The sequence below is a fragment of the Neofelis nebulosa genome, chromosome 11 (genome assembly GCF_028018385.1).
Source record: "Neofelis nebulosa isolate mNeoNeb1 chromosome 11, mNeoNeb1.pri, whole genome shotgun sequence".
NCBI lineage: Eukaryota > Metazoa > Chordata > Mammalia > Carnivora > Felidae > Neofelis > Neofelis nebulosa.
The window spans coordinates 56,422,212-56,998,927 of NC_080792.1; the positions used below are offsets into that span (position 1 = coordinate 56,422,212).

Sequence of the window (576,716 nt, forward strand, 5' to 3'; positions counted from 1 at the left end):
TGAGCCAGCCAGTTAGCATTATACAGAGAGACACCTCTGTGTGGAGGATTGTTCTAGGTCCCATGGGGGAGATGTGAGAATATCTCTGCAGTTTACAACAGCAGAGCAAGAACAAAGGTTTGGAAAGAATTGAAGCAACACCTGGGTCTGTGCAGGTACGTGTCATGTGAATCATACACGTAAATGCCAGGGGATTTCACCCAGTGATATACCTGCTCATATTGTTTGTAAGATCTGGGGGCCAGCAAGATCATATTTCCATTACACAAGACCCAGACTTTTCTCTCTTTATCCCCTCCTATTTATCTGCATATTTTTATGCTTGTGGTTGGTTGTCTGTCCCTTAAATTTCAGCTACACAAAAGCAGAGCTTTTTATTTATTTGTCCACAGATGCATTCCAAATGCTAACAGTGCCTGGGACATAGTGAGCTCTCGATAAATACGTGTTGAATGGATGAGTTTAATAATTTCCACAATGGACAGAGATGAGGACATCTGGTCATGTGAATTTGCTGATTCATTTGAAGACAATTTTTGAACCAATATGGAGGTATTATATCTGTGCAATTGTTTCTTATACTAGAGTTAACTTTTTAGCCCAAAAGGCAATGGGGTAAATCTCTGTGGAGGAAGGGCAATCTCAGGTTCCATTTTTTTAAAATATTAAATATAATTTATTGCCAAAGTGATTTCCATACAACACCCAGTGCTCAATCCCAACAGGAGCCCTCCTCAGATTTCAAACGAATACTAACAACAGCATGTGAAAAGCAAATATATTCTTTAAGAATAATAATAAAAAGGGGGGAAATTGTCAGCTGGCTCTTCTGGAGGCTAACTTTGCAATTTGGTTGAAAAATGAAAAAAAATTCAATCACCAACAGCAAGTAACCCATTGGAGTGAGTTTCCTTTTAATAAACTAATTTTTGACTGGTTTGACCCTTTTTGTTGGAGAGGCCAGGCCAAATGAGATTTGAATTGCTCCTTGTTGAAAAAACAAAACAATACAAAACAAATTCCCTACCACCTTCTGAAGCAAACTGTTAGAGCAGATCCTAACCCCAAATCATGGAACAATTTATAGAGAAACAGCCACCTCCATAGAAGTGGAAGACACGTACTCTCCATCCATCCACAACTAGTGATGAAGCAAGTCTTTTGGGAACGGATCCTGTTAACACACTATTATTTTGTAAAAATGCAACTGAGTTAATATCAACCAGTAGTTCTTGATGTTTTTTTTTTCCCTTCTAAAAGATCTTTGAGGCCCCAGTATCTCCCAGTAAAATACAGGCTCCTGTATTTCCAAAGAGTCCCTGTGTGTATTTAATACAATTGCTATCAGTCGTGGTTCAACATTTGTGACAAATCCATTGTGGGAACATCTGGGTTTACCTGGGATTCCCCAGCACCTTGTGTTCCTCAGGCATCAATTTGCCCTGATGTCTAGATTCCTCAATCGAAGGGAACACAATCTAATTTCAAATTGAAGCCAATGGGAAATTGATGGGTGTTGCTTTGTAGGCAAAACCTTACACAACTAGTCTGATCCCATGAAATAAAACCATTAGGAGAAAAACTCAATAGTTTAAAGTCTCATATTTCTCCTACCTTTTGCTTTTTGATTTCTTTTTAATGGTAGTTCTTACTTTTTTTTTTTCCCCTACAACCCTTTTCCCTGAACTTTTCTCCCCCTCTGAATCATTCCCATGGGCATGATTGGGATGTTACAGCTTTGCCCCTCAACGTTCTGGAGTCTCTAAGGGATGTGCCCTTATCCAATGTGCCCATGGTCCTCAGCTGACATCACTCAAGAATTGAGACTTGGACGCCTGGGCAGCTCAGTTGTTAAGCATCTGACTTCAGCTCAGGTCATGATCTCATGGTTCATGAGTTCGAGTCCCACATCAGGTGAGTTTAAGCCTCATTTCCGGTGAGCATGAGCCCCGCTTTGGGTGAGCCCCATTTCTCTCTCTCTCTCCCTCTCTCTCACTCTTTCTTTCTGCCCCTCATTGGATTCTCTCTATCTCTCCCTCTCTCTCTACCCCTTGCTCACTTGCGCCTTCTCTCTCAATAAAAGAAAGAAAGAAAGAAAGAAAGAAAGAAAGAAAGAAAGAAAAGAACTGAGTCTTCACAGCTGCCCTTCACCCTCCACACTTGCCTGTGCATCACAGCCCTGGCACTCGGGCACTGGGCGCTTGGGTCCTGGGCATTTGAGCACCAGGCACTTGATGGTGGCAGCTGAGCTGTGTTTTATTGATCACTGGATTCAAAATCCATCCTTTGCCTGAAAGGGATGTCTGGTGCAAAGTCTTGGGAGCAGGTGATCTCCCTGAGAAACCAAGTTGTGATCAGCAATTCACTGGAGCGCTCAGTGAGCACGTTCGCGTGTGTAACTCGGGAGTTTGAGCTGCTCAGTGTTCATGCGGTCTTCCCAGCTGCATTTTTAAGGACTTGGGCTGTTCCAGCCTTTGGCTACAGCTACAAACTGAAGGGTGGGGAGAAATGGGAGACTGGGAGAATATAACAAGTATATCGTTTTGAAGAAAGGTTTTTTTCTGAGTATATTATTCATTAATATATTTATTCATAGGAAGAATATATTTAAAAGGATTCTGAATATTCAAGAATCTATAAACAAATATATTTTTCATGAATATATTTATAAGGAGAATAAGAGGAACTTATAAGAAAAAATATTCATGAAGAATGTATTTTTGAATATTAAGGATATATTCATAGGAACACTTCATATTCAAGAATATATTTTTCAGCTCTGGGAGTTGCAGAGACAAACGGAATATTCTTTAAAATGATATGAAACAAAATGTAATGCAGTGAAAACTCAGTATTTCAAAAGGAATGTGCAAATGTGGCAAGTCGGTCATTTGCTGGATGGTTAAGAAACGTTTCTGGATCAGGAGTCAGACTTCAGGATTCAAGCCCAGATCTCACTCCAGAGCCCAAGTATTTCCCCCTATATTTCCCTGCCTCCAATGGCACTCAACAGGAGATCCACAAAGACAACTCGATCAGGAAATCCCAGGGATGTTCAAAAGTCGGCACGCAGCAAGGGTCAGAGGTCACAACTCAGAGCCCTGGGTTAACAGGAGTCAGTCTTCCATGCTGTCACTCTTGGAATCTGTTTAGGACTGGGGTTATCCAAGGTCAGGATCTAATCACAGTCTGGGAGAAAAGAGGTGTTCGGAGCTGATTAAGGAGAGATTTTTCTTGGGGGGAATGTGGGTTGTTGGAAGTTAACAGAAATTTATTTTGGTGAAAAAGTAGCCAAAATGAAAGGCATTCAAAGACTGTGGTCTCAGAAGTCCTAAGCTCCCTCAGCATACTTGCTAATGATCTAATTTCCAGCCCCACGATGTGTACTTATGGTGTGTTATACAAATGGTCCTTTAGGGGGACTCTTTCTAATAACCTAGAAGTTTGTATTTCTTGAAGCCCTATTGGCAATATTTTGCTTTGTCTTTGGCTCACTCGTATTGAAGGTGGGAATCAGAAAAGAGGAGAGTAAGAGGCTAAGAGTGGCATCTGGGGGCAGTGGAGGCTTTCAAACCATCTGGGACATTTCTGGATGTTTCCTGACTCCTGCGGGTGGTGGGATCCTCCTGGCGGAAAGATTTCAACTCTAAGGTTTCCAGCCCGTCTGGAGAGCATGGGAAGGAATTGATTGGAGTCAAAACTGGACATGGTAGGGCTGAGTCAGGGCAATCGAGGTCCCCCTGCGATCATCCTGGGGTCTGCCCCACATGCTTCTGGGCCCCCTCACACATACACACACCGTGAGCCTCTCGGGGTCCTCAGGACTGACGCAAACTTCAGGAGTTTGTGTGTGGGGATTCCTGGAAGAATGCTCAAGAATCAGATTGCTGTTGCTACCGTTTTCCTGACCCTTACTTAATGGCTACTGTCAGGTGTCAGGTGTTAGTTTCTTTTTACAGACAAATTACACCTACTTGGGATGTTGCGGAGGTGGGATTTTGAAGTCGAATTTGATGGACTCTCCTCATTCACTGGTGCAACAAATCACTTACTGTGGGCCAGTGAAGTGCCAGGGACCACATCAAGTGCTAGGAATAGTGACGAACAAGGCTGCCGCAGTCTCTGCCCTCACAGACCGTCTAGATTAGTGGGGAGAAACACGCAAATGGTAACGACAGCCAGCGAGGAGCGACATGATGGGGAGGTGCGCTGCGGTGGGGTCTTCCCAGGCGGAAGAGAGGCGGAGAGAACACCTCAGGCAGAGGGAGCAGCACAGGCAAAGCTGAGAGGCCCAGTAGGAGGGTGAGTTTGGAGAAGGAAAGGAGTTCAGGGTAGGTGCAGCCCGGGATCGCAGTGGGAGGGAAGTGCTGTGCCCGAGGAAGGTGGGGCGAGGTGTGAAAGCGGCAGCGTGTAGGACCAGCATGGACCAGCTCGGGAGCTGACCCGCACCCGGTCGGTCTCCACCTTCAGCGAGTTCGTGTTGGCAGGAGAATCTATAACACAGAAATGGACAGAGTTGGACGTTTGGGTTTCCTGGCTTGGGCAGCTACTCTGCTGATATGCTATTGTTCACTCGGGTGAGGATACTAGGGTGAGGCCATCTGAGTTCCTTTCGAGTATGACAGGGTGAAGGTATTGGGTGACAAGTCGGGTGTCCGGTAGGTGCCTGCGTACCTGGATAGAGCTCTGCCTGATCACACTGTCATTTAGGAACACAACTTTTCAACTCTCATTTGGCTTGGTGTTGTCTGTTCTGTTAGATCCTTCTGTTGAAATGACAAGTATTAAATATGTGAAACACATAGGGGCACCTGGGTATCTCAGTTGGTTGGGCATCCACTCCTCGTTTTGGCTCAGGTCATGATCTCCTCATCAGTGAGATTGAGCCCCGCCTCGGGCTCTGTGCCGACATTGTGGAGCCCGCTTGGGATTTTCTCTCTGACTCTACCCCGACCCCCCCCCCCCCACTCTCAAAAGAAATAAACAAACATTAAAAAAAATACATGAAACATGCATCTCGTATCTTCCATGGAGCCTATACAATGAGCAATTGTGAGGTTCTTTTTAATTTAAAAAACTCCACTTTAACTTCTTATTAGCAGCTGAGTTTGCTTCCCTAAGGAAACCTATCCCAAGTACTCAAAAAAGGCTGACTTCTTTGGTGGCTAATGCAAAGGTTGTGGCATGGGAACAGGTGATAGCAACATATTCATTAAGGCAGTGATGTGGGGGGTTTACTCTTTATCTGTTTATTCTCATTTAAAATATATTAAATTTTAGCACAGCAGAAGCAGGAATTGTACATGGCAGTCTAAAAATTAAAAAACACACACACACACACACACACACAAAGCAGAAAACAAACAGCAAACAAAACTCCATAGAAAACAAAAATTGACATGAACTAATAATATATTAAAATTCCATTTAGGTAAAGGTCTGAAAAATGTCACGTGTGCACACCTCTTACAGAAGATTTTTTTTTTCTTCAGTGTGCTAAAGTTTGAGAATCTCCAAGCTGAATCAACTTTCTTCAACCGTGAGATTCTTAAAGAGGCAAATGGGTGTGGTCTGTTTCTTGTCTCCTCCTCCCGCCCCCCAGGAAACAATGGACCTCCAGTTCCACGGGGGCATATGCAGCTGACTGTGGGTGTAGGAAAGTTGGTGACTGTCTTTCGAAGTTGCTGGAGTCTCAGATATAGTCACTTTACACAAAGCAAGTCAGGTCTGACCAGAAATCAGAATTGTTCAAACGACTCACAGCTACCAAGCTCCCTACTTTAGAGATGTTGCCTTTCAGTGCTGTGACTCTACAAAGATATAACCCAGCTGCACACCTGCTCAGAGAGAGCGCGGGGCCAACCCTCCTGAGGCCTCCTCAGAGCGGAAGCCAGGAGGGTTTGGGGCGGGAGGGTAGCTGGCCCACGAGCCTGTGTCAGGGGCAGGGTGGGTCTCCCTGTGCCCCCAAAGAGAGCCTGCCACGCACTGCTAGCAGGCGCGGGTCCTTGGGATGGTCCGATCAGCTTCCGCTAAATGCCCAGGCTGACTGTTCTGGTGCTCCTGGGCTCGTTGCGGGAGACACTGGGAGTGCCAACAAGAAACGATTCATGGGACAAAAAGGAGAATTAATGAATCGTGAAAACATGTGCTTATTATTATTATTTTTTTAAAGATTCACACTTTCCTGAGTAAAGTACACAAAAATCCCACATGAAGTCTTTTTAAAGCACCAGGCCTCTATCTCTTAGACTCACTGCACCCAGATGGCAAATCTGGGCCAAGCTCAGATGTTCTGGTGAGAATATTAACAGTGTATTGGGAATGCTGTTTCTCTTCATATTTTACCACTTGAGAATTTCATGCTTGAAAAATGGGAAATGGTGAAGGAGAAAGCTGAAATGTGTATGTGTGGGCTTCTTTGGTCTGTTCGTTGCACCGCATCGGAGCTGAAAGGACCCCGCAGATGATAAAGATGTTCCTAAACCACACGTGGGCCTCTGCGTCCTTGGCATCGGCTCAGCCATCAAAACCCTCTGAACATCTCAACCACGACCACTTTAAAAGGTCCAGACTAAATATGGATATGACCATGGGGATATTAAAATCAAATTAACGTAGGCCAATCTTATTGCTGGGAGAACAGGTCCTGGTGCCCTGGCCGGTTCAGGCGGTGTGTTTATCCTCTGGCTTCTTGGCCTGAGAGAGAATCTTCTTCAGTGAGGTCCTGGGAATTCCTGAACATGAGGATAGAATTATAAATTTTCAGTGCTGGACCCAGCTTGATCTTCATCACCTTGACGATGTCCGTCTGTGTCAGAAGCAGGAAGGCTTTGCCATCGATCTGCTGCAAGTAAAGAAACACCGTTTACCCTCTGGAAACTTTTGGGTGCTGAGCTGTGTGACACCGAATGGTTTTGTCCTCCCTGCAGAGCTCTCCAACGGCAGAGAAAGACGGCACCCTCTCCCACGGGGTCCCAACCTCTGCCCCGCTCTGTGCTGTCGCTCGAAACTCTGTTGAATATGAATTCAAGATACACTCACGGTTGCCAGGTTAAATTTCTACTCTTATGTTTCAAAAATCTTGTCCTGAATTTATATCAAGAACCTTAAAAATAGCCTGCTTTCATTCACCAAGTAAATCTCCAGGAATTTTTCCCAAGAGAACCGAGTTGCAATGTGTACATTCTAGTGGTATTTATTGGAAACAACCCAGTATTTCAAAAATGGCAGAAGTAAATAAATTCTGGTACCGCCTCGGCTGGGGGACCAGGCAGTCACCGAAATTCATGTCTCAATGAAACACTTAATGATTTTAGCAAAGTTTTCATCCGTGGTTAAGTGACAAAGCATGACATGATGATATAGAAAGATCTTAGCTTTAACCCATAAAATTAAACATGCACGACCACATGTATACATATACACAATGAAAATATCTGAAGTCTTTATGCCAAACGTTAAGCAAAGTTAGATTTTTCTGGGGGAATAGTGGTTTGATTTTTGCTTTCTCCTTTGAACTTTCCTGCATTAAATTTTTTTTATATAAAAAATGCTATAAGCAGAAATACATACAAAATAAATGTTTTATTTATTAACTTTTAAGACATCGTGGTCTGACATGTAATAGCTTTCCCAAGATTCATAGGATGGTGAGTGACCCCCATGAAGGCTTTTCCCACAGCAGACTGGGATCTGCTCTCAGAGTTTGAGTGGAAGGGACTGTGGGCGTGTCCGGCACCCACATCACCTGTTTACAGAAACTGGCGCAGAAAGATTGCTGGTTCTAGACCCAAGAAGACAGAATGAAAGGTTTTTCTATGGTAACACCCTTCCCTGAACCTAGCACTGTGGTTCTAACCCTTTTTAATTAACGGTACAAACTCGCAGTGTCAATGTCTCACTGAGGAAGTAGGGATTCCCCCAGGGACCCCAGTTTTGAAATCCAAGTTTAAAATGTAAGTGACAGGCTAAAGTTTTAAAGTTTTAAGGAAGTGTTAAAAGGCTTCCTGTGCATTTATGATAACGTCTGTTGAAGAATCATCCATTTAGAGAACAGAATACCTGGATCACTTTGCTAGGCACTGAAACACACTAATCCTAATCTTTAAAGGTCTCCTCGAGGAAGTCTGTGTTTTACAGAAGAGGGGTGAGACAGGTTAAGTGATCTGCCCATCGAGGGACTGCTGGTCATAAAAGCCAGGCGGGAGCAACTTGACCTGCAACTTGACCTGTGGACAAGGTGGGTCCTCGGCATTGCTTAATGTAGGGATCGACCCCTATGTGCAAGGCCAGGCCAACACACCCGAGACCTGCTGGTCGAACCTCATGTTTCCATTGGCAGCTACCCACACTGCTACCATACTGCCCTCTTCCATGATGCACAGTTACTGGGGAGGCCCGGCTCAGGGGGGTCCAGGACCGAGAGTATTTTCCCTGATCCATTCATGCCCTGACCTCTACAGAGGGGGAGGATGTGCTACACACTGGAGTCTCTAGAAGTGTAGTTTTCTTGGAGACTTCTGGAGCCATGATGGCGGCTCTGGAATCACCCAGATAGAGGCCGGGATCTGACTGCCCTTTTCTTGCTGTGCCTCAGCTTCTTCATAGGTTCTTGTGAGGACCCAAGAACAGCGGTTGTAAAGTGCTTAGCACAGGGTCCAGCATAGGGCAAGCCCACGATAAACAGTAACCACCATATCTGCACTATTATTCTGTAGCTGGTCTCTTCTGGGGTCCCTAGAGCTATGGCTACTAATTCCAGGAGAAACATTAAGCAGTTTGGTACATTCCCAACCAACAGGAGGGTAGGAAGCAGAAGCCCCATGGAAGGATTTTGTGGCCTCTGCATTCTTCTTGGAGCAGTTGCAGAGCGGGGATGTACAGGAAGGTCCCACTCTCACCTCGGAGTAGACAAATCCTCTCCCCTCCCTGGGAGGGGGTTCATGGCGGGAATCCTTCCTCCTCAGTGGGACCTAAAGTCATCATGGTAGGGCCTTCACAACACATGTAAGGATTAAGTAATTGACATGTTCATTTATTCTTCCAGCAAACAGTCTACTTCTTGAGCACACTGTACGGGCCAAGCACCACAGCATTCTGTGCCAAAGCCCAGCTGAATGTAAGCAGGTCAAAGGGCCTGGGTCTGATGGCACCACTGGGCTCCTCCCTGCCCGGACCCCTTTATCCTGCCTACCCAGCCTGTTCTTATTTACACATACGTAGATGAAAACAAAGCACTTCTGGGTCCAGAAGTATGGAAATACATACAATTTTTGCATTTCTTACCTCTTTCTTGAAGCACTTGGCGTGTTCTTCACAGCCCAGAAGAGACTGTACAAACTCAGCCACCTACAGTGCAAGATGAAAAGCCTGACTTAAAACATGCACCTGAAATAATTTCTTGGGTTGTAGTAATTCCATGTTTGAGTAAAATAGACTTCAAATCCCTCAAACGCTCAGGATTTAAATAGTAACTATCAAGTCACATTAGCATTTGCCAGCTCAGAAGTTAGACCAGCCCCCGCCAGTATCTCTTCTAGCCTCTTATTTCCAGGCTGACCTACATCAGGTTATAGTTACGATGACAATGACAGCCTCCTTTTGTGCAGCGCTGGCATTCTGGAACCTGCTCTCCTCTGATCCTCCTGTCCTGTCAGGGAAGGCAGGAGGGAGTGGCCTTGTGTGTAGCAGTCTTTACAGTGACTGTCAAGGATGAGGACCTGCCCATCTGGCCCTTGGGCAGCCCTGAGGCCCCATCTATCTGAGTCTTACCTGTGTCCAGCCAGCAACAGGGACTCAAGGGATCTATGCCGAGTGAGTTCCCTCATCAGGGACAATGAGGCTGAAGCCCGAGGAAGTTGAATGACTTACTGGAGGTCACACATGGCCGGGAAGTACCCCGGACGTTTTGGAAATCAGGTTTTTGGACTCCAGACCAAATCACTCTCTTCAACTTCATTTCCCACTCTTTTCCCCTCCCTCCCCAGCTACATATGCCCCCAGCTCCTTTTAATTAGAGAGACCCTACAATGACTTGGCTATAAGCACAGGAAGCTACTGAGTTTTCCCAGTTGGCGCTTTTAGGGAGCTGAGCCACCAAACATAATAAAGTGTAGACTCTCCACGACCAAAATGGCAAGAGGATTCTGGCCACCCTGGCAAGGTCTGGCATGGTTGCAGCACAGGGTGAAAGTCATGCCAGAAGGCAATAGTAATGAAACCTGGGAGGTAATGTGTATAAGAGGAATGGCCTTGCTTTCTGTTTTGAATTTTTGGCTGTCTCGTGCTGACTGAATTGTGTGCACTTGACATTTCTCTCCCCGTCTAACGGAAAAGACCCACAAGAAGACGGGAGCTCAGGGCCTTGTAACAACACAGTCTATAACCCACGAGCCCTAGGAGTCCCCAGCCCCCTGCAGGGAGATGACAGTGACACTGACCCTCCCCATACTTTGCAGAAGAGAACATCGTGGCGTTGGCGATTTCCGGCTTACAGGGCGGCCAGGAACCAGCACCCACAGGGCGAACCCAGGGCCTGACACCTGTATGCGCACCCTCGACTCACGGCTATATTTAATCTAATGCGTAGATTTCAGAACATCTTTTTCGGGCCAGTCAGCATCAATCAGTTGGTGTCTGCTTTACTCACCTCTGATGCTGCAAGTATGTTTTATCATGAGTCATTTACAGTCATCCTTCTAAAGTGCAGGATGATGAGAATTAAAACAACAACAAAAAAGATCTTCCCAAACCAGCCAGAACGCTGCCACACAATGGCATCCTCAAGCCCTAGAAGCACCCGGGAGGCATTCCGGTTCTGAGCTGCTTCACTGGAGCTCCCGGTGCTCCACTCAGCCAGGAAGCTGAGCTTCTCTGTTGAGTTAATATGATTTGCCCTTCTTAGGTGGATACAAAGCATGGAGCTGAGGAAAGCCCTGGAATGCTGCCGGTCCAGCTGCAGAGACACAGTCACTGGGGCAGGTGAGAGCAGGGGCTCAGAGAGTTTGTAGGGCCTGGGACGCTGCGAGGTGGGCGTAGGCCCCTTATTCCCTGGGCTGCTCTCTGGCCAAGTACGCCCTGACCTCAGCTACACGTGAGGCCTCTGCTGGGTGCTGGGAGGGCAGGACCAGTGAGCAGGTCCAGCGTGAACATCCAATGAGTTTATGGTTCGATCAGAGGTGGGAGGATAGATGGAAAGTGGCAAGTAAGGACGGCTTACTACTCACACTGATACATGCTCAAATGCGCTAAGTTCCAGAGGCGAGGTGGAAAGGCTATGGGTTCCTGGCAGGGACAGATGGCATCTCAGATGGAAACTCAGAAGAGGTGTGATGAGGGAGGTGGAAGCTGAGACAGGCACTGTTGGGTGGCAGTGTTTCTACCCCAGGTCGATTCGGGGTGGACAAGCAGAGAACACTTTCTCGGCACAGAGCCTCAGGGTCAAGGCCGAAAGCGAGAGGTATGGTGCACATGTTCTGAGCAGTGAGGAGTCCAGTGTGGCTAGAAATGCCGAGCAGAAGGGGAGACATGGGGACAGGGGTGGGTGGGGGTGAGGTGGTGGGCGTGTGGCTTCTGGTGTGGGTTTGCATTTCTACCTGCCAGCTGCAGGGAGCCCTGGAGTGGTGGTTCTCCATCGTGGCCACACCTCGGGATCATCCGGAGAGCTTCAAACACGAATGATGGCCAGCCTCAGGCCACACAGACTCCGAATTAGTCCAGCTGGGTGGGACCCAAGCGTGGGGCACACATTTTCAGATTCCCCGGTTGACTCTCATCTGCGGGTGGGGCTGAGGACCCCGGCACAAGAGAAGGCTTGAGAGAGGATCTGGCAGTGTTGGATGGACTGGGCAGGACATCAGCTGGGAGGCACTGAGGGCCTGGGGGCTCCACACGGGGCAGAGCACAGAGTTCAGGCAGGTGGCGCCGCAGAGGGAGAATCCAGAGATCTGCCTGCAGGCTGGGTCAAAAGGAGTCGGAGCCGGGTCCAGGCAAAGTGCTGAAGAGCGGGTTTCTCCAGGCCAGCGCTACTGACCGGTGGGGACCGATCATTCTTTGCTGTGGGGCCATCCTGTGTGTTGCAGGGTGTTTAGCAGCAAGCCTGGCCTCCACCTGCCGGGTGCCAGTTGCACCCCCACCCCCGCGCTGTGACAACCAGAAATGCGTCCAGACGTGGCCCACATCTACCTGTTAAAAGCCACAGCTCTAGGGGCGCCTGGGTGGCTCAGTCAGTTAAGCCTCTGACTCTTAGTTTTGGCTCGGGTCATGATCTCACGGTTTGTGAATTCAAGCCCCGTGTCGGGCTCTGCACCGACAGTGCAAAGCCTGCTTGGGATTCTCTCTCTCTCCCTCTCTCTGCCCCTCCCGTGCTCTCTCTCTCTCTACCCCGCAATGCAAAATAAATAAATAAATAAACTTAAAAAAAAAAACAAAGCCATGGCTCTAAAAGGAAGGTTTTCCTGAGATGGTTCTTCCACAGGGAAAGGGGCAGAACGTCAAGGCAGGAAAATTAAACATAAAGAAGCAGGAGTAGGAATTAGCGACAGATACACATTTTGTTGTATCTCAGTCACCAGCTCCTGTGGGAAAGCCCTGCCAGCAGTAGGGAGCCTGGGCTCTCCACAGTGAAGTGCTTTGAGAGAGGATCTTTTTAAAACACACGTTCCACAAACTTCTGTTCATGGCAGAAGTGTGTGTTGCTTTGATGGTTTGCATCCGTTAAAATGTCCTTTGCTGGGAAAATGGGAAAAGAAGCACATTCCCCCCTCCTCAGCATTGTTAGCCAAGCAACCACTGTCCGTGTCAAAGGTGGACTGGATTTTTTTTTAACTTTTTTTTTTTTAATGTTTATTTATTTTTGAGAGAGACAGAGTGTGAGCAGGGGAGGGGTAGAGAGAGAGGGAGATATAGAATCCAAAGCAGGCTCCAGGCTCTGAGCTGTCAGCACAGAGTCCGACGTGGGGCTCAAACTCACAGACCGCGAGACCATGACCTGAGCTGAAGACGGACGCTTAACTGACTGAGCCACCCAGGCGCCCCTAGACTGGATTTTTTTTAACAGGAATAAATAACTTGTCAGGGCAAAGAGGAGCAAAGGGGAAGCCGAGTGGCCCTCAGCTGGGCCCCGTCGCGACCCCTCCCTGTACTACCTCCCTAGGGCCTCAGGCGGCAGGGTGGCCACGGCCCCACTCCCTCACACGTGTCTGGAATCCTCTGCCTCTTTGGAAAGAGACTGTGATTCTATTCAATCTGTCCTTCTCCAAAGTCAAAAACCAGTTCCATGAAATCTACTGAGGCCGACTTCTCTGGGCAGAATTTAAAAATATCCAAAGGCCTTGATCATTATTCAGTGTCATTACTCAGTACTGTTAGTCAGTATTTATTCACTCTAAGAATAAATTATATTTTGAGCTTTAATAGAAAGCCCATTTTGCTACAAACTTTAAATGTAAAGTGGTGAGCTATCTAACAAACCATAGAGTACTCTCAGAAAGTTTCCCTCACGTGCTCCCCTTAAAAATGTGTTTACCTATTGGGCAAACATGAACTATTCAGATGAGTGTGAACTCCATGAAATAGGAAACTACCGTCTGTTTGCCTGCACCCAAGATGGCTGTGTGGACGCGGCTGCTTTTCTAAGGTGAATGCGCTCCTGTTGGAGCCTGGGGGCGGTCGCCCTCCGCCTTGGCCCCAAGAAGCCCACCTGGTGTGGAGGCTGACTGGCGCTTGGTTCCCCAAGGGACCTCCTTCTCATTCCTCAAGGAACCTCATTCCTTGTTCTCAGGAGCGAGGCGTCCCTCAGCGAAAGCCATGGCTTTGTTTTGGAAGGACAGGGAGTAGGTGAGTTCTGCGGATGACACAGCAGTTGGGAAAGACTAAGAAAGATGACCCTGTGCCAGCTCTCAGATGAGCCCATTACTTTCCCCAACTTACTTCCCCCGGCGACCTACTTTTCCTGGCATCCTCTTGGAGCTCAGCAGGCCTGTTTCCTTCAGTGGGGCTGCTGCTCCCTTAAATCTTTCCAAACGGTGGTGTTCTCTATCTTGCTGAGCCTGTAGCTGTGTGCCTGACTGCACTGGCTCCAAGTCCACTGGGGACCATGCTTCCAGCCCGGGTCTCATTTTTTAACAGTGGAATCCGTTATTTGCCCTTTTTTAAGGGCCCGATTGTATAAGGCTGCTATGCTTAGTTAGCAGTATCCTGAATTTTTCAAAACACTCCCTCCTGTTTAAAGATTGCTTTTAAAGCGACCGCCATCTTTTAAACTTAATGGACATTTAGGGAGCACTTGGTTGAGGCTATGGCGATTTATATGAGCTGCTTTAAAAAGCATTTTTGCACATAAGGAATAAAAGTGCCCATGTGTGCACCAAGCATACATGAACTGCACCTGTGGCTCTAAGGTGCACACGACCTCACCTCCTGCCCTCCCGTGCCCACGCACACCTGGTAGGAGGGTTCTTCACAAAACACACCTCCCCATTTGTTCACTCAGACACCTACTCTGCACAAGATACTTTACTACAATGACACAAAGAGACATAAAGATATTTTGGTTCCTACTCTTAAGCGCTTTTACTCTTTTACAGAATATTGCCATGGCCCACAGTCAGAAATACACATCACACTGACCATAACTCGAGTGTTTGCATAGACCCAGATGTTTCTAACAAAGGTTTCACAAAATAATAACCCTTGCTACAATATATGGTCTTTCATTCTAGAAGCACCACATTGACTTCATAGCCTACCCGTGTTTCTGTAAACACGGCTCTGGAAGAAACAGCCACAGTGACAAAGGAGTTAAAAGTCAGCTCCCTTGCTCTGGGCCACGTCACCAAGGCCCTGTGCTGGCTTCTCTTCACAAGTAACATGATGCAGCGAGGGGAAGGAAGGGAAGGGAAGGAAGACCTCCTTCTCAGGCCAGGACAGCAGACGAAAGGGAACGTTCTTGCTCTTCATCTTCTGCCACAGGCAGACTCCTGCCTTGAGTCTCCCTGAATGGTCCTTAACACAAGGACACAAGTCTGTTTTCAATGTATCCTGACTCAGGCTCCCGTGGTTCCTCTCCAATACTTTGCCTAACGAGAACAAAACACAAAAGGATAGCACCCCCCTTTGTCTCCTCTTGCCCTGTACTGACTTTTCAAATCTTCACTGCCCTATCCCATTTCTAATGTGGTGTCTAAAATAGTCACAACCTCTATTGTTGGAACTCACTGGAATGCCCCCGAAGCGAACCCCATCGGAGAGTTGCCTTATTTTCAAAGATACAAACAGAACCGTCACAAAGCCCACTGTCAATCCACCCAAGATTCTTCTTGAGACCCTATTTTGTTCTGGGAAACGTGCTACAAGAGCGTGAGAATACAGAAAGAAATTTAGGATGTGGTCCTTGTCCTCACGAGCATTTGGTTAGGGAGATTTCAAGATTATGATATATTATACATTAGGAGATAAGCCAAGTGGTTTCTCTGGAATGCATCCCCGAGGGAAGTCATGGGTACAGAAGCATCACGACAGAAGCACTTTATGAACACAGCCTTACGGATGGTTTTACTTTTAACGTAGAAAGTTCTAAGGCCTCTTTCAGCAACAGAAGGCTGGGGCTCCATGTATATCCATTACGAGAACTCGGGAACTGTGCCCTTGCCCTCCTAATAATCATTGATGGCACCCTCGGTCTCCCCCACAGCAAGACCCTCCCTTTTGAGGCTCCCCTATCCTGCTGAGACTTGCCCTGTGACCACTACTGCCTCTCATCACTCCACCCCCTCGCTTTCCTTCAGTGCCAGACTTGGGACTCGTCAGATCTGAGGTCCCATAAACTTCCCAGTCACTGCTTAATTTTCCTAGAACGGAGGTTCTGTTCTCTTTGGGTGATGGTCCCCTTGAGACGTTAATAAAAGCTCTGGCGCTCCTCTTAAGGACAAGAAATACACATATTGTACACATTTTTTCCAGATTCCCCAAAGCCCAATTCCACAGCCCCAGCCAGGAGCCCCGAGCTACATCTGCTGTCTGTGCCCTGCTGAATGGAACACTCACCACCTGCCGCCCCTGACACTTCTCTTCCGTGGACTTGCTCCACCACCGTCGTCCCCACTGACCTCCATCCTTGACGGCTCTCCTTGGATGATCACGCCCTCCGTGAGGGCTTCCTCAGCGGGCCCCACCCCCCCATCCATTACTGACACCTCATCCGGTATTTCTGCCCCCGGGAATGGTTGTCGCACATCCACTGCTGTAATGGAATCTGCAGGGACCTCTCACTCAAAAAAGACGGGGTCTCTCTCCCAAAGTTTCATTTCGTTTGATGGCACCACTGCTTTCCCCTTCATTCAGGTGAACTCTACGGACCGTGTAGCTCACATCCCGCCATCCCAAGTCCTAAACCGTGTGGTGCTGCGTCTACAAATGGAATCACATTTGGCTCATTTCACTTCTTCACCTTCAATAGCTGATCTATTTCACCGGGTTGTGTTACGGCTTTCGACTTTAAAACGTCTGCCGACTCTGGGTGGTTTTGCCCATGGCAGCTCCCGGCGCAGGCCCAGATGATTCTACACCAGGAGCGTGGCGGTGCCCGCTGGTTGGTCCCTCTCCTCCGCCCCTTCGCACGCTTCCTCCTTCCGCAGGTGAGTGTGATTCTCATGCCCCCGAAGCACCATCTTCACAGGTGATTTTCTGCATGAGACCCTCAGGCGGCTCGTACTGCCAGTGCCCGGCCTCACACCGGGTGCACCTTCCCCATCCCAGGGCTCTTCTGTCTGTGCCCCAGGTCCGCAGGGTGCTTGGTGGGTAAGACGTCAGCTTAGGACCTGGCTCTGCCTGTGGGGCCCTGAGAAGTGACTTAGTCTCTAGGTGCCTCAATTTCCCTGTCTGTAAAATGGGCAAAATAAGAGTCCTTGTCTCACTATCAGTACCTTCAGAGTGTTAATAGCATCATCAATGTTAGTAAAGGATGCGCTCGCTGTACATATGCTATCTGTGCACGCGTCATACTTCCATGCAACCTTCCGTCTTTCCTTGCGACTGGAATGGTCTCCCTTCTTTTCTCCCCTTGGATATGTTCCACTTCTGTTTCAAAATCCAGCCTATGGTGCCTTTGTCATTCAACATTCATTCAACAAACATTACTGGCTTATCTACTAACTGCCAGGTATAGTGAGACGTTCTCAAGATACATATCAAGTGAGTGGAATAAGGTCTCTACTCATCTGGTCAAGGGTCGGACAAGTGAGCATAGGTCAGTGACAGAAGATTCTCTGAGGAAAAGGGGGGTGCGGAGAGGCTCCTGCAGGAGGTGAGCACTGTGCCGCTGGCAGGCAGAGTAGGAGGGGCTACCTGGGGCAGGGGTATAAAGTGTGCCAGTGTGAGGACACCACGTGGGGGCTGCAGCCCAGCGTGGGAGAAGCACGAGGGGCGCGTGGGCAGGGAGGACGGCCCACGCAGGTTCTAAGGCCCGCGCAGCTGAGGACTCCGTTTGGGGAGCCGGGATCATGTCAAGGTAGGCACAGACACACCCAGAGCTCACACCCAAGGTGTCTCTTCCGTGTTCACCCACGGGCGGGTCTCGGCTGCTCTGTGAACGTGGGGCCGGGGGCTGGATGCGGGTGGCTGCCCTCCCCGGGACATCGGCCTCGGCACAACGGCGATGAGGCGAGGGAAGAGAAGCCACTGTCACTCTAATTTAAAACATGGTACAACCTAGTGAATGGCTTGAAAGTCAGGAAACAGGGATTGCCACCGAGCTGTCAGGGGAGCTCCCCATCACGTGCAGGGCTGTTACAAGGCCAAAGCCGCACACGACTGGATCACAGACACGATAGGTTTTGACTTAGTTGGCTTGGTCGTGAAGCTGCTGCACGCTTTGTAAACCAGTAAAAGTTCATCAGCAAGGGGCAGGGGGGCCGACCCCGCATACTCTTTAAGGAACGGGATCACGTTTAGTCGCCACTGGCTGGCATATTCGGTCAACTCTCCGTTACCAGTGCCACGGGGGCACTGGAGGGATCGGAAGGAGAAGTGGGACGGCGGGGTGTGCTGGGGAAAGCCCCCGCTGCTCCAGGTGGGTTTTGTGAGGTGCCTGGGAGGAGGCGGAGGGAGCAGCGTTGCCCCAAACCTCAGCCTCCGCACGGCCTTTGCCACCTGCGCCTCGTCCGAGGCTGCGAAGGAAGGCCGAAGCCAAGGTTAAGTCGAGCTGATTGCAGAAAGTGCTCAGTGAACATTCTGTGACTAACTTCACTCCAGCTCTACCGTTATCTTGTCCTCAGAGCGACCCACGGTTTTCCTTCATTTAAAAAAAATTAATTAAGGCCTGACTAGTGGAAATAATACCTTTATTAAGAGAAATGTCAGAGAGTGTATTCCTTAAAAGAAAACTGCTTTACGTATGAAGCATTTCTGCAGCATCACAGCAAGCAATGAGACTTACCTGATCCTTATTAAAAAGCAACATTGTAAGGAACATTTATATTAAAGTTGGATCAATTTTCCCATGTGTACCGCATCTTATGCAATGTTGTGATCTAATTCACTTTAAAAACCAACCTAAGGCTAACCGATCATCTGTGGCTTCAAGTAGACAAATGGGCAGCACACAACTGCTCAGTAATGAGAACAAGTGAATCCTCTGGGGCCCTCCAGGTGCCCCTCAGCACAGAACAGAACATCCCGGGGGCGGGGGCTCCCCAGACAGGATGCCAGGGTGCAAGCCTAAGATGCTTATACATGTGTGCTTCCGTAAAGTAAATCTGTGATGTGGGACTGGAGGCTTGGGCCGATGGTGGTGGAGAACAGAGGTGGTTCTGGGATACCTCGGGGGAGAGGCTCAAACCAACTGGGCTTTCCTCACTCTCTCCAAATCATGCCCGCCTTCTCCCTTAAGTGTGGATCTTAGATTTGCTGCAGCGGATTCAGCGCCTAGGAGAAACCCTCAGCGGCCTGGCACGCTCCCTCCAGGCCCCAGAGCAGCCCCGCTCACCTCGTCCACTGTCCACCGGGCCACCTCGCCTGCCTGGATGTTGGCCACGCCTGGAAGCAACTTGCAGTGCTGCTCCCTGCCGAGTGGAAGGTCCCGGAAGGGGTGGGCCGACATGGAGGACATGAAGACGGACTGGTGCAGCGCCTGCTGTGTCTGCTCAGCGGAATATTCTGAAAGAGAGGTGGGGAGTGAGCCGCACACAGAGCGCCGCCTGGGTCAGCCCCTCCGCCTGGGGGGCCCAGAGCCAGGATAGGACAAGCGCAGGCTCAGTGGGGACCCTGGCATTCCTGTCGCTTGGCATCATCGCCGGGAGGAGTCCCCAAGCTCGGCCCATGCCAGTTTCAACACAACTGTCGTGAGAAATGGACCTTATATAAGGCCCAGGTGACTCTGGCTATTTGCTAAGCAAGGTCAAATAATATCTACGAGACACTGCTTGATGCCAACCAAGAGTTAGCCTGTCACTGCCACTGGCCTCTCTCTCCCTATATCAGGAGTCAGAGGAAGCACAAAGCCTCAAGGAGTGTGGCTATTAACTGCATCTGCACACCGACCCCTCTGGGATGTGTGTGCACACAAACAGCAACTTCTTCCTGGCGGCCGCCTCCCATGGCTCCAAAGACACAACAAGCCCAGGTCCACATCTGGCTTCATAAGTCCCCTGGGGGACACTGAACATGGAATGCAGCTCAGGGTCCCCGTGAGAATCTGGGTGGCAGCTGCCGAGACAGCTCCCCGCAGGACACGACGATCTCTCGGGACTTGCGGAAAGCGGCCGCACTGCGATGTGCATACCCTGACCCAGGCGCTCTTAAATGGGCGCTCTCTCTTCAGAGAAAAAGCTCTGAATGAGCCGTGTTCCGGGACACGAAGGGTGGTGCTGCTTGCTTGCTCAAGACTATCAGTAACGGGTAAGACCTCACTTCTGCCTCTTACTTCTCCCCAGGCTTAAGGAACTGGTGTTCCACCTTCAGGAGTGACTTTACTCTTATGTTATATCCCAACATGTGGATAGAGGCAGAGATCTCAATCCTCTAATTATTTGCTTTGAATTTATAAATGGATGCGGAGCAAAATCATCCCAGAGATTTCGGAGAACACGCGTGCCTTTACGATGTCGTTTGAAAAGGCACTTTCAACACACATTGGCAAAATAAACCCGTTGATGTTGATATTTTTAAGATACTTTGAAAAGGAAGACCACACACACAAAATGCTGTAAGCCTTCTAAAAGTCTACCTTTCCCGATGCAAATGACAAGTTAAGTAAGCAGGAGCCACGCGATGTAAAGTCTATTATGATGGTTTGTCTTTTACTAACAGAGTCTGAAAAGCTATTATGCAAATACTTCTACCTCAAATGAATTACAGTTTTTAGTAGGTGAGGCTGACCTGTACCATGCATGGTCACACAGTCATACCCGTTAGTAGTCAAGAGGTTCCAGGCTAGAAGGAGCCCATCTGTCACTACCCTGACTGCTTGGCACAGACATCCTACACAGTTACCAACGCTTGCTGTCTACACAGATAAAGAGGCGGCGAAACTGCGGCCTTCTCCCAAATTCTTATGCTCCAGTTGCAAGAGGCAGCAAGTTCATCTCTAAATGCTGATTGTCCAACACTGACCTTTTTAGTATGTAAATAGGTTATCTCCCTCCATGTAGTTCAGCCAACAGTAAGTACGGCTGCCGGCTCTGAAGGGAAACTTCACACCTTCTTTGAAAAGCCAGTATGTTTACAAACGTGAATGTTCTTTAATGAAGGTGTCAGGTTGGACAAGGAGCATGGACCAAACCAGCCCTGAAAACCCATGGCAGAAACATCCCAGAACAAGTCTGCAGTCAAAGCCACACAGTCACTGAGGGCTTTCCTGGGAACCAAAGAGTTAAAGCTATGTGTTTAGAGGGATTAAGACCTGAGCCAAAGCTGGGCTTTATTCTGGAAAAGAATCACTGCATCAATCAATTGGTTGTTTTCGCTGAAATAGCGTGGACTTAAAAAAAAATAAAAAATCACATCTGTATCTCAAAACCCATGCCCTGGGTAAATCAATCATGTATAGTTTCCAAAATGTATAGGACTCTGAGAAGACACAATTAACGAGCCTTATATTTCGGAGGTGCAAAGATGTTGAGTGATGGTGATTAGATTCCTGTGATTCACAAATAAAAGCTGAAGGCATTAAAAATGTAAAAGAACCACTGTGCTCCCAAGCAAGAAAATTTTCCACACTGTAATTTTGGAAGCAAATTGCCTTGGGAGCCAAGGGGTCCCCTTGGAAATACATCTAATGTGTGGTTGCCAGCACTGACCAGCCCTGGGGCTCCTTGGTATGCTGCCTCTCATGGCTCTGGGCCCTGGGAGACAGGAGCCATCGGTCAGTTCAAGAAATAAGATGGTCCACAGGTTACAATGAAAGGGAGAGAGCTCCAGCTGTATCTTACGCACTTGAACTCAGGAGGCTTTATGCTGTCTATGGCTTTTGAATTCAGTTAACTGTGTCCGTATTAGATCAAACTATTTGATTGAAGGGAGGTGAAAGCCAAATTTCTCGAAGGATGAACAGAACTCAGTGGAGAATAGGTTGTGTGGCACAAAGTGAGTCGTGCCATGGCAGTGGGGACAGGTCTGCAACCATCTTGCTGGGGTGCCCACTCCCCCAACCGGCTTGGAGTTTCCATGGGTATAAGGGGCTCCTGTCTGTGTACCTACAACCTCACGTTTTGGGGAATGCTTGCCAGAACCAGTTACATGCTAAGCACAAATAATATTCTACTCTTATCAACTTTACAAAATGAAATGGGAAGACTGACAGTTGAGCCTTCCTGCTCAAAAAGACAAGAGTTAGGTTAGGGAGGGAGTCTGTGAGCAGGGAGTTTGGAAGAACCAGTCTGCCAACTCCAAGATACAACTGGAATTGGGAACGCGTACCACCCAGAGCTGGCAGGAGGGGAAAGGGAAATGTGCATAAGGCCATAGTGTGGTCCCCAGCATGCTGTAACTAGTTGTTAAGTGGTTGAGGGCTACTTTAAACTTGACTGTAAGCTCCTTGAGGTCAGGATTGAAGCTCTATGAAGGGATGATGCATTATCTCAAGTTAACACAATCCAAGACTAATTTTCCAGTAGTAACAGAAGACAGAGGATACATTTTGGAGAGTGTTTTATGGTGGTTGTTTTGCCTTCTTTTACCATTTTCCAGGTCCAATTTCTTCAAAGCTGATGATTTTGGGGTGAGATCTTCATGTCTAGCTGAGAGAATGCTAGGATGGGCTTGCCTCAGAGGACTGCGGCACGGTGGGGGGTGGGGGAAGGGAAGGGTCCACATCAGCTTGCTTAGTGGTGAAACCTGGTCCCCACACAGTTGCTGAGCGACCTTGGATGAGATACTCAGCTCCTATGTAGCAAGGTTTTTTAATTGGGGTAATGATAACACTGACATCCCACTGAGTTGTTGGAATTAGAACAGCTTCTGGAGTATAATGAATATTCAAATCATGTCAGATATTACATTACTGTTACAAGTGTGATAAAAGAGACAAGCTCAAATGGAGTTGCTTGCGGTCAGGCCCACATCAGCAAACCAAGAGTTCATACCGAACCTAATTTCCTAGTTTCCTAGTTTCCACCTCTCCCAGGAATATAATCTCAACCAGTCAGTCTGGAATCTCCTGGTGAGGTAATCTGCCTGACACATCCCTGCCATCCCCCAAACAAAGGTGACTTTACCTGAAACAGTCTGCCTTTGCTTGTCCCTGCCCCCTTCTGCCTATAAAAATTTCCCACTTTGTACAGCTCTTTGGAGCTCCTTTCTATCTGCTGGATGGGAAGCTGCCCAGTTCACAAATTGCTGAATAAAGCCAATAAGATCTTTAAAACTTAAAGTTGAATTTTGGATTTTCTGTTGTTTATTTATTTATTTAAAAAATTTTAATGTTTATTTTATTTTTGAGAGAGAGAGAGTGAGAGAGAGCAGGGGACAGGTAGAAAGAGAGGGAGACACAGAATCTGAAACAGGCTTCAGGCTCTGAACTGTCATCACAGAGCCTGACACAGGGCTCAAACTCACGAACTGGGAAATCATGACCTGACCTGAAGTTGGATGCAACTGACTGAGCCACCCAGGTGCCCATTTTTATTTTTAAAGTTTTTAATTAAAAACAAAATTTAAATGTTTAATTTGAGAGAGAGAGACAGAGAGAGGGAGGGAGTGTGTGCGTGTGTGTGCATGTGTGTGCACAAGTGGGGGAGGGGCAGAGAGAGAAGAGAGGGAGAGAGAATCCCAAGCAGGCTCTGTGCTGTCAGAATGGAGCCCAACTCGGGGCTCGATTTCACAAAGTGTGAGATCATGACTTGAGCCAAAATCAAGAATTGGATGCTTAACTGACCGAATTTTGTTTTTAAACATAAGATATAAAGATTTTTTAAGTTCTAACAATAGTGAATGTTCAGACATATAAAATTTCCAAAGCCCGCATGGCTGGATATGCCTAAAACCTATGAAAGCTGAAATTCAGCTGAAACCCAGGATCTCCAGGCCATGTTCTGATTTCACACCCAAGTGGTCCTGAAAGGACAGAGTAGTGGTCACCAAGATCACGTGCAGAATCCCCCTGGAAGGCGATGAGTGTGGGATCCCTGGCCACCGGTGATGCTGGGTAGGGCATCTGTTGCCCAGGCAGGCTGGTGCCAATGTGCAGCAACAGGGTAACATGGTTAAAATGCGTGCAGCCTGCCAGCTTTGAAATTATGTGGCTCTTGACAGACTTTTAAAATGTGGGGTGATTTGCATTATTTTAAATTCCGCGCATAAAATTAGACTTTTGAAAATATCCACTTAAAAATCTGCATACATTTTTATCAAATGTGAACATGCTGATTTTAACTTTTTACCAAGCCCAGCACAGCTCATGTCATATTAGATAGATACTCCCTGAATGGTTGCTAATAAATTAAAAAGCGTAAGCCTATGATGAAAGTATATGCTGTCTTCAGAAACCATTATCAAATGAAAAGGATCAGGTCATTCGGTCTTGGGGCTCTTGGAGTAAGCAGAGCCATCTAGATTCGAAGAGGGTGCCCGCCATGAACAGGGGACACAAAGGGTCTTTCTAACCGGGTAACTTACGGACTTCATCCCTCAGGCCCGACATCCAACCCACTGTCCACCTAACACAGCGGAGGGATATGGGCTGCTTCCCAGTTACACGGCCTCCCTGCAGCAGTGATTCCCAGCCAGCTCCCCTAAAGGTCAGCCAAGAAAACTCAGCCTGTGAAAGCAGCCCCCCTACTTACAGGTTTTAAGATTTTAATTAATCAGAATGCCTTTTGCATCAGAAAAGGAAATGCATGCGTAATCCTGGCTTTGCCTTTAACACCAATGAGTGAGTGACAATAGGGAAAGATATCCCTACATTTAAAATGTCTTTCTGGGGCGCCTGGGTGGCGCAGTCGGTTAAGCGTCCGACTTCAGCCAGGTCACGATCTCGCGGTCCGTGAGTTCGAGCCCCGCGTCAGGCTCTGGGCTGATGGCTCGGAGCCTGTTTCCGATTCTGTGTCTCCCTCTCTCTCTGCCCCTCCCCCGTTCATGCTCTGTCTCTCTCTGTCCCAAAAATAAATAAAAAACGTTGAAAAAAAAAATGAATACATTAAAATGTCTTTCCTTTTCCAGAAAACAGAGCACGTGATATCTGTCACCTCCGTGGTTTGCCATTTGTAGAATAGTTTGGAAGAGGTTTTTTTGCCTCTGTTTTTCTCTCGGTGTTTCTTTTGGGTGTTTTGAACTTAAAAAATTTGTAATGATGGGCTTAAGGATTCCAGTCAAGTCGCTTCAAGGTTTGGAGCATCGCCCGTTCCCACGGCCAGGGGGTTCAGCCGTGTGTGTCCAGCGCCAGGATACGGGACGCCCTAAGTAGCGTACCAGGGGACTTGGCCATGGATCGGCATCCACTCAGAGAGGAGAAAATAATCCCATCTCCAAAAACGTTAAGTCATTACTTTTCTTGCAGAGGCAGTAAATGGTTCGACTCCAATGGACTCCCCGAGGAGACCAGAGTCTCTCTGCTCTTGAATGGGAAAACCCTCGCTGGGCACAGGCCCTCTTCTCCCAGTCCACGGGGACAGCCAGCTCCGGCCGGTTGTGGATGCCGTGTGACTCAGGGGCTGCCTCTCGGGTGAAATGATCAAACAGATGCATGACTGTGGTGTACAAGCACGGTCTGCCTCCCCATTCCACGGACTTAAACAAAGTCTGGAGGATTTAGAGACAAAAGGTTTTTAATTCATCTGAAAAATAACGTGAAAGTAGGTCCCTGATTTCTTCTCTGCCCCTCTGGTTCTTCCAACTTCTGCTCTACCCCACAAAGGGAGAAAAATCCTTTATGGAAATGTTCTTTAAAAATATGGCTGTTTCTTCACAAAAGCGCACACAACAAAACTGTAGCAAGTGAGTCATAAATGGTAACCAGAGGCTGCATGGCTGGGTCTCAGGTTATTTTTAATCCCACTAAAAACAGAGACCCATTTCACAAGCAGCCTTCTCTTCAATGAAAGGGGTAGCAATTCTATTGTGTTCTCTGTTCCAAAAAGGAGGAAGCAAAAAAAAAAAAAAAAAAAAATTTGCCAAGGGTCCCCATATCTGATTACGTTTTCTCTGGCCTACTGCATAATCTGTGACAGTCCCGGACTGACTTTCCTCAGTGTACCCAGCACTCACTGAGAAGTTACTCCGCCTGCAGCACCGAGCTCCAGGAGTGGCTGTTCCTGGAGGAGCAAGGAAATGTTCAAAAGGGGCTTGACAGTTTGCAACATTTTTTCTTCCCGTGATCCCTTTGTTTCTAGGTCTCTGTTCTTAACATGCTTGGAGCCCTCATTTCTATGCTACCTCGTCTCCTCCTGATTTTAATGGGGTTTGACTCACTCAATCCTTTCTCATTTCTATTTTCTTACCTCCCAGTTTCCCCAAAATGAAAGTGAAAAGCAGAACAAGGGGATCCCGAACACCATTGGTGAGACAACCATGCCATCCCTGCTGTGTGGGAACACACCCGAACAGGCATTCAGTTCCCAGCGGGAACTTGGCCCACTGCTGGTTCCTAAATGTGCCTTACATTACTACTAAAACAAGAGGGGTGATTGGTCTGCTGACCCACGTTCTACTTCTTCATAGCCATGTTATTTGGAATCCATACATTTTTATCTGCAGAGTGCTTTAGGATTGTGGTTATTAGTCCTCCCTCATCACAAACCTGTTTCTTCTGTATTGGTTTTACATGAATGTGGGAGACAAAGCACAGAAATGTCAGAGATTGTTAGGGACTTCCCAGTGGCCTTATCGACAGAATCAGGAGAATGAAGAACCCTGCATGTTCTAGATCTGTGTACTGTCCGCAAAGCAGCCACTGGCCACATGTGGCCATGCAATACATAAAATGTGGACAGTGCAAATGTCCTGGATGTCCTGGATTTTGATGACTTAGTACCAAAAAAAAAGAATGTAAAATCCGTCCTTCATATTTTTTTTTTTTTTGTAATCTTGATTTACATGTTCAAATGACATTTTGGATATGGGTTAAATAAAATGGCATCCAAAATTAACTTTCCTTGTTCCTTTTGTTATTTTAAATGTGGCTACTAGAAAACTTGCAGCTCGCACGTGGCTAGTGTTGTATTTCTATTGGACGGTGCAGTCTAGAAGAGTGATGACTCATGGCGTCTCTCAAGATCCACACTTGGTGCAGGAAGGGCTGGGTGGCTGAATGGAGTTAACGTGACTCATGTTGACGCGATGATGATGAAGCTCCAGGCAGCCTGCATCCCACCCAGCCCCCGGCAACCGACAACCCTGAGAGAGGGGAAGACAGAAGACCTGAGATTAAACACAGCCCACTTGGGTGGGGGAGTGCTGCTGGAGACGGCTGCCCGGGCTCCGGTGTTGGCGTCATGGATTACTGGCCGTGACACTGGAGCTGTACGTTGGTCTGGCACACAGTGGAACGGGGGACGCTCAGTGGCTGCAGCGTTGGTGAATAAATGACTGAATGAATAAATGCATGTATCAGGGAAGTAGGAATTGTCTGCATTTACTACAAACACAAGGAATGGCTTTCAAAACTCGATCAGGAGCCACTCAGATTTAGAGCCACTTTGTCTAAAAGTGTCACTGCACACCCCTCCATCACTAAATTCTCAAGGAGCTTGTGGTAACTCGGCTGCTCTTTTCTCACTGGTGACTAGGTACCAGGGGGAGGACGGACACAAGAGCTTTCAAGTTTGTAGACTCCCTATGGAGTCTATTTTCTGAAGGTCCTCAATGCCCCACTTTTGGGCTTTACAGTTCATCACCTCTGCTCAGAGCCAACTGGCCTTCCCTCCTCAGCTCTGCTCCCTCACTCAGTGAAAAGTCAGTGACCCAGCCCACCGTCCCTGTGCACTCCAGGCCCGCCTTCCCTCTGGGCAGGTGCCTTCATACCGGCCTTTCCCCCTGGCACCCCTCCTGCATGTCCTCGCTGTCACGTCTCTGAAGACTGAGAAGCAGCGCTCCTTACAGGCGGGGATCCAGCCCCGCAGCCCACTGCTGGCCTTCTTCCCTACTGACGGAGCGTCTCCTCACAGCTCCTACTCAGCGGGCACCCAAACTGTATCCACCCTCTGCTAGACGCTGCAGTCTTCCCTTTCTCCCCCGCACATCTCTCTCTCTTCCCTGGCCCCTCTGCAGGAACTTGAGGCTGCTTCTTTCTCCTTCAGCGGCCTTCCCATCTCCTCTGGCCCTCAGGGCGCTTCTCCCGCCTGCCCTCGCCCGCTGGCCTATGGGGCACAGCCTTTCTGGCTTCTCTTGCCTCGCTGCCTTCACAGAGGCGCCTCCTGACGAGTTTACAGCCAAACACAACAGGATCCTGACGGGACAAGTCATTTAACAAGCAGGGAGAGTGGCAAATAAAACGAAGTCCCCACAGTGAGACTCAGTCCTCCAGTCTGGGAAGGGATTTAGCTGCTGGCTTTTATTCCTGAGGGCAGGGGTTTTTTTTGTAGCTCCTCCTTTTGGTCCTACTTCAGCAAACTCTCTTTTAAGGGGTCTCTGATGCCAGGAGTCTATCCGTCAGTTTCTGCACTCAGACGCTCAGGGCTCCTCACACAGAGGCCCTGAGGCCCTGTCACTGTCCCCAGCCCTCTCTTCAGTCTGCCAGGGGCGGGGGGGGGGGTGGTGGTGGTGGTGGTGCGGGTGGCGGGGGTGTGTGTCATGCCTCTTAAGGGTGGCTCCTCCAGGACAGCCCCCTCCCCTCACTTGCTACCCTGTATTGAAATTGTGTGTTTATTTGCAGGCTTTGATTAAGTGGGGTACAAACTCAAGGGCAGTCATTTCCAAGTCATCCTGCACCCCCGTGGCCGGCACAGTGGCGTACAGGTGCGTAAGACCCGAGCTGACTGTGGAGCCATCTGAGGAATTTCACTGCGGAGACAGATAACGCCGTGGCAAATGCCAAGCTGGTCTGTGCCAGTGAAAACAATGAGTTTCTATCCCGTGGGCTCTCGTTTGACAAATATACTCATTACTGAAAAAGCTGAGAATTGTTTGTGATATGGAATCTTACTAACATCTCAATTTGGTACTCAAGAAGCAGATACCCCCCCCCCCACTTTCATTTTAACAAACATGCAGGAAAACCCATATTAACTTGTGATATGTTAGTCATCCAATAAAAGATTTCAGGGCAGCATATCTTTTGATGGCTGAAGGGTGACCTTTTGGTTTAATATCTGCTTTGCGCAGCTTGAGACATCATTAATTAGCTTCTTTCGGTTGAATACTACAACCCAATCACTCAGCGTGTATTTTTTTTTATCCTCGGCAGGACCATTTTCCTTCACTTGCAAAAGTGAGACCATAATTGAACGTGGGTGCCAACTTGACCAAGACCTGGAGTCGCTCTTCTCAAAGCGGCATCCCCCACCTGTTCGCTTCCTATCCCCGCTCTCCACATGCAGTCTTAAGAAGACCGAACCCTACTTGAGCTGGCATTCACAAATCTGGAAGGCCCTGCCACGTTGATGCACATGTCAGTATGACCCAGAAGAAAACAGTACTGAGCATGATGAAGAAACAGTTTAATTGTATCTTAATTCCAGCCCTGGATGGTGGTACTGGATTGGGGCAAATGGATTTGGAGGCAAACCCTTTGAGCTGAGGGCATGGCGTGGGCACCTGCCCCCAGGGTGGCAGCATATGCGACTAGTGCCAAAGCCCAGGCAGGTGTGGGTGCCGGGCTCTGTACTCGGTCGGCTGCTTCTCAGCTTCTGTAACGTAGAGGCGGGGAGGGACGAGTGAACTAATATGTTACAAACCTTCAAATCTTACACGACCTGCCTCTAGGTGGGAAGACACGTGTATTATTTCTCTTTGCCCCCGCTGCTCCCCACCTAGCATACTGCTGTGGCACCCCGCACACAGGAGTCATTCAACGGCCGTCTGTTGACAAGTAGCCGGGCAGGTATACGTTGTGAGGAGGAAGAACACATATGTCCCTGTTGACTGATGGGGACCCGGAGGCTCCCTACTGTGCGCAGGCCATGAGGGAACACCTCACTGGATTTTGCCTCCTTTTTCTCTGCACTCACCTACTCCCAGCCACGGGACACGCAGTCCACGGGTGCCCAACTTCAGATAAGCCTCAGGTCAAAAGGTTCCCAAGGACTCCACGGATTCCCAGACCCACAGAGAGGCACAGCCAGCCCAGAGCACAGCACTGTGCTCCCAGCCAGGAGCACTCAATCAGAACAATGAGACGGCACCCAAGGAATGAACCTAAGGGCTGCCGGTACCCCGCCAGGGCTTCAGCGCCCTCTGCCAGCACCAGTGCCGACTTGGGGCCAGCTGGGGACCAAGGGGACAAATACTTGCTGGTTACCTCTTACTGCTGGTTTTATTTACTCCACGTGACTTCATGGGGACAGTGCTATTAAGTCTCTTTTGCAGATAATACAAGGGTCTCAGACACTCTAAGGAACTCGGCGAAAGATATTCATCAGGCAACGGAAGGGCTGGGATGCTGACCCCAGAGCTCACCACAGTAGGGGCATTCCTTTCCTCTGATCCTTCGAGAGTGGGTTCTTTCTGCCACTGCCTCTGCATTTGTCTAAAGGGTGAGAAGCAGGAGTGACACTTACAGGAGGCGGGGATCCTGGAGTCTGATCACTCCCAGGGAGACAGACTCGCCTCTTCTTTAATAAGGGAAGCCACCATGTTGCAACACTGAGACAACAGAGCTCCAGAGAGATCCCTGGGAAGTACTGTCGGATATTTATCTCAAAATAAACGTGTTTCCAGAGAGTCCACGCAGAAACTGTGCAGACCTAATCAAAAGAGCACTCTGAGCCTTGGAAAGGACAGGGATTGGGAGCTCAGCCTGGCAAGAGGGCCCTGAGCGAGTGAGACCCGGGGCCCACCCACCTCGGCCTGGGAATTCAGCTGCTGCTCAGGCCTTCCCGTCTCTGGCACGAAAACTGCCTCCTTCCTTGGCGAGGAGCACAGCGCAGACGCTCCCTCCAAAGCAGTGCCAAGGGCTCCCCTTCTGGAGGTGCTGACGTGTTCACAGAGAGAGTCAGAGAAATCAGCCCGCATCGTGGGGCGCGCCGAGGTCCAAGTGGCTGGTCTACGTGTCTTGGGAGCCAGCCTGTTTTCACAGGCTCCTGTGCTCCATTCTCCCCACAGATGAGCGGTTCTCTTTTGAAAGTGGTCCTGGGGGAACTCTTCCAGCCCAGGACAGGCCTGACGGCCCAGTAGTTTCCATTCTGAGGCACCTTCCCCCGCCTTCTCTCCCACTCTGGGAGAGGGAGCGACTTGGCAGAAGCTGGGCTGCCCCTTTTTGAATCAAAACTGACCTCCCCTTCTTAGGTGTTCATCCTATGCGTTACTTGTGATCCCTTCCTTTGTTGAGAACACACTGACACGTTAGTCTGTGGGCTTCTTTTCTCATTTCCCTTTTGGGCAAATTCAATGAGGAAGCAGCTTAGGGGATATTTTCTTTTTTTAGGAGCTGTACATATTTCCAGTGCAGCCTCTGCTTTCAGAGAAGCAAGACACAGCGGTGCACCCAGAAGAGGGGGGCTCTCTTGGTCCTTGTTCTGGTTCCCTCGTCAACACTGAGATGAGGGCCAGAGACGCAGAAATCCCTGGCAGCCGCGGTCTGGGAAGCGTGTCTTGTGTTTGTGCCCACACATTTCCCTACTATTTCTGGGGAGCCCCTCCTGCCCGCGTCCCTGGTTTTCTGTGTTTGCACAAAGCATGAGTATGTTCTCGTGCACTGTGGCACGAGTCCCCGGCCCCTTTGGGTCCTCACCCTCCTTGGCCTGCTCTCACCTGTCAATTACAGATGGCACAGTGGGTCGCAAAGAGTGGAAGATACACGGGCAAAAAACGGAAATTTATTTTAAGGCTAGCTGTCCTGGTTATAAGAAGAAATTAGTAATCTTGGTATTTTGTAGACTTCAGTCTTATTCTTAAAAATTATTAGAAATATAAAAAGAAACACTAAATTACACCAACATTGAAGAAAATCAACTTGTTCCGGAGAAGATGACACATGGGATAACTCTGTGCTCCTCATTATGGGACTCAAGTTTTGTCAGACCCTGGGTTCTAAGTCACACAAAAGCTGCTCTGGCCAATCATCTGTTTTCTGTCCCCAAACAAACATCACTTCACGCCAATATTCACGGATAATATATCCGACTGGTTCCAATGTATTAGCTTCAAGAAAACAGGAAGCTTTTACTGTTTGCAGGTTGTGTGCCTGCATGTGTACATGTGTGGGTGTGTTTTGGAAAGACAAGCAAAACGAAAAACACTCCAAACTTAGAGCTGGCAGGAACAAGTACCTGGCATAAGTTAACAGATAATGATGGAACCCGATCAGCCACTACAGTCTGTGTTTCAACTGTCTTTTGAAAATCGGGAGCCCAGCCCATGGAGACATCAGCTTCCACCTGAGCAACACCTGTGCCCCCCTCTTCCTACGCAGGCTGCCCACTCCCCCTGCACCTTGGTCCTGCACCTGCTGCCCTGCCCTTTTCCCATTTTCCTGACCACATGCCCCTTGCGTGCCTGCCTTGGGCAATCTGCTCTCTTCATTTAGTGTGGTGGTTTCTTTGCACCGTGCAGAACTGATTTCCCAGATCCACCGAGCTGTGGACACAGTCAGACGTGTTTTCTTGATGATGTGTTAGCACAGGAGCCAAGAACATACAGTTAGTCTGAAGCAGGGTCATTGCCACCTGAAATTGACAGCCTTCAGTAGCACACAGCCAACGGGCATGCTTCTAGAAAATACTGATAGAAAAATATGCTCTTTGCAGATTTAAAAACTAACCAGGATAAATTAAAGCTCAGAAGAATCATCATACATTTATGATCCTATTGTATTTACGGTATACATTTGAGGCATGCTAAGTTTACATGTTCATCATACCTCGCAAAATGACAGTGTAATTGTCATTTTAAAAACGTGCACAGGATTGGATCAAAGCGATCACATGTATTACATGCATGTCTAGTGAAATGGGAATGGGGTGGGATGAGAGATAGTATGATTTATCCTGGAACTGATTCATTGACTATTCTTTCCCATTTATGTGAATACATAAAATGATGCAGAATTTAAAAGTTATATTTTTTATGAGTATTCGTAAATGTAACTACTGAGCAACTATTTCTAGGTAACTTCTATGTAATTACTTCAAACCTGTCATCTCAGAAATTCAATTAACAACCAACGGGCAACTGAGGAAATGGGCTGAGGGCCCTATTACCTCAGCAGAAACGGCAATTTCCTTGGGTCTTTCCCTTCTGCACACGGACAGTAATATGAACGGATGGGACTTTGTAATGGGAGCCTCATAAGAAATGTTGCCCATATCACAAGGAAACACACGGTCTGTCATTAATTGAGGCCTGCATTTCCAACATGGAGGCAACGCCTCCCTTGTACTGATATCGGCAAACCTCTTTCTCAAGTAAATGACACTCGCCTACATAACCATGCTTTGAACCTCTGCTGAAAATGCAAATGCATTTGGAATCAGTAATTTTCTCTAAAAGGCTACTTTCCTCTTGAAGATCTTGTGAAAATGCTGTCATTCAAGTAAGGTGATGTCTGAAGGACCGAACGCTTCAGGATTACTCAGTCACAAGATACCCACATCTCTGCTAATGAGTTAAGAGAACAAGGTGGTAACACCAACACCCCAAACAATCACAAAATCCTGTTCTTAATTATCAACTACAAAAGGCAAGCTGCTAATATCTGCGTCTTTGTGTGGGTGAGTGGGGATTAAAAACAGCAGAAGAGAAGAGAATTGTAATACAGCCTGTGTTTGAAGAAGACTAACTCAGGTAAGCTGTCACCACACTCTCAAAGCCCTGTTTGTTGTAAGGGGTAATATTTACGAACATTTTGCAGACCTTCTAACAAACCATTTGAAAGGGAAAACATCGAGAACAAGACTGAATGGTGGCAGAACGCGACGGCGGCAATGGAAAATGTGTCTGAAATAAATAAGAAACAGCAAGTCTCTGAGGTCAGAAGATCCCTCCTGCCTCCCCAGTAACCTTGACCTTTCAGGGAACGAGGCTGCCCCTCCGAACTCCAGTCTTCCTTTTGAACTGATAGCCTCATACTCAATATTCCTCAATTACACAGTGAGGCTGCATTGTGTCAGATTTTATTCTCACTTGGGAACAGCAAGATCATCTGAAACTCTCTTCTAAGGCCACATAAATTTATGAGGCCATACCAGTGTAATCTGGGGGGAATGCCAGGATAAATCATTGTGGCTGCATTTCTGAAGGGTGACAGCACTGCCGAAGCCCATCTCTGGGCTACACTTTATTCTAGAATACTTCCCACTCAAATCTCTAGTTACAACTTCTATGTGCCACCTAAACATGGCTGCTGTTCAGTCATTTTTACAGCTTCCTCTTTTTAGTGGTTTCTGTATGGCATTCAAAACTGAAGATGTTGACGAGTGAATAGAACTCCAAAGGAAATGTTATACGTGCTTAATTATGTAACTGTAACAATGCAAGAAATCCTTGGTATAACTGAATATTTGGGTATAAAACTGAAAACACCTTTGCCAATACTTCAGAGGCTATTCCCTTTCCAATTTTGAATAGAAAAAGGGAGACCTCTGGAGGGCCCGGGTGGCGCAGTTGGTTCAGTGTCTGGCTCTTGATTTTGGTTCAGGTCATGGTCTCACGGTTCATGAGATCGAGTCTCACATCAGGCTCTGCACTGACGGTGCATAGCCTCTCTCTCTCTCTCTCTCTCTCTCTCTCTCTCTCTCTCTCTCTCAAAATAAATTAAACTTTAAAAAAATAAAAAGGAACACTGAAAAGGAGACATCTGGGTAGACCCCCAACCCTCACCTTCATTTATTATTCTATCAAAGGTAGCTTCTGCTGCTTGTGTTCCCATTTCTCTCTTGGTGAGGAAATTAATGGAGCTGCTAAAATAATTTGTGTGCAGAGTGACTCTGAGCCCTGTTTCTGAATTATTGTTGGACTTTGGTCCTGAATCATGGATAATGATCTAGGTGACTTCAGGAGAGCGTTCTGAGGGGGGAAAGCCTGATGGCTGTAGGTGATCCGTCAGAGTCATATTGGTCAAGTCTGGGTAGGGAAAAGGAAAACAGCTGCTTGGGCCTCAAACCGGGCTTCCTTAATGACTAGGAAAATAGCATTCTTAACTCTTCCCTTCTGAGAGCTCCACATAATAGCACTATGGGAAGGAGGAACAATTTAATGAAAGCTTTTACCTGCTGGCTGAAACTAAGCAACCTATTTATAAACGGCTCTGAAATTTAAGTAGAAAGCTCTTACCTACTCCAAGTTCAAATGAGAGCCCAAGGCAAACGAAGTGAAGACGGAAAGGCGAAGCACGCGCTGGGGCGGAAGTACATAACAGATTGAGGCAGAGGTGATCGTGTGACAGGCGATACTGGGAGAAGCAGCGGGAAACCAGAAGATGGGCCTTAGTTAAGGCTGACCTGAAATGGTTCTTGAGGGAAGCTACTGTTGCTGGTGGACAATAAATTATGAAACACTGAGTAAACGGTTTTGCTCGTTCTGTTCCCAGCACTGAAGCCTGGCCCTCCTTCCCTCTGCCTCCCCAAGCTGGCACCACCCCACGAGACCCCACGTGCAGGCAGGACTTGCTGTGTGCCAGGCACTGTTTTCAGCTTTTTAAGTGAGGAAAATGAGGCACAGACAGGGAACAGTATTTGCCTACAAAACCTTCTAGAAGGTTTCGCTGTCTGGCTTCCTGGTCTGTGCTCTCAAACGACTATATTACACAGCCTTCACGGAGGGACTTCAGGAGACTGAAATTACGAGGAATATTGTCAACACAGAGGTGACAATTGGTCTGGAGACGAGGGTGTAGGCGGACAGCACGCTGAGGGTGTTCTTCATCTGCCCGGGAGGTGGCAGTTAGAGCCTGACATCTGACGTCTGTGGGGCTGAGTTTACAGCACCCAGGACTGGGGTGGAATGTGTATGATAGAGACAGTAGAGTACTGAGTAAGGGGTGGTCGACACTGCAGGCGAACACCAGGAGACAGGCTAATTCAGTGGGCGGACTTTGTGGCTGGCACCGGGGGAGTGGATGCTGCTGAGGGTCAGAGAGGGACACGGTGTAACAGTGACTCTGGGCGCACTGACCTAGGACCAGCCAGCAATCCAAGGGGGCAATAATGTAGTCTTGATTTGGGTCTGCAATTAAGAGCGACCTGTTCAAAGAGAGTGACCAATTCACAAAACGTGTACTTCTGGAGCAGCTGATTCACCCGAGAATAAGAAGGTGCTGGAGACGCTGAAGGAGGTGGAAGGAGGTGCGTGCCTTTGATCTGTCCCACTCAGGCCACGGGCTGGGCATACACACGAATGAGAACACCTTTCCCCGGTGGAGTCTTTCACTGGGTCAGCAGCGCAGTTCACATGCTACGGTGTCTGAGCTGCGCCTCAGTCCTGTGGGACCCCGCGGTTCCCGGTACACAGGGTGCCCAGTGACCTGTCAACAGTCACAGAGCTGGCAAATGGCAGAGACAGGGCTCAAACTCAAGCATCTGACTCCCATATCTCTGCTCTTGCCGTTAACTTAATGCTGTTTTCTCATCTACACCAGGTTTACATGTCCATGTTCCCATGCAGTTGTCGTAAGATGAGGTAGCCTTTAAAAAACGGTCCCTGGAAGCCTCTGGAGGAAGGTTTCATCTCCCTTCCTTGCCTCTGGTGGCTAGGGTTTTTTTCTTTTCTTTTTTTTTTTTTACTTTCCTAAACATTAGAATGTGCCCTTAAGCAAAGATTTCAAAATAGGCACTCTTAAAATCTGCTAAAAACAAAACGAGAGTTCTGTTCCAGTGGGAGCCTGTCCTATTTGGGGAACTGCCTGAATGTGTGCATCTGGCTGTTGTGACTGGCATGGTGATGTGCAGGGTGCCATGGACTTGGGCCACAGACCTAGGTCCGAAATCAGGACCACTGTGCGTTCGCCATGTAAACCTCACTTAGATGTCCGGCTTCCCAGAGCCTCCGTGTTTTCAACTGGAAAATGGAGTTAGTGACACAGGATTGTTCAGGGAATTAAATCACTTGTAGGAGACAGCACTATGTAAATGTCAGGAATGACCCCTCTCTCGTTTTCTACCTTTTCTTCCAGGCCAGAGAGTGAGCAACCCCCAAATGAAAAGCAAGTAGGAATGTTCTCCTGTCAGCGGGAAGCCTGGCACCGTGTGTTTCGGGTGCCTCTGAGGTCCTGCTGCTTGGCTGGGGCCTGCAGTCTGGCTTGGGCTCCGGGTAACCTGGCCTCAAGGGGCCTTTGCACAATAGCTGCCACCGTGCTTCTGAAAAGGCTCAGGGCTGGGAAGGGTCTGAGGTGCTGTGCTCCTTATGTTCAGTGTATTTTGAGTGCCATGGGGGAGAGAGAAGGTGACAGGAAGTGAGAAGAGGGAGGAGAGAATAGAGAGCAGGAGGGCATTCTAAAATGGGTTTATTTCTTAAAAGTACAATGAGATTTAAGTCTTAACACATTCATATGAATCCTAACATGTATCCACCGCCCTCCCTTGCTCAAGCCCCGACTGTCTGCAAACCCAAGGACAGCACAAATGGAATCCGAACACTACGTCACTGCTTAGCTTCGAGGGGACGTGCGAAATGGGAACACACTATATTTTAGTTCTGCTCTTTATTCTGTCTTTACATCCACTCACCGTGGGCAGCATAGATAAATGACACCCCCAAACCAGCCCAGGGCATGAGTTTCGCCTCTGGGGGTCTCCCTCACCCCCTTTACTGGTGATCATAATAAATAACATTATTCTGCGTGTGTCTCCCCAAATCTCCCTCACCCAGACTGCCTGTTGATAAAAATTCATAAAACCAAACAGAAATTACTAAAAGTAGGTTAGTGGAAAGGTGGGAAATAGAACTTCTGAAATAATTCTAAAACAGTGTATGATTTGGGGATTTAGCCAAGCGAGCTGACAAACTGGGCCATTCAAATGTATTACGCCAATATTTTCTCTGGCAAGAGACTGCTTGTTGGATTTGCATTCAGTTTCACGTCAGGACTTAATTCCTTGTTTAAAAAAAGCTGGAGGAAAATTTTCCATTAGCTACATTTTACTAAGACCCAGTTCCCAAGCTTGGCCAGTGCATATTACAATGTATAATTAAGCGTAATTACATTAAAATATTAAACCATCAGAAGCCATTAGAAATCATGAAATTTCTTGCATAAAGTCATCTCATGAATTACTCTGGTGATTGTCAGACCTCTAATCAAGAGAATCTGCCCCAAAACAGCAGAGATTTATTGCCAGATGCTATCATGCAACAGCCAATCTGGGGCCTGGGAAGGGGGAATGGTTTCATTACAACAGGCACATTAGCAGAACTTTTCCTCTAATGACATTCTTGGATGAACACTTCTGTGCCCTAAATGGCCAAATTCTGACAGTAATAAACATTATTTTAAAGTAATTAAAGCACGAATAGAATTTTAGGCGAGGTGATAACAGACAACACAAGAAAGCAATTCTACAATTGTGGAAGGGGCTCTGTATGATACATTCACCACGCCTGCTGGTATCTTCCAAATTTTTGGTTTTGTAAGAGGGAATACAAATTATATTTAACTCCAGTCAGTGTTTGAATTCAAATCCTTCAAAAAAAAAAAAAATCTAGTTTCTATAAAGCAGTTTAAAGCAATCTTGCTTACAAGTGCTCATTTGCTTGGCCAACTCTCTTCTACGGATAAGAAAGGTAAATGATAGGCCGGCTCCTAGACAAAACTATCATACATGTTGAATTACCAATGTCCAGAGTGATGAGGCTTCAACATCATTCCTTTCAATTTATGCACGTGAGCATATGCGTATATATATTTTCCTGACTTTGGCCTGTTGTTGCAGTTTTATTTTGCAAGGACTGTAGATGGTCTAGATCAGTGGGTCTCCAGTCAGATTAGAATCACCTGTGGAGATTGTAAAATCTGGTGACGCCCATAGCAATGAAGTCGGGATTTCTGGGCAGTGCTGGCGGGAAGTGGGCACTGGTACTTTTACCAGCTCCTGTCACTTAGGGTTGAGAATCACTAGCCTAGAGTCATTTGTCTGTCCTCACCAATGGTAGGTTCCCTATTTTCCTCCCATGGGGGCTGCTTCTTTACAAAGACTCTGAAGGTAACTATAATGGGGCAAACACGAGGCAGGCTCACTCTGTGTACCCCTAGGTCCTAGCATAGGTTCTCAGACCCTATTGTCTATAGGGGCCAGGCAGGCCTAGGAGGAGTGACAGTGACGTGGGTGGAGCCATGGTGAACTGGAGAGCATGCCCCCACGTACAGGAGAAGACCCCCAGTGCCAGCCCACTGTGACATCAGGAAAGTGGGCCCAGGGCTGCCCAATTTTCAAGAGAAGCCAGAAGTCTGGCTTTCTATGTGAAAACCTGTTCATAATGAATCAAAAATTTATGAAAAATCCGTGTTGGCCACCCGAACATGTGTATGACCAAAAATGGCTTACAGATGCCAATTTATAATCTGTGAACTAGCACCACCATTCCCTGGATGTGAGCATACCTCCAATATGTGCAAAATGCAACATGAGCAATATCTGGGAAGTGCTCATGTTTTACACAATACAGACAGGTCTGTATTTGCTGCTTGTAATTTGGTTGTGCTCTGCAGCACCAAATGATGTAACTTATGTTAACAAGTCTGCTTGTTAAAAAGTCTGCTAAATGAGGGGGCGCCTGGGTGGCTCAGTCAGTTAGGTGTCTGACTTCGGCTCAGGTCACGATCTTGCGGTCCGTGAGTTCGAGCCCCGCGCCGGGCTCTGGGCTGACTGCTCAGAGCCTGGAGCCTGCTTCGGATTCTGTGTCTCCCTTTCTCTCTGCCCCTCCCCCGCTCATGCTCTGTCTCGTTCTGTCTCAAAAATAAATAAATGTTATTTACCAAATGAAGGACAATTTAAACCTATAAGTTTACTTATATATACTTATAATATATAATCGTCATAAAGCAAATAAAACATAAATGGAACCAACTCACCCACCCAACTTGACTGTCTTTTTTTTTAAGGTAGGCTTCAGGCCCAGTGCAGAGTCCAATGCAGGGCCCAAACTCATGACCCTGAGATCAAGACCTGAGCCAAGATTAAGAGTTGGACACTTAACCGACTGAGCCACCCACGCACCCCGACTCTGCGAGCCTTAATGCAGAGCTTCTCACGCTCTGCTGTGCAATGCGGTTCATGTGGGAATACTGTTAATACAGGATGGATGGTGGGGGAGCTGAGATTTGATCGTTAGTACAAGCTCTCAGGTCATGCCATCGTGATTGGTCTAAGGACCATAACTGAGAAGCAAAGCCTTAAGTCACAGAGGTGGGCCATGATCACACGGCCTATGAAACTATAAGACTGGTTGTCCCTGAGGGCACACCCGGTCTTTTGTCACTATGGCTGGCACATACTAGGAGCACAATAAATACTTGCTCAGTGACTGAGTGAAGAATCAGTTTGGGGAGTTCCCACCCCAGGCCAAGCAAAGTGCTTGGGTAGATGCTGCTGGAGGTGGGGGTGACCAGACCAGGAGCCAAGGCAAGTGGAGGGGGGGTGCCTCACAGTTCAGGTGGGTGAAAAAATCCAGCTATCTGGACAGGTGGCAGTGAGGTCAGCCTGCAGTTTCTAACCAGGAAGCCACCAGAGAATGCTATGAGCAATAAGCAGAGACTCAGTTGGAAGGGTCTGGGGTCTGTTTGGCCACAGAAGCAGGAATGGAGTTTAAGCAGGGAAATGAGATGACCAAAGTAGGATTTTAAGAAGATTATTTTGATAGGGGCACCTGGGTGATTCAGTCAGTTGAACGTCCGACTTCAGCTCAGGTCATGATCTTGGGGTTTGTGAGTTTGAGCCCCTCATCGGGCCCTGTGCTGACAGCTCAGAGCCTACTTTGTCTGGAGGGCTGCTAAGATGAGGTCCTCTGAGGGCTCTGGTTCAGAAACTAAGTTTCATAAAGTAGGAAGGTTACTTGTCCTGCTGAGTGCTGCGCTATCAATTTCCTATTTCTGCTGCACAAAATAAATCTTCTAAAATGGCAACTGCTTTACAACTCTGCTCCTGCTTAAGTGCCTAGTTATAGATTCCTGAGAATCTTTCACCCAAAGAAACCTATGTCTTCTTACAAGGAATAAACCTGCAGAAAACAAGAGAACAAAGGGAAGGCAATGTCTGGTTGCTATTAATTCACACGGGGATTCACTGAAACACAATACGCTGAAACCATTTTGTAGAAAAGAATGCACCCAGCTTTAGTGAAATCCAACCTCACTTCCCAACAAACTGAATTTAGTCACAAACTCAGAATTATGTTTCCCTATGGGGAAAAAAAAAAGGACTGTTGGTAAGAAAATGAACATACTCTTCTCCCTATATTTTGTCATTATCAGTCCTGTTTATGTGCATGGATCGTAACATATCACATGTATTAAATAAATGTGAGTTAAGGTAGAGAGCTATGAACAATACAAGCCAGAGCCTTTTCCTTTAACAAGATGACACCATTTATAAAGCCACAGCATTTTGGAGGTAGAAGGAGCTAAAACACCATTTAATTTGCCCCACTTGTTTCACTGTAATGAATGTTCTGAAACACTATCCCTGTTCCTTCCTTGCTGGAATAAAGTACCCTTCCTATTTTCCCACAACAACGCATACTTCTGCCATAGGAATTATTTTATTTTGCCTGAAGCCTACTGTTGTGGAAGGGTTTGGGGGTCAGAGAGATCCGGGTTCCAATTCCACTACTGCAGAGGGAAGCTGTGTGATCTGGGCATGTTACTTAACCTCTTTGAATCTCACATTTCATTTTCCATAACATTCCATTTCATCTGAGAGAGCAAAGACAGCCATCAGCTCCACCTAGAGCATTATTATACATCCTGAGTCCCTAAAGTCCAGTGGATGCCTTGAGAATTCCTTTCAGCCTGCAGTATATTTCTTTTTTCTTTCTTTCTTTCTTTCTTTCTTTCTTTCTTTTTTTTTCTTTTTTTTTTTTTTTTTTTGCAGTGAATGAAGATGGGCTACCCTTCTGTTCCAGGGCTCACCAATGGTCCCTTTCATGTGACAACAGCAGTTAAGGGTGCCATGAAGATGAAATGGGACATGCGTGTACAAATCGTGGTACCTGGGATTGAATAAATAGCATTTTCTTCCTCTCTAATGTATTCATCTCCCTCCCTCCCTCCTTCTCTGACCTCTCACACCTCTGTCCTCCCATTCCCATGGCCCAGACATAGTAGGTCCCCTGAATGTGTCTTGCTGTTCTTTCCTCCTTGAACGCCCTCCCCTCTTCTCTTTGCTTGGCTAACTCAGGACGTCAGGTGCAACAATACTTCCAGGGCATTTCTGTTACTATACACGCAGGGCTTTGCACAGTGCCTTGCACACAAAGGCCCTTAATAAGTACGTGTTAGCCAAGGGATTGGATAGATATTAAGTTTTTTTAGGGCAGAGTCTATCTCTCATTTGGTCACTGAGATGTACAGGGCTTGGTGGTTAATAGACCTTTAAAAGTTCTGTGGATTGACTTTAAATGACTCTCTGCAAGTCACACTGCCAGTTAGTCTCTTAACACTTATACCTTCTGTCTACACAAGAGTTGCCTATTCTATTTACCTGTTTACTTATGTTCACACTTACACTATTCTGTAACTAGAGAGGAGAAAGAAGAAAACAATAGAGGTAAAACAAAGAAAAAAAATCACAGCCAGCATGTGAAAACATTTTTTGAGGAGGAAGGAACTACCTCAGTCAACACTATATTAAATATTTACTTTTGAGGGAGGGAGACAGAGTGTGAGCGGGGGGAGGGACAGAGAGAGAGGGAGACACAGAGTCCAAAGCAGGCTCCAGGCTGTGAGCTGGCAGCACAGAGCCTGACACGGGGCTCGAACTCACAGATGGTGAGATCATGACCTGAGCTGAAGTCTGATGCTTAACCGACTGAGCCACCTAGGCACCCCAAAAACATTTTTAAGTAAGTTTAAAATAGCAAGGAGTGGGGTGCCTGTGTGGCTCAGTCAGCTAAGCGTCTGATTCTTTTTATTTTTTTTTTTAACATTTATTTATTTTTGAGACAGAGAGAGACAGAGTGTGAACAGGGGAGGGGCAGAGAGAGAGGGAGACACAGAATCTGAAACAGGCTCCAGGCTCTGAGCTGTCAGCACAGAGCCTGACGCGGGGCTCGAACTCACAGACCGTGAGATCATGACCTGAGCCGAAGTCGGCCGCTTAACCGACTGAGCCACCCAGGCGCCCCAAGCGTCTGATTCTTGATCTCAGCTTAGGTCATGATCTCACAGTTCATGAGTTTGAGCCCCATGTCCAGCTCTGTGCTGACAGTGTGGAGCCTGCTTGGGATTCTGTTTCTCCCTCTCTCCTTGCCCCTTCCCCACTTGTGAATGTGCACGTTCTCTCTCAAAATAGATAAATAAACTTTAATTAATTAATTAATTAATTAATTAAAATAGCAAGGAGTTACCAAAACATGCCCTTTACTTAGCTAGCCACCTTTAACTATCTCTGTAATAAAATTTTAATATATCAACTTTAGCCACATTAGAATTTTTGGGAATTACTTCTGCATAGCTGTAAAATATTAAGTCATCTGAGAAATTCACCACTGGCTGTCCCAGTCTGGGGCTGAATGGGCCACCCCTGGGAGACTGGGAGGCGGGCATCCTTGGCTTGGTTCCTCCCATGGACTGGTGGGCTCTGTCTCATACCTCCACTCCTCTTCCTCCCTCTTATCCAGGGGCATCTACTGCACCACTCTGAGCTCTAGACATGGCCAACAATATATTCATGCATCCAAAGCAGTGCCAGGTGCTTGGAAGGCAAAAATCAACAAGACTTATTTTTTGCCCTCACGGAATTCACGATCCAGGAGGAAAGGCAGAGGTGCAAAGGATTTGTTGTCGCGATGCAGTAACACAATGACAGAGTCATGTACCGAGTTTAAGGGTGCGCAAGGAGAAGATGATTGTGGATCATGGAAGGATCTGGGGCTGGGTCTTCCACTGTCAGTGGGAGGAGCTTGGGGCCTTCCAAGAAGAGGAATGACATGTGCTGTGCCGAGAAGACATGGACCCACCCTTGTTTTCTCCAAAGGGAAAGAATGTTCTAGGTAGATCTGGGGATAATCTCAGCGAGGAGGAAAGGGGCTCAGAGCACTTTATGTTCACATTTCACCAAGCCATACAGGTCTCCCCAAAGTGACCCAACAAGGGTTTAGATTCACTTCACTGAATCTGAAAGAGAATATGCCCACAGTTACATGTAGTGAAGCCACTTTTGATATCTCATCCTTTATTTCCAAACTAAAATACGATGGGCTTACCTGGATACCCGTTTCAGAGCATGTTAATGCTTGTGTAGGTTTGCTGTTTTTCCACTTTCTTAGGACAAGAAATCCTTAGAAATAATCAGAGCTGTTCATTTGAAACAGAAGGGCCTCACCAAAAAAAGAGCCCACTAAAAAATAATAATAATTCCACTGATAGATCCTTCAAACAAAAATTTTGTAAAATTATGCAGCTTAATAACAATGATACAACTCCTTTGGTTATTTCAACCTATGTAGAAAAAATAATTAAAAAGTGGCATTGTGATTAAAGCCGTTATTTTCTACAAGGACACAACATGAATAAATACTGTTTTTTTCCTAATCGTTTTTATTCAGATAGCACAAGAATGGAATTGGCAACAATCAAAAAATTTTCTATGTGCTTTTCCAGCTGATTAAAGTGCTTATTGGGTAACTAAAAAATATGTTTTGCACTAGAAAATTATAGACGCTCACCTATTAATAAAGTTAAGTGAATGAATGAATGAATGAATGAACGAGTTGGCGGCTGTAAAGAATCATGGCTCTAAAGCAAATCAGCAGAGCCTCAAAATGCCAGCAGCAGCTGAGGATACTGGTAGGAAGATCAGGCCCCAGCTGCCCCCGTTCATCCCTCTTCCTCTTCTAGGAACACAAGCCCAACATCTCCCTCACCTCCCTGGTCCTGGTCCCGCAGCCCTTTCCCTGGCTTCTAGGGACCACAGTAAGCCCCTGCTTCAGGCTTCTGTCATGGGAGCCCTCTCCAGGCTGTGGGCTGGGTACCTGACTTTCTCCAGCACAAGATGTGAGCTGTGTGGATTCTGGGCCTGTGTCCATCTTGTTTACTGCTTAGTACCAAGGGGGCATTCAGAAAAGATCTTCCTTGGTGTCTTTTGGACATCCTAGAAAATCTTTTCCTTAGTTACATTTAACAGTCATACGGCACTTACTATGTACCTGCAACTCATTGCTCTAACTTACAAGTTTTTTTTCTCTAAATATTAATTCCTCAAAGTTATCACCCCCATTATGGTGAGGAAACTGAGGCAGAGAGGGGTTAAGTAAGTTGCGTGAGGTTACAAAGTTAATGAGTAGGAGGAGCAGGATTTGGATCCTGGCAGTGTGGGCTCAGACTTGGCGCTGAGCTGGCCCCTTGGAGGGCAAGGGGTCTGGGTTTCTGGGTTTCTCCTGAGGCAGGAGCCCATCTCCTCCCCGCCACCTCCAGTAGCAGTGTCACCTGCCATGCGGTAAATCGCTCTGCCCCAGCACGGCCATGAATGCACGCTGGGCTTTCCTTAGGTTGAAGTAACAGTGCCTCCTTGAACCTCTATCCATTAGCCCCGGTTTTGCTCTTTGGAATTGCCTTGAAATAGTCAGTTTTCTCTTCCACAAAGAAAATCATGATCTTACTGTACATTTAGATGGCACACCTTTACAGGCCTTTACAAACAGCTCACATTCAGGTGTCTTCCCTCAACTAAGATACGCTTCTCTTTCATCATTCTGATTCAGTGAGACTTTGTTATTATGAGAAGAGGGTGCATCCAGAAATGTGGTTTTTCAAAAGCAGATTTAAGGCTAATTTAAAAATGGTTGGAAAATAGCTGAATTCCCAACACCAGCCAGAGAAAACAAATGCATCCAGGAGGGCTCTGAGTTTGATGCATGGCCTGACAGTCACCATCTGTGCTTTCTTCAGGGGTGACCACGCCATGCAGGGGTACTGCAAGGTAGAGATGCAATCAAGGGCTTCTAAAATAAAACAGCAGTAGGCTCATTGGATTTGATGAAGTCCCAACTTCTCACCCCTGTGCGTTCCACGAGGCTCCAGCTTTACGGTCCTGGGGAGTGAATGCTGAAGGCAGAATCCAGAACTTGTTTTTTAAAAAAATTCAACACATCACGGATAGGCTATTTTTGAAAAGCTACTTAGAAGATGGCCTTTCTTATTTATGAAAATAAGAAGAATAAGTACTCAGAATTCAGTCAAGGTGAAGAAGGTAAAGCAAATACGTTCTTAGGCAATCCAGCGAGTACGTAGCTTTGCGTTTTCGCTCAAGTCTGGACAATCGTCTCGCCCGTGTCACTAAGGCCTCACACTTCTGCAGACATAGAACTGAGCAGAGCGAGCAGGGGGGACTCAAAAGACACATCTGACACTGTGAGAACAAGCACAGTAAAACTGAAAGAGAGGTTGAGAAACAGGAAAATGTAAGCCTAAGGGGCCAAGGTTGGCGAGGAGCATGGAAAGGGAGGGGGCCGTGCAATGATTCCATTTATTCCAAGCAACGCTGTTTCAGTTATTTTGCATTTTCGATTTCCATTAAAGGGAGCAGGAGATTTTCATGTATGAAACAGGTCCGGGCTAAAATACCCGAGAAACACAGAGTTGGATGAAAGCCCAGGAAAGGCATCTGTGGGGCGCACACACCCATGCAGCTTTCTCAGGCGTGCTGGGGTCTGCGCCCCATGCACTGCTGTTTCATCACCTTGGCAATGGAGGCCAGAGGAGGCTTTTCCGTGGGCAAGAGCTGGGCCTGACGGTTCCATTAGCTGTGGATTAACCTAAGTGGAGATTATGAAGCACACTGAAGATGCCAGGAGCTATGCATTTTAAGACCAACGACTAAGAATCTGGAAAGTGGCAGAAAGCATGCTGGGGACGCCAAGCTGTTGAGGGGTGGGGACGATGGGTAGCAGGGATATCTTACAAGGAGTAGGGCTTAGGCATTATTGGATACTGAATTCATGGATCTTATAAATGAATAAAAGGAAGCAAAGCCAAAATCACCACTATTGAAAACAGCACTTAATAACTTTATTTTCCCTTCTGATTTCAACTCAGTTGAATGCTTGGCGTTGGGAGATTTAAAAGAGGGGGAGAAAAACTAACTTAGGTGAGATGCATTTTAGAAACATAAGGACCACAAAGATTTTTTTCTCCAAGTTGTATTTTTCTTTCCCAAGTTAACACAGAGAAATTTGCCCCTCCCCACAAGAGAAAAACAAACCCAGTTAAACCACAGATACAAAACAGCAGCTGAAAAGCCATGGTGGCCACTCTGGCCCCAAATCTCTGCCCTGCTTGACTTTTCCACCTCCTTCCAGCTCTAAACTCTTATCCAATCAGTGGCCAGGTTTGGTTGACCCTACATCCTAAATGATTTGGTACTCCCAAGTAATACTACTACTACTACTACTAATACTAATAAAAAACAGGTAAAGAAAGACTTTTTTCAAAAAGATTATTTATAAGGGGGGAAGGCATTGTCACAATAGGTGGCAACTCTGACCATAATATCAGCAAAGTCTCAAGAGTTAGGCAAAAATGGTTTTTCTTCCATAGAGGGGAGAAAACAAGGCTATAAAGACAGGGTGTGGGGAGGGGATGGAAGGGCAAAAAGCTCCGTCTGTGGCTCAGAGGGGCCTGTTTGCCAGGAGGGCCCTTAAGGAGGGGGGCTGTCTGCTGGCTGAGCTGAGGGTGGGCCAAATTTAGGGGCCTGGGGAAAGAAGAGAAACTTAACCAAAGGTTGGTTAAGAGGCATCTTGTTGCCAGTTTAGCCAGTCATTTATGGGGCAAAGAATGGGAATTTGCAGGGTCTCGGTCTGGCTTTGTTATAGGTAAGCAAGGGTCCACTCTGTTGGTGCCTGTCTCCCCATTCTGTCCTCACTTCCAGCACCCTACTCAGCCACCATTTGCACGCAATGGCCTTTTGTCTTCAGGCCCTTCTATTTCTGAATCTTCTCCAACTTGCCGTCAGCATTTTTCGCTGGCAAAAATCTATCCATTGCATTCTCTCCAAAATCATAACAAAACAAAAGCAACAAACAAGTAATGACTGAATTAAAACCATCCCCAAACTCTCCCATTAAGTCCAGGATGACACTCCTTAGCATGCTGCTCAAGACTGTGGGCTCTCAGTCTACCCACCCCTTCTCCGTGACTCTCTTTCTCGGAAGTGTCCTGTACTCCGGGGTAGCCAGTCTCCCGCCGTGTCCTGAAAATGCCTTCACTGTTCCAGTGCTGTGTTTTTTTATTACCTATTTCGCCCCCCGGAATCTCTTTCTCATACTTCTCTTTGTTGAAACATTACCCACTGTTTAGGTATCTGGCCCCAAAAACGTTTCTGATTCCCACAGAAAATGAATCTTTTGCTCTTTCCCAGACTTCTCTATTTGAACCCATAAGGTAGCACCTGTCCCATGTTACCTTGTGTCTATAACAGTTGTTTCCATTTCTAAACCCCCACTAAACAAGAACAACTTCTCTTGTGTACACCCTATGGTCCTAACAGAAGGTGTCAGGCTCAATAAAGATGTGTTGAATGGAAGAAAAGAAAAGAGAATGTGGTTTTATTATAGTCATTTGAAACATGATAATCAGTAAGAAACAGGGCTGTGAGCATGGAACCATACAAAACAACAAAGAAAATAAATACACAGAACAGCATAGATTCCATTTTCAGTGGAACTTATAGAGGTAAACATATTCCCCAGATTCCAATATATCTGTAAGAGGGGCTAGAAGTAACTGTGATTGCCAATTGTATAGAGGCAGGGAGGAAAAGAAGGGCCCAGGGGTGGACGATCTCCGTAAGCATCCAACCAAAGAATGTTCCTCGTTTCTGAAAAATAGGTCCTGGACCTGGAGTGAGCAGGGCTGGTGGAAGAAGCCCTCTGGGACTCAGTTCAGTTCAGAGTTAGAGAAACCAGAGCTACACCAAGAATAATTCAGACGGGCCATATCTGCAGTAAGCAATTTGTCTCTGTGTCAGGCAAGAAAAAGAAAATCTTTAGTTGTGAAGCCTGACCCTCAATTCCCATTACTGTAGAGGGGTGTGCAAATAGCTAGTCCAGGAAAATCCAACCTATTTAATAATGAATGATCTAAACAGAAAGAAAAGAAAAAGAATTAATACACTGTTGTGCAAAGATCCCATGAGGAAAATGTGGAAGAGAGCAACAGAAGCTATTATAGATTTAAAAATGCAAGCAGAAGGGGCTCCTGGGTGGCTCAGTCAGTTAAGCAAGTCCCACTTTGGCTCAGGTCATGATCTCACAGCAGCTTGTGAGTTCGAACCCCGCGCCGGGCTCTGTGCTGACAGCTCAGAGCCTGGAACCTGCACAGACACATTCTGTGTCTCCACTATCTCTGCCTCTCCCCCAGTTCATGCTCTGTCTCTCTCTTTTTCAAAAATAAATAAGCATTAAAAAAATTCAACAATGCAAGCAGGAAAAATGTTACCACTGAGGAGATGCAAAAAGTAATGAGACATGCTGACATGCATTTAGAAACACAAAACAAAGCTTAGTGAAGCAATTACCTCTATGATGAACACAAAGTAGAAATGCAACAATTCAAGGAAGAGATGGCAACAGACAAGAAGAAAGGCAGAACTCAAGAAAGAAGCAGAAGAAAACAACAAAACCATCATAGGAATGAAGATGAAACAGGAAGGAGCAGAAAGGAAGAGTAAATCTTTTATAATACTGAGCAAGTGACATAAAAGACAAACATAAGAAATGCAAGCAAAATGAAATTGAAGGAGATCTGGCAAATGCACAATCAGCATGTCTGAGGAAAAACTGAAATAATGAAACAAAACAAATATTTGAATAGTAATAAAAACAACTCTTTCCGGAACACTTGGAACCTATATGCTTGAACGTACTTGAAATGCTGAAAGGGCATACTATGTGCCAGTTTACAGGTAAACACTCACTTGGGCAGCCAGGTGAGCCTCAGCTATCTCCTCAAAACCTTCAAAAACAGAACACAGGAGTGACATCGGGGAAGATGGTGGGTAGGACGTGCTAGGAGTCCATTGCTTCATCCAGATGGCACTTGAACCAGCAGAACTCTGCCTGAAACAGTTTTAGAACTCTGGAATCGATTTGAAGACTTCTACCTTCCAGGGGAAGGCTTAGTCAGCAAATCACTGTGAGTTTGGGTCAGCTTCAGCTATTGGTGCGGCAGTAGCTACTCATTTCCCACCCTCCGGCCTGGTCCTGGGCAGCTGAGCCCACATTCCTGGAGTGGCTTGCATGTGACTTGAAGGAGTCAGGGTAGGCAGTAAGGACCTTGTCCACTAAATATCAAGGAGCCATGCGGTGATAACTGATTACTGCTTCTGACTGTGGAAGTACAGGCACCGAGGCAGATTCTGTTGTTGAAATCCCACGGGCTGAAGTGGCTTCCAGATATTTAAAGAAACCATGCCTTAAAATTTTATCCCCTTTCCCCTTTTGGAAGAAATTTGAGGATTAAGACATCCAAAAGCAATTGCATAGAAAAGAGAATTTATAACATGCCTGGGGTAAAATCCAGGCTCAGAAAAGACCTGAAAAGGCCTTAAGTTGACACTTCAGTCTGATCTCCAGTACAGAAACACCCTACAGCAATTAAACACAAAAACAGAACAGCAAACCTTAGGTAAGGGGGAAATTCTGATTAATAGAGATATCATGTTATAAGATTCGAATGTCCAGTGTTCAACAACAAAGTAATTACAAGGTATACAAAGAAATAGGAAAATATGACCCATCCAGAGAAAACAAATAGGAAATGTCCCTAAGGCCAGATGACAGACTTACTAGAAAAAGACATTGAAAAGATTTCTTAAAGATGCTCAAAGAGCTAAAGGAAGACAGGGATAAAGTCAAGAAAACAATGTATAAACAAAATGAAAATATCAATAACGAGACAGAAATCAAAAAGGAACTAAAAAGAAATCCTGAACCTGAAACGTACAATAACTAAAGTGAAAAAAAATTGCTGGAGGGATTAAAAAACAGATTTGAGCAGCCAGAAAAAATTGCAAACTTAAAAATAGGTCAATGGATGGGGCACCTGAGTGGCTCATTTGGTTAAGCTTCCGACTTTGGCTCAGGTCATGATCTCACAATTTGTGAGGTTGAGCCCCACGTTGGGCTCTGTGCTGACAGCTCAGAGCCTGGAGCCTGCTTCAGATTCTGTGTTCCCCCCCTTTCTCTGTCCCTCCCCTGTTCATGTTCTCTCTCTCTGTCTCTCAAAAGTAAATAAACATAAAAAAGAAAAGAAATAAGCCAATGGAAACTATCAAGTCTGAGAAACAGAAAGAAAAAAGATGGAAGAAAAGTGAACAGGATCTAAGGGACAGCATCAAAGGACCAACATACATATTGTGGGAGTCCCAAAGGGAAAGACGGAGACAGAGAGAGATTGGAGATGGGGCTGGAGTGGGGGGGAGATAGAGACAGAGATATTTTTTATTTATTTATTTTTTCAACATTTTTTACTTATTTTTGGGACAGAGAGAGACAGAGCATGAACGGGGGAGGGGCAGAGAGAGAGGGAGACACAGAATCGGAAACAGGCTCCAGGCTCCGAGCCATCAGCCCAGAGCCTGACGCGGGGCTCGAACTCACGGACCGTGAGATCGTGACCTGGCTGAAGTCGGACGCTTAACCGACTGCGCCACCCAGGCGCCCCGAGACAGAGATATAGATAGAGAAAAAGAGCAAGATAGAGAGAACGAGAGAGGAGAAGTAATGGATGAAAGCCTCCCAAAGTTGAGGAAAGATGTGGATCTACAAATCTAAGAATCTGAATGAAACCCAAATATGATAAATTCTTTTATTTTTATTATTTTTTTATGTTTATTTATTCTTGAGGGGGAGAGACAGAGTGAGAGACAGAGGGAGACAGAGTGTGAGTGGGGGAGGGGCAGAGAGAGAGGGAGACACAGAATCCAAAGCAGGCTCCCTGCTCTGGGCTGTCAGCACAGAGCCTGACCCGGGGCTCGAACTCACGAGCCAGGAGATCATGACCTGAGCTGAAGTTGGATGCTCAACTGACTGAGCTACCCAAGCGCCCCTCAAATATGATAAATTCAAAGAGACCCACACTGAGACACATTGTAATCAAACTGTTGAAAGACAAAGACAGAACCCTGGAAACCCAGAGAAAAGTAGCTCATCATGTACAAGGAGTCTTCAAGAGGATTATCAGAGGGTTTTTCAGCAGATACCTTGCAGACCAGAATACAGTGTGATAATATATTTAAAGTGCTGTGAGGAGAAAACAAAAACAAAAATAAAAAACTGTCATCTGAGAATTCTACATCTGACAAAACCGTCTTTCAAAAATTAGGAGATATTAAGACATTCCCAGACAAGGAAAAGCTGAGAGGATTAATTACCACTAGACTTGCCCTATAGGAAATGCTAAAAGGAGTCCCTCAAGTTGAAATGAAACGATGATAGACAGTAACTAAAAGGCATACAAAAATACAAAAGTCATCTGGTAAAGATAAACACATAGAGAAATAGAGAAATATATAATAACAAGTATTATTGTAATTTTTGTTTGTAATTATACTTATATATGATTTAAACAACTAATGAATCAAAATGATTAGTCCATGTTTTTGAACACACAATATAGAAAGATGTAATTTGTGATATCAATAACTCAAAGGTGGGGAAGATGGAGCTGTAAAGGAACAGAATGTTTGTTAAGTTGTTATAAATTCAAATTAGAGTGCTATAATATTAAGATGTTAAATGTAATCTTCATAGTAACCAAAAAGAAAGTAACTACAGAGTATATACAAAAGGAAATTAAAAGTGAATTAAAATCCTCACAACAAAAAATCAACTAAACACAAAAGAAGACAGTAATATAGGTAATGAGGGACAGACATCCTACATGGCATACAGCAAACAAACAGCAAATGGCAGAAGCAAGCCCCTCATTATCAATAATTACTTAAAGTGTAAATGGATCAAACCCTCCAATCGAGAGACAAGAGATTGGCAGAATTAAAAAATATGATACAATTATATGGTGTCTGCAAGAGACTCATTTTAGGCCCAAAGACAAAAATATGTTGAAAGTGAAAAGATGGGAAAAGATATTCCATATTAATGGTACCCTTTGAGCCAGGTGGCAATACTAATATAAGATGAAAAAGATTTTAAATTTAAAAAACAGGTCATAAGAGATAAAAAATGGCATTATATATTAACAAAACGTTGAATAATGCAAGAAGATATAACAATTATAAATAGTAATGCAATTAATGACACACTATCAAAATATATGAAGCAGAAACTGACAGAATTGAAGGGAGAAATAAGACAGTCCTCCAATAACAATTGAAGACTTCAATACTTCTCTCACATAATGGAGAGAACAACCAAACAGAAGATAAGCAAGGAAAGAAAGAGAAGCAAGCAAAAGAAAAATAAGCAAGGACTCGAACAACACAATAAACCAACCAGATCTAAAAGATATAAACAACATTCTACCCAATAACAGAAAACACATTCTTCTCAAATGTACCCGGAACAAGCTCCAAGACAGGCCACATATCAGACCACAAATAAAGTCTCAATAAATTTTATAAGATAGACATCATACAAAGTATTTTTGCTGACCACAACAGGATGGAATTAGAAGTCATTAATAGCAAGAAAACTGAAGAATTCGCAAATGTGTGGAAATGAACACACTCTTAAATGATCAATGAGTCAAAGAGGAAATCACAAAAGAAATCATAAAATACTTAGAGACAAATTTAAATGAAAATAAAATATCCCAAAAGTTATGGGATGCAGCAAAAACAGTGCTAAGAGGAAACTTTAGAGCTGTAAATGTTGACATAAGGAAAAAGAAAGACTTCAAATCATCAATCTGACTAAAATTTAAGGAACTAGAAAAAGAATAGCAAACTAAACTCAAAACTAACACAAGGAAGAAATAAATATTAGAATGCAGATAAATAAACAGAGAAGAAAAGATCAATGAACCCAAGACTTGATTTTCAAAAAGAGTGGCAGAATTGACAAACTTTTAAGACAAGATTCACATTACTAAAATCAGAAATGAAAGTGAGGACATTACCACTAATTCTACAGAAATAAAAAGGATTATAAGAGAGTACTATGAATAATTGTATGTCCACAAATTAGATAATATAGATGAAATGGAAAAATTCTTAGAAACACAAAACCTACCAAGATTCAATCAGGAATAAATAAAAAATCTGAATAGACCCATAACGAGTTAAGGAGATTAAATCAGTATTCAAAAACTCCTTGACAAAGAAAAGCCCTGGACCATGATGGGTTCACTGGTGAAGTCTACCAAATACTGACAGAAGTTACATCAGTTCTTCTCAAACTTAATCAACAAAATTAAGGAGGAGGGAATACTTCCTAACTCATAGGAAGACATCCAAATTAAAAAAGAAGAAGTAAACACATGATCTTATATGTAGAAAACCCTAAAGAAATCCTAGGGCACCTGGGTAGTTCAGTCAGTTAAGCATCCGACTCTTGATTTCAGCTCAGGTCATGATCTCAGTTCCTGGATGGAGCCCCGCATCAGGCTCTGTGCTAACAGCACTGAATCTGCTTGGGATTTTCTCTTCCTCTGTCTCTGTACCTCCCTGACTTGCACACAAATGCACACGCTGTCTTTCTCTCTAAGTAAATAAATAAACTCTTCTTCTTCTTTTCTTTTAAAGAAAACCTTATAGAACTGGAGAGTATTATGCTAAGTGAAATAAGCCAGGCAGAGAAAAACATACCATATGTTTTCACTCGTATGTGGATCTTGAGAAACGTAACAGAAGATCATGGGTGAGGGGAAGGGGAAAAAAAAAAAAAGTTACAGAGAGGGAGGGAGGCAAACCATAAGAGACTCTTAAGGGCTGAGAACAAACTAAAGGTAGATGGGGGTTGGGGGAGAGGGAAAAGTAGGTGATGGGCATTGAGGAGGGCACCTGTTGGGATGAGCACTGGGTGTTGTATGGAAACCAATTTAACAATAAATTATATTTAAAAAAAGGAAATCCTATAGTGTACATTGATGACTGAATGCACAAACCAAATGTGGTGTATACATACAGTGAAATATTATTTAACCATAAAAAGGAACGAAATTATGATACATACTACAACATGGATGAATCTTGAAGACATAATGCTAAGTGAAATAAGCTAGATACAAAAGTATACATACTATCCACTTATATGAGATATCTAGAATAGTCAAATAAATAGAGACAGAAAGTACAACAGTGGCAACCTGGGCTTTTGGGGGTTATTGTTTTAATGAGTGCAGAGTTTCAGTTTGGAATGATGAGAAAATTCTAGAGATGCATGGTGGTGATGATCACACAACAATGTGAATATACTTAATGCCACTGAACTGTGTGCTTAAAAATGGTTAAAATGGTAAATTTTGTGTCGTGTATATTTAACTGTAATAATTTTTAAAAATGAAAACTAGAAGACAGTGGAGCTACATCTATAACATACTCAAGGAAAGGAAGTGTCAAAAGGGTTTTATGTCTGGATGAATTGTCCTTCAAATATACAGGCTATAGACATGTGTTGAACATGCAAGAACTCAAAGAAATAGTCCTTCTTAATGATGTTAGTCCCTCTTAATGACATCCCAGAAGAAGAAAAGTCTAATAGGAGGACTGGTGCTGAGTTGTGGCTATGTTTAACTCTCGATTTTAAAACAAAAAGAAGAAGATAAGGGGGATGGAATGGTTTAACAATACCTGCTCTGACAATGGAGAACACAGGAAAAGGAAGGGGGATACGGTGAAAAGTAGAATAAGTTCCTTTACTGAATAGAAGTACACGCATGTTAACAGTACAGAGGTAAATATCGGTTAAGGTAGTATTGTTGATCAAAATCTGGTGCGAAGGGGAGAAGGAGAAAACATACTAATTTTTTCATTGTTTATAGTAGGAAATACGTAGAAAATGTCTTCTGAAAAGAAAGATAAAAGTCTTATATAAACTTATAATGATGACCATTTGAACAAAAGTAAATCTTGTTAAGTTCAGAAGAATCACACAAAAATGTCAGAACAATCAGATCATATATAAAAGTCATAAAAAGATAATGACAGAAAATAAGATATACTAGGGGAAAATACAGAAACAGAGAAAACTTTAAACTACTTATGCTTAGCTCTAGGTAAATACATTTGAAAAGCAGAATAAATGGATAGTTTTCTAGGAGAATACAATTTACCAAAACTCCTCTTAGAGGAAACAGAAAATATAAACAGATTTTTTTTTTCCATAGAAGAAACAGACAATAGTATAAAAAACTTCCCTCTTCACACCTGGCAAAGCTCCAGTTCACTTAACTGTGTACTTAAAAAGGTCTAGGTGGATTCCTAGGGGATTCCTACCAAATTGTTTGAGAACAAAACATTCCAGTGCAGAGAAAAGGGAAAACTTCCAAATTTGTTTTATGAAGCAAGCATAATATTGATATCCATATCTGACAGAGCATATGCATATACATATCAAGAAAAACTATTCTTATTGATTAATATCAAAACCAAAGTTTAAATAAATTATTGGCATGCAAATTATGTGTCATGACAATACCATGTTTATTCCAAAAATGCAAGGACAATTTAGTAACAGGAAATTTATTCATATCAAAAAGTCTAAGAAGAAGAAGAAGTTGTGATCATCTATCTCCATGGATTTTTAAGAGGCATTTATTGAAATTCAAGAAACATTATGGATAGAAACACCCACTAGAGGAACTAACTGGCATGATTCCTTAACAAAAGAAAATACCTGTATCTTGAAGCAAACTTTTATCGGGGAAGCACTGGAGTAATTTTAAACTAAACTCTCGACAAGAATGATGCCTGCCATCACCATTACTACTGATTATGCATACGTCGTCCTACTGGGGCCCAAGCCAACACAATGAGATCAGAAAAGATATAAGAGATGTAACAGTCACAAAGCAGAAGCTAAAACTATCATTACCAAAACTACCATTACAGATGGTATCACTGTAAACCCAGAAAATCATGAGACTCAATTGACAAACTCCAACAAAGAATAAGAGGTTAGTAAGCTGGCAAGTGTACACAATTAAAATGCTGACAGCAAAAGCCCTCATCTACACAGATTACCACCAGTTGGAAGATACAGTGGAAAGGCCATTTTACATTACCTAGAAAGACATTCAAGAAGAAATGTGTAAGACTTGTTGAAGAAAAACTAAAAAGACTTCTGAAGGACACCAAAGAAGACTCCAGTAAACAAAAAGACAGCATGTTCCTGTAGAAGAAGAATCAACATCATAAAGACCTCACATCTCTCTAAGTTACTCTCATACATTTACCATGACCTCAGTAAAACCACCGACAAGCTAATTCTGAGGTCTGTGTAGAAAACAAACCAAACAAGCAGGAACAGCGACGAAGTGTGACTGACCAACTGGATGTTAGAACATTTTGTGAGACTTCAGTAATTAAAAGGATGCAGACTGACTGATGAAAAAGAATAAGAAGTCCATAAATAGACCAAGTACTTATGGAAATTTAGAGCATGCGAAGGTGACATCCCAGATTAGGGAAGAAATGGAGCAGACTTGGCTGAATCAAGCGGGTAGCCTTCTGAATCAAAACCAAATAAAATAAAAATGGATTCACGGCTGACATGACACACAGGGATATATTCCAAATATTTATTTGTATGATTTAATGTAAAAAAATAACAGCCCATAAACGTAGTAGAATAAAATATAACAGGATCTTGTCATGACATGGGAAAGGCCTTTTTGCCTGTGTTATGTTATATAATCTGAAAGAAACTAAAACGATTGATAAATAAGGGCAAGGTGAACCTAAGTCAACCAACCAGACAAATAAACACAACACCCATAAGAAAATAAAAAACTGGAAAAAAACCTCCAAAAAACCAAAATGGGAACAAATACATGCAACTCCAGTCATGGAGACAGGGCTAATTTCCTAAAATCCATAAAGATAAAGAGCTCTTCGAAATTGGAAGGAAAAAGACTAAAATGGCAACAGAAAACCTGGCAAAGTTCACAGAAAGGGAAACACGAATGGTTCTTAAGCATAAGAAAAGAGGCTCAAACTAACTCACAGTAAAAACACAAATTAAAATTATACCGAGGTAGTTTTCAATTGCCACACTGGCACAAGAACTAAATGTTTGATAACAGACTTTGTTGGTATTGAGAAACAGGCATCCTCAACAATTCCTGGGAAGAGTGCAAATCAGTATATTTGTTTGTTGGGCAAGTTGACAGATGTATATTCCCTTTCATTCAGCCATTCCACTTTTGGCAATTTACCCTATAGACCCCCTAGCACATGTGCAGGACGACATACATACATAGCTATTTGCGCAGCACTGTTTGAAGCGATGAAAGACTGTAAATAGTCTGACTGTCCACGGCAGAGGGCTGGTTATATAGTGGTGCATCGTTCAGTGGAACACTACTGTCCAGACACGAAGAGGAGGCTTTATGTACAAATGGGGAAAATCCCCTGGCTATACTGTTGAGTGAAAAAAAAAAAATTCAAGTGCATACAGCATACTACTTACTGGGTTAAATATAAGGAAGTGGGATAAGAAAATATATTTATATTCACTTGTGTATGTATAAAGAAACTCTAGGAGGATGCACAAAAGACTAACCGTGGGGATCTGTCTGGAGGGGGAGTTTGTGTAGAGGGAGTGGGTGGGAGACTTCTCACTGTGTACCTTTTTATACATTTAAAAATTTTCATACCATGTGAATATGCTACCTATTAAAAATGACATTAAAAAGGCAAAAAAAAATGTGAAGATAGCTATGTGTTGTGTCTTGCTTTACCATAAGACTTGTAGAGTAAGGTCCTTTCTTTATCCCGTGATTTAGAAAAATCTGTATAGAAGCATGATTCTTTTTTTATCTCTGCGGACTGGTGGTCCTGGGGATCAATCCTCGTAGTCCTGGGGCACCGCTCCTACCTCCTCTCGGTTGACCACATGCCCACCTTCCCCATAGCAAGGCTGTGACCCTGCCTTAATTTTGGTTTCTGTTGTAATAGGGGCATGGATCCATCTGTGTCTAACAGAGAGATGTACGTGGGCGCCTCAACAATGAAAGGATACAAGATGGTGCAAATTTCCATCGAAGTGTTTGAATTCTGTATAAATTCCCAAACCAGGTGCTGTTTGTTACAATTTGGCCTTGCTCTTTTGCCAGTCCATTTACAAAATCTGAGGTTTATGAACTCTACTGATGAGGCACCAGTTAGTCTGTGTGTGTTCTCTGACTGACAGAAACCATTTCAGACAAATGAGAGCCTCTCCTATTTCTCAACGTTTTTTATTTATTTTTGGGACAGAGAGAGACAGAGCATGAACGGGGGAGGGGCAGAGAGAGAGGGAGACACAGAATCGGAAACAGGCTCCAGGCTCCGAGCCATCAGCCCAGAGCCTGACGCGGGGCTCGAACTCACGGACCGCGAGATCGTGACCTGGCTGAAGTCGGACGCTTAACCGACTGCGCCACCCAGGCGCCCCGAGCCTCTCCTATTTCTACAGAGCTCCCTGAGGAGCCTCTTTCAGGGTTTAGCAGCTCTCGGTGGGGCGGACAGGGAATTCTTTCTTGTGAGCCATAGACAGTAGTGACTGTCGGCACAAGTCCTAGGGCAGGGTGCCAAGTCAGGAGGCCTGTAGTTTGGGCAAGGACAGGGGTCTGGGCTAGCTGGACAGAGAGCCCCTGGTTGGACAGCTGGGCAGGCAAGGCCTGGACGTCTGTGGTGAGTTAAAGGGTGGTAGAGCGAGCCCCCATGGGGCCCCAGGCTGTCAGCCGCAGGCCGTGCCTTGGAAGAGCAACAACCAGCCCAGAATGAGGCTGGTCTCCAACCCCCACGTAGAACACCATGGACTGGGTGAGGACCTTAGGGTTAGAGCCAAGGAGAGTCCCCAGGAGCCTCCCAATTCCCGCCAGGCCTCTCTGACTCACCTTACTGTAACCTTGTGTTTCCAAAGCACGTGAACAAGTCAACGTTCTAGAAGTCAACTGAAGTGCAAGTACTCAAGAATGCTTAGTGCATGCTTCATTTTTGATGGCTAGATGGATTTAATTTACTGCTATTCTTAATTGAAACAAAGAACAAAGTTGTCCATCATCTCCTATGTGGGTCAGCCAGTGCCTAGGAACCATATTTTAGTTAGTTCCTTAGTCATTTCTCATCCAGAATTAAAACACACACACACACACACACACACACACACACACACACACACACACATTCCAGTCCTCCATTCCAGTCCTCATTTTTGGTTCTTCAGGATCGGTATTTGACTTCTCTACTCTCATCATGTTTTCTGTGACTCTTTTAAATTCTAGCTTGGACTAGCTATTCAATGAGGTTTGTTTGCTTGTTTGGGGCTTTTTTTTGGAAGATGGTAAATTGAAAGTAATACATTTCTGATTAAGAACGCTCTGCTCTCTCCTTCTTTTTAAGACAGGCATTAAAATTTAAAAGCTAGAACATGGAATAAGAAGTGCTAATGAAAATGTCACCAAGTGAGAGTTTAGATTTTAAAACGTTGCTAATCTAATAAGAAATACAGGATGAATGTAAGGGGTGAAATAGCTCTGATATGATCTGTTTTATGCCTTTGAAACGTCCTCCAGATGTCACATAAAAAATCATGTGTGACTCATTTTGATCAGTGATGACTCAATCATTAAAAAAAATCAAATCTGAACAAGTCCATTGGAAAGCAACCTCTCTGAAGCTGGTGTAAATGGTTTCTGTAGTCAAAGTCACTTACGTTTGGAGACTTAATACTGCACCATTTCTCTTGTAAGACAGATCTGGTTTCAATCTGTGTTTCTTCAATTTTTATCAGTTGGCCTAGATTTCCAAAGCTGAGCTAAAATGGAAATATTCTTTTCCCCCTTTAACCCATCTGTCTCCTTTTATTTACATAATATATTTTCCCTGAATAATTCTAAGTTTTTTAAAAAAGGCAAAATGGAAGTAAAATAAATGAAAAATTTTTCACCACAAAGGGAAACATGGGATCTTCTCTTTGGATTTATACCCAGCTGGATCTCATGACCAGTCCAACTTCAATAAAAATTCGTATGAGGTGAGGCTCTAAAGCAACAAGACTTTTCTCTAAGGCGCCATCACTTTAGAACCTCATTTGTCAAGTAGCTAGTAACTCTTCCCAAAAGAGAGAATGAAGGAATATTTCTGAAAACCTACTAATGTTGGCCTCCGTATTTTAAAATGAGGAAATCAGGCTGCATAATTACTCCTCTAAGTACCAGCATGGGAAGGGTTTATAATTATGCAGGCTCTGTTGTTACTGCTGCCAACAGAATAATTTATCAAGCTATGGTGTCTCATGGAGGGAACCGAAAAGCACATTACCAGTAAGAAATGATTTCTAAAGAAGACTTAATTACTACTACATGTGTTTTTAATGTTGGCTGCAAATACGCAGAAAGACAAGGTAAAGTGGCATGTGACGAGTCCTCATTTAGTCTGTCAGCCATAATAGCATATTTAGAAAGATGTAAAAAATATAAAGAGATCAAGAGGTAGAAACAGACTCCCTTGTCATCTCAAAATAATTGCAGCATTTGGGGGTGAGGTCAAAGTTTCTGCAGACTGATAACCTGATGAAGATAGTTCTACAGACTTCAAATGAAAATTAGGAGAGGGGACAGGTGACAAGTCAGTGTGCAAGGATGTTGATCCAGCTGTACTTTGACCCACATCTTAATGGTTACCTAATCTATTTCCATACTTCCTGGTCACCAAGACTCTTTAACTCCCTACTCAATCTGTTCAAAATGAACCACTCCTCCCTGCCCCTCTGGCCAGTATTTATTTAGCCTTGTGAAGGCAGCAGTGCACCCTCTGGGTGTCCTGCCACATCTTCACCATCTTCAATGAGCAGATGCTCATCAGCTACTGATAGACTCACTCAACGTAAACACAGTGGCTAACACGTAAGCACAGTGGTAAACACATTCTGATGAATGCTACTGACCTCTTCAAGAGGACAGAGGCCAGACTATTTCTCTATGTTCATAATATCTTATGATAACACAAATGCGTAGTACAAAATAACAGAAGTTTTGGCCAAAGAAGAATTGTTGAAGGGATTTTTTTATTTTTATTTGTTTTTAATTTATTTTTGAGAGAGAAAGAGAGAGAGAGAGAGAGAGAGCGCACGAGCGGGGGAGAGGCAGAGAGAGAGGGAGACATAGAATCCAAAGCAGGCTCCAGGCTCTTGAGCTGTCAGCACGGAGCCCGATGAGGGGCTCGAACTCATGAGCTGTGAGGTCATGACCGGAGCTGAAGTTGGAAGGTTAACTGAGTGAGCCAGCCAGGTTTCCCGAGTTGAAGTGATTTTTTTTAAGTCAAGGAAAAAACCATCACTCCCTCTTTAAACAATGGCGTGGGCTGCTTTTCTAATTCTCCTTAATAGTAAACTTGGCTTCTGGATAGAAACCCTTTCTTTTGTCCTCTGGCCTGAAGCATATTAAAATCAAGTTTCTCCTTAAAAGAGAATTTTTGGTCACTCCCCCATGCACAGGATGGGCATTTCAAGTCCTGGTTCTGGAAGCCACACTGCAGTGCTGCATAACCAGCATGGAGATAAACAGATTAGAGGGAAGGCAGACGGGGTGAGGAAAAGCTATCCTGAAGAGTTGTCAGGAAGGACACAGCAAGTGCACTGGGAAATTTAAAGTTACATTTATTTGCCTGTCAATGAAATAAAGATCAGGGAGGAGGAAACACCTCATGAAACAAGGCAAATTGTCACAAAGGTAATAAAGAAGAATTGCAGGTTTCAAGCCCCTGGCAGAGAAAATAAGTTCTGAAAACATACACAGGCATCTGATTTCGACATCAGTTTTGCCAGAAATCAATTGGATTAACCAGTTTCCTCTTTTGATTAGTGGTCACAAGGTGCAAATGTTTTGCAAACAGGAAAACACTAATAGCCTTGGCATTTTCACTTTAAACTCTATAAAAACCCGTGAGAACACATGTAGTTTCTCCTGGATCTATGCACTTCCATAGATACACAGCTTGTTACTCTCCATGCAAGCTTGGCCCTCTTGTTCCACCTCTAACCTGCTCTCCTGCACCTGATTCCTTTTCTCTTCTCTTCTTCCATCTTCCTCATCCATGGGGGGTTGGGGGGGGGTGTGGGGGGGCGGTGGCCAGAGTTCTTCACTGCTGCTCCTCAGGCCCGAGGAATCGTAGGGGCCAAGTGCATCACTCGTTCACACGCTGCCTCTTGTAAGGGGAACCAAACCGGCAAAAAGTCCACAGTCCCTACCTGCAGGGCTCCTGCAGGTTCAAGTCTGATGCCAGGGGAAATGTCCTGGCTCGGAATGACTTTCAATGAATACCTAGAGGCAGGCACTGCCAGGCAAACACCCCACCCTCCCGGCCGTGAGAGGAGAGAGCTTTTAAAAGGTGGAACATAATAGCGAAAGGGAAATTCATTTGCTCCTTTTCCATGCCAGCTTTCTCTCCTTCCAGCTTTTTGCATTATCTTTTCTTCCCCTAACTTTTCAGCTGTAATTGGCTAGAGCACCAGTCTTGTGCTAATTCAGAATGGAAGGTGGAAAAACCTTTAGTTAAATACTTTGTCTCCTTCACTGTTCTGTGACGGTGAGACTCTGTGCTCACAGTACGCTTTCTCAGCCATTTTCTCTTTTCCAAGACCTTCCTGTTTCCAGTGACCAGCCTGAGGGCAGGAGGCCTAGGGAATTGGTCTGTGGAGGCCGTGGCAGCCCACAGTGAGAGACTTCCTTCTGGTCCCAGTTGTAAACCCAGTGTGACTTTAAGTCACAGGCTCCATTATTCTGAGCCTCAATTTTGTCTTTGATAATAAAGTTTAATATTCTCTGCTCCTTCCTCCTCACATGGAACTACTCACCTGGGCGGCTAGTGTGATAAAATCGCTTTTTAATGGTGCTGTATAAAGAACGGTCACACAAATGTAATGCATTTTTAAAATAAAATACTTGGTATGGCACTTCTATCATCTCTGACAACTTCATATACCATACATGAATCCTTTGGATGTGGTCCTTCTTCTTAAAGATTTATTTCCACAGAAGCTACCTTTTCAGTAAACACATCATCCACCCATCCATCCATACTCCAGACAAAATGTTACAGAGCAATAAGTGACACAGCAGTGACAAGACAGTATGAAAAGATCTATTCCAGGGGAAGCAGAGGCGGCTAATGGTGGCAGGAAAGGGTGCCCCGGCCAGACCTTGAGGTCAGAGAGGGCTCTCAGGCATGTGAAGTCGAAACTGAGATCTAAATCTAGATCTATAGGAGTTAGCCAGGGAAGGGTGAGTGAGCATGCATGTGACAGGGAGGGTGTCAGTGGGTACCAGCAAGGGCAGAGGCCTAGAGGCCAGAGGACCAGGGAGAAATCTAGGCAGCAGAGGGGCCACTGTGGCCACCATGCAGTGGAGGGAAGGACAGCAGGAGATGGCAAGAGGGGAGATGGACAGGAAGGAGAGGCTAGAAGGGAATGGATGAGTAAGGGTTTTATAACAAAACTTGACTTTATGCTAAGAGCAATGGGGAAGCTTCGAAGAGCTCGAGCAGAAACATGACATGACTACAATTGACTTTTGGAGATATGGCTTTGGCTTGTAGTGTGAAGAATGGATAAGAGAGGGTCATGGTGGGCACAGGACAAACAAGAGGGGGTCCTTGAATCAGGTCAAAAATCCTGGTCGTTTAGATTGAGGTAGTCACAGTAGGAATGGAGGGAAGTGGGAGGTATAAAAATCAATGGGCAGAATCAGTAGAACTCAAAAAACAGTAGGATGATGTTGATAAAAGAGAGAAAAGCCACTGTTATTACTTGGTTTCTGGCTTCCACTTGGCGGAAAGGGATGCCATCCGCTGACACAGATGTGGAGGTGCTTGGGGACATGTAAGTGGGGTGTCCAGCAAGCAGCTGGATTTCTGGGTCTGGAGGTCAGGAGAGAGACGTGGGTTGGAGATACAGACAGATTGCAAAGAGTTCAGCTCCGTGGACAGATTACTAATGAAAGCCACGCAGTAAGTGCTATCCCTGGCAAGGAATGCGTAAAGAAAGAAGAGGTAAGTCCTGAGAAAGGAGGGGGCTCTGAAGAACCTGAACTTCAATGGTGGGCAGAAGAAGAAGAATCCGTAAGGAAGCCCAAGAAGGAGGGGCTGGTGATGTGGGAGGAGAGCCAGGAAAGCACGGTGCTGGTGACGCTCCTACGGAGGAAGGGCAGTCAACCACGTTTGTTGCTGCCTGGAGCTAAGACCTGAAGCAAGATGGGGCCCCTGGGTGGCTCAGTCGCTTAAGCATCCAACTCTTGATTTTGGCTCAAGTCATGATCTCACAGTTCGTGAGTTTGAGCCCCATATTGGACTCTGTGTTGACAGCACAGAGCCTGCCTGGGATTCTCTCTCTTCCTCTCTCTCTGCCCCTCCCCTGCTCACATGTGTGCACGCTTGTGCTCTCTCCCTCTCTCTCAAAATAAATAAACATTAAAAAAAAACCACACACCTGAAGCAAGATGCTTCTGTCAACACTGTGCCCATAAATGTCGAACTTGGATTTCTGTATCCCAGGAGCAGTGGAGCAGACCTGTCCTCAATGCTTTCCTTTACTTTGTGTCCTCTGGAATTTCTGTTGTCCTCTCCAGCCAGAAGGGATCCTCCTCACTTAATTTTTATTGAGACACTACTGTCTGCATTGGACATTGGTAATTTAAAAACACATAAAGTATGGTCCTCAATAAGGGAGAATATTTACATAAAAATAAATCACAACTATACCGAATATAATCTAGGTGAGTGTTACAGTATGTTACAGAAGATAAGTGCTCCTCTGGGGTAGTCAGGAAAGGCCCCACTTGGCAGAAGGATTGACACTGGGTCTTGAAGGGCATGGCTTAAAAAAACATGAATCAAGTGAACATTCTAGGTAGGGTTACACTGGATGCAAAGGTGGGGACGTGGGATTAAGCATAGTTTATCTGGAGAACAAGGAACAGATCATATGGTCAGAGAGGAGAACTCCTTTAGGGGAGCAGGAAGTGACATGGCAGCAGCATTTGGAAGGGGCCAGATGGGAGGTGGGGCTTGAAAGACAGCTGGGAGTTTGAACTGCATTCTGCAGATAATAGGAAGCCAACTATAATGGTCACTCCTTGGACATCATTCAGCTCTTATCTGTATAATCTCATCTGTGTGACCATGGCCCTAATTTCTTTGAAAGCACTTTGCAGGCAGGGGCCATGTCTTTTAATCTTTATTCACAGGGCCTAGGTCAGTGCCTCTAGCTCAAGTATTCTTCATCTGGATGAAACTGCAAAGATGATTTTGCAGCCTGTGAAGTCCAGGAATGGAGGCACATGGCTCAGCTGGAACCAGTGAGTCGACACTCACTGTCCTCTGGGAGAACAGCCCCAGCATTTGGTTTTCACACAGAGGCAGTGGGATGTGGTTCCGAGAGCTCCCCCTGTCTCAGGAGCAGCCACTCTTGTTCACGTCACCACTTTTGAACTGGGCTTCTTGTACTCTACCAAGAAGATCCTGCCCGCCCATTCTAGAAATCTGGCAAAAAGAAAGAACAATGACAGGCACTACGTGTCCTCAACAGAAGACTGCACATCCTCCCTCAGAGAGAGAGTTATTTCAAAAGCTGATGTTGAAAGAAATGTGTAAAATGGATTTAAACACCCTTTAAATGCTAATGGACAGTCTGGGCCTGCTGGTGATGAGACCCTTCTCAGGAAGTGATCGTGTGGGAGACGCTGGCACCGCAGTAGCTCTGGCGAGAGAAAAACAATCTACTCTCGATTCTGACACTGAGTCACGGAGCAGCAGCTGTGGAATTTTATTTACTTTTTCTAGATTTTACACTGTAATTTAAAACGATAAATATATGTTGTGTCACAAAACACTAGGGTCTATTCAATATACATTTTCTGAATTGTGCCAGGCACTGAATTAAGGGTTGAGACACACAAGTGAAGAAAACCCCGTCCCTGCTGACATAGACCCTCGGAGAGTAGCCCCTGATATTGCACAGAACAGGGACAAGAGTGGGTGAGCACGGCCTGTGGAACAGAGGAATAGATACGGAGTGTTGGAACAGGAAAAGGTGTGCAGAGAAAGCTTAAAGCACTGGCCTTCAAAGTGCCGCCATGTTTGTCTGGGAGTTGATTGGAGATCTTATAAATGATGTCCCACCTGGACCACATCCCAGCCCTGCTGCATCTGAATCTTTGGGTTGGGGGTGTTGGAAACTGGACTGTTTTCAGATGTTCCAGGGTTTTCCTCATGCACATTAAAGTTTACAAGCCACCGTTTTAGGAGATGAGTAGGTCAGTAGATCGGCAAAGGGAATTGCAGTGGAAGCCACACCATGAAAGAGATGTGGAAAGGACAGACATGGCTGGAGTCCTGGATGCGTAGAGGCAGAGCAAATGGGAAGTTGGACTGGAGGGTGGCCGTGAGGACCCTTGACTGCCACGCATAGGGTAGTGATTCCCAAACTTAGCTGCATTTCCAAATAGCCTGTGGAAGTAAAATCCAGAATTTCCAAATTATGATCCCTTTGATGGGGCCTGAGCATGTGCATTTAATAAAAGGTTACATGGGTGATTCTGACATACAGCAGGGGTTGGTACACTGCACAGGCTATGTAGAACCATGGAAGGTTCTGAAGTCAAGAATCAGACTCAGCTCCTTCTTTTATCCATGGACATCTTGATACAGAATACTGGTAGGTTCTTGAATGGCAATTACCACTTGGTAATTGTACATGTAATAACACATGGACTACTTACTAAAGACTTCATGGCATCAACTACATCTAAAAACAAGAGATCTCATGTGTTGTGAGCATGCAACGCGATTCTTGAAAAGTGCTAAAAGAGGAAAAGCCCTACCATTTCCTCTCCACTTTGAAGTCTGAGAGCAAATTGGAACTTTTTCTTCCTGTAAACAAACCACTTCTAAGAATCTAACCAGGAACGTTAATTCAGACACCTGGATAATTCTTTAGGGAACTTCAAACCAACGCCACAGTTGCACTCTGAAAGAGTTCAGGTTTAGAAAAACTCTGAGAGCAAAGATTTTGATTGGCAATGTTAGAGAGAAAGAACTACAAGGATCCCAACAAAGTCGCCCACAGCTATGCATGTTAATTAATTTCACCTTCTCTTGGGGACCCCAAACTAACTGAAACCAACTTGTTGACATTCTGAAAGTGGTGTGGAAGTGAGTGATAGAAAATTCATGATATTACCTCTAAGGGTTGAAGTACTCCGTTCAGACCACCAGCAACATGAAGAATCTGCTTAGAGGACACAACTCTTTTCCCAAGGAAATAAAACGTAGTAAAGGGATATTACCTATACCTTTTGATTAGAATTCCATTTCATGGCACATGTCTTCACATGCATTTCGGCTGTTGCACAGACAGCCATAGATTTTGTGTTTTAAATTAGAGCTCCCTAAGTGTACCAGGCTGGTAAGGTGGAGGCCCAGGGAGAGGAGACTATTACATAATATTATGCAGAATCAAAATTGTGGATGATAAAGATGATTCAGTACTAGGAAATTACTCTGTGCATGAAGGTAACAGAGCAAATAATTTCCTCAGGTTGTATTAAAAGGAGTTTTCTAGTACAACGGCTGCTCCTTTGGTTCTTAATAGTGTACCACAGTTGTAACAGAGACACATGATAAATTATATATCGGGCCATAGTTCGGAACCTTCTGAACCAGAAAAAAGAGGTCTTTTACGTAGACCAGGCCGAGGTTGTAATTTTAGTCACATTCAAGAAAGAGATTCTTTTTTCCTTGTTTGTCTTCAGGTGCACTTGTTGAAGCAGCATTGAACAAACACAACGTAAGTCCGTTCAAATTATAAAACAGCTACTACCGCTTGAGCACCTCCCAGGTGGCACCGTTTGTATAGGTCGTTTACACCCCTCCATTGAATCCTCCAGACAGTTTTGTGAAGGGAGGTATTATTCTCTTTGCTTTTCTAGAGAAGGAAATTAAGGTTCCCAGATGACAGGTAATTTCCCCAAGATAAAAAGGCTAATTAGGGGCAGAACCAAGTCCAAGGCTGGAGCCCCTTAGGTTGGCTCCTTCTACTTTTTAAAGATCAACTCAAGCCTTCCAGATGAAGTGAGCCATTCCCTTTGCTGTGCTAATTTGGATGGTGCATGTGTCTCTATTTCTGTGCCTATTGTGTGATACTTATTTACAAGCTTTGCTTCTTTACAAGATTATGAGTTCCTTGAAGGCAGGAGGCCGATTTTCTTGTCTATGTCTGCATTGCCAGGGAGCAGCATTTGTTCACTGAGTTTCCTGAACGCCTACTTTGTGCTACACTCTAAGTTAGGGCTGCAGGTAGAGGGGTGGATAAGGTGGACATAGTCCCTGCCCCATGGAGCTCACATTCTGAGGAGAATCATAAAATAAATAGTGAAGCATCATAAAATAAATGAAGCATAATAAATGCCATGCTAGGAGAGGTGTAGGAATTGTAGGGATGAAAGAGCAGGGCTGCCTATCCTACTGAGGGAAGGAGGCGGGGGAGGGAGCTTGTGGTGACAGGGGGAAAGAGGGAAGATGTGTAGGTTGAGGTGAGAGGGTTGATTTGGATTTAGCCGGATATTGGGTGTAAGTGAGAAGGGGAGGAGGTTCTGGGAAGAGGAAACAGTATGTGCAAAGGCAAAAGGTGAAGGAAAAAATGGGGGGAGGCTGGACATGTGAGCAAGGACCAGCTGATGAAGGTCCTTGAAAGCTTATTATGCTGAAGTCACTGGAGAGGCTGATAAAGGGACATTACTGGACTTGAAAGTCACTTTAACACCAAAGGAAAGAATGAAATGTGGAGCAGTAAACAGAGAGGCAGGAAGACCAGGTAAGAAGACAGTGTTGTAGGGGAGGTGAGAGGCTGGTGGCTGGACCAGGGTAGTGACAGTGTGCATGGTGAGAAGACTTTGGGGGCAGAATCAATAGGTCTGGATATAAGGTGATTAGGGGAAGAGAGGAGTCAGGGAAGATCCTAGGCTTATGGCTTGGGCAAGTGCACAGTGGGGCCATTTTCTGGTTTAGACTTAGAAGAGAGGATAATGAGTCTAGTTGTGGACTACTTTCCTTTGTCTGGAGTGGAAGTGCTCATTAAGCAGATGGAGGTCAAGAGTGGGATTGGAGCTGGAGACAGAACTTTGGAAGTTACCAACCATAAGACTGAATGAGATGACCCACGGGCTGGTAGAGAAGAGAGCTCCATGGAATAATATTTAAAGTCAGATAGGGGAAAAGGAGGCTGCAAAGGACCTGGAGAAAGAAGGAGAGGCCAGAGAGAAGAAAATCCAGGACAGTGTGATGTCTAGGAAGCCAGAATGGAAGTTTTCAAGAGGTGGGAGTGGTGTCACAGGGCCAAACACTTGTCCAAAGTCAAGTTAGTGAAGCCCTGAAAGCGTTTGATAAACTGTGCAATGAGGAGGCCAGTGTTCACCTTGAGGAGAGCAGTGCCTAGGCCCCCGAGGGCAGTGCAAGCCAGACTGCGGTGGGCTGAGGAGCTCCTTAGTGGCAAAGGCGCATCTCGAACCCAAGTCTCTCTGAAGTCCTGAACACGATAAAACTTTAGTTTCTTCTATTCAATCTATTTCCCTGTAGCTGTGGGAGATACTGCCAACAGGTCTATTCACAGATTAGAATGACGCTTGAACAAATAAGAAAGGGACAATGGAAAAATGGGCCAAGGGAGACAAAGAGCTAGGACCATGAGTCACTGTCTTCAAAGACAGAATCTGTCCTTACAGTGCTAGTTCCCTTTTGTTGCCTGGAGCAGGAGCCGCTCTCCAGTGGAGGAGACCCTGCCTTTCATGGCACTCCCTGCGCCGAAGTGACTAAATAGCAGTATTCAGAATACTCCAGACGCGTGAACAAAGGGCAAAACATCGATCTTTAGGGTATCTGTAAAATCTCATTCAATACAGACAAATGGTTCAGAAGGAGATCATGTTCCCAGTTCTCCTGTAAATTTTGTTTCTCAGCCTCCTCTGCTGGCTTTCCCTCCCTACCCCACCTCCCTCTGCTCATCTTGGCCCTTCCTCTGGGCACTACCCTCTCTCTTAAGCCACTCCCTTCCCACCTTCTAGCTACCTCCTACCTTCCTGCCAGGAGGATTTATAGAGCACCTCCCAAGAGCCCCATTGTGATGGTGATTTTGCTAATGATGAATCAATATAATCAAGCAAATGATTGTCATTTACTCCCAAGCTTACATCTGTCATCCCCTCTGTAAATCCCAACTGTTGATCCCTATCAGATGTACCTTGTGAGTTGTGAGCCCTTAAGCTAATTTCTAATAGGCATTTTCTCTCAGGATTTTTTCTTTGTAGGAAATCGAAAATTCAGCATGTCCCAAACTAGCCTTACTATTTTCCCCATAAAGTCTATTTTTGATTTACTATTCCCTATTTTTGGTGCATACCATCACAGAACATCCGGCTACTAAAGTCGTCAAGGTCACGTGTAATGACTCTGTTCCCTTACACCTGTATTAAACTGCATCTCAGCCCCTTCAAGTATCGAGGGATCTGCTTTCCCATTTCTACCACCCTATCCAACTTCAAACCTTCACTCTCTCTTACCTGCACCACAGGAAAGCCTCTGACCAATGTGTCCTGGTCCTGCTCCCACCCATTATCTTCCACAACGCTTTTAAACTTTTTGTTCAAAGACACAGGTCTGATCATGTGCCTCCTGGACAAGTTTATAAACTTTCAATGATGGCTACTGTCAACAGATTATAGCTGAGGCTCTTTAGCATGGCTCAAAAGCTCTTTAAAAATCTATCTCTACAACCACATCATCCACCCATGTGCCAGGCACTGTGCTGCTCACGTTGTGTACGTCTTTCCCGTGGAATCCCAACAATACCTCTGGAATATAGGTACTATAATCTTTGGTTGCTTGGCATAAATGGAGGACTAGAGAATGAAGTGATCTGGCTTAGGGTCAAGGGGTCAAATCCACTTTGTCTATCTCACAACATCTGACTGTTCTTCACTTCACCTAAGTCCACACGTATCACCGAACACACATACGTTGTGTCAGGAGAGCACAACTGTCACTCCCCGCAGGCAGCTGTGCGCAGCAGTGACTCCTGAGTCTTGCTGCTCCCTGCGACTCTTGCCACCCTCATTTCCAATCCAGTGACCGTGCCTAACATCTCCGGCCCCGCAGGCGTCTGGTTATTCCCTGACAAAAACCAGGGCACCCGGGATGCTGTGAGGATCCAGTAAGATTACAGATGCTAACCCTTTCGGTGCTGAGCCTGGGGGTTGGTCAGGGCTCCAGGCAGGTAGGGTCACTCCCTGGGCGCCGTCCTGTTCCTTCCCAGGTTCCTGGTAAAGGGACCGCTATACAAAGAGCTTAAAAGAAATCATTTCTGTGGCTAGACGTACTGACTTCTGTGGGAAAGAATGCACTGGAAGAGTTGCTCTGATTAGCTTCGGGGATGACAATAAAAACGAAAAAAATGAGAAAAGTGGAAAATGGTCTTTGCTTTCGAATGCACTGATTCAAGATTTGCAGAAAGATTAAAGAAAGCACTGTTTTTTTATAGTCCTTAAACCTCAAATGGAAAAGAAAGTAAAAATCTACAGAAAGTGTCAGCTTCATTTTCCTTTCGATGGAATACAGAAGATTCCAGTGGAAAATGTAGACCGATGGCATGGTAAGTGGCTGATTTCCTATGGAAAAATTTCACTTATACTTCACATGTACTTTAAAAATGAAAAAGTAAAATTAATTATATAATTCAACACGCTACAAGTATTTGTTAAGTACCACTTTTTGCCAAGCATCAGGTAAGATACTGTGGGAAATACTTAAAAATAAGGCAGGAGGCTGTAAGCTATTAAAAATGTTTGGAATAAGTCCTTAAAGTAATTGTTACTGAAAGTCATTTTCACATAAAAAGGACAATAACAATAAACTAGGTGCCAAGCACAGGGCTGTACCTTTTCCACATCATCTCACCTGGTCCTTAGTCACACTGGGAAGAATGATTATCTCTTAGTTCCCAGGTAAAAGCTAAGACTCAGAGAAGTGAAGAAACTTGCCCTAGTATGTGTAGTTTAACAGGGGCAGACTTATGATTTGAACCCAGTCTGCTTTCCATTCCTGCACAATGCCAGTGCTAATACATAATGACTACACTTTTAACAAGTCTGCTTGTCTCATTTTAAAAATCTACCAGTGTAGGGGCACCTGGGTGGCTCAGTCTGTTAAGCGTTCGACTTCAGCTCAGGTCATGATCGCACCATTTGTGGGTTTGAGCCCCGCGTCGGGCTCTGTGCTGACAGCTCAGAGCCTGGAGCTTCAGATTCTGTGTCTCCCTCTCTCTCTGCCCCTCCCCCCACTTGTGCTCTGTCTCTCTCTGTCTCTCTCTCAAAAATAGACAAACATTACATTTTTTTTTTAAAAAATCTACCAGTCTGGCTTATTTATACCATATTTCCCAATGGAAAAAGTCACACTGAGATTAAATATAAATGTACCCCCACTTTATGCAATAGACATATCCCTGAAAAGTTATCCATAAACCAACATTTTTGCAACAGTGTTCCATTTTTTGTCATTTGGTATTTTTGCATACCACAGATTTATAGAGACAAACTCTCAATTTCTCATTCATACAAAATTGATAATTGTCACAACTCTTGCAAATTCCTCCTTATTTCTTACCTGACAGTACTCTTTTGCAATGTTCACGACTACCCTAATTTATTTATTTTGAACTGGATGGTCATCTATAAGAATTCCATGAAATGGGGGCATCTGCATGCATTTTTTGTAAAGTTAATAATCCCGGTGCAATTGGGGCTCCTAATTTCCCCTCTCCTGCCATCTCTCACACACACTCAGGAGACGGCAATTTCCAGCCATTTTTATATTACAAATACAGCATTTACATTTACATAAATGTCTTTTCAGGGCACAAAATACAAAATGAATCTGTCATTGTTATTTGCTAATATATTCCAGGATATTGCCTTGCTAAAGCCCACAGAGACAGAATAACACAAACCACTTACCTTTTCCCCTCTAAGGTATGCTAGCTGAAAGATGCCATCACATAAATAGTGCCTCTGCTAATTAATTAGTGCTGGCCATTCTAAACTAAGAAATGTAACCAAATAGTGTAATTTACATCTTTTTTGCCCTACTCTAGTTAAAATTAAAAAGGCCAGCATAAACTCAGCTGAAGAATATTGCTTACAATGATTCCTTTTTTCTAATTACTCAAATCAATGGGTATTAAAAAAAACCCCTCATATTCAGTTTGGTTGTTGGTTTTACACAATAGGGTGGCTAATTAAAACTACTGAACATTCTGGCACATTCCAGAATGCAGTTTATGATTGTGAAAAGGTCACAAACTTGAAAATAAAGTTCAGTACACCTCCTGCATTTAGCTAAATAATCACAGAGGGTGTTTCTATTTCTCTCTTCCAAGCAGCTTCTTTTCTTTTCCCTGCTTATTCATAAATGCCCACAAGTAGCACCTCTCTTCTGCAGGGTGATCAAATTTACGGGGATCCCTCCAAGTGCCTCAGCAACGTGAAGGGCATTCATAAACAAGGATTCTGGTTTGGTTCTGATGAACACAAAATGAAACAAAGTCCTGAAAATAAAAAAAAGGACATTCCAGAACATTCCAGAATAATTAGCTGAACTGCCACTGGGTATCTACAGCATTGATCTTCCAGGTATGTCACAAGTATATACTTTAAAGCCACTGCTTGGGGTACCTGTGTGGCCCAGTAGGTTAAGTGTCCGTCTTTGGCTCAGGCCATGATCTCATGGTCTGTGAGTTCAAGCTCAGAGCCTGGAGCCTACTTCAGATTCTGTGTCTCCCTCTCTCCCTCTGTCCCTCCCCTGCCCATGTATGTATACATGTATGTATATATGTGTATATGTGTGTGTGTATATATATATATGTATATATATGTGTATGTATATATATGTATATATGTATGCATGTATGTATGTATACACATATATATACACACACACACATATATATGTATATATGTATATGTATATATATATATATATATATATATATATATATATATATATATATATTTATATAAATAAAGCCATTGCTCATTGGTTGAGGAGAGTGTACCTTTGCCCGTCCTTGATGGGCTCTCTTCAGGTAGGGCATCCACTCTCCCATCCCTCACCTCATAGTCCTCACTCATCCAATGAAACCCAAGCTTCATCTGGTCTTTTCAAAATGAATCATAACCTCAAGGTAAGTCTGGATCTTTCCATGCTGTCAGTGTTGGGTTATCCCGTTTGTGGGTACATACACTCCAGTTTTTGCCGTTTCTAAAATTCACTGTTTTACTCTCCCAAATCTTTACTATGTGTAGTTTCATGCTGCTCTTTAGTTCCAGGACTCCTACTTAAAGTGTTGGTGGATATTTTGCCTGTCATCTATCTGATGTCTGGTAGGATAACAACTGTTGGTTATACAGCATCACTTAAGTTATGTCAGCTGCAGATAAACAGGAATTTAGTTTAATCCGCAGATCCATCATGTTATTACCAACTTCTTTCATGTGGCTTTTCCTTTTGTCGACCCTTTCTGCAAGGGACTTTTTTTGAGCCTTAACACAGAGATGTAAAAACAGAACAAGAGTCAAATGCTACATCAGCAGAAAGAAAAAGACGTGGTATACATAATTTAAAGGAAATCATGGCCATTGTCCCCTTTGACTATTATTTCAAATAGAAAGGACTTTGCTCACTTAAAATATTTTATAAGCCTTTGCAGAGCTTTCTGATGCCAGTGTCTTATGCCTACGTCTACCTGACTTACATTAGTTAACACTTCCCACTTGCAACGACTTTTGCAAGAGGTGAGTGTTAATCTTTAACTGTCTGAGAAGGTGGTAGACAAACTGCAGGAGGCAGTCTGGTGGATATATGGTTTGCTAAAGGCAGCAGATGATTAAAAACCTAAGGTTGTGGGTTCTTATCTCAGCTGCTCCTTCAATCTGCCAGAGAAGCATGGGAGAGATCATGAAACTTACCCAGTTTCGTCAGCTAAAATACCATATTGGGATCAGAATAACCACAGTGAGGAATGATGTCGCTACAAAGGGCTATTTAGTGAAGACTCATAATAATGACCATAGAGTATGATTACAAACATAAGGAGCTGACTATCTAATATTAATAGTTTTATTAATATTACATGCTAGTTAATTATTTAATAATATTTACATTCAAAAATTTTTAATTTCTTTCTTTTTTTAATTTTTTTAAATGTTTGTTTAATTTTGAGAGAGACAGAGAGAGAGAGAGAGAGAGACAGACAGAGCATGAATGGGGGAGGGGCAGAGAGAGGGAGACACATAATCCAAAGCAGGCTCCACACTCTGCTGAGCTGTCAGCACAGAGCCCAATGTGGGGCTTGAACTCACGAACCGTGAGATCATGATCTGAGCTGAAGTTGGATGCTTAACCGACTGAGCCACCTAGGCAACCCATAAATTTAAAATTTCAAAATAGAGAAGTTAAACGTTTTGCCAAAGGCTGTACAACAAACCAGTTTCTAGAGCTAAGAGTCTATCCCTAACTTCTTACATTACTTTTCCTCACCCTGGGTTTGATTTAACTACAATAAAACTAAGATGATCAGTCCTCTCTCAAGCAGGAATCTTAACTGTTTTGCATGCCCACTAGTGAACAGCTAATGTCCATGCAGATGAGACCTAGGAAGATTTTGATAGCGGAGACTGCCCTACCCGAAGTTCTAGAGAAAGGGAACAATTTGGTTTCTCGCAAGATTGCCAATTTTCAGATAATGAGACCACAGCAGAACATGCTCAGTATTAAAATAACACTCCATATATTTTTAACTGGGTAATTTTAAATTTTGGCAACTTAAACATTTTTTTCTCTTCGCATGTTAAACAGAATCTGTAAGGACACCAATAAAAATCAAAGCTTAAATTACTGAAGCTGTGACCACCTCTTATTCCATGTTCTTTACTACTAAACAAAGATGAGAAATGAATTACTGTAATTTCTTTCAGTAAGTAAGGGACTAACCAAACAAAAATTACAATAAAAGCACAGGTAGAATTAATTAAGTGCAAGCAGGAGCAAGGTTCTTGTTGGTCCTACGGAAGACATGGCTCTGCCGTCTCAAAAAATCCCCTCCTACTTGCCAGAGAGAACGCTTGCATACGTTGTCCAAAAGTCGTGAAGCTACTTTGGTAAAGGGAAAATGAGAATAAAATAGCTTTCAGTAAGTAAAATGATCATAATTTGTAGACGACACGTTCATCTACCTGGAAAACACAAATCAATTACATGGAGAAATTACACATATGGAGAGAATTTGACCGAGTGGTAGGGTCGAAATTAATGTTCAGAAATTGACAGACTTTACACACAAACAATGCTAGCTGGAGGGCATAGAGGAAGAAATGATTCCATCTGTTGTAGCAACAGAAATAATAAAGTACTTAGGAATAAACTTCATAAGAAGGCTATGATTTCCACATAAAGAAAACTGAAAACACTACCAAGAAACAAGAAACATTTGAACATTTACACCTAGCTTCATAAAGGGGCAAATTCAAAGTTAAATCGTAAATTTAATACAATCTCGATAAGACTACCAACAGGATTTTGTATTTGTACCAGAAAAATTGATACTAAAGTTCATTTGGAAAAATGAATAAGCAAGAGTAGCTGGGGAAATTTTAAAAAGGAAGAGCATTAAGAGAGACAATGCTGCTATTTAGATTTTAAGATCTTATATAAAGCTACAGCAGTTAAAACAATGTGGCACTAACATATGAACAGATAGGCATATCGATGCAGATAAACCAAAATACCTAAGAGAATTTAACATATCATATAATATGATAAATGGGGATTTCGAGCCAGGGGGGAAAACATGGCCTATTTAACCAGTACAGTAGGAAAAAGGAAAGTTAAATTGCTACCTCACATGTCACATGGATATAAATTCCAAATGGAGCAATCCTTCTAACAACAACAAAAAAAAAGCAATAAAATGATAAGAAACCAATGTAAATTTCTTTTTAAGGAAACAAAATCCCCTTAACATGATACAAAATTAGAAGCCACAAAGAAGTCTGATATATTTGAATACAAAAAAAATATTAAAAGCCTAAAAAGTGCTGTTAGCAAATCCAAGACAAATGATAAACTGAAAAGCAGCACTTAACAATTTGCAATACAGAAAAATGGCTAATTTCCCTATATAGACACACAGAGCCACAATTAAATAGAAAAAAACGGAAATAAGATTTAAAGGAGGGTTCACAGAAAAATAAATACAAACGGCTCTTGTAATATGAAAAGGTGCTCACTCTCACTTTGAATACCACTTCTAAGCCTATTTGATTAGTGGGGATGAACAAATTCCCCAGTGCAATATGTGCAAACAGAGGCCCTCTCACACACTGTCAGTGGGCCTAAACTGGTGCAAGTTTATGGAGATAAGTGTGGCATTATCTAAAAGGCACATCCCATTGATCGGCAATTCCACTGCCAGAATCTATCCCATAGACTCTCAGAAATGTAAAATGATGAGCGTAGAACATTCTGTTAGGCATTCATTACATAGCAAACACTGAAAACCACTTAGACTGCTGTTGACAGGGAATGGTCAAATAAATTATAACCCACGTGGTAAAAAAGGGTGAGGGAGCTCCATATGTACTGATATGAACCATCTGTCAAGTTTTACTGCCAAATGAAGACAGAGAGGTGTTTAAGAGTATATACAGCATGCCATCACTTGCATAGATTCGCAACACACATATAAGTAAGGAGAGAGTTAAGTTTGGAGAGACACACAGAAAGAGGGTCAGCGTGATGTGATTACCGCTGGGGAGAGAAGATGGCTCTGGAGGACAGGAGCAGGGAGGGCCCTGGGTTTCCACTCTGTACCCCTTTAGACCTTTTGAATTTTGTACCTGCACATGTCATGCCTATTAAAAATCAGTAATATGCTTTTTAGCTTTCTCAAAATCTGAGTGATGGAGCCAGTGGCTAGCAAAAAGCCAAATCTGGGAGAATTACATCATTAGATGAAAGTAGGCAGACCACATGCGTATGTACATTTTCTGTTTCTCGTGTTAATTTTCATTGCTTTACTAAAAACAAATGACGGGGGCGCCTGGGTGGCTCAGTCGGTTAAGCCTCCGACTTCGGCTCAGGTCACGATCTCGTGGTATGCGAGTTCGAGCCCCGCGTCGGGCTCTGTGCTGACGGCTCAGAGCCTGGAGCCTGTTTCAGATTCTGTGTCTCCCTCTCTCTCTGACCCTCCCCCGTTCATGCTCTGTCTCTCTCTGTCTCAAAAATAAATAAACGTTAAAAAAAAAAATTTAAAAAAAAAAAAAAAGAATCACTTATTAAAAAAAAAAAAAACAACAAATGACGTATTCCATATCCGTTTGTCTTCAGAAAGAAGAGGCTTTTACGGGGGGCGGGGAGATAACACTAATTCATGTTTTATTTAGCTGGCTTCCCTTCTCAGACTTGCTTGTGCTTCTTCTAACATCAGTTGGAACACTGCAAGTTTATTGCAGAGAAGAGAGAAAAGGGAAAAAAGAAAAAAAAAATCTTTGATTCCTGAGTCTCAAGCGTGATGAAACTTAGTCAACTATCTTACTTGAGCAGGCCCAGTGCATTTGCTTTTTCCCCACTTCAAATTTCACCAAATAAAGTGTTTCAAAATTGTCATATTTACTGCTATCTCAATTTTCCTCTATTTCGTTAATTTTCTAAGAATTTTCTGGGTTGAAATTTCACTGCATTTAAAAATCTCCTATAATAATGATGTAAAACATTTAAAAATAGGCATATGAACACAGTATGGAAACTGACCTATATAAATCATAAATAGCCAGGCAGCTAAATCAAACCCAATGGTATTTTTCCCTTATAAATACAAAAAGCATATTGTAGTGTAATACTCAATGTGCTAACAGATGCATTATTTCTACCATCTCATGTTTTTCTTTACCTAGCTGGTTCCATGTGTTTCAATTTTATAGTTGTTCTTTCACTAGCCTGACCCATTAAAATACTCCAATTGTTACTTGCTAGGAAGCTGGAGTTTGTGATCACTGAGAAGCTTCATGTGACCCAAGTTTCAAGCCCAGCTGTTTTTCAGATTTATGTCCCCCAGCCCCACCTCCGTAGGAGTAGGGAGATCATGAAGCATTATTTTAGCGTCAATCTAAAGGGACTTTTGCAAGCTGATCCACCTGTTTCCAAGAACCATAACAGAACCAGGAACAGAGTGTTCTTGTGTTTTTGAGAAGATAAATCCCATCCTTCACCTACTTTCAGATCAGCAGAGAATATACAAGAAACACGACTTCTCTGTGCCCAACTTCTGAGCCATTTTCAAGTTGCTGGAAGGGACCATCCTTTGCGTCTTGTGTAATTCACAGACCCGAAGCATCTTATTCTTGTAGGATATAGTTACCATGCTCCACATGGAGACTCATGCAGGATGCTTCCCTTGGAGGTAAAATGCAAAACTGGAAACTTGATTTCTACAAATCCCAGGTTATATTGGCTTGATACATAGTAACAGGTTAAGTTATTTTGCTTGCAAAATGGAAATGAATAACTAGTAGAACACAGATCTGCAACTACAACCACCTACAACTGCGTAGCCAACTGTAACCTCTGTTAACATGGGCTTGAAGGATTATGGTTTGGAAAACTTTATTCTTTACCTCCGTGTAATGACATCTGAGATCGGACAAAGGAGGCTTCATGATAAATGTAAGGGAATACCTGGTTCTCCAAAGATCCAAGTTCGCGATTCACCCCTGCCCCGGCCCCCCTATTTCTCCCAGTCTGTCAGACAGTACGGTGCTTCAGTTAATGTATAAAAGAGCTGGTTTTAAAGAGGGAAATAAAAGTTGGCTCCAGCGGAGTAGATGGCACTGGGAGGAAAGGAGTTGATAGAAGAACTTGCAGAAAAACATAAGGAGTAAAATAACTCACATCCATAGGCAGGAGAAATAACACTTCGAACAAGTTAGGAGACGTGGAACATCTGTATACTGTTCCAGCTCAGGGATTAGAGAGAAGCACAAGGAACTGAATCTACTGACTGCAGCTATCTTGTGAGCCTGGCTAGCAGGCTTCGCTCTCCCCAGGTTGGAGACGGACAGAAACCACACCGCAACAATGTAAACCCCCTCAAAGACAATGTGTGACCTAGCTCCCGGGGCACTGCCCTGGTGACAGGCCTCCACAGTCCTGGTGACTCTACAAATAACACAACTCTGTCTGCGTGGAGTGGAGGTAAGTGCTGCCCAAGAAAACACTGCCACTGGAGAAGATGTGAACATGAACGCTTCCTAGACAGATGATCAAATATATATGTATGTCCATCCTGCCACATATTGATGTCAGTTTCGGCAGAATGGGCGTTTTCTGGGAAAAAAAAAATGGTGCTTCTGCAGTTGATTCAAACTTAGCTATTACTGGAAAGATCCTGCAAAGAGGAAGTGTTTATAACTGCACTCAGTTCAGGAGAGAGGACACAACTGGGGAAGCCAACTCTGACCTTTGTCTGAGACAGACTCCAAATATCTCCTTGGATTTGGGGGAAGGAAGGACTCCAGGATGGAGCAAGAAACTGTACTTCTCAGCTATCTGTGAACAATAAGGTTCTGTATAAAGAAAATGCAGTTGAGTCTCATATCCACAGGTGGCTTCTCCAGGTGAAGAGACCCTGCATGCTAAGGAAAAATAAGATTTTCCAAAGTAGAAAATGTATTTTTAAAATGATTCCAAATATCTCATTGTTGTTTTATCATCACCTCTTCCCCATTTCTCAATATTTAATATACGTTTATTTCACCTACATGCTCTAATCAATGTAAATTCTTCAGCGTTAACATACTGTTTTTCTAATCTCATTATGATGAGACCAAAGGCCTAACAAGTAACTTTCACTGTAATGAAATTTTGCTGTATGAAGTATTTACGTCTCAATGAGATTTAACCAATAGCAATGCAGATCAAAATAAGTTACTTAAACATTGTTTTAATAAAGACACTAGAAAATAATTCTAGGGGATACTAAAATCATTTTTCAACTGTTCTCCTGACTTGGTGATGAAGTAAGAGACAGTAACACTGAAGGGGGAGTGGGCACATTGGTATATAAAAGATGAGTGCTAGGATGTGTCAATGTTGAAGGAATATCTGATGGAAAGAAATCAAAAATACAAACGCCTACATTCCCTTGAACAAGCAAATATTTAAGAGAGAGCTTTGGGTCAAACAATCATTGCCTCATAAATAATAAACAATTCTATCACCCATTTCTGCATGTTATCATTGAGGAGATGTAATGGACTGAATATTTGTGTCCCCCCATTCCGCCCCCCCCAAAGCAATGCTACTTGGAGACGGGAACTTTGGGAGGTAATTAGAGTTGAATTAGGTCATGAAGGTGGGGCCCTCATGATGGGATTAGTGCCCAGATATGATGAGCTGCCAGAGAGGTTGCTCATGTTCTCCCTTCACCACCCCCCACACAAAGAAGTGAGCACACGACAAAATGGCAGCCATCTACAAGCCAAGAAAAGGCCTCAGAAAGAAATCCATCTTGCTGGCTGCTTGATCTGGGACTTCTAGCCTCCAGTATGTACTATTTTGTGATGGCAGCCCAAGTCAACTAAGATAGTAAGTTTCTAAGATCACTTGTGATGAAAATATGGAACAAAAAAGAAAAGGAGAAACTTCTCTTGCTTTTAAAAATACTCTGCTACATATCTGAATGCTGGAATCAGCTCTTTATCTTTATCTAATGACATTCCCCCCCCCCCCTTTTGAAGGTTTGTACTAAAAGAAAGCCTTCACTTTTTAGGTTTTCCCCTCATTTAAACTAAGGGGTGAGGGAAAGGGGCTCTAGATCCTTTCTTGTGAATCTTTTTTTTTTTTTTTTTTTTTTGATTTAGAGTTTTGCAAAATCTCTTAACTGGCTGATTTTTCAAAAATTAAGTTTAACTTGGAGTTTATTATTACTTACACACACACACACACACATTCACTCGCTCACACACACACCCTCTTCTTTCCAATGTTCTGGGCCCTCAGGCTCTAATAGTGACACTGGACAAGTGTGTTTATACCAAAGTCACTTGATACTGGATAAGCTCCTGCCTTTATAGAAAACGGTCAGGTGTCTCTGAGACTGAAATCCATTGCTTGGCTGACCAATAAATTTGTGTCAACATCTAGAACTTCAATTAGTAGCAGATTATGACATTGCTGATTAAAAATACTCCAAGCCATGATAATTAATGAACAAATTAGATAAACCAAATGCACAATAAAATAAATGTTCACTGGCTGAAATCAAAACGATTGTTAGGAATGTCTGGGTATTAGGAAGAAACGCATACTTTTAAAAGAATCATTTTCATATATTAAACGTTTTTCATTCTCTCCCTTTTAAATTGTAAGAGCAATACATGTATAGTGAAGAAACATGAGACATTTTCAAAAAGCCCAAGGACTACAGAAAGAAACTACAACACCTACAATTTCACTTCTCGGAAATAAACCATGCAAGATATTTGGGGTTATAGTTCAGGCTTTTTCCTCTGCAAACAATTCAATAAACTTAAAAAAATTCAACAAATAGACCACATTAAAGATTTCCTCTAAGCTAGTGGTTCTCAACCAAAGACCATTTTGTCTCCCTCCACCAGGAGATAATTAGAAATGTCCAGAGTCATTTTTTTTGGAGGTGGGGGGGGGGCGGAGTTGCTAATAGCATCTAGTGAGTATAAGCCAGGGATTCTGTTACACATGCCACAGTGCATGGAGCAGCCCCAAGAACAAAGAAGTATCTGGCCCCAGCTGTCAATAGTGCTGATGTGGGCAGAAACCCTGCCCTACCTATTACAGAGCTAAAAACATTGGTATTCAGAGTCTACTCCATGCAACAATTATTGAGCACCTGCCATGAGTGTGTACATTCAAAGATAAACAGGACCCCAGCCATCTTTGTTGAGTGTAGGTGACAGATAAGCAAATAAACCTAACTAAGTGAACTTTTTTCTCACATTGCTTTGGAAGGAAGGAGCCCCTTGAGTGGCCTAACTCCTCGATGCCCGACACGTGGAATTCATGGTTTATGAAAGGAACCTAAGTTAGTCTAGTCTGAACAAGACAGGCACTCAAGGATAGCAAGCACCTAAGACACCCTGTTTTAGGGTCAGCTTGTCCCTCATTCTGGCTCCCCTACAGCTGAGCTGCAACTCTCAACTCTCAGCCGTAGAGTCAGAAGAGAAAAGATTAAGTCAACATGATAATATCGCCATGTTACAAATCACACTGTTTCTCTGAAATCCAAAAATGTCTTTCTGCCTTGCTTCTTAAGGGTTAAAATAAAAGAATAACAACAATGAAACATGTGATCTGCCTAGAAAATGCCTGTGTCACAAGAAAAAAACAGCAGCTTCTGACACTTTTTATGAATTCCTGGCCAAGAGTCAGGTATTGTGCTGTTATACACCCATAACCTTACTCAATCCTCATAACCACAGAAAGCTAACACCAACTTCCAGAGGAGCATGGTAAGGTTTGGCAGTGAAGGAGCCTGCCTCCTACATGTGGTCTTGGTCTGTCCATGGCAGAACCTGGAGGCCTCGGCCATCAAGGCCATCCATCCCGTTGGTGTGGCCTGTGGAACCTGCATTTTGGGGTCTAGGGTCACACCCCAGGGGAGCAGCAGGGTCCTCTAGCCACCAGCCTCAGGCCTGTGCAGCATCAGAGACTTCCAAGACTACGCCCACCATGCCTGTTCCTCCTCTTTTCACCCATCAGTTTCCTACAGGTTGATGAGTGCTTGGACCTCATGGGGATCTACAAATGATTCATTCCCTTAATTGCTCCCAACCTCTTGGCCTTATTCTTTCTTCACTACCCTCTTCTTTCTGCTCAGATTCAGTGGAAATTTTTTTACGTCCCGCAAATACTTCACATTTCCTTATTTCTCTGTCTTTTCATTGCAACCATCTGGTCAAAATTGCAGTCTGAGAGCCTCGCTAACTGCTTTTTCTGTGCCTGCAGACGCATCCTAACAGGACAGATTGGTTCCACTAAAACTCCATAACCATCAAGGGCTGCCCAGCAGCCCCACGACCCTCGCTGGCTCACTTGCTTTTCCACTCTCGAGGCACGGTGTTTCAAACCTCCCTTCCCTCGGTCCTGCCATTTAGGCTCCCTCAGCTGCCACCTGTCTCTGAACCCCTCCAGCAGATGATCCGGCTGCCTACTTTATAGAAAAAAATAGAAGCCACAAACTGGAATGCCTGAATCTTCCTAAAACTGAGCTTATGGGAGCTGTCTCTCTGCCCACCTGAGGCAAATCTCATCTTCTTGAGCCTTCTCAGAAACTATGACCTCAGTAATCCCTTCTATCTTGTATAAATTCAACCTGCCTCACCAGGATCCCTCCACCGGTGCTGGAACACTCTTGAGTGCCTCTCATTTAACACACACACACATACACACACACACACACACACACACACACACACACACACACACAGCTCCTAGACGGCCCATGTACTGCCAGTCCTCACCCTATCTCCCTCCTGAGCCTCTCAGCTGACCTTGAATAAGTTGTCTTACTGGCTGTCTCCCTATCTATACCTCCCATTCTCTCCTCAGTCACTTGAATCTGACCATGACTCCACCAAGGCTTTCATTAGTGTCCTTGATAACCTTGGCATCATTCAATCCAACATAATTTATTTTCAGTCCCACGTAGAGTTTTCAGTACTCATCTTACTTGACCTCTCAGCACATCCAGTGCTGGAACCCTTCCTTCTTAACTTCCTTCTTAACATTCTTTTCTCTAGATGCTCATGACACAGCAGCCCTTGCCTCTCTTACTTTTTGAGCTGATGGTCCTCCCTGTCCCTACGACTCATTCCCTTGGAACCAGCCCTTAAGGGTTAGAGTGCCTCAAGATTTGGTTCTAGGCCTTCCTAGAACCCCCATCCCCTTCACACCCTCTCCCAAATTGATTGCACCCAGACCCCGGAGTTCAATTGCCACCTCTATGCACACTACCCCCAATAGTTAATCTCCAGTCCAAACTTCACTTCTGAACTCCAGCTATAGCCCCACATACTTGCTACCTGACATTTTCTTCTGGCTTTCTCAAATGCCTCTCAAAACCCTACATACTTGAACCTAACTCAGTATTCTCACTCCTGCCCCCACAGCCCTCAAATCCCAAACCTGGTCATTTTCAAGTTTCCTTACTGAAAGGCATTATACACTCTCGGTTGCCCAAGTCATTGTTAATAGACACCCGTCACTCATCCCCAGTATCCTCTTGGTGTTTACCTCTTGAATACATCTTGAATATGTTCACTTCTCTCCATCCTTTCCATATTACCATGCACCTCCGAGCCACCATCGCCTTTATCCTGGAAACTTCACTAGTTTTCCAACTGATCAGCCTGTATCTATTCTGTTCCTTATCATCCACTTCCCCTGCTTTAAACCCATCCACGCCTTGCCATTGTGTTCAGTACAAAGACCAGACTCTACTTCTCCAGGCTCTTCTTGAACTATGATATTTTCACAACCATCCATTCTCTCTTCTCAAGCTATACTGACTTTCTCTTAGTCCCTGATGCTTTACTGTCCCGCCCTCCACAAGGTTTTTGTACAACTACCCTCTGCTGCTCTGATCCTTCTTCCCTCCTCCTGCCTCATCACTTTCTGCCCATCCTTTAAGTCGTAGCTCAAATGTCCCCTTTCTCAGAAACCTTATGTTATTTCCTCAGTTACGTCAAGCCTTCTTATAATAAAAGTCTCACATAAATTCTTCTCTATATCACTTGCCACAGGTACAGGTTGATATTTTTAAAATAAGGTCATTTGATTAATCTGTCGTCCCAGCTAGAATGTAATATTTAGTGAAGGTAGGGACTGTTTTTTTTTTTCTTGACAAGTGATAGACCCAGTGTCTAATACAGTGCTTGTCAAGCAGTAGACTATAAATGGTTATTAAATAGATGACTGAACGAATTCCAACCCTATGCTCTTAACCACGATGTAAATAGAAATCGAAGGTTTTGAGTTAAATGACAGAATGATGAATTTTTAAATTTCACTTCCAATGACCAAGATTTTCCAGAGCTTGCTAAAACAAACTAAAACAAATTAAAAACAAAACAAAACAAAACTATTTGCTTCTGTGTTTCTTTACTTGGATGGGCTACCATTAGAATGTTTGTAACTCACAGTGTTGGTCACACAGTACTTGCTCCATAAAATGTTTGTTGAACAGCTGATCTTAGAGTGAAAGGATCCTTTGGTAGGTTCATTATTTTGTTTCATTGAATCAGCAGAAGTTAAATATGACTGTTTTCTCAAGAGCACCAGTAACTGACAACTGCTTCTGTTTTTCAGAGACGCTTGGACTAGGCAAGATTTTAAATTGTGTTTGGAATGTAAGTGTCCGGATGACTGCTTTAAGGAAAATCCCTGTAAGAATGCAGTAAAAGAACACTAATATTGACATATGGCACTAGTTCTCTGAAGCAGAGTGAGAACACTTCGCCAACTAATTACACTTTGAAGAAAATACACGTATCTTTCGAGTCTATGTTCATGCCATGACCACAGATGGATTTGGTGGGGGGTTGGCCAATCCCTCTCCCACATTCTCTCAAACTGGCGCTCAGGAAAGGTGTTTCTTATGCAGACGGAACACAGGTTGGCGACCCCGGCCTCTGCTGCAAAGCTACTCATCAGGACATTATTACCCCACCATACTGCCTTCGTGGTGACTGACCACAAATTGGTGCATGTGCCAGTCAGCCATTCATTAGCCATGTGGCCCTGGGAAGGGCCCATTATTTACACCCTATGTGCTGCTGTTTCTCCATATTAACAGAAAAGAAGAAGATAACACAATGCAACTTAGAGAGAAGCAACCTGCTGGGGCCTGGCACACAGTGAGCATCATTCACCTTCATCCAGTCTTCTCCCTATCCTTAAGTGGCTCAACAGAAGAGTAATTTTGCTCCCAAAGACCACAGAACTGGCTTTGCTTCTGGTTTACCTATTTTTTCAGTTTAAGTCTTGAAAATAGATTGGCCTGTGAGTTGAACTTACACCTCCCCAGACTTAACAAGGGTCTTAATAAGCCCCCAGGGTACTAGCTGGCCCATGAGAAATCCAGCTGGTAGCCGCCACTGCAGCTTCCTTTCTCCGTTATTCTGATTACTTCTTGGACAGAGTGAAAGTTCCTGGAAACAGGAAATTTTCAATTTGTTTTATTAAAGTGCTTTCAGAAAAGTAGTTTTGCACAATAAGCCCAATTTGTAATTGCACAGAACACCTATGCAATTCGACTACATTCTGTACTTGTTAATACAAATTTTTAACCAGTCAAGATGTGAGCTAGCAAAATGCCACAAAACATGGATGTGAAGTCAGTAAGGCAGCAAATACAGTCCTTTGAGTACTAAAAGCAGTTAGCACTGCACTTACGTTACTCAATTGGGTATAATAATTATCAAGAGACCAAAATTAAAAAAAAATCATTACAAAGTGCCTGACCAGGAGTTTATCAAGTGCTCTAAGAAGTGACACAATATTTGGAGGTCAAAAGAAGGACTCAATGTTAATTCTCTGTATTCTTTTCCTCTAGATAAAGTACTCCGTAAAATCGAACTTCTCACCAAATCCTATTTTCCCCATGTACTTCCCCATGTGTGTCAGAGACATTCTTCAGGACCATAGAAAATCCTGGTTAATCTAGTCTTAGCCTTTTCCTTTAGGTAGAAACTCTGCAAAAACTAGTCATCCTCACCATTTTGAAAAGCAATTAACCTTGTAGTCTTCAGAATAATAAAAATATTAATAATGTCCCTGCATAGTTTTTCCAATTTGAGAAAAGTTTCTTAGCCTTTATAAATGTTAATGCTCTCTATTATTAATACCTGTGCACATTAATTTCTGAAGTATTTCATTTAAGCAACTCAACAAAATCAATGCCTAATGTTTTCTAAAATGCAAATGCAGCCTGACTCCAGTGCGCACAGTGGCTCTAAGATTTGCTATTTGAAGATCTACTGTGTCCCCCAGTCGCCCCATGGGCTGTTGCTGTGAAGTGTGCAACTTCTGGTTTTTAATGGAGACTTTTTTTTTCTCTTAGGGCAATAACATGGGTCTGAAATGAGTCCTGGAGAGAAGGAGGGAAAATAGAAGATTTTTTTTTTCCCAGCAGGTGATCTGCTCATAATGGGAAAAAAAAATTTTAAGCAAATTTTGCTGCGGAACATGTACTGATTTGCTCTTACATCCTTAGCAGTTTTCTGAAGATGCTGTATATTAAAGAATAATGAACAGGTGATGTCAACAAGTTGGTAACCTATTTGGTCTTCTTCTGTTGCTCTGAAATTAGTTTTCCTTCCCGCTCCATGTGTCTGGGGGAAGCACACGCGAAAGGTAATGGTAGCAGCCGCTTGGAGGGTCAGGGTGCGGCTGTGAGGGCCCTCAGTGTGGATCCTGGGGCTCTTTCTCAGCCTCCCACACCGCACAGAGGTCCTCTGCGGGCTCCTCCTGCACTTGTTCCCGCTGCATCTTCATTGCGCAAACAAGTCAAGAATATGCAGTGCCCATCTAGTTTGGCTGCCCGGGTGGAAGCATTCTCCTTAAAACCCTGCGGGCCCTGGTGCAATGAGATGCCAGGAAGCCCATCACAGTCCGCATCTGTATCTTCATTCATTCAACAACTGGGTAGAAATCCTGTTGTATTTCCTTGGTAGGGCAGATTCGGTGGATGAATCTGGCCATTTCTTGAAAATTTCCTAAGTGGATGGAATTTACTCTGTGACTTTGATGGAGACTCTGACCTTTGCCCTGGGATGCCACCAGCTCCCCTGCGTTTTGTTGGGAGTCTATATACGCAGTACCCGTGCTGATGAAAGGTATCTTGAGGGGTACCGTGCTCTGTCAACGGACCCTGGCATCATAAATGCCCTATTTGCCAGCACTGGCTTTCAGTATATTGCATTAAAAATTCCTGGCTTTGCAGGATGCGCATCAATAGCAGGGACGACTGAAAGTAGCAGTTATGGCCATGGGAGCGGCCATGCCGGCACCAGTGGGGTCTTGCAACATTTCTAATCAGTTAGCTATTCTGTCTCATTAAGCACTGATGGCACATTTTTGGCCACTGAGCTCTGTGCTTGAATACTGACGGGCTTCCCTCGCCGGTTCTCTGTTATCGCATTGCTCAATTATAAAATGTCTCTTTTGGAGTTCTTTGCAAAGCAATTGGAGGTAGTTCCAAAGACTTACTAAGAACTTAGAGAAAACCCTTGGTAATGACTAAAATACTGCTTTTAACTCAATTTCATAAGCATTTTTTTCTTTAATTTGAAAATTACACATACAGACGGGTGCTGAAAGCATATTATCGATCGGAAATTTCTGTCAACTGGCACCATTGCATCAATCAATACAACTTCAAGTGATGTTAAAACAATGGCTCAGAAGTTTAGGAAATCTGTGGAGTGCTTTTTGAATCATAAAGCAATAAAATATGGTCAACGTATTTTCAATATGAAATTAATTGCAGTTTCCAGAAGATGGCAGTTGACATATATTGGATCAATATATTGTATTAACCAATATGCTGGATTACAATAAATATGAATCAGTGCCTGCTCCCTGCCAGATACTAGTCACAGTGAACAACAAGGCTTACTGTACTTTATATGCCTCTTGTGGTATAATAAATATCAGTTTCCAGACATTTAAGCAAATGGCAAAAAAAAGGTCAAATATCCTTGTTTGCAGCTGAAAGGGCAGTGAGTTACAAAATTCATATGTATTTTTTCCCATCTAACCGTCTGTGGTAACAGAGAGAGTCTCGATTTAAGTTTTGCAAATAGCTGGCTCTTGCTTTGCCAATGGTGAAGAATTTTCTGTTTCAAGATTCAGTGAGTAAGTAGGCTAATGGGCATAAAGAATTCTGACATTGTTAGTTTTTAGAGAAAGAACAAGTCAACAAACTGGAAAATGTACCGCAATGGCCTGAAATTGGGCTATGCAAATTGAATGCCACAGATCTCTAAACTACAGTGCGCACTAGATGGTCAGGCAGAATCCATTTACAACTCACAGAATTCCAATAGAATGTTCTGTCAACTTATTCTCTCCACAACAAATTGAATATCTGGAAGAACAAGTCCAGTGTTTGAACACGTGATTATTACCCTGCTCTTGTTTCTTATGTCTTCCTATTTTTAAGTGGTAGAGGGAGATGTCTCACAGATTTCCAGCCGGTGTTGGCTCTTTAAAATGTATTAGACTGAGGGGCGCCTGGGTGGTTCAGTTGGTTAAATGTCTGAATTTGGCTCAGGTCATCATCTCACAGTTTGTGGGTTCGAGCCCCACATTGAGGTGTCTGCGGTCAGTGCGGAGCCTGCTTTGGAACCTCGTGTCTCCTCCCTCTTTCACTGCCCTCCCCCCCTCAAAAATAAATAAATAAATAAATAAACAAACAAACAAACAAACAAACATTAAAACATATACATACAATCCTGAGATAATTAAGACATTTGTAATCTATGTGTATTAGTAAAACAACTGCTTGCATACTGAAATATAAATTCAATAAGGCAATAAATACTCTATAGAGAAAGGTGCAAGGGACTTGGCTCCAGAAACGCTACAAATTTCATTCAGTACTGAGTGTTCACTGCAGGACTGGCGTGAGGCCAGGCCCAGAAGATACAGAAATAAGCAAAGATTCCCGGCCTACGAGCTCACGGTCCAGAGGGCACACCTCAACGATGTCCACACGCTATGTACAATATGGGCAGATGAACTCACTGTTATCTGAGAGGTGACTGAAGGAGGAATCATGGCATGCAAATGCCATTGCAGAGTCCAACTCACCGGGCCCAGGGAAGCTCTGTACTCCTCACATGTCTTGCCAGTGTGACTGGGGCTGCTGGCAGGCACCGCGTCTGCTTCTTTCCCTTCCTTGCAGACAGGCTCTCAGTGCTCTCGTGAGCTTGCCTATTTAGTGACAACATCTTTCCCACAGAAGCCTCTCACAAACCCATCTTTACAGCATCACGCGTGTTAGTGTGGAGCAATGGGCTGAATGAATGACCCCTGAGCCGGCCTGAGTCTTCATGTTGATCTTTTTGGCGAACAGACTGATGCACACATCACCGTCGCTCTAGCCCCTGTAAGCGTCTGCTCGTGTTAGGAGGTGAACGGGGTGGTGGCCCAGGGTGTAGGCTCTACAGTAAGACCTGGGTTCAAACCCTGGCTCCATCATCTTTAACAGCGGGACCAAGGGTACACGATGTAATTCCTGTACCTTGGTTTCCTCTGGGTAAAACAGGGTGAAAAGCAGTACCCTCAACATCAGATTAAGACTATCATATCAGATCACTAAAATAAATAACACACACGGTACTCATACTGTCAGCTCATGGAAACACTCAGCAAATGTCCTTCTTTTCTCCCCTTGCCCTCTGCCTCTGCGCTTCCCTTGATGTCCACTCCATGTGTCCGTACCCTTCAGAAGTGGACCCCGTGTCACTCCCTCAGAGAAGCCTCTCTGACCCTCTGGCACCCCATGCTGCTCTTTCTGGGCACTTACTTCAGCTGTAACCTTCCCCGGCTTGGTGTCAGTCACTCTCACCAGACGGTGGGCTCCATGACAGCTGAGACCAGCTTTGCTCTTGTTCACTGTGGTCTCCGCCATGTCTAGAATAATGCTGGGTATGTAGAAAATATGTGTTGAATGGCCACATGAACACATGAAGGATTCTGCCACCACAAAAATGGTTCTGTGGAAGTGCCTCAGGGCCCTTGCATGGTTAGGGGGCAGCACCAAGTGGGTGGGCTTCCCTCTTTCCCCTCCTAGGAGTTCAGCTTTTATCTGTTTACTTCTAGATTACTCTATGACTCCACTGGAAGACACAAAATAGACTTTGAAACCTAGTTGTTTTTAAAACTCTTTCCAAGAACTTAATACCTTTTACCTGAGGAATCTGTGAGACATTATGATTAGATACTTCCGTGCTCTCTGGTGTTGAAGAAGCAACTCAAATTGCACATCTCTCTTATTTTTGGTGAATGGTTATACCACCCCAATATATATATAAAAGAGGAACCATTTTGCCTACTACAACCTCTCTAAGGAATTTTCTAGAAGTATTTAAGGAAGTTTTAACCTTAGGTGGAATGGAACCCCCAAAGAAGATTTATAACATTTTGTCATTCATTCCCGGATTAATTTGTACTGATTAATGGCATCTGGTATTAGCATATTCATTTCACTCATACACGTACTTCTCAAATCACAAGGCTTAAGAGTTATTAAGCACCGGATACAGGTGTAGGATTCTAAGCAGCTCAATCCAGATTGCCATGAGCACCAAGATCATTGCTTGAGTAGGTATATTTGAAAATAAGATTTCTTTGATAGTATGTTCAAGATGTAGAATTCCTTTTAGGGGAGTGATCTAGAAAGATTTTCGGGAACGGTCTTAATGTTAAGGTAAAACAGTAAAACAATCCAAACAAAGATTATCTGAAAAACTTATCCTCCAACCCCTGAGCTCAAAGAAGTGAAAAAAAATTAATCTTTTGATATAAACATAAGAAACACAAAGAAACATATAACCGCCACCCCCTGCAATTTAGCCAAATGCAACTCATCAAGTGACAGATGTCCCAAGAGGGTTGTCCAATGCCACAGAAAAAGTTAGTGACTGAACTCAGAGTCTCAGACCCTCAGGGAAGGATCTCTTCACTATACGTCAGGATATATGTGTGAAATCCAGATGACTAAACTTTTAATCTTAGTGTCTTCTCTGTATACAGTAGACTTGTGTTTCTTTTTTATTTTTTTTTAAATGTTTAATGTTTATTTATTTTTGAGACAGCAAGAGCGAGAGACAGAGTGTGAGCGAGGGAGGGGCAGAGAGAGAGAGAGAGAGAGGGAGGGAGACATAGAATCTGAATCAGGCTCTAGGCTCCAAGCTGTCAGCACGGAGCCCGATGCGGGGCTCGAACTCAAAAACCATGAGATCATGACCTGAGCCAAAGTCGGATGCTTAACCAACTGAGCCACCCAGCAGCCCCGTGTTTATGAACTGTGGAAGTAATTGCTTCTGCAAGTGGCCAGAAGGCGATTATCGAAAGGTGAGCTTACCAGCAAGGCTGAAAACACATCTGTGTTTCAGGAAAGCATTGCTTTCCACTATTGTGTGTGAAAGCATGGCTTTGGGTAGATTTGTTTGTATTTCTTTAAAATAAAAAGGATGTGGGCTACAACATTTATTAATGGTAAGACAGCAATTCTGTCATCTCCAAGGAGAAATTTCTGACCAAGCGGAAAGACGTTCTTGTGAGGAAACGACTGTCAACAAGCAGAGTAAGAATGTAAGAGTCACTCAAATGGCTTTTGACACAGACTTCAATGCCAATCTATTCCACACAAAACAAAATCTCCCACGTTTCTGTGGAAGAAGTTTGCTTTTACGTTTACGTGAGGACTTAGCAAGGGTCAGAGAGGAAGCAAAATCACAAGATTTTCCTGGGGGCCCAGCTGGGCATGAAGTGCCCGTCAGGATGTTCAGGTGAAGGTGTTATTTATCCACCTCTGATGAACATATAGAGAGATGTTTGACTATTGGTCATACTCTTACATATACAGTGCTTTGTTTTTAATGCCCTTTCATATTAATTCTCCTTTGATCTGGTCAGCTACCACTTTGAGAGGTAGAGAAATGCTTTCCATCTGACAAATGAGGAAGCCAGGGCTCCCAGTCTGAATGTTTTAGCCACATCATGCAGTGAGTTTGTGGCTGAGCTTAAAGTCAATTCTCCAGCGTTCCGTCTAATGACGCCTTCCACGGAGGCGCACAGCCCGGCAGCTCCAGGAGCGGTGCGCTACAGGGAAGAGCCTTGGACTCCCGAGGAAAACCGAACCTAACTCTGTCGTTTACCACCTGTGTGACCTTGGACAGGTCACGCATACGGACTCTCAACCGTGTGAACAGTAAGTAAAATGGTAACCACAATCCTTTAGAGCACAAAAGGGCCAATAAACACGCATCTGCTATAATATGGGAAGCGAGTGCCAGATGATCACCATCACAGGGAACATATTAAGGAGAGCTATTATTTGATGCCACTGCCAGAAATGTTTTTTTTTTTTAAAGAGTGTTCCTTTCAAAATTATAGAACAAAAACTAGGCAAAGTATTTGAATGAAAATCTATGACCACTGGGGAAATTTTTTTTTGAAAGCCTTATCTTTCTAAAGGGAAATTAAAGAAAATAAAAGTTCATCATGGTAGCTACATCTAGAATAACTCAGGAATCCTGCCTTCTGTATTTTTTTAGTTTAGTTTGCAGTTTCCTTAAATGCTTTCTATTTTATTATTTACTTTTTGTGGTTATTTTATAATCTGACCTTCTGCACATGAAAATCACTGATGTCTTAGCAGTCAAAATCTGAAGGAAAATGGCATCATCTGAAATTATTCAAGGCAAAGAAAACAAATCAATAAAGGAAAGCATTAGAAAACAGTGAATGAGGGAAAACCATGTAAATAGAAGAAGAAACTGTTGTCTTTGCTAATAAATAAAGTCTACGACATAAATGATACAGGATGTACCCCCACAGGGCAACGGTAACTATGGCAACAAGGAGAGAGGCAATGTACTCAGTGTGACTCAATCAAATACCTAATTGATATACTAAGCATATTCAGGTATATTTTCATATGGTACTGAAGTAATATATATGCCCCTCATTTATGTAGACTTATTCATTTTAACAGCTATTCCTTTAATTTATAAAGAGGTGAAAACCCCTTGTATTTCTCAACTTATATAATAGATCAGCATGACTTTTGAGAAAACAACCCGAGTATACTGGGGTCAGCAACAACACTCTCCTTTTCTACTGCTCAGTAATGATTTCTAGGTCCAAAGAATTTCAGTTCAGAAATCTAGCATGACGACTGTCCAAAGATACAGCCAAGGATCATTTACATTTATTCAAGATATTGAATCCTGATTCTCTGTTTAGACACAGGATGCTTGGCCTCACTGTTTATGTCTTCTCTCTCAGCAATCATGGGATGTCACAACAGCAGTAGAAGAAGCTTAGGTAGAGAAACCCAGGACAACATTTGAGTAAAGAGCTTTTAAGAAAAGGAATTCCCCTGCCTCGTTCCCTCAATCGTTCCAGCTTCGTGAACATTCTGTCCTCTCTAACCTTTCTGCTGTATCCTTTAGAACAAGCCCTGAGCTCTTATTGACTGTATCCTTATGGAGTATAAATCCCAAGGTTAGAAAACTTTTTCTTATAAAACAAGCATGTTCTCTCCAAGGAAGACTGTATATCAGGGCAGTTTTGTTTGGTTTTGTTTCAAACCCTTGGTACCTGTCATCAAGGCAAAAAAGTGTCTCACAACATCAACTGGTTGGAGAGATTTGGGGGCTTTCTTTCTTTGACCCCCAATATACTTGAAAGGTAAAGCTTCTTTGCTGCACCTGGGAATATTTCCCTTTGGCACTGAAATTACAGACAAGGGAGACAGGCCTATAAATGCCCTGGGACAACTGGCGAATAGAGGAGACAAATGGTTTTGTTTTGGGGCCATCCACTGCACCCAGAAACACCCACACGGTTCTTACACGTTCACAGAATATGAGACGTGAATGTCCATATCCCTCAAATCTGACACTGGGAAGAAGCTGAAGTTATTAGAATTCCCCATCACCTTGTCTGGGATGACAAGCCTAGAATCTAAGAACCTAGGAATCCCATTTTGGCCCTGGTGAAAGAATACCATGCAGCGTTGGGATGCAAGCTGTGATTCTATTCCAGAGAACAAGGCCTGTTTCTCTGTTTGTCTCTGGGTTGTCCACTCTTCCACAACTCTGGACAGTAAGCAAGGGGAGGCCCCTCAGCTTGACCACCGGGATCTGCTCACTCTCTCCTAACAAGGTTCCAGGGCCCAGCAGAGCAGGCAGGAGAGACTTGGGTAGGTAAAGCTGTGCTCTCCGATCACCGGGGACGGTGTGGTGTCAGCATGGGGAAGAGGATGTGTCAGAGAAGATTCCAGTTCGAGACGGTTATTTTTGGAATACTCTGAGGAAGCGTATGGGAGGGCTGCCCACATTGCACCAGACTTGGTGCTGCGGAATTGAGTTTTTAGAGTTGTCAGTCCCTCAAGCCTTATGACTAAAAATAAGTATCTACTTATTAAAGCAGATTTATTTTTACTCAGACTTTTTTTTTAATTTTTGCACTATAACTTTTCTCCACATTTGGATTTTCAAAATATTTTGTCAATAATGCTTATGTGTGCAAAACCCATAAGCTATAATCTATATCTAGAGTCCATCAAGAAAAAAAAAAACTGGCTTTCTCATTTTCATGTGTTTCGGGAATTTGACAGGAAGAGTGTTCTAGAAAAGAAGGGTGAAGGGAGTTTTTAGAAAGATAATATAGAACATATTAAAAAGACAAGCTAAAGAAAAAAACAAACAAACAAAAAGCTCAGGCTATCTTACAAAGAAGGCTAAGAGGCATCCAGACCCTTCCACTTACTTCCAAGGATTTTCTTCCTGCTTTGAGCCTCATTGGCGGCTATGCTGATGCTACCAGCAGGCCCAAGGGTGTAGGTGTTTCAGAGCATCTGGCAGAGAAACAAACTTGATCATTCAAATCTCAGCACCTCCAAAATCTCTAGCTCAACACCTCTAGTCTCAGCTGGTCTCTGAATTGGGACACAGTGCTCTGCTACTTTTTTTTTTAAGCAAAGTTAAGGCTAATAGTTCTCCTTTTAAATGAGAAACTTTTATTACATTCTATTCTACCTTGAAAGCTCTTATTATTAATATTTTAACTGACATCAAAAGTAGCAGACTGCCTGCATGAGAGTATTATCAAGAACAGATGCAGTATCAGGGCACCTGGGTGGTTCAGTCAGTTGAGCGTCAGACTCTTGATCTCCGCTCGGGTCATGATCTCACGGTTTGTGAGTTCGCGCCCTGTGTGGGGCTCTGCACTGATAGCGTGGAGCCTGCTTGGGATTCTCTCTCTGTGCCCCTCCCCTGCTCGCCAAATAAACTTAAAAAAAAAAAAAAAAAAAAGAACAGATGCAGTATCCACACTCCATAAGAACCGGTGCATAATGTACAGCACTACAGATGTTTGTGATGGCTGTAAACATTTTTCTAGACTGAAATTGAGAATACTCATTACATATATTTATTATACCTTCAGTTTCTTTTCACTTAATTCTCAGAATGTCCTCCTTTCACTTAATTGTGGGTACCAAGCTCCTGCCCTTAGAATCATCTTTCTGCCAACTGCAAAAAATCCCTACCTCTCCCCAGTAAATCCACCTTGCTCTATCCCTCTGTCTGCCCACATCACACAAAGTACTGCTGGGTCGTTACAAATATACTAAGTACTTACAATCACATTAAAAAAATTAGTGCTTTGTTTTTTAGAGCAGTTTTGGGTTTATAGAAAAGTTGAGCAGATAGTAAGGAGGGTTCCTGAAGTCCCCCTCTCTTCCCCAACTCCCCAGTTTCCTATTTGTAATATCGTGCATTAGTGTGGTACTTATCCTGCCAGTGAAAAACCAATATTGAAACATTATTATTAGGAACTGAAGTCTATAGTTTACATTAGGATCCAGTCTGTGTTACACAGTTTTATGGGTTCTGACAAATATGTAATGCCATGCATCTATCATGGTGGGTAGTTTCATACAGAATAGTTTCACCTCCCTGAAAATTCCAAGTTCTCCCTATTCATCTCTTTTTGCGTTTTCCCACCCCAAACTCCCCAAAACTGCCGATTGTTTTGCTGTTTCTATAGCTTTGCCTCTTATAGACTATTGTATAGCCGAAATCATAGAGTATGTAGTCTTTTCAGATTGGCTTCTTTCACTTAGCAATATGCATTTTTGGAACTCATTTCTTTTTAATGCTGAATAATATTCCACTGTATGGATGTACCACAGTTTGTTTATCCTTTCACTTACTGAAGGACATCTTTGTTGCTTTTAGATTTTAGTGATTAGGACTAAATCTTCTATAAACATTTGTGTGTAGGTTTTTTTTTTAAGTTTATTTATTTATGTTGAGAGAGAGAGAGAGAGAGCATGCATGTGAGCAGGGGAGGGGTGGGGGAGGAGAGAATCCCAAGCGGAATCAGTACAGAACCCAACGAGGGGCTCAATCTCACAAACCGTGGAATCATGACCTGAGACAAAATCAAGAGTCAAACACTTAAACAACTGAACCACTTATTTGGACGTGAGTTTCAAACTTATTTGAGTAAATACCTAGGAATAGGAATGCTGGATTACATGGGAATTCTGTGTTTCGTTTCAGAAAGCAGGTGCCAGACTCTTCCAAAGCAGCCATACTGTTTTGGGTTCTCGCCAGCGAAGAATGACAGTTCCTGTTGCACCACGTCCTCACCAGTTTGGGGGAATTTCAGCCGTTCTAATAGGCGTGGGGGGGGGGTATTGTATGGTTGTAATTTGCAGTTCCCTGATGACATAGGATGTTGAGCATCTTTTCATGTGTTTATTTGCCATCTAGGCCTGCTGATGTGTCTGTTGATGTCTTTGTCCTCTTAAAAAGTGGGTTGTCTTCTTATGGCTAGTTTTCAACAGTTGTTTGTATATTTTGGACACAAGTCTTTTATGAGATATACGTTTTCCAAATATTTTTTCCCCAGTCTGTGGCTTGTCTTTTCACTTGCTTGATAGTGTCTTTCACAGAAGTTTTTAGTTTTAATGGAGTCCAGCTTATCAAGTTTCTCTTTTATGGATTGTGCCTTTGGCGTCGTATTTAAGAACCCACTGTCAAACATGATGTCATCTATTTTGTCTTACATAATCTTCTAGAAGTTGTATAGTTTTGTGTCTTATATTTAGATCTATGATCCATTCCGAATTTGTTGCCCTTGTGACGTTTTTTTCTCTTTTAAAGTCTTCTCCCTCTCTTCCTCCCTTCTCTGATTTTAATCGAGCATTTTATATCATTTGGTTTTCTCTCCTTCCTTGGCATATTAAACTTTCTTTAAAATTTTATTCATTTCATTTATCCATAAGTTGGAGTCATCCAATACATTGCTGTTATGATTATTTTGAAAAGCACTTGAACAAACTGATTTATCAGATCAACTGAGAATATGAAAAATAGATTTTAATCTTACCTCCATTTGTTCCTTCTTTAATGCTCTTTCTTTTTTTTTTTTTTTTTTTTTTTTTAATTTTTTTTTTTTCAACATTTTTTATTTTTTTTTATTTTTGGGACAGAGAGAGACAGAGCATGAACGGGGGAGGGGCAGAGAGAGAGGGAGACACAGAATCGGAAACAGGCTCCAGGCTCCGAGCCATCGGCCCAGAGCCCGACGCGGGGCTCGAACTCACGGACCGCGAGATCGTGACCTGGCTGAAGTCGGACGCTTAACCGACTGCGCCACCCAGGCGCCCCTTAATGCTCTTTCTTAATGTAGGTCTGACTTTCTGACCCTTATCATTTTCTTTTTCTCTGAAGAACTTCTTTCAACATTTCTTTCAAGGCAGGTCTACTGTGACAAATCCCCTCAGTGTTTGCTCATCTGAGAAAGTATTTAGTCCTCCTTCACTTTTGAAGGATAACTTCACTGTGCACAAAACTGTTCATTGTGGGTTTTATTTTCTTTAAAAAAAGTTTAAATATTTTTAAATATTTCAGTCCACTCTCTTTTTGCTTAGATGGCTAGTCCAATCTAAAGAAAGTCCAGTGTAACTTTTCTCATTGCTCCTCTACAGGTTTTTTTTTTTAATCTGTCTTCTTTCAAGATTTTCTTTGTCTTTGATTTTTTTGTAACTGAAATATGATATAGCTAGGTGTAGAATTTTTCATATTCATCCTTAGTGGGTTGTGTGTGTGTGTGTGTGTGTGTGTGTGTGCTTCCTGGATCTGGGGTTTTGGTGTCTGTCATTGATTTTGGAAAATTCTCAGCCATTCTTATTTCAAATATTTCTTCTGCTCCTTTTTATCTTTCTTCAGATCTTCCGATTACATGTATTTTTCACTCTCTGTAATTGTTCCACAGTTTTGGATATTCTGTAGCATCTTTTTTTCATTTCTTTTTCACTTTGTTTTTCAGTTTGGCAAGTTCTACTGACAGCTTCAAATTCACTGACCCTTTCATTGGGCATATCCGAGCTAAAGATGAGCCTGTCAAAGGCATTCTTCATTTTTCTTATAGTATTTTTGATTTCTGGCATTTCTTGTTGATTCCTTTTTAGAGTTTCCATCTCTCTGCTTACAATACCCATCTATTCTCGCACGTCCTCTTTTTTTTCCATTAGAGTTCTCATCACAGTTACATAATTACATAGCTGTATCATGGTTAAATCCCCAGTCTGACAATTCCAAAATGCCTGCCATATCTGAGACTGGTTCTGATGCCTGCTTTATCGCTTCAGTCTGTAGTGGGTTTGCTTGTTTGTTTTGCCTCTCAGCATGCTTTGCAGTTTTTGCTGAAAGCCAGACATGATGTATCAGGTAATAGGAACTTAGGTGAAAGGTCTTTGGTGTGAGATTTTATGTTAAAACAGCTAGCAGTTAGGCTATTCATGCTTCCCTGTAGATGTTAGAGGCTTCAACTTCCTCTAGTTGTCCTCTTTCTTTCTCTTCGTCTTTGGATTTCCCTAGAAACTCCTTCAGCAGAGTCTGTGTCTCAGAGTTGTCGGTTATAAATCTACTGTTATTATATTGGAGCCTTATTGATGTGGTGGTCAATGTATTGGTGGGGAAAATGTTCTAGAGTCTTATGTTAAACCTGTTTTTTGTTTTTGATTTTTTGTTTTGTTTTGTTAGTGGGTTTGAGTCCCTGTGGCCTTAAGAAGAGTTTCTTAGCCTTTTTGATTTCCCTTCCAGTATGTATGACACATAGCTAGAGGGGATTGGAGCTGTCTAATTGCTTTTCCCACAGGACATATAAACCAGTGGCAAAACAGTTCCCCTTGAGGGCAGGACTTCCACTCTGACAGATCTGAAAGAGCTGTTGATTTTCAGTTTGTTCAGCTTCTTTCTTGTTGTGAGGACTAGAGTGATGACTTCCACATCAGAACTGAAGCCATCAATTTGCTTTTTGCCTGTGATGATTCCCATGGGCAAACAATGTCATCAAGAAGGTTGTGGTAGTCTCTTCTTTCTTCAGATCGCTGTGTGAGCAAACCCACAGGGCATGAACCCCAAGAAGGCCCTTAAAATTCAGGGTAAAATTCAGCTCACAGAATACACAAAGTGTAACCACTGATAGTTGTCTATGTTTCTGTCTCTTTTTTTTAAGTAGGTTTCACTCCCAGCATGGATGTAAATGCATGGGGGTCATGAGGGTCGAACTCGTGACCCTGAGATCAAGACCGTGAGATCAAGAATTGGATGCTTAACTAACTGAGCCACCCAGTTGATTTTCTATGTATCCTTTACCTAGGCTGACAATGACAAAATATATTTTCACCAAATTTAAAGAGCATGTTAATGATAGTCTCTAACCTAATGAAGAAATTATGCAGTAAACATGCAAATCATTGTTGGGGATCACAGGGCACTTCCAAACTCTGAGCAACCACTGTCTGTGGAGCTGCAACTTGGGTTATTGCTGGTCTGGAGGATCATGCCACACAGACTAAGACAGAAGCTTGGACAGACAGAACACTAATTTTGAACATGAGCTTCAAAGAACCAACCTCCCCAACCAAAAATCCAGAGCCTACATATATATCAATTTGCTATCAAGCTCCTTCTCTCACCGATACTCTATGTAGCATGCACCTGTGTAAGTAGAAACAACTTACTCATTCAGTGGTGGTTAAACATCTGTAGGTACATACAGGAACAACTACTTTTGTGATGTACTGCAAAACCGAGCCCTTCAGACAGACTTGCATTGTAATTCCATTAATTAAAAATTCCTGGGAAACTGACCCACAGAGGCTTTGCAGAGGCTTTTAATGGGTGTATAAAACTAGTGAGTTTTGTTAACTCTGAGTCACCTTCCATAGAGAGCTAGGTGAACTAAAAAGATGTCTAAGATCTGAATCTTTTAAACCCATGGGGAAGGTCCACAGGTTGTGGCTTTCTGGTACACTGCTTAAATCTCTGTTTTCATTCCTGGTTCTCTAGTTGTGGTTTTCCTTCTTCCTGTTAGGGTGATGATCTTTGTCTCCTTGCTCTTGTCTTCCTCATTCTCTCCAGACTTTGACTTCTAATGATATTTCAGCACTGGCTTTCTTCTAGTAGGTTCAGATTTCTCTGGAATGTGGTGGCACCGTCAGCTCTAGGTATGAAGGGAGTCTTGGACACACACATAGTATCAGTGATGGTAGAGCTTTTATTTTTATGTATTTTTTTAAGTTTATTTATTTACTTTGAGAGACACTGTGTGTGAATAAGTGGGGGAGGGGCAGAGAGAGAGGAAGAGAGAATCCCAAGTCCCAACATGGGGTTCAATCTCACAAACCATGAGATCATGACCTGAGGTGAAATCAAGAGTCAGAAGCTTAATGGACTGAGCCACCCAGGGCCCTGTCAGAGCTTTTAAGTTTCAAATATATGACAGAACTTCCTATATGAAGACTGTATTCACATTAGTATGAAAATAAGATGGGTTATTTTTTAAATGGTATTGAAATAATTCAGCAAAACAACAAGCTGGTATATTACATTAATCCTTACATAAAAATAAATTCCATATAGCATACAGATTTGCATGTTAAAAAGACAAGGCCACAGCTTTTTCTTTTCATACATAGTTGTATGACCTTAATTTGGAATAAGAATGAGATGAAGACTAGAAACCATGATAGAAAAAAAATGATAAATCAGACTGCATGAAAATTCACTTTTAGTTAGAAAACGAAAAAGTACACAAGGTGGGAGCACAAGATGGGAGTATATACAAAAATTATTAGTAAGGTCTATAACAGACAATGAATAATTGGTATCCACAATACATTAAGCTAGCTTCAAATCTGCAATAATGGCATAAGCAAGAATAAAATGCACAAAGGACAGGAACAAGCAACAGTCATTACTTGCAAGGGCAGAATGAAGTAATTACTCTTATATGTTATTAGGAGAGTATATGGCTACAGACACTTTAAAGGTTAGCTGATAGGAACACTTATAATTTATAATTGCACACTTTTGATCAAACAATTTCACTTTCAGATATTAATCCTATAAAAACATTCCTGAAAATGCCCACATATAACTGTATGAGTATTTACTGTGTCTTTGTTTGAAATGTAAAAGCTGCAAAGAATAAAAATGTGCATGAATGAGCATTTAATTAAATAAATGATGGTAGAATCACCCAGTGAGATTTTGTGGCTATTAAGTAAGAATATGGCAGGAATCCCACTCCCAGTTATGACGGAATAGCTGTAGTAGATCAACTCTCCTAGGAAGGACAGTAAGAAAGGCAGGCCCACAGATGATTCAGATTGGTATGAGAAGGCACAGAATTAATAATTGTGACTAAGGTGTTTAAGAAATTAGGTGGCAAAACAGAATTTTATTCAAGAATTATAATCCATGTAAAAATTATAATGTAAAAATTCCAGAACTGAAAAATGCAAAGAGTTAACTAAAAATTCATTGGATAGAGAGCTGTTTGGAGACTACTGAAGAAAGAGACCATTAGTGATCTTGAAGAAAGGCTAGTAGAAAAAGTTCAAACTGAAGCATATAGTTCAAAAAGGAAGGAAGATATAGAAAACAGATTATAAGACATATAGACAAGTAATGGTATAATATATTTGTAGATGGAGTCTCAGAAGAAGAGAAAGGAGAGAATGGAGCATAAGCAATATTTGAAGAGATAATGCTCAAGAAAAAACTCAAAGTAATGAAAGCCATATACTCACAGACTAAAGAAGCACTATGAATCCCCCAAAGACAGAGAGAATTACATCTGGGCATTTCATAATAAAACTTCTGAAAGTCAAAGACAACAACAACAAAAAACCCTCCAAGCAGTCAAAGATAAGATACACTCCAAACACATACTCTCTTGAAAGGAGACACAATAAAACCTCAAAGGACTTCTTGAGGAAAACCATGGAAGTCAGAAGACAATAGGTCATCATCTTTAAAACCTGAAAAAAAAATTAACTGCCAATCCAGAATTCTATAACCAGTAAAACTATTCTTCAAAAATTAAGGCAAAAAAAAAAAAGGCGTTTATGGACAAAGAAAACACATAGCTAGGAGACTCTAAAAGAAATAGAATAAGGAGTCTTTCAGATAGAGGGGAAATGATCTTGTAAAAAGGCTGATATTATACTTGCTATGATATCTACTAAAAGAACATTAAAAATGCACAACCAAAAAGCCAATATAGAGAAAATGGTATAATAAATTTTTGGTTAATAAAAAATATAGCAAGAAATATAAAAATAAAAACTATTAAGAAAAATAGAAAATAATTATTAAAATGATAGCTATGGTAATAACATTACATACAAATGTACTAAATATTCCAATTAAAAAACTACTACAATCATATGGATATCAAAGTAAATATCACATGCCACTTACAAGAGACATACTGAAATATAAACACTGAGATGAAGATATAAAAGGATGGAAAGACTAACACTAACCATCCAAACACCAGAAAAAACTGATGTGCTAACATTAATACCAGACAGAGTAGACTTTAGGGAATGAAGTACTAGGAGAAATACAGATATATTTCAAATGATGAAAGGGGAAATTTATTAAGAATATATAATAATTCTAAGTTTACATGAACCTAATAGTATAGTCTACATATATATATATATATACATATATATATATATATATATATATATATATATATATTATACATATATATATAGTAAAAGGAGAAACCATTAATTCCATAATCATAGAAGAGGGATTTAACATATTTCTCTCAGGAACCAACAGAACAAGCAGTAAACTCTTGTTAACAAGCAGTTAACTTTTCTTTTTTATAAAGATTTAATAACATGATTAACAAAGTCATTGTTCAGAATATGTTCTCTGACCACAGTAGAAAAAAGCTAGAAATCAATCAATAAAAGATAATAAAATCTCCATCTATCTGAAAATGAAGCATTATACATCAACTCATAGGCAAAATAATCCAAAGTGTAAATGAGAAAATAGTTTGAATTAAATGACTATGAAATTTAACAAATCAAACATTGTTTAATGCGGGAAAGTGATACTTAGATTAATACTAACAGCTCTAAGCACATACATTAATAATAAATGATCTAGGCAATCATTTAAGGAAGTCAGAGAAACAATAATAATAAACCACAAGAAACGTGGAAGCAGGAAGGCTAAAGTATAATAGCAGACATTAATAAAAGAGAAAACAAAGCACAGTAGAAAAAAAAACTGACATAGTCCCAAGTAAGAAATTTATAAAATCTAAAGTACTCAATCTTACTAAGGAAATTGAATCTATAATTAAAATTATTGTCATTAAAAAAGTCCAGGCTCAGACAGCTTTTCTGGTGAAGTTATCTAACCAGTTAAGAAAGAAATGTCATGGGGGGCCTGGGTGGCTCAGTCCGTTAAGAAAGAAATGTCACTACTTTTATATAAAGTCTTTGTGGGAATGGAAAAAGGGAACATACTTGCCAATTCATTTTATGAGGTCATCATACTCTTAATACCAAACATAATGAGGTCATTACAACTTCTTTTATGAACATATTTGAAAAAGTCCTTTATTAAATATAAGAAATTCTCACTTGGCATGGTAGTCGAACTATAAAAATGACTGTGTAAAGCTGAAAGTGAGCTAAATATAAGGCAAGCTTAATAATCAATGGAAGACTGATTTCTCCATGACCTTTACAGGTTTTGATCAAAGTATTAAAAATCTTTTATTGTCAATTATAATTGTATAGGGAAATTTAAAAAATAGTACTGGTAATATTTTTTAGTACATTGTGATTTAAAACATTAAAAACATTGAGCTCAAATGTTTTATTTCTTTGTAAAAATTTATCAAGAGTTGAACAATGTTGGCTTTCCTCTTGTCTTATATCTATGATACAGAGCAAGCATCTTTTCTCTGCTTTGGTAAACTGTCATACTATTTCCAAGTTTGGATCAGCTTCCAACGTTTTGTCTTTCACATCTGCAAGGGATTTTTTGTGTATGTGTGCCAGTGTCACTTCCTGTGGGACATATTCACCTAGTTTGTCCCTGCCATCTTCTCATTTATGTCAGAGAGTTTGTTTTCATTGACTTCCTCTGGCAGCACAGCTAGTGTCTCTCAAAATGGGAGCAGTGTCAGCATCTCCATGGTTGGCTATTTTTTCTATAAATCTGTTTACATTTGATTAGAATTTCACTTCCAGTGTTATCACTTTGTTTTTTTACTGTACTTTCTTATGTGTTGGCCAGTACTCTGGAGTATCTACTTTTGTAACATATCCCATGTGTTTATCACTGGGAGCAAGGAGGCAACACAACTAACTACATGCTTTGCTCTCAGTGTGTGAACTAACAGATGTGCTCAGAAAAAACATCGAAAGACTTTGAAAGAAGAGACATTATCAGTCACTGATCATTATGCAGATCTGTTAGGTAGTGATCTGTGGACTACAGGGCTAGCACCATGTGCAATGCCCCACAGTTAATGCACTGTGGTAACTGAAATCTGAATTGTGTTTTTAGGGGACTGGAGTTATTCACTTAAACCATGATAATGAAATTCATTGCTTATTCTGCAAAATGAGGTCTACCTGTATTGGCAAAGAAATATTGGTTCTATGTTTTGATCTGAGTGCTGGTACATAAATATTCATTGATTGAAATTCATTGAGCAATACTTATATAGTTTAATACTTTTCCAAGTATATGATTAACTTCAATAAGAAATTTCCTGAGGAATCATTATAACTCACCATATTAAGAAGAATAAAGAGAAAAATCATGTGATTATCCAAATAGATGCAGAAAAAGCATTTGATAAAATTCAATACCTATTCATAAAAATAAAAGCACAAACTAAAAAAAGGAGGCAATTTTCTCAACTTATTAAAGGGCACAAAACTACAGCAAACATTGTACTTTATAGTATACTTCTGAATGCTTTCCTCTTGAGGCTGGGAATGAAACAAAGATGCCTTGCTATCATGTATCTACTCCACATTATACTGGAGGTCCTGGCTCTGAGAAACTGCCTAACATTATTGAAAACTATCAAAAAATGCCTAATTAAATGGAAGGATATACCATACTCATGAATTATAGAATGCCAATTCACCGGAAATTGATCTATAGATTCACTGCAACTCCAGTCAAAATCAGAATATGTTGTTTGGCTTGTGTGTGTGTGTGTGTGTGTGTGTGTGTGTGTACAAAGACAAGCTCTTCAGATATGTGGAAGAACAAGAATAGCCAGGCAATCTCAAAGAAAAAGAATAAAATTGTAGAAGTGGCATTTTTAGCTATCAAGATCTATTATATAGATTTAAAAAGTTATAATAATTAAACTAGTATGGTATTGGCATGAGAATAGACAAGCCAATGGAACAGAACACAGTTCAGAAACAGACCCATACATACATGGTCACCTGATTTATGAAGGGCCATACGGGAAAGGAAGGTCTTTTTACTAAATGGTGCTGGGTCAACCGAATATTCATATAGAAAGTGAATACTGGCTCCCATGTCATGCCATGTATAAAAAAAAATCAGCTCCAGGTACATTTTTAGATATAAATACAGATCTGTAATCTGAAAGGTAAAACAATAAAGATTCTAGAATTAAAAAAAACAGCAGAATATCTTTATGAATATGTAATAGGCAAAATTCTTTGAACAGGACACTAGAAGTGCTAACCAAAATGGGAAGGATTAATGGACTCTATTACATTTCGGAACTTCTATTTATCACAAGGTGCCATTAGGAGAGCAAAATGGCAAATCACAGACTGGAGAAGACATTTGCAATATATCTATCCAAGGATGGACTTATTTGCAGACCTAAAGAATTCCTATATATTAATAAGAAAAAGGCAATCCAGAAGACAAATGGGAAAGATATTTCAAAAAGAGGATATTCAAATAGCCAATAAACATGAGAAAGTGTTCAAGTTCATCAGGCCTCAGGGAAATGAAAAGTTGAAAGCATAATTAAACACTACTGCACACCCAAATAAATGGCTAAAATTAGAGACACAGAAGTACTAACTGCTGGCAAGGACGTGGAGAACCTGCAGTTTCTAAACTGTGCTGGGAGAACGCGCTGGTACAGCGCTTTGCAAAACTATTCGACACTGGCTCCTAAACGCAAACCCATTCAGTTACCCGAAATTTCACTCTTTTTTATGTACGCTACAGAAACGCATGCACATATCCACCAGATCACATACGAGAATGTTCCGAGAAGCACCATTGCCGAGAGGGCAAAACTGAAAGCAACCAACGTTAACATGGACAGATGAATTGTGGCATCTTCATAAAACTGAATAATATCCAGTATTGGGAAGAAGCAAACAGGCAAACATGATTTGAATGGATCTCACAAACAGAATGTTAGCAAAAGGAGTCAGACAGACAAAAAAGAATGCATACTGTGTGATTTCAACTATACAGTGATCAAAACAGGGCCAAAGCAGCAACAGTGACAGAAATCAGAAGAGTGAGTCAGGACCCTGGCAGGAGGTGGTAATTGGACATCAAGAGGTGGGCTTCCATTCAGATTCTATTTCTTGACCCAAATGGTGATTGAGTGAATGTAATTTCTTGTATTTGTCTAAAATTATTACTTAAAAAATAAACAAAAAGAAGAACTTAGCAGGTGGACGTGCACTGATTTAGAAAGGTAGCCATGATATGTTAGCAACTGGGGGGGGAAAAAGTCAGTCATTGTTCACCAAAAATGATTCTGTATTGGTAACAAAGCGAGAAGGTGAAATTATTATATCCAAAATAAATATGTGAGGAATTTATTAACGATTAGCTTTCTTCATGCCTATCTCTTGTATTTTTTGCTTTACGAAATTTTTGGATTTTTTTTTTAAGTAAGCATTACTTACACATTTGAGACCAAAAATAGTAAATAGTTAAAATAAAACCTTTATAGCTGAACATTCCACAACAACAAAGATGTCCCCTGGAGTAGTGCAGCGTGGTGGCCCTGACAATGACATGCGTCTATGGTACCCAGTAGCTGAGTTTCAACAGCTCTGGTCCTGGGGCTCTCTCAACTGGCACAAGGGCAGATCACTTAGGTGAGCAGGTCCTTTATACTTAACGGAAATGTGCTTTGAGTAGCTTCACTCAATTTGTGTTCAAAGGAGCCCATTTTGTGCGGTTCTCTGTGGAACATTCACTAGCAAAGGTAAAAACCTAAAAGACACAGAGGCCCAACTCAATTCCAGAGAAGGGGTGTGGTGCAGCAGATAGGGCAACGGTATTTTCATGCATTATTTTACTTAACAAAAGGCAGAAAAGAGAACTACCATTTGACACGTCTTAGGTGTAACACCCAATAAGCTTACCTGTACACCTGCAGAGTAGTAAGACAAACTCTAACTTCTGTCAATTTTACTATCAGACATGCTTTTAGATCATCATGTTTTCCTCAACAAATTTATATAACTAATTAAAATGCTCTATCATCCAATTTTACTTTTACACATTATCATGGTAAAGGAAAGAATGTTGTATCTCTAAGCAGTATCCTCGAAAATTATGGTGAGATTTTTTATCTTATCTGCCAAGAATATCTATTGTGAATAAAATGATTTAGAAAACAAAGATGTTTCCAAGTAAAAATTAAAAACCTGCCCAAGATATGAAAAACACAAGTTGTATGTACACATGTACACACAATCTTTAAATATCAAAAGTATACTATTTCCCCTCATAGGAGAAATGGAGAACAAATTTTAACTCACTTTCCTTTTAAAAAAAAATACTCCTGATACATTAAGGGGTTTATTCAGATCTATACTCAGAACAACAACAAAATAACCCAAAAGAACTTGGAATTTATGCTGAGACTTACAGGCTGAAGAAAATTAAAAGGAAAATATTAAATGATCATTAATGTCACGGTCACACCCTGAACTCTCCCTTTCCTCCCTCCAATGACTTTCATTCAGAGCAACTTCCTCTTTTTTCTTTATAAAGTAACGTTCCTTTCCTTTTTTTCTCCAGATTTGCTTGTGGTTTTGCCACAGATTGCTTGTCCCTAATTGCAATTCTTTGCTTTTCCCAAATAAACTCATTTTGCTGGTAAAATAACTGGCTGTTTTATTTTTAAGGTCGACTAAACCTTTTAAAAGTGATGCAGAAAAGAATAAGTACATACTGAACAAGTTAGAAGAGATTTCATCCTTCACATTATGCAAATGCATTTTGCTAGTGATATTTTCTATTTTTATAAGGATGATCCTCATTACTACTTTTACTATGTGAATTACAAAATTGCCTGTGTATCTGTTTTAACAGGAACATATACATAATTACTCTGTGGAGATATTTTCAAAAGTGTCAAAATATGAATTAAAACACTGACACTTTTTTAGAGCTCTTTATACGGTTCCAAAACACATGTTGTTTACAGAATGGAGGCATGGTAAAGTGGATTAGAACATTTGTATGGAGCAGTTTCTAAATGCTCAGACCTGATTATATTACACAGAAATTCTCTGGTTAGGGAGAAATGTGTGGATGCACAAAGAAACCAAAGTAACTCAACTGCCCTCATTTTCTGAGGAAAAGATTCTTCCTCCCTCTTCGGCTGAGATGAAATCAAGAGTCATTATTCCAACCACAGCTGAGTGTGGTCCCTGCCTGAAGTGAATAGGTTAGCTTTGCTCACAGATGTCATAACTCTTTTGTTCAATGGCTGCCAAGTACAGCTTTTTTTTTCTCTTAAGAAAAGTCTAATGGGTAACTGTAGTGGAGATGAGCGCAGTGCTACCAAATTGTGCTAATTTGTTCCACTTTTGGCCAAGTCAGCAGAAAACTCACTAATTTTCTTTTCCTCTGGAAGAGGAACAGATTTCCCAAGGTGTTCTGGGAGATACAAACATACAGAAGAACTACTATGGCTGAAGACATAAGGATGCTGATTACAAATTACCAATGTTTTCATCTGATGAGATAAAAACTATTGCACTAAATTAACATAACTAAGGGGAAATTCATTCCTTAGCTTACTACAATAGAACCTCAAAATTATAGGTGAAACTCTGTCTAGAGCAAACCTTAATCAGAAAGAAAGAGAATTAAATGAAGACAGGCAGTTCTTTTTCCTACACTCTAATAATCCTTCAGCTTTTAGTGGTTAAACTTTTCCCCCAATGACCTTCTTGCTTGTCTTAAATAGGAGGTACATTTCCCAGTCCCCCAAAATATACAAATGCCATGAGATACTCCTGATTTCCCTCCCCCATGCCCTCTTGCAGATGGCGAGTGACTCCACCACAGAGACCTTTACTTGGATAGGTTCTGATTTGTGCCATCAGGAGTGAGGACCACAGAAATCACAGTCTAGCCCTTTCACTTTAAAAATGAGGCAGTCAAGGTCAGGCTGTAGAAGTAGTGGAACCTACTTGTCCGAAGGGTTGGGACTAGAGCACAAATCTTCCTCCCCTCTTCAAGTTCGTTCCACTGTTCTCTACTGGAGTGATAAAACCAACCCAGCAAACAAATGAGACATATTTCACACAAAAAAGCATAGTCTGTGTTTTTGCTAGTATTTTCGTTTTTACCTCTGAAGAGATTATCCAAGTCAATATCTTCTTTTCCTTTGATTTTCAAACACTTTGCCTGCTGTACAAGTCTGGGCAGAGAACAGAAATAAAATCTAGATTCATTATCCTGTGAGGTAGGAATAAATCACGACAGCAGCACAAATTTAAATAGAAACCACCGAGTAAACAATAGTGAATTAGCAGGTATCTTGCTGCACACAACCTTGTTAGAATTCTTCTTCCATAGAAGATTTTAAAAATATACTTACAGTCGGAAACCAACTTTGAAGCCTGTAACTTGAAAGCTCTCCCCTCTCCAACCCCCATTCATTCTGCTACAGTAAAAAGTTTCCAAAACTCTCTGGAGAATAATCTCTTCGGACTCTGAGGAGGAGCTAGCAGGGATGGTAGGGGACGGTGTGCTAATAGGTGGGTAAAGAATAATTGCTACTCATGGTTTTAGCTCTTATTTTGATCAGAAGATTATAGACATTGTACTAAAACAACTGTATGAAGTAATTTACGCAGTTGAATGTCAGTGAATTAATTAACTTTTAAAATGCTCTGGTATGCAGTAAGGACTAATTTTGTAACTTTTCCATCATACAACTTTATTAAAACTTGAAGCTCATGGTTTATAATGAACATGGAAGTTTCTAAAATGAAACTTTTTCCGGCATTGCTAATTACCTAGGAAATTAATTTTAAGTACAGAGACCCTGAGATAGTTGATTAATTTATCTGCATATATTTATGATTTTAATGAACATTATAATAGCTTGCTTTGCAAATGTATTTTCCTATTACTTGTATAGCAGCTCTCTCATTTTATCCTCACTGATAAGCTCCTGAGTATTTCTTCAATTTTTGTTTTACGTGAGGACACCGATTCAGTTCCCAAAACCTTACACAGAAACCTAAGCAACTTCTACATAACTCTAGGTAATTTTAGCCACATATCACTTAGATCATCCTTTTTACCACTAAGACCTTTTTTAAATCAAAAAATCAAGAAACTGAGAAAGAATTTCTTTTCAAATCCCATCTTTGGACCTTAAAAGGAGGTCTGGTACCCTCAGTGTAGAAAATCTGGGTCCAGGCTCGAGGTTTGTGAGCCAGAGCTCATTTTTATTTTTTTTTCAACTTTTTTTTTTTTCTATTTATTTTTGGGACAGAGAGAGACAGAGCATGAATGGGGGAGGGGCAGAGAGACAGGGAGACACAGAATCGGAAACAGGCTCCAGGCTCCGAGCCATCAGCCCAGAGCCTGACGCGGGGCTCGAACTCACGGACAGCGAGATCGTGACCTGGCTGAAGTCGGACACTTAACCGACTGCGCCACCCAGGCGCCCCAAGAGCTCATTTTTAAATCTAGTGGTCTCAGCTTCCCAATGTGCAAAATGGAGACTGGGCTTGCCTTAAGGTGTTGGTTCTGAACAATGAGTGAAACGATATATTACAAAATAGTCTACAAACTTTTAGGCAGCACAGACATGCATAAAAATGTGAGGAATATTTTCATTAATTCAACATGCTTAATTTTCATTACATTCTGGATATATACAGATCATCAGGATTTATTTACATCCTTGGGAGAAAGAATATTAACAATAGAAAGAGGGCTTAAATTGAAGCAGCGAGCATCTGGTGGAGAAAGCTGGTCAATGTGGAATGCCAGGGGCACAACATGTGCACTAAATAGCATGGTGCAGTCATTTTGCAAAGAGTAAGATGGAAAAAAGAATAATTTTAGCTCTGTTTATATATTTTGGCAAATATTTGTTTGGGTATATTCCCCCAAACTTGACAAATTTGATGAAACTGAGCTGATTTTCAAGCCATCTTAAAGCATCCCTCTACAATAGATACTGATGAAGATCTGGATTCTAACTTAAAATTTTTGAAAAACAGAAGCTGGTATTATGCCTTATATAATTTTGATGGGGATTTTAAAAAGCAATTTAAACATAAATCAAATAAATTTACTGAGTAGTTTAAAAAAAATTCCAGGCGCTGCCATTTACCACCCATATATTTCAGTACAGTCTCGCTTTCAAAATTATTACATCACTGGGGAGATAACACCAAGCGAAACCCTGTAATCGGTTCAGGCTCAGTAACATTTCCTGAGGGAGATAGATGCCTTCTAAGGACTCCTCCACTCTTCACTTTGTTCACCCTCACGTCATTCGTGCAAACTCTGTAAGGTGGGGATAGGACTCCTGGTATAAATAAAGGGTCCAAGGCTCAGAGATCTTAAGCTACTTGCCCATCTTGGGCACACAGTGAGTCAATGATGAAGCCAGAACACAAACTCAAGTCTGTAGACTCCATATCCAGGTTGGATTTGTACTCTGTACATCACTGTCCAATGTTTGCTGAGCATTTACAGAAGGCATCAAGGAGATGTCACAGACAAAGCAGAAGAAAGGGAGTGTCAATCATGCTCCTGGCAGCTGGAGGGAGAGATGGCCTGGCACTAGGCTGGTGGGGAGTTCTGCGGAGAATGCAGCTGGGTCGGGTCCTGACAGAAGGGAGATGTGCATGACCAATAGCCTTGTAAAATTCTAGAAAATTAGGGTGGGAGAAAAGCAGAAACTGCCGTAGACCGAGCATAAGCAAAATGGGAGGGAGGGTGTTTGCAGGACATGAAGAAACTAATCAACCTATTTGGCTAAAGCACCTGCCCTCTGCAAGGAGCACAAAGAACTAAAAGAACAAGCTAAAGCCAAGTTGTGGAGAGCCCTGCACACTGTTCTCAAGTGTCTGGACTTCACCTTGACGGCAGAGGGAAAAGCGATTGAAGGGCTGCATCTTAAAAGAATCTACTGCATACAGACAGTAGAAACGTTTGCAGATGATTAGGCCAGTAATATGCCAAAGAGTAATTGTTTGTATTTTAGCTAAAAAGGTATCACGATTAAAATCCCCAGGTATTACTATTTCACCGATAATTCTGCTTGAAGCCTAGCCTATACCTTTTATACAGCCTTCATAGTTCCAGGTACTCCAAGCAATCTTCAAAATCTTTTGTTAGTGATATTGCTGTTGGAGCAGTAAATGCCAGGCTACCTGTCTGTCCGTGTATCCCTATGCACTCTACAGAGGAGGGCACATGACTAAGAGGATTCCTGTTTCTGTTGGTGAGACCTGCCCCTGTTATCTGAAAGGCTCTGCTACCCACTGGTTTTCCATTTGCCTTGTCCTTAGGATTCTGCTACATCCACTTGGAAAAAGGGACCGCATACTCTCTGACCCTCTTTCTATGCTTCGGCTACATTTAATAAGGCAAGTTAGTGGCTACTGTTTCTGGGTTCAGTAAATGCTAGGCCCTGAACTAGATGCCTAACATGAAGGTAGGTAATATTAATCACATGTGTTGAAAAACACAGACAGGCTTAGTAGTTGGCCCAAAGTCACACAGTAAACAGAAGAGCCAAAGTGGAAAAATCAGAATTTGGATTTAAGTCAGGTTAGTCGTCTAAATGTAGTTAGATGCCTTCCAGAACAGGAGTTGCAAAAGATAGTCCAGGAGTCAAATCCTGCCCATTGTTTCTGTGAATGAAATTTTAGTAGAATACAGCCCTGCTCATTTGCTACTTACTGTCCACTGCTGCTTTCACACAACAGTGGTCAAGCTGAGAAACTGTAGCAGAGATCTTAAGGCTCCCAGAGCCTAACATATTTACTACTTGGCCCTTTAGACAAAAAGTTTGCTGACTCCTGTTCTAGCAGTAAAGGAAAGGCTCCTAAAGCCAAAAATATACATATAACATGTGATGGATTTACATTACTACTTTTCTCAAAATGGCCTTAATAACTGCAGTAGTTACAACTTAGAGTAGGGCATGAAAGGCAAATATTGAGCTCTGACTGCTTTTTATTTTTTAGACAAATTGCCCAAGTCCAACAAATATTTCTTTGAGCTTTTCCTAAATGCAGGTGTTGCATTCATCCGAAATGGGGTCTGCCACCAAGAGACTCATAATCTACCGGAGGATACAGATGTGAGCAGTGCCAATTTCCACACAAAGCAGACTGAGGAAAGGGCTACACGAAGAGAGGAAGAAATTGCTTTGGGATCACAAAGTGGGAGGGGATTTCCTGCCTAAAAGGTCAGTGAGATCAGAAAAAGCTTTCAGGAGATGAGTTTGCAGAGGGCTCAAACCAAGTTTTACTAAGGGAAGCGTCAAGAGAGACACCGCAAAGACATTGGCACGTGGAAAGCAGGCAGGGGAAGAAATCATAGTGGCTGTGGTGTGTGATGAGGTGAGATGTGCAGGCTGGGGACACATTATGAGGACTGCAAAGGCTTTCTACATACGTATTCTTATGTTTACGTGTGTGTATACATGTATGTATATGTTTGTATATGTGAATTTAGTTATAGTAAAGCAAAATAAATCAAGGACTCTGTAAGACTCTATAAACCTAAGAAAGGATTCATACAGTATGTTTAGTTTATAAGTAAAATGCAATTCAACTTTTAAAAGTACTGCATTATAAAGCATTAATAAATGATCTACATATGAAAATGTTTACTGCAGCACTATTTACAGAAGGAAAATACTGGAAACAACCTGAATACCTGTCAATAGGCGAATGAGCTACGGTACGTCCACATTACGGAATACGATCATTATTAAAAACAATGCAGTGAATCCACTTAATATGGCAAATTTTCCATGACACATTGTTAAATAAATAAAGCATGTTTTAAGCTAGTATCTTTTATTGTCAAACTTTCTCTGAGCCAACAAACAATGGTTTTACATGGCAGTGCATAAAGGATAGGGCAAATTTGTTTTCCTTTGTAGGCAGACTTAGTTGCTTAAGTCTTTACAACTTTTCCATATAAAAATAAAAGTCTAAGACCAGGTTATTTTTCTTCTGGCCATAAATGCTGACTTATTTACAGGTGCCTTATTCAGACCACCATTATAAACTTGGGATAAAAATACGTGTGTATTTTATAAAAGCTAAAGCTTTATTTATTTATTATATTTAATGTCAGGGTCCTTTAAAACTTCCCTTATGTGTTCATGTCAAGAATGCAGTCATGTTTCCCCAACATGATTATACCCTAAGCTACCCAGAGTGATACAAGCCAACCTCAAAAGAAACATTAACACAAAATTACTGTACTGTTTTTTAAAAGAGTGAATATCTTTTATTCATATCTGAATACCTGAATATCCATATGTATATAAACACAGAAAAAGTGTAAAAGAGAACATGACTCTTTACACAAGGAGCCTCAGGACACCCATCAGAGTTGAGAAGTGGGGAGTGAGAAATTTCTTTAAAAAATTTCTATATTATCTGAATTACTGTAGTGGGAATTTTGTCATATTTTTATAAGTCTATAAGTTATGCTATCTGACAAGGAAAGGTCTGAGTATTATTAATTTTTTAACTTTTATTATTTTATTTTTACTTATCTATGTTTTCTACTTTTCTTATAATACATAAGCCTTGTTTTAGTTATGAGAAAAAATCACGTCAGGTGTCCCAACTTTACTATTTACGATGAGTGGAAAATAATTATTTTAAAGCCAAATGAAGTATGTAGATGAGAAAAAATGCCTGCTGGTGCTTGGGCAACAAAGTCTTGTTTTTCTGGTGTGCAGGAACAGCAGTATTCCTTTTTGCAAGGAACCATGGACTTTTTATTAGCACACGCCGTTCTGCAGCATTTAATTACTGAGAGCCTGGGCCAAGGCAGGATTCCAGAAATCCAGAGATCCACAATAAATTATAAAATGCCTTGTAAGAACCAGCTCAGAGAAATAGTTTTAAAGATCTTTTTAAGGCATACATTGGGTATTTTGTAACATATCAGCAGATGTGTCAATTTGTTTACAAAACACGAGACTATAACAAAGTGCCAAAGGAAGCTAGGCAAGGGGGATCCAACGAGGGCCAAGTCCTTTCACCCCAGCACTGTTTCTGTCCACACCTCTGAGCTGATCTTGACACAACTCACTTCATTTTGAATTTGCAAACTATTCCACAGAACTACCCCCCCCCCCCCGCCTTGTTTTTCCTAATGGCACGGATCTGCTTGCGGTCTCTAGGACGTTAAGACAGGTAATCCTGGAGACACTTTTGAGTGTTGCCCATTCACTCCTTTGTTACTTCTTCTCTGGCACTTAATCATAGTCTGTGATTTTCTCCTCATTTACGGTTTACTTTTGTCTTTCCTCCTCCATCTCCTCTACCTGCAGGGACGGGACAGTTTTGTTCACCCCATGTCCTTAGCACCTGACACACCACTCAGCCAGCGGAGAAGCTCCACACGTATTTGCTGAATGAACAAATGTCGATGTAATGAGTGAATCAACATGCCTGCTGCCGAGTCCTCCTGCCTGAGTTCAAATCCTCGTCCTGCCACTTCACTAGCTTGGGTGATTTTCTTATCACCAAGTGAAAGCTTACTGAAGACAAGGATTTTAGTCTGTTTTGCATTAGATTTCAGAACAGTACTTTTCTAAGTATTTGTTAAATGGAAAATAATGAATGAATGAATGAATGAATGAATGAATGAATATGTTTGATTTCAGGACGTGGTTACAGTCAGGATCCCAATTCTTGTGGAGAAGGTGGTATGGAATAGTGAGCAGAGCAATAACTGGGAGAGAGCTCAAAGTTGCCATTCATGACATTGTCAATAAGGAAACTCAATTCTTTGGCTCTGATATCCTTCCATGCTCAGGAAGCAAGAGTAGGCAATATTTGAGCCCCTTCCCATTACACAGCCCCAGGATTGTCATACTTAGCTAGAGGTCCCTCAGAGTGCACCTGGAGGTGTGGAGAGGGAGGGAGCCTGTCCGGGTGGAGGTGCCTTTCCTGTCTAGCCACAACCTCTAGAGGTCCAACAGGATCCTGGTTGTCTTGATGGCTGATCACTGTTCACTTGATTAAGGGGTGTAATTAATTGAGTTCTGGATGCCAAGGAGTAACTCAGACTAAATAAATAAAGTTCTAAATTTCCATTTTTGGTGCAAACATGTGCTGCATATACACAACTAGGTCCAGTTGCAAGACTTTAAAATCAATGATTTTTATAAAAATTGGAAAAGATATGGAACTATTATTTAAATAGTCTCTACTACATGCCAGGCCCAGTCATAACATCTATATCTACCTACATCTATACACCTAGATGCAAGATCTAAGCTTCACACATTATATTCATTTTACAGGTGAAGAAATGGAGACTCTAAGAGGCAAAGTAAGGTATATACCTGAACCCACCAACTTAGATTTACTAAGAACCTATAATGTGACTGGAATGAGGAAGCAACAAAAGCATACTGAAAACTGGTTCTTCCTCTTTAGCAGCCTCCAGTCCTTTCGAGAAAATAAGGCACGAGTGCAAAGTAAGCATTAAAAAGGCACACACACAAGCTACTGAAGTGCGGTATGGACCAAAGCACAAAGCAGGGCTAAGATCAAGGAGCGGGACTATTTCTTATTAGGCCCATATGCCTGGGCCTAGCAAGTGTCTGGCACAGAGTGGCTGCTCCAAATCTATTTTATTTGTTGAGCGCCTACTGAGCGTCAGGCATTGTACTAGTTGTCAGAAATACAGAAATGTGTACAATGTGATCTCTAACCTCAAGAAGCTCATATGGGCTGGAACTGCTATAGAATGCTTTAAGACAAAAAAATGAGCCTTTGTGAAGGGAGAAGATATAGGCGGAAGTAGACAAGGTAGGAAGAATGAGAACAAAGGCACCACCAGCCCAGTAATTAAAGCAATATTGTGGATGATGACGGGGAGGGAGTGGGACACTGAGTTGACTTTATCTCCCACAGCAGGGAATTTATGTGGGAAGTCGTGAGAGAAGACACTGATGGATTAAGGAAAACCCTTGTAATAACCTGGAAGGTTAATACCTAATACCGGAAGCAACCAACTAACACTGTTTTAATTCTGAGAACGGACCCCACAGAAAGTATTTATGGTGCAGCTAATGCGAGTAGTGGAAATAAACTAGTTGCTTGTGGCAGAACAATTTGTTATAAGAAACATTAAGGAACTATTCCACTACGTTCCATTCTCTCTGATTACCATAGCTTTCCACAGCCATTTGTATTATCAATATAGGCCTTAGGGAAGTGTACAAAATTTATAATATGGAAGGCACTAGGACAAATAAAATGAGATTTATTAGGCATTTTCTTAGTTTTTCTTAATAGCAATGAGTGAACATGAATATGACTGGATATTAACAATGGTGGTTCTACCAATTGCATGAATTAGGATATATTAAGCACCGCTTTGGGGAGGCAAAAGAAAAAGTTATTAAAGAATACTCACGTGGGTGGGAAATGCCTGGAAAAAATGCCCCATTCGGGCCTAGGGAAGCCAGTTAAAAGATAATATGGGGGGAGAGAGCAGTTGCATTTCAAAGTAATTTCTTTATGATGACACTGTTTTAATGAGTATAATTGAATTCCCTTGCTGCAGAGTGAGGCCTTCAGTCTATTACAATGAAATGTGTTCAAGATGGAAAATTTTGTATTACATGTAGTGTAGGTGAGAGTAAATGGTTTTGGGGAAACATAGGAAGAGTCCTCCCCTCCAATAGTTCTATTTTCACAAAATAAGAAATAAATACATCACAAGATGACCCTTAGGATCCTAGATACGGTAGAAAGTAGTCCATACATAAATTCAGCCAGGCCCTTCAAAACATTAAACCAACATTCCTTTGTAGTCTAACGTAGTTGAAACATGTCCAAGATTTGGAGTCAGGCAATTCTAGACCCAAATCCTAACTTTCCTACTAATTGTCTGTGTGGTCCTGCACGCTCTGCTTAACCTCTCTGACCCTGCAGGTGTCTTGCGTTATAAACTCAGAATAAGAATACTTATCACACATAAGGTTGTTGTGAGGATAAAATGAAATTAACACAGTGATGTATATACACTGTTTAGCACCGTGCTTTGTGGCCCAAAGTAAGCATGTGACATGAATATTAGATAGTTATTATTACTAATACTTCTGGCGTCACTATTATTAGTTTACTGAAACAGGAATATGCTGGATCAAATGAGAACACCTATGTTTGGGTCCCAGATCAGTTACTTTTAAAGATCTCTCATTCCTCAACTGTAAATGGCAATATTATAATGACAATAATATCTGCTTTGCCTAAATCACAAGACTATGGGAAGTTCCAAAGGTAATGTACGTGCAGACTATAAAACTGTCAAACAATTTAAAACTATTCTCTCTCCCCAAGAGTCCATACTTAAATGACAGAAACTCAAGTATAATGTCATTTGCCTATACTTAATGCACCATGAATGTAATACGACTGACCCTATTAACACAAGGAAAAAAGAATATATGTTTTTTTAGTAATGGTGACCTATTGGGAATCTGACTCTTTAAAGCTGTATTAACATGTCATATTACTGCTATGAACGTGAATGTTGTAAACCACTGGTAGCATGTAATCCAGTCAACTTTAAAACTTGACCCTCTATTCAGAAACTGTGAACATAATTAGATGATTTACTAATCATAACTGCCTCTACCAAGATTAATATGAAAACAAACATACTTTTAAAAAGTAATCACAAAACCGATAAGGAGTTAGGGAAAAGACAAAATTCCCTAAATTGCTGGGCAGTATCTAATTGATTCTGGAAGAATGTTGAGAGTTAATTTTACATTTTGCACTTGAATTGTCAGCAGTCTGGAGATTCTAAGGTGACAAGTGTTGCTGGTATAAGAAATTACAAAAGGCCTGTCCTGAGCTCAATGATGGATGGATGGATAGATAGGTGGATGGATGGGTGGATGGGAGGCGTGTGGAAACTGTAACTCCAATTTTCAGTAATTTAACCCCCGCGTCTATCTGGGACATGAGCCAAGTAAAAATCATTCTCCTCAACATGTAGAAGAAAAGAGATGGAATTTAAATATTCTCCTCCACTTGTATCTGACATCTTGTGGTTTTAAGAGCAAAGATTTAGGTTATGGAAAAGTCAGCTTCAGGAAACTACTACAAGTAAACTGTGAGGAGAGTTAAAATATATGTTTTTTCTGCTCATAATTGGCCTACATATGATTCCTTGATGATTTCCTTGATCTGTTTTTCTTTTCCCCCCAGCCTGGAATTCTAGACCATGAACAGGATGTCACAGCGATGGGTGTAGAATCAAAGTGGGCATTAGGGCCAGTATCATACAAACATTGTCATGATGGCTGGTTAAAAAAAGGGGGGTGGGTACAGGGGTTGGAGTGCAATGTGGGCGCTGGTCTTGAGACTGGAAAATAAAAGAAGGCTTAAGAATTCAAGATGCGCACGACTCCCCTCCCCTCTCCCAGCTACTTCTACAGTGCTTGGCATCCGTGAATAGGATTTGACAGGATAGGATCATGTGTGATTTTTCTGCTTGGTTATCAACTGGCATTCTCTACTTCTTTCTACTGTAGTAATTACGCTTATCTGATGTATTTCAGCGCAAATCCTCTTCAAAATGGTAAAGCATATAATAATATATTGAAAAGAGTAAGTGCCTACGAGGAGTTCAAGACTGGGGAGGCCCTACGTCCGTGTTTGCTAAAAATGAAAGGCTTAGTTAGCCTTAAAGAATATGGCAGTTCTAACAGCTTTTTTAAAGCATTTCAAAGATCTGTTTTGTCTCTCCAACTCTTGACATGGAGGATGAATGTCTAAAATGTTTACAAGAGAAACTCAGTTTTTATTTGGAAAAAAAAAGATAACAGAACAAAAAGAGTACGAGCAAACGGATGTACTGGTCTCTATAATTCTGGGTGGGATAAATAAACACCATTCTTTGGAAAACAGTTTTAAGAAAAGGAAGGGAAAAAAATTCTCCCTCAACTAGGAAATAGAAAGGATGCTTGAGCTTTCAAACCACTTACAGTTGTAAACAGTGTGGGTGGGAAAAAGCAGTAAAGAACAACTAGACCCTGTGAAGTTTCAACAAGAGAAGTGGGTGTATAACAAATAACAAAAATGCAAGATACAGCTACAAAAATCGAGAGGCATGAGCATCCATAGGAAAGAAATTATACATTAAAGGAGAGCTAATCTGCACGATGGTGTGCAGAGAGAGTAAAACCAAAATCAGCTATTGGACAAGAATGAAAGGTCACCCAAATACCCTATACCAACATTTGCCTGAAAAAGAACAAAACCCACACTTTGCACCAAACTCTCCCAACGGATGGGTCTCCCCTTGGGAGTGAAGGAGCAGCCTTACTGGGACCCATGGCATAAATGGGCAGAAAGTTGTTGCAGTGGAAACGCAGCTCCCTTATGATGAAAGGCACGCACCTCTTCCTCTTCCTTTCTCACGTGCTGAATGAAAAGAGCAAAGCTCTGGAGGTTTCAGAGAAACAGCAGCCACTCAAATAGCCGCTCCTTCAAACCTCAAGGAAGGAGGATCTACTGTCTTTCAAGGGCTTGAAGGGGAGTGCTTTCTGTCTGAAGCAGAATCTGAAAAACACCCACTTCTCACTTCTCCGACAGGCGTTTCTTGGCTCCACCTGTCTGATCTCCCATTACTTACTGAGTGTCGGATTTTTCTGTTTACAATTCCTGACTTGGAGAAAGGGAGCTCTTTTTTTAAAAAAAATTTTTAGATTATTAACACATTTAGGTTAAAACATACCAAATAAGGTTGTGTTTGCAGCCCCTTAGAAAATGATAGCATGTAAATGAAAATCAAAAATTGATGCTTACTTAAAACAGAAGCTCACACTTAAGAACAAAAGGATAGAGCGTGATCAAGGAGTCAAAATAGAAACTGTTCCGAGTGAGAAGAAATCCTGTGTGAGGTGCATCTGGATTAACGATGACAAGACAGATCCCAGGTAGGAGACGCAGTCCTGGTGGGACTGCAAATACTCGGCCATGGCTCTGACACCATACGAAAGAGTAAAGAAGTTCAAGATAAAGGGGACTCTTACGGAATTTTATAGATGAGATGTGCTTTCTTATCCCTCACATGTGTATTTAGAAAGGGGTAAGTTCAAATTTTTGTGAGCGAAGAAATAAAAAATGTGTTTTAAATGAACATCAAGCCTTAGATGAATTCTAGGAGCCAGTGAACATAATCATACCCAAAACCGAACATAACCGCTTCAAAGAAACATAAGGAACTAGTACAGTTAAAATATTTGCTCTTATTCTGCATGCTTTACTTTCTGATTTACATTTTCAAAAAGTTCCTTACCTGGGCTGACTGTTCACCTTCTCGTGTTTTCCGTTGAAGTTCAAACTACAGAGGTTCTTTGATCTTGAATGTGAAGAGTCAGATTCCAAATTTGCCTGTGTCTGTTCTCGCAGACGGTCATGAAGAGTTGCCTCCTTTTTCAAGTTCATGTCGGAATACGGGCAGCCAAAAGCACTGGTTTGTATAAAAGTGAGAGCACAGTCGTCAGTTTATAGTGATACATCAGGAATCCACTGTCAACGGAACAGACTTACACCCAAACTTTAAGACCTGAATACAGACATTCTCCTCTCACTGAACACACCCTAATGTTTCTTTTCAGATCGCCCTTTGAGGAAATCTCAGGTGCCAGATCACAGACACTGGTCCGCAGAGTATCATAGGTAGAGTCATTAGCACATACAGTTTTACAATTTTGGAAACTTAAAAATCTAAGACTAACATAATAATGTGCTTCTGGTAGAGTGATGAAAATGTTATATAAACACTTGATTGAAAGTTTTTATTTTCTTATATTTATGCCCTGATTTGACCACGTGCATCACAAAATACTATGGGTAACTATTTACCAGTATCAGAGAATATTCTGTTCTTATTTCTTAACATTCATGTATCCAGAAATACTGTATTTCTGCTTAATCCTTCTGAAACCTCCTAGGAAGTGCCGTGTTTGAATGTGAAGAGACACCTCAGATGAAAACGGAGAGACCACAGTGAAGGCTGGATCCTGAATCTGAAATGTTGTTTGGAGCCTAACTAGCAAGGATCTGCCAGGACACAGGATCTGGTTCTTTCTATAGGCTGATCAGTAGTCTCTGTTAAATTTCTCTGCCCACATCCCTGTCTCTAAAGAAGCCCCAAAGTTCTGCCGCTGCTGAGGAATCAGAGAGCCACTGTCAGGGAAAGCACAGGTGTGACAGGAGGTCACCTGTGCACAACCCTGGGGAAGGTACTTCATGCTCAAGCTTCAGTTTCTCTCCAGTTAAATGGGAAAATCAGATCCAACCCTAAGGGTTGTTGGGACCATGAGAAATCTCACACTGACACACATGTACACACCCCCATTATATGATAGTGGCTACTATTATCCCAGTGCTATCCTCTCCATGTAGGGAAGCACATAGTCAAATGCATCAATATCTAAGCAGTTGGGTCTTTTTTATGAGTTTACTTCCAATTTACCGTATATTTGCCGATATATGATGCATTAGAAATTCTTTTATTATGAAAACATGAACGTTTTCTTTTGCTATTTTAATGGCATGATAAAATCAGGGACCAATGCAGTTTTTTCCTCTATTTTAAAATAGAGTTGAGTTTTCCAAGGAGAACGTACAAACAATCTAATCCCAAAAAGCCTTTAGTACCAACCTATATCTACAATTGATCTTCTGGACTTTGGGATGGCATGGTTAGGATGTCACCAGCCTGACCAAACAAGCCAGAGTGAATCTAAACTGGCAACAGGGATGATCATCAGCCTTTGCTGCAGACAGGAGGGTCCCCTTTACATTCATGTTCCGTAATGTGTAATACTTGGCATTGATTTATTAGTTTGTTTAGTTATTGATTCAATAATCCATTAACTGAACATCTGCTATAAATCTAGTGAAGATGTATACTAATAAATACAATTTATAATAAGACCAAAAAAGGTACCTCTGATGAGTGTGTACTATAGGTCCATTAAAATTCAAGTTTTTTACATAGATTATTTCTAATATTTATTACTAAATACCCAAAGATGGTATTGACATATTTATTTTACAGGTAAGAAAACAGTCGCACACAAGATAAGCAACTTTCCCTAAGTTGACTGGCACTTTCTTAAAAAGCCTCAAAATTGTTCACTTATTAGCACCAATAAGATGGGCAGAAGGGGGACAAGGTTCTTAACATCATCAAAAGAAGAAACATGAGGGGCACCTGGGTGGCTCAGTCCGACTTCAGCTCAGGTCATGATCCCACATTTCAAGAGTTCGAGCCCTGCATCCTGCACAGGGCTTGCTGCTGTCAGCACAGAGCCCATAGCCCACTTCAGATCCTCTGCCGGCCTCCCTCTATGCCCCTCCCCTGCTTGCACTCTCTCTCAAAAATGAAAATAAAACATTAAAAAAAAAGGAAGAAACTTGAGAGAACTGTGGTGTAATTCTTGTGCAGAGAGAAACCAAGGCAGGTATTTACAGGGTAGAGCAGTATTGTTTGCTGCGTCTCATGTCTGGGGGAAATATGTCAGCGTGTGCCAGAGTCCCACGTGAGGACCGAAGATGTGAGTAAGTACTGTTTCTAATAACAACGCAGTAGGAGTTAATTTGTTTAAGCTACAGCATATGAGATCTAATGGGGAGTTTTGAAAGAACTTCCTGCAGAAAAAAGTTGAGGCTAGCCTAAGGGAAACTGGGAAGTGTTTATTTCAAGTACAACTGAGTTTTCATTAAGATACTATTACTCTGAAGTTTTGCTATCCATCTAACCCATACACAATTTAAGACTTTTTTTCTTTTTAGAGAGAGAGAGAGACAGAGAGCACAAGTGGGGAAAAGGGACAGAGGGAGGAAGAGAGAGAGAATCTTAAGCAGGCTCCATGCTAAGTGCAGAGCCCAACGCAGGGTTCAAACCCACAACCCTGGGATCATGACCTGAGCCCAAATCAAGAGTCAGACGCTCAACCGACTGAGCCATCAAGGTGCCCTTCAATTTGAGACTTTTAAATGATTCGTTACAGTCATGAGTTTTCCTAATTCCACATCCTCACCTCAACATGTGCTGCGTGGCACTAACACTCTCTTCCTAAGGCTTATTTGTCCAGTTTGTCCAGCACTGTAGACGGCAGCCACAGACCTTCTTGCTCAGCACTTGCTTCAGTTTAGAGAAATTTTGTTTCCCTCAACCTTCACTCAGAAATCAGTCCCTCTAGTCATCTAATCACCTGCTTATTACTTCCCAATTCCATCCTAGCTCCTCTCTGTCTCTGCAGTAATGAGGGATGCAAAACGGAATGGAACACACCGAGCGTCACAAGAATGGAGCGCCTCCCGATTCCACGAGGCAAGCCCTGTGAGAACACGTCTCCAGAGCACACAGATCAGAATGAAGTGTGAAGTGCAAAAGAATATATCAAATGACAGGAACATATGTTGCATATTTTGGTGAAGAACTTGAAGGAAGATAACGATGGGAGACGAAAGCACGAAAGAAGCAAGGGATGAGGGACTCTCAGATACAGTTGTCTGCACCCTTTTTGACCTGTGTTGTGCTGGGAACAAGTTTCTGGATTGCAACGCTGTGCTTACTTGTTTTTTTTTAAATTATTTTTAATGTTTTTATTTATCTTTGAGACAGAGAGAGACAGAGCATGAGCAGGGGAGGGGCAGAGGGAGAGGGAGACACGGAATCCGAAGCAGGCTCCAGGCTCTGAGCTGGCAGCACAGAGCCCGACGCAGGCCTCGAACTCACGGACTGTGAGATCATGACCTGAGCTGAAGTCGGATGATTAACTGACTGAGCCACCCAGGCGCCCCTGTGCTTACTTGTGTTCTCTGCAGAGAAATACTTACGTTAAAGAGAGGGCATCCCAAACTTTGGCCTGCCTTTCTGAAAATGCAGAACCTTACTGAAGTGCATGTGCATGTGTGTGTATGTGTGTGTAACAGCATGCATGATTCCACATAAATCTATACCCATAGGAGAAAAACCCACCGAATTGGTTGTTCTAGGTGTGATAAAACTATTTAAAACTTACCTTTTTAAATGTTTATTTATTTTTGTGAGAGAGAGACAGAGTACAAGCTGGGGAGGGGCAGAGAGAAAGGGGGACACAGAATCTGAAGCAGGCTCCAGGCTCTGAGCTGTCAGCACAGAGCCCGATGCGGGGCTCGAACTCATAAGCTGTGAGATCGTGACCGGAGCCAAAGTCGGGCGCTTAACCAACTAAGCCACCAGGTGCCCCTAAAACTTACTTATGAGCTAGGTAAATATTGGGGAAAGGAGGTTCTGAGGACACAGTCTCTTTAGAAAATTGTTGACCTCAGCTGAAATTTTTATGGCTTAAAGTTCTGTTGGTCCAGGTAAGATGTCAGCTTCTGACTGACAGGAAAGCAGTGCATTCAAATTTCAGCTCATTCTGGCCAAGATAGGAAGTGTAAAAACTGCAGGCTGAGGGCAAGCACTGAGCAGCAGCATTGTGTGGAAGACGCGGTTCCTCTGACTGAGCAGCCTGGTTCTGGGTCCCTCCTTAATTAAGGGCATGTTTGCTGTTTGCAGGAAAAGAAGCAAGAGACAGCAGGTACTACCACATTGGCTCATAGGAAAGTGCAGTTTCTAAAACACAAAGACAGTCAAATATCCAAATTTCAAATGGTTCGACCGCATAACTGATTAAAAAACATGTCAGTCCCAAGCTCACCGACAGCAAGGCATATGAACGGAGGGTAAACGCTAAATAAGGAGGAAGGTGCCAGCCAGCTGCAGACAAGTTTTAAAAGAGATTTTCTAACAGATCAAAAATGGAGATCCTAGTAGTCCTCTTCATAAACAGCAAGAAACATAAAAACGATGGCAATTAGAAATATTACTTTTGCTTTTCCGAATCTTTTAGTATAACGTTAACATCGGAGGATGAACGAGAAAGTAAAAGTAAATTTTACTGGTATATATATTTTTTTTCTTTAGAAAATTGGCCTGTACTCCTTTGAGGAGCACTCCCGACTGTTGCTCTGTCTTCGACTCACAACGGGGCAAGGCCGGACGCAGCAGCGCCTGGCAGCTGAGGCTGAATCGGTGCCTTTTGTGTCGGGCCCAGGAGGACCCTCAGCCTTTGGATTGTCCTCCTTTTTGCTCATAGGTTGGTGCAGTTTCCCCATATTCCCAGGACCAGTCCTGATCCGAGGCCGAAGGTAATTTGCGAAACGCAGTCGTCCATTCTAGGATTCAAAGGTCCAAACCTGAACGGTGCCCGCGGCTGATACCAGTGCTCATGCCGTCGTTCAGGACTCTGGGCAGCCTCGTGGGCTCCGAGTCTACCAATGAGGCACATGCCTTGGTCCTTGTTCCTAAATGCCTGGTCTGCTGCTACAGCTGGAATTCGGAGGCCCTACTGGGACAGAAGCTCTATGTTCCTACTTTCTTCTTGGCCCCTTCGCAGGATAGGATTTCTGCCTCCCAGTCCCAACCCCAGAGCGAGGATCCACTTCCCAGATACTACCTGGCTGGTCTTCTGTGTGCTTGTCACCCTCAATTATTCTCTATTACCGTGCTTTGCCCTCTAATTGGATCCCTACGTTCATCATGGATTCCCCATCTGGTCCCAATTCTGAGTCTAGAGGGTGACTCCTGATTGCCCAACCTCTCGGACTCCAGTTTTGCTCATTCTACTACGTTATCATCTTGTATCAACACTCTGTTCATTTTCTCATACCTAAGCTGCAAATTTGGTTTCTGCTTCTCTTTGACTACCCTGGTCTGCTGAAAACAATGGGACATGTTCTGTCACATCCCAGGTAGTGGGCAGTTTTGGCCAGAAGGTTATAACTGAGTTGTCACAACTTTTCTAATGGTAGCTTCCCAACCAATGCACAGCTGCACTGGCCAGAGTCCCAGGCCAGTCCTCCCAGCCTGGAGCAGTCTCCTCCAGGCTCGAAATCCCCTCTTGTTCCCAAGTACTGGCGACCATTTTCTCTCTGTGACATGACATTAAAATGTTGGGAAGCATTACAAATTTCAGCAAGACAGCAAAGATGAAATAGCCCCTTCAGTGCTGTACTTCCAAAAATAAATAAACAACAACAACACAGAGGTCAGCAGTATTTCAGGAAGAATGTCAAGTCGTTGACAACCTTTCTCCTGATCTTGAAAAGTGAAGTTGCCAGAAATAGACAGTAGCTCCCAGGAGGAGTCCTGCACTAGCACTACGCCCTCATCTAGCCCACGAATTAGAAACAGAGTGAGACTTTAAAGAGTTCTTTTCTAATGTAACTAACCTACCCCCTCGATGAGGCTTACTGCGTTCTATATTTTAGCCTCGATTTTTTTTACAAGCCAACTATATGCTTTTCCTCCTATGACCCAGATAAGCAACCCAGAAGAATTATATCTCACCTGGGATATTAGACTCGAAGTCTTTTCATCTATCTTTGAAAGACAAAGAATACTTGTTGGAGTGGGAGGAGGCATCCTATTTGGAAGCATTCATGGAAGAGGTGGTCTGAGAGGTCTGCCTCTCCGAAACAAAAGGCAGCAGGGAAGTACTGAATGGCTCCCTCTGCCAGATCATGAGAGAGGTCACGGAGACTTAGCAGAAAAAGGGGGTCAGCGAGGAAATGGGAAGGAACTAGATAAATAAATGCCGCCCGCCCTGTGATTTGGCCCTGGGCCCTGAGGCGACAAGACCCCATTTTCTGGCAGGTGACTGGCATCCTACCGGTCATGTAAGAAGACCAGCAGCCCGCCCACCATACTCCACCCCACACTCTTTCCCAGTAGACTGAATACTGCTTGTTCTGTCATTTAACTTTCTGAAAATAAGCCATTCCTTTTCAATCTTTAATACGTGGGTAGTCTAAACTTAACATAGTATAAGAATGTTAACTGAACATTTTTTATTCTTAAGAAAATGCTGATTTTTTGGCCAAATGGCACTAAAAAACATGATACATACTCCAGTTCAGATTGCTGAAATTATGGAATACCTATATAGTTTCTACAGAAACTTTTTTTTTTTTTTTAATTTTTTTTTCAACGTTTTTTATTTTTGGGACAGAGAGAGACAGAGCATGAACGGGGGAGGGGCAGAGAGAGAGGGAGACACAGAATCGGAAACAGGCTCCAGGCTCCGAGCTGTCAGCACAGAGCCCGACGCGGGGCTCAAACTCACGGACCGCGAGATCGTGACCTGGCTGAAGTCGGCTGCCTAACCAACTGCGCCACCCAGGCGCCCCTCTACAGAAACTTTTAAGAGCTAACATGACTTAAATTATTGATGATTTTGCTTCTATGAGGATTAAGAGCACGTACAAATAATATGTTGGAAATATAGACCCAGGAAGAAAGAAACATCATAATTTTTAAAATATGTACTGAGGATGTAACACAATTTCTATTATGTTGTTCTCAAACACAGAGATGGGCGAAAGTCAACTGGCATAGATGTCAGATTCTAAGGTCTCAGGGCCAATTTTCCTCAAATTCAGGCGGCTTTAAAATAGTTGCTCAAGACAAGTTACAGGCAAATTTTCTCTGATTCTGACTAGCCTTGCCCATAACACAGCTGATACCTCACTTAATTGTCATTAAAAGCATTAGAAAATTGAATGCACACAGTAAAAAAAAAGTATGAATATTAAAAACAAAAGTTTCCTAAGTAGAGTTAAAATAAGTCGATAGCTATAGAACTCACAGTTCAAAGAGTTGGGTAAAATAAATTTCGTTCTAGAAACAATTTTTTGTGGGGGTAATGCAGCCCATGAAGTCACGCTAGATATTATGAACTTGCTGCAATGGTCAGGTAGGAAGTTAGAAGAGAATCACCGTGCAAATGGAGGCTATAATCAGGATAGTGCCAAAAAGCACAGGTTTAAGAATCAGAGGAAACTGGATTAAAGCTGTTAGCACCAGAACCTTGGGCAAGCTATTCCACTGTCTCCTACTCCCTCATCTATAAAATGGTGATGAACAGCTTTCTCATATGGACTTTTGTGAAAACCAAATGAGACAAATCAAGCAAGGTCCTGGTATTGTGATTACCATGAATCTTTAATTCGAAAAAGGCCTTCTATGGTACAAAATACAATACTAATGTTCCTATTTATTGTGGTTATTATTTTCCATTCTATAATGTTTATTTGGTTCTTTATTGCTTAAAGCAACTTTATTGAGGTATGACTGACATATTAAAAAGCTGTATATACTTAACGTATACAACACGATGAGTTTGAGATAAATATACACCTGTGAAACTATCATCACCATCAAGACCATAAATATACACATCACCTCCAAAGCTCTCCTCCTGCCACCTTAATTTTATTTTAGTTTTTTAGTGGTAGCACCTTATGGAGCATGTAAGTGGCTCAGTTGGTTGAGTATCCTAATTCTTTTTTTTTTTTTTAATTTTTTTTTCAACGTTTTTAATTTTATTTTTGGGACAGAGAGAGACAGAGCATGAACGGGGGAGGGCCAGAGAGAGAGGGAGACACAGAATCGGAAACAGGCTCCAGGCTCCGAGCCATCAGCCCAGAGCCTGACGCGGGGCTCGAACTCACGGACCTTGAGATCGCGACCTGGCTGAAGTCGGACGCTTAACCGACTGCGCCACCCAGGCGCCCCAAGTATCCTAATTCTTGATTAGGGCGCAGGCCATGATCTCATGGTTCCTGGGGTTGAGCCCTGAGTCATGGCGGAGACTGCCTGGGATTCTCTCTCACTCTGCCACCACTCCCCCATCCCCACTGGAGCACACACACCGGCACATGCATGCTTGCTCTCTCTCTCTCTCTCTCTCCCTCTCAAAGTAAATAAACATGCAAAAAAGAGAACATTTAATTTAAGATCTACTTTCTTAGCAAATTTTAAGTATACACTATTAGCTATACGCACTGTGCTTTATAATAGATCTGCAGAATTTATTGACCTTGCATAACTGAAACCTTGTACCTTTTAACCTGTCACCTCTCCATTTCCTCCCCCCCAACCTCTAGTATCCACCATTCTACTCTGTACGAGTCTATTTTACATTCCACATAAAAGTGGTATCATACAGTATTTTTCTGGCTTATTTCACTGTTGTAAATGGCAGGATTTCCTTCTTATTGAACAGCATTGTCTGTTGTATGTGGATGTCACATTTTTTCAATCTGTTCATCCACCAATGGGTATTTAGGTTGTTTCCATATCCTGGCTATTGCAAACAATGCTATAATAAACATAAGAGTGCAGGTATCTCTTCAAGAATCTTATTTCAGTTCCTTTGGATATACACCTGAAGCGGGGTTGTTGGGTGATATGGTAGTTCTATTCTTAATTTTTTGAGGAAACCCCATACCGTTTTCCACAGTGGCTGCACCATTTTGTATTTCCACAACAATGCACAAGGACTCCCATGTCTCATGCTCACCAACACTTGTTATCTTTTTATTTTTATTATAGTCATCCTTACAGGTGTGAAGTGATATCTCATTGTGGTTTTAATTTGCATTTCTCTGATGATTAGTGATGTTGAGCATGTTTTCATGTGCCTGTTGACCTTCTGTATGTCTTCTTTGGAGAAAGGTCTAGTTAGGTCCTTTGCCCATTTTTAAATCAGATTATTTGTAGGTTTTTTGTGATTAAGTTGTAGGAGTTCCTTACATATTTTGGGTATTAAACCCTTATCAAATATGTATGGTTTGCAAATATTTACTCCCATTCCGTAGGTTGTCTTTTCATTTGTTTGTGGTTTCCTTTGCTGTGTGGAAGCTTTTTATTTCAATGTAATCCCACTTGCTTATTTTTGCTTTTGTTGCTTGTGCTTGTGTTCTTAGTATCACATTCAAAAAGTCATTGCCAAGACAAATGTCAAGGAATTTTTTTACAAAGTAGGCTGCATGCCCAGCATGGAGTCCAATGTGGGGCTTGAAGTAATGACCCTGAGATCAAGACCTGAGCTGACGTCAGGATTTAGTTGCCTAACTGACTGAGTCACCCAGGTTCCCCAAGGAACTTTTTACCTATGCTTTAGGACTTTTAAAGTTTCAAGCCTGACGTTTCAGTTTTTAATTCATTTTGAATTGATTTAAAAAAAATTTAATGTTTTTATTTATTTTTGAGACAGAGAGAGACAGAGCATGAGCAGGGGAGGGGCAGAGAGGGAGGGAGACATAGAATCCAAAGCAGCTCCAGGCTCTGAGCTGTCAGCACAGAGCCTGATGCGGGGCTCGAACTCACGGACTGTGAGATCATGACCTGAGCTGAAGTCGGACACTTAACTGACTGAGCCACCCAGGCACCCCATTTTTTTGAATTGATTTTTATGTATGGAATAAGAGTCTAGTTTCATTCTGCATATGGATATCCAATTTTCCCTATGTCATTTATTGAAGACACTATCCTTTCTCCATTGTACATTCTTGGCACTCTTTCAAAGATCAGTTGACTATATATATGTGGGTTTATTTCTGTGCTCTATTTTGTTCCTTTATGTGACTACTTTTATGCTAGTGGCATCCTTTTTTGATTATTATGCTTTGACTGTATGATAGTATAATTTGAAGTCAGGGAAGAGTGTGATGCCTACAGCTTTGATATTTTTGCTTAAGACTGCTTTGGCAATTCAGGGTCTTTCTTGGTTCTGTATCAATTTAAGATTGTTTTTTCTCTTTCTTTGAAAAATCATGGAATTTTGATAGAGATTGCATTGAAGTTTTAGATAGCTTTGGGAAGTATGAATATTTTAACAATTTTAATTCTTTCAATCCATGAACATGGGATAACTTCCCATTTATTTGTGTCTTCTTTAATTTCTTAATCAGTGTTTTATCATTTTCATTGTATGTATCTTTCACCTCTGTGGTTAAATTTATCCCTAAGTATCTTATTCTTTTTGATGCTGTTATAAATTTTTTTCATGTTTATTTATTTTTGAGAGAGAGAGAGAGAGGGAGAGAGAGAGAGACAGAGCATGAGTTCAGGAGCGGCAGAGAGGGGTTGAGCTGTCAGCATAGTCTGACATGGTGCTCCAACTCATGAACTGCGAGATCATGACCTGAGCTGAAGTTGGACGCTTAACTGACTGAGTCACCCATGTGCCCCTTTTTTTGATGCTATTATAAATGAAATTTTCTTAATTTCTTTTCAGAAAGTTCATTGTTAGTATACAGAAACATAACTGACTTTAGTATATTGGTATTCTTTCTTGCAAATTTACTGAATTCATTCATTAGTTCTGATAGTTTTCCAGTGTAGTTTTTAGAGTTTTCCATATATAAGATCATGTCTTATTCATTTTACTTCTTCATTTCTGATCTAGAGTCCTTTTAATTTTTTTCTTGCCTTATTATCTGGGCAGCCCTTACAGAAATATGTTGAACAAAAGTGGCAAGAGTGGGCTTCCTTGTCTTTGTCTCTTCTTAGAGGAAAAGCTGTCAGCTTTTCGCCGCTGAGTATAATAGTTGTAGACTTGTCACGTATCACCTTTTATCATGTTGAGCTACATTCTTTCTATACCTAATTTGTTGACAGTTTTTATCATAAAAATGCCGCATTGTGTCAAATTTTTTTTGGCATATGTTATGATTATATGATTTTTATCCTTCAGTCTATTAATATGGTGTATCATGTTTATTGATTTGCATTTGTTGAACCATCCTTGCATTCCTGGGATAGATCCCCCTCAATCATGGTGTATGGTCATTTTGACGTGCTGTTAAATATGGTTTGCTAGTATTTTGTTGAGGGTTTCTGCATCTATGTTCATTAGGGATACTGGCATATAAATTTCTCTTTTTGTAGTGTCCTTGTCTGGTTTTGGTATTAGGGAATTGCTGACCTCATAAAATGAGTTTGGAAGTGCTCCCTCCTTTTTACTTTTTTGGAAGAGTTGAGGACTGGAATTAATTCTTTAAGTGTTTAGTATTATTCACCAGTAAAATCATCTGATCTAGGATTTCCCTTGGTTGTGAGGTTTTTGATGATTCATTCATTCTCCTTACTCATTACTGATCTGTTCAATTTTCTATTTCCTCATGATTCAATCTTGGAAGATTGTATGTTTCTAGGGATTTACTTTCTAGGTTCTACAATTTATTGGTATGTAATTGTTCATAGTAGTCTCTTGTGATCCTTTATATGGATTGCAGCTGTAATTTTTCCTCTAATTTTATTTATTTTAGTCTTTTCCCTCTTTTCTTAGACTAGCTAAAGGTGTTTTTAATCTTTTCAAAAAGATAACTTAGTTCCATTGATCTTTTTATTGTTTCTAATAACAATTTCATTTATCTCCACTCTAATCTTTATTAGATTACTGCCATGTGCTAATTTTGGTCTTATTTTATTCTTTTTCTCCTAGTTCCCTGAGTTATAATGTTAGGTTGTTTATTTGGCATTGTTCTTTTTTCTTTGTGTAGGCATTTATTGATACAGATTTTAATCTTAGACCTCCATTTGCTGCATCCCCTAATGTTGTGTCTCATTTTCCTTTGTTTCAAGGTTTTTTAAAAAGTTCCTTTTTGACTTCTTCTTTGAACTATTGGTTGTTTATGAGTGTGTTAACATTCATATATTTCTGAATTGTCTAATTTTCCTCATGTTACTGATTTCTAGTTTCATACCACCATGGTTGGAAAAGATACTTTATATGATTTCAATTTTCATAAATCTGTTAAGATTTATTTTGTTACCTAACATAGGATATATCCTGAACAATGTTCAAAGTGTGCTTGAGTGTGTATTTTGTTGTTTTTGGACAGAATGTTCTCTGTATGTCTATTATACACACATGTTCTGTCTGTACTGCTCAAATTCATTGTTTCCTATTGATTTTATGTCTGGATAATCTATCCATTGCTGAAAGTGAGGTGCTGAAGTCTTCTACTATTTTATTGCTACCTATTTGTCCCTTCACTTCTGTTAATTTTTGCTTTGTACATTTGCATTCTCCAATGCTGGCTACATATTTACAATTGTTATATCCTCTCGATAAATTGACTCCTTTCTCATTATATAATGACCTCCTTTATCTTATAAGATAATTTTTGACTTGAAGTATATTTTAATTTGACATAAATCTAGGCACCCCTGCTCTCTTTTGGTAACCATTTGCATGGATTATCTTTTTCCATTCCTTTATTTTAAGCCTATGTGAGTCCTTAAAGCTAAAGTGAGTCTCTCCAGGCAGCACATAGTTTGATCTTTTTAAAAATATGTTCAATCACTCTATGCTTTTTGATTGGAGAATTTAATCCATTTATATTTAAAGTGGTTATTTAAAGGCAAAGAATTACTAATGCCATCTTGTTAAGTGTTTTCTGAATGTTTTATAGTTTGTTCTCTTCTTCCTCTCTTGCTGTCTTCCTTTGTGATTTGATGGGTTTTTTTGTTACAATATACTTTGATTCCTATTTCTTTATAGTATGTGTATCTACTACAGGTTTGTTTTCTTTGTGATTACCATAAGGTTTATATAAAACATAGTTATAATAATCTATTTTAGGCAGCTAATAACTTAAATCCATTGTATTTAAACCACTATACTTCTCCCTCCCATTTTTTATGTTATTGATGTCACAATTTACATCTTTTTATATTGTTAATCTATAATGGATTACTATAGCTATAGCTATTTTTAAACTTTTTTCATTTACCTTTTTTTTTAGAGTTAAAGTGACTGATGTACCACCGTTACACTATTAAGACTATTCTGAATTTGAATGTATATTTACTTTTACTAGTGAGCTCTATAATTGTATTTGCATGCTGCTAATGCCAACATCAAGATGACACAAATGATAGAATTAGTTCACAAGAAAAGCAAAGCAGCCATAATAAAAACCATGCTTTAACAAGCAATTATCAATGCACTTAAAACAAGTGAATAAATGAAAACAATGAGTCTAGGATATGTGCGGAGAAAGAAAACACAGGGAATTTTGTCACTGTGCTATTACTCAGGTCTTAAGGTCTCTAACTGGTCTGCCTCCTCCTCTCCACTTTTCATAGCCTTCATGTTTCTTTTATATATAATGTCCACGTTTTAGTGGGAGTAATAGAGAAAAATATGTCTGCTCCATCTTTCTGGTTCCTAATGATGATTTTAATGTTAAGAAACTTTACTGAAGGCTCTTCCTTTCTTTACTTCTCTTTTTCAGGGTATAATTTATTCTACTCATCTAAAGCACCTGAGGGATCCTGCAGCAAAAGAGGCTTTAGCGACCAGGTTGAGTTTCAATCCTCCTTCTACCGCCAATCCTCATCCTCTACAGATCATGGTCTCCTCACATGTAACATGAAGAATCTCATTCTACTCACTGTGTCAATGTAAGGGTTATACTGGATGCAGAGTGCTTAATATAATAACTGGTGCACGTGCATTTGATGAAGGCTGTTCCAACCCTAGTTTATCCATCTATAATTCATAATGCTGTTAGTTATAAGGATTCAATTTTCATATTGTAGATGAAGTTCAGGAAAAGGGAGGCATTATTTCTTTCCTTCCTTCTACCTGTTATAAATGTGCACTCTTAGACTCAAATTGAAATTCTTTTGTGGGGCGCCTGAGTGGCTCAGTCAGTTGGGCATCTGACTTCGGCTCAGGTCAAGATCTTGCGCTCTGTGAGTTCAAGCCCTGCGTCAGGCTCTGTGCTGACAGCTCAGAGCCTGGAGCCTGCTTCAGATTTGTGTTTCCCTCTCTCTCTGATCCTCCCCCATTCATGCTCTGTCTGTCTCTCTCTGTCAAAAATAAACATTAAAAAAATTTTTTAAAAAAGAAAGAAATTATTTTGCATACATTCAAGGATCCCCTTGATCTGACTGCCTTGGAGAGCCCTCTACATTTTAACCATCCGTAAAACCTAAATTCTGGTCATATCAGAAAAATCAATGCTTCCTAGATTTAACACAAATTTCCAGTTTTTATGAATATTTATCTCATTATACTATTATTTGTATATATGCATCTTCTCTAAGTTCCTTAAAATAATATAAGAAAATAAATTATTCATATAAGTGTAAACTGAGTAAGATTGGGCTATTTTATGCCTTAGCATCTCAGGAGGATATCAGTTACTAAGGAAATAACAGATACATAGATATAAAATATACATACCTGTAATTTATCCATGTACGGATGTCACTCGAATTGATGCCATGCAGGATTTCAAACATAAAACCCAGAAAAAAAGACTTAACTATCTCAATCAGCACAGAACTTCACTCCTTTAATCAATATCCTCTAACTCAACCCATTTTGGCTCTTTTTCCAGTCCCCTTATTTAGCTAATTTAGGTTGAATCCTTCCTCCTAAAAGCTGCCTCTGTTCTTAGAGAAAAAATAATCTAAACTTTCTGGCATCTCTGCCCACTGCCCAGATGAAACAACAAAGGCCCAGCTGCAGAGGTGGAGAACCAGCCGCTTCCTGGAGAATATTTAGCCCTTATCACAACTTAGTCCCCTTGGCTCCTAATGTGGTTTTCAAAATACTCACAAATTTGAAACTGATAAGGCTAGACTCTATGCCAAGAATAGGAATTCCACTGGTGTACACAGAAATAGATAAAAATAAAATGCAATCTCCATTTATTTTTGTTTCATGTGAGATTTGAACTTGGTCGTTTCATTAATGTCTATTCTAATAGTAAAAAGTCAAATCTAACATATGACATTTACTTGATATTAATTAGGAGATACTCTTTAACTGAGTATACAAAAATGTTGTTTGAACTATTCTGTTGCAGGTAATGTTTTCACTAAACTAGACAGGGAAGGAAAGATGCATCAAGAATGAGAAGGGCGCCTCCTGGGTGGCTCAATCATTTAAGCGTCCAACTTCGGCTTAGATCATGATCTCACACGGTTCATGAGTTGGAGCCCCACGTCAGGCTCTGAGCTGGAGCCTGCTTCAGATTCTGTGTATAACTCTTTCTCTGTCCCTCCACCATTCACACTCTGTCTCTCTCTCTCTCTCTCTCTCTCAAAAAATAAATGAAACACTTAAAACAAATTCTTTTAAAGAATGAGAGTTAAAGTGTGTGTGTGTGTGTGTGTGTGTGTGTGTGTATACTCTTTCCTCTAAAATATTTTAGTAGACGGTTACCAAATTTTCTAAATTTCAAAAAATTCTAAATTATTCTAAAGGAATGTGATGGTGTACTAAATGGCACAGTAATGACATTTAAAATTTTATGCTGAAACCAGCTTAATGTACTAAGTAAGTAATTTGTATAATCTATGCACGGAGAAAATCTGATGAATAGAATCTGCCGTTTAAAAATTTCGAACAGAATACTATTTATATGGCTAAATTAAGCAGTAAATTAAACAGTTATTAAGATGCTACATTATTAATTCAATCAAAACAATTACAGTAATTATTTTGTGTTTCTGTTATTACAAAGGACATTTTTATTAGTATATACCAGTTGTTTTCACTTTTTTAATTTCAATATTTTGGTTAAGTGGTTCGAACATCTCAAGGTTACTTTTTATGGCTTAAATTCTCAAGTGCATTTTCAGTTGAAGTATTCTAATTTGAAATACATTTAATTTCTGCAAAGGTCTTTAAAGTATAGTTTTCTTCTTTCTATAAATATGCATTGTCTTAAAACAAAATTTCACTCAGAAGGGAAAGCTTTTTTCAGGACAGCTGTCCAAAGGGCATCTGAAGAAGAATTCAACTTAAAAATGTTCCAAGGACAATTTTTAAAAATTATCCATAAACTAAAGGCATGTAATTTGGCTATGGATCATAATGAAAAAATTCCATCTTTTGGATGGTTTTAAATTTAATATATTTAATTTAAATAAAATTGTCAAAAACTATTTGGATATGCATGAACATATGTTTACCTATGCATATATTTAGACACACTCACAAGCATCTAACCCTTGTTTAAATGCTAATATTGACCCAACGTTGAACAGGTCATTCAAATGCTGTCTTGGGATGTTTGTTCTCAAAATGATAAATTCACCGTCAATTTGACAAACCCATAAGCTAAGACTAGGAGTGCAGTCTGTGTGATGGAAAAAGCAAAACCAAACCAGCCCATGTCAGAGAACCAGGCAGCCTTCAACTGCCTGAGCTAAGAAGTTCCAAACACTAACAGATAAAGGAAAATTAACAGAAGTCTTGCTGCCCCATCATTCTCTGTAAGCAGTGCAGTAAAGAGTCTTTTGGAGTTTAGATCTCAATTTAGGAAGTGACCTTTTATCATTCCACAGTCTGCAAATAAAAACTCATCTGTAGGTTCAAATATGCACAGGCAGCCTCCATATTAAAGAATTTGATTGCCAATTCTCTTTCCTCTAAATTAGTTAACACACCAAAGGCAAATGTGTACTGTAATTTAGTGTGTGTAAAGCAGTATCATCCTAATTAGAAATAAGAACCAACATTAGAATTAGAGATCTTTCATTAAATCTTGAAGGGAGCTGTTTAAAAACAGGGTTTGTTTTATTTTTAAATAAAACAATCTTGAGATATTAAAGATTGGGGGCATCAATGTAATCAAGGTTAAAAATGAATGTCTCCTTCTTTCAAGAAAAGATGATCAATACTACTTTTCCTACCATAAACTATTCTAAAATATTGTTCAAGTAATTTAGCTATTGGGTATTGAGAATCAACGTGCAAAATATTTTCTAAAAGATGACCAGGCTAATCCAAAATACATACACGGATGTTTTTGTTTCTACCAAATTTAGGGAGGAGGATTCTTTAAATATTTAAAGAAAGATACCACCAAAACAGCCTCATTAGTCTAGTCTCATATTCATAACAGGTTATACTTCTAAAGTTTTCACCCTACGCTACACCATATCTTGATTTAAGCTCTCTTTGTATGTTAATCCATTCAATTCTCACAGTATCCCTATTATTATCTTCATTTTAGAGATGAAGGAACTGAGGCACAGAGATTTTCAGTCAGTCGTTCAAGGCCACATTGCTAAGAAGTTGTAGAGACAGGATCGAAACCCAGGTAGGCTGATGCCAAGGTTTAGACTTTCAGCTACTGTGCCAACCTGCCTCTGGCATTCGAGCTTTCTCTGAATGTTTTGGAAAAAATAAAAATTTTGGAACATCTGGCAAAATGCCTTGCATATACTAGGTGCTCTGTCAAATGGATATTGATGATATTAATATATTTATATAACATTTTTGGCATGGTTGATGACGTAGAGAGAGCAAGTGGGGAAATTAGAATATTTTAAGAATTTAAGCTGTTTGGTGTTTTTTAAATTTCATTCTGAAATCTACTGAGTTGCCACAAGAATAGTACATGTACTAAAGACGGGATTCTTTAGAAACAAAGGCACATTCCTTGCATGGAACGAAATGTAATGTGAAGAACTGGCCATCTGGATAATTTTTTATTGGGACAAGCTGTAATTTATAAAACTGTGAGAAAGGAGAAGAAAATAGAGAAGAGATAGCCTTGATTTTCTGCCAGAAAAAGACTTTAAAGCACTGTCCCTAGCATGTTTTTAAATGAGAATTTAAATACTTCATTATCTACATACATCTTCACTAAGGTTGCATCCACATGGCCAAATACAACATTCTACCTAACAGAGCTACACGAGCATCCAAACAGTATCATGTTTTAGTGGAGGCCGGTACGAGGCAAAAGCAGCTGCCATTTCATTTCATCCACAAAGATTTTCAGAATGCCACTGTGCGCACAGCACTGTACTAGGCATTATGGTAACCCAAGTATGGCAAAGATCCTACCCCAAGGGTCAGAAACCAAACAAAGATCTAAAAGATAAAAGAAGCTGTTTGTTGTGGTTTATTGTATTATGGATAGTACATGTTTAATAATGCATGATATAATTTAACAATAGGAATATGTACTTAATATTTAATATACAACCAGGCATTATGATAAGCGCATGCCTCATTATACACAGTATTGCATTAAATAAATAAAACCTAGGAAGGGAATGTTTTCATAAAATCGTTTTTGCTACTGCTGCTGCTGTTTGTTAAGTGAGGACTGAGGAGGGCACAGGGGCAGGTTCTTGAAATAGGACTGGTTTAAGTCAGTCCCAAGGGTGGAGACAGAGATGGAGGACCGGGAGAAGAGTCCCAGTGGGCCAGGGAGCAGGACTGTGGATGACACCTGCTCACCATAGGAGGGCCCCGAATGCCTGTCTAAGAGTTTCCAGTGGTTAGAGATGCAGTAGGTTTCAAGTTGGGAAAGCTGGTGTGCCAAGATCAGGAAGGTCATTCTAGTGGCTCTGGCCCACAGGACCAGCCTGAGGTGTGGCGGGGACAGGATCTGGACAATGGGCATGAGGGTCTTCATAAGAGCTACAGGAACAGAAGAAAAATTCTGATACATCTTGCAGAAAAATAATCAGTGGGGCTGGGAGACTTAGTAAATCTGGGAGTTGCTAAAGAGAACACTGAGATGTAATTTTGTGAGTGTGATGATCAAGGTGGGTGAGGCAACATCGCTGATTAAGGGGGTGAGATAGTGTCCTTTGTTTCTAACATTTTAAACCGCAGGACGGACAGGATAATTCTGGACTCCTGCAGGTGATCCCAGCAGACAACCACACAGAATGAGAAGTCGGACAGGGAGATGACACTTGGGGTGTGCCCCCCAAGTTCTAGCCTGAACACAGGCCGGCTGCTGCTCTCATGTGTTAGTGGACTCCTCGGTGCTTCCCCGAAAGCTCCAAAGGTTTTGCTTATTCTGCACACTTTACCTTATATACCTGGCTGGAGGTCAAATTCTTTTGCATCACTGGTTAACTACTGAGTCTCCCACATTATCTCATGACATGACAATGGGTGCGGCATGGTGTGACTAGGCTTCTGTCCCCTGCTTCAGTCCCCACACACAGGCTGACTCTCAGCCCTCTCGCATTGTCACTTTCCATGCTAGACACAACTGGGGCATCATGGGTGGCCTCTGGCATTCCAGCTATCACAGGTTGGGACCATAATTCATCACTGGTTAAAACGGAGCAAGGATGTGTGCTTTAGTGCTAAAGAGTCATCACTGCTGTGGCTGGTGCAGGTCCCCAGGGAGGAGGGTGACTTGGGTGTAGCACAGAGGGTAAGTGATATTTGAAAAGAAAGACAAAGTTTTCTTTTGTTTTTAATTTTGTCAATTACCATCTTTTAAAAACTCGCTTGCACAAATTAGTTTTAATAGAAGTGTTGCAGTTGCATGTTTTTGTTAGCATATCTGTCTAGATAAACTGGCATTTGAAGCTCTCTAAATATGTTAGTTTTGCAATCTGAGAAAGCTGAAATGAGCTCCAACTTGCAAGAGCATAGATGATTCAGGTCCATAAATTGCTCTCAGGGTGATTTCACAGAACTGGATTTCACAGCCAGTCACTGATTGGGAATCCATCCTTGAGGATTAATGGAAGCAGAGTCCGTCTCCCAGCAGACAGGCTTGTCAAGATCATGGGAGCACAGCACTGACTGTCTCACCTCCCTTCCTCCCAGCCTTCTGAGCACTGGCCCCTGCCCGTTTTGGTACATGGAAGCTGTGAGTCTGTGCAGATGGGTATGTTTGCAGAGACCTGAATGCAGGGATTTTCTGGAGGAGGGAACGGAGTGGAGGTAAAACAGCATTTCTTTTCATTGGAAACATGAAATCTTCTCAATAGTATTTATTATACGTTGACTTCTCTCTGATAAATGGTCAATTTCTTTTTAGAGCAGCAGTGGCGACTTTTTAAAACAATGCTTGATACAAACATGAAATTAACCTGTGACTCCATCCTGGAAGTCAGTGGTCCTTCCTTGTTTGTAAGTTTCTGTGGGGCTTCAAGTACTCTATGCTTGCTCACTTTGTTGGATTTACAAAATTGTTTAAATCTCAATTGACGCATTAAATTTCATCAGTGTGACAGAGAAATCCTTGTAAGTGTTCTGATTCCTTATAGACTTCAATTTTAGCTCCATGCTTTCTACCTACGCTTCTGCAAGGTTTCCATATCTGTTTAAGACCATGAAAATTACTGAGGAATTTTACTACTTTAGGACCTGAGCAGAGTTTTATTTGGTCTCATTTTTAGCTTTTAAACTCCATACTGAAGTTTACAATTTTTTAAAATTGTAAAAATTAGAATATATAATTTATAAATCATAAAATTTCTAATGTAGAACGTTAGTGGCAGAAAAAGTGCTCCTCTACGCCCACTGCAAACCATCAACATTTTTCTCTATTTCCTTCTGGTTTTACTTTTTATGCCATGCGTGCAGGCATCAGGCGTGTCCCCATATGCAGATGGGTTCACTCACTGTCATAATCACGGTCACGAGGTTGCATGTCCTGCTTCTACGATACTCAACTCCAAATTCTCTAGCAACAACCCCGTGGGTGACAGTCCCTACCTGTGGATGACCCTGCCTTCTGTTGTCTTGAGCACCCCTCTGCCAGGCCTCACTCCCTCAGGTGAGCTCTTCACTCTGTAGGACCTTTCTGAATGATTCATCAGTATTACTCTGGAGCATGTTTACGGTCAAAGTCCTTTTGAGATTCTGTTGAACATCATGGATTCCCTGGATGACAAGTGTGTGTGTGCAAATACACAGGGAATGTGGCACATACTCTCACTGACTTCACAGCCCTCCTGGAAGCCCCAGTGTACCACAGAAAATGCCTGGGCCCGCGAGGGTTTCAACACACAGAAGGTCTCCCGCAGTCTTTTTCTAATATTTTCTTTTTCTGCTAAAGAAAAGCAGAAGGCCGGTGTGCTTTCTGGCACTGAGTCTCCTGTCACCCCACAGGCACCACTGCTAACAGAATCTGTGTCCAGAATAAGGGCGGGCCTCGGGGGATGTGCACAGCGTGAAGGGAGGGGGTGCCCCTGTTGGGCAATGGAGCTGCAGAGCTAGGGGTGTGTCTTTTCATGAATATTTGCCACAAGTCAGAAGAGATTATTTGAAATTAATATGGTGAAGTGAAATTGCTCAATATTCACCAAGTGATTTGCAGGCCGGCATGTCTCTGTTTCCTCTGGGAAAACTCTCTCCTCCCATTTATGCCCAAGACCTCTGTCAAGTTTCAAAATTGAATCTTCTAGTAATAGAACAAATAAATGTTGCAGTTAAATGTTATTTCTGAAATGTCCCATCAACACATTTGTATGAGTCAGTTGTTGCACACACACTGTGGTCTGCTTTTGTGTCTCTTTCTCTCCCCTGTGTCTATGGAGTGTGTGTGAGAGAGAGAGAGAGAAAGGGGGAGAGCGAGCGAGTGAGCGAGCAAGCAGTCGGTGACAGCAGCCTGTCTGTATCAGCAGTCTGTCCAGGGTTACTATTCTGGAGAATAATGGAAGGACAGGACCAAGGTGAGTGCAGGGTTGTCACGGCAGGTGAGCTTGTAGGAAAGAACTTCGGAGGAATGGCGTGTCAGCAGGAGGAGAGGAGGAAAGCGCTGGAAGCTGAGTTCTTACTTTCTGTGTTTGCTCATGTTCACCTCCAGATGCTCTCAGACCTTCAGGCTAATGTCTCTCTCTTTCTTCTTTCTCTCCTGCCCTCTGCCCTTTGCCCTCATCACCTCTTCTCTCTCCCTCCATGGCAATGAACCATAGAGTAAGTGGTTGCCATCTGCGAGGAAAAGAAAGAGAACCGAAGCACAGAAGCACACAGGGAGAAGAGGACCAGGAGAGGAGCATGAGGAGGGGGAAGCACAAGAGAAGGAAGAGCTAAGAGCTAGGTAGCAGTGCACAGAGGAGTGAAAACAGGGCAGGGCAAAGTGGTAAAGGTCTCTTTCGGGGATCAGAAGTGTTCTAAGGTTGAGAGTGGAGATGTTGTACAACTCCGAATTCACCCACTGAACTGTACCCCTGAATGGGTGAATTACATGGCATGTGAATTGTGTCTTAATAAAGCCACTACAGTTACAAAAAGTGAGCTAGGATTTAAAAACTAAGGACACGTTAATGTTTCAAAGCACACTAGCCCCTGGCCAACTTCACGCAGAGCAAAGCTGCTCAGCCAAGGGCCCCACTTCAGGCCACAGGGTCACTTACACAACAAGGCTCCCCGGCAGGTGGCCTTTCCTTGTCCCTAGAAATCTGTAAGATGGAGCTGAAGTGCAGGAAAGATACAGAAGTCAAGAAGCAGCCTGCTGCCGGGTCGTGTGACTCTGTTTCTCTGGTGTTCAAAATAGCAAGGAGCATCAGTCCTTGTCCTTCCAGCACCCGAACACGTTTTTTTTTTTTTGTTTTTTGTTTTTTTTTTTTAATTTTTTTTAACCTTTATTTATTTTTGAGACAGAGAGAGACAGAGCATGAATGGGGGAGGGGCAGAGAGAGAGGGAGACACAGAATCGGAAGCAGGCTTCAGGCTCTGAGCCACCAGCCCAGAGCCCGACGCGAGGCTCGAGCTCACGGACCGAGAGATCCTGACCTGAGCCGAAGTCGGACGCCTAACCGACTGAGCCACCCAGGCGCCCCCCGAACACGTTTTTAAAGAGGGAACACTGACAGTTAACTAGTAAAGATGTCACCTGCTTACCAATGTTAGAACCCAAATTCTTTACCTCGTGTCACTGTAAAAACAATTCTGTTTTGTCTCTAAAACAATAATATAAACGTTTAAACCTCTTTTCTTTTTTTTTAAAAAGGGACTGGTTCTAATCCTAAATTCTTTGACAACTGAGGGTTCTCTCTCTTCTCTGTAGTTAGTGTACTTCCAATAAAATCCCTCTCCTTTTGCCTTGATGCTTCACATTTACGAGACCAGAAAAGTGAGTGACTGTGTCTTTAAAAGTATTCACACTGGGTGTAGCACATTCTAGAGCCTGTGAATAAAGTAAACAGACACTCTGCACATTCTTGGCCTGCTAAGATCCTGTGTCAGTCTTGGACCACAGAGACAGAGCTGTTGAATAACTCATTTCCCTACAAGCAAGGGGTACCCATCATTTTTTGGAATCTACTCCATATAGGTTTCTGAATCAAATTGATAAAAACAATTTTTTTATGAATCTTGAAACATACTTAAAATACAACAAGAATGTAAGTTACATTTAAAATATGGCAAGTATATACTTTCAATTATTTGGAAACTTAAGAATATAGTGTCTAGGATGTCAGAGATGTATTTATGGGGAAAAAAAGTTGATTTTTGGAAAGGAATTCTCTTCTCAATGGAATTCACATTTAAATTAATGAGAAGTAATCTTTAGGATGCATGATTGATAAAAATAGCTCCTTTCTGGATCTTAGAGTACATTTACGAATAATCAAGTTATGTAGCAAATTAGGGGCAGAAATTGCCTCTACAATGTCTGGGAGTGCACATGGTAAATGATGAATTTTTCCATTAGTGTTAATGAACTGTGCCTGGTTAACTCCCCAGCACATCAGAAGAACAGAGCCCAAATCATCCATCTTTTATATTTAATTCAATTTGTTTGTATAGTGCATCTTTCACTCAATGTTTCCCCAAAAGCAATTTCAGGAAAGATAAAATGATGAGAAAATGCTTTCCAGAACTGTATAGAGTGATACCAAAACAAAGGGAATGGACAAGAGTCTTTGGAGAACTAAAAGCTACTACCCTATTTTGTGTATGCCTGAGTGTTATCTGATTAGTATTGGCGGCTAACATATTTATACACTAAAAGGGGAATTGGTTTCTCTGTTTATAGAAACTGTGAGAGAAGAACAAAGACTCAAAAAAGGAAGCATATTAAAAATAGTTCAAAAAGCTATATTGTATAACCACAAAACTGATAAAGCTTTGTTGGCATTTAAAACAAAACTATGACACATATATAATTGGAGGGATGTGTGAAAAAAAAGCAAATGGAAAACAAGGAGTAGCAACTTGTATTTATATAACACCTCACTTCCAAAATGCTGAAAGAATTACAAATAAGTATATTTTATAGTAGGCTCCTTGCAATCCTGCAATTGTTATTGTTCCTTTTCCTTATTTGGTAAATACAGATAATAGGGACAGAAAAGGATTTCTCAAAGATACTCACTGATACACCTTTTCTTTCTTTTTTTTTTTTTTCAAGTTTATTTATTTATTTTGAGAGAGAGTTGGGAGGCGGGCCACAAAGCCAGGCATATAAAGAGAGAGAGGGAGAGAATCTCAAACAGGCTCTGCACTGTCAGTACAGAGCCCTACGGAGGACTTGAACTCATGAATCGTGAGATCATGACCTGAGCCGAGATCAACCGACTGAGCCGCCCAGATGCTCCCACTGGTGCACCTTTCCAAGGGAACTAAACCACTACCTTCCTCTGCTCCACTCCCGGGGCAGTTTCCTTTTCATGTCCTACGAATAAGGGACAATTCAAAGACAACTTGACCTCACTGTCATAACTGTTTTGTTTTTTGTTTTTTTTTCCCAAAAACTGGGCAATGAAAGCCCAGATACTAATAAAGTTGAAATCAAGTGTTTTAAATTGTTCCAGCATACACTTACACAAAGTATGGAGGATCGTGGAATTCACCGTCCTCACCTCTGTAATATCCATAGTGTACCTGCTCAGAGATTAAAACCAAATTCAAATGTGAATTCCTTCCTCCCTTTATTCTCTCCTCCTTTCTTCCAAAAATACTGAGCACCTACCATGTGCCAGAAAGTGTTCTAGATGGATGTACCACCACACACGCGTGCACCCATGTTCACACACACAGATAAACATGGATTTCTGGTGAAGGCAAATGAAGCACAGAAGTAATGGGAAGGAGGTGAAGAAACCAGCCAGCACCACCCCTGCCCCGTTAGGAAGCTTCCTGTCCCTCCCCTGTCCACACGCTGCACTCGTGACCACTAACGTTACAGTGTGAACATCACTTCCTCTGTGAAGCCCTCTCTGACTTCTCTGCTGTGAATTAATCTAACCTCCACTGAGACCATAAGGACTATCTGTTATTGTTCTGTGATATTCGCCATTTTCTCTTCTGTATTCAGTCATCTATATTCATGTATTTCACATCTTTTCACCCTTATTAGACAACACGCTCCTGTGAGTCTGTATATTCCCTTTATGACTTCTTGCAGCTTCCACCATACGGCCACGGACACAGCAGCACTTCAACCAATGTTTCTGGAATAAATAGTGCAACAGATTGACTCTGCCCCCGCCCCAATTCATATATTGGAATTTTAATGTCCAATGTGACGGTATTGGGGGGGGGGGCCTTTGGGAGGTGGCTTAGGTCATGAGGGTGGAGACGTTAGGAATGATATTAGTCTTCTCGTGAAAGAGACTCTACAGAGCTCTCTCGTCCCTTCTACCACGTGCGGACATATGAGAAGATACTGGCTATGAGCCAGAAGGAGAGCTCGCACCCGAACACGACCATGCTGACAGCCTGATCTGCACTTCCAGCCTTCAGAACTGTGAGAGATCAATCTCTGTTACATAGAAGACACCCAGCCTGTGGTATTTTGTTATAGCAGCCTGAACAGATGAAGACAGTCAAAAATATCACTGAAACGGATCACATTTTGAAAATCGCATCTCTCGTTGCTCAATAAATATGTGCCATTTGATTTCCCCAGAAAAATGTCTTCTATTTAATTCTTTATATTGTAAGTCTTCACTGTTTTTTAAAAAAAAATTACAAAAGCTATCTTACTACTTCCGTCACATGTGTGCCAGGCACTTGGTGAGGACCCTGAGTCCAGTGATGACAAGCACCCGGTGCCGCCTTCAGGAGCGCTGTCCAGTGCTGGAGACAACTCAACGGGCCTGCAAGAGTTCCACAGGCATGCTAGGGAGCGGGGTATGCTTTGGGGGCACACAGGAACTCCCACAACACGGACAGGGAAGCCATGGAGGTGTAAGAATGAGGTCTAAGTTGTGTCACAATGAGTGGGGGGTCTCCAAGGGAAGTGTATGCATGAACAGGGACAGTAAGAGGATTTCCAGAAGTAGGAAAAGCACATTCAGCTGCTGTGAGGCTGGAATCTTTGAATGGCTGCAGTACAGAAGGGCCTCATAAGTCATGTTAATGCTTTTGCGAGGAATGGGGAGCTACTGAGTGGTGTTTAAAGCAGAGTGGTGAGATGGTCTCCTTAACATTTGGGAAAGACCAGTCTGGTTGCAGCAGGGGAAACAGACAAGAGAGGGCTGAGTCACTGTGCGAGAATGGCATGAACTCAAGTGGCACAGTTGAGACCACGGAGGAAGCAGACCCCACTGGCAAGATCAGGTGACTGACTAAATGCCACCTGTAAGACAGGAGGACAGGTTAAGAATGATTTCTCAAGGCCCCTGAAATCTGGTTTTTGATCTCAGCTCAGATCATGATCTCCTGGTTCGTGAGATAGTGGTCTGTGTCGGGCTCTGCACAGACTCAGCCCGCTCTCTCTCAAAAATAAATAAACATTTTTTTTAAAAAGAATTATTTCTCATTTTGTAAGTCAGGATAAATGATCATACCACTCACTATTCGGCGGGGGCAACAAGGGCAGCTTTGAACACGACAAGAGTGAGGTGTCAAACCAGTGTCCCAAAGTTGGTGCTCATTGGGCAGTTAGTTGCATATACAGGTCCATGCTCAGGAGTGTCTTCGGCTAGAGGAGTGCCAGACGTCGCAAGCACTTAAAGGTCACTGAAACCACGGTAATGACCAAGCCGTGAGTTTGCAGAGTAAGCAGGAGAGGAGTGGCTTTCAGCCCCCGTCCACACCGGAGAGCTGTAAGGCCATCCTGCAAGCTGGGTCCCACCCCAAGTCAGTAAAGTCAGAATCTCTGGGAGGTGGGACCTGGGCATCAGTGCTTCTACAAAGCTTTCTGGGTGATTCCATCCACAGTTAGTGTGAAGAGTCCCTGAAGTGCAGTGAGGAGAGGCAGTCCTGGGAAGGACCCTGAGGAAGAGTATGGTAGGAGCAGGTCACGTAGGAAGCCAACAAGGGAGACTAAGGAGGAAGAGAAGGACATGAGACAGTAATGTCCTAGAAACCAGGCAAAGAGAGGTCAGTGACAACCAAAGTAGCAGTGAAATGGGAGATAGGGAGACCCTATCAATGCTGCAGGACCTATGGGGTTTAGAAATGACCACACGGTTCAGCAACAAGGGGGCAGCAGGTGACCTGGGAGCCACATGACAGGGCTGAAGGAGGGCTGGAGGGGCAGGTAGGGAGGGACACAGCACCCCTCAGGATATCTGGGGGTGAAGGCTGGAGGGGGGACGTGTAAAAAGTTATAGAGGGACTCGGGTTAAAAGAAGATTTTTTTTAATAAAAGATATTTAGGTATGTTTACATTTTTATTATTCTTTTTTATTGGATGTTTCCTATATACAAAATACCAAAAGACATATGTATTTTGTTTAAAACATAATTATAAAACAAATACTCGCGTATCTCCCATCATGGTCAAGAAATAGAACACTGTCAGCACTGCGACAGTCCCCAGCGTGCCCCGCACCAATTCCTTCTTCCCTGTGTCACTTCTTGGCTCTTACACAGTCTCACCAGCTCTGCATGTATCCCTATACAACAGTGCTTGGTTTTGCCTGTTGTAGGACTTTCTATAATTTGCATCCCGCTGAAGGTGTTGTTTTGGTGTTGCTTCTTCACATAACAGGACATTTGTGAGAGTCCTGCCCCTGTGTCTGGTTGTAGTTTGTATATTTTCTCTGCTGAGTAGTGTTCCTTCATATAGCTGTACTAAGAATGTGTTTAGCTCTTATGGGGAAGATGCCCCTAGAAAGAAAGGGATTGGTTCACAGGCAGATGGGTGACAAGGGGCAGGGTGGGTATCACACACTGGCACTCAGCAGGAAGACTCCTCTGTTCTGCCCATGGGGAAGGAGGCATGACCGGATGGTTATTTTTTCAGTGCAGTAGGGGCTGAGGTCAGTCTGGGGAAGGGAGCAGAAGAGGTGGGGAAGCAAGGAATGGCAGGGACAGAGAAGTTCTATGAAATAGCCACAGCAAGTTAAGTTCACAGACCTCTCAGAATGCTAAGCCCGAGCAGGGGCAGCAGGGCCTGAGCTGGCCAGACCAGGGGCCAGAGGTATAGAAACTTCCCCAGCAGTCATTGGCTGCCTCCTGGGTTCAAGAGTAGGGGAGGGAGACGGCACTTAGTGTAACGATGAGCTCAAATAAATGTATTCAAATGCTGGTTCTGCCATTTATTGATAACAAGATGGCCACCCCTCTGAAACCAGCCGCAGTTTCCTCATCTATGAAACGAGATCAGATCCACTGTAAAACTCTTGTTGTGACGATTAAATATGGCAACCTATGTCAAATCCTTGGTACACAACAGAAACCTAATCTTGAAGTATCATTAAAAAAATCTCAGTGGGGGGCGCCTGGGTGGCGCAGTCGGTTAAGCGTCCGACTTCAGCCAGGTCACGATCTTGTGGTCCGTGAGTTCGAGCCCCGCGTCAGGCTCTGGGCTGATGGCTCGGAGCCTGGAGCCTGTTTCCGATTCTGTGTCTCCCTCTCTCTCTGCCCCTCCCCCATTCATGCTCTGTCTCTCTCTGTCCCAAAAATAAATTAAAAACATTGAAAAAAAAATTAAAAAAAAAAATCTCAGTGGGTTATTGACAATGAAGCCACAATGGTGTTGTTAGAAAATAAATATTCTTTCTTTTTTTTTTTGAATTTGAGAAAGATACAGAAAGAAAGTGAGGGATGGGCAGGGAAAGGACACAGAATCCCAAGCAGGCTCCCTCCATGCTGTCAGCACAGAGCCCGATGTGGGGCTCAAACCCACAAACTGCGAGACCACAACCTGAGCCGAAATCAAGAGTCGGACGCTTAACTGATTGAGACACCCAGGCACCTCCAAAATAAGTATTCTTGATGCCCATATCCTGAACACTGGAGAACACTGAATAAACTCACAGCAAGAATGCCTAAGACTTTGTATTAGTAACACGAGAAGCAGCTGGCCCTTACTTTTACTGTATTGGCTGTGTTAGTAGTGGGCACGAGCCAGCCACCAGCATAGGCATCCAAGAAGAAGACCAAACAGGCTGAACACACTCAGACCTGAATGCAAGATGACATGTCGGCTCTCAACCTCTTATCTGAGAAGCTATGAAGGCCCAGGATCAGGAAAGGTTAGAATGTTTTAGGAGCACAGTGGGCATGGGCCCTGGTCACGTCATTAGCCTTATCTGTCATCCTTCATCCTCCACTATCACCACCCAAGTCCAAGCTCCAGATGTTTGAAATTACGTGCAAGCACGCACACACACACACACACACACACACACACGCACACACACGTACACACACACACACACACACGTTCTGTGTCTTAGTTACTCTTTCTTGCTGGAACATCCCTTCTTTCCCCTTTTGCTTAAATCTTACTCATCCTTTGGGACTTGGGGAAGCTACCAACTTTTCTGGGACACTTTTCTTGAAACTCTTCGATTAGTTCCAGGGACTCTCATGTGACCACCCACACATAACACCCCAAGCATACTGTTCTCACACCACTTAATTAACATTATAGGTATTATTCATCTCCTCTCCTGGACTGGAAGCTTCTAGAAACAGGGCCAGATCTATACCTAAAACAATGCTGGGCATATAAAGGACATTCTACAAAAGCTTGTTCAATGAAAGGCTGAAAACTGTATGAAAAAGAAACATAAGCCATTCTGGGTGATATATTTTTGTTAAAGACATAAATAATTATTTTTATTGAAGATGTAAATGCAAATTTTAACTATTTTTTAAGTCACAAATTTCTGCAGTGTTTTTCTCATTAGTACCCAGCTATTCCATTCAAAAGAAACCCTTAAGACACATAAAAATTTCATTGGCCACTTACATGGCCTTATTTTTAAATATCTTTAAGTAATAGCAAAATTGATTAAATGAACATCAAGTACATTGTTCTTCTCGAGCCTTGCCATTTGTTTTCCTGTATTAAAGAAGAGTGGGATTTCAGTCATTGGGCCCTAATGTTCTTCGCATCGCGGTGTGGCTGTATACTTAAATTTATCTGGTACTTCCTATTGATTCCAGCGCAGTTTGTTTTGTGACCAGAAAAGCATCCTTCTCTGCAAAGAGCTTCCCTTGCAAGCCCTACCCACACCTCCACCAGAGTGGCACATAGCCAGTCCATCTCTGAGTTTCCACTGGTCACTCCCAACACTAATTATGTGAAGTCGCAGATAACGAGGGAGAGCAATGGCTTCTTTTGCCACCAGCCACTAGCTCGATTTTTAGAAATATGATAGCTAGGGATATCATGCTGAAATCCTTAGCACTTATCCCTGTGAACAAAGATGAGAACCTGCTGGAAGCAACTGTCAAAAGGAGCCAAGATCTGCTGTGAGTGCGGGGACACGAAAGTGGCTGCCCACACACAGCTGGCCCGGAAATGCTGGGCACAGACTCAGAGGTTTTCCTCGTGCACAGGGTAGAACATCAGTTTGCAGTTTAATGGAACACGGTTCTTAGTTCCTTTTTTTAAAAGACTTTTTTGGTGTTTGTGAATTACCAGCAAAGAATTCTTAGATAAACGTGTGGGTGGCTGGGATGTGAGGAAGAGGCAGGGTGTCAGGCTTGTGTGCATGCGGATCCTTGTTCAGGAAATACTCCAAGTAGTGGTACATGCTATTTTGTTCTGAGATTTTGTCATCTACTTCACAGGCTAGTTTAAATAGCACAGAAACCTGGCCAATTACCCCTTGATGGAAGACTCAGCCTATTTCATGTGTGTGGAAGGCTTCATTCCAGGGTAAAACCATGGTTTTCCATGAAAAATACATTATACTAGAAGGAATTTAAGTCTGCTTTCATTATCCTGATATCTCTTCCTACAAGACCTGTTGTCTCATGGAGGGAAAAGTCATCTTTCTACCCCACTCAAAGTCTGGCATCAAGGAAGCAAAACACAGGCGAACAGCTGGGTAATAGATTCCAGAACACAAGGCTGAAGAGCAAGGTCTCCTAATCCCCAATGCAGTGAAGTGTCAACATTGTACTCTGTTCTATCTGTTTATTTCTCACCCATGATAGAGACGTGCAAAGCAGGTTAAAACCTAAGATGAGCAATGTGGACTATGAAGTTCAAATGAAGGCTGAAGCTGACACAGGGGCAGTTCCATCTCACTAGACAGACGGGGTGACACCCAGGCCTCAGTGACGGGACACCAGGGAAGCTGGCCACCGGCCTCCTGCATTGGCCGACAGCCCAGGGGCCTGGGTGACGTCATTAGCAGCCTTCACCCTGGATGTTTGCTCCCTCTGCCCTGACATTAGAGGTCTCTGGAGTGGCAGGAAAGGCCGGGCAGCTTCCTTCCAGCTTGGTGTAACTAACTGACACGTCAGACTGTCACGGGTCCACTTACAGAAACCTGTGAAATAATGTTGTTGGGAGAGCCGCTTCAATGAGGTAATCTTGCTTTGCAAACTTTTTACTGAAGTACACCTTACATTCAGAATGCGCAGGGGGCGCCTGGGTGGCGCAGTCGGTTAAGCGTCCGACTTCAGCCAGGTCACGATCTCGCGGTCCGTGAGTTCGAGCCCCGCGTCAGGCTCTGGGCTGATGGCTCAGAGCCTGGAGCCTGTTTCCGATTCTGTGTCTCCCTCTCTCTCTGCCCCTCCCCCATTCATGCTCTGTCTCTCTCTGTCCCAAAAATAAATAAAAAACGTTGAAAAAAAAAAAAAAAAAAAAAAGAATGCGCAGACTGTAAATTGTTTTCACCAACTGAACACTCCTGTCATAAGCACCAGCTCAGGAACCAGAACCTGGCCCCGGAAGCCCCTCTGTTCCCCCTCTTACCAGAGCCCTGAATTTTTATACAGTAGATAAGTGATGTCTGTTTTTGTATCTTATGTGAATGGAATCACCCAGCATTTACTGTTTTGAGTTTGGCTCAAACATGTCAGTCACCATTACATTTGTGAGCTTCACCCATGTTGTTGTGTGTACTTATGAGTCGGCTTGTTTCCACAGCTGTAGAGCATCCACTGTGTGAATGTGCCACAATTTATCCATTCACCGTTGGCGGGCAATGGAGTGAATTCACGTTTGGGCTTCTGTGAATGGTGAGTGCCACTACAAACACTCCCGTACATACCTTTCTCGTGAACTTAGGCACACATTTCTGTTGGGCATATAACCACAGAATCACCATAGCTTGTAAAACAATTTTTGGTATTTACCACATAACTGATGTTTACAACATTGTATAAATGGCTTCCAAGATCAAAGCTCTGTTTATTATATCAGAATTATCTGTTCTCCATTCATACTTGAGCCTTCTGCAGCATGCATTATTATAATTGAGGTCAATGGCATTGTGTCTATTTTAGTAATCAGCACGATCTTTTGGGATACATAGCACCACATTATTTACTTTGGATTATTGCTCTGGCATTTCTAATGCAGTCCTAAACCATCCTCAACTGCACCTACTGTTAGTCACTGAAGGAATTGGAAAATTCACTAATAGCAGCTAGTCTTATAAATAGGCAATGCACCTCTTCCATCTGGCTCCACATAAAGACGAGCAAATGAATATTAAATCTGACATATGTGGGCACAGAATTATAATAACAGAAATTAGAGTATGATGCTGTACTTATTATATCATCAAGATGAGAATAATTGAGACAAAGGAGTAATTAAAATCATCGTATCTAGCTTAATATTTTCACAACCTGAGTCCTTATTTCAGATTTCTGACTTGTACGTTTTTTATTAATAGTTCAGGTTTTACAAGGAGTATTTTAACAGCTCTACATACCAGAGAAGAGGCAAACATTCCGGTAGCTTATACTCTTCTTTATTTTCTATAGAAAATTATGAGTAACAACTGAAATTGTCTTTAAGATCCCCCTGCCCTGTGTGTGTGGGCGTGTGTGTGTATGTGTATTTTGAATTTTTTTTTTTTTCAACGTTTTCTATTTATTTTTGGGACAGAGAGAGACAGAGCATGAACGGGGGAGGGGCAGAGAGAGAGGGAGACACAGAATCGGAAACAGGCTCCAGGCTCCGAGCCATCGGCCCAGAGCCTGACGCGGGGCTCGAACTCACGGACCGCGAGATCGTGACCTGGCTGAAGTCGGACGCTTAACCGACTGCGCCACCCAGGCGCCCCTGTATTTTGGAGGTAGGAATAAAAAATGTATAGTTTGGAAGGAATCCTGGAGATCATTTTATATTGCTTTTCCCTCATGAGAAAACTTTTCTTAACAGTCTCCTTAACAGGTGATTATCCAGATGAAGTAAGTTTGTGTGTAGTTTAGTATTATCATTTCCCTTTCTGACCTAAATCTTCCTAATCTACAAATGAAAGACAAAACTTCAACTACCACCCCAGTTCCACATATGCATCTGGCAGTAGTTAGGAGACATTTAATTGAACATCAGCCACTTACCAGCTATGCCATGAGGAGAGGACACAACTTGTCCAAGACTCACTTTCTTCATTCATAAAATAGAGATAACAAAATTTACATCATACGGCTGCCTTGTGTATTAAATAAGATAATGCATGTGAAATCATTCTGTAAGTGGTTAAATGATATGTAAATATAACATGTTATTAATTGGTATTCTTATCTTGTACAAGAGGCTCTTTCCAAAGGAGAAACATCAACATTCAACTTCTGTATCAACCTTAGTCCATCTTATTGTCTACATTGCAAGTAATTTCCCAAAATAGTTGTACTATCAACATTATCCTCATACACAAAAGGCAGACAGGTTCTGCTATGCTACTTTTTAATAATGGTGTTTTATCTAAAAGTTAAAAGTCTCCAAAAGAAGACACATTGATATAGTGAATGACATATCTATAAGAAAGGAACCACAGTGAGTGACAAACTTCCTAGTCTTAGGGATGTTATTTCTTGGAGGAAAAATCCATTTTAAATTGGATTACAGACTTTCTTATGCATTCAGATTAGCTAGAACAAATTCTTTGACAATTTGAGTAACTCCAGGAAGTCAGAGAAAACTGATTGTGGAATCGTATTCTTTTCCCCTGTGCCCAGCAAATAATGGAAGGAATATTAATCTTGATTCTTGAGGTGTCTTTAGGAAACCAGATATTCCAACCCAGTTCTTTCTGCTAGCAATAGTTTTGTAGTTATGGGCCTTGCGTTTGGAATATAGATTCTGAACTCAAGATATTCACATTTAACAGTGAAATTCACATATGGGTAAGCTCCTTGCAATTGGAATAAGTTCTGTCCAGACAGTATGCTTTAGCTCTTAAGATGATTAATTTGATAAATGTCACTTAGGGTAAACAATATGGTAGGTAATGTAACTAACAAGGAAATGAGAAATCACAGTCCAGTCATCGTTTTGCAGATGGAAAAACTGAGGCCCAGAGATGATGTGAACTTACCCTTTGTCCAACCACTTGAAATTATAAGGAATCTTCTTAAGTTACATTTAATGAAGGGGAGCATGCACTTGAAACTTTTTATTTCGAAAAAATAAATGGAGAAATGAAACTCTCCAGTGAAGGGATGATTATGTGTCAGGATCAGCTAAGAATCTTGCATCTGAAATGTCTTCCCTAATGGCTGGTTAGAGGAGCCTCATGGTGATGGAGAGGAATGAAGAGGGGCTGGGAAAGCTGGCAGGGAGGTGCATACAACCCCCGCATGTAGGCACAAAAGATCAAATCAAACCAGCTGTGCCCCAGGATGCAGAGGGAAAGAATGAAGAACTGAAAACAATGAGAGAAAAAATGAGAGACACGAAGGGCAGAGGCAGAGGATCCAATGTCATTTAACATCAATTTTGGAGAGAAGAATACAGACAGCAAACAAACAAAACCTAATAAAATACTGGGAGAAATGCGATAGGAGATGAAAGAGGGCTCTGCTCTAAAAGCTGTGAAAGAACATATAGTAATATAGGTAAACTCAAAAAGAAGGAAACCATATCTAGACACATGCAGGGGGATTTTAAATTTCATATATATGTAAACATATAAAGACTTTCTACAGGAAACCTTCGACAAAAGGAGTGCAGACTACCTCCGCCACCATCAATGGGGCCAGCATTAGACTCTGCCCACATGGCACAAGAACCGGAAAGTGATATGAAGTAACGCTGATGGAGCTCTGAAGGAAAAGCTCTGGGCTTAAGACCTCTGTCTCCTCTCAGACTGATTTCATGGGTACGATGCACAAATATTTTAAGTATGATACAGAGGCGCCACAGACAAATGAAAACAAACCTTGAAAAGAACTGTGCCAGAACAAATAACAAAACATGTTCAATCAGGGGCGCCTGGGTGGCTCAGTGGGTTGGGCGTCTGACTTCGGCTCAGGTCATGATCTCACGGTTCGTGAGTTCAAGCCCCACGTCAGGCTCTGTGCTGACAACTCAAGAGCCTGGAGCCTGCTTCGGATTCTGTGTCTCCCTCTCTCTCTGCCCTTCCCCCATTAACGCTCCGTCTCTCAATAATGAATGAACGTTAAAAAAAATTGAAAAGAAAATGTTAAATCAATAAACACGTGATGGGGATTAAGGCGTGCCCTTGTTGTGAGGAGTACCGGGTGATGTACTGAAGTGCTGGATCACTATACTGTACACCTGAAACTAATATTACACTGTATACTAACACTGGAATTCAACTTAAAACTTTTAAAAATGCAAAAACTGCACTATAAAAAGGGCTGAGGATACCACCAGAACCAGTAAAATATATAGAAATAAGAGTACATGGTTGTTTTAAGTATGACTGTAAAATTGTTTGCCCATTTTTGCTCTTTCCAAGAATTGATCCTTATTGCTTAAAAACTGTAAAGAAAAAAGAGTATTGTAACGAATCACAAGTTCAATTAATATAAGTGGGTATGTTGGATTAGGGAAAAAAGAAAAGCATTTATTGTTTCAAGTTTCACCAAAAAGCTAGATTAATGTTCTATGACTTTGATAGTTACATAAATGTAGTTTTAGAAGCACACTGGAAAACTCAAGAATAACCATTAGAGAAACTAGAAGCCTTCCTTTTAAACTAGGGACCATCAACAAACAAAATGCTCTGGAAAAGAAGAATGAAGGAAGGTCCCTTCCCTTCCCCACCACCATCATTAAAAAAGAAAAAAAGAAGGCAAAAACTTAGGGCACAAAACAAGTTGGAATATACACAATTTATATAATAATTATAACAATGACCACAAATAGGTCAAACTCTGTTATCAACAGGAAAAGACTCTTAGTTAGGATTTTACTTTTAAGACAGTTACATGCTTTTTGCAAAAAGCGTATCTAAATAAAATGACGTGAAAGGTTAAAAATAAAGAACAGGCAAATATTTTCTCAAAATTAAAAAAAATTCTCTTTGGCACTATTAATACAAGACAATGCGGGGGTCAGGGAAAAATACAGATAAAGAGTCATTTCTAACTAATACAGAATCCATAACACAAAGAGGCAATAGTCATAAAGCCTTTGCACTAAATAATATCTGGTTAATGTATCTGAGAAATTTTTAACAAAAGGAGAAACTATTTGATCTTTTATTGAAAAAACAAGTAGCAATAAATTGTATATCCTGTCTGATTTTACTCATGGAAAATGTGTATGTGTATGTGTACACACACACACACACACACACACATGCACACACACACACATATACATACATACACATATGAAAAAGCCTGAAAAATGAAACACATTTAAGGCATATAAGTTTGTAGTGGGAATATGAGTGGTTTTTATTTATTCTTGAATGCTTCTGTATATTATCCAAAATTTTACTATTGACTGTGGATTAATTCTGTAATGAAATGGTATCCATTCAAAAATAACTTACATGGTATTATCTCTAAGAGAATGGATTTTTTCTGCATCTATTTTTACTTTGATTTTGTTTTTAAGGTGACTTAAAATTACCAGACATTATCATTTTGTCCTCCCATTAATTGCCATAAAGTGATCTCACAGAGAAATAAACTAAAGTCACATCTACTTTCCTCATAGTAAAGATACAGTTACTACAACCTTGGAAACTCATGGAATTGGAAACTTCATACTTGATAAAATCCACAGAGTATGTCAAAGAATATAGTATCTTTGGAAATAAATGCCTCAGTTGCTATAAATCTAAGCATTCCATATGCAATCCTCTTCCTTAAAGGAAGGAAAAAATCAGAATTCTTACATAATTTTTTCCCAATGAGTAAAATCAGACATATACATTAACCTTCAATAATTCCAAGTAATGGACAGAAGTGATTTAAAGACCCACGGCTGATCTTTCATTACTTTATCAATGCTTTTACTAAACTGGGTAATTAATCATGTCATTTTGAGAATTAAAAGTATTATCTAAAGTCAGATACTCTTTTTCTTTTTACTTATTAAAGTAAAAACACATCTACAAGTTTATTTTTAAACTTCTACCCAGTTCAATTTCACCATGTGGTTACATAAAGTCAAAGAAAATGACAGGCCAAGTGACAAAGGAGTCAGATAAAGGGAACACATGTCACAAAGGCACTGTCTTGGGAAGATAAAGTTTTAACTGTAGACGACAATAAATAAGAAGCACTGTGCATATGAAATTAAAACCATGCCTTTGAGAATTTTTTTAAGCATAGTATTCCAATCAGCCATTATAAATTCATAAAATTTACAGAGCCAAGCTAAATAAAAAGTCATTTTACACAATCTTTTATTTTCTATGTATACCAAGAAGAAGGTGCAATTATAATAAGGTGGAACAACAAAGAGTTAGAAATAAAGTTATATACTATTAGCTAAATTATTATTTGGGGAGTAAACCAAGTTTAGAAATACATTAGAGAAAAATGGCAGATTGGAAAATTGAATTTATCCTTTCTCCTTGATGATAAGTCCCTCCTCTCATTACTAAATAAAACAATGAGAAGGTATAAATGCATAAACACAAAGCATAAGAGAAAAAATGATAGCACATAAGTCAACACATTTTTTGAAGCTGGAAAATGGATCAGGTGAGAGCCAAGAGTCCGCAGGGAGAGGATGGCATAAAAGCACCTAGGAAATGTTTGGAAGCATCATGTCTGTTGGAAGGAACTTACTCAGAAGAGGAGGCTCACTGCTGGTGATGGTCTCCTCGACCTTGGCTCTGTCCCTGCCTGACCAGTGGATGGAGCTCACCAGCTGGCAGGCCCCAAGCATGCATACAAAGCTGTGTACCAGCTTTCTGGTGCCTCGCTCTCAAGAGTGAACACACAGGACTACTGGGATTAGGGAAATGTCATTCACGTAACAGAAAAAGGCCAACCAACCCCACCAAAACCCAAGTCAAAACACAAGTGCTGGGGCATCTGGGTGACTCAAGTCGGTTAAGCCTCCAACTCTTGATTTCCCTCAGGTTATGATCCCAGGGTCGTGGGTCGAGCCCCAGTCGGGCTCTGCACTGAGTGTGGAGCCTACTTAAGATTCTCCCCGCCCCCCCTCTGCCCCTCCTCCTGCTCACACTCGCTCATGCATGCACATTCTCTCTAAAACAAAAAACAAGTACCTGAAAAAAAAAAAAAAAGATGCAGGGGGCAAGAAAACAATAGTCTCATATACTGTCAGAGAGTAAAGAAAGGACACAACGTCCATCAAACAAGAACAGGATGCAATCAGGGCACCTGGGTAGCTCAATGGGTTAAGCATCCAACTCTTGATTTAGGCTCAGGTCATGATCTCACAGTTCGTGAGATGAAGTCCCAAGTTCGGTTCTGCACTGACAGTGTGAAGCCTGCTTGGAATTCTCTCTCTCTCTCTCTCTCTCTCTGCCCCTCCTCTGCTTGTTCGCTCTCCCTGTCTCTCTCTCCCTCAAAATAAATAAACTTAAAAATATTTTTAAAAAAGAACAGGACACAATTAAAAATGAATCAGAAAATAAGGATGCACTCTGAGAAACGGGAAAAAAGTCACAGTGCGTATAAAAACTTTAATCAAAGAGTTGCAAGTCAAAGTTGAGATATTCCATAGAAGAGAACAAAAGAAAGGGGATTTTAAGCTGGAGAACATCCAAGCACTTGTGCAGGAAAGCAAGCAGAGCACACAGAAAAGAGGGTATCACTCCAGAAGTATCATAGAAACATTTCCTAGAAACAAAAGAAATGAGTTTGCAGACTGAACCTCTGAACGAAAACTTAGTTCAGAACACCAGGGATACAGAGAAGGTTCTGAAAATGTCCAGGGCATGAGATTCGTGCAAAGGGCGGGATGAAGGAAGAGGGTGACCAATCCTTTCCTGATGTGAAATTTGAAGGACAGCTGACTTCTGGTAAATGGACGGAAAATGGAGCAATGCCTTCGATATTCTGAAGAAAAAGGTTTCCAACTGGAATTCTATCCACAAGTAAACAACTATGGTTAAGGAGAGATAACAGATATTTATAAAATATCTGTTATCAGATATATATATATCTGTTCTATAAATATCTAAATATCTGTTCTATAAATATCTGTTCTATAGATCTATTCTATATATATCTGTTATATATATATATGTGTGTGTGTGTATATATATATACATATATATATATATATATATGTATATGTATATGTATATATATATAAAACCCAACTACCTCCCACAAATCCTACCCCAAAAAGCTAGGAGAAAATAAATCAGGGAAAAGACTTGAAAGCCAGGAAAGAAAGTATGTGACAGAAAGAGCAAGGAAGCAAAGGGAATTCCAGGAGGCAGGTGAGCCCCAGGAACGTGGCTGTGTGGGTCACTCAGAAGGGCCGGGACAGAAGGTAGGGAAGGTGGCCAGTGTGGGGACGCGAGGGGTGGACCACCCGAGGGGCCCCACTGCAGCTGAGAGGAGCGCCAGAGGGGGAGGGCCCTAGCAGAGTCAGAGCATGCGCCGCAGGCTGCCAGGGCTCAGAGGCTAGAGGCAGGGGTTTGTGTGCAGAGGCCGCACTGCCCTGCAACCAGGGACCGTTGGCTCAAAACCCACCCACGAGACAGGACAGCACGGGAAATGCTACCCTTGAAGAGGAAGACCTACTTCTAAGAATGGCAGGAGATAGGTCTGTGAGATCCAGATCCAGTAGTTCCACAAGCCCCAATTAAAAGAGTGATCAAAGATTTGAAACAAACATTTTAATGTTTAGTTATTTTGAGAGAAAAAGACAGAGAGAGAGAATCCCGAGGCTCTGTGCTGCTAGCGCAGAGCCCGTCGCACGGCTCACTCATAAATTGTGAGATCAGGAGATCACCACCTGAGCCGAAATGAAGAGTCGGGCGCTTAACCGACTGAGCCACCCAGGCGCCCCAAAAGGGTGATCAGAGATTTAAAACAAGCCAGTACCTACGCAGTCAGAGCAATGGTACATGAAGCCCAGGAGCGTGCCCCTGGGCCCTTTCTTAGGGCACCCTGGTTCTCAGATCCTTCTCCTCCAGGCCCCACCTCAGGTCCCTGGCAGACAGAAAGCACCACCACGCCCCTCCTCTATAAAAGTGGGGGTGTAAGGTCCAGACTTGGTAGAGAATAGGGGCGGGGATCAGCTGTCGGGCGCCTGGACGCAAGCAGGGACACAGGGCCCCCTCAGTAAGGTACTGAACAGAACTCTATAAGTGGAATGATGGAGTGGCCTGCCTCGTTTTTAGGTCTCAAAGTGCCTTCTCAGTGTGGGGAATACTTTCCTGTCCCTCCTCCTTCTAACAGCCGGGTATAATTTGCCTCTGAGCATAGGTACAGCGATATCCTAAAAGTTTGTATCCTTAGTGTTCTCATTACGCAAAATCCAGATTTTCTGAGATTCAGGTTTGGGTTGTCCTTTGATCCTATGATTTGCTTCTGATTTGTGATTTTTTTTTTTTTTTTTGCATGTCTTCTGAGTTGACTGGAGTTTTTCTCAACAGCGTCTTTTACTGCATTTGATCAGAGAATGGGTCTGAACTGTTTTGCTTTTCAGAATTTATTGTTTGTGGCCTAATAGTTGAGTTTTTAAAAGTGCTTTTAAGTAGTTTATTCTGCTTTCAGTTTGATATATATCTTTCAGTCAATCTTCTTCCTTTTCAAAATCGTGTTATTCAGATTCTGTAGATTTGTATTACTGTTTGGCTAAGTAATCTATCGTAGTCTGAAATGGAGGAGTTCAAGTCTCCTATCATACTGTTTCTCCTTGTATTTCCTGTAGTTCTGCTTTCAATAGTATGATTCTGTACCAGACCGTGAATAAAGGCTTCTGCCTGCTTTAACCTCATTGCGAACTCAACCTCTTTTTTTGCAGAGCCCCCCATTTACAGATTAGAAAACTGAGGTGGAGAACAGTACTGTCATTTGCTCTAAAGTTCATACTAAGTGGTAGGTCTGGAAGTCCAACTCAGGCTTGCCTGAAGCCTTAAACATAAATACACACCACACACATAATACACCATACACATATGCACACAACATACCACACATACATGCACACCCTTAGCACACCCCCGCATACACATACACACACATATACACCACATATATATATATACACACACCACACATACACATATACCCTAGCACACTTCCCACAAACACACACACACACACCCAGATACCACACACACCCCACACCACACACTGTATCACACACACATACCCACTGCACCCACCCCCCCAACACACACACACCACACATACATATGCACATACCATATAAACACACATTCACACACATACCACACATTAATACATTCCTGGTACACATGTGCGTGCGCGCACACACACACACACACACACACACACTACTGGCAAAACGATTCTAGATAAATCTTGAATAGAGGCGTTGTGCCATAAGTTTCCATGAAAATCACCAAAAACATCTTAGATTTTACCAGACACTCTCACTTCTGAGCAGCAGATGCCCCTTTTCTAGTATGTTCTTCATGGTGTGACATGAGCAGTGTATGTCCTGGACCCACACAGGAACATCAGGGCCAGAGGTCCTTACATTGTAACAATACCCGGCTCTTTGTATAAAGAATGTAATTATTAGCTCCTAAATAAACTACTTTTGTACATTTTACGACCCAGAGGTAGACCAGTCTTCCCAAGTCTACATCCTACTCATTTAGAAAAAAAACAACTGCCTGTTGAATCCTGGACCCTGGCTTAAAGTAAGTTTACATCTTGTAGTCCCAATATTGTAATCTTTAAATATTTCTATGGTAACAAACACACCTACTTCATTTTATTCACTATGTAAATTCATTCAAATCACATGTAAATTGTGTGATAATTGTGTGCCCAGTCTCATTTTCACACTGATAAGAACTGATGCAATTTCTCTCAAAGAATGGTTTATGCAGATTTTACATGAACTCCAAAGAGCTTTGAATATTACTGTTAATATTAACCCCTTGACTATTTTAATGAAAACTAAAGTAAACCTGTCTGAAATCCATCTACAAAGGACACCAAGAGGCCCACCTGATCTCTTAAAGTGCTGTATTGTTTTCAGTGTCTTCGGTGATGTCCTGATGTCACGGCTCTCCTTGTCAGTTGCACGAAACAAGACGCTGACAACTTCTTTTAAGAACATTGTTTACTTCCTTTCAAAACACTGAAACTTCAGTATCAGAATCAAAACTTCTGACATAAAATGGTAAAAACAAGATTCACTCCTTGCAAGCACTTTGCTGCCTGGGAGTATCTTCGAGAAGAGCAGCTGAAATCGCTGTCTTCCATAACACGGCTCTCCACTTGCAAGCATTCCCCAAGGCTTTGGAAGCAGAAGTCAATTGAGCTGTTGCATACAGGCCTTAGTGAAGCTGGAGGGGTTTCTGGTTGTATGATTTTCTTCTTTTTTTAAATGTAAAAATATTTGCCTAAAACTCTTCTGGACTAGAGACTGTAGAAAGCATTTTGTAGAATGGTGACTACTTGGTAAAGGTATGTATGTTTATGACAAGAGGAAAAATGATTTCATTTTAGAGCATGTAAGCCTAACTTACATGCTTCAGGAAACTCAAGCTAGAGATGAGTATAACAGCACATTTAGAGTCCTGGGAGAATGCAGCATTTTAAAATTCTCATCTCCTGCTTACCATCTCATTGACATATAAGAAGCAAAATGTACAATGACAACTTTGGGGTATGTTATGGCAAATTCCCAGCAGGTGAAGTTAGGTGTGTGTGTGTATGTAATATCCTCAACAAATACCACCAAAGATACATACTGAAGAGGGATATTCTTCATCTTGTAGAACTATGTAAAATTAAGACTACAATAATTGAAATACAGGAAGATAAACCCCAGAGAATATGATTTATCAAAACAGCTCTTGCCCAACTAGTTTAAGAGAATTGAAGCAAATTAAGTTATACTTATAGTTATGTCAGTACATTGACTAACTTAGTCAATGATATTTAGAATGGGATGACCTATAGATATTTGAAAATAAGAGTTGGTGTTTTAAAAATAAATCAATGTATTAACTGAAAATGGATGTAGTCAGTCAATGAGTGACTCTAGCATCTCAAAACTAAACTTAATCAAGACAAGACCTGTCACTGAAAATGATCTTTCTATCTGCTCTTTTCATAAGTCAGGATTTATTTAATTGATAGTGTAAATGCCTTATAAGTTCTAAATGCAAGCTCAAGAATCATCCAGTTGTCTAATTTTTGTCTTTTCCATTCTAGAGAGACACTCATCACAGGTACTCATTGTTTGTTATTTTCCTTTTATGAGATAATGGAATCATTAAGCTTTTGAAGACTTTCACTTACAGGAGTCCTGGCACTATCACAAGGTCTATCGTAGGAGAAGAGCCAAGACCCAATCATGTAGGTGTTTCCTGAATAGCCCTGTGAATCGTAAGCTCTCAAGAAAGAATGCCTTGTGCCTTCTAGTTCCCTAAAAAATGTCCCATTCTTCGACCACAGATTGCAGTATTTCATTTTTCTCCTAAGGTTCATAGAATGCCTTTCTTTAAACTCTACTTCCATATTCTTTTAGTTTCTTCAAAAGTTCTGAGGCCTAGCTTTAAAAGCTACTTGGTGGATGGAGGAAATCATGTCGTACATTGTCAATATTATTCATAATTAGACACTAGAAACAACAGCAACAGTTGGACCTCTTTGTGTCATTCTGAATGAGAAAACTTCTGGGAAGTTGCTGGAACAAAGTGGAGCACATCCACTGTGACTTTGTTCACAGTGTTTTCAGGATCCATGCAAGCAGGGAGAGGCAAGAGAGGCACACATGGGAACAGCGTGGGAGGCAACTCAGCTGTGACGAAGTAGAACAAGAGACCTTGGCTGAGGTACACAGCAATCTTAAGGAGCTGTCCAGGGTGGTATTTGTTATTTCAGCCCCAGTGACTCAGGAGGGTGCACTCCAGAAAGAACCAAGGGACAGACCAACTGCAATGTTATGGTCTCGCTGACTTTCAGGATAATGACTCAAGTTTTGAAGGCAGCACTAAGTGACCAGTTATTTCATCAGGAAATACCTTCCATTCAAAAATCTACTATGAGAAAGCAGAACATGGTAAGCTCTCTCAGGCCCATTCCACGGAACTTCCTGTGCCGTCTAGTAAGGGCACATGTGGCTATGTGTGACTGAGGAACTAAAGTTTTAATTTTGTCTTATTTTAGTTAATTTTAATTTACACAGACACATATGCCTAGTGACTAACCATATTGGAGTTTGCAGCTCTAGATTTAAACAAACAAACAAATAAACAGCAAGCACACAAGAAAAGCCTGAGGAAGATTCTTCATAGCCATATACCCCTGGGGATGTCTGAAAAGTGCCTCTCTCTGCCCCAACAGGGTCCTCACACACTAGAGAGCCCTCTCCCAATGATGTAACTGCCCCCCTTCCCTCCCGTATGTCCTTTACTCTCTTTTCTTCCTTCCCCCACACAATACCACAAGGTCTCCAGCAGGTTCAACTCTACTCTCCTGGTCCGCAAGTCCTACACCTTTGTCCACGTACCCAAGACGTTTGTGTGTCTTTATGTCTTTTTTACGGATACTATGTGATACACTTTTAAGTGTTAATATTGTACTTACACACATAATATGTTCATTTAGACTATTTGGGAGTATTTACCATCATTTATTATAGAAATATTTGCTTTGATTAATTTAGAACTGTTTTCAGCACTTGTTTCCAGGATTGCAACCACCTGATAAAGCCAGGACTTCCATTTGGATCTCTTTTATTCAAACAAATATATATATATATTTTTTGCTTCACGCATTATATAACGTATTCCTTTCTCTTTATACTTTTCTATGATATTTGTTTTATTTACTTGTGTATTTGAGCAAACTTTTTTTAGTTGACATATTCTGTAACTAGATCACCAATATGAATAATTCATCCATGCATTATTTTACTAACTGATGGAAACAGAAAAAGCAGTACGGACTTCTACGGATTTATCTGTACTTACTTTTCTTTACATGCATATTCTCCATATACTATTATGAAATATTAAAAACATGGGTATATGCTACAGTATAACTTCACACTCATTATTTTATATTCTATCACAGAATCATCTCATCTCCAAAGGATTAAGACATAGAGAAAAAAATAGGGGAAGGATAAAAACAAAAGGGGAAAAGGGCAAGAGGTTCCGGAAGTGCTCTAGAAGACAGCAGGACTCAGTACTTGTGTGGAGCAAATTCAGGCCTGGGGTGGGACACAGAATGGTGAGCATATCTGATGGAATGGGCACTGGCTTAGAAAAGTGTCAGCAGAGGCTGGGGGAAGTGATGTGGCTCTGGGCAAGGCCTCAGGGGTCCAACAAGTCTCCAAGAAGGGCAGAGGTGGGCGGGCAGCAGGAAATGTCAAGGAGGGACTTTAGGAACACAGAGAAGGGAGTATAATGGGAGGGCATCTGGCTCTAAGAGAGTCATTTATGATGCTACCTACAGCTGCTAATCTGCATAATGTTCCAATTCAGCCTTGAAATAATTTAAACAAGAAAAAATTTTACCTGTGATGTCCTGAATACCGTGGACCACGGATATGGCCTATTCCTCGGCACCCTGGAGTAGGACAAACAGCTTGACCTGGAAGGATTTTCACATCATTTGCTCCTTCAGGAAGTAAAAGAACATACCTTGAAAACACCCTCAGTAAAGAACTAAAAAGACTAAAATATGTAAATGATATTCATTGAGACTTTGCAAATTAAACACAAACCATCACTAAAACACTTACTGGATACCTGTGAGGTTTTATAACATGATTTAGCAGAAAATATCAGTGCTGTAATAGATAACACTAATGCAACTAATATCTGAGGCAGACCAAAACATAAAGGCACTGAAATATTTTAAAAATATGAGAACATTCGCTCATTTCTTTCAGAGGGTAACACTGGTAAAGGCAATATAACCATGAGCTAAGATAAGAGTGTGAAAGGGTGAGGTCTGGTTTGTGGTTCCCTTGAAACTCCCACTCAACCACAGCAAGGGGCTCCCCCAAATGATGGACAGAAACTCAGCTAATAAATGAGGCTCACCAAAGAGAGCAAACAGGGCCCCACCCATGCTTACTCAAGTAGCTGTCAAAGCTAGCTGAAAAAAAGAACCCATACTACACTATGCTAACACTATGCTAATACTAATACTATGTTTGGTATACTATAGGCCGGAGATAAATTCTGTCAAGCCCAAGAGGCAATCTCTCTCTAAAGACTATCAGGAATTAAACCCTCTTTCTCTGATCTGTGATTCTCCTCAGTCTGCTCTCCCTCCAGAAAAAACCCTCTGGATCTTGTCATCACCCGAAATGACACTGCTTCCAAAAGCACTGAGCCAACAGCCCATCTGATGACATCCTCCCAGATTGCTCGCTCAGGTAGCCCGCATCCTCCCAGATTGCTCGCTCAGGTAGCCCAGCTGCTGCTGCTGCTGCTTCAACCAACATCAGGGGAGTTTCCAGGCCACGAATTCCCTTCTCTCCCCATCCTCAGTCTCTCCCATCACAACTCCCTTCCCTTGTCTTAGATTGTGCCAACCAGTATTTACCCTCTGTTGCAAATAACTTAAACCCCCTGCCTCGCTGACCTTTTGTGACAAGTGGCTGTGAAAAGAAAACAAAGAGCCAACCCTGGGTCAGTGGTACTATCCTGCTGGTCTGTGTTTTGCATGACTAAGTTCTGGAAAAAATTACAGAGCTTTGCAGATTCACCATTACCCAAACCACTGTCTCCAATGTCACCCTAGCCCCTCCCCACCCTCCCAAGCCTCTGTTAACCCCCACCCTTTGGCAGGCTGAGCTTGCCTGCCCTCCACTGAGAAAGCAGGAGCTTCTCCTCAGCATACAGCATTCCCCTCCTTCCTTGCCATCATGGCGCAGGGAGCACTCTCTCCTCTCCAGGGTAAGTCTCTCACTCTCAGGGTTATGTTTGGGTCTTATCTACCTCATCCTCCAGGGTCTTTAGGTTATCATTCACTCTAATCACTCCTGAACTACCAGATCCTTTGTACCAGTATTTAAACAAACTCCAGTTTCTTCTCTATACAAAGAAACAAACAAAGGCAAAACAAAACAGAAAAGAAAAGTGTAAAACTCTACTGGGACCCCACATTCCCCTTCAGGAGCTGTTTTTACTCTTTTCCCCTTCCTAGCCAAACTTCTCAAAGAAGTGACTTCTGCTTCCTCACATCTCACTTCTTAAACAAGATCCATCTTCTGAGGTCACTAATGAGCTCTCCGCATTAAGCCCCACATGCGCTGCTGAGTAGGTATCACACTCCCTGCCTTGGACTATTAATCACTCGCCCTTCTTGAGTTGTTATTGTCTACAAGCTTTGGTGACATCACACCCTGACTGCATATGGGCATCCTCTCATTATATCCTTTGCCAGATCTCCCTCCTCTAGTTAACCTTAAAATGTCAGAGAACCTCACGATATGTTCCTGGGCCATCCACTTCTATAGCCTCATTTACCAACTATACGCCATAGATGCTCACTGGCTATATACAAACTCACGGGATATACACAACAAATGTTACAGGCTGTTACAATAAATATTTATACCTCAAATACATTTTCATTAAGTTTACTGAGCAACAAGCAAGTCTTTCCTAGATACTTATTTTGCTCTCAAAATTTTGCAAAAACACCTTGAGGGATAAACAGAAGTAAGAGTTGCCCTATCCAAGGGTAGCTTTATGGAAATAACCTTAAAAAAGAAACAATTTTTAAACAAACCTAAGGAATCTATGTTTAAAAACTGTAAACAAATCTCTAATTAAGAAGTATGTTTGTGTCAGTCAGTAAATTTTAAAAGTCTATAAAAAAGAAACACAGACTATAGGTAGACTTTTCTCCAAACTTCGCTTCACAATACACTTCCAAGGCCACCATCACAAAGTCCTGAAATATTAAACCTATAAACAAACAAATGCTCTCCATCAGTCAGCCCAGGTGTTGCTCTGTGTGGACAACATTCTGATAAACTGTCAGTGAAGACTCCTCAGTATTTTTTTCAGGACTATCATTTGATTAGACTAAGACTTAGAGTGATCTTTTACATCTTTATCAATGCATATTTATCTCCAGAGCCCTGACGGGGGTCACATTTCTCTCCTTGTTACATATTTAAGGAGGGGTATCACCTTAATTATCATGAGAAGAGTTATTACATTAAGAACCACAGCAAGGGTCAAAACAAAGAAGGAGTCAAGAAGAACATGCAATAAAAATGCATGGGATCTAAAAATTTCCTTGGTACATTTTGTATGATGAGGTTTAATGGGTTGACTCAACGGTGAATTAGACAGCCATCTGTTGGGGAAAAGAAACCTGTAAATTCAACAATTTTTCATATTATCGCCTCTAGGATAAGGGAACCCGTGATAAAATTAATATTTTTTTCCCTAGAAAATAATTTCATTTTCACCAAGAATATCTTCCTTGTAACTTGGATATTTAGAGAATTAGGTCTCAAGAAGAAAATGTTCTCAACTTGAAATCATTTTTTTCAGAGAGACCATTCTGAACATTTTACCATTTCTTGCCTTCTTTTTGCCACTTTAACTGAAATTAATTTCCTAGTGTATCTGTTGATCTCCTGTCTCCCTTCACTAGAGTGAGGACATTGACCGTACCTAATGTGTCTACCACTGTATCCCCAGAACCCACTACAACAGCGACTGGCACACAATAGATACCGAATAAGTATGCTTTACAAATGAGGAAGGATCATAAAGACAACGGTTAACACCCACTAAGCATTATTTGGTATATACTGACCACAATGCTGTGGGCTAGTCTCTGTAATAAATAAGAATAAATTAATGCAGAGCTTAGTGTGTCTAAAATCAATCTCTAGATTTCTATTCCTGTATAATATGAGCTACTATAAAGCAGCATGAATAAGTCCTAATTTATTCCAAGTCTTCTATGAAAATTTTACTCAGGCAGGAGTAAATCTAATGGCAGAGATCCTCCTGCAAAGACAAAGCGAAATGGAAAATATCCTCGTAGACTGTAAATTATCTGAGTAGGGAACTGTGTCACACTCACATGATACAGGAAGTAAAATGTCCTTGCGGAGCCCATTCACATGGAACTATGTGGTTGCCATCAACAGACACTGTAATTTCCCACCCAACATCCATCCCCTTCTTTCTTGCCGACTGAACCCTGATTTGGTTCAGGATGGCAACGTGCCCAGCTAGACAGGTTGGCTTTCCCAGCCTCTCACATCCAGATGTGGTCATCTGACACTGTCTAGGACGGTCAGACCTAAGGGAAAGGCAACATAAGGATGTCTATAAATGTTTTTCTTTCTAAGCAGAAGGGTAAAGCTGATGCCAGTGATGCTTTGCTCCCTCAAGTCCTCCTTCTTTGACCTTCGTGGGACACAGAGGTAGGAACTGATGAGGTGACAAGCACAAAGGCAAAAGCAAAAGCTAAAGGAAGCAGAGAACAAAGGAAGACAAACCTGGACCCGGGACGTGCCCGGGTGGACCCACCACATCAGAGTCTGTCACGCAGGACAAATAACCCTCTCTTGGATTAAACCATTGTAAACAGACTTTTGTGTTACCTGCAGCTGAAAAGTCCACACGATGAAACGGCAATTTTATTTTGTTTTTGCTTTTGTGAAATTAAGTAATTTTTCTAAAACAAAAACTAGAATTGCATGTGGGCATTAGACCTATTTGTCATGTAAAGAAGATATAAGATTTCAAGGGAAAAATCAATAAACTAAAGATTGCACCCATCTCTAGAAAATGAGAAGGGGAACTGTCCTTTATTTCAAAATGGCCCAAACTGGTGACCCTGAGTGATGTGAGTGAAAACATCACAGGGAGGTTCATTATCCCACTCCATGTGGGTTAGAGGCTGAGCTCATCGCCCTCTTTCTGAGTAGGAAGCTGTTCTCTCTCCAAATTGTTATTTTATCTGGTGTAGAGCTGACCGGGAGCAGAATGACAATTCTGACACTGATGATTCGTTCCTTTAAGTGCACATGTGAGCTCCACGCTGGTGTTGGCCCGCATCAGAACACGAGGATCGAGCAGCAGCGTTCCTAGCCTCATTTCAACACTAATTACCCACCGCTGAAAAAGTTTTCCGTTCAACCTGATTCATTTAACAAGCGTTTCATAGACAAATGACTTTAGCATGGGGTAGTAATATCCACTAAAGGACACACAGAAAAGTGGGAGAGATGTAAATGTCACTAATAACAGACAAGTTAAGATACCTTATTTCTTCTTATTTTCCTAGTATTATTTTTTAAGTTATTTTTTTGAGTAGCCACTGAGGGTTATTCACACATTTAAAGAGATACTGAGTGCCTGTTATGTGCTAGACAGGATTTGGGTACCAAGGACATGGCAGCAGACCAAAGGGAGAGACCTGTCCCCCTGGAGCCCTGGTGCTTGTGCCAAAGAATAAACACTCAAATGAGAAACACGATGGACCGTCACACAGTGATGGTGCTAGCAAGTCATGAACAGTGATGGGGCAGAAGTGGGGATGCTCCTAAGGCCGGCAGTCTGGAAAGAAGTCCCGACACGTGAGCAGGACCCTACATGGAGTAAAGGCACAACGCAACCTGGGGCAACAGCAGGGAGGCCAGTGTGGTGGGAGCCACACAAAGGAAGGGGGGCAAGAGATGAGGTCCCATGGGCCAAAGTGACATTCTAGGTTAGGCGGGGGAACTGGAGAGCAGAGAGGGCTGATGAATGAGTGAGAACACACTCACTGGGCCCGTTCTTTCAGAAGTGCACGAGAAGAGGGCCTGGGGCAGGCTGTGCCCTGTGGCTGGGACTAGAGGTATTGGTGCAGCCAAGGCATCTACACCTGGTGCTCAAGGCCACAGACTAGGTGAGATCCCACGGTGAGTTAGTGTCATTGCAGGACAAGAGGCCTGAGGACTGAGCTCTGGGAAACACCGCTCAAGGAGACTAAAAGGGCAGGAGGAAGGAGCTGTGAAGGTGCAGCCAGGCAGAGACAAGCATGCTCCACAGAGAAGGACGCACAGCCAGCGCGCCAGAAAGCGAGTCAGCGGCTGTGACCACGGTGCCATGAAAAGGGGACCTGGCTCCCCAGCTGCAGGTGTGCAGCATGGGGCTATGGGGACCGGAATGGAGACCATTTTCGGGAGCCGGGCACCAACAACCTGACTCAAGGTCAAAGGAGAGTGGAGGAGAAAAAAGACGAAAGTGATAGTTTAAACAGCTTTTTTGAGGAGTTTCAATATAAAAGGCAGTATAAAAGTGGGTTCGCGGTCGAAAACGTATTTCTCTTCTAATTTTTGAGTCATGATGAGGATGTTCCAGGAGAGAGAAATCTGACAGTGTAGGGAGAGAGGGTGTAACTGGTGGGAGAGACCCTTGAGTGGGCACACCATGTGTGCAGCGGCTGCCCCAGGCTCAAGAAACGGGGAGCCCAGGCAAGCGCCTGCACAGAGGAAGGGTGTGCCAGTGGCCACAGGAGAAGGATGGCCAAGTTCTCCACCCACCGCTCTAGTTTTCTCAGTAAAACCGGCCTCGAGAGCATCAGCAGAGATTAAGAATGGAGCAGGCAGAATTAAATCTGGACCTTAAAAGAAATAAATAAAGGAAACTATTCAAATATGCACACATTCCCATTTAAAACAATTAAGATTTCACTATCTTTATTTTGGATGGAAAACTTTTAGGTTAGGATCCTGGTTTTTTTTTTGCCCCACCCTGCCCCCAGGAAATTTATATTGTAGTCTGTTAAGATTTAATGTAATAATTACTGTTGAGTGCTAGAGAATGCAAATAATAAGCATACCTTTCAAACTGAAATTATAGACTAATCATCCTTATTCTTCATCTCCTAATGAAATTAAGGACCATAAATATCCACTGTGCTATAATAATGCATTTCTCAAACAGAAGAAGAAAATAATGTAACCACACACAATGGCTGCTTGTACTAGGTTGCAGACTGTCAGATTTCATGATACGTAAGTAAAATAGAACAATAATTTTGTGATAAGAAAATGCAACAAAAGAGTAAGAAAAGGTTCCTACAAAAGTGGCTGTTTTGCCTAACCTGATGATCAAGAAAAACCCTTAAAATACAGCAATGGCAATATCCACAGAGGAAGGCAAACTAACCATCCACCTGATGCAGGACAAGCACAGAAATGTGCCAGAGTCCCAGGGACCAGTGGCTGCAATAATGATACTTATTCCACCAGGGGGAGGAAAACAACCACGCACAGGTGAGACAGACAGGGGTAGCTGCAATGGACGACCTTCTGAAAGCCCTTTCATAGATCCCACAGTTTCCCAGGGAGCAGTTATGGTAAAAAGTGGAACATGTTCTATTGGGCTCTGCTCAGTATTCAAAAGGAGACAGCAGAACAGTGGGCAAAGATTTTCTTTGCAAATATAAAATGCATTATCACATTTTGAGCTTTAAGTAAGAGACAGGTTAATATGGTGGGTGACTGGTTGATAACACAAGGATCCCAGAAACACTAGATCTCATGTTGCAGTACGGGCACAGGATCAGGGAGACCTGGTGTTTGCTGTAACACGAGATGGTCCCATCCGACATATGTGCATGAAATATTTTAGATCTGGCATGTGCTGACATAAGCCCCCAGCAGGACTGGGGACAAGCAGTGAGGAAAGCGTGAATGGTGTTGCCTGACACATGGCTGTAATGATGAGTCATGATGAGGATGGCTGACATGACAGAGCAAAGGGGGAAACAGATTTGAGATAGCTCTCATTCAGATATGTCACCCTAGCATTTTAAAGTAAAAAAATCCGTGCCATCAATTTGTACCCAACTATTTAAATACACACAACTAGGCTCTTCATATTACTGAATAGCATAGGCCTTCATAAAATGCCAACCTGTTTTGTAACCCAGTTTTTAACCTTTCAAAAAATCTGGAAAACACTCTTGATTTGTGGAAGGGAAGAACTGGGAGAGCTCCTCATAGATAACACAGAAGCACAGAATTTTAAGAGTAGAAAAAATTTTAGGCATTACTGGCACACAAAAAACCATCTGGTTTGCAGGTAACTAAACTAAATTGAATTAAACTGATAACCTTATGGGGGAGTTGTAGAGAGGGAAATATGGTGTCTAACAGCAAGTAAGACAAAACCACTTCCCTAGACTGTCCTGTTTCATTGTTTTCTTTACTTTTAAAAAAGAAATAAAAATAGATGCACTTGTCTTCTAAATCTTAACTTTGCACGAATTCTCTCAAAGCTATTATAAAGACTAAAACTACTTTCTTTTGTCCTGAATCTCCCCTGGTTTGTCTTTTATATGAAATCAGCTTTTTAAAAAAATGACTAGTTTGGTACTTGCTTTATGTAAATGAATTACTCCCACCTATTAGACATGAAATGCTGGAACCCCTCCCAGCTTCTCCTCCTCCCTCTCTACTTTACCTCCTGCAACATGATACTAAATAGAATCCAAAAGGGCGGTAACTATGCCTTCCTTATTCCTAGGACTTTTCTTATTCATGTGAAGGGAGATAAGAAGTGTCAAAAACTGTATATCGTGATTTGTTTTTGAGCTTTCCAATCCTTGAGCTGCCTTCTCCCCTTTTACCAAGAGGAAAAAATATTGAGAAGAATTAAACATACTCTGTAACTCCAGATTCCAAAGTGGGGTGACGACAGCCTCGTTCCAATAACCTGCACCTTACATTGAAAGCAGAACTTTGGCATTCATAATCACTCCTCAAATTAGCCTTGACCTAGCTCGGCCACGTTAAGAATTTCCATTACCCATAAGCTTTTAACTGCTCTTAATAAAAAATGTTGAGAGTTCTTTGGAAAGCGTGTTTATATGTATATAATTAACAGGTACACTTCTCCCTGTGGCTTCTGCCCTAAACCTAATTCTACAATGAATGACATTCCCACACTGAGTAACTTGTGTACGGTCTTGGCAGGATTGCCACGTTTCTAGTGGGAAGGAAATTCTCAATGCTGATGGCTATAATAGATGCCTGCATGAAATGGAAGGAGGAGCTCACCTTCCCTCCAAGACCTGTGCACTAGTTTATCCACCGGTGGCTTTGAACTAGTTTGGATTATAGGCTTGAGGGAGAAGGATGAGCACTTGCTGCGTGTCAGCGCTTCCCAGAGGGAGCTCCGTGCAATAGGCTACATCTCCTGGGTGCTGCCTGAACAAAACAGCAAATAACAACGTCCACTTTCATCATAGAAATAAAAATGCTCCATTCAGAGAAGGACAGAAAGCTCCCATTATACGGCCCCACCATGAAATGCTAATTGGCTATGACTGCAAGTGTCCATGGTACCTGCCTCTTCAGTGCACTCCAAAGCAGCAGGACAGGAATATACCAGGTTCCACAAGTTCTGGTATATGGACCAGAGATGATGGACACAGCAGGATAAGGAAAGCTTGGGAGTCGTGAGGAGAGAGGTCCCATTAATGGCATTCGAAGCTGGAAAGGACTCAGAGATATTGGGATATATAAAGTTCCAGGTCCCACAGAATCTGAATTCCAGGGGTAAGCTTTTGAATCTTATTTAGGTGTTCCCCATTGGGTTGGGAACCCCTGACCTAGACCATTCTTATATTTGCAAATTAGGAAATGACGGTCTGGGAGGTCAAATCACTTGTGCCGGATCATAAATCATATTATGCCAGTTAGGACAAGAACTCAAGCTTCTTAACTTGCATACCTGTGCTCTATTCACTCTGCTATGCTAATAGGCAACTGCTGTACTCAAAACTTGTACAGGTTTATATATGTGAACTTTTAAAATCAACTACTCCTAGCTTTAAGAGACAGTTAGGGTAGCCATGCACATGTTAGTCAAATATCTGAAGTAAACAGAATGAAGTCTGGGTGATCCCGCCATGCTACTCAGCAATGGCCGTGGGAACGAGCATGCACAGGGAATCAAAGACCACCACTCCACCGGTCCTCATGTGCTCCTCACAGTGGGAGCACTTTCCTGAGCTGGCAGTGGTCCAGGTATTTTTAAATGCTGTTTGGTCTTCATACAGCATGACCCTGAACTCATGCCAATCATTTTGCCTTATGCTCAGTACATGCCAACTGTCTAGTTCAGAGATGCACTGTGCTGGGCTTAGCGAGACCCACTTCTCAGTAATTGTGACTAACTACACTGTTTGCCTTACTTGCTGAATTTAGAAGCTAACCCTAGAATCAGATGTGAGACTCCACTGTAGTGCTGAGTTTTCCCTGACTGCCTGGCATTGTATAAGATTTGTTTGGAGGTGTTACATAAAAAGAGTCGGCTCCTAATGACTTCCATTACAAAACAGATCCACTGATATGAAGAAGAGACTGATGACTTCAAAGAAAATGATGGAGGATGTTCTTGTCATTGTTAAGAAAACCCACAAACTCCACATTAAAGAATATAAACTTCCACAGCCATTTCTTTTACTCTCTTCTGCAATTCCTTAGGACATAAAGGCTTTAATGTTCAGAAAAATAGTCAAGTAGAGCAGCAATAAAAAGAGTGTAGCAGTATTCAAGGAGAATAATGTCTTGAAAGGAGAGAGGGTCAGTAACCCAGAAGCAAAGTGATACACTCTCAGCAGCCGTGTCCTCACCCTTATTGGCTTTCAACCATTTGGTGATTATAGAAATAACATTCCACATAGAAAATTTCTGTGAAGGAATGATGCAAGAAAAATTAGCAGCATTCTAAAGAATGCTCTAGGGCAGGTGAAATGTAGCAGAAGACAGGCCAGTGGTCATGTCAAATATGATAGGGATAGGCTACTGGCCAGTCAAAGCGGCTCTGACTTTGTGTCTGCAGTTCCTACAATGAGGGGCTCCTATGCACGTCAATCCTTCCATGAGCGGGTCATGCAAGGAAAGATCCAGGGTCAGCACTTCTGGATGCACTAGCGTAAAGAGTTTTTAGCCCAAAGATCCGTGGAGGGTATTCTGACATCTCTTATAATTACAGTATTCATATGCATTTAGTTAAAATGTATTTCTTTGCAACGAAAAAATATTCTGATTTTTACTCTCTGGTTTGAATGAGTACCAAAGCATATATGAAAAGTAAAATATAAGCTAAAGGCTCTTAGTTTCCAAATATGTTATGGAATTTTCAGTTCTTTACGTCTGTCATTTGCATTATGCACTGAAGTTTAGCTTTGTGTACATTTCCACTTTGTGATTCTTGGTTGCTTGGAATGCAGAGTGAAATCAAAAAACAAACCAGAATCTCTATGCAGCTTCTTTCATACTGCAAAACTATATTGTTTATTTTACATTTAAAAATATTTCATTCTATTTTAATTCCAATGGGTCATTTAAGGATATATCCAGTGGACAGATATATTTCAATCTTTCTTTCTTTTTAATGTTTATTTAATTTTGAAAGAGCGACAGAGCACAAGCAGGGGAGGTGCAGAGAGAGAGGGAGACACAGAATCCGAAGCAGGCTCCAGGCTCTGAGCTGTCAGCACAGAGCCCGACGCAGGGCTTGAACTCACAAATCCCGAAATCATGAGCCAAAGTAGGACGCTTAACCAACTGAGCCACCCAGGCGCCCCTTTTTTCAATCTTTCTAACACCATGAAAGACAAGTGAACAAAACATCTCCAAGATGCTAACACCACTAAGCTTGTCTGTAAAGCAACACCCGGAGTTGCCCTCACATACTCCCCATCCCCATTCTGATCCCCAAGTTTAAAAATGACCTTGGTGTGACTAGCATCTTGGGAGGCAGAATTCCACTCTTTTCACACTGAATCAGGTGCCTGTGGCAGCAGAGAGATCCTGTAACACCTCCTGTGTGACCTGCCCTGAGCCCCCCCAGGGTGCCTGTTCATGGGCCATCTCCCTTTCCCAGCTGCACCACCCACCGTGGTCACCAGTGCTAAACCATGTCCTACAGGACCTTCTGACTCTGGCACAGAGCTTAATACAGTCGAGAATGCCAAAAAAAAAAATTCTTTGTTCAGTGACAACTCCAACACTACCCTCTAAGATGGTAAGCCCTTCCTCAAGCAATATTCTTAGGCAATCTGTTGATCACTCAAGGTTTCCATTGTCTGGACCTGTAGGGCAATGTAGAGGTAGGGTTGCAACAACTGCATCTCGTCCCTTTCCCTCTCCTTGGAGGACATTGAAGTCTTCTGGATAGGGTTAAAACTCTTGCTGAGAAATCCTGAAAGGTCTGCTGCCCAACACAGGGTCTCCACTGGACATCTATGTGTTGACATCCACAGATCTATGGCCAGATAGGACCCAAACACTGGGACAGGGTGAGAATATGTTTTGCTTTATTGTCAAACCACCTGAGGTATGCCATGACTTTTAGAAGTTAGTATGCATTTGCATTAAGTGCCAGTAACTTGGAACAGAGCAGTGTCTTGATGAGATACAATCTCCCAGTGACTGTAATAGGATAACTAAGACCACCCTGTCACATTTCATTTCAGTAACTGTGAACAGTAGCAAATGAAGTCATTTAGCTATGATGAGAAAATAATCTGCAAAACTGTTCTGAGCTAGCGTCAGACACCCAAACATCGAATTTTAGAACAAAGTAAATGAATTCTGCCCTCACACCTCCAGAAGGTAGAGCACACAGGATAAGCACTTCAACAAGGAACATTTAAAACAGATAATATCATTAAGACTGTAAGTACATTTTGAAATGTATTATTTTTCCTTGATAAGTCTATCATGTAAATCTGTAATTAGGGACTTCTAAAATAGCTAACTTTTTTTAAACACAATATGCTGTAATTGTCTATTAAGTCAATGAGTACTTAGGGACTCTTAAAACTGCTGATTACTTGCTTGCTGGATTTTGGAAGAACAAGTACTAAAGACTCCTTATAAAATTATCTTTAGAAAAGAAGGAAATTGAAAATGTGCTGCTACCTGGCTAAATTAATCTTTTTTTTTTTTTTTCCTCAGAATGACATCTATCCATCATCAGATTGATTATTCCAGATCAGGACTAGAACCGCACTAAGTCTTATTTAATAATCTATGTGACTTTCCATCTCCAACAGAAAAAAAAAAAAAAAACTTTTCTAGTTCCACAGGGTCCCAAATGTTCATCAAAGGGGCTTCATTAATCATTCAGTTCTTACTGCAGATTTCATTATTTTTTTCTCACTTACCAGGATAAACCACGTGCCAGGACATTTGGTATATTTACAAGTCATTCTGTTATATTTATACATCAGCTGAGTAATGAACCAAATGGGAAAATGAGCTATATTCCTTCTCGAGTTATGTTCTATTATGCTTGTTTATGCTTAACAGTTAAATAAATTAGCAATGTTCACAAGGTCTTTAATACAAATAATAATAAAGGTTATAGATACTATTACTACTGTTTGTAATACTATGCTATTAATGTGCAATTTAACTTCATAATAATGCTATGTTTAATTTATTTGGTAATCAAGCATCATAATTACTTCCAAATATAAATCAAACAGAAGCTAAAGAAAGAACAATGACAAAATTATTCAGACATGGAAGCCAGCTAGGAAATCTTCTTTTTCTGCCTGTCAACTTCCTACTCGTGGAAGTTCTCTTTGTTAGCAGTGGGAGTGTTTCAGCCTATCTTTCTGCTACTAGGCCGGACTGGACTAATTCCACAGCTACTACTCAAGAATTCCCTCCATAAAGGTGGCAGGTGAGAGCCCAAGGTGGCCTCTAGAGATGCTTTGGCATAAGTGATTAACCAACTCTTAGAGAAATAAACAGATAAATAAGAAATACTGGCAGATACAACACTCTTCATCCTTCCACCTATAAGCTTACAGTGTCATGGGGACTACTGACAAAACACAAGGAAACAGATCCTTAAAATGACTGCATATTATGAAATGCACTATGGAGAAAAGGAAGTGGTGAAATGGAAGTGGTGGTTGTTCTTTAGGTTATGTGGCCAGGCAAGGCCTTTCTCAGAAGGGACTATTAGAGATGAATTCTAAAGAGTATGAAAGTGTCATCTATTAGAAGAGCAGATAGACCATTCTGGACAGAGACAAGAGCATATGCAAAGGTCCTGGGGTGTAAATAATTTGTGTTTAAGAAATTTAAAGAAATGGGGTGCCTGGGTGGCTAAATTGGTTAAGCGTCCAACTTCAGCTTAGGTCATCTTCTCACAGTTCGTGGGTTCAAGCCCCGCGTTTGGCTCTCTGCTGTCAGAGTACAACCCACTTCAGATCCTGTCCCCCTGGCTCTGCCCCTCCCCTCCTTGTACGCATGCATGCATGCTCTCTCTCTTTCTCAAAAATAAATAAACATTTAAAAAAAGAAATCGAAAGAAAGGAGTGCATGGAGGAGACGAGAGGTGAAAGGAAGACTAAGTCAGAGGTGTGTGTACTCACATTCCTTCTTCTTGCATTTCCTCTTCTGTTCACATTCCCCCCTCGTTAGACTAGCACTGGGGTGGGCATTTGTTTATGAATAGGGAGCTAGTCAGCTATTTGCTTCCTTTGGTACACTAGGGGGTAGCTGCACATCTTTAGGAAAAGATCCCACATGGCAGAAGGTAATGACATAGCAGTGGCCAGTGGCCAAGTTAATGAGCCCAAGGCCATACCTCTGCTTTTCTTTTTCATGGACGAATCTAAGTTATTTATTTAAGCCATCTCCTGCCATAAGCAAAGGGATGGAAATCAGTATACTGGTCATCATTTGATACGAGTAAGGAAGGTGAGCTTAAGGTCCTATATACTTTTCCGGTCCACGTGCAGAGTCATGATCCACACGAGTGCTGTGGACCCCAGTGGGTAGTGGTCCAGGTTCTCTTTATGCATCTTCATAGCCAGTTGGAAGTGGATTCACATGACAGTTAGGAATAGAGTATGATTACCATCTCCCCAGGGAAAGGACGTGGACTTGATGAGGAGATAGGGGTAGGGATGAACTCTGGTTTTTCGTGCTCTGCATGATGTGATTTCAGGAAGACATTCAGCACACACACTCCCACACTGGGGAGTGCTAGAAGGAGGTGAGGGCCTTCCACACATGAGGTGAGTCATCCTCACTGTGGGTGCCCCTTGACATGGACTGCCCCAGCTATGTGCCCGACTGCCCCAGCAGCCCAGACACCTGGGACAAAGCTGCCACTGCCATTTTCAACCTGGACCTTGATAAGCCCGAGGCCATACTTCTGTGTTGACACAACTTGTGTGGGACACACAAGAGACCCAGAAGTTCTCCTATGCCTCAGTAAGGAGGCACAGGGTCTAGGTGAGCAAGAGCCTGGCCTCAAGACAAAGCCACATAAAGAGAGATTTGGGGGGAAGGGGGCGCCTGGGTGTCTCAGTTGGTTAAGTGTCCCACTCGTGGTTTCAGCTCAGATCATGATCTCGCAGTTTGTGAGTCTGAGCCCCACATCCGGCTCCACGTTGACAGTGTAGAGGCTGCTTGGGATTCTCTCTCCCTCTACCTCTGCCCCTCCCCTGCTCATGCTCTCTCTCAAAAATAAATAAATAAAAACTTAAAAGAGAGAGAGAGAGAGAGAGAGAGAGAGAGAGAGAGAGAGATTTGGGACTGGAGCAAACAGTTGGGATCACATGACTTGGGGAAGTCTCTTGAGGCACTAACCTGGCAAATTCCTCCCAGGTCCAATCAGGATTGCTCCTTATGGACAAGTAGGGCTCATCCTCTTCCCTGGACGCAGCTGCACACCCTGTGGGCTGTCGATTACCACCAATGATGTGCAGTTACTGCAGACCCTCCATGTATGAGACTGCACTGCACGGCAGTGTAATCTAGTTTTACTTTTTGCCACCCTCTTCGAAGCCATCACGCTTCATGCAACACCGCTGATGCTGCAAAACAGAGGAGGTGCCCCTTTCTGGAAACCCAGACTCAGCAGCTCCACAGGCCCGTCCGAGGCTGGGGTGAACACCTTCCTGTCTAAGTGAGGGGGAGGGGGTGGGGAGACTGATACAATCATAAGGGAATATATTGTAGGGTTCAGGCAAGTCAGAAAGTGCATCGTGATTAGGACCAGACACCCACTTCTGTCTGGAACAGGTGCTGCAAACCACTGCATCCACACCTGCACGTGGTAGGCTGGGGCACGACGAGCGGTGAGTATTGTCAGGTTCATGTTGTACAGTCACATCTCTGGTAACTCCTAAGGATAAAGCACTTTTCTGAGGTTTGCTTGGGCTTCCTGAGCATATGGATCAAATCCTCTCTTGCATCTACTTATTTTTATATCCACCCTGAGAGAGCAGCTCTGTTCCCCTCAAGTTTGTGGGCACAAATGGTGAAGCCAACTGTGTCCGACAGGATGGCACCAGCATCGAGGGTCCTCACCCTGGGGGGCTGAGTGGCCGGCCCTGTCACTCCACACTCCCACCAGCACTTGTCTCTGCATGGCGGTTGTCATTTCAGAAAAAACAAACAAACAAACAACTTCATACGTACCCTGGCGAGAAAAGTCTATAGTTATCAGGTGGCACATCCAAATCTAATTTATTTAAAAAAAAGGTTCTCTGTTCTCCACTAGATCTACCGTATTAGAGGCATTGGAGCCAGTCATATTTTTATGTTATTATTTTTATTCCTCCTTTAAAACATTAGCAAAGCATTTCCACGCAATCAGATATTTTATTCTGTCGAGCTCCGATTTCTAAAACAGTGTTTACAACAAGGGCTGAAGGAGCAGGAAGGGGGAACTAAGTACAGGAGGATTACGTTTATAAAATGTACAAAGTGAGGCAAACACCAAGCAAATTGGACAAATATTCACCAAGGGCCCACCCTGCAGGGAGGACACAGGCTGAATCATCCCAGCCCATGGTAGGAAGGAGCACGTGGGGCGTGGGGCAGGAGACAGCGCCACCAACTGGCTCATCACATCCTGGACTCTTCTACAAGCATTTTCTGGCTTGCATTTACCACCTGCAAGAGTGCGCACATTCCAAGGAGCAAAGGTGAATAACACAAAAACCCTGCTCCACGGGATCTTGTAGGCTAAAAGGGAAGCCATCCATTCACTTGCTCATTCATTCATTCATTCATTCAGGCCTATGTCTTCAGCTCCAAGTCTGCATTACTCTTTGGAGGTGGTATAGACTGTGCAATGGAAGACCAACAGGGGCACGGGTCCCTGCCACCATGGAAGAGGTATTCTAGTAATGGAGAAGGGGTGACAACAGAAACAAATAAGCATATTGTATTACGCTGGCCTGTGACATGTGGCATCCAAAACACAAAGACATCTGAGGAGTTAGAGAATGGCAGAGTTGTTGTCCGTGGACAGCTTGGGCAGAGAAGTCATCTCTGGGAGGGGATACCTGAACAAGCCCAGGGAGCATGTGGCAGCACAAAGTTCCAATCCAAGGGGACAACAGAGGCAGCAGTGGCAGTAAGGCTGGTGTGCTGCAGATATGGTGAGGGCCAGAGCCCCTTGAGCAAAGACAAGAGTGGAAATCCCTGCTAGGGGCCCCTGGGGCATTCGAGGGGTAAGTAAAGATAGCGTAGGATGGCAGGGGTGGAGACGATTCATCTCCCTGGGGATGTCACATGAAATTTGGGAGAGAAGGTCACCCACCTTCTGCCCAAATGCTAGCAGATAAGCACTAGGCACAAGGAATATAGACCCTACCCAGAGGCAAGAAGCTGAGAGTGTAGACTAAGAAGAGAGGTAGAAGGAGATGTGAAAAAATACCATTGCTAAATCAGGGATAAAAGAAGGGAAAACTGTGTTTCACAGAGAAGGCTCAGGTGAGCGCCGGTTTATATCCATTTGGTTTGACAACGACAAAGCTAGTGAACAACTCAGTAAGAATACTTTCATTTCACTGTGGTATGTTTAGGACTGTGATATTGTGATTTACAATAAGAAATATATACCTAGTCTTCCTCCTAGTCTTGGCACAGAGCTCCTAAAACCCTTGCAATTGCCTGCCAAGAGAGCAATAGAGGTCTTTTGTTATGCTAATGATGCGAGTTTGGGAAAGCACCTAAGGCTGGAGGCTGACTGCCAGTGGAGCCAACCAGTGATTACAGGGCTGGAACTTTCCCTCCCACTCCTGGAGATGGGGAGGGCTGGAAAATTGAGTTCAACACCAATGGCCAATGATCTAATCAATTGTGCCTATGGAATGAAGCCTCTATTAAAAACCAAAGGATAAGGTTCCTCTGAACCTTACCAGCCACTGGGCTGGGAGACATATGGAGACTTGTGGAGAGTGTCTAGTCTGGAGAGAGCACGGAAGCTCTGTGTCCTTTGCCCTATGCATCTCTTCCATCTGGCTTCTATTCCTGAATTACATTCTTTTATAATAAACAGATCATCTAATAAGTAAAATGTTTTTCTGAGTTCTGGGAGACACTCTAGCAAATTAATTGAACCCAAGCAGTGGGTCATTGGAACCTCTGATCTATATATAGCTAGAAGCACAGGTGATGACCTGGACTTATGACTGGCATCTGAAGTTGGGGGTTGGAGCAATCTTGTAGGACTGAGCCCTTACCCTGTGGAGCCTGATGCTTTCTCTAGGTAAGCACTGTCAGAATGGAGTTGAATTGCAGGACACCCAGCCAGTGTTGAAAAATTGCCTGGTGTCAGGAAAAAAGTGACACATCAGAATTAGGTGCAGAATTGCAATGTATTCAAATTTTTATTTTAAGGAACAGCAAAGTTCTTTAGTTCAGTTTAATGGGGCTTATAGGGAGGGCTAATCTTAAATCTAAATCAGTAATTCTAAATGTTTCAAACTATCCTAAACATTAGTCAATATTCACTCAGAGATCAGCAACCCCTTTATGGATAGTATAATTATAACAATTACCTAGAAGAAAACCACACTGGTTGTTTAAGTTTTAGGAAATAAAGTCAACTTCCAATTTTCTAGATCAATGAAGAGAAATGGCATGGGAAGCAAATGTGCCTGCACTCTTCACCCCAGCCCTACTATTTTACTGAAAGGCCAGTATGAGCCAGACAACTGAAAGCAGCCATTAAGGTACTTAATCACAAGGTGGCTCAATCCTCAGTCGGTTAAGCATCCGACTTTTGGTTTCCGGTCAGGTCATGGTCTCACAGTTTCATGAGTTCAAGCCCCATGTTAGGGTCTGCACTGACAGCGCAGATTCTCCCCCTCTTCTCTCTGCTCCTTCCCTGCTCGCACTCTCTCTGCCTTTCTCAAAAATTAAAAATAAATAAATAAATAAATAAATAAATAAATAGGTATTTAAACACGCAAGCCTGCAAGTCTTTGCAGAGGCAAAGTAACTTGCTCGGAGACACAGAGTCAGCCAGAGTAGAATGAAAATTTAAATCCAAGATTTTTCTAGCTCCGAAGTCCATCATCTTACTTCTCAAATTTGGTGAATTTCCAAAGCAAGAACTATTGGAAATCCCATTGCCCAATGGGGTAGGTAGTCTAGGTAGCTAATTCACAATATAATAAAAGAAATGAGATCTATTAAAAGAAATTTAGCATCAAATGTGACTGGGATTACAGTTTCCAAATGATCTGACTGAAAAGATTGTCAAAAGGCAATTCTGTAGAAGACCGAGGTAGGCATGGTTTTTTGGTTCTGGTGTTTTTAAACCTTTTCAAAGACATTCAGGGAATGCAAAGCACAACAGAAAGCTCTTGACACCTTAGTGCTTTATCTTAGGTATTTAATTTTGATTCTAAGGGTAGAAAAAGTCCACCATGAAAGACTATGCATAAGATAAAACAGACAAATCATGCCTTAATGGCATGAGAAAAGGAGAGTTCCATCTGACGGTGGAACACTGGGTGAACTGCAGCTGAGCTGGGTGTGGTGGGTAGGAGGAAATCCGCACCCAGCCATACAAACTGGTGCTCTGAATGGGAACTCTGAACTTTTCATTCTCAAGTGGCTTTTCACAGTTAACCTTTTCAATAACTTACATTAGGCCTCAGAGACTGAATGCTATGAATTATTGAATATTATGGTCTTTGCAAAAATACACTGTACATTTTTGCAGAAGCTTGGGCTATATAACATGCATTATACCTTGGTTCAATGTCTGCAATGAGTATAAATATATGAATTAAATGGCATTAGAAAAATAGAAATGAACTAAAGTAACTAGAAAAAATGGAAACGAACTAAAGTAACTACCACTCACGTAGAAAAACAAAATTTTAATAAATCGAATAAAATTTGTACTAGAGCCAACAGATTCTAATTTTACTTATGCTTGTGCCATTTCCATCTCTAAAGGGGCCACCACTTTCCCTCCACTGGTCCAGATGCTCTGTGTTCTTCTGGGCCCAGGTCAACACCATTCTTAGAGGCCTGGCTGGACTAGCCCTGTGTCATTCTGCTCTCTCTTTAAAAACACATTTAGAAACATAGCAATGTACATTTAGTTTTCACTCATTCATCAGCAGCTATAAGATTTTATTCTATTTCATATATTTGCAAACTACAGCTCCCTCAAACATAAATGGGAAGCTCATGGAAGAAAAAATTCATTATATATATATATATATATTTATATATATATATATATTTTATATATATATATTTATATATATTTTATATATATATTTTATATATATATTATATATATATTTATGTATATATATTATATATATATTTTATATATATTTATATATATATTTTATATATATATTTATATATATTTTATATATATATTTATATATATATTTTATATATATATATATATTTATATATATATATATTTATATATATATATTTTTTTTCTTCCTCTGTTTCCAAAGCATTATAATACTGAGTCAAGGGAAAAAGAACCAAGGGAAAAATATTCATAACAAAATATAGATGAGAACATGGATTTAAAAGGTGTCTTCCTCATATTTTCTTTTAATTGTTCTTATTTTCACAGAATACCACTACCAGGCAACCTGTGTGATGCTTTTTGTAAAATTTCACTAGACTATATCAATAAAATAGATAAAGTTCAAGTTGGGTACTTCCTCCATAAAATGGTAGAATACATAAGATGACCTCTAAGATTTTTTTCCAAACCTTAAATTTTTAGTATTCTTTGCAATGTTTGATCTATAAATCTATTGTATCATATACAATAAAGTACTGAGGCAATTGTTGAGTCACATAAATATAACAAAAGTAAAACAAAAGAGTGTAAAAAATATATGAAAGTTAAAATATCTGAAAATACCTTAAAATACTTGCAAATTAATGTTGGTAAGGGACTTCATCTGCTCGTATATGAGAAAACGCTGTGTGTGGTTTTATAGATCTATGTAGACACAATTACTTTGATCTGATTTTCAAAGATCCTGGACATTAGAACTTTAGTTTGAATTATATGAGTAAATAAGATCAACTCTTCGACTTAATATAGCACTCAGCAATAAAAACTGATTTGATTTGGTTGATTATGCAAACACGATCCATAAAAGACATCAGAATAGGATGCTACACGTAATTCCTACTGTAGAGCAAGTGTTCCTACCCGCTCCTTACCACCCAGGAATTTGACACCAGCTGAGGGAGTGACTTTTCTGTAAAGAAAGTTAATATATGGAGGAATGTATAGAAAGGTGCTGTATTGGCTTCAAAATCTTATAAGGCCAATGGTCAAGGTGTTAGGAGTAATTCTGTTTGGGATAAATGAAATAATTCTGCTTTGGGAAGAGTAAGGTATGGCAGCGAGTAAAGCACAGATTGTGAAGCACCTTGTGTATGTGCAAAGAAAGGAGCCTGTCAGATACTGGATGCCAAGGGAGAGCTTTAAGAATGGAAACCCATGTCAACTATAGTTCAACAAAAAAAGAATGGAGATAATGAGGTCAGATTTGAGTTTTATACAGACAATCACAGGAAAGACATCAGCAAAGATAATCATGAAGCTGTTGCAACTGTCAACAGACCTTCACACTTTGTTTTGTTAGATATCTTGACCAAAACATTCGTTTCTACTTTCCAGTGGGGAAAAAATAATTCAGTGATTGATAAATAAATAAATAAAAGAATACATTTTGGAGTAGCATTGTGTGTATGTTGGGGGATGTTACAATTACAATTAATAATGATTTATCCAAACAATTTATAACAAAAAAGCAAGCACAGCAGTAAATGAATATCCTGGCCAACTGGAGGTAGCCAATTCTCCCAAATTATAGGGATTCCAATCACCTTAAAAATGAATACAGAAAACGGGAATCTTGTAATATTGCCAAAAAAACAGGGAAGTCAAACTTAAGAAATTTTGATAACTGAAGGTATTTTTTAAAAGCCACATCAAGAGAGGTGAGAGGAGCAACGAAGTGGTCCAGTCATGATCCACACTCCCAGCACAACAGCCCACAAGCAGGAAGAATATGAAAAACACAGAGATCCTCCCTGAGGAGCAAAAGGTTCAAGTCCCCATCAGGCACCCCCTGTCCTGAGGACCCACACCAGGACGAAGAGCCCCCATAATGTCTGGCTTTGCAAATCAACAAGGCTTAACTCTAGGAAAGCCAGAGAACTCTAGGAAACCAAGACTCTACTCTAAAGGGCAGGCGCACAAGCACACTCAGTCTGAGACACAGCATAGAGGCAGCCCTTTAAGAAGCACCTGAACCATAATCTCCATCATAATGGAGACTTACTGACTCAGTCTAGGACATTTGCCAGAGGGGCAGGGATCTGTAGGAACTTTCTGGAGGAAAAGAAGCACAGGGGGGCACCATTTTTCTTACCCTCCTTCTACCATGGTGACTGAGAGCTGGCAAGTGCCATTTCTGATGCTGTCCATCAACCCTGCCAACACTAGTCATCCTGTCCTGGTGATCCTCTGCAGGTCTGCTCTGCCCAACATGCCCCTCCAAACCAGCTCCCCCTCTGCCACATTGGCAGGCAGCCTCAACTGGGTTTGGCACTCCCCCACTCCCCCAAAGTGGTTCCTGCCCCCACTGCACCCAGCAGGTGGCCTTAGCTGGGACCAGCATCACCAAAAGAAACTCCCAGGGGGCTCCTGGGTGGCTCAGTCAGCTGGGTTTTTGACTCTTGATTTCAGCTCAGGTCATGATCTCACAGTTTATGGGATCGAACTACGTGTTGGGCTCTCCGCCAACAGCGTGAAGCCTGCTTGGGATTGTCTCTCTCTCTCTGCCCTTCCCCTACTAGCATGCTCTGGCTCTCTCTCTCTCAAAATAAATAAACTGAAAAGAAGTAACATTGATATAAAATTTTTAAAAATTTAAAAAATAAAAGCAACTCCCAGAAAAGGGTACACCAGAACCAGAATCAAACCAGGAAATGCAGAGGTGTCCCCCTACAGCAGCTCCAGCCTTGATGCACCTGGTGAGCAGTCACAGCCTGGACTGATGCACCTCAAAATGGCTCCCACCCTCACGGGATGGGGGTATGTATCTACAACAGTCACAGCCCAGACGCAAGAGAAGACACATGCAGCCCACAAAGGCGACACCCTGGGAACCTGGTTCTGGTGAGCAGAGAGGATTGTGCTTCTGAGCCCTACAGGACACCTTCTATATACAGCCACTTTTTTAAGACTGGGAGACATACTGACCTACCTAATATAGAGAAATGAACACAGATTGGCAGGCGAAATGAGGAGACAGACAGAGAGAGAGAGAGAGAGAGAGAGAGAGATGTTCCAAGTCAAAGAACAAGACAAAAATCTCAAAAAAAAAAAAAAAAAGAATTAAATGAAACAGGTATAAGCAATCTACCTGATAAAGAGTTCAAAGTCATGGACATAAAGATCCCACACTTGAAAACAGAGTAGATGAATACAATTAGAACTTCAAAAAAGAAATAGAAAATATAAAAACGAATCGATTAGAGCTGAAGAATACAATAACTAAAGTGAAAATTACATGAGATGGAATCAACATCGGATTAGAGGATACTGCCAAATGGATCAGCAATCTGGAAGACAGGGTAGTGGGAATCACCCAAGCAGAACAGCTAAAAGAAAAAAGAATTAAAAAAAATAAGAAGAGTTAAGGGATCTCTGTAACAACAAACTAATGTTCACATTATAGGGGTCCCAGAAGGAGAAGAGAGAGAAAAGGGGGTGGAAAACTTACTTGAGGAAATGAGAGCTGAGGGATGTCTGGGTGACTCGACTGGTTGAGCATCCGACTCTTGATTTCAGCTCAAGTCATGGTCTCATGGCTTGTGAGTTTAAGCCCCGTGTCAACAGCTCAGAGCCTGCTTGGGATTTTGTCTCCCTCTCTCTCTGCCCCTCCCCACTCGTGCTCATGCACTTTCTCTCTCCCTCTCTCTCTCTCTCTCTCTGTCTCAAAAATAAATAAATAAATGTTATAAAAAAAAGAAATAATAGCTGAAATCTTCCCTAACCTGGGGAAGGAAACAGACACCCAGGTCCAAGAAGCACAAAGGAACCCAAGGAGGCCCACACCAAGACACATAGTAACTACAGAGGCAAAAATTAAAATTAAAGAGATGATCAACTAATTACATAGAAGAGAACACCCATTAGACTATCAGCTGATTTTTCAGCAGAAACTTTTCAGGCCAGAGGGAATGGCAGGATATAGTTAAACTGAAAGGGAAAAACGAACAACCAAGAATACTCTACCTAGTGAGGTTACCATTCAGAATTGAGGACAGGGAAAGCATTTCCCAAACAAACAAAAGTTAAAGAAGTACATCCCCACTAAAGCTCCATACAAGAAATGTTTAAAAGGACTTATTCAAGCAGAAAATAAAAGGTCATAAATAGAAGAAAATTGTTAAAGAAAAATTTGCAGTGAGAAAAGAAAATATAGTAAAGGTAATGGATCAAACACTTATAAAGATACCATGGAGGTTAAAAGACGAAAGTAGTAAAATAAACTATATCTACAATAATTAGTTGAGGGATATACAAAATAAAAAGATATAAAATATGTCAAAAACAAAACATAACAGCGAGGAGTAAAAATGTAGAATGTGTTCAAATTTAAGTGATCATCAACTTAAAATAGACTTCTGTATACACAGGGTATTATAATATGAACCTCATGGTAACCACAAAACAAAAACCTATAATACATACACATGCAAAAGAGAGAGAGACAGAAAGAGAGAGAGAGAGTGAGAGAGAGAGAGAGAGAGAGAGAGAGAGAGAGAGAAGACGTTCCTGAGTGGCTCAGTTAGTTGAGCATTTGACTCTTGATTTTGGTTCAGGTCATGATCCCAGGGATGTGGGATCAAGCCCTTTGTCAGGCTCTGTGCTGAGCATGAAGCCTGCTTGAGATTCTCTCCCTCTCTCTCTCTCACTCTCACTCTCACTTTTTCTCTCTCTCTCCCCCTCTGTCCCTCTTCCCAACTCTCTCTGTCTCAAATAAAACTAACTAACTAAATAAATAAATATCCAAATATAACACTAATAAAAATCATCAAACCACAAGGGAAAAGAGCAAGAAAGGAACAGAGAAGAAATACAAAAACAACCAGAACACAATTACTGAAATAGCAGTAGGTACATACCTATCAATAATTACTTTAAATGGACTAAACGCCCAATCAGAAGGCAAAGGGTGGCTAAATGGACCAATAAAACTCACATGACCCATCTATATGCTGCCTATAAGAGACTTAGTTCAGACCTAAAAAACACAGACTGAAAGTGAAGGAATGGAAAAAGATAGTCCACGCAAATGGAAGTTAAAAGAAAGCAGGGGTAGCAATACCCCCTGTCATATAACAGAGAAAATACACTTTAAAATAAAGATCATGACAATAGACAAATAGCGCATCACATAGTAATAAAGGGATAAATCCAACAAAAGTCTAACAATTGTAAACATGTATGCACCCAACATAGAATTACCTAAATATATAAAGCAAATATTAACAGACATAAAGGGAGAAATTGACAATAATACAATAATAGTAGGAAATTTCCATACCCCATTTACATCAGTGAATATAGCATACAGACAGAAAATCAATATGGAAACAGTGGCCCTAAACAACACAGTAGATCACATAGACCTAATAGATATATTCAGAACATCCCATCCCCAAACAGCAGAATGTATGATCTTTTCAATTGCAGATGGAACATTCTCTAGAATAAACCACATGTGGGGCACCTGGGTGGTTCAGTCAGTTTGGCTTCTGACTTCAGCTCAGGTCATGATCTCACAGCTGGTGGGTTCGAACCCCACGTCAGGCTCTGTGCTGACAGCTTGGAGCTTGGGGCCTGCTTCGGATTCTGTGTCTCCCTCTCTCTCTCTGGCCCTCCCCTCTCATGCTCTGTCTGTCTCTCTCAAAAAATAAATAAATATTTTTAAAAACTTAAAAAAAAAGAATAAACCACATGTTAGGTCACAAAACAAGTCTCAATAAATTTAAGAAGATTGAAATCATATGAAGCATTTTTCCAAACACTAGAAATCAATTACAAGGGGGAAAAAAACTATACATGTAGACCTAAATATAAGACCCGAAATCATGAAAATTGTAGAAAACATGGGCAATAAACTGCTAAACATGGGTCTTAAGCAATAATTGTTTTGGATTTGTCTCCTCAGATAAGGGCAACCAAAACAAAAATAAACAAATGAAATTGTACCTACCTAAAAAGCTTCTGCATGGGGAGGGAAACCATCAACAAAATGAAGACAACCTACTGAATGGGAGAAGATATATGCCAACAGTACACCCAATAAGGGGTTAATATCCAAAATATATTTAACAAAATTCACACAACCTACACCAAAACCCCCAAACAAATCCAATTAAAAAATGGGCACAAAACCTCAATAGATATTTTCCCAAAGAAGACATCCAGATGGCCAACAGACACATGAAAAGATGTTTAATATCACTAGTCATCAGGGAAATGCAAATCGAAACCACAATGAGATAAATCTCACACTAGCCAAAATGGCCAGTATCAAGAATACATGAAATAGCCAGTGCCGGTGAGGTTGTAGAGAAAAGGGAGTCCTTGTGCACTCCTGGTGGGAACATAAACTGGTGCAGCCACTATGGAAAAAGTATGGAGGTTCCTCAAAAAACTAAAAATAGAACTACCATATCAGCCTGCATTTCCACTTCTAGGTATTTATGTGAAGAAAACAAAACGTTAACTCAAAAAGTGATACGTGCTCCTATGTTTATTGCAGCATTATGTACAGTAGTCAAGATATGGAAGCAGCCCAAGTGCCCATTTAACAGATGAATAAAGAAGATGTGGCACATATATATAAAGTGGAATATTGCTCACTCATAAAAAGATTGAAATCTTGCCATTTGCAACAACAGGGACCTAGAACATATTATGCTGAATTAAATAAGTCAGAGAAAAAATAAATACCACATAATTGCACTCACGTGTGGAATCTAAACAAACAAAACTAAACAGAAACAGACTCATAAATACAGAGAAAAAAACTGATGGTTGCTAAGGGGGAAGGGATTGGGGGGGTGGGTGAAATAAGTAAAGAGGATTAAGAGGTACAAATTTCTAGTTATAACACAGGTCATGAGGATATCAAGTACAGCATAGGGAATATAGTCAATAATACTTTAATAACTTTGTATGGTGACAGATGGTGACTACACTTACAATGATCACTCTGTAGTGTATATAAATGTCAAATCACTACAATGTATACATGTGTCAACTATAATTAATGTAAATAAATGTAAGTAAATAAATGAATAGAAAGAAAGTAAGAGAAAGTAGGGAGGGAGAGAGGGAGAGATAGAGGGAGGGAGGGAGAGAGGAAGGAAGGAAGGAAGGATGGAAGGAAGGAAGGAAGAAATGAAAACATTTGGAAAACTCTAATCACATTAATTTTAGCACAATCTCAGGTTTTGTAATCCTTAATAAATCACATAATGTCATGTAAAAATGATAATCTATAGACTGTGATATCATTTCCTGACAGCAGCCAGCACCAATTCAGGACATACTTTGGGGCTAGGTAGTTTTTAAAGTATTGTGTGCATTTATCTCATTTATCATTATACATTTTTGAGATAGACACATAATATTATTATCTCCATTTCCTAGATGAGGAAACAGGCATAGACAGTCAGTCACACAGCTATGTGAGCAGTAAAACTGAGATTCAAATCCAAGCACTCTGACTCCAGGTTCCACATTTCTAACTGATAGACTATATTGCCTCTAGAACCTGAATTTTGAGATCTTAGGCTTTTCAGGAGGATGTATGCAACTCACTAACTAGCAGTCTGCAAGTCACTGAACTTTGATGAGAGATCAAATGCAATGGACCTGGGAGGAAGCAGGCAGGGGTCAGAGATAGATTTTGGAGAAATTAAGTTAGAGGATCAATAAGACTTGGTGACTGATTGTACATGGGGTGTGGGGTGTTGGAAGGGTTGGGGGGGGCAAGTCCAGGATGACTCTGCTTAAGAAGTAGGAACTTTGAAAGCAAGTAGGAACTATAGTAGAAAAGCAAGATTTTTGGCTTGGGATGGAGTTCAGTTTGATCCATAGACTTTGGGATATTTATGAGACACTCAGTTTGAGAAGCTGGTTAAGCAGTTTGACAAGGGAGCAGGTAATGGATGAGATGGAGTGGAGTCAAGAGAGGGTGTCCCTGTCCCTGGAATGCTGACCCATTCCTACTTACACTGAGACCATTCCTACTTGAGAAAGTTACTGTGTGAGGGATAGATGTGTGCACGTCCATGTGGGAAAAAGGGGAGGTTAACATAAAATGAGAAACATCTCCCTGACATACTGGGATGTGAAATCATGGAGAGTTAAAAGTGGAATCAGAAAACACACACACACACACACACACACACACAGCACAAATCCTAACACTTTTCCCCCAACATAGAACTGACCATGGTCTCTGGGTTTTACATTCTGTATGTACAGACTCCACACTTCCTAACACACTCTAAGTTAAGTAAGGACCTGCACCTTCTTAACTTTGTAGTTTTTGAAGCACCCAGCACAATGTAAAGATGTCATGTTAGCAAGTCAGGAACGCTTCTCACTTCTATAAGTTCAGGAATTCTTATCACTCCTATAAGTTAAGGAACTACTTCAAAGATGCAATTAGTACGTGAGGTTCTAGCATCATGGGGCTGGCTCAATATAAGATAACCTCATTAACAGAATAATACGCTCGCCGTTATCCCAAGAAACCAACAGAAAAACACCAGAAGCAGTGAGGGAACAAAACAAACAAAAGAATGGAGAGCCTGCACATGTGTCTGGAACCAGCTATTAGTCATGTCAGCCTCATCTGGTAGAAAGAATCCTTCAGACAAAAGAATGAGATATTTTGGTTCAAGGTTCATTAAAATTTAGAGTGGTTAATTTCCTCTTTAACTTTAAGTAGCCAGAAAGAAAGAAATAATGAAAATACCAATATAACAGAGGACTTTTTTCAACTAATTTTTTAATTGCTGAAATTTAAAATACCTATTTTTTTCTAAAACTTTTTGAAATATAGTCTATAAAAGAAAATTAATTAAGATGGGATGTTTAAAAAAAAAAAAAACCAAAATGCACGTCAGCTAAAATCAATGGCCCAAGTTCAATGGATTTGGACTGGGTTAAGTTTCCCAAACTAAAATGGTAGAAATAAAGATTCTCCTAGACAACATTATCAAAATAATTCCTTAATTATTATTATAACTTTTTAAAAATATAAAGCACACTCTTTTGAGGCTTAATTATGAATAATTACAGCATAGCTGTAGCACTGATTAGTCAATTCACCTATCTGATATTTAGTTTTAAAATACTTATAATGACAGGAAAAAGAACAGCATTAAGGTAGGAATTCAGGCTAAGTATTTAAAAATCAACAACAAAGAATAAAATACTTACGATATGGTACTTCCAGGGGATGCCCTGTTATGTCACACCATCCAATTGGGTGGATGTCAGGGCTGTCTGCATCCATCCAGTAGTCATATTTGTGGTCCCAGCCATCAAAATGAACCTGTTGAGTAATTAGCATTTAGTAATTAGTATTTCACTACGTCTGCATCAAAATATTAGAAATCAGGCCTGTGAAATTGAGATTGAAATTGTAACAATTATACATTACAGCTGAAACAAAATTTAAAATGTGCCATCAAAGGGCATTCTAATCTAACCACTAAAGACTATTGTAGTACCAATTTTTCTGAGAAATTAAAGAAGTTGGTAAACAAAAAAATCTGTTAGAGATTGATCAGAATCTGAAGGGACAATACCAATCCATTTCCCCAGCTAAGTAATACTGTAATGCTGGCGGGAGGACACCTCTTCTACTGGATGCCTCTGAAAAATCATGTCAGACACAACAACTAGAGTCACCAATTTGACATAAGTACAAGGCTTACCCTATCGGGAAATGCATTGATTTTAGAGTGAAAGGAAGCAATAAGTTTCAAAATCCTGACAACCAAGGAGAGATGGAGCCATTGAAACAATGGAGGCACAGGAGCGGATGAAATATGCTACTAAGGTAGACAGATTAATGGCTATCTTGAGAGCTGTAAAGGACAGTGGAAACTTTCAGTAAACCTGAGGAAGAGATATGGCTCAGGTCCAGAAATCCAGCAAATGGTTACCACTGTTTTGCGTCTTATCTACAAAACACGCATACACATACACATAATTCACCTATACACATACATATAGGTCCAAGAATAAAAAATAAAACTCAGTTTCTGAAACAATAATCACATACTTATTTCTGAAACTTACAAAACACTATGTTTTAGAAGTTTCATATCAGAATGAACAAACCAAATTATTTGGGCACGCAAAAAGAATAAATTTCATAACCTTACTTACTCTCTTACATATTTTCTGTTTCTATTAATTAAGTGAGGAATCCCTTTGCAATGCAGAAAAAAACCCACAATTTTTTGAAAATCAAAATTTGAATAAAAACAGCAAGATTGCTGGCATTATAATAAACTAAATGAAACATCAGTCTGTTATGCAAGACATAGGACCACAAAAAAAGAAAAAAAGGTAAAACTGTATCTAGGAAAAAGTCCAATGCTTTTTTTTCAAGATCCGTCTTTCTTCTTTAGTGGTTCTCCAAGTTTGGTTCCCTGACCATCAGCATCACCATCACCTGGACACATGTTAGAAATGCAGATTGGCAGGCCCCAACTCAACCCACTGACTCAGACACTCTAAAGGACAGGGACTCACAATTTTTAAACAAGTCCTTTAGATGTATCTAATATATGCTGAAGTTTGAGAACCAACAATCTTAGGAATAACTTTCAAGAGAATATTTCTACCAAACTTAGGCTTCTGGCTGAGACAGAGTGCCCTTTCCCAGTAGTAACTATAAAACTGGACTGAATATATGAAGGGACTGTAGACACTGGACAATAGGCACCACAGATATGTAATCCCTAAGTACACCTAGACTAGCCCCAGATGTCAGCCTGTAGTCAATTTCCTGACAGCAGCACAGGGAGGAGAAACAGAGCAGTCATGCTGTGCTGAGGAGACACAGATGCAGTCCAGCACTGATGAAGCAGCTGGAAATCGGAGGACAGACACTAGAGAGAATAGAGCTACAGAGAAGGGGACGCCAGAAATCTCTGGGGGATTTTTGCACAACCTTGGTCAAGGGCTGGACTGTACATGTGCAAGGTGAGACAAGGTGAAATGAAGAAGAGAGCATCTGATAAGAGCTGGAAGTAAAATGAAGACAGCAGAGGTCACACACACCTGGAGAGTAGAGAGACCAGAGTGCAGACATCTTAAGAATTTGACCAAGACATGCAAAAAGGCCATAATTTTCTAATAAGAACCATGTCATAGAGTATTCTAGACCAGCCCTAAGAAAGGCCAAAATAAAACCTCAACAAGATTAAGAACAGCCATCAGTAATTAACTGACTGACAGAACAAACCCTACCCTTTTTAAAGGAAGACAAATGCTCCCAAATCTGAATGCTGTATCATTCTTAATGTCCAACATAACATCAAAATTTATTAGACATGCAAATAAGCAGGTGAATGTGAGCCCTGCTCATTTTTTTTAAAAAAGTAGTCAATAGAAAGAGACCCTGAGATGCCCCAGATGTTGTAATTAGTAGACATGAAGTTTTTAAGTACCTATTGAAATATGTTTAATAACTTAAAGGATAAATAGTCTTGATGAGGGAACAGATAGGGAGTCTCAGCAGGGAAATGGAAACCATAAGAGATAAACAAATGGAAATTCTAGACCTGAAAAGCAAACTATTTTAAATAAAAATTTTCTGAATAGGCTTAACAGATTAGGGATGGCAGAAAAATGGGTAAGTGAACATGAAAACAGATTCATAGAAATTATTAATCTAAAGCACACAATAAAAAAATTTCAAAAATGAACAGAGGCTCAGGTACTTGTAATACAGAATCACCTGGTCTAACACATGCAATTTGGAGTCCATAATGAGAGGAGAGACAATAAAGCAGGGATAATGGTCAAACCAGACAAAAGTTGAAGAAATAACATCAACAAAATCTATTTTGGTCAAAAAAAAGGCGCCAATTTACAAGCTTAACAAAAACAGCAAAACACAAGCATAATAAATACAAAGGAAATCAGAACTACACAAATCATAGGCAAACCGCCAAAAATGAAAGACAAAAGAAAAAGTCTTGAAAGCAGCCACAGAAGTACAACACATTACATACAGGGAACCATGACAGGAATGTTAGCCAACTTCTCATCAGAAACAGAATAGACAAGAAGATAATGAAATGAGATCTTTAAAGCAGTGAGAAATTAAAAAAATATCAACCTAAGATTTTGTTTTACAAAAAAATTTCCCTCAAAAAGGAGTAAAATTAACTTTCAGATTAAAAAAAACAAGAAAGTATTCACTTATAGATTTGCATTGCAAGAAATATTATAGAAAGTATTTCATAAGTATTATCAGATGGGACAACAGCAATTTTGAAAATAATGAACAAATTTGGAAGACCCACTCTGATTTCTATAATTACTATAAAGCCACAGTTATGATGACAGTGTTGTTTGGGCCTAAGCATAGGCAAATACATTATTAGAACAGAAAAGATTATGTCAATGGACTCACATCTATATAGTTAAATTGCTTTTCAATAGATGTAACAAGGCCATTCAATGGGGAAAGAGCAGTAATTTCAGCAAATGATACTGGATTAAGTGGATATCCACATATGAAAAAATCCAAACCAGTTGACTTCTATGTCACCTTCCACATACAAATTAATTCGAAATGGGCTATAAACCTAAACAACCTAATCAACTCAAGAATGAAACAAGATAAGATCTTCATGATATTGGGATACTCAAAGGTTTCTTAACACACAAGCAGCATTACCCATAAAGGAATAATTTTAGAAATTCATTTTTAATCATAATAAAAAACTTCTGCTCCTCAAAATCATCATTAATATAAAAGACAACCAAACCAAGAACATTTGTAATACATTTATCTGACAAAAGAATTGGCAATCCAGTAAGTAATAGGCAAAACACTTGAGATACTCTACAGGAAAAAAAAAAAGGTTCAATGAATGGTCAAAAACTAAATAAAAAATTGTTCAACTTCACTATTCATCAAAGAGATCACATTGAGACATACTACAAAGCCAACTGTATGACTTAAATGACAGACAACATCAATTACTGGTGAGGCTGTGGAGCTCCCAGAACATTCATACAATGTCACTGGGGCTGGAAAATAGGACAATTACTTTAGAAAATGTTTTGCTACTGTATTGTAGATTTCAGATGTTCCTACTCTGTGACTCCTGGCAATTCCATCCCAAAGAGATGAAAATATAAAGCTGTGTAAACAAGTGCTCCTTGCAGTTTCATTCAAAATGCCAAACCTGACAATGACCCAAATGCCCAACAACAGTTGAATATCTATTGGAAAGCAAGGGTAGCATAGGCATGAGATGAACAGTAGTCACCAATAAAAAGGATAGACTGTTTCTACATGTACAAACATACATCAACCAGACATCATGTAGAGAAAGAGGGAAGACACAAAACTACATGCAGTTGCTGTCAATGGGGGCTATTCTCATCTTTTACCATATTTATGTATTGCAATGTTTCAGCATTCTGGACACAGCCGAACTGCATAATACCGTCAGTACTCGAAGACTAAATATTCCAGTTGTGAAAGGCAAAAATAGCACTCTTTTTAAGACTGATGCCTGCTGCTCTGGATTTACCAACAGGAAGAAGTTTGTGTAAGTGTGTATAATGCTGTGAAGAAGAAATAGAAAATTTCCTCAAACTTTAATATTTCTTCCTAATTTCAATGTCCTTTCTCTTTTAAGTTTGCAGTGGTACTTTTTCTATTTCAAAAGCAAGGGAACCACCTCTAAGCACAAACAAGACAGGCCAAATGTTCCAGCAAGATCTTGTTACAAGGAGTTAGGTCTTTCTATTTCAGCTACTGTACCTGGACTTGGAAATCCTACTGTTGGAATTCAGGTTTATTACTAAAAAACTAAAATGACAGTATCTTTAAAATTTTTTTTCTGAAAGCAGATACAATGTTTTTATGTACTTTATTCAATGTTTTCCCTTATGTTCATTAATAAATATTAAATTACCCTTTCCGATGCTGCATATAATTACTTACAATGAAATCATGGGAATTAAAAAGAGCTCCTCCTAATCCAATGATGTGATGCTCCACTCCCCGACAAAGGCCATCTAAACATGAAAAATATAACCCAAATCTGACCCATATACATCTTTATGAAAGATATTTTCAAGTCTGTAGATCATCATATCTCTGAAGTTGAAAACCCAATTTTAAGAATTGCAACTAGATGGTCAAGTTAATAAAGGAGACTGGCATCTTAAGAATATTTACAGAGTCCTTTCATAAAGGAAAGAATTATTTTGGAAACCAAATCATCTCCATTTCATATTTACGATTTTTAAATATTTGGGTTTGTATAAAGCTGAATAGAAATATGGACACTTCTCACTCAGATTATGACAAACTGGAAAACAGAGGTCAGATAACTGAATCAAACACTGTCTCAAGCTCTTACCTTTAAATGGGTAGTGATACTTCCTGATGGTATTAACATCATCTGCATTAGTGATTAATGACTGGCAAAATAACTTGGACGCTTAAGAATTAGATCACCCTATTAAAAAACAAGGATACACTCCTGAGTGTAAATATAAAGCTGTTGATTGTCTGGACTGGCAAGGTCTTTCTTGCTTTGCCTTATGATTACTGTCCCTCAGCCCTGGAGCCTTGCCACTAGGCCTCAGCTGTCTTTGATGCCACCATGACTGTTAGCACCATGGCTTCCACCCTGTCAGACCTCAAAAGCCATCAGCGGAATGAGATGCATGGCAGTAATCATCACTCGTCGCTGTTCCTTAGGGCAGCTGGAAAATAAACTGTTATTTATCTAGGAACACTGGAGCTAAATTTAATGCTCAATCACAACAATTTTATTAGCCTAAGTGATATTATTATGCTTGTTTGCTTCTGCTATATGGTTTTTAAATTTGTAATTTCCACTTTAATGGGCTTACTGGATGTGTGTATTTTATTGTCAAAGGCCTCAAATCTATTTTAAAGGCTTATGGTGAACAAATTATAAGCATGTAGATGATGTTAATTTATTTAGAAAAAGGCTTCACTGTACCTGAACTCTTCTCCTTTAATTGAATACATTTTCAGATAACTAGACTTAACATTAAATTTCATTCTAGAAAAAAAAAAACTGGGTTTTCATATATTATTCCTGATATCTATTACTCATAACTACTGGTGCTAATAAGACTACAGTAAATCTCACTTCCTGTGATGCAGAGCTCTGTTGTTGGATGGTGTGGCGGATGAAGAAATAGTAATGAGACCAGACATATGTTCCACTGCAGGACAAGCATGCTCACATAATGCCTTCACAAAATACCACCATCATCTAAGAGCAAGAGCGCTGAGTATAGCAGGGGGCTCACTTTTACCGTATGTTTACATAGTCCAAACACAGCTATAAAATACATACATTTTCACTGAACGTCTACAATATACTGTTTTCACACATTCTGAAAAGGAACCTTTTAAGAGGTTTGCCGAGATCGTACCACCAGTAAATGGCAGAACCAGACTTCAGCTGAGAACAGTTTATTGAGAGAACCGTACAAGAATACAAATGGTGGGGATATTTGGGATTACTATAACTAAGAATCTACTGTAGCAGAGTTAAATTACATTTTTAAAGTATAAAAAGGCATTTTCATAATGAAAACAAATTAACATGGAATAATACAGGGTGCAGTCCAGAACTACCTACACTTTTGCACATTAAATATTAATTCCACACTGAGCCAATCTGCCTACAGGTCTTCTGGGCAAGAACAGGGAGGGAGGGAACATGAAGAAAAGGAATTATAACAGACAAGTGTATACACTCTGAAAATTAGTCTCACACATTATTATCTCCATGCTACATAAGAAGCTAGTGAGATACATAGGGATTAGGAAATGTGGCCAACATCTCCAAGTCATTGATTGTGATTTGAAACTCTCCCTCTCCCCCAAGGCCATGAGCCTGAACTGCCACTGAGTAGTGTTGGGACTGGCAGCCTCTGCATATTCCTTTCCAGGGCAATCACAGCCACTCTTGGTAAATTACCTCAATTCCCTTTCCCTGCTAATCTCTCCCTAAACCCTTCTGCTCTTTCACAAATACAATTGCTTCCACTTTCCTTCCAGTTCATTCCTATAATAAGCACTACAAAGACATGTAATCATTAAATTGAAAAATTAACAGCTTCACTATAGCAAGTCGAAAATACCTTTCATTTTTTTAAGGCCACTACCCAAATTCAGCATATTTCCTGGACAATGGTTTTCAAAATTTAGTAAGCAAAATACCAATTGTCTCCTGCTCTATTGGAACTCTAATTCAGGGGGCGGAGGATGTCAGGAACGATACCTGGAAATTGTATTTTTTTCATCACACATCATAGATTACCTGTTGAAGGTGGTTTTTGGATAAACTTTTTGAAATGCTTCCTTAGGGTATCCCCATGGCAACAAGGTTGTTAATCAACTGAACTTGCCATCAAACTCACAGTTACATCTAAAGCAATGAATAATAACTTATTTTTAAAAACAGTCACAAATCCCTTTTAATTCTGTAGAACAAGTCCAAGAGAGACCTGGTTGAAGGCCTAATGCAGAGAACATTCAACTCCAAATGTTTCCATTTGTGATAAATATGTCTGCATAAGTTTCCATTTCTCTATTTCTATGGTTACTGTTATAACAAATACAATTAGTTTTTCCCATAAGATATATTTTCCCCATAAGAGTCCTACAAGAAATAAAAACGCCAAATTTCCAACAGAATCCCTGGGGCTTTAATTCTTGTTAAGAAATCTAAATATTTCATCAGAGTTAGGCATAATAATAGCCACATTCAGGGTTCTGTGGCCACATGTCTGTGGGTAATATCTTAGGAAGAAAAACCTCCTTCATTAGCAGTGTGAGGACAAACAATCTCCAAATCAGTTTATGGTTATAACTAACATAAATGCCTTTATAAGTAAGCTCTGTCATCAGATTTAAAAGTGTTAAGCACTGAACTGACATACGCCACACATCCATTGTTAACACAAAGGCCATTTCCTTTCTGATATTCACCAGGCTGCTCCCTTCCCCTTCTGTTCAGGACACCAGCCCTCACAGTGGACGCTGTTTCAACACGTACTCTCCATTTGTCTTGAAATTCCAAATTTCTACTTTGGATATGGTATCAAACCATCAAGGTTTTTCTACTAAATCACAAATTATTCATACTCATTCTTCACAAACCACCAACTCAAGAAGGGCTTTAGCTGCTTATGTTAAAAGAAGACAGGATTTCTAAATATGAATAGTAAGACATAAGGCATGTGAAAGCCAAGAAAAGCTGGTTATATCTTGAGGGACCACATAATTTATTATACAAATGGGACATTTTTGAGAGTAAAAGGGAGCACTATTGATTACACAATTACAACAGGCATAATGTAGGACTATCCCAGGTAAGCCAAAATATATAATTACCCTTGGTAGTCAAAGGATGATTGCTATAAATAAATAGTTCCAAAATACCCCACCAATGGCGAAGAGATCTATTACACAATTATAATATGAAAAAAATTCACCAGGTAGTACAAAGGTGCAAAATTTTCACTGATAGGAATTTACTGTATAGACATTCATACAGGGAACACTGAATAACACAATGGACAGTATAATATAAGGCATAAATAATGATTTATATACCTACCTAATATCTACATGGGTACTATTAGCCAAATGGAAATTTATATATAAACACACACTTGCAGCTATGCTTATGAACTGAATGTATCGTGAGCACTATTTCTAAATTTTTGAAGCCATTGGTGGGCTACAGATTTTTTCTATCCATTCTTATAATTTGTTTATTAGTACAAGATCAATTTCACTGGTAGCAAGTTCTAAATTACTTTTATAAATGACAGAATTTTTATCACAAATGGGTGTTAGATTTTGTCAAATGCTTTTTCTGCATCTATTAACACAATTATGTGATTTTTTTAGGCTCTTGATACGATAGATTACATTAATTAATTTCTGAATATTGAACCAGCCTTGCCTATCTTGGATTAACCTACTTAAGTGGGCATGGTGTATAATTCATTTTATACGTTGCTGAATTCAATGTGCTAATATTTTGTTGAGAATATTTGCATCTATGTTCATGGCAGATACTGGTCTATGGTTTCCTTTTCTAGTAATGTTTTTGTGTGGTTTTGAATTTAGGTAATTGCTGGCCTCACACAGTAAGTTAGGAAGTATTTCCTCTCCTTCTATCCTATGAAAAAGATTATAGAGAATTGGTATAATTTCTTCCCTAAATGTCTGATAGAATTCACCAGTTATAAACCATGTGGGCCTGGTGCTTTTTCTTTGGGAGATTATTAATTATTGACTCAATTTTCTTAATAGAGGCCTATTCATAGTGTATATTTCTTTTTTTGTGAGTTTTGGCAGATTGCGTCTTTCAAAGAATTGGTCCACTTCATCTAGGTAATCAAATTTATGGGCAGAGTTGTTTACAATATTCCATCATTACCCTTTTAACATCCATAGGATCCATAGTGATGTCACCTCTTTTACTTCTGATATCAGTAATTTGTGTCCTCTCTATTTTTTCTTAGTTAGCCTGGTTAGAGGATTATAAATTTTATTTACCTCAGAGAACCATGTTTTGGTTTCCTGGATCTCTGCTGAATTCCTGTTTTTAATGTCACTGACTTTTGCTCTCATTCTTCTTATTTATTTTCTTCTGTTTACTTTGGATTTAACTTAACTCTTTCTCTAGTTTCCTAAGGTGGATATTTAGATTACTGATTGATTTAGATCTTTATTTTCGGATATATGCATTCAATGCTATCAATTTTCTTCTAAGCACTATTTTTGCTGCATCCCACAAATTTTGGTAAGTATGTTTTCATTTTTATTTAGTTCAAAATATTTTTTTTAATTTCTCTTGAGATCTCTTCTTTGAACCATGAATTACTTAGAAGAGTATTATTTCATCTCCATGTATTTTTGGATTTTCCAGTTATTTTTCTGTTTTTGATTTTTAGTTTAATTCCATGGTGGTCTGAAAGCAGACACTGTATGTTTTATACATTTTAAAAAATCTGTTAAGGTATGTTTTATGAGTCAGAATGTGGTCAGTGTTGGTGAATGTTCCATGTGAGTTTGAAAAAAATTTGTATTCTGCTGTTGTTGAATGAAAAGTGTATATAGCCAATTGATGGTTTTGTGGAGTTCGACTAGATCCTTACTGATTTTCTGCCTGCTGGATCTGTCCACTTCTTAGAGAGGGGTGCTGAGCTCTCCAACTGTGATGGTGATTCATCTATTTCTCCTTGCAATTCTATCAACTGTTGCCTCATGTAGCTTGAGGATCTGTTCTTAGGTAAATACACATTAAGAATTATTATGTTTTCTTGGAGAACTGACCACTTTATCATTATCTAATGCCCTTCTTTATCCCTGATAACTTCTCTTACTTTGAAGTCAGCTCTGCTTATAATTAATACAGCTACACTGTATTACTTTTATTTTTAACTAGTGTTAGGTATATTTTTCTCCATGCATTTTACTTTTAATCTATATGCATTCTTAAATTTAAAGTGGATTTCTTGGAGAGAACATATATTTGGGACATGTATTTTTATACACTCTGACAATCTTTGTCCTAATTGGTGATTTTAGACCATTGACATTCAAAATAATTATTGATATACTTGGATTAATATCTACCATATTCACTGTTTTATGTTGCTGTCTTTTTTTTTTTGTTTCTATTTTTTGTCTTCCACTTTTTTTCTGCTTTCATGGTTTTTTTTTTTTTTACTTTTTAAAAAATGTTTATTTATTTTCAGAGAGAGCACAAATAGGGGAGGGGCAGACAGAGAGGGAGACAGAGGATCCAAAGTGGGCTCTGTGCTGTAGCAGAGAGCCCAGTGCAGTGCTCGATCTCATGAACAGTGAGATCATGACCTGAGCTGAAGTCAGACGCTTAACCGACTGAGCCACCCAGGTGCCCCTCTCTGCTTTCACGCCTTTAAATGAGTATTTTATATGATTCCATTTTCTCCTTTCTTAGCACAAATTATACTCTTTTCTTTCAAATTTATTTTAATGGTTGACCTACAGTTTACAATATACATTTACAACTAACTGAAAGTCCACTTTCAAATAATACCATACCATTTCACGGTCATGTGAGTGCCTTATAATAACAAAATGATACTAATTCCTTTCTCCTGGCTCTGATATCACTGCTGTCATTCAGTGAACGTATATAAGCATACATAAACATATACATACATATAAATATATATGTAATATACATAAATAAATATAATGGAAAACATTGTTCCTCTTATTATTTTGAACTGTGATCTGTTAGATTGATTAAGAATAAAAATAAAAATTTTTACTTTCTCCTCATTTATTCCTTCAGTGCTCTTTCTTTCTTTATGTAAAGCCAAGTTTCTTCTCTGTAAAGAATTTTTTCTAACATTCTTGCAAAGCAGGTACACTAGCAGCAATTTCTTTCACTTATTGTTTGTCTGGGAAGTCTTTTTTTTCCTTCTCTTTTTTTTAGCTTAATTTCACAGGGTAGAGAATTCTAGGTTGGTGTTTTGTTTTGTTTTGTTTTCTCTCAACACTTTAAATATTACTCCATTCTCTTCTTGCTTGCATGGTTTCTGAGGATAAGTCAGAAGTAACTCTTATCTTGGTTCCTCTATCGGTAAGGTATCCCTCTTCCCTGGCTTCTTTCAGGAATTTATCTTCGAAGTTCTATCATTTTCAGTACGGTATGCCTATGTGCAGGGTTTTTTGGCATTTATTCTGCTTGGTGTTCTTGGTGCTTCTTCAATCAGTGGTTTGGTGTTCTACATTAATTTGGTAAAATTCTTAATCCTTATTGCTTCAAATATTTCTACTGTTCCTTTCTCTCTTTTTCCTCCTTCTGGTATTCTCATTACATAAATGTTACTCCTTCTGTAGTTGTCCCACAGTCCTTAGATGTTTTGTTGTTGTCGTTGTTGTTTTTTAATGTTTTTTAATTTATTTTGAGAGGGAAAGAGAGTGTGAGCAGAGGAGGGGCAAAGAGAGAGGGAAAGAGAATCCCAAGCAGCCTCTGTGCTGTCAGCATGAAGCCCCACACAGGGCATGCTCTCATGAACCATGAGACCATTACTCAAGCTGAAATCAAGAGTCAGATACTTAATCAACTGAGCTACCCGGGTGCCTCTCTGTTGTTTTTGGGTTTTTGTTGTTGTTGTTGTTTTTGTCTTCATTCTCTTCACTTTTCAATTTTAGAAATTTCTATTAAAACATCCTCTAGGGGCTCCTGGGTGGCTCAATCAGTTAAGTGTCCAGCTCTTGATTTCAGCTCAGGTCACGATCTCACAGTTTGTGGGTTCGAGTCCCACATCTGGCTCACTGGCAGCATGAAGCCTGCTTGGGATTCTCTCTTCTCTCTGCCTCTCCCCTGCTCATGCTCTCTCTCTCTCAAAATAAATAATTAAAACTTAAAAAAAAGACAATGACCAGTCTAAGAAGCCCATCAAAGGCATTCTACATTTTTGCTATGGTGTCTTTCATCTCTAGCATTTCTTTTTGGTTCTTTCTGAGGATTTCCATCTCTCTGCTTCTGTTTCCTTGTTGTTCTTGCACACTGTCTACTTTATCCATTAGAACCCTTAGCATATTAATAATAGTGGTTTTCAACTTCCAGTTTGATAAGCTCTGCCATGTCTGGTTCTAATGCTTGCTCTGTGTCTTCAATTTTTTTTTTTCCTTTTGGTATGCCTTACAATTTTTTCTTGATAGTCAGACATGCTATATCAAGTAGAAAGAAAAACTATAAACAGGCCTTTACTAATGTGGCAGTAAGGTGTTGGGGAAGGGTATGCAACCTAGAGAGCTGTGATTAGGTCTCAGTTTTTGAGTGAGCCTCTGGCCTGTGACCGTCACAAGTGTTTCTCAGTTTTGTTCTCCTCCCTCAGTGGGACTGATAGAGCAGGGTAGAGTTAGGTATTTCCCTTCCCCTCAAGTCAGTTAGGTTCTTGTAATACCTTAGCAGGTTAGGCTCTGGTTAACTGGTTTCCCTCACCTGAGAACAGGCCTTGCTAAGAACTGAGTGCTCTGGCATATTTCAAAAGGGTTTCTTTTCCCCTCACGCTGCTGGATGTATGAGAGGATTTTTATCCAGTATTTAGTGTAATTGAGCTCCTATTAGAACCTGGTCAACCTCCTAGAGGTAACTTTCACAATTTAACTCTGAGTTGTCCATACAGGTTTTCCTACTGTTCAGCAGGTCACGACTCCCTCTACTCCCATCATCTCTCCAATCTGGGGACAACAGTTTGCCCTGTGTCCTCTTCTCACTTTTGGATCCAAGAAGAGTTGTTGATTGTCCAGTCTGTTCAGCTTTCTACTTGTTGATAGGACAGAGTGTCAACTTTCAAGCTCCTCACCTACAGAACTGGAAGCCAGAGGCACCTTCTCATTTTTTTTGGTCACCAGTGCCAGATAATATCTGGAGCATATTTGTTGAAGTGTTGTAACACTGTTTGTTGGGCAAATGAATAAGCTAGCAAATGTGCAGACTCAAGTATGTCTCTTCAAGTTATGTAAACACTGCTGAAAAAATACATCTAAAGGATGTACTTAAGTTTAACCAAAACCTACTGATTTATCCATTTATTTTACAGATCTATCTTCTGAACTACCAACACTCTTTTCCTTTCAAGTAATATGACATTGAAACATGTGAAAGTGACTGACATGGTTTTAAGCCGTTTATTCTTTAGACAAAACTGGACAAACATTCCTCTCAGTAGAATGACTGATGTGTTGCAGGTAAACACAAATTTTGTTCTAAGTAAAATCATGGCCTGTCTACATGGAGAGGACGAATGGAGTGAAGAGTGTGCACGGCCAGGAGGTAGGGGTGGAGAGCGAGCCCACACAGCCCGAGGGGTGGAGAGTGAGGACCCCACACAGAGGTCAAGAAGTTGCAAAACAAGCCTATGCTTAGAGTCACAGGATAAACACCCTAACAAGTAGCTAAAATTAATACAATCAGTGGTCTCTGCAGTGGGGAAAATGCGGGAGAGGGTGGTCTTTGGACAACTATTTCATAATAAAACTTGTTAGAACTGCTTTTTGCATTTTGTGTGAGTGTAACTTGGATAAAAATAAAAACAATTTTTAATACTGGCAACCTAGTTAATGGCTGTGCCATTGCTGAATAAGGAATACAGGAAAAAGGGTTTTGATTTTTGATTTGTTTGATTTATTTTTGTTGAAGTGGGAATGTAATGAATTCCATTTCGATCATATTAAATTTGAGTGCCTGGCATATTCAAGTGCAAACATCTTGCAGACAAATGAAATTAGTTCCTAGATCTTGGCTGAGAGAGATGAGGCACAGACTGAGGAGTCATAAACACAGAGGTGGCAGGTGAAGCTATGGGATGTATATGCTGACAGAAAAAACAAAGTGAGAATGGATAGAGAAAGAAACAGTGCTGGATGGAATATTCTCTTGTCTTCCCTCTAGATCCACCTTGTGCAGAGGACATGGACCTTTGCCGGTGACATCAATGTCCCTTACCTTCAGGTTTCTGGTTAGGTTTTGGCGAATGGGAAGTGTCATTAGAGTGTAGGAAGACAGGCAGAGAGAAGGGGTGGGTGCTTATTCCTGGGCCTCCTTCCCCTGCTGGAGGGCAGTTTGGCAGTGGCTGCTCCCTCCTTAAGGCCATAACCCTGCCCTGGGGCCTCTCCTGCAGCTCCAGCTGTGCTCAGCCCCACACCTCACTGCTTTCTCTCAACCCTGGCCAAGGCGTCATAAATAGCCCTCTACTAAAGTGTACGAAATACAAATAAATAAATAAAGTGTATGAAGTGCCATCTATTTCCAGCAGAATCCTGACGGATACATGTCTACAAAGCAATCTTGAGGAATTCTATTTAAAAGTTGGCACAGTTAAAAAAAAAAAAGTTAGCAGAGCAACAAGAAGCAATAAAGAAGCCTCAGGGTAAGAAGGTAGAAAATCAAGCCAGAATGATGAGGAAGAAGTGGAGGGAAGGCTGTTTCACAAAGGCAGGTATGGTCAACTGTGCCACAGGCACAGAAAAGCACAAGGAGAATTTAAAATGCCTATGGTTAGCAATAGCAGGTGCGGCAAGGTGACAGAGTCTTGGCGGGCTCGATCTGAAGAGTGAACAGGTGAGAAGAAGGGAAAGGAACGTAACACACACTTGGAACAATTCTGGTAGCAATGGTAAGCACCATGGCAGAGTGTCCTCAGGAGAATGTGGTTAGGAACGCAGAGATTTGATTGTAGGCTAACAGGAAGACCCTGTAGAGAATGACAGTGGAAATGAAGAGATAGGGTGGAAATGGGGAAAAAAGAAACAGTATCAGAAAAGAGATTCTTTTTTTTCCCCAATGTTTATTTATTTTTGACAGAGAGAGACAGAGCATGAGCAGGGGAGGGGCGGAGAGAGAGGGAGACACAGAATCTGAAGGAAATTCCAAGCCCTAAGATGTCGACCCAAGGCCTGACGTGGGGCTCAAACCCACAAACCATGAGATCATGACCTGAGCCGAAGTCAGAAGCTCAACTGACTGAGCCCCAGGAACCCCAGAAAAGAGATTCTGAGGCACATGAGACAAATGAAGAATGGCGAAGGTGGAGGGATGAGAAGTTGAGGATTAACATGAGGTGGCCATTAGCTGCTCAGGCAAACCCAAGGTAAGGTCATCAGTTGAAGTGAAGGTGGTACAAGACTGGAAAGGCAAGTTGGGATGGCAAATGACAACTGACAAAGGCACTGTTCTTTCAGCGGATGCTTGCTCCCTAGGATGGATAAAGGTCTGAAGAAGGGCAGAGTACACACACACAGGGAGGAAGGCCAAAGCCCTCACGGCCGCATCCCTACGTGATGCACTTGCAGTCTGCTCCAGATGGGGGGGGTCTGGGGGCGGCTGGCAGACCTGGAAGGTGGGTGAGGGGAGTGGGGGGCGGGCATTGGGGTCTGGGTAGGGGAGCAGAGCAAGAAGCAAAGGGGAGCGAGAAAACTCCGCTCAGAAACTGATTCTGGAATTTAAAATCTTAAAAGAGGAAGCTGTTATGTGTGGTGCCATAGCCCAAATGTGTGGGGCGGGGACAGAAGCAGAAAAGACATGACACCTGAGATCCTGGCGTCAATAATCCTTGTTTCCTCTGCTCCAACCTGGGTTATGATGACGTGGGTGAGAACAGCATAACTGCCTATTCACACTCAGAATAAATGCTTGTAAGACCTACATGCTTATTTTTAGCAAATATACCTGAGGTCTCATTTTTAATGGTTTGTTTAGTCTCTTTTTACAGAAAAAGAATCTTGTATTTTACTCTAACATTACTCAATTCAAAGGATTTAATATAAAAAGTCAAATCATGATAGATGAAGATCCTGGCTCTATTTCAACAATAGTATCTATTTTCAGTAGGCTTTATTTACATACTGATTATATTCATGTCCTGTGAAGTACACCCGGTCATTAAAATAAATGTATATTGCTTCTAAACAACAAGGAGATAGAGCTCACAACAGTTATGAATTTAAAATTCTCTACAAATTGCTTGTATTTACACGTGCTGTACTCTCTGAAACAGGTAATTCATCCAGTTGACTGCAGGAGCCTTCTCTTTTCACGTATAACTGAGTAATTATCTCAACCAGAACAATGCATTCTGAAAATGGATTAAATTTCTGGAGAAAAAATGTTCAAGCCAGTGAATAACTTTAAAGCAACAGAGGAGAATGAATGTTTGTAATTAGCATGTTTGCTCATGTGTTCCCATATTTTTTTTCATAATTCAATATCAGAAGTCTAAATTATTTCCGTTGAAAATATATTTCTTGTCCAGAGGGCTCCTGCTACAGGAAAAACAAAAACAAAACTATTTACAACCTGGCTTCTGCCTCTAAAACTTTGCATGACAGCTAAACGGAGTGTAAATTATAAGTATCATGCAAAGATATAATCATCTAGGACTAGTTTTCTACTTCATTTTAAACAAAATTTAAAACATCATTATTGTTCAGCCAGAAACTATTTCTAATATTTTGTTTACATATGTTCCTGAATATTTATGCTTATCCATTTCTTCTCTGCCTTTCTTCCACTTTTCTACCCTGAAAGCCTAGAGCTTGGAATCCAGAATCAGTAACTATTAGCCCTCATGCAGATCGGACACCAGTCCTGCTAACTAACGTCCACACAGATTATACACAAAGGTATCAATAATTAACTAGTTATATTTTAAATTACATATATAACTATATACAAATGCATTTTTGACTAATTATATATACATTTATATGTGTCACATATTTAAATAATATATAATATGCTTAACATTGAATGTTTAGTAATTAATAATTTTAGGCTGCAATAGATATATTAGGGAATTCTACTGGTTGGGATGTTGAACATTAGACATCAGTACAAGATAATGAGAAGTACTACAACTAGAAAATACCTAGAAACTAACTACAAAATGTCTTTTTTTAATTTTTTAATGTTTACTTTTGAGAGAGAGCATGAGCAGGGGAGGGGCAGAGAGAGAGGGAGATACAGAATCCAGAAGCAGGCTCCAGGCTCCGAGCTGTCAGCACAGAGCCCGACGTGAGGCTGGAACCCATGAACTGTGAGATCATGACCTGAGCCGAAGTTGGGCCGCTCAACCAACTGAGCCACCCAGGCGCCCCTAATTACGAAACATTTTAAAACCACAGTTTTTTAATTGCTTGTGGATGCAAAAGAAGTCTAAATGCTCTAAATACCAGGTAGGGCAGGGCCCCTTCCTAAGTGAGCAGAGATCTTCAGACTGCTTCATGGAGACGCAGAGATCACACAGGCCAGAGGTGGTAGGACTCTGCTAGAAAAAGAAGCAGGCTCTGGAGCTGTGAGAAGCCCTCTCCACGCCAGCTAGATGCATCAGAGTCTGGAGGAAGCCCAAACCCGGAGCTGGTTCTCTCCCGCCTGAGTGTTGTTGAGTGCTCAGGGCACAGGAGGCTGTGAGGAGGGGCTGGACAGCAGAGAGATCTCCTGGTCCTGCATCACTAGAGGAGGGTCTCTAGTGCACACAAGAAAGTCCTTGTTCTCAGTACACTTGAACCCAGAGATGAACTACAATTAAGCCACCAGCCTACCCTAGACCCAGCTCAATTCCTAACCAGACCAATGTGACCTCTGAATTTGTTTCCAAGGGCTGCTGTAACAAATGACCTCAAACTTTGTAGCAAAAAAAAAAAAAAAAAAAAAAAAAGACATTAAGACATTATTTTCTCACAGTTATTCTCTCAGAATTGAGATTCCAGAAGTCTGGAATCAAAGCACTGGCACGGCTGCACTCTCTCTGAAAGCTCTAAGAGCAAATCAGCCTTTGCCTCTGGCAGCGACCTGCATCTGCAAGTACTCCTTGGCTTTGGGCTGCATCACCCCACTCTCCCCTGTCTCTTACAAGGACACTTGTCATTGGATTTAGGGCCCAACTGGATAATCCAAGATGATCTCATCTTAACATCTTGCACTTAATTCTATCTGCAAATAACCTTTTCCCAAATGAGGTGACCATCACGGGTTCGGGAGACAGAGGTGGGTGTATCTTTTGCAGGGCCACCATTCAACCCACAAGAGTCGTTCTCTCACAAGCTGCCTAATTGCACAAAAGGCATGGCCTCTCTGGGGGAAAGTAACCTCTATTTTAGTATCTTTGGTTCTTTAATGCACAACATCCAGCATGTTTGATCCAGATGTTCAAATCAGCTGTCAAGGATATTAAAATAGTGGTTTTAAATACGTTAAAGGAAACAGAAAAAAATGTAGGTCAAGTGGACAAGAAGATCAATTCACCAAGAAAAAAAAGTACTATCTAAAAAAGAATCAAATGGATATTCTGGAATTTACAATTCTATATCTGAAATTAAGAATTCATCAATGGAGCTCAACAGCAGACTGGAAACAGCAGAAGAAGGACAAGAGACACGAAAGACAGATAAATAGAAAATGCCTGAATTCAAGCACAAAAATATAAAAGGACGGATAAAAATAGAACAGATCATGAGCAATGCAGGATACTCTCAAGCAGTGTAACACATGGATAACTGATATCAGAAGAGCAGGAGACAGAAAATAGGCACAATCAATGTTTGAAGAGGTAACGGATGAGTATTTTCCAAAATGCATGATGCACACAAACCCACATGCACAAGAAACTGGCATCAATTCCAAACACGTGAAATACCAAAAAATCCCTGACCTAGGCACATCAATTCAAACTGCTAAAAATGAAAGATCTAGAGGTTATCACACTAAATGAAAAGCAAGACTCAACTGTATCTGTTTTTATATCTGTTTGAAATCTGACTAAATTCATAGATAGACTGAAAATAAAAATGCTAGAGAAGTCAGACACAGGAGCATGATCCCATTTGTGAGGAACAGTGTATGATTCCATTTCTAAGAAATGTAAGAATAGGAAACATTAATCTGTGGTAAAATACAAGTTGGAATAACAGCTGTGTCTGGAAGGTACAGAAGGAGACTGTGGTATTGATGAAGGAGGGCTCAAGAGACAATGTCTGAGTGATGGAAATGCTCTCTATTTGGACCTGGATGGTAGTCATAAGGATAGATACATATGTAATAATTTATTGAACTGTACACTTAAGATATATACATTTAACTCTACATAAGTAAAAAAGAAATAAAACAGGAATGGGCTCACAAATATTTCCTCCATTGTGACATGTGTCCTAGATGGAAAATAAGACAGATTCAGAATTGATAGAGCTCTCAACAGTCATTCATTTATTCATCCAATACACCAATACTACACACCTGGGACTAATTTAGACACTAGGAATATATCTATGGACAAAAGAAGGAAAAAAAAAACCTCTTTGCTTTTAAAACTTACACTGTAGTAGAGATAACCACATACAATCACACAAGCAAATTTTTTTGCAAGTTAAAGGGTAGTAAAAGATGGAAAAAATAGAGGAGAGTTAGGGGAAATAGGAGTGTGCCAGTTGAGAGTTGCTGCAATTTTAAATAAATTGGCAAAGGGAGGCTTAACAGAGTTGAGGGAGTTAGAAATTTTGATCCATAAGGGAGAATATTACAGACAAAGGGAACAGCCAGTGCAAAGACCCTGGGGCAATAGCCTGGCATGTCCAAGAAGAAAAGCAAGAAGTCCAGTTTTGCTAAAGCAGGGTGAGCAAGTGCAAAAGTAGTAAGGGTTAAAGTCAGAGAGGTGACATCGGTGCCAAGTTAGGTAGGGCTTTATGGACTTTGGCTTTTACTCTTGGGAGAAAGAGAAGAACACTGGAAGGCTTGATGCGGAAGAGTAACCTATCTGACCTGTGCTTTACAAGAATCAGTCTGGCTGCAGCACTGAGACCACAGAGAGCGGCAGAGACGTTGTGAGGTTGGAAGCTGGAAGAGCAGGTAGATGGCTACTGTAATGAGTTAGGTGAGAGATGGCGGTGGGCTGGACTACAGTGCTATCAGCAGAAGGAGTGGAGAGATGGCTGATTCTATGTGTTTCAAAGCTAGAGCCAAATAGTTCATTGTCAGATTTGAGTATCAGTTGTGATAGAAAGAAAGGACTCAAAGATAACACCGTGCTTCTGACTTGAGCAACAGGAAGGATGAAATGGCCATCACATGAGATGGAGAAAACAGGGGGTAGAAAAACTTTAGGAAAGAAGAATGGGTATTCAAATTTGGGACACGTCAGGTCTGATAATCTATTAGTTATCAAACGGACACACGGAGTAGGTGGTTTGATGTAAGAGTCTGGAGTCCACCAGCATGTAGATGATATTTAAAGCCATGACATTTGATGAAATTACAAACTAATTAAATACAGTTAAAGAAGAGAAGAGGTCCAATGAAAAGCCTTGGTGCTCACTGATATTAGAAGTTTGGGGACATAGGAGGAATCAAAGAAAAGGGGTCAGAGAAGGAACTGCGAATGAGTAAGGAGAAAAACTAAGAGAATGTGGTGCCCAGAAACCAGGTGAAGAAAGTGTTAACAAAAGTACAGACAACTCTTTCAAAGAGGCTTCCTTTCCATAGAAAAAGAAAAATGAATAGGGAACTGGAGTCAGGAAATTACATATTTTTTTAAAGTTTATTTATTTATTTTGAAGGGGGGAGGGCAGTGAGAGAGGAAGAGAGAGAATCTTAAGCAGGCTCTGCACTGTCAGCATGGAGCTGGACGCGGAGCTTGAACCCACAAACCATGAGATCACGACCTGAACCAAAACCAAGAGTCAGATGCTTAACCGACTGAGCCACCCAGGGACCCCTGGAAATTATATTTTTAAGCTAACAGAAATATCATATTTCCATGATAAATTATCTTGTGGGAATAAAGATAATAAAGGGAAGAGAGATAAGTGCCTGACATGTGGTTGAGGAGGCAGGAAGCACAGGATTATACACAAGCAGGGGTTGCCTTCAACAGAACATGGAAGGTTCATCTATAAAACAGGCAGGTGGAGGGGCGCCTGGGTGGCGCAGTCGGTTAAGCGTCCGACTTCAGCCAGGTCACGATCTCGCGGTCCGTGAGTTCGAGCCCCGCGTCAGGCTCTGGGCTGATGGCTCGGAGCCTGGAGCCTGTTTCCGATTCTGTGTCTCCCTCTCTCTCTGCCCCTCCCCCGTTCATGCTCTGTCTCTCTCTGTCCCAAAAATAAATAAAAAATGTTGAAAAAAAAAAAATTTAAAAAAAAAAAAAAAAAAAAACAGGCAGGTGGAACACATGGGGACAGAAGCAGGCAGGTGGGTACATATGGTGTCAGGAATGTGTGGAATTTCTGTTTCGGACTGCATCAATCTTCTAGGTGGGATAGGAAGTAATAAAAGCATCGTCATCTGAGGACAAGGATGAGGCAAGAGGAGTGGGAAATTTAGGAGAGGAAAGCAGGTATGAAACAGTTGTCTAGGACAATAGGAGACTCAATGGGTTAGGGAAACATAATGATTCCCAGTCATCATTAAGGTCCAGGTAACATGTGCATTTTGTGTTTGTGCAGGAAGACCAGTCAGCAGAGTGCATATGTTTTGTCTAGCCATGTTTAACTTCATGAGGAAGGCACAGTTAGATTTTGCCAACGTTGCAGTTTTGACAAGTAAGCAGGATCAACCGAAGAACAAGGAAGCTGAAAGTATATATTATGGTCTGATTCTGCCCTTTATCCACTGAATTCATGCTGTGGAAAATAGGGGAAAAAGAAAATGAGAAGGTGAACAACAGTGAATAAGAGGTAGAATCAATGGATCAGGAGCCCTGAGAGGGTTGAAGGATTGATGGAAATTGAGATATTCAAGGGAATCACCAAGAAAGAATATGGTGGTGGTCAGAGAGGAAGGCGCAAGAAACTGCAATTAGAAAAGAGTTACATTATTGACACTAATAATAACGGACTAATGTATTCACTAAAGTAGGATAATAGGGGCCAGTGGCAGAGGACAAGATAATCCAAAGACAGATGTTCAAGGAAGTAAAGAGACAGAGTGTCAGAAGGAATATCCATGTGTGTACTGAAACCAGCAAGAATGAAGACCGGGGTGTGTTGGCAACAGTGGCCATAAGCTAGCAGCTAAAATAACCAAGGAATGAGGGGGCACCGGTGGGCAACTGTAACTATGAGTAGTAGTGGTAAGCACGGTCTCCAGGCCGGAGGGCTTTAGGGAGGGAAAGGGAGAAGGTGTGGAAATAACGATGAGAAGTGAAGCACACAACTCTCCCATCTCCAGACCCTGGGGGCCCCTGCTGGATTGGGCTGAAGAAGAGGCAGTGTCCTCGGGGACCCAGGTTTTGTCTAGAGGAGAAGAGTAAAGAGAGTGCTCAGAGAAAAGACTCCAGAAGGCACAGGGCAAAGACTGGGGACTGCGGTGCTGGGACAGTTGAAGAGCTCAGGGGTCTGAGTTTCTTAATCAAACTGCCATAAACAGGGATAGAGAGAGAGCACAACTCCTGGTGGAATCAAAGAAGTGGGCGGTGGCATGGCTGTGAGTTAGGGGTGTTGCTGAGGAGCGGTACTGGGTCTGTGGAGGAAGGGGAGGCGGAGGGGGGAGATTGGGTCACACGCCCAACGTATGGGCCACTCCTGAATATGCTTAAATAAACTTTTATTGGCACAAATTCACTGTACAGCCTCTAATTCATGTTATTTGGCCAAAAGCACCTCAAGGAATAAAAAGGGCAAAGGAATCCTCTGATCTTGGAGAATATATACTAAACCTCCACTGGAGCCCACTGTGCCCACCGCAGCATGTTGTGGGATTGAGGAGAGAAGTCCGTCCTATTAAATGTCCTCCAGTCAAGCTCTCCAAAATTAAGTTAAGGAGAGGAAAAAAGATTTGAGCCTGTTTAAATCCTTCCCACTGGAAAATAAATCAAGATATTCTCCCATTTTAACTTTTGAGAATTTTAGGCATCCATGAGTGTTAAATTCCCAATATATCAGAATCTGTTCCATGCTTTACTGCAATTCGGTAGCGCCTCTGCCCACACTGCCCCTGAAAATAAGTAAACACCCCGTAATCCAGGTAGGAAAGTGGCTCAGCAAGGGAATCTGCATGAGCCTGCTCTCCTGAAGGGAGGTCAGGGTGCAGGTCACAGCAGCCCACCCACCTTTGAAAACTGGCTCAAATACCGTATCTGGAAGAAATGGCACACGTAGGCTGCTAAATGCCACCGCCATAGTCATCTCCACCATTTCTTTAAAAAAAAAAAAATGTTTTTTTTTCTGTGAAGTGACAAGTATGGCATCATAGTTATTACCAATTTAAAAGCAAGCACAGTGGGAAGTGGCCCATTTAATTAATTACAGCCCATGTGCTGCGCAGCCTAAACAGTGGTGTAATTCACAATGATTCCAGCAAAACCAGAGTACCTAACAGTAAGGTCTCTACTTCCTCACACTAGGCGCTGTGGTCCTTAACTTGGAACTGCCAAGTCAGTCACAAAGCACTGAAGGATCAGTAAGTGAGACAGAGGCTGCCAGCACCTCCTCCTTCTTGGGGTATGGACTAGAAATCTGCAATACAGATGTGGTGGGCACGGGTGATCAGGAGAGCTACAGAGGTAACCCCAGTCTCCATCTTGCACTAAGGAGCCTCTTCAGGACGGCGAGTCAGAGAACAGCTGTCACTGTCAAAGTAGAGAAGTTGCCTTCACACTAGAAACACACTGGACCTTTCCAAACACACAGACCACATGAATCCAGGTGCCACCTGTCGCTAGCTGAGTGATGTTAAGTGCGACAGCTGCACAGCCTGAACTTCAACGTCCTCGCCTGCAACATGGAGGTAATGATGTCAAATCATGGGATCGTGGATTATGGTATTAAGTAAAAATGAAAAAAGAAAAAAAATATTTGGAAGTGACAGTAGGTTGGAAACAACACATATCATCAAGAAACCATGGTCTGAGGTTCTAGTAGATTAACAAGCAATGTCTGTTCTAGCACTGAGCGCAAACCTGCCTGAATTGAACAAGGAGAGCCATGCCCTCTGTGGTAGGTCCACAGAAGGGAGCCAGGTTCTCATCTGGCTTCAGAAATCCCCGTCCCCTGGATCTTTGGAAGCCCCCCAGTACCCGTGCACTGGGAGATGTGGCACCTAATATCTCACCCTTTACTGGTTGCTAGATGGCTTGCAGAATTACTGGGTAAAGCTAAGAGCTTTGGGTCGGGGTTTTCTGTTCGGTGTTAAGTTACAAAGGGCTGCAAGCAGCAGCAGCAGTGCACCTTGTGACACAATTCCATTCAGGGCACAGACACTGGGATGAAGCAATGTCCTGTAAGCCTCCGACTATCTGAGGAACATATGTACAGATGTATGCAAACGGCAAACTCAGAGGAGACTTACCAAGATTTCTGGAGTTGAAACACGGCAGAAATTTATTTTTGTGATGAAAACATTACTTTAGGGATACAATATTTTGCTGCCCAGAAGAAAACGACGGTTTTAAAATTCCACACAATCCCTGTTTCTGCTCAGTTTAATGCCTGCAGATGCCTATTGCTTATCTGATGGGCCTTATTAGCTCTTCCATAAAGCCTGGTTTGCCTGAGCCAGAAAAACAAAATGGGAATTTTAAAGAGCTCTTGGCCAACCAACCCCAGAGCAGACAAGGTAATAATATCTTTTGGTGCCCACTGATGGTCAGCAGACAGAGAAGGGGGTTGGTGTGCTTCCACTCTGCGGTGCACTTCGGGGGGAGTGGCCCACTCCGTCCCTCACTCCCTCTCTCTGGCTCTCACATTTCGGCACCCCACTCACACAGTAACTGGCTACAGCACCCACGGCAAGCACAGGTGGACTAGAACTCACTAACGACTTTGCACTGTTCTACTACTCCCACAAGTGCAAGAAATACCCTGACCTAGAGCTCCTCTTAAATAGAACCTTGGAATATTAACTTTGAATACACTCTTAGGTTCAGAACAGATAATCACTAGAAAAGTTACATGATTTGTGAAAATTGTTTGGTCCTAGGAGCCTATCTATCCAAAAGAAAATATCCAAAGCCTTTTAAGTATAAAACTCTGACCCCTTCTCCGGGTGAAAAATGCTCGAAGAGGAGCTGAGAGACTTAAATACAAAGCCTGAATTTTCCAAGCATCTGACGGTCTGCTCCAGTGTCAAGCATGTCCCAGTGGGGATGGAGAAACGGCTCTGCCTTCAGACCTGTATCCTGAAGGCGTGGGGACTGGAGGAGATGAGCGCTAACTCTAACAAAGGCTGAGTGGTGCTGTAGCAACTCTATGGTAGTCCACCTGACCAGGGAGCTCCTTTCTTGGGGAATCGGCCTCATTCCAATGTCCATCAACCGGGCCGCAGACTCAGCCCCGTTCCAGTATCCAGCAGGGGAACAGCAGGCCAATTAGATGACCTAAGTCCTGGTCACAGTGATGGGTCTGGGGGTTGGTTCCTGACCCCATTGGAGTCTTTCCATGACTTTTCTGCTAGAGTAGTAGGGAAGCTATGGCCATCTCAGTGCTGGGATGACTCGAGTGTGGCACTGTTGGTGGCCGCATGCCTAAGTGGAAAAGGAAACATCAACACCCACAGAGGGAAGGAGAGTAGGGAGATAGTCAGGAAGGTCTAGAGAAAGAGATCTGGAGGGAAAGACTGACAGAGTTGCCTGAGACCCTGGATTCAGAGACCCTGGGCATCATCTGCACACATTGTCCATTTCCCATTTCAGTGAGACAAATGCTACTCCCACTCCCCCTTTTTCCCAGTCTATGCTGGGGAGGCCTTGGATTTCTCTCACTTGCACCAGAAGAGCCTTCACAAATATTCCTTAAGGAATCCGTTCAAAATCAGAAGTTCAACCCAAAAGGCAAGGCCAAGCAGGGGCCTGAATAACTTAGAGATAAATCTAGAAACCTGGGCCTAAGACAGCTGTTGACAGTTGCCTTGGTGCAGAGAGCCCCAGTACTTCAACCGTTCCTGACAGTGTTCACTACAACTCTTTCTTGGCCCCAAGTGGCTGACACTGGCTTTCACAGGTGGCCTTGCCCTGCACAGCTTCCGGCTGCAGGGGCTTGTGTCGTCCTCCGGCGCTGGTGACCTGGATGGAATTCCAAGCAGGGTTACTTTCAGACCCACATTCCCACAGGTGTCAATACATTCATGACCCCCCCCCCCCCCCCCCCGCACCGAGGCAGTTGAGAGAAGCAACAAAGCTCTGATGCAGAGGAGTACGTATCAGGAGCAGCGGATCCTGAGCGCAGGGCGCAGAGCGCAGGTCTGGGCCCACGTGGCCTTCCCCACTTCTCTGCCCACCTGCTTCCAGTGCCCTCTCCATTCATCAGGCTTCTTTGATCCCCCCCCACCCCCTCTCTCTGCCGCTGTGAACTCTCAAGCTAATCTAAAGGGTGCTTTCCTCTCTCTTCAGTCTCTCTTTGTGGGCATCATATTGCCGACGAAAAGGTCACATTACTCACAGAAGGCACATGCTCACAGTGGAAATGTGAGCGACGCATTCCCCACTCCCTGTGGCTGCAAGCGCTCATGCTCAACATTAATAAAGCCATTATTTCAGCTCCGTTTGTCATTTCGCCACCTGCTAATCGGATTTATTCCCGGTTTATGATAAAATGTCTGGTATTTATCAGGGGAAGATAAAACACTACCTCAAAACCCAGGAATTCTGCACTACTCCCAATATGCTTCACTTATTCTAATCTTTATTGAGACTTCAAGTCTAAAAGAGTCCTTTGCCTTATTTCTGCTTCTCGTGTCACACTCTGAGCACCGGTTGTATAATAAACGTTTTTAAAGAAATGAATACCATGGGCCTAAAAATGTTAGTTTCCATTGTGTTTCTCTTTTCTTGTGTGCTCCTTGGTCTGTTTTTCCCTTGAAGCCACCTGCTTTGAACTGCAGCAAATTCAGCGCCACTCCCAAAGTAAAGCCTAAATTCTAAAATTCTATAAATCAGTAGAAGTTGAAAAGAAACAACCGTGTGTTGTAAGGAGTATTAAATGAAGGTCCTTGGCCTTTTCAAAATCGACAGGGTACCCACTGTCCGACAAGGAATTTAAATTGTAACAATGATAGGCAGGTCACATCTAGTCCTGGGGCATAATTATTAAATTGCTGAACTGTAGACATATTCTATTAGGCTAGGAAGGAAGCATATATTTATTACGATGCTCACACTGCTGAAAACACATTTTAGGGCAGAGCAGAAAGGTCAATTTAAATATTTAGACAATTTTCAGTCTTGAGAATTAATCACTGAGTAATTATTGATTTTGCCTACTGTTTAACCAGTCTCTTTTCTCTCATCTGAATTATACTTTTGGTTTCCAAAAGGGGTAAAAAAATCTGTTCAACCTTGTAAGCTTGTGATATTCACTAGTAATGTTAAAAGAGACAGAAGAAGCCTGACCTTCAGACACAAGCTGACCAAAAAGATGCAGGGATAGAGCATGCATGATCCCAAATCCAATACAGGATCAGATTCCCGGGGGCAGCTAACTGACCCCTCATGCCCTACAAGGGACTTCTGCAGGTGGATGTGCACCAGCCACCACTTCCACTTGCACCGAATGTCCTACGGCTACACTATCCAATCCAAGAGTCACTGCTCACATGTGGCAATCCATTTAGTTAAACTTAACTGAAATTGAAAATTCAGTTCCTCAGCCACATTTTCCAGTCACATGTACCAAGTGGATACCATACTAGAGAAAGCAGAGATGGAATGTCCCCATGATTACTGTGCAGAGCCTATTGGTAGTCACTATGGATAACAATCTACCACCTGGACAAGTGGCAATATGGTCTCGAAAAAGTGACACTGAGCCCTATCGTCATGAGATGGTAGGAAAGGCAGAATTAGGGGGACGTTTTGGCTACAGCCAAAGCAGAAGGGGGAATCTGAAGGACTAGTGATGGGCACTTGGGGTTAGAAGGGGACCTCTATGATATTATTCTTGAATAAATGTAGCTTTTTGGGGGGGCAACTGAAATAGAAACATTAAGATGAGCTTCAACAGAAGGGAAGCACTGAATTGGCTCTTGGATAGTGACAGACAAATTATAATTAATAATCAGAGCAAAACACTGGGGTCTCACTGCAATGCCCAGGGCTCAAGGAGGTAAAGAGCTTCGGAGCATCTAGGAGGAAGGTGCCAGGCAGCAATGCCATGCAGGAGGAAGGTGCCAGAGTAATGAATCCCCCTGGCAAGAGGGAGCTGCATCAAAAGTCATGATGGAACATCACAGACAGCAAAGAGTGGTGAGCAGGGCTTCGGGGAGCATGTCTCAGAGGTCAAGGCAGCAAGTTTCCTGAAGGCAGCACAAAGCACTGTTGGTAAAACTGTTCATTCAGGAATCTCAGATGCAAATGGGAAATAATCAGTGTGGAGCATAGCAAGTGAGAAGATGTAATGATATTTCATATATTCCAGGTTCCTATTTATTAAGATATGCCATGCTAATTCACCAATGGAGATATCCTGTGGACACGGTGGGCATAGGCTGTCACAGGATATGCCTCATCAGCTGGGAAGCAAAGAAAGGTTTAAGCCAAGTGAAATGGGTCGCCCTCAAAAAGTAATGTGCACCCCTCAGGCGGCTGGCAGTTTTGACACTGAAGTCACAATTATTTTAAGAGAAGGTTATTATTACGAGCAAATCACTAGCAAGCATTACTGTTCAGAATTCCAACCATTTATTATCCATTATGCATCCATTACTATTCCACAGTGCCACTGTTTGTCATGTGTTATTAGTATAATGGCCCCATAATGGGATATGCTTCTTTGACACTGTTATAACTGCCATGATTCACAAAGCCAATATTACAAGGGAGAAAGGATCATATACAATGAAATAATGCATGACTGCAGTTATTCAAATATTATATCATTCTCGGCCATGCTTACCATTATCACGCTGCTTATTAAAGGTGTATTAGTAACAGCAAACTGCCAATTAATCCAATTTTCCATGTGATGTTATAAATAGCTACTCTTTTGTGAGGGAATATGTAGAGGGCACATAGCTAATGCCAAGAGTTAATGCTCATTTGTGCATTAAGGAATAACTAATCCTTAATAATCAGTAATTCATTACAGCAAACAATCTATCAGTACATTTTTATTTGCAACTCACATTCATTCATTCATTCATTCATTCAGCAAATATTTATTTGCCACTCCTGAAATGCCAGATACTTGTGCTATGGACACTGGGGATATCAAGAGTACCTGAGTAATCAAGAGAGAAAAGGGTTTCCTCTATTAGCTTACATTCTAGTGGCAAAATAGATGATAAAAGAAATAAGTGAACACATAATTTAATGTCAGATAACCACAAGTCTTATGATGAAAATTAAATTCATGTAAGAGGAGAGTAAATTGCTTTACAGAAGCAGGGATCATTAGACAGGAACATGGATAATTCTCCCACTGCAACAAGTAGGAATTTTGAGTATGTATATTTGGACAAGGATAGAAAGGTAGATTTGGCATGGGGATAGGAGCAATTTTACTCTGCATTTCTTCCATTTTCCCAGAGAATGAGAAGCCAAGGTTACAAAAGGGTAATGAGGAGAAGGACGTGAGGACAGAGGATGTGGGAAACGGTGTTCCTGGAGAATGGGGACATGAACTGATTTGGGAAATGGAGCGCAATCACAAGAATGAACTTATGGTTCCCTTGGACACTTGCAGAGATAAATTTAAAGTTAGACCTCTTGGAATGGCTCTTCATTTTTCTCCAGGCATAGGATTTTTCTGGCCTCGCTCAGAAATTTGCAAACAGGCAACCATTTGAGAATGGGTGAATATCACATTGTCAGTGAAGTGAGGGGCTACGGAGAGACACTCTGAGCAGAAAGAGAAGACAGTCCACTTGGAAAAGGACGCAAATGCCAGAGACATGGCACGTGGTAAACAAGACAACAACACCTGCTTCACTGAACGTTCTTTACGCAAAACCTCTGAGGTCAGCCCAGAACCTACTGATTTTGAATGGCCCTAAAAGCATCTACATGTAGCTCATACATAGAGATTTTATACATATTTTCTTTGGGCTTCACTGTCCATTTATAACTTTGGTACATTCACATAAAATTGAGGCCACTTTCACATATTAGAAAAAAAATGCATCTTCTAACCTCACAAAGCAAATCTTTACTGGAAAAAAAAAACCATGAAAAAAGAATTCTCCTATTTCCCTGATTCTATCATGCATCCCTCAACCCACCCTGTACTACAGTTCACTGATATTAAATCAAGATGCACCTTACAATAAATTGTGAAGAATTTTGCCAGTTGCCTGTTATAGAAGTTGGTCACGGAATAGCTGTCATTGCCCACACTGGTTTTGAATATAGCCAGTCCTTCAACAGATGATTTTGGCATTTTTCAAAAGCAGAAGAGAGGGTTATGTGTGATCCCTTCATGTGAAGTTAAGAGTGAAGTATCACTTTCAGCTGAAAAGATAATTTTTCAAACTGAATTCAAAAGTCACTAGCCAAATCCTAGTATTTTTCTATTTTCTTCCAAATTTTACAATGGTCTCTAAAGGTAATAAAATGTGGAATAAGATTGTAGAAGTAAGTCAAGATTACACAGGATTAGTGGGGCACATTAGAAGAGATGATTCTTTTTCATCTAAATATAATAATAGGAATGGGGCGCCTGGGTGGCTCGGGGCACCTGGGTGGCTCAGTCGGCTGGGCGACCGACTTCGGCTCAGGTCATGATCTCACAGTTTGTGAGTTCGAGCCCTGCGTGGGGCTCTGTGCTGACAGCTCAGAGCCTGGAGCCTGCTTCGGATTCTGTGTCTCCCCACTCTCTCTAACCCTCCCCTGCTCACGCTCTGTGTCTGTCTCTTAATAATAAATAAACATAAAAAAATAAAAATAAAATAAAATAAATAAATAAATAAATAAATAAAATAATAGGAAGATACCAAAGAGTGTGTGCAGGAGAGTCATGTGATCCAACCCATGTTTTCAAGTTCACTCTGGCGTCTTTATATAGTATGCACGGACAGGATCTCGAGTGGATCCAGAGAGCAGCTGGGAGGTAACTATAGTGGTCCAACTGATAGATGATGTCAGCTGTCAGTAGGGTGACTGTCATGAGATGGAGAGCAGCAATGGGACTAGGGATATAGTATTTGGAGTCAGAATCAATCGAATATGGTGGTTGACTGCATATGGTTGTTTCAAGATGGGTAAATTTTAGGAATGACTCCCAAGTGTCTGGTTTGAGCAATTTGATGGGTAAGTTGCCATTATTAAGTTGAAGATGCCTAAGGGAGAAACGGGTTGGGGCCTATATAGTGAGGAGTTCATGAAACATATAAAAGATGTCAAGTAACAGTTAAATATATGGCCCTGGGGCTCTGGAGATGAGGTCATGGAAACAGACAGATACAAATTTGGAAGTTATCAGTCAATAAAAGGTCCCGACAACCAGCGGAGTGGATGAGTTCTCTCAGGGAGATAGAACCCAGCAGAGGTGCTCAGCCCATGCAGTGCATTAGAATAACCTGAGGAGCTCCCAAACTGCTGGGCATTTTAAATATGTACTCAGGCTTCAGAGCTACCAGAGCAGAGAAGTAAAGACAAAGGGGACCAAGGCCTTGGGCAAAAGGTTAAGGACAGAAGCCAATGAGAAGATTCAAAAGGAGCAAAGAGGTAGAGGAGAACAAGGTAAATGTAACCGCATAGACCCTACAAGAATGACTACTGCTACCCAAAGGAAAAGGACAGGGAAATACTGATCATTACATTAGGAGTCCAAGGACTGAGTGCCAGCCTCTCAGCTCTCTGACATAAAGCCTCACTGTGCACACCAAATTAGGGAGCATACATTTGAAGGAGTTAATTAGATGACTTAATTTTCCTACAACAGTATCACAGGTCAGAGGGCTCCCCAGAGAACCACCCAGATCTTAATGTCTGCTGAATTTAGAATCCAAAAGCAGCCACTCATGCCTGGCTTACCGTGGAGGGCAGTGGACACGCACCACCCTCCTCAACCCATGTGGAGAAGAGAATTAAAAACGAGGGCAGAAGACACAGACTGCCTTTCTCTAAATGTGAATAAGTACTCCTTGTTCATATTTGAGAAGGGAGCACATTCCGACTCCAGCAGGTCTGGGGGAGGCCCTGATTCTCCATTTCTGTACTTTTCCAGGTAATGCTGGATCTGGATCCTGCTGCTGTGGAAAACCCTCCCCTGTACTACACCCTTGAAATGCAACACCCAGTTCCTGCCACACCCAGTTCTGCCAGGATGTGGAATATTGCCTAAACGTTTTCTTTTTTTTTTTTTTTAATTGTTTTTAATGTTTATTTTTGAGACAGAGAGAGACAGAGCGTGAACGGGGGAGGGTCAGAGAGAGGGAGACACAGAATCTGAAATAGGCTTCAGGCTCTGAGCTGTCAGCACAGAGCCCGACGCGGGGCTTGAACTCACGGACCGTGAGATCATGACCTGAGCCGAAGTCGGACCCTTAACCGACTGAGCCACCCAGGCGCCCCTTGCCTAAACATTTTCAACTGTGCCTGTTTCCAGTTTTTGCCCTGCCTGCCTACCAGATCATCAACCTGTTCACTGGGGCCGTCATCCTGCCCAGCCTGTATCTCTGAACCCCATCTTTGGTTCAACTTTGATTCATTCCCTACTGGTTCAATGGCCCTGGAACACAAATACATCCTCTGAGTTTACAGGATCTACACATCCCTTCTTTTTCTATCACCAGAACCCCTTGGGTCCCAGTGAATATGGCCCCGTCCCGTTGTTTCCATGACCCAGCCCTGTTTCTGCCAAGAAAGCAAGGACACACACACACCTGGGCGGAGTCCTGGAGTAGACAGTGCTGGGAACAAGCCCCTAAGAAGCAGTAGTAGAAAAAGAAGACCCATAGCAACCATTTGTGCTGCAGACCCCTGTGGCCCGTTTCCCACAGCTGAGCCCCAGTGGCTCCCACAGCTATGCAACTTCCTGCGATTCCTCTGCTCACTGGTCCAAACACAGATCGTGTACAGACCACTGGCTCAAGGGGCTTTCAATTAAAAAAAAAAGAAAAGAAGAAGAAGAAATGTGTATATAGATACAAACATGCATGCATACACACACATACACATTAAGACAGATTAAACTTGAAATCTCCTTTGTCTCTACATGATAGTAAATAAAGGCATTTGGTGTTTGGAAATGCAAATAAAACAAGGCATGTTCTATACTTTTTCTAAGAGAGGAAAAACTGTTCTCCTGGAGAAGCCATCTGCCCCTCGGCATCTTTGCTCACAAGGCTTGCTGCATTTGCAAATGGGCTTTTACAACATTCGATAGTTTGTGCCATGCCCCCCATATTGAACTGTGATTTAACCTACCTCCCCAACTAGCTTGTGAGGGCAGGTTCCAAGTCTCAACATCACCCCAGGGACCACTGCTCCTGGAATGGTCTCTTTAGTAAGTAAAATCTCTTGATTTTAGTAAGTAAAAGCCCCCTCTCCCTCTTTTTAATGAGCATCTTAATTTTGTCCAGTACTACTGCTTTGGGTAGTAGTACCCAAATAGTTATAATGGTTCCCAAAGTTGTCCACATCCTAAGCCCAGAAACCTGTGAAAGCGTTACCTGAGATGGCAAGAGGGAATTTGCAGGTGTCATCTTGAGATGGGGGAGATTATCCTGGGTTTCCGGTGGGCCCAAGGTAATCACAACTGCCCTGATTAGTAGGAGGCAGAAATATCAGAGAGAGGTTTGAAGATGCTATGCTGCTGGCTTCGAATGTGGAGAAAGGGAACATGAGCCAAGGAGCAGATGCAGGCCCTAGGAACTGGAAAAGGCAAGGGAAAGGGTTCTCCCCCAGAGCATCCAAAAGGAATCCCTGCTGAAATCTTGGTTGGAGCCTAGTGACACTGCCAACCTAAAGAAATATGCATTGTGCCACTGAGTTTGTGGTAATTTGTTACAGCAGCAGTGGGAAAATAATACAACTCCATTTTGGAAATAAATTAATCTAATGTAAGAATTCACTCGTTCTCTTCTCACAGAAGAAGCTGCTTTCCCTGAGTCTATCCATCATCTTTTCTTATTTCACAAGAAATGACACAGATTTCAGAACAAGATGGGAGATGTATTCACCCTCTTGCCTAGTCACTTTATTCTGGGGAGTTTTTTGCTCTTATTTATTTTTGATAGATATTCTTCCACTGGTAAAAATAGAGTGCCTATAAAGCAAGATGTGAGAAAAAGAGATGATATCCAGCCTAATTAGCTAAGTATCAGTATTAGTAAGGGCATGTGGAATGTCAAAACTGCAGCTGGTCAGAAATAGTACGCTTCTGTTCAAGAAAACCATGGAAAACATGCACATCTCCTCCAAAGCCAAGGCAAATCCAACAGACTCTCTTGTTTTCCCTGAAGGAAGAGAGCAGGTCCACACTGCACGTTCTGACTGAACATCTGAGAAACAAGAGGTTTCGTTATCACAGCAGGCAAGGGGTCTCATACTTCCTGAGTAAATATAAAGCACTGAATAAAGCAACAGACTACAGATAATGGAGGACCTTTTTTTTTAAGTTGAGAATTGTTAGCCTAAAATGAGATCCTTACTAAAAAGTCCAGTAACTCTTGAAACACAAATATAATCCAGCATCTGTACCCACAGGTATGTGCATTTTGCAGCCGAACAACATGTAGCATCCCTCAGACGCTCAAAGAAATGTATAATCCTAAAATAAGGGTTAAGAACAACTAGTGCTACAACATCATCATCTTTATTTAAGAAGTTTCTACACAGACAGTGTTCTGCACAGAAAACTGTGAAATGTTCTATTTCTATTCTATTCCGCTCATAACTAAGCTGATGCCTCCAGCCAAATAATCACATGTCAGGATCTCATTAGCTCTCACAGGTCAGGCTGGTGAGATGGGGGCTTGGTGAGGATTACTTAAGGAGTGCCAGCAATGGCTCCAGAGTGGGACATCCGAGTCATCGCCAGGGCAGTTCTTCCTGGAGGTGCTGTTGGGCATATGATTCTGTTCTGGATATAGAGACTTTAATAAAAACGTTCAAGGTAAGTATCTATTTACATTTCTTTGAGAGTATAATTCTAGTGGCAAGGAAGCTTGCCCAATGAAAGATTATACATCGTTTGGGGAGCTTGACTACATTCACACTGAAAATCAAATGAATGGATGGTTATCAATTGATACGAGGAGAAATATATTTAAGTCTAGAAGCTATTAATTATATGGTATAGCTCATCTCTTCTACCTCTTTCCACTGAATATCTAAAACTAGATTAGAAAATAAACATAGATGTGGTTTTGTTCAAAAATATTAAAAAAAAATAAGGCAAGAACACAAAACCGTTTATACTAAAAGTAACAACTTTGTAAGTTCATCTCTCATAGCCAAATCAGTCTGGTATATCTATTAAGACAGCAGTTGGCAAATTATAGTCCACAGGCCAAACAGGGCCCATCATCTGTTTTTGTGCATCCTGTGAGCTAAAAATTGATTGATTTTTATATTTTTTTAATGGCTGCAAAAATCAAAAGAAGAGTATTTCATAACATGTGAAAATTATAGAGAATTCAAATTTCAGTGTCTGCAGTTTTACAGGAACATAGCCACCCTCATCTGCTTGCATACTGTTAATGACTGTTTTTGTGCTAAACCACAGAACCAAGGAGTTGCGGCAGAGACCTCAAGGCCCATAAAGGCTGAAATAGTTCCTTGCTGTCCCTTTACAGGAAGAGATGCTGCCCTATGGGTTACAAGCTCCGGCTGTAGTTGGGTGGCCTTGGACAAGTGGCTTAAGCTACGTGTGACTGTCTTTTCACCTGCATCTACGTTATAGGCTTGCTGTCTGGTTTAAGAGAATATGAAAATGTAAAAGCACATAAACAGCAACATGTAGGCACCACAACTGAGTCAGCCATCACCGATATTATTGTTGCTGCTGTTTGCTGTTACTATAATTACACTAATGCACCTTTACCAGGGAGGGCATTCTACCTGCCGTAAACCTATCTGGAAATCATGGCTGACACTAATTTATAGTTTCACCTACTCTTAAAAAATATCTTTTCATTAATTGGTCATAATATTTTTGAAATTTGTCCCAGTCTCCTTCCCAAATGAAGACAGTCATCAATCATTGTGGCACTGTAATGGGCGTTAATTAGAAGTTTAGCTCAAAGGACAGTCATTTTTAATGTTAGTATCTTGTTCTGTCCTCATATTTCAAAACCATTTTCAAAAATGCATCCCAGCTAGAGACAGTGGCAAGAGAGGTGATATATTCCAATTCTGCTCCCTTTTTGACAGATAATTAAACAAGGACTCATAGGGGTCAAGCAACTTTCTCGAAGCACAGGAAACGCTTAATTAAAATGAACATTCACTGACTTGTATTTGGACTTTTGCTTTGCACTAATCCACCTGCAGGTTTTTCAAACAAAAGCTTTGAACTTATTGGTCTGCCCAAAAATTCAAAACAGTCTGGTCACACAAGTAGACAACTTACCATGACAATTGGACAATTTTTGTCGTGATGCTTTTATTTCATTTAGAAATGCCACAAATACATCCAGTTAATGCATTAAATATGAAAAGACTTGCTGAAGACACTCAATTTATTAATGATTCAAGAGAATTTCCTAAAGCATCTATTTGGAATTCATTTATAATTCATTTCACAGCTTAGCTGTGGTTCCCACAGGGCAAATATTTATCAAATATTTCTGTTTTAAGTCCCCCTTTTACATTTATTTGTAGAAAAATACACTCCTTTTTTCCTAAATAAAGGCTAACCTTCCTAAAAGCATCCATCCGTCTATTGTAGTTTAACGTGCATTTCCTGATAAGGTGACAGTAATGGGCCTTCAAATATAACAGAGTATACTGTGCAACCAAACAAAAGAATAATTATTAAACATAATAGATGGCTATAAACTGAACACGATACACACTGAGTATATCATAAATATTTATTAGAAAGTAACTATGGTAATTAATAAACACAGTAATCAACACAAGGGAAATAGCATCTTAAAACCTGCCATGGCAAGAAAAACTTCATAAGCCATGAACCACACATGAGCAAATTAATATTTTCAGTATGAAAATCAGAATATCTGACTTGACTAGTGCCAGTGGACTTAACAGAGCAAGAGTGGAGAATATCTTGAGTCAGGCTGCCACTGCCCTGTCCTGCCAACACTGACAATTTATAGTCTCTAGTTCCTATGGCTTATCACAGCTAGAGGGTAATATCTGAAATGAGAGAGCACTAGCTTTGGAATTAGAAACATCTGAGTTTACAGCCAGTTCTTCCACTACTGATTGGGAACTCTGGGTCAATACTTAAAGTCTCCACGCCAACTGTGAGGCAGAAATAACCCATACCTGTAAGAGCTTTGTGTAACCAGTCTTACTGTGGTGATCAAATATGGAATCACTATGTTGCACACCTGAACCCAATTCAGTGTCACATGTCAGTCCTCAATAAAAATAAAAGTTTTTTAAAAAGTGTTGTGAAGATAAAGGTACAGTACATAAGATACTTAGCTAAATGTCTGAAACAAGGTCCATATTCAATAACTGGGTCTTCTTACTCTACTGATAACACTTCTGTGACTTCTGAGCCTGACACCATATCTACTGCTGTTATCACTTCTACTACTGCAACCGCTAAGAAGTCACTGCATCCTACTCCTTTTGGCCAATGTACTATTGGCGGTAACATGTCAACTGTAATAATTCACATTCTTTGTATCTGCACACATAAGGCCCACTAGGCTAGGTAGTATTTAAAATACAAAATAAAAACACCATAACAAGTGTTGGTGAAGATGTAGAGAAACTAAAACCTTCATGTTCCATTGGTGGGAATGTAAAATGGTGCAACCACTATGGAAAACATTTTATGTTAAAAAAAGAGTTACCATATGATCCAGCAGTTCTACTCCTAGAGATATACCCAAGAGAAACAAAAACTTACATCCACTAAAAAACATACACAAATGTTCATAGCAGCATTACTCAAAACAACCAAAAAACGGAAATGACCCAAACATCTACAATGATGAATGGATACACGAAATGTGGTAGATCCATCTGTACAATGGAATACTATTTAGAAATAAAAAGTAATGAACTACTGATATATGCTACAAGATGGATGAACCTTCAAAACACTATGCTATGTGAAAGAAGCCAGGTACAAAAGATGACATACTTATTACATGATTCCATTTATATGGCATGTTCAGAATAGGCAAATCCACAGAGACAGAAAATGGAATTAGTGATTGCCAGGGACTGCGAGGAGATGTAGACCAAGGAGTCAATGCTAGGGCGTATGAGCTTTCTTTTGGGAGGAATGACAAGGTTCTAAACTTAGATAGTAGTGATGGGTGCACAGCTCTGGGAATATAGTCAAAACCAGTGAAGTTTATGGTGTGTGAGTTATATCTCAAAAAAGCTGCTTTAAAAATAGAATTAATCAAGCACATAAGGTCAACTACATATTTGAGGAGTGGCAGAAGGGAAAAAAGTTAGTCTTCTGGATCTACTGCGCTTTGCCAGGGAGTGCCAGTACCACCGCCCAAACCTCCAGGGAGGACAGGCAGTGTGGGCTCAGCACAAAGGACAAAGTAGGGTGGGTTAAGAGGGAATTCGGTCCCCACCCTAGACATCTGCTCTCCCATTATGAAGTGGGATATTTATGATAACGATTAAAACATAAGAATAGGAGGAGGAAGACTATAAGCTCTAGAGTTGAAAACTCTGTTTGAAAGCTGGGGTTTAAACCCAGTTCCCCTCGGGCACCCGGTGGCTCAGTTGGTTAAGCTTCTGACTCTCAACTTTGGCTAAAGTCATGGTCTCACGGTTCATGAGAGGGAGTGCCACGTCGGGCTCTGTGCTGACAGGGCAGATTGGGATTCTCTCCCTCATTCTCTGCCCCTCCTCTGCTTGTGCTTTCTCTCTCTCTCCTTCTTGTGACCTTGGACCAATTACTTAACCTCCCTGGCCTTCAGTTTCCTCATCCATAAAATGAGTATAATAATAGCACCTTTGTTCCCACGGTTGCTATGAGGATGCACTAATACATATAAGCCCTTACAAGAGTGTCGTCTGATAAAATTAAGTGCCATCGTCGTCATTATCATCATCATTAGTATAGTTTTTTTGGTTGACCTGCTGACTCTACTCTCAGCGGTCAGACTCAAGCATGCAGCACAATACCATATGAGCACAAGCACTCCCAGGGGAGTACCCCTCGAACTCACCAGGGACTGTGGGCTTGTTCCTCCTCTACCTACCGATGACAATTCCTTTCATGAGGCCTCTTTGTTAGCACAGAAAATAAAGGCACCCAGGGAGAGCAGCACAGGGCATTTGCACTGGCTAATAACAGCAGTTACCACTGACGGTGCTAGAGAGAGTCAGGCACATTTTTGGGTATTTTACATTTGTTACTTCACTGAATTATCACAACAAGCCTGCAAGGTAGGCATTATTAACCACATCACTTTACAGATAAGAAGAAGTTCAAATATACTGAGTAACCAAGCTAATAACACAGTTAAATAAGTCAGAGCTGACATTCAAACCCAGATCCGTTTATCCTATGTCACTTTAGTACATTATGTTGAACTGGATTTCCAATGGAAGAGTGAGTAATCAGGACAGGAGTTAGGAATGAGAGAAGAGTATTTTTTTGTTTCACACAATTACTCAAATAACAGGATGCCAGAATATATGCAGTGCCATCTGTTCTTTCACTCATTCATTCACACGTTTATTAAGCACCTATTATGTGCCAGTGTCAGTGATAAAAACAGTCTTGGAAAGATAGATGTTAAAAGAGAAAATTACAAAAAAATTTCTTTAATAAATAAAAGAGAAAATTACAGAAGAATATGGTCAGCATATTAATAAACAACTGGTGCTGGACAAACAGGAGATCAGGGAAGTGTCAACTGTGTTCTCTACTGCAGAGAGAGTCCCATCCACTGCTTTCAATTTCCTTAAACAAGAATTCAGAGGAAAACACTTGAGACTCATTTTCAATGCCTTTTTCTCCCTGGGAACACCGATGAATGGAATTTTAAGCCACACTTCTGAATCTTTTCTATAATTTGTGTCTATTCAGAAAACTGCCAGCCCACAATCTTTCTCCCTGTACCTCATGGGACAGGACAAGGATATACCCAACTGCAGGACTGGGGGTGGATGCAGCATGGAGAGTCCATGGCAAAATGGAGGTTCCATCACAGGAATGGGCTATAAGAGGGCAGAGGCTGTTGGTGAGGTCAAAAGTACTCTATAAGCCCTAAGACATTAATGTCCATTCCAGGACTGATAACATTCTGACAGATTGAATGGTATGTGCAAGCAATTCATTTCACATTTTATAAAGCACCATTTCACAGGGTAGAGAATGTCAGCAGCATAAACACATCTTAATTTAGTCCTAAAATCCTAACGGGATTTCCACTGCACTCACAACCACAGAGGTAACACTTAAGGTTCTAATCCTGTCAGAGAGACGAGGCATTTTTCAACTTTTTCCTTATAGTAAAAGACAAAGCAATTACCATGGAAGAGAAAGAATAAGGAGAAGATACATGAAATATTTCTTTGGAAGGACCAGCTAAATTCTCAGAGATTTAAAAGGATCAATGTTGAGATAGTAAATAAGAAATACACTAAATTCAATTTAGAAACTAAAGTTTTTCAAATATTTCAAGGTAATGTGTTAGCCCAATATGATCACATAAGTAAGCTGGCAAATACATTCAACTGGATACCACGATACATAGCTTATGAATCACAAGAAAGCAATCTGTCACTTAGAATTCTAAATAAGATTTTATGTACTATTGAGTTTTTCCTATAAATGCAATAATTGTATAATAAAAGTTAAAAGAGAATTCAGAGAAAAAAATCTGAGGTTCATTTTCAATAACAAAATATTCGTGAATTTATAAAGTAATTACGATATCCAAAAGTTATTCCCAGAGCAAGTGCTGTAAGAGTAAGCAATAAAGAGCCACAAATAATAATTTCAGCAATATGCTTAAAATTAAATTTAAAATAAAATATTAATAACAATATATGTAAGAGAAAACACCTATAATGTATTAGTTCTGAACAGCATTCAGCATAGTTGTTTCCATTTGTCAGAAGAATAAAACACTGCCAATTCTTGATAATCTATGGCCAAATACTCATCTCTAAATTTTACTAAAATATATGTACTGATTATTCTTTATGAGATAAATTATTCAGCATATAGCACATAAGATTTATTTTAAATTATAACTGTACATCACACATAAAAGCATCTTTCTTGATAGTGCCTATTTTCAAAGTGGTTGACTTGAATCTTTTTATTATTATGAAATAAACTGTGTTTGGGTGGAAAATAACTTTTGAATTGTCATGTTATATAATTATTGAATACCACAACTTTCAGCTCTGTACAAAAAAATGAAAAGCTTCTAAGAAAATTTAGTTTTGATGATGTGTGCTTTTAAAAATGTAGATTTCACAATAAGAACAGTAGAGAAATCTGTTCATCAAATATTTATATCAAAATTTAACTTTTTGTTTTAGCTACAGTGACTAAAGTCCTTTTATTCATTTTTCTTTGCTCTAACAAAGAACAGTAGAAAACAAAGACTTAATTGTTCTTGTTAAGGTGTTTAATGACTATTTCAAAGAAATAGCTGATAATAGTGACAAAAGGCAGCTATAAAAAGAAAGAAAGAAAGAGAGAGAGAAAGAACAAAAGAAAGAAAGAAAGAAAGAAAGAAAGAAAGAAAGAAAGAAAGAAAGAAAGAAAGAAAGAACACAGAAAGTCTAAACAGCAAATCCCAACGTGAATATGTTAGAATCCCACTCAAAATCAGTTGTGTGTCTAATCTACAGATTCCGTGTCAGGTACCAGCCAGCTGGAAATCTCTGTATCCAGGAACTGGGACTAGGAACAAAATCAGTGGAAGTTTTCTCCTCCAACGGAGCCAAGAAATTGGAGCCACAACAGCAGGGCACTTCTGGCAAGTTCCTACCTTTAACCGCTGCTCATCCACATCGATGACTGTAGCCACGCGAATTAGCCTGGGGTTCCGTCTGTCCACCGCTTCAAGCCTCATGCTGGGCAGAAAACCGTGGGGTGGCCGCTGAAACATCAAGAGAGCCAAAGTCAGCAAAATCCCACTGCTCAGATGCCACATCGCATGTTTTCTAAAGTGCAATTGATCTGACTTTGCATTTAGACCTTGAACACAACTGGAATTTAGTTTTAAGGGCACGTAACACTTCGTGCATATTATTTTATCCAGTTTCATAAAAACCTGTGAGAGGAGAAAGAATTTTTTGGTCATTTTCAAGATAGCTAAAAAGACAGATTAAATCATATATTCATTAACAATCACAAGATTCAAAATAGGTTCTAATTTATTAACAATTTATCAATTTGATTAATTTTTTCTGAAATTAACTTTATAAATCAAGAAACTGTTGACCACTCTCACTGTCCAGTTTCGTAGAGTATGACTCAGAAGACAAAATTATTTACTAAATAATTAGAAAAACATAAACATAATCCTTTATAAATCTAAATTTTAAAATAGATAAAAGCTGCATAACTCTTGACAGTTAAAACTATTTTAGAATCAAACCACAATGTAATTTATTTTTATTTTTATTTTTTTAAATTTTTTAAAAATTTTTTTTTATTTTTTAATATATGAAATTTACTGTCAAAGTAAACCACAATGTAATTTAAAGCTATAACCTGTGCTTTGTTACTTATCTGTAACATAAGCATGTTAAAAACTGTTTTAATTTAAGCTTCTTCCAAAAATCCTAGGAACCAGGAGTCTATAATGAGGACACTTAGGAAATCCTAAAGAAAATGGGGTGGGAAAAAGCACACTGGGACTTACCAAATCATTGACACCAATGAAATTTAAATACAAAAAATCAAAGTCAAAAGACAACTCCAGCAGTGTTCGTAGGTTGGTAAAAAGTCACTCTGAAAGCTATTACACATAAAATATTCAATCGACTTTATTGAAAATGAAACTGTACTGAATTTTGTAAGTCTAGAAATGGCAATAGGAAACCCTCATAATACATAATAAACAGTTAAATCTTTCTCCAATATCTGGTTTGCTTCTTTCCTGCTTTTATGGAAGTATATTTTCTTCTAAAATGCATTATTATGTCTACTAAATGGAATATACTGACTACAAGTAGGTCTTTGATGCTTGAAAATCTTTCTGTTCTCCCCAAGGTCACTGTCCTGATAACAAAGGTAATAGTTTCATATTGCAGATGCCAAAGATACACAGCTTGAGATGAATCCATGATAACTCCATGTCAGAGCCTGGAAGTTGCCTTTTTAACGAAATCATAATTTTATTTTCTTGTAATTTTCTTCTTGGAAAAATAAAATGAGTTTTGACAGAAAGCAAAAGAGAAAGAGGTTAACTACCAGCAGCTGGTACTTTGCTTATCGAGTTTTTTCAATTCCTGAAGTCCTTTCTAGCACTCCAGGACTTCTGGCTTTCTTAATTTGATTAAATTCATTTTCCAAATCCAGTCTATTATAACAGATTTATTTAAAAAAATGAAATAGCATTTTGTTTAAAATCCCTTTTGATCCCTAGAAAACTTTTTATAAATGAAATCGTATGTAGAAGCTCGCTATATAAAATTCTGACTAAAGATGAATCAGGAAGCCTGGAGCACACAATTAAGTTGAAAGGGAACAATCTGAAAACCACTTTACAACATAAATATCTCTAACTGTACTATCAGTGCACTGTCTTTTCCCCAATAATTTATGCTTGGTTCAACCCTGGAATAAAGGTATAAGTACAAATTTGAACTTTAAAAACTGGTATTCTAAATGTTAAAAGCAATGTTTCCCTCAAAATGGATAAAACTGTAACACACACCCACTACATACAGTTCACCTATTTTATTATGGCATCGTTGGCATTCAAACAGTTCCCAAGACTGAAAGTTCAGAGTTCCCGCCATGTGGACTAAGACAAGCAGAAATGAAGGACTCTGCCATTATTAGGGGTTGATGAGGGGCTTTCAACTGCACTAGGGTGGGCTACTGTGCTTTGTAAGAAGGGAAACCATCATTACTTTTGTGTAGAGGAACAACAGTAAATGAGTCACCTCCTTTGTAGTTTTAACCGAAAACCAGGCAAAGTGGTTATGAAAATAACACTTGCATTTAAAAAGAAAAAAACTAGAATAATTTGAGCTGCCAAATTAAGTCAACATGTACACCGTTTCAGGTTGAGAGTGTATTAGAGAGTATACAACTCACCATTTTAAAAACTTTGGCAGGAACAGCATTAGTTTGAGTAGCTTCCAGATATTCTGTCCAGGAAAAATTTTCCGGATCAGGATAACCTGAAAAATACATATACATATCAAAAAATTACTCACTATTATTTTGATTCCCATGTACTATAAGACATTTGACCTTCTGTGAACTGCTCACTATTTAACAGCCCCTATGCTAAGAACCTCACATACATTACCTAAGTCTATTTTAACCTCTGAATGGGCTGTTTCACCCCCACTAAGGCAAGCAAGCACTCATATATCGGTTCATTCATTCACTCAACAAGGTTAAACAGGTTGGCCAAGGTCAAATGGTGGGTATTTGGCAGAGCCTGGTTACACCCAAAAGGCCTCTTTAGAAAGTTTGAAAAAACGCTCACAATCCCTGTCTGACCTCAGACCATAAACTGAAAATCTTTCCAATTTCTCCAATACTTCTGCATCTATTAGGGTTTTGTTCTCTTAATTACATCTCTGTAATTGCAATTTCCCAGGTTTGCCATTTATAATTGCAACTTATATATTGGTATAACATGGTACAAAGCACTGTATGTTTAAAAAAATTCTAACTGGGGGCACCTGGGTGGCTCAGCCGGTTGAGCATCCAACTCTTGATTTGGGCTCAGGTCATGATCCCAGAGTCAAGGGATCAAGCCCCACATGGAGCTCTGCACTGAGTGTAGAGATTGCTTGAGATTCTCTCCCCCTCTCCCTCTCCCCCTCCCCTACTTGTGCTCACTATCACGTTCCTTCCTCCGTCTCTCTCTCTCTCTCTCTCTCTCTCTCCCTCTCTCTCTCTCTCTATATATATATGTGTGTGTGTGTGTGTGTGTGTGTGTGTGTGTGTGTGTGTATACGTACATATATATACACATACACATATATATATATACACACACACATATATATACATAGATGTATATATTTCTAACTGGGTTTCTCATTTCTCTTTATATTTGTGTTATTTTATTCCTAATTACATTTGCTGAGGTCTATATTATTGTGTCATTTTCTTTTTCCTTTAAAGGAATAAGCACCTAGATTTATTCATCAGCTTTCTTGTTTTTTCTCTTTTCTAATTATTTCATTTGCTGCTTTTACTCTTATTACTTCTTTACTCATATTTCCCTTAGGTTTGTTTTTACTCATCAAATTGAACTATAAGGATAATTGATTTATCTTCATTTTTTTAAATAACAGAAGCATTTAAAACCATGAAATTACCACTGTTCCCCCTGAATACAGCTTTAGACATCTGGATAAACTTTTATGAAATATTTGTGTATCTCACTTTTATTTTTCAAAAACAATTATAATTACAATCTGTAAGTGTCACCTTCATTTAGTCACTGGCCAAATAATTATTTAAGAGATATCTCAAATCATTAATTTTTGTAGTTATTTAAAATATTCATAATAATATCTACTTTACCACATGGTAGTTTCAGAATGTCACATGATATCTAGGATTTCTTTTTGGCATAATATAGGATCAACAGTTGAAATTTTTGTTTAAGTATATACATACACATACACACATGTTTTGAGGCATATTAGTATGCCTCAATTGAATGTAAGTAGCTATTATTATTAAAAAATCTGCTTTATTTTTTATTTAAGCAAAAAACCTGAAGCAATAAGCTAAAATTTCTAAAATACTTTTTCATACAGTTTTCTAGTATCTCTGATAATTTTTTCTTCATATTTAAACTTTTTACTAAAATAAAGAATATTTTAAGAAAAATATGCCAATGAAGGAAACAGCCTGAAAAACTGTTCACAAAATTAGCATAGCTGTACCACCAGGACCCAGGACAGCCCCTCCCCATTCTACACCCTTCCAGTCACTGCCCCCTCTCCGCAAAGGGAAACTCTCATCCTAGTTTCTAACCTCTAAGATTAGCTCTGCCTGTTCCATTTTTTCCTTTGTATAAATGGAATCATACAGCATGTACTCATTTGCAGTGGTCAGCTTTTGCTCAGCACTCTGTCAGGTTCGTGTAGACAGCTGCATGCAGAAAATCTGTTATCACTGCTTTGTAGCAGTCTATTGGGTGAGGATTTCACAATTTATCCATTTTACTGATGATGGTCCTTTGGACAGTCTCAATTTCGGGGGCTATTATGGAAAGTGCTGCTACAGACATTCTAGTATATTCTTGTTGGTCATCACACATATACACTTCTTTTGGAATGCATCCAGGAGTAAAACTGCTGGATCATGGGGTAGTTTGCTTTATATTTTGATGTTACATTATTTAGCACAGAAAAGCACATGTAATTTTTGCTACTGATTGTGCTTTTTATTTAACATTGAAAAAAATTTCCCTTAGACACCTTGATTGCTTTTACATCAAATTCTTCTTTGTCACTAAAAATTAAATTGTATGCCATCTTGTATTTTCTGTTTGTTTTCTTAATAAAATTTTGCCCATCCTTTTTACTTTTAAATTATTTTGTCTCAGGTATATCTATTTTAAACATCTTCTAAATGGATTTTGAAATCCATCTGCATTTACTTTCATAACTCATTTGCTTTATCTAACTTCCGTACACATGTTTTAGGCTGGAGTTGTTTTTTTTTTTTTTTTTAAACATTCTCTTAGGGTTTCCTTTGCTTTTTGTCCCTGTCTATATATGAGCTATGTTACATACCTTCTGTTTCAGGAATTATTTCTGCTACTTTTGTAGCTCATATACTTTTTAATGTTTATTTTATTTTTGAGACAGAGAGAGAGAGAGAAAGAGCACGAGCAGGTGAGGGGCAGAGAGAGAGGGAGACACAGAATCTGAAGCAGGCTCCAGGTTCCAAGCTGTCAGCACAAAGCCCAACGCGGGGCTCAAACCCATGAACCATGAGATCATGATCTGAGCTGAAGTCAGATGCTTAACCGACTGAGCCACCCAGGTGCCCCTGTAGCTCATATTTTTAACGACTGTCCAAACTCATTCCTTGTATTTTGGATTTCCACATTTCCGTGTGGGTTCTGATTATGCTCATATCGTGCCACGTCAGCACCGGGATCCCCTCCTCCCTGGCTCCAGGTCTCTCACCAGGGGCCTAAGCAGCAGATTCTGGGGAATGGTGACTAAAGAAAGCAGTGTGTGGTGGGCTGAGGAATGAATGTGCAGAGGCTGAGGGAGGAAGCAATTAGTGCTGCTCCAGTCCCGTAAAGAAATCTTGCATGCTGCTATGAAAGACATCATCTTTTTTCATGATCAATAAGTGAGAATAAAAGACTGTGACTGTTTTCAGTGTTTCTGAAGCAGTACTGCCTCTGTGACACTCTCCAGAAATGAGCTATGTATGTACTGTGTGTATATATATTCCCTGTTCAATGAGTCCAAGGAAGAAGAACGTCTCATTGCCTAGGGAGGCCTGCAAAAGCCACATACTCCCACTGTCTTCCTCCTAGCCCCACCCTGAGTCCTGCTACCTTTGGGGGGTATGGCAGGGGGCAGAATCAGGGCAACAGAGGAAGGGGCAAGAGCCAGGTCCACTGACACAGCTGTGTGGCAATATGACAGAAGCTTTTCAGGAGCTGAAATTCCTTCTTGTTTCAAGAAATATATGAGACCACCCCATGGAACAATAGCCTTCAGCATCTTCACTTGTCTCAAAGAAAGCAACATATAACTAGTTTCAGTTTATTAGTAACCACTCTTCAGAGTACTCCATTTACACTAAGTCATTCATTCCTCACATATGCTGCTCATTTTATAGGTGAGGCTCAGGGAACTTGAGCAGCTTTCCCAGTGCTATACACGTAGAAGTGGAAGGAATGGGTTTGGAACAATTATGTCTGACTCCATTACCCTCGTATTCAACCACTGCTTCCCCCTAGTATTATAACCCAGAGCTCCATGATCCACGGTGGTCCAAGGCCTCAGGACTGGGAGTATGAGCTCCCCCTGGAGGCCAAGGTGTCATATGGCAAGGGTGGGAACATTGCTAGATTGGAGGCAGGCTGTTGGTATAAATGTATTTATTCACGTCCCACCTCATTCCACTCTATTGAGAGATCAAACCATCAGAGATGGGCAAACACTGAGGCAAGATGAGGTTCAAGTTGTGGCTGTGGGCACAGGTGGCTGAACCAAACAAAGGAAACGTGTCAGCTATTGGGATCAAGCATAGCAAGGCTCCTGCCAGGCAGCCCCTGGATCTCCCCATGGTACTGGCACTTTCCTGGAGAAGAGGAAGACCCAGGTGACAAATATCTTTAATTAACGTCAGCAAATAACTAGAAGGCAAACAGATGACAGCCAGAGAGGACGGAGGGAGGAAGTGCAATGGAGGGGAAGAGCTTGCACCCTCATGGGAGAGGAGCCTCTCTAAAGGCTGAGAACTGTCCTAGGAGAAACAGTGGGACTATCTGGGATACGACAAAATGTGCTATCCCAAGAGGGTGACAGAGAAAGATCTGTGCGAAAAAGTCACTTAGATGAAGGTCAATTCCAGTGCTTTGAGTTGAAAAAATTGAGAGTCAAGAAAAAAGGGATACAAATATGGGACGGTGCAAAAACAGAGAAACTTAACGTCAAACCAAGTTAAATGCAAGTGAAAATATACTAAAATATATCATTCCAAGGACTACTTATACCATTCTGGAACATCAATTCCTTACGATGATCTACAGGCCCCTACCCACCAGGGACCCATTACCACTCCAACCTCATCTCCCTTCACTCTGCTCCTTCTCCAACTAGGACACAGCTGACTTCTTCTCCCTCAAGGTCTCAAACTTGCTGTTCCTTTACAGAGAAGTTTTCCCCATGTACCTTCCACACTCCTTACCTCACCTCCTTTAAGTTGTTGCTCAAATGTCCTTCCCTGAACTCCCTAAATATACAGAACCCTCTCACCAAATACATGTGCCCCTCCTAACCTCATGACCTGCCTTACTTTTCTCCATAGCACTTACCACTAATTAACTTATTAAATTAATATTTACATATTTGTTGTTTCTCTTGCTCTATAAGATCATAACTGCCTAATGACAGGAATTTGTTCACTTAAGTCCCATTTTCTCTGGGACTTTCTCCAGAACAGAGCCTAGTATGTAGTGATCAGTAGTTATCCCTTATTAAATATTTGGCAAATATCTGCTGAATGAAATGTATTTAAGAAGTTTGCATTTGATATTGTGGTGGCCAAGAATGTCAGATATGTGAGCCAAAATTGTACTGGTCTAGCCTCAATATAATGAATGGAACACTGATATAAAATTGTTTGCCTGTTGGTGTTGGCAGTATTCAGAGGTATCATTAGAACGAGCTGATGCTCCTGTACCAATTCTGGCTAAGGTTCCAAATAGCACCATAGACTGCACAGTACCAAGGGAAGGCCATCTGACTTGTGGCCTCTGTGTAAGGTAAATGTAATCCTCAACTGTTTGTTCCATGTAAGAAAGGCCTACTTATGTGTCATATTAGTTACAGACTCTTCTTATAACAACGTCCTCCATTAATTTACCACCTGGAACAATAGCCTAAATAGAAACATAATTTTGCCACTGGGACAGTCTAAAGAAGGGTAGTTAATAAGGAGTATAAACCCTTGAGGTCCTGGAATTCTGGTCTGATTAGCGTGTCCCATGCAACCTAGAGAAGCATGACAACCATAATTACATCAGTGGCCAGTCCAGGAACCAAAACGCATAGGCGTCCCAGGACAAACAGTTTTTAGGTAATGGACAACAGTCCAGCTTAATAATGATGTGCTAAGAGGCTTACTGAGAAGGTTCAATCAGAACACAGAGAATACTGATCATAAACACGCGTGCTAGATGGACTTACCAGGGCACTTCATCTAACTCTTTGTTGTACTGATAAGGAAAGTGAGACCTGGCATTTTAAGTGACTCGTCTAAGGCAAGACAACTAATAGCCAAGCCAAAGCTAGAACCCTGGCCTCCCGATCTGCAATTACAGAAAACAAAACTTGTGAATAGTTGCTTTGAGGCGTGGTGAGTACTCTGGATGCTGCCAGGCACTAAGGCCGAGAAGAAGCATCGACAGAAGAATGAGGGCCATGCAACTAGTACTGCTGAAGCCCTGACTGACCGGCTTTGCCATCATTTCAAGAGAGTGGATTTTCTAAGAATGCCCCCCAGGCATTACCTATTTACTTCTCTGTTTCAAGAAGCCCGGACAAGGCAGAGCAGTAACTCATCCAGGCCTCCGGATGGTAGAGACTGCAGGCAGTCCCCAATGACTGTGTGCTGCCACTCCACTCACGAGGTTCGGCACACATGGAGGGGCTCTTTATGAAAACGATCTTAACATCAAGGAATCACTAAATATCCCATGTTAGACAGCGCTACACTATTTAGTACAAGACAAAAGAAATGCAAGACATGAGGACAATCAGTTATCTCAATCATTGTTGAGCCTAATTCAGGTTCACTCGATTTTGTTTTCAAAAAATATGTTGAAACTAACCTCACAGTTATGGTACCTTAGATGCCAGAAGTCTTGGACTCATATTCAGCTCATCACAATCAGGGGTAAAATATCCTTTCTGACCAAAGAATACAGTTATGCTCCCTAATATTTTTAACAGTATGTCAGATTTGTTCCTTGATCACCAGACCATAAAGCATACACAGAACTTTCAATCTACACAATGAACTAGAAGTACTCAAGTACTTATCGAGGAGCTCATTTCATAATTGACTGTTTTGCCGAAAGTATGGCTGAGATGAAGTGTATTAGGAATAGACTAAGGAAACAGAGTCTCTGTTCTAACTAGTGAAATCACTTTCAGAAAACAGCCAATCTGTGCTACACTGGATGAGCTCCCAGCGGAACTGTCTCCAAAAGGACCATGGCTCCCACGGTACCTAATCCAGCCCAGTGTTTGGTAAATGGCAGGCACTCAAGATGGGGTAATTGCCTCTATTTCTCTCTGTCCCTCTGTCTCCCCCTCTCTCTCTGTCTCTGTCTGTCTATCTCTCTCAATAGCTAACATTATGGAGAACAGACTGGTTATTTTGCTTCTATTTTTCTCTCAATTTCACTAACTACACAATACTCCACTGAGTAATATTCTATGACTAATAATCCTTACATGTTATGCCTATATTGGTCTTTGCTGCATCTTTAGCTCCTAGCTGGGCCTCATGCTTAGCAGGTACTTAATATCTATTCAATTAATTAATTAATAATTTACATTTTTCTCTGAACTCTTCTTCCCTTCCTTATGTCAACAGAATCTATATTTGGAAAATACCAAAATGCCATTTAAATACAGTAATTCTGTGTGTAACTAAAAAAAGTCAATAGTTCATGTTCAATTAAATACAAGATTTATTTATGTTATACATTTTGCTAATGTAATTTTAGCTTGCCAAAGAAATTATGATGTTAAGTAGTTATTTGGTATCAAAATATAATTTGCTAAAATATTTCTATGTGCTCCTCAGACATTTAGAATATTTGCTAAGTATGTCCAGCAAACTGATAATTCTAGAGAATCTACAGAAATCAATTGCTGTTATAAACCACATTTCATCACCTCTCAAAATATGAATTATTATAGCTTTATTTCTGGAAATAATCTTGCATTTAACATACATTCACAACCAGTCTGAATACTAGACTCCCAATTTAAAAATGCAGAAATGAGCGTATACATTTAGCTCTGTTCCTTCTAAATGCCACCAAAATATCAATAAAGGCATTTTTAAATGAATACTTATCAACAGAGAAAATTCTGAATTAATTTTGATACAACACATTATGGAATACTATGTAGCCTTTATAAAGAATCAGAACTATACCAAATTAATTGAAAGAGATTTGCCATGAAACAGCTGAGCAAGATAAAAAGATAATGGACAAATATGTATATAATATAATTCCATTTATTTGCACAAGCAATTATTTGAAAAGGATATGGGTTCACAAATATATCTATGTATGAGTGTGTATGTGTGCATGTATTTGCAATCATATTGGAATTGGTAAAATATATATAGCATAGGATGGCTAATAGTTCAATCATTTTCATTCTCCTCTTGAGAAAATACATTTCCTGCACTCCCATGCTGTTAAATGTAGCTATGTAACTGCGTTCTGGCCCATGCATTTGGGTAGAAATGATGTAATAAGCCACTTCCAAGTTTGGCTCCTAAAACCATCTCATGTGCAAACAAACATCAGTTCTTTTCCCATTTTCAGGCTTTGCTGAAAGAGTCCGAAAGACCTGGAGGAGCCCCAGTTCTGAAATAACTGCATGGGGCAGAACTAACCATAACTGGACTGTGAGAAGAACAAGAAATCAATTCTTAATGTGTTAAGGTACAAAAATGTTGGAGTCATTTGTTCTGCTAGTTAGCTCATAGTAATTAATATGGAGGGATTAGCACCACTTGCTACTTCCTTGAGAGGAGTAACTAACCTGAGTAGAAAAAGAAATACAATGCTTTTAAAAAAACAGGATAAATTGGGGCGTCTGGGCGGCTCGGTCAGTTGAGCATCCAACTTCAGCTCAGGTCATGATCTCACAGTTCGTGAGTTCGAGCCACAAATCGGGCTCACTGCTGTCAGCACAGTAGCCGCTTCAGATCCTCCATACCCCTTTCTCTCTGCCTTTCTCCCACTCGTGCTGTCTTTCTCAAAAATAAAAAAACAATTTAAAAAAACAGGATAAATAAAATGTAGTTTATGAAAAAAATTAAAAATAAAAACAGTACCAGTACAAGGATATAAAGCCACAATGAGAACAAGTGAAAAAAAAAAAAAAGCCAAAAGCAGATGAGAAATGGAAACAAAACCCCTGGAAGCGTGAAAAAGAAATAAATGAATGAAAATTGGCTTCACATACTGAGAAAGCTAAAACAAATCTATTAAAGAAGCAGGTTAATTGATGTTATAGGACCCTGGAAAGCTTCAGTAGCTGCAGGCATCAGATCCTTCTGAAGGCAGAGTGTGGTGCTAACAACAGATGACTGTTTTGAAGTCCTAACAGAGACACTTAGACACACCAGGTCACCTACCTGACCCCACACAAGTAGGCAACTATCCCTCCCACATTAAGGCTAAAGGCTGGAGGGTTTAGTCTCTGGGCAGGTTGAAACAGAGAAGGAACAGACTTTGGGATCTTATGCAGTGATGCAGCCCACTCATAGAAGAATGGCCACTTGCAGTACCTGAATCTCAAACTGCGGGCAGCCCTTTGCCTCAGCTCTCAACAACTCCCACAACCCTGCCATAACACACACCCCAGTCAGAAGGAGGAAGAGGAGCCTTTCCTGTGGGAACCAACCCAAAAGTCCTCGTTATGACATTCTGAGGTATCCAATATCCAACTAAAACATCCTGGTTAACATCTCAGCACCCCACAGGGATGTTTACAATTTCACAAGCTCCATCAGGGCACCCAGAGATTTTATTCTGCTTCTCAGGACCTTATTCTTAAAGATGAAAGGAAACTGAGATTCACTAGAGATTTGAAGAACCCAATACCTGGATACAAAAACAAAAACAATTAACGTAAAAATGTAAATTTGAGAAAAGAGACAATATAGGGAACAGAAGATTTAAACCAACAAGTTTAAAAAATAAATGAACCTTGGGGTGCCTGGGTAGCTCAGTCAGTTAAGTGTCAAACTCTTGATTTCAGCTCAGGTCATGATTTCATGTTTTGTGAGATCAAGCCCCACATCAAGCTCTGCACTGACAATGCAGAACCTGCTTGGGATTCCCTCTCTCCCTCTGTCTCTGCCTCTCCCTGTCTCTCTCTCTCTCTCTCTCTCTCTCAAAATTAATTAATTAATTAAAACTAAATGAACCCTTAATTCATATCCTTAGAGAGCTAAGAGAAGACTCATAAAATATTGTTATTGGAAAATAAAGGAGAATTCCATTTCAATGTAGAATGTAGAAAGACAAAAAGATTGTTACCCACTCCCTAACAATGAGAAACAGTCAGATAATCTGAAAAATCATAAACTTCCGGGAGTCCATCAAAGAGCTGAAGTTCCAAGGAAACAAAGTAATGGAAATATAAGGGGGCACAAGTTCCTCTAGAGACAGCTGAGAAACTCAAAATATTTAACCTGTGGCAGAGAACTAGAGGAAAAGGTAATCACACCCAAGTAAGTAAAAAGAAATCAGCGAACATTTTAATAAATTCTTAAAAGTCAAGTGGGAGCTAGCATGTCAGTCTGGAATAGCTGACCCCAGACATAAGAGGAGTGTCCCCATACTCACTCACAAGGTGGTTTTAATGCGTCTTACCAAGTGCTCAGAGGAAAGACTAGGAGTGAGACAGAAGACTAGCAAGAGCTCCCTTTCAGAGCACTGAAGATAAAAATTTAAGGGGTAACCAGAAGGATGATAAAAATCACATTCAGGAGAACATAGGTAAAGAATCAGAGTAGACTTACAAACAAAGACTATACCAGCCAAAAGACAAGGAAGTGACATACTTAATGAAATGCAGAGGGAAAGATCCATCAGCTCACGATTCTATACCCAGCAAAAATATATTTAAAATATTAAGGCAAAATAAAGACTTTTTCAGGCAAACAACAGCTGAGATGATGCATTTCCAACAAACCTGTGCTAGAAGAAATTCTAAAAGAAGTTCTTTAGCAAGAAGGAACATGACAGAAATGAAAGAATAAATGCTACAGCCAATACCACAGAAACACACAGGATCATAAAAAACTACTATGAACAGTTATGCACCAACAAGTTGGACAAATTAGAAGACATGAATAAATTCCTAAAAACCTACAACCTATCAAAACCAAATCATGAAGAAATAGAAAATCTGAACAGACCAGTTACTAGTAAGGAGATTGAATCAGTAATCAAAAACCTGTGATGGCTTCACTGGTGAAAAGCACCAAACATTTAAAGAATTAATACCAGTCTTTCTCAAGCCCTCCCAAAAGACAGAAGAGGAAGGAACACTTCCAAAATCCCTTATGAAGCCAGCATTACCCTGAAACCAAAACCAGACAAGGATGCTGTAAGAAAAAATAATACATGCCAATATCTCTGACAAACTTAGATGCAAAAATCCTGAACAAAATATTAGCAAACTGAATTCCACAATATATTAAAAGAAATCATACATGGTGATGAAATGGGATTTATTCTAGGGATCAATTAATGTGATACATCACATTAACAAAACAAAGGATTAAAATCATACCATCATCTCAATAGATGCAGAAAAAGCATTTGACAAAATTCAACATCCATTTATCCATTCAACATCCACATCATTCATTTATGATAAAAACTGTCAACAGGGTGGGTATAGAGGGACATACCTCAACACAATAAAAGCCATATATGACAATCCCACAGCCAACATCACACACAGTGAAAAGCTGAAAACTTTTCCTCTAAGATCATGAACAAGGCAAGGATGACCACTATTGTCACTTTTATTCAACATAATGGAAGTCCTAGTCAAAACAATTAGGCAAGAGTAAGAAATAAAAGGTCTCCAAACTGGAAAGGAAAAAAGCAAACCTGTAACCATTTGCAGATAACATGATGTTTTATATATAGGTAATCCTAAGACTCTACCATAAAAAGAAACCTGTTAGAATAAATCAACAAATTTGGTAAAGTTGCAGGATACAAAATTAATACACAAAAATCTGTTGTATTTCTATACACTAATAATGAACTACTAGAAATAGAAATTGAGAAAACAATTCCAGTTACAATTGCTTTAAAAAGAATAAAATACATTAAGAATAAGTTTAACTCAAGAGGTAAAAGGCCTGTACTCTGAAAACTAGAAGACTTTCATGAAAGAAATTAAAGAAGACACAAATAAATGGAAAGCTATTCTGTGCTCATGGACTGGAAGAATTAATACTGTTAAAATGTCCATACTACCCAAATCAATCTACAAATTTAATGCAATCCCTAAAAATTAGAATGGCATTTTTCACAGAAATAGAACAAACAGTCCTAAAATTTGTTTGGACCCACAAAAGACTCTGGATGAAGGAATCTTGGGAAAAAGAACAAAGATGGCAGCATCATACTTCCTGATTTCAAATTACATTACAAAACTATTGTAATCAAAACAGTAAGGCATTGGCATTAAAACATAGGGATGTGATTACCTGGGTGGCTCAGTCGATGGGGCTTCAGACTTTGGCTCAGGTTATCATCTTACAGTTCATGAGTGCAAGCCCCACACCGGGCTTGCTGCTGTCAGCGCAGAGCCTGCTTGAGATCCTCTGTCCCCCTCTCTCTCTGCCCCTCCCCAGCTCATGCTTTCTCTCTCTCAAAAATAAATACTTAATTTTTTAAATAAGAAATAAATAAAACACAGGGACCAATGGAGCAGAACAGAGAGGCAGAAATAAATCCATGCATATATGGTAAATTAATTTACAACAAAGTAGGCAAGAGTATACAATGAGGAAAGGACAGTCTCCGCAATAAATGGTGTTGAGAAAATCACATAGCCACATGCAGAATAAAGCTGGACCACTATCTTCCAACATACACAAACACTAGCTCAAAATTAATTACAGACTTGAACAAAAGACCTGAAACATAAAAGTCCTAAAAGAAGAGGTAGGCAGTAATCTCCTTGATCTTGGTCCTCACAATGAATTTTTGGATTTGACACAAAAGCAAAAATAAACAAGTGGAACTGGATCAAGCTAAAAAGCTTTTGCACAGCAAAGGAAGCCATCAACAGAATGAGAAAACAACCTACTAAATGAGAGAAAATATTTGCAAGTCATGTATCTGATGAGGCGTTAATACCCAAAATATATAGAAAACTCATATAAGAAAAACAAACAATCCAATTAAAAAATAACAGAGGATCTGAACAGACATTTTTGCAAAGAAAGACATACAAATGGCCCACAAATACATGAAAAAAATGCTCAACATCACTAGTCATCAGGAAAACGCAAATCACAACCACAAGAAGATACCACCTGACACCTGTGAGAATGGCTATTATCAAAAGGACAAGAAATAACAAGTGTTAAGGAGGATGTGGAGAAAAGGGAATCCTTGTGCACTGTTGGTAGGAATGTAAATTGGTGAAGCCACAATGAAAAACAGTATGGCATTTCCTCAAAAAATGAAAACTAGAATTACCATATGAGCCAGAAATTCCACTTCCAGGTATTTATCTGAAAGAAACAAAAACACTAACTTTAAATGATACATGCATCCCCATCCTCCCTGTAGCATTATTTACAGTCGCCAAGGCACAGAAGCTACCCAGGTGTCCAGAAATGGATGAATGGATAAAGAAAATGGGCTATTATTCAGTCACAAAATGGACTATTATTCAGTCATAAAAAAGGGAAATGCTGTCATTTGCAACAACATAGATGAGCCTTGAAGGAATTACATGCTAAGTGAAATAAGTCAACAGAGAGTACCAATATAATATTATTTCACGTACATGTGGCATCTAACAACAAACAAATACAGACAAGCAAAGAAAAACAAGCTCACAAAGAGAACAGATAGGTGGTTACCAGAGGCAGGAGGTGGGTGATTGGCAAAATGGGACAAGGAGTTGAAAAGTATAAAGTTTCAGTTATAAAATACATAACTTATGAAGATATAAGGCACTGCATGACGAGTGTAGTTAACACTACACTATATTGTATACTTGAAAGTTGCTATGACAGTAGATCTTAAAAGTTCTCAGTACCAGGGAAAAAAACTTCATAACTATGTGCAGTGCTAGATGTTAACTAGATTTGTCACTGTAATCATTTTGCTGTATGTGCATGCAAATACTGAATCATTATCTTGTACACTTGAATGTAATATAATGTTATATATAAATTATATCTCAATTTAAAAGTAAGTTCTTCGGGGAGAAGGAGTATGCTGTCAGATGGAAATGAGCACTGGAAATAGTGAACAGCATTTATAAGGTACAGAACATATATAGAGGTCACACTGTTTTCACTTCTTATATTCCTTGCTTTTTTTATGAGAACAAAAAGTCATCTGTAAATAAAGAAAAGATGAGAAATAATGGGAGAAAGAAATGAAAGTAAACCACTCACTATTAGGCTCTTATATTATAAAAGTGGTACAGTAGACTGTGATGAGTTTAATAGGTACATTGTAAATCCTGTAAGAACTGAGAAATATTTTTAAAGAGGTAAATTAAAAATCCAATAGCAGGGGCACCTGGGGGGTTCGGTGAATTGAGTGTCTGACTCTTGATTTCGGCTCAGGTCATGATCTCACAGTTTGTGAGATCAAGCCCCACATCGGGCTCCACACTGACAGCAAGGAACCTGCCTGGAATTCCCTCTCTCCCTCTCTCTCTGCCCCTCTCCCATTCACGCTGTCTCTCAAAATAAATAAATAAACTTAAAAATAGAAAAATCCAATAGCAAAGATAAAACGGAAGCATTAAATAATTCTCAGTACAAACTTTTTAAAGGAGAAAAAAAGGACCAAAAACATAAATAGAAAGCCACTAGTAACATTAAATCCAATCATACAAAGAAATATGTTAAATGTAAAGTGCTTGAGTACAAGAGACAGTATCTAAAACTGAAAAATACAGAGGTAGGAAGCAAAAAACACATTCTTGAGGAAGAGGGAAGTAAACGTCAAGTGACAGATATGCCCCTTCACAGAAAATTCTGGGACAGGGAGAAGAATGCTGGTTTTCATTAGTCTTGCCTAGGACTTGTAGGGGCACCTGGGTGGCTCAGTCATTTGAGCGTCCGACTTCGGCTCAGATCATGATCTCACAGTTCATGAGTTTGAGCCCCGCGTTGGACTCTGCTGACAGCTCAGAGCCTGGAGCCTGCTTCTGCTTCTGTGTCTCCCTCTCTCTCTGCCCCTAATCCACTCGCATTCTGTCTCTGTCTCTCTCAAAAATAAAAATAAACATTAAACAAAATTTATAGGACTTGTAATATAACTACACATGGGAATTCTTTTCGAAATTTTTATTGTGGTAAAATACACACAAAATCTACCAACTTAATCATTTTTAAGTGTACAGTTCAGTGATACTAAGTACATTCATATTGCTGTACATCTATCACCATCATCCATCTCCAGATCTCCTTTCATCTGGTGGAGCTAAAACCCTGTATCCATTAAACGACAACTCCCTGTCCGCTCTCCCCATAACCCCTGGCAACCATATTTTTTTTCTCTCTGATTTTGACTACTCTAAGGATCTCACGTAAGTAGAATCATGCAGTATTTGTCTTTTGTGATTAATTTACTTCACTTAGCATAATGTCCTCAAGGTTCATGCATGTTGTGCCATATGTCAGAATTTCCTTCCTTTGTAAGGCTTACTAACACTCCATTGTGTTCATAGACCACATTTTCCTTATCCATTCATCTGTTCATGGACACTTGGGTTGCTTCCATGCTTTGGCTAATTGTAAATAATGCTGCTATGAACTAGGTGTGCAATGTCTCTTTGAGACCTTGCATTCAAATCTTCTGGGCGTATACCAAGAAGTGGAAATACTAGATCACATGGTAATTATGTTTTTAATTTTTTGAGGAACTATCATACTATTTTCCAAAGCAACTATACCATTTTACACTCCCACCAACAATGATCAAGGGCTCCAATTTCCAAACATCCTTGCCAACACTTCTTATTTTGTTTTTTTGTTTTTTTAATAGTAGATACCCTAGTGGATACGAGGTGGTATCTCATTGTAGTTTTAATTTGCATTTCCCTAATGATTAGTGATGATGTGCATCTTTTCATGTCCTTACTGACCATTCATGTATCTTCTTTAGAGAAATGTCTAATCAAGTCCTTTTCCATTTCTAATTTGGGTTGGTTTTTTTTATTATTGTTGCGTTTTAGGAGTTCTCCATATATTCTGGATAATAATACCTTATAAGATATATGATTTGCAAATATTTGTCCTATCATGAGTTTTGCTTTTCACTCTGTTGATAGCATGCTTTGATACACAGTTTTTAATTTTCGCAAGGCCCAATTTGTCCACTTTTTCTTTTTTTGTCTGGGCCTTTGGTGTCATATACAAGAAATGACGGCTAAACCCAATGTTGTGAAGCTTTTGCCTTATCTGTTAAGACTCTATAGTTTTAGCCCTTACATTTAGGCCATTGATCCATTTTTATTTGGTTTTTGTATATAAAGTGAGGTAGGGGTTCAGCTTCATTGTTTTCCATGTGGTTAAACAACTTTCCCAGCAATATTTATGGAAGAGACTATTCTTTCTCCTTTGAATAGTCTTGGCACCCTTGCTGAAAATCATTTGACCTTATATGTTAGGGTTTATATCTGGGCCTCTGTTCCAATGGTCTGTATGTCTACATTTAAGCCATTATCACACTGTTTGAATTACTGCAGCTTTGTAACATGTATACATATACGTAACATGTTGAAATAAATGGCAAGTCTTCCAACTCTGTTCCTTTTCAAGACTCTTTTAGCTACTCAAGAGTCCCTTCATATTTCACATAAGCCTTAGGACAGATTTTTCTGTTTCTTCAAAAAACATCTTTGGGATTTTGAGAGGGTCACCTTGGGTAATAGACATCTTAACAATATTAAGTTTTCCAATCTTTAAAGAAGGGATGTCTTTCCATTTGTTTACCTCTTCTTCAATTTCTTTCAGCAACGTTTTGTACTTTTCATTGTACAAGTCTTTTACCTCCTTGGTTAATTCCTAAGCATTTTATTCTTCTTGATGCCATTGTAAATGTAATTGTTTTTTCAATATACTTTTCAGATTGTTCATAATTAGTGCACAGAAACACAACTGATTTTTGAGTCTTGATTTTGTATCCTGTTACTTTGCTGAATTCATTTATTAGTTCTAAGGGGTGTATGTATGTGTAATCTTTAAGGTTTTCTACATATAAAATCATATCATCTATGAACAGAGATAATTTTACTTCTTTGCTTCCAATTCAGATGCCTTTTATTACTTTTTCTTGCTTAATTAATCTGGCTAGGATTTTCAGTATTATGTTGAAAAGAAGTGACAAAATTAGTCATCCTTGCTTTTTCCTGATCTTAGAAGATAAGCTTTCAGTCTTTCACTACTGAGTATGATGCTTCCTGTGGGTTTTTCATATATAGCTTTTATTACATTGAATTTGTTTCCTTCTGTTTCTAAACTGTTGAATGTTTGTGCTTGTTTGTTTTGTTTCATGAAAGGGTGTTGAATCTTGTTATAAGCTTTTCATCACTCGAGATGATTATGTTGGTTTTGTCTTTCATTCTGTTAATTTGGTGTACTGCACTGATTAATTTTAATATTGAATCATCCTTGCATTCCAGAAATAAATTCCACTTGGTCATGGCATATAATCCTTTCAATGTGATTCAGTTTCCTAGTGTTTTGTTGAGGATTTTTGCATCAGTGTTCATAAGGGATACTGGTCTACAGTTTTCTTTTCTTATAGTGACTTTTCCTGACTGTAGTAACAGGGTAGTACTGGGTCCATAAAATGAGTTAGGAAGACTTCTCTCCTCTTCAATTTTTTGGAAAAGTCTGAGAAGTGGTGGCATTAGTTATTCTTTAAATGTTTGGTAGAATTCACCAGTGAAGCCATCAAGTCCAAGGCTTTTTTCTTTGTTGGGAGTTTTCTGATCACTAATTCAATCTATATATGAGTTACTTTACTTAAAATATTTTTAAGTGTGATTTAAAACACACACAAACTGGGGCGCCTGGGTGGCTCAGTCGGTTGGGCGTCCGACTTCAGCTCAGGTCACGATGTCACAGTCCGTGAGTTCGAGCCCCGCGTCGGGCTCTGGGCTGATGGCTCAGAGCCCGGAGCCTGTTTCCGATTCTGTGTCTCCCTCTCTCTCTGCCCCTCCCCCGTTCATGCTCTGTCTCTCTCTGTCTCAAAAATAAAATAAAACGTTAAAAAAAAATTAAGAAAAACACACACACACACACACACAAATTGCCTATTTTTATGTACCAGAACTTGTGGATAAATTATGAACAAAACAATACAGTCCTTGCTAATACAATATTCATAGAAAACAGGTGCCTGTATTTTGAGAGATCTGGGATCTTGTTCCATTTTTTTCTTTTTCATGTCTGAATTTTCTAATGTTGTTGGAAGGAAGAAACTTTGTGGAGGGTAATCTGGAAGTATTTATCAAATGCTTAAAACTTGTTTCTATCCTCTGTAATCCATTAACTCCACTTAAAACAGCCACAAAGCAATAACCAACATCTATAACTATTTCTTTAAAAGGATGTCTTCTTGGGGCGCCTGGGCAGCTCAACTGGTTAAGCGTCTGACTTCAGCTCAGGTCATGATCTCATGGTTTGTGGGTTCGAGCCCACGTCGGGCTCTGTGCTGACAGCTCAGAGCCTGGAGCTGCTTCAGATCCTGTGTCTCCCTTTCTTTCAATGCCCCTCCCCAGTTCATGCTCTGTCTCTGTCTCTCAAAAATGAATACACATGAAAAAAAATTAAAAGGATGTCTGTTGTTATTTAAGAACTAGAAAAAGTTAATGTCCAATACAAAACAAAATAAGCCAAAATAAACTGTGGTGTACTCAGATAATTTTGCAGTCATTAATAACTAGGTTTTCAAAGACTATTTAAAGATAAGTAAATATATTCAAATTATGTTTTCAAGTAAAGGGGAGAAATGAACAATAAGATCATAATTCTAGTGTTTAATTCATGTGTATAAAATCAAATAAAAAGACAAGATGATTGAAAAAATAACAATTATAATGGCAAGCTCTATCTAGTCATGAGATCAATACTTCAATGTATACATTATTACATTTCAATTTTACAAATTTCCTGCACTTTTATGAAAATAAAATATAATTAACATTTATTCTAAATAAGTTTGACTTCTAGTAAGTCCGCAGCTTCACTTCATTGGTGATTATTTATCAGGATTCAATGATAAAAATAAGCTTGGATTCATAAAGAGAATTTAGCTGACTGAACACTCTTACAGAGACAGAGAACAGAATACCATCCTTTTATAGTGTCTCTGTAGAATTGTGTAGGGAATTCACTTTCTATGAAAAGCCTTGGGGAAATGATATGATTTCCAATTAAGTTAAAGAACAAGAGAGAGGATCATGATATATGCTGCAGTGGCATGATCACTTATTGGTGGAAGTATGGCAATGTCTTATGGGACCTCTGTTAGGAGAATGTCTACCTGAGGCACAGGCACAATAACATAACATAATATGACACACTATATCAGATGGCCACAGAAAATTGTCCCACAGTTAGCAAAATATTCAAGTGCAGTTTTTTTTCTGCTTTGAGTGGCTTTTTGCTATCACATTAACATGTATTTACTGTAGAACATGATATTTACAAGAATAAAAGGTCAGGAACCAGATTTATTTCCCTAGCCCATCAATTCCAAGCATTCCAGACCACAAGAAACTCCGAATAAAGAGCTAATATATGTCTTCTTATTCAGTCACTTGCCAAATCAGGTAAGTAGAAATCCCAAAGTATTTTAACATCTCCCTAGCCTCTACTCCTTATTTTCACATACAATCAATCTCCCTAATGGTCTTCCTGTAATCTGGCACATTATTGCCAAATAAATACTTAAACATATTTATATCAGAGATGGGACTACAAACTCCTCGTTCTAGCTTTTTTTTTTTTTAATTTATTTATTTATTTATTTATTTATTTTTTAATATATGAAATTTACTGTCAAATTGGTTTCTTCTTCAAAATTACTTTGGCTATTCGGGGCCTTTTGTGGTTCCATATGAATTTTAGGATTGCTTGTTCTAGTTTCGAGAAGAATGCTGGTGCAATTTTGATTGGGATTGCATTGAATGTGTAGATAGCTTTGGGTAGTATTGACATTTTGACAATATTTATTCTTCCAATCCATGAGCAGGGAATGTCTTTCCATTTCTTTATATCTTCTTCAATTACCTGCATAAGCTTTCTATAGTTTTCAGCATACAGATCTTTTACATCTTTGGTTAGATTTATTCCTAGGTATTTTATGCTTCTTGGTGCAATTGTGAATGGGATCAGTTTCTTTATTTGTCTTTCTGTTGCTTCATTGTTAGTGTATAAGAATGCAACGGATTTCTGTACATTGATTTTGTATCCGGCAACTTTGCTGAATTCATGTATCAGTTCTAGCAGACTTTTGGTGGAGTCTATCGGATTTTCCATGTATAATATCATGTCATCTGCAAAAAGCGAAAGCTTGACTTCATCTTTGCCAATTTGGATGCCTTTGATTTCCTTTTGTTGTCTGATTGCTGATGCTAGAACTTCCAGCACTATATTAAACAGCAGCGGTGAGAGTGGGCATCCCTGTCGTGTTCCTGATCTCAGGGAAAAAGCTCTCAGTTTTTCCCCATTGAGGATGATGTTAGCTGTGGGCTTTTCATAAATGGCTTTTATGATCTTTAAGTATGTTCCTTCTATCCCGACTTTCTCAAGGGTTTTTATTAAGAAAGGGTGCTGGATTTTGTCAAAGGCCTTTTCTGCATCGATTGACAGGATCATATGGTTCTTTTCTTTTTTTTTGTTAATGTGATGTATCACGTTGATCGATTTGCGAATGTTGAACCAGCCCTGCATCCCAGGAATGAATCCCACTTGATCATGGTGAATAATTCTTTTTATATGCTGTTGAATTCGATTTGCTAGTATCTTATTGAGAATTTTTGCATCCATATTCATCAGGGATATTGGCCTGTAGTTCTCTTTTTTTACTGGGTCTCTGTCTGGTTTAGGAATCAAAGTAATACTGGCTTCATAGAAGGAGTCTGGAAGTTTTCCTTCCCTCTCTATTTCTTGGAATAGCTTGAGAAGGATAGGTATTATCTCTGCTTTAAACGTCTGGTAGAACTCTCCTGGGAAGCCATCTGGTCCTGGACTCTTATTTGTTGGGAGATTTTTGATAACCGATTCAATTTCTTCGCTGGTTATGGGTCTGTTCAAGCTTTCTATTTCCTCCTGATTGAGTTTTGGAAGAGTGTGGGTGTTTAGGAATTTGTCCATTTCTTCCAGGTTGTCCAATTTGTTGGCATATAATTTTTCATAGTATTCCCTGATAATTGTTTGTATCTCTGAGGGATTGGTTGTAATAATTCCATTTTCATTCATGATTTTATCTATTTGGGTCATCTCCCTTTTCTTTTTGAGAAGCCTGGCTAGAGGTTTGTCAATTTTGTTTATTTTTTCAAAAAACCAACTCTTGGTTTCGTTGATCTGCTCTACAGTTTTTTTAGATTCTATATTGTTTATTTCTGCTCTGATCTTTATGATTTCTCTTCTTCTGCTGGGTTTAGGCTGCCTTTGCTGTTCTGCTTCTATTTCCTTTAGGTGTGCTGTTAGATTTTGTATTTGGGATTTTTCTTGTTTCTTGAGATAGGCCTGGATTGCAATGTATTTTCCTCTCAGGACTGCCTTCGCTGCATCCCAAAGCGTTTGGATTGTTGTATTTTCATTTTCGTTTGTTTCCATATATTTTTTAATTTCTTCTCTAATTGCCTGGTTGACCCACTCATTCGTGAGTAGGGTGTTCTTTAACCTCCATGCTTTTGGAGGTTTTCCAGACTTTTTCCTGTGGTTGATTTCAAGCTTCATAGCATTGTGGTCTGAAAGTATGCATGGTATAATTTCAATTCTTGTAAACTTATGAAGGGCTGTTTTGTGACCCAGTATATGATCTATCTTGGAGAATGTTCCATGTGCACTCGAGAAGAAAGTATATTCTGTTGCTTTGGGATGCAGAGTTCTAAATATATCTGTCAAGTCCATCTGATCCAATGTATCATTCAGGGCCCTTGTTTCTTTATTGACTGTGTGTCTAGATGATCTATCCATTTCTGTAAGTGGTGTGTTAAAGTCCCCTGCAATGACCACATTCTTATCAATAAGGTTGCTTATGTTTATGAGTAACTGTTTTATATATCTGGGGGCTCCGGTATTTGGCGCATAGACATTTATAATTGTTAGCTCTTCCTGATGGATAGACCCTGTAATTATTATATAATGCCCTTCTTCATCTCTTGTTACAGCCTTTAATTTAAAGTCTAGTTTGTCTGATATAAGTATGGCTACTCCAGCTTTCTTTTGGCTTCCAGTAGCATGATAAATAGTTCTCCATCCCCTCACTCTCAATCTAAAGGTGTCCTCAGACCTAAAATGAGTCTCTTGTAGACAGCAAATAGATGGGTCTTGTTTTTTTATCCATTCTGATACCCTATGTCTTTTGGTTGGCGCATTTAATCCATTTACATTCAGTGTTATTATAGAAAGATACGGGTTTAGAGTCATTGTGATGTCTGTATGTTTTATGCTTGTAGTGATGTCTCTGGTACTTTGTCTCACAGGATCCCCCTTAGGATCTCTTGTAGGGCTGGTTTCGTGGTGACAAATTCCTTCAGTTTTTGTTTGTTTGGGAAGACCTTTATCTCTCCTTCTATTCTAAATGACAGACTTGCTGGATAAAGGATTCTCGGCTGCATATTTTTTCTGTTTAGCACACTGAAGATATCGTGCCAAGCCTTTCTGGCCTGCCAAGTTTCAAAGGAGAGATCAGTCACGAGTCTTATAGGTCTCCCTTTATATGTGAGGGCATGTTTATCCCTTGCTGCTTTCAGAATTTTCTCTTTATCCTTGTATTTTGCCAGTTTCACTATGATATGTCGTGCAGAAGATCGATTCAAGTTACGTCTGAAGGGAGTTCTCTGTGCCTCTTGGATTTCAATGCCTTTTTCCTTCCCCAGTTCAGGGAAGTTCTCAGCTATAATTTCTTCAAGTACCCCTTCAGCACCTTTCCCTCTCTCTTCCTCCTCTGGAATACCAATTATGCGTATATTATTTCTTTTTAGTGTATCACTTAGTTCTCTAATTTTCCCCTCATACTCCTGGATTTTTTTATCTCTCTTTCTCTCAGCTTCCTCTTTCTCCATAACTTTATCTTCTAGTTCACCTATTCTCTCCTCTGCCTCTTCAATCCGAGCCGTCGTGGTTTCCATTTTGTTTTGCATTTCATTTAAAGCGTTTTTCAGCTCCTCGTGACTGTTCCTTAGTCCCTTGATCTCTGTGGCAAGAGATTCTCTGCTGTCCTGTATACTGTTTTCAAGCCCAGCGATTAATTTTATGACTATTATTCTAAATTCACTTTCTGTTATATTATTTAAATCCTTTTTGATCAGTTCATTAGCTGTTGTTATTTCCTGGAGATTCTTCTGAGGGGAATTCTTCCGTTTGGTCATTTTGGACAGTCCCTGGAGTGGTGAGGACCCGCAGGGCACTTCCCCCGTGCTGTGGTGTATAACTGGAGTTGGTGGGCGGGGCCGCAGTCCGACCTGATGTCTGCCCCCCGCCCACCGCTGGGGCCACAGTCAGACTGGTGTGTGCCTTCTCTTCCCCTCTCCTAGGGGCGGGATTCACTGTGGGGTGGTGTGGCCCGTCTGGTCTACTTGCACACTGCCAGGCTTGTGGTGCTGGGGAGCTGGCGTATTAGCTGGGGTGGGTAGGCAAGGTGCACGGGGGCGGGAGGGGCAGGCTTAGCTCGCTTCTCCTTAGGTGATCCACTTCAGGAGGGGCCCTGTGGCAGCGGGAGGGAGTCAGATCCGCTGCCGGAGGTTTGGCTCCGCAGAAGCACAGAGTTGGGTGTTTGCGCGGAGCGAGCAAGTTCCCTGGCAGGAACTGGTTCTCTTTGGGATTTTGGCGGGGGGATGGGCGGGGGAGATGGCGCTGGCGAGCGCCTTTGTTCCCCGCCAAGCTGAGCTCTGCCGTCCGGGGGCTCAGCAGCTCTCCCTCCCTTTGTCCTCCAGCCTTCCCGCTCTCTGAACAGAGCTGTTAACTTATGACCTCCCAGACGCTAAGTCGCACTTGCTGTCAGAACACAGTCCGTCCGGCCCCTCCGCTTTTGCCAGCCCGACTCGGGGGCTCTGCTTGGCCGGCGAGCCGCCCCTCCGCCCCGGCTCCCTCCCGCCAGTCCGTGGAGCGCGCACCGCCTCGCCGCCTTTCCTACCCTCTTCCGTGGGCCTCTCGTCTGCGCTTGGCTCCGGAGACTCCGTTCTGCTAATCCTCTGGTGGTTTTCTGGGTTCTTTAGGCAGGTGTAGGTGTAATCTAAGTGATCAGCAGGACGCGCGGTGAGCCCAGCGTCCTCCTACGCCGCCATCTTCCCCAAATTGGTTTCCATACAACACCCAGTGCTCATCCCAAAAGGTGCCCTCCTCAATACCCATCACCCACCCTGCCCTCCCTCCCACCCCCCCATCAACCCTCAGTTTGTTCTCAGTTTTTAACAGTCTCTTATGCTTTGGCTCTCTCCCACTCTAACCTCTTTTTTTTTTTTTTTTTCCCTTCCCCTCCCCCATGGGTTTCTGTTACGTTTCTCAGGATCCACATAAGAGTGAAACCTAAATGTCCATCAACTGATGAATGGATAAAGAAATTGTGGTTTATATACACAATGGAATACTACGTGGCAATGAGAAAAAATGAAATATGGCCTTTTGTAGCAACGTGGATGGAACTGGAGAGTGTGATGCTAAGTGAAATAAGTCGTTCTAGCTTTTTAAAGATCTTTTATAACATGGCTTCAACCTACCCATACTACTAATTCTCTATTAATTAGTAATTAACTAATCTATTAATATTTCAAAACTGAAGTGAAACCCATTTCAGAGTACTGACCTCCAGAACTATAAGATAATAATTTTGTGTTGTTTTATGCCACTAAGTGTGTGGTAATTTGCTATGGAGCAGCACACCATCATATAATTTTCTCCATGAGGCACTTCTTTCTTGTTCTGGCCAGGTATTATTTTTTTGACTAATTTCCTTGCTATCATCTATAACAGTTATTTATAAACTCACCAACAGTCTCTAGCAAACTGTCAGTTTCCTGGGTCTAGGAAGGCTGCTCACCGACCTTTCTACTCCACCTCCCCCACCAAGGTCCTGTATAACGATAGTAACATATTATAGCACAATGATAAGGCAGGAATCCACAACTATATGTTAAAAAATGAATAAATAAATAAGCTAATAAATGTAGAGGAAATAATGTAATTAGAAAATCGCCATTTGGCAAATATCATAACAGCTAATTCATCCAGTGAACATTAATAGATGCTAAAAACTAGTGAGTGATAGATGAGAAATAGTATAATTATGTAATCTCAATGTCAATTCCCACAAATATATATTAATTACAAAAGGAAAAAGCAAAGTTGCAGTGGAGAAGTGGCACACACCACTTCAATCAAGTGATCAAAGTTAACATTAGCAGGGGATTAGCATCCACCTGAGGGGATGCATTAATTCTGGAATATTCCTCCCCTGGTACATAATCCGTCCACTCCTGTGGAAACATCAGGCAAACCCAAAGTGAGAAGCACGTTACGAAAAACAACTGGCCTGTACTCTTCCAAAGTGTCAAGTTCATAAAAGTCAAGGAAAGATGAAGAACCGCTGCAGATGAAAGAACGCTAAAGAGATATGACAAGTAAACACATGTGATCCTGGATTAAATCTGCTTATTTGTGTTTCGTAGAGGATTGTTATTGGGTGACCTTTGCAAAACTTTCATCTTGGCAATTTAACCTCAAATGGTTTGCAAGGAGTTTATTTTTGCTATTGTGACTTCTGAATCTTTAAAATTATTTCCAATTTTAAATACAATAAAGACATTAACAAGGCCAATCACACAGCAGTCTGAGCCTAATGTTCTAAATCACCCATCACCTCCTGTCCCTCTCTCCCCCTTCCCTACCCTGCAGCCCAGCACATTACTCATAGGCCCATAATTTGAACTTTCCAGGAACTTCCTTTTTTAAGGAGGTGCATATCATTCCTTCTATCTAACTCTTCCATTCCATCTCTCAGGTGAAATTCTGCACATCCTTCAAAGACTGATGCAACATTGCTTCCAGTGTGAAGGTGTCCACACACAGAGCTGGAACTTACATCTCCTTCTCCTGTGTTCCCAGTGAGCAACTGAAATGTTTCCTTCCATTGTAGAGCCTGTGTGCAGGGAGACTATAAGCAGTGTGGGGAAGAAGAAAAGGCAGAGGAATTCCTGAAGTGAACTAACGAGGCCTGTCACCTAATCCCCTTCACATCACGTGAAAGGTCTAGGGCCAGTTATCTGATCTCTCTGGACCTTAGGCCTTCAACTATGAAATTGAAATTATTGACAAAATCTTCACAAAATTGCTATGAAAACAGATAGATGTGTGAAGTAATATTGGGCATTCAAGAAAAATGAGATCCAAAAATAAGATTCTACTTCACAGTCGGTATGATGGCTATGAACAAGAACACAGACAAGTGTTAGCAAGGATGTAGAGAAACTGGAGCCCTCACACGCTACCCAGGGGAATGTAAAATGGTGCAGCTCCTGTGGTAAAGATCCTGGCAATTACTCAGCAAGTTAAACGTAGAATTGCTACATGACCCAGCAACTCCACCCTAAGTATATGCCCAAGCGAACTGGAAACATGTTCACACAAAAACTCTTACACAAATGTTCATGGCAGTATTATTCAAAATAGCCAAAATGTGGGGGGAAAAAACCCAAATGCCCATGAACTGATAAACAGATACACAAATTGTGATTTATCTATGTAATGAAATAATATTTGGAATTAAAAAGAATTGATGTGCTGATCCACGGTACCACACGGATGAGCTCTAACATCATTATGCTAAGTGAATAAGCCAGACATGAAAGGCCACAGGTTACATAATTCTACTTACATGAACTATTCAGAATAGGCAAATCTATAGTGACAGAAGGTAGATTAATGGTTGCCAAGGGCTGAGGGGAAAGGAGGGTTGAGGGATAATAGCTAAATGATTCAGGGTTTCTTTCTGGGGTGATAAAGACATTCTAAAATTAAATTTGGTGATGGTTACCCAACTCTCTAAATAGGCTAAAAACCACCAACTGTATACTGTAAATGGACAGCGTATATCCGCTATAAATGGATAGGTGTACAGTGTGTGAATCACATCTCAATAGCGTTTTACAAAAACAGATCCCTTCCTTCAGCATGTTTCATGCTTACTTGGTTCTCTCCATTCTATAAAAGCACAGAAGTCACTACGGAGATGTTTGTGGAGATGTTTGAACTGAATGTGAGTTTGGTCGCAGAGTGTGCTTCAAATGTGAGCAGCGGTCTGCATTTGCAGAGGCGCTCCGTGCAGGACTGTCACCCTTCCTGGGGGACGTGGTCCCACTGCTGATCGGAGGAGCCCTCACAGCCATTCTGGTTCTGCAGGGCTTCCTGTCCCCCTGTCCAAATTGAGCAGGAGACAGGATGGCGTGGTGGCTCCCGTCATGGACTGCGCCAACAGATTTTCACACAAGTAATCACACTGTTGAGAAAAGTCTTCACAATAGCGTTTTGACTGGTAAAAGCCACACTGAGCAATGGAGAGCAGTAGGAATTTCACAAACATTACAAAAAAAGCAAACTCGGAGTCACTTTTAAATAGCAATACCATTCAAGATAACTTAAAAACGCAAAGAATATAACTTTCCACAGATAATCTATTTAATATTCTTTAATAGATCTAATTTTTAACCGTACAGACTTGACTATACCATGAACCATCTAAAACTATGCTACTGGGGATTTTACTTCAACGAAAGGATGAGATTTGCCTCTGTTGGTAAGGGGGTGATTCTTAACTAGACATTGCCTGCTCACCGCCAGATGAAGCTCAAAAGCTCACTATAAGACCCAAGAACCCTTCTGGAAAGGGTTCTCTCCTTCAAATGCTGAGGCGTCTACCTGACACCTTCTTGTCATTTTGTAACTTCAACTACAATTCCAGCAGATTGCTTCCTCTGAAGGAAAAGAAGCCCATACATTTTAGTCCTCTCCGGAAAGACACTGAAAAGAATATGTAACAACGCTTTGGATTAAATTTATATCAGTGAAAAGCACCTTTACATTTTATACTTCACTCATTTTAAAAACTGGCCTTTCCCTTCTCTTTCTCCCTCTGAAAAGGCTCTTTTATCCGGAATTTATGAGAATCTGAGTATACACCAGGGACAACTAGACAGATCAGTACACACTGTTCTACTTTCAAGCGCCCTAATCGTTCTCAGATGTGCAATTACAGACACACACACACACACACACACACACACACGCACATGCGCACGCACGCATAAAAAACTGTAACAAATACAGGCAATACATTTTCTTCTGACAACAATGTAATTACAACCATAAAATAAAACTTAATGTAAAAATCTATGGGCATAAATGATGCTTAAAATATCAATTCACTTAAAGTAAAATAACTACAGCTAACAAGTTGTGGCACTAAATTACTAACAGAAACAAATCATTCATATAGACCAGTGTTAATTTCTTTTTATCTTTTACTATGTTCAAACCCTAAAAGTACATATATAAGTACAAAATATATATGACATAAGTTATATTACATATGTGTGTATATGAATATAAATATTAATTATTAGCAGTCTTAGCCTCAGCCTTGTCACCAAATTCCCATTTGTGGATTACCTGAGTACACAGCATTATATTCTCATGTCTTAGGGCCCCTTCTACCATCCATGGTTTCAAACCTTTCCTCTCTTGTGCAGTTAATAGGGACCTAACATCTTCGGTCACTCGAGTTTTCACATAAACCTACAGGCCAGCATACTCATGATCCATCACAAGCTTTAAGCAATTTTGTTTACTTTCTAATTGCCGTCACCCAATTTTTTCTTACTTTTCCTCTGCATATATTTTCATTATACTCTACTCTCTTGTTCATACTTTGATTAAGAGGCTGATTTACTTATATTTTATCACCACACCAAATGGGAAGCTTTCTGTGGTCCAAGGTGGTCCTGTGACCATGAAGGGCCAATCCCCTGCAACACCACAAGAAGAATCCCCCTTATGACACAGTTGATTCCCTCCTAGAAACAAGTATTCATACTGTGGATGAACATTTTAAAAAATTAAACATTTGACTTGTTGTTTATCCTGGTTTTCCTTAGCACTCTTAGCAGCCTTAGGAATAAATACATTTTAAAAGAGTAAATGAGATTTATCCCAGGAACACAAGCATATAAAAAGCATATGCAGCATATAAAAAGAAGTAAATATAATAATATCATATTAATAGAATAAAGGACTACCCTTTTATGATAACACAAACCAGTAACAGAAAGGAACTTCCTTAATCTGATAAAGGGCATCTACAAAAACTCTCAGCAAACACCACACTTTATGTGGAGAGACTGAGTATTCCCCTAAGATCAGGAACAAGAAAAGGATGTCTGATCTTGCCACTACTACTCAACATGCACTAGAAGGTCTAGCCAGATAAAAAAGGAACCAATAAAAGGAATCCAAAATGGAAAAGAGGAAGTAAATGTTTCTCTACTTAGAGATGACACAATTTTGCATATAGAAAATTCTAAGGAATACACACACATGCGCGCATGCACACACACAGAAAATATTAGAGCTAATGAATTCAGCAAGCTTCAGAATATAAGATCATTGTACAAAAATAAATTATATTTCTACACAACAGCAATGAATAATCTAAAGATGAATTAAGAAAACAATTCCATTTATAATATTTTAAAAATGAAAAGACCAGAAAAAGACATAACAAGAAAACTAAATACCAATACTCCTTCTGAAATCAATACAAAAATCCTCAACAAAATAGTAGCAAACTAAACTCACCAGCACATTTAAAATGATTATATAGCATGAAACTATGGGGGGGGGGGGGGAACTCCCACACAATTATCTCAACAGATATAAAAAAAAGCATTAGACAAAATTCAACATCCTTTTGTGATAAAAACACTCAAAACTAAGAAAAGAGGGAGGGAACTTTCTTAACATGATATAGGACATGTAATAAATATCTACAGATAACATCATGCACAATGGTGACAGACTGAAATTTTTCTGCCCTAAATTAGGAAAAAGATAAGAATGCCTACTTTAACTTCTATATTCGACATTGTACTGCAAGTCCTAGCCAGAACAACGAGTCAAGAAGCAAAATTAAAGGCATTCAAATTGGAAATTTTAATATTTTGGAACTTCTGTTCTCTTGACAGACTACACAATTCTATGCAATAAAATCCCATAGAGTACACACGTACACACACACACACACACACACACACACACACACAAACTAGTAGAGCTAATAAACTCAGTAAAGTTTCAGGATATAAAATTAACTGTGTTTCTGCATTCCAGAAATAAACAATTCAAAGGGAAATAAATAAAATAATTATATTTCTAGTACATTCTAAAAGAATATAATACCTAGGAATAAATTTAACCAATGATATGAAAGACTTATATGATGAAAACTAAAACATACCACTGATAGAAATTAAAGACCTACAAAAGTGAAAAGACAGCTCATATTCATGGGTTGGAAAACTTAATACTGTTGAGATGGCACTACTCCCTAATATTCAGTGTAATCCTTCTCAAAATCCCAACAGTAATCTCTCTAGAAAAGAAAAATCCAATCTTCAAATTCATATAGAACTGCAAGGGGTAAAAGATCTGTATGCTGAGAACTATAGAAAGCTTATGAAGGAAATTGAAGAAGATATAAAGAAATGCTCATGGATTGGAAGAATAGATATTGTTAAAATGTCAATACTACCCAAAGCTATCTACACATTCAGTGCAATTCCAATCAAAACTGCACCACCATTCTTCTCGAAGCTAGAACAAGCAATCCTAAAATTTGTATGCAACCACAAAAGACCCCAAATCGCCCAAGTAATTTTGAAGAAGGAGACCAAAGCGGGAGGCATCACAATCCGAGACCTTAGCCTCTACTACAAAGCTGTAATCAAGACAGCATGGTATTGGCACAAAAGCAGACACATAGACCAATGGAATAGAATACAGACTCCAGAAATGGACCCACAAAAGTATGGCCAACTAATCTTTGACAAAGCAGGAAAGAATATCCAATGGAAAAAAAAAAAAAAGACAGTCTCTTTAACAAATAGTGCTGGGAGAGCTGGAAAGCAACATGCATAAGAATGAAACTAGACCGCTTTCTTACACCATTCTCAAAAATAAACTCAAAATGGATAAAGGACCTGAATGTGAGACAGGAAACCATCAAAACCCTAGAGGAGAAAGCAGGAGGAAAAATCCTCTCTGACCTCAGCCGCAGCAATTTCTTACTTGACACCTCCCCAAAGGCAAGGGAATTAAAAGCAAAAATGAACTATTGGGACCTCATCAAGATAAAAAGTTTCTGCACAGCAAAGGAAACAATCAACAAAACTAAAAGGCAACCAATGGAATGGGAAAAGATATTTGCAAATGACATATTAGACAAAGGGCTAGTATCCAAAATCTATAAAGAACTCACCAAACTCCACACCCGAAAAACAAATAATCCAGTGAAGAAATGGGCAGAAAACATGAATAGACACTTCTCTAAAGAAGACATCTAGATGGCCAATAGGCACATGAAAAGATGCTCAATGTTGCTCCTTATCAGGGAAATAGAAATCAAAACCACACTCAGATATCACCTCACGCCAGTCAGAGTGGCTAAAATGAACAAATCAAGAGACTATAGATGCTGATGAGGATGTGGAGAGACAGGAACCCTCTTGCACTGTTGGTGGGAGTGCAAACTGGTGCAGCCTCTCTGGAAAACAGTGTGGAGGTTCCTCAAAAAATGAAAAATAGATCTACCCTATGACCCAGCAATAGCACTGCTAGGAATTTACCCAAGGGATACAGGAGTGCTGATGCAGAGGGGCACTTGTACCCTAATGTTTATAGCAGCACTTTCAACAATAGCCAAATTATGGAAAGAGCCTAAATGGCCATCAACTAATGAATGGATACAGAAATTGTGGTTTATATACACAATGTAACACTATGTAGCAATGAGAAAGAATGAAATACGGCCTTCTGTAGCAATGTGGATGGAACTGGAGAGTGTTATGCTAAGTGAAATAAGTCATACAGAGAAAGACAGATAGCATATGTGGATCCTGAGAAACTTAACAGAAGACCATGGGGGAGGGGAAGGAAAAAAAAAAAGGTTAGAGAGGGAGGGAGCCAAAATATAAGAGACTCTTAAAAACTAAGAACAGGGGCGCCTGGGTGGCTCAGTTGGTTAAGCGTCCGACTTCGGCTCAGGTCACGATCTCGCGGTATGTGAGTTCGAGCCCCGCATCGGGCTCTGTGCTGACTGCTCAGAGCCTGGAGCCTGTTTCAGATTCTGTGTCTCCCTCTCTCTCTGACCCTCCCCCGTTCATGCTCTGTCTCTCTCTATCTCAAAGATAAATAAATGTTAAAAAAAAAATTAAAAAAAAAAAAAAAAAAAAAAAACTAAGAACAAACTGAAGGTTGATAGGGGGTGGGAGGGTGCTCCCTGATGGGTATTGAGGAGGGCACCTGTTGGGATGAGCACTGGGTGTTGTATGGAAACCAATTTGACAATAAATTTCATATTAAAAAAAAACTGCAAGGGGACACAGAGAGCCAAAATTATCTTGAAAAATAAAAACAAAGTTGAAGTATTCACACTTCCGAATTTCAAAACTGATTACAAAGCAATAGTGATCAGAATAGTGTGGTACATCCTAGCTAATGCAATAATACAAGAAAAAGAAACAAAATGTATACTGATTGGGAAGAAAAATATAAAACTTTGTTCACAGATGACATAATGTCTGTGCAGAATACCCAAAGACACTGGCAAAAAAACCTCTTGGAACCAACAAGTGATATAGCAAGGTTTCAGGATACAAGGTTAATATATAAACGTTTTTCTGAATATCAGCTTTTCTGTATATCAGCAATGATCAAGTGAAATTTGAAATAAAAATCATACCATTTACATTAGCACCCAAAATAATGAAATATGTATAAAATCTAACAAAATATGTACAAGGTCTAATGAGGAAATCTATAAAAATCTGTGAAATAAAACAAAAAACTAAATAAATGGAGAGATATTCCATGTTCATGAATAAGAAGACTCAATATTATCAAGATGACAGTTCTACTTAACATGATCTATAGATTCAATGCAAGCCCAAAGAAAATCTCAGCAAGTTATTTTGTGAATATTGTCAGGTATTTCAAAGTTTATATGGAGAGGCAACAGATCCAGAACATACATACAATATTTAAGAAGAACAATTTGAAGGACTGACATTATACAGCTAGTATGCTTGTATGTAACTGAGCTTGTTAGTAATCAAGACAGCATAGTGTTAGCAAAAGAACAGACAAATAGCTCAATGGAACAGAATGGAGAGCCCAGAAATAGACCCACAAAAGTATAGTCAACTGATCTTTGACAAGGAACAAAGGCAATAGAATGGAGCAAAGATGGCCTTTTGAACAAATGGTGCTGGAAAAACTGGATGCCTACGTACCAAAAAAAAAAAAAAAAAAAAAAAAAAAAAGAGGAGAGAGAATCTAGACGCAGACCTTGCATCCTTCACAAAAATTAACTCAAAATGGATCACAGATGTAAATATGAAATTCAAAATAATTAAACTCCTAAAAGATAACATAGGAGAAAACCTAAATGACCTTGGGTTGGTGATGATTTTTTAACATAACACCAAAGACACAATCCATGAAATAAATAATTAATAAGCTGGACTTCATTAAAATTAAAATTTTCTGCTCTGCTAAAGACACTGTCAAGGGAATGAAAAGACAATTTACAGAGTGGAGGAAAATATTTCAAAAGATAAATATGATAAAAGACTTGTTCAAAATACACAAAGAATTCTTAAAACTTGACAATAAGAAAACAAACAACCCAACTAAAAAATGGGATAAAGAGCTTAACAGACACCTCACCAAAGGAGACTTACAGATGGCAAATACACACATGAAAATATGTGCCACACCATATGTCAACAGAGAAATGCAAATTAAAACAACAAGACACTCACTATACACCTATTCAAATGGCTAAAATCCAAAACACTGACAACACCAAATGCTGGTGAGAATGTAGAGCAACAGGAATTCTCAGTGTTGCTGGTGGAAATGTAAAGTTTTACAGTCACTTTGGAAAATAGTTTAGCAGGCTGTTACAAAACTAAGCATCCTTTACCATACCATTCAACAGTATCATTCTTTGAAGTTATCCAAGGAGTTGAAAACATGTCCACACAAAAATCTGCACATGGATGTTTATAGCAACTCCATTCATAATTGCCCAAACATCAAAACAACCAAGATGTGTTTCAGTCGATAAATGAATACATAATCTGAGATACAACCAGACAGTGGAATATTATTCAACACTAAAAAGAAGTGAGCTATCAAGCCATGAGAAGATGTGGAGGAACCTCAAATGCATATTCCTAAGTGAAAGAAGCCAGTCTGAAAAGCCTACCTACTGTATGTTTCCAACTATATAACATTCTGGAAAAGGCGAAACTATAAAGACAGCAAAAAAAAGAAAAAAAAGTTACTGGCTGCCAAGAGTTCGGGGAGTGAGAAAGAAGACTAGGCAGAACACAGAGGATTTTTAGGGCAGTGAAAATATTCTGTGTGATACCAAAATGATGGTCTACATGTCTTTAGGCACTTGTACAAATCCACGGAATGCACAATACCAAGAGTAAACCATGAGTAAACTATCTACTTTTGGGTGATAATGATGTCAATGTAGGTTCATCAATTCCAACAAATGTATCACTGTGGTAGGGACTGTTGATACTGGCAGCTGGTTGTGCATACGTGAAGGAGGAGGTATAAAGGATATCTCTGTACCTTCCTCCCAATTTTTCTGTGAACTTAAAATTTTTCTAAAAACTAAAGTAAAAAAATAGGATGATACTGGCATAAGGATAGGTGTATAGACAGACCAATGGAATAGAATCGAGAATCCAGAAATGAACCTAAATATCTGTGGCCAACTTCTTTTCAACAATGGTACCAATACCATGTGATGGAGAAAGAATAGGCTTTTTTAATAAATGGCACTGGTTAAACTGGACCATATCCAAAAGAATGAAGCTGAACCCCTACCTTACTTCATATACAAAAATTAAATCAACGTGGATCAACAAGTCAAATATAAAAGCTAAAAGTATAAAATCCATAGAAAAAAACATAGTGGTAAATCCTCACAACCTCAAATTTGGCAGTGGATTCTTGTATTTAATACCAAAGCATGATGAATGAATGAAAAAAATAGATAAATTGGACTTCATCAAAACTAAAAACTATTTTATGGCAAAATACATTATCAAGAACGTGAAAATACAATCTATAGAATGTGGTAAGACATCTGTAAATCATTTATGCAATATAGGTTAGTAAGTGGAAACAATTTTTAAATAATATATAAATAACAAAAATATAACCCAATGTTTTAAAAAAAAAACAGCAAAAGATTTAAATATTTCTCAAAAGATATGCAAATGGCCCATAACCACATGAGCAGATGATCAACGTCACTGATCATTAGAGAAGTACACACCAAAACCACAATAAGATACCACTTCACACCCAGTAGGATGGGTTTAATTAAGAAAACAGAAAAGAACAAGTTTCTTTGAGAAGTAAGGATGTTGAGAAGTAAGAATTACCACATGTTGCTAGTGAGAATATTAAAATGGCACAGGTACTTCAAAAAACAGTTGTCGGTTCCTCAAAATGTTAAACATAGAATTATCATATGACCCAGCAATTCTACAATGGGTATACACCAAGGAGAAGTGAAGACACGTGTCCACACAGAAAACTGTACATGAATGCTTATAGTAGTACTAGTTAAAATAGCCAAAGGTACAAACCAAATGTCCAACAGATGAATGGACAGACAAATCATGGCGTGTGTACATACAATAGAATAGTATTCAATCGTAAAAAGGAATGAAATAGTGATACACGCTACAACTCGGATGAACACTGAAAACATTACACTAAGTACAAGAAGCCAAATACAAAGACGTATTATAGGATTCTTTTTTATATAATATGTATAATATATCAAGAATGGGCAAATTCACAGAAAGCAGAGTAGAGGTTACAAGGGGATGAGAGCAGGGAGTGGGGAGTATCTACTTAATAAGTACAGAACGTTTTTATTAAGTGATGGAAGTTTTGAAACTAGAGAGCTAGTGGTTGCATAACACTCTGAATATACTACCACTGAATTGTACACTTTATTCTTTTCAGTTTATTTATTTATTTTGAGAGAGAGCACAAGCTTGAGCAGGAGAAGGGCAGAGAGAGGGGGAGAGAAAGAATCTCAAGCAGGCTCCAGGTTGTCAGCATGGAGCCTGATGTGGGGCTTGAACCTACGAACCGTGAGATCATAACCTGAGCTGAAACCAAGAGTCAGATGCTTAACCAATGAGCCACCCAGATGCCCCTAAATTATACACTTTAAAATGGTTAATTGTGTGTCATGTAAATTTCACTTCAAATAAGAAAAAACAGAATACCTTGGAACAAATTTAATGAAGTATAAGACTTACAGACTGAAACCTACAAAATATCATTGAAAGAAAACTAAAGATCTATAGAAGTGGAAAGGTGTCCCAAGTTTATGGGTTGAAAATTTTAATATTTTCGAGATGGCTAATTCCTAAATTGATACAGATCAATCCCTATCAAAATTTGCATTGACTTTTTTTGGACAGAAATTGGCAAGCTAATTCTAAAATTCATAGGGGTATGTTTGCAAGTGACTCAGAACAGCCAAAACAATCTTGAGAAAGAAGAAAATAGATTAAAGGACTCACAATTCCTATTTTCAATACTTACTACAAAGTTACAGTAATCAAGATAGTCTGGTACTGGCCTAAGGGTAGACATATAAAGGAATGCAATAGAATTGAGAATCCAGAAATAAACTCATGTATCTATAGTCAACTGTTTTTTCAATAATTCTGCCAAGGCCAATCAATAGGAAAGTAGAGTCTTTAGTGACAAGTCTTTGTGACCAAAGATTAGGCAGTGCTTTCTTAGCAAAAGCACAACAAAGGAAAAAAAAAAAAAAACAGATAAATTGGACTTCATCAAAATTAAAAACTTCTGTGCTTTAAAAGAAGCCATCAAGAAAGTGAAAACAACTGCAGCATCTAATATCCAAAGAACACTTACAACTCAATAATAAAATGACAAATGACCCAATTTAAAAGTGGGCAAAAGATTTGGATGGATATTTTTTGAGCGAAGATACACAAATGGCCAATAACCACAGTAAAAGATGTTCAATATCATTAGTCATTATAGAAATGCAAATCCAAAGGACGAGATCTACCTTCTACCCACTAGGATGGCTGTAATCAAGAAGACAGTAACATACTGGTGAGGATGTGGAGGAAGTAGAATTCTCATTCGTTGCCAGTGGGAATGCACACTGTGTGGCCCCCTTTGGAAAACAGTTTGTCAATTCCTCAAACAGAGTTACCTTATGACCCAGCAATGCCATTCCTAGAATTATACCCAAAAGAAATTAAAACATATCACTCAAAAACTACCTAGAGGTAGGTTAACATGAAAGCTTATAGCAGCTTTATTCATAATAGTCATTAAGTGAAAACAAACCAAATGGCCAGCTAATGAATGCATGAACAAAATGTGGTATATCTACACACTAAAATATTATTTGTAAACAAAAGGAATGATGTACTGAGACATGCTACAACATGAACTCGGAAAACATTACACTAAATCAAAGAAGCTACGACACAAGCCACATACTCTATGATTCCACGGGTGGCCAAGTGTCTAGAACAGTCAAATCCATAGAGATAGGGAGTGGCGGTTGCCTAGGCCTGCGAGGGAGAAGAAAATGAGGATGACATTCTTTGGGAGGTGATAAAAATCTCTGGGTAATAGATAATGGTGATGGTTGTACCACCTTGTGAGTCTACTAAAAACCACTGAATTATACACTAAAAGGCAAAATTTATAATACGTGGATTATATCTCAGTAGGAAAAAGAAGTAGGTGAAGAATTTGCTACAGAGAAACAAAGGGTTGTATGAATTGGGGCTTAGAGGAGGGTAGTATTTTACTATACAAAAACACTCTGTAATGTGTAAAAGAAACACCAACAAGTATATAAGGTTTAGAGGTAGGTTAACTGAAAGATTCTAATTCAGACATTGTATAACAGGACAAAATCTCCTCAGAATTTTAAACCTAAGTCATAGGGAAGAAAATCTGACCCTAAAGCATAGACTATCACTAAATTCGTCTATGGGGACAACGCTTACTCAAATTTCAGAATGGTAATGGTATTTGTATATGCAATCAATTCCATGGGGAAAATGACAAACCTAGGTTGGTACTTTATTCACTTTATGAACTAAATAGTTTCTTACTCCCATCAAGCAGAACCTTCAAGCCTTGGCTTTATCTGGGGTATGGGAGCTTTGCCTCCTCAATTCTCAGTTCACGCTAATGATGGAAAGATTCTGGACAGGACAGGGGTGCCTGGGTGGCTCAGTCCGTTAAACATCTGACTTTGGCTCAGGCCATGATCTCACGGTCAGTGGGTTCAAGCCTCACGTCAGGCTCTGTGCTGACAGCTCAGAGGCTGGAGCCTGCTTCGGATTCTGTGTTTCCCTCTCTCTCTGCCCCTTTCCCGCTCGTTCTCTCCCTCTCCCTCTCCTTCTCCCTCTCCCTCCCTCTCTCTCTCAAAAACAAATAAACATCAAAAAATTTAAAACAAAGAAAGATTCTGGACATACAATTCTTAAAGTACTACACAGACTACTTCTCGACTGACACAGCACCAAGAGACGAGGTGATGAACTTAACCACAGTCTCTATCCATGAAGTCTAGTGAGAACAAGCTACAGGCAGCAGATTAGTGATTCCACTAAAGGAAATGGGAAACAGAGTGTGCTCTACCTCCAGACACACCAACTCAAACATGTTCTGAGATCTCGCAAACACTTCACCTCATCTTGAAGAACATTACTCTAAAGTTAACTTTAGCCAGTTTTACAGAAAAATAGGCCAAACAACTCTAAATCTGTCTGCGTATCAAAATCAGAATTTGGGAAGATGTTACACATTTTATAAAACTTTTCTAGCTAACTGGATAGTTTAAATAGGTTGTGTTTTTTAAAAATTTGGCTTGGTTTTGTTTGTTGATTAGTTTTTAGTTTTTGAGTTTTTTTCATGCCGTTTTGATGACAAATCCTTATTATTTTTCTGTATTAAGAAAAAAATATTAAAACACAGTAAAATTCTAGAATCATTCAAATAAAAACACTAAATATCTGCTCCATTCTAGAATGGCATGTTACATACTCTACATTTCTTCCTGCACATTTTTAATTGAAAGAAACTGTTTTCTCCTAGAATACTTATTGTGAAAATGCTAAGCTTATGCAGCCACTGTATCTAACTAATTTTCAAATTATAAAACAAAAATTTGATAAAGTCTCTAAATACTTAGTATTTCTGTAGTGAGAAAAAATACAAATAACTAGAAAAAATCCCTACTTTGGTGTTTAGCTGAACCATTAAGTTGGTGTGGTGAAGAGTTCTGGCAAGTCTGAAGACTCACGGCTAATTCTCACTCCTTAGATTTCGCCATTTGTCATTTAACCCCAAAGTCAAGTGTATTTAATAATCTTATGTCTCAATTAGTGAATTAACATAAGTTATAAGATAAAGTATGTAGGCGGAAATAGCTAGTTCAAAATACGGATCTGCAGCAATGGTACTCATTTCATTGGGTAAAACTTTTTAGCAACCTTTTTTTAAATGGCCACCTAATACATCTTTATAAACAGAGTCCATTTTCATTATGGGAAAGACAAGCAGATTTCAGACATGTGGGTTACTTAGTCAATAGAATCTTGCACAGTATTTTTATCACACACTTCGTGTTGAAATGTGGTTTGCATACACAAAAATAAAAACAGGCATTGCCACTCACACAGAGATGCTTCAAAGAAAACCAAGCCAGTCCACTCACCTTGGGGTGCTATCAGAGTTCTTCCATTCTCCTGACACCAACCAACTGGCTGGACATAAGGGCTATTTACATCACACCTGCAAAACAGGATTCTATTTCAGAGCCTATATGACGCCGTGCCAGAGAAAGAATCCAAGAGTAATGACCATTCATTACTCCATGGAAGATAGAACTACATAACTAAAATATTTTGTAGCTAAATAGAATCAGAAGTAATTTTTAGCACTGTATTTTATAAGCTAAGTGACCAAACCTCTCTTGAAATATAAAAGTATTTTCAAAAAGTGTTTGACTAGAACCCGAACTGCCAGTGATATCCCCAAGGAGTGCACATTTTAAGAAGCTTCCTCCACCACTTCTTGCTAGCAGCAAGGAAAAATATTAATAGGCCGGCCCAAAGTTTAATAAGACAGACCAATCAGACTCCATATGCCTACCATTTCCTCCCTCTCCGTTTCAAGGAACCCAGACCATTCTACCTAAGACACATAGAACAATTAATCAAGTTCTACTTCTTATCTTAGTTCAAAGAAGAAAAACAGGTCCCCTTCATGCACATGAAGAACCACAGCCTCAGGCAGAGACGTGTTGGTTATTCAGGATATACTGTGAAGAAACGCTACAAAAATTATTTTTGCCATTCCCTCTTCTATATTTCAGGTTTTTACCCAGAAAACCCTTTTAACTCATGCAATGTTAGTTTAATGGTATCGTAGCATACATTTTCTCTGCTCCCCACAGGCTTTCAAATAATTCACTCCTCCGTTCTCCCTGGGAATCTTCCCTTTAAAAAATATGACAGGCTGAGTTCAACATTTTTCAGGAAAAAAAAAAAAATACTGCAAGTTCTTAACTTCCTCTTCATAGAAATACTTCCCTCACAAACTAGACACACTATAGTGAAGGGCCCTGAACTGGTCATATTATTTCAGATGAAGCCTCATTAGGTAACCTCTCATAGAATGGAGAAGTTTCTCGGGTTCTTTAATTCGACAATTCATGTGGAAGAGAAGGTAGTGAGAAGTTGGTCACTAAATTCCTGATGTTCATTACTCTAAGAACAGAAAGAATGGTGACAGGACTGGAATGAAATTAAATTCTTAACACCAAACACGAACACACGAAAATAAAACGCACGTTGGTGTCTCACCAGTAATCGTAACTATCATCCCAATTGTCAAAATGCACTAGTAAGCGATCTTCAACAATATCTGCTATGGTTGCCACACACACCAAGGAAGGGTTCTTCCTGTCGACGGCCTCCAGCTTCATTCCAACCTGAAATTCTTTAGGCATTGGCCCATTCTAACACAGCACCAGACGGAAGAGGCACAAAGAGAAACAGGACACCAAAGAGGACTGAGCCACTGTCAAAACTTCTATGTTTAGCATCAGAACAGTCTAAGGGGTATCAACACTTACCCTCCGGAATGAAACCAGCAAATGCTAGTAATAATATTGCAGTAAACTGTTAACGAAGTTAACCTTCATAACAAAAGCCCAGGTAACCAGCTTTTACATTTGCATGCAGGAAACTTTTATTTCCCTCCTCATTATCATCTTCCCTTTTCAGTTCTTAGAAGAAATGGTATTAATTTTAAAATATGATGTTTACTGAATGCAGGAGTGTCAAATAATTTTCTCTGCTCCTTGTAGGCTTTTGAATAGTTTCCAAACATCAGAATTTGGAGTAGTAAAGACAGGCTCTTTAGCACCAAAATTATCATTTACTTTGATGAGATGTGAAAATAGTGGCTTTCTCAATATTTAAGAAATACATGCATTATTCCGCAAATAAACTTAAAAATAATCCAAACGCGTTTTTTGTAGCATCTGTACATATTTTTTCATATTAAAAAACCAGTAAGGGCTATGATTTATCATAACATTACAATAATAAAACTCCACTTCTTGTAGGGTGTAATTAGCCAGTCCTGGGACTTAGAGAGTATACATACAATATATTGGGACAAGAAGAGTTGTTTCTGTCTCTTCACTATCTATTCTGCACCCTTACTCTCATTCTCTCCTGAAGAGCTGGTAGGTTGCTGGGGACACAGGGCATAAGGAGTATGCTCTACCCGAATCTTCATATGCCCCTTGAATCTGTATGAAATGTCACCCTCTTTCTTGTTACACATAAATCCAACTAAGCTGGGTTTATTCAAAGTCCACCTGTGATAACTACCAGTCTCAAAACACTAAAGGTAAGTTGAAACAAGTAACTCATTGGAAGCAAAAAGAAAAAACATTTCTAAAAGGCATTTTAAATTTTAGCAGGATTTAAATATAAAATCTTCAACTCTCTGCCTCTGACTAAAGCATTTAATTGTAAATTTAAAGGAGGAAAAAAGATATGACCATAGGAAATTGACAAATTAAGTGAGAAAAGTCATAGGAAGCTAAGGATTCTGAAAAGATTAAAATACAACAGAATATATAGTGGATTTTAAGACATTTAAGCTCAAGTGGAAATCTGATTTATACTGAGGAAGAAAATACTTACAGAACTCCGGTTTCTGAATAATTTCTTGGGAGCATTTTGCAATTTGCAGGCCTTCAAGTAATCCATCCAAACAAATTTATCTTTTCTATAACCTAAAAAAAATATGGATTGCTCAAAATACCCACAGGATGTAACCATGTGCATATTAAATATATTAGCCTTCTCTAGTCTTCTGTCATAAATTCAATGTCCTTTAGCAGACCACAAAAGACTTAAATTAAAATCCCTAAATTGTTTCAATGTGTTTTAACGTATGAAATTCAAAACTGTTGTGACTTCCCATCAGGCGTGCCACTCCCTACAAATTTTTTAAACTCATTAAGATACGGAACTGGTACCCTGGTAGCCTGATGGGAGTCTCATCTCTTAGTAAGGCTTTCCAACATGGAAAAAGGGAAGAGACAAAGTTCCTGAGTTGGTCATCACCCTGAAGAAGTCATCTCACTGAGAATGTCAGAGATCCTACTGATGCAACAATCCAGGGAGCCAGCCCTTGGGGAAATTACAGAAACCCCTTCACAATCCAAAGACCGTCTGGCAGCCCCAGATTTCTGCCGTTTATCTTTATGGGGTTTCCATTTTTTACTTTTCCTCCTCTCCATGTGCCTTAAAGTGGCTCACACAGTGCTTGCCCAGATAAGAGGGGCTCAATAAATATTTTCTGATTAAGTGTTACACAGAATAGAAGTCAAACTCCTTGCATAGTCTCCAAGGCCAGGGTTAGATCCCTAACTCCATCTCCTACCTCTTGCCTTTGTTTTCTCTGCTCCAGCCACATTCATCGCCTCGAAATTTCTCAATGTGGCCAGAGGCTCCAGCCCCAGGGTGTTTACTCTTGCTTTTCTCTCTGACAGGCTTCTTAGCCAAGGAGCCTCACTGGTTTCCCTCATTTCATCCACCTGTGTATGGGAAGTGATGTTCTCACGCCCTTCCTCAGCAAGCTCTCCGTCCCCTAACCCAGTCACTGCTTGACACTATAGCTTATCTTTATTACTGCTCTCCCCTCTGGAATGAAAGCCTCATGAAGACGCAGATGGTTTACTGTCCCCAGTGCCTGCACACAGCAAGGGCTCCATAAATACCTACTGAATGAATGAGCCTGTGACCAGCTTTCATGAAATCCAGCAATCTTAGGGATTCTGCCATTAGTCTGAGGGACGGATCCCCCAAGGATACTCTGAGTTGGTTACGGAGAATGAAATGACTATATACTGACTCCAGAAGAGCCACGGCCATCAAATACTCTAACATCCAAGCAGGAGACTGTATACAGAAATCTGCTGTGCAAGGAAATGGGCCCACAGGCATCTCAACTGATTAAATCCTCATCTCACCAGCACACAGCAAATAAAAAAGGCATCAGTCACATCTACCAGCACCAGGTCCTCTAGCACATAACAAAAGACAAAGATGAGATTTTCAATTCCCAAAAAAAGAAAGCAGATTGTGAAACTGTCTTCTCTTTCATAGTTCCCTGTTTTCCAAGATTTGTTTGAAACAGATGACATACAGTGAATCAAATTTCCTCCCTGTATGACATCAGTGACTAAGTGAAATATTTCCTTTCAATCGTGATGAAAAATAAGTTTCTTCATTCCTTATAAGGTTTTAATAAACTTTATGTAACTCAAAAGATTTAATTTCTGCCTTAGGTACCTTATCAGAATATTTGACCTTAGTAATCAATGGTGTTTTTCTTTTAAAGACATTTATTCATTTATAAAAATGGTGTCCTTGTAGTCTTACTGCTTTTTGTGGGTTAAACTTTCATTTTGAAAATCAATTCACACCAGGCTCTCGTTAGTGTTTCATAAAATGTTGTTAAAATAAAACAAACTCTCTTTCCAACCTGGCTTACCCTTAGGGATGTGCAATTCATGTTTGGTCTTTTCACACCACCCTACTGGATGAATGTCAGGGGAACCAGCATTGGTCCAAAAATCGTAGCAGCTTAAATAACCATCAAAATGAAGTCTTAGGCGGTAACCACACACCTGTAAAATGGAATGTTTACAATCCTTCATTAAGTGTCACACATTTGAAGGGTACACAAAATTAACAAAATTGTCATATATTCTGTCAGTGCCATCAACATATTTGAACAAATCCTTCCATACAAATGTGTTTGTGTTAAAAAAACAAATTTAGAGGGGCGCCTGATTGGCTCAGTAGTTTGAGCATCCGACTTTGGCTCAGATCATGATCTCGCGGTTCATGGGTTTGAGCCCTGCGTTGGGCTCTGTGCTGACACCTTGGAGCCTGGAGCCTGTTTCAGATTCTTTCTCCCTCTCTCTCTGCCCCTCCCCCACTCTGTCTCTAGCTCTCTGTCTCTCTCTCAAAAATAAAATAAACATTAAAAAAAATTAAAAAAAAATTTAAAGAGGACATCTGAATAAAGCAAAATGCTGACAGACACTATCTTTAAGTATCTAGAATTTTTTCTATAAAAAAATATCCTTTTACTCATTCTAGAAATCTGAGGTCAATTTACATCTCCATCAATCAAAAAGTTTATTTGTTAATTCAATACCTGTTAAATATTGCTTTCAGAAACCCCACCTCCTGCTGTCTAGCTTGGATTCATATCCCAAGACAGTGTAAGCTAAAGTACAGAGCAAAACCAAAATGGACATGGCCTCATTTCAACTCTAACATATAGATCTAGCATACCTAATAAAGGAAATAATAAAACAATGTGGAATGCATCCTTAAGAGATGCTATACAAATTTTAATAGCTATAATCAATCAGTAAATTAAGTGAATAGTGTTTTTTATGTGGTTATTAAAAATGCAGAGTTTTCATCATTTTAATAATATAAAACATTTAGTAAATATTACATCTTATAAGCCATTTACTTTCATCAATGGCTCTTCATTCTATATAATTTTCATAAAATGCTTGCATTTATATAAATATATAATTCATGTGCATAGGCATTTTTCATATACATTTCTCATTAGTTCAGCTAAAACTTAAATAATTATGTTTCTTTTAACAGACAAAAGTAACACTGTGGGATTCACTGATTTTCATCAACCTCAGATGAAAACTTTACCAATGGAAACAAGGGTAACTGCTGGTGATAAAGGACTTATTAAAAGATTAATCTTCAGAGAAGGAAAAAAAATTCATTAAGAAATGTATTTCACCCATCACTGACTAAAATTAATCCATAACGTACTGGAACTTGTTTATAACAGAAGGCACTCAAATTCATTATTCTCTAGAAAATTCTCTTCTGTCACTGTCCACTCAGCCCAAGACAGTAACACCATCTCTTACCTCAGCTACAGACAGTACACAGAATACAGATGGATGTCGGGGGTCAATGCCTTCTAATCTCATTCCAACCTGAAAACCATTTTCGTGCTCCGGAAAGGATTGGTCCTATGAAATTTCATGATATAACATTAGCTACTGAAATATCTTCACAATTTGATATTAAAATACTTGGTGTGGCTATGCATACAATCAAGGACTTACTGTACTAGTTTGAAATCCCAGTGATATATATAGTTAAAGATAGATTCTAAAGATAGAAGGTTGCTTTTCTATATTTGGCCCACAAAAAGTGTTTGATCATTTGATCATTATGAAACAGTTCATATGACAAACTACATGGCCTATGAACTCCCCACTTATCCCTTTTGCCCGTTTTTCCTTAGTGATTTTAAGGAATTCTTGCCACACTCTGGAAACAATCCTTTGTTGATTATAATGATTACCTATTCCCAGTCTATGACTTGGCTCTTTGTTTTCTTTATGGTAACTTTGTTGTAGAGAATTTTTTTTAATTTTAATGTAGTAAAATATACCAATTATTCCCTGTACGGTGTGCACATCTAATCTATGAAATCCCTCACAACCCTGAAGTTACATGGACATTCTTCTGGTGTTCTTTTAAAACTTCTGTTCTTAATATTCAAATCTACAACACAACTGGAATTAATTTTGTTCTATGGTGTGAGGTAGGATCTATTTTTTCATATGGAAAATAGAGTATTCGGCAAAATTTTTGGTATAGTCTCCAGTTTTCATTATTCAGCAAAGTTATCACCATTATATCATGTTTCTACATATTTGTAGGTCTATTTATGGCCTTCCTATTCTGTTCATTGGTGTATTTGCCTATATCACATTGTCTCACTTGCTTATAATGACTGTCCAGAGAGCAATCTTTATCATATTGGGTTTTCTAATTCAGGAGCTTGCTCCCTCTCCATTTGATCTAATCACTTTTGTTTGTCCAAGATGTTTTTACAATTTTCAAACAGACTTCACATGTTATTAAAATTTTCAAACAGGCTTCAAAAATGCTTTCTTACATCTATTTCTGTATACCTTTCAATGTTTATTGTTACTGTGAATGGAATCTATTTTGTAATAGACTTTAATGTATTCCCATTCATATTATTTTCTTTAATACTAGCCTTGTTTCCCACAGCCTTGCTAAATTATTATTACTTTTGAGCAGTTTTGAGCAGATTCAGCATTACTAGTCAATTTATTCTTAATTGCCGATAAACTATAAGTATGCTAATAGAAAGTAATGATTGAAATCTAGTAGTTCTATTAGATCAAGAGCTGATTTTTAATCACTAATTTTATTACTGTTTATTACTAGTTACATATTAGTGTTTATTTTTAGGGTGAAATTTATTCTTTTGGAAAAAATATTTTCATGTGGATATAATGTCAAACTTACAAGTTGCAAGAACAAAATAATACAGAGAACATGCATAGCCTTTGCCTAGACCCAGTTATTCTTAACAATAGTAGAGGACCTCATTTGTTTTATCATTTCTCTTTGTTCCCTCTCTCATACATCTGTGTACACAGATATAGATATACACAGATACATACACATGTACTTATGATTTTTTCTAAATCATTCAAGAGCCCTTTACCCTTAAGTACTAAATGATTTTCCCAAAGAGCAGGTAGTGTACATTCCCCAAGAACAGGAACATTCTCTTACATAACAACAGTTCAGTTATCAACTTCTGTAAATTTAACATTTATATACTGTTAACTAATCTTCCATTCATATTCCAATGTTTCCAACTTATCCAACAATGCACTTTGTAACATTGTCCCCCTACAGAACAGGATTCAGTCTAGGGTCAGATATTAAATTTAGTTGATATGTCTTTTTACTCTCCCTTAATCTGGAACATTTTTCATACTATTTATCTTTTATAACATTGACATTTTTAAAGAACATAGTCTTTACCCTCCAACATTCTGTTAAATAGAAAGTTTCTCATTCTGGATGTGTCGGATGTTTCCTCATGATTACATTCGGGTTATGCATTTTCTGCCAGTATACTATATGGGTGATGATGTGTCCTCAGGAGATCACATCTGGAGCCACATGATGATATCCATGACTCCTCTTTCTGGTGATGTTAATTTTGATCACAAAATTACAGTGTTGTCAAAATTCCTTCATTATACAGTCACATAGAAAACACACATTCACATACATAATAAACATTTACACATATATGTACATATATGCATACTTATGTATATTTTATAAACGTCAAGTTCAGACAGATAAGTCTAATTCCAATCCATCCCTAATGGGCTTATTCTGCCTTTTTCCATCCACTTTTGTCTTTTTCCTCCAACAAGGTCCACACATGTATTCATATACTGAATTCTATAGTGTATCTGTTATAGTTTCAGGACTATATCATCTACATTCCTATAATAAACATATCTACAGAAAAATTTCAAGATTTGCTTGCAATTCTCCCTCCCTGCTCTGCCATCCAAGAATGGGGTATATAGTTAAAAACTGTGTTCATATACTACTTGGATTCATGTTTTTCTCTGCCTTTAGTGCAGTTATGGTATTCACTTGAAATATGGTCGAGTTCGTTGATTTAAATGTGCTTTCGGTTCTTAATAATTTATTTTTATCTCTTAATATGTAGAATGTTAACATGCTTCCAAAAGTTAAAGCTATACAAAAAAAGTTCTCAAAGAAGTGCCTCTCCCTCCCACATCCTATCCGCCACACTCCACCTCTTATAGGTAACCAACCTCACTGTTTTTTGGCCTGTCCTTCCTGGATTTCATTTTGTAAAAGTAAACACTTATGTTTATGTTTTGTCTTATTTTTCCCTTCCTTCTGACACAAAAGGTAGCATACTATACATACTATTTTGCACGTGTCTTTTTTCACTTCCTAATGTCCCCTGGAGATCACCCCATGTCAGGTCACAGTGACGTCCACATTCTTTTTCACAGCTGTGTGAAATATTTCACATACACTGTGTGTATGTATCATAGTTTACTCCACTATCCTCTACAGCTGGGTGAATGCCTTTTTTATATGAACATGAAATTGTTTTCATAGCTTTATAAATTGGCTTGTAAAATGTCGTTAAGAACATTCACAGATCATTTTAGAAGCTTCCAAGGAGAAACTTAAAGGATGACAAAACCCAAAACGAAATGGCAAGAATGAATGATTTCTCAAGAATATTTTATTTCTGCAAAAATAAATGTCATGTGTGTGTTTAATTCCCCCAGCCTTCTTCTCACATCTACTCTGTTTTCCCGCAGATTGTATGTAACAGGTTTTGTGTGACTGCCTCCTGTTCGCTGCTTTGAAATTTTCTTGGTTAACTTCAAAGGCACTGCACACACATACATGTGTGTACACACAACACTGATAAGAAAGCGAAGGGGAAGGCGAGACACGGGGAGTATACTAATAATGCTGAAAGGAAATTTAAGAAGCTGTTAAAAACTGGGAGAACATTTTTCATGTTTTAACAAAACTTCAAATACAAAACTGGAGACGGGGAGGAACCAGTATTCTATGGAATGGACTATACTTTCTTTTCACATGTGAATGACAAATTCAAGATACTGACAATAATTCACAGCCAGGAGTTAGGATGATCAACATTACTCTTGTTAGCTTTTTCAGAGGTTTTTTTGAGTGAAATTTGGGAGCTTTAGATAACATTGTAAGGGACGCTGCATGGCTAAAATGACTACAGCATTCTTTGGAGGGTTTCAAATAAAAAACCAAACATTCATTTTAACAATCTGAAAGGCAGCATTTAGTGAGAAATAGCATTGTCTTTCATCAATCTCTTTTGTTTAATGGTTTATTCATAGCACATTTAATTTTTTTATTCTCTAAATATCATATATTTTATGAACATAACTGATAGCCATGTTGTAAAGTTATATTTTATGATGACAAAAGGGAGCTGGAATCACACATAGAGCAAACAATAGTCTGTTAAACTCAGTCATGAAAAATCGTAAGGTCTGTGGACCTGAAAAAAACTTTTAGAGATAAATAAACTCAAACCCAGAGAGGTTAAGAGACATTCTCAAGGTCACACAACCTGCTTAGCAGCAGATTGTAACTAAGGACCCAAATCTTCTGCTAACTCTTTGCTCCACAGCTGCGGACAGATGTGGAAATGGAACAAGAGACACAAAACCTGGTGGAGGCCTCAAGGGCATTTCCAAGGGTGCACCGTGCACTCTGGGGTACAGAAGTTAAGTTGTTTTGTTTTGTCATTTTATTTTTCCAGACAATTGCAAAATAATGAATTTTGTCACTGATGATAGACAAGAAGAATTACTCACAGTTCTATACCACATAGCAAGAACAGGTACAAATTATACACTTTTTATTTAAAAGTAAGATGAGTCAGAGCATTAGGAAAAACAAAAACAAAATACCATGCCCAGAGCAAAGCAGACAGGCTAATAGCAAAACCCCATTATGAAGTTTGATGCATAAGGCACTCTTCATCACATGTGTGTGCCAGTAGATCTCTGTTCCCAAGTCATAAATGTATGGCATAAGCAGCTCTTGGGCACTTGGTGGGTATGCGTGAGAAATTCTGGACATTTTCCTCTGTTTATCACTGAGACGCTCATTACAAGAGAGATTATGCTCATAATGATTATTTTTGACCCACTCTACAGACTGCAGCAGGTTGGTGGCCATCAGCACCAGCAGACCATTAGCTGGATATATGTTACAGAACAGTGTCGATTATCTAAGTGGAAGATTCTACCTAAATGCCCACAGGCATTCTATTTTATTCACAGGCAAGAGTTGGAAATCAGTGGTATTTCCCTGATCTCAGTTCAGTGCCAAAAGAATTGGGAGAAATTAGGCATGTAAGGGAATCATAGCCACTGAAGCACACACTTTTAGCATGCCATGCAAAGGCCTGGTCCAGGACCACAGGCTGCTGGTTTCCAATCCTTCACATGATGGTTGTCAAAAGGAAAGATGTTTGTATGGATTTTATATGCAGATGATGTATCAAGATTTCTTATAACAACAAATACCACTGCCTATGAATCTAGTGGTCTTCTTCTTCGATGGTTTATCTCAGCAACATCTTCAAAATCTCAAACTATCTCAATGTGTATCTCCTAGGCTGAAATGTCACGATTTTAAATGCAACAGGTAAGATAGCAAGAAGTCTTATGCAGGCAAACTGTGATATAAACAACTTGACCACAGAGAATTTAACTCTTGGTCAACACTTGATGATTTTTTTTTACTGAATGGGGAAACAATCAGTCATGTAATTGGTAGCATAAAAAATCATTCAAATACCGCAGAAGGGAACATGAAGAAACATTCTCCTAAGACAAATACAATGAAAGAGAAGTTACGAGAAGTAGAGAGAATCAACCTGCCAGGTTTTGAGGGTGATATTCTTGTTAACTTAACATTTGATAAAACAAAAGGAGTCCAAATTTACAGTTGATCGAAATATCCAGGACAATACAGGTCTATCTGAAGGACCACCAAACACTTGCTATCATAGCCAACAACTTATAATAGGTACAATTATCTCACTAAACAAACTGAGGAATAAGGAACAAGAAGGGATGTGTATAGAGCTTGAACTGTCCTTTATCAGGCCATGTACAGATGGCTTTCATACAACAAGTACTTACGTAGCACTTAACTCTGGGCCAGATCCTGTTCTAAGCACTTTATAAATACCAATTCATTAAATCATCATAAAAACCATATGAAATAGGCATTATGTACATTTTACTGATAATGAAACTGGGGCACAAGAGGTTATGTAATGTGCCTCCTGAGACCACAATGTGTGTCTGGCTTTAGTGTATGAGTGAGTAATCAGTATACTAGATCAACATCATCACACTCACTAAAGACTTCAACAATTCTTAAACTTTTATTTTATAATTAAAATGCAGAATGAGTTTTCAAAATCTCTAAAATGTGTGGTCTGAATATGTACTATACGACAATTAAATGATCCGCAAATGCCATTTGAGAACTTAATACGGACTAAAGATGGCACTTTAAGTCAGGGGAGTAAACGGAACTATCATTAGGACACGTGAGTATCCATCTGGGAAGACTAACTCAATTATAAGCCTACCACAGCAATGTATGCAAAACTACCTTTAGAGGGAGAGAAAACAGACACAATACAATGGAATACAATGCCGCTATTAAAAAAGACCTGAATTTGCTGAGGTGTCATGATAGCCATGACATACTGATACATATAAAGCAAGCATCAGATGAGTAGAACACAACTATTTATATAAGCATTATTCACATATCTGCATAACTACATAATACAGACCTGGAAGTATATACATGAAATCATTTTGAGTGGCTCACCTAGAAAGGGAAGCCAGCAGAGAGAAAGCCTTTTTACACTCTTCTGTCTTATTAGAATTTTTAAATGGCATTATAATTAGTTTTAAAAAATCAGTGTGCGGCCCCCCCACACACACACACACAAAACTAAGTGATGACGATGCCAGGCAAGTAGATAGGACATAGGTCCCAAGAAGCCTTGTGTGTCTTGTTAAGGAACTTTCAGTTTATTCTTAGTCAATGAATTGCCAGAAAAAGCTTTTAAGCAGAGGGGAGGAAAAAAAAATTCTTGCATTCTGTAAAGATCTTATTAGTGACAGTATGGAGAATTAACTTAAAAAATAGCAAGACTAGAAATAGGAAAGATGCTTACGGAGGCTTTTAATATCTACTGATAATTGAGAATTTGCCATGTGCCATGTATAGTACCTAATTCCGCTCATTTAAGCCTTAAAACTCACTGTACTGGAACTATACAATCCCCATGTCACCTATGAGGCTCAGAGACGTTCACAGCTAGTCAGTAAAAACCTGGACTGCAAATTCAAACCCGGGTCCGTGTGCTGAACCACAATCCAGAACACTGCAGGAGGCTGGACAAGTGACAATGAGGACCACAACCAATGCAGAGCCGGAGCTGGGAACAGGCGGGAGGGGCAGGTTCACCACCCACGCAGGAGACAAGACAGGCAGTACCTGATGACCGGCTGGATGCAGAGGACAAAGATGGCAGGGAATTTTAAACTGACACCCAGGTTTCAGGCTTGGAAGAAATACCCAAATTTTCCATAGTGTGATAATTTTTACTTTTATAATGTTATCAATATCTCCTGATACCTTCAAGGACTTTACAGACAACTCGTGGACAATGACATTTTTGTACCTACTTTTCAATTCCAACTTTCTGGTGCATTACTAAAGCTTCAAAGCTTCCCCCCGCCCCCAACCCCCGGTACAGTATCTTGCAATGAATCTTTCATCTTTCAAGTCTATTCACTGCAAATACTGGCAGACTATGAGAGGTTATGAAACTCCTTTCTTGCTTTCTCCTCAGGGAGCTTTATGATTTTCACCTGAGCTAACACTAGAACCTATCAGGAATATTAGAATCCCTCCTGGCTTCCTCTGGTTTTAATCACAGAGAAAATGGAGATCTTGAATATACGTAAATCTATAGATAGACACAGATATACATCCATATATACATACACACACTCACACAGAGCATCCAATCATGTACATATGCATATTTGTTTTTCTATTCTTGCCTAAACTACACCTTAATGTAGCTGTTTTTAATAGTGGGGCAGGGGCGGGGTCCATGACTTTAATGGTGGACTAAGAGTGGCATCTATGATGTCTTCAGGGACTCTAGAAGCCTCCTTAAAATTTCGTGTGCAAATGGATCTAAGCACTTCTCTAAGGAGATTATCAATAGCTTTCATTAGATGTTCAAAAGGGTCTCAGACCTAAAAAAAGATTAAGAGCCACATGGCTGTCCTTTAAGGGAATCTGTCATTAATCAATCCACTGACTAAACAACATATTTAGGAGTCTTCGCTAAGCAGACAAAGCAGTTCACCGCAGCTGTTCATCACGGATATACAGGCCAGGCAACAAGGCATACTTCAAATCCTGCTTTTTCAACTGATGCCTATTTTTGCCATCTATTTGTTAGGCTAATGGGGAAAAATCATCACCTACATAATTAAACATAACTCGCTGCAAGGCTTCAGTTAAGATGGCAGTGAAGGATCGCTGATTGTGTATTTTTAAACTCTCATTTTAGAGACTACTTCCTTGTTATTTTGAACATTTTTCATAGATTAATTCTGTATCCCAAACTGCTGCCAAGATTATAACAAGAAGCATTCTACAAAAAGAGAACACAGAACTCATGATACAACAAAAGTATTCTTTAATAAATTAGTGGATATAATTCCTACTGCTTTTTTGTGAATCTATTTTACTATAATCTCAGATGCAAAAATTCTCATTTCTCCAGAACTACTGACCTTATTGGTAGTAAGAAATTTGGCTGGTGTGTGTGTGTGTGTGTGTGTGTGTGTAAATCCAGTTACCCTAACCTACCCACTGACTGAATTATAGTCTCAGAAACAAAAAGAAAACACTTAGCAGAGTGGGTGACATACTGTTGGATTTAGGAAGCTTTATACCAACAAAAATCTTTACGAACAAAGAGAAAGAACCCACACAGTATAAAATAAAATACTGCATAGAAACAACTTTTAAAAATAACTTCTGAAGTTGTCTGATAATTCACTGGCCATCACTGAGTAGATGCCACAAATATCTGAGTGTAGTGTCTACAACAATAAACCACATATTTTTTCCCCAAATGACTAAACCCTTCTGGGGAAAAAAGACAAAGATATTTCTAGTATAAATTTGCTTTCACTGAAAGAGAAGAGCTGTGAAAACTATCTACTCTTGATTCTGAATACCACTATTTTCTTCTTTTAATTTCTCTTCCTCTGAACATCTCTGAACACAACATTCAGCTTCCAGCTGGAACTGCAGATAAGCAGACTGTACAGGGGCTCCAAGCCCAAGAAGGAACCCCCCCCCAAGAAGGAACAGGCAATCCTGATCAGACTGTCCAGCCTCACTACTTCAGATGTGCTAAACCATTTCCCAGGCCTCTGGTATTTTGAATCCCACCATTACAGAGAAGTGGATTCTAAGAATAGGAAAAATACCTGAGCTACAAGTTCAGGATGGATCTTCAGTTTTGCCCCAGAACTTACAGCTTTAGAGAACATGAGAAATGAACATGAATGAGAATTCTCTCCGTTCTTCAGAGTACCAGCCATTAATCAGCTTAAATGACTTCACTTTGCAAGGAGTCTAGTTTTAAAATATACTTCTTTCTCTGCCCTCAATATGCCTTGTGATTTAAACCCCAACCAAAGGTGTGAATATAATACACACAGTGTTTTTTTCAAAACATGTTTTTCCCTAGAACTCTTTCTTTTAATTAATTTTTTAAAATTTAAATCCAAGTTAGTTGACATATAGTGTGATATGATTTCAGGAATAGAATTTAGTGATTCATCACTTATATATAACACCCAATGCTCATCACAAGCACCCTCCTTAATGCCCATCACCCATTTAGCCCATCCTCCCACCCAACACCATGCCAGCAACCCTGTTTGTTTTCTGTATTTAAGAGTCTCTTATGGTTTGCCTCCCTCTCTGTTTTTATCTTATTTTTCCTTCCCTTTCCCTAAGTTCATCTGTTTTGTTTCTTAAGTTCCACATGAGTGAAATCATATGATATTCTTCTTTCTGTAACTGACTTATTTCACTTAACATAATACACTCTAGTTCCATCCATGTGGTTGCAAATGGCAAGGTTTCATTCTTTTTGATTGCCAGGTAATATTCCATTGTGTGTGTGTGTGTATATATATATTCCATACATATATGGATGTATGTATGGATGTATCCATATATGTATGTATTCCATTGTGTGTGTGTGTGTGTGTGTGTGTATATATATATATCTCACATCTTCTTTATTCCTAGGAGAACTCTTAAGTATCAATGATGTTATCTTAAAATGGGGCAGCAAAATACATACAGAAGAGAAAAACAAACAGTAAAACAAACAAGCACACACTTTAAGTATTTGACAGAGCACCTAGACAGAGACTATAATCTGATTCTAAGCACATGAGAATTCATTGTATAATTAGGTATTTCATTTTTGTTTATACAACTACCAAAAAAGCCATGCATGGTCATCAATGTGGCTAATGATTAATATTTAAAGTATTATCTAAAAAGGATCTATATTAAAACTACAATAGGGTTCTCAGTGATTAGCAAGTAATTTGGAAGCACATTCAAAGCACAAAAACTTGACATTTGACTGAACTGTTTTGGTTGAGAAAGTCCTACTTGTCTGAAATTGTTCTACAGGGGGTTATAACAAATACGAATTTTCATGGCAGCATTTTTCTGCACCTGCAAAGCTAAACACACATCCAGACTTTATAAAAAACAAAACACAGACACAGGTTTTTCAGATTCTATTTAATGTACTGGCATATTTAAAAAATAGATTTTTAAAAATATAATTCAGGTCTGAGTACAGAAGTTAAATTTAGAGAGAGTGTGTAAGCTATTCTTTCACTTGGACTTCATAAGGAAAGTTGAGAGAGAACAACAGTGTGCTCAAATAAAGCTGTCATGTCTAGGGCCATTAGGAGGTTAAATTGGGAAGGTGTCTTTGTTCCCCAAATACCCCCAGCTCTTTCCAAAAGAACCCCCCACAGCACATCATCCTACAGATGGCTGAAATTTCCTTATCAGGACACAAAGTATTTCTTTCTAAAATCGTAACAGATTACTACAGATTTTAGAGATGTAGAGGGACAGGGTATAATACAAAAATGTCTTAAGGAGTGTCCAAGAAAAAGATGTTGCTAAAGGAAGCAGGGGGAGAAAAAGTAGAAACACCAAATCCACATGATGATTTTGCCTTGCTTTAGGAGACAAAGGAGAGCAAATGAGGAAATATATCTGTTTTCCTCATAAAGATGGAAGGAGCAGCATCACAACAAGAGTAGAAGATGTGGCATAGCAGTATCTACCAACACTAAGATTTCAGATGAAGCTCCAATGATGGGTGGTTTTCAGACTTGACACTCACCCTGAAGCACAGAAGATCAGGGAACTGAGATGGAACACCTCAGTTGATAGGCCATGCTTGATGGGGGCAGCCAAGAGCATTACTGTGGTCAAAGAGAGGCAAGTCCCAGTGAGGATGAAGTCTCGAGAGACTTGGTCCTGGCTAGTGTTCTGAATAAATACTGTCAAGAAGGGCAGAGAGAAAGTTCTGGGGAGAGCAAAGGACTAGAATCTGAGAAGTATAATTTTAAGAATTCTTACATTTGGGCACCTGGGTGGCTCAGTCAATTATGCCTCCAACTCTTGATTTTGCCTCAGACCATGATCTTGTGGTCTATGAGATCAAGCCCCACATCAGGCTCTTTGTTGACATTGCAGAGGCTGCTTGAGATTCTCTTTCTCCCTCTCTCACTGCCCTTCCTCCACTTTCTCTCTCAAAATAAATAAATAGATATTTAGAAAATGAATTCTTGCATTTAATAAAGTGAACTATATATCAGTCACTATATTGTGCTAAACACTTTATATACATTTTATGTAATTCCTCAAAGTCCCTAAGAAGTATCTTCCACTTTCAGTTAAAAAACTAAGAGTCAGGGGCGCCTGGGTGGCTCAGTCCGTTGAGCGTCCGACTTCAGCTTAGGTCATGATCTCACGGTCCGTGAGTTCGAGCCCCGCGTCGGGCTCTGGGCTGATGGCTCAGAGCCTGGAGCCTGCTTCCGATTCTGTGTCTCCCTCTCTCTCTGCCCCTCCCCCGTTCATGCTCTGTCTCTCTCTCTCTCAAAAATAAATAAACGTTAAAAAAAAAAAAACAACTAAGAGTCAGAGAAACACATCAGAGTCCTTCTTCTATTGAGGGGAGAAAAATTTAAAGGCCTTATTGAGGAAGCACATGTCCAAGCACCAAGCCAATTAAAGATGCTCAAAAGTGCACCTCTCCCAGAGAATCACAAAGCAGAGGGAATTTTTAAAAAAGAAAGAAACCCATCAGTCTTCAAAGAGATTACAGTTCTACCCAGACACAAAACACACTTGTGTGCAATCACACAGAACAACATAAAAAGCCATCAGACATGCTATGTACACAAATGACAGCCAGAACCACAATTTACAACAATCATTCCAGCAAAACAAATCTGTTACAGTTGCTATCAAAATGAAGTGGAGGGCTTACTCCCAAATGAAGGCAGTAATGGTAGGGGCCGAGAGAAGGAACTGAAGGGGCAAAACATGAGCAGACTAGATTGCCAGACATACTCAAGCAGAGAGAGGAGGAATGGCAGCTGGCCACAGGCCAATGAGAGTAGAGGGCCCTTCCCAGGGATGAGGAGCCCATGAAGCAGACTCACACAGGTAGACTGAGAAGAGGAATCGGTCTTCATGTACTGAGTGTAAGCCTGCTGAGGGCCACGCTGGGGAAGAGGCCAAAAGACCAAGAGAAAGGTCTGGGAGGTTATGGCCTCCATGAGGTCTAGGCAGAACTCGAGTTACGGGGATGGATGAGATGCCCCGGGAGCCATGCAGAATGGGGCCCTAGATGGAAGCCCAGGAGAAGAGGAGGACTTTTGGAAGCACCTGGTGAGGAGTGGCTGGGAACAAGCAAAAGCAGCAGCTGACCACGGACAGAGTCCTGGAGCAGAGGGGGTGTAAGTCAAGGATGTAAGTCAAGGTATAAGTCAAGTCAAGGATGAAATCATCTGCGGGCACAGTTTTGGCAGTGGTTGAAGTAAGGGCCAGGATGCAGTGCTTGGAGGGTGGGTAAAGTTTAGAAAATGAAGAAAAGAGAAAATTCAGGTGAACATTTCAAGAAGCTAGACCAGACTAAGGAGATGAGCTATTGAGAGGAGGGCAGGACCAAGGGACAGCATGCTTTCCTAAAGATGGGACAGACAGGCATACTTATGTTCTAGATATAAACATTCAGAAGGGAAGGCAACTTACAAGCAGGACATGAGATGACTGATGGGTAGTGGATGAATTCTCTCTGGAAAAGCAGAAACTGGAAAGCTCCAGAGCATAGGTAAAGGGACGAGGAGCAGGAAGATTTCTTCCAGTCCAACTCGGGAAAGACATATGAATACGTGTGAGTGACAGTTTGTGGCAGGAAGTGGAGGAAGGACATAGCACATCCATCAAGGGACTGACTCCTTCTGCTGGGAGGGAGGAAGGGAGGGCAGGTGCCTGAGAGAAGAGTTTTCCTAGGAAACAGGTGGCGCTCAGACTGATGACCCAGAGAGATGCCCAGGCACTGCCCTCTCAGCAGACTGTAGGTCTGCAGTGCCACCAATCTGCAAGGCTTTGTGGTTCTTCTCCAGCAGTGCCTGGTGGCTTAGTTAGGTGCAGAAGTTAGGCACACATGATTCATCCAGAGCCGGGGTTTGGGCGGTCACATATGGGGAGAGGATGACAGGGGGACAAGGCAGTTGAAGATCCTGGCAAGAGAGTGGCTGAAATGATGGACACAGGGGGCCTAGCCTGGCCAGGGGCAGGTGTGAAGCCAGAAGGAAGAAAAAGGACAAATTCAACAACCACAAGTGTCAATGAAAGGAAAAACTGGTATTGTGAAAATAAGGGGAAGAAAAGGCTGCACTGGCAGTGGACGGGACCACAAAGTGGGACTTAAAGGTCCACACTGCAGGGGCACCTGAGTGGCTCAGTCAGTTAAGCCTCCAACTCTTGATTTCGCTCAGGACATGATCTCACAGTTTGTGAGTTCGAGCCTCAAGTTGAGTTCTGTGCTGACAGCTCGGAACCTGCGTGGGATTCTGTCTGCCCCTCCCATGTGCGCTCTCTCTCTCTTTCTCTTCCTCAAAAGTAAATAAATAAACTTATAAAAATAAAGGTCCACACTGCAGAAGGTGTTTGGTTCTGATCTATGCAAGTGTGGCGTGCAGTGGTGGACTGTGCTGGAAAGGAGGGTCAGGCCCCGGGGGGAGGGACTCAAGGTACCAGGTGCTCATGTGGGCAAAGGATGTGCAAGGATGAGAACAAGACTGTGGCAGGAGAAGAGGAAGACTCAGGAGCGCAGCACGTGAGTGCACACACACACACACACACACACACACACACACACAAGCATGCACATGCACAATCCAATGAAGTAGTAAGGGTGGAAACGGTAGGGAGGAGAGGGCATAAACCTCAAGGGAGGAAGGCTGGGTACGTGACAAAATACTAATGAGCAGGCAGAAGGCAGGAGGAGGCTGGGCCCACTGACCCTGAGGGATGGAGAAGTGGGTCTGGCAGAGGAGAAAGTGCACTCTCAGGAAGCAGAGGTTACGGCCAAGCAGCTGTGTATGCTGGCTGGGGAAAGGAGGGACCCATATGTTGAGCTAAGGATGATGCATCCCTTGTTTTGCCACAGGGCGTGCTGCAGAGATCACAAGAGAATGACAGGAGGGGGCTGGCCATGAGAAGTCACTCTGGCCAGGGCCAGATCAGCCCAGCAGTGGAAAGGGGATGCACCTGTGGGCAGTGGCTTCCAAACACAGCCATGCCCTAATCCCTGAACGTGTGAATACAGTATGTTACAGGACAAAAGGGATTGTGCAGATGTGATTAAGTGGGGAATCTCAAGATGGAGAGGTTATCCTGGATTATCCAGGTGGGCCCAATGTCATCACAAAGGTCCTTGCAGGAGGGATGCCAAAGGACCAGGGAAGGAGATGTGGCCATGGAAACAGGTTGCAGTGATGTGGGTCCACAAGTTAAGAAATGCAGGTGGCCTCTAGAAGCTACAAAAGGCAAGGAAACAGATTCTCCCCTACAGCCTGCAGAAGGAACATAGCCCTGTTGACCCATTTTAGACTTTTGACTTCCTGAACTTAATAAATTTGTGTTGTTTTAAACCACTAAGTTTATTGTAATTTGTTACAATAGCAGAAAGAAAGAAAGAAAGAAAGAAAGAAAGAAAGAAAGAAAGAAAGAAAGAAAAAGAGAAACAATTCCCTTGCTATATAAAATTCAAACTACAACTATATACTACACTATAAAAAACACATTGAGAAGCCTAGGAGAGTTTTAGTTTTTCCAAGACAACTTTCATCTTGTCCTGAAATACCAATCATATTAAAATATGTAACTGTCTCTGACCTGCAGGGACCTAAAGCACGCATTTAGCCTATTTGCTTGGCTATCCAACACTGGCTGGGAGACAGGAACATCTGCTGGGCATAAAAATCAGAGCTTTCTGGGCCAGTGACTAAGGACAACGGGGAAGTGTGGTTTGTGGGACAAGGGCGGTTTAGCACAAGGACAGGAGCTGTACTCCTCCGGTCAGACTTGCCCCCAGAGTGCAGGGACAGGTACAGGTGGAGGTCCCACTTGCTCATGGGCAGATTACACTGGGAGTGGCACCTGTCTTCTTGCTAGTCCTACACTGTCCCCGACCTTCACTCCCACCAGCATGAGCTGGGCAGACAGAGGCTGCCAAGTCCACAGATCAGAGTGCAGGGTGGGACAGCTTCAGGAAAGGAAAGGGTTTGGGGGGGCATGGACCTACAAAGGAAGATCAGAGAACAAGAGACACAGAGGCCTCACACTTGGATAAAGACTCTGAATGGTCTATGCGTGGACCAGCCTGGCAGGCACGGAAGAAGCTCTGTGTGGATGTGCCTCTGCAGAGAGGGCTAGACGGTGGGGACTTTGATTCCTGGCTGGCATATTTGAATATGTGATAGGCAACAGGTCAGGAGGAATGCTTTGGGAAGATACAGCAGATGGTTAGATGACTGGCAGGGAGAGATATGAGAGAAAAGTTTTGGAACCAACTTCAAAACAAAAGAAAAATATTGTAGTGTGAATCAAATCAAGATAGGCGCATTTCACCAGTAATGAAGACAAAATGTTTTTACATTTTCTGACAACAGAAGGTGTTTACATCCTTGTAAACTCCCTACCCCAGATGGTAAAATAAATCATAAATTATAAAGAACTTCACTTTGTCTTATACAAAAATAAATTCAAAATAGACCTATAGACATGCAAAAACCTTGTGTGCAAATAAAATAAGCATATGTTTTTTAAAAAATATACACATTGGCCCCAAAACAGACACTCAAATCAATGGAACAGAATAGAGAACCCAGAAATGGACCCACAAACGTATGGCCAACTTATCTTTGACAAAGGAAAGAATATCCAATGGAATAAAGACAGTCTCTTCAGCAAATGGTGCTGGGGAAACTGGACAGCGACATGCAGAAAAATGAACCTGGACCACTTTTTTTACACCATACACAAAAATAAACTCAAAATGGATGAAAGACCTAAATGTAAGATAGGAAGTCATCAAAATCATAGAGGACAAAGCAGGAAAAACCTCTTTGATCTTGGCTGCAGCAACTTCTTACTCAACATGTCTCCGGAGGCAAGTGAAACAAAAGCAAAAATGAACTATTGGGACCTCATCAGAATAAAAAGCTTCTTCACACAGAAGGAAACAATCAACAAAAGTAAAAGGCAACTGATGGAATGGGAGAAGATAATTGCAAACAAAATATCAGATAAAGGCTTAGTATCCAAAATCAATAAAGAACTTACCAACACCCAAAAACTCAACACCCAATAATAACTCAACCAATAAAGAACCCAATAACCCAATAAAGAACTCAACTCAATAATAACCCAATAAAGAACTCAACACCCAAAAAACAAGTAATCCAGTGAAGAAATGGGCAAAAGACATGAATAGACACTTCTCCAAAGAAGACATCCAGATGGCCAACTGACATATGAAAAAATGCTCCACATCACTCATCATCAGGGAAATACAAATCAAAACCACAATGAGATACCACCTCACACCTGTCAGAATGGCTAAGAGATGCTGGCGACAAGAGATGCTGGCGAGGATGTGGAGAAAGAGGATCTCTTTTGCACTGCTGGTGGGAATGCAAGCTGGTGCAACCACTCTGGAAAACAGTATGGAGGTTCCTCAACAAGTTAAAAATAGAACTACCCTAGGACCCAGCAATTGGACTACTAGGCATTTATCCAAGGGATAAAGGTGTGCTGTTTCGAAAGGACACATGCACCCTCATGTTTATAGCAGCACTAGCAACAATAGCCAAAGTATGGAAAGTGCCGAAATGTCCATCGATGGATGAATGGATAAAGAAGATGTGGCATATATACAATGGAGTATTACTCGGCAATCAAAAAGAATGAAATCTTGCCATTTGCAACTACATGGATGGAACTAGAGGGTATTATGCTAAATGAACTTAGTCAGAGAAAGACAAATATCATATGACTTCACTCATACAAGGACTTATAGACACAGAACAGATGAACATAAGGGTAGAGAAGCAAAAATAATATAAAAGCAGGGAGGGGAACAAAACAGAAGAGACTCTTAAATATGGAGAACAAACAGGGTTACTGAAGGGGTTGTAGGAGGGGGGATGGGCTAAATGGGTAAGGGGCATTAAGGAATCTACTCCTGAAATCATTGTTGCACTATATGCTAACTAACTTGAATGTAAATTAATAAAAAAAAGTATAAAAGCCTCTGTCCTGCCAAATATATATATATATGCATATATATGTGTGTGTGTATATATATATATATGTGTGTGTGTCTGGTTTGCATGACGGAACTGATCACATATGTATGTCTCTGTGTCACTGGTACATCTTTTAAAACTTGAATATTAGGATGGAAATTATATATTAAAAGTAAAGTAATACTTAATATATTTTAATAGTTTTCTATTCAGGATATGCAAACTATTTCATTTTATTTTCAACTATTTCAGTTTTCAAAAGCTGAGAAGTTCCATCTCAGCTGGCTGACCTGAACACCATTATTATAATATTTACACAATAAAAATGGACAGGAACAGTCAAGAGCACAATGCCAATCCAAAACTGAGTTTAATCTGATCATCCTTCTTAGAATACTGGCCCTTTTTATTCTCTACTGAAACTTATTTTCAGTTATAAACCATGTTATTTCATCTTAGAATATAAATGTGCAGAGTAACACTGTATCTTGAGCGCAAAGATCTTCAGTCATCAGGACAAATCAGAAGTAATAACTGGTAAGCTTTCTCCTTGTTCAGGGATGGATGAGATCCCACCTCTGCATGGAACACCCAGGAAACTCACGACTTGTACATTCCACTGACAAGAATATTCTACCTCATATTGTTGTCACATTTTAGGGCATATCTTACATCCCAACTAGGATGGCAAGATTTTAAGCAACCATGTAATAAACTCCTTAGTGTTTCAGTCCAGATCTTACATGGTGCTTTTTACAGAAAGAGCCTCAAAAACATGAGTAGCTTGACTGTTAATTTATGAGTGAAGAGAGAGGCATGTCGACACATCAGACATGCCCACTTTCTCACATGCTAATACTTTACGGTCACTTTCAGAGTCAACAAAAATTAGAGTCCATAAGCTCAAGAAAGTCATATTTTGAGGTCACATTATTAGCCAAGGAATCCTCAAAGATTATCTCCTACTCACTGCTCATCTTTACTGAGTGGACAGACTCATGGATGTTATTTACACCCTCCAAAGGGAACACACACCTGTCTTTACACGCCACATGTTCCCTCCCTTAGGACTTGCCAGTACCTCTTTAATCAGATCTCTATAAAGTCAAGGGAGAAAGCTTTATGAACCATAACCTATTATTACACAGTTCCCAATATGACCATATGGATTTATTTCAGGAACAGAAATCTCACATTTGCCCCCTTAGAGGTTTTTTTAGTTAATGCTAGGTCACGAGGGAAAATCTGGGGGAGAAATTCTCTGTTCTGCAGGGGTTCTTGCACTAAGTGTTGTGTCCTAAAGGAGAAACTGAGCAATAGTGTTACTACACTCACTGGTGGAACTGATGGAAGAATGCAGGCACTGGCCAGAACCCAGCAGCTCTCTGTCACCAGCTCTGGAAATGAGAGCACACTCCAGCCTAACACCCGAACATGTGCTTCAATATGCAGTGGAAGGAAGAGAGAATCCTGGTCTGGAGACACACATACACGGGTCTGACTCAGACGCGGCGTCACTTATGGCCAGTTTTGCTACATGCAGGTTCTGACTTCAATCACTGACTGTTCTTACATTTTTGTGGCTTCTGGATACCTACAGTGATTCTCATCCATGCCCAGCCACTGGGTTACAAGCCTGGCCTGTGTCCTGTGGTTGAACCTTGCATACTGGACTCACAAGCTACATCTTCCCTTTGGGCTCATAGCACCTGATAGAACTTAGCTATTTCCAGAGCTGGCCCACTCCACCCTCCTGCCCTGCAGTGACCACACAGCAAGGACACAAGTTCGGCCCAGGGACAGAGGAAAAGAACAACTACAGTCTACACTGGATTTCCCCAAAGCAACTCTCTTTAAGAACCTATGCTCAGTGGCGCCTGGGTGGCTCAGTCGGTTAAGCGTCCGACTTCGGCTCAGGTCGTGATCTCACGGTCCGTTAGTTCAAGTCCCGCGTTGGGCTCTGTGCTGACAGCTCAGAGCCTGGAGCCTGCTTCGGATTCTGTGTCTCCCACTCTCTCTGCCCCTACCCTGCTCATGCTCTGTCTCTCTCTGTCTCAAAAATAAATACAACATTAAAAAAAATTTTTAAAAAGAACCTATGCTCAGAGGTGAAAAGAGGTTACCCAGAAGTTGTTCAACATTGATTGCTCATGAGCACATGTGGAACAGAAACTGTGAGGAAACATGAAAGAGAAGGAAGAAGAGACCCCCTACGTTAGGGACCTTACCTGCTTTTAGTGGAGCAAACACCTTAGGTCTCATCACATGACAGTCTTATCAGGAGTCAGCAGGTACTGGACTCCTGAGCTGGGCCTCTGCTTGGTTCTTACAAGATACTACCACACTGGACCTCTATCCTGCATCCAGAAGCCCGAGGAGGTTCTCAAGCTACAGTGTGCCAGGCCACACCCCCCTGAGGGCCTAATTCAGTAGGTCTCAGGAATACCCATGCATCTGGGTTCTCCAAAGATCCATAAAGGCATCTGATGTGAAGACTGGCTCAAGTACTAAATATTTAGTATTTTGCAAACGTGACCTGCCAGCACTTGGTTTCTCTTTCCCTATTTGCTTCACTTCTTCTTCTCCCCCATTCTATTGCTATAGTCAGGATTAAAACCCCTAGCCCTTTTTCATAATGAAAAGTACTAGATAACTCAAGGAATGTCATGAAAAGTAAAGCAAATAAAAAGTGTTAGCATCTCGCTGCAGGTTAAAATGCAATGTAATGATGCAAATCTGATGGAATTTTTTCTATAAATTCCCCTGAAATACTGAAAGCACACACCAAGAATAGAAAGGGTAGCAGAAGATTTGGCACCATGGGTAAAGACGATCGCCTGAAGCCACCAGCCTCCATGCCAACAGCTGCTTGGTCAAGCAAGCCCACGCAGGCTACTCTGGACATTGTCAGGGTCAGGTAGAACATGATTAAGGGGTTTCACCATCTCCTCCAACATGCTGCCTGATCCACCACTTTCATGCACCACATTAAAATTGATTCCTCAAGCCTGATCCTTGGGCAGGCATGTGCTAATACAAAGAAAGACTAGAACCTGCGATTTAGTACGTGCATGTGGCTTCCAATGCCCTTTAGGTGTACAACTGACTGAGTCTTCCAACAACCCAGGGAGGTAGGTATGGTAGTTTCCCCCACTTTACAAGTGAGGATCCTGAAGCACAGAGAAACTGAGTGACTTGCCCAAGGTCACAGAGCAGGGAGATGGTAGCACTGACTTTCAAACCCAGGTAGTCCAGCCCCAGAGCACACATTCTGAATTACAAAGGCTTCAATGGGTTTTATGTTATTTTCCAGCAAGACCTACAATCAAGTAAGTGGGTATTCTATCTGGGCAAATGATTTCCTTTTAATTAATTCTCTTAAGTGTCCACTCCTTGCAAAAATGTACAACAGTTAGTGGTTCACCTTGGAAAATAGTTCCACGGGTGCCGCTATAGCCTTCTGTTCCGTCAAGTACTGCTCCCAAGACCAAGCTTCCTGTGCAGCCACTGAGGGGACTGGAAAAGAAAACACAGTGACTTTTCTTGAAACAATTCAAGATAGAAGAATAATATTTAATTGAAGATAAACCCAACAAGCAGGCTGATTAGTTAAATAAACAAATAAATAAATAAAACCTGTATCTCTTACTTTCTGTGAGCATTTAGTAAAATCATCTAACAGTCCACCTACAGCTGCTCCTGTTTTTTTTTTTATTTTTTTTTTAAAGTTTATTTTATTTTTGAGACAGAGAGAGGCAGAGCATGAACAGGGGAGGGGCAGAGAGAGAGGGAGACACAGAATCTGAAACAGGGTCCAGGCTCCGAGCGGTCAGCACAGAGCCCAACGCGGGGCTTGAACTCACGGACCGTGAGATCGTGACCTGAGCCGAAGTCGGACGCTTAACCGACCGAGACACCCAGGCGCCCCAGCTTTTCCTGTTTTAGAGCAGGCCTGTGAATGTATCTCACCCTCAAGAAAACCACTGATAAGCACTTAAAATGGGTAGCCTATTACTCTTCTCAAAGAAGAGTCAACAGCTACAGGTTTTCTACAGCATGATTTGGTCCATTTTAAGGTGAATGCCCTGAAAATATCTTTATAATCTCCTTTCATTTTCACACCTTTTTGTGGGGTGAAGGTTGATAGGCACTACCTGTTGGAAGGCAAGGTGGAAATATATGCCAAACGCCTTAAAAATTATTTGTATATCTTGAACCAGCAATTCTGCTTCCAGGAATCTGTCTTAATACGATTACAGCAAATATGCCCAAGGGGCAAACACAAGATTTTTTTATACTAGGACTCCTCATAATAATGAAACATTGGAAACAAACCAAAGGTCCACCAAGAGAGGGCTAATTAAATGCATTGTGCAGACGTGTCATTTTAATAATAAGCTATAATATTATAGAAAATTAATGGCAGAGAAAGACTATGCTAATGATACACTACTAGTGGGGGGAAAATAAACAGCAGTTCAGAAAACGAAATGATCCTTTTTGGTAAAGTATGTAATGGAAATAAGACTAAAATTATGTAAATCAAAATCATAAATGAAGTCATCTTCAGCTGCCAGGATTACAGCTTCTTCCCAATTTATTCTGCACTTCGTTTCTCTGCTTTCCAAATTTTCTAGATCAATAGCTATCCAATGTAATTCAATAAAAATATATTTTTAAATAATAAAAATCTGCTGAAAAGGATTGATAATTGTTTTAAGTTTATATTCTATGTCCCAGTCGTTCTCCCTCTAGGATTAACAAGCTAAGGAAGGAGTCATGATAACAGTTGATAGTAAATATACATCACATTATTACAGCAAAAACACAAAATAGTATTAATATGGGAGAAGTGTCAAATAGATTAGAATACATATACATATATACATATGCACATGACCTACATATGATTATGAAGTTGTCAAAAACTATATTTTTTAAGTAACAAAATGTCTTTAGAATTCTCTAGGTTAAGTAAAAACCAAAGTCAGGCCATAAGCCATAAAACATATTAATTATATTATCCTAAATTTTAAAATATAAATAATGACATATATTAAGACATTCACTTATTCAACATATTTATAAAGCACCTTCTTTGTGCTAGGCACTATGCATAGATATTTGTACACACACACAAACACACATGCATAGGAAAGCAATTGAAAAGAAACAGCAAAATATTCATAGTGGCTATATGTGGGCAGTGAGATTAACGTAAATATTTTTCCTTGTTTGTTGCCTTCTACTGTTTTAAAATTCTCTGCAAATATTATTACCATACACATACACACACATGCACACCCGCACGCACAAACACACACTCATATGCACACATCCTGGAAAAGAGTGGCCAAAAATGCTATGTAAGCTTTAACATTTATCTTGCTGTAAAATGTTCCTGAAGAAGGTACAGATGGTAAAAGGTCAGAACTGCATGAGCACAGGTAGTGACAGGTGGTAAGATGCACCTCTAAGTCAAACATTTCAAACCTCTCAAGACAATAAAGCACCCTGATGGAATAACAAACATAAAAATCCATCAAGTTGCATAGGAAGAATTCATGTAGATTTTTAATCATTTAAAAAATATTTGATGAGCCTTCCTTTATGTAACAAGTGTGCTGTCTGCCAAAACAGAAATATAACCCAGTCCCTGGTCCAGTAGATGAAAAATAAATAATATATACTATTTATCCTTTGATATATACATATATATAATTGGCAAAAAGGGAATAATTTAAGCTCAGATTACAAGGAAAATATATCAATTCAGAATTTAAAAACAGACACAGAGTATGTATATACATTAGTATTTACTAGTTCTCAATCACAACACACTAATATGTTCTTGCTAAGAAATACACTTACTAAAGCATGAGAATTTTGAAAAGCATTTTAATCATCAAATAAGGCTAACAGAATCGTCATCAATGGATTTTCTTGCTTTGTTTGAAAATAATGGGACATTACAGTGTGATTTCCATCAAGGAGCTTACAGTCTGTTCAACCATTGTAGCACTTACAAGTTTACTGCCATCTCTACCACAATATGTGATATTTTATTTTTCTAAATAGAGAAAGCAATTTGACAAACCCTGAAGATTCCCTAGTAAGATTATTCAACATCTCTATTTTCACATAAGCACTTTACTACATTACAATTATATGCTTTACAAAAAAAATTACAGCAGTGTTGTCTCTAAAGCAAATATAGATACCTCATTTTCTACAACAGCTGTGTTCTTAAAAAGATTGTGTGTAATTTCTCAATTTAATCATATTTCCCATTGTTATATATCATCATTTCACCGGAAGTAAATCATATCTAAGATCTTCTTGTATGATCACATAAGTCTATAATAACCCTTTTAAATTTTATCAGAAAAAGAAAACATGATATCAAAAATAACAACTTTCAATGAATTAAATATTTTGTAAAGCAAGAGAACTACTCAGCAACACAGTGCCTGCCAGTGAGATGAAGAAATACCATGTTGGTCTGCTCCTGGGGGCCCACAGGCAGGCCTCGCATCATCACTGACTCTAGGCGACGCACACCAGCTGAAAGAAACGAGTTTGCTTGCTTAGAATTAGCAGGTAAGCTCCTCAAAAGAAAGAATCTCACTGATCCTATCTATCCTGTGTCCCTGGGCTATAACCATGCTTGACCATAAATATTTGCTTAATGAATTAAAGGCTGCTGACATGATGCTTTTGGCTTTAAAAATGAATTCAAAGGTATCTATTGTGACCAACTCATTTCCCAGTTTCCTGGAGAGAAGAAACCAGTTATGAAACAGCACTGCTGCAGGCACCAAATTTTCTTTATTTTTTATGTGACTTTCTTGAACATACTATAGACACGACATTCATTTTATAGAGTATTAGATATGCACACAGGTTAGTAAATCCTAAATTTTATTTTTCACTATACACAGTGGCTACAGCAAAATGTTCCAATTATTACTCTTCTGCCAAACATTACTAATGTACAATATATATTTGACTGTACATTACCTGTCACTTAATACACACCTATTATATGACAAATGCCAAATTAGGGTGTGTGTGTGCATGCACATGTACATGTACATAAGTGTGTATGTGCGAATGTATATGTTTAGATTTATTCCTTATAATATTGAATACCAGATTTATAACCTCATTTTATAATTATACGAAACAGGCTTACAGAGGTCACACATCTGGAAAAATCTGAATTTAAACAGAATTTCTAGCCCATACACTCCCATTATATAATATTGCTTCACTTTAGTATACACGGTGAAGACACAGCAGAAATGCCTATTAAATTAATAACTTTTGGGGGACTTAAGTGGCTCAGTCAGTTAAGTGTCTTACTCTTGATTTCAGCTCAGGTCATGATCTCACAGTGGTGAGATCTAGCCCCATGTTGGACTCTGCACTGAGGGTGGAGCCTGCTTAATATTCTCTTCCTCCCTCTCCCTCTGCCCCTACCATGCTTGCTCTCTCTCTCTCTCTCAACAAATAAATAAAAATTTATTAACAAGTAACTTTTAAATTTAAAAACACCATAAAATTAAGTCCACAGGGAAATTAATAAGCTCACCCATTCATGGTGGCTTTGTAAAATTGACTAAAACTTTTGAAAGTCATGTTGACAATACATACAAGCATACCTGGGAGATATTGTAGGTTCAGTTCCAGACCACCGTAATAAAGGAAATATTGCAATAAAGCAGTCAAATGAACGTTTTGGTTTACCAGTGTATACAACAGTTATGTTTATACTATACTGTAGTCTACTAGTGTGCAATAGCATTATGTCCTAAAAACAATATTGCATAATCTAATTTGAAAATACGTTATTGATTAAAAACTGCTGTCATCTGACCTTCCAGTGAGTCATAATCTTTTTGCTGGTGGAGGGTCTTGCCTCAATGTTGTGGCTACTGAGTGATCAGAGTGGTGGTTGCTGAAGGTTGGGGTTGCTGTGGCAGTTTCTTAAAATAAGACAATTAAGTTCACTACATTGATTGACTTCCTTTCATTTGAATGCTTAGGGGTGGCAGTAGGGTTATTAACTGGCCTGATTTTAATCCCTGTTGTGTCTCAGGGAATAGGAAGGCCCGAGGAGAGAAAGAGAGGGTAACAGCTGGTAAGTGGAGCAGTCAGAGCATACACAACATCTATCAATTAAGTTCACCATGTTGTACGGGTGCAGTTCACAGTGCCCCAAAACAGTTACAACAGTACAAATATAATAATAATGAAAAAGTGAAAATATTGTGAGAATTACCAAAATGTGACACAAAGACACGAAGTCAGCAAATGCTGTTGGAAAAATAGCACCAAAAGACTTGCTTGATACACGGTTGCCACAAACCTTCAATGTGTAAAAAAAAAAACAAAAAAAAACCAGTATCTGTAAAGCACAATACAGCAAGGTATACCTGTATTTATAACCAAAAATAAGGTGTTAATATTTGATGATCAACTCATCCCAACTTTAACATTATTCTAAAAAAATGCAAAAGGAATTTTTAAAAAGCCCTTACAACAGTACAAAGTTGGAAAAAATCTAAATATCCAACAACAGAAGTCAAATAAATTACAATTATGATGACCACACGACATAACTTTTGCAAATCTCAAATTAAGCACAGTTTCAGCACAGTTTATATGCACTTCAGCATGAGAATGTATGTTTTTACATATGAATAAAAAAAAACATAAGAAAACAAAGAAATGAAGATGGCTGGGTTAAGGCAGTGAGATTTTTTTTTTAATTTTTTTTTCAACGTTTTTTATTTATTTTTGGGACAGAGAGAGACAGAGCATGAACGGGGGAGGGGCAGAGAGAGAGGGAGACACAGAATCTGAAGCAGGCTCCAGGCTCTGAGCTGTCAGCACAGAGCCCGATGCGGGGCTCGAACTCACGGACCGTGAGATCGTGACCCGAGCGAAGTCGGACGCTCAACCGACTGAGCCACCCAGGCGCCCCACCAAGCACTTTTTAAATCTTCAGTTTATTACTTATATTGACAGCAAAAAGGAAAAGCAATTAAAGGACCCAGCTCCCATGTCCCTTGCACAGGGCGACACTGAGACAAAGGGTCCAGATACTGCAGCATGGGTGCTCACATACCCTGTTCCTGGAGAGCCCATTTCATGCTGCCCTTGTGCACTTGTACCATCGGCAGCTCTACCCTGGGGGGAGGTGACACAAAAGGACTCAAGCCTCATGGGAACCTGGGAGGAACAAGAAACTATCACTATGGCCTCCTGGGGGTGGCCTCCTCCAAGCAGTTCCTCGAGAGCCTCCTGTGTTCTCATGGGCCAGAAGGATCAGAGAGCACTCTCAGACTGAGATCACCTGCAGGTAAGCCTCGTCTACCTGGCCAACTGGGTATGTACAGGGTCACCGAGACACCATGGCAGAGCCATCCTCCAAACAAGGGGATGCATCTGGCTCTTAAAAATAAACACAACACTTTCCCTCTTGTGGAAATAAGCAGGGCCATCTCTCTTTCTCTGAGCAGTACTAGGCAGTGTGTGTGTGTGTGTGTGTGTGTGTGTGTGCGCGCGCGCGCGCGTGTGTGTGCGCACGCATGCGCGCACGTGCAGCACATATACTTTCTTATCAAGCAAAGGAGATTCCCTCTCCTTATCTGCATATCCATGCTGTTTGGTTTACATGGCCTCAGCCAAATTTGCAGAAAGCCAAAACCCACAGCACTTGCTTCATTAAAAGCAGTAATTTGTGCGTGCCAAGATGACACATTTATACTTTACCACCTCACTAAATTTTGCTTTGTTCTTCTACATACACCTTGAGGTTTGTTGGCTTCTTCATCAGATTAGCAAGAGCAAAGACTGGAAATTGAAGGCAAAGAATATAGAAAAAAAACCTGAAAAAACTTCACAGGGGTAGAAGTGACTGTGTTATTTGTCATACTTTGACAGCGTGCCCCCTCCCCTTTTTTTTAACCATAGCCATGAACCAGTGTCCTCCTCCACTGACCATAATCATTTTTCTTGCCTGCGACCGCAGGGCCAAGCCTATCGGAACCATCAGCAAGAATGGGTGGATGAGAATAACCACACTGGGTCCAGCCAGAGCTGCCAGCAGATGATTCACAGTGGGGGTCAGCTCCAGAAAGAATGGTCCAGGGAGGGCAGTGTTGGCAGAGGATTCAACTTGGGAAAGTGGAATAGGAGAGTCAACTGCTGAGAAAAACAAGTCTAGCGGGGTGACAAAGTAAAAGAGCTAAGCGGAACACAAGTCACAAGTCAAGGAAAGGCAGGGTCAGTGCATGGACAAGTTGAAGACTGGCACAATGACTCCTTTTCTTAATCATGAATGAATGCATGGGTACACTTCATTGAGCCAGGCCGTGTCCTTACAGAGAGCAGAAGACAGGGCCACTAGAGTTTTAGCTCTCGGAAGTACTCCTTTTATGAAGTGCTCACGACATCTAATAGGATCAGCAGCAATATCACCCTCATAAAAGGGGGTTGGTCATGCACTGAGTATCCTCTATCCCAGACCAGATACCTTAACCTTGAGATATATTTTCAATTCTGTAAACCACAGCTGTCTCCTACTTCATCACTTCAGATCTGGAGTTCTGAATAATTGAGTTTACTGAAATCAATAAAAAACCTTTACTTTGTATGGAAACTCTTCAGATGGGCATTCTTCCACCTGCATGTTAGCATTTTTGTCATCAACTCTTCTTATAAAAATCCATGATGTAAAAAGTGTAGCATGCTAGTGAAATATGGAAAGAAGCCCTAGTTGTCATCTGATGCTGTGATGCTTTCAAACTTTAAATTTCTCTTTAGCATGACCCCATTTTTTCCTTGCAAAAATATCCTATTAGGAGCCCTGATATTAGAAACTCCCCAAGTGCAACTGATCTGGATGCTCCACGCTCAAACCACTCAGGCTCCCATTTGTCCCGCTCAGAGGCCGCAGACTGAAAAATCCCCGATAGATGAACCCCTCACTTTGGCAATAGGAACTTCCAGTCTTAGGAAACTGCACAATATTTATTAGTAATTCTCTGAGCTAAAATTAAAAATGGTAAGGGGTAAAGAATGAATAAATTATCATTTTTAAGGATAGAACCACATAAATCCTAAGGCTCGTGTCACAGAACAATACCTTTTTAACTTCATTAGCCATAAACATAACACTTCACACCAATATTCCAACTTCGTTTCAAAAGGTAAGCTGCATACAGCTCCATCAGGCCACAATTTGGAATATGTGAGAAAAACAACTGTCAGTAGCAACCAACCCATCTTACTACACTTTGATGTAAGTAATGTCTTCTTTTGTGGTACCAACTGGAATGAGACAGTTTTCCTCATGTTAGCAGCTTGATCATTGCTGGGTAACAACCCTTGAAGTAGGAGCTTCCTGAATATACCCACACTTTCCAAGCGCCTGCAGTTTAATAATTCCACCATGCCACTTGCCCACGCTCGGCTAAAACATTTTTCACTTGTACACCCAGGCTGCATCTCATTTCAGTACGACTGAACTCAGGGGTCATTTCCTGCTCATTTCCCTAGACAAAGCAGGTCCCAAGTGCTGGGAGATATACTAGGAGCTTGACTCCTGTCCTCACATGGCATTTACTCGGGTTGAGGAGACATGCAAACAGACAAATGTCACCCCCAACCTGACATATGCAGGACTCCATGTTTTGGTGAACAAATAAGAAGACATGAGTACTGATAGGCACTAGTTAGGAAACCCAAACAACGTGTCTGGGGACAAGATGAAGAAGGATTAATTATGAACAGGGAAAGCTTCCTGGAGACCACTGCTTTCTGAGGCAAACAGAAATTCAGCAGGTGATCCAGGAAGGAGCAGCAGGACCAAAGCAAGAGAAGCTGGCAAGCGGGGAGCTGCTTCTACAAATGCCAGAGTCTGGTGTCCACTAACATAAAGCTCACAGGGGTCCACGGAACAGAAGGCTAGAATGCTGGATTGCAAGGAGGCAAAAATACGATCAGGAAAGTTCCTGAAAGTCTAAGGAGACTTATCTCTATTCTTATGGTTTACAGAAGCATCAGAGATGTCTGAATGGAAAATGGTATTATCAGAACTCACTAACCAGTGCTAGGTAAGGATGAAGCAGATGCGCGGGATGGAGACCACAGACTGACAACAGATTTGGCAAGAGAGAGTGTGGATGTTCCCTAAATAAAGGTGGAGATGAAACTGGGGACAATGGTGAAATAAAATTGACAGGCTACAGCAAGCAACTGCTTGAGGTGGGGTGGTATAGGGAGAAGGCTAAGATGATCGTGAGGTTCAGTCCTGGGTACCCAGAGAGTAGCAAACTGAGGGAGCATCACAAGATGTTGTAGAAAAAAAGGGATTATTTTCAGAGACGCTGAATTTTAGGTAACTGGAATAATCTGGGTGAACATATCCAAAAAAAGACAGGTCCAAATTTTTCAGAAAGAGGCAACAATGAAAGAAATCCTGAGAAAGAATCCAAGACAGACATGAATGTCCATGTCAGGAGCTGGGGAAGCACAACGAATAATCAGAGTTGCAAGAGGCTCCAGGGAGACATACAAGACCTGAGAGCCAGGGAGGGGAGGAGAAGGTTTCCCAGGGTCTGAAGGATTAGCACCATCAAATATTGAAGAGGTCGAGTAAGACTAACCAGGGAGAAGAAGCTACCGGGGTTGACAGCCACGGCATCACCGTGATGTCACAGGGAGAGATTTCAATGGAAGGATCAGATCAGAGGTCAGATTCAAGTGGCCAAAGAGTGAAAAGGAGGCATCATGAAAACAGCAAGTGTGGACTATACCTGGGAGAGGTTTGCAAAAGAAAAGGAAGAGACAGGTAACATGAGACCCAGAGGGGGAACAATATTCATGAGAAAGGAATTTTTTTTTTAACAAATGTAAGGAAAAGAGAGCATTTCAGCTCCGCAGCTGACGGAAATGAACCCAGACGGGGAAGCGAGGCTCTGAGAGGAGATGGGACAATCAGTGGGGGAGAGAATCAGACAGAGAAATGTTTCAACAAGGACCCTGATATGAAGAGGTGGGTGGTGAACAAGAGTAAAAAGAAAGCACTTGCAGTGTGCTAGGGAAGAAGGTGGAAGGACATCACTCCTCGCCTCCTTCATGAGGCTGGAGGACATCTGCTGGAAGGCAAGCTGTAATGGTTGTGTTGGGAGCACGGGGAAAGGTGGGAGCTGCAGAAATTCAACCAGGACCAGACTGAAGGAACACAGGTCTGCCCTGAGAGTCCCACTCAGTTAAGCTGGTGATTCTGCACAGGAGTGACTGGCACCATGGGACTTTCTCCTCAGCTCTTGGCAGCCTGGTAGTGGGAGCAGATGGGTAACTCTGAGGACAGCTGGGAGTGGATGAGGAAGGAGGCCGCCAAGTGGACTGAGGAACATGAGAACAGGAGATAAAATGTGTAAAGGGCCTAACTGGCCCGGGAGGCACTGGAAGGCTGAAAACCAGTGACACAGAACAGGAAGAAATAGAAAAGCTAAAATACAGGACATAAGCAATTTCAAAGCTTCCTCAGAGAGCAAAGAGGTGAGGAGAAGGAGGAGTTCTAAGGATGTGATATCAAAGAACATTCCAGAATTCAAGCTCTGGTGAATTAAGTTTATTCAGCACACATGTATGGCTGGCACTTGTGTTCAGATATTGCAACAAGTGGCCAGAAGCACAATGTAAGGTACTAACACAAAAAAATCTGAGTTCTGCACAGAAGAGAGGTGGTTAAGCAAGTTATTCTAATACCATGGTTTTTCCAAGTATGGGCATCCCCTTGAAACTTGTCAGAAATGCAAGTTTTGGAGGTCATAACCCAGACTTAATGATTCAGAAACTCTGGGAGTAAGACTATCAACCTGTGTTTTAATAGTCCCTCTAAGTGATTCTGATGAAGGCTGAAGTTTGAGAACCACGGTTCTAACATAACATGCAGAAACCTGAAACATAGAAAACTAATTCTTTTTTTTAATGTTTATTTATTTTTGAGAGAGAGAGAGAGAGAGAGAGAGAGAGAGAGAGAACAAGTGAGGGAGGGAACAGAGGATCCGAAGCAGGCTCCATGCTGTCAATGCAGAGCACAATGCGGGGCTCAAACTCACGAACTGTAAGATCATGACCTGAGCAGAAGCCGGACGCTTAACTGGATCATGACCTGAGCCGAAGTCAGACACCAAACTGACTGAGCCATCCAGGCACCTCGAGAGAAAACTAATTCTGACTGATATCATCAAATAAGACTTTCCAGATGATATGATATGTGCCTTAAAGGATAAAGGTTCTCAAAGTGTGGTACCCAGACCTGCAGCACCAATATTACCTGGGAAACTGTTAGAAATACAAATCCGGGGCATCAATTAAAATCTGGGCATCTACTGAATCAGATACTCTGGGGCTGGGGCCTAGAAATCTGCTTTAACAGGTGCTGGAGGTGACTCTGATGCAGCTAATGTTTGAGAACCACTGCCCTAGAAAGAGGGCCAGGTTCCTGCTGCAGATGGCCCTAAAGACAGGGGCGGGATGGGCACTCTCTGACCACAGTCTTGTTCTTCACTTTCCATGAGTCTCCATCCTCCCCCAGTATGTATTTGTTCAGTATAGCCCATTACTTGGGAAAGCCTGAGTGATCTCTCTTCCATATAAAAGGAAGAATCTAATTAAAACACCAGGCAAAGAATTTCAGTCTTAGCCTATATGTGCTAAGAAACCAGTGCATGTTTTAAGCAGAGAAATGCCACAATAAGTTTTGGTCTTATTTCTCCTCTGCCCTGTCCACAGTGTTTGGGTAGTTATTTAGATTTTTTTTAAAGATACTGCTGATGGCAGTTTTAGAGATGATGGAATTGAACACAGAGGGACAACTGGTATCAGAGATAACAGAAAGGAGGCTGTTTCAACAAGCAGGCATGAGCTAGTGACGTCTGGGCTTGAGACAGCTACTCTAGGATTGAGAGGAGCAGAAATAATTCAGAGGGACATTTAAAAGGGAACTGACAAAATTGGACAATCAAGGAGATGGGAAATTGAGGACGCTGACATTTCAAGCTTAGAAGACACAGTCTATGTGCCTGACATTGAGCAAGTCAAAACTAGAGGAGCAGGCTTAGAAAGCAACATGAACACGTTTTCAGAGATGCCAAATCTCTGAAATCTAAAGGGGTCTAAGTGATATTTAGGGTGAACTATCTGGAGACATTATAAACACAAATTTTTGAGAAAGATCAGGACTGGGAACTTCGATTTAGTGGCTATTAGTGACTGGGGGTAAAGCAGAGGAGATTCTCTGGGAATGTATACAGAGCACAAAGTAGGCAGGGCCAAGGATAGGATCCTAGGGAACTTCAGTATCTAAGATGTGTGCAAAAGAAAATCAGTAAACAATAGTGAGAAGGAGCAAGCTGAGAAACAAGATGAATGAGGAAGGAAATACTTTCAAGAAAACAATATTTTCTACAAGAAAACAAGTAGTGGGCACTGGTTCAAGGAAGTCTAGAGGTGACCAGGAGAAAGACCAGAAGCACAGTCTATGATGAAGACAAGGTTCATGGATATGCATATGAAATGCATACTGGAAAGGGTCATCTTCAGAAGTGGCAAGCTCAAAGAGCCATGTGGATTACAGTCATGAGGAGTCTTGTGGGACAACACAGAGAAAGCCAAGGTGAGCCAGGCACAATAACTGACCCAACAAACAAAATCTTCTATGACACAAACCCTGTGTTGTTAGGTCTTAATTATCCAAAGATGAATAAAATATAGTATTTGCCCTTATGGAGACTGCAGCTTAGTGGGGAACCAGATACCTATTATATAATAAGGAAAATTCCAACTGCAGAGACGTGAGCTAAGAGCCATGAGAATACAGTGGACAGAACAATTAACATTGTCTGGATGACACTATTCATTCTGTTTTAATTTTTCATTCAGGAAATATTAATCAAATGCTTACTATATGCTAGTTACTTATAATACAGCATGAAACAAACTAACAAAAATCCCTACCTTTATCTACCATCAATTCTAGTCTGTGAAAAGAGGTAAGATAAATTAGTAAAATATACAGTGTGTCAGATAGCAATAAGGGTTAAGGAGAAAATAAAACCAAGAAAAGGGTTAGGCAATATTAGCAGGTGGGGCTCTGTAATTTTAATATGATGACTTCTCATCAGAAATAATAGAGGTAAGAAGATAACAGATGACAAATTTAAAGCAATGAATGCCATAAAACTGTCAAGTAAGAATGATACATCCAACGACAACATCCTCCAAAAAGAGTGAAATAACAAAATTTTCAGATTAAATAAAAACTTATTTTGACATGTCTATCTAATTTCTTTCATTGAATATAGTTTCCACTCCTGATGAAGTTCCACCTCACTCCTAGAGAATTCATCTAGCCTCCTAAAAATATTCTTGTAAAACCTTTTAAAAAAAAAAAAAACATTTAGGGGAGCTTGGCTGGCTCAGTCAGTTAAGCATCCAACTTCAGCTCAGGTCATGATCTCACAGCCTGTGGGTTCGAGTCCCGCGTCGGGCTCTGTGCTGACAGCTCAGAGCCTGGAGCCTGCTTCAGATTCTGTGTCTCCCTTTCTCTCTGCCCCTCCCCTGCCCATGCTCTGTTTCTCTCTGTCTCAAAAATAAATAAAAACATTAAAAAAATTTTAAAAACATTTAAGTCTACACTCTATTTGTAATTCATTTTTATACAGATAGATGGCCAGTTTCACAACCATAACCTATAAAAAAATATCCATACTCTGTTCTCCTGAGCTGATTTACCTGTAGGTACTGTGTATGTTAGCCTATATGTAATATAGTACATACTCACACCTCTTCCTGGTTTCTCTATTCTGTGTCCCAGATTCTTGGTCTGTTAGTATGCAAGCAGAATATTGGGGACTTCAGTATAATTTTAATAAATTTAAATAAAAACCAGTTGGGATTCTACTTTGGAACTGAATCAAATATTAATTAGGGAGCTTCTGGGGAAGAAGGTGGAGTAGGAGGACCCTAAGCTCACCTTGTCCCATGGAAACAACCAGATAACACTCACATCAGTGTAAATAACCCAGAAATGACCCAAGACTGGCAGAACAGACTCTTCACAGCTACACGTAGAGAAGAGGCCATGTTGAAGAGACGTGGTCTGAAGCTAAACAAACGCAGGGATGTTCCTGGGAGGGAGGGATCCTGTGGGTGCAAAGAGGGGAGAGAAACAGACTCTCACACCAGGGAGCCCATGGGGAAGATGAATCCGCCTAACATTTGGCTTTGAAACCCAGAAAGGCCAAATCTCATGAGTTCTTACAGCCAGCAGGACTTAAAATCTGAAACACTAACAATCAGTGGGCTCAGGTCTGGGAGACCCAGGAGGGCAAGAGGAAACTGAGTCCCCACCCTTAAGAGACCAAACAACATTGGATGTTCTTTCCTGCTTTGTGAAAGATTAGTTGGCCATACTTTTGTGGGTCCAGTTCTGGAGTCTCTATTTTATTCCATTGGTCTATGTGTCTGTTTTTGTGCCAATACCCTGCTGTCATGATGATTACAGCTTTGTAGTAGAGGCTAAATCTGGGATTGTGATGCCTCCTGCTTTGGTCTTCTTCTTCAAACTTACTTTGGCTATTTGGGGTCTTTTGTGGTTGCATACAAATTTTAGGATTGCTTGTTCTAGTTTCGAGAAGAATGCTGGTGCAATTTTGATTGGGATTGCATTGAACGTGTAGATTGCTGTGGGTAGTATTGACATTTTAACAATGGGAACGAATGAAATATGGCCTTTTGTAGCAACATGGATGGAACTGGAGAGTGTTATGCTAAGTGAAATAAGTCATACAGAGAAAAACATATACCATATGTTTTCACTCTTATGTGGATCCTGAGAGACTTAACAGAAGACCATGGGGGAGGGGAAGGGAAAAAAAAGTTAGAGAGGGAGGGAGGCAAACCATAAGAGACTCTTTAAAACTGAGAATAGGGGCGCCTGGGTGGCGCAGTCGGTTAAGCGTCCGACTTCAGCCAGGTCACAATCTCGCGGTCCGTGAGTTCGAGCCCCGCGTCAGGCTCTGGGCTGATGGCTCGGAGCCTGGAGCCTGTTTCCGATTCTGTGTCTCCCTCTCTCTCTGCCCCTCCCCGTTCATGCTCTGTCTCTCTCTGTCCCAAAAATAAATAAAAAAATGTTGAAAAAAAAAATTTTTTTAAAAAAAATAAAAAAAAAAAAATAAATAAATAAAACTGAGAATAAACTGAGGGTTGATGCGGGGTGGAAGGGAGGGGAAAGTGGGTGATGGCCATTGAGGACCGCACCTATTGGGACGAGCACTGGGTGTTGTATGGAAACCAATTTGACAATAAATTTCATATTAAAAAAAAGAGAGAGAGAGACCAAACAACAAATGGCCCTGCAGAGAGAACAGATAGAAGCAGCAGTTTAAAAAATGCCTGGGGTGTACAGAAGAGAGATTTGCTTACTAATCTCAGAGCCTGTGCTGGAGGAACAGGGATTGTTAGGAGACTTCTCCTGGAACAAACGAAACGAGGCTGCCAATTCCCTCCCCTGCCCCCCAGCATTAAGCACACAGCCACCTGCAGGAACCAGCATAGTGCTGACACTCAATACCTAACTTGCTAACATCATGCATGCCCTCCCACACACTTCTGTAAATCTGCTCCCTCCAATTCAGCCTGCCTCAGTCCTGAGGACAAGTACAAACTTTACTAACACTGTGCCTCCAACCCCACACCCTTCTACAGTCCTGCTCCCTCCAATAAGCTCTCAATGAAGCCCGTCCAAACTGGGGCTACAAGTCTGGCAGTGCTCAGTCAGCCCCAACAGGGGCCAGCACCACTCCACGGTGACTCCTGCCCCAGGGAGGGGGAGAGATAACCACCTGTACCAGTCAAGACTGTGGACCCTGCAGTGGGCTGGGGACAGACAGCTGCTTTAACCGCAGGCCCTGTGTACCAATGAAAACTTATCAGGGGACAACACAGGGAAAGTGCCCTGCAGTTTGGTGCTACTGCATCTCTGGCAAATGCCTAGTCTGATTCAACTTCAGCTCAAGGCATTCTCAGACTAACCCACTAACACCACAGGGATGAATACTGCCCACAACAGGCAAAAGAGAGCCACTGCACACAACCAGACTAAAGGAAAAAGCAGCTCAGCCATAATAGTAAAGTGCATGCAACACACATAGGAGACACTCTTGAAGCACCAGATTCTGTTGAATAGCGGATACTGGACTGCAGGGTGCTACAGGATCTCTTCTTCATAAAGCCACTGCTTTCAAGAACAGGAGATGTAGCTAACTTTCCTAACACACACAAGCAGACACAAAGAGTCAGTCAAAATGAGGAGATAGAAGAATATGTCCAAAATGAAAGAGAAATGGGTATAAGTAATATGCTTGAGAGAGAATTTAAAGTAATGACCTTAAAGATACTCACTGGATATGAGAAAAGAGTGGAGGACGTTAGAGAGACCTTTAACCGAGATAAAAAAAGAACAAATCAGGCATGAAGAACACAATAAATGAAACTTAAAATACACAAGATGAAATAAATAGTAGACTAGAGGAAGCAAAAGAATGAATCAGCAACTTGGTGTACAGAGTAACGGAAAGTAATTTAGCTGACCAAGTGAGAAAAAAAAAAACTATGCAAAATGCAAATAGACTTATGGCACAGAGCAACACCACCAAGCATAATAACACTTACATTATAGGAACCTTAGAAGAGACAGAAAGGAAGGGCAGAAAATTTATGAGGAAATAATAGCTGAGAATTTCCTGAATCTGGGGAAGGAAACAGAAATCCAAATCCAGGAGTAACAGAGATCTGCCAACAAAATCAATGCAAGGAGGTCCACAGGAAGACACATAGGAATTAATATGGCAAAAAGTAATGATAAAAAGAGAATTTTAAAAAACAGCAAGGGGAGGCCAGGTGGCTCAGTCAGTTAAGTGTCCAACTCTTGATTTCAGCTCAGGTCATGATCTGACATTTCAAGGGATCAATCAAGCTCTGCCTCGGGCTCCGCATTGACAGCAAGGAGCCTGCTTGGGATTCTCTCTCACCCTTTCTCTCTGCCCCTCTCCCTCTCATGCAGACACTCTCTCTCTCCCTCCCAAAAATAGAGAAATAAAAAAATTTTTAAATTAAATAAAAGCAGCAAGAGAAAAGAAAACAGTTACACACCTGGGGAACCACATAAGGCTATCAGTGGATTTTTCAGCAGAAACTTTGCAGGCCAAAGAGAGTGGCATGATATATTCAAAGTGCTGAATGGAAAAAATCTGCAGTAAGAATACCCTACCCAGCAAGTCTCTCATTCATAATAGGAAAGACAAAGAGTTTTCCAGACAAACAAAAGGGAAAGAAATTCATGACCACTAACCATCCCTACAAGAAATGTTAAAGGAGCTCTCTGAGTGTAAAGGAAAGATCAAAGCAAGAGTAAGGAAAGTAGGAAGCAAGAGTAATAAAAATAAGTATATCTGTAAAAATCAGTCAAGGGACTCACAAAATAAAAGGATGCAAAGTATGACACTATAAACCTAAAACATATCAAGAAGAGGAGTAAGAATAGGCTCAAACTTATGTGACCATCAACTCAATATAGGTTGCTATATGCAGAAGATGTTATATATAAACTGAATGGTAACCACAAACTGCAAAGAAAAGCTGCAAAACAAACATCAACAAATTCTAAAAGTTCAAAGCCATAACATGCATCTATTCTGACCACAATGATATGAAACTAGAAATCATCCACAACAAAAAATCATGAAACAGCACAAATACATGGAGATTAAATAACATGCTACTAATGAGTGCATCAACCAAGAAATCAAAGAGGAAATCAAAAAATATATGGAGACGAATGAAAATGAAAACACAATGGTCCAACATCTGTGGGTTCCAACAAAAGCTGTTCTCAGAGGGAAGTTTACAGCAATACAGGCCTACTTCAGGAAGCAAGAAAAATCTCAAATAAGCAACCTAAGCTTACACTTAAAGGAGCTAGAAAAAGAAGAATAAACAAAACCCAAAACCACTAGAAAGAAATAATAAAGACTAGAGCATAAATAAATGAAATAGAAACTAAAAGAAAAGATCAACAAAATTGACAAATGTTTAGTCAGACTGATCAAGAAAAGGAGAGAGAACTCAAACAAAATCACAAATGAAGAGGAGAAATAACAGCTGACACTACAGAAATACAAACAATTGTAAAAGAATATTATGAAAAATTATAAGCCAACAAATTTAACAACCTAGAAGAAATGGATAAATTTCTAGAAACATATAACCTCCCAAAACTGAATCAGGAAGAAATAGAAAATCTGAACAAACCAATACCAGCAATGAGATTGAATCAGTAATCAAAAAACTCCCAACAAACAAAACTCCAGGACCAAATGGTTTCACAGGTGAATTCTATCAACTGTTTAAAGAGGGATTAATACTATTCTTCTCAAACTATTCCAAGTGATGGAAGAGGAAGGAAAACTTCCAAATTCGTTCTACAGGCCAGCATTACCCTTATCAAAACCAGATAAAGACACTACAATAAAAGAGAACTACAGGTCATTTCTGATGAATACAGATGAAAACATCCTCAACAAAGTATTAGCAAAGCAGATCCAATAGTACATTAAAAAATATTATTTACCACAATCAAGTGAGATTTATCCCAGACATGCAAGGGTGGTTCAATATTTGTAAATCAATAAACATGATACATTATATCAATAAGACAAAGGATAAAAACCATATTATCATTTCAATATATGCAGAGAAAGCATGTGACAAAGTATAGCATCCATTCATGATAAAAACCCTCAACGAAGTAAGTTCAGAGGGAACATACGTCAACATAATAAAGGCCATATAGGAAAAACTCACAGCTATCATACTCAATGGTGAAAAACTGAGGGCTTTCCTCCTAAGATTAGACGAGGATGTTCAATCTCATGACTTTTTTTTCAATACAGTATTGGAAGTCCTAACCACAGCAATTCGGTTTTTTTAAGGGAATAAAAGGCATCCAAATTGGTAAGAAAGAAGTAAAACTTTTATTATTTGCAGATGACATAGTACTACAGATAGAAAACCCTACAGACTTCACCAAAAATGAAATCAGTAAGATTTCAGCATGCAAAATGAATGTACAGAAATCAGTTGTATTTCCATACATTAATAATGAAGTAGCAGAAAGAGTAATTAAGAAAGCAGGTCCATTTACAACTGTACAAAAACTAATTAAATACCTAGGAATAAACTTAACCAAGGAGGTGAAAGACCTATACTCTGAAAAGTATAAAACACTGATAAAAGAAATTGAAGATGACACAAACAAATGGAAGGATATTCCATGCTCATGGATTGAAAGAACAAATATTATTCAAATGTCCATACTACCCAAAGCAATCTACACATTTAATGCAATCTCTATCAAAATACCAAGAGCATTTTTCACAGAACTAGAACAAATAATCCTAAAATTTTATGGAAGCACAAAGGCCCCTGAATAGCCAAAACAATTTTGAAAAAGACAAACAAAGGTGGAGGTATCACAATTCCAGATTTCAGGTTATACTACAAGGCTGTATTAATCAAAACAGTATGGTGGTACTGGCATAAAAACAGACACACAGATCAACAGAATAGAACAGAAAACCCAGAAACAAACCCACAATTCCATAGTCAATTAATCTTTGACAAAGCAGAAAAGAATATCCAGTGGGAAAAAGACAGTCTCTTCAACAAATGGTGTTGGGAAAACTTGTAGCTACAAGCAAAAGAATGAAATTGGACCACTTAACACCATACACAAAAATAAACTCAAAATGGATTAAGGATCTGAATACGAGACCTGAAACCATAAAAATCCTAGAAAAAACACAAGCAATAATTTCTCTGGCATTGGCTGTAGCAAAATGTTTCTAGATATGTCTCCTGAGACAAGGGGAATAAAAGCAAAAATAAAAAGCTTCTGCACAGCAAAGGAAACGATCAGCAAAACTGTGAGACACAAAACCTACTGAATGGGAGGAGATACTTGCAAATCACATATCCAATGAAGCATCAGTATCCAAAATTATATAAGAACTTACACAACTCAACACACACAAAAAACCAATAATCCAATCAAAATGGGCAGAAGACATGAACAAACATTTCTCCAAAGACATCCAGATGGCCAACAGACACATGAAAAGATGTTTGATATCACTCTTCATCAGGGAAATACAAATCAAAACCACAATGAGATATCACCTCACACCTATCAGGTGGGAATGCAAACTGGTGCAGTCACTGTGGAAAACAGTATGGATGTTCCTCAAGAAATTAAAAATAGAATTACCATATGATCCTGTAACTGGACATTTACCCAAAGAACATAAAAACACCAATTTGAAAGGATATATGCACCCCTATGTTTATTGCAGCATTATTTACCATAGCCAAATTATGGAAGCAACCCAAGTGTCCATTAATAGATGAAGACCATAAATGGATAAAGGAAATGTGGTATATAATGGAATATTATCCACCCATAAGAAAAGAATGAAATCTTCCATTTACAACATGGATGGATCTAGAGAGCATAATGCTAAGTGAACCAAATCAGACAAAGACAAATACCGTAAGATTTCACTATGGAATTTAAGAAACAAAACAAATGAACAAAGGGGAAAAAAGAGACAAACCAAAAAACAGACTCTTAACTATAGAGAACAAGCAGATGGCTACTGGAGGGGAGAGTGAAGGGGTGAGGGGTGAAATAGATAAAGAGGATTAAGAGTAATACTTACCTTGATGAGCACTGAGAAATGTATTGTTGAATCACTATATTGTACAACTGAAACTAATATAACACTGTATGTTAACTCTACTGGAATTAAAAATTTTTAAATAATAAAAAACAAACAAACAAACAAATATTAATTTGGGGGAATTGATACTTTTATGATCTGTCTCTCCATTTGTTCAGATATTAATTTATACGCATTAATAGAATTTTCTAGTTTTCTTCATATAAGGTCCTTCACATTTCTTGCTCAATTTATTCCAAATATTTTATACTTTATTGCTTTGGCGGGCACAGTATTTTTCCCTTTTTGATTGCTAAGAGTTAGTGGCTGACACACAGAAAAGCTAATGTGTTTTTATATTTATTCTCTACCCAACCACAACATCTTATATTAATTCTAATAGCTTATAATTATATTCTTCTGGGTTTTCTAGAAATAAAGACCATACCTCTGCAACTATCTATTTAGTTTTATCTCTTCTTTCCAGAATTTTTACCACTCACTAAAATTTGCTTTTTCTTTCATTCACTAAAATCCCCAAGAAAAGACTGAATATAAATGATGCTAGTGGACATCTCTATTTCCTAATTTTAATTGAAATGGTTTTGATATTTCGCTATTTGGCGTATTTACTACTACACTTTGGTAAATAATTTTTATTATATTTAATTCTATTTTACACATGAATTTTTGCTACAGATGACAGTTAAATGTATCAAAATCCTTTTCGCTGTTAAAGGTCATTATATGATTTTTCCCTTTTAGTTTGTTGATGTATGAATTGTGTTGACAGATATCAAACTGTCTCATTGTTGAATTTTGTATTCCACCCTTTTTGTTAATAGGATATCAATTTTCTAATATATCCCTGGATTAAATCGATATTTATTTAGAATATTGGTTACACATTTATAGTCTAAAGCTTAGGGTTTTGTACTACATCCTCAGGTATCATATGCTAGCGTAATAAAAAAAAAAAATCATCCTCTTCATATGGCCTGGAAGGGTTTGAATCTCACTGGAATTACCTGTTTTTCTTTTTCTTTTTTTTAAAGATGAAGAACAGTTCAGCTGTGATTATCACTGGACCTCACCTTCCCGTCTCTTCTACTGTATGACCTATTCAAATGTTCAGCATCTTCTTAGGTGCATTTTCATAATCAATAGTTTGCTAGGAAATCATGTTGTAAATATGTTGCTACAGAGACGCAGATATTATTCCCTCTCACTTTTACTTTTTTAAAACTTTTCCCACATCTTCATTTAGTTTTCCTTTCTTGTTTAGTAATTAAGGTTAAGGTGCAGCATGTACCATATATGTATGTATGCCATATGCCATATGCACATGCCGGTTTCAGACTCAGAACAGGTAAATGGTGACAGCATTAAAAGAGACCAAGAACAAAGAGAAAAGAAGATTAAGGAGGGTGTGAATGGATATGGTGAAGTTCACTTCAGGTGTGGAATGAGATATGAATCTGCAGCTAGGTAGAAACAAATGGGGTAACATCCATATAACGAAGTCACCAAAAGAAAAAATGCAATATGAGAAGAGAATCATAGGTGAAGCACATGGAAATCTCAGCACCTAATGGGAGGGAGTGTAAAGAGTTGTAAAAGAGAAAGCACTGAGATATAAAAAACAGAACAGACTGGTGTATCAGAATATAAGGAAAGAACAAGTAAAGAAGGAGGAGAAGAAAGGAAAAAAGGAAGAGAAGTTGGAGAGGAAGGGAGAAGGAGGTGGAGAAGAGAATGAAGGTCTTTAATCGAGAGATCAAATCAAACAGGTGGTTGGATGTGGAAAATAGGATGAAGACCAGAAGAAACTGCCGAAAAGATGAAGGGTCGCTTTAACAACAGGGTTGAATGAGATCAAGATCACTAACTGGGCCCAGTTCTCTCACTAGAGGAGAATAAAGAACTAAGGAATCTCAGAGTTCTTACTGGAAATGGCCAAGTGTATAATAACGAGCACACTTGTGTGCAGATGTCCTACTGTTAACTGATTTCTTCTTTGACATGTAGTAGATGTGGGGCAGGCAAGTCTATGAAATTAATTTCTATCACCAAGACTCCTTAAAGAAGCCCCTTATAATTATGGGTTGGTAGTAAAATACTCCCCTATGAATACCATGCTGTAAATCTTCAAAATAACATCCGTCTATATGAGATGGCAATATTCTCTTCATAAAGTGATTAACTGCATATTTCCCTTGACCTTTTTCTTCTACGTATCCTAGAAACATCTAATGAAATCTGTTAAATATAATATAGCTCCATTTGTTACTGCTATTTTCATTAATTTAATTAATTCTGTCGATCAAGAATTTAGACCTTCCTCTATTCAAGATATCCCCTGCTGGGCTTCAGTTAATGAACATACTTTAAATATTGTTCAAAATTGTTTTTTCTCATGATACTAAAAGTGTTTAAAATAAATTCCTTCCCAAATCATATCTTAACCTCACAGCTTGCTAACCTTTTAAAACACTAATCATTTTTGCTGAATGTAAGTTTAAAATCCATGAAGGAACATTAAATTTCGGTTCACTGGCAGACCATTTGGGGCAAAGAAGAGTACTGTTATTAGTTGAAAGATAATTAGCACTGTTGAAAGGAGAATTTTAATGTAAAAACATCTAAACCAGTTTCAAAAATTAAATTCCTAGAAAGTGCATTCAAAGGAGCAATGAAGACTCCATTAGTCCCCACTGGCCTCTTCTCCACTGAGCTCTTCAGGACTCTTTTGGAATTAGAGCCCCCTAGTCCTGACTTGAATTATAATGTTGTATAAATGCAACAAGAAAGTGCAGTAACTGTAGACCTAAGGAGTATGAGACCCTATGCTATGTGCTCAAGATGCTCAACAATGGCACTGTGCCTTTAACAGGTACAGGTACAGGTAACAGGTACAAAATAATTCCCATTTCTTACATGGAAGCCCAGAGTGATTCTGCAAATGAGAACTTACGGTAAGCAGAAAAATGGCCTCCCAATGACATGCACGTCCTAATCTCCCAAAGACACGCATGTCCTAATCCCAAGAAACTCTGAACACATTAGGTTACATGGCAAAAGGGATTTTGCAGGTGTGATTAAATTAAGATTCTTGAGGTGGGGAGATTATCTTGGATTATCCAGGTGGGCCCAATGTTATTACAGGTGTCCTTAAAAGTGGTAAAGTTTTCCCAGCTGTGGTCAGAGGAAGATGTCATGACACAGAAATAGGAAAGATTCTACCTTGCTAGTTTTAAAGATGGAGGGAAGGGGGATGCCTGGGTGGCTCAGTCGGTTAAGCATCTGATTTCAGCTCAGGTCATGATCTCGTGGCTGGTGGGTTCAAGACCCACATCCAGCTCTGTGCTAACAGCTCAGAGCCTGGAGCCTGCTTTAGATTCTGTGTCTCCCTCACTCTCTGCTCCTCCCCTGCCCATGCTCTGTCTCTCAAAAATGAGTAACATTAAAAAAAAATTTTTTTTAAAGATGGAGGAAGGGGCCACCAGCCAAGGAGTGCAGGTGGCTTCTAGAAGGTGAAAAAGGCAAGGAAACAGATCCTCCCCTGGAGCCTCCACAGGAATGCAGCCCTGCCCACACCTTCACTTTAGTTCAGGGGCACCCATTTCAGGTTTCTAATGTGCAAAAGTGTAATATAAATTTCTGTTGCTAAGTCATGGTTAAAAGAAACGAAATACAGAGCTGTATATCAGAAATAAGTACTGATATTTAATAAACTGTTCAAACTCGCCACTAAAAATTTTCTAAATGTTCAATAATTGTGAAAATAGACCAAATAATCATATTTAATTTGTTTGAAAAATAAGGAATGCATAAATGATAAATTAGCTTAGGAGTATAGTTATCACATGGTAAATACTATATTTTCTGATTTAAACTGAGGTTCACTGTATAAAATACAGATAAGAACTATAAAAACTAAGAGAGTGCATTCACAGCTAATATTTTTCTGTCTCTTTAAGCTGATGTTCAAGGAACTAATTTATAATAGCACATGGAGACAGCACCAAAAATCTTTCATGATCATAGCATTTTTTTATACAAAAAGCTTATGATGTTAACTCTCCAAAATAGTTTTAAATGCAGTCATAAAGCTTCAGAGATGGGAGGTAGCCAACAAATCAGCTAATCATCTTAAAGATGAAGGAAGTGATTTCCCCAAGGTTTAGTTTTGGCATGAATGTCTTATTTTGTGTACCCATTATTGTGATAAGCCTTACATGTGCATTGATTTAAATAACTAGTTTCAATTCTAAGGCATCCTGCCTATGATTTTAAAATCATCAATAAAATACAGCTTCCTCATCAAATTAAATCCTGAACTACCGAATTCAGATTTGCTATCATAAAAGATTAATTATAACAACAACTACCAGAGAAAAATAATTTCTCGTAAGATCCTAAGCACTGTGAAGACAACTACAGATAATTAAAAGTACAAAGAAAATGGCAACCCATAGGTTATCTTGGTAGAACACTTCTCAACATATAGCAAAACTAAAATAGCATTGTCATAAACTCTTAAAACCTGGCTTTATAGAAATTCCTGCTTAATTGGGAAATAAATGTTTCTATTTCAAAATCCCTATCACAGAGTCAGAATCATTCCAGGTAGCAACTACTCACACAGAGTGCTGTACAGTGGGTCCCAGGACACACAGAGAACAGTGCGTCATGCCCGCCCCAAGGGTGCCTGCCCATCCAATGCTCCTCCCGTGGTTCTGAGGGCTCCATCTTGGCTCCTCACTGGCTTCCCTTCCTCTCCACACCAAAGGGTTGTCCTCAGTCTTCTGCTCAACGTGCCCCCTGCCGCAGAGAGGTCTCCCTGTACTCACAGGTTCCCCTATTACCTATACACTTGATGTAGCTGCCGCTCGACCCCGCTCACCAGCTTCTGCTGTGCACCCTCTGAGTATTCCACGGGGCCCAGTCTCCACAGGAAAATCCAGCGCTGTCCCTCAAATGCAATCCCCACGTTCCCTAAGTCAGTGAATGGTCTCTACACACTAGTTCCGGTGCTGCCTCCTGCAGCCCCTGCAGTTGGTCATTTACCATTCCTGCAGCTCCACTTCCTAATACCTCTGAAGCCATCTCCTCCTCTCAGATACCCCTGGCTCTGTAGTAGCCAAGCAGCCCCATCTCACCAGCTCTTGCCAGTACACCGAGCTTTCCACTCCTCTTCAGCCCACAACCTCTCCCCAGAACTCTCCAGAGATTCTCCCTGCAACAGTCTCTCTACCAGAAACAATATCACTCTCCTGCCCAAAGCTTTAAGGTACCTTTATTAACCATGGGACAGCAAACAACCAGCTTCAGACAGCAAATAAGGAGCTTCTCCAATAGCCCACACTAACTTTCACTCTCTTCAACTGCTTTCTCTGGTCATTTATTCAACAAATACATATGGAGGATCTACTAAGTGCTAGGCTCTGTGGACACAACAGTGAGCAGAAATAGACAAGAAGCCTCACTCACAAGCTTTAAATCTAGTGGGTAAGAATCAAATATTCAAAAATATAATTATAAACTATGCTAAGTGCTTTCACAGAGTATAGGTCCTTGGGAGCACAGAACACACGGCTCTGTTTCACCTGGGAGATCAGGGAAAGCTTTCCTAAGGCGAAAATGTGAGGCTCTGTGGACATTAGCAACACACGTGTACTGTAAACAGGCAAAAGACAGACCCAGAAAGAGAGAGAAGGAACACTGGCAGGAAGCATAGCAGGTACTGGGGTCCTGTGGCCGGACCTGAAACAAGGGCAGCCATTACAGCATGAGGAGGCAGATGCCTGGCTGGGGATGAGGCTTAGGAGGCAAGAAAGGTCCTGATTCTCCAGGGTTAAGTTCTACTAAATCCTTAGTAAAATTTGCCCATATCCTATCCTACAGGCAATGGAAGGCATCTGACAAGTTTCAAGCAAGCAAAGGTAGGAATGTTGACAGGCCCAGTCTTGTGTTTTGAAAGACCGGATTAGATCATCTCAAGAACAGGTGGGGGAGATGAGCTGGGACATGCAGACGGGGGTGGCAGCTTAGATTTAAGTGGATTTCCCCTGTGCGACACAACTTTGGGCTTTATGTTGAAATGCAATGGGGAGAGGTCAGCACTAGGGTTGGGGAGAAGACCAAGGATTCACACTTAAGGAAAGATGAGAAGAGTAGACCGCCTAAAGAAATGTTCCAGAAGCAAATCCAACAACTCCTGACAGAGTTGCCTATGAAAAGTAAGAGAAAGAAGGTGTCAAGGTGGCTGTCCAGGTCTCAGCTTGAGCATCTGATGGGTGGGTCAGTTGCCACCTAGGGTGTGTCTTCCTTTCTCTAGAGCTGCTGGGCATGGGTTTTGCTAAGAATGACTTTAAGTCATGTATAAGATCCAGTTCATCCCCCAAAGAATGGACCCATTCAGCAAGTTTTCCAAATGTTTGCATATTTTTATAACCCTACATATCTTTTATATCTGTTCAACTTACTAAAGACCAGACCCGTGCCACTATCATTTTCCCATGCTCCTCATTTTTATCACAACAGTCACAAAATATTGGCAACAATCTTTCATTTCCACTTAAAGTGTTTTTCCAAAAAATTATTTTTCTACACATAGCTACCCGCCAAAGAGGCTTTTCAGGAAAGACTTGTGACAAACACACTGTGCTGCTTCCAGTTACATCATGGAAAAAAACCAAATGAGTTTTTAAAGGCTTCAGGGTGCTTGGACGGCTCAGTCAGAAGAGCATGTGACTCTACCTCGGGGTTGTGAGTTTGAGCCCCACACGGGGGGGGGGGGGGGGGGGGAGGGTAGAGAGAAAGAAAGAAAGAAAGAAAGAAAGAAAGAAAGAAAGAAAGGAAGGAAGGAAGGAAGGAAGGAAGGAAGGAAGGAAGGAAGGAAGGAAGGAAGGAAGAAAGAAAGAAAGAAAGAAAGAAAGAAAGAAAGAAAGAAAGAAAGAAAGAAAGAAAGAAAGAAAGAAAGAAAGAGAGAAAGAAAATAAACTTTAAAGGTTTAAACTTTGCATCGGTTTCTTCCTCAAAGAAAAATAAGTCCTTTCTTAAGTAGGATAAAAACACTTTTTAGGGACGCCTGGGTGGCGCAGTCGGTTAAGCGTCCGACTTCAGCCAGGTCACGATCTCGCGGTCCGTGAGTTCGAGCCCCGCGTCAGGCTCTGGGCTGATGGCTCGGAGCCTGGAGCCTGTTTCCGATTCTGTGTCTCCCTCTCTCTCTGCCCCTCCCCTGTTCATGCTCTGTCTCTCTCTGTCCCAAAAATAAATAAAAAACGTTGAAAAAAAAAATTAAAAAAAAAAAACCACTTTTTAAAAAATGCTTCAGCTAGTGCTAATTCTCCGGAGTAAATAATTTTAAAACTGTCCCTTAGAAATTTCCTAAGCAAAATACGAGAACTGATACCAAAAAGAACCTAAAAACTATTGAAAACTAATACATAAATTTTCTATTTAAGCTGTTCAAGAAAAATATCATTTGTTGAGTATCTACCAGGAGCCAAACACACTATAAATACTTTTTCATTCAATCCTGACAGTATTATAGGCTAAGAGAAATTACCTATTACTCTTAATTCACCAGCAAGTAAATTGGGAATCAGAGAAGTTAAACAATTCAATTGTTGGAAGTCACACAGCCAGTTAAGTGGCAAAACCAAAATTCAAATGAGGTGTCTTTGAGTCTAAGCATACACTATTTATTTCCTTTCACATATCAAAAGAGAAATTAAAATTTTGGACTTTTAAAGATAACATTTATCCTGGGCTTAAAACAAAACCGTGACAGGACATCCAGGGCCCAGGCATCTGTCTGGATCAACCTGCCTGCAGCCGCTGGCCTGAACCCTAGGGAAGTTTCTGTGTATTATACTATAACGCCTTCATTGTGAATTAGGTAAAAGAAAGCTTTTTTTCTTTTAAAAGAAAGAAAAGAAAGCTTTTTTTTTGGGAGGGGGACGTGGGGAGGTGTCTGGGTTCCTCAGTTGGTTCAGAGTCCAACCTTGGCTCAGGTCATGAACTCATGGTTCGAAGGTTCAAGCTGCGTCCAGCTCTGTGCTGATAGCTCAGAGCCTAGAGCCTGCTTTAGATTCTGTGTCTCCCTCTCTCTTTGCCCTTCCCTCGCTTGTGCTCTCTCTCTCTCAAAAATAAATAAATGTTAAAAAAAAGAAAGCTTTTTTTTAAAAAAAAATAGGATTAATTATGCTCATGGAAACAGTAGAATAATAGTAAGATTCTAGTCATGAACATTCCAAGTGAATTTCTAAGGGATTCACCTGTTCTACAAAAGGGAGCTATCATTGGGGCACCTGGGTGGCTCAGTCGGTTAAGCGTCCGACTTCGGCTCAGGTCATGATATCACAGTTCATGGGTTTGAGCCCTGTGTCGGGCTCTGTGCTGACAGCTCAGAGCCTGGAGCCTGCTTCAAATTCTGTGTCTCCCTTCCTCTCTGTCCCTCCCTGGCTCACTTTCGCACTCTCTCTCTCTCTCTCTCAAAAATAAATAAACATTAAAAAAAAGGGGGGGGGGAACTACCGTACAAATGCAGCTTTGCACTTAAACACTAAAACAGCTAACAACTTTAGCAAAGCAGCAAGAACACACTACCAATTCCTATCTCCTTCTGGCTTTTGAGGGAAATCCACAGGTGTTCTCTGGAAGCCCCAGGATCACATCCATATTGGTACCACATTGGTCCCAGGCATAGGGACTCAAAACACAACGGTTATACTTGACTCTCCCCTGTGCTTCACAAGTTTGGGAATTATATCCAAACACAATGAAGGAAGGTCAGCATTAGGGCTGGGAGAAGAATGAGGGCACAAGTGAACACAGATCTGAAGCGCACAGTGAGACCAGAGAGTACCACGCACACAAATGGTGGAACCCTTCAGATGATTGATCGTTAACAACTCAATTACTCTGATGTACAGGAGCCTCGACCGTTACCCGCCAACACGTGGCCCTCACCGGGAAGGGAGAGACAGGCAACCAGGAGACGTAAGCAGGACCCCACTTGAACTCCTCACCACCCAGTCTGTTTGCTTTTTTCTCCACTTCAGGTGCTTCTCATTTTCTCCGGATCCTCTCTTCAAGAATGGCACCATGTTCTTCTCATCCCCCTGGCCTTCTTCCCTTCTTTTTGCTTGCTGCCTGTCCCTTCCTTCCCCTACCGAACAATTCTGTTCTAAAGCTGTATGTGAGCAGAACAAGGTAGGCATCCACATGGGAGGATGGAGGTGAGGGGCTGTAAGGAAAACACCCCCATGTGGAGGAGCCCAGCACAGAGTACGGCAACCTGGCAGGGTGAGGGAGTGTCACCACAGAGGGGTGCAAATGGCATGGGGCAGGGAGTGGAGGAGTCCTAAACAAGGTGTTGAGGGCATCCATTTGGGAAGGTGACCCAGCGTTTAGAGTCAGAACCATTCCCTACAGAAGTTGTCTGTGTGATTTGTCACGCATTTCTGCCCACAGCCACACACACACGATCATGAGGGGCTTAGTTGGCTTGTGCTCCATATCTGGCCTTGGGATCAGAATTGGCCCTTTTATTCCTGACACCAAGAGGGATTAACTTGCCTCACCTCCCTGAGCCAGACCAGGCTGGCCCCTGGAATGGATCAGAGAGAGGGGGGGAAATATGCAGATGCCCAGGCTCCTAAGATTGTGAGAGAACAGAAACAGAAAGGAAAAAAAAAAAATCTCGCTCAGGGCTGCACTTAGGCACACTTAATGACTAACCATAAATCACAAATGGGTAACGCATATACTGCCCTGGTGGGAATAGTTTGTTGGAAGTGTCACCTGAGGGGAGGACGCTCTGCCCAGGACCCTCAATCAGGACTCCAACCAGGCTGGTCACCGCAGGGGCTTCCCCAGCCAGAAGGCTGGATGTTGTGAGTACCAGATTTGATGTCTTAACCCTTCTTTGTTCTTCTCTGTACTTCTCTTCCTCTTTATGTTTACTGTAATTGTTTAATCCATATGTTCCCTTTCCCTTATAATTAATAAAGCTTTCTTCCATGAAACCAAAAGTGAGGCTAACGTGAATCACTATGATAAGAACAAGAGCCCAAACGGGGCAAGGAGGACTCCCTCTGGATGGGCAGCCTGGTGCACAGCACTAAAGCCCAGTTAGGGTGAGAATGATGTCCTTCAAAGAGGCGGCATGGGAAAAGGAGGGAGCCCAGGATGGTGAAGCCTGAGTGGGACAAGGCGGTCACCCATTCCAGGGAGGGGTGGGTGGCAACAATGATTACATACAGGAGGATTTAGCAAATATACTAAAGATAACGAGAGCCACGTTTTTCACTGTCACAAACTGTGATTCAAATACATGAAGGGGAAAACCAGAATAAATCCTATAGGATCAGAATGAAAGTGGAGGTATCACTGTGAATGCATCAATTTCAGTATACAGAGAGACTGATATAAACAAAAAACTAACATGAAGTGTATGTGTGTCTGTGTGAGTGTAGACATATATTGTGTGTATAAATGTGTATGTATGTAGATGTGTGTGTATAAACATACAAAGAGACACTCCTTACCTCTGTCCACTGAGAGGGTAGGGGAGTAATGACAACCTGTTAGGAATGAACACACTTAACCCCAACCATGAAGAAGAACCAGAGGTCCTTGGAGATATTACTGATTCAAGGCCTGGGGCAGGGAGAATACAAGATGAGCCTAAAACAACTTGAATCACAAAATATGGAAGTGCTCAAAGAATAACACAGACATATCAGAAAGACACCAAAACCACTTGAAGAGGCTTCTACTGGCCAAACTTGAGTCAATTTGAGCACCAAAATAGTGACAGGAATTGATTAAAATCCAATGAATATAAGATAAGAAACTCTATGTCCATATTGAAATAAATAAATTAGGGAGGGGAGGGGAGGGGAGGGAAGGGAAAGGGAAGGGAAGGGGAAGGGAAGGGAGGGGAGGGGAGGGAAGGGGAGGGAAGGGGAGGAGTAAGTTAGGTGAAAAACAGAATATTTACAGCTTCTAATTCTCTCCCTATAAAACTTATTCCCTCTTATTCCCTCTAATAAGGGAAGGGGAGGGGAGGGGAAGGGGAGGGGAGGGGAGGGGAGGGGAGGGGAAGGGAGGGGAAGGGAGGGGAAGGGAAGGGGAGGGGAGGGGAGGGGAGGGGAGGGGAGGAGTAAGTTAGGTGAAAAACAGGATATTTACAGCTTCTAATTCTCTCCCTATAAAACTTACCAATTCCAAAGGAAAAACTGTAACTTTACAGTAGAGGAATCCGGCAGACACCAGGATAATCAAGGGGTCAAAGTGAGTTATCATCAGAAATGGGGCAAATCATAATTGTCTGCCATCTGACAGGAGGCCCAGGGAGAAAAAAAAAAAAAAAAAAAAAAAGCATCACTTCTGTGATGTACAACTTGAATCTAATCATAAGGAAATATCAGACAAACTCAAAATGGGGAACATTTACAAAATAACTGGCCTGTGATCTTCAAGAGTGTCAAGGTCAAGTCCAGGGAAAGCTGAGGAACTGGTCCAGACGTAGGAGACTGCAAAGATAACTAAATGCAATCTGCATTCAGAAATAGATCCCTTCACCATAAAGGGCATTGTCAGGATAACGGGTATAACCTCAATGGGGTCTGCAGCTTGCATGGCAGTAAGGTATCAACTTTAACTTCCTGCCCTGAATGGTTGCCCTGAATGGTTGTGCATGGCATGATCTTGTTTGTAGGACATTACATACTAAAGTATTTGGAGGTGATGGGGTACCAAGCTGGTAAGGTACTCTATAATTCAGAAAGAGAAAATGTCTCTGTGCTGTACTTGCAACTTTTCTGTAAATTTGAGATAGTTCCAAATATTTCAGAAATGTATTTAAGAAAAGAAGAATTTCACTCGGTAGTGCTGAGAGAGCACAGGGAGATGAAGTAGTCATTAAACACGGGCATGTCAGCAAATAAGCCCACAGTCCAAATTAAATATTTCACATGAAACAGTTTAGGTTCAAACGAATATTGAAATGCCCCCAAAGTAGCAGCTTTAATCTCAGTAGCGAAAGGTAATTATGCTGAACAAAAATCAAACATGCTTTAAAACAGCAAAGCACGTTAGTGGAAAGAGTCCTTTGGTTAAGCCAAAGTCTCCGGTTTTAGGAACAGAACAAGGAAGGAGGAGAATAGGTCCTGCAGGAGGAGATGATGGGGTGTTTTGCTTGGTGAATTGATGGTGGCCCGCCACCACCAGGCCCTCCCTATAAATACGAGGCCTGCACAGCTCGAAAGCTTCCCAGACACCCCCACTGGGACTAAGTACTGCTCTGTGACATTTTCTTTTGCTAAATCAATCTAAAAGTCAGGGCACTCAGTCCCCTTCCCAGAGTTCAATACTCTTATTATCCACCAGGGACCTCTAATAACAGAAGTAGTAGAGGCTCCTCTGTGGGGCAGCTTGAGAACATAAATAATCTGGAGGCTTCCTCAGGAAGTTCTTTAATGAGATAAAAATTTTAATATGATGTCTGCTTTCATATATTAAAGAATTCAACACGGCCCATAAAAACTGTCTTTATAAAACAGGTTTTATGAATGTAGGCCCTTGCCCTCTCTTTGTGCTTTATACAGTTCTAGTCACTGGTACCATCTACCGACACATGTGCTCCTTTCCTCTGTGACAGTGTATATTCACACTCCTGCTTCTTCACCCAGAGTGGCAGAATCTTACAGGGGACGTTTGGTAACTTAATTAGGTAAGTTCGAAGATGAGCTCACTAATAAACCACTATCAAGAGCAAATAAATTTTTTTACAGAGTAGTATTTTTGTTAAAGTGCATGTGGATGTGTTTTATTTATTAAAGTTTCCCCCCCAAAAAGTACTTTAGTTACAAAGAAATCCCCTGCTTATCTCTGAGTGATAGTTTCATGGCTCAGTGAAAATGTAATTCTGTAGGTTCAAAGCATTCAAATACCTAAACATTTAACTGTGCACTTAATGATAGTAAATGCCATCTATAAAAATAAGAACTGACTAAAGTAAAATCGATTTGGTTTTCCCTTTTCTGATGGAATGCTGTCCATTGTTAGGTAAGGAAGTACCTTGATGGGAATAAACAGACCTCTCATAAAGTTTAAAAATGTGGGCATTATTTCCATTGCAAGAAAGTACTTCCGTCATTACACCTAGGAAGTAAACTAGTTACTCTAACAACAGACTCTGGGGATAATGCTCAAAGGACCATCTTTGAATCTTTTAGAATCACATTTAATGAACCATATCTCCCAGCACCAAAACTACTCTCCGAAAGTAAGTTAAGCACTTTTGGAAGCTGTGTTAATTCTTCTTCAGGCCATTTAGCTAATTAATCCTTCAGAGCTCTAGTAAATTATTACTTCAGTATACTAAATAATAAATCCTCTGGCTGGATTACATGATTTTTTAAAAAACACCAAATTTAAGTGGGAGACATAGCATATTATATAACTTAATTTTTAAAAGCCAAATGCCCGAGGATATGCTGAGAGAAAACAGAATAGAGAGAAAAATACTAAATAAGCAAAGTAGAGAAGATAATGAGGTTTGAAAGGATCCAGCTACTTGGATTAGGCTAGAAAAAGAAGACTCCAGGCAGAAGAAACCGTTCTTCAGACAGCAAGGTCTATACTGCATGTTCTGTTAGGCTGAAGCCAAACGGAGAGAGGCAGAGTTCAGTGGCAGGTGCCTGGCAAGTTCCAGAAGCTCAGAGGCCTCTAATGATAATCTAGAGAAAGGATACAAGGCCCTCTACTAACAGAATTTCAGACACATTTTAGCCGGGTAAGAGAGGGTAAAAGCAGTACATTTCCTCTCACTTCAGAGAGGGTAAAAATGTGAAACCACTGAAAAGTGAGTAGGGTCATCTCAAGTTGAGAGATATTATTTAAAAGATATCAAGAGAGATGAGTAGAGAAATGTTGGTAATTATTTAGGAAACTTGTGGGTATGTGAGAAGGAGGGGTCAAGGATATCTCCAGGACTCTAGACTGAGTCCAGGTCAAAGATGGTGCTACACTGTTGGTGGGAATGCAAATTGGTGCAGCCACTCTGGAAAACAGTGTGGAGGTTCCTCAGAAAATTAAAAATAGACCTACCCTATGACCCAGCAATAGCACTGCTAGGAATTTACCCAAGGGATACAGGGGTACTGATGCATAGGGGCACTTGTACCCCAATGTTTATAGCAGCACTCTCAACAATAGCCAAATTGTGGAAAGAGCCTAAATGTCCATCAACTAATGAATGGATAAAGAAATTGTGGTTTATATACACAATGGAGTACTACGTGGCAATGAGAAAGAACGAAATATGGCCCTTTGTAGCAACGTGGATGGAACTGGAGAGTGTGATGCTAAGTGAAATAAGCCATACAGAGAAAGACAGATACCATATGGTTTCACTCTTATGTGGATCCTGAGAAACTTAACAGAAACCCATGGGGGAGGGGAAGGAAAAAAAAAAAAGAGGTTAGAGTGGGAGAGAGCCAAAGCATAAGAGACTGTTAAAAACTGAGAACAAACGGAGGGTTGATGGGGGGTGGGAGGGAGGGGAGGGTGGGGGATGGGTATTGAGGAGGGCACCTTTTGGGATGAGCACTGGGTGTTGTATGGAAACCAATTTGACAATAAATTTCATATACTGGGGGAAAAAAAAAGATGGTGCTACAGACTAAGGGGCTAGAGAGGAAGCACACTCAACACCTAGGAACAAAGAATTCAGCTGTAAAGGGGATGTGAAATCTAAAAAGTAAGAGAAGTAAGAGCAGGGAAGCTTCCGCCGCTTTGGGAGGTCCCTCGTTCCATTCAATCAACAAAATGTTGGCAACTATCTGTGGGGCACTGGTGTAGGAGGAAAGAATAGTGTGTGGGGGACAGCTGAGCATAGATGCCAGATGGTGAAGACAGGATGAGTTGAAAGCGAGTGAGAAAACAATGTCTCTCTCAAGAGACTGGAACTGTTGGTGGTGACTTCCAGTCACAGAGAACAAGACTCCGGAGTAAAGGAAATGTACACACAATGATCATGTAAAGTGGTATTCTGGACTGGATTTGGGAACAGAAAAGGGACATTAGTAGAAAAACTGGTGGAATTTGAATAAAGTACAAAGTTTAGTGATAGTGACGTACCATTGTTAATTTCTTAGTTCTGACAAATGTCCTGCAGTCATGTAAGATATTAATGTTTGCAGAAACTAGGCAAAGGACTGAGCTCTACTATTTCTGCAATCTTTCTCAAGTCTAAAGTTATTCCACAATGACAAGGTTAGTTACAAAAAAAAGGAAGAAATCCAAAAGCAGACATTCCAACCACATCCTTCTTTCCATAAATTGAAGCTTTGAGGAATTTATTTTTCAATATTTGCTTGACTGTACCATGATTACCTACTAATTGTGAAAAAAAAATACTTGCAAAATATAGGAAGCATTCTTTTATTTCACAACTTAGAAATAATAATCATTATAACACGTCGTTCCTTCTGTTCCATAGATAGGTACTTTTTTTCAATCATCACTGAGATTACTCTCCTGAGCTTTTCCCCCCCCTTAATATGTTATCATAAACTTTCACTCCCGTGTAATTTAATTTTTTCCAAAAGCACTGAAGTGACCACACAATTGCTTACACACAGTTGTACCACAATGTCTTACCTACTCCAAATTTGTTGGACATTTAGATCATTTCCAACTTTTCTCCACTTATAATTAGTACTATAGTGAATATCATATGCATAAATTCAATGCAGATGACTTATTTCATTAGGAGAAATTCCAAAAAATGGAGTTCCTGAGCTGAAGGAAATGTTTATTTAACACTTTTGATAAATGCCATCACTGTGTCCTCCAGAACAATGGAACAACTTATACTTCCAAGAGCAGTGTACTGGCAGCGCCCCCCACCCATCAGCAAACAGGATCAGCATTTTTGTAACTGTTGTCAATTGGAAGGCTAAGAAATGTTCATTATTACATTTAAATGTGTATTTCTTTGCCTTCTAGTAAGACTAAATGTATTTAACACATTTATATTTTAGCTACTTTTATTTCCTCTTCCATGAATTCCTGTTCGTGTCCTTTGTCTGTTTTTGCGCTGAGATCTTAGTGCATTACTTCTTCTGAATCTGTTGTGTGTATGAACCTTCTTGATTTCCACTTTAATTTTTATTATGACATTCTTTGATTTACAAAGTTTGATTTGGATGTGTATACATGTCATTTTCCTTCATAATTTCTTCTACTCTTTTTATGTTTATACAGACCTCACTGCCCCAACACTCAACTAAACAAATATTAGCAGTAGCTAAAAAGAGCACTTAAAATTCACAAGGGGAGGGGCGCCTGGGTAGCTCAGTCAGTTAACCGTCCAGCTCTTGGTTTCAGCTCAGGTCATGATCTCACAGTTGTGAGACTGAGCTCCACATCAGACTCAGCAAGGAGCACAGAGCTTGCTTGGGATTCTCTCTCTCTTTCTCTCTCTCCCTCTCTCTCTGCCCCTTTCCCGCTCTGTCTCTCTCTTTCTCTTTCTCTCTCTCTCTCTCTCTAAATAAATAAACTTTTTAAAAAAATTTAGAAGGGGAAAAGCCAGATCACTTGTCCAACTGAAGAAATGAGTTGTTTTTATTTTCAAGATTTCAAATGTACACATCTGGGATTACACAGTGATTGACGACACTACTTCTATACCTTTAATCATACATAATTATTAACAAATACCGAGACAAACCTTTTCTTAGTGGTATCCAATATAATTACTAAATTTTTTCAATCACCAGGAATAACATAGCTCAGAAAGTCTCCAAAAGAACCAAAAAAAGTTAATCTCAGGGCATGACTGTCAGGAAAAATCTAGTTCAGCTAGTTCCCATGGACACAAAGAGCTATACGAGACAGCATTAGTACTTTAATTATTAGCAGTTATTCTTCCCATCCCATTTCTAAGCACGATTCATTTTCTCTACCTTTGTGTTAGCAGCTACAAAGGGAGAATGTTAAAGTAACAGGTAAAGTAGAAAGCGCATGGGCTTTAGAACTTGCTAGCTGTGGGTTCAAATCCTGGATCCACCATTCACTAGTTATTTACCCTAAATAAGTCAAATGGCCTCTGGACCAACGCTCCATCATCTGTGTAACACTGCAGTCAGTATTCGTGGCACAGACTGGGCACTCTATAAATGATTTGGTAATGATTTCCAAGGAAATGCCTTCCTTGTTGTAAAAGCAGGACTAAGAATTAAGTGTTTATTTTTCAATACAATTTTCTGTTCACATATAAATGTGCATGTGTACATTTGTTTGCTTTCCTTGTGTTATTAAGAAACTGGTAAGTGACTAAATCTTTTTTGTTTTGTAAGTAGCCTACAGAAAAAATTAAACAATTTCCAGAAACTATGGGAGGAAAATCCCCACTTTAATATGAAGATGATAGGCCATTTAGGGAATGGTTTCCTTCATCCCACTAAAAGTGGTGCTTCAAAAGCCTCTCAAATAATTCAATTTGCATTTCAACTAGCAGTCTGTAGTATCTGTATGCACAAACCAAATCCCATCCTTCCTGTAAACATGGAGCTAACTTCAGTAGTTGGGGCAAACAGCAACAACCTCAGATTTGAGAAGAATAAACCACTGGGGAAACTTTTGAGAATGGATCACTACCCATAAAAACAACTCTGACAATGGAAGAACAACAGCAACAGACAACAGTCACTTTGTATTGAAACTGAAAAACTATTTATGATAAATATATATTCGGCTATAATGGAACTATAAATACTAAATTTTAAAAATCTTAGTTTTAAGGACTGAACATTCTTAAATTGTTGGCCTAACTCTGCGTCTTCTTCTTCTGGAATAAATGTTTTAGCCATGGAATAAGAGAATCTAAAACAATTTGCATTCGTGTGAAAATACAGCAGCAGAGGAGAACAACAACATAATAAATCACAACCTATTTCTGAGAAGAAAAAAAAAACACAATGTTTAAAAAAGCCCCGCTGTTAGGGCCAGGTAGAGTCCAAATTTATTTCTAGAATTCCAGTGTTGCATAACTGAAGTGTATTTCAATGGAGCTGAACATCAAGTTACATAATTACCAAATTACTGCATTCTATTTTGCTTTCTCAGCAAAGAACATGATGGGTCTGGCTGACGGCGACAGAAGAAAAGAATTAAAGCAGCATATTTTGCTTATAGCAGAAAACAACTTTTATTTTAAAAGCATTTAGATGGAAGATCACAAATTTTCAATTTTTTGTCCCTAAACTAAGCAATATAAAATGGTCTTTAAAAACCTCAATTTTTGAGGGGCGCCTGGATGGCGCAGTCGGTTAAGCGTCCGACTTCAGCCAGGTCACGATCTCGCGGTCCGTGAGTTCGAGCCCCGCGTCAGGCTCTGGGCTGATGGCTCGGAGCCTGGAGCCTGTTTCCAATTCTGTGTCTCCCTCTCTCTCTGCCCCTCCCCCGTTCATGCTCTGTCCCTCTCTGTCCCAAAAATAAAATAAAAAACATAAAAAAATTTAAAAACCTCAATTTTTGTTTGTCATTTTTCCAAGGTATTTTTAGTTGTCGCCATTGTTTATTTTAAAAAGCTCACTCAACAAATACTTAACATATGTTAAAAAGATCATTAGAAAAGATTTATCAAATTTATATGCTTCCTTCCCATGGAGAGTAGCACAAATGTTGGACATTCAGCTACATTTTACAGAAAATTTAATAATGGAAAATATATTCCAGAAAATATCATCTGCACTTGTTGATTTAAATTTAAAGCATCAGAGAATTAGCTGAATATTAAAAAGTTGTTATCTAAAACTTATTGATGTATTAATAACCATAATGAGCGATATTCATTTTAGAGCAAGTGTGCATCCTCCTCTAAAACATGACTTCAACGGAAGAACACAAATGCAATCATTAGAAGATTAAACTACTCCGGGAAGAGCTTAAACAAAGAATTATAATAAACTAAGTAGCATCTCCCATTGTCTTGTTCTCTGGGAAGGTTTACAAATCGGAAGTTATTTTACTTAAAGCATTTTTAAAAAGCAAATAAACGAGATCAGAGCATCAGACTTTTTCTTGATGTATATTATGTGAAAATCTCAGATGACTAGGATGGTCTACAGAGGGGTATGGAACACAATGTCAATAAATGATACTACGATTATACACTGAAATAAACAAACCTAAAACAATGAAAGCTACCTAACAAAAACTACACTTAAAAGTTGTTCATTGTTGTTCACAGACTAAAACTGTAAGGGATGGTCATGATTACCGTGACTCAATGGGGTGGCACCATCCCTGGGCTTCTTTTCTTCTTCAGCTTGCTCCTAGAACACAGAAAATGTGGTTTAGACCATATTTTTGGATACATATTGGACACACCGGAAAGACCTCTTCTGTGTGCAGGAAGCCAAACCATGAAAAGCACTGTAAAGGCAGCAACAATCCATGAGTAGCCAATGCCCTCAGCTGGGTGTGCGACCTCAGAGGGCACACCATGATCCATCTGGACATGGCAGGAATCCTCTATTACTGTCTTAACTCTTTTCTGGCTAAAGTATGACAGAGAGTAAGGTTCAATAATAGTTAACACAGAAGCTGATAAGGACGCCTCCCTACTGCCTGTGTGTGACACTGTGCCAGAGGCAGGCTGATGGAAGAGTCAAGTCCCACACCACAGCCAAGCCTCCTTCAGCCGACCGGCATCTATGACACTTTATTAAGGCTCAGTCAAGATAACGTTATCTAATTTTAGGCAAACTGACCTCCAGAGAAGAGACAAATGACTTCAAAGATTCCTTTGAAAAAACCCCAGACTGCATATGACAAACAATACAAGCGCCCAAAAAGACCATGGCAGAGCTTCTCTCCACCGAGCAAGCAATTCATCAGACATTCTCACAGCAACTCTCAAAGAAAGGCTGACCACCTAACAAAGACTAAGGGAACAACTTCTTTTTGAAAGATACTCACAGTAACAAAGAGCGTTTGTTAGTGGGTACTCAGAAATGTGTTTCATTTACACAATTTTGTAGTCATAAACACTGAATGCCCCCCATTCAAACTCATAATTATACACTTAAAAATTGAGGAGCAGAGTTTCCCAATTTTAAAATCCTCCAAATGAAGGGTTTCAGTGGGCTCTGAACTCACTTTTGGAAATATAAATATGCAATACCTCTGATTAGTTCCCAAGAAAAACTGTCATCAGGGAAGATGAAAAGTCAGCAGCTGAAATACACAAAAACCTTCACATAACTGACGGGGCTGCTGAGAAATGAGTGTCATGATTAGCAGGTTTGGCTAACAACCGTTTCTTCAGATTAGGCCTGTTTACTCTTGGGACATATCTTTTTAAGCTATGACAAGGGTGACTGACCACCCCAGTTTTCCCAGGACTGACATAGCCACAGCACTGAAGCCTGCATGTGGGGAAGCCCTAAGTTCTAGACAAACCAGGATACCCAGTGATCCCGGCCATGACAACCATTACAACCGAACCTAAAAAAACAGACTTCAGATAATGCCAACACAAAGCTTTGAATCAAGCTTTCAAAAAAGAATCATGCTTGCTAATATTTTAATGAGAGCAAACTTGTTTGTAACTGTTAAAATAAATAGCGTTGATTTCATTTTTCTATGACACTTTCTTAGTTTCTTTTTTGGTTTATGGCTTTGAGGTGCAAAATACAATTTGAGTAATAGTAAATCATACAATTCTCAAATAAACAAATAACCCACATGTATTGAGATATGTGATTAATGTTTCTTTATTGATGGGTAAGCACACCAGGCTGCCACTTGCTGATACAGCCAGATACAACTGATTGGGAAAGCTTGGTATCTTTCTATACATATAATTTGTTTTTTTAAGTTCATATGGCTTAAGGTAAAAATATACAGAGAAACAAATAGGGTGAAAACTTTCCCACCCATCTTCCCCACTCTGGCCAACTCATAACAACTCCACCTGGAAATCACAGTTACTAGAGTCTAATATGTCTTTGTAAAGTTTTCTTTATAAAAACACAAAGAAACATGGATATATGTTCTTATTGTTTTGCTTTTATGCACAAAGGTCGCACATCATAATACAGTTTTTTCCCTCTCTTTTCATTTAACAAAATACCTCAGAGATCTTTATCAGATTATGAAGAGCATTCTCATTTGTTCTTCACAGCCGCACAGCATTACACTGAATGGATATTTCATGATTTACTTAACTGATTCCATATTTATGGATATTTGGGCTATTTCCAATCTTTTTTTCCCCCAGTCATATAATGCTACAGTGAAAAAACAGCACGTATGTCATTTTGCATATGTGCAAGGGTATCTATGGAATGACTTCTCAGGAGTGAAACTGCCAGTCAAGAGACTCGTGCTTTCCTGCTGCCAATCCCCACACGAGCTTTCCCACTCAACAGTCTCACAAGCCTTGGATCAGTGCCTGCTTTCCCACAGCCTTGTCACCAGGGTGTGTTATCAAATTTTTGGATTTTTGCCAAGATGGCGAGTGACAAACATCTCACTACAGTTAAATGTGTGTTTGCTACATTATGAAGAAACTGAAGATCACTTTGTATATTTAAAGCCGCTTGTATTTCCTTCTCTGTGAAATATCTTTTTACATCCTTAGTCCGTTTTCTGTTGGAATGATTGCTCATCTTTGGGTCTTGATAAATGAGGAAGATTAGTCCTTTGTCTACATTATGAGATGCATTATTCTTTTTCCCCAGTTTGTCATTTGTCTTTTTCATTTTTCTTATGGTATTTTTTAATATGTAGGGATTTTTGTTGTGTAAGAAATGAAATTACAAACTTTTCTTTCGTGGCTTCTCAATTTGAATAATCATTAGAAAATCCTTCTCCACTCCCAAATTATAAAAACCTTCTACTTTGTTTATGTCTATTACATTTACGGTTTATTTTTTCACATCTGAATCTTTGATAAATCTGAATCTGAGCCAGGATATAGTGTGAAGTAAACATCCAGTATTTTCACCCAAGTGGCCCTTCACCTCTCCCAACATGTATGGACAATATACTGAACTCCCATGTGCATTTGCTCCTACTTCTGGCATGTCTCTTCTGTTTCTTTGTTTATCTGTCTTTTCAGTTAGCAGTACCACACTGTTTTAATTATGACAGCCTTGTGTTTTAATATGATTCCTAGACTGTTTAGCGTTTACCCACAATAAGTGAGTTCCCTTCTGTTCAAGTTTTAGAGTCAGGCATCTGAGGGTTCATCCCCAATCCACCTTACCGGTGGTATGACGCTGACCAAGTGACCTAATTTCTGTGAGCCTCAGTTTTCTAATCTGTGATCTGGAGACCATCTTAACTTCTTTACTGAATTACTCCAAGGAATAGAGATCCACAGGTAAAACCTGACTGCAGCCCGTAACACCTGGCAGACTCTCCATGGTAGCTGTCACAGTTATTCTGCCAGATTTCAAGCTGCAGACTTGAAATGGATCCAGACTTAATAAAAATTAAGTTAGCCTTCCTATTTGTGTTTACTGACTGAAGAAACGTATCTCAAATGAACAGAATCTCTGATGAAAGAAAAATTCTGAGAGAGAGTAGAGAAGAATCTTAAACCACTAACTGAATTAATTACCTATTTAACAAATTTATTGAGCAATTCTTATATGGCAGGAAATGCACTGGGGTTTAAGGCGCAAATGAAACACAACACCCAGTGTTTGTTCACTGACAACCCATCATCTGATAGGCGTTTACTACTGAATGGCTGACTGAGGAAAGAATGAAGCCTTACATTCACTCTTCTGTCCCCCCAGCTCCTTATGACATACATTCTCACCCCCACTGCGACAACCCTGCAGCTGCCCGTTCTCCATGCACCACTCTGGCCTCACCTCTGCCTTCCTGCCTTCATGCCTCTCATGTGCAAGCATCCCCACTGCTCTCCGGACTTTCTGTCCTGCCCACCCCCTGTTCTGTTCGCTCTGACACCTGCCAACCCACTCTCAGTCTCACAGACAAGATGACCAATGGATCCACATCTCCCTCCATCATGTTTCAAACCTGCAGATCCAAAGTCCCACTACACAGCTTCATCTGGATGCCTTACAAGCTCTTGAAACTCAGTAATTACCAAAGGGAATTCATCATTACACTCTGAACCTCTTCTTATCCCCTGCCCAAAGTTCCCCAAACTCACTCTGCACTTTGTTTCACCCACACTGCCTCCTCCACCAGCTACTCTCCTTGCGGATTCTCAGATGACCCTAATGAGCAATGCCCTTGTAGAATCCCCTCCCCTGAGCGGGGGTGAAATTTGTTACTTACTTCTAGACCATAGAATATGCCAAGGTGATGGGACAGTCAGTTTCTCAACTGCATTACAATATATGACTCCACACTAGCTGACTAAAGCAGGAGGATCTCCGGCCTTGAAATAGCAGGCTGCCATGCAGTGAGAGGACCCCATGACAAGGAACTGTGCAGGGCCTCTTGGAGCTTAGACTGGATCTTGCTTGAGAGCCAATGAGAAAACGGGACCCACATTCCTACAACCACAAAGAACAGAATTCTGTTGACAACCACATGAGCTTGAAAGAGGCCACTGAGCTCCAAAAAGATCTCAGCCAGACCAACACTTTGATTTTACCCTTTGATACCCCAAGCAGAAAATTCATTTAACTCATGCCTAGAAGACTGACCTATGGAAAGTGTGAGGTAATAATAAATGGCTGTTTTAAGCCACAAAGTTGGTGGCAATTTGTTAAGCAGCAATAGAAAACTAATACATGCCTATTTATCCTTTAGAAGTTAACACAAGGAGGTCTCTTTGCTCTTACTTCCTCCTCCCCTCTCCGCCCATGTTAAACTGGGTAACCTACTGAATCCTGGAAATTCCCTGTACAAATCTCTATTATTGGGCCTATCATCTGTCTTATTGGACTCACCTGCTTTGAGGAACTTACTGAAGGCACAGTCTCAACCATCTTTCATCCCCAAAAGGTAACTTGGCACCTAGTCTAGCTCAACAAATATTTGCTGAATGAAGGCATGAATGCAAGTACTTTTCCACCTGGTAGATTTCACATCCAAAGTTATCACGCAATTAATAAATAGCATCCTGATACAACATACTATAACCTAGAGCTTGTCAAAATTTAACATGCATATGAATCACCTGGGTATTTTGTTAAAATGCAGATCTTAACTCTATAGGTCTGGAATAGGGCCTGAGATTACCAGTGTCCACCAAGCCCCAGCTGATGACACTTCTGAAGGTCTGTGGACCACAGCATGAGCTGTACAGCCACCATCTTCCAGGCAGAGGGTGAGAGTAGAGAAGCCATCCCATCTACCTCTGTTCTACTGCATGTGAAATGATGAACTGAATCGGTCTAATTTTCTATGGCAGTTCTTTACCCCAATTTCATCCCTTTTTACCCACTCAATACACAGGAAATTTACATAATTTGAAACAACACCAGTCTCTTCTCATAAAGGTTTTACTGCAAAAACTGAAATGGTAACAAGAAATAGTATTCAAGAGTTGATTATGTGAGCACAACAGCTACTGAAGCATTTTTATAATCACTGTATCATTCAAATATAAAAAGAAATATATAATATGCTGTCTGTCACTCCGTTAGTGGATTAGGATGTTTGGTTCACACTTCTTTATTTGCTACTGAAATTCTGCCTAGATAGAAGAAACATATCCCTCCCAAAAATAACATTACCTCTCACTTCAGAGTTAAATTATCCAAGCTCCTTATGTACATATGGTTTTTTTTTGGATGGATCAGGTTATAGATATGTAGACATATATATGAAAGGTCACCGTTTTGTATTTAAGAATAAATTTATATTTCTCATAAGATACACCGACCTCATTTTTTTGGAAAATTTTGCAAATAAAAGAGGATTTAATATCCTAAAATAGATCAGAAAAATGCTGAATTTGGGGTCAGGTGACCCAAGGTCAAGCTCCAATCCCACCCACAAAGAGGTATGTAACCATGAACAAATGACATATGTTATCTGCACCTACTTTTTCTTGTCTATAAGAAAAGGGATTGGACCAAATGTTCTCCTGCAACAGGAACTCCTGCAAGTTTTAACATTCTGTGCTTCTGTCTGAGCTAATTAATTATTTCATCAAGGTAATAAATCCACACTGCTATTAATGACTAGAGAGTTAATTTTTTTAAAAAGGAAAGGAAAAATGAGCACTTTTCCTTATCTTCCCAGACAGAACACTTAAGGAAATCAGTATGAGTTGAGAAAAATAAAACCATTACTGTGATTTCTCAGGTTTCAAACTTTACTCTTGAAAACTGAAAATAAAGCTTCAGGGAAAAAAAAGTGCTCTGAAAAAGGGAAGAGAGTGGTTTAAGGAACATAAAATAAGTCTTGCTATGGTGCATTTCCATTCACCAATTTAAAATCCATCATTTAGGAAGAGAGGATGATGAGGTGAGATAATAACCAAAAGGCTTCATGTTCTGCTGCCTCCTGATGGACCCGGATGCATCATATACTTTTACTACAAGTTACAGTGACTTTTCTAATTAATAAGTGTCGACATTTCCCTGTCTATGAATTCCAATCAAGGAAGCAAAACAAAAGATTTTCACCTACTGATATGTGGTTTGCAATTTCAAGTCTTTGCCCTGGAACTTCCAGATACTACCCCTTCCTTTCTTTCACCCTCAGACCAGTCCCTGGAGCACTGGAGGATTTTCCAGCAACCACTATTCCTCTCCCATAAGAATACAGGATGACACCTATTGGTTTCATGGACAGTAGAAAACACTGAAATCCCCTTCGATGACTCCAGTAACAAACTACCATTTGAATTTCACTTGCTGTCTCAAGTCCACTTTTCAAATTCTCTTTTTCTCTGATTCAATGTGGGTGACAAATTGAAGACAAATGAAATTAACCTTTCAGATAAAATAAAAAAACAGAAAAGGATTATTTTTCGTTGCTCTACTGCAATTCAGATGGAGACAGAGAGAAGGAAATGATCTCATTTTATTCAAATTTTCAATATTCATTGTGAGCAAAAACTATTTTTCAATGGCAGTCATCTCTGGATCTGTTAGCATCACTCTACCTGAATAAAAACAAAATCCCATGTTAGAGGCCTAGACTCTGAGGAGGAAGGCTGTGATATAATTGTTACAAATGGTATGTGCCCTGTTCAGGGCCAGCTAGGAGCAGGGTGGGGCGGGGGGGAGGAAATCCCAGGCATATTTAAACCAGTATCTGCTAAGGTGTCTATAAAAAATCAAAGAGAAAAAATCTAAAATAGCTCTATAAATATCTCCTCTCTATGGTTCCCCCATACATATTTTTTGAGGTGGTGGAGGGGCACAGGGAGAGGGAGAGAAAATCTTAAGCAGGCTCCATGCCCAGTGCAGAGCCCGACATGGGGCTCAATCTCACAACTGTGAGATGGTGACCTGAGCAGAAATCAAGAGTCAGACGCTTAACCGACTGAGCCACCCAGGAGCCCCTAGTTCCCCCATATATAAATGCATTCTATTGGCTGATACAAACTAGTATATCAGTCATGTATAGGGCAACAAAATGATAAAAAATTAAGTACTACTGAAGATTAAGAAACGAATGTAACCTTACCCTAAACATTTTCTCACTAATTAAGGATATTACAAAATAATTTCATTACATTATGCCCAAGTAAAAGCCAACCACAGCTCCCTCCTGCCAATACGTATATCAAGTTCAGCAGATACAATATCAAGTACAACTTCCTCTGCTCTATCTTCAAGACTCTCTAAGCTTAACCACTCACGTCCATCCTAGTCATCTTGCTATTTCATTAGGTACCAAATCTTAGACTCACTGAAATGGAAAGACCCTTAAGATCTTTTAATCTAAGACTCTGGTTCTATAAATAAAAAAGCTGAGGCTCAGCCTGGTGAAGGGCTTAACCTTGGTCATAGAGCTAATAATTATCATCAGAGCCAAAAACTGAAATCCAAATATTCTGACCCCCAGCCCAACACTCATTCTGCAAAACTGCCAACAGCAACATCTGCTCAATGAGACAAGTAATTATAATCTTGTCATTTATCACATATGTCATATTTACTTCCAACCCCATACCTTTACTCATGCTGCTTCCTTGGCCCAGACAATCCCTCCTCTGACCTTTCAACTTCCTTATCTCTCAAGGTTAGTTGCCTAGATAGCACCCAGATGTTAAAACACAAATAAGTTATACTCTCGCATATTGCCTCTTACTAAATTGGATTTTTTTTTACCAGGTTGGACGTAAGAACCATTTGTTACAATAGCATTAAATATGCATTAAATTTTATTTGTTAAATAAATTAAGTAAAGCATTAAATATGGACATCTTAGGTATTCCTCACCCTTCAAAGTCTATACATGAGCCCCTAATGATTCTACCTGGCCCTGAAGGTTGAATGTACCTATAAACACTAATGTGTATAAGCAGTTAGTTGTCTCACATTACCCCCTATAAGTTCTTTTCTCTCTAATAATAATAAATTTATTTTTCAGATTTATTCAGATCCTTTAGAGAACAAATAATGTCTCATATTTCTATTTCTCAAACTTCCTACTTCAATAATCAGATATAGATTCATAGATTTTAAAAGGTTCAGAAGAAAAGAAAGAATGGGAACCAGTATTTATTCAGTATTTTACATACACAATTATTTTATTCTGATATACTCAAATAAAATTTCCTTTTTTATTTGGTAAACTTGCATTTTTATGTAGGAAATTTGAAATTTTACAGCTGATATATGGTTTGGGGTTTCATGCACACCAAATGCACACCAAACATCTATGAAATCTCCTTGAAAAAAAAAATGCTTAGTTTCCCCAATTATCGTGTGCCTACACTTTGCCAGTCAATTCTAATGGTGGTTGAGTGGAAAAGACTAACAAATAGCACTGAAAAGGGCACTTGTCTTTGTGTTAGATATATGGAAAAGCATGACATGTTAGGGAATATAACAGGGGCATGGAAACTCCTCTCTCCAAATCTGCGGCAGCACTATGGGGCATGGTAAACAAAGCTCATTCACATGACGGATTTCAGTAAACAAAGGCATAAGACATGCAATAAAACCTAAGTGAAAGAAGCACTCTTGCAGATACTGTTAGAGTATACACCGGGGTGACTGCTCTGGAAGATGACATAAAAGGCTTATCAAGATTTTACATGCACATAGCCTTTAGTATGACACGTCTACTAGTAAGATTTGATCTTTGAATCAACTGCAAAAGTATATCAAAATATATGAATGCAAACCTTTGGTTTTAATACAGAATTATAACAACAAAAACTAAAAATCATCTACATGTTTGGAGTAGAGTACTGCTTCAATAAATTATGGTACATTCACAGTATGGAATATTAAGCACCACTGAAAACAATGGAAATACCTGGATCTCTAAGACATATGTGTTTAACTGCAAGAAAAAGCAAGATACAGAACAAGAAATAAAGTATGAGCACATTTGGGTACATGTATGCATTCATGCCTGTATTATGTATGTATGTATGTATGTATGTATGTATGTATAAAGGGTTTGGGTTTTGTAGCTTCCTTTTTTTTTTTTTTTTTTTTTTTTGCTTTGATTCCTATATAGATTCACAAGAAAATGTAAACAGTGATCGTACCTTTAAAAAAAGATTTGGGAGTTAGCATGTGTGTGAGTGGGTATGATAGAGAATTTACTTCTTATTTTCATACTATTTATATTATTTTTTTAACTATGTGCCTATTCATAGAAAAATGTAAATAAATGCTTTTAAAATTCTACAAATACATAAAATAAATACTAGTATATCAAGACTCATTGACAGATATTATTATCAGCCTCTGAAAATTATAAGACACTGAAGATATGAAATTACTACCTCAAAAGCAGATGTTTAGAAAGTACCCAACTGTTCATTAGTTTTATCTTTAATGCGTTTAATCTATCAATGCTATTTTGCTTAATTAACTGGAAATTTGACTTGTAAACTCATAAAGGTAACAGAGAAAGTAAAGAATATTATTGATATTTCAAGCAAATTCCAAACATAATTTTAGTAGGTTAACTCAAACATAACTGAACCCCTTCCTCTACATAGTGAATGCAGCCACAGATGTAAATCAGCTTACTGTATTAAACTATTAAATTTAACTAATTACACTGGACATTGTAATTGGAAATGAGCCCCTAGCTGTCAGTATAATGTGGAATTCATCCTAAATGCATGTCTTTTCTATTATCCTGTGTGAATATTCTCTTTTTTAATGTTTTTATTTATTTATTTTGACAGAGAGTGATAGAGAATGAGTGGGGGAGGGGCAGAGAGAGAGGGTGACAGAGAATCCCTCTAGCATAAGAGCCTGACATGGGACTTGAACCCATGAACCATGAGATTATGACCTGAGCCAAAATCAAGAGCCAAACGCTCAACCAACTGAGCTACCCAGGTACCCCATGAACACTCTTTAAAATAATTATATGTTCCAAACACTTCAAAACTCAAATCAGTAGTATAGTCCTTTGAAATGTCATTATCTACTATTGATCAAAGAAGTCCATTTGACTGAGGTAGCCATTAAACACTAGGAACATCATTTAACAGATATTTTTGGAAATCCAGGCATGTAAGGTGCCACATTCAAACAGCACCTATGTAAGTGTTGAGCACTTCTGGGGTTCAAAAATGGGAAAATCCCCATACGGAATGGAAATAATGGTAAAATCACTGGCATCAACATAGGCCTTAAGAGAAAACTGGAATTTGTGCCAATACAGAAAAGACAGAAGGTTGAATATTCGTGTTGTAGGGCAAGATAACAGAAGTTCTGAGAAGGGACAGTAATAATTTTAGCAGCTTAAAAGGAAATGATACTGAGAAAAGGTAGCAAATATGTTTGGATGGGAGAGGTGATCTCAAATACTAAACTAAAAAATAAAAGAAATATTCAGCAGCCAATACTGATTAACTATAGGACTATTGGTACAGGCAGGATAGACCTAGCTATTTCCTTAGGACAACGGTTCTCAATCATGAGTGTGTACCACAATCACCAGGAGGCCCTGTAAAATATAGACTGCTCAGCCTCACTTCAGGGTATCTGATCCAGTAGGTCTGGAGTAAAGACCAAGAATTTTCATTTCTAACAAACCCTCAGGTTTGTTGATGCTGATGCTGTTGTTCTGGAGACCAGAGCTGAAGAACCACTATCCAAGAACAACTGAGAGCACATCAAATACCTTGTCTCTTCAGAGGGCATGACACAAAACACCAGAAATGCTGAGAAAAATGGCATCCTCACATAACTTGAGACAGGTTCAGGCCTTCCTAAGTCTGATCCAAGCAACCCTCACACTCAACTCTCATGGAACTGATCTATGAAATGCAACCAATGTGGACTTCTGGGGAAATGGTCCTTGGTCCCACGTTAACCACCCCACCTCCCAGTGAGTCTGACCAAAGGAAACAGTTCTGTAACTAGACACAGACCTACACTTATCATCTTAAAACCAACCATGGACAAGATCATCACTTGATATGTCTTATTTAATTCCCAGAGTTCAATAAACTGTACCTATTTGACAAAGATTGTGTGACACCATGTCACTTCACCAACTGCAGTGTGAAAATGCATAACAACCCACATTAAGACCCCAAAACCAATACATGATGAAAGCCCATGAGAGGGTCACTAATGAGAATGTTCTAATAGCCCACTATCCCCAAAACAGTCATTATGGAGGTTGCCTGGTCACTTCTTTCCCCTTGAAATTTGTAGGAATACAAATAGTTGCCATAGGGAAAGATCACAGGATGCATATTAAGAAGCAAGATGCATTATTAAACCCGCTGGCTGTCAAGATATCACTGTGAGGTATTTTTTAGATGTGATAAACATTCAAATAGAGGAAGTTAAGATGGTGAAGAAGTAGGGGGACTGGGATTTCCCTTGTCCCTCAAACACTGCTGTATTGAGGTCATAACACTTGAAATACTCAGGAATACAGTCTTCAGAGTGACAGAAAAATCTCCACAGGTGGATGGAGACAGCTTGGCGGGACAGAAGTGCATGTCTGTGAATTGGGGGAGATAAAATAGCATAGGCACAGCGGGAGGGAACCCCTTAAGTGGAGGGACAAAAGGGAGAGAAAGAGAGGCTGTCGAAGTGTGGTATTGTGTTACGACAAGAGAGAAACCTCTATGGACCATGGACTGGAGAATGAGAAATACAGAAAATACCAGTTTCTACTTTGCAAACAGCCTTAGGAGCTGAAGATCGGAGTTCTCAGGGTTGTGTGACTTTCTCCAGACCAAACCCCATACGGTGTGCATGCACCTGAGGGGTGGGAGCCAGCCCCGGGACACTGGGAGAGAACGGTCCCCTCCCTGGAGTACTGTACAAATAGGGTTTATTGCCACCCACCCCAAGGACAAAAGACCCTGCAGGCACCAGCCAGAGGCCCTTTGTCAGCAGGGAGGAGTGGGACTACCCCAGAACCAGGCCCAGGTGGAGGAGGGATCCTTTCACACATGTAGTTTTGAATCCCAGCCCAGGGTCTGGGAGGCACGGGACACTATGGAGCAGGACAAGCCAACTGCCCACCCCTACTCTGTGAATGTTGCCTGAACAGAGTGATTTGAGACACTTGGTCTGGTCTGGGGAGGAAAGATTCGGGTGTCACCATTTTTCTCCCCATCACCCACATGGCGGGGCTTCAGGGAACAGGACAGCAGGAGGTGGACCCGCTTACACCAAACCCTGCCACTCCGTGTCTGGTTACTGCTTATCTACTGGAGCAGGACAAACACTGAGTGAACCAGATGGCCTCTCCTCCAGACCAGCACAGCTACCAGTCCCAGAAACAAACAGACAACTGTCCTGCAGTTTTGTATGTTAGTCTGGTATTTTTTTTTCTCTCTTTGCTTTCCTTCTCTTTTCCGTTCTAAACCCTTTGGAATCAGGCTCATAGTTTCTGATTTTATTTTTGGCTAATTCTTATCTATATCTATATCCCTTTTTTTCTTTCTTTCTTTCTCTGTTATGTTGTTTGTTTAATCAGGTATTTTTACTCAATATTTCTTTGATTGTCTGCCTGGTCTTTTTTGCCCCTTTCATTTTTCTCTTTGTATGGAGTTAGGTCACCTGCCCTTTCCTTTTTTCCAGGCTTACTTCAAAGAACAAATCAAAGCATACCGGGAAGAAGGTCCAAACAATCCACCACTACAAGCAGTGGGATAGAGCAGCCAAATACGCAACAACAGAGTACATGCAAAACACTCCAAAAACACTTTATGAAGTGCCAGGCCCTAGACAATGTATGACCCCTTTTTAATATGGTGGTATCACAGGTTCAGGACACATAACAAGCTATTAAAACATGTAAAAGACAGAACCCTAACCAAAATGATGAAATGGAGGAATTCTCCTCAATGAAAATTCCAGGAAGAAATGACAGCCAGAGAATTGCTCAAAACAGATCCAAACAATATACGTGAACAACAATTTAGAATAACAGTCATAAGACTAATAGCTGGGCTTGAAAAAAAAAAAAGTATAGGAGACAGCAGAGAATCTACTGCTGTAGAGATTAAAGACCTAAGAAATAGTCACAAAGAATTACGAAATGTTGTAAATGAGATACAAAAAAACTAGCAGCAGTGACAATCAGGATGGAAGAAGCAGAGGAGCAAATAGGTGAAGTAGAAGATAAAATTATGGAAATGATGCAGATGAGAAAAAGAAGGAAAGGAAATTACTAGATCACGAGGGGAGAATTAGAGACCTAAGTGATTCAATGAAATGAAATAATAGCCATATCATAGGAGTTCCAAGTTAGAAAGACTGAGAGAAAGGGGTAGAAGGTTTATTTGAACAAATTATAGCTAAAAACTTCCCTAATTTGGGGAAGGAAACAGATATCCAAGTCCAAGAGGCACAGAGAACTCCCTTCAAAAACAACAAAAACAGGTCAACACCATGACATGATAGTGAAACTGGTAAAAATACAAAGATAAAAAGAGAATTCTGAAAGCAGTTAGGGACAAACAGGCCTGCACCTACAAGGGTAGACATAAGGGTTGTAGCAGATCTGTCCACAGGCCAGAAGGGAGTTGCAGGAAATATTTAATGTTCTGAAACAGGAAACATATGCAGCCAAGAATCCTTTATCCAGCAAAGCTGTCACTAAGAACAGGAGAGATAAAGGCTTTCCCAGACAAACAAAACTAAAGGAATTCATGACCAATAGACCAGCCATGCAGGGAACCCTAAAGGGGATTCTGTGAGTGGAAAGCAGCAAAGACTACAAAGGACCAGAGACATCACCACAAGCACAAAACCTACAGATAACACAATGCCACTGAATCCCTATCTTTCAATAATTACTCTGAATGTAAATAGACTAAATGCACCAATCAAAAAACAGGGTATCAGGATGGATAAAAAAATAAGATCCATCTATATGTTGCCTACAAGAGACTCATTTTAGACCTGAGGACATCTGCAGATTAAAAGTGTAAGGATGGAGATCTATCATGCTACTGGATGTCAAAAGAGAGCTGAAGCAGCCATACTTATATTAGAAAAACTAGATTTTAAAACAAACACTGAAACAAGAGATGAATAAGGTCATCATAATTAAGGGGTCTATACATCAATAAGAGATAACAATTGTAAATGTTTATGCCCCCAATGTGAAGAACCCAAATATATAAATCAATTAATCCCAAACACAAATGTATAGATAATACTGTGATTATACGAGACTTGAATACTCCACTTAAAGCAATGGACAGATCATCTAGGCAGAAAACCAATAAGGAAACAACAGCTCTGAATGACATATTGGACCAGATGGACATAACAGATATATTCAAAACTTTTCATCCAAAAGCAGCAGAATACACATTCTTCCCAAGTGCACATGGAACATTCTCCAAAATAGATCATATACTGGGTCACAAAAGAGCCCTCAGAAATACAAAAGAATGAAATCATACCATGTATATTTTGAGATTGCAAAACGAACTAACCACAAGAAAAAATTTGGAAAGCACACAAATAAATGGAGGTTAAAGAACATTCTACAAAAGAATGAATGAGTAAACTTAGGAAATTAAAGAAGAAATTTTAAAAATATATGGAAGCAACTGAAAAATGAAGACATGACAGTCCAAACCCTTTGGGATGCAGCAAAGGCAGTCCTAAGAGGAAAATACATTGCAATTCAGGCCTATCTCAAGAAGTAAGAAAGGTCCCAAATACATAACCTAACTTCACACCTAAAGTAACTACAAAGGCAGCAGCAAAGAAAGCCCAAAGCCAGCAGATGATGAGAAATAATAAATATTAGAGCAGAAATAAACAATATAGAATACAAAAAAAACTAGTATAAAAGATCAATGAATCTAAGAGCTGGTCTTTTGAAAGAATAAACAAGTCTGGCCAGACTTCCCAAAAAGAAAAGACAGAGGACCCAAATAGATAAAATCATGAATGAAAGAGGAGAGATCACAACCAACACCACATAAATACAAACAATTATTAGAGAATACTATGAAAAAGCATATGCCACCAAATTGGACAATCTGGAATAATGGAAACACCCACATACTACCAAAACTCAAAAGGGAGGAAATAGAAACTTTGAACAGACCCACAGCAAATGAAGAAACTGAATCAGTTATCACAAATCTTCCAACAGGGGCACCTAAGTGGTTCAGTCTGTTAAGCATCCAACTTTGGCTTAGGTCATGATCTCACAGTATATGGGTTCAAACCCCACAAAGGGCTCTGTGCTGACAGTGCAGAGCATGGAGCCTTCTATGAGTTCTGTGTCTCCCTCTCTCTCTGCCCTGCCCCCACTCATGCTCTGTCTCTCTCTTTCAAAAATAAATAAATATTTTTACAAAATCAAATGTTAAAGAAAATTTTTTTTAAAATCTCCCAACAAAAGTCCTTGGTCAGATGGCTTCCCAGGGGAATTCTACCAGACATTTAAAGCAGGGTTAATACTTATTTTTCTCAATCTGTTCCAAAAAACAGAAATTGATGGAAATCTTCCAGACTCATTCTATGAAGCCAGCACTACCTTGACTTCCAAACCAGACAGAGATCCCAATACAAAGGAGAATTACAGCCCAATATCCCTGATGAACATGCATGCAAAAACTCTCAACAAGATACTAGCAAACCAAATTTAACAGTATATTAAAAGAATTATTCACCGTGATCAAGTGAGATCCATTCCTGGGCTTCAGGGCTGGTTCAATATTTGCAAATCAATCAATGTGATACATCACATTAATAGAAGAAAGGATAAGAACCATATGATCCTGTCAATAGACACAGAAAAAGCATTTGACAAAATATAGCATCCTTCCTTAATAAAAATCCTCAAGAAAGCCCTGAAAGAAGGAATATACTTAAACACATTAAAGCCATATATCAAAAGCCTACAGCTAATATCATCCTCAATGGGGAAAAACTGAGAGCTTTCCCCTGAGATTAGGAACACAACAGGGATGTCCACTCTCACCACTGTTGTTTAACATAGTGTTGGAAGCCCTAGTCTCAGCAATCAGACAACAAAAAGAAATAAAAGGCATCCAAATTGGCAAAAAAGTCAAACTTTCACTTTCCACAGATGACATGATACTCTACATGGAAAACCCAAAGACTCCACCAAAATACTGCTACAAATGATATATGAATTCAGCAAAGTTGCAGGATATAAAATCAATGAACAGAAATCAGTTGCATTTCTATACACTAATAATGAAGCAACAGAAATAAATATCAAGGAATCAATTTCATCTACAATTGCATCAAGAACTATAAAATAAATACCTAGGAATAAACCCAAACAAAGAGATAAAAGATCTGTACACTAAAAACTATAGAATGCTTATGAAAAAAACTGAAGAAGACACAAAATAATGGAAAAACATTCCATGTTCATGGATTAGAAGAACAAATATTGTTAAAATATCAATACTACTCAAAGCAATCTACATATTCAATGCAATCCCAATCAAAATAGCACCAGCATTCTTCACAGAGCTAGAAGAAACAATCCTAAAATTTGTATGGAACCACAGAAGACCCCAAATAGACAAAGTAATGTTGAAAAAGAAAAACAAAGTTGGAGGCATCACAATCCTGGACTTTATCCTGAATTACAAACATGTAATCATCAAGACAGTATGGTACTGGCACAAAAACAGACACACAGACCAATGGAATAGAACAGAGAACCCAGAAATGAACCCACAAATACATAGCCAACTAATCTTTGCCAAAGCAAGAAAGAGTATCCAATGGAAAAAACACAATCTCTTTAGCAAATGGTGCTGGGAAACTGGACAGCAACATGCAGAAAAATGAAACTGGACCACTTTGTTATACCTTACACAAAAATAAATTTGAAATGGATGAAAGACCTAAATGTGAGACAGGATACCATCAAAATCCTACAGGAGAAAACAGGCAGCAACCTCTTTGACCTTGGCCGCATCAACTTCTTATTTGACATGTCTCTGAAGGCAAGAAAAATAAAAGCAAAAATGAACTATTGGGACCTCATCAAGATAAAAAAACTTCTGCACAGCAAAGGAAACAATCAACAAAACTAAAAGGCAACTGACAGAATAAGAGAAGATGTTTGCTAATGCCATATCAGGTAAAGGGTTAGTATCAAAACTCTATAAAGAATTTACCAAACTCAGGGGCGCCTGGGTGGCTCAGTCGGTTAAGCGGCTGACTTCGGCTCAGGTCATGATCTTGCAGTCCGTGAGTTCGAGCCCCGCGTCGGGCTCTGTGCTGACAGCTCAGAGCCTGGAGCCTGTTTCAGATTCTGTGTCTCCCTCTCTCTGACCCTCCCCCGTTCATGCTCTGTCTCTCTCTGTCCCAAAAATAAATAAAAAACGTTGAAAAAAAAATTTTTTTTTTAAAAATTAAAAAAAAAAAGAATTTACCAAACTCAACACCCCCCAAAAAAAAAAAATCCAGTGGGCAGAAGGCATGAATAGACAGTTTTTCTCTTTCTCTTTTTTTTAATGTTTCTTTTTGAGAGAGAGACAGATCATGAGTAGGGGAGGAGCAGAGAGAGAGGAAGACAGAATTCGAAGCAGGCTCCAGGCTCTGAGTTGTCAGCATGGAGCCTGAAGCAGGGCTCGAACTTACAAACTGCAAGATCATGACCTATGCCAAAGTCAGACGCTTAACTGACTGAGCCACCCAGGTGTCCTGACACTTTTCCAAAGAAGACATCCAGATGACAAACAGACACATGAAAAGATGTTCAACATCGCTCATCATCAAGGAAATACAAATCAAAACCACATTGAGACACCACCTCACACTGGTCAGAGCGGCTAACCTTAACAACTCAGGAAACAACAAATGTTGGTGAGGATGTGGAGAAAGGGGAAACTTCTTGCAGTGTTCATGGGAATGCAAACTGATGCAGCCACTCTAGAAAACAGTGTGGAGATTCCTCAAAAAATTAAAAATAGAATGAACCTATGACCCAGCAATTTCAGTACTAGGAATTTGTCCAAAGGATACAGGAGTGCTGATTCGAAGGGGCACATACACCCCAATGCTTATAGCAGCACTATCAACAATAGCCAAATTATGGAAAGTGCACAAATGTCCACCATGATGGGTGGATAAAGAAGATGTATACATACATACATACATACATACATACATACATACATACAAAATGGAATACTACCCAGCAATGAAAAGAATGAAATCTTGCCATTTTCAGCAACATGGATGGAACTGAAGGGTATTATGACAAGCGAAATAAGTCAGAGAAAGACAGATATCATATGATTTCACTCATATGTGGAATTTGAGAGTCTTAAAAGATGACAATAGAGGAAGGGAAGGAAAAATAAGATACAGAGTAGGAGGCAAACCATAAGAGACTCTTAAATACAGAGAACAAACTGAGGTTTGATGAGGGTGGGGGGGTGGAGTGGTGGTGAAAATGGGTATAGGGCACTTGTTGGGATGAGCACTGGGTGCTGTATGTAAGTGATGGATCATAGGAATCTACTCCTAAAGCCAAGACTACATTGTATGTTAGCTAACTTAACAATAAAAAACAAACAAACAAAAAAAACATTCAAATAATAGACTCTGAGTAAAGCAGATTAATCTCCATAATGTGGGTGGACCTCATCCAATCAGTTGAAGGTCTTACAAGATAAAAGACTGACCTCTCCGAAGAAGACGGAACTTTGCCTGCAGAATGCCTCCAGATTCAAGTCTGCAACATCAATTCTTTTGTGGGTCTGCAGTCTACAAACCTGCCCTATAGATTTCAGACCTGTCAGCCCCCACAATTGTATGAATCAATTTCTTTAAAATTTCTTTTAAATAAATCTTTCTATATACATGTACACACATATACATACACATACACATATACATATACATATACATATACATATACATATACATATACATACAATTCATCATTATCAAGTAGGGACAAAGATTGTGAACAGAGAGTGTGTGACAGGACTGTCAGCTACTCCCATTGGTTCTGTTTCTCTGCAAAACCCCAACAAACACAACGCCCTCCAGTTCACCATCTCTATCCCTCACTTGGTAATGATCAATTACCTTCATCTTTATAAAACAGAAGTCTCTAAAACCTAAGACATGCCAGGACTGATACTTGATGGATTTTCTTTCTGGAATTTCCCTGTACATACATAGGTATAGCTTTATCTCTAGCTCAAAAAGTAACACATGCTTACGGTAAACTAAGTAAATAGAAAAGACAATATAAAAGGCACCTCTAATCATCTAGTAATAACTACTCTTAACCTTTTAGTCTATGTCTCCACATCAAATTTAAGCTCCTCCTTAAATGACTATTAGATAACTGATTTTGTAAGGGGGGGGAAATATTTTTTTCTTCTTCATATTTTAGATTATTTTTTTTCAAACTATTCATCAAATAATTATCTTCAGTTGGAGAAATACCTCTTTCTAAGAAGACATAAACTATGTGTGGTATATTTGATGGGGTATTAAGATAAAAGGAGATTATTTTAGAAATTTTATTTGAGGGGCATCTGGGTCACTCAGTCAGTTAAGCATCCAACTTCAGCTCATGTCATGATCTCTCCGTCCATGAGTTCAAGCCCCACATTAGGCTCTGTGCCAACAGCTCAGAACCTGAAGCCTGCTTCATATTCTGTGTCTCCCTCTCTCTTGGTCCTTTCCCCACTTGTGCTCTGACTCTCTCTCTCAAAAATAAAATAAAAACATCAAAGGAAATTTTATTTGATAAAATCTTAAGTATGAAAACATTTATCAAGAAGATAAATCTTGTATTTTTCACAGAAGTAATGATCTTATTATAGCAATGCACCATATTTGTAAATACCAGCATAAAGTCTTGGACAACACTGGCCAGTCACAGAATATCAGTAGGTAGAATTGTTTTGATTCCCCTGTTGTGTGAGATATATGTAGTACAATAGCTGATTTACATGTATGCACTATGATATGTTTAAAATATATATGTACATATAAATGTGTTCAAAGAATATGCATTAAAATGTTTTTAAGATTAAAAAAAAGAAAAAGAAAAGGTCTCCTTTCACTTTCAAAATGAAGATTACCCTTTAAAATGTATCAGACTTAATAACATTTGTATTCAATAGCTCTATATATAAACCTCAACCAGAAGCAACCAGCTCCTAGCCATTGAGAAAACACCTCTGCTGTGGTTACACAAACTATACAATCACACTGAATTTCCACAGTGAGCACAAACTAGAAGGAAGGGCCCAGGAACTGACATCTTACCAAGCATCCATCCTGATTCAAATGCTCTTTGGAATCCATACTAAGCTTCCTCTTTCTGTTGGGCTGTTTCATTGCCACTTTAGCACTCCTTAGCAAAGTGTTTTTCTGCAAAATAGTGCCACATAAAAAATTTAGGAGTTTTGCCCCTTTAGAATAACAAAAACAATCCCCCCAAAATTTTCTTATTAAACTTCTTCTAATTTGTTTCCATAAATACCCTGAAACTGAGGTGACATAAAAATTTCACTGTTGCTTTTATAGACACTACTATAATAATAAGTTAACGGGAAAAGAGATGAGTTTTCCGCCTCATCTAGAATTTATATCACAAAGAAAATAGATACTTTTCTTTGGTCTTACCTATTACATCATTTTTGCTTTGTTTTGTTTTCTTTTGGTTTTTTTGTTTTGTTTGCTTAGCTGATTTAACCAATTTGGATTCACTGCAATCTGCCTATTCAGATAGGCTGTACTCACACAGTCTGACCGTCCACAGGTGTCAAGGCAAAAGTATTCTTGGTGAGAGGACTTTTGTCATACAAGGCATAGCACAGCAATCTGGAACAGAGAAAATAAAAAAAAGTTTACCAAACCAATTTATTATGACCATTCTTCAGTACACTAACAATTACAGTAGTAGATTAGTAGCAAAATTAAATCAGTAGTAAAAAACTCTCAGCAAACAAAAGTCCAGGACCTGAGGATTCACAGGTAAAGTCTACTAAACATGGAAAGTAGAGTTAATAACTATCCCTCTCAAAATTATCCCCAAAAAATATAAAAGGAAGGAATTCTTCCAAATTCATGCTATGAGGACAGAATTACCCTGATACAAAAACCAGACAAAGGCACTACAAAAAAGAAAATTACAGGCCAATATCCCTGATAAACACAGATGCAAAAATTCTTCAAAAAAATATTAGCAAACTTAATTCAACCATACATTAAAAGGATCATTCACCAGAAGTAAGTGAGATTTATTCCAGGGATGCAAGGATGGTTCAATATCTGAAAATCAATCACCATGACACACCACATTAACAACATGAAGAATAAAAATTATATGACCATCTCAAAGATGCAGAAAAGCATCTGACAAAATTCAACATCCATTTATGATAAAAACGCCAAACAAATTTGGTTTAGAAAGAACATACTTCAACATAATAAAAGCCACACATGACAAAACCAGATTACTCAATAATGAAAAGCTGAAAGATTTTTATCTAAGACTAGGAAAAAGACAAGGATGTCCACTCTCACCACTTTCATTCAACATAGTACTAGAAAGTCTAGCTGCAGCAATAAGACAAAAAATAATAATAAAAGGCACCCAAATTGATAAGGAAGAAGTAAAACTTTCATTATTTGCAGATGACATAATACTATATATAGTTGGCCCTCAAACAACATGGGTTTGAACTGCACATGTTCACTTATATGCAGATTTTTTGCAATAAACAAAGTACAGTACTGTAAATGTATTTTTCTTCTTTATGATTTTCTTAATAACATTTTCTTTCCTCTGGCTTACTTTATTGTAAAAACACAGGATATAATATATGTAATATATAAAACATGGATTAATTGACTATGTTATCAGTAAGTCTTCTGGTCAATAGTAGGCACCTAATAGTTAAGTTTTTTGGGGGGGGTCAAAAGTTACATGCAAATTTTCAACTACACTGGGATTGGTGCCCCTAACCCCCACATTGTTCAAGGGACAACTATACAGAATACCCTAAAGACTCCACCAAAAAACTGTTACAATTAATAAATGAATTCTGTAAAGTCACAGGATACAAAATTAATACCCAGATATTTCTATACACTATGAACAAAGTAACGGAAAGAAATTATAGAAACAATCCCATTTACAACTGCATCAAAAATAATAAAATACCTAGTAAAACATCTAACCAAGGAGTTGAAAGACCTGAACTCTGAAAAACATAAGACATTGATGAAAAAAAAAAAAGAAGATGAAACAAGTAAGTGTAAATATATACCATGTTTGTGGACTGAAAGAATTAAGATTGTTAAAATGTCCATACTATTCGAAGTAATCTACAGATTCAATTCAATCCCTATCAAAATGCCAATAGTATTTTTCACAGTATTAGGACAAACAATCTTAAATTTATTTTAAACTACAACAGACCCTGGAGCACCTGAGCGGCTCAGTAGGTTGAACATCCAACTTGGGCTCAGGTCATGATCTCACAGTTCATGAGTTTGAGCCCCGCATCGGGCTCTGTGCTGACAGCTCAGAGCCCGGATCCTGTTTTGGATTCTGTGTCTCCCTCTCTCCCTGCCACGCCCCTCCTCACACTGTCTCAAAATAAATAAACATTAAAAATTTTAAATAAAATTACAAAAGACCCTGAATACTTAAAGCAATTTTGAGAAAGAAGAACAAAGCTGGAAGTATCACAATCCCAGATTTCAAACTACATTACAAAGCTTTAGTAATCAAAACAGTATGAAACCGACACAAAAATAGATGCATAGATCCACAGAGCAGAATATCCCAAACTTACATAGTAAATAAATGTGTCACAAAGAAGGCAAGAATATAATACAATGATGAAAAAACAGTCTCTTCAATAAATTGTATTGGGGAAGGAGGACAGCTACATGTAAACGAATGAAAATGGACCACTTTCATTCACCATACACAAAAATCAACTTAAAATAGATTAGAGACCTAAATGTAAGACCTGAAACCATAAAATTCCTAAAAGGAAATGTAGGCAGTAATCTCTTGGACATCAGCCTTAGCAATATTTTTGCAAATCTGTATCCTCATGCAAAGGCAACAAAAGCAAAAATAAAAAAATAGCACTACATCAAACTCTTGCACAGCAAAGGAAACCATCAACAAAACAAAAAGGCTACTCACTGAATGGGAGAAGTTATTTTCAAATGATATATCTAATAAAGGGTTAAAATCTAAAATATGTAAAGAACACATACAACTCAACACCAAAAAAACAAATAATCCAATTAAAAACAGGGAGAGGTCTTGAACAGACATTTTCCCAAAGGAGACATCCAGATGGTCAACAGACACATGAAAAGATTCTGAACATCACTAGTCATCAGAAAAATGCAAATCAAAACCACAATAAGATATCACTTCACACCTGTCAAAATAGTATCAAAAAGTCAATAAAGTGTTGGCAAGGATACACAGAAAAGACAATCTTTGTGCACTGCTGGTGGGAATGTAAACTGGTATAGCCACTATGGAAAACAGTATGGAAATTCTTCAAAAAATTAAAAATAGAAATACCATACAACTCAGTAATTCCACTTCTGGGTATTCACCAAAAAAAGAAAAAGAAAAAGAAAAACATAAACAAAAACAAAAACAAAACAATAATTCAAAAGGATACATGCACCCCTGTGTTTATTGAAGCATTATTTAAAAAAAAAAGCCAAGGTATAGAAGCAACCTGGGCGTCCACCAATAGATGAATGGATAAAGAAGATGTTAAATAAATATATATATAAATGTGTGTGTGTGTGTGTGTGTGTGTGTGTGTGTGTGTACACAACAGAATAATACTCAGCCATAAAAAAGAATGAATTCTTGGCACTCATGACAATACGGATGGACATAGAGGTTACTATGCTAAGGGGAAAAAATCAGATAGAAGAAGACAAGTAGTATATGATTCACTTATATGTGAATCTAAAAAATAAAACAAATGAACAAATAAATTCATAGAGATAGAGAAAAAACTGGCAGTTTCCAGAAGGGAGAGAGCTAGAAGGATGGGTGAAATAGATGAAGGGGGTTAAGAGGTGAAAACTTCCAGTTATAAAATAAAAACATCATGGGGATGAAAAGTGCAGTATGGAAAATATAGTCAATAATATTAATAATAATGTTGCATGGTGATAGATGATAACTATACTTACTGTGGTGACCATTTCATAATGTATATATTTGTCAAATCTCTATGTTGTATTCCTGAAACTAATAAAATATTGTATGTCAAACATACTTCAACAAAAATAAAAATTAAAAAAAACAAAATGAATACATAAATAAGAGTAGACACTCTTTGAAAAATTATTTGGAATGTGTTTGATAAGCAGGTTAACCATTTTGGAGAACTTACCCATAGTATTAGATGAGTACCACTGGAGCTATAATTCTCTTTGAAAAACTTTAACTACAACTGACATATAATTTTTAAAAAGTTTAGGGGCACCTGGCTCAGTCAGTTAAGCATCCATCCGACTCTTGATTTCGGCTCAGGTTATGAAGCCCCATGTTGGGCTCTGCAATGAGCATGAAGCCTGCTTGGGATTCTCTCTGTCTCCTTCTCTCTCTGCCCCTCCCCAGCTCATGCTCTCTCTGTCACTCTCAAAATAAATAAACTTTAGGGAAAAAAAAGTTTAGTAGACCTAAATCATCTATAGTCCCCAGTGTTTTAGAATCATACATCCAACTTCTTCCTTGATATGTGCCCCTGAACAATGACCCCAGATACTATCAACTGAACATATTCACAACTGAGTTCATCATTTCCCCTCTCACTGCCTCCTCGTTCTGCTCTCTCTTCCTATTTGCAGTAATGATATGATTAATCACCCGTTTGCCCACCTCTGCCCCTCACAGTTCTTCAAACTAGACACTGCATATAAGAGTACCAAGCCAATGGCAAGTGAAAGCTGAAATGTACTCTGGGTTCTGCACACGTGCCATTCCCTCTGCCAGGGTTAACACTGGCCAGTCAGAAAATGCATCTTTTTCTGATTCAAGACTCCTTTTGGGCTAATGGTGGCCCTGACTTTGCCTGAGCCAGAGACCTAGGATCATTTACATCCTTTACATCACACCTCACACTCCATCACCAGGTTCTGCTCATTTTTAACCTACTCAACATTTCTTGAATTCATTTCTCCTACTCCTATTAACTATGACTACCTCCAATCTTAAGCTCCAGCCAAGTTGTTTGGAACACTGCTTCTCAGCCCCATACTTTTACTGGTCTCTCAACCTCAGAACACCTTCCCTACTATCTGCCTCTCCTTTTTCAATCTCTAATTCTTAATCATTCTTTATTACTCAACTCAAAGAGACTTCATATTCTTGAGAAAAGTCTTCCTTGCCTACCTCCTGCTCCCAGTGGACCAGGTGTGTCTTACTTAAAATCCATTGTCTTGTTCTTATCTTTGTCACATTCTTCAACACCTTATACTACATATTTTTTTAATTTATAGATATGTCTCCCCTTATGTGGCTCTAAGCTTCCTTATGACAAAGATTCTAAATTACTGATCCTTATTTTTCTATTGTCTAGATAGTACCTGGATCACAATGGACTTTCAGGATGGGTTTGGGGCCCTTAACTGCATTAAGTGCATCTCTGAATTACAGAGAAGCCTCAAACACCTTAAGTTAGTGTTATTAGTTCTTGATCCCTACACCACCCCTTTTATCGTGCTATATGCCTAGATAAGTGTAGTTCTCTAACTTAACAACTCCTTTCTCTTTTTCTTTCATATATTAAAAAAAATGTTTTTGCTCATATCCATTTCCTTCTAGCCATTTGATATTTATGTCCTTAAGATAGGCACTTACATAATAAATTCAATAATATTACATTCATTTTGTAGGATATAAATAAAATTTATCATGCCTAGCTCCCAGTAATACTCTGAACATCTATGCAAATGAACAGCTTAGACTTGATGCCTTTAGCAAAGTATTATTGCACAAGACATAAGCACTGCCAAGGCTAGCTTGCATTTCATAACTAATAACACCCCATGGCTTGTCAAACTGACATCATCTGGCCACTAAGGCTTTTCTCCTGCCATCAAAGTGATCTGTTTTGCTAATCCCTAGTAATTATCAATAACTCTGGTTTGTTAAAAAAAAAAAAAAAAAAAAAAAAACAAGAAAGCCTGAATTCATATTATGTGTTGGAGAAAAAAGATGAATTTTTTTCCACTGAAAAGTTTCAAAATACAATTTAGTAACAATTGGATTTCCTTTAGATAATGAAACAAAAATACAAAATATACCCAGCAGCCCATATAAGATTTTGCTGCCAGACAAAAAAGGAATTAAATATAATTCTTCATCAAATGCAACACAAAGGAGACGGATGATATGCAGATAGGTAGATGGACAGATAGAAGATAGCATGACACAGAAAGGGCGACAGGAAGGTTTTATATAACCCCTTCAAATGTCAAACCACAAGATATATTCTACCAACAAAATAGAACACTTCTTTTGATATAAACTTAACCTGACATCCTTGGCACAGTATCAAAATACACGGATTATTCTGATTGTCCTAATACATGGCCTACTCCCAGAAAGCCCCAAATGTCACATCAGTCACGTGGCTCCTTCCCGAGTTTTGAAGAAATTAAAAAAAGAAAAATTAGAGCCAAGGAAGAATAGCATCATATTCTAAAACACATTAAAGAAATATCATTCAGGGGAAATGAAGGTGAATAATGACTAGGTGGCACTGCACCCCAGGGTACTTTGGCTCTGTAACTATACCCAAGCACTAGCTATAATAGAAAACATTTTTAAGTGATTTTAATTAAAGACACTTCTAAATAGTATTTTAAAGCAGGACAGATAATAACGTAAATGATTTGTATTTCGATAGAAACTCTGGAAATAGTGCACTGATTTTCAAATTAATCCTCTGAATCAGTTTGATTTTCCTTCTCTGTTGTGGAATTTTCATCTTGCATACTGCCTAACACTTGTGTTACTGACCTCCTAATTAAGCAGACAAATTAAGATTATTATTTATAAAAAATGTAAACAATTTTAATACTTCAAATTTTAAGTCTGTAAATAACAAAAATAATGTACTGCCTGCTTATATCCACTTGCTATTTGGTAATTCTTACACAAAATACTTATTGATCACCTGTCATCATCAAGACAGTCATAGATACTTTGCAGAATATAAGGATGATTCCTAATACATTTCAGAAAGGAGATAATGAAGGTAGCCCTATTGTCCATAACCCAGGATAGTTCTGTCTCATGCCATCCTGGTATAATTATTAGCACCACCACCTTCCACTCCCAAAAATGTTTCAGTTTAGACAGTAAATCATATGGTCACTGTATGGATAAAAAATATACACAAAATAACAAAAAATAAGAGTCATAAATGGTTAATTCAGAGAGAGTATGTTTAACAATGATTAGAAAACGCACTGTGGAAGAACATTTCACCTGCTTCTACGATGCTGCATAGAATTCAAAGTGAATTTAGCACCAAAATATCGAATTCAAATATCTGATTATTGTATTGATTTGCCACTATTTCAAAGATATTACCAAGCTAAAATGTAACCATTGATACTCAGTGTCAATAATAATACATAGTAGTTGGTGTTTGAATAAATTAATAAATAACTACAACTAAGTGCATTTTGACAATTTCTGTGTGAATTTTTGCCCTCTCTTAATTGTATTAGCAGTTAACATTACCTGTGTACTCATATATTCTTGGCATAGCCACAACCCCTCTACATACAGACTTTCAATTAATACTTATGACAACCCAAGGACATATGTACCATTATCACTCATACTTTACAGATGAGGAAATGCTCCTTTGGTCTAAACCAAGAACAAAGCCATTAAAATATACACCAAATAACCCTCTCTGTCAACATACCACAAATCAGAAACAGAGTGGCAAGTCTTAAAGCTATCAGGCTTCAGAGCAAGAGAAAGGCAGAGGAAGTTAGGAAGCCAGTGGTCAATAAAAGATGGGTGCTATAGCCAGGTTTATCCTCAGAAGCCAAGAGGTGGAAGGAGGCTCCACCATTGGTGAATGGGAGCCAAATGGAACTTCCGAGACAAATGCCTGGAAGGATGGGCTGTAACTTTGAGTCTAAGAAGGCAGAAAGAACAAATGCTACTCCTGACCAGGAAGTGGGCTGCAGGGAGCCAGGCACAGGCAACCACAAACACTAAAAATCCAGGAGAAAGTAGGTATGTGTAGAATGAGAAAAAAAAAATCCTCCCACTCAAAGTGCATCTGAAAATCAAAATTCAAAAACACAAAAAGAAATCAAATACTAAGAAAGACCATAAAATCAGCCACTGGAGGGAAGAATTCATCCTGATAAAATTTAAATTATGGAAAATGTTGATAAATATTTTTAAATAAATCAGTTTAGGATACTCAAAATGATAAATGAAGTAAAAACAGGCCTAAGAAATGAACAAGAAATGATGAACAGTAACACAAGTAGGTAAAACTAAAAGATATGGATATGAAAAAAGCTTAAAACCTTGGCAATTTAAAGTATAGTCAACAAGATAACCAAACATGACATACTTTAAGCCAGACCAAGAAAAAAGAGAAGATTCAAATTACTAAAACCAGAATGAAAGAGGTTATATCAGTACTGACTTTACAAAAATCAAAAGGATTCTAAGGGAATACAATTGACCCTTGAACAAAATAGGGGTTAGGGACACTGACACCCTGTGCAATCAAAAATCTACTCATACTTTTGACTCCTTAAAAACTTAACTACTAATAGCCTACTGTTGACCAAAGCCTTACTGATAACATAAACAGTTGATTAATACACAGTTTGTATGTTACATGTATTATATACTGTATTCTCACAGCTAAAGAAAAAAATGCTGTTAAGAAAATCATAAGGAATAGAAAATAACATTAAGAGTACCATACTGTATTTATCAAGAAAATTCTTGTACAGTAGACCCACGCATTTCAAACCTATGTTGTTCAAGGGTCAACTGTTCCACAAAAACTGTGTGCAAATTAGATAACATGAAATTTCTAAAAATACATAAATTACTGAAAACGACTCAAGAAGAAATAGAAAGCGGAGTACATCTATAAGTAAAGAGATAAAAGTAGCAATTTTAAGACTTTCCAAAAGAAAAGCCCATGCCCAGATGATCTACATTGAATATTTGAAGAATAATACCAATCCTTTACAAACTTTTCTCCAAAAAGAAGAGATGAAGCATTACTTCCAACTCATCCTGTGAGACAAACCAGTACTGCCTCGATTTCAAAACCAGACAATGATAACACAAGAAAATAAACCTATAGACCAATATCCCTATGGACACAGATTCAATAGTCTTCAACAGAATACTAGCAAACTGAATCCGGCAACATATAAAAGAATTACGCAACATGACCAGTAATGGAAGGTTAATTTAATATTAGAAAATCAAGGGTCAACTGTATTCTCTTATAATCCTTTTGATTTTTGTAAAATCAGTACTGATATAAATCAGTATTATACCACATTAAGAGAATGAAGAACAAAAACCACAGGCATATCAATAAACACAGAAAAAGCTTTTGACAAAAGTTAGATTCTTTCATGTTTTAAAAAAATGCACTCATCAAGATAGGAATATGAGGAATTTCCTAAAGCTGATAAAGAGTTTATCAAACACCTACACCTGACATCACACTCAGTGGTGAAAGACTGAAAGCTTTCCTTCCAAGATCACAAACAAGACAAAAATATCTCATATCTCATTTCTATTTAACAATGTGCTAGAGATTCCAGTCAGGGCAACTAGGCAAGAAAAAGAAAAAAAAAGCACCCAATAGGAAAGGAAGAATGAAAACTGTCTCTGTTTACAATGACATGGTCTAGTATGTAAAAAAAAAAAAAAAAAAATCCTAAGCAATCAACTAAAAAACTATTAGGCTTAATACATATCATATGCAAATTATGAAACCAGTTCATATACAAATTATTTGCATTTATATACAAATGAAATTAATAAACCAAGAATAAATTAAAATAACTGCATTCACAATAAGATCAATAAAATAAGTATAAATTTAATAAAGAAGTGCAAGACTTACAGACTGAAAACTACAAAACACCATAAAAAGAAATAAATGAAAAAAAATAAATTGAAAGATATTCCTTGTTCATATATTCGAAGATTTACTAATTTTAAGATAGCAATATTATCTAAATTAATCCATAGATTCAATGCAATCTCTATCAAAATCCCAGGTGGGAGCCTAAAATTCAAATGTAAATGCAAAAAAAACAAAACGAAACAAACACATACACACACACACACACACACACACACAAACCCACACAGAACAGCCAAAACAATCATGAAAAAGAAGTAGCAAGTTGGAGAACTCGTACTTCCTGGTTTCAAAACTTATTACAAGTTGCAATAATCAAGACAGTGTGGCACTGGCATAAAGACAGACATACAGACCAATTAAATAGACCGACATTCTAGAAATAAACCCATACATCTATGTCTACTTAATTTTCAACAAAGGTGTCAAGACAATTTGCTAGGGAAAAAAAATAGTCTTTTCAACAAATGGTGTTGGGACAGGTAGACATTCACATGCAAAAGAATGAAGCTGGATCCCTCCCTCACACCATAATACAGATATTAATTCAAAGTGGGTCACAGACTTAAATGTAAGAACTAAAACTACAAAACTCTTGAAAGAAAATACAGGAAGGAAATACAGGAAAGAAAATACATGCCCTTGGATTAGGAAATGGTTCCTTAGATATGACACCAAAAAGTACAAGTGACAAAAGAAAAATAGGTAAGGTGGACTAAATCAAAAGTAAAACCTTTTGGGCTGCAAATGATACCATCAAGAAAGTGAAAGGACAGCACACAGAATGGGGTGGGGGTGGGGAGATAAGTGCAAATAACATATCTTAAAGACCTGTATTCAGAATATAAAAAGAAGTTTAACTATTAATAAGAACCCCTCCCCCAAACAGGCAAAGGATTTAAGCAAACATTTCTCTAAAAAAAAAAAAAAAAAAAAAAAAAGATGTACAAATAGACACTAAGGACGTGAAAAGAGGATATTCAACATCATTAATCATTAGGGAAACAGAAATAAAAAACACAAGATACCATTTCACACCCACTATAAGATAGCTATAATCAAAAAGTCAGACAGTAAGAAGGATATGGGAAAATCAGAGACGTCTCATATTGCTCGTAGAATGTAAAATGGTGCAGTCATTTTGGAAAACAGTTTGGTAGGATGGAAAATAGTTTGGTAGCTCCTCAAAATGTTAAACAGTGTGTACCAGCAATTCCACTCCTAGACATGCACCCAAGAGGAAAGAAAACACACATCCGTACAAAAACTTGTGCACAAATGTTCATAGCAGCATTATTCATTACAGCCAAAAAGTGGACACAACTCAAAGCCCATCAATTGATAAATGGATATAGTTACTAAGGCAGTATGATACTTGTGCAGAGATATGCAAACAGACCAACAAAAAAGATGAGAGAGCCTCCAAAAAGAAAGGTATATGTGAAAACTTGATTATCAGAGGAAATATAATGCCAGCTGTGAGCTTTTCATATATGACCTTTACTATGCTGAGGTACTTTCTTTCTATCCCTAGTTTACTGAGAGTTTTTGTCATGGAAGAGTTTTTGAATTCTATAAAATGTTTTTTCTGCATCTAATAAAATGATTATGTGATTTATTTCATTAATGTAGTAATTACATTAATTGATTTTGTATGTTGAGCCATCCTTTTATCCCAAAGATAAATCCCATTTGGTCATGGTTTATGCTCCTTTTAATGTGTTGTTTGATCCTGATTGCCTATATTTTGTTGAAGATTTTCTCCATCTATATTCGTCCAGGATGCTGGCCTACAGTTTTCCTTTCTTGTGGTATCTTTGTCTAGCTTTGGTACTGGGGTAATGCCAGCCTCATAAAATGAATTTAAAAGTATTCTCTTTTCAATTTTTTAGAAGAGTTGGAGAAGAAATGGCATCAATTATTTTCTTTTAATGTTTATTTTTGAGAGAGAGTGAGAGAGAGAGAGAGAGAGTGAGTGGGGGAGAGGCAGAGAAAGAGAGACACAGAATTGGAAGCAGGCTACAGGCTCTGAGCTGTCAGCACAGAGCCCCATGGGGGGCTCAAACTCACTGACCTCAAGATCGTGACCTGAGCCAAAGTTGGATGCTCAACCTACTGAGCTACCCAGGTGCCCCATTAATTCTTATTCAAATGTTTGGTAGAATTCACCAATGAAGACATCTGGTCCTCAGCTTTTCTATCTTGGAAGTTTTTTATTACTGATTCAACTTCCATAGAAGTTACAGATCTATTCAGAGTTTCTATTTATTCATGATTTAGTCTTGGTAGATTGTATGTATCTAAAAAATTATCCATTTCTTCTGGGTTATCCAGTTTGTTGGTATAGAATTGTTGATCCTTTTTACCACTGTAGCATCTGTTGTAATATCCCTTCTCTCATATATGATTTTGAGTTTTCTCCTTGTTTCCTAATTGGTTTAAAGATTTTTCAATTTTATGTTTTCAAAAACTCAATTCTTAGTTTCATTGCTTTTCTTTTATTTTCTATTTTCTATCTCATTTATTTCTGTCCTAAACTGTTATTGTCTTTATTCTGGTAATTGTGGGTTTAGTTTATTCTTCTTTTTCTAGCTTCTTACGGTGTAAAGTTAGCTTGCTTATTTGAGATCTTTTTTTTTTTAATGTATTCACTTATCACAATAAACTTTCATCTTAGTATTACTTTTGTTGTATGCCATAAGTTGCATTATGTTGTATTTTTGTTTTCATTTGTCTCAAAGTATTTTCTAATTTCCTTTTTGATTTCTTCTTTAACCCATTGGTTGTTCGAGTGTTTGTTTAATTTCACGTATTTGTGTGAATTTTCCAGTTTTCCTTCTGCTACTGATCTCTACCTTTACTCCACTGTGATCAGTAAAGATTCTTGGTATGATTTCAATCATTCTAAATTTGTTAAGACTTGTTTTGTGACCTAAAATATTACCTATCCTGGAGAAATTTCTGTGTGTGCTTGAGAAGAAAATGTATTCTGCTGATATTAAGTGGAATGCTCTGTATTTGTTTGGTCCATTTGCTCTACAATATTATTCAAGTCCTCTGTGTCATTATTGATCCTCTGTGGATCTTCTATCCATTACAGAAAGTGGGGTATTGAAGTCTTCTACTGTTAGAGTTACTGCTGTCTATTTCTCCTTCAGTTCTGTCAATGTTTCCTTGACATACTTAAGTGCTCTGATGTTAAGTACATATATGTTTATAACTGTGATACCTTCTTGGTGGACTGACCTTTTGATCATTATATAATGTTCTTCTTTGTCTCTTGTGACAGTTTTTTACTTAAATTATATTTTGTCTGATACAAGTATACCCACCTCTCTTAGCTATAGCTATAGCAGCTACGCTGATCTCTTTTGGTTTCCATTTATATAAAATGTATTTTTCCATACCTTCACTTTCCTCAGTTTAAATTCTTGACCTCCTCTACAGAATGAGACATCCTCACTCTTGCCATGGCTCCATCTGAACCAAATACACTCAATTTAGGCCTGCCTATGACTTGTTTGGCCAATGGGAGATGCAATGTTAGCTGGGACTTAAAATGTGCTGGTGCAATTTGTGTTGACTTTACTACATTGCAACTATACACCATTGAAAGGGTATGCCACAGTTAGCCTTTCATCCTTCAGAGTGAGCCCCACAATGAATAAAGGTAGCACACCTGAACCTTACCAACTTGTAGCCACACCCAGCATACCACTGGCCTGAAGTCTTTTATAAACTACCCAGAAGGGGTGCCTGAGTGGCTCAGTTGGTTAAGCATCTGACTTTGGTCCAGGTCATGATCTCATGGTTTGTGAATTCAAGCCCCACATCAGGCTTTCTGCTGTCAGCACAGAGCCTGCTTCAGATCTTCTCTCCCCTTCTCTCTTTGCCCCTTCCCCATTTGCACCCTCATATGTGTGCACTCTCTCTCTCTCAAAAAAAAAATATAAATAAATAAGTAAACACTAAAAAATAATAAAAAGTTAAGCTTCTCAGGCAAACCCAGTCACAAATCAGCCAAAGATCTATTAAGATCTTGAGATGCAGTAGCTTTGGTAGCAATAGCAGACAGATATAACAATCCATAGAGGGGAGAAAGGTGCAAAGCCATGAATAAGCACTTCATGAAGAAATTTTAGAAAAGTTGCTCAGCCTGGTTAGTAATCAGAAAAATTAAGAATAAAACCACAATGAGATACCAATTCATGGCCATTAGAGTGGCAAAAACTTAAAACTCGGATAATAACAGATGTTGGCAAGGTTGAGGAGCAATGGGAACTCTCATGCTCTGCTGGCAGAAGATTAACCACCAAAAAACAATTTAGCATCATAAACTTGAAAGCTGAAGAGGTTCCAGCAAATCCCATGACCCCAGGACTGTAGCAATTGTACTCCATTAGGAGACAAGTTTATATTAACGGAGGGGGGGTGGGGAGGGAGGAGAGACTGGAAACAATCCAAATATATATCGGTAAGAATCTGAAAAAAGTAGCTTGTGTTATATTCACACAATATAACATTACACAGTGAAAATGAATCAGCTGCAACTACATATGCAAGAACATAATTAGCAATAACGTTGGATAAACAAAGCAAACCAGAAGACTGCAGCATACATTTTTAAAACACAAACCAAGCAAAAGCACTCAATATGTGCCTTAGAGATACATTCTTATGTGGCAAATTATTTTGAAGAAGCAAGGAAATGATAAACATAAAATGCAGCAGAGTAGTTTGGAGAGGAAAATTAACAGTACTATAATCTTTTCATTCTTAAGCTGGATATTGGCTTCATAGGTCTACTTTTTTCTATTGTGCTTCATAACTGACAATTGAAATATATCGTTGTGTATATATAAAATGGCAAAGTATTTTTTAATCATTTGAAATGGTGTAATCTAGTGATCCAAGATAATAAAAGAAAAGCTTACAGAGGTAAAAGAATGGACATAGCATTTTCTTCTAACTGAACAGTCCATTTTTCTTGTTTTTAAATCCCTTTTTCACCAAGACTCACTACCTTTTGCTCTTATATTTGGAAACAAATATCTCACTAGACCTTTTCTAAGCATGTACTATGTGCAGACAGCAAGAGGCACATAGGCCAGGAGCATGTGTCACTCCTACCTGCCTTCATTAGACCATGCTATTCTCAAAGAAATAAGAGTCTGTAACTGAACCAAGGGCATTAGCTTCCTCTGTGCTGCTTGCCAGACCCAGGGCATAAACTGAACTCCAGAATTTCTAGTTCCACCAAGTGAATTCTCAGCAGGTCAAAAATGGGGGTGAAAAATCACAAGTCAGAGAAACTGAATCTGGTTCTCCTAAGCAAAAAGGTTATTTACTGGAAGAATATTCAGGACTCAGAGATTTAATGTCCCACAGCAGGATCAGATAGAAACAAAGAAATGCATATTAAAAATAAATATCCTCTTACACCCATGAATATGACTGGCAAGGACTTGGAGAGAAAGTGAAGCAGCAGGAACTTTCACATATTGCTTAAGTGTAAACTGGTATACTACCAACTAGATCCAGATGTTTCTAGAAACACAGAAAAACTCTAGCACAGGTGCAAAAGAACATGCTTTTATTGTGGCATTGTCTGAAATAAGAAAAATTTGGTAATACTCTAAATACCCCAAAACAGGGAAAAATGAATACATTGTAATATATTTAAAAGGGGGACACCTGGATGGCTCAGTTGGTTGAGAGTTTGACTCTTAATTTCGGCTTAGGTCATGGTCTCAGCATCGTGGGATCAAGTCTCATGCTGGGCTCCATGCTGAAGATTCTCTCTTTCTCCTCCTCTGCTCCTCTCCCCCACTCATGCTCTCTCTCTAAAATAATTTTTAAGGGAATACTATAGAGCATTTTAAAAATACATGAGCTAGAATGACATATATCCCATCACAGATAAATCTCTAAAATACATTTGAACAAAAAGATCAAGTTGAAGGATAATGTACATATCACAGACCATCTATGTAATGTCTGCTTATGGATACATAGATGTCCATTCAAAATATAAGAACATGACTGAGGATGATACAAAACTGCAGCTTAGTAGTCCCATCTCAGTAGGGGTGGAAATAAGTAGGTCTGGGGAAAGGAGACTGCAACTGTAATTACAATGGTTTCATTGTTTTTAAAAAATAGAAGTTAATAGGTCAAAATATTGAAATTTTTCAATCTAGATGGCCAGCACAGAGTTGTTCATTTTATTATTCTCTGTACTTCACTGCATATTTGGAATATTTATGAAGAAAATTCAACATTCAGGGTAGTTTTACAGGAGGAATGTTAGATCTTCATATTTATTTCTATAAGGTTTCACTTGCTCATGAATATTATCATCAAGTAATGAAGTTCTATCCTCGCTCAGTATCAAGTATTCGCTCAGAATCTTAAACTACAACCAGGACACATAACAAATCACAAATATAATCATCCCTGCAACCAGTAGTTATTAAGGAAGATTCTTCTATGTGCCAGGCATGCGGTGGCAGCCTCTCAACAGCCCTTTTGGCATTAACAAGCCCCAGCTGACAAGCCGGGCCGGGCAAAGCTTGAACTGGTCTAAGTGCAAAATGTCATACCTTAACTAATGACCCCATTTCTGAAAACATATTGTTGCTGCATTTAGCCACAACACGGAGACAACGCATGTGTTTGATGCATAGCTGTAATATTAGCATACATTTTTTATTGTGAGATAATGGCAAAATGTGTACATACATTACTTGCCTAAGCTCATGTGGCTACTGACAGCAGAGCTAGACAGACCACTTCATACCTTATTGAGGAGGACAGACTATACTCATTAAAACAGATTTTCCAACAAATGCCACTATGAAGCCTTGCCCAAATTAAATTTTCCTAATATCACACCACTAGGCACATTCAAATAAATCTCCTTCCAGGAGTATCTCTAATACAATGGCACTTGAATCATGATAACAGGTACTGCTGCCTAAAATGCCACATTAAATGACATGAGAATACATTATTTGCAGAAATAAAAATCGAACTGTGTTACAAGAGCATGTGTCTGATACAAGCTTTACAAGAATGCATTAGGTATCTGAATTCTATTCATCAGAATTTTCATCAGGCAAATCACAAACGAGTACTACAGAAACTTTCCCTTTCTCTATTTCTTTGATACAATGACTTGGAAGAAGTCAGACCAGGGTAGCAGAAAACTCATCCAATCACAAGTTCTCGACCTGACTGCTCAGCTCACTGGCAATGAGATGGATCCTCATCCACACTGAATAGAGTCATCCACACTCCCACTCTTATGGAAAATGACACAATGACCGGGACATGTTCTGTTCTTAATGGAAGTGTAACATACATACAGAAAAAAATGCATAAAAGGGGTGCCTGCCTGGCTCAGTTGGAGCATGTGAGTCTTGATCTTGGGGTTTTAAGTTTGAGCCCCATGTTGAGTGTAGAGATTACTTAAAAATAAAATCTTTAAAAGAGAAAAGAAAGTAAAAGTGAAGTATATATAAATGTATCTCCATCAAAGATAATCTTGATAGCTATCCCAACTTCTAACACAATAGATAACTTCTGTATCTTTTTATACACTATATAAAGGACTTACACAGTACACGCTGTTTTTGTGTCTGTTTCTTTTGCTGACACATGACTGTGATAATCATCCATACTGCTACATATACATGTAAATAGTTCACTCTTATTGTTATAGAGCCTTGCAGAGTGTGTCATAACATACTTATCTGCTTTGTGTCTGGTGAATGTTTGGGTCATTTCCAGGTGTGAGGTATTACAAATACTGCTATCTGACATTCTACTACATTTTTCCCGCTGCAATGTCCATTCAGCACATTTCTTCTAGGAGTGGAATTACTGGGTCACACAGAATGTGCATTACCTTCCTATTGATACTGTAACAAATTACCACTAACTTGATTGCTTAAAACTACTCAAATTTATTATACATATATATTATATATGGAGGTCAAAAGTCCTAAATGGGTCTCACTTGGCTAAAGTCATGGTGTCAATAAGGCCTACATTCCTTTCTGGAGGGGAGAATCCATTTTCTTGCCTTTTCCAACTTCTAGAGGCTACCCACATTCCCTGGCCTGAAACCACTTCTTCCACCTTTAAAGCCAAATGACCAGTCAAGTCATTCTCACAACACATCACCCTGACACTGATTCTTCTGGCTTCCCTCTTCCACATTTAAAGGACCCATGTAATCATATGGGTCACATTATAATAATCCAGGATAATTTCCCTATCTTAAGGTTGACTGATTACCAATCTTAATTTCACATACAACCTTGACTCCCCTGCTTGCCTTATACCATTCAGACCTATTTTAGGGATTAGGATATGGACATATTTGAGTGTCAGTATCCTGCCTTTCACAGTATGCATATATTTTGAACATGTTTTTAAAACTTGTACGTATTGCAAACATTTTATTATAACATTATGGCAAGTTTCTTCCTTTCTATGCAGCAGTTCTAGTTTTTTCTCAGCCTTGTAATTCTTCTAACTAGAAAAACCTTTTGCAGTTACTAAGTATAAACATAAATTTAAAAAAGTGTGTGTGTGTGTGTGTGTGTGTGTGTGTGTGTGTGTGATTTCCACTATGTGAAAGACAATACAGTAGGGGCTACAGAAATGACTTCTGGTCAAGATGGGAAATACAATAGGTGCGGGGGAAAGAATATATTGGAGAAATATAACAAAAATATTTGTATTACACAGCTGAGCTCTAGACTGCTTAAAAGACAGAAATCTTCAGATGCCAAAAACAAAGATAAAACTGAGGAAACTAAATCAGATATACAAATTAGGAGCTTTTATTTGTATTCCCACCTGGGGATAGGAAATGAAACCATAAGCTGCAAGCATGGTTTTAAGGAAAGGGTCACCTTCACTAACACATTGGTGGAAAAATAATCACCAAGAAATCAGAAACACAATCCTGTACCACACACATGTACAGGGCTCCAATTCTCCCTATCAAGAAAGCTCAGTGATAGTAAGACTGCCCCACAGCAACATCTCAACCACCCAGGACACTCTCAGAACTCATATGAAACTACCCCTGAAGATAAAACTCACAGACTAAAACCACAGAACACACAAGGAAACCCACCAGAGTCAGCAAAAGCAACAAAGAATTAACACTTTGGATGTCTTCATAATAGAAAAAGACTAGAAGGACTTAAATATAAGAACATATAGGCTCTTGAAGAAATAAATGATAATACTGACTCCTTAAGACAAGAACAGAACATTGTTCACAAATTTTTTTGAGAGAGTGAGAGCTGAGTGGCATGCTGCCTGCAATTCTCCTTTCTCTTGCCCTCTGCCCCTCCATTCCTCACGCTCTCAAAAGAAAAAAAAAAAAGCAGATTTCAAAAACAAATAGAAAATATAGAAATGAAATGCATAATGTGTATGAAAACTATGCCAAATAAGTACACTTTTTAGAACTGAAAACTGGTAAACTGGAATCCAAAGCTAAAAACAATTACCCAAAATAAAGCACAAGAAGAACAGGTATGAAAAATTATTAAAGAGAACAGATATAAGGAGAACTTAAGAGGCCCCAACATACATATAACAGATCTAGAAGGAGAGATTTATAGTATCTAGAAGAAAAATGTAAAGAGTCAAAATGTTCAAAAGGCAAAGTCAAGCACCATCTCTACCCTCCAGAGGTCACACGGCAGGAAAAAAACCCTGGCCCAAGTTCTCAGAGCTGAAAGTAGCACCTGCAACTCTGATTCCCAGGGAAGGACCCTTCCAACCTTGACATTCTGTCTCCCTAGTGTGTCATCATCTTCTCCCTCTTCAGACTTGATTGACATAATTTTGAAGTAGGGAAGTAATATTACCCTACAAGACTGAGAGTCAGAGCTGAGGTTGGGGATCTATTTCCCTGGATTTAGTTCCAGATTCACTAGCTTAGTTCTTACTTTCCCCTCTTGTTCAGAGAAGCCAAGTAGTTTACATGTGCTGTAGACCACTGGGCTTCTGCTCAATACTGCCAGTAAAGAGAATCCATTGGTTTGGCTAGTTCACCATCCTGTTTCTTTGTCCAGCTACTTGACTTTTACTTTGAGAAGCCTCATGCTGAGTCCACATAGTTCCAAAGTAGGCAGGTAACCCAGGAAGGTTAAAAAAAGGGCCAACTCAATAAAATTCATTCTCTGGGCCATAGTAAGTGCTTCAGAAATAGATACGTAAACTAAGAAAGACCAAAGAGATCTCATTCTAGGACTCCAATTGGAAATACTGGGCAAAAGAACCTTTCTTCTGAGATTATAAATTAGTATAAGCTAAGTCTGGAGCTGCAGAGGCCACCAAGTAAAAGACAGCTTCAATGAGAGCAACAAGGAGGGAGGCAGAACCAGATGTTGGGAGGGATAAATCCCCGGATCCAGCCATACCTGATCCAAAGACACACCAGGGCTTCTGAGTTTTATGAGCTAATAATTTCCCTTTTCTGCTTAAGCCAATTTGAATTGGATTTCTGTCATTTGCAACTGAAATAGTCCAGGCTAATAAAAATTTTAGAAGCAAAGAAGCAGCAGTGACTGCAGCAACACCGAGAGGACAGCTGCTCTCTAAATAGTTCCCCAATTTAAAACACTGAAAAAGATTTGGATTGTAATCCCAACATTACTCTAACTCATTAAGCATATCATACTCTGTGGATCCAATTTTCATTTTGCAATGTCTTGTGCTCTTCCAACCACCTCGAAAGACCTCACAAAATTATAAACAATAATTTCAAAACAAAATGGTTCTCAATTATCTAAAATTTAAAAACTATGACATTTACAATTTTAGGGAAATTAAGATATGGCACAAAATAAAAGCCTTAAAAGAGTAGAAATCAATAATGATAACGATTGGGTTCTGGAAGATGTAGAAGCAATAGTAGGTGAGATTCTGGTGCACCAAACCAACAAAGCACCTAACTGTTTATGAATAAGACAGTAGCATGTAAGGGAAGGACTAAGATGGAGTGGGGAGTGATGCTCACATGTGTTTATGTAACTTTGAGCATAACTCCAGTTATATGAGACTACAAAAATCTCCCAGGCAAATCAATCGAAACAACACATCTTTTTTCTGTCATCCACTTTCAGAGTCTCTTGTGCCTCTTTATGTTCCTAGTCGCTCAATAATGTTAAAATGATCCTCCCATAACCCCCAAATATCAAATATTAATGTCAAGCAGTGTTCTAAACTCATCATTTCTCTCCATACTGTCTGCATAAAGACATGTATATCTGTGGTCAGAAATAGAAAACACATCATGTATACAGTAGTCAGATATTAAGTGGCCATAACATATGCCAACATACACCATATTTGACTAATAACAAAACACAGCTTGTACATTTTAACAAATCTGAAATCAGGATGGTCTCACAGTGCTGCTAGCCAGGTAGCAGTTCTTACGTAAGTATCACTGCCTGACTCCCCTTCACAGACCTGGCTATGCCTCCTGGGGGCTGGAGAGAACAACTATAACCTTTTATGCTTTGGTCAACAAACCACTTGCAGATCATCTGAAGAAAGAATACAAGTCTTTGTTGTTGTCAGATAAACCATCTGATGATACCATCAAAATGCACAGAATGTATGCCAACAGCCTGAAAGAAATCCCAGAGATAATACTGAAACACTCTTTTAAGAAATGATTCAACATTAGCATTCCTGAGGGCACAGAGGATGATACTATGTGGGAAAACACCCTAGTGATGATGACTGAGTCGCAGTGATTCAGTAGACTTGGACTCTGAAGGTGATTAAGTTTAGAAAAGCCCAATCCAAGTTACTAAACTAATATTTTCCTTTTTGAACTGTACAAGAATAATAAATAATAAAAATACATGTTTAAGTACAGAAGATTCTTTCAATAAAATATAAATTCTTAGTGATATGAAAACATCATATAACTGTTTAATTGACATTGCTTTTTCATACTTCTGGCCCTTAAAATAATGAAGCAACTTACAATCAATAGTGTCTTATACTAGATGAAATGCAGTGGTTTCCATACAACAGTCACACACAGCAAATCTACTGTCCAGTTTGTGGAAGATATGGTTTGTTCTGGAGTAAGGAGATGTGTGATTACCAAGAAGATATGAGCTGATTTCCTTTTAATATTGCTCATGTAATTTAACTCTCTACTGACATACGTCTTCATATCTTTGCTCTACCAAATATGTGCTTGGGGTTAAATAAGATCATTTCATTTATTTCTGAAATGTCCCCTTTTTATATATGGTCAAAATCACTGACAGAAAAATATAACCTCAACAACACTAAAAAAGCTGGCACTAAAACCTCACCTAAACCATTAAGATTTTACTTTTGTCTCTCTAAAATCTGTCTTTCTAAGGTATCAAGGCTCTCAGAAATCAATTTCTGTCTTAGAGATAAAAATAATATGCTCTCACAGCACACTAATTATATGGTTATTGGAGTTTTGTGACTGCTCTAAAATCAATAGTTTACAAACTAAAAATAATGCATCTTCTTTACTTTAATGAAAAGACTTAACAATCCCCTATAAAGTTTGAATTATTCTTCCAAAGGCCATATGTAGTCATTCTTTAATTCCTAATACTTAGCACTCACTTATTAAGTCAAATTTGTAGTTAAAGGCTTAAATTAAAATCATAAGTCAGATCTGTGATGTCATGTGCTTCTAAAAGCCATTAATTTTTGCAAATAAATATTTATTGAGGACATCCAAGTAGAATTAAATGATTAATGGCAAACCAATACTTCCTTGAATAACATCAGGAAAATCTCAATAAAATACTAAACTGATAAAAGCATCAGAGAGGTATGAGAGTAATGAGAACTAGAAAGGCTAAGATAAAAGACAGAAGAAAGAAAGAAAGAAAGAAAGAAAAAAAGAAAGAAAGAAAGAAAGAAAGAAAGAAAGAAAGAAAGAAAGATCTCAGAAAGTTGAGGTGTTGAGCTTCATCAACACTTTCCTGGTTATATTTGCACATGTGAAGGACCGGGATGGAGCTTATGTGATCTTGTGAGGGATACAGGGTCAAAATCAGAGACGTGAAGGCCCTCAAATATATGGCCCATTTTACTCTGATATGTAACAAGATGAAAAGTGAAAACACTATGCCATAAGCATCTATAAGTAATGTAGAGTTTTCTAAAGTCTCACTGTACCTTGTAAACAAAGATTAGAATTGAAGACTCAACAAGGAGAAGAGGTAAATGCAAAAGAGTCTCAGTTAAAGTCCTTGAGGGTTGTCCTTAAGGAACAGGGATCATCCAGAGGCAGACTGATACTTATGGAAACTGAGACCCAACCTCAACTCAGCTAGATTAAGGTGATCAATCTCCAATTTTTCTGCCTTGCAGAGAAAAGCAAACCCTCTCTAGAATAAGATAATAGCAATTTGTAACATTTAGAGCCTCTATAACTTTTTACACACAATGCTTGGCATTCAATCAAAAATTACTATGCATAGTAAGAAATAATATGACTAAAAACCACAATAGACCCATTGACAATATAGATATTGAAGCTAACAGCCAAGAATTTTAAAATAACTATGATTACTATGTTCAAGAAAATTAAGGAAAAGATGTGAAAACATACAGAGCATGTCACCAGGTATTTGGAATACATAAAAAGAACCAAATGAAAATTCTAGAACTATATGAAGTATTCTGACAGATGGGTTTAATAGCAGATTCACACTGCAGTAATCTGAATGACAAATCAGTAGAATACATCCAAACTGGACAAAAGAAAGGAAGAATAGGAAACACATAAAAAAAAGCAGAAAAGATATGCTGGACACAGTGTAAAGATGTAAAATGTGGGACACCTGGGTGGCTCAGGTGTCAGTTAAGCAACCAACTCTTGATATTGGCTCAGGTTGTGATCTCAAGGTCATAAGATTGGGCCCCATGTGTGGCCCAATCCTCTACTTGGGATTCTCCCTCTCCCTCTTTTTCTAACTCTCTCCTGCTCATGCACGAGCATGCACGTGTGCACTCTCTCTCTTTCTCAAAATAAATAAACATTTTTTTTTAATATGTAAAATGTAATTGGGGTCCCCAAAAGAAAAAGAGTGAGAGAACTAATCAAAAAGCAATGTTTGAAGAGAAAACTGCCAAAAATGTTCCAAAACTGATGAAAGACATCAAGCTACAGATTCTACCCCAATTCTTCCAAGAAATCAAATCATTAAGTCTAAATTAGATCTAAATAATACAATTAACAAATCTGACCACACACAGAAACTGCACCAACAAAATAATATATACAAATTCATTTCAAATGCACATGGAACATTTACCAAAACTAACTATATGCTCAGGTATAAAGCAAACTTCAGTAATCATAATATTCAGAATATATGCTCTGGAATTAAGCACAGTGGAATTAAGCAATGAATAACACTCAATGAGAAAATGCTCAACTTCCTGGAATTGAATGGTACACTTCAAACAGTCCATTGACTAAAGAATATATCACAACAGAAATTTGAAAATATTTTTAATTGAATGATAATTAAGATATGATATATTAGAATTTGTGAGATACACGTAAAATGGGTGCTTAGAATGAAATTATAGCCTTAAACGAATTATTGAGAAACTAGAAAAGGGAAAGAAAATCAAACCCAAAAAAATCAGAAGGAAGGAAAAAAAGTTTTTATTATTTTTTTAGAGAGAGAGGGCAGGCACATGCTGGGGAGGAGCAGAGGGAGAAGAAGAGAGAATCTTAAGCAGGCTCCATGCTCAGTGCAGAGCCTAACACAAGGCTCAATCCCATGACTGAGAGATCATGACCTGAGCTGAAATCAAGAGCTTAACCTACTGAGCCAATCAGGCACCCTGGAAAATATTTTAAAGGAGAAAAACTCAGCAAAATATAAATCAAATGTACGACAGAAAAACTCAACAAAACCAAAAGTTTATTCTTTGGAAAGATTAATGAAAATGTTAACTGCATAGCAAGACCAACAAAGAAAAATAATAAAACCAGAAAATATAAATTGACAACATTAGGTGGGGATAAGGAGAAAATGGCTACAAAGCTTACAGGTGTTAATGATCTAATAAAACACTTCACAATTAACTTTTCACTAATAAATTTGGCAATTTAAATAAGAAGAACAAGTTGTTTAAAAAAAAACATGTTCAGCTAAATCAAAGAAAAATTTTAAATCTGAATACCATTTTATCTATAAAAGAAAATGAATCTCTTACAAAAACCTGCTTACAAAGGAAGCTCCAAGCACAGACAACTTCACTGGCAAATTCTTTTAATTATTTAAGAAAGAAATTAACACAAAGTTCACATAAACTCTTCCAAGAATAGAAAAGAATTAATCTTCTCAATCTGTTTTCTGAGGCAAAACAAACAAACAAACAATAACAAAAACCAAAACCAATAGTATCAAAGCCTAACAAAGACATTACAAGAAAAGAAAATTATAGACCAAGCATTTATGAATACAGATGCAAAAATCCTCTTTATAAAGGGAGAAAAAATTGTATGATTATCTCAAAACATAAAAAAAAGCAACTGACATATTCAACATCAATTCATGATTGAAAAAAAGAAACTTACCAAGTAGGAATATAAGGTATCTGTCTAATTCTGACAAACACTATCTATAATAAATCTTAAATATCATACACAGTGTCAACTACACTCCAATTACTTGAAAAAAAAAAGAAAGACACTGAATTAAAAAAAAAAAAAAAAGCATACTTAATGGTGAATTACTGAAAGCTTCTCTCCTAATAGAACAAAGAAGACTGATGGCCACTATCATTTCTGTCAGTATTACCCTAGATATCCTAATCAGTGTAATGATGCGAGAAAAAGAAATAAAAAGCATAAGGGCTGGAAAAGAAGAAAATAAAACTCTCATTATTTGCAGACAACATAATTACAAAGACAAAACATCTAAGAGAATCAACTAACTACTATAAGTGAGTGAATTTACCAAGATTACTGGATACAAGTCAAGGTAACAAACTGATTTTGTTTCTATAAATGTGTAATAAAAATTTTTAAAGAAAATGTTTAAATGTCACTTACAGTGGCATTAATTAATATTAACAATCTAATACTGAATCTAATAAAAGATGAATGAGATCTCTATACTGGAAACTATAAAACATCATTGAAAATAAATTTTTAAACACTCAAGTAAAGAAAAAATATACCACATACAGCTGACCTTCAAACAACACGTGTTTGAACTGTGTGGGTCTGCTTATACCTGGAATTTTTCTAGTAAATACAGTACAGTCCTATAAATGTGTTTTCTCTTCCTTATAATTATCTTTTTAATATAATTTATTGTCAAGTTAGCTAACATGCAGTGTATACCATGTGCTCTTGGTTTGGGGGTAGTTTCCTGTGATTCATCACTTACATACAGCACCCAGTGCTCATCCCAACAAGTGCCCTCCTCAATGCCCATTGCCCATTTTCCTTTCTCCTCACCCCCCCATCAACCCTCAGTTTGTTCTCTGTATTTAAGAGTCTCTTATGGTTTGCCTCCCTCCCTCTCTGTTTGTAACTATTTTTTCCCCTTCCTTTCCCCCATAATCTTCTGTTAAGTTTCTCAGGTTCCACATATGAGTGAAAACATATGATATCTGTCTTTCTCTGACTGACTTATTTCATTTAACATAATTCTTTCCAGTTCCATCCACATTGCTGCAAACGGCATGATTTCATTCTTTCTCATTGCCAACTAGCATTCCATTGTATTCCTTATTATTTTCTTAGTAACATTTCTTTTTGCTTGCTTTATTGTAAGAATACAGTATGTAATACGGATAACATACAAAATATGTTAATCAATTGTTTATTGGTAAGGCTTCTGGTCAACAGTAGGCTACTTGTAGTTATGTTTTTGAAGAGTCAAAAGTTCTTTGTGGATTTTCGACTACATGGGGGGCTGGTGAACCTATCCCTTGCATTGTTCAAGAGTCAACTGTACATGGACTGGAAAGTTATGTATTGAAAAGATAACAATTTTCCCTAAAACAATCTATACATTCAATACAATATAATGAAATCCCCATATGTGTGCAGCGTTTCTTAAAAAGAAATTGATGAGCTGATCCTAACATTTATGTAAAAGTACAGAGAGCTAAGAATAAGAACAAATCTAGACGGCTTATATCACCATATATCAAGACATTCTAAAGCTACAGTGTAAGATATGGCAGCTTACATCAATAGAAAGATAAACAGGCACCAGTGGAATAGATCAGGGAGTTTAGAAACAGACACAATTTATGACAAGGGTGACACAATTTGAAGTAAACAATTGCAATAGGATGTACAATAGGGAAAGAACGGCCTTGATCACTGGATATCCATATGGTATAAAAAGAATCTTGATCTCTACTTGACCCATACACGAGAAGGAATTCCAGATGTACTGTAGATCTAGGTAAGTAGCTAAAGTAAAATAATTAAGGTTTTAGGAAAAAAATAATGGGAAATATCTTCATGACTTTAGGCAAAGTTTCTTTAAAAAGTACATGAAAATGGACCAACCATAAAGGAAAGAGGTATATACACTAGACTACATTAAAATTAAAGATATCTGTTCATTAAAAGGCCTCGTTCAGAAAGTGAAAAGGCAATCCCAAGAGCAAGAAGAGGTATCTGAAAAATGTATGTCAAACTGAGCACTCATCCAAAAAATATCAAGAATTCCTACAAATCAGTAAGATAACAGCCAACAATCAGTAAAATGGCCAAAGGCTTTGAGCGAGCATTTCACAAAAGAAGACATACAAATGGCCAGTAAACATGTGAAAAGATGCTTAACTTCAGTAGTCATCAGGAAAATTCAAATTAAAATCACCAAGTGCTACCACTATACAGCCACCAAAATGGTTAAAATTAACAATAAAAGAACACCAAGTGGTAGATAAGATGTGGAGCAGTTAGAACTCTCATTCGCTACTAGCAGGCATGTAAATAAGTACAACCATTTAGGAAACCACCTGGAAGTAACTACTAAGACTGAACGCACACATCTCCTATGACCCAGCAATCTCACTCCTAGGTATAGATCCACCAGAAATGAACATATTCATCCAAGGACATGTACAAGAATGTTTATAGCAGCACTATTCCTAATATCCCAAACTAGAAATAATCAAAATGTCCATTTATAGAATTAACAAATAAATTGTGGTATATTCATACCATAGAGCATTACACCAATTTGCTTTAAAAACTACTGATATATAAAATAACATCATTGACTCTCACAGACAATATGCTAAGCAAAAGCAAACAGATACAAAAGAATACATACTGTCTGATCTGATTGCTATAAGCTCAAGAACAGGCAAAACAAACTGATGGAGAGCAATCATCATTGGTGAGCTGGAGCACGGTAGGGAGTGACTAGCAGGGGCCAAGAGTGGGGAGGCTTCTGGGGTCCTGGTAATGTAGCCGGCATGAGGTGCAAGAGCACCAGGCTCCAAGGTTCTAAACAGACCAGGTTCATCCACCCACCACTGACAGAATCCAAAGGGAGAGAAATGAGGGGTGGTAGAACAAGAAAATAATTTATTTCAGTGAGGCCAACACCAGGAAGGCAGCAGACTAGTGTCTCAAAGACTATCTCCAAAGTGCTGAAAATACTTCCAGGTTTATATAAGGAAAATGTGGAACAAAGGTGGGTGGGCACACGCAGGTAGGGAGTGAAGGTCAAAGGGATCAGACTATCTTGAAAGTCAATCACAGGCAGGGTCTTGCTGACTCAGGGCAGTCCTTGTTACTTGAGGGAGTAATTTAGTTTCCCATCAGGGGATGCTTTGCCCTCAGGGTCTTCTGTTTGAGTCAAGAGACAAGCTTGGGGGGGGGGGGGCACCTGGGTGGCTCAGTCAGTTAAGCATCCAACTTTGGCTCTGGTGATGATTTGCAGTTCATGAGTTCGAGCCCCACAATGGGCTCTGTGCTGACAGCTCAGAGCCTGGAGCCTGCTTCAGATTCCGTGTCTCCTTCTCTCTCCAACCCTCCTCTACTCATGCTCTGTCTCTCTATCTCTCAAATATAAATAATAAAACACTCGAAGAAAGAGAGAGAGAGAGAGAGAGAGAGAGAAGATAGAAAAAAGAACCCAACTAGAAAGTCTGAGGTCAAAATGGAGGCAGTAAAGTCCTTTTTTCACCCCCACCCCACCCCCATGAAGTCCTCCTTCAGTAATGTTCTGTTTCTTGATCTGGGTGCTAGTGCTCATAATGTGTCCACTTTATAAAAATCTATTTAGCTGTATTCTTATGCTACACCTAATTTTTAAATATTTTATAGTTCAATAAAAAGTTTACTTAATCGTAAAATGGTCCTGGGAAAACTAGATATCCACATGCAAAAGAATGAAGTTGTTCTCTTACCTTACACCATATATAAAAATTAGCTCAAAATGGATGAAAGACCTAAATGTAACCACTAAAACTATAAAACTCAACAGGTGGAAAGCTTCATGACACTGGATTTGGCAACAACTGATAGAAAATAAGATAAAACTACCTTTGTCAAATTAAAAACTTCTGTGCATCAGAAGATACTGGCAAGAGAGTGAAAAGACAACCTATGAATAGATGACATAATTATAACTCATACATCTAATAAGCGATAATATCCAGAATACATAAAGAACTCATAAAACTCAACTGACAAAAAATTTAAATGGGTAAAGGACCTGAATAGACATTTCTCCAAAGAATATATAATAACGGCCAACAGGCCTATCAAAACATGTTAAATATAACTTATCATTAGGTAAATACAAATCAAAATCACAATGAGATGCCATTCCATAGCCAGTAGGATGGCTATTATACAGAAATACAGAACATTAATAAGTGTTGGCAAGGATATGGAGAAATCGGAACCCTTGTGCATTACTGGTAGGAATATAAAATAGTGCAGCCACTATGGAAAAAAGTACAGAGGTGCCTCAAAAAATTAAACATAGAATTACCTTATGATCCAGCAATCCACTTCTAGGTACATACTCAGAAGAAATGAAAGCAGAGAAACAAACAGAAATTTGTGCACCAATGTTCACAGCAACATTATCCATCGTAGCTATAAGATGGAAACAACCCAAATGTCCACTGACATATGCATGAATAAACAAAATGTGGTAAAAACTATAATGGGGCATCTATCATTCAGTCTTAAAAAGAAGTGAAATTCTGGCACACATAACAACACAGTTGAACCTTAAAAACTACACTAAGTGAAATAAATCAAATAAATAAATATTGTATGACTCCACTTAGATAAGGTATCTATAACCATCAAATTTATGGAGATAGAAAATACAATGATGGTTACCAAGGGTGGGGGAAGGAAATAATGAGGAAGTAATATTTACCTAATGAGGAAGGAAGCAAGTACAAATGTACTTACCATTTGATGAGTATAATGCTTCAGTTTCGGATCATGAAAAAGTTCTAGAGATAATGGTGGCACAACAATGTGAATGCACTTAATGTCCCTGAATTATACACTTAAAATGGTTTAAATGATTAATTTCATGCTATGTATATTTTCACCAAAACTTTTTAAAGTTTATTGAGCATATATTATTTTTCCTGTCACCGTACTAATTGACAGAATTAAAAGGGAATTTTTTTAATGTTTATTTACTTTTGAGAGAGAGAGAGAGACACAGAGCGTGAGTTGAGGAGGGGCAGAGAGAGAAAGAGAGACACAGAATCCAAAGCAGGCTCCAGGCTCTGAGCTGTCAGCACAGAGCCCAATGTGGGGCTCGAACCCACAAACCATGAGATCAGGACCTGGGCTGAGGTCAGATGCTTAACCGACTGAGCCACCCAGGCACCCCAAAGGTGAATTTTCAAGTGTACTTAAAATACTCTACTTGTCTCCCTTCCCATTCATCATAATTACTCAAAACAGGGTCACTCTAAGCATTCGCTTCCAAATCTCTTAAAATCTGAAGCACCTATCCACTTACAGCTCAAAACCAAAGATCGCAACATACTACGATCATTCCCCTTCTAAGTAATTCTATCCTTTTATCCAAATCAAATATGTTCAACCTTATGGGTCAAATCTTTGGCTCAGTTTATATCAATTACTTAACGTATTCACATACAACAGTCCACTCCACAAGTAGGCACTCGATAAATTCTAAGTATTACTATTCATTCAAAATTTGGTAACAACCTATTATAAAAAAGAAGGGAAATGTTTTCACACTGGCTAAGAAAACGTCCATATCACATGTTCTATCTTCTGGTCTGGAAAAATAAAAGTGGTTGATAAGATTATATGAACTCTATTTTGACTACTTGTCATTTATCACTCCCTAACATCTAGATAATTTCCCACATTATGAATCTTGCCTTCCCCAAACCAGAGGCCAGAAAACATTGAGCCACAGAATGTCTTTAAGGTAGGATACAGGCAGTGACCTTGTTTCTCCCAGAGAAATGCAAAGGGAAGTTATATTATGGATGGTAACACTTCTGTTCACCTCTCTTACTATGTGCTGAAGACTTAAAGAAAAGAAGATACAGTTGCTAGCCTCAAAGCTGGAAGAAACTGAAAGCAGACTTCTTTCAGGTACTTCAAACTGTCACAAATACTTCCCTTCTAAGATTTCATTTTCTCCTAAATTATTCTTCATTATCTTCCTAAAGAATAGTTAAATACCACACAGAGTTTATATAAATTCTTATTTTAAAAGTCAAATACAGTTGACTTGTAAACAAGGCAGAGATTAGGGGTGTCCACCCCCTTGCAGTCGAAAATCCACAAAAGTTTCTGACTCCTCAAAAACTTAACCATTAATACCCTACAACTGCCTGGAGGTCTTATCAATAACATAAATATTTAACACATATTTCATATGCTATTCGTATTCTGTAGTGTATTCTTACAATCCAGTAAGCTAGAGAGAAGAAAATTTTAGGAGAAAGTCCATCTACAGTACTCTTCTGTATTTCTCCAAAATAATCCAGTGGGCCTGTGCAGTCCAAAGGTGTGTTGTCCAAGGGTCAACTGCACCTACTGTGAACTCCTGGAATAAATTAAATGAATATAATCATGGTTTATCAATAACCTGAACTGAAACATATGTAAATTATAAGTTACTACAAATACAACTTAATACAGTATCTTTTTAAACAGGCATATTCTGTTCCAGAGGCTTTCCACATATTTCACCTCTGATAGACATATACTTGAAAAAATAGGTTGGAAAATATCCTGGCTTGCTGCCATTGACATAGCTCATGGTAAGATACAAATTGACAAAACTGACTGTGAGGTAGCTCTAAAACCTCAGCTTTCAAAAGACCAAGATTAAAGCAAAAAAGCTATGCATATTTGTTTGCTACTAATCACATATGCATCTTACTCATTATTTTCAATAAGCATTCTTACTACAGAAGTTTTATATTATGCATGATGAAGCAAGAATTCTACGGATTTCAGTTAGGCAGATGTGATGAAATAAAAGGTACAAAAATGTGAGTGGCATGGGCTTTCTAAAATGAATTCTGTCAACACGCTAAGCACATTTCTCAAAAGATTTTAATAAATTAACTCTTCATTCACTCAAATGTTTTCAACAGCATTAGTACAACACAAGGATATTTGTGTGTATGTTTTTCTTTTAAGCCTGAAAGCCCAAGTGCTAGGTAATAGTAAACTCCTTCCATTTTGTCTACAGAGCACCTCAGAAGTCAAGTGAAACAGAGGGCTATTGCAAAGAAGCTTCCCAATAGGCACAATCTACCAACTAGAAACAACTAGCTGAATGTAAAAAGTCTAGATTATGGAACAGTTCTAAAGAATTATCATTTTATTACTTTTAAGGATACAGAGCTAGTTTTAATAAATTAATCTCAATGACTTGCAAATCTATCAACTGTATTCAAGTCAACCTCTTGGAATAGTAAAACTCCATTAACTTATATCATGCATGACTAAACACTGAGCTAGGTAAAGGTAAACTGCATTATCCACATGTTATCCTAACTTGAATTATTTTCCTTAATCCAAATTTATAAGTATCAAAGCAGTGAGAGCTTATGTTAGTACTATGTGCATGCACAGCGATTCGTCAGTATTTGTCCGACTCATCCCCAATGGGGCCAGCCACTCCCATTTCCATGGGACCACAGTCTAAGACCACATTTGTTAGCAGCAGGCCTGGGACTTCTAAGGGCTCCTCCACTGTTCTGTTGCTGGGTCACAGTCCTCAAAAATCCTTGAACTTCTGCTCTTTTAACCTCACCCTCATGCCATCTGCTTGAAGCTCTCTTTCCAGTTACTAATAAAAACCACATGAGTCATTGGACTTTCTGTGTCTATATATTTTAAATCCAAAATAGTTCTGTGTTTGCACAGGACCTGGTGCAAGATGACATTTACACTCCAAAGAATGCCTTGGGGAAGTGGACGATACTGCTCCTACTCATAAGGAAGCCAAAGGCCAATCTCAGATAGAGGATGGGAGTCAACATAACCATATACAACAGCATACATCCAAACCCTATACGTACTACAACTTAATTATCTGTGTACACATTCTCGTATAGGGATATTTTTTCTGATTTTCTAGATCAATCTAAACAGATTTGACTTTTGCTGTGCCTCATTCAAAGCACTATCTTATCAACTTAGTTCCCACCTGAAACTTCACTTTGGCCTGCTTAAGTCTATTCCAAAAAATGTAATTAAGAAACCTCATTTATCTTAAACAGAAATGGTGATGACAGGCTGCAGCCTTTGGCACTACCTTAAATGTTTATTTACTTTGAGAGAGAGCACGCACTTGCATGAGCCGGTGAGGGGCAGAGAGAGAGGGAAAGAGAGAACCCCAAGCAGGCTCCATGCTTTCACTGCAGAGCCTGACATGGGGCTTTATCTCATGAGATCTGAGATCATGTCCTGAACCAAAATCAAGAGTTGGACACTTAACCGACAAAGCCACCCAGGTACTCCAACACTACTTTATGGTTTGTTATTTTCTCATTAAACCTTGGAACATTATGTGAAATTCCTAAGTTTGTATCAAGTGAAACTTGGTAGGAAACAATTTAGTAATATGTAAAAGCACTAACCAAGAAATCCTGAACAGTGAGATAACTAATACCTTCTTTTCATTCCGCAGCTCACTTAACTTTGGTATCTTTTCTGTTAAACCATCCACACATCCCCACCCTCAACCAATGAACTATTCTAATTCCAGACAGTGAAGATTTGAAAGAAAAAAAAGAGAGAGAGAGAGAGAGATTGCTATTCTTTTTAATATGAATGCAGGAGTACTCCAAATGCTGATTGCCTGATCAAAATGCTATAAGCAATTGTGAAACTTCCTTTCAACTAGTGGGGCCCAATTACCACAATCTAGGTCTTTTGAAAAAAAAAATCATTAGAGAAAAGTCAAACCACATGCATAAAGGAAAGAGACAGGCAGGATTTTCTGGTCATTTGATGGCTAAATCAGTTGCCTAAACATTATGGATTATGTAAGATGCATAAACTGTGATACAACCATCAAAATGGAATTACTCAGGTCTCTCCCCATTAAAAGCTTTTCAGGCTGATTTCATTAGTGCTTTAAAGTTCAGAACCTAATCTCATTATCTCACTGTTCTCTTGGCAGTTCATATGAAATCACAAAACTGTAGCCACTAAACGTTTCCTCAAGTAAGCTATAGACAGACAAGGATAAAGCAGGGCAAACTTGACAGAAGATTGTGTCCTCTTTCACAGTCTCATCTACAAAAGCTCTCCCCTCCATCAAGAGGGAGAAACTGATCTCACTAGAAAGTATGCAGCTTTAAACCAGGATTTCATTGCTCTGGGAATTTATTACCTCATCTGTAGAATATATGGGTTAGACACCACCACCCCCCAGCAGCTTATCCCTAAGACCTTTCCTAGGTCTAATTTATACCTCTGAAACTCTACTTTGGACAATGTCTTTAACTTGGACCCCAGCCTGCTGAGTAAAACAATGTCTCCCTGCTGACAATACTGCAAAGGGAGAATCCTTCCTAAGCTGAGAAATGTTTGGCTTACTTCCATCTGTGTTATAGGAAACAGTCCTATGAGGCGAGCCCTGGATGGAGAATCAGAAGCCCCATTCAAGTGCTGCCTCTAACACTTATTAATATGATCACCTGCAGCAAGGCACTCACATGCTCTAGATTTTAACCTTGTTCTATACAAAATGGAAATGATTCTTTACCACCCCATCATACAAAAGTATACAAGTCAGGTGAGATATGTCAGTCACAGAATCGTAATCTGTTATTGCTAAGACTTACTAACATTTACTGAGCACTTACTAATTGAAAGAAATTTTTCAAAATGTTTTCCAGACATTATATAATCTTCAGGGTCCTATTCTACAGATTTGAAACTGAGTGTAAGTAACTTATCCAAAGTCATATGGCTAGCAAAGGGCACAACCAAGATTCCAACTGAACTATCTCCAAAAGCCCACACTCCTAACCCTTATTTATACTCTATGACCAAATAGAGTTGAGAAACCCTGAACACTAAATCTCTCCTCTTGACGAGTTTTTAACTTTTAAGTAAAAGTAGTGAGATCTGCAACTGAAAGAAAAGTTTTAGCTTTAATCCAATCCTTATCCCTAAACTTAGTTGAAAACAGATCTTTTTCCCCACAGAATACATGTTAAGTGAATTTGTGTTTAATGGAAAAATGGTTTATCAAATACCCATCCAAATCAATCCAACCTTCTCATTCTACAGAAAGAGAAACTGAAGCTCAGACAAATCAGAGACAGGGTCACAAGGCCAGGTGACGACAGGCTCAGGTCAGAACACTGGACTAGTCCTGAACCATGCCCCACTGCCTCCTTAAGAATACCCTCTATAAAGTTAAAACATTCATGTTACCCCAGTTCCAAAGCAGAGTCTTCCAAAACCAACAAAGTTTTAGAACACACTATCACAAAGTTTACTCACAATGGAAGAAAGCTGTAGCAAAAGTCAAGGCTTTGTGGATAAAAAAGTAACCACCAGCTGTATCAACCAGTTACCCTTGTTTCCCCACCCCTCTGCCTGTTTCTTTTCTTCAGTGCAAATCCAAGACTTTGTAAGATCTTAACTGGCTCACGCTTCAAAGCACCCGTGTATAGTATAAATTCACAATTTCTATACCTACCAAACTTGACTTTTCAAATACTCAGACTGACCTTTTCTCACAGAAAGCAATTGAGAGGACAGTCCCCAGGGAAGTCAGATGGCAAGAGGGGAGAGAGGGATGTGCCACAGTGCATCCTGGTGGTTTCCACTAGAAGAATCTTGCGCAAACATACAAGAAGCAGAATGAAATTGAATTGAACGGGTTAAATTGCAATTTTCATCCCTATGCTGTTAAATCTCCAATGTGACAGTCCTGGTAGGATTGCAGGTTATGAAAGTGCCTTGCAGAAGTCAAGCATTTTGGTCTTCTTGTATTTATTGATTAAAATCCAACATGTCTATTTTGTGCCACTTAGCTTCACAGCCTGGTCCCAACATGAGAAGTTTATTTCATCAGTCATATAAGACATTCTGAAATTGCTTTAACATATAAAATTGTGTAATTTCCTTAATTCTCATGTCAACATGTAAATGATACACCATAACCTCAAACAATTCCTTACCATAATCCTGAGAAAATGGCTGAAATGAATTTTCACTAAACTTTTTTTTTTCATTTGTACATATACTGCCCTTCAAGGAGAGGGATAGGCCGTGACACATTTTTTAAAAAGAAATTATTGGGGTGCCTGGGTGGCGCAGTCGGTTGAGCGTCCGACTTCAGCCAGGTCACGATCTCGCGGTCTGTGAGTTCGAGCCCCGCGTCAGGCTCTGGGCTGATGGCTCGGAGCCTGGAGCCTGTTTCCGATTCTGTGTCTCCCTCTCTCTCTGCCCCTCCCCCGTTCATGCTCTGTCTCTCTCTGTCCCAAAAATAAATAAAAAACGTTGAAAAAAAAAATTAAAAAAAAAAAAAAAGAAATTATTTTTACAAAGCACCCTAAGTAAATTGTCCGTTCTAAGGAATTTTGAGAGGAACTTTACAATGAATCAATCTTAATCTCAGAAAATACTCCCAGAGTGTAGGAGAGAATGAGACTCCAACGCTGTGTTGAAGTACTAGATGACCAAAACACATCCTTATTTAAAAAGAGAGACAGGGGGCTTGAGAATGTCCTACAGATTTATTTTTCAGCCACAGAGCCCGGGCCTTCTCTGCATCCCACTCTCCATGCCCGTCCACGTGTGTGGCAAGCAGAAGGCAGCAAACACAATGGCTTCCAGGGGAGTAGGCATGGGGACACCACGGTCTGCCCTTTTTTTCTCTCTTTTTGTTTCATAATTACTTAAGTATGAGTTGATAATTCTGAACCACCATATGACATGCTAATAACAAGTTGGCAAGTAAAAAGTAATTCTGTCTCATAAATACAACGCTTAATATAGAAATAGAACTTGCTAAGGAGGATGTTAAGAAAGCCAGATGAGACAAGAGATTGAATCAGTCACTCCTCTAGAGGTTTTCACTTTTCTAGGGTCTTATATAGCAACCATTCAAAAACTTTACAAAAGCGAATTAATTCTAAAGGGGGATTTATCATTTTAATGGTATAATGAGGTAAACTGAGTAATCCAAGGATGAAAGCATGACATTTGACTATGAGATAGTGATTAAGTAATAACACCTTCGTGTGTATGTGTGTGTGTGGTTAATCGTCATTCACATACATTAACGGATCTGCTTTAATCTCAAGAGTGACACTGGGTGGGCAGACTGGATAATGATGATAATTATAACAATACTAGTAGCAATAAACACAACAGCAACAGTAGCAGCAAGAGCCCTCATTCACTTTTCAACAATGTCCTGTAATATGTTAAGCGTATGACATCGAGGAGGACATGAGATGCACATCCCCATTAAGAGAAATGTTCAGGGTCACTGTGGGTCAAAAGAACAGAGACAGGACTCAAACACAAATCTTCTCACATTAAATTCAGTTCTCTTTCCTGTATAAATTGTAATGGCACAGGCTGCCAGCCTCTCCTGCCAACACTCCGTTTTCGGGAGTGCCCCGTCTCCACCACCTACCATCCATATTTTTACCCTGGGAGTAGCCCGGTGGTCACGTGTTCTTAGCCCCTGGCAAGAGCTGATGGTGGGTTCAGAGGTGGCTTCCAGACTCAAGCCAGACAAATCGGATTCCCTCCCAAGATATTTGTTAGTGGAACCAAGGCAGATCAGATTAATCTTTCTCTGGGTAGCTGGAATGTAACATGTAGACTGGGAATTGTTGCCAGACCCAATTTTCATCATGTGAAATGGACTAAAACAGATTATAGTGAAAAAGAATGAAGGAAATATGTAAGGAAACTTAGAAGAGTCCTCAACAGGGTACCAATCCCACATTCTGCTCCTCAGTCCAGCTGCAATCCTGTCCCTGGATTCCATGACCACCTCAGGAACTTTTCAGTATATGTGCCCTCCTACTAAGGCTACCTCTAGGTGGGCCTCTGTTTCAAGCAACCAAAGGGCCTATGTGATAGAAAAGAAATTGTATGAACTGGTGCCAAGCCCCATACCGAGAGACCTCACATACGCCGTCTCTGTGCTTTGTCTGCTCTGTACCCTTCTCTTCTTCTGGATCAGTATCCCTCTCTATCAGAAAAATGTTCCTTCCCACTCCACCAGCCATGTGGCTCAGTAGGAGATGCTACCCCAACTGTGGCTACATTTCACTAATATAATCTACAAACTCTGCAACATCCCTGTGAAGTATCATAGAAATCTATCATCTTACCCCAACTTCCAACACCAATAATGATACTGCCAGGATTCAAACACAAGTATCTCTGACTTCAAAATGTGTACTTTTTTCAAACACAACTTTCCCTTCCTTGTGTCCTATAACATCTTAGCATCAACTTATGAACAATAGTTATTGGGCCACTTTCTTATACATGGTATTGGAAAGTAATGGGAAAAGAAAAGCAATATAAAATATAGGGAAACAAATGAACATTTTCTAGAAATGTTAAATCACAATTTCCACGTTCTGTTGTTTTGTTTTTTTGTTTTTTTTTGCAGGGGTGGGGGGTAGCAGGTGTTTGTGTGTTTTACACACTGATGCCCAATGAAAGCACTCATCTGCTGTGAATTACAGCAAATAATCTCTGTTCTAAAGCACTCTTCCCTTGATTCCTGTGCAAATGAAGAGGTTGTTTTCTATGAAATCCTACAGAGATAATAGTCTAGAGCAGCTAAATGCTACATACAGATATTTTATCTCTAGTGGAAAAATAAATAAAAGAGAAAAATCACCAAATACATTCAAGTCTCTTTTTTTCAGCTGGTAAAACTGTGGCAGTTAACAGTAAGTGGATTTCATACTTTGTTTAACCTTGTGAGCCCTTCTTCAAACAAACTCTTTTATGGAAAATCAGGCACAAAGGGTCTAAAAGCAGACCCTGACCACTCAGCACCTACACCCCCCCTCCCCCACACACACACCCAGGCCTCACACTAGCCTCAGTGTGCTTCCAGAACCCCTGCATCTTCCCGGACTACCTCCAAACTGCAATGTTATGAAAGTTGACAATCAGGAAAAGTATAGCCAAGTACATTATTCCAAAGCAAACTGAAGCATGATGTGAAAAGTTACAAAGAAAATGGCGTTTACTACCTACAATAACCATTAAGCTACTTTTAAAAAGCCAGACATAACAATAAAAATAATAGTAGCTAACTTGCTGAGTACTTACTATATGCCAGACTTTCAAATATTTATAGGAGCTATCAAACTAAGTCCTCACCATAATTCTAGGAAGCCAGTATGCTCACTATTCCCATACTAGAGATGAACACATTAAGACTTACAGAGGGTACGAGACGGCCCAGGCATAGGAATCTAGCAAGTGAAGTCTAGTTTTGAATGCAGGTACCTCAATCTAGAGTTCCCAACCCTGCTTAACTTCTAGGCTATACTGAATCATACTGCAGAATACAGATACTGTGTTCCAAAAGCAGTACGTCTTACGTCTTTAATCCACATAACTAGTAACAGCAGTAACCCTTACTCCAGGAAGTTTCCATGACCTCTCATTATCACCAAACACCCTCAAGCACTAATACTGGAAGACAAAGGGAAGGAGGGAGGGAGGCAGGGAGGCAGAGAAGGAAAGACAGGAAAAATGAAATCTTTCACATGTTATAGCAACATCTTCACATAGCGGTTCTAAAAGTGTGGTCTGAGTGTCCTTGGGGGTCTCATGACACTTCCAGAGGGTCCTCCCTTCATCTTTGTCATCCATGCGATGCTGGATTTTTCCCATATGCTTCAGCCAGCAAAACACATCATAACAAAGTGAAGGCAGAGGCAGATATGAGAATCCAGCTGTCTTCTATGAAGCCAGGCATTTCAAGACATTTGCTAAAACATAAAACAGTTTATATAAAACACAAAACACTAAATATTTTTGTTTTAGAAAATAGTTACTTCTCATTAAAATATTATTTGTTAGCGACTTTCTTATTGTTAGTTTTAAGGAAACTAACAATTATTTATACTTTTTCTAATTTCTAATGCAATAAATATTGACATATAAATACATATAATAATTATAAAAGCACTTTGGGGGGTCTTTAGTAATTTCTTAGAGTATAACAGGCCTGGTCCCAAGACCAAAAAGTTTAAGAACTACCATCTTAAAATATACTAATTAAATTTTTATTTTTATAGAGGACAGAGAGCCCATAAAAGCTAAAAGCTTCAAGCTTCAAACCTAAAAGCTTCAGCGATACTTCCTAAATGGAAGATAAGACTCACTGGGAACTTTTTTTCCCCCAAATTCTTCGCGATTACATGAGCCTCTAAACTTCAAAACTGAAAAATTAGATCACCTCATAAATTTGCACTTAACATAAATTCACATAAAAGTGGAACCAAAAGGATATATTTCTCAAATATAATCAAAAGAACATATTTCTGTGGTTGACAAATCATATTTAAAATTAATTAGAATTGGGGCGCCTGGGTGGCTCAGTTGGTTAAGCATCCGACTCTTGGTGTTGGCTCAGGTCATGATCTCACAGTTCGTGAGTTTGAGCCCCACATTGGGCTCCGCGCTGACAGCAAGGAACCTGCTTGGGATTCTCTCTCTCCCTCTCTCTCTGCCCTGCCTGCATCCCTCTCTCTCTCTCTCAAAATAAATAAACTTTAAAAAATAAATTAATAAAATTAAATTAATTAGGATTAATTATAACACTAAAAAGTTTTATCTATCATATATACTTTCTTTACAACACCTAATAACTTCATAAGTATAATCTCAGACTTCAGTAGCTACGACTTTTAACATCTAAGCAATCCAGGTTGATGGCTTATATTTTTAAACAAAATTTAAGGCATGTGTCAAAAGCAGCTACACAAAAGGCACTATTAACTTCCATACCAATAAAAAAAGTCTAGTAACCAAGTGTGAGGACAGTTGTTTGGTTTTTTAAAATATATTATGGCAAGAAAAACTATAAGTACAATGTTAATTCTCAAATTAAAAGTTAATTCATGCTGCTGTTACTAAACTGTTTATGTATCTTTTAAAATTTAAGAGTGAATATCTATACTTACAATCAATGCAATTACAATCATCATTGCCAAAAACATCTATTAAAGGCAGAGATGATCCTATCAAGATGTGAAGTACGTATGAATATGTTTTATGCAACAGACATGCTTCCATCCAAAAAGTTTATAAAGATTACAGAATACATAAACCCAAATGTATAAACATGATGTTTTATACAGGCAGAAAAGAAAGAGAGGAAAAGAGACACACACAGACAAAAGACAAAGAGATCAAAGAAATACACTGTCCAACAAGATGTCTAAGGAGATATTTTCCTATTAGCTTTGTGAAATAAAGATACACAATATAAACTCAGAAAGAAATATAAGTAGGTTAATCATAAGTGCACATAATAACAACGATTTAGGCTAATTTAGACTGGCTCTAAATTACTCTAACTGCTTCTTCCTAAGAAGAAGAAATGTAGGATTTCTCCTACTGTCATGTTCCTATTTGAAAATAACATTTTTGCCATTTAAATGAAGAAAATTGTTCAGACTTCTCTTACAAAGATAAGGCAGCAACAATGGTTTGAATTATCAGATCCCACACACTTCAGATAAAGAAAACAAGGCCCACAGAGCAAGACAAGCTTGTAAAGTCAAGGAAAAAACAAAACCCTGACCACTATCCCCTCATATAAATTGGTTCCTCAGCCCTTTCTGCCTTCTGCAAAAAAATGCCAGTTTTAAAAAATGTTACTTGAGAGGCTGCATTGTTTGCAAATAAAAAGATCTTCAAATTATCATATCACTAGTTCTTCAAGGGACAGTAGATTTTGTACTTAGTTACTTGCTTTTTATAATTACTAAGCTAAATTGGCTTAATCAAGGTTACTCTCCTGTATTGAATAAAGAGGAGACTGGCAATGCATAAGCTTGGAAAAAGTCACACAGCGTTGACCAAAAGCACCTCACCAAGGCACAGCCAATGGGGACCATTCTGTTAGGAGGGCAGGTATGAAAAACAGAGAGGAAGCATACTTTTGTGAATTCAATCATACATGTGCATGAGCTATACTGAGGAGTGACTCTCAACCTTTTAATTCTAGTCTTTTCCTTCTCTAAATGTATAAGCTTAACAATTATGTATAATATAAACTCCATATAGTATTAACATATTTCCTGCCCACAGATGATCAGCACATTCCTCATTAGACAACTGTGAAATATCCCCCCTGCCAGAAGGTAGCCATACCAAGGATATAGAGAAGCACTCTCATATCAGAGAATGATCTGTGGCTACTTTGCCTACACAAAAGAATCATAATATGGTAAACGTCTATGTTAAGGTCATCTTCCAACATCTGAAAGTGTTCACAGTATCACTGAATTCTTAAGACAGAAAAGTTAATGTTTTTAAGTAATGACATCAGAAATAGCTCTTTCAGAATAAAAAAAAAAAAAAGAAGTGTATAAAATAGAGACTGGGTAAGACTTGAGTCTTCCTATGTAAAACATATAGCTATTAAGTTCATGACGCAAAAGAGTATTCAAAAGTTCTAAATATCTCCATTATGCTGCAAGGCGGTGAATACAACTTTAAATGGGTGTCTAAGTTCATTATACCCTCAAAAAGAACACTCACTGAAAGAAAATCTAGTTGAATAGATTATGTTGTAACATTAATATTCTGCTGAATACAGATGTTTGTTTTATGCCCCAAGATACTGGGAAGCCATCAAAATGCTAGATTTTCTAGAAGTTTGCCTGCCTTTTGCTACGAGATTCAAGAATGTAAATCACTGCCTTTAAAGGAAATTCATGAATTAATTGTATCCCTACAACCACAAGAAGATCTTATTTTATTCTAGCCAAAGAAACCACTCTCTGTGGATCAGATCTCTGCATAACCAAGAGAAGAAATAACAGTAACTAGCTGTGATGTGCCTAACCAAACCCCCCAAACAGGGCAGAGACACAATTTCCTAACAGAGCCCTCAGCTGCGGGCACTGGATGGCAAAGCCAGGAGGAAGGCTCACCCAGTAGGAGCTAAGATCTAGAACCTGAGAGCTTCACCCTGGAGTTAACCCTTTCTGTAAAGGTCCTACTGATGGCCTGAAATACCATCTTTTCTGAAGAATAAGAAAACGTATTCTCCATATATGTACAAAGAACACCCTCAACCTCCAGTAAAATATACAACAGAGTGTTCTCATTTCAAAACTTACTGAGAAATAATCACTAGGAAGGCCAAGAAAACGAGCACGCAGATACCCCACTGCCATTGCCAGTTTAGCTCAATTCAAATTAAACTGTCTTATGGAAGACCTGAGCTACTTGGCAAATGTGCCCTTCCTGGAAAATGAGAGGCTTCCTATTGAGAACAGGCTTCCCACCAAGTCCAGGAGGTTTAAGTACTAACCGTCATGGTGCAGACCCCCCCCTCCCCAGGCTTTCTTGGCCCTGGGCCTGCAGAGGATGGTCCTTAAATTGGCCTCTCCCCTCTGAATACAACATGCATGCTGAGCCTCCTCTTGAAAGCTAGAGTAGGGACAGGCAGCTAAGTCTCGTCACCACCTCACCCCTTTGCCAAGTAGCTGTAGCAGCTTGTGCATGTTCATCAGAAATCTCCAGGAGCTACCTGGCCTCAGTGCAGAATGTTCTTAAATGAAGCACTTTGAGGGCCGGGCTGTTGCCAGAATGCCACCTCACTTCCAGATTTCCCACCGTCACTGAGAAGGCACATCATAAACAATATTAACAGTCACAAAAGACTGTGATTTGCCTTTTAAGAAATGCCATGACCTTTATTCACAAAATATGGATGCAACTCATTAGTCCTCAGCACAACCCTTGGAGAAGATATTAATATCATATTCCCATTTTATAAAGAAATGGAAGCTCCACAGGTTAAAAAATGCCTGGCTCAGTTTCTCAAGAAGCTTATCAATATCACTATTCAGAAGTCCTTCTGAGTTCCATGAATCCTCCTCTTCTACTTTCCCTTCTACTTCAATGCAATTAACATAGGCCTAAAGCCATAAAGACAATACATTTTATAACAGATTGTTAGGTGAGACAGTCTTCCTGGGCCTTGTGCCCTCCTACACATCCTGTCAGATGTGCCACCGCTGCAAGGCCCTACCCTTTCACCTTTCACCCACACCACTTCTTAAGGTTGTTGATGCAGCTGGTAACACTAACAGATGAATCAACCTCTCTCCTCCTTTCACCTTTTCTCCCATCCTTAGAAAAAGACTAGATTTACTTACTACTTGTTATAAAAGTAGTGGAAATCCTTGGTGCGTAATTCAACTGTGATGTTAACACCCCGTGGGCACAGCCTCCAACTGGGCCTTATCAAGTCACCACTGTGGGGCTTGAGGAGCAAGGGAAACTGACATAACTATGCAGATGCTCATGATGCTTGTTCTGCCAAAAACTATAAACCCTTTTGTCTCTGACCCAGGAGTCTCCTGTCTTCTGCCCACATCAGTGAAACAGTAGCAAGCTAATTTATTCGTTTGTGAGCAGGGTAACATCAAATCTCAGAACCAACAATAATTGGGGCGCCTGGGTGGCTCAGTCGGTTAAGCATCCGACTTCAGCTCAGGTCATGATCTCGCGGTCCGTGAGTTCGAGCCCCGAGTCAGGCTCTGTGCTGACAGCTCAGAGCCTGGAGCCTGTTTCAGATTCTCTGTCTCCCTCTCTCTCTGACCCTCCCCCGTTCATGCTGTCTCTCCCTGTCTCAAAAATAAATAAATGTTAAAAATAAATAAATAAATAAATAAACCAATAATTCTTTTCAACATTAATAAAAATTTGCAACACTTGATTTTTCCTTTTTTTAATATTCACTTTTTAGCAAGCATTCTTATATGAAGCATGACTGAAGGTCCTGGTTGCACAAGATGGTCCAGTTCACACCTGCTAACCTACTAATTCTTGTCCAGTAAGCTCCTCCTTTCCCTCCCAAAGTGTCTTGGCCTGTATATTAAAATACATGATCACTCCAGTTATAATTTATACTTTTAGCAAATACATAAATTGCTTAAAATTTTTGTGATTTTTCTTAAAAACAAAATGGAAATACATGGTCTCACTTTAATACTTCCATTTAAAACACCTTTTCCCCCAAGAATTTGACCCATTATAATTACATTTTACAAATAGTGGGAAAAAAGTTTCATATTCAGTATCCTCCTGACATAAGATGACAGCGAATGCTTAAGAGCTTTACTGTTGCAAACTACATTTAGACGGACTTTATTTTTTAATTTTTTTCATGTTTATTTCTGAGACAGAGAGAGACAGAGCATGAGTGGGGGAGGGGCAGAGAGAGAGGGAGACACAGAATCAGAAGCAGGCTCCAGGCTCCGAGCTGTCAGCACAGAGCCCAACACAGGGCTCGAACTCACAAACCATGAGATCGTGACCTGAGCCAAAGTCAGTCGCTCAACCAACTGAGCCACCCAGGCACCCCAAGACAGGCTTTATTTTTTTCCTTTTAGGAAATAATCATCTAAAACTGGAAATGATGCAAAAATCATATACATTTGATTAAATGTTATGTTAATATTTAAACGTGGGTCCCTCCACCCACAGTAATCTGGGGGGGGCGGGGAATCCTCCAAAGAAAATAATAAGGCTGCACCATGAAGATGTGACTTTGCATATTCTGGGAAGCCATCCAGTTTCCACATCTTTGTCTCTGCAGCCCCATCCACACTACGAGTTGTACAGCTTGCCTCACACACAGCAAAGAAACAATCCAGAGGAGTCCTCTATCAAACCTTCCCAAAGGGCAGCCAAAGTGTTTCATGTCTCTGAACAACTTTCTGCATGCCCTCCAACAGGTTTAATGGAGCAAGATCCCTTTCATTTACTACAGTCTCTTAACCCAGTGTCCCTGATATTGGTTCCTCTTTGTCTGTATGCTTTGAGGTCAGCAGCCAAGCATAGCTCTCCAGCACACCCCACTCCTACCTGCCCTGTGCATACACAACCCCGTACATACACAACAAGACCTGGAAGATGTGATGAAAGGAAAAAGGAAGTCACTCTACCTCAAATTATGGTGATCCCTGTCATAAACAAGGAAACCGACCCAGTACCAGCAAAGCAAACACGTGGTTAAGCAGATTAGGGATTGTACAAAATATGCCTTCAAGTAAACCATAGGATAATTCTAGGGAAAGTAAAAGGGAATCATAGAGCAGGCCTTGGTTTACAAACCATTTCAGATGTGCCCAAATGTCAAGTGAATTAATAAAAAGAAATACACCCCACTTCCATCATTTCTATAGAGTAAAATATTTTAAAAATAAACTTGAAAGTGATAGACTAAGCAAAATAGAAACTGTGTTTGCTTTTTTCTAGGCAATAGACAAAGCTAAACTATTATTTTCTTTAAAGGACAGGTCTGAGAAACTCATAGCAGAAACAAAAGTATGTGTTTAAAAGAGGATTTTTAAAAACCGTTCCAATCTTCTATCTTCCCCATGTATCGGTGGTCCACTAAAAAGGGGAAGCAGAATAGAAGCCCTATGTGGTCACCCACATTTAAGCCCTGAGTACATTGCTGACCCCTGGCAGGAGAGTCACACCCTTCTGTTTCCTCTTGCCTGATGGCCAACTCTGGAACCACCACCACTGGGTGCAAGTCCAGCTGTGCCTCCCGAAAGCTGTGTGACTGAGGCAGGTCTTCTGCGCCTGTGCTCCCGAGTGTGTAAGTCCTACCACATGGAGCTGCCATGAGGATTAAAGGGGGGTAATATCAGTAAAGTGCTTAGAACAAAGCCTGGCACACAGGTGTTTGCTAAAAAGTTTTACAAAGAGAGCCACAAAATAAAATCCCTCAAAATATCTCCCCTTTCAGACAAAAGGCAGGTTTGACACCTACCTCATTTGAAAAATTCACATTTTTGTTAACGAGTGCCTAACACACATTTAATATCAGTAAATATGTGTGGGACAGATGGACACAAAAGGCTGTACGAATGAAGAAACCAGTCCCCTCTTCCATGATTATGCTTACAATTCCAAGCAGCTCCCTAAACTCAAATGGCCAGGATGGTAGACTGGGGACGGAGTGCTGTCCTCACCAGGAGTGGGACCTCCTTCCCTGGCACAGCCACTCTGGCCCCAGTGGAAACCATAAAACTGCTCATCTGCTGGCCTCCACATGCCACTCTGCCCGCGGTAAAGTGGAGAGTTTCCACTAGACCATCAGCCCCACTTCCCACTGCCACTGCTCTCAACACCGCCTCCTCTATTAGCAGTATTTATTGCCACTACTGAAACATGAGCCAGAATGAGGTTGCTAAAGGAGCGTGAAATCTATGGAAAAATATTCAGAAGTGAGGCTTTTAATTAATTCAATATTTAAATGAAATTCATTTCAGACCCAATTCAATAAAGTTTTTATATTCTGAAGACATTCCCAATAATATGAAAAAATGTTGGTGTCTAAAAAGACTCTGCTTTAGTGTAATTGGGAAATCTTGGCTGTTACTGTATCATAACTCAAATTTGATCTGATGAATTAATTTATAGGTCCACACAGGAAATTCAAATACTGACTCACTGGTGCTTTTCACTGTAGCCAGCTAGATTACCGCCTCAACCTCCACCATTGCTGTCATTCTGGTCTTTTTCCTTCTAAATCCACTGTCCACATGTGGCCCAAAAATGCCCTTATGACTTCAGCTCTGTCCTGCTGATCAGTGTTGTAAGGCAAAGTCCAGCCTCACCGGGCTCATAAGACACTTCCTGACCTAACTTTCACCCCCTGCTTGCCGACCTCTAATCCTATCCAGTCCATGCTGCAAACTCACCCTGCTCTCTTCCCACCTCAACCGCCCTTCTCACCTCCTAACCACCCTTCAGGTCTCAGTTTAAATGTCATTTCCTAGCATATCTCCCAGGTGAGGGACATTTGCTACAGGCTTCATCCGTACTTTCCCTACTGTGGCACTTAATCACATTTCATCACTATTTTATTATTTCTTAACAGACCGTAAACTCCAAGAGGACTTCTCTATTACTGTATCTCCAGCACCTGGAATAATGCCTGGGACATTGTTGTAATGCATGAGAGGATGATGGCTTAACCCAAACAGTGAAGATACAGAAATAGAGAAGAAAGCAAATAGAACACGGTGTTATCAAGTAGGACTTGATGACAGAACAGACTTGGCCAATAATAAAGAAAGAAGGGCCTGGGATGTCAAATCTCCACCTTGGGCAAGAACACAAACAGTGTCTTTCACCAAAAAGTGAGAGATGCAAATTCAGGGGACGAGGTAATGAGTTTAGCTTTAGACATGCTGAATTTGAGGTACCTCTTGAGGTCCAAGAGGTATTGGCTAAGAACACAATATTCTCCTGTTTGAGAGGCACATGCTTCCCAGTGCACTTAAATGAACTCCATGCTCATCACTGTGTCCTACAAGCACCGCATGGTCTAGCCCTCTCCAACCCTCCAGTATCGTTTTGATCATGTTTTCCCCTTGCCCACCTCATTCCGGCCACAGTGGGTCTCGCGGTCCCTTGGAGATGCCAAGCAAGACCCTCCCTGACATCCCTGCACCTACCGTGCCCTCTGCCTGGAGTACTTTGTCCAGATCTTCACATGGCTTCTGCCTCTCATCACACAGGTCACCTCCTCATGGAGACCCTGCCTGCCAATCAAAACAGTCATCAGAGCAGCCCCCCCGACTCACTATGGCTTCCAACTGCTAACTGTTTTCGCACACTTACTGTCTGCCTATCCTACATACGCTGTAAGCTCCACAAAGTCCAGCCCTTCATCCTTGTCCTTCACCAGCACTCTCCCAGGACTCAGAACAGAGTCTGGCCCCTACTCATGTTTCAACAAGTTCACTGAATGAATAGGTGAATGGATGAATAAAGCTATCAGAACAGGCTTTGCCCTCCTCCTGCCTTATCACTGAAATAGTTGTAAGAATATAAAAAGGGATGCAAAGTGTCAAGTATACAAGGAACCTAAAAATGCTGACTAGCCATCTCAGGAATTCCAGGAAGAAGTTCTAACAAAAGGCAAGTAAAGCTCTTGAGGGAGCTAGAACAGGGGAAAGGGGTTAGAGAGGTGAAGGATTTCTTCTACCACTCACACCCTCCTGTCTCAGGGTTCCTGGCTGACCATGGGAGCGCTGGCCTATATTTTGTTGTGCTTATTCACTTAGCCATGTATCCACTCATTCACTTCCTGAGTTAGCTCTGTATTCATCTGCTTCGAAGAGCAGAACATACACAGGTCCACATGGAGTAATCTCCCTTCCTCCCCTGGCCCTGCCCACCCCATTCTCCACCCCACACACACACACCTTACTAGAAGTTTTCTAAGGTTTGTGCTTTGATGAATTTCTTGTGCAATCTGTATACATATCATTTCATACACTGGCTGCTATAACTGTGGATAAAAAACTTTCAGTAAGACTTTAGGATCAGGTATAATTTTTAAAGATATTACTAAATTGCCTCCATAGAGGGTATGCCATTTTATCTTCAGAAATATTTAAAATTAAAATTCTCAGACCCCATTTCAAACTTACCAAATCAGAATCTCTAAGGGTGGGGGCCAAGAAACTGACTTTTTAAAAACAGTTCCCCTTGTAATTGTGATGACCTGCCATACTTGGGAACTGCTGTCCTCCCCCGAGAGGAGCCGTCTTCACCAATCAGAAGGAGGAAGCCACTGCTGCCCAAAGTGCAGGACCTGTTCGCTAGAGTGACCAGAGCCCTCCTCCCATGATCACCTTGTCAAGATTTCTCTTTTGAATATAAAGTCATACCTAAGGTGATTTTTTATCCCTACATACACGCACGTATGTTTACGCAAACATACACATGCATACACACCTTCCTATAGTCACACGAAACTGAAATTTCTCTGGAAAGAGATATACAAAGTGGTTACAATGGCTGTCTTCAGGAAGTGCAAGTGGGTAGCCAGAGGATGGGGTGGAAGGGAGGCTTCTATCCCCTTTGAACTGTGTGCCACTTGAGCACATCTATTGAAACACAATAAAGTTGTAAAATTCTCTCTTCTTGCACTGAGCATGGGACACCATTCCCAGAAATGCTATGGCTATTTTAAAATATGCCCACAAATGTTTTCAGAACTACTCACATCAAGAGATGCCCCTCAAATGCAGGCCAGTTATTGACTCGCTTCTCCTGAAAAGAATGTGCAGAAGTGATGCCATGTGCCTTCCAAGCCTGGGACAAAAAGAACAGCTCCCACCTGGCTCACTCCCTCTCTTCAGTGGTGACCCTGGGGGTGTCGGCAACGGTGTTGTGAGGACCCTCAAGCGGTCTGTGCAGTACATGAGGAAGCACATGGGACAAGACATAAAGGAGTATAATGTTTGAAAGACGGGGAACAGCCAGTAAAGGCATCTGAACAGGGACAGGAGGTGTTCAGAGCTGCAACAGGGCCTCAGCCTTGGGAAGGAGGAGGGAAAGGCTTCCTCTGAAGTCAAATGGAGAGGGAAGAAAGAAGAGACACAGAGACAGAGATCTGAATGCAGACGGGCAGGGGCAGTGAAAAGCTCAAAGCAAAACATCTCAGTATTTCTGTGGAGTTAAGAGTGAGATAAAAAGCTAAGTTACAGGTAGAGATTTCCAAGAGTCACCAAACTACAGGGAAGAGAAATGATGAGGTTAGCACCGTGTTCTACAAGTTTAGAAAACTCACCCCTTTAAACTTTTTACCACCTTCATTCAAAGCAACCAACTACTCCTCAAGATCTCCAAGAAAATATGTCAGTTTTAAAACTTAGTTCCACATGTTGTCTTAATTACTAGTCATTATGTAAGTCAACACTTTATCCTTTCAAAGGCAAGAATGATTGTCCAACTTTCCATTCAGAAAACTCTTCCTACTCCAAAATCTCCCTCCCAAAGGCCAAATGGACTCAATTCTCATATGGTCCATCTGCCAGTCCTTTTTCTAATATTATCTTTAGGAAATCAAAATCTCCAGTCTTCCTTGCATCAATTACAATTTGAACCTGTCTCTAAATGTGAGCCAATACCACGGGTTAAGTATCAGGTATAATTCATTTCAACAATCATTTCACAAGTACCTGGCATGCCAAACACCAGAACAAGCACTCAGGGAATACAAGGATTTCGTAATGGCTCCTTCCACCCAGGAGGAGAGATAAGTCATGTATATAAATAACTGTAATACAAGACAGACGGTAATAAATAGAACTACAAATAGCACACTGGGCACACAGAGGAGAAAGTGCTTAACTGCAACTTGGAGATTGAAGGTTTCATTGAAGAAATTGTATCTGAGTTGAACTTAAAGAATGGGAGAGATGTGAACAAGTAGAAAAAAAAGCACACACACAAAAAAAAATTTGAGAAAATGTGAACAGTGTGTGTGAAGGTATGACAAGGAGAGAAGCATAATGCTTGGCACAGATGACATATAATAAATGTTTGTGATTTAATCAATGACTGGATATAATTTTGTTTGACTAAAGTCAGATACTAAGGGCCACGAGCAATAATAGCAAGATCCATTCATGTATTGAACAAATACTTAACTGAGCACTTACTATGTGCTAGGCACAGTTCAGGCCAATGCACACATATGGTGATAAAAAATGAAAACAAAACTGTCCCTGTCTTCATGAAGCTTACATTCTAGTCAGGGGGTAGACCATAAATAAGTACATAAAATATACATCAGGTAGTGATAAGTGCTAGGATCAGAGATGTCTCTCTCGTAAGGTAGAATTTGACCATAAATCTGAAGGAATGAGGGAACAAAAAATTGACACATCTCTGTGAGGAGTGTTCCCAGAAAAGAGAAATGCAAAAGTCCTACAGGAGTTGCTTATTGACACACTCAAAAAACAGTAAAGAAGCCAATGTGATAAAACAGAGTAAGCAACGGGACCCAGGGTCAGGGAGGCAGAGTAGAGCCAGAACATGCAGTTCATGGGAAGGACTTTCATTTTACTGTTAATGAAATGTGAATGAGATTCAAGGATTCTGAACAGTAAAAGACCATAAAGGGCTCTGTGGAAGGCAGAAGGCCAATCAAGAACCCATACACAGCAGTGCTCTGAGTGAGATGACAATGGCTTGAATAGAGGTGGTGGCATTAGAGGTCACAAGAGGGGGCCAGAATCTGGGTATACTTTGAAAGTGGAGATGCCAACAACTGGTGACCAATGGGATTATGGAGAAAGAGAAATGGCTCCAAGGTTTGGGGCCTCAACACACTCAAGAGAAAACAAGGTTGAAAATACAGGTTGGCCCTAACCATAGATCATTTACCAAATTTAAGTCTTGGGAGCCATAGGAAACAGTGAAACATGACGTCCTCATCTAAAAGAATTTGGACAAATTGCATCATCTCCTTTGCTACCACACCCTTGTCCACACAATCAAGCAAAGGGTTAGGTCTGTATTTATCAAACTAGAGTACCCATATAAGTATTCAAGACATAATAAAATTTATACATCTCCCCAGAAAGCTAACTGTACTAACAGATCCAGGGAGTGATTTGTATTTACTATTTATACTTCTCAAAACATAAAACTGGAGTATTATGGAGTAGAAGACAAAATACTTTCTGAACATGTACATAAAAATTTTGAGTTTATGGGAGAAGAACTGTATTTTCTTCTCAACTGGCATTTGGCACACTTTGACGGAAGAGTTTGAGAAGTTCTGGTTTAAATGGTATCTCTGGACCCTTCTTCTTTAATATTCAGTGTTTTAAACACATTTTACTGGCCTTCCACTTTCAGTCTTCTAGTGGGCAAAACATAGAGAATGGGATTGTGATTACAGAATAAAATATAACTCTTAACATCTTTCACAATGTTCAAGCGCAACCAACAGATAGAAGTTAGAATGGAGAAATAGAGGAAGGGGGCAGAAAAAGGAAGCGAGCAAATATCCTAATCTTCAAAAGTGGAGAGCCATGAGATACTGTCAAAAGTTGATGGAATAAGAAATGATTATACTGAAATAAAGAGGGGCACCTGGGTGTCTCAGTCGGTTGAGTGTCTGACTCTTGATTTTGGCTCAAGTCACACTCTCATGGTCAGGAGATTGAGCCCCATGTTGAGTTCCATGCTGGAAGTGAAGCCTGCTTAAGATTCTCTCTTTCTCTCTCTCAAAAAGAGAGACAGAGAGAGAGAGAGAGAAAGAAGTGGTAGTAGTAGTAGTATAAATACAGTTAATTCTCATCCTTTCCATCTGAATGTCAACAGATAGTACGTGAAAATTGATAAAACAAGAGTAGGGGAATACACACATTATCTAGACTTATGAAAAAACAGCAAACCCAACAGCCAACAAATAGATTCAGAGATGCTCAGATTCATTAGACTTTAGGTAGTGCAATTAAAGTAATAATTAGATGTCCTTTTATGCCCATCAGAGTGACCAGAAATTAAATAGAACTCTGACAAGAGATGTGTGGAAGAGATACCTTCTTACTTGCTGCTGGATGTAAGATGTGATTTTTGACGTCATCAAGATGGCAGAGCAGGAGACACCAGCTCCATGCTCCCACAAGAGCAATTAGACAGCTATCCACAAATGAAAACAGCCCTGCAAATGTTCGCGAGTCCATGTAAGCTTCAGTAACACAATGGAGCAAAAAACCCGAGAATGACTGCACCAAAAGTTTAATAAAAAGCTTCACTGTGCATCATCCCACCTTCCCAGACCAGCACTGCTCAGCACCAAGAGGGAACACCTCAGCCAGGAAGCGCAGAGCAGGGCGAGTGACCCACTGGCCCAGTCTTCCAGGGAACTGCACAAAGGATTCATTTCAATTTCACTCCACCCAGAGACAGGCATAGTTGAGACACCTAGAAATGGCTAGAAACAAAGAAGAAGGGCAGGGGCTACCAGTATCAGCCATGCAGTAGGAGTGACTGCAGCCCCCACTGTCTTACTGTGCAGAGGACACTAACAGCCTTCACTGCTGAGGACCTCACCAGACCTTTAGATGCTATGAACCCCCACAGCCTTCATCACTGAGGACTTCATCATGGATCCCCCACAGACTACTCTGCAGAAGGCCCCAGCATGCTTGCACCAACAGCTAGCACCACTGCTGTGAACCCACTGCAGCTTCTGCTGCTGAGGATCTTCCACATTTTCATGTTCATAGACACCAGTTACTGAGTCCCTCTCAGATCCTCCCTCCCCCACCCACACCACCATGATAGCCCAGGCCTATCCAGCTCCTCATGCACCCGGATCCAGCCCAACTCCTGTCACCAGCTTTCACTGCTATGTATGGACCTAGAGCTAGACCCTGCAGCCATGCGCCTGAATGCCCCAAGCCCCAACTGCTATCACAGGCATCCACTATTGTGGCCCAATCACCGATGGCTAACCTGCAGCTGTATGAGTGCACACTGACAGCCAAGACCCCCACAGCTACTCATGGGCCCAGATGTGGGCCACACTCTTATCACTAGCCTGCACAGTCATGTGTGTCCATAGCTAGCCCTCACATCAGTGCACCTGCACTTACTGGCCCCAACTTCTGTCACCAGCACCCACTACCATGCACATGCCTATAACTAGCCCCTGTAGCTACATAAGTGCATGTCAACAGCCCAAACCCCTACAGCTGTCATGTGTCCATGACCACATGTGACTCCTGTCACTGGCCTACACTGTTGCATGTGCCCACAGCTAGTCCATGCAGCACGTTGCCAGCCCCAACTCCCTTCACTGGCCTCCACTGCCATGCACACACCTGCAGTAAGGAAAAGAAAGAAAGAGGCTGAAAGCTTATTTAAAGAAATGGAAGTCTGAATACCTCCCAAATATGAGAAAATATATGGATATCTGGATACATGAAGCTAAAAGGTTACCAATCAGGTTCAACCCAAAGAAGACTTCACTGAGATATAATATAACTGTCAAAGATAAAAGACAAACAGAGATTCCTGAAAGCAGCAAGGGAAAGGAAGATCACCACATACAGGCTATTAGCAGATTCTTCAGCAGAAATCTTATAAGCCATGATAGAGTGGGATGATATATTCAATGTGCTGAAAGTAAAAACCTTCCAACCAAGAATATTTTACCCAGTAAAGCAATCATGCAGAACTGAAGGAGAGATAGAATTTTCCAAACAAAAGCTGAAAGGAATTCATCACCATTAGATCAAACTTATAAAAAATGCTAAAGGGAGTTCTTCAAGTTAAAAAAAAAAAAAGGACACTAACTAGTACATTTAAATCATATGAAAATATAAACTCACTGGTAAAGGTAAATGTACACTCAAATTCAAATTACATTAATATTGTAAAAGGAGTATATAAATCATGTATAAATACAGTATAAAGATTATGAGACAAAAGAATTTAAAATAACTATTCCTAAAATAATTTGTTCATGAATACACAATATAAAAAATGTAAATTATAATGCCAAAAACATAAAATATGGGGGAGAGGAGTAAAAGGGTTGACTTTCTGTATATGAACAAAGTTAAGTTTTTATCAGCTTAAAACAGACTGTTAGAAACTACAGGATATTTTCCATAAGCCTCATGATAACCACACTGTAAAACCTACAGTAGATACACAAAAGATTAAAACAAAGGAATCAAAGCACATGCTGTAGAAAACCACTGAATCACAAAGGAAGATAGCAAGAGAGGAAGAAACAAAGGATTTATAAAACCACTAAGCAAAAAAAAAAAACCCACCAGAAAATAATTAACAAAATGTTAGTATTAACATTAACCTATCAATAATTATTCTAAACATAAATGGATAAAATTCCCCAATCAAAAGAGAATGGCTGAATGAATGGAAAAGCAATACCCAACTTATATGCAGAGAAAGAGGGGAGAGAGAGAATCCCAAGCAGGTTCTGCACTGTCAGCACAGAGCCTAACATGTGACTCAAACTCACCAACCGCCTATAAGAGATTCACTACAGCTTTAAGGACATATAGGCTGAAAGTGAAATGAAGAAAAACGTATTCTATGCAAATGGAAACCGAAAGAAAATGGGGTAGATATATAAAACAATGTAGACTTTAAGTCAAAACCTGTATTAAGAGAAAAAAATGTCATTATATAATGATAAATGGGTCAATTCATCATAAGAAAATAACAAGAGTAAATACACACACACATATACACATATATATACACACACCCAACATCAGAGCACCTAAACATATAAAGTAATTAACTTATCTGAAGTAAGAGGTAGAGAGCAATACAATAACAGTAGAGACTTTAATACCCCACTTTCAACAATAGATAGATCATCAAGAAAGAATGACGTGAACATTCACTGGACCTGAACTACATGTTACACAAATGGACCTAACAGACATATACAGAACATTCCATCCAACATTAGCCCACATATATTTTTTTTAAAGGCTCACAGATAATTCTCCAGGATAGATTATATGTTAGGCCACAAAACAAGTTTAAACAACTTAAAAAGACTGAAATAATATCAAGTATCTTTTCCAGACACCTGGGTGGTTCAGTCGGTTAAGTGTCCAACTCTTGATTTTGGCTCAAGTCATGATCTTGCAGTTGGTGAGTTTGAGCCCCACATCAGGCTCTGGGCTGACAGTGAGGACCCTGCTTGGGATTCTCTCTCTCCCCTCTCTTTCTGCCCCTACCCCACTCGTGTTCTCTCTCTCTCTCTCTCTCTCTCTCTCTCTCAAAACAAATAAACTTAAAAATTTTTTAAAGTATCTTTTCCATAGTATGAAACTAGAAACCAGTAAAAAAAGGAAATCTGGAAAATTCACATAACAGGTAGAAAGTGAACAGCACGCTCCTTAATAACCAAACATTCAAAGAAAAAATCAAAAGAGAAATCAAAATATATCTACATAAAGAAGATGTGGTATATATTTACAATGGAATATTATTCAGTCATAAAAAAGAATAAGATCTTGCCATTTGCAACAACATGGATGGAGATAGAGAGTATAACACTAAGCAAAATAAGTCAGAGAAAGACAAATACCATATGACTTCACTCATATGTGGAATTTAAGAAACTAAAGCAACGAGCAAAGATTTAAAAAAAAAATGCAAGAGAAAGCAAGAAACAGACTCTTGACTATAGAAAGCAAACTGATGGTTACCAGAGGGGAGATGAGTGCAGGGATGGTTGAATTAGGTGAAGGGTATTAAGAGTATATTTATCATGATGAGCACTGAGTAATGTATAGAATTGTTGAATCATTATACTGTACACTTAAAATGAATATAACACTGTATGTTTACTGAAATTGAAATTTTAAACTTAATTAAATATATATATATACAGATATGTGTCTGTATTTATATATGTACATATGTACATATTTATGTATATATACACAGATATGTGTATATATGTATACACACACACACACATATATGTATATATATAAAATCATGAGACAAAAGAAAATGGAAACATAACATACTAAAACTTATGGGATGCAGCAAAAGCAATTCTAAGAGGGAAACTTGAGCAAAATATCTCAAATAACCCAACTTTAAGCCTCAAGGAACTAGAACAGTAAGAACAAACTAAGCCCAAATTTAGCAAAAGGAAGGAAATAAAAAATATCAGAGTAGAAATAAATGAAATAGAGAAAAAAAGAAATAGAAAAGATCAATGAAACTAAGAACTGTTTTTTTTTGAAAAGATGAACAAAATTGACAAACTTTTAGTTAGACTAAGGAAAAAATAGAGACTCAAATAAATAAACTCAGAAATAACAGAGGAAGTGTTACAACTGATACCAAAGAAATAAAAAGGATCATAAGAGACTACTATGAGCAATTATATGCCAAAAAAATTCAATAACCTAGAATAAATGGATAAATCCTAGCAACATACAACCTACCAAGACTGAATAAAGGAATAGAAAATTTTAACAGAATGATAACAAGTAAGGACACTGAACAAGTAACCAAAATCTCCCAACAAAAAACAACCCAGGACCAGATGACCACTGGTGAATTCTACTAAATATTTAAAGAATTAATACCAGTCTGTTTTAAACTCTTCCAAAAAAATTGAAAAGAGGACAATACTTCCAAACTCATTTTACCAGGACAGCACTACTTTGATACCAAAGCCAGATAAGGGGATTACAAGAAAGAAAACTACAGGCCAATATCCCTGATGAACATAAAAGCAAAAATCCTCAACGAAATACTAGCAAGACAGATTCATCAGCACATTAAAAGAAATATATACCATGATCACGTAGGATTTGCTCCTGGGATGGAAGAAAGGTTCAACATACACATACCAATAAATGTGATACACCACATTGACAGAATGAAGGATAAAAATCATATGATCATCTCAGTAGATGTACTAAAAATATTTGACAGCATTCAACATCACTTCATGATAAAAATACTCACAAATTAGGTATAGAAGGAATGTACCTACCCATAATAAAACCCATGTATAACAAGCTCAGAGCTAACACTATACTCCATGGTCAAAAGCTGAACGATTGTTCTCTAAGATCAAGAACAAGAACAAGGGTGCCCATTCTTGCCACTTTTATTCAACATAGTATTAGCAGTACTACCCAGAGCAATTAGGAAGGAAGGAAGGAAGGAAGGAAGGAAGGAAGGAAGGAAGGAAGGAAGGAAAGAAAGAAGAAGAAGAGAAAGAAAGAAAGAAAGAAAGAAAGAAAGAAAGAAAGAAAGAAAGAGAAAGAAAGAAAGAAAGAAAGAAAGAAAGAAAGAAAGAAAGAAAGAAAGAAAGAAAGAAAGAAAAGGCATCCAAATCAGAAAGGAAGAAGTAGAATTTTTTCTGCTTGCAGATGATTTGATATTACATATAGAAAACCCTACAGACTACAAAACACACACACACACACACACACACACACACACACACACACACACACTTGAAACTAATAAATGAATTCAGTAAAGTTGCAGGATACAAATTCAACACATAAAAACCAGATGTTTCTATATATAAACAATTAACTATCCAAAAAAGATTAAGAAAACAATCCCATTTACAACAGCAGCAAAAAATAAAATAAAATACTTAACAATAAATTTAACAAAGAAGATAAATAACCTATACTTTTAAAACTATACGGGGCGCCTGGATGGCTCAGTTGGTTAAGCGTCCGACTTTGGCTCAGGTTATGATCTCGTGGTCCGTGAGTTCAAGCCCCGCGTCGGGCTGTGTGCTGACAGCTCAGAGCCTGGAGCCTGTTTCAGATTCTGTGTCTCCCTCTCTCTCTGCCCCTCCCCTATTCACGCTCTGTCTCTCTCTGTCTCAAAATAAATAAACGTTAAAAAGAACTATATATATATATATATATGAAATAAATTGATTAAGGCACAGATAAATGTAAAGATATTTCTTGTTCATGGATTAGAAGAATTAATATTCTTAAAATGTCCATTCTACCCAAAGCAATCTATAAATCAACACAATCTCTATCAAAATTCCAATGGCATTTTTCACAGACATCGAAAAAAAAAAAAAACACCTAAAATCTAGATGGAACCAAAGACTCCAAATAGCTAAATCAACCTTGAGCAAGAAGAACAGAGCAGGAGACATCACACTTCCAAACTTCAAACCATATATAAAGCTATAGTAATCAAAACAGTATGGTACTGGCATAAAAACAAATGCATAAACCAATGGAACAGAACTAAGAGCCCAGAAATAAAACCATGCATATATGGTCAACTAATATTTGACAAGGGAGCCAAGAATACTTAATGGAGAAAAGAAATTCTCTGCAATAAATAATACTGGAAAACTGGATATTCACATGTAAACAAACGAAACTAAACCCCTTACGCCACTCACAAAAATTAACTCAAAATGGATTAAAGATTTAAATGTAAGATCTAAAACTATAAATCTTCTGGAAGAAAACATAAGGAAAACGCTCCTTGACTTGGTACTTGGCAATGATATTCTGGATATAACACCTAAAGCACAAGAAAAAAAACTAAAAATAAGCGAGTGGGACTACATCAAACTAATAAGCTTCTGCACAGCCAAAGAAATGATCAGCAAAATGAAAAGACAACCTATGGAATGGGGAAAAATATCTGCAAACCATATATCTAATAAGGGATTTATATCTAAAATATATGAAGAACTCATAATACCCAACAGCCAAAAAAAATAAAAAATAAAAATAAAAATGGGCAAAGGACCTGAATGGACATGTTTCCAATGAAGATCTATGAATGGCCAACACATACCTGAAAAGATGTTCAACATCATTAATCATTATAGAAATGCAAATCAAAACCACAATGAGTTATCACCCGTTAGGATGGCTATTATCAAAAAGTCAAAAGACAGTAAGTGTTGGCAAGAATGTGGCATAACGGGAATCTTTGTGCATTACTGGGAATGTAAGCTGGTACAACCATTATGGAAAAGATTATAGAGGTTCCTCAAAAACTTAAAAATCGAAATACTATATGATTCAGTAATCCCACTTCTGAGTATATATCCGAAAGAAATAAAATCACTATCTTGAAGAGGTATTTCCATCCCCATGTTCATTGTAGCATTACCCACAGTAGCCAGGATATGTAAACAACCTAAGTATCCATCAACGGATGAAAGGATAAAGAATATGTGATACACACACACACACACACACACACACACACATACACACACAATCTGTATCTATACACAGACAGACACACACACAATGGAATATTTTTCAGCCTTAAAATCGAAGGAAATCTTGCCATTCGAGAGAGCATGGATGAACCTGGATGGCATTATGCTAAATGAAATAAGCCAAACACAAAAAGCAAATACCATATGATCGCACTTATATATAAAATCTAAAAAATATAAAGACAAAAAAAGCCAAATGTATAGTAACAGAGAATAGAATGGTGTTCACCAGAGGCTAGGAGGTAGAGAAAAAGAGCTATTGATCAAGGGGTATAAACTTTCAGTTATAAGATGAGTAAGTTCTGGAAACCTGATGTACAGTATGGTCACTGTAGTTAATAATAGCATATTATGTACCTGAAATTTGCTAAAAGAGTAAATATCAAGGATTCTAACCACTCACACAAAGGAAAGGTAACTATGAGAGGTAATGGATATGTTAATTGATTGTGGTAATCATTTCAGTATACGTCTATATAGAGAGAGGCATCACATTGTACACCTTAAATATATGTCAAAAATAGAATACTTTTTTAAAAACAAAAGTAAACTGAGGTTATGTGTGTGTGTGTGTGTGTGTGTGTGTGTGTGTGTATACATCCATCATCCCAAGAATCTACTCCTAATAATCTATGTCATAAAAATGAAAGCACCATGGGAATGCAAGCTGGTGCAGCCACTCTGGAAAAGAGTATGGAGGTTCCTCAAAAAAACTAAAAATAGAACTACACCACAACCCAGCAATTGCACTACTAGGCATTTATCCACGGGATACAGGTGTGCTGTTTCAAAGGGACACATGCACCCCCATGTTTATAGCAGCACTATTAACAACAGCCGAAGTATGGAAAGAGCCCAAATGTCCATCGATGGATGAACGGATAAAGAAGAGGTGGTGTGTGTGTGGAGTATTACCCAGCAATCAAAAAGAATGAAATCTTGCCATCTACAACTATGTGGATGGAACTAGAGGGTATTATGCTAAGCTAAATTAGTCAGAGAAAAACAAAAATCATATGACTTCACTCATATATGAGGACTTTAAGAGACAAAACAGATGAACATAAGGGAAGGGAAACAAAAATAATATAAAAACAGGGAGGGGGACGAAAATAAGAGATTCTTAAATATGGAGAACAAACAGAGGGTTACAGCAAGGGGTGTGGGAGGGGGGATTGGCTAAATGGGTAAGGGGCACTAAGGAATCTACTCCTGAAATCATTGTTGCACTATATGCTAACTAATTTGGAAGTAAATTTTAAAAAATAAAAATAAATAAAATAAATAAAATTAAATAAAATTAAAAAATGAAAGCACCTGTATATAAAACAAATGTATTTAAAATAGTTATTCCAGCATTAATAAGAAAAAATGAAAAAACTTAATGCTCAACAATATGGGAATGCTGAATAAATTATGTTCATGGATGTTTACTGCTGCATTATTTGAAGACAAATTTGGGGAGAAAAAAGTTGATGTCTAACAATATGGAAATTTCAGAATAAGGTAGGGGGCAGCATGACTATGGAATATTAAACAGCCTTTACAAAGAATGAGCTAGACTTATCCCACCTGACTTCCAAGAGCTGCTGTGTGAGATAAGCAGGACGTAGAAAGCAAGATCCAGTGGAGAGAGAAGACACTGGGATGGGCCAAAGGGAAGTAGGAGAACAAAGAAGAAACAAGCTAAAATGAAGAAAAAAATAAAAATGCAAGGAAAGGCACACATAATAAATACACTAGCCACGCAAAACTGTATGAGTTTATCTGTATAACTAGTAAGAGGTTTGGGGACTTTGTTGCGTTTTTCAGAACTAGATAATCCAATCAGAAGTAGAATTGAGGGTCTGGGCCTAGGACAGCTTGGACATGTCCCAGTATTCAGAGATATCCCGTGTCCTCTTTAACAGACCAGAGACCAGAGATGCAGCAAAGCAGTGAGGGCCAGGTGTCAGCTGCTCCTAACAGGGAAGGAGAGAGATGGAGAAGAGGGAAGAAGCAGGGAGCAAAGCAGAAAAAAGCATTTAAAACAGAAGAGAGGTTGCCTCTAAAGAATGGGAGAGCTGGGGATAGGGAGAGCTGGGCATGAAGCTATTGTTTATTATCACAATCTTTTCTAAATTCTTCCATGTGTCATATAGTATAAGTATCACTTTGCTAAAAATAAAAATGTTATAAGGAAAATAAAACCCCTTGAGAGCCTACCATGTATCATATTTATTTTTACTGAATCAAAGGACCAAATACAATCAATCATACATTATATGAATTACACACATTAACTTTTTAGACATGCAACCTATTTTTCTGTCTCCTCTCTCACGTAAGCCTTCCATACTACTGGTGGGGTAGAGGGGTAAATGACTTGCCCTAAACTGGAAATTAGCAATTGGGCAAAGATGAGCCCACTCACCTGAATCTGTCGAGTCCAGGCCCACTGAGTCTATTCTATACCACCTACTTCTCACAGGGAGCATTAAGAAGATATGCTGGGAGCAGATCAGGGGGGGGGGAAAAAAAAAAAAAAAAAAAAAAAACTTGAAAAAACACAAAGTATCATAAAAGCACTCAATTACAATTTACTGCCAATGCTAATGCCAGATGCTAACATTTATCGAGGACCCACCCTAAGCACACCTTGGTCTAAGGGGTTCATGCATGCTAGCCTGTGCTATTCTCAACAACCACCGGCCCACCCAAGACTTCTCCACCTCACGTGACAACTTTCTCATACCAGTTGCCAGGAGCCAAAATGGACTCCTTTCCATGCACATCCACACAGTCAGGAAATCCCCTTGGCTCTACTTTCATAAGCCATCCAGAACACAGCCACTTCTCACCATTTAAATTGTGACCACTGTAGTCAGAGCTACATGGTCTCCCACCCAGTTAACAACAGGTTCCCTAGCAGGTATCCTTGAGTGCTGTTCTCCACTCCAGAGTGATGGTCCTAAAGCACAAGTCCATCAGTGTCAATCCTCTGTCCAGTCCCTGCCAGGCTCCCCATGTCAGCATAAACACAAAGTGCTCACAGGGCTCACCTCTTCTCCCTCACCCCCATCCTCTCTTCTTTGACCTCATCACCGACTACTGCCTCATTCACAACAGTCTCCAAACTTTTCCTTGGGCCTTTGGACCATTCCTCTAACTGCTCCCTCTCTCTGGAACTCCTGCCCACGTATCATCCACTTTGCTGGAATCTCTCCTCATGGATGCTGATATCTGACTAGCCAGAACACCCAGTACTTCTTACTCTGCACAGTTTGTTCTTTTCCAAAACATTTATTATCTTCTAAAATTCTAAATAGTTTAGCCATTTTGTGTGTTCATCAGTTACTGACTGTCTTCCCCCTACATGGGTGTAAGCTCCACAAAAGATCTTGGCCTGTTTTGTTTACTGATGCACCCAAGCACCTACATCAGTGCCTGATGTCACTAAGCCCCCCAATAATTACTTGTGAAACAAAGAAACTAGGTACTATACTCCAGATGTTGAATGATCAATTTGAAATAATGCCACTACATAATCCATCAATTTTGTAAATCTAGTGAAAGAAAAAAAAAAAAGACAGAGGGAGAGGTACCACCTCATCAAGAAAAAACTAGCTTCGGGGTGCCTGGGTGGCTCAGTCAGTTGAGCGTCCGCTTCAGCTCAGGTCATGATCTCGCAGTCCGTGAGTTCGAGCCCCACGTCAGGCTCTGTGCTGACAGCTCAGAGCCTGGAGCCTGTTTCAGATTCTGTGTCTCCCTCTATGACCCTCCCCCGTTCATGCTCTGTCTCTCTGTCTCAAAAATAAATAAATGTTAAAAAAAAAAGAAAGAAAGAAAGAAAAAACTAGCTTCAATTCTCCTATATTTATGCCATTTTTAAGACTGTTTACTGCATGTGCATGGGATCATAGGAGATGCAAGGAAATGTTATTTGCAAATGTAATCACATGAAAATAAAGTTTATACTCCCTTCAGTACACAGAAGGAAGTAGCTCATTCTTTACACAACTTATTGTTCTCAAAACTTTGACACACGTGTAAATTTCTTCCCTTCCCCTCTGTTCCATTACTTTATATAAAATATATATAAACTGTTACTTCCAGGATCACCTTGGATAATAAAAAATGATCACTCACACACCAACAGCCTTGTTTTGCCCATCATATACTCTGTCTTAATCCTATTCATCATATCTGCTTTCCAATATTTCACCATATATATATTTCTGGTTTCTTTTGGCAAAGATGACCAAAATAGTTGTCCCACCCTTACTGACACATAAGGGAGAAGAAGAGCATGTGTGTGCAGTGTGAAGATATACATAATGCAAAAAGGTCAACTCAGCCCAGGGTCAGGGATATTTCTCTTAATTCTAAAAAGTGTAGTCTTAATAAAGTGATATGTCTGACACAAAACTTGTGACATGTGTGCCTAAATACCCAAGTTACTGTTCTCCGTGCTAAAAATACGCACTGCAATATGTTCGGTGCATTAATTTCAATCACAGATCTCAAAAAATGTGATTAGTAGTAGCAACACTTGAAAAGCTGAAGTAACTTTCACTTGGGGAGAAGTAAATCATAATTAAACACTGTAAAAAAATCGAGACGTGACTATCATTTTCTGCTCCACAACAGCTAAATACATTACCATATCACATGGGTATTCTATATTCAGTTTTCCTTTTGATTATTTTTATAATTTAACCCCCAGGGATATTATCTTCAATAAAGAAGCAGAAAAGGAAACAGCATTATAAAATTACTTCTTTCCCTAAGTCATATAATAAGTATTGTGCAAGACCAAGACCTGAATCCAAGTTCTTCTAGTACTAAAATTGGCATATTCACAATACATATTAATCAATGTTTCTTTCTCTGGGTTAAAACAAACAATCCAAGCCATATGAATTAAGAAAAAAGAATGCAATTTTGAACTTATTACAGTAAATAAAGATGGGTCACATTCTAAAACTGAGTTTTTGGTATTAAAGTGTTTAGTAATGAGAAAGTATCTCCCAAATGAAGATTCAAGCAGAGCCCCCGCTTTATAAGATTACAAAACTCTTTTTTTTTTTAATGTTTATTTATTATTGACACAGAGAGAGACAGAATGTGAGCAGGGGAGGGGCTGAGAGAGAGGGAGACACAGAATCTGAAGCAGGTTCCAGGCTCTGAGCTGTCAGCACAGAGCCCGACGCGGGGCTCGAACTCACAAACCGCGAGATCATGACCTGAGCCGAAGTTGGACGCTTAACCGACTGAGCCACCCAGGCGCCCCAACAAAATTCTTTTAATATCATTCACACAACTTGTAAACAATTACTATGCAGCCACAGACTATTACAAAGCCTCAGGGAGCCCATCATGCAAACCTGCGTGGCCTGCCACAAGCCTCCAGAGAAGTCCTTGACTGCACGAGGCTGGCCCTGGATGTCGGCAAGGGGAGCTGCACAGCAAGGGCGAGTGCAAGGTGTCACCAGGCAGGGGAATGGAGTGGCCCATCCTGCAGCCTGGACACTGGGAACCTCATCTGCCACCACCCACTCGCTTCATTGGTGCCTCTTGTCCCACCCGGAAGAGTCCACACTTCTCTCTACAAATGAGGTGCAGGAAGGTGTGGACTTCTTACCCATGCTGCAGCCAACGAACAAGGAAGCACCCACTTTTCAAGCAGAAAACTACTCCTGTGACTGACAAAGTTCAACAGTGACCTTCCCTGAGAAAGTAGTGCATTTCTCAGCATGCATTTACTCATTCTTTTTAGGAATAGCATAGAATTCTGCAGTGTGCACCTAAGTATTTTACCCATTTGGGGCAATATTAAAGTTAGTGTTTATAACAACTGACACTCAGTCACTGATAGTTACTGAACAATAGCTATCTGCTACTAGGTTCTAAATGGTTGATACTTAGAGAGTCCTTTGGTATTTACAACACTATTGTCATTCCCATTTTACAGCTGAGAAAACTGATACAATAAATAAGTTCACATGGCAAAAAATGGCTGAGCAAGGAGTCAAAGCGGGGGTATTTCTGAACATTTGTTTACTCAACCAAAGGCATCAACATTTTAAGTGTAAAAATGGATGATTAGGAATTCTGAAAAGTTAAACAAAAAATTCTGAATAAGCCTGAACAGCTAAACCAACCAGACTGAAGTGAAATTCAGATGAGCCCAGACAACAAACAAAGCGAGGACAGGAGTACATCAGGAGGCAGGACTGATGAGAGCCGGACTGAGGCCCATTGTCCACGGGCCTGGCCAACTCCAAAACAGTGCATTCCACATCTCTGAAAAACACAGTGCAAGACACTGGGGGACAAGCATTAAAAACAGCAAATGCAGGCGCCTTGGTGGCTCAGTCAGTTAGGCCTCCTACTCTTGGCTCTGGCTCAGGTCATGATCTCGCAATTCGTGAGACAGAGCCCCAAGTTGGCCTCTGTGCTCATAGCACTGATAGCACATGGTTTGCTTAGGATTCTTTCTCTCCCTCTCTCTCTGCCCCTCCCCTGCTCGCACACAGGAGCTCTCTGTCCCTCTCAAAATAAATAAACATTTAAAAAATAATAATAAAATAAAATAAAACAAAGCAAATACACAATATTTTACTTCAAAAACCATTAAAACCTCCTACATCCTACATTATGCCAACTACAGCAAGCTGAGCAAACTAGTGTTGATTCTTGCTCCTTTTTGTCAATAACTATGTGTAGTTGTTTTTTAAGTTGTTATAAAAAAAAATGAAAGTACCAGAACAAGTGAGCATCCTGTCTTTATTTCAAATATCGCCCAAAGAGCCCAAATTGAAAAATCCATATCAAAAAAAAATATTAACATGAAACAATATCATAGTGTGACATCATCAAAATCATTTTTACAGTTATATTGAAACTTTTCACATCTGAGAAGTTTCATAACTCTTTTTCTGCTACTGTGTCTGTTAGAACAAAAAATCCATTGTTCTGGGATGATTTTTCTCCTATATTTCTGTTGTTATGGTGACCTTCCTTAAAAGAGGTTATACACAAGGTGGCTGGTTTGGTTTTTGTCTGTCCATGAAAAAATAAAATATTGGCAACTCTCTTAAGCTAACATACAATTTTGTTGGTATATAAAACAGCCCCAAAGCTGGGAGCCTCTGCTCCAGACACCAAGTATTATGAGTTTGGAGGACAGAAAAGAGAGAGATGGTTCTACAATAGAATGGAAATCACATACACATTTAACATAACTGGATTTCTGACTCTGATTAGGGAAAAATAAACAAATAAAACATTAGGCATGGCAACAAGAACTCAAACTCCCAAAGGCACCAGGGCCCCACAAGCCCATGACTCCTTCCTGTCTTAAACCCAGGACCACTTCACCTACTTAAGTGACTTGCCTGGCCCTTGAAGCCACCTTGAGCAACTCTAGAGAGCACCTCAATGTTTGCTCAGCAGCCCTACACAACCAGTCACTTTCTGCCCATGGGTTGAAAGATATGTTTCAGTAACAGATGGGAGCTGGATCTTCACCTCAAACTGGTTTATAATTTACTTTTCCTATTTGTTTTTAATCTGGCTAGATCTACATAAGACCACATGAGACCTCTTTATATTTTAATTACACTTAGTCAAATCTTTGAAAAGGAAAAGGAAACAGTGCCACCTAACTGTATAACCAGCTTTGTTCTTAAGGGGTTTTTTACTGCATGTTAATTGTTCGCCATAACCATTTATTTCCAATTCATTTTTATCTCAACTGACTGGATATAATTCAGCAAAGAAAGCTCAGCAGTTGCCATCTTCTCAAAAGCTAGCAAAAATGTCAAGTTTCACAATACTTACATCTTAGAAAGTAACAAACCCTAACTCTCTTAGGTAAAAGAGCTAATGGGGAATTAACAGAGTAAATTTTATCCAACCAATCTTAAGACCTTTCATATGCATTTTCGTTATATGACACACTGAGATATTCAGAATGCTAATCACTTCAGTTTCCTCACAAAACCATTTCTTCTAGTATAGAAATTCTGAGTAGTCGATGGCCTACAAAACACCATGTTTTTATTCAACTAAAATTTTTTAAATAAAGACAAAGAGATTTCTGAAATACTCTGGCTAGGAGTGTACTGCCACTAATAACTAATAATAAAATAACTAATAATAACTAATAACCTTGAGAAATCACTATGTAGCAATATCAGCGCATGTTTAAAACAAGTAATAACTGAAATCCATATGGATATGTTCTAAGAGTATGAAGTACTATAGAAATACCAAACAAACTTTTACAAGACACCTTATATAGAGCTAAATAAATGTGGAAGTTAGCCTAAGTTAAGAGCTTCTGCATCACGACCTTACACATTCTTTCACATTATGTCTACCAAATTAAACTACCATAAACCTTCCAAAATTCAAAGAGTGAATCTTAAATAATTTAATATGCCAATTTTCTCTGCTTCCTTTACATCTGGTCCAGTTGTATATTTGTATTAATTAAAAAACCACTGGATGCATTCTGCCCAGGTGTTTCTACATTTGGGTTATAGATACAGCATAAAACAAGAGGCCAAAAAAAAAAAAAAAAAAAAAAGTGACAGAAAGCCCAGAGATCATATCAAATAAAAATGACTATAAAACCTGTGGGTCTGATTTTTGTAAACTACTTGGGAACTTACCAAAAGCTTTGCACATACAAGCAATAATCAAGAAAATGGCTTAATGCTCACCTCCAAAATCAATGCACATCTGCTAAAAAGACAGGTTCAGAGAGGCACCAGGGTTTGAATAGCATCCTCAAGGCAGACAGTGACAGAGGCCAAACCCACAACACACCCCTTCAGATTCCCATGCTGTCTGGCCCCATCCTCACTGTTGAGTGTCAAAAGCTAAGCCCCCCATTTGCATGGTCAGACCAGGACACAACTTTAATTTGTAGGTTACCAGATATGTTAGCCTATTCTCAACTCTGGTTTGCATCATGAGAAAAAGACTTCAAAAGACCACACGCCCTACCCTTTCAGCACAGTCTTTCACTATATCCGATTCTAAGTATACAGTGGCAAGCAAACTGAACTTCAGTGGAACAAGCCTTTATATCGCTCATGGACAGTAATGATTACCAATTTTTTTTTTAATTTTTTTTTAACGTTTATTTATTTTTGAGACAGAGAGAGACAGAGCATGAACAGGGGAAGAGCAGAGAGAGAGGGAGACACAGAATCTGAAACAGGCTCCAGGCTCTGAGCTGTCAGCACAGAGCCTGACGCGGGGCTCGAACTCCCGGACCGTGATCATGACCTGAGCTGAAGTCGGACGCTTAACCGACCGAGCCACCCAGGCTCCCCTAATGATTACCAATTTAACAACAAAGCCCAAATCATCCAATGTGAGTATGAGTGTGGAGATGTTTGGGTGCATATGAGTACACGGCACATGTTAACTTTCAGTCCTTGCAAGCACCATTCATAGACATCACTGTACTCTCTGAATTTTGACTGATGTCAAACCCCATTAAAATACTACTTTGTGGAAATTTAAGTCTTTGTTGTGGCTTCTTACAATCATATTCAAGCTGTGACAATGGACTGGATTCTAATCCTACCCTCCTCTCCCCCAAGTCTCAAAACATGCTCCAGAGCAGCAACCGCAAAGGCAAGAAGGCAGCTTATAAGATGTAGATAACGCACAAATGAGGGGGACATATAGTTTGTATACAGGACTCTTACTGCCAAACCATACATGGGTAAGCCCCATATGCTAACACTAATTTTCTTTCTCAATTCCAGAAAGAAAGAAAGAAAGAAAGAAAGAAAGAAAGAAAGAAAGAAAGAACAAAAAAGGAAAAGAAAAGAGAAAGAAAGAAAGAAATAGGGTACTGCAAAGGCTCCCACTTTTAAAAGGTGAGAGTCTCTCACTTGACATTCAAGTATGTGCAAAAACTTTATGTTTCTCTGAACTGGGAGCATAATTTCATTTTGTATTTTAATCAAAAAGTACTTTTTGCAATGGTTTTAATATTTCCTGTCTTTCCTAGGAATGCAACTCTGTAAATTGAGGAAAGGTTTTATGATGTTTCATGCAGAACTTTAGCAAATATTTTCACCATTTCAGAAGATGATGTTATTAAGCACAACAGTGCTCAAAGACTGCCCTTCCTTGATACAATCCCCCATCAGCACTTTTATCGGTGAATTTATATATAATACAAGCTATCCAACTACTTCACTTTATTTTCTACACTAATCATGTCCAAACGTTTGGAGTATCATTTAATCATGAATTACCTTCCACTTATTTCTCCCATTATATTATATATGGACATCATAATGACTTTTTTGAAAGTTTGTGCAGGTAAATTATTTACCTAATAACTTCATTTCAAGATACTAAGAGGGATGTTACAAATATATGTTGTCAAAGGGTTGGTACAGTTGGAACTCCTGACCTATAAACATTCGTAAACATTCTTCTACCTTGGTTCTTCCTGTGTCTACGTCAACAAACAAGTGAAAAAGGAATATGGGTGACAAATAAACCCTAAGCCATTTATTTAAGCTTTTATTTTATGCCTGGCCAGGGGTGGAAGTAAGTGTAAACTTTGGGTACAAAACAGAAATAAAGAAACTCCATTTGCTGTTCCTTCTTTAAAGGTTCTTTCACTTTTAGTCTCAGAAGAAAGACCCTCATTACCTGTAGGAAAGTGTGATCCTAAAGAGGGATATAAAAGGGGCCTGGGCCTTTATTTAGTCATAAGAATATTCATTATGGAAACTTTGAAGTGGATTAGGTAAAAATCAGAATAATTTAAAGAAGGTGAGTGGATTAAATCATCTCTCAAAGTAATTTATAAACTATTTCTTTTTTATTTTTGGCTTTGACTGACACGTTTAGTGACTTAGCCTGGGGAAAACTTGGAGAACATTTTTAATGCTCATGCAGAAGGGCATATATATTGGTGAATTTATTATTTTCACTTGTGATATAACACACAACAAGAACATTCAAAGATGAGAAAAGAGACTTTTCACCGTTTCCAAAAAATGAACTCTCTTCTTTTGTGCTGTATGCCAACAGTGTCCACACAAACAATACCAAAATAACACAACCCTGAGACATCAGTCATCCCTACAAGGGGCTGATTAACACCTTGAACGTCTTCTTCCTTCTGTAACACCTGGTCTCTGGAGGGAGTGCTATATGATCCAGCTGACAATTACTAGAACTGGCATGAAGGTAACTCAACCCTGCCACTGTGTGACCTTTCACAGTCAGCTTCTATCCACCATCTGTGGCACACAACAATGATGCTTGTCAGCTATGGACTTGACAAAGATATTCTCACTAACTTTTAGAAGCACAGTTACTCCCTTGTCAGCACAGGCACTGATATTTTTCATGTCTCTCTTGTAGAGTCTGAGGGCCCACTCATTAGCACACACTGTCCCCTCCCAGCTTCATTCTGGGTATTTTCTGGACTAAATGGACAGAGTATCCAGTGCCAATGCCTGGTATCCAGCAAGTACCCAAAAATGCAGTTAAATAAATAAATATATGAATAAATCAGTGCATCTTCTCTGATGTGACACAGAGAAGCCTCAAATTTGAATGTGTCTCTGGTTGTGAGTTTCCTGAGGGTAGACCTGCATCTCAACATCTAACAACATCCTTCCCGTATTCCTTACATTCCACAGCTTAGCACATCCTTGGTCAAAGCAGACACTGAATAAACATCTATGGAATGAATGAAGGTACTCTTACTTAGCAGATATTTGTGTTACTGGCTTCATAATTCCCAACTGTGCAAGCACACAAAAGATTAATTATTACTCTAGAATAAGATTTGCCACGCTACTGAATACAACTTTACTGCAAAGCCTGGCTATGAAAACAAAAGCTGACATGCAGTAATAGAAAACAGCCTGAGCTGGAGCTCAAGAAGGCCAAATGAAGGGTCCAACTCTGCCACTACTCAGGTGGATCAACCTGAGTACATCAGGTCTTTTGCTGGGCTTTCATTTTGGCCTCTCTGCAATAAGGGATTTAGATTAGAAATATATGTGACAATTTATCCTTGTTATTAGTAGGAATTCATGAATTGGGTAAAGAACATAAAGCCATAAGACTACAGAGCTCAAAACCAAGTAATTTTATAAACTACTTACCAATATAGTAAATTTTCAGTTACTTTACAACTTGTTTTAGCTTTTGAAGCACTATTAATTTAGGTCTTTGCCACAGTTTGATTAACAGCTGTGACAGCTGTATTTGGCTAGTCATGGCAAGACAGAATCAGGGACCATTTACTATGATAAGAACAATTTTTTACAAGAGAAAAATGAGTTTTGAACTGATAAGCTCCTTCAAGTTAGATCATTTGTTTTGTAATTCATATTCTCACATAATGACTTTTGACCTTGGGCACATTGCTTAATACAACCGGATCTCTGATCTGTTATCTATAAAACAGGCTGAATTAGATCAGACTCAACCAGGGGTGATTCTCCCTCTCTGTCCTCTCCCCAGGGGACATTTGGAAATGTCAGAAGACATTTTGGGTTGTCACAACTAAGTGGGAGGAGGTGCTACAGACGTCTGGTGGGTAGAGGCCGGGGATGCTCCTGCTAAACAGCCCACAGTGCCCAGGGCAGCCCCTTAGAACAAAAGCATTTCTGTTGATAACAGGGATTGAGAAAAGTCTGATTCAGATTACTCCCAAACCCTCTAAAATTAAAAAAAAAAAAAATGGTAAGTCTAAATTGTTAAATGTGGAACAGCAGGAGCTTATTCGTAAGCTACGGTTGGTCTACGATAGAAGTTACAGCTACATGAGCTGAAACTTCTAAAAACTTGAAAGACAACTTACTTGGACATAAGCCCAATTTAAAACCATGCCTCCCAGCTTTACACTTTGTGCATCACATGGGTAATTAATGTATAACTGTACCCTCCACAGCGCCCTTTCTTTTTCCTCACCATTTACTCCACAGCAATGGGCATTGTTTGTTTTAGACACAGATGCCAGACAGTTCTGAAAAGACTGACAGTGATATCTTCTTGTCCTCACCATAGAAGAATAAAGTGGCCCTAAAGATTACTGATAACTGACTGCAGTAAAATGGCTGCGCCTTGCCCTTCACACAAAACACAAAGATGGCAACAGCCGGCAGGGAGGACACGTCTGAACTGTATACAGGGTCTACACATAAGATGGATGCCAACTGACAGCTGCTAATTTACATGGGGTACAGAATCCAGCAACATGCCCTACCCTATTATCTTTCTAAAAATTACCAAATATCTGTGACATTCAATTAACAAAACCAATGAAGTATACTCATGGCCCTACACAGAAGTCTATCACCTTGAAAATCACCTATGAGCCTTGGTTTGTTCCAGGTGCACTTAGCAAAAAGATGTTCTCCTGTGCTGGTCAAGACTTCTCAAATTCTTGGTCTGTTAGCCCTAACAGTTCCTATTCTAAGCTCAGCTGTATGTGTTAAGCTGCCAGAGAAACATCCACATATCTTCTTGAAATAAAACCACAGCAAGCTCACAGTTTTAGAAGAGGAAGGGGAAAAATCTTTTTTCTAACTATCCTCAGAAATGGAGTGCATAAAATATAGATCTGGAAGTGCTATCATGGCATCTCTAATAATTCACCTTGATGATGTCTAAGACCAGAACTGAAGGGTATAATGACAGGGAATTAGAAGAATATCTTTTGCCATAAACCAAAAAGAGAAAAACCTTTACATTCCCTTTGATATGTGACCATAATAATAATAAAATGAGTGGATGAAAGGTCAGCTCTTACATTTTCCATCGAATTGAAAGTCTCAGCTAGATACGCAACAGAATCCCAAAATGCTAAGGATTTACTGGCACTCCTTTTCTATATGAACCTGTCACTAATTGACTCAAAATCAATTTTTATTTACTGCTCTCTGACATATGTCAGGAAATTCCTAGGCTTTACAAAGACATGGTGAACTGAATCCAAAAAGTTCCCTGGGACACAAAAAGTAAGGCTCCACCCTTCAGAGTGAAATAGCCTATGACAGCACATTGTGCAGGAAACTGGGGGTGGGGGTGATCCAGTTTTTGGGAGACTTGGAGGCTTCTTGGAGGAGTAAAATTCACAGCAACAAGAAAGGCAGATACAAATGTGCAAACTCCCAAAAGCAAGAGAAGACACTGTCCCCCCTCCAATCATAGGTGTCCATAGGTGATACAAACTCTTAGACATTTGATGAAAAACATATATATTAACAATGGAGACATAAAAAAATTCCATAGAAACATGATTGAAAGCTTTAAAAAGTCTAGGTTCAACCCAAATTTTGATAACCCCAGCCCCCTACACAAGCATATGCCTTACAGAGTCACAGGGCTGGGCCCAGATTCCCACTCCTAACTCCCAGATTTAATCAAGGCAGACTTAAATGGGGAGGAATTAGTGGAACAAGAAACTGGTATGTTTCTGATATTCCCCCACCATGATAAATAAGACCCCACAAGTCAGAGGTTGTAAAATGACAGCCCACAACTGCATCTAGTCTGCAAATATACTGTCTACCTTATTGGTGTCCTAAAAGGTTCGAGCCAGTATTTTTAAATAGGGTATTTCACATTTTTAAAAATGCACATATCTGGGGCACTTGGGTGGCTCAGTAAGTTATGTGTCAGACTTCCGCTCAGGTCATGATCTCATGGTTCACAAGCTCAAGCCTCACGTTGGGCTCTATGTGGACGGCTCAGAGCCTGGAGCAGGCTCTGCTTCCTGATTTGGTGTCTCCCTCTCTCTCTGCCCCTCTTCTCTCTCTCTTACTCTCTCTCTCTCTCACTCTCGCTCTCACTCTCTCTCAAGAATAAACGTTTAAACATTTTTTAATCATTTAAAATACAGATTTCCAATCTGAGGGTTTTGGGTGTTTTGCTTGTTTGTTTGTTTTAATATTAGCTACCCCTTTAAGCCATATAAGACTACTCCCTACTGTTTCCACTGCACTGAGGGGATTTTTCTCCCTTCCCACTGCCCTTGTTCTTACAGAGCTTCCTATGATAGGGGCATCTGGGTGGCTCAGTCAGCTGAGCGTTGGACTTCCATTCAGGTCGAAGACCTTCAATCTCATTGTTGGTGAGGTAGGGCCCCACATCGGGCTGGGCTCGCTGCTGTCAGCACACAGCCTGCTTCAGATAGCTGCCCCCTCTCTCTCTGCCCCTCCCCCACTCAGGCTCCCTCTCCCAAAAATGAATAAACATCTTAAAAAAAAAAAAAAAAAAAAAAAGGAAGAACTTTCTATGGTAGACAAGTATCTATGCCCAGTTTTCAAAGGTGAGAAAATAGAAATCAAGAGTGCTTTGTGAGTTTTCTTCTATCTGCCTATTTCACTCAGGCCCCTTACCTGCCTGGCCCCTTTACATACATCCAAATTGGTGACCCTGGATTTAGGCCTTAACTCCATTTGCCAAAGAGTGCCAACTCAGTGTACACATGTCATATAACACAACCACATCGAGTTGTCTCCCTAAAAATAGCCTATATCCAGCAGGTCCTTCAGGGGAAAAATGATCAAAGCAAAGTTACCAAGTCTGCTTCTCACCAGTCGTTCCCATCTACTGAAGTTCACCCAGTTTCTCATGCATGGCCAGACCTAGAAAACCAAAGGCAAAAGCAGAACATCTGCTCGACTATGAACTGGGCCTTGCACTGGCATCAGTGTTAACCTGGATCCATTTATACAGGCCTGGAATCATGTCTATCATCTGCTCCTTGGTTTTTATTTAGAAACAAATTTCATCAATAATGACCAAAAGCAATTTTTTAAATCCTGTCACTCAAGGAAGTCTCATCTCCAACTCTGGTGTACTCACAAGAGAAGGAACCATGAAGGTAAGCAATGGCTTACAGTCATAGGACCAAAGAACTTTGAAGGCCTGGCAGAGTCTCCCAGTGCTAGGATCAGTGTTGGGACACCGTGGCATAAGGAAACTGAGTAGTAAATGGTCCATGTGGTACATCCAGTAATTTTAGACCTCCTCATTCATGACTGAAAATGCTACCACCAAGGCAGCTTGACAGCAGGCTCTGAGATTACACGTATTTGGGTGCATGTGCCCATTTGCAGACAGACTGGATATTCAAGTTCAGGAGGTACATTGGGTCTGGTGTGAGGTGTGAGCCAGGCAGAATACAAAAATCCTACAGCCAAAGAAGAGGGAAAGACCACATCTGCTAAACTTCAAAACCCTGTGCCCAGCACAGTGCTGGATAAATAACACATATCACAGTGACGTTGAGTTATCTCCCTAAATATATTTTATATCCAATAGGTCTTTCACTGGAAAAATGGTTAAGGAAAAGTTACCAAGTCTTCGTCCCACCAGTTGTCCCCAGTTTCTCATGCTAAAGATCAGGGGAAAACACTGGATTCCTTTCCCCTATCCTTTAATCTATCAGCAATTTTATAAGATTCTACCATCAAAATACTCCCCAAATCCTTCCATTTCTACTCATCTCCACCCCTACCTCCCTGGTCCAAGCAGCAGGACTCCCACCTAGACGCCTGCAGTGGTGTCCTAATTGGTCTTGCCACCCGCACAATGTTCTGTAGAAGGCAGCCAGAGTGGTCTCAGGGGCCATAAAGCAGGCCATGTCACACCCTGTTCAGACTCTCCAAAGCCTTCCCATGGCAAGAAAAATAGAATGTATGATCCTCAGTATGGCCCCTACGGGCAGGGATCATGCTCTGGCACCTACAACTGTACCAGCTGCTCTCCCGGGTCGAGGGAGGGGGTGGTGGGAGTGGGGGGCTTCACATGTGTGCTTACCTCTGCCTAAACTTCTTTTTGTCCTGCTCCCTACCCAGCTTGCAGCAGCTACTTATCCTCAGAGAGGACTTTTATGACCCACAAACCCATATAAGGCACTCCTGTTGATCTTCCTCATAGTACACTTGAAAGTTTGTCCTTCTACATTTATTTGGAGTCTGTTTCATATCTGTTCCCTCACTTGACTATCGGCTCCAAGAAGGCAGGTGTTATGTCTGTAGTAGCCATCCCCATACACAGAGAAGGCAACTGACACCAAGTGGATACCCAGAAAAAATGCCTTGCACCCATTTGGGCTCCTTCATTCATCTCTCCCTCAAAAGGACAGGGAGTAGGGCAACAATGATTTAATCTAAAAGGCTGTCATAATCCTAAAAGCTAGCATAATAGCTTACACACCCAAAGCACAGTGCATAAAAAGTGTTGTGCTGTCCATCTGTCCCTCTAGTTAAATATGGTCTCTCTAGCTAGTCACGGTGACAAAGAAAGATGCGTGCACTTCTGCTCCATTGCCCACATCCCACACCTGATACTTTCCAAACAATTAATCAATTATTAATTGTGGCAGCGACCACACTTTCATCATTTAAGATCCACCTTCAGAAAGGATGCATAAACATTCTCCACAATGTCTAGCTTCATTAAGAGAACACTCTTCACATGAGCTGAAATCGATACAAAATGAAGAAAGTTTCAGCAGGTGACGCTGAGCTCTACTGCAATGACATCTTCCCCGAAAGGCACACACAGAGCAGGGGAGCAGAGCAGTGACAACTGATGGAATCAGAGTAAATGTTTCATTTTTCCACTGCTACTGTGTAAAGTTTGTTGTATTTGCAAAATTAAACAGGGATAGATTCTTCTCAGGCACTACTCTAAGAGAAAAAAAAAGTAATGCAAAATGTTTAAACAAAAGATAATATTACGTGTGTCAATGAAGATTTTCATTTTTCCCGAGTATGTTCTAATTCATTGTTTTTGCTTTATTTTGCTGAAGTACAAGATAGTATCTCTATTTACACTACTTACTGTAAGAGTGTGTGAACAGTCCATTGGGGGTTTTTTAATGAATCTAAATAGTTTTCTTCACTTGGAGGTATGTGCCTATAATAAACTATGCTCAAAATATGCTTACCAATACTGTAAGATGGAAATGCTTTGGAAACAAGGAAAGACTATTCATATTAAAGGGGACATCTACATCCCTGAAACGGACAGCAAATGCTACCAACAGCTCACGCTGAAGCCTTACCACTGAGATCACCTGGTGCCAGCCAAGTTCAACCACACCTTCTCAGTTGGGGTTTTTCATCTGCAACTGATGAGACTTAACTCAGAGTTTCCTGCAGAACCTCCTCCACTGGCATCCCTATTACTGTTGACGCCTGGTTTTCCTCCCCCTTCTGACCACTTCTTTGTTTCTCTCACTGACACTGTCACTGGGTGCAGCCCACAGTCCTGGACCTGCTCTCTCACCTCTGTGCTGATTTATTCACCCTGTCTCTTTTACTGTCACAGCCATTCCTGGCCCAACATCACAGTTGCTCTCTCCAAACTCACCGCCACTTCAGTGTCTCTTTCAATTGTGTACTTTATAAACTGATCTTATCTGCTCCACCACCACCACCACCCCCCCCCCCGACTCCTCAACCACCTACCTGGCTCTCCTGCTAATTTCCCCATTTTAACAGCAGCATTCCTTCTGAATTAAAATACTTGATGGAAACAATGAACACTTATCTGTAATTTTCAAACTCTCCTTCAGCTCTAGAGAAGAAGTAAAGACGTGTGAAGGAATGGAGTGGGAGCAGAGAGGCTGGGGCTCCTTTTGCTTCCTTGGTCAGACTGGGTGGCCTAGTGCTTCCCATACAGCCTTACCGCCCAGTGGCTTCAGGACTCCCCCTCCTTCAAGGTAAGAACTCCAGAGCTTTCCATCTGCAAATCTCCCTTCATAATCAGAATGATCCTCCTGACTGCTGCTTTTATCACCCCATGCCTCTGCTCAGCAGCTGCCTGCTCACACAGGGATGCACTTAACCACTTGTCAAGTACCATCCCAGGCCGCAAAGGGTTATTATCATTTAAGTTAAAAAGCTGTGACTACAGGGGCGCCTGGGTGGCTCAGTCAGTTAAGCGTCCAACTTCAACTCAGGTCACGATCTCGCGGTCCGTGAGTTCGAGCCCCGCGTCGGGCTCTGGGCTGATGGCTCAGAGCCTGGAGCCTGCTTCTGATTCTGTGTCTCCCTCTCTCTCTGCCCCTCCCCCGTTCATGCTCTGTCTCTGTCTCAAAAATAAATAAACATTAAAAAAAAATTTTTTTAAAAAGCTATGACTACAGTCCAAAAATATTCCAAATAAAAAGAGATCTAAGGACCTGTTCATACCCTTACTGAACACATGTTACTTAAAAGGCAGACACTAAATTGTGGAAAATATATAAAACTTTTTTGATGACCCTCATTAATGGCAATCATAGTTAATAACACTATATTTATTGTATATTTGAAAGTTGCTAAGATAATAGATCTTAAAAGTTCTCATCACAAGAAAAAAATGTGTAACTATGTGTGGTGATGGATGTTAACTCGAATTAATTGTGATAATTATTTCACAATATATCCATAAATCATCATGCTGTACACCTGAAACTAATATGTTAATTATATCTCAATTTTTAAAAATAAACAGGAAATGGTAAAATCTAAAGCCTGGACCATCAAAAAAAAATACCTGTTTTTACATATGCATTTATAGGTGAACTAGGGAACGTGGAAGCCAAAGGAAGGAAGTCTGGTGTGAAAATCAGGGATGCCTTCCCAGGAGAAGAATTACACTTGATCATGAAGAATAAATGGTTTCTAGTTTGGGACGGTAGGAGCTGATGGGAAGAGCATGTACAAACACAATTCCCAATGTGGGCACTGCAAATAATCTTTCTTAGTCCTAAACAAATCATAATCATTCCTTTTGAGGAGTGAAACCCCCTTCTCCCTCTTAGGCCCCCAATCTCTTCTTCCTTCACCCTGTCAATCTATGGAAGATCCACACACCTCAAGACTCAGCCCAAGACCCAACTCTGTGTTCTTTTCTGATCACTACAGATCCCAAAGACCCTCTCCTTGCCAGACTCCCTGACCACTATCTGTTTCAGACTGATGGCATTTGATTATACATTGTTTTAGTCTCAAATCCTCATGTTCCTATCACATTATTTTGTTTACAAACATTTGGTTTGCATGTTTTACCTACCCAACGCACTAAAAGCTCAAGCTTTTGGTGGTTTGTCATACAAATGTATGAACATACATAGTAAATGGCTTATTGTACAAATGACAATTGAAATTTTTATGATGAATTAGAAGTGTAATTTAAGATACAAATCACACAGTATCGCAATGAAACATATAGGTAGGTGGTAGCACTCACCTAAGATTCTTGTGATCAACTTAAAACCACACATCTCCTTAAGGTAAAAAGTAAAAGACATTTCCTTAGTTTTCTTTCATCTGTCTTCACCAGATCAGCGTCTCACCAATTCCTTTATTAGAAAACAGATTGAGAGCTCATAGTAGAGGTAAACCAATACTGCCCCGCAAAGCGCTGAATAAAGAATTCCACAGTCAAGAGCTACAGGAGATACAAACTCATCAATGTACCTTACAATATGAGAGCATAATCAATAGCATTTGTAAGCTCATCTCTCCTACTTAACAATCACACTCCATGTGAATATAGCAGAATCCGATCCACTTGGATGTTAGAGAAATCTCTCCTCTTTCAAACTCTTTCTCCTGATTCTAGGATACCATGAAAAGACATTTTTAGCATCTTGTGAAGAGCTAAATGCATTCAAAGTCTATATTATCAAGCATCAAGAACAAATTCCACCTGTTTCCCATTCTAACATTTTTGAGTAAAGGGTACTGGAAAACACCAGGAGACCTCACTACCCTTATTTCAGGAAAGGAGTGAAACTGGAGGCTGCCCCCACGCCTTCTAGAACAGCTCCAACAGTTCAACAGGGATCCCTCCAACAGGGATCCAAGAGACGGTGCCACTTTGGGCGTGGAGACCAAATAACCCTTAGTGTGAGTCTCCTGGGCATAGAACCGCCCCAGCAGGGCAGGTCACGGTGACCAGACTGAACTCCATGGGGCTTTCACATGCGGGAGTCTTAACTATGACAATGACCAGACCTTCCTTTTATTTAGTTTTCACCTCCAGGCAGGGACAGATTAAGAATGACCCTCTAAGTGGATAAAGGCATATACAAAATAAAGTACATCATATGGACTTTAATCAAAGACTGCAGGATTTAAAAGGCAGGCGACAAAAGCCACCAGAATTCTCCCACCTTGGGGAAAGGCTTCCACCAATCCCGCAGGTAACTGCGGCGCTGGCCCAGGTGTCCCCAGGTCCGCTTGCCTCGCCCTCGGCCCATCTCCGCGAAGAAAGCCCGGGAGGCTTGGGCAGCGCTCCCCGGGGCGCAGTTCTGGGCTTGTGGCTGGAGCTAGTTAAACCGCCACAGATTGGCGAGGCGTCCCCCAGCGCGCACTTCCTCCGCTCCGGCCCCGGGGCTGGGCAGAACTTGGGAGAGCACGACCAGGGAGGAAAAGGGGCTGGAGTGAGGAAGCGCCCGAGGGTGTCTCGGCCGCAGCCTTGTACCGCCACACACGACAGCTGTCGGCGGAGAAGGGGGGAGACCGGGGACGCCCGCCCCGAGAAAACAAAAGCCAAACGCCCACCGCCGGGCGCCCGGTGGCCTGAGGCCGGCTTGGGACCGCCTGGAATCCCGCCCCGGCCCTCGTCCCGCGGGCCGAGGCTGAACCGGCGCCTCCCCGCCCAGGTGGCCGCGCCGACACCCCCGGCCCAGGTGGCCGCGGCGGCCGGGAGCGGGACGGTACGGGGCCACGCCACGCCCGTCCGAAGTGGGTGACAAGTGGGGCAGCGCCTCGCGCGGGGAGCCCGGCGCGCGCCCGGCGGCGAAAGAGAAAGAGAAAGAGCCGGCGCCGGGAGGAGGCGACTCCTAACCGCCACCGCCCCCTGGCCCGGCCCGGCCTCGCCGCGGGCGACGCGCACGCCCCTCAGTCGGGCGCGGGGCCCGGGGCCAACCCCGGCGGCGGTGGCGGCCGTGGGCGCTCACGCGGTCCCCCGACCACACGGCTCGGGCTGCCGCGTCGTCCTTACCCCGAGCAGAGCCGGGCCGCCCGCAACGCCGACTCGGCGACAGGCCGGCGGGGCGCGAGCCGGAGCGGCGAAGCTCGGCCGGCCCAGGCTGCGGCGCCGCTGGCCCCGCGGTGCCCGGCGGGAGGGGCGCGAGGGTGCACGCGCGGGGTGGGGGCGCGGGAGCCTCCCCTGCCGGCCCCGCGCGCATGCTCCCGCCGCACCTGCCTCGCTCCGGGTTCCGCTCCCCGGGGAGCGGAGTGGACGCGGGGCGGCCGCTCGGGCTTTCACGTGGGAGGGAGGTGGCTGCGGCTGTATCTTTGAGTGCGTCTTTCCCCTTATATGCTCCCCGGCAAGGAGTCCCCCAAATCTTGGCTACTTCCTTCCTGACCCCTACCCACTCGTGCAGTGGTGTCCCGGGGCGCTCATCCCTGCTTCATCCCAGCTCTTCGGATTCACCTTCCAAATGTTCTCAGGCCTCTGGATTCCTCTCTGTTCTGCTGCTCCTTCGGATTTTGCAACCTCCTCTCAGATGCCCCTTTCCCGCTCTCGACTTCCCTACACACCGGTCTGCGGATACCATTTCAAAATAAAAGAATACTCTTTCTGAGCGGCTAGAACAAATGATTACTGACCCTGTTCTAGCTGCTTGAGATTGAGTAGGAAACAGGAGCAAAGGAGTTCCTGCCCTCAGGAAACTTACAGTCTTACAGGTTAGTGTTAGGCTTTCACAAAGCATCGTTGCAGGTTTGGAGAGAAACTTATTAAATCTTTTATGTTGGTTTATGTTTAAAAGTAGCTGGTAATCGAAGACTGTATTTTGTGACTTTTAGATGTAATTTTCTTTCATGGAGGTGTCTTGTGTAAAAATTCTAGTATGCAAATAATAGCTGTCAGGTACAAAACAAATATTAGCTTGCTTCCAGCAAGAAATTCAGTGATTTAACATGATTAAGAATAATAACTTCTAAATGATCTTTTTGGTTTGTTGTTGACTACCGTAAACCAACAACTAAAACTTTCATTTTTCAAGTGAGACTGGTCCGTTGGTACAAACACCATTTAGCGTTTTTACTGAAGAGAGAAATAGAAAACCCTTTGCTAATGCAGTTTTTCAATTAGGAACCATGATCACAGAAATTTATAAGTACACATACACACACGGCTGTGTTCTATGCTCTAATCAATTAAGAAAAACATTTCTGGCAAAGAAAACGAAAAGGAAGCAGAAGGTATCAGTATAGAAGAGAACATTTAAAACAGATCTAATGAAGTGGTATACTTTTTTCATCCATTTAACATGTTTATGCTAAAGACTTTATAGAGTTGTGTATTTCTGTGACAACAGGCACACTTCGGGATGCTGTCTTGCCACACTTGCTCACCTGACTGCATGAAATTAGAGTAGGACCCAGTGGTTGGATGAGAAGTTCCCCTCCCTGCTACTTAGGTGAGCATAGATGTGCTTTATGTGTCCTTTTAGCAAAGGACAAGTGTCTCGATTACTGCAATGTAACCCTAGTCTTTCCCAGTGGTGTTTATCATTAAAGACTCTAAGTCTTAATGACGGAAACATCAAAATGTTCCCAGCACAAAGAAGAGTTAACAGCAGTCTGGTTCCACCTTCCCCTTAGAAAAATCAATATTAAATACTATACAAAATAAAAGAAAGCTGGATTGAAATCCAAAAGAATGAATTTACATCACCTTGTCTTCGCTTTTTGGGGAAAACGATTATTGTAACATGCTTATTGAATATACATGGCTTGCATTGATGAAAACCAAAACACTGTTTTCATGGGCAAGGTTTAAATAAGGAAAAGAATGCACCAATAAAACAGGTGACACAGGCAGAGAACCTCATCCTGGGTTACTTAAGTGTAAATCTGTGGGTGCATAGTGCTGACAACAACATATGATTATATTCAAAGAAGCTGACATCTGTTTTAAATGATACAGTTATTCAAATTATATGGAAATATAAGCAGTGTAAGCACTGGTACACTTATTACAGAATTTTTGAAAAGCTGTTGTAGTAAATCCCTTTTATTTGAACAGCTGCAGATTAAAATGAAATAGCCACATTGTTGGGTATTGCAGTGTTACCAATGGTCGTTGTGAACAATGGGGTTTAGAAATCTGATGGTTACAGCATTTTGTATTTATAATTCAGTTGAATCTAACAAACTCTAAGTGGCAAAGTTAATGTTGGCCAGACAGGTAAGGATGGCTTATTATTAGATAGGCATCGCTGGGTAGAATGGTCAACACAGAAGAACCCCTTTCGGCACATCTTCAAAGCATAACAGAGTCATGGAAGTTCTATAATGTCTGTCTGTCTCCTGTGGGTGGAAATGAAACCCTCTCATTTGCTGAGATAGTGATCGGCTTTATTCAAGGAATACTCCATTTTTAAATTTGCTAAAATTATTTACTTTTTTCTAATTGGGTGGTTTTATTTTTCTATGTTGTATATATGTTGTTTTTATATGTATAAATGTTATTTTTAAGTAGAATTAGATTACATTGCTTTATTATTTGATCAGTAGCAGGATTGCCCATTGATACAGACATGTTCTTAGACTTCATGATTGTTTCCTAGCATATACTTAGGACTGTTTGTGAGTTAAACACAGCGTAAATTCCTTTATACACTTCAGTGTAATTGAAGAGAGGTTATCTAAACAGCGTTTTAATCTTATTCCACAAGTAAATTGTCCATTGCAGCTAAAATAATTTCACTGGTCACCATTTATCATCAATAATTATTACCCTCATGTTTATTTTCATGTCAGTGCCACTGTTAATAATTTTATTTATACCACGCTATATTTTCTCTGTTACCGTGATATTTTCTTAAGTAGACTGTCCAATATTAAACTTTATTAATGAGTTCAGATATAAATAATTACATAGAGTTATATGTAAGTGTAAATACTGGTTCAGAGAGAAGTGTAAATAACATTGAAGAATTAAAACTAACTTAAAAAATTTTTTAATGTTTATTTATTTTTGAGAGAGAGAGAGAGAGAGAATGCAAGTGGGGAAGGGACAGAGAGAGGGAGACACAGAATCCGAAGCAGGCTCCAGGCTCTGAGCTGTCAACACAGAGCCGGATGCAGGGCTCAAACACACGAGACGTGAGATCATGACCTGAGCCGAAGTCAGCTGCTTAACCAACTGAGCCACCCAAGCGCCCCAAAACTAACTTTAAATGATGCCAAAAAGCTTCATAAATAAGATAATATGCACATTATACTATTTTTAATTTATGACTTCATCAAAAATAGATTTATTTTTATATGTGTACTATTTATTTTTATACTTGTACTTTTTTTGATGGAACAAAGCTATCATAAAATAGCATAAAAACACTGTTTCCAGGTATATTCCAACTTATACCTGGAATTTTTAAAAATCCAACTTATACAAAATATCCCAAAGCAACAGAATATACTTTCTTCTCGAGTGCACATGGAACATTCTCCAAGATAGATCATATACTGGGTCACAAAACAGCCTTTCATAAGTTTACTAGAATTGAAATTTCTGATGATGTTTAAAGTCTGTATAAACTGACTGAATGAGATAAGGATCCTTATATCAATAGATAAACTTTAATTCCCACTACAACCATACTGAATGAACTAATAGGATTTGGACAAAGGCATGAAAACTGCAGAAGGAAAGCCAGCAATGCCTTTAATCTCATTTTCAAAGATATTGATGACGCAACATACCTTCTCCAAGGTGAGAGATCTGGAAAAAGAAAAATGGAAAATTCAGAGTAGGCAATTCATACTTTCTTGAGTAGATATATGCCCCCAAAACTGTAGCTAAACATACATTCTCTAAGAAATAACAGGTGTTATAAGACGTAGAACACATGCTAGGTGTCAGGAAAAATGGTTGTTATTCCTACCTCTGCCATTGATCCATCATGGAAGAAGCCAGCTGGCTATACAGGATGTGTCTCGTGGCATAGGACTTACTTTCGAAACCACCAAGTTCAGGGTCTAGGTCTAGTTCTTAGTATTTAAGGCCCAGAAACCTGAGTCTGTTAATGCTCCCAGAAGTGATCAGGCTAAGGGAACCAGCTAAAAACAAGAATATCACTTATGCTGATGGATATAAATGCCAATAAGATGGATATTTGGAGATCAGCACATTCCCGCCACTGTAGTCTACAAAGGAAGGCAAGCTATGCTAAAATATTGCCCAGTGGCCACGAAATCAGAACAAGGAGAGCTGGTGCTTCTTAATGGGTAGTGTCAGCAAATGACAAGTGTGTAATACAGCCATTCTCATAAAGGAAGGTCTTCAGCCAAGATGTTCAAAGGCTATGTCAGCTGGTTATGATGTTTTTCATTGAGGTCCAGTTTCTAATCCTTGGGATATTCCCTGGTCACCTTAACTGGATTTGAGTGCTTTAAAAAAACTCCATCAGCAATATATTTACAAATCATCTTCTGTGGGGGCTGCTTCTGCAGAATAATACGCTCATTTATTTTTTTTTCTTGAAGCCCTTTCAAAGGATGGATTTTTCTTAACTTTTTCTTAACCCAAAAGTAACTACAATCCCTTCCATACTATCTGCCTAAATGAAAATGTGTTTGAGTTATTTCCATTTTATATTTAATTTCTGTATTTTGTTAAACCTATAGCCAAAATTAAAAGGTCAGATTTTTTTTTTTGTTTAAGGCGTTATCTTAACGATTAATATTCCATTAAAAAGCATAGAGTCCACTTTTTCTGGACTCAATACGCATGTGTTCTCTTACATTATAATAGTTCCAACACAAATTCTTACAGAATTCATTTCCAGTTTTACAAATGTGAATTGACCTAAAACTACTAACGTGACATTTGCTTGAAAAAGTAAAAAGGCTTTGTCCATTCTCATAGGAAAAGAAGTTGCATGTTTCTTTAGACTTTTAGTTACCAAGTGTACAGTGAATACCTTGAACTTAAATATTGTGAATTTGTTTCTGGATTGAAGACAGTTGATTACTCTATATTACTGAGCTATTAATAGTACCCTGAAAATAAGATTATCTGTTTATATAAAGCCCTGAATGGAACAAAGCTCACCAACTTAGTCTAGTTGAGCCAACAACATAAAATATAAGAGTAAGAAAGTTGTTCCTAAGTAATTTTAAGCCTTCTATTTTAGTACTAAACTCCTCACCTATTCATGACCTCCTTGAAAAACCCCTCACTGACCTTCAGATACTTCTCTACTCCATCTAAAACCATGTCTGTGTAAGTATGGTAGATTAGTTAAATTGATGCCCTGAATTACAGATGGCCCATGACTTTGGTTTGATTTAGGATTTTTTTGACTCTACAATGGTGCAAAAGTGATACTCATCCATTATAAACTGTACTTCAAATTTGAAATTTTGATCTTTCCCCAGGCTGGTGATTTACTGGAAAATCCTCTCTAGTGATATGCTGGACAGCAGCTACAGCTCCCAGACAGCTGTGCCATCACAAGAGTAAACAACCCATACACTGACAACCATTCTGTTCCCATACAGCCATTGTTTTTGTTTTTAGTACAGTATTCAATAAATTACATGAGATATTCGATACTTGATTATAAAGGAGGCTTTGTGTTAGATGATTCTGCTCAACGGTAGACCAATGTAAGTGTTCTGAGCACATGTAAGGTAGGCTAGGCTGAGCTGTGATGTGTGGTAGGTGAGGTGTATTAAATTCATTTTTAACTTATAATATTTTCAACTTAGGATGGGACTTGATAAACCCCTTTACCAATACCCCCTTACAATGTAACTTTGTATTTGTTTCCATCATAAGGTGGGGACAATTTCCCATTGCTGGAACCAGGGATGCCCTGTGACTTACTTTGCTCGGTAGAATATGATGAAGTGACAATATGCCAGTCCCAAGCTTAGACCTCAAAGGCTTTGTGTGCTCTTGTTTCCGTCTTGCTTCTATGTGATCACCCTGAGAATTAAGCGCTCCTGCTGGAGAACGGGACAGAGCCCAAATGTTCCATTCAAAGCCCTAGATCCGTGGAAGAGCATGTAATGCCCAGCCAACCCATCACCTGACCATAGAAGCCTGAAGAAGTGATTCCAGCAAGGCCAGCTGAGCCAGGATCAGCAGAACCGTGCATCCAACCTATACACTCATGAGAAATGAGAAATGAGTCTCCAAGTGTTGGACTGTTCCTTTATGCAACAATAGCCATGTGATACAAAAGGTTTATTTATTACAGCATTAATGCAATTTTTTTCTCGTGGAGTAAACTCAGTACCTACCTAAGTGTTCTGTTCCCCTAAAACTTGGAAGTTGTATAAGTCAGCCTTGCTGATTACAGGGACGAAGTCAGAGGGTACAAATGCAGCTGTTTATGGTTTGCATGAATGTGGGTCAGTATATAGAATTCTTACTCTCCATTAAAGTTCTTCCTAGTGCAGCCATTCTGTCCTCCTTATTAATTCCCCCACCCCCCGCCCCAGTTTACACAAAGGCTCAAGTGTTTCATCCTGAGGGACAGCAACAGAAGACTTCATTTGACTTTGTTTCCCTCACAGGCAGCCCTACCTCCCTCTCCTCTTAGTTACCAAAGTCCTTGAAAAATCTATCTATGATTTATACTTTAACTGCTGCAGGTCTGGTGTTTGCTCCAGTGCTCTACTGAAACAGTTATCTCAAAGGTCATCAATGGCCCTAGAATTGTCCAAATTCATTTTACCATCTGGTCATTTACCTGCTGGACTCCTCTGTTCCTTGGAGGACACCGAGCCTGCTCACCTTCAAGTCCCATCCTTTAGCCATGGTCAGGGATAAAATCCCTTTGAGGTCACTTAGAAAAAAAGCAGATTTACCAGGCAGAAGCAGAGGTATTCCCAGAATCAAAGTTTGGAAGCACAGCCTGACGATCTCTCTAGGCACTGGGACCTGCCAATCCAGGCACTATGGCCTCTCAAGCCATTTCTGCTCTCTGGATATGCAGCGTCTTTCTCTGTCTCAGCAGATACACGCAGCCACCCCAGGACCAACTTCATATCATTTCCAGTTCAAGCACCTCATAGACTGATCTGCTTTGCTGGATTCTAGTTCCTCATTCCTGGAAGAGAAAGATAAATTGGCCCAGCTTGATTCATGTGTTCAATCTTAACCTATACTTGGTCAGGGACACCTATTCAAAATGTTACAGATGCCCACAACTGACATACGTATTGTACAGATGAACAGATAACCCCAAATGTTGTCCCCTCAAAAACTTCAAAAACCCAGGGGCGCCTGGGTGGCGCAGTCGGTTAAGCGTCCGACTTCAGCCAGGTCACGATCTCGCGGTCCGTGAGTTCGAGCCCCGCGTCCGGCTCTGGGCTGACGGCTCGGAGCCTGGAGCCTGTTTCCGATTCTGTGTCTCCCTCTCTCTCTGCCCCTCCCCCGTTCATGCTCTGTCTCTCTCTGTCCCAAAAATAAATAAAAAACGTTGAAAAAAAAATTAAAAAAAAAAAAAAAAAAAAAACTTCAAAAACCCTTCATGACTATCCTTGACCTACAGTTCCAAGTCCAGATGTTACCTAAACTAAAGGTCACCATGCTTTACCCCACACAGCACAAACAGCTCCATCTCCAGCTCCATCACCGAGGACAAGATACTCCCTGTTCTCAGAATGGCTGTGAATTTTGCCGATTTGCCCACAAAGCCTTATCCGGGAACACTCCTCTATCAAGGCTTTTTCTGAATATTAAAATATGATGTACCTTCGAGGATTCAACACTTAATGAAATCTCTCCCATGAAGCATTTATCAATTGAATTGCTTTACTTTTTTCCTTCTACTAGGTACCCATAACCTCTTGTTTATACATCTGTATTGCATTTGTAATATTTTGGTTTTAACTATAATCACTTCTTAGTTTATGTATAACTGACAACTACGGTTTTCTGAAGAGGAGGAGCCATCTCTTTTAAGTTGGTTTTACATTTTTAATTGTCTGTGGGGTTTTGCTTTTAATTTTTGTCCTTTTTAATGCAATTTTTTTTTCAGAACATGCAGGCGGTCATGCAATGAACACCCATGCATCCACCAATCAGACGGACTAGTATATTATTTAACACGTCATTCTTGATGTTTTTAAAGAAGTAAAACATTATGTATAAAGTTGAATTCCTTTATCATCCCTTCCTTTGTCTCCCGCTGCCTGTTGTGCAACTATTAGGAATTTGGTACATATCCCTTTACTATAAGCTATAATCCTTATGATTTTTTCAGGTTTGTGTCCTTTAAAGAAATCCTTCCTTTAGTCTGAGTTATAAAAGGTGATTTTTTTTTCTTAAATATCTTTTAATGATAGTGTATTAGTTAGGGCCTCAAGCACTTACTGAACTTGTAGGGGATACAAGGCAGCCTTATTTTGCTTCTGACTCTAGTGGGGATGCTTCTAAAGTTACTGTGTTTACTGTAGGCTCTTGTAGAGATCCTTTTTCAGGTTAAAGAAGTTCCATTATCTCTTGTTACGAAGTGGTTTTTGTTTGTTTGTTCTTGTTTACGTGACAAGTTTGGATATTATCAGAGGCCCATTCAATATTTATTGAGATGGTCAGTTTTTCCCTTTCATAATGACCTCTTTCAGACATTTTACTCCTTTATTTCTCAGGGGTATTGTAACCATACTTAAAGTTATTTTGATATTGTTTTCCTATTTGAACTTTATTGCTGATAAGTTCGTCTTCCAATTTTGTTTTGTTGACTGTTTTTCTCAGTGTCAATTATCTTCAGTGTCTTTGGGGGGGTTTTGTTGTTGTTTTTTAAGTCTATTTGTTTACTTTGAGAGAGAGAGAGAGAGAGAGAGCAAGCTGGGGAGGGAGAGAGAGAGAGGAAGAGAGAGAATCTCAAGCAGGCTCCACACTGCCAGCACGGAGCTCAGTGAGGGGCTTGCACCCATGGAACCACGAGATCATGACCTGAGCCAAAATCCAGAGTCAGACACTTAACCAACTGATTCACTCAGGCACCTCATTCCCACAGTCTTTGAGTAGAGATCTGTTTTCTCCTCTCCCTCTCTCCGCTGCCCTCCCATCTTTTGCCTCAACCCGTTCCTCACCTTCTTATCCAGACTCAGGCCTTGTCACAGCCACGCTGGACTTCCATTCTACAGTGATATTGAGGGTCCGGGAGACACAGACACCAAGATAGCAAGAAATTTGGCCTAGGCCTAGTGCAGCTGCACTGCAATGAAGCTGTTTTCTAGATCCTTTGGGGCCAGGAGAGAGCACCCAACCCCAGTTTTAGACATTGAGTGTGGCTCCAGTCCTCCATCATGCATGAAATGCTTTTTTGATAGGAATGGAGCTGCCATTCATTTCTGACAGTTTATGACCCAGAAACTCCTAGTTTTAGCCCTGAAGTCCACTGTGTTTCTGTGTTTGTATGTTTCTAGACCATGGAAATGATTGCCTTGTCATCTTAGGTGGTTTTAGTGGCTTTGTTTGGATCAGAATGGGTACTTCAAAGAGGAACTCAGTGACTTCTCCAAGTCTCCATTTCTAATTTGACTTTATTTCTCTCTAGGACCTTGCACAGTTCTGTACATGTGTTATTGTGCTCAGAAAGTTTCTGGAATTGAAACCACTACGTCCTGTTCCAGGACAAGCTGAGTGAATGCTCAGAAGAAATGCACTGTGGGGGCACCTGGGTGGCTCAGTTGGTTCAGCATCCAACTCCTGATTTTGGCTTAGGTAGTGATCTCATGGTTGGTCATGAGATTGAGCCCCATGTCCGGCTGCTGGCTGAGTGTGGAGCTGCTTAAGACTCTCTCTCTCTCTGTCTCTCTCTCTCTCTCTCTCTCCTTCTCTCAAAAGAGAAAAAGAAGGGCGACTGGGTGGCTCAGTCAGTTGAGCGTCCAACTTCAGCTCAGGTCATGATCTCACAGTTCATGGGTAAGAGTCCTGCATTAGGCTGTCCGTTGACAGCTCAGAGCCTGGAGCCTGCTTCGAATTCTGTCTCCCTCTCTCTCTGCCCCTATCCCACTCATGCTCTGTCTCTTTCTCTCTCTCAAAAACAAATAAACGTTTAAAAAAAATTTTTTTTGAAGAAAAAGAAAAAGAAGTGCACTGTGGAGGAAATTCATTCATCAGTACAGACTTGACCTGGATGAACTTTAAGTGTTTTTGTGTCAAAGATTTCCAAGATGTCATACTTATTTACACGAAGAGAGTGGCTCTGAAGGTAAGCACATTCAAACAATTGCCAGAACAGATGGTTACCAGCTGCTCAGTAGATACCCGAGGGTGACAAGAATGCTATAAGAGGTGCTGCATGTACAATTTAACCCTAAGGGTTTTCAATATTATACTTCAGATTTTTCTTTCTTTGCCTATCTTCACTAATCATTGTTATGGTGAAATGTATGCAAGTAACTAGACTATTAGGGGTTAAAGTCTTTTTTAAGTTTATTTATTTATTTATTTTCAGAGAGAGAGAGAGAGAGAGAGAGAGAGAGAGAGAGAGAGAATCCCAAGCAGTCTCCACACTGTCAGTGTGGAGCCCGACATGGGGCTTGAACTCATGAACCATGATATCATGACCCGAGCCTAATTCAAGAGTTGGATGCTTAACCAACACATAGAGTGACCCAGATGCTCTTAAATAGAGCTTTAGATATGCAACTCGATAAACCTCCATCTTCCAAAAAAGAAAAAAGAAAAGAAAGGAAACTCTGGAAAAGATTTATCTTTTTTCATCTTACATTAGCTTACCTTACATCCCAACTCAACACGTAAGTCTGGATACTCACACTGTTTCTAAGTTCCAATCCACAGGCTTGTCTTTTGCTCTCATCTTTCTTCCACAGGCTATGATTTAAACCTGGAAACAGACCACCACCGCAATAAACAAACAGCAAATGTGAATCAAAAGGTGAGACTCCTACTTTATCACTAACCTTCTTAGAATCACACTAAATTTTCCATGGATACAAGTATCGATAAGCCAGAGTGCCATGCATGGATTGGGTGCATTGAAGTTTACTCAGCATGTGGATAAGGTCTAACACTGTACTTATGTTTTACTATATTTATACTCTATCCCAATAGTATTTTCAAGCCTTCTGTCCAATAATCTTTGTAGAGGCTTTGGTCAACATTTATTGAGGTACTGCTGCTTCTTCATCATCATTCTGGTCCATTTGAAGCTCTGAGGGAAAATTCAAAGTAGCTAATTATGCAGATTCAGTTGTACAATATTGGCTTTTGTCACATTATCAATGCCCCTTTAATGTTTTATTTCTAAGTATTTCACTTAGTCTTCATATCATCTCTCACCACATTGAGTTATTAGCATCAATTGTCTTATTTTATAAATGGAAAAATAATTAGTATTTCTATGGTTTTCTGTTTTTTTCTACAATGTTGTTACTTAGGTTTCACTGATTTCTGACAATATGACCTTGAGAACATCCTATCTTAAATAACCCGATACTAGATAGTAAAACATTTAGTTGGATTTATTTTGCGGGAAAGGTAAATATATTATGAAGCAAAAGTTAATACCATATATTATTTTTCACCAACTGTAAGCCTAATGCTTGGAAAACAATTTATTAAACTATGTACAAACTGTTTTATAGTAATAGATTTAAACATCCTTTACTTGGGAAAAGATTTAATGATTTCATTTTCTTTCTGAAATTAAAAAAAAAAAAGTTTAAATGTGTGTGTGAACCAGACTTCAATTTAAAAAAAAGAGTTTAAAGATAAGGGGGTATCTGGATGGCTCAGTTGGTTCAGTGTCTGACTCTTGGTTTTGGTTCAGGTCATGATCTCGAGGTTCATGAGATTCAGCCCCACATCGGGCTCCACACTAACATCGTGGACCCTGCTTGGAATTCTCTCCCCTGCCTCTCCTCTGCCTCTCCCCTGCTCATGCTCTCTCTTTCAAAATAAATAAACATTTAAAAAATAATAAATTTAAAAAGCTTAAAAATACATACATATATACACACATACATACAAGTTTAAATGCAAAAAACAATCTATGAGCAAAGCAAATATCAGCTCTTCTCCCGCCTTTGATGACTTTAATGCTCTCGCTCAAATCCTCCCACTCAGGGTGTATGCTTGAGCCCTGCTTCACAAACAGGAGTTTGTTTCCTCCTCAGGAGTGAGTGACCATGTGCTGAAAGTACACAAACCCACGGGCATCTTTCTAGAACATCAGTCTTTTCTCTACCTTTGGCGGGAAGTAGTAGAATCAAATTTTTTAGCTGATGACTTAAAATATTATTCTTATATTAAAATTTTGTTTCTCTAGAAAAAAATATTCCAGAATAGCCTATCTATCCCAGAGAGTTAATTTTATTTTTCTAATATTATCACTCGCCATAGTTTTTCTATTTTTACCCCCTCAATAATTTCATTCATGCATTCATTTCTAATAAAAGATTTTTTGCAGAAGGGCTAAGCTACAATTTTCGTGGGTTTCTTGTTCCTTTGGCTCATACGTATCTTGATCCAGATAGAAGATTAACCTTAGCTATGGCACACAATGGTGTATAGAATTGTACACGAATACAGGTTTGTAGCTCATGGTAACATGATTGTTATAAACTACTCCAGTAAATATTATGTGAATGGATTTAGCATCTTATTATGCAGCAGCTATATCCTTTACAAAATAAGAAACTAACCAACAACTATTACCATGGTAAAATTTTAACATGGTTGAGACTGGGCATATCTATTAGGGAAAAATGTTCTTCCCCAGTACATCATGTGGTCCCCTGCCTAGAGGATGAACGATATCCTCTAGAAAAGGTGTGTACTTTCTAATCACACCACATGGCACAAATAAAATCATTATGCTATGACAAAGTCCCTGTGGTCTTATTTCATTAATGAATACACATCAACTAGGCAACTTTAAAGGAAGGAATTATAATCCAATAAACCCAATTTAATGTATTTATTCCTCTCCAAATTCTCTTTGCCGAATACTGTTGTTTTTTTCTTCCTAGTGGAAATCATGAAATCAGGAAATAATGTGTTCTGCTCTTTCAAATTAATTTTAATTTATATTTCCATGTGTCAGCAGGGTTTTCACAGTTGACATGTTTGTAACTGCTTTACAAAATTAATTTTATTTCATATTTTCATGCATCACCATGAGCCATATAGTTGACATTTTTATAGTTCTGCACTGATCTTCTGTTGTAATGTGACCTATTTTGCTTAGCCAGCTCCTATTATTAGACATTTGGGCTTTCCCTGTTATGTTTTTGTTTTTGCAATCATAAATAGCATACTATAAATATTTCTAATGAAATAGTTTTTTAATCTGTTTATTTCCCCGGAGAATGTTCCAAAGAGTAAGATTATGACACCAAATCATATCCAATAGTTTCATAGCTTTTTTTTTTTAATGAAAACTAAAGCAATTGAAAATGTGACCAGAAACATTTAAAATGTCATTTTCAGGGGCGCCTGGGTGGCGCAGTCGGTTGAGCGTCCGACTTCAGCCAGGTCACGATCTCGCGGTCTGTGAGTTCGAGCCCCGCGTCAGGCTCTGGGCTGATGGCTCAGAGCCTGGAGCCTGCTTCCGATTCCGTGTCTCCCTCTCTCTCTGCCCCTCCCCCGTTCATGCTCTGTCTCTCTCTGTCCCAAAAATAAATTAAAAACGTTGAAAAAAAAATTTTTTATGTCATTTTCAGATCCAACAGATCCAAAATTTTACATTTTATAATTTTTACTTATTTGGTAATATTTATACAATGGGTTCTTAATGTTGCTAGAATTTACTAACAAATTATAGAGATATGGATTAATCAGTGTGATGATTTATTTGTAGTTCTCTATTACTAAATGCTCATTTCCTTTAACCAATCATCAAATGGAATTTGAATGTTAGCCATTATAAATTTGTCTCAATTATTTCTGTATTTTACAAAGCAAGCTTTTTCAGGAAAAAAGTATCATTATTTTTAAAAAAAGCATCATATTATCAAGCACGCAGAAATGTACACAAAAAATATAAAATATACCCTGAAAATACCACATGGGGAAGAAATAACATACAGCTAATGTAGCTGAAGTTCACTGTGAACCCTCCTCAACTCAGAACACATCCCCCTCCGGCCGGAACTAACCATTACTCAAAAGGTAGTGTTTACTATAACCATGTGCATTTTTATACTGTTCCTAAATACATATGTAGACATAAAACATACACAGTGCGTTTTGCATATAACTTTAAGTGGAATTTTCTGTGTATATACTTCAATTTTGCCTTTTTTAATGTGAAAATATACTGTTTACATTTCATACACTTTGAAATATATGTATCTAGTGTATTTATTTTAGTGGTTATATATTATTCCAAGCTATCTTTTCCTGATTGAAGATGTCAGTTTCTAATTTTTTAAGATTATAGACCATAACTCAGTGAAAATTTTCTTGTACCTCTTTTTCTGCTTATTTAATATATATGTGTGTGTGTATTTATACACACATACACACATGCTATGTATATATGTAAAGGTGAAGAATATACATCACACACATTCAGAACTGACATTGTTGAATTCTTATTACCCAATTGCTGTGAGAGATAGTTCCATCGTTTCACCAATCTATGAATTTTGCATTTCCCTGATCACAAGTGAAGTTGAACATTTTTCTGGTTTCTTTCTCAGTCATTTTCCTATCCACATACTTTGATCATTTTTCTGTTGAATTGTTTTGTTATTTTTCTCATCTTTAAGATCTTTATGTTTTGGATACAAATCCTTTGTGATTTATGTGCATTTCACATGTTTTATGCTAATCTACAGCTTACACTTTCAGTGTATAGTGTTTTTTGATGCATGGAAGTTTTTTATCTTAAAATAGTTATTTTTTTCATCCTTTTAAAAGTATATTTTGTGTTTTTGGTATTCAATAAGAAACTTGAAATCAAGAGTAGGAGGTTTAACCAACTGAGCCACCCAGGCACCTCATCGACATTAAACTTTATTATTATTATTTTTTAAATGTTTATTTTTGAGAAAGAGAGAGAGAGCGAGAGAAGGGCAGAGAGAGGGAGACACAGAATCTGAAGCAAGCTCCAGGCTCTGAGCTGTCAGCACAGAGCCTGAAGCGGGCTCGAACTCACAAACCACGAGATCATGACCTGAGCTGAAGTCAGATGCTCAAGGAACTGAGCCACCCAGGCGCCCCTCCAGCTAGTATACTTATTATCGTGATTCTAAATTCTGGTTCAGACATCTTGCTTGTATCTGCATTGGTTAAGTCCCTGGCTGTAGTTTCTTCCTGCTCTTTCTTTTGGGGTGAATTCCTTAATTCATCATTTTGAAGGGAGAAAGGTAACTAATGGGGTAAACAAATTAAAATTAAATATTAAGGGGCGCCTGGGTGGCACAGTCGGTTAAGCGTCCGACTTCAGCCAGGTCACGATCTTACGGTCTGTGAGTTCGAGCCCCACGTCAGGCTCTGGGCTGATGGCTCGGAGCCTGGAGCCTGCTTCCGATTCTGTGTCTCCCTCTCTCTCTGCCCCGCCCCCGTTCATGCTCTGTCTCTCTCTGTCCCAAAAATAAATAAAAAACGTTGAAAAAAAAATTAAATATTAAAATTAAAGCAAACACACACACACAGTCGAATAAATGATGCTAGATCCTAGGTGTGTTTTGGTCTGGGTGCTGAAAGGGGCTTGATAGATTAGACAAAAAAGGGGAAAGAAAAAAGAAGGAAATCGTTTGAAAATTTGAAAAAATAAATACACTGAAGTAGAATAAAATGAAGTGAAGGAAGTAAAATAGGATTTGAAAAAATTACACAAAATTAAAAAATATAGTAGAAAAAATTGAAGAAAAATATTTTAATAAAAATTGAAAATAAAAATGAATTTTTCTCTTTCTGTATTCAAGAAAAAGAAATGAAAAAGAGAAAATAAAGAAAAAAAGGAAAGAAATAAAATTGAATAGATGGACCAGCGAACAGACCGAAATACCACTAAAATTACTTCGTTTTTCCCTAGAAGTCAGACTATGAAGTGCTTTATAGTCCATAAACTAAGCAGATGGAGAGACTTGTGTTCCTGAAGAGCCAGGTTGGCCTAGTTGGGCGGGGCTTAGCGTAATGGCTCCGTTCTCCACTAGATGGCGCCGCTTAGCTTACTGGGGTGGATTGCTGTGGCGCTAGTAGGTGCGTATGTGCATGCGCGGGAGCGGTGAAAATGCGTCACCCAGCTCTCCAGCCTCTAGTATTGGAACTCTGTTCTCCCTGATCAGCAGTCGCGCACCAGTCCTTTGTCTTCGGCTTCCATCCACTCCCCGCTTTTACACAGTCCGTGACCAAGTCTCAGGAAGTACCTCTCTCCTGAGTTTGTCTCCAGTGAGGCCATTTTTCGCAACTCCTTACTTCTGAGGGACTGCGGCTTTGACCCATTCTTCCCCTCCGCAGGAGTGTCTCACCGAACAATGGCAGGGTGCCGGCCACACCCAGGAACATTTGCGGGGCTGTGCTGCTGCTGATACTCAAGAGACTTCAGCTGGTGCCAGCCCGCCCCAGAAAAAGTGCGCGAGATAGTGTAGCAGCAGCGTTTCAGGGACTATGAAAAATCACAAGGCACATCTGGCACCAGGCTTCACCCTTAACGACCTTGTTCCAGCACCAGCGAATGTGGTTGTTCTCCCAGGTCCACTGGGGCCTTGCCTTTGGGGGACCCACACAGCCTCCACCAGGTGTCCTCCCAGCAGGGGAACCGCCTCTCCCCGTGTGGCCTGAAGAACCCCGGACTCCACTCTGCTCCTGAGGATTCGCCCGTCTTACCAGAGCACCACCAGGTATGGAGCTGCGGAGTTTCAGACTCTGCCGTCCCCCTGTTTATGGTCTTAATGGAATTTAAACCCTCTCCTTTCTGCTTTCTCCCTTTTTAGTTCAGTCCCTGTGGCTGTTTCCACTTTTCCACTTTCTCTCCAGCTGCTTTTGGGGGGCTGCTTTTCCCGTATTCTTCCTCCTGCTCCATCCTCTCTCTGCAAGCAAAAACAGCTCCCTGCCCTCTGCATCTTCTGTTTCCCCCAATTCACCTCTCCGTGCCACGTAGCTGCTGAATTCTGTGGTTCAGGTTGTGCAGATTGTTGCATTAATCCTCAGATCAGTTTTCTAGGTGTGCAGGATGGTCTAGTGTTGGTCTGGCCGTATTCCATGGACACAAGACACACAAAAAACTTCCATGCTGTTCTGCCATCTTGGCTCCCCCCAGGACTTAATTTTTTGATAAAATATTATGTTCAAGTTGAAAAAAATTTCCGAGAATCAAATGTTTTGCTTTGGTCTAAATGGAATCTTTTTTATTTTATAGCTTTGTGTTACTTGCATAGCGAAGTGCAATAGGTTTTTGTGTATTTGTATCCCTGTGACCTTGTTGAACATGTTTATTCTAAAGATTTTTTTTACTGATATTTTAGGAGTTTATAAACCGATATTTCTACCATGACAATGATGGCTACAATACATGAAATTCCATGTACAGACACTGTGCTGATATTATATGGTAAACTCTTTATTATTCAGAAAATAAGACTTCTATGGTAAGAATTCCCTATTCCCTCTTTCACAAAAAAAATTATCCTTCACCTCCTGGGCAGAGGGAAAGGGGTTTTGCCAGTTTAAAAAAGCTGCATCTTACATTCAAACTCGTTTCCTTGGCAGGACACATCCTTAACAACATTTGAAATCCTTGAAATCTTTTCTCTCCTGCTGCATATAAGCTACTGGTACTCAAACCATCTTTTGGACATATGATTACCATCTCAGAAACCTCACTGTCCACCACCATCCTTCGTTCTTTACAGCATCCCGTCTTTTCATGCATTTAAGTAGAATCACCCCCTCTTTTTGCAAGCGGATTTCTGTTCCCTGGATCACATTATCTGATGCGCTAACAACCCTTCCAGAAATAATGATCCTGTGACGCGTGGTCCGCTCCTCTTTCTCCAGAGCTGCATCACTGATTTTTTTTGAAAGTGGATGAAAACATCAAGTAGCTCAATCTAGTTTGCTTTTATGTGTGGGGGAAAAATGACTCCATTTTGTTTTACTGTATTCTGTGTTTTTTAAAAAATATCATTAAATGCTGATCATATCTTTTATAACTTATAGAGACCTGGAATATGTTTCAGAATGGCTGTGAACTACATTTCTGAGGAATTTTATGTTAGAGGAGCCGTTTGTGGCTGACAAAGCATGCTAATAAATTGGATCCTGTCCCTATTTCAAGCCCCCCATGGACCCCACTATTATTTTTGTAGGTATACTCAAGCGTACCTTAAATAACATTTCCTCATAGATAACATTCTAAATCTGGTATAAGAGGCACACAGGATAGTAAAAAGAGGTTTAGCCTGGGGAGACAGAAGATCTTGATTTCTGAATGACCTTGGGAATCATTTGAATTCTCTGACCCTCAATTTATCCTATAAAATTAGAAAATTATAGGGGTGCCTGGGTAGCTCAGTCGGTTGAGTGTCCAACTTCAGCTCAGGTCATGATCTTGCAGTTTGTGGATTCAAGCCCCGTGTCGGGCTCTGTGCTGACAGCTTGGGACCTGGACCTGCTTCTGATTCTGATTCTGTCTCCCTCTCGCTGCCCCTCCACTGCTCACACTCTGTCTGTCTCTCTCTCTCTCTCAAAAATAAACAAACAGAAAAAATTTTTAAATAAAATTAGAAAATTATAAATAAAAATTTCAAAGGCCATTTTAACTCTAAAGTTGATTAGTATGAAGAAAATTAAATTTTAAAAGAAACACTAATCAATGATATGCATCTTTGAAGAGTGAAATGAATATCAGTATGGGAAGAAAGTGAAGATTCCTTAGTCCTTTTTGCTGGTTGCTCTACTGCATTTTAAGGTTTATTTATTTATTCATTCATGTAATCTCCACACCCAGCATGAGGCTTAAACTCACAACTCAAAGACAGAGAGTCACATACTCTACTAACTGAGTCATCCAGGCACCCCTCTACTGCATTTTAAATCATACACTATAAGAGAGTTGAAATGGTACTTTTTCTTTGTGAAAATATTCAACTTAATATGCACATTTAATAATGAATCATTAACTGTATTCTTTCTTTCCTGAATGTTTCCTTCAATAATATGGAAGCAGGAGCATCATCATAATGACTAATTTCTCTAATATGCAAAATAACATGCGTTCTCAAGCACCCAGCTAACTAATAGGGTACGATGTAGACACTAGGGAGAACAAAGGCTCTCATCAACAACAAAAATATTATAAAAGAAGTAAACCCCCTTCGGCTAGAAAAAAAAAACCAACAACAACAGCACTGGAAATACACCATATCAAAATGAAAACATGTGGCAGAATAACATCTGACATATTAAGTCCCTTTGGGGCATCACTTCATTTCTGTTCTTGTATTCCCAGGCATTCACCTTTTTGACTGCCAGATGTAGGTCTTTTCTGCTCCAGAGACTAGCGATCTCATAATTCTTAGTTTTCAGGAGGCAGAAGACAAACAAAATGCTTGGTCCAGGTGTAAGCTGACAGCTCACTTGAAGAGCAAGTTTCTGTGCAAGCAGAGCAAAGTGCTCTCGGGGCTGGTCCTGGTGATGATTCAGAGCGGGGAGCCCTGTGATTTGCTGACCTCCACTTGAGTTCCAGAAAGTGTGTGCAGCGGGTTGGTCCAATGAGAAAGCCTCCAGAAAATCTGGACACCTCACGATAGAGTTGATCTATAAGTTTCAGGAAAGCCAATAGAGCAAATAAGATGTGAGAGTCTCCTCTATTCTGCAGCAGCTATAGAGTGGTGATGGCAGGCCTAGGCTGAGACAGGCCTAGAACAGTCCCAGACACTGTGTTCAGCCTCCAAAGGGCATGGGAGAGGTCCTAAAACTTCCTACCATCCCCCAAGAAGGGGCATGAATGGCATGAGGGAAAGCTGATGCACCTGAAGGAGGCTAGAGGCCAGCAGGGGGAAGACAGCATACACACTGCTAAGAGGGTGTCCAGACCGATGGGGAGGCATGGTTCCCGCTGGGCCCCAGGCAGAAAGGCTATGACTCAGCAGATGCCAAAAGATTTACGAACAGGCTGGGCACAGCAGAAGCCCCGTCTTGCCTACTCCCCGTAATCACCCCTGAATGCACCCACCCAGGGGCATGACTCCGTAGCTGACCTCAAAATGGAATGCACCTCAGAAAGAAGGCAGAATCATGAATTAACTGAAGTTTAAATATGAAACTCCAGAGAGATGACCACAGTTTCTGTCATTAGGCAGAATAGTGCCTGAAAATGTAGTTTAAGTCTCATTATTAGACAAATAATGAAAGTTATACATTTGTAGGGACCTGCACATATGGAATGTATTGATTGCACATTGTATGAAGACAATGTATGTTGTCTACACAGCCGTGGAGCCAAAATTTTAGAACCTGGGTGACCATTTCTCTTAAGAACAGATTCTTATCTAATTGTGACGACATCCATGACATAAGGAATATTTTGGAATTTTTTTTTCAGAGCTTCTAGTCACTAGATACTTACTTCTCCGTAATTATGAATTTATAAATGATAGTTTTAAAGTTACGATTGTAGTAGATGGCTAGAGTTGTTGTAACAAAATACCACAAACTAGGTGGCTTAAACCATAGAAATGTATCGTCTCATGGTTCTGAAGGCCAGAAGTCAGGGATCAAGACATCAGGTGTCTAGGTCATTTCCTTCTGATGGCTACAGGGGAGAGGTCTGTCCAGACCTCACTCCTTGGCCCTGAGATAGCTGCCTTCTCTCTGTGTCTCTTCACATTATCTTTCCTCTGTGTATATCTGTCTCTGTCTCTAACTTTCTTCTTTTTTCTAAAGGTAGCAGTCATATGAATTAAGACCCATCTAATGATCTCATCCTAACTAAACTACATCTGCAATGACCCTATTTCCGACTCAGGTCATGTTCTGAGATACCGACAGCTAGGACTTCAACATACTGATCTTCAAGAGAACACATAACAAAAATGATCTAGTTGGTGATGATTAGGCCATCAAAAAGAGAGATTGTTGGGTCTCTGTTACTGAATATTTTCCAAAAAGACGCACCAAAATTAATACCACAGAGGACAATAGGGAACGGTATTGGTTTCTGGCCTAATTCAATTTAAGTGAGAAGCATGATCTTTAATGTAATGTGCCTTGAAAATAAAAACAATTATCAGTATAAAGGTATTTGTGTGTATTTCAGTGATTCTAAGACACTATGATTTTAGTTACACCATTATCTGTGTACTGCTGAGAAAGAACTGTGACATGCTAAGTAGCTTTACCCTCCTGGATGTCTTTCCACAGTCTTTACGGCTTAGTCCTGCTCAAATCACCATTCTGTAGAAAACAGCACCCTCCTGCCATTTTATCATGTGACATATGACATGTTTGTTTACTTATCTGTTCCCTCTCTGTCTTTCTTCCTCCCTAGTAAAACACAAGTTCCATAAGAACAAAGCTTTGGTCAGTTTTGTTCACACTGTCTTACCAACCCTGAAAGGGCCAGACATATAGTAGGCATTCAATGATTATTTTCTGAATTTTTAAATAAATTCCATAAATTTTATATTTCAAAGAGAAGTATATGTATATGTATGTAAATGTACATGTACATTTCATTATTATGTACATTATGTATTCTATATTATGTACATAAATCAATATTTATTTTTGTACAGTTTGTCGATTTAGATATAATTAGCACTCATCTCCCTTTAGGAAATTGACCAAAATCATCAAAATGATATTTCTAAGCTTACTTGATATTAGCACCGTCTGTAGAGGAGAATAAATTTCAGTGATTAAACTTGATACAAACAGTTCTTTATTCTTGAGATGCACCACTGTCCCAGGGGAAGACTGGAGTCTAGATGTTCACAGGTATATCAAGCCACAGCCCTGCCCCACCTAATCGCCCGGGCCATGGGCTTTCAGTTGGCCCTTGGCTATGCTTTTGAGAGCCACTTTCCTTTTCGTGGTCTGAACCGGTGTTAACCAGACTCCATCTGTGCAGAAATGGATGGGAGGAGATGACAGGTCATATGATTTGCCCCATCTTGGTCTTTCTTGGGGATCGTCCAGTTGACATCACTGCTAATCTTGAGAAAAATGTAAAGGAAGAGCTCCATTAGTGATTTCAAGTCATTAGTCACTTCAAGTGATTGACACCACTGTTACTGAATATGTAATAATAATAACAGCTCACACACACTCATGACATGCTTTACCCTGGCCTAGGCACAGTGTTAGGTATCAACATAGGTTCCTTTGTGACTCCTCAGAACAATCCTACTCTATGAGGCAGAGTACTGGTCACCTAAACAAATCAGTTCCTGATGCCTGGATCCTGTGAATATTACCTTATTTGGAAAGAATGTCTTGCTGGTGTGATTTAATTAAGGATCCTGTGACAAGGAGATCATCCTGGACTGTCAACGTGAGCCCCAAATGCCTCATTAGTGCCCCAAGAGGATGGCAGAGGAAGATGTGAGACAGGTAAAAGAGGAGGAGGCCACTTGAGAGAGAGAGAAGCCGAGAGAAAGGAATGCCAGCAGCCACCCAAATTGGAAGAGGCAAGGAACAGATCCTTCCCTAAAGCCTCTAGAGGGAGCATGGCTCGGCCAATACCTTGATTTTGAACAAGTAATATTGATTTCAGACTCAGGTCTCCAGAACTATGAGAAAATAAACTTCTGTAAATAAAATTCCGCCAAGTTTGTAATAATTTGTTATAACAGCCATGGAAACTAATACACCTATGAAGTAAGAACTGACAGTATCTCCATTTTGAAAAGTATAACCGGTCCACATAATGGGAGAAAATGTTTGCAAATAATATATATCTAATAAGGGATTCATATTCGGGATATATAAACAACTACAACTCAACAACAACCAAAAAAAACCTAATTAATAAATGGACAAAGGGCTTAAGTAGACATTTCTCTAAAGAAGGTATACAGATGGCCAAAATGTAACATGAAAGGATGTTCAGCATCACCGATCATTATGGAAATGCAAATCAACACCACAGTGAAATACCATTCCATACCTATTAAGATAGTTACCATAAAAAACAACAACAACAACAACAACAAAAAAAATACAGAAAATACTAAATGTTGGTCAGAATGTGGAGAAATTGGAACCCTATTCCAGCATTGCTGGTGGGAATGTAAAATGGTGCAGTCATTGTGGAAAATAGTATGGCACTTCCACAAAAAAAAAAAATAGATTTATTATACAATCCAGCAATTTTACTTCTGGGTATATACACAAAAGAATTGAAAGCAGAGTCTTGAACATGTTCATAGCAGCATTATTCACAAAGGCCAAAAGATGAAAGCAGCCCAAATGTCCACTGATGGATGAATGGGTAAGCAAAATATGGTATATGTACATATAATGGAATATAATTCAGCCTTCAAAAGGAAAACAGCCCTGACACATGCTACATCACAGATGAATCTTAAAGGCATTGTTCTATGGGGCACCTGGGTGGCTCGGTCAGTTAAAGCGTCTGACTCTGGCTCAGGTCATGATCTCATGGTTTGTGGGTTCCAGCCCTGTGTCAGTCTCTGTGCTGACAGCTCAGAGCCAGGAGCCTACTTCAGATTCTGTGTCTTCCTCTTTCTCTCTCTGCCCCTCATGATATGTCTCTCAGAAATAAATAAGCATTTAAAAAAAGTGTTTTAAGGCATTGTGCTAAGTAAAATAAGCCAGTCACAAAAGTATAAATATTATACAATTCCATTTAAAGTACCTAGAGTGGTCAAATTGATAGAGAAGGTAGAATGGTGGTTGCCAGGGGCTGGGGGGGATGAGGAATGGAGAATTATTGTTTAATGGGTGTGGAGTTTCAGTTTGGAATGATGAGAAAGTTCTGGAGATGGATGGTAGCAACAGGTACACAGCAATATGAATGTACTTAACGCCACTGAACTTGTACACTTAAAATTGGTCACATATTTTATGTCATGCCTATTTGTCGCAAAGAAAAGAAAATGGATAGCTGGGGAAACAGAGGTTCACAAATCTTTCCACAGTTAATAAATTCTAGAAATTTAGAATTTCCAAGTTTAGAAATTAGAAGCCAAGTTTTCTGGCTTTAAGACCTGCACTCTTAATTTCTGGGTTGCAGTTTTGAGTTACATAATGAGGAAAATTTTTATTTTTCAAATTCCACTTGTGAACAATACTGAGTAGTGGAATTTCAGAATTGATGGTAAAATTTTCCTCCTCCAAATATTGGTAAGAGGCAAAATAAGCTACCTAACCAAGCAGGAAGCAAAGCAAAGAGACTTAGGCCACATGGTCTCATAAATTCATTCAGAAGACATTATTTTCATGACATGACCATGTCGTTCTTAATCCTTAATTATGAAGCACATCACAAAATAAGAGAAGTGGGGACTCACTTGGGAATATCTAACTCGGTGGATTTATGTCTTTGGAAGCAGGAGATGCACAAATTTAAGAATGTTCTGAAAACCACTAGCTATTGCCTCAAATAGACACTGCCCTGCGTTTGCACAAAACAATTTACATCTGAATTTAGTCCTAACGCCCATGGGACTACAGGGCATGGATCCCCTGTAGTCTCATGAACCCCATGGTAAGAACCTTTGGTCATACAGTTCTGCAGATGAAGGGACATTTTTAACAAAAAAGGACTCTACAATTTAAAAAAAAAAAAAAAAAAATTTTTTTTTTATTAACTGTGGCCCGACACAAGGGATGTGTGCATTATATTAGAAAAAGCACTGGATTCAGAGGAATGAAAAAGTTTTAAGAGGCTCAGCCCTATGGCCTTTGTGCTGACCACTTAGCCCTGCTTTTATGTGTCAGTGAACTCATGTATGAGAAAGGGTTTTGTGAATTGTAAAACACAATGCTGTGTTTAACTGTTCTAGCTTCATTACCAAGAAGAGACAGAAACGTGTTCTACTTCTGGGAAGCAACCAAATGAACCAGCTCTCTGAGGTGTCATGAAAAACTCAGTCTACAGGGGTGCCTGGGGGGGCTCAGTTGGTTAAGCATTCGACTCTTGATTTCAACTCAGGTCATGATCTCACAGTTCATGAGTTTGAGCCCCACATCAGGGTCTGCAATGAGAGTGCCGAGACTGCTTGGGATTGCCTTTCTACCTCTCTCTCTGCCCCTCTCCTGCTCGCTCATTCTCTAGCTCTCAAAAAATAAATAAATAAATTACAAAAAAATTTTTTTTAATTTAGTCTATGAATTGTATATTTCAAATATGTATTCTTAATTAGGCACATATCTGACATGAAATATTTTTGGATTTGAATTAAGTAGGCAATTAAATCAATTTTCCACTTTACTTTGTATCTGCTGTTTCAAAGGCAATCCCATATGTTAGAAATGTATTAAAACTTTACAGGTGACTCTGATGTACCTAATTCTTCCTCTAATTTTGTTTTCCTGGAGTTTTGTTTTCCTGTATAAACACTCACACACATATATATCAACACACAAATATTTACCAGCATGTGAGAAATTACTGAGGCTGAGATTCACCAAATGTCAAAAGTAGGCCCCAGATTCAATGATTCTCAAAGGAAAGCTACACAGAAGAAAGAATTCAGATAAAGCCAGTAGCTTGACAAATATAATCAGATGTATTTAATCTGTTTATTATTCGTTATAAATTATTAAACTAATAAGCATATAGAATCTGAGGCTAAAGACGAAATAGAAAATATGTATTTTATGTCATTTTAGGCTATTGTGTACAGATTATTGTATTATATATAGTATAAATTTACACATCTGGACAATTTCAATTCTCCAAGGTCACTTTTCAATCTTAGCAAAGACGTGTGGTGAGCATCTATTACCTTATTTGTATATTTTAGCAATTGTAAGGATTTACTGAAGAATCCAATCTGTAGAAAGAAACAAAGATTACATGGAGATGGGACCATATCTGGAACAGCGCTATACTTGTGTCAGAAGTCAACAAATACAATCGAATAAGAGACTAAGCTATCGATAGGTGAAGAACCCTGATTCTGGAGTCAAATTGCTTGGATTAAAATTTCACCTCTGCCACTTTTATTAGTGGAGTGAACTTGAGCAAATTACCAAAAATCTCTGTGCTTCATTTTCCTCTCTGTCGAGAGACGCTAATAACAATGCCTGACCCATATTGTCTGTTGTGAGGCTTCAGTGAGGCTATCCCTGGACACATTTAACCCAACACCTAGTAAATAACAAGCATCAGGTAAATATTCGCTACCATGACTACAGTGATTGTCCTGGAAAATCACCATTCTTAAGATAGAAATTATTCTGTGACAACACTCCCTAAGCTAATACTTTGTTGATTATCTTTCTAACTTAACAATTCATCCATGCAATGTAGACAAAGAGGTGGAAGCAAAACAAAGAGGGAAGAGCATGGAAAGACAAAGAGGGGAAAAAGAGGAAGGACTACAAGTAAAAGAACCCACGAGCGGTGAGCGCAGCCCCTCCCCGCCCCGCGGCACAGGAGAAGCATCTGTATGCACATCACCTCATGGAGGGGAAAACAAAGAGCATAAATGCACGTGTGCCTCTGAAACTGGTGGAGCTGGGGTATCTGTGTGGGGAAAATAGAGGTCCCACAGTTATTCTAGCCTGGATTCAAAGTACGAAATGCTCAGAATAAAGCCATTAAGAAAAGGTTTTGTCCAGTAGTTTTCAAACTTCAGCTGCAGAATCCTTTCCCCACGTGAAATCCAGCCTATAAACCAGATAAAAAGCAGCGCCGTTCTGCCTGAAGAGATTTCTCCCCTGGGGTGTCACCACCACCCTCCAGTGGGGCCGTGAAGTTGGATAGGGATCGCAGATCCCCCCGGCTCCTGGGATGCCACTCACTTTCAGGGTGTCTCGCTACGTCTAGCGCTATTCTCCCCGGGAACCACTGGTCTTTATTTTTTCTTTCTCTTTCTTCCCCTCAAGCCTAAAGAAATCACTTTCTGGTTTTAGGAGTATCTGCTCTAACTAACTACTTCCTCTACCCTAGGGAATCTTCATTCCTTGAGGGTTTGTGTTTTTATTTTACAGAAGCTGCCAGCCATAGAACCTTCTAGGGTTTTTGCCCCACCCTGCCTCCCCAGGGGCCTTGAGCAAGGCCTGGCTCTCAGCTTGGCTGAGCCAATGGAAACAGGGCATGGGTGGGAGGGGATGGCAGGGAGACAGATGCCCTCAGGATATCTAGTCAGGCAGTTTTCTATTTATTAGGAGGTGATTTGATTTTTTATCTGTCTGCTCCATTAGACTGTAAATTCTACGAAGGCTGAACTCACATCGGTTTCCCTTCACCACTGTAACCAGGCTGCTCGCACAGCAACCGGCAAATGGTAGATACTCAATAAAGACTGAGGGAATAAATTAACTGCTGGAGCTGCACAGAGAACACTCTGAAAAGCACTCATTTGTCCAAAGCTTTGACAGAATGACACTTTAACCATCTGGAATTCATGCCCTCTTCTCTAAATCTCATGAATCCCCCTTTGCAGATTTTCCAATGGTTCTCGCTAAGCTGTCAGTAAGCATTACCTTATATCTTACTTAGCTCTTCTATTTAAAGGTCTCTATTTCTTCTGCAGTCCCTTCTGGAGAAGTGGCTGATCGCTAGTCATAACTCCTTCATATGGCTCTTTGTGTGCTTGAAAACACTCAGGTCACCCCTCTGCCAGCGTTTCCATGCATCATATAATTAAACCTCTAAATATTTTTTCACAAACCTAATTTTCATTACTTTTTAATTCGGGCTTTTATTTTTTTTTCCTCTGGTTTCAGCCAAATTTCTTCCTGTCACTTCCTAAATATAGAAGCCAGAGTGACAATAGCACTTTATTGTCCGGCTGAGTTAAACTTTGTCCTATGTTCCTTCCATAAACATACTAGCAGGTGTTCCTGGTGCATGGATTGCTGGAGCCAGGCTCATGGACTATTCGCTAGAAAAACTGATACCAAGTTCAAAGCCTGGCTCTGATACCTCCATCCGTGTGAACTGAAGTAAGTGACTTCATGCTGTACAGCGCTGACCTCAATGCACTGTTGGGGGTAAATGAGTTAATGTAGTTAGAACAGTGGCTGGTACAAAGTACGGATTCAATTAGTATTAGTGATTACTTCCACTGTTGTTGTTGTCGTCATTGTTGTTGTCATTATTGCTATTACCTTTCAGTCACAGTGTACTCAAAAGAATTTTAACATATACATTGAGTCATAGGGAGGCTAGGGTAGGGGAGAAAGGAGAAGGCTTGGTAGGAAAAAGGCAGAAAGGTGAGTGGAAACCTTAGATTCTTGCCTATGTCATTAACTGAGTATAGACTTTTATCACCAAGTCTAGCATGGGGCCTGGTTCACGTTAGATGTTCAAGAAATATGTGTTGGATTGGATTAATGCAATTTGCCCTCTCGCCATTCATACAACCTCTCTCTCAGTAAGCAACATTTGCTAATGCAACTTTCCCCATTTAAATAGCCATGTGACTAAGGCAAATGTAATTGACACATCTGAGTCTAAATCATCATTTATCCATTGGTTATGATTACAGAATCATGGCTTGAAATTAGAATCCGACAAGCTCATGTTTAGCTTGGTGTTTTTATGTGTTTGGTACTGTTCGCTGATATTATTATTATGACACAAAACATGGCAGACACATCATGATGTCCCTAGGAAGTGTCCCCAGGAAGAAGAAGGTAGCTCTCCACAGATTTTAGTAAGGAATATTTACATATTCCTTAGTTCCCACTGACCTTAGTATTTAACAGATAATTGCCAGAGCTGCTGTGGAATTCCCATTTTGAGGAAACGTTGTCTCTTTGTTTTTGCAAGCAACTTTTTAAACCTGTTACATGACCAGGAACAAACTAAATGTCTCCCTGAAGGGATGTCCTCAGGGAAAGCTTCCCACCCCCTCTTCCGAGGGCAGCATTTTACAAGCAATTTTAAGAAACTCTGGAATTATTGCTGCAAGCATTGTGACTCGCAGCCCACCCAAATGCTGCAGGGGCTGCCGGTGAGAAGGCCATGTATAGACGACATGCATTTGCAGCTGTGCTTAGAAGTAAACTTTCAGAAGCTGCATCGTGCCAATGACCCGAGACAGCACAAAGACCCCAGACTGATCCTCCAGTAGCTCCAGGAGCAGAATAGCAAGATTTTTGTCATTGGCGTCGCCGTCCTCACGTGCTGTGCATCAGCAGAGGGTGGCGGGGCGGGGCTGAAGCCTGAGATAGGACCTGCAGCGAGCACCCACCAGGCTCCAGGAGAGCCCCTACCACTCGGGTCTCCTGGGGCTGCACTCCATCATATGGTTTCTGCTGCAACTCAAATGCCCTTCACTTATGCTGTTTCTGTCTTACGTTGACTAGCTTGGGGGCCTATAAAAATCCTAATTGTTTAATACGCTGCTCCAATTCCTGCTCCCTGCAGAAAACTATAGCAACGCAGATGTGAACGTCTTCTGTGTAATGCCAGTGGCTATACTCCAACACCATATTATAAACCCCCTCATGACCAAAGTCATCTCAAGAATATAAGGAAAGTTTGACACTCATTGTCTTTGAGCTGAACTGTGGTGGACGTTTTGAGGGCTGCTGACCTGCAGCCTGTGAGCCCAGCACCGCCTCCTGGAGAAGCCTGAGTCTACCCCCTGCCCCTGGCCTTCCTCCCTTTGTCCCTTTGTCTCCCAATCCTGTCCCCCAAGGAAAATGCCCAGAGGGGCGCCTGGGTGGCTCAGTCGGTTGAGCATCTGACTACTGATTTTGGCTCGGGTCATGATCCCAGGGTTGTGGGATCCTACGCTCCTCATGGAGCCTGGATGGGATTCTCCTCTCTTTATCTCCCTCTGCCCCTCCTCCCCGCCATAGCACACTCTCTCGTGTAATAGTATTATGAGTAATTATTTTTCTTTTATTTCCCAAACTTTTTGTAACTTAGGCTATTACTTTTCATATTAAAATAAATTTCTATTTTAAAAGGATGACTGTTCCATCTAGCTAGCTCCTTTCCTGAGTTGTTTGCTAGGAAAAAGGAGTATGCAGGGAACAGACAGGCTCATTATACAGGTTAAGCACAAAAACAAGCTTACAATCTATTTTCACTAAGCCTCTTTTTGATTTCATTGTTTTAAATCTTTAGATGTTCTTAACTATAGCTGTTATCTGTGTCTTGAGACCACATTTTTATCTGAACCTTTTAATTACTATCTTTTTTTTTCAAATGGATCAACTTTTCCTATCCCAGATTGAATACCTCCAGCTAATCCCAAATTGAAATTAGTTAGTAAGATTAATTGCATTTTGTTGAAATGTTTTTAAATGTATACTCTTTTCTTTCAAGTTGAATCCTCCTTTCATTATTCATGTTCAGTGAATTTTCTGTTTTTGTTTCATCCCACCTGCTGGATCTATTATTTTTAAAGACCCAACTCACACACCACTTACATACATTTTTGGATGATTATATTTTAAATTGACTTATTAAAAATTAAAAACATGTATTAGGTGTCTTCTTTAAGAAAACTTTGGGGTTTACATGAAGTGGGACAGTTAGTAATGATTACTAGTAACTGCTGGAGAAAAAGAACCTCAGTCTTTTTTCATATGACGATTGGTTTAGAACCTATTCACCTAGTTGCTTGGAGGAATTCTTAGTATGTATGGAATATTCTGGAGCCCCATTGTATGTGAGGGCTTTTGGCCTTATAGATAGTTCCTTGTAAAGAGCTGTGGGGACTATTTCCAGCCATCTTTCATCTTCAATAAATGTCAAGGCATCACTAAGAAGAAAACTATTGGCCACACTGTGGTTCCCAAGAAAGACCCTAGAGAGTCTAATCAAGTTTTGATTACAACCTGGTGATTATGGCCTGAGAATAAAATTTTACATGATAGCTATGTTTAATTTTTAAAAGGTCCATGGGATTTTCATTTTTACATTTTTTGGAACTGTTCAAGATTTACTGTTAGACAAAGCTCAAATAAAGTACTTTTGGAATTAGGTAATCTCATAGCCTTCAAGAAATGACTCCTTAGCCTTTCAGAAACACCAAACATTCCCACTCAACCAAAAATTAAATTGGCAGCTGTCCTCTTGCTATGTGCAGTCCACGTGGCAGAAAGCCTGGAAGGCAGTCAGTTCCTAAACAAGTGTGTGTACATTTACTTTTAGTGACCCTAACATGCCCCATTAAGGCCACTTTCTGAGATCCTGACTCCTTTCTCTTTTCTTTTAGCCCCAAAGAGCTTGTGATGTAATTCTCTGGCAATGCGAGTTTGCCAAAAGATGTTTGCTTGGCTGCATTCCCAATAGCAAAATTATCACACATCTATCTTAAAGCAATATCAAAATGACCGAGATAGAAATGTCAGAGCATATGTTAGGATATTCTGCATGATTAGACCATGCCCTCACATCAGTGACCCACCAATAAATTCTGTCTCCAGACTACCCCTAGGCTTGGTTATACATGTTATAGGCTGTAGGTATGAGCAGTACACAAGCAGAGGAAATCCCCAGAGCTGGACCCAAAGTGGGGCTTCAATTAGAAATATCCACCCGTGGAAAAAACACTCCCAAGGGACAATTATTAATAAAAGCAGGCAATGGAATCTGTGATTAAGGGTGCTGGTGTCTCTTGTCCATTCTCTTTTTCTTCCTTTAGCCCCAGTTTAAGCTGTTGGACCCATGGCTACCTATGTAAAGACTACATTTCCTAGCTTCCTTGAAGCAATATGTGGCCATGCAGCTGAATTCTGGCCAATGAAATATGAGGCCAAGTGATATGTGCAACTTTTGAGTTGTTTGCCTAAAAGGAAAGAGAGGTGTCTTCCATTTCCTCTTTTTCCCTTCCTGCTGGCTGGTAGGTGGACAGAAGATGAAAGAAAGAGCACCATCATAGACCACAAGCTGGAGGCCATGCGCTGAGGAGAGTGGAAAGCAAGGAAGGAATCTAGCTCCCCAACATCACGGAGGCACCATATCAGCTCTAGGCTATTTGTACTCACAGTCTCGTGAGGTAGACATACAGTCCTATCTTGTTGAAACCACTGTTACTTTAGCCTTTGTTATAGCAGTAAATCTTGTATTCCAACTAAAACAAACCAAAGGCCAAGACCTGGAAAGTTATAAAATCAGTCTTTCAAACTATTTTAGTTATGTACACATAAGAACAGACGATAGGCTAAGGTGAAAAAATGAGAATAAAAAGTGAAGGAAGATCTTTTAATTCAGGCTGCTCTAACAAAATACCATAGATCTGGAGGCTGCAAAGTACAAGATCAAGGTGCTGTATGATTCTGTGCCTGGTGAGAGCCCTCTTCCTGGTTTACAGATGGCTGTCTTCTTGCTGTATCTTTACACGGCTCAGCTCTGTTCTCTGGCCTCTTCCTATGAGGACACCAATCCCATTCATGAGACACACCCTTATGATATAATCACTGCCCAACAACCCCATCTCCTAATATGATCACACTGGGGTTAGATGTCAACAAATGAATGGGAGTGAGGGCAAACATTCAGTCAATAACAGATATCAAGGTAAAAGGAAATATTTCAGAGCCAATTTTGTGAACACTGAAGACCCATCAGAGTGCTCCTTTTATGCCCATCCAGGGACAACCACTCAATGTGATTGAAATAAGGTCAATATCATGGCTGGTGTACTTTAGCTCTTGCCTCGTGGAACAAGACTTTGGGTTTGTGACTTTGGAATAAACTTAAGATTCTTTTGTGTACTTATGAGAACAAAGATGAATGAAGCAGAGTTATTCAGCCTATGGGTAAATAAAACATGCAATCCTTTAATCTTAATGTTTAATATTAAATGCGGATGATCCCAGATCATTAGACTGTTGGCTCATAGTTGTACGTGTCCTATAAGTAATACCCTCTTAGAACACAGCACTAGCACTCAATATTGCATTTATTTTTGGTTTACTCAATCAGATCCGAAATACTAATCAATGGATAGAGAACCCAAGGTTTTCATCACAATAGAAAGTGAAAGTCTTTTTAGTTGTCTTTTATGAGTCTAATAATGATTTGTTAAGTGTCTTTCCAACTAGTTTATGATTAAATCATATAAGTGGGGTTTAATCAGAACTTTCCACTGTACTCTTATAGAATCTCAGAGTTTTATGGTGATCCATGTAAAGACTGGAAAAAAATATTTTTTGTACCCCAAATAAAACATTAGTGACAAAATTAGTTAGAACTAAATGATATAGTTTAGAATTGAGTCATTATACACATCTTATTAGAATTGAGTCATTATACACATCTTCTTAGAATTGAGTCATTATACACATCTTTGTTAAAATTAGGAACATAAGGCATTTTCTTTTTTATTTTTAAAAAAAAATTTTAAACTCTTTTTTAAAGTGTATTTATTTATTTTGAGAGAGACAAAGAGAGAGAAGAAAGAGAGAGAGAGAGAGAGAGAGAGAGAATCCCAAGCAGGGTCCATGCTGTCAGCACAGAGCCTGATGCAGGGCTCAAACTCCCCAACTCTGAGATCATGACCTGAGCCAAAATCAAGAGTCAGACACTTAACCAACTGACCCACCCAGGCACCCCAAGGCATTTCCTTAAAATAGCTTTTGTACAATAAAAAAAAGACAGAATTCTGAGCATTATGTTATTAAAGTATGTACTCTAGTTTTAGCTTTTTCTGTATAAAGATTTCCTCCTTCTCCCATTAAAAATACTTGGCATGCTATGCTAGTTCTATTGCTATGTAGTCAACCTATATAATAGAGAAAGAAACTAATAGTATTTTTGGTTTCACATCGTTTCAAATGCATTTGTGTTGAAATGCATTGTGACAATAAGTAGTTTGAAATCATTAGTCTCTGATTGAATCCCAATACCTCTAGTGTATAAGAAGGTAGCAACTAAACAAACACCCTTTTGGATCCTGAGGGGACAGTATGCCCAGAACGATCCCTAGAAAACGACAAGATGTACTATCTGCTCAGGGCAAGCTCTTCACGAGTCTCTGGGGAAAATTCACCAGGTAAAGCCATAAACTCAGCAAATCCTCATGAAACCATAAAGAGAGAATTTTTAAAATTAATTTCTGTTGTCAGGAAGTGTGTGTTAGAAGAGATAGACATAGTGAAAGTACATCTGAAAAACTGAAGTCAAGGAAGACCTTTAAGACAACAGTGAAATTAGAGGGTGCTATCCTCTTAACTCCAGAGAGAGCTCTAGACCCACACTCCCCAATCTGGCTGAGGAAGACATTTTGTAGAAATAATTCAGAGACAGCAGGCATTTTGTAGAAGGCATCTGCAGAGGGCATTCATATTTAGATAAAGTCACATCTCTTAAGCTGTATGTATTGCATCATGTGTAAAATGCCACAGGAACTCAAAAACTATAGTAATAGAAATTCTGTGATAAAATTGGTATAGCTGGGACCAAAAGTCTCTGAACTTTGAAGATTTCAATTGAAATAATTCAAGTTGGAGACAGAACAGTTTGTACTAAGAGGTGATTGTCATTCAGCGTGGATTAGGTTGAGATAGATGTGAAACAGTGTGAGATAGGGAAAGAGACCAATAAACCCAGCAGTCCCAGGAAAAAGGAAAAGAGATCCCATACAAGTATTTCCCTGTTCATGTAACCCATGGCAGCCTGTGGGCTTACCAGTGCCCTAAGCAGGAGGAATGGGTAACTCCAGAACAGCACTGCCATGTTTATGTATTTTATATATTTTATAATATTTCTATCTTTGTGTTTATTACATAGTGTAGGTTAAGTTCAATTAATCTTTTTGTTTGCCCGTGACTGCCTCACTTTAGGGGATACTCTTGCAGATATGATCGAGGATAAATCTCTGTAAAGCCATCTCTTTCGTTTACCCAAGGATATCTTTGCAGATCAGCTTTCTGATAGTAATTCTCATCAGTAAAGAAATACATTTGTTTCCTAATTTTTTTAATGTTTATTTATTTTTGAGAGAGAGCCTGTGCAAGCAGGGGAGGGGCGGGGGGGGGGGGGTGGCGGGGTGGGTAGAGGCACGAAGCAGGCTCTGTGCTGACAGCAGAGAGCTGGATATGGGGCTTGAATTCACAAACAGTGAGATTCTGACCCGAGCCAAAGTTGCTTAACTGACTGAGGCTCTCAGGTGTCCCAGCAAAGATAAACACTTTTCCAACATTATTTTCTCCCATCTTAAAACAAAAGAAAACACCTATTGACCCCACTTCTTCCACCAGCCACAGTTCCATTTCTGTACTCTCATCTACAGCCATACTTAAAAGTTGTCTAAATTCATGGCCTGCAAGTCTCATGCTTCTCTTCTCTCTCTTCTTTATTTTTATGGAAGTGAAATACACATGGCATAAAATTAACCACATTCATGTTAGGTTGAATGGTTCGGTGGCATGTAGTACATTCACAATGCTGTGCAACCACCTCCTCTATGTAGTTCCAAACACCTTCATCACCAAAAACACCAGAAAACTCCACCTTATTTAAGGGAGCCCTCCCCGTTCTTTCATTTCCCAGCTCCTGGCAACCACTAATTGGCTTTCTGTCTTGATGGATTTACCTATTCTGGGCATTCACATAAAAATGGAATCATATAATATGTTACCTATTGTGTCTGTCATCTTTCATTTAACATGTTTTTTTAAGATTCAGCCACATTCTAGCATGTTTTAATACTTTATTCTTTATTATAGTCAAATAATATTCCATTGCATGGATATACCACATGTTATTTATGCATTCACCTAAGCACAGATACTCAGGATGTTTCTACCTTTTGACTATTGTGAATAATGCTGCTATGAAGATTCATGAAAGATTTTTTGTTTAAATGCCTGTCTTCAATATGGGTATATTTCTAGGAGTGTGAGTGAGCTATATGGTGAGTTCAGGTTTAGCTTTTTATGGAACTGCCAAACCGTTTTCCACAGCAATGTAATTACATTTCCACTAGCAATGTATGAGAGTTGCAATTTCTCCACATCCTGGCCAACACTTGTTTCTTACTACTTTTTGTTGTTCTTATAGCCATCCCAGTGGATGTGAAGTGGTATCTCATTGTGGTTTGGATTTGCATTTTCCTAATGACTAATAATGTGGAGAATCTTTTCATGTATATATCTTTTCATTTGCATATCTTCTTCAGAGAGACATCTATTCAAGTCCTTTGTACATTTTTTAATTGGGTTGTTTTTATTATTGAGTTGTAAGAGTTCTTTATATATTCAAATCATATACCTGAAACCAATATAACACTGTGTGCTAGCTATACTGCAATTAAAATTTAAAAACTTAATTTAAAAAAAAGTTCTTTTTTAATTTTATTTTTATTTTTTAAAATTTATGGACAAATTAGTTAGCATATAGTGCAACAATGATTTCAGGAGTAGATTCCTTAGTGCCCCTTACCCATTGAGCCCATCCCCCCACCACACCCCCTCCAGTAACCCTCTGTTTGTTCTCCATATTTAAGAGTCTCTTATGTTTGTCCCCCTCCCTGTTTTTATATTATTTTTGTTTCCCTTCCCTTATGTTCATCTGTTCTGTGTCTTAAAATTCTCATATGAGTGAAGTCATATGATTTTTATCTTTCTCTGACTGACTAATTTCACTTAGCATAATACCCTCCAGTTCCATCCACATAGTTGCAAATGACAAGATTTCATTCTTTTTGATTGACGAATAATACTCCATTGTGTGTATGTATATATCTATATCTATATCTATATCTATATCTATATCTATATCTATCTATCTATCTATATCTATATCTATATCTATATATCACATTTTCTTTATCCATTCATCCATCAATGGACATTTGGGCTTTTTCCATACTTTGGCTATTGTTGATAGTGCTACTATAAATATGGGGGTCCATGTGTCCCTTCGAAACAGCACATCTGTATCCCATGGATAAATACCTAGTAGTGCAATTGCTGGGTCGTAGGATAGTTCTATTTTTACTTTTTTGAGGAATCTCCATGCTATTTTCTAGAGTGGCTGCACCAGCTTGCATCCCCACAAACAATGGAAAAGAGATCCTCTTTCTCCACATCCTCACCAACATCTGTTGTTAATGTTAGCCATTCTGACATTGTGACATGTAAGGTGGTATCTCATTGTGGTTTTGAATTGTGTTTCCCTGATGATGAGTGATGTTGAGCATTTTTTCATGTGTCAGTTGGCCATCTGGATGTCTTCTTTGAAGAAGTGTCTATTCATGTCTTTTGCCCATTTCTTCACTGGATTGTTTTTTTTTGGGGGGGGTGTTGAGTTTGATAAGTTCTTTATAGATTTTGGATACTAACCCTTTATCTGATATGTCATTTGAGAATATCTTCTCTCATTCTGTCAGTTGCCTTTTAGTTTTGCTGATTATTTCCTTTGCTGTGCAGAAGCTTTTTATTTTGATGGGGTCCCAGTAGTTCACTTTTGCTTTTGTTTCCCTTGCCTCAGGAGATGTATTGAGTAAGAAGTTGCTTCGGCCAAGATCAAAGAGGTTTTTGTCTACTTTCTCCTCGAGGATTTTGATGGCTTCTTGTCTTACATTTAGGTCTTTCATCCATTTTGAGTTTATTTTTGTGTATGGTGTAAGAAAGTGGTCGAGGTTCATTCTTCTGCATGTCGCTGTCCAGTTTTCCCAGCACCACTTGCTGAAGAGACTATCTTTATTCCATTGGATATTCTTTCCTGCTTTGCCAAAGACTCGTTGGCCATATGTTTGTGGGTCCATTTCTGGGTTCTCTATTCTGTTTCATTGATCTGAATATCTGTTCATGTGCCAGTACCATACTGTCTTGATGATTACACCTTTCAAGATTGCTTCGGATATTCGGGGTCTTTTCTGGTTCCATACAAATTTTAGGATTATTTGTTCTAGCTCTGTGAAGAATGCTGGTGTTACTTTGATAGGAATTGCATTGAATATGTAGATTGCTTTAGTTAGTATCGACTTTTTAACAATATTTGTTCTTCCCTATCCAGGAGCATGGAATCTTTTTCCATTTTTTTGTATCTTCTTCAATTTCTTTCATAAGCTTTGTATAGTTTTCAGTGTATAGATTTTTTCACCTCTTTGGTTAGATTTATTGATAGGTATTTTATGGTTTTTGGTGCAGTTGTAAATGGGATCGATTCCTTGATTTCTCTTTCTGTTGCTTCATTGTTGGTGTATAGGAATGCAACTGATTTCTGTGTATTGATTTTATATCCTGCAACTTTTCTAAATTCATGAATCAGTTCTAGCAGTTTTTTGGTGGAATCTTTTAGGTTTTTCATATAGAGTATCATGTCATCTGTGAAGAGTGAAAGTATCATGTCATCTGTGAAGAGTGAAAGTTTGATCGTCCTGGCCGATTTGGATGCCTTTTACTTCTTTGTGTTGTCTGACTGCGGAGGCTAAGACTTCGAATCCTATGTTGAATAACAGTGGCAAGAGTGGACATCCATATCTTGTTCCTGACCTTAGGGGGAAAGCTCTCAGTTTTTCCCCATTGAGGATGATATTAGCGTTGGGTCTTTCATGTATGGCTTTTATGATCTTGAGGTATGCTCCTTCTATCCCTACTTTCTTGAGGGTTTTTATCAAGAAAAGATGCTGTATTTTGTCAAATGCTTTCTCTGCATCTATTGAGAGGATCATATGATTCTTGTCCTTTCTTTTACTGATGTGATGAATCACGTTAATTGTTTTGCAGGTATTGAGCCAGCCCTGCTTCCCAGGTATAAATCCCACTTGGTCGTGGTGAATAGTTTTCTTAATGTATTGTTGGATCTGGTTGGCTAATATCTTGTTGAGGATTTTTGCATCCATGTTCATCAGGGAAATTGGTCTATAGTTCTCCTTTTTAGTGGGGTATCTGTCTGGTTTTGGAATCAAGGTAATGTTGGCTTCATAGAAAGAGTTTGGAAGTTTTGCTTCCATTTCTATTTTTTGGAACAGCTTCAAGAGAATACGTGTTAAATCTTCCTTAAATGTTTGGTAGAATTCCCCTGGAAAGCCATGGGGCCCTGGACTCTTGTTTTTTGGCAGATTTTTGATTACTAATTTGATTTCTTTACTGGTTATGGGTCTGTTCAGATTTTCTATTTCTTCCTGTTTCAGTTTTGTTAGTGTATATGTTTCTAGGAATTTTTCCATTTCTTCCAGATTGCCCATTTTATTGGCATATAATTGCTCATAATTTTCTCTTATTATTGTTTTTATTTCTGTTGTGTTTGTTGTGATCTCTCCTCTTTCATTCTTGATTTTATTTATTTGGGCCCTTTCCTTTTTCTTTTTGATCAAACTGGCTACTGGTTTATCAATTTTGTTAATTCTTTCAAAGAACAAGCTTCTGGTTTCATTGGTCTATTCTACCTTTTTTTTTTTTTTTTTTTTTTTGGTTTCGAGAGCATTAATTTCTGCTCTAATCTTTATTATTTCCTGTCTTCTGCTAGTTTTGAGTTTTATTAGCTATTCTTTTTCCAGCTCCTTAAGTCATAAGGTTAGGTTGTGTATCTGAGACCTTTCTTCCTTCTTTAGGAAGGCCTGGATTGCTGTATACTTTCCTCTTATGACCACCTTTGCTGCATCCCAGAGGTTTTGGGTTGTGGTGTTATCATTTTCATTGGCTTCCATATACTTTTTAATTTCCTCTTTAACTCCTTGGTTAGCCCATTCATTCTTTAGTATAGGATGTTCTTCAGTCTCCAAGTATTTGTTACCTTTCCAAATTTTTTCTTGTGGTTGATTTTGAGTTTCATAGCATTGTGGTCTGAAAATATGCATGGTATGATCTCGATCTTCTTGTACTTACTTAGGGCTGATTTGTGTCCCAGTATATGGTCTATTCTGGAGAACATTCCATGTGCACTGGAGAAGAATGTATATTCTGCTGCTTTAGGATGAAATGTTCTGAATATATCTGTTAAGTCCATCTGGTCCAGTGTGTCATTCAAAGCCATTGTTTCCTTGTTGATTTTTTGATTAGATGATCTGTCTATTGCTGTGAGTGGGGTGATGAAGTCTCCTACTATTATGGTATTACTATCAATGAGTTTATTTATGTTTGTGATTAATCGATTTATATATTTGGGTGCTTTCACATTTGGCATATAAATGTTTACAATTGTTAGGTCTTCTTGGTGGATAGACCCCTTGATTATGATATAATGCCCTTCTGCATCTCTTGATACAGTCTTTATTTTAAAGTCTAGATTGTCTAATATAACCATGACTACCCCAGCTTTCTTTTGTTGACCATTAGCATGATAGATGGTTCTCCATCCCCTTATTTTCAATCTGAAGATGTCGTTAGGTCTAAAGTGGGTCTCTTGTAAACAGCATATAGATGGATCTTGTTTTCTTATCCATTATGTTACCCTATGTCTTTTGATTGGAGCACTGTGTCCATTGACGTTTAGAGTGAGTGCTGAAAGATATGAATCTACTGCCATTATGTTGCTTGTAGGGTTGGAGTTTCTGGTGGTATTCTCTGGTCCTTTCTAATCTTTTTTGCTTTTGGTATTTATTTATTTGTTGTTGTGTTTTTTTTTTTTATCTTTTCTTCCCTCAGAGAGTCCCCCCTTAAAATTTCTTGCAGGGCTGGTTTAGTGGTCACTAACTCATCTAATTTTTCTTTGTCTGGGAAACTTTTTATCTCTCCTTCTATTTTGAATGACAGCCTTGCTGGATAAAGAATTCTTGGCTGCATATTTTTCTGATTCAGCACACTGAATATATCCTGCCACTCCTTTCTGGTCTGCCAAGTTTCTGTGGATAGGTCTGCTGCAAACCTGATCTGTCTTCCCTTGTAGATTAGGAACTTTTTTTCCCTTGCTGCTTTCATGATTCTCTCCTTGCCTGAGTATTTTGTGAATTTGACTATGATATGCCTTGTTGATGGTCGGTTTTTGTTGAATCTAATGGGAGTCCTCTGTGCTTCCTCAATTTTGATGGCTGTGTCTTCCCCAGGTTAGAAAAGTTTTCCAATATGATTTGCTCACATACCTCTCCTAAACCCCATTTCTCTCTCTTCCTCTTTTGGGCCCCCTAGGATTCTGATGTTGTTCCTTTTTAATGAGTCACTGATTTCTCTAATTCTTAAATTGTGCTCTTTTGCCTTAATCTCTCTCTTTTTTTCTGCTTCATTATTCTCTATAAGTTTGTCCTCTATATTGCTGATTCTCTGCTCTGCCTCATCCATCCTTACCGCTGCTGCATCCATCCGTGATTGCAGCTCAGTTATAGCATTTTTAATTTCATTCTGGCTATTTTTTACTTCTTTTATATCTGCAGAAAGGGATTCTAATCTATTTTCGACTCCAGCTAGTATTCTTATTATTGTGATTCTAAATTCTGGTTCAGACATCTTGCTGGTATCTGTGTTCGTTAAATCCCTGGCTGTCGTTTCTTTGTGCTCTTTCTTTTGGGCTTAATTCCTTCGTTTTGTCATTTTGAAGGGAGAAAAGGAATTAATGAGGTAGAAAAATTGAAATTAAAAAAATAGTGAAATTAAAAAAATATTAAAATTAAAACTTAAACACACACACACACACACACACACACACAAATCGAATGGATGATGCTAGATCCTAGGTGTGTTTTGGTCTGGGTGTTGAAAATGGGGGAAAGAAAAAAGTGGGGGGAAGAAAAAAAAGGAAACAGCTTGAGAATTTGAAAAAATGAAAACACTGAAGTAGACTAAAATGAGATGATGGTGGTAAAATAGAATTTTTAAAAATATACACAAAAGTAAAACATATAATAGAAAAGAATTAAAGAAAAATATTTTAATAAAAATTAAAAATAAATATGAATTTTTTTCTTTTTCTGTATTTAAGAAAAAAGAAAAGAAACAAAAAAGAGAAAAAAGATTTAAAAAAGAAAGAAAAAAGAAATCATTTGAAAATTTGAAAAAGTGAATAGACTGTAGTAGACTAAAATAAAATGATGGAAGTAAAATAGAATTTAAAAAAATTTACATAAAAGCAAAAAATATAGTAAAAAAATTAAATAAAAATATTTGTAATAGAAATTGAAAGTAAAATGAAGTTTTTCTCTTTCTGCACTCAAGAAAAAGAAAAGAAATGAAAAAGAGAAAAAAAGGAAATTGAAAATTTGAAAAGGTGAATACACTGAAGTAGACTAAAATAAAATGATGGAAGTAAAATAGAATTTTAAAAAATTACACAAAAGTAAAAAATATAGTAATAAAAATTAAAGAAAGATATTTTTAATAAAATTGAAAATAAAAATGAATTGTTTTCTTTCTGTATTCATGAAAAAGAAGCATAAAAGAGAAAAAGAAAAAGAAAGAAAGAAAATTGAACAGATGAACCTGCTAACAGATTGAAGTAGGACTGAAATTGCTTCGTTTTCCCCTAGAAGTCAGTCTACATAGTGCTTTATAGTCCATAAACTAAGCGGGAGGTGAGACTTGTGTTCTTGAAGAGCGAAGTTGGCTCACTTGGGCAGGGCTCAGTGTAACAGCTCTGCTCTTCACTAGATGGCGCTGCTAGCCTACTGGGGTAGAGTGTTGCAGTGCTCATAGGGGCGTGTGCGCATTAGCAGGAGCAGTAAAAAATGGCGCCACTCAGCTACCAAGTCTTCTCCCAGATCAGCAGTCATGCACCCATCCTCTGTCTTCAGCTCTCGTCCACTCCCCGCTTTTTTACTCTCCGTGACCAGGCCCCAGGCAGTACCTCTCTCCTGAGTTTTGTCTCAGATGCGGCTGTTTTTCCAGGCCCCTTACTTCCGAAGGACTGCGGCTTTGACCCGTTCCACCCCTCTGTGGGAGGGTCTCACCGAGCAATGGCCAAATGCCGGCTGCACCCAGGAATGCCTGCTGGACCGTGCTGCTGCCGGTGCCCCGAGACTGCAGCCAGGTACCAGCCCGCCCCAGAAAAAGTTTGCGAGACAGTGTACCAGCTGCATTTCCGGGATTATGGAAAATCACAACACACATCTGGCACCTGGCTTCACCCTTAACGACCTTGCCCCAGCACCAGCGAATGTGGCTGCCTTCCGGGGTCTGCTGGGACCAGGTGGCTTCAACAGTCTCTACCAAATGTCCTTCCAGCAGTGGAACCGCTTTTCCCCGTGTGGCCGGAGAACCTCCCGGACCCCACTCTGTTCCTGGGGATTCGCCCTTCCCACCAGAGCACCGCCAGGTATCGAGCTGCGGAGGTGCAGCCTTTGCGCTCCCCTTGTTTACAGTCTTAATGGAATTTAAACCCTCTCCTTTCTCCTTTCTCCCTTTTTAGTTTAGTCCCTGTGGCTGTCCAATTTTCCACTTTCTCTCCAGCTGCTTTTGCGGAGGGGTGCTTTTCCCGTATTCTCCCCCCTCCCCAGTCTCCGTCCCCTCTCCACCTGCAAAAGAGATTGCCTACCTTCTGCAGTTTCTCTCTCCCCAAGTTCACCTCTGCGCACCGTGTACCTGCTGAATTCTGTGGCTCAGGTGGTGCAGATTGTTGTGTTAATCCTCCAATTAGTTTTCTACGTGTGTAGGATGGTTTAGTGTTGGTCTGGCTGTATTTCATGGACATGAGACACACAAAAAACTTCCATGCTGTTCTGCCATCTTGGCTCCTCCCTCCTAAAAAAAAGTTCTTTCTATATTTTTTATATTAAATCCTTATTAGTTGCATGAGTTGCAAGTATTTTCTCCCAGTCTGTAAGTTGTCTTTTTCACTTTCTTGATAATAGTATTTGATGTGCAAAGGTTTTTAAATTTTGATGAATGCAACGTTATTTTTTCTTTGGTGTTTATGATTTTGTTTTTCCTATTCCCAAACCTAGTGTAATAAATATTTTCCCCCTGTATTTTATGAGTTTTATTAGTTTAGCTCTTACATTTAGGTCATTGACCCATTTTTTAAATGTTTATTTATTTTTGAGAGAGACAGAGAGACAGAGCGCAGGGGACGGGCAGAGAGAAAGAGGGAGACCAAGGATCTGAAGTGGGCTCTGTGCCGATAGCAGAGAGCCTGATGTGGGATTCGAATTCAGAAACCCTGAGATCATGACTGGAGCCAATGTTGGATGCTTAACCAACCGTGCCACCCAGGCGCCCTGGTCAGTGACCCATTTTTGAGTTAGTATTTGTATATTGTGTGAGACAGGGGTCCAATTTCATTCTTTTGCATGTGGATGTCCAGTCATCCTGGCACCATCTGTTAAGAGACTATTCTTTCCCCATACAATTGGTCTTGGCACCCTTGTTGAAAATCAATTGACCATATATGTGAGGGTTTATTTCTGGACTCTCAATTTTATTCCATTGGTCTATATGTCTGTAAGTAGGCCAATATCACACTGTTTTGGTTAGTGTGAACTTGTTTTTAAATTAGGAACTGTGAATACTCCAAATTTGTTTTTATTTTTCAAGATTGTTTTGGCTATCAAGACTTCTTTCAATTGTGTAAGAATTCAAAAACTGGCTTTTGTGTTTCTGAAAAAAAAAAAGATCATTGGAATTTTGATAGGCGTTGCATTGAATCTATAGATTGCTTTCCTAGTATTAACATCCTAATGATATTGTCTCATTTACTCATGAGCAGACATGTCTTTGCATTTAAATATTTAGGTATTTAATTTCTGTCAGGAATTTTTACATTTCCAGTATACAGATATTTTACCTCTTTGGTTAAATCTATTCCTACGCATTTTATTCTTTTAGATGCAATCGAATTGTTTCCTTAATTTGCTTTTTTTGATTGTTCATTGCTTCTGAATAGAAACACAATTAACTGTTTTCCAGTTTTATCAAGAAATAATTGACACACATTACTACGTAAGTTCAAGGTATACAGCATGATGGTTTGATTTTTATATATTGTGAAAAGATTACCACAATAGGTTCAGCTAGCATCCATCTTCTCATATAGATACAATAAAAAGAAAAGGGAAAAAAGGAAAAATATTTTCTCCTTGTGATGAGAACTTCTAGGATTTTCTCTTTTAACTTCCCTGTATATCATATAGCAGTTTTAGCTATAGTCATCATGTTATACATTATATCCCTAATATTTATTTATCTTATAACTAGAAATGTGTACCTTTTGACCACCTTCCTCCAATTCTCCCACCCCCACACCCTTACCTTTGGTAACCACAAGTCTGATCTCTTTTTCTACACGTTTTTGTTTTGTTTTGTTTTGTTTAGATTCCACATGGGGGATTACGCAGTATTTGTCTTTCGCTGTCTGACTTATTTCACTTAATATAATGCCCTCAAGGTCCAACCATGTTTGTAGTAGGTTTTTCTTCTTTTTTATGGCTGAATAGTATTCTATTGTATATATGTATACTGCACCTTCTTTATCTAGTCATCCATCAGTGAACAATTAGGTTGTTTCCATGTCTTGGCTATTGTAAATAATGTTGTTATGAACATGGAAGTGTAGATATCTTTTCAAGTTAGTGTTTATGTTTCCTTGGATACATTCCCAGAAGTAGAATTGCTGGATCATATGGTGGTTCTGTGTCTAATTTTTTTGAGGGTCTTCCATACTGTATTTAATAGTGGCTGCTCCCTCTTACAATTGCACCAACAGTGCACAAGTGTTCCTTTTCCTCCACGTCTACTACAATATCAGTTATCTCTTATCTTTCTGATGATGGCCATTCCAACAGGTGTGAGGTGATATCTCATGATGGTTTTGATTTCCATTTCCCTAATGACTAGTGACTTTTCATGCACCCATTGGCCTTTCATGTGTCTTCTTTGTAGAAATGTCTATTCAGGTCATTTGCCCAGTTTTTTTTTAAAGTTTGTTTGTTTGTTTATTTATTTAGAGTGTGTGTGTACATGGGAGGAGCAGAGAAAGAGGGAGAAAGAGAGAATCCCAGGCAAGCTCTGCACTGTCAGCATGAGCCGAATGCAGGGCTCAACTCACAAACCATAAGATCATGACCTGAGCCAAAATCAAGAGTCAGATTCTTAACTGACTAAGGCCACCCAGGTGCCCCTCTTTGCCCAGTTTTTTTTTTTTTCACTATTGAGTTATATGGGTTCCTTATATATTTTGGATATTATTCCCTTTTCAAATATGTGATTTGCAAATATTTTTCCCCCTTCTGTAGTTTTTCTTTCTACTTTGTTGATGGTTTCTTTTATTGGAAACATAATTGATTTTTTGGAGTATTTATCTTGTTCCCTCCAACTCTGCTGAATACACTTAATAGCTTTAGTAGAGTTTGTGTGTGTGAGTCTTTAGAATGGAGTCTTTAGAATTTCTATATATAGGATCATGTCATCTGCACATAGGGATGGTTTTACTTTTTTCTTTCTAATTTAGGTAAATTTTATTTCTTTATGTTGCCTAATTGCCCCACCTTTCACCTTTGAGTATGATGTTAGCAGTGGGTTTTCATAAATGTCTTTTATCATATTAAGGAAGCTTGCATCTATTCCTAGTTTTCTGGGTATTTTTATGATGAAAGGATGATGGGTTTTTTTCAAGTACTTTTTCTGCATCCATTGAGACTATCATGTGTGTGTGTTTTTTTCACCCTCAATCCATTCATGTGGTGTGTTAAATTGATTTTCTTGTTTGAATCACACTTGAATTCTGGGTATAAATCCCACTTGGTCATGATGTATAACCATTTTAATATACCGTTTAATTCAGTTTCCTAGTATTTTGTTCATGGTTTTTACATCTCTATTGATAATGAATATTTATCTGCAGTTTTATTTTCTTGTAATGTCTTTGATATCATGGTAATACTGTCCTCTTAGAATGATACTCTAAATTCTGGAAGAGTTTGGAAAGAATTGGCATATATACTTTTTTAAATATTTGGTATAATTTACTAGTGAAGTCTTCTGGTCTTATGCTTCTCTTTGGGAGGCTTTTGATTATTGATACAATCTCCTTACTGGATATGGACATTTTCAGATTTTCTATTTCTTCTTAAGGCATTTTTGGTAGTTTGTGTTTCCAGGAATTCATTTATGTTGTGTAGGTTATCATCAGATTTACTGAAATATAATTATTCATAGTATTTTTTATAATCATTCGTGTTTCTGTAAGATTAGTTGTAAGGATTCTACTTAAATTCCAATTTTAGTTACTTAAGTCTTTTTCCCCCTTATTCTAGGTAAAGGTTTGTCAATTTTGTTGATATGCTTTTGTTTTTGTTAGTTTTATACATTAACTTTTTTTTAAAGTAGGCTTCATGCCCAGCATGGAGCCCAACGCAGGACTTGAACTTACAACCCTGAGATCAAGATCTAAGCTGAGATCAAGGGTCAGATACAACCTATTGAGCCACCCAGGTGTGCCCTTCTCTGTTAACTTTCTGTTCTCTGTTTCTTTTAGTTCCACTCTAATCTTTATTATTCTTCCTTCTACTAGCTTTGAGTTTAATTTGTCTTTTTAAAAAATTCCTTATGGTGCAAGTTAAATTATTCCTTAAAGGTATTTTTTTCTTTTTGGGGGGCTGGGTGACTCAGTTGGTTAAGCATTGACTTTGGTGACCTGATGCTCAGTGAGCTCAAGCCCCACTTTGGGTGAGCATGAGACCTGCTATGAGTTCTGCACAGTCTCTCCCTCTCTCTACACCTCGTGGGATTCTCTCTCTCTCCTTTCTCTCTCTACCCCCTGCTCACTCACACTCTCTGTCTCAAAAATAATGTGTGTGTGTGTGCACGTGAAATGTTGAAAGAATCAGCCATATACATCCCACCAAAGAATATAAAGAAGTGGTCAAAAATAAACACACTCAAGCTCAGGGGGAAAGCAAACCTAAATTAAAAAAAAATATTTTTTATTTTTTAATATATGCATTTATACCACACACTTCCCTCTTAACATTTTTTCTCCTTTATCCCATAAGTTTTGGTATGCTGTGTTTCATTTTCATTTGTCTCAAAGTATTTTCCAATTTCCCTTGTGATTTCTTCTGTGACCCATTGGTTGTTTAAGAATTGGGGCATTGGGGTGGCTCAGTCAGTTAAGTGTCTGACTCTTAGTTTTGGCTCAGGTCATGATCTCATGGTTTATGTGTTCAAGCCCTGCATCAGACTCTGCACTGACAGCGTGGAGCCTGCTTGGGATTCTCTCTCTCTCCCACCTCTCTCTGCCCTTCCCTGCTCACTCTCTCTCTCAAAATAAATAAATATGCATTAAAAAAAAGAATGGGCAATTTAATTCCACTTATTTGTGAATTTTCCAGTTTGCCTTCTGTTACTGGTTTCTAGTTCAATCCATTGTATAGATATTTTGTGAATGATTTTACTGTGAAGATATTTTGTGTTGATTTAAATCTTTGGATATTTACTGAGATTTATTTTGTCCTCTAACATATGGTCTAACCTGGGAAATGTTCATGTACATTTGAGAAGAATGTATACTGTTCTGTTTTTGGTAGAGTGTTCAGTACATGGCTTTTAGGTCTAATTAGTTTATAGTATTGTTCGAGTCCTCTGTTTCTTCATTAATTTTTTTAGTCCAGTTCTCCCATCAATTATTAAAAGTGGTGTAGTAAGGGGTGCCTGAGTGGCTCAGTTGGTTAAGTGTCCAAATTCAGCTCAGGTCATCATTTCACAGTTCACGAATTCGAGCCCTGCATTGGGCTCTGTACTGACAGCTCAGAGTCTGGAGCCTGCTTTGTGTTCTGTGTCTCCCTCTCTCCCTGCCCCTCCCCTGCTCACTTTCTCTCTCTCTCTTTCTCTCTCTCTCTCTCTCTCAAATAAATAAAAACATTTTTAAAAGAGTTGTAGTAAGTCTCCAAATATTATGTAGAACTGTTTGTTTCATAATCTTTAGTTTTGGCTTCATATATTTAGGGGCTCTATGGTTAAACGTGTATATGTATATAATTATTATATGTTTTTGCTGAATTGACATTTTTATCAAAATATAATGTTCTTATTTGTCTTTTATAAACTTTTACTTTAAGCTTATTTTTTATGATATTAATATAACTACTTTAGCTTTTCTTTGTTTGCCGTTTACAGGGAATATTTTTTCCCCATCTTTTCACTTTCAAACATTTGTCTCTCCGTATCTTAAATGAGTGTTTTGTAGATATATAAATAGGTCAGGTCATTTTACTTATCCAATCTGCTAATCCCTGAATTTTGATTGCAGAGTTTAATTCATTTACATTTAAGTAATTACTGATAAGGAAGAATTTGCTTCTCCTTTTTTCTGTATATCTGGTTTTTGTTGCTGTTGTCCCTTGATTCCCATATTGCTGCTTTTTTTTTTTTTAATTTAGTTTAATTTTTGTAGTACAACATTTTGATTTCCTCCTTCTTTCCCTTTCTATATATTTTTTGTTTATTTTCTTAGTAATAGTTATAGGACTAAAATTAACATCTTAAACTTATAACAACCTAGGGGTGCCTGGGTGGCTCAGATGGTTAAGCGTCCGACTTTGGCTTGGGTCATGGTTTCCCAGTTCATGGGTTCTAGCCCCATGTCGGGTTCTGTGCTGACAGCTGGGAGCCTGGAGCAAGCTTTGGGTTCTGTGTCTCCCTCTCTCTGCCCCTCTCCTGCTCATGCTCTGTCTCTCTCTGTATCTCAAAAATAAATAAATACATAAATAAATAAATAAATATGTATATATTTAAAAAAAACTGATAACAACCTAGTCTGAATAATACCAACTTAGTTTCAATAGTCCATAAATTCCTTTTTTCTGTACATCTGTATCTCTCCTCCTTATATTATTATCACCAAAGAATAAATCTTTATTTGTTTGCTTGTTTGTTCATGCTTATTTTATATTATATCCTTATGGTGTGCTCATTAATATAGATTTATAATTTTGTTTTATGCATTTGACTTTTTCATCACATAATTTTAAAAATAGGAGTTACAAAGAGTATATTAAGACTGACTTTTCTATTTACATATGTGGTTACCTTTACCAGTGAGTTAGAGGAAACAAAGGCAAACACCTTGCATCAGTCCTTCAGGTAGCCTCCAGATAGGTTAGGAAAGATAAGTACAAGTCTTTGAGAATAAGGTCTATTCTGTTCCCTCCAAAAGCAGAGACTATGTTCCCATATGTGAAATGTGGGCTGTGCTCTTCAAGAATCCTGCATAGTGGGAAAAGGGAGTCAGCAAAGGCAATTAGAAACATACAAATTGGGCACCTGGCTGGCTTAGTCAGCAGAGCATGTAACTCTTGATCCCACGGTCATAAGTTCGAGCCCCATGTTAGGTTTAAAGCTTAGTTGGGAAGGAAGGAAAGAAGGAAGTACACAAAGGTTTCTTACCATTTTAATGTTGCCTTTTTCTTGATCCAATAGTCTCTTCATTGCTATAAACTTTTGCCTTTTTCCCAGAGTTCTCACAAAATAGATTCTGACAGTTTTTGTTCAATTTTTCAATGTTTCTGTGGTGGGATGGGCCCCTGAAGCTATCTACTCGACCATTTTTATTGGTGTCTCATCTCCTATTCTCTTTTAAAGCATGTACTTTAAGTCCATTCCAATGAAGTTTCATCCACACCACTTCACCAAGACTGTTCATTTCTAGATCACCTGTGACCTCCTATAATAAGGGCTCTGGTCACCAGTTCCAACATGTGTGCGTGTTTTTCCCTAAACATCCAACAATTCTCCAAAACCAGCTGGGTATCCTACAATTCAACTCAATTCTGATACTATGTACCCAGAGATAGCATCAGATTCCATAGGTTAAGGGCTCAGTCTCACAAGACTGCCCTTTACTTCAGATGCCAATTGCAAACCCAGATTGTTACCTGTGCTTCTGACCCACTGGTTACAGGTTAGAGGTTCCCACAACCACCTCCTTAGGTTTCATTAATTTGCCAGAGTGGGCTTTAGATGCCAGTCATGAGTCCAGATCGATACTGGTACTTCTCACAGACTAGTTATAAGGCAAAGTTTCCCATGACCATTTCCATAGGTTCAATTAATTTGCTAAAATGGCCACAGAACTCAGGAAACCTATTTACTCACTAGATTACTTTCTTATTACAAAGGATTTTAAAGGATACAAATCAACAGCCAAATGAAGAGACACATAGGGTAAAGATCCCAAAAAACAGTTTCTGTGCTCATGGAATTTGAGCCTAGCATGTTGGTATATGGAAGTGTTCTGGTTTCCCAACCTGGAAACTTTCCAGATACCCCCCCCCCCTTTTGTTATGAGGCTTCATTACATAGGGATTATTGATTTAATCACTGTCTGCTGGTAATTGATTCAACCTCCAGACTCTCTCCCTTCCCTGATAATCAGAGGTGGGACTCACACTTCCTCCCCTCTGTTCATGGTTGAATCCCCTGGCAACCATCCCCCATTCTTTCTTTATGGATCTGAAGCAATTTCAGGAACTGAGGACAAGACACCAAATATTAAAGCAAAAGATTTTCCCATTGCTGTTATCATTCAGGAAATTCCAAGTATTTGGGGAGCTATAAGCCAGAAATCATGGAGGAAGACCAAATATATATGAGAAATTTATTCTGCTTATCTCAATGACCAATATATATTTCTTATAAATCACAATATTGTGCCTCCTCAGTTGTAAATCCTCATCTTACTTGATCTATCAGCCTTACTTAGCATTTTTCTCTTTTTAGATTCCAAAACTCACACTCTTGTTTCTCCTACCTTTCTTGTTGTTCCTTTTAATCTCTTTGGTCATTTCTTTCCCTTCTCATCAGTTGTAGTGGTCTAGAATGAGGGTGTCCTTATTTGCCCAGGACTTTCCTGGTTTTAAAACTGGAAGTCTCAGGGCGCCTGAGTGGCTCGGTCAGTTGAGCATCCAACCTCGGCTCAGGTCATGATCTCACAGTTCGTAAATTTGAGCCCTGCATTGGGCTCACTGCTGTCATCCTGTCAGTGTGGAGCCTGCTTTGGATCCTCTGTCTGCAACCCCCCACACCCCTCCCCTGCTTGTGCTCCCTCAAAAACTAAATAAAATGTTTAAAAAAACCGGAAGTCTCTTATTCAGGAACTGAGTCCATCTCAAGCAAACTAGGAAGGTTGGTCACGTTTTCCAGAGACCATTACTTGACCCACTTCTCTTCTCTGTCTGCACTCATCCTTTGGGGATCTCATTTATTCATATGACTTTAGAACTCTCTCTTGTTGGCACCTGGGTGCTTCAGTTGGTTAAGTGTCCAACTCGATTTCAGCTCTGGTCATGATCTCACAGTTCATGGGTTCAAGTCCCACAATGGGCTCTGCACTGACAGTACAGAGCCTGCTTGGGATTCTCTCTCTCACTCTCTCTCTCTCTCTGCCCCTCCCCTGCTTGCACTCTCTCTCTCTCAAAATAAATAAATAAACTTTAGGGGCGCCTGGGTGGCGCAGTCGGTTAAGCGTCCGACTTCAGCCAGGTCACGATCTCGCGGTCCGTGAGTTCGAGCCCCGCGTCGGGCTCTGGGCCGATGGCTCGGAGCCTGGAGCCTGTTTCCGATTCTGTGTCTCCCTCTCTCTCTGCCCCTCCCCCGTTCATGCTCTGTCTCTCTCTGTCCCAAAAATAAATAAAAAAACGTTGAAAAAAAAAATTTTTTAAAATAAAAAAAATAAAAAAAAATAAATAAACTTTAAAAAAAAAAAAAAGAACTCTCTCTTGAATTCTTCATGATAATTGAAATGTCTACTTGACTTCTCAAATGTATCCTGTCCTACACTGAACTCCATGATCTCCTTCTACATATGCTGCTTCAGGAAACTTCCCCAGCACTGTTGATGATTCCCTCTGTTGATGGCAACTGTACCCTTTTAATTGCTCAAGCAAAATATCCCAAGGTCGCAATCTGTCATGAAATCTAATTGTATCTCCAGAATATCTCCAGAATCTTAACAGTTGTCACCACCTGCTCTGCTACCACCATGGTCAAAGCCTATCACCTGTCTTTCCCCCTGCAATAGAGTCCTAAATGATCTCTCTTCCTCTTTGTCTCCTTTGTGTATTCTCAATACAGCAGCCAGAATGATCCTTAAAAAAAAAGAAAAAAAAAAAGAAAAAACTTTTAAAAATGTTATTGTAGTAAGAGCACTTAACATGAGATCTAACCTCTTAATTTTTTTTTTAGTTTTCCTTTCAGTAGTCTTAATTACAAAGAAAAAGTGGTATATATAGCAGGTCTCTGTTTCTGAGGATGTGGAGACATGGAAATTTCCACTGTGGTGGGGACGTAAAATGGTGCAGCTGTTGTAGAAAACCATATGGAGATTCCTCAAAATATTAGAAATAGAACTATCATATGATCCATCAATCCTACATCTGAGTGTTGACTAAAAAAAAACAAAACAGAAATTAGAATTTAAAAGAGATATTAGCATTCCGATGATCACCACAGAACAATCGTCAAGATGTGGGAACAACCCAAATGTTCAACAGATGAATGGATAAAGAAAATTTGGCTGATACACACAATAGAGTATTATTCAGCCTTAAAAAGAAGGAAATCCTACAGAATGTAACAACGTAAGGACATTATGCTAAGGGAAATAAGCTAGTCACAGGACAAAAGTGCATAATTCCACCTATATGACGTATCTACAAAACTCAGAGAGTAGAATGGTGGCTGCCAGGGGCTAAAGGAAGGAGGGTGAAATGGGGAGTTGCCAACCAAAGAACATAGAATGACCCTTGTAAGATATATCATTTCACCTAACTCACAGAGTTAGAGCCAAAGCCCTTGCAAAGGGTACCTACCAGAATTAGACACCCCCTACTCAGGTGATTTCAGTTACTTCCCAAAGCACAGCCCTTATACGTCTCTGGTTTCCCCAAGATTCTCATCCCTAACCTACCCTGTATATTCTTTCTGCTGAGTGAATGCTTCACTGCACCCCATATCCTCCCAGCACAGTCCTTATGCTTTATGGAACTCCCACTCAAGGATCAGCAGACTCCTCCCCTCCTTCTCTAAACATTCCCTCCACCACTTTGCCTTAATTGAAGTCTGTCTGTCCTCTGCGGGCAGTAACCTCCTTCAGTTCGCCCAAGCAGAGGCTATTTAGGCCCTCAGGCTAAAGGTTGAGAGTCAGAATATAGTGCCCCTTCATATTCCTCCAATGCCAACTCTTGACCATAGTTCTCCATTCTTCTTCTTCTTCTTCTTCTTCTTCTTCTTCTTCTTCTTCTTCTTCTTCTTCTTCTTCTTCTTCTTCTTTTGAGATTTATAAAATTTAATTCTTAAATAGAAAAAGAATAGAAGTGGCTGGCCAAAAATTCAAATTGGGTATACCCCAGAACCCAGCCTCCCAGTCATCCACCTGCACATATATGTGTTGCTGTACATGTATACATGTACACAAATAGACTCATACTTGCATCTTTACAAAGCGTGTACACATATAAACACATAAGAGCGAGCAAACATCTCACATGCACACATGAAAGTCTGCTCATCTACATGATTGTTTTTGTAAAATGAGATCATGCTTTTCATAGTTTCAGTTTGTTAGTATACATTTTCTGAAGTAGTATATAGATACATACAGAAAATTGCACCCATCAGTTTGACAAATTGTCTCAAAGAGAATATACACATTAATACTCTCTCACTGCTTATTGCTTTCACTTAGCACTGCATTGTGGAGATCTTCCCATCAATACATAGAATTCAAGCTAATCCCATTTAATGAGTCCATTCTAGGGCTGAATGTATAATTTATTTAACTAGCCCTGAATCTTTAGGCTTTTTGCACTATTCTGTTAGAAAAATGCTATCGTTCCTATTTTTTATTTATTTATTTATTTATTTATTTATTTATTTATTTATTTAGAGAGCATACATGAGCAGAGGAGGAGCAGAGAGAGAGGGAGAGACAGAGAATCTCAAGCAGGCTCCACACTCAGTGCAGAGACAGACATTGGGGCTCAGTCCCACCACCCTGGGATCATGACGAGCTGAAACCAAGAGTCTGACACTGAACTGACTGAGCCACCCAGGCACCCCGATACAATTATTCTTGTGTATGTCTGTTTGGCTATTTTTATGAACGTATCCAAGAGTGCAAATACTGGGTCCCCTAGCCATCTTATGACAACACGTCCACAAGTCCCCTTACAGCCTACTGTCCATTAGACGGCAGCCTGGGACTCCATCATCCCCATGGGGTCTCATGAGCTCAGCTCTGGGCCTGCCTCTCCTGCCATCACCCCAGCCACCAGAGGAGCACCTCTGAACTTCCTAGCGATACCACTGCTCTTGTCATCAGGGCATTGCCAGTGGCTTCAAAGGATGGAGTGTCCTTGGGGTCCTCCTGTCAAACATAACCCCCTGGGGGACTGCTGGCCTCATAACATATGCCTTCCAGCATGTCCACTGCCCTCAGCTTCTTTACTTCTCCCACCTCCTGCCATGACAGCTCAGGCATTTCACTTCACTTAGTGTTGGCCATCACTTTCTCTGGACTCCAAAGAGCTCCCTGGGCAGCAAGTTTGCCCATCCCTTGGGGTTAGGGTTACCACTTAAATTTGACTTTCAGGGGCTTCTGGGTGGCTCAGTCAGTTGGGCATCCTACTTCAGCTCAGGTCATGATCTCAGTCTGTGAGTTCGAGCCCCGCGTCAGGCTCTGTGCTAACAGCTCGGAGCCTGGAGCTTGCTTCAGATTCTGTGTCTGCCTCTCTCTCTGCCCCTCCCCTGCTCATGCTCTGTCTCTCTCTGTCTCAAAAATAAATGAAAACATTAAAAAAAATTTTTTATTTTAAAATTTGACTTTCAGATAAACAACAAGTATGTTGCAGCAAAAATATGTCTCAAATATTGTATTAAACATACTTTTATTTAATATAGCAACCCTCCCTAGGGTCCTTGCCCGGGTTTTAAATCCTGTGTCCCCAAATCAAATAGATTCTTGCTTGTCCAGTCTTATATTCTGTTCCTCTTGATCAAACATCTTCAAAATCCAGTGATAGGGATACACCCTAGCTCATGTCAGGGTGTTCTAGGTAATGCTTGCAACGCCTTCCATATATATTCTCTTTCTTCCCTTATCAAGTCTAATACATTCCCAGACAGGTTTTGCTAGGATTTAATTATAGGCCTGAAGTCTAGAAGAGGAAGTAGAAGCAGTACCTATTGTTTTGTGGAGGAGAGGGCTCTGTAGCACCTTTGAGCACAGGGAAGCTCCAACTCTTCCTAGTGAAGGAGGGGCCCTCTCTGCAGGTTCTGAGGGTCCAGGTGGTCTGCAGAGCCATGATTTTCTGGAATTTGCATCCACATGTTTCCATCCCATGTTTCAGAATCCCAGGCTTTACCAGCCAACTCCCTGATTAGTGGTGTGCTAGTAAGCATTTAACAACTAGCTCTCAGAAAAGGAGGAGGAAATCTCCCTGAATCTTAGTATTTGTTGATTTCCAGGGTATAAGTATCCCACAGCAGCTGATTTTAGACTATGAATATGATACCATTGGACGTGAAGCTCTGAAGAGACACTAGCAATTGGTCCTTGAGAACTAGAAAGAACTGGGTCCAGCATACCACCATCACTGCCCTTAGCATAACCAGACTTTGGCTGTACAATTTAAACATCTCTGGAGCTCTGTCACTCTATCAGGCCTGTGTCTGTTACACAGCTGTGTCCACTCTTCTGCTGCAGGAGACAAGGGCCTCTTTGTCAGCTACTGAAGAGGCCATCTGCCTCTTACACTTAGACTGCTAATGGCCCTCAGTCTCCCATTGTCCTTCTGCAGGGCAGCAATACAACTTAGCAGTAGCCAGCCAACTCTGCATCCTTGTAGGCATTGTTCCCTCCATATTTTTCAAATACCTGAATAACACAACCTACAAGGATATTATCCTTCCCTGGCAGTTTCCCCAGGGTACCACCAATAAAATCTTTAGTAATTGAGCCCTCTTTGAGTCAGGGACTAGCTTAATCTCATATAGCACTCAGAATGACATTCTCTTTATCCACTAAGAGATAAATGAGCCAGTCTCTAAGCCCAATCTTACTGTCCGTTTTTTGAAAGACTCCTGGCACCATTAGAATTAGTTTTGGTCCTGTGAGAAGCAAATGTCAAAATGGGATTAGATTGCAAAATATTTATCAAGGGATGTGTCTTTGAATTATAAATGGGAGGGAGTAGGTAAAGGTGGTGAGTGGTCAGACCATGATGCAGGTCTGAGTCTCATGAAGGAGAATGGGAAGAAAGGAATTGGAAAGTATAATCACAGCCTACAGTGCATTTCTGAGAAAGTTCCATCTGAGCTTATCCAAAAGTTGTAGGCCAGAGAACTCCTGCATCTCACAGGAATGGCTTTTACTAAGACCCAGGAAGCTCTCAGCTATTGACAGGTGGGAGGCGAGGGAAGGAAGGCATCCATGCAGGTGTGGATCCAGAGGTCCTCAGTCAACCACACCACCAACAGCAAGGAGATCTGAGCCTTGCATTACACGGTTGCCATTTCTGTGTTTTCTGGAAAGTCTGTCTAAATTATATCTAAATGGAAACTGTGTCTAAAGACTTAATGGATCGAATTTAAGAATGTTTGTCTAGAATGGATCATTGGCAACGTTATGACCTCACACCGCATCAATTTAGAAGGCTCACAACATCTGGTATACCTGCAATTTGTGATGCTTACACTAACCCCTGGGTTTGGACCATAATAGTCTTATCAATGTAGTCATCCTGGATCACAGTCTTCCTCACCAGTGACCTCCCCCCTCACTGCCATCTCAGCCACCCATGACCACCGTCTTAATGTGAAACTTGTCATCTCTGAAATCCTGCCATCTCCAAAATAGTTACTCATATGAACATTCCCAGCCCCATGTATCCATTCATCAAGCACATTTCACAAGTGTTCTGCCTGGTTCGTTCCAGTGTTGATAATGTAACTATTTTCAATCTCATCAAGAAACAAATTGTGTGGGAAATGGCACATATTTCTAAAGAAACATTTACTATCTTTCAAGTTCTGTTCTTGATGTTGCAAATCGTATTTAATTTTCAAAAAATTCTCTGAGGCAGGTATGGTTACCCCTATTTTACAGGTAGCAAGTGACAGAGATGGATATGAAACTGTGTCTGCTGACCCTGGAACCCATACCCAGCTAATAGAGACAGTCTGGAAGGGCAGCCAGAGGAATTCATACTCAATGTGGTAAGTTAAAAAAAAAAAAAAAAAAAAAAAAGGAACCAACAGGGATTATTAAATAGGGAAGTAATATAATTAAAACAGTATATTTAAAAAATTAGTTTGGTAATGATACGCAGTTGAGATTAAAGGAAAGAAAAATTGAAATCAGATCATTCAGAAGGCAAGCACAACTATCTAGAGGCTATGTGCAGGGGAACGGGGATAGGTGTAGCAAAGAATATAAGATTTAGAGACATTTTGAAGGAGAAATTAATGTAAAGCTGTTTGCCTAATATTTTAAGGCCACTGAAAGAGTTAACAGAGTCAAAGATAACTCCAGATTTCAAGGCAAGGTGACTGGGAAAATTGCATTGCCCTTAAAAGGATGGGGAGACGGGGTGGCTGGTATGGGAGGTACATTTGTGAGTTTTGTGGATGGGCTGTTAGTGGAGTCGTGAACATGGAGGTGTGCTTCTGAAGAAGCCATGAGCAGGGAAGGCAGAGGGCCAGAAGCCATGCTTTGGGGAAATTCTTCATTCAGAGGGTAGAGGGGGGAAAAGCCAAGATGCCAAAGGAAAATAATCGAAGGAGAGGTTGGATGAAAACCAGTCAGTGAAGGACCAAAGAAGCTAAGTGTATGGTATTGAAATCATATTATTCCAAAGATTTTTATATTCCCTGGAGTATTTAAAATTAAGGGCAGTATAGAGAATATTCAATTTAGCATTTTTGGTTGAATAATATCATTAATAATAGGGCTGTTTTTAAATGGAAATTTTTGCAACTGAGCCGAGGATGTGACATGCCCCACAATAAAAAAGGACTAGACACGGTTCCACAATTAAGATAAAAGAACCAGTAATTATAGAACAGCCAAATAGGTCTTCAGACAAAGAAAAGGCCTGCTCAGAAATAAGGTGTTTGGAGTCTGGCCATCCATTTATTCATCATTCCTGAAAGTATGGATACTTTTAGAACATCCTGTCCTCAGCCAGCAACCTTGACTCCCAGCTCCTTCTCTAAAATTGAGGCTCTGGAGATAGCTACCCCCCAAATACTGGCTTTTCTCCCGGACTGTGGCAAGTAAATATTGCTTTGGTTTCTTTTCTCTGAAAATTGTCAGATTTTACTTCTCTTATGCTCTTAAAACTCACACAGTTGTTACTGGTATTTAAGCTGTCTCTACACTGGAGTGTTGCGTTTTACAAATGTTTAGGCAAGAACTCACCAAAGTAAAAAATGAGCTAAGTGGATATGCCAAGCACATGAAACATAATAAATGAGAAGAGTGAAACCACCCCCCCCCAAACTGGAAGCTGTTCAGCAAGCTTAGAACATAGAACATAGCCCCAAAGCCTGAATACTCCAAAGCAGTTACTTTGCGATATTGTGACTTATAATAAGCAATATATGTCTGGTCTTCTTCCTCATTTCTGGCAGTGTTCTTAAAACCCTTGGAATTTCCTAAGTGTTAAGAACCATAAAGTTGTCTTGATATTTATTTAACAAACCCTTTTCAACTACACCTGAGTTTATATCAGTGAGGTGACTTTTGGAAAGCCCCTAAGGATGGGGACTGGTGATTGGAGGCTTGGAACTTTCAGTCTCTCCCTCATGAGCTCCAGGGAGTGGGGGAGGGGCTGGCGATCGAATTCCACCACCTAAGGCCAGTGATTCCATCAATCATGCCTATGTAGTGAGGCCTCCATTAAACCATGAAAGGACAAGGTTTGAAGGGCTTCTGGGTTGCTAAACATGCAGAGAGTTGGCTCCTTGGGGACGTGGCATGGGAGCTCCACACCATTGCCTTGCTTTGTGTATCTCTTCTGCCTTGAAGTTCCTGAGTTCCATCCTTTTCTGATAAACTGGTAATCTAGTAAGTACAATGTTTCTCTAAATTCTGTGAGCCACTCTATCAAATTAATCACACCTAAGGAAGGGGCACTGGAGCCTTTCATCTATAACCAGTGGGTCAGAAGCACAGGTGATAACCTGGGCTTGCAGCTAACGTCCGAAGTGTGTGTGTGGAGGAGGTGGTCTTATAGTACTGAGCCCTTAACCTGAGGGGTCTGATGCTGTGTCCAGATAGATGATGTCAGAATTAAATTGTGGGACACCCAGCTGGTGTCTGAGCATCGAGTGCTTGGTGGTATGGGGAACCCCCACCACCACCACCATTGGAATTGGGTGCAGAACTCATACTCACACAAAGGCCATGCATGTTCAACAATCGTATCAATATTTCTTGTACTGTGTTCTAATGCAAGGCAACAGTCTCAGGGTTTTTCTTTTATTTTAGTTTTACAGACAATTATTTTCTAACCCACAACAAATTGGAAGCCTGTGTGTGTGTGTGTGTGTGTGTGTGTGTGTGTGTGTGTGGCTTTGGGCAGGGGCAGTGTGGAGAAAGCCATTAAAGCTACAGCAGGGAGAAGCAGAGCAGACGTGGTGGTAGTGAAGAGCAGATAAGAAACCCCAACGCGCAGAAACAAGAACTAAAATGAGTAAGGTTGCCCGGAGTCCTTTATTGTCACAGCAAATGGGGCCGGTTGTCAAACATGACCTCTGTCGCCCCAACTTAAGTTCAGTGGGGACTCTCAGCCACAAAGAATCACTTAGATTATATGCTATATTTTTCCTGGCAGGAAATATATAGTATATTTAAGAAAGTTATCCATCCGGGGCACCTGGATGGCTCAGCTGGTTAGGCATCTTGCTTCGTCTCAGGTCATGATCTCACAGTTCATGTGTTTGAGCCTCACATCAGGCTCACTGCTGTCAGCACAGAGCCCACTTTGGATCCTCTGTGCCCCTCCCCTGTTCGTGCCCTGTCTCTCTCTCTGTCTCTCTCAAAAATAAATAAAACAAAACAACAAAAAAGGAAAGCTATCCATCCAAAATGGTTAGCATTTTCCAAAAATGTTTTGAGGACTATAAAAGTAGAATTTGTGACTTCATATTTTTAATTAGCTTATTGTACCCCCACTAATGTTGGATAAATGAAGTTTTACTATGCTACAATTCCCCCGCTGTGTATAATGATGCCACACTGAATAATTTGAAATAGATGGAAATTGAAGTTTTTGAACCTTGACACAAAGATTTCTTTTTTAATTAAATATCCTACATATGTGTTAATAGATATGCCTGTAAGGTACATTTCCCTGTGCATGGAGTCGAGTCCAAATTTCTCATTGATTTATATATTAAATTCATATGCTTAAAAAACTTCCCAAAGTGTTTTGTAAACAATAATAAAGTAATAAGACTAATCCAGTGCTTCTCAGAATCGGCAGCCAGGTGGTGTGGAACAACAGCATGGATTTCTTACGGCCCTGAGTCAAGTCTGGAGCCGATCAAAGGTTGTTAGTGTGGCCCTGAACAAGCCACTTTGCCCCCAGAATCTTGGCTTACTCATCTATAAATGATTCACCTATGTAGACGCTTTGCTTATTTCAGAAGCATTTCTAGAGCTTCTACTAAGCTGGTAGGTCTCCACCACACAAAGGTAAGCAACACAAGGCCTCTGGCTTAATAGGTTTTCAAAGAACCTTGAAACTATTTTGAACTTTGGGGACGAATAAATTCAGAAATGAATTCAAGACAAATGAGATTTTAGTTGCAAAATGCAAAAGATTATGAAACTCACTTCCTGCTTATTGTCTAAGAAGAATCATGTTTCATTTCTCCTACCTAGGAAGTGCTAAACTCCAGTTTAGCCCGGGGTCCGTGCTGCCCCAGCACCACCTACTGGCTCCTGGGGGGATGGTCAGGCCAGCCCAGCCGCCTGCTTCCCCCTCCTGGCCGCCTTTACAGAGGCGGAGATGCTGCGGGGGACTGGAGTGCTGGAACATTGCGGTGTAGAAAGCTGGTTCTCACCGAAGCCCCAACCCCAATGGGCTAACACAGCAGCTTCCCAGCCTGGCGGGACCTCGCCCATACAAAGCCCTGTGACTGCTTTAATTATTACAAGATGGGAATCATTATTTTATTAGAGCACAATATCTGCTACAGGTAACAATAATAAGCTCACATAACTTAGAGCTGAAACTGGAACCTAGGTGTCTGACTCCCTGCCCTCTCAGTGTTTCCTCTACAGAGCTGTCTGGTAGAGGGTGATTAGGCAGGCACCTGCTTGCAATCCCCTGGGCACCCTCGTGCAACATGGCTGAGAGCCCCGTGTTAGCAGAGACCCCATGCATATTTACAGACAACTGAGGGCCCAGGTTTGCCCTTAGACCCCTCTTTTCTGATTCTTACTGGCTGTTCCTAGCATTTTACTAGAGTTAGGGATTTTCTATCAGAATTGTATCTGTTTCGGCTTTGAGGAAAAAATGAAATATTTGTTCCTGTAGAAAGACAAACTATACAGTGTTGAGCTGCCTGGATTCCTCCACAGAGCAGAGCCTGAGACAAAGGTTTGTACATGGATAGTTGATGCCATGGGACTGGGGGGTGGTACGAGGGGCTCCAAGCAGAGAAGGAGAGAACCACTAAGGCAAGAACACGTTCTCCAAGGGTTTCCACCACGGCTACTGAAGCGCTGTCCAGCCTGAATCTTCTGAAGAGCCTTAGGAAATGTGTCTCAGAACTTGTCTCGCAGGGGATGGAGACCGGACCCTGGCCTATATCTCCCACACAGTCTCTGGCTTGTGCACTGCAGCCTCCAGCAGGCAGCAGGGCAGGGAGCAAACCCTGTGAACCAGCGAGATGTAGTCAGATCCCCGCCCCCCGCCCCCCAGCAATGGCCTTGGAGAATGGCGCGATGCATGTTCAGGGATGATGCTGTTTTGGCTCTACAATAAAATATTTTGGATGTGTCATAGATGATTTATAACAACCACCTAAGTTATTAAAGCATTATTGATTGATTGGGTAGGTGGAAGAATGTGGAAGCTTTGCTGGGGTTGGGAATAGGGTGGGCCCCCTTTCAGCCTGTGTTAAGTCTGCAAAAGAGTATCTCCGGTCACACCTGATGAGTGCGCTCTCAGACTGTGAGGTTAGCAGTGTTGCTGCGAATAATAATATTATATTTAGAAATCTGTTCTTGAAACCAAGGTTATGCATGAATGGTTCCTAAAAAACAAAGAGTTATTATTTATTTGGCTAATTATGTCTAACTAGGTAGCTAAATGCATAATAAGGATCCAAAGAGCATTTTACCACAGAGAGAGATTAATTGAATAATTAATAGCCTTCTCCATTTGGCCTGAATAATTAAAAAGTCCAAAGGAAGTACAGGCCGACTTCCATCACAACGAAACACCTCGAGGCCAGGACCAATGGCATATTAAAAGCAGTATTCAATATAACTAAGTTGCAGAATGACAACAAACTATGTGAGCGTTCTCTTAAAGCTTATCACAACAATTTTGACCCTGAGGAATAAACATTGGATTTTTCAATACTGCCATGTTGCGGGTACATTTTGTGGTCTGTTTGCTTCTTGTCCAGGCGGACAAAGCGTGTTAGTCCAGGAGCAAACCAGCCACTTCATTGTTAGGGTGGCATTTGGGTAGGAAGGGAGAGCCAGTTACTGGCTTACTTATCATGCACATTTCTGGAGATTATCACACCGGTTTTAAAAGCAAAAAGGACACATTAAATGAAAACAGATGGGAGTTTTTCTATAATAAGCTTCACTCCCTCTTTAAGTTCCTCTTTGTGATTTAGTATCTAAAATTCCCCTCACGTTATGTCGCAGTAGTGGGGATCCTGTATAGCATTGTTAGGCTGGTTGGTAGTACCTTGGAAGCCTCAACTTCAGCTATTAGCACTCTCTAGCACCAGGACCATCTCCTTCAGCACTTTTCCCTCTAATGATGGCTTACTGCCTGCAGGGCAACAAGAGTTTCTGGTGTATTGAATTACAAGCCAAGGGCTTTGGCTAAAATCCAAATGAAAATCACGGTTTCTCCCCTCATCTCCTGTAACGATATAATTAAAATAGTTCCTTGATTAAAAGATCAACATTTTTATGGGGCGCCTGGGTGGCTCAGTCAGGTGAGGGTTTGACTTCTGCTCAGGTCATGATCTCACAGTTTGTGAGTTCAAGCCCCGCACTGGATTCTGTGCTGACAGCTCAGAGCCTGGAGCCTGCTTTGGATTCTGTGTCTCCCTCTCTCTTTTCCTCCCCTGTTCGCACTCTGTCTCTCTCTCTCTCAAAAATAAATGAAGATTAAAAAAAATTTTTTAAAAGGTCAACATTTTCTTATTGCAACGTCTCTTAAGACGCATCTTAGATTTGACATCAACTTTTTATATTATGTTGTCTGGTGCACTTTGCCATCAATTCCACCATACAATCAAGAAAATACTGAACTATATAAATCTTTGTATATAAATCATTGTATTTCAGGAAGGTGCAGAGGAGTTTAAGAACAATGAAGTTTAAGGCAGTGCTTTTTAACTTTTTCCCTTCCAGAAAATCTGTAGGACCTGACTGTGATTACAGGTGTGGTGGAAATTTGGGAAGACTCCTGTATTGGGTGATTGCTTTTGCTCCTCCTTCCCCCCCCCCCCCCGTCCCTCCCCTTCCCACACTTGAACCTTAAGGGACAAAGTCTACCCAAATTACAGCCCCTTCCCCCACCCTCTGCTGGGCCTTCCCTGCTCTACGGTTTGCAAATGTCACCATCTGACATACTAGATGCTTCGCTTATATATTGTGCTTTCCCCTCTCTCAATAAAGTTCCCAAGGATGGGAATCTTTGTTTTGTTCACTGATAAGTTCTAAAAGTACATGCTGTTCTAGGCACATGGTAGGCTCAGGAAATATTGCTTGAATGACTAACCATTTGAATGGATAACCATTCTAATGGGGAAAGACGCATAAACAAACTGATGAATAAACCAAATAATTGTGGGTTATAACACCAAGTGATGAGAAAGTGAATCATCAGTGAGGCCCCTGAGGGGAGGGGAGACTTCTGGGAAAGGTGACTAGTGCAGACCCAGTGATGAGGGTGCCACAGCACGTGTGTTTTAGGCAGAGGCAGCAAGACGGAGTCCGGGAGGAAGATGAACAGCGAGGTTCATTCCAGGCTGTCACTGAGAGGGGAGGGAAAGATATGAGGCTGGGGGGAAAGTTGGAACCAGCTGGTGCTCAGCCCTGGGGGCCATGATAGAAAGTGCATTTTATTTCTAAAGCAATAGCATATCATTGAAGGATTTTGAAGTCACTTCATGAACTACCTGAACTAAAACTCTTGATTCTTTCTCCAGGGAAGTATGCACATTACCTCTGGTCTAAGCCAGAACTTGGTACCTATCTCACTAATCCTTAAGTATTAGGATTCCTTTTTTTCCTTCTTTATGGCTTCAAAACAAGAAATCCTTAGCAACATCTCTCAGGCCTTGGCAACAACCCATATACATCTGTATAGCTCTAGGCTCTGTGATTTCACATTGTATCAAAACTCTTGTCTGTCTACTGCCTGGGGAGGGGGTTGCCTTCTTTACTAAAACATCGGTGTTCCTCTGTCTCTTTCTCTCTTCTGCATCCCCTCTCCCAACCTTCTCTCCACTTCTCTTTTAAATGACTGCTCCTGAGCTAATCTGAAAAGCCAGATTTGATTTGCATTGCTAACTTCTGGACTCCTATTCTCCTGTGAGAAGCAGGTTACAACCACTCAAGCATTCTCTATGCTAAACACAATTCCACACCTTTTCTTTTCCCCAAAGAGAATTTGCATTCCTTTATTATATTAGCCCTCACCTTTTGGGAGAACTCACTGGTGGCCATCTATTGAAGACTGGACTGTCAAGACTCCCTTAGCATCTCCATAGCAACGGCTAAGATGCACCTGCGACTTTTTGGATTGCCCTGGCATAAAGTTCCCCCAGAGTTCTTTCTGAAGGCCTGGATGTCATCCCATAAAAACAAGTAACAAGCAATCTTTTCAGCAAGGCTTTCTGAATGTAGATTTGGTTTCGTGTTGTTCTTGTAATAGACTTATGGTTCAGTCCTGCACTGAGCAATTTTAGCCTATCATAGGAACTAAACTGAAGCCAACAGCCACCAAATGATGACAAAGTTGTCATTCTGCCTGAAAGCACAGACTCTTTTCCTGGGTAGCATCCTGGAGATGAAAAAGGTTTTATTTTTCCCCTCTCCAAGTGAGGGAAACTTCTCCAGCATACATAAGGGAAAAATGAGTAGATCACACATGTGAACATGGGCATTCTTATTGTAGCAAATCATAAAAGACCGAGAGGCCAATGAAGTGCAAGTAGTCACATTTTTTTTTCTTTAAAGCCTATTTTTATTTTATTTATTGTGAGAGAGAGAGAGCAAGTGGGAGAGGGGCAGAGAGAGAGGGAGAGAGAATCCCAAGCAGGCTCCATGCTGTCAGCACAGAGTCCAACGTGGGGTTCATACTCATGAACCATGAGATCATGTCCTAAGCCGATATCAAGAGTCAGACACTTAACTGACTGAGCCATCCAGGTGCCCCAAGAAATCACATTTCTTTTTATTTTTTTTAATGTTCTTATTTATTTTTGAGAGAGAGAGAGAGAGAGAGAGAGAGCGCAAGCAAGCATGAGTGGGGAAGCGGCAGAGGGAGAGGGAGACAGAGAATCCAAAGCAGGCTCCAGGTTCTGAGCTGTCAGCCCAGGGTGCTCAACACAGGGCTCAAACTCACAAAACACGAGATCATGACCTGAGCTGAAGTCAGATGCTTAAGTGACTGAGCTACCCAGGCGCCCATCAAAATATAAAACTTCTAATTGAAAAAAAATTACGTTGGTTGTACTTCATCAAACCTCCTGCCTTTCTGGGTTCAGATGCAAGCATGTCATATAACTGTGTGTGTGTGTGTGTGTGTGTGTGTGTGTGTGTGTGCGCGCGCGCGCGCGCGCGCGCGCATATTTACACTGTGACTTGGTCCCAAAAGGATTTCGGGTGGCTCCATCACACCATGTGATAAATAACCTAGGCTGTGCCAAATGCAGAATATGAACAAGGGTTCCAAATGACATCACATTAAACTTCATTTGACTTGTTAATAGCAAAGGCATTTAAATCAAAAGTTTTACTGTCTTCCAAGTGCTAGTGTTCCACACCTTCATAAACGGAACTATCTCTTTAGCTAGTCATCAGGTCCTCTGGGTGGCCAGTTTTCACTCAAATGAAAGCAATGTGGAAAAGCACATCATTTACGATATGTGCACTTAGTGTTATTGGTCACTTTCTAATTTCATACATGAGTAGGTACAGTCATATGTGTATGTGTTTTTCATCTACTCTGACAAATTCCATGGGTGAATTATTTTTTCTCAAGAGAAAGTCTCTATTCTGTTGACTGTAACAGGAACATTAAATAAAATAGGGGAGAAATGGAAGTTAAAATGTTGTTTTATCCTGGAGCTAAAACATATTCATCCCAATATGGGATAGATACATATTATAATGATTAAGCACCTAAAAATGTAAACTGCCCTGCCAAAGCATGTGCACTAGATGCAGCTTTTACTAAATAGAAGATATGACTGCTGGAAAAGCAAGACATGTTTTACCCCTGTGACATGTTGCTGATAAATTAAGAACAGGTTTATCCCAATGAACATTTTGAGAATGTTTAAAAATCTCTTCGTGGAGTCTAAAAATTTGTCAGATCATAGCTGGACTCAAAATACCATAAGCAATAAGAAACCAAGTGAATATGCCATAGTTTGCTTGAAAATTTTGTTTTTTAGAATAAGGTTCTATGGAAAACAACCCTAAACAAATAGAACAATGCGTGTTACACTATTCAATTTGGTGTGTCTGCTGAAAGGATTATTTATTCTTACTATTTTATAGAATCCTTGGGGATATATTTGTTTGTTTTGCTATGTTTTTCAGGCATATTTTTAAGTGCCAAAATAATTTTAATGAATTTTTAATAATTTTCATTTCAATCTATCACTCTAAATATGGTGAAGCAAAATATCTATGGAGCTTTCTATCAAACCTTAACTGGAAAAAATAACAGACACAATTTTGGGGCCAAAGCTTTCACTTTGCCAGGCACATACATCCTTAGACATTTTCCCCATGTAAGGGTCTTCCATAATGATGGCCTTGAAAGGGTCTTGGATGCCTCCTTCTAAGATGAGATGTTTGTATCTTGTTACTTATTCAGGGGACACCTTTCTCTTCCAAGTAATGAAATAATTCTTACAAGCTAATACACAATATTAAATCACTCAGGTAATAGGATCCTAACTCCTCTTTAACTGCTTTTCCCATGCTGATTTGGAAGATAATTCTGAACAGAGAATTATGCCCAAGAATCACACTATCTAAACTTGTTTTACATTTGAACTACATTATGATGGGTCCCTCAAATATGAGTACTTATAAACTAGTGATAAAATAGCAAAAACAGTCATCCCTGTCTCCGAGGGTTAGTGTAAGGATTACATGACATAATCCATGGAGCAGAGTCCTGGCATAAGATAAATCCTCAACATATGCTAGATTTTGTTAGTGTTGCTAGAGGCAGCAAAGCGATAACTTTTCTGCAGAGAACAATTGTACATTCTGCGTAAAATACAGGGATAAATATTTTAAATTGTATTGATGAGCCAGCAAGAGTGAAGGAATCCTGAGCTAAACACTAAATGAAAATGAGAACCCTGAGTGATAAGCAGGGGAATTAGGCTTTTGTGTTGAGGGCATATGTTCTTTTATCTTTTGTTTGTTGTGTATTGGGTTGGGCGGGGGGTGGGTGAGGGGTGGCTATCTGTATGGAAGTCAAAGCCCAGGACTTACTTTGGGATATAAATGGAGGAATGTAAGAATAAACCCTCTGAGGACAGCTCCCACGTGGTGTGACAGAGACAGGGGAAATCTTGCCTCGTTCTGATGGGGACCTGAAAGTCAGCTAAGGAGAGGACAGTAGTCCCTTACAGGATACCTCTCAAAATGAAGCAACAGGGACCAGTAGGGGCTCAGGGAGCCTTAGATCTGCCTATGCAAGAGGCAGGTGGGGACAGTCTGCAGAGAGACACTGTTGAACCCTGCCAGTGGGAACAACTGACATCATCTATGCACAGAACAAATCAATCTACTGCAGATGCCTACATAAGACGAACCCAAAAGAAAAAGTGGACTTCCCTATGGGCTATCACCCAAACCAGAGAGTTCAGTGAGGGGCTGGAATAACTTCAGTTGAAATGAAGAAAACTGTATCTTTTGTTTGCACGGCCTTATATTGTAGAGTTTATATCCATTGAACTAATAATTACTGAGCACTTACTATGTGTTGAGAAATTGGGCTAGCTCATTATATACATGATCTCATTTAATTAGAACTCCATAAAGTACACACTCTTATTGTCTCCATTTTGCAGATGAGGACATTGAAGGCTAAAGGTTTAGTAATTTGCCCATGGTTACACAGCTGGGAAATAACCCATGTGGATTCAAACCTAGGAAGGCCCATGTTCTTAACCATTATAGTTTTGTTTTTTCTTACAAGCTTTTCAGGGTATCTATACTGAATGGAAGGAAGGAAGGGAATAAGGAAAGAAAGAAGGAAGGAAGGAAGGAAGGAAGGAAGGAAGGAAGGAAGGAAGGAAGGAAGGAAGGAAGCCTCTGCCTAAATCTGGCAACGTGAATGGCTAAATCTGCAATGTAAAGGTGAACCGGAAATGTGTCCTCTCCCTCCATTCCCAGGACTCCAGTGAAGGAAGTTGCCTGTCGCAAGTCTGGGTACTAGTGGGAAGAAAAAACACTTTCCCTCCCTCATCCCATATTTTATAACCACCAATTGGACTTCACATGTTTTCAGTCTGAATTCATACTATTGGGTTGAATCAACAAACCTCAAGCCAGGAACTTTAATTCAAGCGACCCAGAATTGAGAAGGAACTCAGACAACCAGCAGATACAAGTGTAAATGCTCCAGAGGAGTCCACCTTCAACTCCATCTTCAAAGAACTTCCACAGATGAAAGTCTGAAAAACATGAGCTCACATTTTAAAATAATCTCTCTCTCTTTTTTTCTTTCTTTCCTTCTCTCACCCTCTCTTTCTCTCTCCCAATCTATCTTTCTATCTGTTTAATCACCTGTTTATCTATCTGAAAACAAAAAACATTGGGGGGCCTGGGTGTTCAGCTGGTTAAGTGTCTGACTCTTGGTTTCAGCTCAGGTCATGATCTCACAGTTTGTGGGTTTGGGCCCTGCATTATGCTCTGTGCTGATGGTGTAGAGCTTGCTTGGAATTCTCTCTCTCTGCCCCTCCCCCACTTGCTTTCTCTCTCTCTCTCTCTCTCCCTCTCCCTGTCTCTCTCTCTGTTTCTCTCTCTCAAATAAAATTTAAAAAAACAGAAACGTTGAGGAAGAGTCACACAAATCAACATAGATCTGCAAAGATTTAGGATATTATAATTAATATTTAGAGAGTATTAAATGTGTCTTTAATATGATAAAATATAAAAGAAGGGTCTAAAACATGTAAGTGGTGATCAACCTTTCTATATTTGTCTCATCTATATCTATATTTGTAATGTAATTAAAAAACATGTGAGCCCATGCTGGTATTTTGGATTCCAACCCAACACCCCAATTTCATCCTAACCTGTACCCCTTTCTTACTTGTAACTCCTTTCTCTGACATTGAGAAACCTGACTCCCATACTCTACATTATTTTATTTTCTCAATCCTAGAATACACCTAAAAGAGCTTCAGAATCTCTAACGCATGCCCTTGAGAAAAACAAATTTACTATCTCGAGTACAAGATTTGGGTACAATTCTTTTATAAAGCAAACTCACACTATACAACCAAGATACTGTTTTCCAAAGTGATTAGGTTATTCTTTCTCCACCTCTTCCGGTATGGTTGTGTTGTTCATTTGTATTACCATTAGGTTCAATTGTCTGTTTGTACTCCATTTGATTTCCTCCCACAGCCTGGTGGACTTTAATTCTTTATCTTGGAAGTATGTGAAACATTACCATAAGCACATTTTGTTTAAAACCACAAAGACAAGATAGCCTATTATCACCATTTTATTCAACATTGTACTAGAGGTCTTAGCTGATGTAATGAGGTCAGAAAGAGAAATAATGTTTACAAGGACTATGAAAAAAACACTCATTGTTTTTAAACAATATTATTGTCTATAGAGAATTCAAAAGAATTCTATAGATATCTTTTTATAATTACTAAGAGTTTAACAAGATAATTTGCCAAAAAAAAAAATCAAGATGAAAACCAATGGTATGCCTATACTGCAGTGACAAAAGTAACATATAATAAAAATACCATTTTAAAAGCATTAAAATATAAACTATATAGAAAAATCCAACAAAAGATGTAAAAGAACTTTATGGAGTTTATGAATGTTATGTAGAACTTTATGAATGTTATGTATGAGACATTATTGAGAGATGTTAAAGCACACCAAAATAAAGGGTGCTATATTACATGTCCAAAATTGGTATACTTAATAACATAGGCATATCAGTTCTCCTCAACATAATCTACAGATTTCATGCATTCCAATCAAAATCCCAACAACTGAGGGAGGGAAGGTTAGGGTTCCTCTTAATGGATTTGACAAGATGAATCTAAAACAAAGAATAAACAAAATTACGCAAGACTCCTGAGAGAGAGGAGAACAAAATGGGGGACTTGTCCTACTAAATATTAGCACTTAATATATAACTATAACTAAGACTGAGTGGTACCTACACAGGAAACATCAAATGGAAGAAAATATCAAGCTCCGGAACATATCCACATGTATCTGAAAACCTGAGTTCCTACACAGCTGGCTTTGCAAATCAATAGAAAAAGAGTGGAATTTTCAACAAATGGAGCTGTGTCAAGTGATTATCCATATGGAAACAACGAAAATTGAATCTTATTTTTCATCAGACAAAAACAACTGTAGGTAGATTAAAAACTTAAATGTGAAGGGCAAAACCATAAATTCATAGAAGACCGAAAGGAAACTCCTTTTATAATCTCAGGGGAAGCAGAGTTCTCAAAAATAGACAAAATATCATAAATTTAAAAGGGAAATATTAATACATTTGACTACACTAAAATTAAGAAATCTGTTTATCACACAACTTCAATTAGGTTAAAAGATAAGCCAAAACAAGGAGAAAATGGTTGCAGTATACATAACCACCAGTATAAAGAATTCCTACACACCCCCACTCCAAAAGGCAAATAGTTATCTAGAAAAATAGACCCCAAACATGAATAGGCTGTTCATAGAAGAGGAAAAGATGATCAACCACATGAGCTATCAGAGAAGTGAAAATGGAAGCAATGAGGTGCTATCTCATAGCCACCTGATTCCCCAAAGTTTAAAAATGCAATAATGCCCAAGTGTTGGGCAGAAAACGGAGTAACCAGAACTTCTACACTACTTGCAGGAGTGTAGTGGGTATGATCAATCTGGAAAACAATTTAACATTACCTGTTAAATTGAAAATGTACATACCTGTTAGAGAGGCCAGTCCTAGCGACCTGCCCTAGATACTTTTGCACATGTATGTCAAGGGATATATCCAAGGAAATATATAGCAAAAAATTAGCAGTGGTCTAAATTTTAGACAATAATAAAATTATGCATTGAGGGTGGTCTAGTCATCCAATGAGCCTTTGCAGAACAATGAAAATGAATGAGCTACAGCCACACATATGCACTTGATTCCCTTCACATAAAGTGAAAGACATTAAAAACTATAGAACAGATTGTTTAAGGATGAAACATACATGGAAAAACTATAAAAAAAGATAAAGGAATGATAAACACAAAACTCATGTGAGTGGTTACCTGTGAAGGATAAAGGTAGGGGACAGGCTTAAAGAAGCTTCCAAATCAAAAGTAAGATTCTGTTTCTTAAATGGAGTGTTAGGTGCATAAGTGTTTGTTGTCCCGCTATTCTGTATACCTTACACACATTACAGATGAGTTTATACCTGAGATTCAATAATGTATTAAGAATTTTTTTAAATTGTAGAATACAGTGTGACACTTTTTTAGTTAACCCATTCTCACAGACACAACTGCATACATTTGTGACTATGTAGCTGTGTAGCTGAAGGGTCCACTCTGAAAACAGTGCCCACTTCTAAAAAGAAAGACTGACATTGTGGTTAGGTTTGGGGTCAAGGCAAATTTCGATATAGTTTTGTTTTTGAGTTTTCTACAATGAGAATATATTTTTATATTAACTGTGTAACTTAAATAGATTTTATGAATTTGAAGAGAAGAAATTTGAAGAGAATTTGAAAGAAAGAAAGGAGAAAGGGAAGTGGGGAGGGAGGAAGAAAGGATGATGAGCAAAAAAAATTCAAAATAAAAATCAATATGCTCATAAGGAGACATCTAGTAAAAGGAAGAAGAAACTGAGGGTGGGGCTGCTCCCCCACTGTTAGGCAGGCTTCCGGGAGGCAGGTCACTTCCCCAAAGAGTGGCTGACCTTCACTGCTTCAGGGCCAGGGGTGTGGGGACAGGATTTAAATGACTCAGATGCTGGGTGAGTCACTTGGTTTCAGGAAAGGAAAAACCTGGGATTAGCTTCTCAGTGGAGTCACCTTTTCTGCTTTCAAGGTGTTTCTGCAAAAAGTATGCTATTAAGTATGGCTTAAAAAAAAAAGTGGACACTTCAACTTCTATTGTTAATTATTCATCATGCATTTTTGCTTCTAGAGCACTGAGTCCTTAAAAAAATGAATTGTATTTTTTTAAACAGGTGAGGTTCAAATTTCATCTAACATTTTCCTGTGAGAAAATGTCACTTGTTGGTGAATGTTAGGTTCTGTCTCTTCTTGATTCTTGATTCCTCTCCTTGGCTGGTAAATGTTTTCCTTCAAGACAGTAATCAAATTCGCAAATGAAATGATTTTTAAATGTACTTAAAAATGCAATAAAGTAAGCCAATCGTTTGTTGTTTCTCCAAGCACAGGTTTGGTTTCAAGGCAAGAGAGACATTAATAAAGGCAGAAAGCTAATCTGTAACCCAAACGCTTTAATAAATAAAGAGAATAGCTTTAAAAGAGCAGAGAAAATGCACTGACCTTTTTCAAGTCTCTCTGTAAATGCAATATTATTTATGACACGCAGATTTGTTAGCATGTTTCTAACCTTGAAGATCATCTATCCTAGGAGTCCTGTTCCATTTGGCTGACTTAAAGACAGTGATTGGAAGGCCAGCAAAGAGTCATCTTTGTCTCATTATCTGGAACAGTTGGCCACATCTGTTATGAAATCATGACCACATGATGCAGTCTATTACTGCATAGACTGTGCTTTTAATTTTTCATAAGTTATAAATTATACGTGCTTTATAAATGAAGTAATACGTAGCAGAAATTTTAAGAATGAAAGGGAAAGGAAGAAGGGGAAAAGGGAGCGGTAAGAGAGGGGAAAGAAAGATGGATGGTCTTCTTCTAGGAGCTTAACAACATCCCCTATGGCCACAGCAGGCAGAGAACATGGTGATTAGGATGGTGACTGCTCATCCTGCAGATGGAACAGACCAGTGGCCAGTGGATCTCAGCACATGCTCAGGGAATTTATTATGCAGCCATTTATGGGTTAAAAAGCAAGAGTTGAAATCATCTGTGGTCAACCCCAAGTGCCCTGAAGTAAGATGCCGACGTCCTGTTGTCTGAATGTTGCAGAAGAGAATGCAAGCGGACAATTAACACTCTGGAGAAGGGCTTCCACAAGTTTTAGTGATAGTGGCTTGGAGACGGACCCATATGACTCATTGTGTGTGAGGGTGTGTGGCTCTTATTACACGATATAGGTTTATTCATTCTAAACAAGTCCTTTTTCCAGTCCCATGAAGTCCCAAGTTTAAAGAATATTTCTGGGTGTTAGACACCTGAACTGGGTAGACTCTGTGACTCTAAGAGTCAAAATTCTAACACCCAGAATGAGCAAGATTAGGTGCAATCTCTCTAACATAATATTTTTTCTTAATGAACCAGGTTTCTATATCTGAGTGTACTGCAGTAGGTTTCCAGAGTACTTTCCACATGTGACTTGGGTTATAGTTATTTGTGTAGTTAGCATATTTCCCCACAAACATGCCAAACTCCAGGCGGGCAGGGCTACCTCAACTTTCTATCTCCTCTAGTGCTCAGAACCGAATAGTGTTAATAACGATGATGGTGATGACGATGATAGTGATGATGGTGATGATGATGATGGTGATGGTTGTGCTGGTGATGGTGATGACAGTGGTGGTGATGATGATTATGGTGAAGATGATGATGATGATGATGTGTGATGATGATGGTGGTAATGAAAGCTAACACATTTATGCTCACTATTTACAAAACATTCTTCTAAGTGTTTTATATTTATTGATTCATTTAATCCTAATGACAACCTTTTGAGGTGGGTACTATGATTTTCCCCATTTTACAGATAAAGAAACTAAAGCATGGAGAGGTTAAATAGAGTATCCAGTTCCCAGTAATTTTTTAGTAAATATTTGCTCAATTGAACTTGAATTTTATCTTTTTGAAATAGGCTTAGTGACATTAGTCTAATCTAATTTTTATATACACAAAAATTTATTCCTATTTTGATTTTTTACTTGTCTCAGAAATTAAGGTATTTTCCACAATATTTATCTGAAGGCTGGTTCATGATAGTTTCAAAACAATACAAAAAATAAAACAGAACTCTTGTGCTACCTATTTGACTATTTCTGATGTTTTACTATCTTTCTGATGGTTTTAGCTTATCATAATTAATAACAAAATTTCACTTTTGTCTATGTGCTCAGCATATTCCATCTTGTGTTAAATGGTCAACAAAAACTGTCAGTCTTTTGCCTGTAATTTCTTTTCTTTTCCCCAGAGGCTAATATTGTTAAGTCACTGTTGTTAAAAATTATCTGCTTATGAAGAAAAGAGAGATAAAAAAAAATACTAGACCATGAGGGGAGAATTAGAGAACTGAATGATTCAATGAAATGTAATAATATCTGTATCTTAGGAGTTCCAAAAGAAAAAGAAGAGAGAGAGAAAGGGGCAGAAAGTTTACTTGAACAAATTATAACTGAAAACTTCCCCAATCCAGGGAAGGAAACAGACATCCAAATATAGGAGGCACAGAGAAATCCCTTCGGTGTAACAGGAATAGGTCTTCTCCATGACATATTATAGTGAAACTGGCAAAATACAAAGATAAATAGAGAATTCTGAAAGCAGCTAGGGACAAATGGGCCTGAACCTAGAAGAGTAGACACATAAAGATAGTAGCAGACCTGTCCACTGAAGCTTGGCAGGCCAGAAGGGACTGGCAGGAAATATTCAATGTGCTGAATAGGAAAAATATGCAGCCAAGAATCTTTTATCCAGCAAAGCTGTCATTCAGAATAGAAGGGGAGATAAAGACTTTCCCAGACAAATAAGAACTGTAGGAGTTCATGACCATTAAACTAGCTGCAAGATATTCTTAGGGGGACTCTGTGAGTGGAATTCTGCAAAGACTACAAAGAACCAGAGACATCACCATAAGCATGAAACCTACAAATAACACAATGACACTAAATCCATATCTTTCAATAATAACACTGAATATAAATGGACTAAATGCGCCATCAAAATACATAGGGTATCAGAATGGATAATAAAACAAGATCCATCTATATGCTGTCTACAAGAGACCCATTTTAGACCTGAGGACACCTTCAGATTGAAAATGAGGGGATGGAGAACCATCTATCAGGCTACTGGATGCCAAAAGAAAGCTGGATGAACCATCTATCATGCTACTGGATGCCAAGAGTAGCCATACTTATATCAGACAAACTAGACTTTAAAGGTTGTAACAAGAGATGAAGAAGGACATTATATCATAATTATGGGGTCTATCCATCAAGAAGAGCTAACAATTATAAATGTTTATGTACCCAACTTGGAGGCACCCAAATGTATAAAACAACCACAAATATAAGCAATATTATTGATAAGAATGTGGCAATTATAGGTGACCTTAATATTCCACTTACAACAATGGACAGATCATCTAGGCAGAAAATCAGTAAAGAAACAATGGCCCTAAATGATACACTGGATTAGATGGACTTGACAGATATATTCAGAACTTTTCATCCAAAAGCAGCAGAATACACATCCTTTCAAGTGCACATGGAACATTCTCCAGGATAGATCACATACTGGGTCACAAAACATCCCTCAACAAATATAAAAGAATTGAGATCATATCATGTATATTTTCAGTTCACAATGCTATGAAACTTGAAATCAACCACAAGAAAGTTTGAAAACCTCTAAATGCATGGAGGTTAAAGAACATCCTTGGGCGCCTGGGTGGTGCAGTTGGTTAAGCGTCCGACTTCAGCCAGGTCACGATCTCGCGGTCCATGAGTTCGAGCCCTGCGTCAGGCTCTGGGCTGATGGCTTGGAGCCTGGAGCCTGTTTCCGATTCTGTGTCTCCCTCTCTCTCTGACCCTCCCCCGTTCATGCTCTGTCTCTCTCTGTCCCAAAAATAATAAATAAATAAATAAATAAATAAATAAATAAGAACATCCTACTAAAGAATGAATGGGTCAACCAGGCAATTAAAGAAGAAACTTAAAAATATATGGAAGCAGGGGTGCCTGGGTGGCGCAGTCGGTTAAGCGTCCGACTTCAGCCAGGTCACGATCTCGCGGTCTGTGAGTTCGAGCCCAGCGTCAGGCTCTGGGCTGATGGCTCGGAGCCTGGAGCCTGTTTCCGATTCTGTGTCTCCCTCTCTCTCTGCCCCTCCCCCGTTCATGCTCTGTCTCTCTCTGTCCCAAAAAAAAAAAAAAAAAAAATGTTAAAAAAAAAAAAATATATGGAAGCAAATGAAAATGAAAACAAAACACATCCAAACCCTTTGGGATACAGCAAAGGCAGTCCTAAGAGAAAAATGCATTGCAATCCAGGCCTATCTCAAGAAACTAGAAAAACCCAAAATACAAAATCTAATAGCACACCTAAAGGAACTAGAAGAAGAACAGCAAAGAAACCCCAAGGCCAGCAGAAGAAGAGAAATAATAAAGTTTAGAGCAGAAATAAACAATATAGAATCCAAAAAATCCATAGAACATATCAATAAAACGAAGAGCTGGTTTTTTGAAAAAATAAAAAAAATTGATAAGCTCCTACCTAGACTTCTCAAAAAGAAAAGAGAGAGGACCCAAATAGATAAAATTATAAATGAAAAAGGATATACACAACCAATCCCTCAGAAATACAAGCAATTATCAGAGAATACTATGAAAAATTATATGCCAAGAAACCGGACAACCTGGAAGAAATGAACAAATTCCTAGACACCCACACGCTACCAAAACTTCTTCCATGGGAATAAATAGAAAATTTAACAGAGCTAGTGAAGAAATTGAATCAGTTATCAAAAATCTCCTAACAAATAAGAGTCCAGGACCAGATGGCTTCCCAGGGGAATTCTACCAGACATTTAAAGCAGAGTTAACACCTATCCTTTTCAAGCTCTTCCAAAAAATAGAATGGAAGGACAGCTTCCAGATTCATTCTATGAAGCCAACATTACCTTGATTCCCAAACCAGATGAAGACCCCACTAAAAAGGAGAATTACAGGCTAATATCCCTGATAAACATGGATACAAAAATTCTCAACAAGATACTAGCAAACTGAATTCAACAGTATATTAAAAGAATTATTCTCCGTGATCAAGTGGGATTCATTCCTGGCCTACAGCGCTGGTTCAATACTTGCTAATCAATCAATGTGGTACATCACATTAATAAAAGAAAGGATAAGAACCATATGATCCTCTCAATACATGCAGAAAAAGCATTTGACAAAATTCAGCATCCTTTCTTAATAAAAACCCTCAAGAAAGTTGGATAGAAGGAACATACCTTAACACCATAAAAGCCATAGATGAAAGCCATATATGAAAAGCCATATATTAACACTAATATCCCCAATGGGGAAAAACTGAGAGCTTTCCCCTGAGATCAGGAACTCAACAGGGATGTCCACTCTCCCCATGGTTGTTTAACATAGTGTTGGAAGTCCTAGCCTCAGCAATCAGACAACAAAATGAAATAAAAGGCATCAAAATTGGCAAAGAAGTCAAACTTTCATTTTTTACACATGACATGATACTCTACGTGGAAAACCTGAAAGGCTCTACCAAAAAGCTGCTGGAGCATACACATGAATTCAGCAAAGTCACAGGATACAAAATCAATGTACAGAAATCAGCTGCATTTCTACACACCAATAATGAAGCAACAGAAAGAGAAATCAAGAAATTGATCCCATTTACAACTGCACCAAGAACCATAACATACCTAGGAATAAACCTAATCAAAAATGTAAAAGATCTGTATGCTGAAAACTCTAGAAAACTCATGAAGGATATTGAAGAAGACACAAAGAAATGGGAAAATATTCCATGTTCATGATTGCAAGAATAAATATTGTTAAAATGTCAACACTTCTCAAAGCAACCTACACATTCAGTGCAAGCCCAATCAAAATTGCACTAGCATTCCTCTCAAAGCTAGAACAAACAGTCCTAAAATTTGTATGGAACCACAAAATACCCCAAATAGCCAAAGTAATGTTGAAAAAGAAAACCAACGCGGGAGGCATCACAATCCCAGACTTTAGTCTCTACTACAAAGCTGTAATCATCAAGCCAGTGTGGTATTGGCACAAAAGCAGACACATAGGCCAATGGGATAGAATAAAGATCCCGGAATTGGGCCCACAAATGTATCGCCAACTGATCTTTGACAAAGAGGGAAAGAGTATGCAACGGAAAAAAAAAAGTCTCTTTAGCAAATGGCGCTGGGAGAACTGGACAGCAACATGCAGAAGAATGAAACTTGACTACTTTCTTACATCATACAAAATACACTCAAAATGGATGAAAGACCTAAATGTGAGAGGAAACCATCAAAACCCTAGAGGAGGAAATAGGCAATAACCTCTTTGACCTCAGCCGCAGGAATTTCTTGTTTGACATGTCTCCAAGGCAAGGAAAATAAAACCAAAAATGAACTATTGGGACCTGATCAAGATAAAAAGCTTCTGCACTGCATGGAAACAATCAACAAAACTGAAAAGCAACTTACGAAATGGGAAAAGATATTTGCAAATGACATATCAGATAAAGGGTTAGTATCCAAAATCTATAAAGAACTTACCAAACTCAACACCCGAAAAACAAATAATCCAGTGAAGAAATGGGCCGAAATCATGAATAGACACTATTCCAAAGAAGACATCCAGATGACCAATAGACACATGAAAAGCTGCTCAACATCACTCATCATCAGGGAAATACAAATCAAAACCGCATTGAGATACCACCTCACACCAATCAGAGTGGCTAAAATTAACAACTCAGGAAACAACAGATGTTGGCGAGGATGTGGAGAAATAGGAACCTGCTTGCACTGTTGGTGGAAATGCAAACTGGGGCAGCCACTCTGGAAACACTGTGGAAGTTCCTCAAAAAATTAAAAATAGGTCTCCCCTAAGACCCAGCAATAGCACTACTAGGAATTTATCCAAAGGATACAGGAATGCTGATTCATAGGGCCACATGTACCCCAATGTTTATAGCAGTGCTTTCAACAATAGCCAAATTATGGAAAGGGTCTAAATGTTGGTCAACTGATGAATGGATAAAGAAGATGTGTTTTATATATACAATGGAATACTACTTGGCAATGAGAAAGAATGAAATCATGCCATTTGCAGCAACGTGGATGGAACTGGAGGGTATTATGCTAAATAAAATAAATAAGTCAGGGAAAGAAAGATCATATGTTTTCACTCATATGTGGAACGTGAGAAACTTAACAGAAGACCATGGGGGAAGGGAAGGGGAAAAAATAGTTACAGAGAGGAAGGGAGGGAGGCAAACCATAAGAGACTCAAATACAGAGAACAAACTGAGGGTTGATGGGCATAGGGGTGGGGGAGAGGGGAAAATGGGTGATGGGCATTGAGGATACCAATGCTGAGATGAGCACTGGGTTTTGTATGTAAGTGATGAATCACAGGAATCTACTCCCAAAACCAAGAGCACAGTATACACACTGTATGTTAGCCAACTTGACAATAAATTATATTAAAAAGAAAGAAAATAAAAAAATAATTATCTGCTTATGTCACTTCCCAGTGTAACCCCATGAGATATAGCTTCACATTGCTCACAGGCAAAAGATGAAAGTCAGTTGGGATGCTCCAGCAAATGTGGGGATACCAAATAGGTGGCTGGTGCAGATTAATTTGTCTTTTGTGAACAAATATGCAAGCAATGTGATACTAGCTGATACACGCTTTGGAGAAAATGGTAAGCCAGGTGGAGTGTTTGGTGTGTACATGAATGTGTGTGTGTGTCTACCATTGTGTTTTCTTTGACGTGTAAATTCGTACAGGACAAGGCAATCAGCCAAATACCCTGAGCAGATATTCATAAAGTTTTATGATCTTTGAGCCACAGTTACACAGAACTGTTTTCAAAATGCCTTTCCCCCACTATCCCTTGCATAAAATATAGAAAAAGCAAATTATCAGTCTTTTATGCAGCTTGGTTATGATTCAACAGTTCAAAATGTCCTTATTTCAAACTGGCCTGAGGGAAGTCTGGCTAAAATCAAGACTTTGGGGAGACAAGTGGCATGACACTAAGCAAATTCTGAAGCTCACTGTTTATCTTTTTCCAATTTTGGATCCCATATGTGTACTTCTTTCTAGATTGTCTAGAATCAAGCTGATTTTTTTTTTTTTTTTTGCCTTCAAGGATATTCTGTAAGCCTGGTGCTTGCTGGCAATGGCCACCCCCCAGAGAGCAAGGGGCACACTGACAGGAGAAAGGGCTGTGCCGAGCCAGCATCATGGGGCTCATTAACCCAAGCTCTTCAATATGGCTGGAGGTGAGAATAGAACTTTACACCAGAAAACCTCCTTACAGTCCCAGGAATTGAGAAAAATAAATCAGACTCCATTTTTAGAAATTAAAATAAAAAGAAATTTCTTAATAAAAAGAAAAAACAATCTTCTCTCTTTATCCTATGTCCATAGATGGAGATGGAATGGTAGGGGTAGTGGAGATTTATTGGTTCCAAACAAAGATCACCCTTGGCACGTTATCTTATGTGGCTCATATATATGGCAAATAGATTTTTTAAACCAGAAGATGTGACATATATTCATGGGATGGAATTTTTTAACCGAAACTATCTGGAAAAATATAACTAATGTGGTAATATTGTTCAGGTTCTCCCAGAGGCAGACCCTGAGACAAGGATTTGAACACACATGGTTAATTTGCCAGGTGAAGCCAGGAGACACTGGTAGGGGAATGGGGAAGTGAGACAAGAAAGGAAGCACATGAAGTTCTCAAGCCACTAGGAGGCAGCATCCAGCAAGCCAGCCTGGGAGTTCATGCCAGTTGAGGGGTAGAGACCGTGAGGGTGTTTATTACCCAGGAGCTGCCCATGCGCACTGGTTGAGGTATGCTTCCAGGAGTCTATCTTCCTGGCCCTTCTGGCTCACCCTGGAAGAAAGCTAAGAACCAAGTAGGTCCTTGCTGTCGAAAAAAAAAAAAAAATCCCATAAGCATTGTCACAAACGGTGGCAGGCGTTTGCAGTAAGTAGTTTTGCTGAGTGAAGGTGAGTGTCAGGGGTATGAGCAAGGTACCCATCCTGGTGCTACAAGCGGTTACAGCGCATGTAATGCACTTCGCTGACCAGATAACGGGACTGCTTCATGAGGCTTTTCCTTTCCCTCAGTCACCTGGAAATGTTTTATTTTTTATTTTTTTATTTGTTTAAGTTTATTGTGAGAGAGAGGGAGAGTGTGAACAGAGGAAGGGCAGAGAGAGAAGGAGAGAAGGAGAATCCCAAGCAGGCTCCATACTGTCAGTGCAGAGACTGACGTGGGGTTGGATCTCACAAGTGGGGAGATCATGACCTGAGCGGAAATCAAGAGCCGGATGCTCAACGGTCTGAGCATCTTGCAGACCCCTGCAACGGCATCTTGCAGGTGCCCCAGGAAATATTTTATTTTTAACACATAACCAGTACCTTGACCATGCTTAGCACTCAGGAATTCAAACCAATTGCTGAATAAATGAATGAATGAAGAATTGGCTTCTATAATAAGCTGAGAATACTCAACTTGTTCCCTCTCTTTTTCCTTTTCTCCCCATATACATCCCAGGGGTAGTACTGTGACTCACTTGCCCTACTGCTACCATGGTGAGTAGGTCAAAGCTCTGGATGAGCAGTACCTCATCCTCTAATAGTTGTGGATGTCACCCAATGACACACAGGCAGGTGGCAGTGTCTTCTTTCTCCAGGATCTTGGGAAACCTGGTGAAACAATGGGATCTAACAGTGGTATCCTTAGAGACAGATTAGTGTTTCTCACATCAAAGTTCAGGGCAAGGTATGCTCAGTGTTTATGGGGATAGACCTGCAACACGCAGAACTGCTCTTTGGTGATGACATTCAGATCTCATACAAACCTTTCCTGGGCACCTACTAGGTGTTGAGCACTGTTCCAGGTGCCTGCACATTGATTACAGCATTTAACCTGTGACCGTGGGCTGGGATTTCTGTTAAAGAGAGGGGGCACCATTCTCAGGGCCCCCCAGGTCTGGCTGGCTGGATTGGATACTGGAGACACTGAACTCAACAGTGTCAAGATGGGCAATTGCACACACACTTTGTTTAGCACAGCCTTGTGTTGTCGTTGTTTTTAACTGATGCCATTGGGCAGGGCAGGGCCACTCCAGTTTGCGCCGTTTCTCCACACCTCACAGTGGGTGGTAACCAGCACTTCACTTACCTACCGAGGCTCTGGCCTGGCCTTGGGACAACTCGGTTGTGCACCCTTTGAACTATAGCTTCCAGCAGTATATGTCCATGGAGATCCAGGGAGGAATGGGTATCGTTTTGGCCAGCTTTCTCTGTCACCATGACCATCCTCTTTCTCTGCTAAGAGTAAAGTTGGGGGAAACCTTGGAAGGATGGGTGGTAAAAAGGGCAAGGTGGTTGGGGGAAGGACCCTCAATCTCCTCAAACCAGCCTGAGGACCGACCTGTGCACACTATGGTCCAAGCTTTCATATTTCTCCCACATCTGGTAACTTCCTTCTCCCAGCACCGTCCCGTGAACTTTATCCCTGGATGTGCCTCTCAACCCCTCTTGCTCCAGAAACTCTCCCATTTTCTCTGTCCTGAAATTTAAAACCCAGTCTTTTTTCTGCCCACCCCACCCCCCACTGCTGTTCCTCACCCTAAGTAGAGGGTTTGCAATCACAGCAGGAGTGCAGGAGGAGGTCTTTGTTTCTTTAATACAGCCAAGCTAGAGGGAAGAGGTCAGCTCTGGCCCTCTCTGTGTTGCAGAGTTGAGAATGGGATACCTAAGGGACCGCTTGCCTCAGGGATGGGGGTTTGGGGCCCAGAAAGAAGACCAGAGCTTGCACCTTCATGTTAGGATCTCCACATCTCCTAACTAAAATATAACTGGGTGATGCTGAGAAGTTAGAGGCAGCTGATGGGTAGTGGCAGTGAGATCAACCTCATATTTTGTTTTTTATCTGTTTTTAATGGAGCTGGATGCGAAGAAGGGTAAATGATTAACTCAGGGGATTAAAGAGTTATTCGATGAAAATAGTTTGTAAGCATCATCTGAAAGTAACAGAAATCTGTGGTGATTAGATTCTAAATAGGGGGGGGGGGGTGTTATACATCCCTTCATAATAAGGAAGAGTTTACTCAACACTTGGAACTTTCTAACCAGCATGAGCTCATCCAAAAATGTGCTAAAGCAGCATTTCCTTTGGAGGGACACATCAACGGGGGGATGGTATCATTAGAAGAGGGAGGTATTGAAACTCAGTCCTCTAAGGACCTGTAAAACTACCCTGCATAATTGGGGAAGTAATCCAAGTGGCACACACCGGTGCCTGAACAAATTACCCAGAAATTGACTGTCTTCAGTGCAAACTAATTTAATCTCCTCAGAATTTAGCCTTCTTGGCAAAGCTGCGCTTCCCCAGAGGAGAAAAAGTGAGTGAATTAAACAGCAGTTTCCCCCAGGTACGCTAGCCTACCGACTCCAGGAAAAAGTCTACAGGCCAATCAGAAATAAAGGGATTCATTTTACATATTTGGCAAAGAGCATGGTGTTTGCCTTGGCTCCCTTAAAGCAGCCTTTGCAGCAGCCGGATTTATACGGTGATGGTTACTGCAGAGGAAAATGACAACTGGCTGCAGGCAGCCACCCACTTTGACGAGCTAGGGGACTGTTCCTGAGGCACTCATTATACTCCTCCAGACTTCTTCCAGCTCTGGGTACCCCACGATTCTGTGTACACAGTCACCTGAAGCGAGGTAGACCCCGGTGCTGTTTGCAGCCCCTCCAAGTTAACATCTGCTTTTGTTTTCTTTATGCGCATAAAATGTTCAGGATTAACATTATGCTTTTTCATATTCTCTCTGAAATTGACACAAAATCATGAAGTGGCTGAAGGCTGTGAGCTGGATTGTGGAAGTTGATGACAGAAACCTCAGTGACCCCAGAAGGTGTAGAAACACAGTAACAGCAGGTGAAAAGCTGATAAACTAGAGTTAAACACATAGTTGTTTCAGAGAACATCTGCCTCTCTTATTTGCTTTCAAAAGAAAAACTATGAACCAGTGTTGGCTCCTTGAAGGATACATAGTTGCTTTGGGGTGTGTGTGTGTGTGGGGGGGGGGGGTTAAAAAAAAACAGCAAAATTTGCCATCATAGCCATTTTTAAATGCACAGTTCAGCAGTGTTAAGCCTATTCACATTGCCGTGAAACAGATTTCCAGAACTTTTTCATCTTGTAAAACTGAAAATCTGTAACCATTCAACAAGAACTTCCCCCTTACCCACTACCCATTGTCACCGACCATTCTACCTTCTGTCTCTAAGATTTAACTATTTTAGGTACCTCCTATAAGTGGAATTGTAAAGTAGTCGTCTTTCTGAGTCTGGCTTATTTCCTTAGCATAATGTTTTCAGGGTTCATCTCTGTTGTAGCATGTGACAGAATTTCCTTTCTTTTCAATGTTGGATAATATTCCATTGTATGTGTATGTCACATTTTGTTTATCCATTCATGTGTTGATGGACATTTAGGTTGCTTCTATTTTTTTGCTATTGCAAATAGCGATGCTAAGAACATTGGGTGCACCAATCTCTCAGACTTTTCTTTCAAGTATTGTGTATATATCCAGATGTGGAATTGCTGGATCATATGGCATTTCTATTTTTAATTTTCAGAGGACACTGCAAACTGTTTTCCATAGCAGTTGCACTATTTTATAATCTTACCAACAGTGTATGAACAGGGGTTCCAATTTCTCCACATCCTCATTGACACTTCTTACTAATGGGTATGAGGTGTTATTTTAGTGTGATTTTGATTTGCAATTCTCTGATAATTAGTGATAGTGAACATCTTTTCATGTGCTTATTAGCCATTTGCATATCATCTTTGGAGACATGTCTACTCAAGTCCTTTGCCCATATTTTAACTGGATTATTTATTTATAAGATTTATATTTCTTTTTTTTTTTTGTATGTAATTTATTGTTTTCAATACAATTGGTTTTCATACAACACCCAGTGCTCAACCCAACAGGTGCCCTCCTCAATGTCCATCAGCCATTTTCCCCTCCACCCTACCCCCCATCAACCCTCAGTTTATTCTCAGTATTTAAGAGTCTCTTATGGTTTGCCTCCTTCCCTCTCTATAACTTTTTTTTTCACCCTTCCCCTCCCCCCTGGTCTTCTGTTAAGTTTCTCAGGATCCACGTATGAATGAAAACATATGGTATCTGTCTTTCTCTGCCTGACTTATTTCACTTAGCATAACACTCTCCAGTTCCATCCATGTTGCTAAAAATGGGAAGATTTCATTCTTTCTCATTGACAAGTAGTATTCCATTGTATGTATAAACCACATCTTCTTTATCCATTCATCAGTTGATGGACATTTAGGCTCTTTCCATAATTTAGCTATTGTTGAAAGTGCTGATAAACATTGGGGTACAAGTGCCCCTTATGCATCAGCACTCCTGTATCCCTTGGGTAAATTCCTAGCAGTGCTACTCCTGGGTCATAGGGTAGGTCTATTTTTAATTTTTTGAGGAACCTCCACACTGTTTTCCAGAGTGGCTCCACCAGTTTGCATTCCCACCAACAGTGCAAGAGGGTTCCCGTTTCTCCACATCCTCATCAGCATCTGTAGCCTCCTGATTTGTTCATTTAAGCCACTCTGACCAGTGTGAGGTGGTATCTCAGTGTGGTTTTGATTTGTATTTCCCTGATGAAGAGTGACGTTGAGCATCTTCTCATGTGCCTGTTGGCCATCTGGATGTCTTCTTTAGAGAAGTGTCTATTCATGTTTTCTGCCCATTTCTTCACTGGATTATTTGTTTTTTGGGTGTGGAGTTTGGTGAATTCTTTATAGATTTTGGGTACTAGCCCTTTGTCCGATATGTCATTTGCAAATATCTTTTCCCATTCCATCGGTTGCCTTTTAGTTTTGTTGATTGTTTCCATGCAGTGCAGAAGTTTTTATCTTCATGATGTCCCAATAGTTCATCTTTGCTTTTAGTTCTCTTGCCTTTGGTGATGTGTCAAGTAAGAAATTGCTGTGGCTGAGGTCAGAGAGGTTTTTTCCTGATTTCTCCTCTATGGTTTTAATGGGTTCCTGTGTCACATTCAGGTCCTTCATCCATTTTAAGCTTATTTTTGTGTATGGTGTAAGAAAGTATTCCGGTTTCAATCTTCTGCATGTTGCTGTCCAGTTCTCCCAACACCATTTGTTAAAGAGACTGTCTTTTTTCCATTGTGTATTCTTTCCTGCTTTGTCAAAGATTAGTTGGCCATACGTTTGTGGGTCCAATTCTGGAGTCTCTATTCTATTTCATTGGTCTATGTGTCTGTTTTTGTGCCAATACCATCGTGTCTTAATGATTACAGCTTTGTAGTAGAGGCTAAAGTCTGGAATTGTGATGCCTCCCACTTTGGTCTATTCAGGATCTTTTGTGGTTCCATACAAATTTTAGGATTGCTTGTTCTAGCTTCAAGAGGAATCCTGGTGCAATTTTGATTGGGATTGCATTGAATGTGTAGATTGCTTTGGGTAGTATTGACATTTTAACAATATTTATTCTTCCAATCCATGAGCATGGAATATTTTTCCATTTCTTTGTATCTTCTTCAATTTCTTTCATAAGCTTTCTACAGTTTTTGGCACACAGATATTTTACATCTTTGGTTAGGTTTATTCCTAGGTATTTTATGATTCTTGGTGCAATTGTGAATGGGATCAGTTTCTTTATTTGTCTTTCTGTTGCTTCATTATTAGTGTATAAGAATGCAACTGATTTCTGTACATTAATTTTGTATCCTGCGACTTTGCTGAATTCATGTATCAGTTCTAGCAGACTTTTGGTGGAGCCTGTTGGGTTTTCCACATATAGTATCATGTCATCTGCAAAAAGTGAAAGCTTAACTTCATCTTTGCCAATTTTGATGCCTTTGATTTCATTTTGTTGTCTGATTGCTGATACCAGAACTTCCAACACTGTGTTAAACAACAGTGGTGAGAGTGGATATCCCTGTCGTGTTCCTGATCTCAGGGGGAAAGCTCTCAGTTTTTCCCCATTGAGGATGATATTAGCTGTGCGATTTTCATAAATGGCTTTTATGATGTTTAAGTATGTTCCTTCTATCCCAACTTTCTCGAGGGTTTATATTAATAAAGGATGCTGAATTTTGTCAAATGCTTTTTCTGCATTGATTGACAGGATCATATGGTTCTTATCTTTTCTTTTATTAATGTGATGTAGCACATTGACTGATTGGCGAATGTTGAACCAGCCCTGCAGCCCAGGGATGAATCCCACTTGATCATGGTGAATAATTCTTTTTATATGCTGTTGAATTAGATTTGCTAGTATCTTGTTGAGAATTTTTGCATCCATATTTATGAGGGATATTGGCCTGTAGTTCTCTTTATTTGCTGTGTCTCTGGTTTCGGAATCAAGGTAATGCTGGCTTCATAGAATGAGTCTGGAAGTTTTCCTTCCCTTTCTATTTTTTGGAACAGCTTGAGAAGGATAGGTATTATCTCTGCTTTAAATGTCTGGTAGAATTCCCCAGGGAAGCCATCTGGTCCTGGACTCTTATTTGTTGGGAGATTTTTGATAACTGATTCAATTTCATCACTGGTTATGAGTCTGTTCAAATATTCTATTTCTTCCTGTTTGAGTTTTGGAAGTGCATGGGTGCTTAGGAATTTGTCCATTTCTTCCAGGTTGTCCAGTTTGTTGGCATATAATTTTTCATAGTATTCCCTGATAATTGCTTGTATTTCTGAGGGATTGGTTGTAATAATTCCATTTTCATTCGTGATTTTATCTATTTGGGTCCTCTCCCTTTTCTTTTTGAGAAGCCTGGCTAGAGGTTTTTCAATTTTGTTTATTTTTTCAAAAACCAACTCTTGGTTTCATTGATCTGCTCTACCGTTTTTTTAGATTCCATATTGTTTATTTCTGATCTGATCTTTATTATTTCTCTTCTTCTGCTGGGTTTGGGGTGCCTTTGCTGTTCTGCTTCTATTTCCTTTAGGTGTGCTGTTAGATTTTGTATTTGGGGTTTTTCTTGTTTCTTGAGATAGGCCTGGATTGCAATGTATTTTCCTTCACTGCATCCCAAAGCGTTTGGATTGTTGTATTTTCATTTTCACTTGTTTCCACATATTTTTAAATTTCTTCTCTAATTGCCTGGTTGACCCATTCATTCTTTAGTAGGATGTTATTTTACCTCCATGCTTTTGAAGGTTTTCCAGACTTTTTCCTGTGGTTGATTTCAAGTTTCATAGCATTATGATCTGAAAGTGTGCATGGTATGATCTCAATTTTTTTATACTTATTAAGGGCTTTTTTGTGACCCTTAACTGGATTATTTAATTTTTAGTTGTTGAATTATAGGAGTTCTTTATATTTTATGGATATTAACCCCTTATCAAGTATATAGCTTGAAAATCATTTCTCTCATTCTATAGGCTGCCTTTTCACTCTGCTGACTATGTCTTTTGATGAACAAAAGTTAAGTTACATGTAGTTCCATTTGTCTATTTTTGCTTTCGTTGCCTGTGCTTTTAGTGTCGCATCCAAGAAATCACTGTTAAATCCAATGTCATGAAGCTTTCCCTTATGTTTTATTTTAGGAGTTTTAGTTTGGGGACTTAAATTTAGGTCTCTGATTTATTTTGAGTTAATTTCTATATATGATATAAGATAAGGATCCACAGTCCTACTTTTGCTTTTGGATGTCTAGTTTTCCCAACACCATTTGTTGAAGAGAGTGTCCTTTCCTCATTGAGTGGTCTTAGCACCCTATCAAAGATCATTTAATCATATACAGGAGGGTTTATTTTTGGAGTTTCTATTCTATTCTACTGGTCTATTTGTCCGTCTTTATGTCAGTGCCACATTGTGTGGATTGCTGCAGATTTGTAATAAGTTTTGAACAAGGAAGTGTGGACCTTTGCACCATTTTTGGTTAGGTGTTGTGTGTGACATCTTTGGAGTCTGAATCTTGAACTTCTGAGAAGAGCATCCAGGCTTCAAAGTTCTTACCAGCACAAGGAATTAATATGGTGGAGAAATAGGGGGACCAGGATTTCTCTCATCCTTCAAACACAGCTGTATTGAGGTCAGAACACTTGGAACACCCAGGAAATCAATCTGCAGAGAGACAGAAAAGTCTCCACAGGTGGAGGGAGACAACTTGGCAAGACAGAGGTATGTGTTTGTGAATTGGGGGAGATAAAACAACGTAGGTACAGAGAGGAGGGAACCCCTTCTGTGGAGAGACAAAAGGGAGAGAAAGAGAGGCTTCTGGAAGTATGGTATTGTGCCAGGACAAGAGAAAAACCTCTCTGGACCATGGAATGGAAAACGGAAAATACGGAGAGTGCCAGTTTCTACTTTGCAAACAGCCTTAGGAGCTGAAGATCCGAGTTTTCAAAAGTGCGTGATTTTCTCCAGACCAAAGCCCATGCCTGTGCATGCCCCTGGGGTGGGTGGTAAGGAGCCTTCCTGGGGAGGGGTAGCATTCTCAAGGGCATACTGGGAGGGAACAGTCCCCTCCCTGGAGTACTGTGGGAAGAGGGTTTATTGTCCCCCAAGGACTAAAGACCTTGCATGTGCCAGCCAATGCCACTTTATGGGCAGGGTGGAGTGGTGCTACCCCAGAACAGAATCCACACAGTGCAAGGCCCCTTAAGACCTCAGGTTTTGAATCCCAGCCAAGAGCCTGGGAGGCACAGGACACTGTAGAGCAGCACAAGCCAACTGTCCACCCTTACTCTGTGAGGGCTGCCTGAACACAGTGATTTGAGATACCCAGTCCGGGGAAGAGAGATTGGGGTGTCACCATTTTTCTTCCCATCACCAATGCAGTGCGGCTTCAGGTAATAGGACAGCAGCCCCCAGTGGAGGCGTGACCTGCTTACACCAAACCCCGCCCCCTCTGTGCCTGGTAACTGCTGTCTACTAGAGCAGGACTGACACTGAATGAACCAGACAGCCTCTCCTCCAGACCAGCACAGCCACCCAGTCCCAGGCACCAACAGATGACTGTTCTGTGGTTTTGTGTTCGTCTCTCTCTTATCTTATCTCTTTTCTTTACGTGCTTTCTTTTCTCTTTTCTTTTCCTTTCTACCCTCTTGCCAACCCTCCCCCCCCCCCCCCCCGCCCCACTTTGGAATCAAGCTCATAGTTTCTTATTTGATTTTTGGTCAATTCTTACTATATATATTTTCTTTCTTTCTCTGTTCTGTTTGTTTAATCAGGCATTTTTAATCTATTCTTTTTACAACTTTTCTATATCTCCTTCTTTATTTTCCTTTCTCTCTCTCTCTGTCTGGATTAAACCTTATAGTTTCTTTGATTTTCTGCTTGGTCTTTTTTTTCCTGCCCCTTTCATTTTTCTCTTTGCATGGGATCAGGTTCGCTGCCTTTTCCTTTTTTCCAGGGTTACTTCAACTAACAAATCAAAGCACACCTGTTAGAAGGCCTAAACAATCCACCACTACCAGCAAGGAGAAGCTTTGCAGAGGACTGACCAATGGGATAGAGCAGCCAAGTACACAACAGCAGAGTGCACACAACACACTCCAAAACACTTCCTGAAGTGCCAGTCCCAGGACAGTGTATGACCCCTTTTTAATATAGTAATTTTCACAGATGCAGGACATATAACAAGCTATTAAAACACATAAAATGCAGAAACCTAGCCAAAATTGTGAAATGGAAGAATTCCCCTCAAAAGAAATTCCAGGAAGAAAAGACAGCCAGAGAATTGCTCAAAACAGATGTAAACAATATATCTGAACAATTTAGAATAATAGTCATGAGACTAATAATTGGACTTGAAAAAAGCATAGAAGACAACACAGAATCTATTGCTACAGAGATCAAAGACCTAAGAAATAGTCATGGTGGGTTAAGAAATGCTATAAACAAGATGCAAAATAAACTAGATACAGTGACAGCAAGGATGGAAGAAGCAGAGGAGAAAACAGGTGAAATAGAAGATAAAATAATGGAAGATGATGAAGCTGGAAAAAGAGGGAAAGGAAATTACTAGACCTCGAGGGGAGAATTCAAGAGCTAAGTGATTCAATGTAATGAAGTAATATCTGTATCATAGGAGTTTCAGAAGAAGAAGAAAGAGAGAAAGGGGCAGGAGGTTTATTTGAATAAATTATAGCTGAGAACTTCCCTAATCTGGGGAAGGAAACAGGCATCCAAGTCCAAGAAACAAGGAGAGCTCCCTTCAGGATCAATAAAAACAGGTTAAAACCATGACCTATCATAGTGAAACTGTCAAAATACAAAGATAAAGAGAGAATTTTGAAAGCAGCTAGGGACAAATGGTCCTTAACCTACAAGGGTAGACACATAAGGGTAGTTAAACAGACCTGTCCACTGAAACTTAGCAGGCCAGAAGGGACTGATAGGAAATATTCAGTGTGCTGAATAGGAAAAATATGCAGTCAAGAAGATTCTATCCAACAAGGCTGGCATTCAGAATAGAAGGAGAGATCAAGGCTTTCCCACACAAACAAAAACTAAAGGAGTTCATGACCACTAAACCAGCCCTGTAGGAGATCCTAAGGGGGACTCTGTGAGTAGAAAGCAGCAAAGACTACAAAGGACCAGAGACATCACCACAAGTATGAAACCTACAGTTAACACAATGACACTAAATCCATATCTTTCAATAATAACACTGAATGTAAATGTACTAAATGCTCCATCAAAAGACATAGGGTATCAGAATGGAAAAAAAAAAAACAACAAGATCCATCTATATGCTGTCTACAAGAAACTCATTTGAGACCTGAGGACACCTGCAGATTGATAATGAGGGTATGAGAACCATCTATCATGCTACTGGATTTCAAAAGAAAGACAGAGAAGTCATACTCATATCAGACAAACTAGATTTTAAAACAAAAACTATACCAAGAAATGAAGAAGGGCATTATATCATAATTAAGGGATCTATCCATCAAGAAAAGCTAATAATTATAAATGTTTATATCCCCAATGTGGAAGAACTCAAATATATAAATCAATTAATCATAAACATAAATAAATGTATAGGTAATAATACCATGATTGTAGGGGACTTTAATCCTCCACCTACAACAATGGAAAAATCACCTAGGCAGAAAATCAATAAGGAAACAATGGCTCTGAATGACACATTGGACCAGATGGACATAACAGATACATTCAGAACTTTTCATCCAAAAGCGGCAGAATACACATTCTTCCCAAGTGCACATGGAATATTCTCCAAAATAGATCACATACTGGGTCACAAAACATCCCTCAACAGGTATAAAAGGATTGAGATTATACCATGCACATTTTCAGATTGCAACGCTATGAAACTTGAACTCAACCACAAGAAAAACTGTGGAAAGTCCACAAATAAATGGAAGTTAAAGAACATCCTACTAAAGAATGAATGGGTCAACAGGGAAATTAAAGAAGAAATTTAAAAATATATGGAAGTAGGTGAAAATGAAAGTACAACAATCCAGCAAAGGTGGTCCTAAGAGGAAAATACATTGCTATTCAGACCTATATCAAGAAGCAAGAAAGGTCCCAAATACACAACCTAACCTCATACCTAAAGGAACTAGAAAGCAGCAAAAAAAGCCCATAGCCATCAGAAAAATAGAAATAATAAAGGGTAGAGCAGAAATAAACAATATAGAATAAAAAAAACCCAGTAAAACAGATCAAAGAATCTAAGATCTGGTTTGTTGAAAGAATAAAAAAAATTGATAAACCCCTAGCCAGACTTCTCAAAAAGAAAAGAGAGAGGACTCAAATAAAGTCATGAATGAATGAGCAGAAATAAGGAAGTGTGAGTTCTCCAACTTTTTCTTCATTTGCAAAATTTTTTTTGACTATTCAAGTTGAGATTTCATATGGATTTTAGGCTGAAGTTTTCTGTTTCTTTAAAAAATGCTATTGGAACCTTGAATGGGGGTGTACTGAATCTCTATCACTTTGGGTATTACAGTCGTCTTAACAATATTAAATCTTCCAGTCCGTGAGCATGAAATGTCTTTTCATTTGTTTGTGTCTTTTTAAACTTTTTTCAGAGATATTTTATACTTTTCAATGTACAAGCCTTTCACCACTTTGGTTAGGTCTATTCCTAAATATTTTATTATTACTAATGTTATTATACATGGAATTGTTCTCTTTATTTTCTTTTTTGGATTGTTCATCGTTATTGTGTAGAAATACAACTAATTTTTGGGTGTTGATTTTGTATCCTACAACTTTGCTGAATTATTTTGTTCTAACATTTTTTTTGTGTGGAATCTTTAGGTTTTTTACATGTAAGATCATGTCATCTGCAAACATACAATTTTACTTCTTTTTCAACTTAGATGATTTTTACTTATGTTTCTTGCCTAATTGCTCTGGCTAGGACTTCCAATACTATGTTGAATAGAAGTACGAGTGGTGAGTCTGGTATCCATGCCTTGCTCCCGATAGAGAAACAGCTTTCAGTCTTTCACCATTGAGTATGGTACTAGTTGTGGCCTTTATTATGTTGAGGTAATTATCTTCTAATTGTAGTTTTTTAGTGTTTTTGAAACACATGGAAAGATGTTGAATCTTGTCAAATGTTTTTTCTGCATCAGTTGTAATGATCATGTGGGGTTTTTTCTTCATTCTGTTAATGTGGTGAATTACATGGTTTGATTTTCATATGTTGAACCATCTTGCCTTCTAGGAATAAATCCCACTTGGTCATGGTGTAAATCCTTTTAATATACTATTGAATTGGGCTTACCAGTATTTTGTTGAGGATTTTTGCATCAGTGTCATCAAGATATTGGTCCATAGTTCTCTTTTATTATAGCTTTTTTGTCTAGCTTTGGTATTGAAACAATGCTTGCCTCAAACAATGAACTTGGAAGTGTTCCCTTCACTTCAGTTTTTAAGAGTTTCAGGACAGTTGATGTTAATTCTTTAAATGTTTGGCAGGACTCCCCAGTGAAGCCATCTGATACTGGGGTTTTTCTTTGTTGGAAGGTTTTTGATTACTGGATCAATCTCCTTACTATTTATAGGTCTGTTCAGACTTTCTATTTCTTCATGATTCACTCTTCGTTGAGTGTTTATTTCTTTGCATTTGTTCATTCCTTCCAGGTTATCAAATTTGCTTTGCTTTCATTGCATTCCATAGGTTTTGGTATTTTGTGTTTTTGTTTTCATTTGCCTCAAAGTGTTTTCTATTTTCCGTTGTAATTTCTTCTTTAATCCACTGGTTGTTGAAGAGTGTGTTGCTTAATTTCCACATATTTGTGGATTTTCAGTTTTTCTTATACTACAGATTTCTAGTTTCATTCCATTGTCATCAGAAAAGATGGTTTATATGATTTCAATCTTCTTGAATTTGCTAAACTTGTTTTGTGACCTCATATGTGGTCTATCCTGAAGAATGTTCCCTGTGCACTTGAGGAGAGTGTATATTTTAATGCTTTTGGTTGGTGTTTTGTATATGTCTGCTTTGTCAAACTGATCTAGAGTTGTTCCAGTACTATAGTATTCATCTACTATCTAATTATTCTACCCATTATTGAAAGGGTCAGGGAGGTTGTAGTCTTCTCCTGTTAGTGTGTTTCTCTCTCCCTTCAATTCCACCAATGTTTGCTTCATATATTTAGGGTCTCTGAGATTTGGTGCATAAATATTTAAATTGTTATGTATTCTTGGGGAATTAACTTTTTTATCATTATATAACAGCTTTTGACTTAAAGTCTAATGGTATGATAGTTGTATAGTCACTCCTACTCTCTTTCGGTTACCATGAGCATAGAATATCTTCTTCCATCCTTTCACTTTCAGTCTGTATGTGTCTTTAAATCTAAAGTGAATATCTTATAGACCATATATAGTTGAATTCTTCTTTTTTTAATCCATTCATCCAATCTATGTTTTTTGATTGAGGAGTTTAATCCATTTAAATTTAAGGTAATTACTGATGGGGAAGGACTTATTTCCATTTTGTTATTTTCTATATGATTTGTAGCTTTTTCATCCCCTTTCCTCTTGTAATGCCTTCCATTGTGTTTTAGATTTCTTTTTGTAGTGACGAACTTTTATTCTTTTTTCATTTCTCTTGTATGTATTCTATAGATATTTTCTTTTTGATTACCATTGCAGTAACATAAAATATCCTAAAGTTATTGCATTCTCCTTTTTTTTAAATTTACAACATTTCTATTTTAAACTGATAACAACTTACTTTCTATCACAAACAAAAACTCCAACATTTTAAACCTCGATCCTCCCACATTTTATATTGTTTATATTACAAATTACAATTGTATACACAATTACACAGATTTATAGGTTTTTATTTATTTATTTTTTTAATGCTTATTTATTTTTGAGAATAGAGAGCATGAGTGGCGGAGGGGCAGAAAGAGAGAGGGAGAGGGAGAATCCCAAGTAAGTTCCACACTGCCAGTGCAAAGCCTGATGCAGGGCTCGGTCTCATGAATTGTGAGATCATGACCTGAACCCAAATCAAGATTTGGGCGCTCAGCTGACTGAGCCACCCAGGTGCCCCCAGATTTACAGGATTTTTATTGTCTTTTAAATTCTATGCACCTTTTTTTTTTTCAACTTCAAGGACTCCTTTAACATTACTTATAGAGCTATTAGTAATAAATTCCCCCAGGTTTTGTTTATTTAGGACTGTCTTAATTTCTTTTTCATTTTCAAAAGACAGTTTTGTTGGATACTGTATTGTTTTTACCAGTTTTTTTTTTTCTTTCAGTACTTTGAATATATTATCCCACTCCCTTTTGACCTGCAAGTGTACTGTGCTCGCTTCGGCAGCACATATACTGACCTGCAAGTGTACCACTATGAAATCCTCTGGTAGGCTCAGGGAGCTTCCCTTGTATGTAGCAAATTGCTTTTCTCTTGCTGCTTTCAATATTCTTTGTCTTTAACTTTAGACATTGTGATTATAATGTGTCCCTGTGTGGTTCTCTTTGGTTTTAGTTAGATTTTTTTGAGATTCTTGAATTTATATGTCCTAGTTTGATTTTTTGAGCTTACTTAATTTATAGGTTCATTGTTTTTCTCGGATTTGAGTGATTTTGTCCATTATATCTTTAAGTAAACTCTTTTTTCCTTTCTCTCTCTCTCCTCTCCTTTTGGGATTCCCATAATGTGCATGCCTGGTCAGCTTGGCAAACAGGGAAAAGACCAGTGTAGTCAGAAATGGTAGACCAGGATGAGAATAGTGAGCAGTGAGGTTGGATAGGGGGCCAAATGTGTAGGGCTTCATAGGCTTTTGTAAAGATGTTGATTTTCACCCTGAATAACACAAGAAGTTGATGGAAGATTTTAAGCAAAGGAATGAGATCATTTGGCTGTTTCATTGAGAAGAGCTTATTGCAGGGAAAGAAGGGATAGTGGGTGAGAACAGAAGCAAGGAGTACAGTTAGGAGAGTAGTACAATGATACAGGGGAGAGGGAAGTTGACTTGGACTGGAATGGTATCAGTGGAGGGGTAAGAGGGGGTGTTTCTAACACTGAATTAATGCATCCAGTGCTATTGGTTGGCCAAGCAAATGAGGGCTTAGAATTTACCACTGAATTTGGAAATATGTTCACTTCCTTTGTCAAATAACTTTGACTATAGTCATTTTGCTGGACTCGTGGGCTCAAAAAGCTGAGGGAAGGACAGTCAAGATAGACTGGAAGGAGAGAATAGGTAAAGATGAACACTACTTTTAGGGCATTTGCTTTAAGTGGAAAGAAAGTAGTGGGGCAGTAGCCAGGGTGATTAGTGGGTTCGGGAGAGGTTTGTTTTTTGTTGTTTTTTTTTTTGTTTGTGTGTGTGTGTGTGTGTGTGTGTGTATTTATTTATTTATTATTAAATTTTATTTTTAAAATTTACATCCAAATCAGTTAGCATATAGTGTAACAATGATTTCAGGAGTAGATTCCTTAATGCCCCTTATCCATTTAGCCCATCTGCCCTCCCACAACCCCTCCAGTAAATCTGTTTGTTCTCCATGTTTAAGGGTATCTTATGTTTTGTCCCCCTCCCTGTTTCTACATTATTTTTGCTTCCCTTCCCTTGTGTTCATCTGTTCTGTGTCTTAAAGTCCTCATATGAGTGAAGTCATATGATATTTGTCTTTCTCTGACTGATTAATTTCACTTAGCATAATACCCTCCAGTTCCATCCACATAGTTGCAAATAACAAGATTCCATTCTTTTGGATTGCCAAGTAATACTCCAAGTAATACTTGTATATATATACCACATCTTCTTTATCAATTCATCCATTTATGGACATTTGGGTCTCTTTCCATACTTTGGCTATTGTTGATAGTGCTGCTATAAACATGGGGGTGCATGTGTCCCTTTGAAACAGCATACCTGCATCCCTTGGATAAATACCTACTAATGCAGTTGCTGGGTCGTAGGGTAGTTCTATTTTTAATTTTTTGAGGAACCTCTGTACTGATTTCCAGAGTGGCTGCACCAGCTTGCATTCCTACCAGCAATGCAAAAGTAATCCTCTTTCTCTGCATCTTCGCCAACATCTGTTGTTGCTTGAGTTGTTAATGTTAGCCATTCTGACAAGGGTGAGGTGGTATCTCATTGTGGTTTTGATTTGTAGTTCCCTGATGATGAGTCATGTTGAATATTTTTTCATCTACCAGCTGGACATCTGGATGTCTTCTTTGGAGAAGTGTCTATTCATGTCTTTTGCCCATTTCTTCACTAGATTATTTGCTTTTTGGGTGTTGAATTTGATAAGTTCTTTATAGATTTTGGATACTAACCCTTTATCTGATATGTCGTTTGTGAATATCTTCTCTCATTCTTTCAGTTGCCTTTTAGTTTTGCTGATTGTTTCCTTCACTGTGCAGAAGGTTTTTTATTTTGATGAGTTCACAATAGTTCATTTTTTGCTCTTATTTTCCTTGCCTCAGGAGATGTGTTGAGTAAGAAGTTGCTGCGGCCAAGATCAAAGAGGTTTTTGACTGCTTTCTCCTCAAGGATTTTGATGGCTTCTTGTCTTACATTCAGGCCTTTCATCCATTTTGAGTTTATTTTTGTGTATGGTATAAGAAAATGGTCCAGGTTCATTCTTCTGCATGTCATTGTCCAGTTTTCCCAGCACCACTTGCTAAAGAGACTGTCTTTATTCCATTGGATATTCTTTCCTGCTCTGTCAAAGATTCGTTGCCCATAGGTTTGTGGGTCCATTTCTGGGTTCTCTATTCTGTTCCATTGATCTGAGTGTCTTTTCTTGTGCCAGTACCATACTGTGTTGATGATTACAACTTTGTAGTATAGCTTGAACTCCGGGATTGTGATGCCTCCTGCTTTGGTTTTCTTTTTCAAGATTGCTTTGGCTATTCAGGGTCTCTTCTGGTTCCATACAAATTTTAGGATTATTTGTTCTAGGTCTGTGAAGAATGTTGGTTTTATTTTGATAGGGATGGCATTGAATATGTAGATTGCTTTGGGTAGTATCCACTTTTTAACAAAATTTGTTCTCCTTATCCAGGACCATGGAATCTTTTTCCATTTTTCTTTTTCTTCTTCAATTTCGTTCATAAGCTTTGTATACTTTTCAGTGTATAGATTTTTTCACCTCTTTGGTCAGATTTATTGATAGGTATTTTATGGTTTTTGGTGCAACTGTAAGTGGAATCAATTCCTTGATTTCTCTTTCTGTTGCTTCATTGTTGGTATATAAGAATGCAACCGATTTCTGTGCGTTGATTTTATATCCTGCAACTTTTCTGAATTCATGAATCAGTTCTAGCAGTTTTTTGGTGCAATCTTTTGGGTTTTCCATATACAGTATCATGTCATCTGCAAAGAGAGAAGGTTTGGCCTCCTCCTGGTCAATTTGGATGGCTTTTATTTCTTTGTGTTGTCTGATTACACAGGCTAAGGTTTCCAATCCTATGTTGAATAACATTGGTGAGACTGGACATCCCTATCCTGTTCCTGACCTTAGGGGGAAAGCTGCCAGTTTTTCCCCGTTGAAGATGATATTAGCGTTGGGTCTTTCATGTACGGCTTTTATGATCTTGAGGTATGCTCCTTCTATCCCTACTTTCTTGAGGGTTTTTATCAAGAAAAGATGCTGTATTTTGCTTTCTCTGCATCTATTGAGAGGATCATATGGTTCTTGTCCTTTCTTTTACTGATGTGATGAATCACGTTAATTGTTTTGCAGATATTGAACCAGACCTGCATCCCAGGTATAAATCCCGCTTGGTCGTGGTGAATAATTTTCTTAATGTATTGTTGGATCCGGTTGGCTAATATCTCGTTGAGGATTTTTGCATCCATGTTCATCAGGGAAATTGGTCTATAGTTCTCCTTTTTAGGGGGGTCTCTGTCTGGTTCTGGAATCAAGGTAATGCTGGCTTCCTAGGAAGAGTTTGGAAGTTTTCCTTCTATTTCTATTTTTTAGAACAGCTTCAAGAGAATACGTGTTAAATCTTCCTTAAATGTTTGGGAATTCCCCTGGAAAGCCATCTGGCCCTGGACTCTTGTTTTTTGGCAGATTTTTGATTACTAATTTGATTTCTTTACTGGTTATGGGTCTGTTCAGATTTTCTATTTCTTCCTGTTTCAGTTTTGTTAGTGTATATGTTTCCAGGAATTTTTCCATTTCTTCCAGATTGCCCATTTTATTGGCATATAATTGCTTATAATATTCTGTTATGTTATTTTTATTCCTGCTGTGTTGGTTGTGATCTCTCCTCTTTCATTCTTGATTTTATTTATTTGAGTCCTTTCCTTTTTCTTTTTGATCAAACTGGCTACTGGTTTACCAATTTTGTTAATTCTTTCAAAGAACCAGCTTCTGGTTTCATAGATCTGTTCTACTGTTTTTGTTTTTTTTTTTGTTTTGTTTTTGTTTTTTTTTTTTGTTATTGTTGTTGTTTCAATAGCATTAATTTATCCTCTAATATTTATTATTTATTATTTCCTGTCTTCTGCTGGTTTGGGGTTTTACTTGCTGTTCTTTTTCCAGCTCTAAGTCATAAGGTTAGGTTGTGTATCTGAGACCCTTCTTCCTTCTTTAGGAAGGCCTGGATTGTTATATACTTTCCTCTTATGACCGCCTTTGCTACGTCCCAGAGGTTTTGGGTTGTGGTGTTATCATTTTCATTGGCTTCCATGAACTTTTTAACTTCCTCTTTAACTTCTTGATTAGCCCAATCATTCTTTAGTACAATGTTCTTTAGTCTCCAAGTATTTGTTACCTTTCCAAATTTTTTCTTGTGGTTGACTTTGAGTTTCATAGTGTTGTGGTCTGAAAATATGCACGGTATGATCTTGAACTTCTTGTACTTGTTGAGGGCTGATTTGTGTCCCAATATATGGTCTTTTCTGGAGAACGTTCCATGTGAACTGGAGAAGAATGTGTATTCTGCTGCTTTAGGGTGAAATGCTCTGAATATATCTGTTAAATCCATCTGGTCCAGTGTGTCATTCAAAGCCATTCTTTCCTTGTTGATTTTTGGATTAGATGATCTGTCCATTGCTGTGAGTGGGGTATTGAAGTCTCCTACTATTATGGTATTACTATCGATGAGTTTATTTATGTTTGTGATTAATTGATTTATATATTTGGGTGCTCTCACATTTGGCACATAAATGTTTACAATTGTTAGGTCTTCTTGGTGGATAGACCCCTTGATTATGATATAATGCCCTTCTGCATCTCTTGATACAGTCTTTATTTTAAAGTCTAGATTGTCTGATATAAGTATGGCTATTCTGACTTTCTTTTGTTAACCATTAGCATGGTAGATGGTTCCTCATCCACTTATTTTCAATCTGAAGGTGTCTTTAGGTCTAAAGTGGGTCTCCTGTAAACAGCATATAGATGGATCTTGTTTTCTTATCCATTCTGTTACCCTATGTCTTTTGATTGGAGCATTGAGTCCATTGACGTGTAGAGTGAGTACTGAAAGATATGAATTTATTGCCATTATGTTGCTTGTAGAGTTGGAGTTTCTGGTGGTATTCTCTGGGCCTTTCTAATCTTTGTTGCTTTTGGTATGTATTTATTTATTTATTTATTTATTTATTTGTTGTTGTTGTTGTTGTTTCATCTTTTCTCCCCTCAGAGAGTCCCCCTTAAAATTTCTTGCAGGGATGGTTTAGTTTAATTTTAATTTTTGTTTGGGAAACTTTTTATCTCTCCTTCTGAATGACAGCCTTGCTGGATAAAGAATTCTTGGCTACATATTTTTCTGATTCAGCACACTGAATATATCCTGCCACTCCTTTCTGGCCTACTACGTTTTTGTGGATAGGTCTGCTGCAAACCTGATCTGTCTTCCCTTGTAGGTTAAGGACTTTTTTTCCCTTGCTGCTTTCATGATTCTCTCCTTGCCTGAGTATTTTGTGATTTTGACTATGATATGCCTTGTTGATAGTCGGTTTTTGTTGAATCTAATGGGAGTCCTCTGTGCTTCCTGGATTTTGATGTCTGTGTCTTTCCCCAGGTTAGGAATGTTTTCTATTATGATTTGCTCACATAACCTTTCTACCCCTGTTTCTCTCTCTTCCTCTGCTGGGACCCCTATGAGTCTGATGTTGTTCCTTTTTAATGAGTGACTGATTTCTCTAATTCTTAAATTGTGCTCTTTTGCCTTAATCTGTCTTTTTTTTCTGCTTCATTATTCTTCATAAGTTTCTTCTCTATATCACTGATTCTCTGTTCTGCCTCAACCATCCTTGCCACCGTGGCATCCACTTGAGATTGCAGCTCAGTTATAGCATTTTTTATTCCATCCTGACTAGCTTTTGCTCCCTTTATATCCACAGAAGGTGATTCTAATCTATTTTTGACTCCAGCTAGTATTCTTATCATGATTCTAAATTCTGGTTCAGACATCTTGCTTGTATCTGTATTGGTTAAGTCCCTGGCTGTCATTTCTTCCTGCTCTTTCTTTTGGGGTGAATTCCTTTGTTTAATCACTTTGAAAGGAGAAAAGGAACTAATGAGGCAAAAAAAAAATTAAAATAGAAATGAAATTAAAATTTAAAAAATATTAAAATTAAAAAATTAAAAAGAAACACACACACAAATCGAATAAATGATGCTAGATCCTAGGTGTGTTTTGGTCTGGGTGCTGAAAGGGGCTTGATAGATTAGAGAAAAAAGGGGAAAGAAAAAAGAAGGAAGTCGTTTGAAAATTTGAAAAAATAAATACACTGAAGTAGACTAAAATGAAGTGAAGGAAGTAAAATAGGATTTGAAAAAATTACACAAAATTAAAAAATATAGTAGAAAAAATTGAAGAAAAATATTTTTAATAAAAATTGAAAATAAAAATGAATATTTCTCTTTCTGTATTCAAGAAAAAGAAAAGGTAAGAAAAAGAGATAAAAGAATAAAGAAAAAAAGGAAAGAAAGAAAATTGAATAGATGGACCAGAAAACAGACTGAAATATGACTGAAATTACTTCGTTTTCCCCTAGAAGTCAAACTATGAAGTGCTTTATAGTCTGTAAACTAAGCAGGCAGAGAGACTTGTGTTCCTGAAGAGCCAGGTTGGCCTAGTTGGGCGGGGCTTAGAGTAATGGCTCCATTCTCCACTACATGGTTCTACTTAGCTTACGGGGGTGGATTGCTGTGGCGCTTGTAGGTGCGCGTGTGCGGGAGCAGTAAAAATGGCATCACCCAGCTACCCAGTCTCTGGTATCGGAACTTTGTTCTCCCTGATGAGCAATCGCACACCCGTCCTTTGTCTTCGGCTTCCATACAGTCCCTGCTTTTACACAGCCTGTGACCAAGCTCCAGGCAGGACCTCCCTCCTGAGCTTTGTCTCTGATGCGGCTGTTTTTCCAGGCCCCTTACTTCTGTGGGACTGTGGCTTTGACCCATTCTTCCCCGCTGCAGAGGGTCTCACCGAGCAATGGCCGGGTGCCGGCTGCACCCAGGAACATTCGCAGGCTGTGCTGCTGCCGACACCCAGAGACTGCAGCCAGGTGCCAGCCCGCCCCAGAGAAAGTTTGTGAGATTGTGTAGCAGCAGCATTTCAGGGATTCTGGAAAATCACAACACACATCTGGCACCAGGCTTCACCCTTAACGACTTTGTTTCAAGACCAGCAAATGTGGTTGCTCTCCCGGGTCCACTGGGACCTTCCCTTTGGGAGGGAGTCACACAGCCTCAACCAGGTGTCCTCCCAGCAGGGGAACCTGCCTCTCCCTGTGTGGCCTGAAGAACCCCAGACTCCATTCTGCTCATGGGGATTCGCCCTTCTCACCAGGTATGGAGCTGTGGAGTTTCAGACTCTGTTCTCCCCCTGTTTATATTCTTAATGGAATTTAAACCCTCTCCTTTCTCCTTTCTCCTTTCTCCCTTTTTAGTTCGGTCCCTGGGGCTGTTTCCACTTTTCCTCTTTCTCTCCAGCTGCTTTTGGGGTGGGGTGCTTTTCCCATATCCCCCCCCCCCCCAATCTCTGTCCTCTCTTCACACACAAAAGCAGCTCCCTGCCCTCTGCGGCTTCTCTCTCTCCCAGTTCACCTCTCTGTGCTGCGTACCTGCTGAATTCTGTGGTTCAGTTTGTGTAGATTGTTGTGTTAATCCTCAGATCAGTTTTCTAGGTGTGCAGGATGGTTTGGTGTTGGTCTGGCTGTATTTCATGGAGGCAAGACACACAAGAAACTTCCATGCTGTTCTACCTTCTTGGCTCCTCCTTGAGAAGTTTTGTTTTAAAATGAAATAATTCCACATTTATAATATGGGAAGATTTGGTAGAAAGAAAACTACTGATGATGCAAGAGATTTTATATTAAAGAAAAGGTTTTCCCCAAACAATACCAACTTTTATGGCATGCCATGAGATCCATTCAGATATTTTCCATTCCTTTCCAGTCTGTTCTGTTCTATTCCATTCAGCGCTGGTCATGCTATTTGAAATTGCTTTCACAACTTGAGATTTGAACAAAGTACTGTATCCCACCATGCTGCCTAATTTAAGTTTCTTCTTCTTGCTAAGAATTGTCTTTCTGTGACAGTACTTACAATGGGGAAGGCTTTGCTCAGAAAAGTCAGCTTAGGACAGTTACAGACTTGAGAAGCTCAAAAATGTTTTGATAGAACATTAAGAAACTCAGTACACTATTACTCAAGTAGGACTTTTCATTTGATTAAAGTGCTAACATCACCTCCATTGAGTCCATGGGTCCAATGTCAACCACCTACAGAGGTACTGGCTAATCCAAAAGAACAAGAAATAAGAAGTGATGAAATATTCATCTGGGTTGTAATAGTGTTTGTTTTGTGCAGCCTTGATATGTGCTTTCACCCTCCTAATAGGAATCTTTGGCGTTTTAACACACTGAATTGACATTTTAAATTGAGTGGTCGGGTAAAGCTTCTTTTCTAAGGACATGTGATTCTCTTAATATGTGCAGGAATGTTACATTAATTATTCCTAATGGTATAACAATAAAGAATAGTGCACACATGAGAGTATGAGATAAATTAACAACTAAAATCATTTTTGAGTATATTGTGCTCATGTGTACACACACACACACACACACACACACACATCAGCCAGATTATTTTATAACTGTCGCCTCAACACATATTCACTAAGTGAATGAGTGAACAAATGAATCGATGAAGAATCAAATGGATGTGTGAATAGGGCCACCTGGGTGGCTCAGTCAGGTAAGTATCCGACTTCAGCTCAGGTCATGATCTCATGGCCCATGAGTTTGAGTCCTGCATCAGGCTCTTTGCTGACAGCTCAGAGCCTGGAGGCTCCTTTGGATTCTGTGTCTCCCTCTCTGTCTCTACCCCTCCTCCACTCATACTCTGTCTCTATCTCAAAAATAAATAAACATTAAAAAAATTTTTTTAATAATTTTTAAAAAATGGATGAGTGAAAAAAAATGGATGATGAAGTCTACCTAATTTACCAAGGTCTGAGCTTTGGCCAACTTTTTCAGCTTAGGTTTTCTTCCCCACCCCTCCCCTCACCCCGAATCTATTTAGAAAAAATGACTTTTAACTATTTCAAATGGGGGTGTGATGTGACTATATATTATAAAAATGACCATGAACTTTAAAAAAGAATAAGGTGTTTTTAGAATGGTAATGTTACCATGCTACCTTCCCACTTGACCCCAAACCATCCAGTAAGGTTGGCTTGTGATAAGAGCATTGTGCATGAATTCTTATCTTAGAGAAGAAATAAAGCATTCTTATTCAAACTGAGTTGAATGTGGACGTGCAAAGATGTTAAACTTGAGTAAACTGTGTTATTCAAATTCACATCAGGGGTGCCTGAGTGGCTCAGTGGGTTGAGCATCCAACTTCGGCTTAGGTCATGATCTCACAGCTCGTGGGTTCGAGCCCCTGGAGCCTGTTCCAGATTCTGTGTCTCCCTCTCTCTCTGCCCCTAACCCACTCACATTCCATCTCTGTCTCTCTCAAAAATAAATAAACATTAAAAAAAATTTTTTTATTAAAAAAAATTCACATCAACACTTTCATCTTTGCTCACATTCCTCCTTGTGTTGAGACATTGAGATGATACATCATCAAAACAGAAAACTAAGTACACAAATAATCACCAGTACAGGTTCTACTTCCTGTGAGAATGCAAAGATGCTAACTAAGGGCTGATGTGCAGAGTGGACTTCCTTCCTGGGTTTAAGGAGGGTTTGGATTGATGCCACTGGCCCACCACTGGTTGAGTACCTTCAGTTAATTTTCCAAGAAGTGATGATGTAGTTGTGATGGCCTAAATTGCCCAGTTTCACTTGGGACAAAAACCATGCATTTCTGCAATGGCTGGCTAGAGAAATGAAGCCCAGCCTACAGATGTGGATGGGGTCAAGTAAAACAAAAGAACTGAAGTAGGTATCAAATGTGCTACATACGCTCCATGAGCACCAACCTGTCCTCAGCGAAGCTGATCTAATTACTTCCACACATAAAGAAATAGTAGCTGGGGTGAAGGCCAGACCTTGCATATTGGAATGCAAGGTTGGAAAGCAGGGAATAGGAGGGATTCTGGTTGGAGACAACCATTATCTGACTTTAATGACCCAAGTAACAACTTTCCAGTCAGCAAAGAGTTAGATAGTGAGCAATGACACATGAAATCATAAAACCACTGTGATGTTGATGCCAGTGCTAATGGGACGAGAGATTGCCAGTCTGTACTTGTCACTGTCCTGTAGGCAAAGCTTGATGGCTCCATTTGGAAGAGCTCCTTTCCAAGGCAGAGATGCAGCAGGCTCTAAAGTGAACCTGTGAGACGTGAATTTTATAGACTTAGGAATTCTTTGGCTTTGTTTTATCTCATGTCATATGACTTAAGAATATTTTACAAATATCTCGAACTTACATCATTGTCTAAACTGGTCCTCAAACTTCAGCCTGCATCAGAACCATATGGAGAGCTTTTCAGAACAGATTGTGGATCCCAGACACAGAGTTTCTCATTTGGTAAGGTATGCTACTGGTGGGGTGGGGATTGGGGGGAGGCGCACTTTGAAGACGACTGGCCTAATGCAATACAAAAGAAAGAGGGTCTTTTCTCGCTGACAAGTTGTCTTAGAGCAATTTGTGGTTTGCTAAGTGAACCTCTATAAGCAGTTCTTTAGAAGCAAGGATATATACACATAGATATAAAACCGAACTGTAAGGGTTCAAACAGAAGAGCAGAGCCAGTAGGAGATATTAAATATGATGCAGTTGTGGGGTCTAGTTAAGCAAGCCTAATGTCTATAGGACAGTTGATCAAGAAAGTATTATGGGAGAGCCTGGGTGGCTCAGTCTTGATATTGGCTCAGGTCATGATCTTGCAGTTGTGAGATCGAACGCTGTGTCAAGTTCCGTGCTGAGTGTGGAGCCTGCTTGGGATTCTTGTTCTCTCTCTCTCTCTCTCTCTCTCTCTTTCTGCCCCTCCCCCACTAGCGTGCACAGTCTCTCAAAATAAATAAATAAACTTTTAAAAACAAAAGAGTATCATGAACAGGTTGGAACTCCACAGGGAAAAAGTTGTTTGGGGTCCCTCAGCTTAGGAAGTTTTTTGGGGTCCCTCAGCTTTCTTTTAAAGGGCTCTCCAGATTAGGGCAGGTCCATGAGGGATAATATCCCTTTATTTTTTTTAAATTTTTATTTATTTAAATGATCCCTATACCCCATGTGGGGCTGGAACTCATAACCCTGAGGTCAAGACTCACATGCTCTTCCAACTGACCCAGGGTGCTCCCCCATCCCTTTAACTAACTTAAAGTCAACTAATTGGGGATTTTAATCACATTTGCAAAATACCTTCACAGCAGCAACTAGATCAGTGCTTGGCTGTATAACTGGGACTGTAGTTCAACCTATCCAAGCTGATATATCCAAAACTTATCACACACCTCTATACAAATCAGTCAGTTCGGCTTTTGAGGATGAACAGTAACTGTGGAATAAAATTATTTTATTTTCTTTGTTATAACCAACAGCACCACACATTTCATAAAAGTCAATAATCACTCCTAAATTATATCTTTTCCTCAGCACCAGCAATAGTAGGACATACACAAAAACAAAAAAAAACGGAGTGGAAAGGGCATTGACCTTGTAGAAAGGTGGAACTTCATGCACATCCACCTCTATTTCTTTCACAAGCGTGTCCTTGAACACGTTCCTTAAAATTCTTGATCCTCACTCTTCTGAGATGTAAACATGAAAGACTCTGTCCACACTGTTTACAGCAAGAGAGCTGCAGGAGCTCAGAGACATCTTGTGGCTCACCGTGGATGGTTGATGACAGCAGGGCTGTTCTCCTTACATCTGTGTGTGAGTACACCTTCTCCAGAGTGAGACTTTGGGACTTAACCAAACCACTTGTCTGTATCAGTGGAACTTAGCCCTGGTCATATAAGAGAATTGCCTGAGAGGTTTTAAAACTATCCGTGACAGGTCCCAGCCCAGACTAATAGAGTCAGAATCTTTCCAGGTAGGGCCTGTACACCTTGTAAAAGCTCTCCAAGCGATTCTCATATATAGTCAAGGACAAGACCCACTCAAGTTGCCTGGGTGGCTCAGTCAGTTGAGCGTACAACTTCCACTCAGGTCATGATCTCGTGGTTAGTGAGTTTGAGCCCCACATCGCAGAGCCTGCTTAGGACTATCTCTCTCTTCCTCTCTCTCTGCCCCTCCCTGATTTGCACTCTCTCACTTCCAAAATAAATACATAAACTTTAAAAACAAAATAAGACCCCCTCACTGAGGCTAGTTAGCACCTGCACCTCCACCCCATCTCACACCCATTGCCTAAACCTACAGCCTAGCTGTCCCTTGTTCCAAAAGCACTCTATTCATTGTTGAAATAGTCTTTCCTTTCTTGGTGATACCGATTTTTAAAATAACCTAACACAACGGAAACAAAATCCAACTTGAAAACCTTAAGTTATCCCTTCTTTCACCTCTTCATTTAAAACCAACACAGGTGACACCTTCCATGATTAAAATTCATGTCAGAAGTACCTACATTGTATAAAATACGATGAAGCTAAACTTTATTTTTCAAATGATGATATTTACATTTTAAAGACAGGGCTTCTTTTAATGTGATTTTAAAATGGAACGTTTCATTTTTCATTAATGTCTTTATTTTTATATATGCCCATAAAAGATTATACACACACACACACACACACATATATACACACACACATACATATGTGTGTGTGTATATATATATATATATATATATATATATATATATATATATATAATGGTGGTCTAGCAATCTGTATCCACATGCACACACAGAAAGTAGGAGGTGTAGAGAGGGGGAAGATTTGTTGGAAAAGATGTAATTAGAAATAGACATCAATCTATATATTTTCATCAAATGATGAACAATACTATACTATACTATACTATACTATACTGCATCTTCATTTCACCCATACAGGTCTATTTATTAGTATGTGACATGGTTTTATCATTTGGTATTAGAAAGAGACAAAAGGCAGGGCACCGGGTGGCTCAGTCGGCTAAGCATCCGACTTCAGCTCAGGTCATGAACTCATAGCTTTTGAGTTCAACTCCCACGTCAGGCTCTGTGCTAACAGCTTGAAGCTTGGAGTCTGGAGCCTGCTTCTGATTCTGTGTCTCCCTCTCTCTCTGCCCCTCCCCCTCTCATGCTCTGTCTCTCTCTCTCTCTCCAAAATAAATAAATATTTAAAAAAGAGAGACAAAGAGAAATGGTGAGGATAGCTGTATCAGGATTGTGGTTGGAAGCAAATAGTGGAAGATACAATAAAAATGATACAAGCAAGTAGATTAGTTTGCCTGGAGTCTCCTAACAAACTACTATAAACTGGAGGGGGTGGGGACGGGGGCGCTTGAAATAATCTTCTACTGGTGTCTCACAGTTGTGGAGGGCAGAAGTCCAAAATCAATACGTTGGCAGGGCGATGCTTCCTCTGAAGTCTCTTGGAGAACAATCCCTCCTTGCCTCTTCCTGCTTTGGTGGCTCTGGGTGTTCCCATGGCTACATCATTCTAGGATCTGCCTTTGTCTCCACGTGGTCTTCTCCTTTTATCCTTGTGTCTTCTGTCTCTTTTGAGGATATTTGTCATTGGATTTAGGGTGCACCTGGATAGCCCAGGATGACCTTATTTCAAGATTCTTAACTTCGTTACATCTGCAAAGAAGCTTTCTCCAAATAAGTCACATTCCCATGTTCCAGGTGTCAGGATATTGACATACCTTTGTGGGGGCCACCATTCAACCCACCGCAAGTAAAAGGTTTATATGTCTCGAGTAACAAGAAGTCCTGGGTAGGCCACCTCTTTCCTTCTTTTCTCCTGGCCACAGTGCAAAGATTTTCATCTTTAGGCTCGGAAGCCTCATCACTGCATGATGCTTGATGCATCCCTAAGCAACACATCCATGGTCCCGGCAGGAAGACTGAGGATGGGCAAGACATCCAAAGGAGGCAAGCAAACAGGGCCTGTCCACTTCAGAAAATCTTTCCTGGAAGTCTCACCTGGTGACTCCAACTTGCATTTCATCCACTAGAACTGGATCATATGGCCACCCCTGGCTATAGCCGGTCTGGAGAAGTGAACATTTTATCTTCCCAGCCCCTGTAACAGAGGAAGGCAAGGATATAAGAATTGTGGATGGCTTGTGAGTGGTCAATCCTTAGCGTCTTCTGCAACTATTAAAAGGGAGAACATGATATTGGCTTAAGACCTAGATCCTTCAGGAACTTCCCAGTGACATGCTAGAAATAGAGCAGAACACCTCCTTCCACAAGTCAACACTATTTGGGTTTGGCTCCCCTATTTGGATGCTGGACATTTATGTAATATTTTCTGAATATTGATGATACATGTTTTGAGTCTTTAGATTAAGGGGTACCAATAAGATTGCCAGATTTGCAGATAAAATATAAGACCCCAATTAAACTTGAAATTGGATAAACACTGAATGAGTTTTTAGTATAAATATGTCCCAAATATTGCATGGGATAATCCAATGTTAATCTGAAATTTGAATTTAACTGAGTATCTTGTATTTTACATGGCAATCCTAGGTAGGAACCTCTACCATGGGCCAGAGTATTCACCCCTCACCCATGGACTAACCCTTCAGGGGTAAGATTACTGCCTATTCCTACCATTGTAAAGATAAGTTTTAAAGTTAATATTGATGGGCGCCTGGGTGGCTCAGTCAGTTAAGCATCTGACTGCAGCTCAGGTCATGATCTCACATTCATGAGTTTGAAGCCCCACATCAGGCTTTGTGCTGACAGCTCAAGAGCCTGGAGCCTGCTTCAGATTCTGTGTCTCCCTCTGTCTCTGCCGCTCCCCTGCTCATACTCTGTCTCTCTCTTGCGCTCTCAAAAATAAATGAACATTTAAAAAATTTTTAAGTTAACATTGATGACACCATTTATGGGAACCATGATTTGAGAGGAAGAAAGAACTGATCACTTCCATAGAGAAATATTTATAATTCAGAGATATTCCTTTTAAACATTAGCCTTGTCCCTTTTTAAAATGTTTATTTGTTTTTGAGAAAGAGAGAGAGAGAGGCAGAGACAGAGGGAGAGAGAAAATCCCAAGCAGGCTCTGCACTGTCAGCACAGAGCTTGACACGGGGCTCAAACTCAAGAACCATGAGATCATGACTTGAGCTGAAATTGAGTAGGACGCTTAACCGACTGAGCCACCCAAGCGCCCCTAGCCTTGTCCTTTGAGGGACAATCCACAGCCTAGGTAAGCAAGTTCATTCTATGAGGAAGATTATCTGTTCCCCAAATCTATTTAAGTAGTCTCAGGCTATGATCAAGGCATAGGCTTATAGGTTTCTAGATGATGAGTCTAATGTGTGGATGCTAAAGGCTCTAGGAATACACTGTTATAATTGATCTGTTATAATTTTGCAACATTTAAAAAGTCTTCTATTGGGAATTAAGGTCCAACCTTCAGGATAAATAATTGTACAGAATCCAGGGCAAGCCCATTGTCGTTGTTGTCATTGTTTGTTTTGAGACATATTTTATCTAAAATACATTATTGGCATTTGTGCTGTTTTGCTACTAAAGAATGACTTCTAACCTGGCAGGGAAAGCCTCTGGAAAGAAGTGGAAACTAATTTTATCTGCTGTGGGGTCATTTAACAAATGAGCTTCTCCTCACCCTCCACCCCCATGGGCTTTCACAGAGAAATGTGAGAAAAATGGGATAATCAATATTACTGCAAAGAGAAAATATATATAACATTAGACAAGAGTATGGTCTCACTAATTTGTGTGCTACATTAGGAGAAAGGAGAAATAACTTCTTCTCATTGATTTTAGAAAGTATATAATTGAGGCCAAAGTTTACCATGAAATTGGTTTAAAAAAAAATGCACCTGAAAAAAAAACACTTGTCTTGAGAATGAACGTAGACAATGGTCAATGTCAAGTCACTGCACCGTTATAGGTCAGCAAGTGGGGACAAAATTGGGTAAGGAAATTAGAAACTTAATGTACAGATGTCAAATATTCTAAAGGTAAAAATCACTTCTATTTAAAATACTTGGGCCACAAAACTGACACTGATTGGAGTAGATTTCTATATCTGCTTCAAAATCCACATAAATTCCAGAGACAGTTCCAAGAGTACACACTGCTACTTTCCAAATAATTTCTTTGTATTCTTATTAAATTTGGATGTCATTCCTACCCATTTGGACTCCCAAATCCCTCTCTCCATGGATTTGTGTACATTGATGCCCAGTGACAATAAAAGCTCTGTATGTGCTTGGAAAAGCTTTAACGTGATAATGGCAGAGTGGAAAAATCCATCTGTCATTGCTGCTGGCCACACTTCCCACGTTTGCCCACTACAGGGCATTTGCCTTCTTTCCCACTGCAGTGCCTATGAACTTGGGATTTTTCCACCACAAGAAAAAAAATGAATAAAGAACTTCAAATACAATTAGTCTAAAATAGACTTATTTAGCTGTCGAATGTAATTCACAAAGAATGTTATTGACTTTAAGAGAGGGCGTAGGTTTTTGTGTTCATGGTTATAATATTTTGTCTGGGATTATAGTCACATGAGCCTTCAATATCATTTGCCTTCTCAAAACATAATGCTGACAACTAACTAGCAGGGACTGGCCAACTAGAGGACCATTGAGTGTGTCACATCTAGTGAAAACTCATTAATCCTGTGGTTTAAAAATTCTCTCTTACATAGTGGGCAGAAAAAAATTTTTTTGGTTTAGGTATTTTCTTCCTCCTCTTGTACCAGTCTAATTTCTTGGAAAGGGCAAAAATGGACTAAGCTCAGGCAGCCAGCTGGAAGGTTGGCTTTAGAAAATGCTCTTAGCTCTATGGCAACAACAAACAGAATATGAAGGCAGAAATAGTGAGGGCTGTGACTTTCACCACGAATTTTTGTTTACTTTGGAAGGGGCCCTACCTATTGTCAGGGCTCAGGAGTATTAGGCACAAGGAACAGCCAGAAATGGATCCCCCATCTCTTTTGCTTTGGGGTGTGGTTCTTTCTAAAGAAGAGAAAATGGCAGAATCTAGATAGGTGACCAGAGGAAGATGAGGTGAATAATCACTCCATGTATCAGAGCAGTCTTGTCATTACACCATCAACAACAACAACAACAAAACAACGGTGGCTACCATTTACTGACTACCCGTTATAGGCCAGATATTTTTAGATGGCAAAACTGAGGCTTTGAGGGGTAAAGTAACTTATCCAAAGTGATAGTGTCATTCACCTCCTGGCCTCTCTAGACTCCAGACCAGTGCCAAGAGTATGGATAGAATGCTCCCCAATTTTACAATAATATTCCCACTATTCAGTGTTTCTTCTTCTTGTCCTCCCCACCACCATATACACAGCATTCCCCTTAACCTAGAGGGACTTGGCTTGGTGGGTATGTACCTTGAATTTCTTATCACATAAGACTGGACCACATTCAGCAGTGTTCTTTGAAGTTAGAAACTTAATGTGCAGATGTCGAATATTCTAAAGGTAAAATTCACTTCTATTTAAAATTCATGGTCCATAAAACTGACACTGATTGGAATATATTGCTGTATCTGCTTTAAAATCCCTATAAACTGGGGCGCCTGGGTGGCGCAGTCGGTTAAGCGTCCGACTTCAGCCAGGTCACGATCTCGCGGTCCGTGAGTTCGAGCCCCGCGTCAGGCTCTGGGCTGATGGCTCGGAGCCTGGAGCCTGTTTCCAATTCTGTGTCTCCCTCTCTCTCTGCCCCTCCCCCGTTCATGCTCTGTCTCTCTCTGTCCCAAAAATAAATAAAAAAACGTTGAAAAAAAAATTTAAAAAAAAAAATAAAATAAAAAAAAATAAAATCCCTATAAACTCCAGAGGCATTGGGGCACCTGGGTGGCTCAGTTGGTTAAGCATCCGACTTTGTCTCGGGACATGATCTCATGGCTCCTGAGTTCGAGCCCCACATTGGGCTCTGTACTGACAGCTCAGAACCTGGAGCCTACTTAGGATTCTGTGGCTCCCTCTCTCTCTCTGCCCCCCTCCCCTTGCTTGTGCTCTTTCTCTCTCTATCTTGCAAAAATGAATAAACACTAAAAATAAAAATTAAAAAACGTCATGGTGTTTGGATTTTTAGGTTGTGGGTTTGAGACTCAGATATTGTTCATTTCCTTCCTTACTCTACTCAACTAATATTTACTGAGTGTCACAAGCTAATTAATTATGAATCTATGAAAGCCTTAAGGGCTCCTCAGTTGTACAGGCCCTTTTCAAAGTCCCAGAAGAGGCTCACTTGGACACACATTTTTGTGAAATTTGCAATAAGAAGTTATTTTCACCATAATCAGGAGAACTGTCACTTTCCACTCAGATTTCCCCACACGTTTTCTGGGAACAGAGGTCTGCTGGCATTTGGAGGGGTCTGGCTAAGGGAGAGCTGACTGAGGATGCAGGTTGCTGCTAACCATCCTGGGGCAGCAAGAGTTTCTGGAAATATGCTGCCATTGCCTGCTGCAGCAATCCTCCCAAGGTTTTGGCACAAAGGTGCAAGGCCAGTGGTCACTATGAATGTGTCCTACAGCAAAGCATGTGGGTAGGAAGGAGAAACTAGCAGGAGCCAGCCTTTGGAAAATTCTTCCAATCATGAGGTATGTAAAACTCAAAATAGTCATATCCATTCTCATAGTCTCCTGGTTAAAATGAAAGCTATCTCTGGTCAGGAATGTACTAAAATGTGGCAAATACATGCACCAGGCAATGCTTTCTTTTTGATGAGAATTACATGTTCTAGATGTTATTGGATTTCCTACTTTTGAAGGATACAAACCCATATACCAAAAACACTGAATTTGTGTGTGAAGTTGCAAATATTATCCCCACTGGCATTTCCAAAGATAGCATGAATCTTCCATCAGGCCATCACAATGAGGACATCACTGACAAACTGTTGAGTGTCATCATTTCAAAGAGTGTTTAAGATGGTCACTGCACAAGAACTTGAAATCCGATAAGTCTATATGAAAGAAACCTGATAGATGTTTTTCCAAATTAGACATCAATCTATTAACTTATGCGACAATAACAAGCTGTAAAACTGAACCATCAATACAAACCAAGCAATAAATCGATCAAGCAATCGATTAAAAAAGAGCAAAAGAGGAGTGCTTGGGTGGCTCAGTCAGTTGAGCGTCCGACTCTTGATTTTGGCTAAGGTCATGATCCCAGGGTTGTGAGATCAACCCTGACATCAGGCTCTGGGGTGAATGTGGAGCCTGCTTAAAATTCTCTCTCTCTCTCTCTCTCTCTCTCTCTCTCTCTCTGCCCTTTTCCCTCACTAGTGTCCTCTCTCTCTCTCCAAAATAGTAATAATAATAATAATAATAATAATAATAATAATAATATTGGGGGGTGCCTGGGTGGCTCAGTGAATTGAGCAGTCAACTCTTGATTTCAGCTTGAGTCATGATCTCATGGTTCCTGAGCTCAAGCCCTGCATAGGGCTCTGCACTGACAGCCGGACACTGCTTGGAGTTCTCTCTCTCCCTCTCTCTCTGCTCCTTCCCTGCTCATAAATTCTCTCTCTCAAAAATAAATAAATAAAACATTTAAAAAAATTTTTAATGAACAAAACAAACTATACCAGAGGAGAAGCCAAATTACCTTTTAATTTTCTCTATAGAAAATATTATAAAAATGTTGTCATAAAAAGAGGTATTAAAGAGGATATAGCCCAAAATATAGAGAAAAAGTATCACAGACATGAATAGGCAGTAAATAAATGTCAGTTTTTTGGACTTGGTGATTTTTATGCCAGTTTTGGACTATTTAAAAAATAATTATTATGATTTCTAATGTAAATATCCAGTTTTATGCCTAATTTTGTATTGGTCATTTTGTATTTTTTTTTAAAGAGGGTCCTTCAGATTGTGTACTGTATAAGTTTCAGGGCCCATAAACCTGAAGGGATCTCCCACTAAGAACCAGTGACAGACAATGTGAATACAAAAATTCCCTTCCCTTCTGGAACTACATTCTGACAACATCAGCTATTAGATAACTAAGTAAAATGAAACACACAGTAAGTTAGATGATGGTAAATGCTCAGGAGAAAATAAAAGTATGGAAAGGGGGTAAAAATGGTATGGAGGGGGATTTGCAGCTTTAGGTACCACAAGGGAAGACTATTGAGGAGACCCATACCACCAAGAAAGAAGGGGTGTGGTAAGGAGTTTTGGGGCAGAGTGGGTGTCAGTCAGAGTGAAGAAGTCAGTTCCAGTTAAGAGTATCTGAGTGGGGAGAGGGAAGGAGAAAGAGAGAGAGAGAGAGAGAGAGAGAGAGAGAGAGAGAGAGAGAGAGAAGGAAAGAGAGAAATGGGAATAAACAGGAGAAATGAGGTCAGAAAGCCCAAAGGAGCAGGGACCCACAGATCGCACAGTGCCTTTGGCCATTATAGCCATGCTGGCTGTTACTGAGTGGCAAGGGAAATTATTGGAAGGTTTGGGGCAGCAGATTGACATGATCTGTCTTAACATTGTAACAGAATCACTCCAACTGCTGTTTTGAAAATAAACCAAAGGCAACAAGTGAGGAAGCTGGGAGCCAGTTGGAAGGGATTGCAATGAGCAGGGGAGAGGTGGTGTTGATGTGGACCAGGGTGGTGTGCAGCTGGGAAGATGTGGCTAGATGCAGGACAGAATTTGAAGTCAGAGCTGATGGGCTTTGCTGACATAATAGAGGGGGGTTTGAGAGAAAGAACAGAACCACAGATGACGGCAAAGTTTTTGTCAGCATGAACTGGGAGTGGAAGCGTGAAGTTACCCTTTACTTCAGTAGGTAAGGCTGTGACAAAAGTAGGTTGCTGGCCTTTTTTTATGTTAAATTTGAGGTGCTGTCGAGTAGGTAGTTGAATATATGAGCATATATATGGGCTGGAGACACAAGATGGAGCTTTCTACGTGCGTAGGAGTGTGTGTGCATGAGCACGTTTTGTTAAGTTTATTTATTTATTTTGAGAGAGAGAGCATGAGCAGCGGAGGGGCAGAGAGAGAGGGAGAGAGAATCCCAAGCAGGCTCTGCACTGTCAGCACAGAGCCCTACTCAGGGTCTGATCCCATGAACCGTGAGATCATGACCTGAACAGAAATCGAGAGTCGGAGGCTTAACCAACTGAGCCACCCAGGCACCGCCATGTGAGCACTTTTCCCCAGGGTTGGAGGAGGGCTAACACAACAACAATAACAACAAAAACTGGGCAGAACACTGATGCTGAGTTTCCATGATTTTTCTAGCATTCACCCAAGTTCTAAACATTTTACAAACATTAACTCTATCATAACATTCTCTACGTGACAATTACACCATGGTTTGTGTCCTGTCCCGGGATTCCAAAAAACGGGTGAACTATTAGGAATCTCTCTCACGCACTGCTGGTTTCATCATTTTAAAAGATTTCCAAACCCATATGGTGTATGGAACTCCACAGAAGCCAAAACCTGAAATTGCTTTTTTTATTGAATTTTTGTCTCTTCATTTCCTGCACACACTGGGGGTTGGGGGTTTTGTTTTTATGACTTTATTCTTCACACAGTTGGTGAGTGCTGGCACTTAAAAAATATTTTTTTTTTTTTTTTTTTTTCAACATTTTTTATTTTTGGGACAGAGAGAGACAGAGCATGAACGGGGGAGGGGCAGAGAGAGAGGGAGACACAGAATCGGAAACAGGCTCCAGGCTCCGAGCCATCAGCCCAGAGCCTGACGCGGGGCTCGAACTCACGGACCGCGAGATCGTGACCTGGCTGAAGTCGGACGCTTAACCGACTGCGCCACCCAGGCGCCCCTAAAAAATATTTTTAATAAAAAAAAATGGAAAAAGCTACACTGAATCCTGAATAGTGCCCCAGTTCTTTAGTACTTTTGCCATTTTCTGGGCGCTCAATGCTAAATTGGTTACTGACTAGCTCCTGAAGAATACCCAGTCAAGAAATTGATGGATGAGGAGATAGTCTCCAGAAATTGATATATGAGGGAAATTTTTCCAAAGGACGTGCTCAGCATTTGTTCCTTTAAGTTTTCCAAACTTCTTGAAATGAGGTAGATCACATGAAAGCCATCCAATATCCATATGTCATTATATATCCCTCCACCAGAGGCATCTTTGGTAAGGTGGAATTAATTCAACAAGGAAAATGTACCCAAAAAATCAATTACTCAAAAAACAGCTTTTTGTTTGTTCATAATATTGCATTTGAGAATGTTGCCATGGTACTTGACTTAATGGTTGTTAATTTCTCTTTCCATATAGATAATATCTATCTTTTCCTTTTTTTAAGTGTGTTTATTTATTTTGAGAGAGAGAGAGAGAGAGAGAGAGCACGAACAGGGAAAGGGCAGAGGGAGAGAGAGAGAATCCCAAACAGGGTCCATGCTCAGTGCAAAGCCTGACACAGGGGCTCGAACCCACAAACCGTTAGATTATGACCTGAGCTGAAATTAAGAATGGGGCCCTTAACCAAATGAGCCACCCAGACACCCTTATCTTTTCTTTTTATATGAACATTCATTTTACAATTTTTTGCATGTAATAGCCACTTGATAAATATTTTTTACTGAATTATTTAAAGCTAAGTCAACACTTCATTGTAATAATAACAGCTAATATTTACTGAGGAATTTCAGTGTTCCAGGCACTATGCTGTGTGCCTTATAGGTTCAGTCATTCAGTCTTTGAAATAACCCTATAGGTAAATCCTATCTCTTTCCTCCTTTACAGGTTATGGAATCTAGATACGAAAGAGTCAAGGAACTTGCCCAGGATCAGAGTAGCTAGCAGAATTTCAATGTAAGCAGTCTGGATTTAGAGCTGGTAGGTGCCCTTACACAGGATTCTAGTACTGCCTTCCAGCAGAGTATGTTGCCAATAAACACATCATGCAGTTTTACACCTCATGAAAAGCCTCGCTTTTTTTGAAGGCTCAGATGAAGTTATGCATATGCATTATGCATATATGCAAAACTCTGGAAATTGTTTTGGTAGTTTTATTACTTTAGTTTTCCAGATGGACAAAGGGGTGCATTCCATGCTGACCCTCCCTAAATGAGAACCTCCTGTTTCCCTAGTGAGTATTTGGATCAATTTCAGCAATAAATAAGGATATAGTGAGTCTTCATTAACAGTTGGGTCATCAGGGTCTGTGCAGGGTCCCTTGTCCCTTTCTTTCTGCTGTCAGTCACAGGTGCTATCTCGGGGCTCTAGTTTAGAAGCCCTTCTCCAGTG

The 576,716-nt window shown here is 40.0% G+C and overlaps 1 protein-coding gene, 3 long non-coding RNA genes and 1 pseudogene across 6 annotated transcripts; 3 read left to right on the top strand and 2 right to left on the bottom strand.

Moving 5' to 3' along the window:
• Nucleotides 1–5,226: 5,226 nt before the first annotated feature.
• L3MBTL4 (L3MBTL histone methyl-lysine binding protein 4) lies at nucleotides 5,227–455,837 on the bottom strand. 3 transcript variants are annotated; one of them, XM_058692660.1, is made up of 19 exons: nucleotides 455,724–455,837; nucleotides 372,928–373,006; nucleotides 372,449–372,553; nucleotides 351,853–351,907; nucleotides 312,113–312,204; nucleotides 291,160–291,264; nucleotides 289,734–289,869; nucleotides 287,876–287,967; nucleotides 286,520–286,674; nucleotides 285,370–285,446; nucleotides 245,418–245,503; nucleotides 243,136–243,246; nucleotides 200,756–200,870; nucleotides 171,467–171,569; nucleotides 124,943–125,116; nucleotides 112,735–112,805; nucleotides 18,983–19,152; nucleotides 9,286–9,348; nucleotides 5,227–6,844 (listed from the first exon to the last, which is right to left on the bottom strand). In XM_058692660.1, the coding sequence occupies exons 3-19, from the start codon at nucleotides 372,518–372,520 to the stop codon at nucleotides 6,677–6,679; spliced, it is 1,845 nt and encodes a 614-aa protein (XP_058548643.1). In that variant the 5' UTR covers nucleotides 372,521–372,553; nucleotides 372,928–373,006; nucleotides 455,724–455,837; the 3' UTR covers nucleotides 5,227–6,676. The 3 variants fall into 3 exon arrangements, with proteins under 3 accessions (XP_058548643.1, XP_058548644.1, XP_058548645.1); XM_058692661.1 differs by lacking the exons at nucleotides 5,227–6,844; nucleotides 9,286–9,348; nucleotides 18,983–19,152 and adding an exon at nucleotides 26,477–26,823 and having other exon boundaries at nucleotides 372,926–373,006; nucleotides 455,724–455,835; XM_058692662.1 differs by lacking the exons at nucleotides 5,227–6,844; nucleotides 9,286–9,348; nucleotides 18,983–19,152 and adding an exon at nucleotides 44,360–46,473 and having other exon boundaries at nucleotides 372,926–373,006; nucleotides 455,724–455,835.
• Nucleotides 185,278–186,389, bottom strand: LOC131490365 (cytochrome c oxidase subunit 6A1, mitochondrial-like; annotated as a pseudogene).
• Nucleotides 258,838–271,651, top strand: LOC131490366 (uncharacterized). Its single transcript, XR_009251058.1, has 3 exons — nucleotides 258,838–258,941; nucleotides 259,265–259,337; nucleotides 271,270–271,651. It is a non-coding gene; the product is annotated as an uncharacterized LOC131490366 (long non-coding RNA).
• A 140-nt stretch (nucleotides 455,838–455,977) lies between the features above and the next one.
• LOC131490367 (uncharacterized) lies at nucleotides 455,978–461,927 on the top strand. The gene is made up of 3 exons (XR_009251059.1): nucleotides 455,978–456,412; nucleotides 457,048–457,149; nucleotides 461,117–461,927. It is a non-coding gene; the product is annotated as an uncharacterized LOC131490367 (long non-coding RNA).
• A 3,856-nt stretch (nucleotides 461,928–465,783) lies between these two features.
• LOC131489796 (uncharacterized) lies at nucleotides 465,784–473,977 on the top strand. Its single transcript, XR_009250744.1, has 4 exons — nucleotides 465,784–465,912; nucleotides 466,538–466,602; nucleotides 472,137–472,519; nucleotides 473,144–473,977. It is a non-coding gene; the product is annotated as an uncharacterized LOC131489796 (long non-coding RNA).
• The last annotated feature ends 102,739 nt before the right edge of the window (nucleotides 473,978–576,716 follow it).

Excerpts from the sequence above, each read along its gene's own strand:
- L3MBTL4 (XM_058692660.1), bottom strand. The coding sequence starts at position 372,520 with ATGAAACAGCCCAACAGAAAGAGGAAGCTTAGTATGGATTCCAAAGAG. Across the intron at positions 286,675-287,875 it reads TATTCAGAAACCGGAGTTCT|AATGGGCCAATGCCTAAAGA; the intron begins GTAAGTATTTTC and ends GTGCTGTGTTAG. Across the intron at positions 19,153-112,734 it reads CTTGGATAATCTCTTCAGAG|AATATTCCGCTGAGCAGACA; the intron begins GTAAAAACGAAA and ends CCTCTCTTTCAG.